The sequence below is a fragment of the Prionailurus viverrinus genome, chromosome B4 (assembly GCF_022837055.1).
Source record: "Prionailurus viverrinus isolate Anna chromosome B4, UM_Priviv_1.0, whole genome shotgun sequence".
In the NCBI taxonomy this organism is placed as follows: domain Eukaryota; kingdom Metazoa; phylum Chordata; class Mammalia; order Carnivora; family Felidae; genus Prionailurus; species Prionailurus viverrinus.
In genome coordinates, this window is record NC_062567.1 from 73655619 (window position 1) to 74160481 (window position 504863).

General features: G+C 46.3%; 14 protein-coding genes, 2 long non-coding RNA genes and 2 other non-coding genes across 41 annotated transcripts; 9 read left to right on the forward strand and 9 right to left on the reverse strand.

The window, feature by feature from the left end:
• The first annotated feature begins 1358 nt into the window (after window positions 1-1358).
• On the forward strand, window positions 1359-22154 carry TMBIM6 (transmembrane BAX inhibitor motif containing 6). Of its 2 annotated transcripts, none has more exons than XM_047865590.1 (10): window positions 1359-1480; window positions 11024-11111; window positions 12236-12344; window positions 15264-15384; window positions 17019-17067; window positions 17174-17271; window positions 17477-17556; window positions 17867-17967; window positions 18806-18881; window positions 20097-22154. In XM_047865590.1, exons 2-10 carry the CDS (start codon window positions 11056-11058, stop codon window positions 20118-20120), a joined length of 714 nt encoding a protein of 237 aa, XP_047721546.1. In that variant the 5' UTR covers window positions 1359-1480; window positions 11024-11055; the 3' UTR covers window positions 20121-22154. The 2 variants fall into 2 exon arrangements, with proteins under 2 accessions (XP_047721546.1, XP_047721547.1); XM_047865591.1 differs by lacking the exon at window positions 1359-1480 and adding an exon at window positions 2106-2233.
• LOC125169825 (uncharacterized) lies at window positions 18406-29573 on the reverse strand. The gene is made up of 4 exons (XR_007153806.1): window positions 29491-29573; window positions 27036-27175; window positions 25941-26023; window positions 18406-20092 (listed from the first exon to the last, which is right to left on the reverse strand). It is a non-coding gene; the product is annotated as an uncharacterized LOC125169825 (long non-coding RNA).
• A 10118-nt stretch (window positions 29574-39691) lies between these two features.
• Window positions 39692-72069, reverse strand: NCKAP5L (NCK associated protein 5 like). 4 transcript variants are annotated; one of them, XM_047865586.1, is made up of 14 exons: window positions 71973-72044; window positions 56033-56155; window positions 53378-53437; window positions 52143-52303; window positions 50929-50997; window positions 50766-50804; window positions 49918-50037; window positions 47143-47256; window positions 43210-45830; window positions 42141-42303; window positions 41851-41932; window positions 41185-41493; window positions 40964-41106; window positions 39692-40596 (listed from the first exon to the last, which is right to left on the reverse strand). In XM_047865586.1, the coding sequence occupies exons 2-14, from the start codon at window positions 56109-56111 to the stop codon at window positions 40384-40386; spliced, it is 4173 nt and encodes a 1390-aa protein (XP_047721542.1). In that variant the 5' UTR covers window positions 56112-56155; window positions 71973-72044; the 3' UTR covers window positions 39692-40383. The 4 variants fall into 4 exon arrangements, with proteins under 4 accessions (XP_047721542.1, XP_047721544.1, XP_047721545.1 ...); XM_047865588.1 differs by lacking the exon at window positions 56033-56155 and having other exon boundaries at window positions 71973-72069; XM_047865589.1 differs by lacking the exon at window positions 56033-56155 and having other exon boundaries at window positions 52143-52271; window positions 71973-72067.
• Window positions 72070-88665: 16596 nt separating this feature from the next.
• On the reverse strand, window positions 88666-93029 carry BCDIN3D (BCDIN3 domain containing RNA methyltransferase). Its single transcript, XM_047868452.1, has 2 exons — window positions 92784-93029; window positions 88666-89998 (listed from the first exon to the last, which is right to left on the reverse strand). Exons 1-2 carry the CDS (start codon window positions 93015-93017, stop codon window positions 89354-89356), a joined length of 879 nt encoding a protein of 292 aa, XP_047724408.1. The 5' UTR covers window positions 93018-93029; the 3' UTR covers window positions 88666-89353.
• Window positions 93030-98710: 5681 nt separating this feature from the next.
• FAIM2 (Fas apoptotic inhibitory molecule 2) lies at window positions 98711-144358 on the reverse strand. The gene is made up of 13 exons (XM_047868554.1): window positions 144195-144358; window positions 140422-140617; window positions 137646-137746; window positions 137132-137196; window positions 136652-136705; window positions 130868-130918; window positions 130488-130527; window positions 129932-129969; window positions 129393-129480; window positions 129020-129115; window positions 127278-127331; window positions 113277-113903; window positions 98711-98722 (listed from the first exon to the last, which is right to left on the reverse strand). The coding sequence occupies exons 1-12, from the start codon at window positions 144207-144209 to the stop codon at window positions 113754-113756; spliced, it is 948 nt and encodes a 315-aa protein (XP_047724510.1). The 5' UTR covers window positions 144210-144358; the 3' UTR covers window positions 98711-98722; window positions 113277-113753.
• A 50294-nt stretch (window positions 144359-194652) lies between these two features.
• Window positions 194653-202691, forward strand: AQP2 (aquaporin 2). Its single transcript, XM_047868450.1, has 4 exons — window positions 194653-195097; window positions 197896-198060; window positions 198474-198554; window positions 199267-202691. The coding sequence occupies exons 1-4, from the start codon at window positions 194738-194740 to the stop codon at window positions 199474-199476; spliced, it is 816 nt and encodes a 271-aa protein (XP_047724406.1). The 5' UTR covers window positions 194653-194737; the 3' UTR covers window positions 199477-202691.
• A 4247-nt stretch (window positions 202692-206938) lies between these two features.
• On the forward strand, window positions 206939-210805 carry AQP5 (aquaporin 5). The gene is made up of 4 exons (XM_047868451.1): window positions 206939-207301; window positions 208370-208534; window positions 208929-209012; window positions 209795-210805. The coding sequence occupies exons 1-4, from the start codon at window positions 206939-206941 to the stop codon at window positions 209978-209980; spliced, it is 798 nt and encodes a 265-aa protein (XP_047724407.1). The 3' UTR covers window positions 209981-210805.
• A 6218-nt stretch (window positions 210806-217023) lies between these two features.
• AQP6 (aquaporin 6) lies at window positions 217024-219580 on the forward strand. Its single transcript, XM_047867972.1, has 4 exons — window positions 217024-217404; window positions 218213-218371; window positions 218630-218710; window positions 219368-219580. The coding sequence occupies exons 1-4, from the start codon at window positions 217042-217044 to the stop codon at window positions 219578-219580; spliced, it is 816 nt and encodes a 271-aa protein (XP_047723928.1). The 5' UTR covers window positions 217024-217041.
• A 9610-nt stretch (window positions 219581-229190) lies between these two features.
• RACGAP1 (Rac GTPase activating protein 1) lies at window positions 229191-257669 on the reverse strand. Of its 8 annotated transcripts, none has more exons than XM_047868180.1 (18): window positions 257564-257635; window positions 252268-252332; window positions 250639-250727; window positions 243324-243526; window positions 242176-242312; window positions 241154-241223; window positions 239214-239267; window positions 238459-238539; window positions 237479-237596; window positions 237031-237161; window positions 235701-235865; window positions 234370-234465; window positions 234084-234282; window positions 232670-232775; window positions 232361-232493; window positions 232020-232155; window positions 230668-230776; window positions 229191-230346 (listed from the first exon to the last, which is right to left on the reverse strand). In XM_047868180.1, exons 2-18 carry the CDS (start codon window positions 252294-252296, stop codon window positions 230271-230273), a joined length of 1932 nt encoding a protein of 643 aa, XP_047724136.1. In that variant the 5' UTR covers window positions 252297-252332; window positions 257564-257635; the 3' UTR covers window positions 229191-230270. The 8 variants fall into 8 exon arrangements, with proteins under 8 accessions (XP_047724136.1, XP_047724137.1, XP_047724138.1 ...); XM_047868181.1 differs by having other exon boundaries at window positions 257538-257593; XM_047868182.1 differs by lacking the exon at window positions 252268-252332 and having other exon boundaries at window positions 257564-257669.
• Window positions 257670-257931: 262 nt separating this feature from the next.
• On the forward strand, window positions 257932-305817 carry ASIC1 (acid sensing ion channel subunit 1). Of its 2 annotated transcripts, XM_047865888.1 has the most exons (13): window positions 257932-258031; window positions 261571-261762; window positions 281757-282134; window positions 282760-282955; window positions 299856-300006; window positions 300602-300729; window positions 301012-301162; window positions 301543-301599; window positions 302070-302223; window positions 302667-302758; window positions 303258-303337; window positions 303426-303530; window positions 303695-305817. In XM_047865888.1, the coding sequence occupies exons 3-13, from the start codon at window positions 281773-281775 to the stop codon at window positions 303797-303799; spliced, it is 1581 nt and encodes a 526-aa protein (XP_047721844.1). In that variant the 5' UTR covers window positions 257932-258031; window positions 261571-261762; window positions 281757-281772; the 3' UTR covers window positions 303800-305817. The 2 variants fall into 2 exon arrangements, with proteins under 2 accessions (XP_047721844.1, XP_047721843.1); XM_047865887.1 differs by lacking the exons at window positions 257932-258031; window positions 261571-261762; window positions 281757-282134; window positions 282760-282955 and adding an exon at window positions 296518-297171.
• An 875-nt stretch (window positions 305818-306692) lies between these two features.
• Window positions 306693-319707, forward strand: SMARCD1 (SWI/SNF related, matrix associated, actin dependent regulator of chromatin, subfamily d, member 1). 2 transcript variants are annotated; one of them, XM_047865889.1, is made up of 13 exons: window positions 306693-306933; window positions 307639-307826; window positions 308115-308157; window positions 308252-308374; window positions 308842-308964; window positions 310020-310136; window positions 311412-311513; window positions 311808-311969; window positions 312291-312388; window positions 314353-314488; window positions 316040-316162; window positions 317765-317866; window positions 317989-319707. In XM_047865889.1, exons 1-13 carry the CDS (start codon window positions 306757-306759, stop codon window positions 318040-318042), a joined length of 1548 nt encoding a protein of 515 aa, XP_047721845.1. In that variant the 5' UTR covers window positions 306693-306756; the 3' UTR covers window positions 318043-319707. The 2 variants fall into 2 exon arrangements, with proteins under 2 accessions (XP_047721845.1, XP_047721846.1); XM_047865890.1 differs by lacking the exon at window positions 308842-308964.
• On the forward strand, window positions 314944-328383 carry GPD1 (glycerol-3-phosphate dehydrogenase 1). 5 transcript variants are annotated; one of them, XM_047865891.1, is made up of 9 exons: window positions 314944-314954; window positions 322159-322897; window positions 323404-323581; window positions 324384-324524; window positions 325102-325240; window positions 325492-325604; window positions 326264-326497; window positions 326642-326748; window positions 327724-328383. In XM_047865891.1, exons 2-9 carry the CDS (start codon window positions 322857-322859, stop codon window positions 327818-327820), a joined length of 1050 nt encoding a protein of 349 aa, XP_047721847.1. In that variant the 5' UTR covers window positions 314944-314954; window positions 322159-322856; the 3' UTR covers window positions 327821-328383. The 5 variants fall into 5 exon arrangements, with proteins under 5 accessions (XP_047721847.1, XP_047721849.1, XP_047721850.1 ...); XM_047865893.1 differs by lacking the exon at window positions 314944-314954 and adding an exon at window positions 321574-321584 and having other exon boundaries at window positions 322601-322897; XM_047865894.1 differs by lacking the exon at window positions 314944-314954 and adding an exon at window positions 321674-322109 and having other exon boundaries at window positions 322710-322897.
• LOC125169951 (uncharacterized) lies at window positions 316068-330309 on the reverse strand. Its single transcript, XR_007153853.1, has 3 exons — window positions 329998-330309; window positions 326242-326506; window positions 316068-316171 (listed from the first exon to the last, which is right to left on the reverse strand). It is a non-coding gene; the product is annotated as an uncharacterized LOC125169951 (long non-coding RNA).
• Window positions 330310-330335: 26 nt separating this feature from the next.
• Window positions 330336-334781, forward strand: LOC125169950 (cytochrome c oxidase assembly protein COX14). Of its 2 annotated transcripts, none has more exons than XM_047865897.1 (2): window positions 330336-330444; window positions 334381-334781. In XM_047865897.1, exon 2 carries the CDS (start codon window positions 334389-334391, stop codon window positions 334560-334562), a length of 174 nt encoding a protein of 57 aa, XP_047721853.1. In that variant the 5' UTR covers window positions 330336-330444; window positions 334381-334388; the 3' UTR covers window positions 334563-334781. The 2 variants fall into 2 exon arrangements, with proteins under 2 accessions (XP_047721853.1, XP_047721854.1); XM_047865898.1 differs by lacking the exon at window positions 330336-330444 and adding an exon at window positions 330495-330631.
• TRNAE-CUC (transfer RNA glutamic acid (anticodon CUC)) lies at window positions 332043-332115 on the forward strand. Its single transcript has one exon. It is a non-coding gene; the product is annotated as a tRNA-Glu (tRNA).
• Window positions 334782-351208: 16427 nt separating the features above from the next.
• Window positions 351209-383776, reverse strand: CERS5 (ceramide synthase 5). 2 transcript variants are annotated; one of them, XM_047867194.1, is made up of 10 exons: window positions 383442-383776; window positions 363006-363111; window positions 362040-362170; window positions 361155-361212; window positions 359300-359350; window positions 358518-358610; window positions 356510-356638; window positions 356287-356393; window positions 355361-355517; window positions 351209-352128 (listed from the first exon to the last, which is right to left on the reverse strand). In XM_047867194.1, exons 1-10 carry the CDS (start codon window positions 383636-383638, stop codon window positions 351979-351981), a joined length of 1179 nt encoding a protein of 392 aa, XP_047723150.1. In that variant the 5' UTR covers window positions 383639-383776; the 3' UTR covers window positions 351209-351978. The 2 variants fall into 2 exon arrangements, with proteins under 2 accessions (XP_047723150.1, XP_047723151.1); XM_047867195.1 differs by lacking the exon at window positions 383442-383776 and adding an exon at window positions 365268-365293.
• A 3560-nt stretch (window positions 383777-387336) lies between these two features.
• On the reverse strand, window positions 387337-473171 carry LIMA1 (LIM domain and actin binding 1). 5 transcript variants are annotated; one of them, XM_047866077.1, is made up of 11 exons: window positions 473057-473171; window positions 446395-446536; window positions 432242-432287; window positions 421811-422275; window positions 409370-409454; window positions 408000-408148; window positions 405124-405231; window positions 400494-400551; window positions 398866-398975; window positions 391741-391874; window positions 387337-389631 (listed from the first exon to the last, which is right to left on the reverse strand). In XM_047866077.1, the coding sequence occupies exons 2-11, from the start codon at window positions 446511-446513 to the stop codon at window positions 388623-388625; spliced, it is 2283 nt and encodes a 760-aa protein (XP_047722033.1). In that variant the 5' UTR covers window positions 446514-446536; window positions 473057-473171; the 3' UTR covers window positions 387337-388622. The 5 variants fall into 5 exon arrangements, with proteins under 5 accessions (XP_047722033.1, XP_047722030.1, XP_047722031.1 ...); XM_047866074.1 differs by having other exon boundaries at window positions 398866-398978; XM_047866075.1 differs by having other exon boundaries at window positions 409370-409457.
• LOC125171397 (U6 spliceosomal RNA) lies at window positions 451132-451235 on the reverse strand. The gene has a single exon (XR_007154313.1). It is a non-coding gene; the product is annotated as a U6 spliceosomal RNA (small nuclear RNA).
• Window positions 473172-504863: the final 31692 nt, after the last annotated feature.

Sequence of the window (504863 nt, forward strand, 5' to 3'; positions counted from 1 at the left end):
TTTTGATGCAGGTCATGACCTCAGGGTTGGTGAGTTTGTGCCCCAAAGAGGGGAGGGTGCTCTGCACTGACAGCAAGGAACCTGCTTGGGATTCTCTCTCCATCTCTCTCTGCTCCTCCACAGGCATGCTCCCCCAACCTCCTCTAAATAAATAAATAAATAAATAAATAAATAAATAAATAAGCAAGCAAGCCTTAAAAAATACACTAAAAAAATAAAATGAGAGGCAGGGGTGAATCTATATTCTGTGCAGCCTAAAACATGCAATTCTGGGGCTGTATTTAAGAAACAGAATACAAAGTTATATAATAAGTCAATATTTATTTAGAATAAGAAAAAAAATCATTCCCTATTTTAAAATGCTGACAAAACAACATCACACAATCCCGGAAAAAAAAAAAAAAGAACATTTTAAACTACCTGGCAACCACTATAAGCTCTCTTTTTCTACATTTTTGGCTGCATACTTTTGCCTCTTCATATGTCAATTTTGTACTATTTTTATAGAGATATTAGATAAACTAGTAAAAAACGAGTTTAAAAAGTTGATAGTGTTGAAACTTTTTTTTTTTTTTTTTTAAACCAGCTTCACAACCCTTTACTATAAGTTCTTGCACAAGTGGTGCTTCTGGCCCGGGACACGCCCTTGGGGAGCTCCAGCCCTTTGATCTCTCTTGGTTTAGCTTCTCCCAGTTGCCTGGGCAGCTTTGCCAGATCGCCGCCCTAGTTCCCTCTCCCTTCCACCCTACTCCACAGGCCGAAGTGATTGTGAAGTTGTCGCCCACTTCCCCCAAGCAGGCAAGGTGATCCTGGAAGCCCTTCAGCCCCGCCCGCGGCCCCAGGACCACCACCTGGGCTAGAGGGTGTCGGTGCTTCCGATGCAGGACGGGGGCTGCTATATTTTCCTCGCATTCCTGGACAATTCGCTGAGCCTACAAGAGTGCTCTAAAGCCTAAGCTCGGCAAGGTTAAAGGTAGACTGGCTCCTGTGAGACCGCTTTTTTACGTGTTATCTGAATTTTTTTCCCGTTTTAACATTCCATGAGAAGCTTAAAACCAGAATCCCGGGACTTTGCCGCGCTATACCACCTAGCGTTGTGGGGGCTCCGTGACTAGTCAGGTACCTTGGGTGCGGCCTGCCCCTCTTCACTTCCTCCACTAGGGGCGGCTTTAGACCGCGGTCTTTCCCAACTATGGGGAAGAGGCGGAGACCTTTTCCTACGACATCGGTTGGCGGCCAGGGTCTTGATTGACAAGGGCACTAGCGAATGGCTCTGAAGTAAGCAGCCGTTGTTTACGCACGTACAGCCAATGGGAAGGTAGAGGTGCGGCCAGCGGCCAATGAGGACTGGCTTTAAGCGGAACGCAGGGGCGGAGCTTCCTTCGACTGGCAAACGCTGAGTGAAGAGTCTGGAGCGGACCCTGGGAGTGTCATAAGCACATCCGGTGTTAGAAGAGCTGTGTGGGCTTCTAAGAGGCCGGTAAGAACAAACGTCTAAAACTGGGACTGCGCAAGCCGGGAGTGAGAAATGGAAAGGGGATTAGCAGTTATCGACTGAGCAAGAGTGGGAATAGTCTCGGTTTTCGGACAGACTGCACCTTTGGGGAATGGGGCCCTGCTCCGCGACGGAACTCTGGAAAGCTGGGCGGGGAGGGGAGAAGATCGGGAACTAGTACTGCGCGTGCGCAACCGTACCGGAGCGGGGGAGGGGCGGGGGCGAGTCCGGCAGGTTTTGGGGGCCCTCGAGGCTCCGGTTCTGCCCGCGAGTGCTAGCGAAGGGTCCTTGTTAGTCCCTTTTCCTTCCTTCCTCCCTCCCACTCTGCGGTTTTTCTCTTTTTCCCCCCCGCCAAGAGTAGGCGCAGGGGCCCTTTTGGCCCAGCCTCCACTACTTGAATTCAGGTCACGTCCCCCGCCCCTTTCTTCCGAGGCTAATGAAAGCGAAACTTCATGGGTTTGTGGTCACCCTTGCTCCACCCGACTGATCGCTGCTCTGCTGCTGGCCCTCTGGCCGACCCCCCTCTGGGTGAGCGGCGAAGGCCAGGACTCGAGGAAGGGCCTGGTCAGGCAGCCTGCCCTGTCACGCCAGTCAGGTGATGTCACACTCCTCTGTGACACGCGAGGCTCCTTAGTTACTTGGAAGCCGAAGGCAGAGGCAGGAGGTGGGAAGACCCTTCCTGGCTTTCCAGCCCCACAGAACAGCCCCATTCTGGTCTGATTGATTACCTTTGGACAGGTGAGGTGGCCTTGGCTTTGCTTGGTCCTGAGCCTTGTGGGCGTCTTTCTCAAAGTCCCGTTCAGGAAAGGCGTCGTTGGGCGGTTGTTTTTTTTCTTGGACCTATTTGCTGGATCTGTGGTAGTAAGTAGGCTTTGGTAATTTTGTATATTTAAGTGTGAAATTGTTACCTAGTGCCAGCCCAGAAATGCATTGCCTACCCCATCCGCCTTTCTTTGACCAAACAATAACAAAAACCGCTCTGAACTTGACTGTTTTAGCAATAGTTAACTTGTGAATGTGTAACCCTGTGGAAGTGCTGACTGTGCCTGAAACAAAGATTTTAAGGTTAAAAGTTAATTGCGAATAGGCTTTTCTAGTTATTTATTGATACTCAGTTTTAGTTTATCTTTGGGGTAAGAATTCAGTTGAAGGAAGATTATTCAAGTTGCATAACTAAATTCTTATGGTTTCTACAAATACACCTATTTCTGTAATTATTAGGTTTACTCTCTTTGGCAGTTTATCTTTGTCTAATTTTTTTTTTGTTCTGACTTCAAGAATATGCTGGTGCTTAGATTCTCTGCCATTTTCCTCCCAGTAGAGACAGAATGGTTGAATCCTTGAGAAACACCCTGTAATTTGAATTCCATTTCCTTCTTCCATTATTTAACTGTGGAAACATGGCTTAGTGAACCCCCTTTCTTCTTGTCTCTCCCTTCCCTGCTATTGATGTGACTGAAGTCTTACTGTCCTAAGAATAGGAAAGGTAAAATTAATCCAAATATTTAGTCAGCATTTCTGTTTTTTTCCCCCTCGTTATGCATATAGCTCATGTTTATTGCAAAGTGCTGAAAAATCTAGAAGAGTGTGACAGGAATCAGCGTGTGTTAATATTTTTAAGATTTATCTTTGCCAATCGCCGGAACTGCCTTAACGAAAACTTGCTTTTCTGCTGTAGATAGAGTGTAATAGTAGAGAGAGCACCAGACATTAGAGGTCAGAAGGCCCCTAATCTGGTTTGGGTTCTTTTACTTAACTTTGCGGTGTTGGTCAATACTAATGTCCGTTTGTCCCTTTCGTACTTTACAATGATTTCACACAGATTTTCTTTTCTTCTTTTTTTTTTTTTTTTTGGCGGTATAGTTGACACCGCCTTACACCACTTTTCGGGTGTACCGCATAGTGATTCAACAAGTCTATACGTAATGCTGTGCTCCTTATGCTGTGCTCCCTGCAAGTGTAGCTACCATCTCACCATACAAACACTATTACAGTCTCACCGACTTTGTTCCCCTGTGCTGTACTTTTTAGTTACGTCACACGGATTTTCTTACCAGCATTCAGTAAGCTTGGTAGAGCAGGTAGAGCAGGGATAATCATCCTTATCTGACAGATAAGGAAGCCTAGATGATCTTAGGTAAAATGATTTCCCCAAAATTATGAGGTAGAAAATGGCAGGATTTCTGACTCCAAAGCCAGTGCTAGTGTCATTATTATACTGCCTTTTTGAACTTTCTTTTTAAAGGGAGACTAATCAGGGGCGCCTGGATGGCGCAGTCGGTTAAGCGTCCGACTTCAGCCAGGTCACGATCTCGCGGTCCGTGAGTTCGAGCCCCGCGTCGGGCTCTGGGCTGACAGCTCAGAGCCTGGAGCCTGTTTCCGATTCTGTGTCTCCCTCTCTCTCTGCCCCTCCCCCGTTCATGCTCTGTCTCCCTCTGTCCCAAAAATAAATAAACGTTGAAAAAAAAAATTTATAAAAAAAAAAAATAAAGGGAGACTAATCATTTTTGGTGTGAACATCAAAGGAGATAACGTATATAAAAGCACTTTAAAAGTTGTGACATTTTATATAAATATAGTTAGTGATATTATAAAAGATACGACTACTGGCCTGAAGTTTCACTTTATTTCATAAACTACCCGTGGGTATTAGTCTCCTCTGGGAAAATACTGAATATTCTCTTGATGTTCTATCTGCTAAATTTTCCTTTGCTATTTTGACTTGGCCATAGAATCTGTTAGAAGTGTCTTCCACTTCACCCTGTTTTGTTCCCCCAGAGGTGTTTTTTTTTTTTATGGAGATGTAATTGTTTTCTTTAAAAAATTTTTTTTGATGTTTATTTACTTTTGAGAGAGAGAGAGAGACCAAGTGTAAGCCGGGGAGGGGCAGAGAGAGAGGGAGACACAGATTCCAAAGCAGGCTCCAGGCTCCGAGCTGTCAGCAGATTCCGACATGGGGCTCGAACACACGAGTTGTGAGATCATGACCTGAGCTGAAGTCGGAAGCTTAACCGACTGAGCTGCACAGGCGCTCCAGTTCCCTGCCCCCCCGAGTTTCTAACCAAATTTCACAGAGTAGCTTTTTTAACAAACCCGTTTTTGTTTTCCAAAGACTGTAGACATTGGCTTTTAGGGCCATCACGTTACCCCTCATGGTAGGTTCCCTTTTGAGCCAGTTGGGGAATGTCAGCTCTTGATTAGATACAGCACTCTTGATTAGATAATGGGGTCTACATTTGCTCTGGGGACTCCTGGTTGTGCTTAATCACACAAGCTTTGTTAGAATCAGATGCAAGAGAGCTGAATTAGATGCAAGCTCTGGTCTCAGGGTGCTTACAGCCAAATATGTGAGAGAGGTTCCGGCACAATTAACTAGAGTCCAAAACACTTAAAAAGAGCTTCAAGGATACGAATTGAATGGGTGTGCTGTTTTTCCTAATCTATGCCTGCTCTCATTTGGGCTAAATATGTTGTTATTGGAGAAGGCTTATTTACTGGTTTACACTGGGAGATGACGTCGTATTTAGGACATTGGTGCCTCCTTATGATTCAGTCTGTCAGACGTGGTTATGGAGAAAGGGATTCAGTAATGTCACAGTTCGATGCAAAAAATAATTTATTGAAGGCAGGAGGCATTCCATGTCTAGTTAACTGGCTTGGTTCTGAGGCAGCACCCTAGTGAGACAGGATTCAGTGTTAGCTAGCTAATCTAGCTAGTCAGGAATCTTGGTCCAAGTTAAGGGAAGGTCTGGGACATCTAGGGTTCAGATCTAGGACCATCAGAGCCCAGCCATGTCGAAACAGTTCTTCGGATTTCCTGAAACCAAACAGACCTACCTCTTAGGGATGCCAAGGAAAGCATCAAGATAATGACCATTTACTTCATCAAGTTCTCAACCACTTCGGATTATCACTTAGTGGTTATTAGGCTGTCTCAAAACACCTTGCGGCCCTGTGGGGCAGGAGGTACCGTGTAAATATGCCCGAGGAGAGGCATGCCATTTAAACAAAAGTAATGTTATCCAATAATAAAATTTATCAAATTCCTTTAAATTCCAGTTTATACTTTTCTTAGATTTCTCCCCATCTTCCCCATTTAATTTTACTCTTTTGAGTAAAATCATTAAGTCTTCAGGATATAGTTAGCTGTGAGTTAATGGTTGAATAATATTTTTAAAAGGCATGTGTAAATTAGATTTACAATTAATGTTTTATTTTATTTATTTATTATTTTTTTTAAATTTACATCCAAGTTAGCATATAGTGCAATAATTATTTCAGGAGTAGAATCCAGTGATTCATCCCTACTTATAACACCCAGTGCTCATCCCAACAGCTGTCTTCCTTAATGCCCCTTGCCCATTTAGCCCATTCCCCCATACACACAATCCCTCCATCTACCCTCAGATTGTTCTCTATATTTTTAAAGAGTTTCTTGTGTTTTGCCCCCTTACAGTTAATGTTTTCTAAAACTAGGGGAAATTAATGCACTGAGGACATGAGAGTAATGAGTATTTACACTAATAAAACAATGATTAACTTATGGAGCCAGTCTTATTCATGAAGCACTATTCTAAGCACTTTATTTGTATTATCTCATATAATCCTCAACCCTATGAAGTGGAGAATATTATATATTACTATATACAAATTAGGAAACTAAAGCAGTGAGGTTCAAGTGCCAGAAACTTGCCTCATGTCACACAGCTAAGGAAATATCAACTAGGGTTCAAATGCGTAAGCCATGCTCTTAACCACTATTCTAGGTACGTAGTTATGCAGAGACTGAAAGCTATTCAATAGGAAGAACTGAAAAAAAGGCAATTCTGCCCCCTCCCTGCCCTGCCTTTTAAATAATTTTTTTGTTATTATTAAAAAAAATTTGTTTTAACGTTTATTTTTGAGAGAGACAGAGTGCGAACAGGGGAGGGGCAGAGAGAGAGGGAGACAGAATCTGAAGCAGGCTCCAGGCCCTGAGCTGTCAGCACAGAGCCAATCCAGGGCTCAAACTCATAGACTTCTCGAGATTATGACCTGAGCCAAAGTTGGACGCTTAACCCACTGAGCCACCCAGGCCCTGCCCCCCCTACCTTTTTAATCACATGGGATTTTTCTTCTCTTAAGTATCAGTTGGTCCCTTCTAGATGTGTAGGAAGAGGACTCAAAATGGTGGAATTACAACAGAAATGAAGAACCATACAATTCACAAACTAAATGTTTTTTTAAATGTTTATTTTTGAGAGAGAGAGGGAGCATAAGCAGGGAGGGGCAGAGAGAAAGACACACAGAATATGAGGCAGGCTCTAGGCTCTGAGCTGTCAGCTCAGATGCCAACGTGGGGCTGGAACTCAGAAACCATTAGATCATGGCCTGAGTTGAAGTCAGAAGCTCAGCAGACTGAGCCATCTAGGCACTCCACAAACTAATTTTTTTTTTTTTTTTTTTTTTATGAGACAATGTGAGAGACAGAGTGCAAGCAGTGGAGGGGCAGACGGAGGGAGACAGAATCTGAAGCAGGCTCCAGGCTCTGAGCTGTCAGCCCAGAGCCCAACTCAAGGCTCGAACTCACAAACCGTGAGATCCTGACCTGAGCTGAAGTCTGACGCTTAACCGACTGAGCCACTCAGGCGCCCCTCCACAAACTAAATTTTTAATTAAATGTATGAACAATGTTTCTGTGACTTGCTGGTTTAATGTTGTTAAATTGTACACATCAAGACAGCCTTCTGCCCAGCAGCCAGCAGGCTCTTCTCTTTAAAAGGCAAGGATTTTTTTTTTATTTTAAATTCATGATTGTTCCTGTTTGCATAGCTTTTGGCCAGTTGGCCATGTTTCATGTGCTCTGTACTTAATAGATATTGAAATAAGATTGTAGAGAATTTTGTTTTGTTTTGTTTTTAAGGCTTGGCCCTTGATGATAATTTTTCATTTTAGGACAAGGGTAAGGAAGATACCTAGAACAAAACAAGAGATTTAGTGGGACATAAGACATGGATGTTAGTTGATGAGAGTGTCTGTCTTCAGCCTGCCCCTCCCTCCTTCCAGACCTCAGGAATACTAACTCAAAACAATGTATTAATTTTTTCTTTCTTGCTAAAGCTGTGCAGTAAGTTTTGTTGTTTTTGGGTGCCTCTGGCAGAGGAGGCTGGCCAGAGGAACCACAGAATGGTGACGCTTCTAACAAAGCTTTGGCAGTATATGCACGACAGATGTTGGCAAATTCTGAGAAATTAGATATTCCTGCTCTCCTAAGGTTGACAGAATTAAATGAAGCTCTGAACCAAGTTAAAGGTGTTTGATTATAATTAACATCTGAACATTTACTTCTCAAATGCAATACAGACAAATTTCTCATGAGTCTCTGAGGCACTGTATACATTATATTCTAAATAAATAATGGCACCTCCTTGTTTAAATTTGAGTGTAGAACTGGGGAATGGGAGAGCACATACAATTTTTAAATTTTTCTATGAGTTGGCATCCAGAGTAAGACCAGTGCTGGTATGGGTTTTGTAGTGGGCTGATATGTATTAGGGGAACTATTGTATTGAATAATTTTTGAGCAACTTGTAATACACTTTTTTCCTTTATTGTAAAATATACACACAAAGCGTACGATACATTTTAACATCCTTTTTTTTAAAAACAAAGATTTTCATTTAATTGTGGGGCCCCTTTAAAATGTTAGCTGAGTTACTTGGTTAATGGTTTTGAATACCTGAAGCCCTGTTAGGTGCTGTTTCCTGGGACTGAAAATACTTTTGGTATGGGAGCTGCTATTTTTGAGTTATGAGTGCAGTTGAATCTTGTTCAGCTGAGTTTGCATATTGACCATTGCAATGTAGATATGCTTTCTCTGCAACTTTTGAGCACAGTAGTTGAGGCTAAGATAGAGACTTGGTTAGTGTAATCCATCTTGCAAAACTTCTAAGAACCGTTTTTAACTTGTTACTTATCTGTACATTAGTTCTTGTCTATTTGAAACAGACCTAGAGCAAACTGTCATATTTCCTTGATTCTAAGACCTAACTTCCCCCCTCTCATGTTTTAACAGTTCTGAAATAAATTATGTCATATATACATCATGTCATTTATTAAATGTATACCTTACTGTGTTTTTCCCTGTAACCCTATTATTACAATTGCTATGTGCCTTTGCATCTAGAAAAGTTGGTAATTACATATTTCACTTAATTTTAGAATCAGTGGTGATGCTGGGAAACTGGTTTTGTTTCATTGATTTTTTAATGATTTTAAACCATGAGGCACTACTAAATCATGGAGCAATTCCTATTTGATATTCCCTGTCCTCATAACCTTTTGATAGTTTGGTTTTTCCATCAGCAGTTGTAAGAGGCAGTCAGTACCCCCTGGGAAATATCAAAGAGCAAACTGGGAAAGAGGAGTTTCTGTCATTATCCCCTCCCACTGTTTCCACTCAGTGGGGTCTGATTACAGGGTGTTGCCCCTTTCTAACAGTCCTCTGAGTATTTGAGGATTTACACTGCAGGGCCCATTCACCACCTTTTTTTAACTCTTGAAATTGGAAGCAAGAGGTACTTGAGTGTTGTTGTGAATCCTGAGAAACTTGGCTCTGAAGGTTGTTTCAGAACTGTTGCAAGTTCTGTCTAGGGATGTCATTAGGGATGTTAATGGAAGCCTTAAACAAAGACACTTTCCAGGTGCTGGATTCTGCCAGCCTGTAAGTATGCTCTCTGGAGGATGTGTTCATCATGATTCTGGAAGGCTGTGGTTGGCCGTGCAACAGCCTGCAATAGTTGCACCATCTGGATCAAGAGGGCCCAGAGCCCTGTGACTTCGATTTGCGAGCAGCAGCTTTAGTGGGCTCTGCAGCTTCTTACTGTATCCGTCCTTAAGAACAGAACTAACAAAAAAATTGAGGTGAGTAGGCATGTTGGTGAGAAAGGAAAGAGCAAATCAAGAGAAAGCCAGCTAGCCATTGTAATTGTTTCATGTGTGCGAGAGCGAGCCTCAGTAAACAAATGGTAGTGATCCGTGAGAACTAGAAGAATGGAATCTTTCCACTGGCACAGGATTTCTCAGAAGTCAGTTTGGGATTGTAACTTTTCTTGCTCAGATTAATTTTGCTGAGTATTGGGCTAGGTGCTGATTAGAATATGTGGGAGTAGTTGGCCTATCTTTCAAATTACTTACCACACACAGACATGCCCCATTTTTGGTCAATTTGAAATGAATAGACATTATGGGTCTATTAAGAATCTGGATGATTGTGGATGATGGATATTTAGGGAAGATGAAAATTCTTGATTAGATTTTTAGCTCTGTAGATTGAATATATTTATTTAGAATTGCATGTGAGATAGAGGAGGGAGCAAAATTTAAGAGCCTAACTTTATGGTGTTGATGGAATGTAACCTGGGTATGGTTCAATTAAAAATGTCCTTTCTGTGACATATTGGGACAATTGACAAAATCTGATTAAGGTCTCTAGATCAGATAGTAGAATTGTGTCAGTGTTAATTTCCTGGTTTTGGTCAGTTTTCAGGATGTACATGCTGAAGTGTTTAGGGGTAAATGGACATTGTGTTATATATAGAGGGCAGGGCATACAGCAAATATGGCGAAATATTAACATTTAGGAAATTTGGGTGTAGGGTATATAGGAATTCTTTGTACTGTTCCAACTCTTCTATAGGAAACATTCTGAAATTGTGTTTTAAAAAATCCTTTCTGCACTTTTCTCTTTTTAAAATTGTAAATCCCATGGGGTGCCTGGGTGGCTCAGTCGGTTAAGTGGCCGACTTCGGCTCAGGTCATGATCTCGTGGTCCATGAGTTCAAGCCCTGCGTCGGGCTCTGTGCTGACAGCTCAGAACCTGGAGCCTGTTTCAGATTCTGTGTCTCCCTCTCTCTGACCCTCCCCTGTTCATGCTCTGTCTCTCCCTGTCTCAAAAATAAATAAAACGTTAAAAAAAAAATAAAAAATAAAATAAAATTGTAAATCCCTTTCAGTTCAGTTCTAACATGCACTAGATGGAAAGTTTCTACATGTATATATTTAAAGTTCAAGACTTATTGCCTGGCCTAGCTCCCTTCCTCCCTCCCTCCCTTACTCCCTTCATCTTTGAGGTTCTGTGCACCTTTGCTGAGAGAATTCTCTAGCATCTTGAAACAGTGACATAAGATTGCTTTATGTTCCAGTGACTGGGTCCCTTTAACTAGATTGCTACTGGTAATTTCTCAAAGAAAGAAACTATTAAAGGGACAAATTACCTTCTGTAAGAATAGAAAGCAAATGCTAGTAACAAAATAGTTTGGGGAGGAGATGGCTTTATTTCCTCTGTCCCCTTTAAAATGGTTGAGTAGGATTGCAAACGTATCGTGGAAGCAAATACATAAAAATGAAAATGGCTGTGTTAAGACAGTGGGGTTTTAGATACTTTCATTTTCTGAAACTTGTACTATTTTTCCATGAGAAAGTTGTTTATGTTACTTTGTACATCTTGTATCTTTAAAATAACCTTTCTTCTTATCCTTGATTCTACAGAGTGGAGGCTGTGTCCCACAGACTCTGGCATCATGAACATATTTGATCGGAAGATCAACTTTGATGCGCTCTTAAAATTTTCCCACATGTAAGTGTTTTGATCTTGACTGTAGTTTATTATTGCATTTCCTTTCATATCTTGTTTCTTTTCCTACTTTATTAACTTTTGTATGTATAAACTAACATATTAGCTTTGCTAGAATCCAGACACTGATAAAAGCACCCCAATTCTTTTTGTTTGTTTGTTTCCACAAATAAAGTTTTTTTTAAATTTTTTTTATTGATTTTTTTTTTTAATATATGAAATTTATTGTCAAATTAGTTTCCATACAACACCCAGTGCTCATCCCAAAAGATGCCCTCTTCAGTGCCCATCACCTACCCCCCATCCCTCCCCCCCCCCCCCGCCCATCAACCCTCAGTTTTTTTTTTTTTTTTTTTTTTTTAAATTTTTTTTTTTTTCAACATTTATTTATTTTTGGGACAGAGAGAGACAGAGCATGAACGGGGGTGGGGCAGAGAGAGAGGGAGACACAGAATCGGAAACAGGCTCCAGGCTCCGAGCCATCAGCCCAGAGCCCGACGCGGGGCTCGAACTCACGGACCGTGAGATCGTGACCTGGCTGAAGTCGGACGCTTAACCGACTGCGCCACCCAGGCGCCCCTCAACCCTCAGTTTTTAAGAGTGTCTTATGCTTTGGCTCTTTCTCCCACTCTAACCTCTTTTTTTTTTTTTTTCTCTTCCCCTCCCCCATGGGTTTCTGTTAAGTTTCTCGGGATCCGCATAAGAGTGAAAACATATGGTATCTGTCTTTCTCTGTATGGCTTGTTTCACTTAGCATAACACTCTCCAGTTCCATCCACGTTGCTACAAAGGGCCATATTTCATTCTTTCTCATTGCCACGTAGTATTCCATTGTGTATATAAACCACAATTTCTTTATCCATTCATCAGTAAAAGCACCCCAATTCTAAGGGCTGTTGTGTGGTCATTGAAAAACCATTTAGTTATTCTAGTTTGGATACTGATTGTTCATAATTTGGGGCCTTTGGCTCCTCCCCAGCATTTAAGATTCTCAGTTAACCTGTTTTCAAACCATTCTTTCTTTATTATAACTTATATATATGCCCTGGGAAGAAGAGAGAGAAATGATTATTAGCTTAGAAATGAGATTGGTCCTAGAATGATGGCTGTTTAACATTCTTTCCTAGAACCCCCTCAACACAGCAGCACCTGAAGAAGGTCTATGCCAGTTTTGCCCTCTGTATGTTTGTGGCGGCTGCGGGGGCCTATGTCCATGTGGTCACTCATTTCCTTCAGGTAAGAGCAATGTCTCTCCCAGTTGCTGTGGCACAAATTGCATTAGGTTGAAACCAGCTCAGCAGGATGGTGCAAGCCTATATCCCTCCTTAATCCTTTTCTGTAGTTTGTTATCTGAATCAGCCAGAGCTAGCTGGTAAATAAGGACATGCAGAGCCATTTAAATTTTTTGGCAGCTGTGCCCTCTCTAGAAACTGAAAACAGGACGTCATAACCTGGACACTGAATGATGGGCAGCTGATGTGTAAGACCCTGACACTATAAGTAGTGACATGACGTGACTGCTGGGGTTTGCATGGTAGCCTTTTTATCTTTTCCTTCGTTCTTCCTCTTTTTTGCCTGTAACTGGAGTTCTTACATGCAACACACTGATTGTATGCTTATCAGGAGAGGCAGGGTTGAGACCTTGGAGGATTTGACCTATTTTATTCTCTGATGCTCTTATGTCTGCATGGTTGAGTAAAAACCTGCAACAACTCACTTTCCTGTGTTGAAAGAGACCTGGGGTTTGGCCAGTTGGAATAAAAGGGACAGTTGAGGAATAACCAAAAAGTTTGAAGTTCTCACTAACCAAGACTTGTCCTTTCCAAGTGTCCTTTTTAGTGTAAGTACAGGGGGTGTGTCTGTGTTGGCATTTGCCACTACTGAGAACTGTCCCTATGCTCAGGCATCTCCTGGCAGAGGTTGTGTGAAAAATTACTCTAGATACTCAAAGGATAAGACTTTGGTCCCTGGAGTTTAGACTAAAACATACTCCACCTTCTAGGCAAGAGTAGCCATTTTGGCTTCTGGTTGTGTGTTGGGTTTTTTGGTTTGTTTTTTAAAGTAATGTAGTAAAATGCAGTTATCCTCATTATTCATGTATTCCGTATTTATGAATTTACCTACTTGCTAAAATGTGTTTGTAAGCCTAAAATCAGTACTCACAGTGCTTTTACAGACATTTGCAGTCATAAGCAGAACCGCAAAAAATTTGAGTTGCGTATCTCACGTGTTCCAGCTGAGGTTGAATGAGGCAACACACTGCCCTGTTTCAAGCTCTTGTACTATAAACAAGGATCCTTTTTGTTGGTCTGTGTAGTGCCACGTTTTTTGCATTTTTGTAATTTTGATAGTGATGTCAGTGTTTAAAGTGGACTCTAGCATAGTGCTATCTAGTGTTCCTAAGTGCAAAAGATGTTCCTAACTGCAAAAAAAAGTTCACTAAGACTGTGATGTGTCTTATGGAGAAAATATGTGTGTTAAATAAGCTTGTTCAGGCACGAGTTGTAGTGCTGTTGGCCATGAATTCAAGGTTAATGAATCAACAGTATATATCAAATAAAGTGTCCTTAAACATAAACACACGTAAAACATGTATTGTTCAGTTGAAGAAAACATAACCAGAGGTACGTGAGAATCTAACCCTTTATTTTCCTCAGGAGCATTTGTTCAGTATTCATTAATTCATTGTTCACAGTAACTTTATAGAGCATAACTATGAGAAAAACGAGGATCAGCTATACCTTTCAAGGAAGAAAGGAACTTTAGTCTGCACATACCTCCTTAATTATTTTCCTCTTTTTCTAGTGCCTGGCTTTTCCCACTTGGATTTTTTAAAGAATTTTTTATCTCCTTACAAAATTAATGCATGTTCATTGTAGAGAATTTGGAAAACAGACTAGTGATGAAAAAGAAATAAAAACTCCTTAATCCTATCACCCAGAAATAACTGTTGACATTTTAGTTCTTAACCTCGGTCTCACTCCATTTAGACTGCTCTAACAGAATACCATAGACTGAGTAGCTTAAACAGCAAACATTTTTCACAGTTTGGGAGGCTGGAAGTCCAAGATTATGGCACCAGCAGATATGTTATGTGGTGAGGACCTGCTTCCTGTGTAAATAACCGTCTTCTTGCTGTGTCTCCACACAGCGGAAGAGGCAAGGAGCTCTCTGGGATCTCTGTTATAAGGGCACTAATGAAGTCTCCACCCTCATGACCTAATCACCTTCCAAAGACCCCCACCTCTCAAAATACCAGCACATTGGGGGTTAAAAGTTAAACATGAATTTTGGGGAGACATAAAAATCCAGTTTGTAGCACCCTCTCAGTCTTTTTTCTCTGTATAGGTATATATGTTTGTGTGTATGTGTTTTAAAGTTTATTTATTCATATTGAGAGAGAGAAAGAGAAAGAACAAGCTGGGGAGGAGCAGAGAGAGGGAGAGACAGAGAATCCAAAGTGGGCTCTGTGCTGAGAGCAGACAGTTTCATGTGGGGCTTGAACTCAGGAACTGAGAGATCATGACATGAGCCAAAGTCAGATGCTTAACCAGCTGAGCCACCCAGGCACCCCTGTGTGTGTGTGTGTGTGTGTTGTTGTTGTTGTTTTAATTTTTTAATGTTTATTTCTGAGACAGAGTATGAGCGGGGGAGGGGTAGGAAGAGAGGGAGACACAGACTCAGAAGCAGGCTCTGAAGCTGACGGCACAGAGCCTCATGTGGGGCTCGAACCCACAAGCTGTGAGATCATGACCTGAACTGAAGTCAGATGCTCAACTGACTGAGCCACCCAGGTGCCCCTGTGTGTGTGTTTTAAAGTGATCAAAAAGAGGTCATTTCTACTTGTCCTACAGATTTGAATGTGCTTCAAGCACTTGTCACATGATCTTTTTCTTGGGCAAGAATCACAGTTTGCCTCAGGTAGTTGTGGCTGATAGACTACCCAGGTCAGAAGAGCCTCTAACACCCACCATAACACACCTAATCCTGTCTTGTAAGCCTTCTGGTTTCTCCTTACCCCTCTCTGCCTTTCCACTTCCTCCAGGTTAGAAGCCAGTATTAGGAAGTTCAGATGAATATTTGATCCCAATAAGGTCTCCTGCAGAATACATTTGATATTTTCAAGTATTTAATTATTGACTCTGGATCTGACAGGCTGGCCTGCTCTCTGCCTTGGGCTCTCTGGGGTTGATGATTTGGCTGATGGCAACACCTCATAGCCGTGAAACTGAGCAAAAAAGACTGGGACTTCTTGCTGGATTTGCTTTCCTTACAGGTATGGTAAGGACTGGGCTAATTTGGGGTGGGAGTGGGTACTGTATCTAGTATCTCTTTAGACTAAGGCCCAAGATCTGTGTGTATTCTCGTTCACCTCAACTGACACTCTGTACTACTCAGTCTTGTATTTGAGTGTATTTTGTCTTGTATTGCTTTCTTAATTCAAAGAGGTACACCTTGCTTTCCCATCCAGAGGATAAGCTCTTTATGACTACTGACTGTGACTTACACACACTTTTGTATCCCAAAATAAGCATTTATGTGTGTGAATGAATGAGATTCAAGAGCTTAGGTAGCATAACTAAGCCTGACAGTGGACTCAACACTGGCAACTCATCCCTCCTGTGACCACCAATTCTGAACTTTGCTGACAGTTAATTAAAGCCGTACTTGAGGGGCTCCTGGGTGGCGCAGTCGGTTAAGCGTCCGACTTCAACCAGGTCACGATCTCACGGTCCGTGAGTTCGAGCCCCACGTCAGGCTCTGGGCTGACGGCTCCGAGCCTGGAGCCTGTTTCCGATTCTGTGTCTCCCTCTCTCTCTGCCCCTCCCCCGTTCATGCTCTGTCTCTCTCTGTCCCAAAAATAAATAAACGTTGAAAAAAAAAACATTAAAAAAAAAAAAAAAGCCGTACTTGAGAGCCATCCTACAGAGCACATTGCTGATTCTCAAGAAAACAGTTAAAAGCACAGCTCTTCTGCAATTATTATTAAAGGAAACAGGACTCAAGCTACATAGTAAAAATATTTGCGAAGCAGCATTTAACTCAGTACAACTCATTTTGAGCGTGTCTGTATAGTGTTGAAGTAGAAGGGAAGGGATTTAGAGATTAGGATTTTTTTAAATAGGGAAAGCTAGTTTGTGAAGGCATTAAGGGGTGGAATTATCAGAAGGAGAGAGAGTAGCAAGAGTAGAGGAAACGTTGGGGCTGGAACAGGTTGCCACTGCACCCTCCTCTTGGCCAGTGTCCACCCGCAGAACTGGTCTGGCCTTTTCTATAAAAGGAGGCAGCCCTGAAAGACTACAGGTTGCTGGCCACAAGGCACTGGTTTGCTCTTGATCCTTCTCTTCTGATTCCTGCTCTGGCCTACATTCTAGTCTCACATCACTCCTCTTCAGAGTATTTGCAGGCTTACAGTTTAACTCAAAAAAAAAAAAAAAATTTTTTTTTAACTTATTTTTTGTTTAATGTTTATTCATTTATTTTGAGAGAGGAAGGGGGACTGAGAATCAGCCCAGAGCCTTAAGGGGGGGCTCGAACCCACAAACTGTGAGATCATGACCTGAGCCGAAATCAAGAGTCAGTTGCTCAGCTGACTCAGCCACCCAGGTGCCCCTAGCTCAAAAATGTTTGATATGCCTGCTTCATTTTTCCTAATCCGTATTCATCCTGGGTCATCCAAGATTTTCAGCTAAGAGGACAGTTTTGTAGCTGTGTCTATAAATAACTCAGTCAAGTATATGTTCTCTGGAAAACAAGGAAGATGGAGAAGAGAGAGATTTAATTACTTTAGTACACATGTTTGTTTTTTAAGAGCAGGGCATGTCTGCACTTTTGATGGTCAACTTTTGTACAAGGGTCCTCTTCAGGAGTTGATGGTAATACTGTGTTCTGGGGCTTTTTGTTTTCTAGGAGTTGGCCTGGGCCCTGCTCTGGAGTTGTGCATTGCCATCAATCCCAGGTAACTATTTTAGTAGCATCTTATGTCTTTTTATCATTGTAGATACGCTTTCTAAATAGGTTTGCAGACCTGTAGCCCTCAGTCTAATGGTCTTTTCCTCTAACAGCATTCTTCCCACTGCCTTCATGGGCACAGCAATGATCTTCACCTGCTTCACCCTGAGTGCACTCTATGCCAGGCGCCGCAGCTATCTCTTTCTGGGAGGTAAGTGCAGACTGAAAAACAGAGAGAGGGTCTCCGCTTTAGCCAGAATTCTCACTGGGACTCTTTGCCTACCCTCCAACTTCTTGTGACTGTTGGGTTGAAATTGAAAGTCTTAATTTGGGGGGAAACGTAAGGAATAGCTTTAATGAGGTTGCCTTACTTTGCTTTGGCTTTTCCCAGGACGGCATTTTGTCCTCTCTTGTAGGTGTCTTGATGTCAGCCATGAGCCTGATGCTCTTGTCTTCCCTGGGGAATCTTTTCTTTGGATCCATTTGGCTTTTCCAGGTGAGACTTTACATATAACTTCCAGCAGCCATTTGCCTTGCGCTTCTTTTTCTTGCTTCACCCTAAAGCAAGGTGGACTTAGAATCTTCCAGAAAGCTCACTTTCATTGGGCAGTGAAGAATTGTGCCTAGGGAAGCCATGTGGTTTCCACCATAGACTTCTGTTCCCATGAATGTTAATGTCATTCATTAGGCTTAGCATTTGTTGTACTTTCAAATTGCCAAGAGCCAAGAGCCAGAAAGAGGTACAGCTGGTTTTTTCCTCTGTGGCATCTACCACATAGTCACCCATCTCATTCTTCTTGTGTTAGGCAAACCTGTATGTGGGGCTGGTGGTCATGTGTGGCTTCGTCCTTTTTGATACTCAACTCATTATTGAAAAAGCTGAAAATGGAGATAAGGATTATATCTGGTGAGTGAAAACTGGTCTTTAACGCCTCCCTTTCTGTCCCCGTGAGTAGGGTTAAAAGTGGACTAGGTGGCCCTATCCGAACTTAAGTGGCCAGCCTCCGGGAGTGTATATGGTAGGATACCCATGCTTTTGGAACTGTATACCAAATAGCATAGTCTCCCTCAATTCCTGAAAGACCTCAGATCTTTTAAAAATTGAATTAATAATACGCATTTAATTATCCTTACTTTTAAGGCATATGACAGGGAAAGGGATCTTTCTTCACCTTTTGCTCTATATTTTTGTATTTTTTTTAACGTTTGTTTATTTTTGAGAGAGCAAGAGCAAGCAGGGGAGGGGCAGAGAGAGAGGAGACACAAAATCTGAAACAGGCTCCAGGCTCAGAACTGTCAACACAGAGTCCCAATGCAGGGCTTGAACCCACGAACTGGGAGATATGACCTGAGCCAAAGTCGGACGCTTAACCGACTGAGCCACCCAGGCACCCCTATTTTTGTATTTTTTTAAACCTTTAACCATGAGAAGAAGAAACACATTCTTTTTAATGTATACATTTTTTATAACGTAGTAATCCTCTCAGAGTTTCTTAACTAGTTAATGGTAGTTCAGGGTTCAGATATAGGCCCCTGCAGAGTCTAAAGCTGAGTTTTTCTTTTCCCTGTGCTGCATGGCTTTGTTGAGTTGTAAAGGATCTCAGACACCAGAGTTTTACTTAGTTGGTGGTTCGGTGAAGCTCACTTGTGGGGTAGACACGGGGTTTTTATGTCCTGCACCTCTGTGGACTGTGGATAAAGGAAGGTGGGAAATGCCAACTTATAATCTGGTTCTTCTGTTTCAGGCACTGCGTTGACCTCTTCTTAGATTTCATTACTCTCTTCAGAAAACTTATGATGATCCTGGCTATGAATGAGAAGGTTAGTCAGCCTACCACCTGAAGATGAGAGAATGGCTCCTGAACTCAGCATCTATGTATACTTCAAATTTGAAAACTTAACGAAGTGTGTAGGTCCAGGTTAACTGTAAGGCCACCAGAAGTCTTTAGCCAAAGGAGAAAAAGGAACAAGTAAAACAACCCCCTTAAAAAAGGGGAGGGTGGGGGTGGAGGATCCCTAGTGTGGGACTCTTGACCTCAGGGTTGTAAATTTGCGCCTCACATTGGGTGTAGTGATTACTTAAAAGTAACAAAACTTAAACAAAAAACCAGATCTTTGAGATTAGTATCAAATGAGAAAAGGGCTTCAGTGGCACCAAGAAACAGTTTACTATATAAAGAATTCAAAGGCTGTGAAGATGGTTATGACTCAGGAAAAGATATTCTAGGGAATTTGTTTAATCTTGGCAATCAGCTTTTATAAATGTGTGTCAGAAGTAGACCAGTTTTATCCGCTTGTTAGTCTTGTTTCCAGAGAAGCATTCTGTATATGGTTAGTGAGTGCCATACATAGTCTCCTCCGGCAGTAGGGGAACAAATGAAATCGTGAGGTGGTTTTTTTTTTTTTTTACAGATCTTACTAGGAAACAGGAGACAGTGTGATGCTGGTGGAAACAGATGAGTAGGTGGGATTGGTGGCTCTGTCTTATTTGTGTGGCGACTAGACTGAGCTCCAAGCAGGTTTTAGGCAAAGCAGCTCAACTTTCATTTGTTTAATACACTGGGCTTCCACCGAGGATTGAATGACGTGTTCACTGGACTAGATCATTTCTGGGCGTTGGTTTGTGCCCAGGATTTATGCTTCTCTGGCTTAATGGAAAGTTGGTCTTGGCCTCTTGTTGGAGTTATTTTGGGGTGGACTGCCAGTCTGCAGCTTTCACTGGATGAGATCCGAGCTGTGGTAGTTATGAGTAAGCCAGGAGTGGTCAGGTGGCCCAGCTGGGTGCTCTTGGAGTGGAAGCGGGGACAGCTGCTTAACTTTTACTCCTGTCAGGTCTGTCAGCAACTTGAGGGACCACGAGTGGAAGGTGGTTAAGATCCAGTTCCTCCCTCACGGAGGAAGCATTTCTCCTCTCTTTTTATGGTCTTGTTCCCTTCCAGTCTCTAACCGAAGGTAGCCAGGTATTGGCTCCCTCAAGAGTTTTAGCTTGAATGCCAGATGCCGAAAATTAATTGGGCGATTTTTCTCCATTTCTAGGACAAGAAGAAAGAGAAGAAGTGAAATGACCTTCCAGCCTTGTCCAGTTTGACCTCCTGTCCCTCCACCCCTCATTTCCTCTTCGCACACATTACAGGTGGTGTGTTCTGTGATAATGAAAAGCATCAGAAAAGCTTTTGTACTTTGTGGTTTTCTCTACTTTGAATTTTTTGATCAAAAAACTGATTAGCAGAATATAGTTTGGAGTTTGGCTTCGTATTCCTGGGGTTCTTCCCCACTCCCTTTTCTGCCCAGCCCAGTCCTAGCCTCTTCCTCTGCTCAGGCAGCCGGTCACCATGACGAGGAGTGGGACCCACAGCAGAGCAAACTCCGGGAGTCCACTTTCCAGCCGAACTTCGCCAGGTGCACCTGAACTGGTAGAGCCGCCTCAGCCCTTTGCTCAGCATCGCTTGGTTTGTGCACAGTTCCTGTGGGACTAGGCAGTGTGTTTCCCATTGGAAAGGAGTTTGGTGGTCCCGTTTTTTTTTTTTACCCAGGCTCACTGTATCTGAGCTTCTGTCAACACCTACAAAGAAAATGAAGAGCCTCTCCTGGTGGATGCTTTGCTTCCTCTGAGCTGCCCAAGCCGTTGCTGGTCTGACAAACACATCTCTCTGCCTTGCTATCCTAAAAGGAGTGTGGATTTATGTGTTCCTATTCCCCATCCCTTGTCTGACCGTTGGGGAATCTGCCTGTTTCTATCCGTGAGGAGGGAGGCTTTCAATACAAAGGAAAGACTGATTCTTGTCAGACATTTATGAAAACGCTGGTTATGTATGGCAAGATAGAGCATAGAATTCCCTAACTGCCCATCTTTATTTTGGTCATCACCTTAGTTGTTGAGTGGCTTCCACCACAGTGACTTTGATTGAAGATCCCAGGAGAGGAAGGATAGGGAAGGGGCATGGTTGAGCCTGGGGGTAATTGTAAACTAATTCTGCCAGGCAGACCTAGATAAGGACCTGTTTGGGGCAGTGGGGGAGAAAATCGCTGCTAACTGAATGGTTCTTTGTTCAGATCAGCAGAACTGGGTGGTGATGACTTAGGCAGCATTCATGACAGTCCAGTGCATTTCTGTTTTCCGCCTGGACGCCAATAATGTCAGGCCAGAGATTCGGGGCAGTAGATAAACGTTCATTTTACAGATGCACTTTAGTTTTGGGGCTGTTCACCTGTTCCCAGAAATCTGTAGCCTTCCGGGTGGGGACTAGGTGATCAAACCTGTAACACCTCTAATTCCCTTCAGCTTTGTGGTTGTGAGTGAGGGAGGGCGATACCAATGGGGATCACCAGCTCTTTCCCAGGGAGCTGCCACAGTCAGCGGGCACAGAAGGGCAGGCAGCCTCGAGAGCAGGTGTGACCCTGGCTACTCACAGGGCCTCAGTGTAAGGGGGACTGAGCCATCAGGAGTCCACTGCCAGGATGATACCACTTTTGGCTCTCCCTGTTCACAACCAGCACGCAGTTTGACCTGGTGGCTGCTGGTTCGCAGCGCACCGCATCCCCGGGCCACCCCGTGAAAAGATTTGTTCCCGGGGTGTTGGTATTCCTAGAGTGCCATGCTGCCCAGAATGGCTTGCTTCTGCAGAGGATGCTGCCCTCTGATTTAGCTGCCGCCTCCAGCCTCTGGCTTGAGAACTTACTAAAGGGACTTCCTTCCCATTGCACACACACACACAACCCCCCCCCCCCCCCCCCCGGCCCCAGTAGCACTCTCCATAAATTTGTTGATTCTCTGCTAGGCCTGAGAATCTGAGTTACATCTCTTGAAGCCAAACTCCACCTCTTATGCTTTTTTGCTTGGGATAAAGGAGTTTTTCTTTAGAAACAGTGCCAAGAATGACAAGATATAAAAAACTACTTTTAAAGAAAATGTCTAACAGGTTTTTAATACAGTAATCACTGTAATTATCACTTTCTTTTCTAGTTCCTTGGTTTTCAGCTCAGGCTGCATTCTCTAACTCATACTGTGAAGACAAAGGTGTTTTTGATTCAGAAATATATGAAATCAACATAGTCTTAATTTGTAAAAAAAATAAAGAAAATTCCTTAACCTTTCCTGGTGTAACTGTGTGTTACGTTCAAGGCCACAGCTGAACATGGGCTTGGGTACTGTCTGACTTGCTGAGTGGGGCCTGGGAGAGGAACAGATTTCAAGTTTCTGCTCTAGACTTAGCAGACTGGTAAATAGAAACAGGGACCCCCGTTAAGCCTCCCATTCTGTAGCTCCAGCTTGCTACAAATGTTGGGAATTTCCTGTCTAATATATAGCCCGGGCCCTTTTCCAGTCCTCCCCCTCCCCAGCCTTTAGGTGCTTTGTGGTAGCAGCTACATGGCTCTAGTGAATGCCAACCTTTGGAATTTGGTGATGCATAAATGGGAAAGGCATTGTGATCTACTCATTCTGCACGTCTTTGGTCACCTGCTATGGCCAGGCTCTATTGTAGGTGCTAGGAAAATTTTCATCAGTGAAAAATATAAAAATCCTTGTCCTCAGAGTTTATGAGATTATAAACCTGTTTGCATTACAATCAGGTTATGCCATTTTGGCATGCTTGCTCTCTGGTTACTGTGTACTTTGTAGACACAGAAGCTTCCTCTTAGGATCTGTTAACCCTGACTGGTTCAAGTTATGCGCGGTTGACCTCTTGGATTCCCCTACCCCCATCCCAGCCAAGGTTAGCCACTTTCCCTGACTTGGAAAGTATGCCTTAAGTTCTCAACCGTTTCTGTCTTGCAGACTGAAAAACTCCAGTGTCAAATACTTTTTAAAGCATTACTATTTGGGGGGTGTTGCCTTTATCTACAAGGCACAGTGTAGTGCTTAACGATAAATCAAGCACTGCAAAATGCTTTGCGTGTTTTGTTCACTACTCCCAATAGCCTAAGAAGGTGGTATATTTACCACATATGATCAATAACTTCCAAGGTCATGACCGCAGGCTGTCTCCAGAGCCCCTGGCTCTTCATTGGTGCTCTGTATAGGCAACACTACACTGTGTTAGTGCCTCCTGGCTGATGTTATCCTTCCCATCCTGACCTTCATCCTGGCTAGGGCTCCAGCTGTTTGGGGTGGAGAAGGGGATCCCCATCCCCAATCGTCACCAGAGTAGGAGCGTGAGCTCCCTTTTAGTCTCCCCCCCCCCCCCCCCCCCCAGCAAGCCCGCCAAATACAGATCAGACAGGAGAGATGAATGCATAGCTCAGTCCATGCCTAGTGGAACTGCAGGCCTGACCTACAGTGAAGAAGGCACTGGTGGAGGGCAGAAGTGGAAGGATGTGCGCCCTGGCAAGAGAACATCTGCCCTGCCTGCAGGTGATTGGATGAGGGCACCCGCTAGGCAGCAGGCCATGTACTGGTCCCCCTTGACCAGAGGTAAAGATGGATAGGGCAGTAACTGCTTTTTAGTCCTTCATGGCCGAGCAGCGCAGGAGAGTTACACGGAGACGTTAGTTACGTGCTTACACGGGTGTAAGCACAATGACCATGCATGAGACAATAGTGGGAGACCTCCCTGCCTGGCTGTTCAGGTAAGTGTTTTGGAGATGACACCTGAGCTAAAGCCGAAGCTCCAAGATTGATTTAATATGAGACAGTTGGTGAGGTTAAGACAGGCAAAGGAGGACTGGATGTTTCCAAGTGGAAGGGTTAGTATGAGAACAGGCCCAGGAGTGTGACTCGGCCTGGGGAGGTGCTGGACCAGCAACGTGTTAGGTTCTGCTGTGTTTTGGTTAATTTTTGTTTGAGAGAGGAGAGAGAGCGCGAGCACGAGCAGGGTAAGGGGCGGGCGGGGGGCAGGGACAGATGATCCCAAATTGGCTGTGCTGACAGCTGAGAGCCCAATAGCAGGCTTGAACTATGAACCAGGAGATCATGACCTAGGCCAAAGTCTGACGCTTAAGTGACTGAGCCACCCAGGCACCCCTCTGCTGGGTTTTGAAGTCTAAAGAGACTGCTAGGAAGTGGGAGGGAGGGGCAAACAGGGAAACAGTGACTGAGGACCTGATGTGCTTAGAACTGGCTTGGTCCTGAGGGCAACAGGAAGGCCTTCGAGCAAGGGAGTGGTCAGATTTGCATTTTTACAGCTCGGGTGATTGGAGGACGGGGTTGGGTGCAGCTGAAAGGCAAAGACACTCTAACACCCAGATTGTGGTCTTTCTCATTTCCCATTAAAAAGAACCAGAGCTCCTGGGGCAAGTGGTGCTGAGACGTCTGTAGATGTGCAAGATGCACCTGGAACATAATGCTATGGCAGGAAGTAAAGAAGCTATAAAAGATGGCTGGTATAATTGACAAGGATGCAGGGGCTAACCCGAAGAGGTTCCTCCTGGCTAACGATAGGATCATCTGAGCATCAGTGCAAGTCAATGTATTGAATTACAAGTGCAATGGATTGAAATCAAATTTTTTAAATCTCTAAGTTCATGATGATATTTTTAAAATAGTGGGAAAAAATTTTTAAAAATAAAATATTGGTCACCTTTGAAGGATGTTAGGAATAAGTGACTTCTGAATACTTGTTAATAAAGGGAAAGAAGCATTTATCTTTTCTGTATTAACTGTACTTCAGGGTAATCAAAAAGTGAAAATTTCTCTCTATAGAGATATTCTAGCTAATAGATAATGGAATTATAGAGTTAATTTATCACTATTTTGTAAACTCCTAATGAAATAATTAAGCTAGGCAATAATAATCAACAGCTTCAACATCATATGAAGAGAGACAACCAGGGGCACCTGGGTGGCTCTGTTGGTTAAGCGTCCAACTTCGGCTCGTGATCTCACGGTTCATGGGTTCGAACCCCATGTCGGGTTCTGTGCTGACAGCTTGGAGTCTGGAGCCTGCTTTGGATTCTGTGTCTCCCTCTCTCTGCCTCTCCCACATGTGTGCTCTCTCTCTCAAAAATAAACATTAAAAAAAAAAACAACCTGACATTATATGCCTCCTGCTGGAAGTCAACAGCACTACCGCTGAAGCTTTCTTGCAAAAGCAAAAAAAAAAAAAAAAAAAAAAAAAAAAATCCAAATCATATTGTTCTGGATCTAAGTACAAGTTTACAGGAAAAACATGAATCAGAGGACTATGTTAAATGACATCATGTTAAATGACATCATGGGGATGCAAGCAGGAAAAATCCAGTAAATGTAAAACTCTAAGGACAAACAACATGGCTTCTTTAAAAAAAAAAAAAAAAGGCGGAGCACCCGGGTGGCTTAGTCGGTTAAGCGGCAGACTCTTGATTTTGGCTTAGGTCACTCATGGTCTGTGAGTTCCAGCTCCTCCGACTCTGCGCTGACAGCATGGGTCCTGCTTGGGATTCTCTCTCCCTTTCTCTCTGCCCCTCCCCCACTGTGCTCTCTCTCAAAATAAACTTAAAAAGGCAAAGAAACAAGAACAGAATGAAAAAACAAGAGGAAAAGGAAGCCAGAGACTTATGAGCCATATCGACAAAATGCAAGGATGGATCCTGATTTAAATAAACCAGTTGTAAATGAGAGAGAGACAGGCAAGTGGGGCAGTTTGAACTTGTGGTTACCGTTCTCCAGGATGGTCCCCTAAGATCCTGGCCTCCCAGTATTCACACCCTCTCACAACGAAGCAGGTTGGCCCATGTGACCAACGGAATAGTGGAGACGTGTGTGTGACTTACAAAGCTGGGTCAGGAAAGGTTTTGTAGCTTCCTCCTTGGATCCTTGCTCTGGGGGAAACCGGACAAGGTTCTGAGGCCATTCAAGCTGCCCGTAGAGAGCCCTTGTGGTGAGGACCTGTGCCCCTGCCAAAAGCCAGCACTGACCTGCCAGCCTGTGTAGATGAGCCACATGGAAAGCAGATTCTCCAGTACCTGTCAGACTTCCAGGTGACTGCCATCTCATGAGACGCTGATCCAGAACCACTTCGTTCATCTGCTCCCGGATTTCCAGCAAACTGAGCAATAATAAATGTTTATTATTGTTTTAAACCTCTAAGTTACACAGCAACAGATAACTAATATAAATACTGATTAGATAATGATACAAAGAAATATTATGAATGCGTAATGCGAAGAATGTTATTTGAAAGTTGTTTTAGAGATGCATACTGAAATATTTATAGATGCATTAACATGCCGCCTGAGATTTGCTTCCAAATAATGCAGTTAAGCGGTAGCAGAGAGTGGATGTATAGATAAAGCAAATGGTCATGAGTTTATATTGGTTGTGGCAATGAACATATTCACTGTACTATTCTCTAGATTTTCATATTGCTGAAATTTTCTATAATAAAAGTTTATTTTATTTTATTTTATTTTATTTTATTTGAGAGAGAGAGGGTGCGAGTGAGGGGCAGAGAGAGAAGGAGAGAGAGAAAAGCGGGGAGCACCTGAAATGGGGTTTGTGTTCATGAACCACGAGATCATAACCAGAGCTGAAGTCCAATGCTTAACCGACTGAGCTGCCCAGGTGCCCCATAAAAGTTATGTTTTTTAAAAAGTACTTACGGGGCACCTGGCTGGCTCAGTGGGGGGAGCATGCGACTCTTGATCTTGGGGTTGTGAGTTTGAGCCCTATGTTGGATGTAGAGATTACCTTAAAAAAAAAAAAAAAAAAAAAAAAAAAAGGTACTTTCAATGGTCCAGGCAAGAGAAAAGATGGCTGCAACAGAGCAGTAGTTATAAGGGTTATAAGAAAGGCAATGGAAGTAAAATATTCAGAAGGTAAAAATATACAGGTCTCAGTGATTGAACAGACATGGGGAGGTGAGAAAGAAGAATCAAGAGCGACTCTGGGAGCTGGATGGACATACCAGCCACTTGCCAGCTGTGCAAGCTTGGGTGAGTTACTCAGCCTTTCTGTGCCTCGTTGCCCATGTGTGAAAATGAAGGTAAAAACAGTACTACCTATAAGGGTAATTGTATTAAGTTAGTTAAAACATGTAAAGCACTTAGAACAGTGCTTACCACATAGTAAACCCTCTAAGTGTTAGCTCTTCCACTGGGGAGGCCCAGGACTCCTGCGGGATGGCAGTTTTGGCTTTCCGCCTGAGATTGTGGCGGTGCGGCACTTCCATGAAGATGGCAGGAGACATTTGCATCTCAATCTGAAGTTCAGGAGAGAAGGTAGAGATAGAGATGTGGATGACTTGGCACATTGTAAAATAAAAGTGAACCGGCTCTTTGAACAGATGCTTCACCAAAGATACACAAATAGCAAATAAGCACGTGAAAAGATGTTAAATATAACTAGATATTAAGCAAATGCAAACTAAAGCAAAAAGGAAACACCTCTGTACCCATGCCAGAAAGACAAAAATTAAAAAAAAAAAAAACATATACAGTGATAATACCAAGTACTGGAAAGAATGTGGGGCAGCGGGAGCCATCATACATTGCCAGAGGTCAAGTTAAAATGGTATGTTTATGGGACGCCTGGGGTGGCTCAGTCGGTTGGGCATCCGACTTCAGCTCAGGTCATGATCTCACAGCTCATGAGTTCGAGCCCCGCGTCGGGCTCTGTGCTGACAGCTCAGAGCCTGGAGCCTGCTTCAGATTCTGTGTTTCCCTCTCTCTCTCTCCCCCTCTGCCGCTCATGCTCTGTCTCTCTCTGTCTCAAAAATAAGTAAACATTACACAAATTAAAAAAAGAAAATAAGATGGTATGTTTACTTCTGGGACTTCTGGAAAACAGCTTGGCAGTTTCTCATAAAATTAAACACATACTAACCATACAACCCAGCAATTGCACTACTGGGTGTTTATCCTAGAAAAATAAAAATTTGCATTCACACAAAAACCTGTATGTGAATGTTCAGAGAAGCTTTATTTGTAAGAAGCCAAACCTGGGAACAATCCAAATATCCTTCAACAGGCGAATGGATAAATTGTGGTATATCCATACAATGGAATACTCCTCTGCAATAAAAAGGAATAGGCCATAGATATATGCAACAACCTGGAGGGATCTCAAAAGCAGTATTTCATGAAGAATGAGCAAGCCCAATGGAACCCCAGGAACCTCATATGTAAGGAGCATATGGAAACCTTTTCAATCTGTCCACGGTTCCCCAACACAAGTGCTGCCTAGGTTCAGGCCCTACTGAATCTTGCCTGGGTTACTGCTCCAGCCTCCTCACTGGCCCCAGCCCCCAGCCCCCAGCCTGGGGTCTCTCCAGTCCACTCCACACACTATTTCTAGACGGATCTCTCTGAGGGTAAACCCTGGACTTTTCAATGGTACATCTTCGCTCTCAAGATAAAGTCCAAACTTCTCAATGTATACTCAAATCTCCTGCTTACCTATGTCCTCTCAACTTTCAGATGCCATCTTACGCCCCAGTGGCCCTCTGCCCAGACTCTTCCGTGCCTCCGCACTCTCCTGCAGGCAGCAGTCTCTGTAGGCTCCAGCCATAATACATTCATCTTTATGTTGGAATGTTCCATTTGATCGCTCGCTGCTAGGCTTTGGCATTTAAATTTTTCTGCCTAGAACTCTCACCGCCACCTTCCATGGCTCAGTTAATCCCACCCTGCAGGTGATGGTCCTGTTACCGCCTCATCTAGAAAGACTGGGTTAGAGCCCCTTCTGGAGCCTCCGTAGCACCTGGGTGCGCTCTGTTGCAGCACTGCCCACGTTGTCCTGTGATCACCCAGTGACCGTTTGGCATCACCCACTAGAATTGTGAGTCCCGAGGGCTGGGACATGTCACATTCCCCTCTGGGTCCCTGGTATCTAGCTCAGTGCTTCACACCCACTAGGGGCCCAACAAGCGTTTGTTGTATAAAAGCAATGTGCCTCATGAGAGGGGAGGTCCAAGTCCACATACTCATACTCTCTGTACTTTGCGCAACTCGTGAGGGCGTGGGAAGATGGCAGCTGATTTGGTGTGTCGGTCGCAAATAAAGCCTCCCTGCATTTCCTCTTCTCACCACCGGGTGGCAATTCAGGCCTGCGAAGCTCTGAGGGGCGCCGCTGCCATTGCACCACCTGGTGGCAATATATTTTCCAACCGTTCTGCGGGAAGTGATTTTTTGGAGTACAAAGAATCGCCAAGAAAATACGCGGCAAACTTACTTTTGTAATTTTAAAATAACTCCTTGGAGTGCTCCTGCCTTAGAGAAGACCCCCGGTGCTACCCTGTTGCCTTCCACACGAGGCAGTGACAACCCCGATTTCCTGATGGCTTCTGCCACCTGAGGCCCCAGTGGCCTTCTGCCCAGGCTCTTCCCTGCCTACCCACTGGGCTGCAGGAAGCAGTCTCCGTATTTATCAGAGTCCTGTCTCCAAGTGTCCTCTCCCTCCATGTCCGTGTCACTTTGGGACACTTCAGTGTCCCGTGGATGACCCTCCGCCTGGACCACCCTGCTCCCCGGTTCCCCAAATCTCCCAGTTCTGCAGGGACTTTCACCTCTACCTCACCTCAGCCAGCTGCACCGGATTGTAAAAGTCTACCCTTCCGCTCTCAGACCACAACCACACATGGGTCCCGCTCTCACTTCCTCTACCTCTCCCCTGCGCTGTGGTTGCACCCAAACCCCAGCCCTGCCCCTTCACCCTTCCGCGGTTTTTCTGCTCCTTTCAGCTCCTCCCTCTGTCGCCCTGCTCGGGCTGAACTGCCTCGTTGGAATCACAGCTCTTCCACAGACAGGCTTTGAACCTGGACGGCTTACTTGAGCTCTCTGAGCCTCACACTCTCATTCATATTAAAGTGGGGATAACAGTAATGCCTGCCTGAAAGACTGGCGAGGGTAACTGAATTGATACGGATAGCACTTAGAACAGTCCCTGGCACGCTGTGAATGATGATATGTCATATACGCTGATATATTATTATTATTGCTTAAGCTGGAGCCTGTGTGGATGACCTCACCAGCCACCTCAACGCCCTCATCAGCAAAACCCACCCTTGCACAAATCCCACAATCTTCCTTCGCTAGGCTTAGAACCAGGCCTCCGCACCCCAGCAAGAAACGAAATAGAAGCCACAAAAATTCCACGATCCTGTAGGTTGGTGCCACTAGACATTCCTGCCCTTCAGCCTCCACTGGGCTCCAGCCTCGCTTGAAAATCCTTGACCTGTCCTTAGCCCGACCCCTCTTCTCTATCTGCAGTGACCATCCCACATTCTTTACCACATTCCCCGCGCACGTGCTGTGAAGTTCAAAAGGTACAAACGGCGCACATTGGATTGTGGTAAGCTGATAAACGTGGCCACGATATTTTGTAACTGTTCCCCCTGGCGTGTGATGATCCCTCATCTCCCACGCTCTGATTCTCCTAACCCTGCACATTCCCTGCTCTGTTCCCATCTCCTAAAACCCTTCCCCTGGTCCCTCTAGAGCTCACTGCTCCCCATCAGCAAGCTCCCTCTGGACATAGCCCCTGTGAAGGGTCCCTCTGCCCTGCCACCTCTCCCTGAGGACACTGCTCTCTCTCCTTCAGCTCATGTGTCACCAGGCCAAAAGGTGGGCAGGTGTCTTCCTTGCTCTTCAGTGCTGCTTTCAGACCCTAAAGTCCCTCAGCTTTGGATCTCCTCTCGACAGACTGTACCACCTGCTATGCCTCCCTTTTCTACTCATCTACACTCCCTGGGTTATTTCCTCTCATTTCTTGAAGGCTTTGGCTCCTGCCTCGCGGTCATCCCCTCTGATCCTAATTCTGTCCTAATGCTTAGAGATTTCAGTGTCCACATAGAGAGTTCCATGATCTCTTCTCCTCCAATGACCTGGCCCGAGCCTATCTGAATTACCCACTCCGTGGTCATTTTCTGGTCTTCGTCATTACCGGTGACTGCTACCCCTCTGTATTAGTGACCCAGGGCTGCTGTAACAAAGTACCACCGACTGGGTGGCTTGAAAAGCAGAAGTGTATTGCCTCACAGTTCTGGAGGCTGGAAGTCTGAGATCAAGGTGCCCTCAGGCTTGGTTTCTTCTTCTTCTTCTTCTTCTTCTTCTTCTTTAAAGCTTAAACTTTTTTTCTTATGTTTATTTATTTTTGACAGATAGAGGGACAGAGCATGAGCAGGGGAGGGGCAGAGAGAGAGGGAGACACAGAATCTGAAACAGGCTCCAGGCTCTGAGCTGTCAGCACAGAGCCCGACGCGGGGCTCGAACTCACAGACCGCGAGATCATGACCTGAGCCAAAGTCGGACACTCAACCGACTGAGCCACCCAGGCACCCCTTGGTTTCTCCTTGAGGACTGTGAGGGAGCATCTGTTCCCTTCAGACCCCTCTCCTAACTTCTGGTGGTTTGCTGCCCGTCGCTGGCCTTCCTTGGCCTGTGGATGCACCATCATGACCTCTGCCTGCATCTTCACATGGCCTCTCCCCGTGTGCTACCTGTCCTTGTGTCTGACTTTCCACTTTTTTAAGGACACCAGTCATATTGGATTAGGGGTCACCCAAATGACTTCAATTTAATTGATTATCTCTGTAAAGTCTCTATCTCCAAGTAAGGTCACATTCTGAGGTACCAGGGGTTAGGATGTCAACATTTTTTGAGGGGGTCACAATTCAACCCATAACACCTCCTATCGTCTCAATCTCATGCTTTCCACCCTCTGATCATCACCTCATTTCTTCCCAACTCATTCCTCTAGTGCCCTATCTCCAAAATTCCCATGGTCTCGGCAAGACCAGCAATCTACTGATCGCATCTCCACCATGCCTCTCTCCTTTATCATTCCCTCTTCCCTCTTTCACCCATGTAAAGCCCACAACCAACTAGTAGAATCGCTCCCTTGCATACACCTTCAGTCCCCTGGCCTCTCTCTTTCCTATTTTGTACTCATTTGGTGAATTGGCCGCCCTGGCTGATCCTGCCTATTCTGCACTTGATCTTAGCCAAAAGGCCGAGAAACAATAATCCTGCCTATTCTGTACCTAACATGGCAGGAGAAAGACCCCCACACGTTTGTGTTAATAAGTCTCACTTTACATTCCTAGTCACCTCAAGTGGGCCCTTCATGCTGCTCGATACCCTTACTGTCTTCCCTAGAGTATTCACTCTTGACCTTCCACGTGGCTACTCATACTATATCTTCTCTTCTCAAATCTCCAGCACTTCTTTTCCCATCCTTCCTCTTAACTGATGACCTTGATTATTTTCTTGAGAAAATAAAAGCCATTAGAAGACTTCTTTTTTTTTTTTTTTTTTTTTTTACATTTTTAAATGTTTATTTAATTTTGAGAGAGAGAAAAAGAGACAGCACGAGTGGAGGAGGGGCAGAGAGAGAGAGGGAGACACAGAATCAGGAGCAGTCTCCAGGCTCTGAGCTGTCAACACAGAGCCCGAGGCAGGGCTCAAACTCTTGAACAGCGAGATTGTAACCTGAGCTGAAGTTGAACTCTTAGCTAACGGAGCCACCCAAGCACCCCAGAAGAGTACTTCTATAAAATAGACCCTCATACACCCAACTGCTTCTGTGCCTTCCTCCCTCCTGTACCTGTGGATGCTGCTTAGGGCCACTCATGCTCTAGAGCCCAACAATTCCCTTTTCTCTCTTGTGGGATCATCAAATTTTCTCTGTTTTATCTTTCCCATAAGTATAAGAAAATGCTTTAATTTCTTCTATCTTTAAGAATTCCTCTCTTAGAGGTGCCTGGCTGGCTCAGTCAGAAGAGCATGGGACATGAGTTCAAGCCCCACATTGGATGTAGCAATTACTTAAAACAAATAACCCCACTAAAAAGAAAGAAAGGGGGGCACATGGGTGGCTTATTCGGTAGCGTCCGACTTCGACCCAGGTCATGATCTCATGGTTTGTGGGTTCAAGCCCCGCATCAGGCTCTGTGCTGACAGCTCAGAGCCTGGAGCCTGTTTCAGATTCTGTGTCTCCCTCTGTCTGCCCCTCCCCCACTCGCACTCTGTCTCCCCCTGTCTCAAAAATAAATAAACATTAAAAAAAATTAAAAAAAAAAAGAAAGAAAAGAAAAGAAAAAAAAGAAATCCTTTCTTAGGGCTTAGGAGCTGCAACTCCCCAGTAGCAATGAGCATACCCAGCCTCCAGGTCTTGGTTTGTTTGTTTGTTTGTTCGTTTGTTTGAAGTTTATTTATTTTGGGGGGAAAGAGGGAGAGGGAGAGAGAGAATCCCAAGCAGACTCTATGCTGACAGTGCAGAGCCCAATGTGGGGCTCGAACTCGCAAACCGTGAGGTCATGCCCTGAGCTGAAATAAGAATCGGACGCTTAACAGACTGAGCCACCCAGGCGCCCCTCCAGATCTTGGTTTCTAAATATCATTCCCCACCAAAAGAAACCAGGGTCCTTTGGAAAAATGGCTGGTTCCAAGGCTGGGTTGGGGAAAGTCCAAGATGAATCTCGAGCACATTGTGCCAGAAAGTACATCCTCAAAGAATGACGGGCGTTTGTCAAAGAGAAGGAAGCCAGCCTAAAGGGGCTCCTACTGGCCAAATCATGGACATTTTGAGCACCAGAGTAAATGATGACAGTAATGGCTTACAAACCATTGAATAAAATAGGAAGTCATGAGTCCATACAGATATAAACAAATGAATAAAGAGACAGTTTGACGAAAATGAACGATTTACATAGTTTCAAAGTACCTCCCTGCTAGATTCTTATTAAGTATATAGGGAAAAATTGTAAATGGACAGTGAAGAAGTTGGGCAAATACCAACTTAAGTAATGACCGTGAACATCCTTAGTAATGAGGTAAATGAAAATAATGGCCTATAAAGTTTAAAAAAAAAAAGTCAGGTCCCAAGGTTAAGGACAGACTGAAGTTTGTTCCAGTTTGAAGGACACTAAAGAAATATGACTGGGGTGCCTGGGTGACTCAGTTAACATCAGACTCTTGATTTCAGCTCAGGTCATGATCTCACAGTTTGTGAGATAGAGGCCTGTGTCCAGCTCTATGCTGACAGTGCAGAGCCTGCTTGGGATTCTCTCTTCTCTCTCTGCTTGTTCCCCACTCATTCTCTCTCTCTCTCTCTCTCTCTCTCTCTCTCTCTCTCATTCAAAATAAACATTAAAAAAAAAGAATATGATTAAAAGCCATATGTGACTGTTGAACTGGGTATAAAAGACATTATTGGGACAACTGGTGAAACTCGGATGTGGTCTGGGGATTAGATTATCATATCTTAATTCCTGATTTTGATGATGGTACGAGGGTATATAAGAGAATGCTCTTGTTTGTAGGAAATCTATAGTCAAGTATTGGGTGATGAAGCATCAAATTGGTAACTTTCAAATAGTTTGGGAGAAGAGAGTTTTTTGTACTGTACTGGAAACATTTGCGTAAGTTTGAAATAGTTTCAAAAATAAGACTTAAAAAATTGCACTCTTGACTCCACTCTCCTCTCCCGTTCTCTTCACTACTTCTTACAAGAGTTGTCTATACTCCAATCCTTCCTTTCCCATTTTTTCTTGAACTGCTCCAAGCAGCTTTCATTTCCACTAATGCTCTTGCTAAGGTCACCAGTGACTTCCATATTGCTAAATTGAAAAAAACAATTTTCTTTTTTTTTTTTTTTTAAAGTTTATTTATTTTGAGACAGTGTGCAGGATGGGGAGAGAGAGAGAGAGAGAGAGAGAGAATCCCAGGCAGGCTCTGCACCATCAGCGTGGAGCCCAATGCGGGGCTCCAACTCACAAACCATGAGATCATGACCTGAGTCAGAACCAAGAGTTGGACGCTTAACTGACTGAGCCACCAGGCACCCCGAAAAAACAATTTTCAATCCTCATCTTGGTGTGTCAGCAGAATTTGACACTGATTAATCTTTCTTGAAACATTTTCTTTTCTTTTCTTTTTTTTAAATTTTCTTTAATGTTTATTTCTGAGAGAAAGAGACAGAGCATGAGGGGGAAGGAGCAGAGAGAAAGGGAGACAGAATCTGAAGCAGGATCCAGGCTCTGAGCTATCAGCACATAGCCCGATGTGGGCTCGAACTCATGAACCATGAGATCATGACCTGAGCTGAAGTCGGATGCTTAACTAACTGAGCCACCCAGGTGCCCCTTGAAACATTTGCTTCACTGGTATTCCAGAACCCCACATTTTCTTGGTACTACTGTCTTTACTGCCTCTTGTGTGATCTCTCCTCATTCCCATTGACCTCTAAAGAAATGAAATATCCCAGGATTTAGGACTCAGACCTTTCCTCTTCTTACTCCCTTGTTGGTCTCATCCAGTCCCCTGGCTTTAAATAACATCCATATGTTTATGACTTGCTAATTTATATCTCTAGCCCAGGCTTCTTTTCTAAACTCTGGACTTGCATAACCAATTGCTTACTCCACATTTTCCATTGGATGTTGTCCAATAGACATCTCAAATTTAACATGGCCAACACTTAACTCCTGATCTTCCCTCCCTGAAGTCTGCTCTATTTACCCTCCCCCTTATCAGTTAGTGACAATTTCTTCCTACCAATTGCTCCAAAAACCTTGGAGTTACCCTTGGCTCTTCTCCTTTCTTCACATCAATTACATTAGCAGGTTTTATTATCTACAGCGCCGCCACCCTGGAACAGGTCACCACCATCTATCATTGGAGTTACCCAAGAGGCCCCTTACTGGTCTGCTTCCATACTTGCCCTCTATAGTTTATTCCTTATCACCCTCTAATGGCTCCCCATTTCACCCTGAGTAAAAGTCAAAGTCCCTAACATTGGGCTACAAGACTGTCTACATGATCACTTACTCTGACCAGATTGGCTAAGAATAAAAAGTGTGCTAATACTGAATCATGTAGAAGATAGTCCCACTTATACATTGTTAGAGAAATGCAATTTGTTAATATCTATGAAAAATTTAAATTAATCCTACGCTATGACCTAGCAATTCCGTTTGTGAGAATTTATCTTATGAAAACACACAAATGGCCAAAGACATAGATGCAATATTCACTGCAACACTGCTTGTCATCGGAACACAAATTAACAAGGCACTTCCATACAATGGAAGGCCATGTATGGTAATGGAGATTCATGGGCTTTGGAAAGATCTCCAAGGCATATTACTAAATGCTAAAAGAAACAGATCAGTCACAATACAATAATCTCATTGTCTAATAAAAGGTCAGCATAAACACACTCTATATATGAAAGTGTGTGCACACATCTAAAATATGATTTGCGGAGTGCCTGGGTGGTTCAGTTGGTTAAGTGTCCAACTTCAGTTCAGGACATGATTTCACGGTTTGTGAGTTCAAGCCCCACAAGGGGCTCTGTGTACTGACAGTATGGAGCCTGCTTGGGATTCTCTCTCTCTCCCTCTCTCTCTGCCCCTCCCCAGCTTGTACTCGTGCTCTCTCTCTCTCAAAATAAATAAATAAACATTTTAAAAAAACACACAAAAATTATTTTAAAAGATTACCAATCAACCTGGGTTCTGTCTGGGGAGTGAGGTTGGGATTGGAGTATGAAAGAGACGTTTCTTCCTTGTAGATAACATTCTATTCAACTTCAATTCCTTTAAAAAAAAAAAGAAAAAAGTGTGAACATGCACTTTTATAATTTGTATGTCTTTAATAATTATAAAAAAAGATTTAAACAATTTTTTTTAATGTTTATTTATTTTTGAGAGAGACAGCGTGAGCAGGGGAGGGGCAGAGAGAGAGGGAGACACAGAATCTGAAGCAGGCTCCAGGCTCTGAGCTGTTAGCACAGAACAGAATGCAGGGCTTGAACTCATAAACCGTGAGATCATGACCTGAGCCAAAGTCAAACACTCTCTATAGTTTATTCTTTATCATTCTGAGTGATAAACCCAGGTGCCCCTATAAAAAAGATTTTTAAAAGTTCTTCCCCACCCCAAGGTCATAGAAATGCTCACCTATATTTACTTCAAATTCACTTGTCTTAAAAAAAAAATTCTATATTTGATTTAACTCACACAGGATTACAGAATGGGTGTGTATATCTAGAGTTTGCTGCGGAGCGTGACTGTTTCTTTTTTAAAACTTTTTTTTTGATGAAGAAAACAAAACACACCATTTGTAGAAAAGCTAGCAATAGAAACTCTTGGCAACCCAGAGAAAACCTGTTAACATTTTAGGACATTTCCTGTAAAAGGCAGGGTGCCCAGAGAGGTGGAACCTGAAACCTTATCAGTCTTTTGCTGATGCTCTGGTGCCATTTGGGGGGATAAGGGGGGGCCTGGCAGTTTTGGTTTCCTCTGTTTGGGAAATTGAGCAGAGAGGGTCACACACAATGGTAAGACAAACATTCACCCATTGTTCACGGAGAAAACAGTGAGGTCACCTTAATCCTGCAAGCAGATGTTGCAAACCAAGATATGAAGTGTTCCCCCATAGTGAAGATCGAGTCGTCTTTTAGCCAAACCCTTTTCTTGAAGTACAAGGAGAAACTGATTTCCCAGGACTGTCTTTAACTCACTTGCATGTCCCCTTCCACAGAATTACTTGAGATGGACTATTTTGGTCTCTATGGAGGGCACACATGGTTATGTGGGCTATGAGATGGCTCATAGGGGCCTAGCACTCCTTAGCAGCACCCTGGAGCGGGGGGGGGGGGGGGGGACACTTAGAAATGAGAGCTGCTCACCTTGGAACAGTCAGTAGGGCTGGGCTGGTTCCAAAGAACCAGGTGTGGCTGACGTTGCTTGGCCCACGCTGCCCCAGGGGCCACGGTGACACCTTGCATTTGCAAACACTGCGGAACAGAGCCTGGCTGCCCACTGACCAGACCCTGGTGACAGAAACATGGATGGACCCTTTGGTATCAGCTTGCGAGAGGTGGAGCCCAGAGTCAAACCCACCGCGCCAAACTCTTTCCCGGAAAGGAAATAGGATAAATATCCCGCAGGCAAACAATTCTGTTCTAACAAGGAAATGAGGTCATACATCAGGTTCAAACAGAGAAAGGGGCTTGAAAACCCCAGAAATAAAAAGTTGGAAGGATGTAGGACTTTTATAAGCCTTCTCGGCAAGAGGCAGATTAGCAGCATGGCAATATCATACTTAAGCCCATAGAAGTAGAAGGGACAGTGGGATAGGACTTGTAAGTAGAAGGTGGAAGTAAGAAAACCCAAGATCTCTGACTTGACCCTTCTAGAAATCTTGTTAATTTCTTCGACAACATCAACCAAGGGAAACAAGAGGGAGAGAGGCCAGACTGACGGAGGCGTAGGAAGACTAGAGAGCTAAGGATGGAGGTGGTCTGACCCAACCTCCTAATCTTCCATAGGGAAGGAAAACCAAAGCCCAGAGAAAGGATGGAAGTTTCCCACAAAACCAGACTCCATGGCTAAGACTCTTGACTTGCAGTCTAGTGCTCTCAAGCCCTGTCCATTAGGACTGATCCATCGGCCAAAAAGGGAGGAGGGGATTAAAGTCCTGCCGGAAGAAAGGAAAGCTTCATACTCAGAAGCGAACCACTCCCATCAGGCTCCATCACTTCTCAGCCTTGGAAAAACCATTGAACATCTCAGAGCCTTGGCATCTTCATCTCTGAAATGAGGCTTGGTGGGGGGAGGTGGTTAGGGACCAGGAGGCTGGTGGCATGGTAGGTGTTTATTTTAATGGAGGGAGTTCTACCACTCTCTGGAGCATTCAGGGGCTGGAGACACTGGTGGAAGGAGCTAGTATAAAGGGAGGCCCTGACATCCTACCCACCCTAAACTTCCTTGGGCTGGCCAGAGCACAGGAAGGAACCAGTGGTTTAACCAACTTGTGAATGGGCCCAGCTCTACTCCCTGCCAGACACCCCTGTGACCTTGGCTCTGCAAGCCTGTGGTGCAGACCATGTGTTCACCACAGGGCCCCCACCCCCAAGATGAACTGTTCAGAATCCCAGTCACAAGGCCTGGGGTGCTGACGGTGCGTGCTGCCAGGTGGTCTTCAGACTGTATTTCGTGGGGAGAGGGGAAGTGTAAGCTAGGTCAGGTGGGCACTCTAGACAAGTCACCCCACGTCTTACAAGATAGGCAAGAAGGAGGCCTTCCTGGGCCCAACTTGGCTGGCCAATGTGATGCTCTGGCTGCCACCTGCCTCACCCTCAGGTAACGCCCAGCTCCACGTCCAACAGGAAATCTAAAGGCTAGGGGGCCACAGCGGCCCCATGGCCTTTTCCTGCCATGTGGAGAGTACAAAATAACTCCCTGAAGCCTAGGCCCTTCCACACAGCCTCATTCCCGGCCTTCCCTTCCCATATGGAGAATTTCAGAGTGAGGGGAACCTGAGGTGGAAATCTGAGGTAGAAATAGGGGCAAGAAGATTGGTGGGGGGGTGGGGGGGTGGGGGGTAAAGCCCAACGTCTGAGGAGAGATAAGGTGGCAACAGTTGGAGAACCAGCTGTGCTTCACTTCCTGGCAACAGAAGGCTATAGACACTTAACCCCGTCGACACTTCGGCCCCTGAAGCTCAGTTTGTACGTCCTATCCCACCCAGTATGTACAGGAGTTTGAGTGCATGCCCATAGCCTCCCTTGCCGCAAGCTGCCCAGCCTTCTGCCCAACCCAAGGAATCCCCCTGACCCCAGGGACCACTCTAGGCCTGTGGGGGGCGGGGGGGGGGGCTGCCTCACAGGAGCACCTGAGGGAAAGTCTACGTCCCTGGGGTCCCTCATCCTGCTGCCCATGCAGCCTCCACCCACCTGTCCATCCCCGAGTCCTCCCATAGAAAAAGCAGAGTCCAGGGCAGGGAGGGGCCTCCACATTTTATTAGGAATAGGGCAGAAGCAGAGGCTGGAAGCAGAGCAGCCGAGTTCTTAACGACAGATAAATTAACCGCAGTGCGGGGATGGGGGATGGGGACCGGGCCAGGCGCTTTAATATAAAAAAACAACAAAAAGACGGACAGACAGACCCCAGAGACATGGGGCGGGGGAGGGCAGCACCATCCAGACAGCAGGGAGGACCAGGGCAGAGAGAGAAGGCAACTTGACCCTTCGCCCCCAAACTCCACCAGCACGGGGACTCTGGGCTGGCCCCGCGGGGCTCCAGGGCAGGGAGCAGCCAGGTTGGGCAGAGACGGCACAGCTGGCGGGCAGGAAGCCCAGCACCACAAGATGGCTCAGCCTGAAGGGGGAGCTGGGGGCTGGGACACAGCCACCTTGAACCCCCGGTCCCTCAGAGAAGAGCCTTACTCCAGGTGAGAGAAGGGACCAAGGGTGGGGTCTCTCCCTGAGCTGAGAGCGGTCATCCCCTCCACAGCAGCAGTGGGCAGTGGGGTGTGTCAGGGACCCCCTTCATCTTCTTTTCCATCTGCCTCCTTGGTCCCTGCAGGGAGGGGCCCCACTGGCCCCGAGGGATGGGGCGCCAGGAGAGCTGGTCCAGTCGGTGGTCTCCAACTCCAGAGAGGGACCGTAGTGCGGTGCAGCCCCTCAGCCCTGACTCCCACAGGAGGAGAGCGAGTCGTAGAGGGAGTCACTGAGAGACTCTGAGGTCTCCAGACCTGGGGGGCCCCCACTGGCCACTCTCCCTTCCTCGCCCATGTCCGATGTGCTGGGCGTGCGGCTACCTCCAAACGTCGGGCCCTGGGGTGCAGGGGCTGGACGGCTGGGCTCCAGGTTCTGCTTCTGGTCCATGGGCAGGGCCTGAGAAAGGAAGGGAAGCTCAGGAGGAAGTCCCTCTGCCTCCTGGTCCAGTCCAAGGGGTGCTGGGCTCTGCCCACTGATGGGGTGCTGCAGGTGGGGCTCACCGTGGTGGGGCACATTTCAGAGGAAGCGGGCTAGAGACACCACTTAGCGTGGTCTGCCAGGGTTCTGGGGAGGGAAGTAAACCCTTTCTCCAAGAAGGGTGTGAGAAGGGGCAGGTGGGTGGGCTGCCCAGAGGGGCATCCAATGCGGCTGACCCTGCATCCGCTTCCAAGACAGGGCTGTACCTCACTGCAGGGACTGGTTTCCCCACATCATCCCTCCTGCCCTCCAGGCCCGTCCCCCTTTTCCTTTTGGCCATGCTTACCATGGGGGTCCTGGGCAGCCCCTCCAATTGTCGGGATGGGCACAGGAAAGGGTCAGTGGAGCTGCCGGCTGCCCTCGCATTGGGGAAGGTCCAGTTCTTAGCCAGCTGGACAGGAGGGGGAGGGCCTGGGTCCTCACACGGATCTGCATGGGAACAAAGGGAAGGTGGATGGTGGCGCGTAAAGCTCCAGGGATGGCCCACCCTTCTACCCAGACACTCACCGTCAGGACAGGCCTGATGGCCCCGGTGGCCCGGAGCAGCAGTGAGCAGAGCGGGGAAGGCTGGCATGCTAGGGTGCCGCCCGCTCACCAGCAGTTCCTCTATGCCCGGCACCTCACGCTCCAGCGTGTGGGCGCGGCGGGGGACTTTGGTAAGGGGCGGGGGCCGAGCTGGGGGGACTCCGGGTGGGGGATCCAGCCGTGGTGGCTTTGTCTTGGGAAGATTCTTGCTGGGGGTCCCATTGCTGCCATGGTCTGGGGGTGGAAAGGTCCCAATGCCACTGTCCAGGGTTCGAGTCAAGGAGCCACAGGCTGGGGAGGGGAGGGTAAGTCAAGGACGTGAGGCTGTGGGCTCAGCCCCTCTGCCTTCTTCTGGCGTCCTGCCCCAGCCCAGGCTCCCCACCTGGGCAGGGCCCCTCCTGGCCCAACGGGTCGTCATCCCTGCCGGCCCTCCCCCCACCTCCCCTGTGCTTGGAGAAACACGTGTGGACGGCAGGCCAGGTACCCCAAAGGCAGGGAGGGGTTTAGTTCTGCGCAGCCCCGGTGCCTATCTGGTGCTTGGCACCACGACGGCACTCCGGGCCTGGCATCTGCTACAGTGACAGGACAGGAATAAAGTGGGCAGGGGGCGAGGAAGAGGTCCCATCCTTGGCCCCTGACCCTGCTGACCTGTGAAGTGTGAGGTGGGCACTGGCTCAGCCAGGCTGTCCTCGGAGGGCATCTCTTCCCGCCTTCCCGGCTCGCTGCTCGGCTGTGCGGTACAGGAGACCTCAGAACCCAGTCCTCCCACCCTCACCCACAGCCCTCCCCAAGTTCTGCCGCTGGGACCCCTGAATTGTGGGTCCTAGTGTCTGCAGTCCACCAGCATGCAGCGACCATGAGTACATCCAGCAGCTTCCAGGCCCCAGGGACGGGGAACCCTCTAGGCCCAATACCTAGCCCCTCTCCCAAGAACCTACCTTTCCAGGAGGCTTTCCGCAGCCCTGAAGAGGCCCCACCAGGCCATTTCGGGGCCCACAGGCTGGCCAGGGGTTCTTGGGGTCAGAGGACACTGGCTGGAAATCGCCATACTCTGGTTTGGGCTCCCGCCAGTTCTTGGGGGGCAGCTCCTTGCCATCCACCCTACAGGCAGCAGTGCAGACGGAGATAAAGGGAAGCTTGGGTCTACCCAGACATGCTGACCTCACTCCCTCCAATGGTGCCGGGCCTAGTGAAATACCCACTGACCCCTGCCCCTGGGATTGGGGACATATCCCTGGTGGTTGCCTCCATCAACTCCTCCTGATGCTGGGCACAGGCGGAGACCCTGGGGAAAACCTCAGAGAAACAGCAGGGGCAGGGGACACGAGACGACTTCCCCAAAGTTACACAAGGCTGAGCCTAGAGACCTCTCGACACTGTTTGCTAATCGATGGCAGACTGGTCACTTCCTGGTCCATACAGGACACATCTTGCCAGCCCCAGCTGAACTTGAGCACACTTGCTGTCCAAAACGCACCCTACCTGGCACCCAACCCCTATGGACATTCTGCCTCATCTGGCCCAGACGGAGCAATCCCAAGATGGGGTGGCCCCTTCTCTGAACCACAGCTCCTGCTGCTGAGTCTGTGGCAGGTGCCAATGGGCAAGATGGGAAGGGGACCCTCTTTGTTCTATAGGATAGAAAATCCCAGAGTAAGACCTTTATCAGCCCACGGTTAGGAACTAGCAGCCCCTTTAACTACCACACGCAGGCAGCATTGGAGACAAATCTACGGAAATGTGGACTGTGAACCCCTCTTAAATGGGCCCAGCGTGTCCCACATCAGACAGCCAGAGAGAAGGGGAGTGGGGGCACAAACCCCAGGCTTCTGATTCAAGACCCCATCTTTCCTCTGGGCCAGACCATGAACTCCCAGACACTTCGGCGGCATTTTACTTGACCTCCTACCCTTTTTGCTCTCAGGAAAAGCAGTCGCAACCCCAGGTGTGCCCATGGAAAAGCGCCCCCAGCCACTGAGCACCTGCTGACTGGTCCCAGGCCCTCACCTGTTGAGCAGCTGCTGCATGAAGGTGTCTGCGCCCTGGTACATGCCAGCCAGCTGGCCCTGCACCTGCCCCAGCCCTGTACTTGGTCCTGGCGCTGGCCCTCCGGCCCGGGGCCGGGCCCTACTGCTCAGGTAGGCCTTCTCCTCCTCCAGTGCCCGGCGTAGGTCTTCCGCCTTAGCCATCAACTTGGAGATGTTGAGACTCTCCGCCTCCAGCTTCCGGGCTTCCATCTTGACTTCCTTCCGGAGTGGGGAGCCCCCACTGGCCCCATCCTTGCTCTTGGCGGTCTCTGTGCGGCGGTTCAGCGCTGGCAGCTTGCTCTTCTTAAGGCCAAACCAGCTGGCGATGCTGCTGGTGTTGCGGTGCTTGGCCTCAGCGCCTGGCGCCCGCTCCTGGCCCTGGAGCCGCAGCACATTCTCCTCGATGCCCTTCATTACCTTCTCCTCGATGGCGGAGTGTGGGGCCCGCCCCTCAGGGCCTTGGCTTGGGTCAGCAGGGCTGGGCGCGGGGGACGTAGGCTGGGCGGTAGTGCTGCCACACTCTGCCCAAGGTGGGCCCTTGCTCTTGTCAGGCTTGGGGGGCTCCTTGGTAGTTGGTGGGGCCAGAGGTCGGGGTACCACCTTGGTGGGTGACTTGGAAGGCAGCTTTGTAGGGCTGCCATGGGGGCTCTTATTGGGCTTGCCAAGGCTGGGGGCTGAGGTTGGCACTTTGGCAGGGGCACGGGGTACCTGGGGGCACAGGGCCCCTGCCAACCGGCTCTTGGCCAACTCCACTTTGGTGAGGCAGCTCCTTGGTGAGACAGGCTCCAGGTCCACCCGGGCCCCCATGGAGTGGGAGGAGTAGACTCGGGCCCCAGGGTCCCCCAGGAGCCCAGGTTCTTGCTGCTTCAGGCTGTTTGTGCCTAAGGCCACTGCCCCCCGCAAGGCCCCCTTGGCATCTGGCCCCTCGGGAGGCCTGGGGGCGGGGGGTGCCATGTCTCCAGCGCTCTCCCCTGACCTCCCTGCTCCCCGGGACTTCTCAGTGCCAGGTCTGGCTGGCACCCCGTTTTTCTCTGGCCCCTCAGGGCCAGTCTTCAGTTTCCCTAGGACTGCCAGTCTGTCCCGCAGAGGTGTGTAGCCAGGATCCCCAGGTCGCCGCCCTGCCCCCTGGCTGGGCTTCTTGGATGAGCTGCCTGGGGTCCTGCGGCCAGGATGGGGAGACTCTGAGCCTGCTTTGTCCAAACTCTTCTCCTGGGCACTCCCATAGGAGCAGGATTCTGGGAGGCAAGGGCTGGGAGGAGCTCCAGGACTTCTGAGGACCTCAGGGGCCCGTGGCACCTCTAGAGTTAATTGTGGGTAGGTGGGTACCTGCAGTGGGGAAGGAGGTGGCTCTGGGGAAGGCCCCCTAAAGGTGCTCCGGGAAAGGTCCAGGATGTTCTCATAGCAGGGAGATACCACAGGTCCCGGGGACAGCGTGGTGGACAAAGCTGGCTGGGGAGGTCTCAACTGTGCAGAGTCCAGGGCTGTGGAGCAGGGTGAAGGACTGGTAGGCAGGGCCTGTGCCCCCTCCGGGGACAGCTCTCCTCCACCCAGACCCCTGCGGGCCAGCAATGGGGAGGGGCTGCCGTCTGAGCCGCTGTTTCGACAGGGAATTCGGGAGTTCCGGGGAAGCTGGGGGCTGAGCTGGGGGCCTCCTGGGCTGGGCACCTTCTCCGAGGCTGGAGGCAACTTTAGAAACTTGAGACCTCTGGCTGGAGAGGGCAGAAGGGGTCCCTGGGCTTCCCCAGGAGAAGGGGGGCCAATTTGGAGCTTGCTTTTCACCTGAGATGAGGAGTAGGGGTGGCCAGGCCGAGAGCCCAGGGGGGCATCACCTGCACCCATGAACATGCTGAGGAAGGGGAGGGGCCCCTGGCCCTCTGAGGTAGCACCAAAGCCCGGCCTGTGGGCCTCTGGGGTACCCCCACCCCAAGCTGACTTGGGGAGGCCTTTGGACTTGGACAGCTGTGGGGGCCCCTGGTCTGGGGAAGATGGCTGCCCAGGACCTGGTTGGTCCCCACTGAGTGGGCCTGCAGCCCCGGCCAAGAAGGCCTGTAGGTAAGACTCTGTGTCCTCAAGGAGCTGGCCCAAGTTCAGCTGTTTGCGGGCTAGGGCCCCAAGCAGGGTGTCAGGGCTGGGTGCCTCGTTGGGGTCACCTGCCTCATCAGAGGAGGAAGAGGAACTGCTGCCTGGGGCACAGGGAGGCCCAGAGCCAGTGCCTTGGGCCTGGGAGGAGACTCTACTAGGGCCCCAGGGCCGCCCAGCACCCTCTTCCTCCCCTGGGCCCCCCAAGAGGCGCTCCCAGTGTAGCAGGCCTCCCAGGCTACCAGGGCCTAGTAGCAAGTAGGGGGCCCAGGATGAGGGTTCAGGCTGGGGTGGGTCACACAGCTCGCCGTTGATGGGCTCTGGGGAGCCAGGACCCTCGCTTGGAGGCCGCCAGGGAGTGGCAGGTGAGCAAAGAAGCAAGGGGTCCGTCTCTTCCAGGGCTCTCAGCACCTCCAGGATCTGGGCTTTCTTTCGAAGGAAAGGGGACAGGGCATCCAGCGCTGGGGGCGGGGCGGCTGGGGGTCCTGGGCCTCCTGGCCGCAGCTGCTGCTCCCAACACACCTTCAGGGAGAAACGGCATGATGAGGAGGCCATGTGCAGGCCCAGGACCTGAGCTGGGAGTAACTGACTATGTCAGGGACAGAGCTGGCCTGGTTTTGTCTGAGTCGCAAAAGGAATTACTAGCTTCTCGGATGGGACAGCTCAGCTTCCTCCAGAGTCACTGAGCCCCGGTTACCCCAACTCTTCTTCCTGGTGTCCTTGGGGTTGGGTGGGTACCCCACCTCCCTTCCTGGTGATCCCAGCACCCCCCTCCTCCACCACTTCCCACCACTGCTGGGGTCAGCAGGGCTGATACCCTTACAACCCTGATTATCTAGGTTTGCCCCAGGGGAGGGAGGCCTGTTTTGCAGGCTCCAGAAAGAACACAGAAACTATAGAAGGGGATGTGTTGGGGCCGAGTCCTCAGTCAGTAACTGCAGGCAAGCCCAGGCCTTCTCAGGTCAGACAGCTGACCTGATCCCTGTGGAGAAGGCAACTGGGATAATTCTACTGCAAGCCCTTCCCTGTTTCTGCCCGGCTCCTTCTTGGACCCACTCCACCTGGTGTCATGGTTAACTAGATAAGGCTCTGGGGCCAGACTGTGTAGGTTCAGGTCCCAGGTCTGCTGCTTCACTAGTCATATGAACTTCAGCAAGTTTCTTAACCTCTAAGCTTCACTGCATCACCTATGAAAGGGGATGGTCCCTATGATTAACCTTATAAAATAAACGAGACCAGGGATGCAAAAGAATAAGTCCATAATAGTTCTAGACTTGAATAAATAAGTATGTATACAATTATAAATGTATGCCAACGGGCACCTAGGTGACTCAGCTGGTTAAGCATCTGACTTCAGCTCAGGTTATGACCTTGTGGTTCACAAGTTCGAGCCCTGTGTCAGGCTCCGTGCTGACAGCTCAGAGCCCGGAACCTGCTTCGGATTCTGTGTCTCCCTCGCTCTCTGCCCCTCCCCCACTCACATTCTGTTTCTCTCAAAAATGAATAAACATTAAAAAAATTATAAACGTATGCCAAAAATTATTTAAAAAAAAAAAGATAAATGACATCCAGGTGTTCAGCACAGTGCCCGGCATAGGGTAAAAGCTCAGGAAATGTTTAACTACAAGTCTTACTAACACCTAACTACCTTGCTTGCAAGGCTAGCGACTGGCAGTGGGATTTTGTTCTTAGTATAAGGCTGACTGCTGAGGGCTCATATCTGTGCCCCAGGAAGCAGCCCTTCCCCTGGAACTCCTTAGGAAACAGCAATGGAGTACCCACTGAAGAGTCTGCAGCCAGCGAAGCCCTTGACCACTGTGCCCGGATCTCCTACCTCTCTCTGTCCAGTACAGTGCCCCAGAGGCAGCGAGGTGGTCGGTCCCTCGACAGAGCTCAAGGAGGGAGAGGCTGGTGGTTCTGATGGAGGCTGGAGTGGGGTAAGTGGGATCTGCAGGGAGAGGCAGAGTTAGCATAGGGCCTTGTCTGTCCCAGGTCCTTACCCCCTCACGAAGTTAGGACTTCCCATCCCGGGTAGGAGAACATTCTTCCAAGTCTGCTCCTTCAGGGATGTCTCTTGACCTACAGTGTGGCTTTCACCACTGTCCCTATCACTTGGTCAGAGGAGCCTTGGGAGACGATGCACAGATAGAATGAAGAAGTGTGAGGCCCGGTGGCAGGGAGACGGGACTACTCTGGGGCTGTGGAGAAACCACAGGCAGTGGCAATGGCAATGGCAATGGCAGGCCTAACCTGTGTGCCCATGGCGGCCCCAGGACCACTCTGCTTTTCTGCAGGACCTCCTCCCTGATTACAGAGAGGGCCAGCCTCGAAGCCCCTTTCCTGTTCTGACTGTCTGTGACCCTAGCATCACAGGGATGGCTAAGACTAATGGAAAAGCATTTGTCACTGGGTCCTAGAAAAGAGATGGCAGGAGTTATCATCTCTGTCCCCACCGACTGGTCTCTGAGGAGGACAAAGGTACTACTTAATCACAGGTTACTTCTCTCTCAGTCCCTGAAAATGTCATTTCCATCCCCTAGGCATCTCCACTAGACAGGAGGCAGCTTAAAACTCCCGCTTCTGTGGCGTCTCTGCTTCCCCTCTGGCCGGCCGGCTCCAGCCCAGATCCTTACTGCTGTGGCCTGGATGCTGCTTAGCATTTGTCTCCCTGACCCGGTTTGGTGCCTTTACAAATCTCTGACACACGAGGTAGCCTACAGTATTTTCTTCTTTTTCATCCAAAGCATCTTTGTGCTCAAAGCCTCCGATTCCTGCCCACTGCCTAAGAAGACGAGTCTGGACTCCTCTGCCGGCATCCTGGGCCGGGCCTGCAGGACCTTCCCCGATGCCACCTCTGGTTCTCACTCGCTGCTCCTTCGTACAGCCTTTGTTCCGGCCCAGCTGAACAGCTGCTGCCGCCTAGGCTTCCCTGTGCTTCCTTCTACAGGGTATCCCTTCTCTCAACCCCAACTGTGCTTTTTTTTAAATCTCCTGTCCAGCAAGGCCCGGGTCCCATGTTACCTCCTTGAGGTCCCTTCTCTGCTGGCCTCTCTCCCCTCTGGGCTCCTGGACAGTACTGTCACACTCTGCTCTGTACTAAGGCTGTCTGTAAGCAGTCCCAGCCTTCAGGGTTTATGTGCTCTGCACAGGCCACACCCCTGTCCAGTTCCATACATGTGTCGGCAAAGGAGCTGCTCACAACAAGAGCTTAATTAACATCTGCTCAGTGGAGCTTTCATGCTAGCAAAGCACAACTTGAGAGTGACACTGATAATGAAAAAGAGCTGCTGATTATTGACTACCACTATGGGCCAAACGCTATATATTATCTTATTTCATCCTTACGACGACATGCAGTGTGGGTATCTCGAACCTCATTTATAAGACAAAAACTGGGGTTCGGAAAGTTAAGTAATTTGCCCAGGGTCACATAACTAAGAATTAGCTAAGTCAGGGACCCAATCCAAGTGTTTCTGAGGCCAAGGTTCATGCTCTTTCCATTATGTCATGTTACCGCTGGGGGAGATAGATCTATTGCCCCAAACCCCAAGAGGTCCCAGATTTCATTTAAGGAATCAGTGACTTAAGGATGACCTACACCTCTGTTATCACTGGTCACCGAGAAAGGTGTGGACAGGGTGAGCTTGGCCAGTGTGGTTTGGGTTCTAGGATCCCAGGGTGGGCTCTAGAGCAGGGACAGAGGCTCATAAAAGACCATGGTGATGAAAAGCCTCTGCCAGGGACCAGGCTTCTCAAGGAGCCGTGGGGCATCGTGCTCAGGGTGTGGGGGGGCAAGGGCTGCACGGTGTGCATCAGACAGATACACACAGAAGGTGCTTCTCTCCTTGTCAAGGTTGGGGGTCGGCTAGAGGTGTGCTGGCTGACCTCACACCTGATGCTCACCTCGGGTCCCTGGAGCTGCTCCTGATCTTCCCAGTCCCATGTCTCACCCCGGCCTTGGGGCTACTGACAGACCGACCCCGAGGGACATCTTAACTGAGTTCAGGATTCACCCCTAGTAGCCTTCTGCTTTTCCCGGGTAAGCCAGGTGCCAGGGCTAGAATCAGGGACTAACAGTTGAGGACATGCCTGTGTGTCAACGGGCGAGCACTCACAACTAGGCATGCGCACAGAATGACCCGGCTGAAGTGCCTTTCCTGACCTCTCTGTGACACTAAGCACGGGGCGCCTTACACCCAGCCCCACCCCTGCCCCTGGCCAAGAAGCAGCAAAGCAGTGGCCAAAGGGGCCCCCTGGGAGCTTGAAATCACTGCATTTTCAGCCTCCACCCATCTCCCCACATAGGGCAGGAACAAGCAAGAAGCTTGTCTGTCAATAAGAAAGGATGCCATCCAATTGGGCGAGGAGCACCCGGGAGGCTGGGGAAAGCCAAGCATGAAGGGACTCAGGGAGTCTCCCCATGTCCCCATCTAAGGCTCAGATCTATCAGGCCAGATGGGCCTTTCCCAGACGGCCACAGCCCCCAGAATGGAGGGGAATGGCTGTGGCCTGCTTCTTCAGGTGCTGGGAGAAAAGAAGGTGATGACGGTAGGGCTGGGAGAGGCAGGAGCTGAGGTAGGAGGAGGGAAGGAGAATTGCTTGTGCCCACCTGGGGGAGGGAGCCTGTCGTCAGCTGGAGCTTCTGCTGGAACAGGGCGCTGAGCATCTGGTTCTGCCGTTCCAGGTCAAACACCCTCTTCTTCAGCTTGATGCACTCCTCCCGCAGGTCCTGCCACCGCCCAAGGAGGCCAGGGGAGGGTGGCGGGGAGAGGGCGAGTGGTATGAGCTCAGTCTCCTTCATCAGAGTGCCAGTACTCCTGCTGGGCATGCCCTGCCCCCACAGCCCCCTTCTATGGAGATCTGAGCCTGCCTGCCTATGTGTATAGCTGTCACATTGTCTGGGGATGGTAAACTCCCTAAAGTTTACCACCCATGGTGGGAGGTAAATCCTATTCCCTTTGGCATCCTTCCCATCCCTGGAGCCAACCCCCTGCCTCTTAGAAACCACACATCAAAGAAAGGCCCATATAAGGCAGAGGAAGACCTGGGGGTCAGAGTGGCTCATAAGTCAAGAAGTTCCCACAGTACTTGAGTAAATATTTAGGTGACACCTTGTGCTCACAATATTAACACTGCTGTCAGGGCCATCACAATCTGGAGAAAACAGCTCGGGCCAGGATAAGGGAAAGAGTCAAGCCCAAATCAAAGTCACCATAGCTCAGAGACCTGGCCTTACCTAGCCCTCCTCTGCCTCCAGGTAGAACAGTATGGACCTGTCTGAGGTGGGGAGAGGGGGCTTTGTTGGAGGGTCAATAGGCCATTTCCACCAAGCTCCCTCCTCTAGCCCCTATCTGAGTAGGTTCAGGGGTCCCCAGGAAGGACTTCCCCTGCTGGACCCAGGGTCTCTCCCCAGGGCGTCTGGGCTTAGGAGTAAGAATGTCTCCCATGGCTGCTTACCTTTTGGTTTAGCAGCGCCTGTACCACGTGGTTGGCAACCTGGGGACAGAAAGCCCAGTGCAGAGCCATCAGCCCATGAACTTCTGCCTGGAGAATTGACAACCTGTGCTCCCCCCGCCTCCCGATATCCCCCAGCATCAGTCCCAATGGAGACACGACAGACCTCATCTAGACAGCGCTCATAGGTCTCCCGCTGGTTTTCATTGGCCTGGGCAAGCGCCGAGTTCTCTGCCTACGGGAGGAAGAGGGCAAAAAAGGGCTATGGGATCATTTGTCTGCCAGGGAAAATTCCTTTTGGAGGAAAGAGAGACATGGAGACTACTAGCTACACCCCTGCCCCAGTTCTTGGCTCTGACTGGATTCTACCATGGGGAGGCCTACAGAGGCAGACCATAGGCATCAGGAAGGCAGAGCTAAGATGGCTGGGTTTCTGTAAACCCCAACCTCAGTCAGTGAGGTTGGAGGGGCCAGGGAGATACAGTGGCCAGGAGGACTTAAGCTGGGAGGTGTCAAAAGTAATACTTGGGGTGCCTGGGTGGCTCAGTTGGTTGAGCGTCTGACTCTTGATTTTGGCTCAGGTCATGATCTCATGGTTCACGGAGTTTGAGCCTCACGTCGGGTTTTGCACTTATAGCATGGAGCCTGCTTGGAATTCTCCCTCTCCCTCTCTCTCTGCCTCTCTCCTGCTTGCGTGCTCTTTCTCTCTCTGAGAATAAATGAACTTAAAAAAAAAAAAGTAATCCTTATTTCCCTGGGGAGAGGGCAGAGGAGGCTGGAGAGAGGAGGGCAGGTTCTTAAGAATATGGCAAAGAGGGGTGCCTGGGGTGGCTCAGTCAGTTGAGCGTCTGACTTCAGTTTGTGAGCTGGAGTCCTGCATCAGGCTCGCTGCTGTCAGCAAGAAGCCCATTTCCCATCTTCTGTTCCCCTCTCTCTCTGCCCCTCCTCTGCTCACGCTCCCTCTCTCAAAAATAAATAAACATTAAAAAAAAAAAAAAAGAATAAAGAATTGGCAAAAAGCCCAGTTTAGGGATCCGTGTCCTTGTCGTTCAACTCCTGAGCCCTAGGTCATCTAAATCCTTCTTCCTGTGGGCTCTGCGACCATGCCTTTCCGAGATCAGCACGGGCATAAAAGTGGGGAAGAAAGGGGTAAAGACGAGAGACGTGTGGGGGTTGGGATAGGCCCACCCCTGTGCATGCCTCCTGTTCCAAGCTGGCCCCAGGTTGGAGAGTTCAGAGCAAAGAAAGGGCTTCTCAGAGGAGCTCTGCTCCAGCCTGGCGAGGCAGGCTGAGAGGAAGGGCCACCACATCCACAAAGCCCACCCAAGCTCCCCAGGGTCCTGGCTAGCACTGCCGCCCCCATGCCACCCGGTGCCCCACCTCCAGCTCCCGCAGCCGGTGCAGGAGCTCCTGGCAGGTGCCCGTCTCTGTGCCACCGTCACCACCCTCTCCCGGCCTCGGCTTTCCAGGACTCGTGGCTGGCTGCTCCATGGCCTCCGACATCGGGCCCTGGGAACAAGTGAAGGAAGCCCTGGCGGCTCCTCCAGGGCACAGGGAGGAGGTGAGTGGAGGAGGAGGACAAAGACAAAACTTGTCAGTATTCTTGGAGTTTAGTGTGACCGATGTGCCATGGATACTGTAACAACTCAGGGTCTGACTCAGGCTCTTCTGGTCACGGGACAGACGGACGCACAGACACACTCTTCCCATTTTAAGAACGGGGACCACTGTTTTATAGCCCCTGCAACTGCGCTCAGCTCGGCCTACCACAGGTCACACAGATGTTGGCCAACTGCCAAGAGACCGGGATTCTCGGCTGAGATGGGCCTCGAACTGTATCTTCCTGGGCACGGTGGTGGGAGGTGGCCTGCAAGCCTCACAAGCTCCCTGCTCCCCGAGAGGCCCCACTGCGCATGCCCTTCCCTCTGCAGGGTCTCCTGACCCCTCCCTGCTTTCCATTTGGCCAGCTCCTTTCTACTCATACTTCAGGGCCCCCACTCCAAGGCCGGGCTGGGCACCCTTCCTACACAGTTCTGTAACCGCCTCCCCGAGACTGTCAACCCCGTGAGGGCAGGGGCTCTACATTCACTTTACTGCCCAGGCCCCCACTTGTTGGTGTGAAAGCTGGCATGTAAGAGACAGAATGACGACTACACAGATGAGTTTGTCACTGCCTAAACACAATACAGCCAGGGTTCTGTCCCGTGTCGTGTTATGTGCCTCCCCCACTCCCAGCTACTGCCATGGTTACTGGCTTTAGCTGATGAGTCTTCATCTGCCCTTTGAGTTTCAATTTCTCTGCTAGAGGAAAGTACTCATTTCTTTCTTTTGCACCCATATTGTAGAAATTTCCAGTAGATGGGAAACCCTTCCTAAAAGTGTGGGGGCCCCCAGTCCACCACTGACTACTGGCCTCTTTGACCCCCCTGCAGAGCTGAGTTTAGCACTTTCAGCCCAAGGAAGAGAGGAAGGAGTCCTCTAACAGCTCACCAACCCCACATCTGATTGGTCCCCCCCACCCATCCTCTGCTGTAGGGCACTGGGGATGCCTCTCCTGCCCCCCATCTTCCTCCTCCAGTCCCCCCAGCAGCATGCACAGGCTCAAAGCCCCTCACCTGTCTCTGCCTCCTCACCCAGGCTGGCACACACTCTAGAAGCCAAAATGGTCACCTCGGCTGTTGAGAAAGAGGGAGACGATGTTAGCCATGCAAGCCACAAGCATTTATTTGGCTCCTGCTGTGTACCAGGCACTGGGCCATAGGGGTGAACAAGCCAGAGAGAGCTCTGCCTTTATGAAGCTTCCATTCCACTAGGAGAGGCACATAATATACAGATAAACCAATGAACGCACATCGGGTCCCAACAAGGCACTGACAGGTGACACCGAAGCAGAGACGTCAGTGGAGTCCAGAGGAAACCCTGGAATGGGAAGAGCATTCCAGACACAGAAAAGAGTCAGCGCGAAGGTCCCCGGCTTTCAGCCAGAAATCACTCAGATGAGAAATAGGAGTGAACAGCAACACAGGACGCTTTGGGGCCCTTCCACAACACACATCGTCTTCTTTAATCCCCACAGCCACAAAAGGAATTGAATGTTACTGTCAACACCTGTATTCGAGCTAAGGAAACCAAAGGGCAGGAGTTACGCTCACATACACCGCGTGTACCCTGTGTGCTGAGCAGTGTGTTGGCACTTTCTCATGCCCTCCTACATCTGATTCTCCTAACAACTTTATGGGGAGCGGGGGTACCGGCCTGGGTTGAGGAAGCAGTTACTGGAGGCAAAGGATGCTTCCCAAGACATACACGCCGGTTCACAACGCACACTGGACAGGCCTCCTTTTCCTCCTTCCCACGAGGCCTCTCTGTACACACACAAGTTGTACCGTAAGCTCCTTGTATTCTGTAAGCTCCATACAGTCCCAGGGCTCCTGGAGCTTTGCACGTGGACGGAGCCGGGTTAGAATCCTGACTCTACAAACTCTGTTTCCTCACCTATAAAATGGGCCTAAGAATACTTAGCCCACGTGGTTGTTGGAGGATGAAATGAGATCATGTATAAAGAGTATCTTGCATGAACTCGGTAAATGGAGGATTTTCATGATCACATCCTGACAGAGACACGATGCAAAGTCCTGCCTCATAGCCTGCTGCTACTGTCTGTTCACCTGTAAGGGACTCTGAGTCCCAGGCTCCTCCCTGTGGGGTCGGGGCAGTAGGGGCATCCACAGATCTGAGAGTGCGGCCCCAGCCTGGCTGCACTCAGGGCCCTCTTCCTCCCCAACCCCTCCCCACCCTAGAGGGAGAAAGGGGCAACTGCAAAAGGAGAGAACCATTTTTTTGCAAGTAAGAGACAGTGTGTGCCCGTGTTTATGTGACACTGGGAAAGGGGGCTTCTGGAAACTGCAGGAAAAGGAAAAACTTGTAACACTTATTTTTAAACATTCCACAACAATCTAAAGTCCTTTGTTATTTTAACATCATAAAAAATGTATCAAGTAGAACTTCATTCGCCTCATGACATTATCGTGTTTGATATTTTTAGAAATGGACAGGCTTGGAAAAAAATGAAAAAAATTCAGGAAATATCCTCCCCTTCCCACATACATAAATAGGGGTTAAAACCAAAAAAGGCCTCAGGTTACCTCCGCCATTCGAGTTCCACCCTTCCCCCAGCACGGCTCCGATCCTTTGAGTCAGAGGCTCCCACCGTCCCCACGGTTTCCTCGCCTTCCCTCAATCCCCTCACCATTTCTTCCCTGCAGACGCTCCCCGGGAATAGTGGGGTTGGGGTTGCAGAAGGAGTGCTGGGGGATGGGAGAGACAAAGTTGGGAGGGCGAAGGAAAGGAGTGGGGTGAACCGGTCGGTGTCCAGGGGCCAGAAAGGGAGAGAGCTAAAGCTGAGAACAGCCGGAGTCTTTGTGCTCCCAACACAACAGCAAAAACCAAACTCAGGGCGAAGACGGTTTAGGAGAATCTCTCTTCCTAAAACAACAAAAGTAAAAACACATCCATGAGGCCCAGATCGTCGGGACTGGCAGTGGATTATGTATGTGGTTTTATGTGTGTTGAGGAGGGTGGGGACCCAAACACACCACAGAGCTGACCGCTGCCAGTCTCTCAAGCTGAGCCTCTGTGGATCCCAGGGCAGGGAGGCTTGAGTCCCACCGTGACCTCGAGGAGACCCTCCAAGTGATGAGCCACCCAAAAGCAACAGCTCTGTCACGCGCGTCTGTCTCTGGATCCCCAGCTGGGCTTAGGAGAGGCTCCGGAAATGAAGGCAGACCGTGACTCAACCTCGCTTTGGGGAGAAGTTTTCTGCCCTCAGTCGAGGTGGTCTGGCCAACTCAGGCCCAGAGGCCTTCTCTTCATCTGCAGGGCCACAAGCAGAGGGCAGGAAACTGTCAGCTCGGATCGCTATCGGGTCACAGGGAAGAGGTCGACACTTAAACTTGGCGCCAGGAGCAGAGCGTGCTGTGAGCAGGACCCCAGTTTAAGTTCAAGATTCCTATGGTGAAAAGAAAACTTCCTGCAGCCTCACTCTCCTCTAGGGAATCGAGAGAGTACCACCTCCAGCTCCCAATCTGAGCCTATTTAGGAATCTGGCCCTTCAGAGTCTGGGCTTTCAGCTTCAATCTCATGGGAAGAAAACCAACCCAGACTGGCTCCCCAGTAGCTCCCCCTGCTGGGTGTCAGGGGGGGCCCCTCTCCCAGGGGCTGCACCCCCACCCCCTCCCCATCCTCCCTCAGGCCCCACAACTCCTACTCACAGCTTCTGTGCTCAGCTCTACCCCCCGGCCTGGAAAACCCCCAATCTGGGTGCTTCAGGGTGGCCCTGGTTTCAAACATTCCTCCGGTGGTCCCACGACACGCCTGGATGTTGGATGTTGGGTCTGGAACACATGAGGCCGGCCATGCTGGGTAGAGATGGAGCTGCAGGAGGTGGGAGCTCCAACTCGAACTGGAGGCTTCTCCCGCCAGAACTGCCAACGGGTGGCCCCGCCCCCCACAAAGGCCTGATTCAGAGGGAGGTGACCTCAGTGCCGCTGAGGGGAGGGAGGAAGGGGAAGGGAGGAAGACCAGAGCTGGGGCAGTAAGCAGCAGCCAGGGACAGGGAGGGGGAGCAGCTGCTCAAGGGGGTCTGGGTAACCTGGGGACACAGCTGGTTCAGCCCAATCACTGAGCAAATCTGGGTGACACGATCTCTTTGGCCTAGTCACAGGGCCCAGAAGAGAGCTGACTGTCTGGGCCTTTCAATCAGACAGATCAAAGGAGTAAGGATTGCAGTGCCCACCCTCTCCCCAGCCGGGGCACAGACCCCTCCCTGCCCTCCAAGGCCAGGCCTGGGAGGAAGAGACTAGAGAGATGGCAGCAAGCCTGACTTCCATGCTCCCTCACCCTGGCCCTCAGCCAAGGGCTTTGGGCCCCAGTGAGCCCCTCACTCACCAGCTGTTCCCCCCAGAGTCCTTTAGGGAGAGAAGCCAGGGACCAGGGGGTGGGGGAGAGGGGGCAGCTGTGGGAAGGCAGAGATGGAGAAGCTCACTTTAATAACAGAATCATCCGTAACAACAACCGTTTCCCCCCTGCTCCCCCCCATCCCCCAGCTGCTTTCTGGAATCCCCGTCACACCCAAGAGTCCACTTGTAAACAGCAACTTCTGCACCCACAGCAAACACTCCTTTCCAGACAGTATCAGCCCTGGGTCGGGGAGGGATAGAGGGACTGAGGCCCCAGGGCATTCCTGGCCTGAAAGCAGCCACCTTAATCCCTGCCCAAAGCATCTTTCAGCCCTAAGAATTCCAACTGGTCTCCTCCCCCCTCATGGGAAGAGGACAGACAAGAATTTCCTTCCCTCCTCCCGACAACTGGCCCCAAGACACAATAGCCCTACTGAGAGGCTTGTGTCCATGGGGAAGGGGCCCCCAGCATCTCCTTCCAACTTCCTCTTCACAAGAGGACTTTGGATGCAAGAGCTTCCATCCCATGGGGTGGGTTCTTTCTTCCTTCCTTTCTTAAGTTCATTTATTTATTTTGAGAGAGAGAGAAAGCACGAGCAGAGGAGGGGCAGACAGAGGAGACAGCAAGAATCCCAAGCAGGCTCCGCACTGCCAGCGCAGATTCTGACACAGGGCTCAAACTCATGAACCTAAAGATCATGACCTGAGCTGAAGTCAGACGCTTAACCAACCGAGCCACCCAGGCGCCCGTGGGTTCTTTCTAACCTCAGTCTTCTGCCCTCCAGGCAGGCTGGAGGAAGGGCAGTTGAGCCCCAAAGTCTTAGACTTCAACACCCCTACCTCTCTTCTCCTAGTTCCTTCATGCTCCCTGCCCACAGCATAACCCAACAACAACAAAAAGCAGCTGCTGGGGGTAGGCAGAGGAAAGGGGCTCAGACACAAAGTGTTTATTTATAGGGCCACATGGCCAGGGGCTCTGTGGCCCAGAAGCCTAGTCCCCACTCCCGAAAGCCCAGCTGGACCCATCTTAGCCAAAAGGCAGAAGATTTAGAGTCTAGTCCCAGCACTGCAATTTACTTGCTGTGTGACTTTAGGCAAATCACTTTAGTCTCTCACAAGTTCCTTTACGCCAAGTGGAAGCTGTTCTAGAACCATGTTCTCAAAATGTGGTCCAGGGGCCCTGACGTTCTTCCAAGGAATCCACGGAATCAAAACTATTTTCATAATACTACTAAGACACTATTCTACATTACTCTCATGTAGATATTATACTAATGTACATTAATGTAGATACTACACTAACTCTCATTCTGTGAGTATACAGTGGCATTTTCCAGAGACTATGTGTTATGTGATATCACAACAGACTGAATACGGAAGCAGATATGAGAATCCAGCTGCCTTTTATTGTCAGACGTGACAGATATGCCAGAATGAAGAACAATGCCATTCTTTTCACTATTTTTTTGCTTTGGAAAATATATAGTTACTTAAAATATGTCAACATGTAATGGGTTTAGTATTATTATTTTAACTTAATTAGATGTTGAAAACTCTCAGTTCTAATTTACATGACAGTAAATGTCAATAGGTATACCCCATATAAACCAAAGCTCTTTGGGGGTCCTCACATTTTTAGAAGTTGGAGGGGTCCTCAGGTCAAAACAGCCTGAGAGTCACTTTACTTTTTTGTTTTTAATTTTTTTTTTAATGTTTATTTTCGAGAGAGACAGAGCACGAGCGGGGGAGGGGGAGAGAGAGAGGGAGACACAGAATCCAAAGCAAGTTTCAGGCTCTGAGCTGTCAGCACAGAGCCCGACGCGGGGCTCAAACTCACGAACCGTGAGATCATGACCTGAGCCGAAGTCGGACGCTTAACCAACCGACTGAGCCACCCAGGTGCCCCAAGAATCACTTTTCTAGAAGTGTTTTCCGACAGAACTTTCTGTGATGATGAAATGTTTACTCTGTACTGTCCAATATGGTAGCCACTGGCTATCTGTAGCTATTGGGCACCCGACATGTAGCTAGTTCAATTGAGTAACTGCATTTTACATTTGAATTACTGCATGCAGTACTTTACTGGATGGTAGAGTTCTAGAAGATCGCCAGGATTCCCTGACTTGAGCCTTCTGGGCCAATGCTTTCTTTCCACACAGTCTAAGATGGGGTAGGACAGGACTTGACCCTCACTCCTGTCCCCAGGCTTTTGCTTACGTTATTTCTTATTCTCTCCTCACCAAAGGAAAGCCGTCCCAGCCAGATCACCGCCAGTCCGTTATTTCTTATTCTCTCCTCACGAAAGGAAAACTGTCCCAGCCAGATCACCGCCAGTCTGGCCTGGCACTCCTACCCCAGTTCCCTGTTAGATCTGCAGTATATAGGGCTTCACGCCTACTCCACTCCCTCAGTCGCCTGCCCTATCACCTGCCCTGGTTTCCCCAGAGGGTCAAAATCAGCAGAGGGAAAACCCCTCAGACCTCTTCCCACCTCCTCATCTCCTCCCGTTGACAGCAGAGGGGATGTCATCTTCCCAGGGAAGGTCAGGTCTTCCTGCCCCGGGCCCATCCCCATTTAGGTCTTGAGTATTTACCTCCTGAAGAGACCTTTCCCCGCCCGCCTTTAAAACTTCTGAGGCTGTCTTTCATCTGAAAAACAATCTTTCCCCTGACATTTCTACAGACGCTGCCCTCTTCTGCCTTCCACAACCAAACTTCTCAAAACAAAAACAAAAACAAAAACAAAAACAAAAAAACCCCCTCCTCACGTCTTACTCCTTCCTCAGCCTGGTCCAATGTCAGCAGTAACTGCCGCACTGCTAAATCCATACAATATTTTCCCATCCCCGTTGCCTTCTCAGGCACAAGTGCCTCTAGTGGCCACTTCCTCATAGACTTTTTTTTTTTAAGGTTAAAAAAAAATGTTTATTTTGAGAGAGACACGGAGAGAGAGAGAGTATGTGCAAGTGGGGGAGGGGCAGAGGGAGAGAGAGAATCCCAAGCAGGCTCCATGCTGTCAGCACAGAGACTAACCCAGGGCTTGATCTCATGAACTGTGAGATCATGACCTGAGCCGATATCAGGAGTTGGATGCTTAACTGACCAAGCCACCCAGGCGCCCTTGTTTTAAACAAAAATTTTTTTAATGTTTATTTCTGAGACAGAGCACGAGTGGGGGAGGGGCAGAGAGCGAGGGAGACACAGAATCCGAAGCAGGCTCCAGGCTCTGAGCTGTCAGCACGGAGCCCGACGCGGGGCTCGAACTCACAGACCGCGAGCGAGATCGTGACCTGAGACGAAGTTGGAAGCTCAACCGACTGAGCCACCCAGGCGCCCCACCAGGTGCCCCTTTTTAAGTTGTGAGACATAGTTCACATCCCCTATGACTCACCTATTTAAAGTGTGCAATTAATGGTTCGTAGTGTAATCACAGATATATGCAACTGTGACAACTTCAGAATGTTTTCATTACCCTTTAATTAGCATCCCCTCACCCTCAACCCTAGGCAACCAGTAATCTATTTTCTGTCTCTATAGATCACCCTATTCTGGACATTTCATATGAATGGAATCGTAGTAGAGGTCGTCTTTGTGAACGGCTTCTTTCACTTAGCATGTTTTCAAGGTTCATCCACGTCGAAGCACATATCGGTACTACACTCCTTTTTCATGGCCAAATAATATTCCATTGTATGGCTATGCTATCAGTTGCTCATCTATTCATCTGTTGATGGACGTTTGGGCTGTTTCCACTTTTTGGCTGTCCCGAATAATGCTGCTATGAGCATCTATGTGCAAGTTTTCATGTGGATTTATGTTTTCGTTTCCCTTGGGTATATACCTAGGAGTGGACCTGCTGGATCCTATGGTAACGTTAGGTTTACCTTTTGGAGGAACTACCAGGCTGTTTTCCAAACTGAATGCACCATTTTACAGTCCGGCCAACAGTGTACAAGCGTTTCTCCGTTGCTCCATGTCCTCACCACTTGTTATTGTCTGATTTCCTGGTTTTAGTCACCCTAGCAAATGTGATACGATATCTCATTCTGGTTTTGATTTTTAGTTCCCCAGTTAGTGATGTTGAGCATCTTTTCATGTGCTTATTGGCCATCTGTGTATCTTCCCTGGAAGAATGTCCATTCAGATCCTTGTTCATTCTTAATTAGATTATACGGGGTTTTAAAATTTATTATTATTATCATTTTAAATGTTTATTTATTTTGAGAGACAGAAAGAGAGCTGGGGAGGGGCAGAGAGAGAGAGAGAACCCCAAGCAGGCTCTGCACTGTCAGTGCAGAGCCTGATGCAGGGCTTGAATTTATGTACCCGTGAGATGGTGACCTGAGCCAAAATCAAGAGTTGGACACTTAACCGACTGAGCCACCCAGGTGCCCCAATTATGTTTTTTTTTTTTAATTGAGTTGTATTCAAAATATATATAAAAAATCCTCACAAGTCTCTTATATATTATTTGCAAGTATTTTCTCCCATTCTATAGCTTGTCTTTGATGGTGACCACTTTCTCCTGGATGACTTTTCCCTTTTTCACGATGCTCCTCCCTGCCCCTGCCCCAGCCATCTTGCACTTCTACTTCTGTGTGTATTTTAACACTTAGCATGGTTTTGTAGGGTTGTTTACACACACACACACTTAAAAAAAAAATAGACATAGCACCATGTTCTTCTCACTGTTCTATACCTTCCTTTAGAAAAACAATTAAACAAACAAACACCCAAACCACAGACTTTATTTGGCTTTTACCAGTTTTTCCACTGATGTCCACTCCACTGATGTTTTCTAATCCAACATCTAATCTAGGATCCCACACTGTATTTAATCACCAAATCTCCTTATTCTCCTATGATGCATGATAGTTCCTCAGTCTTTTGTCTTTCATGACCTTGACATTTTGGAAGGGAAGGGAATGGATCAGGTCAGTATTTTAGAGAACGTTCCCTTACTGGGGTTTGTTTTTGATGTTTTCTCCAGTTAGACTGAGGTTCTGAATTTTTAGAAGGAATACCATAGAGGGTGCCCTTCTCAGTGCATTATATCAGGGGTATAATGTTGTGACGCCTTATGACTGGTGAGGTTAACCTTGACCACCTGGTTAGACGGTATCTGCTAGTGGGTTTATCCACTGTAAAGTTACTATTTTTCCTTTTGTAGTTAGTAACCAGTTTGGGGGGCAATACTTATTGACCATGCAAACACCGTTTCTTCTTAAATTCTCACCCACTAATTTTAGGATTCATCAGTGGATCTTGCTTGCAGCAATTACTGTAGCATTCTAATGATAATTTTTGATTGCCTTCATTCCTTACACATTTATTAATGAGAAGTTTTCTATAAGGAAAAGCCATCCCTTCACTGCCACTGATTTACCTAATTACATATTTATATTAGCACAAACTCATGGATATTTTATTCTTTGGATTATAATCCAATAGTATCATCATTGACTTCATTGCTTAAATTCCAGCCTTGATCATGGAGAACTCTTTCAGGCTGGCTCCTGTATCCTTTCAACATGCCCCCATGTAAAGAAAATGTATTTACTTAAAAAAAAATTTTTTTTTTAACATTTATTCATTTTTGAGAGAAAGAGAGAGAGAGCGTGAGTGAGGGAAGGGCAGAAAGAGAGGGAGACAGACAGAATCCGAAGCAGGGTCCAGGCTCTGAGCTGTCAGCATAGAGCCCGATGTGGAGCTCGAACACATGAACCGTGGGATCACGGCCTGAGCCGAAGTCGGACACTCAACTGACTGAGCCATCCAGGCGCCCCGAAAATGTATTTACTTTTTAACATCTGCTTACTTTCTGGCACCATAAAATGTTCCAGACTTATCTTATATTTTCCCTGCCACAATCACTTTTCCAAGAAGCTCCACCAGAGCAATCATCTTTCTAAAACTGTAAGTCTAATTGTGTCCCTCCTGCCTCAAATCTTCCCATGACCTCTGAGTGCCTCGGGGACAGACCAAAGCCCTCAGCACAGTCCTGGAAGCCCTGCCCTGGCCCCAGAGCAATTCTCCTGAAAAGCTGTCCTGAACTGATGCTGCCCACATTGATCTGTCTTCTTGAAGTGCCTCCTGCAGGACCAACTGTACTGTGTCCTGTTCTCTAGTCCTCCCCTATGAGGAAGACGGGACTTCCCGGGCTATCAGAAGGGGAGCTCCCCGAGGAGGAGCCCTGCCTACATAATTACACCCCCACTTGCTGCCAGTGCACTGCTTCTGTCCACGAGGCCCTGAACCTGGTGATCTCCTTTCATTCCAGACAGAGTAAGACCAGAAAGAAGACATGGTGGGCTCATCAGGGTCTCTTCAAGACCCCCAACTGCGCCCCCCCCCCAGATGGCTCTGAGGGCCCACATGACAAACCATGCTGAGAGGTGAGGAAGGGATGGTTTCAGATTTGTCCCTATCCAAGCCCTCAACCCACTCCCAAGCCTCAGTGGTTCCCTCTGGCAAATGGGACTAATCTATTTATTTTGAGGATATTTCCAAACAGATCACTCAGTGGGAGTCACAACACTGGGTACTGGGGGGCCACTCAGAGATGGATCAGTTCTTCTCACCTCTTGGGGCTTGTAGTCTGTTGGGGGACATAAGACATGTAGGTGATAGCTGTACTGTGAAGGAAGTCCCACGAGAGAATTTTTTTTTTTTTTTGAGAACTTTAAAAATCAGGAGAGAAATAGTAAGCTGCAGTTGAAACAGTTTTTTCAGAACTCAAGGCATCAAGTGAAGTGGGACTTTATAGACCCGTAGGGTTTAGGGACACGGGAACGGCAAGGGGGTCATTCTAGGCAAAAGGCAGGCATAAACAGAAGAAGGCAGAAATCTGTGGGTGTGTACGGAAACAGAATGACTCAGTGCAGCTGGACTGAAGGGCATTTGAAGGTGAGTGTTTCTTGGTCCCCTGGCCCATGCCAGTTACTAACTCCTCTCCTATCTCCTGACCCAACAGCAGAGTCAGCATATTTTCAACACCCTGGGTGTAACCAGAGACACGTGCTGGGTCCCACAGGAATTGCTGAGGCAGAGAGGCTCCTGGAGGCAGCAGCAGAGGCGACTGCTGAGTTGACTACTGGTACATCGCGATCCGCTCTCAGGTCCAAGAGGAAAAGGGCCTGGGAGGCTGCATAGCCTGATGGCTCTCAGGCTGCACCTGCAGGCCCTACCCTCCCAGCCCCCAGGGCTGACTCCCCCAGCTTCCTTTCTTGGCCTCTTTCTTCAAAGGGAACAGGCTTTGGCCAGCCAAATGCCTTCCACGTCCAGGAGGCTTCAGTGTTGACTTCGTGGTTGCCATTTGGCCAGAGCGCGGAGGTGACCTCCTAAGCTACCAGCTCTGGCAAGAAGAAAGCAGCCTTCCCTGGGAACAAAAGTAGCTCTGGCACACTCACAAACCCTCACTCTCTGCTCTTATTTGTGCCCACAAATGGGAGTGAGACTTCCTGGATTCCGGTTCTGGCTCAGCCACACCGAATGACCCTGGGTGAAGCCTAGAACCCTTCTGGGACTCAGTTTTCCTATCTGTAAAATGGGATGAATTCTCTGACTTCTCTCCTCCTGCAGGACATAGAAGGATGAGATCATGTCTGGAAAGGGATTGCAGCTGAGAAGACAGGTCCCCTCATGTGGGGTAAGGGGGCTGAGGGTGAGGAGCTTGGCAGGGCTTTTAGGAGAAGCCCTTGGCTTTGATTCTGCCTTCCTCCCACAGGGCCCACAGGCTTCTCAGGAAAGCAGGGGGTGGGGGGCGGGGAGTGGGGAGAGGAAGGGACAGCAAAGCCAAGAGCTTTAGCCTTCTTCCAGTCCCAGGGACAGGAAGTGAGGTGCCGTCTAGAGAGGAAGTGAGAAGCAAACACCCCCCAACTTCCCCTCAGCCTGCAGTGGAAAGGAAGGTTCCAGCTTCAGCAGCCTGAAGGCCCAGAGCTGGGGATACAAGGCGGTGGGGTGGGGGTGGGGAGGAGGCCTTATCCATACCATCTGACAGAGAAAGGGGTTTCTTGTTTTGGACGTAATAAAAGTCAAGGGGCCCAGGACATCCCGCAGACTGGGAAAGAGGTCAAGCTGAAAAACCCAGCCTTCCAGGTCACGTGGCACCACATGGCAGTCCTGGGCCCAGACCCTTGCTCCCAGCTTCATACTGCGCCATACCATGTGCCCCGCCCCCCTCGGCAACACATGCACACTCCCACACACACCAAGGTGGACCAGGTCCTCTGATTACTGGTTCTTCCAATATACGCCCTTTCCTTAGCACAGCACTAGCACATGGTAACTGCTGGACAGAGCTTGAGAATTCCCCAGAGGCTGGTTTTGGCCTAAACCTTGGCATCTGAATGAAGTTTAGTGTACGAAGCTGAACAAACCCTGCTTATGGCCTGGGGCCAACTGGGGGGCCCTGGGTGGGTGGTAAAGATTGGAAACCAGAGACCTGACAGAGATGGAAGGAAAAAAATCCATGCACACCCAGATATTGCCAACAGGTACCAGATGAAGACAATATATGCTATCTGCTATCATTTGGGTAAGGGAAGAAACCTAAGAATACGCATTACATTCGTTTTGTGTATTCTTTTTTTTTTTTAAGTTTAATTTTTACTTATTTTGAGAGAGAGAGAGAGAGAGAGAGAGAGAGAGAGAATGAGCAAGGGAGAGAATGAGCGGGGGAGGGAGAGAACAAGAGAGAGGGAGAGAGAGAATTCCAAAAAAGCTCTATGCTGAGCATGACATGGGGCTCAATCCCACAACCATGAGATCACGACCTGAGCTGAAAGTAAGAGTCAGTGGCTTAACCAAATGAGCCACCCAGGTGTCCCTGCGTAAAGACATTCTTGAGGGCTATGTAAAAAATAAGTGATTATCTGTAGAGGAAAAGAGGGTGGAGGTGGGAGCACAATTTCTCAACGTATACCTTTTTGTACCATTTTGATTTTTGGACTATGTTAAAAAAATGTCTAATGAAAAACTGCAATATGAAACTTAAAAAAAAAAGAAGGTATAACCACTTTCCCAAGTGATTTCTTTTTTTTTTTTTTTAATTTTTTTAATGTTTATTTTTGAGAGAGAGAGAGAGTGTGAGCAGGGGAGGGGCAGAGAAAGAGGGGGATACAGAATCGGAAACAGGCTCCAGGATCTGAGCTGTCAGCACAGAGCCCGACACGGGGCTGGAACTCATGAACCGTGAGATCACGATCTGAGCCGAAGTTGGATGCTTAACCAACTGAGCTACCTACATGCCCCTCCCAGGTGGTTTCTAAAGCTCATCCCAGCTGGGGATATTAGAATGGGGAATATGGGGATATTCCCATATTAGAAGTAGGGACCAGGTCCCTGGGACAAAGGAGTGGTGAGGAGATCTGGCTAGATGAGGCCAAAGGACACCAGTCTTCACTCCCTTTCTTCCCGTAATGCTCTCACTGAGCTAGGAGACAGGCCCTTTCACACCCAGGCTGTGGTGCAGCATGGTAGCACCAAACTATTCAGAAGGTGGTCAGGGCCGCTTCCTCCTGGGTTCATTCTAGATCGCACAGGGCAGAGGCAAAGGTGGGAGGTTGGGCAAGGGGAGAGTTTGGGGCAGATGGGAGTACGTTGGGGTAAATGACACCCGGGAGTACCTACGGCTGCTGCGGACAGGTTCTGGGGGTGTCTCAACAGGTCTTAATATCTATCTAAAAGGACCATAAGAGGACCACCTGCAGCCCCCACATCAAGCCAGCTAGGGGTAAAATGAATCAGGCCACAGAAGTGTGACTGCTAAGAATCCTAGGGCCACACCCCAGGAGTTCTGGGGCCCCTCACAGTCTCATCTAGGAACAACCTCATCATTCTACCCAGGGAGGGACAATTTCAAGCCCTTCATGACAGTGAGAACTGTAGACGAGTGCCCCAAGCAGCACCCACCACCACTCAAGCCTTGCAGGCATCAGCATGAGAAGCAGAATGGGGTCCTCTCTCTTTTTAAAATATCTATCTATAGGGACCCCTGGGTGGCTCAGGAGGCTAAGCATCCATCCGATTCTTGATTTTAGCTCAGGTCATGATCTCACGGTTCAGGAGTTCAAGCCCCACATCAGGCTCCATGCTGATAGTGTGGAGCCTGCTTGAGATGCTCTCTCTGCTGCTCTCTCTTTCTTGCTCAAACATAAATAAACTTAAAAAAAATTTTTTAAATAAAAGAAAAAATAGGGGCGCCTGGGTGGCTTAGTCGGTTAAGCATCTGACTTCGGCTCAGGTCATGATCTCACGGTCCGTGAGTTCGAGCCCCGCGTCGGGCTCTGTGCTGACCGCTCAGAGCCTGGAGCCTGTCTCAGATTCTGTGTCTCCCTCTCTATCTGCCCCTCCCCTGTTCATGCTCTGTCTCTCTCTGTCTCAAAGATAAATAAACCTTAAAAAAATAAATAAAAAATAAATAAAAAATAAATAAAATAAAAAAGACCTACCTATGTGCATATAGATATTTTTTAAATTTTTTTTACATTTTATTTATTTTTGATAGAGAGAGACAGAGCACAAGTGGGGGGAGGGGCAGAGAGAGACAGAGACCCAGAATCCGAAGTAGGCTCCAGGCTCCGAGCTGTCAGCACAGAGCCCGACGTGGGGCTCGAACTCACAAACCACGAGATCATGACCTGAGCCGAAGTCGGACGCTTAACCGACTGAGCCACCCAGGCGCCCGTAGATAGATATTTTTTAAAAGCTTGGTGAATACTGGAGAAATCCCAGAGCCCAAGGACAGCTATAAGGCCCAGGTAGTGTGCCTGGCTGTGCTCTTCTCAGCGGCTGCTGGATTTGTAGAAATCAGTAATAATAGCAATGATAATTCACCTTAATAACAGCCTGGCCTCCTCAGGCTTCTTTCATCTGTGTTAACTCCCAGAGCTGGGAAAATGGTAATTATTGAGCAAGTGCCACACCCCAGCTATGATGTGTTATTAATCCATCAGCACAGGCTGGGAAACTGAGGCCCAGGGAGGCTTTCCCCTCACACAGAACTAAGAATACAGGAGCTGAGGGCCACTGGGTAGTGAGGAACTGAAGGTGCTGGTTCCGTTCCTGCTGCGTTTTGGGCCAGGGCCTCTGATCTTGAATGTGTGTGGACACTCACTCTGCCAAAGTACTGCAAAGCAGATCAACAGCTGCTTTGAGCACCTCTGGATCTCCGCAACGCACACAGGCACTGCAGGGTAAGTGAGCGCTCAGCCCTCCCAACAGCCCCACACCGCGGGCGCCATCTGCAAAGTGGGAACAAGGGGCATCTTGCAGCTGGGAGGGTGGATCAGATCCGAAATAGGTCTAGAAGTGGGGAGACTACTTCTCAGGGAGTCAAGCCCATCTCTGCAACCCCCTTCCAACTTTGGCACTGATTTCAAAATAACGAGACCCTTCTTATAGCAAGGTGGCATGGTCTGTCACTGTTGTAGAAACCTGCAGAGGAGGTCCAGCTGGCCTGTGCCCTCCAGAAGGGCAGGGGAAGGTAGGCAAAGAGTCACAGACGACTAAAGATCTTTTCCCATCATGGCCATGGAGGGAAGCAGCAGAGGCTCAAATGAGGATGGGAGGGTCAACACAGAGGCACTGCCTGTGCGGAGCCATCCACAGCCTATGTGCCTGGTACTGTGAGAGATGCTGGGAACAGACACAATCTCAGCTCTGGGGAAACCGCAAGGGCCAAGCCAGGAGCAACCAATGACCTTGTCCTCCAACCTTCCAGGGCAGGGCCTGGGGAAAAACATTAAGGGTGGTGCTCTAGGGGATTGGAAGTTATTTTTCTTCAGCATGTTAGAGCTGACCAGAGCCCCTGAGATAACACCCTGACCCCCCAAAAGTCCAGCTCTCCACAAGCTCAGGTTCAAGAAATGCCCTCTCTGCTTTAAGTTTGGCCAGGCCCCTCATGCATGAGAAATTAAGGCAGGCTGGAACCATGTAAAACACTAGACCAGAGTCAGGAGCCCTGCCTCTGACACTCATCATTGCATGAATCACTTCCCCCTCTGGACTTCACAGTTTCCCCATTTTTAACACGAGGGCGTTGGACTAGATGTCTCTAGGATTCCTTCCAGCCTATGACTATGTTGTTTTGATGTGGTGGCAGATCCCAGGTTGATTTACATAAATTTGCATGTTCAATCAGAAATCCCAAACTCCAAGTATAGAAAATCCAATCAGTCCATTAGTGCAGCCAGACTAGGGCTGGAGGAGCCTGCCAGGTTCGGGTGAGGATTGTCAAAGCAGACTGTGGTAGTGGTGGTGAATTGGGGGAGGAGCCGGGGGAAGCAGGGAGAGAAGTGGCATTTGTTCTAAGGGATGCAGTTCTGGTGAGCCAGAGCTGACGGGGCCAGGGTCCCTTCTTCAGCTATCAGGCAAGGGTCCTTTCTCCTCCTGCTTCTAACAGGGCCTCTGGCTGGCCAGCCTCGGAGCCACACCCCAAGAGGAAACAGCAGCCTCTGCCTAGCAACAGCCGCATCCTTCACTCTGACAGGGACTCCACCATTAACCACTTTCTGGGAAACTGACCTCCCTGGGAGCTTCCATTCTCCAATCCAGGGACTCCTCACAGTGAGGAAGGTTTCCTTGGGGTCTAACCTAAATACCTCCTGTTGTAGCTTCAATCCATGGGCAGCAGGACCCAGGGAAGAGGGCTCCCCAGGCCCAGGAGAGCTAGCAATGCAGGAGAATGCGTCCCATGTCTAACCAATCCCACAGCCTCTCTAACTACCACCTCCTCTAACATCCCCCTTGGCACCTGGGAGATCAAGGATGAAAACAAACAAGGAAAACGTGAAGGCTTTGGCTCTTGGGCTAGAGAGCAAGTCCCAACCTGGAGAACCTGACTCCTGAGAAACTGTACCCCCAGGAGGGAAGGAGGCTGGGAAAGGTGGGGCTGGGGCAGTTTCTCCCTGCTGCTTGGCTGCCATGGAAGGGCTTGGGAGGCTGGCTGGACTGGGTAAAGGCAGCAGGGAAGACTCCTTAAGCCCACTGCCTGGGGACTGGGTAGGGAAGAGGGGTGGGGGAGGGCACAGGTGAGGTGAGTAGGGTCAGGGAGTGAGATGGGCAACAGCAGCAGGGCTCTCGTCCTCTTCCCATAAGAGGGTGGATGAGTGTGCTGTGCTCCCTGGCTCAGATCCTAAAACAAGTCCCAACAGCTGAGATGCAAACTGTCTCCTGGGAATCTGCTTACCCTACTGGCCCTTGGCTGCCGCCCCTTCTCTCAACTCCTCCCCAAAGGCCCAACTCAAAGATTGGCCTGCCAGGATGTCTCAGCAGAGGCCTTGATGGGTGGGCCAAACCCCAGCCAGCAAGAGTTCATACCCCAATCCACCAAGGGTAAGCAAGACAATGGCAGAAGAAGCAATTCTTCTTAGGCAGAATAAGGGAGTCTGCTCCTCTCCACCCAAGGTTCCAGTCCTAAGCAACTATGACTTAGAACTGTATCACCCAACATCTACCCCTTCCAACTTCAAAGCCACCCTGCCAGAGGACCTTTCTACCTTTCAGATTCACTTATCAGTGGAACCACACAATGTCAAAAAGCGAAAGGGAATGTTAGAGGTCTCTAGTGCAATTGCTGAATTTTACAGATAGGAGAAAAAGAGCCCCAGAGAGGCAAGCTCTCTTGGCCAAAGTCACACAGCAAGCTGGGAAGAGAAGACACCAGTGCTTCTGACTCCCAGTCCACAGAGATAGCAGCCTGGTCCTCATATACATTGGTTTCTGCCTACTGTGGAACAGCCTTCTCTGCAGCCCAAGCCATCTGCCTCTCTAGGTTCCCACTCTGTTCCAAAGGCCTAAACTGGAGAAAGATGCTGGAGTGCCTGAGCCACCTCATGCCGAGACCACAGACTTAGAAAACAAAGTTGAATTATGTGGGAATAGCTCCCCAGACAGGAATACACGTTTCTCTGAAGTAGGAAACCCACTAACCCTAGGCTGTTCACAGAAAGTCAGGGAACCAATACGAGAAGTGAATTTTGTGTCTCCCTTCTTGAAAGGCCAGGGGTCTTGGAGTCAGCTGGCATAATGTCTTCCAAGAGAGGGTCTGCAACAAGACAACTAGGCTGGGTTCATTTTTTCCAAAAGTAGTGTCCACAGAATGGTTAGACACTGACTCCCTCTCTCCTGTCCCCCAAGACCACCCCTGTCCCAGGCATCTTCCTCCAGCCACTACCTCTGGCAGACAGTTGTGCTTAGGCAAGAGGACCCGTGGAGAGGGCGAGGGTGGTTGGGAGGGAATAAGAGGGGTTTGCCTTCACAGCCAGGAACCCATCAGCGTAAGACCCCCCTGGTTCCTCAGAAAGGCGAGCATTTGCGAAGTAGCAGCTGGCAGGCTGGATGGATAGAGCTGAGAACCTGGAAAACCAGGCCTGCGGGAGGTGAGGGACCTTCGTGCCCTTGGGGCAGTGCCAGGACTGGAGACTTGGGGCCTTGGGCCCAGAATAAGGAGAAGGGGGCTGGGGTTCGGTGAGCCGCTTTTCTAGTCGGCCTAGGCCAGGGGAGTGTCGGGCACAGATAAATTCTCTGCATTCTTCTGGCACCGCAGCCAGGACCCAGAGAGCCTTTTCTGCAGGCGCTGCCCTGGCCCCACACCCTGCCCAGCCCTTCTCCCTCCCTCAGTCTCTCTTTAGTGTTCAGCCTCCCGGCCCCCGCCTCCTTCCTTCCCGAAGCCCCTCAAAGCCACGGAAGGATTGTTCCTAGAGACCCTGATCTCTCCGCCTCTCCCCATCTTCCCCACGCCCTACCGCCCCAGGCCACGGGGACTGCAAGGAGGGCGAAGAGGAGCCCGGGGCTCGTCTCCGCGCCTGCGCTTTGGGGAGAGCCTCCCTCCCCCCTGCGCAACAACCCCGCACCGCTAAGCGGGCACCCGGACAGTGGGATGCGGGTGGGGTGGGGTGCGCAGCTGGGGCAAGGTCAGTGCTTTCAAAGAGGGAGGGAGACCGGCCCCCGGAACATCCCCCTGTCCCGAAAGTTTCCCTTCCGGGGCCATGGAGTGTGCGCGAGGATGGCGCGGGGGGCGGCAGGGGGTGGGGTAGGGGTGGACAGAGTCGCAGCCGGACCCCCCACCCCCACCCCGGGACAGTGCGGCGGGAGGGAGGGGCAGGCAGCTAGGTCCGGGCAGGAAGGCGCGCCGCCCCCTCCGACCCAAGGCTGCCACGAGAGCCTTACCCTTCAAACCACCCACCCCCAGCCCAGAGCTTACAGACCCTCCACTCGCCGCCTTTTAAATCCCAAGTAGGCCTGGAACTCACCGAAATGAGGTGCTGAACTGGGCCAGGGCAGACCGGATCCGCCGGGTCCATGGCCGCGGCTCGGGGGCGGGGGGCAGAAGAAGGGGGGTGCTGGGGCCGCCTCTTGATGTCAAGGCTTTAAAGGGGCCAGTGAGCCCCGCCCCTCGCCGAGACCCCGCCTCCCTCCTTCCGCACAGCCAATCCACGTTCGCCCTGGATGCGCGCCCCTCCCAGCCCCCTCCAGATGTTCCCAGGACGAGAGCTAAGTCCGCCCGTCCGGAGAGCGCCGCTTCCGCCCCGGTGGGAAGGACCTCCCCTCCCCCTATAGAGAAACACTCCTCTGGCCCCGTGGGGTCCGGTTGGGTAAACCTTACCGGTGCAGGGGGTAGAAGAAGCCGCGCTGGGCTGGGCGGGGGTGGAATGGGGGGCATCTATAGCACAGAAAACTAAGTAGGTACGCGCGGAGCCACGGGCATGCGCATCCGCTTCTGTGGGGCTGGGCGTGCACGTGTATGTGTGGTTGTGAGCCTTGGTGTTTGTAATTTGCCTTCCTGCTTACGTGTGGGGTGTAAATCTATGGGAAGACGCTCGAGTGCCTCCTTGGCCTTAAATGCTCCCTCCTCACTTTTCCTCCTCCGGATCGGTATCGGGTCCTCGCAGTAATATGGAAAACTGGGCGTTGAGAACGGGCTCCACTCTTTAGAGTAGCGCTGATTTCCTCACTGGAAGAGGTTAAGGCTGAGCAGAAAAAGGATATAACCTTGTTCTCAGCCACTTGCTATCTCGGTGGAGACAAGTAGAACTACCCTCAGGCTTAAAAGAAGAAAGCAGACACCCACCTAGGCCCCTGCAGGGCCTCAGAGCTCCCTTCAGTATCATTCTCGTTGGTGCTGGATTAAACATCTATTTGCCCTTGTCTGGATACTGTATAATCTTCACAAACTGCATCATAGTGACTGGCCTGTTAATGCAAGTTCTGAATGGGGTTCTGCAGAGAAATACAAAGGGCTCCCTAGCCCATTTTATTAAAATTGCTTCTGTTGTGGGTATACACGGAAAGTAGTAATGCATTATATTAGCCCAATAAAGGAACATAAAAGCTGAGGGATCTTGGGGTGCTCACATTGTCTAGGATTAATTAAGAGTTCCTCTCTGAAGGAGAGAGGACTTGGGAATGGGATATGAAGGGCAGAGAGAACTTGAGCAAATTCAGACAGGGTAAGGACACAAAGCGACCTAGGTAGGAAAGAGCAGATTAGTTGCATGGGACAGTGAGATCACTTGGTAGGGTGGGAAGTAGAAGTTAGCGGAGGAGGTTTTTGTACTGAGATCAGAATGAGGATATGGATTTGACAGGACAAGTGATAAAGAAGTCATTTTGGGTTCTTGAGCATAGAAATGAGTGCCTGAGGTCAATTATTGGAGCCTAAAAGATGTCATAATGGTTCTTCCCACCAACTCTCTCACCTTTGGTTTAAAACAAACTTTATTGATTGATTTATCCTTAACATACAATAAAATGCACAGATCTTAGGTGTTTTGTTTGGTGAATTTCAACAATAACATACACCGATGGAATACCCCGAACAAGAAACTGAACCATCACCCCAGAAAATTCCCTCATGCCCCTTTATATTTACAGTGAACTACCCTGCACCTACCACCACCCACCCCCTGCAACCTCCTGAATTCTATCACCATAGTTTTGTCTGTTCTTGGATTTCACATAAGTGCAATCAAATAGTATGCACTTTCTTGTGTCTATATTCTTTTTTTTTTTTTTTTTTACGTTTATTTATTTTTGACAAAGAGAAAGAGCATGAGTGGGGAAGGGGCAGAGAGAGGGAGACACAGAATCTGAAGCAGGCTCCCGACTCTGAGCTGTCAGCACAGATCCCAATCCGGGGCTCAAACTCACCAACTGCGAGATCATGATCTGAGCCAAAGTTGGACGCTCAACCGACTGAGCCACCCAGGCGCCCCTGTGTCTATATTCTTTAGCTTAGTAATGTTTTTGACTAAAGTGAGTCTGTTCTTTTTATTGGAGAGCAATATTCCATTGTACAAATATATCACAATTTGTTTATCCATTCTCCAGTTGATGTATATTTGGGTGTTTCGAGTTTGGGGGCTATTATGAGTAAGGCTACTATAAACTTGTGCAAATCTTTTTATGAATATGTTTTCATTTCTAAGAAAGCTCACTTTATTTTTTTGAAGTATTATTAAAATACAATCATATTAATTTCAGGTGTACAACATAGTGATTCAACATTTATATACATTGCAAAATGATCACCATAAGTCTAGTTACCATCTGTCCCTAAAGTTCATACAATTTTTTTGAGTTTATTTATTTTGAGAGGGAAAGAGAGAGCACAGCAGGGGAGGAACAAACAGAGAGGGAGAGAAAGAGAATCCAAAGCAGGCCCCGAGCTGTCAGCGTGGAGACCCTTGTGGGACTCGAACTCACAAACCAGGTGAAATCACAACCCGAGCCAAAATCAAGAGTTGGATGCTTGATCGACTGAGCCACCCAGGCGTCCCAGTTCATACAATATTTTTGACTGTATTTCCCATGTCATACAATACATTCTCATGACTTATTTGCTCTATAACTGGCAATTTAAGCCTCTTGATCCCCTTCACTCATATTGCCCACCCCCCCACCCTCTTTTTTTTCTGGCAACTATCAGTCTGTTGTCTGCATCTATGTCTGGTTTTGTTTGTTTTGTTTTTCAGATTCTACATGTATGTGAAATCATGGGGGTATTTGTCTTTTTCTGACTTATTTCCCTTAGCATAATACCCTCAAGGTCCATGTATATTGTCCCACGTGGCAAGATTTCATTCATTTTATGGCTAATATTCCATTGTATGTATATGGGTATATGTATTGTATATATATGTACGTACACACACACACACACACACACACACACACACACACCCCACATCTTGTTTATCCACTCATTTATCGGTGGACACTTAGGTCGCTCCATATCTTGGCTATTGTAAATAGTGCTGCAGTGGACACAGTGGTGCATAGATCTCTTCAAGTTAGTGTTTTTGTTTTCTTGGATAAAAACTCCAGAGTGGAATTGCTGGATCATGTTAGTTCTATTTTTAATTTCTTTGCGTAAACCTTCATACTGTTTTCCATAGTAGCTGCACCAATTTACATTCTCACCAACGGTGTACAGGTGTTTGCTTTTTTCCACATCCTCATCAACACTTGTTATTTCTTGGTTTTTTGATAATAACCATTCTGACAGGTGTGAGGTAATATCTCATTGTGGTTTCCATGTGCATTTCCCTGATGATGAGTGATGTGGAGCATCTTTTCATGTGCTTGTTGGTCATCTGTAGGTCTTTGGAAAAATGTCCACTCAGACTGTCTGCCCACTTTATCTTAATTTTTTTTGCCCTGTTCCCCCTCTTCTGCCTATTTTAAATCAGATTTTTTTTTGTTTTTGTTTGCTGTTGAACTGTATGAGTTCTTTATATATTTTAGACACTAGCCCCTTATCACACATAGGATTTGCAAACATTTTCTTCCATTAAGTTGCCTTTTCATTTTCTCCATAGTTTGCTTCACTGTGCAAAAGGTTTTTAGTTTGATGTAGTCCCGTTTGTTTATTTTTGCTTTTGTTGCCCTTGCCTGTGGAGTCAGGTCCAAAGAAATATTGCTAAGACTAATGTCAAGGGACTTATTATGCTTTCTTTGAGGATTTTTATGGTTTCAGGTCTTACATTTAAGTCTTTAATCCATTTTGAGTTGATTTTTGTGTATAGTGTTAAGATAGTGGTTCAGTTTTAATCTTTTGCATGTATTGCACAATTTTCCCAACACCATTCTTTGAAGAGATGGCCTTTTCCCTGTTGTATATTCTTGCCTCCTTTGTCGTAGACTAATTGATCATATATGTGTGGATTTATTTCTCAGTTCTCAATTCTGTTCCATTGATCTTTGTGTCTGTTTTGTGCTAGTACCATTCGGTTTTGATTACTATAGCTTTGTAATATAGTTTGAAGTCTGGGAACAGGGTCCACCTTTGTTCTTCTTTTTCAAGGCTGCTTTGGCTATTTGGGGTCTTTTGTAGTTCCATACAAATTTTAGCATTATTCTATTTCTGTGAAAAATGTCATTGGTATTTTTATAGTTATTGCATTGACTCTGTAGATTGCTTTGGGTAGTCTGGACATTTTAACAATATTAATTCTTCCAATCCATGAGTGTGGTGTATCTTTCCTTTTATTTGTGTCTTCTTCAATTTCTTTCATCAGTCTCTTATAGTTTTCAGAGTACAGGTCTTTTACTTCCTCAAATTTATTTCTAGGTATTTTATTCTTTTTGATGTAATATGAATGGGATTGTTTTCTCAATTTCTCTTTCTCATAGTTTGTTATTAGGGTTATAGAAACACAACAGATTTCTGTATATTAATTGTGCATCCTGCAACTTCACTGAATTCATTTATTACTCATTTATTCTAATAGCTTTTTTAGTGGAGTCTTTAGGAAGCTCATCTTATTGATATTTTTGGAATCTTTTGGCATTGATTCTTATTCAATCATCCAATATTTCTTGAAAAGGAATCAGTGGGCTAGTCCTGGGCTTACAATAAAAATTAGACATGATCCTTTCCTCACAGGGCTTAAAAATCCAGGAAAACTCCACGTATCTATTACATTCCACAACCACAGGGTGGAAAAACCTTAATAGTATGCCAAGCATTTCTAACCATTTGGGGATGTTTCCAAATAACTAAATTTTTGGAAATAAACAAACCATCTGAATTTTTTCCTTTCCATTCAGATGCTCACCCTCAAAAAAAAAAAAAAATGAACATCTACACTTGTCACAGCACGTATCTTCTCTCCTTACTTAAAAGCTCTTGCACACTTGAAAGTTTAGGCATTCAGATTTTGGCATATTCTCTATGCTTCATAAACCTTCATCTTCACTGACAGGAGGTTAAATAAGTATAATTATTATTACCCCATGATCGCTTTCTGTCTTTGATAGTGCTTAAGACACTTTGATTTCTCAGTGGTATTATTCAATTAAATTATTACAAAATATACAGAAGTCCCATGGTTTGTTTTCCCACCCTTGTTATATACCACTCATCACATTGTTCTTTGAGTTGTCTGTGTCATAAAACAAGCTAGTCTCTTGGCCTCTTTTTGCTACAAGCTGCTAGTAATAAACCAGTATGGTGGCATGGTCTAACTGTGCATATAGCGCTAATGACTGACCAGTAGATCACTGCTCACATCAGTACTGTGAATGGTTTTAAGCAGGGGATTGGCATAATCAGAATTGAATTTTATTTTTTTTTAATTTTTTTTCAACGTTTTTTATTTATTTTTGGGACAGAGAGAGACAGAGCATGAACGGGGGAGGGGCAGAGAGAGAGGGAGACACAGAATCGGAAACAGGCTCCAGGCTCTGAGCCATCAGCCCAGAGCCCGATGCGGGGCTCGAACTCACGGACCACGAGATCGTGACCTGGCTGAAGTCAGACGCTTAACCGACTGCGCCACCCAGGCGCCCCCAGAATTGCATTTTAGAAAGAATTCTGTGGTTGCAATGTGGGGAACAGATTAGAGAGAGCAAGAGTGAAGTCAAGGAGAACAGAGAGAAAGTATTTGTTGAGGGGAAAGGTGAGAAAAGATGTGCTCTGGACTAGGAAAGTGATAGGGGTGATGGAGAGGAGATCACTTCAAGAAATAAAGTGTAGCAGAGTCAGCAGGTCTTGAGATTGGAAGGGGAGGAAAGCAGAGAACTAAGCCAAGACTTCCGGACTGAGTAACTTGCAGACGGCAGGACCACTCACTGAAATAGAAAACACTGGAGGAAGAGCAGTTTTGGGACATTATATGCTCACTTCCAAACATGTTAACCTTGAAATGCCTGGGGGATGTCCGAGTGGAAATGTCTATCCAAGAGGTAAGACCTTCCCGGCTGTTATGCCTCATGAAGAGGTTACAGGTGTGCTGCGTATTGATTTTCTCAACCCTCAAGGTAGCATGCACTCCCTCTGAAAGACAGCAGTCTTGGTAAGGTATGTTGCTATGAAAACACCATCATTCTCTATGTGTGCCATGATCTGGAAAAGGCCGGAAAGTATTAATGTGTAATGCTATTGGGTAAGTAATTCTGAAGCTCAGGAGAGAGATCTAGGTTAGAGATAAGGGATTTATAGGCATGAGAACATCAGAACATAGGTGGTAACTGAAGCCATGAAGTGAAGATCATGTGAGGAGAAGAGGGACTGGAACAGAACCCTAAGGAATGGCAACATTAGAGAGGGGTCTCCAGAGAAGGAGGAAGACAGCTGGCTGAATGCTGTTACCAGATCCCCAAGGGTTTCAAAAAAAAAAAAAAAAAAAAGTTCCTGATAATTCTAATGTCAGGTTGGATCAGGACTGACACGTATCTGCTGACTTTAGTCACATCATTGGGGACTTTGGCAAACCCAAATTTTGAAGGATTGAGAAAGATGTACTAAGTAAGGAATGGAGACAAGAAGTATTTAAAACTTTTTCAAGACTCTTAACTATACTGTGAGGGAAAAGTTAGACAGGTAGGCGGAGCAACGGGATGAGAATTATTTTAGAAAGCTATTTTTAGAAAGCTACTGCTTAATTTTATTTTAAAACGTATTTAAAATTCATTATTTTTAAAAAGCATTATGTGCATATGGTTAACAAATCAACACAGAAGCAATTATGTGCTCATTTCCCACCCCCAACAATGAGCCATTTTAACTTTCTGGCTGATTCTTCATTATGACTAAATATGCTTATATGGCTATTCTTTGATTTTTCACTTTTACATGTTTTATTACCTTCTGTGTATATATTCTTTTTTAAAGGTACAAAAGTGGAATCTTATCATTCATACTGTTCTGCACTTTACTTCTTGCGCTTAAAATATCTGAGACCTTTCTATTTTAACATAGATAGAGCTACCTTGTTCTTTTTAAGAACTGCATAGTAATCTATTTATGGCTCTACCATATTATTTGTTTTCTACTGATGAGCATTTAAGAGGTTTCCAGTTTTTAATTTTTATCGGACAACTGTAATGGCTAATACTGTACATATATCTTTGCGTATTTTTTAAAAGTTTATTTTTGAGAGTGACAGAGAGAGCGAGGAAAGGCAGAGAGAGAGAGTGAGAGAAAATCCCAAGGAGGCTCCACGTGGGGCTCGATGCAGGGCTTTGAAGCCACCAACCATGAGATCACGACCTGAGCTGAAATCAAGAGTCAGCCACCTAACTGACTGAGCCATCCAGGCACCTCTATCCTTGCATATTTATGTGAGCATATCTACAGGACAGATTCCTAGCAGTGGAATTTGTGGGTATGTGTAGTTTATCTTTTGATAAATATTGACAAATTGCCTTCCATATGGTCATGTTGATTTACCACTCCCACTAACAGGGTGGAAGAATACCTGTCTTCCCAGATTCTCACCATCACTGTTTAAAGTTTATTTATTTATTTTGAGGGGGGAGGGGCGGAGAGAGAGGGAGAGAATCCCAAGTAGGCTCCACAGTGTCAGTGCAGAGCCCAATGTGGGACTCGATCTCACAAACTGGGACATCATGACCTAAGCCGAAATCAAGAGTTGGATGCCCAACTGACTGAGCCACCCAGGCCCCCCCCCCCACTTCTTAGTTTATTTATTCACCATCACTGTTTAAAAATTTGTGAATATTGTTGTGACAAAATATTCTTTCATTGTTTTTATGTGCATGAATTAATAAGATTAAACAAGTTTTCAGGTGTTTATCTGCCATTATCATTTTCTGTGAATGTCTTTTCTGATAGATGTATAAGAGTTGTTCGGATTATAATGAAATTCACCTTTTATCTGTCACTTGTATTGCATAATGTTTTCCTCATTGGTAGTTTCTCTTGTGACCTTTTGGATTTTTTTCTTTGCCTTAGGTAGTCAAATTGGTCTTTTCCTTGATGGCTGTTAGGCTTTTTATATTTAGAAAGTACTTTTTAAAAATCTTTTTTCTCGGGGCACCTGGGTGGCTCAGTCAGTTGAGCAACCGACTTCAGACCAGGTCATGATCTCATGGTTTGTGAGTTCGAGCCCCGCATCGGGCTCTGTGCTGACAGCTCAGAGCCTGGAGCCTGTTTCCGATTCTGTGTCTCCCTCTCTCTCTGCCCCTCCCCCACTCATGCTCTGTCTCTCTCTGTCTCAGAAATAAATAAACATTTAAAAAATCTTTAAAAAAATCTTTTCTCTAGTACATTTATGGGTTTTCTTTTTACTTTAAATATTTCATCCAGAATCTACTTAAGTGGCAAAGACCACTGCTATTTCTCAGTACTGCTCAGAATGACATCTCCATTATAGACCATTTAGTCCTATCTGTTCTCAACGTACACAGCACCTGTTCCTTTGTACCTTTGCTGAAAGGTTCCTTTCTCCTGGCTCACAGGTCATGCTCCTTTCTCTCTTGTCCAACACTGCAAAAGCTATATTCCTTTCAAGAACAGTTCAAATCCCATATCCTCTAGAAAGTCTTCCATGCCCACTGTAGCCTGCAAAGACTTTCCCTTTGCTGAAGCTCAAATGATCACATGCTTCCTTGTTTGAGCCTCTTCTTTTCTCAACTTTAACATAGTCGCTAAGCAAATCAAATCTAATTTTTGTTTAATCTACTTTTTCCTACTACCCAAAGCAGCTAAAAGCATGCTGAGTATATGGAATTTGATAAAACACTTCTTGATTTGCCACAAAAGTATATGCATTAGCCACACGTATGTAGCTAATGAGCATCTGAAATATGGCTGATCCAAAATGAGATGAGCTGTAAGTTAAAATACACATTGGAGGGGTGGCTCAGTTGGTTGAGTATCCGACTTCAGTTCAGGTCATGATCTCACGGTTTGTGGGTTTGAGCCCCACATTGGGCTCTGTGCTGACAGCCCAGAGCCTGGAGCCCACTTTAGATTCTTCCTCTCTCTGCCTCTCCCCTGCTTGTGCTGTCTCTCTCTCAAACATAAACAATAAAAAAATGTTTAAATACTCATTGGATTTTGAAGATGGTATAAAAAATAATGTAGCATGTCTCAATAATAATATTGACTGCATGTTGAAATGATAATTTTTGGAAATATTGATTATATATCTATATCTATATCATCTATATCTGTATCTATATCTATTTGTTTTTGTTTTTAAGTTAAAGTATACCCAGGACCATTCTCTATTCTTGTCCCTCAAGGAGGCTCATCATGCTTGGTGTTGGCTCCTAAATGAGGCTGGTTTGAGGATAAATAAGATCTTTTCTAGGAGCCAAAGGCTCTCATAGGCCAGTATGCAATCATTATCTTCATAGTATCAGGGCCTAATCTTTATGAACACTACACATCTTCTTTGAAATTAACTGCTACAGACTTGAAATACAACACTTCCTTTCAACAGGTAGGGTTAAGTGCTCAGCCAATAGAAATGTTAGTAGGGAAAAGGTCAGGTTCAGATGCTGAAGCATCTCCCAAAGGTTTTAATGACTGAAGATTCCTCAATGAACCGAACCAAGTAGATGGAGCCCCTGACTATCCCTTTGGTCACTGGGGCCATTTTCTGCTGTCAAGGAGTTATTTGGCACAGGTGCCACTTGGCTCATAGCCTAGTCTCATTGTAGTCAGGATCCCTGTGTTAGTTTCCTGTTCCTGTTGTAACAAATCATCACAAATTTATTGCTTTTAAACAACACATATTTGGAGCACTTGGGTGGCTCACTTGGTTGAACATCTGACTTCGGCTCTGGTCATGATCTTTTGGTCCGTGAGTTCCAGCCCCGCATCGGGCTCTGTGCTAACAGCTCAGAGCCTGGAACCTGCTTCAGATTCTGTGTCTCCTCTCTCTCTGCCCCTCCCCTGCTCATGCTCGGTCTCTCTCTCTCCTTCTCAAAAGTAAATAAACATTAAAAAAAATAAAACCAAAATAAAACGACACAAATGTATTCTCTTATAGTGCTGGAGGCCAGAGTCTAAAATCAAGGGAGATTGGCAGAGCTGCATTCCTTCTGGAGGCTTCAGGGGAGAATCATTTTCTTGCCTTTTAGTTATTTATTTATTATCATTATTGTTTAAATGTTTTATTTTTGAGAGAAAATGTGCATGCAGGCAGGGGAGGGGCAGATAGTCGGGTGGGCTCTGCACTGACTGCAGAGAGCCCGACTCAGGACTCCAACTCATGAACTGCGAGATCATGACCTGAGCTAAAGCTGGATGCTTAACCGAGTGGGGCACTCAGGCGCTCAATTATTATTATTATTTTTATGTTTTTATTTATTTATTTTTATTTTTATTTTTTTAAATTTTTTTTTTCAACGTTTTATTTATTTTTGGGACAGAGAGAGACAGAGCATGAACGGGGGAGGGGCAGAGAGAGAGGGACACACAGAATTGGAAACAGGCTCCAGGCTCTGAGCCATCAGCCCAGAGCCTGACGTGGGGCTCGAACTCACGGACCGCGAGATCGTGACCTGGCTGAAGTCGGACGCTTAACCGACTGCGCCACCCAGGCGCCCCTGTTTTTATTTATTTTTGAGAGAGAGAGAGCGAGCACGCATGTGTGAGCAAGTGGGAGGGGGCAGAAAGAGAGGGAGACAGTATCTGAAGCAGGCTCTGTGCTGACAGCAGAGAGCCCAATGGGGGGGCTCGAACTCAGGAACCATGAGATCATGATCTGAGTTGAAATCAGATGCTTAACCGACTGAGCCATCCAGGTGCCCTCCTTGCCTTTTCTAACTGCATTTCGTGGCTCACAACCCTTCCTTACATCACTCCAACCTCTTGCTTCTGTCCTTCTATTTCTTGCTGTGGTCAAATCTCCCTTTGCCTCCCTCTTATAAGGACACTTGTGATTACATTTAGGGTCCATCCTGATATTCCATATTAATCTTTCAATTTCAAAATCTTTCATCCTTAACCAAGATTTTTAATCTATACATCTACACATTTGTACACATCTACAAAATCCCCTTTGCTATCTAAGGTAGCAAGTTCCAGGGATTAGGATGTGAACATCTTGGGGGAACCATTATTTAGCCCGCCACAGCCTTACATTCATTTCTCTGCATTACTTTGGTGGAGGGAGAGAGCACCAGTGAAGTCACGAGATTTCAAAGTATCCCGGAGATTTACAGAGAAGTAGGTAAATTCATATCTGTAACCACTGTGATCCACCAAGACCATCCTAAACTGGCCTCGTTTCCATTAGCAATGATCACTCCCTCCCAGCATTGCTTCCTTTAAAATGCTCTGTAGTGCTGAAGCTGAACTCATTACTTCCTTGTCCTAAAAAACAAATGATCAGAGATAGTAAGATGTATGTTTTCTAGAGATGAGATGTTTTTTTCATAAGCGTTTAATTTAACAAGCATAGTTGTGGTCTGTGGAGTGCTTAGAGTGTAACAGCACCTTGTTTTTAATATTCTATATTCTGCAAAATACCTTTACATCCTCTAGTTCATTAGGGCATAGTTACTTTAGTTGTACCAATGAATGAGGTTCAGAGAGGTTGACTTGAACAGGGTGGTCATGCAATGAGTTACTGACAGATCTCGATTCCAAACCTGATGTTCTTTCCACTGCACTGTTCCTGGGCCAAACTTGATCTCATGGGGCTGAGAAGGATCTGAGCTCAGGATCTTAATACATCCTGGAATTGGCCTCAGAATCCCTACCTCCTAAGCATGAAACAGAATGAAACCCACTTTGGGGAGGTCTTACTTAGGGGTCAAAGTTAGGGATAGATTGGAATTTCAGGAATTCAGGGGAAGGTTAAGGTAGCTGGCAAGTCAGAGATACAGTGAGAAGGTAAATAGGACTGAGGGAGACTTAAGAGTGTCTATGTCTGCTCTACGTACCTGCCAACTGCTTCTAAAACACTCAGGAGAGGGGCTCCTGGGTGGCTCAGTCAGTTAAGCATCCGACTTCGGCTCAGGTCATGGTCTCACACAGCTCGTGAGTTCAAGCCCTGAGTCCGGTTCTGTGCTGACAGCTCAGAGCCTGGAGCCTGCTTCGGATTCTGTGTCTCCCTCTCTCTCTGCCCCTCCCCCACTCGTACTCTGCCTTTCTCTCCCTCAAAAGTAAATAAACATTAAAAAAAAAAAAAGTAGCCGTTCTGAAATGGGCCAGGGCTACTGCTTTAAAAAAATAAAAAAATTAAAAAAAAATAAAACACTCAGAAGGGCCAAGCCTATTTAACTGGTAGGCAGCGGCAGGAGTGCTCCTCGGATACTCAACCTAGAATTAGGTCTGACTTCTGTGAGGGGATTTCTGTGAGAATCTGGAAGAGCCAAGAGTGGCCTGGCTGGGTCTCTCATTCTCCAGTGTGAACACATAATTTGAGGAAGCACAGCAACTCTAAAGCCCATGCTCTCTTGCACTGGCTTTCTGGAGTCTCTTCCCAGCCTTAGATTTCTCTGACGTCTCAAGGAATGGTAGCCAAGGCTGACTCTGCCACCTCACCGCCTAGGTTCAAGTCCTAGCTCTGCTTTGGCTTTGTTATGTTGTCTGGCACATGGTGCTATATGTCTTTCCCCCCCCCTTTTTCCTATTTCTTTCTTTCTTTTTTTTAATGTTTATTTATATTTGAGAGAGAGAGAGAGAGACAGTGTGTTGAGTGGGGGGAGGGGCAGAGAGAAGACAGAATCCGAAGCAGGCTCCAGGCCCTGAGCTGTCAACACAGAGCCTGGCTCAGGGCTTGAACTCACAAGCTGTGAGATCATGACCTGAGCCGAAGTTGGATGCTTAACCGACTGAGCCACCTCGGCGCACCACCCCACCCCTCCTTTTTCCCATTTCTCACCAGACCTCTTTTGGTTCCTCTTTTCCCCCTTACTCAATAACTATTGGCAGCCCTCAGACCTAGGACCTCTCATCGTATCCATGTGTTTTTGGAATTTACTACTCATTAAATCTCGATTACTCTATATGAATGACTTCCAGATTTCATATCTAGTCTTGATCTGCTGTCCTCTCCCAAACCATCAATAGCCATGGCCTTGGAATGGGCATCTTACTGCAAAGGTATGTTTGAGAAAACATACCTCAAACTTCCATGCCAAAGACTAGGCTTATCCCTCTCCCAACTTTTTTTTTCTTTTTTAAGTAGACTCCACAGCTGGTGTGGAGCCCAATGCAGAGCTTGAAATCATGACCCTGAGATCAAGACCTGAGCGGAGATCAAGAGTCGCACTCTTAACTGACTGAGCCACTGAGGTGCCCCACTTTCTTAACTTTTTAATTTCTTCCCATTTTCAGTTTCCTGGGCAGTCTTCTGCCCAATCATAGATGCCCTTTTCTTCTCAATACTTGAATTCAGATACATTTCTTTTGTTCATTCATATATTAATTCAACAAGTACTTCTCAGCTGCCCGCCATGTGTCAATCATTGCGCTAGGCCTCAAAGTACAAAGATAAGTTGGGCTTGAGGAGATCAGTCTTATGGTGGTGGCACACAGACATAGAAAGATTATAATATGATAGGGTAAATACTGTAATAGAAGCTTCCATGCAAAGGCCCCACTAGAATACAGTAACAAATGCAAAGTGCTATAGGAGTTGGGGGAAGATTTCCGACAAAATGTAACATCTTAACTGTCTTTGAGGACAAACAGTTCAGCCAGGTTGCAAGGTGGGAGAGCTGGGGGAGAGAGAACGAAAATAGAGGGAATTTGTGCTAAGTCTCAGAGGTATGAAAGGACACGGCAAGTAGGATATGGTGGTATGTGAGAAGTTCAAGTGTGACTGGGGTGTGGAGGAAAAAGCATGAAGGCCAGCGCTCTCCAACACAACTTTCTGCAGTGATGGAAATGGTCTAAATCTGTGCTGTCCAATAAAGTAGCCACTAATCACATATGGCTATTGAACACCTGTAACGTGGCTAGTAAGACTGAGGAGCTGATTTTAAATTTCATTTCATTTTATTCAATTTACATTTAAATAGCAAGCAGCTACCTTACTGAACAACATTGGTTTAGGCACTGGATAAAGGACAGGACTCTAGCTCTAGGAAACACTGAAGGTTTAAAAAAATTTTTTTTAATGTTTATTTTTGAGAGAGAGACACACAGAGTGCGAGTGGGAGAGGGTCAGAGAGAGAGGGAGACACAAAATCTGAAGCAAGCTCCAGGCTCTGAGCTGTCAGCACAGAGCCTGATGCAGGTCTCGAACTCACAAACAGTGAGATCGGAACTGAGCTGAAGTCGGACGCTTAAGCAAGCCACCCAGGTGCCCCAAAACACTGAAGGTTTTTAAGCATAATACTAGCATAACTAGGAATCTGAGGAAGGGAACACTGGCAGCAGGGATCAGATAAGGATAGATGGCTTAACACAGAAATGCCTGGTAGGGACCAGCCACATGGATAGAATAAATGGGACTGACGTGTTATTGGACATGCAAGAATTTACTGGACTTTGTGACTATTTCAGTGTGGGGAGACTCACGTAAGCAAGGAGACTCACCTGAAGTTTGTAGCTTGAGCAATGGGTGGATGGCTACAACTGAGATAGGATCAGGTTTAGAATGAGGGTAATGAGTTTGCTTCTGGAATATGTTGAATCTGAGGTGTCTAAGAACTATCTAAGAGGATATGATTACAAAACAGGAAAAATGCTAATCTGCAACTGTGGAAGTGAGGCCACCAATATATTTGGGGGTTATTAGCATATAGGTAGTTGCTAAACGCATGGGAGTGAAGGAACTCACTCCATGAAAAATACGTAGAAGAGGACTGGATGGACCCTAAGGGGTCCTAAGCAATCAAAATGTGGTCTATTTTGCATCAGAGTCACCTGGGGTGCTTGTTAAAAACAGGTTCCTCCTTGTGATTTAACGCCATGGAATTCTACACTTTAAAATAGTTAAAATGGTAAATTTTGTTACATACATTTTACCATGATAAAAAAATGCAACAAACAAATAAACAAACCCAAACAAACAACAAACCCTCCCACAAATCTAATCAAACCAAACCAACCCAACCCTCAAGCCCCATTCTTAACCTGAATCACTGTTTCTGGAGATGAATCCAGGACTCTCCAGGTAACGTGTTCAATTAAAATTTGAACTAACTGCTTAAAGAGTACATAAAAACTAAGAGATAGGAAGAGAATAAAGGGAGAAGGGTATGGTGAAGAAACCAAGGGAGAGCAGTTTAAAGAAGGGATCAACAGTGCTGAATAGTGCCATGACCCAGGAGGAAGACTGAACAAGAGGCCTCAGAATTTGGCATTCAGGGGGTCATTGATGAATGGGAAATAGACTGTGGAGTCTATCCTTTCAAGGGCTTTGCTCACATTTGGTGGTGAAGAGATGGAGAGACTGAATAAACTTGAAGAGAGATTGGATACAGGAAAACTTGGTGGTTTTAGAGAGAGAATTGAGCACGTTGGCAGGTGGACAGGAAGGAGTTAATGAAGCCAAGGAGACATCAAAGGGATCCTCAATAAAGCAGTCTGGGAGAAGTAGCAGAGGTTGGGATCAGGAACTCAGGCAGAGGTTATCTGGGTAAAAGTTCAATGGGTAAGTTCAGAAGTGAAAAGGTGGAAAGATGAAGGGATTTAAGACTGAAGGCAACTGTCCCTGGATGGCTCAGTTAAGAGTCTTACGCTCAGGTCACGATCTCACTGTTTGTGAGTTCAACCCCACATCAGGATCTCTGCTGTCAGCTTGGAGCCTGCTTGGATCCTCTGTCTCCCTCTCTGCCCCTCCCAAGTTCACGCTGTCAAAAAAAACAGTAATAATAAAACAAAAATTAAAAAAAAAAAAAAAAAAAAGACTGAGAGCAAGAAAAGACTTCCTGATACAGCAAACAAGAATGGTGCTGGCTGGTGGTTAGGTCATCTGCTTAGACTAGTGGTACAGGGATATAGAGTCAAGAACCTGCAGAAGGGTAAAAGTCCACAAGAGTCACTAGGATGAAAGTGATCAGGAACAGGAATATAAAAAGATTGAAAAGTAGTACTGGAGTCTGAGATTGGAAATGACACCAACCACGTAATTATCCTGCACAAAATAGAAAAACCGGTTTTCCTAAATGAAGGTTTTGGTTCCACTCTCCTATCGTTTGGGGAATATACTAGCTTTTGCTCTCTATGCATAGAGTTCAAATTCCCTAGCAGGAACTTTTATCTTCTCCACCAATAGGCCCAAAGTTTAATTGGTGGTTCAGACACTCTTATTCCCCAGCCTTCCTTCTATAACTTCAGAAAATGATAGGATCTTAAGGATTTTGCAGCTCATCAATCCAGTCGCCCTTCTTAGCTAGGTATATTTTGTTTTCCTATCTTCTCTCCACCAAATCCTTCTCCATCTCCCACTTTCCCTTGGACTCAACTCATGGGTGTCAAAACCTGACAGATATCAGTGACGCCTATCCCACAGCATTTATGCTATAGTCATTCAATTGTAGGCTGCATTTTATGCCTGTTTCCCTGCACATATTCCCACTGCCATACTGATGTGTACCCCCCACCCCCATGTTGGTGTGCTTTGGCAGAGGACGGTGACAAAAAAAAGTCCTAAATTAACTTACTCTCTGGTATGTTTTCTGTTCTGAGCTTGGGTGAGGTTCTTTTTCTTGAACTGAAAACTGCCTGGATAGAGTGGTTAAAAGCAGAGGTTTCCTACCTACCCCAGAGTCACAGGACATTCTCGATCATACTCAAGTCACTTTTATTATATATAACTATACAGTCCCACTTCGTTCATTGTGTGGGATATTGGGTCATATTCATTCATCCAGCTGGATATTGGGTCATAATTTAAATCTTTTAAACATCTTATAAATGCTAGCCAGCACATTTTGGCTAGTATCTGTTACATGCTGTGCTGAGCCTGGGCATGTTGGATACATGACCTGCTCTGGAAAGATAAGATGTTTTTCATACTAATTCTCTCCTTTAGCCAAGCCAGTGACTCTTCATTCCAGATTGTATTGTGAGGTGCTGCCTGAAGGCAGGATAAGGAAGTCCAGCAAAAGCCTGAAGAAGCCAGATCAGATTCAAGTTGCCCATGGAACAGATACATTCTAAGGCTAGCCTGGGCTAAGTCTCTAACCACTAGAAGCAGCCCCCTCCATATCCTAGAACCAAGATCACTTTTTCATGCCATCTCCATCCGGAGAGCCCAGCTCATTGCTCCACAGATACAGTCTCTTCGTCCAGAATCAACTCAAACAGTGGGGAATAGATACTGATTCTTTCAATTGCATGTCTTGGACATTTTGCCAAAAGTTTCTGCCAGGTTTTGAGGCTGCCTTACAATCACGAATTAAGGACAGTGAACTTAATTCTTTGTATAACACTCTTTCAATATCTCTTCCCTGGCCTTCCCACCCTCCCATTTCACTGTCTCCAGGATCTTAATCTGTTCTTTTCTTTCCCTTCCTCTACCAGTGATTCAGGAATTGGATGAGTCTCTGTGGCTTGTTTTGCCCTGAAGAGCAGAAGGCTTCGGTCCCAGCTGGTGTTGCCAAAGCAGCATACTAATTCCATGCCATGGTCCTGGGTCAAGATCTGCACAATCTGATTGGCCATATCACCTCGGATGGCAAGGGAACGGAAGTGGTCAAAGTCATGGAGGCCCAGCTTCCGGAGACGCCTTGCAGCTGCCCGGTAACACTTCCAGGGCTGAGGCTCCACAAGGAGGTAGCGGCAGAGGGAGGAAAGGTGGGCTAGGAACTCCCACAGACCACGGTCCCCATGGTTCAGATGAATCCACATGGTTACTGACATGCAGAAGCCAATGTCAAAAACTGACCGTCCAAACTGGTTTAAGAAAGAGCTCAAGAGAACCTTCCGGGTTCTTTGATTCATAAAGTCCAGGGTGATAAAGGTCAGGGCATCAGGAAAAGGACATTCTTTTTCAGCTCGTTCCACCAGGACTGGATCTATGTCGCAGCAGAGTAGATGGAGTTCTCCTGAGGCATCTGAGCAGGTCTCCCCATCACGTAAGGAAAGGAAGTGTTTGTACAGAGCCACACTCAGATCCTAGAGAAATCCAAAAGAGCTTTGTCATTGCAGCTCTCAACCAGTGAATGGAAGAAAGACCTCTATCTCTTATCATCTCATTGGACTGCCACTTAGTCTTTGCTTTATAAGATATGAAGCTCCTAGACTAAGAAGGTTGCCCAAAAAGTTTTCCACAGAGCAAGTTCTCAGTGCCCTCCACGGGTCTCAGGCAATAATGTGTCATCTCTATACTTCCCTGACATTGATGGTAGGTTGGGCTGTATGGTTGAAAGTTACAGCCAAATGGATGCAGCAAAGGAGCTGAGAGCAGTCTTGTCCAGCTTGAGTAATATGCTGGTAAACTCACTTTTTTCAGGTATCTCAGACCTCAGGGAGAAAGAAAGGATTCCAAGGGCATAGCCAGCATTCCTTACCAGGAAGGTGAGGAACCAGAACAAGCACCATCTTATAAACATCTGCTTCTCAGACTTGTGATTGGGAAAAGTCTGGATTCCAAAAGTCCTCGCTTAGCCTTCATTCTACAGCCTCAATTTTACTGTCTGCCTTATGCTTCACCACCCCCTTTTGAGATTTATTCTACTTCTGCATCTATTACTTCCCAAAGTCACTGCTGACTTCCTTCTAGCCAAGTCTAATGATCTGTGATTTTCACCACCTCAGCACTTTGACTCCTAAACAAGTCACTATCTCCTTTGTCTAACATTGACTTCTATAACCATTACAACTAGTTCAAATTTGTGTTGCTCTAATCCATTTTTCAAGGCATTTTTCTATGCACCACTTGTTTTGCTCTGTGCAACAATCCTGTAAGGAAAATACTTATGCTCTTTGTACAGGTGAAGAAAGTGTGGCTGGAAACAACCCAGATGTCCAACAATAGTAGCATGGATGAAGAAATGTGGTATATTCATTAAGATGGAATACTAAATAGCAGTTAAAAATGAAGGAATTCAGCTCAGTGCATCAACATGGATGACTCTTACAAATATACAATGTTCATCAAAAAAGCAAGACACACGCAAAAAATACATGGCAAGCTTCCATTTATATGAATTTAAAAAATGGGTAAGATTAAATTACATTGTTTAGGGATACAAAAATAGTGAGCTATAAAGAAAATCAAGGAAATAAGCATAAGTCAGGCTAGTTGTTCCCTCTGGGTGGAGGGGGGCGGTTTAGGAACAGAGAAAGTTAAGAGACTTTTGGGGTTCTGACAATGTCTTATTCTTGATCTGGACAATGGTCATAAAGGTGTCTGCTTTATAATAGTTCATAAAGTGTAAATTTATGTCTTATGCACTTTTCTGTATGTGTGGCATAGTTCACAAAAAATTCTTTTAAAAAGTCATGCTGGGGGCGCCTGGGTGGCGCAGTCGGTTAAGTGTCCGACTTCAGCCAGGTCACGATCTCACGGTCCGTGAGTTCGAGCCCCGTGTCAGGCTCTGGGCTGATGGCTCGGAGCCTGGAGCCTGTTTCCGATTCTGTGTCTCCCTCTCTCTCTGCCCCTCCCCCGTTCATGCTCTGTCTCTCTCTGTCCGAAAAATAAATAAACGTTGAAAAAAAAATTTTTTTTAAAGTCATGCTGTTGTTGTAGATTAAGGACCATATTTAGAGTAGGAAGGTCCTATACTACGCTGCTTAATTTTCTCCCCATTTCTATACTTATTTCTTTGCTGACTCCCTCTTCCTGTCTGATCTTGGGTGTGCCAGTTTCACTAGTCATTTGTCACTTCATCCTTCCTCTGCCACATCTCTTCACCTTCTCCAACCTCAATTCCCCAATCCCAGAATACCCTGGAAGCTTGAAAAATAAAATACAGACTCAAGGGCTCAATCACTCAAGATCCTGATTCAGTAGGGCTACAGTGGGGCCTGGGAGTTTTAAAAATGTAAATAAAGCACCCTATAAATTATGGTACACGCATACAATTTTGAAGCTGCTAAAAAGAATGTCGTGACATGAGTGATCTCCAAATTATTAAGCGAAAAGCAAGGTGCCAAATAGTGTGCTACTATTTGTAAAGGTAAAAGAGGTGATATTTATACATACATAAATGCCTACATACACACAGGATACATACCCAAGAAATTATAAACAGCGGTTGCCAATGTGTAGGGGGGAAGGAGAATTTAGGGTCAGGAACAGAGACTTACTTTTTGTTACATGCCTGTGATTTGCAATCATAGGGTCAGAATATCTGCTCCTGTAGGATATGGTAGTAGTTACAGATAGGTGTCAAGGGTGGCATGTCGATATTTTGAATGTAATTTCACTATAATCACTCTACGCCTAAGAATACTTTGAGGTAAGAAGACGTGGCAATGCCTTCCTCCGCCAAGGAGCTGTATCCTCCCTCTCAACCCTCTCCACTGTACTCAGTCAACTCACTGCTTTTAAATAAATATCTACTTGGCTCCAGGATGCATCCTACACCGTATGGCACACGAATCTTAATTCCAGGCGTGATTCCGTCACCCCTGGCTCTTCTCTCCCAGTAACCCAATCCCAACCCTACGCTCCCAAAGGCGGGTGTCCGGACGCCCCCTCTCCGCAGCCAGGTCGCCAGCCACGCTGTACAGGAGGCAAGCGCCGGAAGCCCCAAAACGGTGGCCCTTCCCATCCGAGGTTTGGCCGTGAGGCGGCGAACGCACAAGCGGGAACGCAGGAATTCGGAACGGAGTTTAAACTCATTTGGGGAAAGTGGTGATGGGTGTGATGCCACGCCCAAACCACAGCCCCAGCGAACGCAGAGGAAGCCAACCGCTCGGCTCCCCGACCTCCGACCCCGCCCCCGTCACTCACCCCAGAGTTACACCCTACGTCGAGCCCCAGGATCGGCCTCGATTCGGGACTCTGAGGGAAAAGCCGGCGAAGCAGCTCCGGGGGCAAGAGGCGGAGCCGCTGTTCTGGAGGATGGAAGCGGGAATACTGAGGGAAATTTCCAAACGGGGCGGCCCCGGGTTCCAGAATTCGCGGTTCCTCTTCCGCCGCGGCCTCTTCAACGCCCCCGGTGGCCTGTTTCGTGGACGCCGCCATTTGTCAGCCTGGCTTCTGGGTCCCGGCGGAACCGGAAGTCGGATCCCGGCGCGGGGAGGGGACGGGACGCCAGCGCGCGTGCGTTAAATGGCAAAGAAGGGTGGGTCTGAAGGCTGACGTCCCCTCTGGGAGCGCGGACAGCCGGGCCTTGTGTTACTTTGTTGCACCCTCACCACCACCTGGGGGGTGATTAGATCCATTATCCCGTTTTGTAGGCGAGGAAACAAACGCAGAGAGGTTCCGTGCCTTGCCCAAGCTGATACAGTTTCAACTTGAGCTATACCCAGAACAAGGAGTTTGTGGGGATGTTGGAAATCAATTTTGGTCCAGCTTCCTTTCTTTCCATATGCATTGAGACTCAGGAAGTGGAAATTACCCAGATTCACACAAGGAATCTGTGATACAGGAACTTGCACCCGGTTCATCCCATGGCTCCAGGAAAGGGTAGGCAGGAGCTGTGGGGCACTTGAAGTGTCAGAAGACCCAGGTAGTCCTGACTGCCAGGTGGGACAGGTGGATAGGGGCAACTGTGATTTGTGAGCTCTTTGAGAGACAAGGACCATGGCTTATGAGCCTGCACTGAAGAGTGCTTATCGGGTGCCAGACCCTCTCTAAGACCTCTGCATATATTAATTCTATACTCTTTAAAAAAATTTTTTAATGCTTATTTATTTTTGAGAGAAAGACAGAGTGCAAGCAGGGGAGGGGCAGAGAGAGAGAGGGAGACACAGAATCTGAAGCAGGCTTCAGGCCCTGAGCGGTCAGCACAGAGCCCAACGTGGGGCTCAAACTCGTGAACTGCGAAATCATGACCTGAGGCAAAGTCGGACATTCAACCCACTGAGCCACCCAGTGGGCTCTATATTAATCCTTTTAATCCTCACATCAATCCTGTGAGGCAAAGACCATAATTATCCGTTTTTTATATATGAGGACATTGGGGTACAACGAATTTGTAATTTGCCCAAGTCATGTAGTTAGAAATGATGGTACCAGGATTTGAACCCAGGCAGTTGGGCTCCAGAGGATGTGCTTGCAGCCTTGAATCCCCTTTTGCCTACCGTAATATCAGGCCCAAAGATGCTCAGTAAATATTTGTTGAATGAAAACTCAATATCAACAAATCGTGCTGGGAAAACTGGATATTCGTATGCAAAATAATGAAAGCGGGCCATTATCTTACGCAAAAATCAGCTCAAAATGGATTCAGAACTTACATGTAAGACCTAAAACTGCGTGACAGCTAGAAAAAAAAATAGAGGAAACACTGATCTTGGCAATGATGTCATAGCTATGACACCAAAAGCACAGACAACAAAAGAAAAAATAGACAAGTGGGACTACATCAAACTAAGAAATTTATCTACAGTAATGAAAACCATTGATAGACTAAAAAGGCAACTTACAGAATGGGAGAAAATATTTGCAAACCATATATAGTATCTGATAAGGATTAATTTCCAAAATATGTAAGGAACTTCTATAACTTAATAGCAAAAGAACTAGTAACATAACTAAAAAATAGGCAATGGACTTAAATAGACATTTCTCCAAAGGAAGGCATATAAACGGCCAAAAGGTATATAAACAGATGCTCAATGTAACTAATCATGCAAATGAAAACCACAATATCACCTCATACATGTTAGGATGGCTATTATGGAAGAACACAAACAAAAGACAACAAGTGTTGGCAAGGATGTGGAGAAAGTGGAACGCTCGTATGCTGTTGGTGAGAATGTTAAATGGTGCAGCCTCCATGGAAATTCTACAAAAAATTAAAACTAGAACTACTATATGACCCAGCAATCCTATATGTGGGTATTTATCCAAAATCAAGATCTTGAAGACAGAGTAGCGCTCCCATGTTCGTTGTGATACTATTCGCAAGAGTCAAGATGTGGCAGCAACTTAAATTTGTTTAATGTTTTTTTATTTTTGAGAGAGAGAGGGAGACAGGATCCAAAGTGGACTCTGTGCTGACAGCAGAAAGCCCGATGTAGGGCACAAACTCACAAACTGTGAGATCATGACCTGAGCCGAAGTTGGACAATTAACCGACTGAGCCACCCAGGCGCCCCAAGATGCAGAAACAACTTAGATGTCCACTGAACAGATGAATAGATAAAAATAAATGTGATATTACATACAGGGGAATACTACTTATCTTAAGAAAGAAGGAAATCCCGCCATATGTGACCACGTGGACAAATCTTGCAGACATTTTGCTAAGTGAAATAAGCCAGTCATGGAAAGACAAATACTGCATGATTCCACTTATGTAAGATATCTGAAGTAGTCAAATTCATAGAAGCAAAGAATATAATGGTAGTTGCTAGGGACTGGGGGGAAAGGGATAGGAAGAGCTGTTAATCAATGGCTATAAAGTTTTAGTTATGCAAGATGAATAAGGTCTACAGATCTGTTGTGCAATATCGTGCCGGTAGATAACAATCCTGTGTTATACACTTAAAAATCTGTAAGGGGCACCTGAGTAGCTCAGTCCATCGAGTGTCTGACTCTTTTTTTTTTCTTTTTAATTTTTTTTTCCCAACGTTTATTTATTTTTGGGACAAAGAGAGACAGAGCATGAACGGGGGAGGGGCAGAGAGCGAGGGAGACACAGAATCGGAAACAGGCTCCGAGCCATCAGCCCAGAGCCTGACGCGGGGCTTGAACTCCCGGACCGCGAGATCGTGACCTGGCTGAAGTCGGACGCTTAACCAACTGTGCCACCCAGGCGCCCCGAGTGTCTGACTCTTGATGTCAGCTCAGGTCTTGATCTCAGGGTCATGAGTTCAAGCCCCACACTGGGCTCTGCACTGGACGTGATGTCTACTTAAGAGGGTTAAGAGGGTAGATCTCATATTAAGTGTACTTACCACATGAAATAAAATTTAGGAAAACAAAAACAAACTCAATAGAGGCTGCAAGTCGATGACTAAAGCCAAGTTTGCTTTGGGAAAGTTAGAATGGAAGAAAGAAAGGAACTGAACTGAAACAAAGTGGAATGGAGGTAGACAAAATATGGGCTGAGCCAGAAATGGGAAAAACAAAACAAACAAACAAAAACAACAACAACAACAACAAAAAACCAGAGCTGGTAAGGAGAGAAACTGAGGGGTCAGCCCAGATAGCAGTTTCCAGTTAGAAGCCAGGATGGCCCAGAATACCCAACAGGTTCAGCCAGGGGTCAGCAGAGTTGTATTGACCTCTCCCCATTTTAAAGGGCCATTTTAAAGGGCCTCTTACTACATGAGGCCTGCGGTTTGCAGATAATGCTATCAGAGGTTAAAATGAGCCTTGTCTCTTTCCCTCCCAGTTTTTACTTCATACTTTCATCTCTGCCTGATCTGATCTATTTCGGGACATAAGTTAATGACCAAAAGTCACAGTGAACTGAGTACACCACAGTACTCTGAACAGCTTCCAGAAAAGGGTGGGGGTGGAACAGCAGCACTGGTACCATTTCTCTCCACAGTATTTGACAGATTTTGGTGAGCCAGACTTACCTCTTTCTGTCACTAGATGGTGCTAGCACAAACACTTGACACCCTTCATTTTCAAGCAGCTGGAAATCACCTTGCTTTTGTAAACACCTTTTTGTTTGCATATTTAAACACAGCATAGGGGCGCCTGGGTGGCTCATGTGGTTGAGCATCTGACTCTTGATTTCACCTCAGGTCATGATCCCAGGGGTCGCTGGACTGAGCCCCGTGTTGGGCTGCAAGCTGGGTGTGGAGCCTGCTTGGGATTCTGTCTCTCCCCCTCTACCTCCTCCCCTATTCGTGCTATCAATCAATCAATCAATCAATCAATCTTAAAAAGACACACACAGTATGTATTTTTGCCAGTATTTAAGTGTTTAATTTCATTAAGGACATTGGTATGTTTTGAGTTTTTGAAACACTCTTCTCCAGAAAAAAAAATAGGGGCCAGGACAAGATGGTGAATGGCATGCCCCTCCTAATTCTGGGATCCTTGAGAAGCAAGATAGGGGTGGGTCTGGTAATGTTACTGGGGACCTAAAATATCTCAGAGATGAGCCCGTAAAGAGGCATTTTAGTTTAACTCACTGGTGACTTTTTGACCCTGTGCCCATTTGTTATATTTGAATGACCCAGATGACCCGATAATACTCAGCTCCTGGGTTTGGGGCCTTTTCACCAGCCTGAACACCTCAAATAGCTATAGCGATACCTAAGAGCATGTGCTACACTGAAGTTGGCCGGGTTTTGTGGATCCCAATGCATACACAATTGTGGGAGTGGGGATGCTTTAAAGAAAAAAAATTATAAATATAAAGACAGATGTAAAAGTGAATATTTATTTACAATGAGAAATCACACCAAATTACACATTTTTTAAAAGCTCTGGAATTTTAGTTCTTACATGAAAGACACTTGTTTAAGGTTTCCCCCCAGTTTGATAACATTTACATGACATTGCCAATAACAAATTGTGAATCGGAAAGAGATGTTTTTTTAATTTTTAAGTGTTTATTTATATTTGAGAGAGACAGACAGAGACAGAGACAGACTGCAAGAGGGAGAGGGGCAGAGAGAGAGGGAGACAGAATCTGAAGTAGGCTCCAGACTCGGAGCTGTCAGCACAGAGCCCCACGTGGAGCTCGAACGGTGAGATTATGACCTGAGCCAAAGTCGGAAGTTTACCCGATTGAGCCACCCAGGCGCCCCTGAAACAGACTTTTCTTTTTTTTTTTTTTTAAAGTTTTTTTTAATTTATTTTTGGGACAGAGAGAGACAGAGCATGAATGGGGGAGGGGCAGAGAGAGAGGGAGACACAGAATCAGAAACAGGCTCCAGGCTCTGAGCCATCAGCCCAGAGCCCGACGCGGGGCTCGAACTCACGGACCGCGAGATCGTGACCTGGCTGAAGTCGGACGCTTAACCGACTGCGCCACCCAGGCGCCCCTGAAACAGACTTTTCTAAACGATCAAATAATAAGGCAAATTTGATCTGCGATGCTAAAAAAAAAAGACTGAATTATGTTTCTTGTCCTCTCTAAAAAATGGTATTATTAAATCCTTGCCGTATGAAGAAGCAACCAAAACGTATGCACCCAAAAATGTAAGAAAAAAGTAATATTCAAGCGTGGCTGACATTTCATTCATCAAATTATTATGGGAGTTTTTTAATGATATTTGTGGTGTTTGTCAGCTTTAAAAATTTTTCCTGTACAGGGATTAATCTTAGATATACTCTTCAAATTTACTACATTTACTAGCTGATTTGCCTTTGAAAACCTCATTATAATTGGTGTATTAAGAGTTTTTCCTTTTCTGCATTGATATTAGTCATTTGTGTCATCAAAAATATGTAAAGCTAGGAATTCTGAGAAATTGTATTTTGAACAGTTCCCATCAAAAAAGAAAAGAATGTATGGTACACTTAATGATATACTGTGTTATTGAGGATATTGCCAACAGGACAAAACTTGTTTTGACTGGATGTCAACATGGACAGAATCCTCTGCTTATATTTTTGCACAGCTGACAATCGGAAGAATTTTCTTCAGACTAGCTTCTGGCTTCATACATCTTCTAAGCTTTATTTTCCTCTACTCCTGCACACTTCTGGTGCCGGGTGCTAAATGTAGGACACGTTTAGATATTGATTTGAACTCCGGCCTTGCATCCACAGGTCATAACATCATGTGAGTCAGCACATGGGTGGATAAGAGACTTCTGGAACTCTTCCTTCATCTGGGCAGCAGGTAAAAATTCAACAACAAATGACCTTGTAAACATATTTCTAGGGCCTTAGCTATGTTCTACATGTGGAGGAGGACCCTAAAACCTGAGCTTCATTAGCTCCGTGGAAAATAAATCTCTGCTCTGCACGAAACATGTACCCAAGAACATCTAAAACGAAGAGGTATATATACAGAATTGGAAATATCCCAGGAAGGGACAGTTGACATGTATAATGATTTCTACAGCTTCCTAAGGAACCTTGTGACGGGGATATCTTGGCCCATGGTCTAGTCCATCCTACCCTCCCATTCTTTCCCTCTCAAATCATGCCCTAGAGGCTCTGCTCAGTCCCTGCTGTTCCACCTCACTCACTGCCTCCATTTGGGGGTCATAGGGCCTCAGAGCTGAGAGTTAAGTAGGAATCCGTGTATGTTTTTAAATATTGAATCTATTTCCCTACAGAAACAATACCCCAGCAAGGGACTCTTGCCTGGACTTTTGGAACACACTGCATCTGTAAATGGAGAACTTACCCTTTTTTTTTTTTTTTTAATGTTTATTTATTTTTGAGAGAGAGAGAGTAGGGGAGGGGTAGAGAAAGAGGGAGACAGGGGATTCGAAGTGGGCTCCACGCTGACAGCAGAGGGCACGGTGTGGGGCTCGAACTCACGCACTGTGAGATCATGACCTGAGCTGAGTTGGACACCCAGCCGACTGAGTCACCCAGGCATCCCTGGAGAACTTACTCTTTATTATAGTTGAGAAATTCTATAATTAGTCCTTGCAGAATTTTAAATCACTTGAAAATTATAACCATGCAATTTATAAATGGAATGTTATAGCTGAAAGGCAACAAAGAGAACTCCTATTCTGAACCCTTCATTTTCAGATAAGGAAACAGAGATCCAGGTGGTAAAGGCAGTTTCTCCAAAGGTGGAGCCAAATTAGTCAGGGCACGCTAAGTACAATAATAAAAAGCCCCCAAATCTCAGTGCCGTACCATAATAAAAGTTTATTTCTTCCTCGGTTGTCACAGTCCATTGTGGGTCAGTGGGCAATGAGGGAAGGGCTCTCTGCTTCTCAGAGACTTCATGGACCCATCTAGAAGGTCCACCTTTCCCTGGGGCTTCAGAGTCCTCCAGTGAGTCCTCCATATCTGGCAGCTGAGGACAGACCCTGGACAATCTCAAGGGATAATTTAGGAGCCAGATCCAGAAGAGGTATTCTTTACTCCCACGTACATTCTATTGGCCAGAACTCAGGTCCATGGCCCACATGGATGCAAGAGAGATGCAGAATATAGCAATGTGCCCAAGAAAAAGAAAAGAAAACGTGAATTTGGGATAAAACTAACTGATCTCTGTCCAGGAAGAATGAGTGAGGAGGAAGGGAGTGAATGTTTTTGGAATACTGACCAGAAGATTGCTGCTGGGTTTTTGTACATTAGTTGGCTCATTGGTTTATTTATTTATTTATTTCTATCGAAAAAAATTTTGTTTGTTAATGTTTGTTTATTTTTGAGAGAGAGACGGAGCATGAGTGGGGGAGGAGCAGAGAGAGAGGGAGACAAAGAACCCGAAGCAGGCTGCAGGCTCTGAGCTGTCAGCAACGCACGAACAATGAGATCATGACCTGAGCCAAAGTTGGACGTTTAACCGACTGAGCCACCCAGGTGCCCCTAAAACCTCATTAAAATGGTAGTAAATTCACAAACCTTCAAGGACAAAGAAAATTGGAGAAAGCACAATAGCAACAAAATGTGGGACACTGGAAAGTGGATCGCAAATGTAACTGCTTGAGCTAACCGGGAGAGCTCACTCCTAAGGCGTTGGGAAAAGAAAGTCAGGAAGAACCACAATTAATGCTATGGAGTCCCCTAAAATTTCAGGAATTGATGGCAAAAATACTTCTGATACATGGTGAGTAGATGTGTCTCAAAAACAGAAGAATTATTCCTTTCAATAAATGATGCTCGAACAATTAGGTATCAATAGGCAAAAAAACAAAAGAAAAAAAGGATTCCAACCTAAACACCGTATACAAAAATTAATAAGGATAATAGACTTAAATGTAATGTGTAGAACTATACAATTTTCTGAAGAAAATATAGGAGAGTGTCTTTAGGACCAAGGGCTTGATGAAGAATTCTTATATATGACACCAAATGCATGAGCTATAAAAGAAGAAAATCAATGAATTGGACTTAATCAAAGCTAATTGGACTTAATCACTTTTACTTTGTGAAAAAGCTGGTTAAGAGGGTAAAAAGACGAGCTAAAAATAGAGAAAAGACACTAGTAAACTACACACCTAACAAAAGATTTGTATCGGAAATATGTAAACAACTCTGTGGGTCCCTGTGTGGCTCAATCCGTTAAGCATCCAATCGGCTAAGGTCATGATCTCATAGTTGGTGGATTTGAGCCCCTCATCAGGCTCTGCACTGACAGCGAGGAGCCTGCTTCAGATCCTCTGTCTCCTTCTCTCTCTACTCGTCCCCTGCCCATCCTCTCTCTCTCAAATATAAATAAACATTAAAAAAAATATATGTAAAGAACTCTTAGAATCCTATGGTAAAAAAAACCCAAACAATCTAACTAGAAAATATGTAAAAGATCTGGAAACATTTCACTGAAGAGGATATACCAGTGGCAGATAAACACATGAAAAGATGTTAAACATTACTAGCCACTAGGGAAATGCAAACTAAGACCACGATGAGATATTCATACACACGTATTAGAACAATGAGAATTAAAAAAACATACTGACATCTTCAAATGCTTGAATGCAGAGAAATTTTGGATTCTCATATATTGTTGTTGAGAATGACAAATGGCATGGCCAAAATAGTTTGGCAGATTCCTTTTAAAAAACAACAAACAAAAGTACCTGACTGGCTCAGTAGGTAGAACATGCAACTCTTGATCTTGGGGTTGTCAGTTTGAGCCCCAAGTTTGGTGTAGAGATTACTTAAAAATAAAAAAAAATATATCTTTAAAAATAAAATAAATAAATATAAAAAACAACAAACAAAACAAACAAACAACAAAAACTCCTAAGCATACACCAACTAGAATGTTTAAAATGAAAAAGACAGGGGTGCCTGGGTGGCTCAGTCAGTTAAGCATCTGACTTCAGCTCAGGTCATGATCTCATAGTCTTTGAGTTTGAACCCCGTGTAGGGCTCTGTGCTGACAGCTTAGAGCCTGGAGCCTGCTTTGGATTCCATCTGCCTCTCTCTCTCTCTGTTCTTCCCCCGCTCTCTCGTTTTCTCTCTCTCTCGAAAATAAATAAACATTAAAAAATTAAAAAAATTAAATGAAAAAGATAATAATAACAAATATTGATGAGAATGTGGAGAAGTTAGAACCCTCAGACATTGCTGGTGAGAATCTAAAATGGTACATCGTGGGGCGCCTGGGTGGCGCAGTCGGTTAAGCGTCCGACTTCAGCCAGGTCACGATCTCGCGGTCCGTGAGTTCGAGCCCCGCGTCGGGCTCTGGGCTGATGGCTCAGAGCCTGGAGCCTGTTTCTGATTCTGTGTCTCCCTTTCTCTCTGCCCCTCCCCCGTTCATGCTCTGTCTCTCTCTGTCCCAAAAATAAATAAACGTTGAAAAAAAAAATTAAAAAAAAAATAAATAAAAGAACTATCAAAGAACTAATTCAAGAAAATTTCCCAGAGCTGAAGGGCTGATCAGGTGTGAAGTATAATGGATAAAGACAGTTCCCCATCATGATACAACTTGGTAAATTTTGAGAACATTGAGGAAAAAGAGGAAACCCTACATGTTCTTAGGAAGATTTCATGGAAGGGTTCAAGAATCATAATAGTGGATTTCTCAACAGCCACACTGGCAGCTAGAAGGCAATGAAACAATGTTTTGAAAATTCTGAAGGAAATTTATTTCCAATCTTTCATTTGATACACAGCCAAATGATTAATTAAGTGTGAACACAAAATGAAGACACTTCCAGACATGTGAGAAGCCAAAAACATGTTTTCCCATCAACTCTTCCTGAGGAAGCCGTTGGGAAAGGTTTTCCACCAAAATGAGGTAAGAACCGAGAAATCCATGGAGTCTAGAATGCATGTTTCTAATAGAGGAGAGTGGTGAAGGGTACTCCCCAGAATGGGGAGGCCCGAGGATTCCTGTATAACAGCTGAACAACAGATATTTGGAGCAACCAGTGCAGGTTAGAGAAGTCAGAAGATTTGGAAAGATAATAAGGTGTCAACAAGATAAAACTGATAGAACATTTAATATATTTGGACATATTGAGAGGATATTTACCCACGTAAGTAGTAAAGATAAGTTATTAATAAGGACATAGGAAATTAAGCAAATGGACAATTAGCCACAATAACTGATTAACCTCCAGAAAAGCAAAACATTGTGCAAGAAAGGAAACCGTATACTACGTAGTTCAGCGTCGACAGGGTTTGTAGTCTTAATAAGGTAAACATTGAATATTGATTAATTCACAATTATTGACAACCAGATCAAAAGGAGCCAGGGAGTGGGTGGAAGAGAAGTGTGTGTGTGTGTGTGTGTGTGTGTGTCTGTGTCTGTGTGTCTGCGCACACATTCATGCCCTTGATTTCCATCTCTCTCCCAGTTTGTTTTTCCCTCTGACTGCCATTTTATTTTCTTCTTCTAATGTATTTCCCATGCTTTCAATAATGCACACATATTAATTTTATAGTCAGAAAAGAACCCCCCCCCCCCCAACACAGCTTATTACGAAGAAAAGGTTAGGAATGATGTCTCCAAGCATCCTCAGTTCCCCTTCTGAATTCACTACGGACTCAGCGTCTGTAAATTTTTCTAAATGTTATTTGAACCTACTTACATTTTCGGCATGTACCACTGCCTGGGCATAATGAGTTTCATAAGGTCACCCTACTATGCAAAGTATCCTTCCATAGAATCATAGAATCCTACCCTTTCCATTTACATCTTTCAAACCCAAGGGATTCCCTACATTCAAGAATTTTGTAAGGCGTGTTGAGGATAATGTGGCTGAGGCAAGGTCTGTGAAGGGAACAGTGGGGTGGAGGCCTGGAATGTTCTGGGGTTAGCGGAGGCAGAGGAGCTGGTGAAGAAACCTAGAAGAGAAGATGAAGAACCCCACCCTTTCCCTTACTAAGGACATGAAGGGAAGACAGATCTGTCAGGCTCCCTGGTATCTACAGGATGAAGTCCAAAGGGCTTCTGAAACATGAATATGCACATGACTCACCTGAACCTCTTGTTAAAATGCAGATCCTGATTCAGGAGGTCTGGGGTCTGGACTTCTGACAGGCTCCCAAGTAATGCCAAGGCTGCTGGCCCACGGAGCGGCCTTGAGTGGCAAAGATGATCCACAAGGTCCTCTAAACACTGGCCTGTTTCTCCAGCTTCATCTCCTCCGCCCACTCCCCTCCCCATTCTAACATCTCTACTCCAGCCACACTGAACCACTAATAGTCCCTGAATAGGCTGGGTGGGAGCTCCATGTCCTTGCACATGCTGTTCCCTATGCCTGGCATCTACCCCCCGTACCCCGGCAATTCCTACTTTTCTGAGACCCAGCTCATGTGTGTCCTCTTTTGTGGGACAGCACCACACGCTCTTCTTCAGGAAGAGTATTTTCCTCCCTCTACCTACGTGAGTCTGTTACTGCCTTTATCATACAACATTGCAATTTTTTTCAGTTACTCGGAACTTACTGAAGGAAGTGACCATGTCCTGTCTTTGCGTCCCCAACTGCACGGTGCTGGCAGCTAAATAAATGCCACCTAACTGAATGAATGCTTGGTTTATAAAGAAGGAATAGGTTCTCAACAATGTACAGTTGTACCAAGAGGACGAACAAAGTAAGACCCGGGAAAGGATACTTCATGCACCAAGTAGGTGATACTTTGTCACTGTCACACTGCCAATTTCCTTTCCATCTGCCTTCCCTTCCTCCTTTCCTTCTTTCCTATCATTCTTCCCTCTTTGTTGTCTATTTATTCTTTGAATTTTTCTTTATAGTATAAATGTTGTTTTTTTTTTGAGAGAGAGGGTGCAAGTGAATGAGGGACAGAGAGAGAGGGAGAGAGAGAGAGAATCCCATAAAGGGGAAAGAGGGAGAGAGAGCAATTGGGCTCGTGCTTACTCAAAGCAGGGCTTGAACTCACAAACTGTGAGATCATGACTTGAGCCGAAGTCCGACACATAACCGACTTAGCCACCTAGGCACCCCTATAGTATATTTTATTATCTGAGTTATGTAATTTTTCAATACAGAAAAATGGGTAAATCTAGATAAGCCACCAGAAAAGACCCAAAGTCTTATTCATCACCTGGAGATGACCACAATGAACATTTTAATGTATATCCACCTAGATTTTTTTCTTCTTCGTAAGCATACATAAAATATATGTGTGCATCTGTATATTTGATCAATATTAAGCAAATTAATGTTTTATGTATTACCCACTGAGCTTCAATGGAGCTATAGTCTCTTTTGGAGATAACACCGAAAGCCTACATTTCAGAACATTTTAAAAAATTTTAGATCTCTTTTGTATTAAATTAAACATTTTAATTCCAGTATAGTTAACAGTGTTATACCAGTACCAGGTATATGGTATAGTGATTCAGCAATTCTATATATTACTCAGGGCTCATCATGTTAAGTGTGCTCTTTATCACTGGTTCATTGCAGAACATTTGTAAGGAATACAAGCTAGTTAGTTTGTGGAATATCCCTTGATTTGGTTTTGTCTAGCGTTTCCTCGTGTATCAGATTCAGGCTTTGAGTTTTTTGGTAGAAATTACGTAAGTAGAATGCGTCCTTGATAATACATCATGCTAGAAGAGGCACACAATGTCAGTTATTGGGCCCTTCAAACACACACACACACACACACACACACACACACACACCAGGCCCTTGTTCAAGCTGTATCCTTTGTCTGAAAGGCCCTCTTTTCTCTTGCCTGCTTGAATAAAATGGTCTCATCCTTTAAGATCCAGCTCAAAGTTCTCCAAGAAGACTTTTCTAACTCTTCATCTAACTATGCTAGCGTGGCACCTACCACTTTACAGTCACTTTCCTGTCACCTCCATACCACTACGCTGAGTTCCCTGAGGACAGACTCTCTGTCTTAAGGTGGTAGACATGTGCTGTTTTTGGCCGATTGGCATTCAACATTCTCTGGGAGCCACACTCTGATTATCTTTTGGGGAAATATCCCTCATATTCCCTATCCCCATCAGTGAGTGCAGCTCAGGGATGAATATATGATCCGGGTCCAGTCACTCAGCCCATTCCATCCCAGTGCCATAGGGACTGGTCCAGTGAAGAGCTTCTGAACCAAGGAGGTCCCGTTGGGCTCAACCAGGGCTTCTGCCACAGCTGCTGGCCAGGGAACTCACGGAACTCACACAAGAGCACTTCCATCACATTCCATTGGTCAAAGAACGGTGGGCATTGTTTTAAACTGCTCTGTTCTACCCTCTGGCCTCATGTCCCTCCCGAGGCCCCCAAAAGTTTCTTCCCACTACAACATCAGGCTTAGGTTTGAGGTCCAGAATCACATCTAAATCAAGTCTATGCGCATGTGAAGCTCCTCACATTTGGTTCCTTAGGTAAGGGTGTTCTTAATCTGAACTAAAGACAAGTTATTTACCCCCACCCACCTACACACACACACAATGTACAGGAGCTGGACAGGCGTAGGACAACTACAATAGAGGCTCTGGCTCAAAAGGGAGAAAGGTGAGGTCCACCGCAGACATTGGTTATAGCAATTGTGAACTCCAGCTGGCTACCTGTTACCAGTTCCTTGACTAGGGCCCAGTATTGCTCCCTGGCAATGATCACCTGTGGCTCTTAACTCTACCCTCTGGCCTTCTGGTTTTGCCTTTGGAGTCACTTTCTTTTCTATAGGAAATAGCCCATATTACAGCTGAGTAGTTTTCTCAGCCTGCTTCCTGCCCTTAGAAGTCCAAGAGTCCAAAGGCCGCTTTTCACTTTGTATTATTTCTCTCCTTTGCAGGCTGAGCTGGTGGTGCTTCAACCAATACAAGTCTTATATATTCTGTCTTTTTGCTATGAATCTCACTGGAGTTCACTTCATCAGACAACTCTCACTCATAAGTCTCTCTGAGACAAGGCCCCCCCTGTCTTGGGCCCCCAGTGAGGCTGCCGAGGGAGTCTCTTCAAGATCTTTAGAAGCAGAGCGGCTGTGCGACAAATGCCTTGAAGACTCTAGGAGTACTTCTGTCTGTTTGAAAGATTCCATGGAGGCACCGTTTTAGATCTTTCTGAGGGCTTTTTTAAAAAATTAAATGTATTTATTTCAAGAGAGGGAGTGTATATGTGAGCAGGGGGTGGGGGCAGAGAGATAGGGAGAGAGGATCTCAAGCAGGCTCCATGCCCAGTGCAGAGCCCAAGGCGGGGCTCGATCCCTTGGCCGTGAAACGGTGACCTGAGCTGAAATCGAGACTCAAATGCTTGACCCACGGAGCCACCGAGGTGCCCCTCTGAGGGTTTAAGAGGACCTTACAATCATACTTCTGGCCTCGTCTTCTCCAGGAGACTGGGTTTTCCTGACAGTGTCCTGGGTTTGATCTTTGCCATGGGGCCCTTTATTATATTGAGAATTCTTAGCTAGCTCGAAAGACTGTCATGGCCTTTTTATACCTCCTCCAAATTCTGCTCAAAAACGGAACAATTTCTTCTTTAGCTTTCCTCTCACTATCTGTTTCTTATGATACGAAGCCAAAATAAGACAGTTGACGCTTTCAACGTTCCGCCTGGAAATCTTTCTAGCTAGCGACATCAGTTCGTCAGGTATTTTTCTATTTTTCAAGTTAGTGCAGCTAAAGTCTTGCCGAAGTTTCTACCATGACACAAGGGTCTTTGTTCCTCCAGCTTCCAAGTACATTTTTCTCAACTTTCCCTTGAACTTTCACCTGCAGTCTCCTTCTCCTTGAAGCCCGTCTAGCCTTCCCTAACAGACTCATTGAGGTCTGGCCGGTGTCTCCTATTACCTGGAATGCCCAAGAAATGGCAGATGTTTTAAGTTTTCCTATGGCAGCGTCTCCCTTCCAGCAACCAAACTATGTTGCTGCAGAGCAAACTACTTGGAACTTAGTGGCATTAACTATTATGCTCGTGGTTTATGTGGATTAGGAATTGGGATGAGGCATACAGGGCATGGTTTGTCTATGCTCCGTGATGTCTTGGGCCTCAGCTTGAAAAACTCAAATGGCTAGGGGCTGAAATAGCCAAAGTTAGGGGATCTACTTCCAAAATGGCTTCTTCCCTCACATGGCTGCCACTTGATGGGCATGGCTGGAAGACTGGACCAGCCGGGTCTCTTGGCTAGAGCATCTAGCCTCCTTAGCATGGAGAAAAAGGAGCTAATAAAGAGGCGTAGAGCTCTGGAGGGACAGGATAAGGCTCACTTCTTTTGGCAAAGTTTTCCCAGAAAAGAAACCAGAGATCTTGGAGAAGGTTTGGGGTTAGTAGGCTGGGCAGAAAGGATCTTTGTGTGTATGAGTGTCTGTGTGTAGGGGTGTGTGTGTGTGTGTGTGTGTGTGTGTGTGTGTGTAATCAGCAAGAGGGCAAACATAAGTTTGCTGGGAGTAGCCAGGCTTGAGTGAGAGCAGATGACATATGTGAAGCGGACCAGGTCAGCTCAGCTCTGTCATTTCTCCAGCCTAACTTAGGAGCCTGGGAATGTGAATGAAGAGCCTTGGTGCGAGGACCATCCCCAGGGGTTGTGGGTGACGGATGTGCTTGAAGGCCACCGCTTGAGACAGTAGCTGCCAGAAGGGAGCGGATGGTATAGTGGATTGTATAGTGATATCCAAGCAGAGATGTTCAAGTTCTAATACCCCGGTATCTGGGAAAGTGACCTTTTTCAGAAATAGGGTCTTTGTAGCCGTAATTCAAGACCTTGAGAAGAGATCATCATCCTGAATGTAGGCTGAGCCCTAAATCCAGGACAGGTAGCTTTATAAGAGAAAGGAGAGGGAGATTCAAGATGCAGAGACACAGGAGCAAAGGTCATGTGAAGACAAAGGTGGAGATGGGAGGGCAGCCACAAGCCAAGGAAATGATTGCTAGGAGTCGCCCGAAGCTAGAAGAGAGGCATGCAATGTGTTCTCCCCCAGAGCCTCCAAAAGGAACCAACCCTACTGATCCCTTGATTTCAGGCTTCTAGCCTCCACAACTGTGTGAGGATAACTCACTTCTGTTGTTTTCAGCGACCAGTTTGTGGTCATCTGTTACTCCAGCCCTAGGAAACGAAGGAAGAAGAATGAGTGGGCCGAAGACAGACCCAGTGGGGCTGAAGGGCTGGCTGGAAGCTGGAAGAGCTGAGGGAGCCCCGTGTTGCCGACCCCGCCTATGTAGCCGGCCCTCCCTCCCTTTCCACCAGTCTGCAAGGCTCAGCCTTTCATACGCTCTAGACCCTGACTCAGAACCTCACTCCCCTCACTGTTCCACATCTCAGCACCTGCTTCCCTGCCAGGGATGCTGTAAAGAGCGTTTACTTGGGACCATCAGCTGAGTAGTCAGGAGCTGTCGTCTACGTCTTCTGTTCTGCAACACCGTTTTCTCCCTCTCCTATCTTTGTTGTCTATGGAAGTGCTTAGTACACAGCGAGTGCTTAATACGTGTTGTTCATTCTCTCTTCAGGGTCCCCTCAATGTTGCCCTGCTCGTTTCCCTGCTAGAGCTGAATTTATACCAAAACCTTGTCACAGAGGAGGAGACTGTCTCCCACTGCTTCAGTGTGGTGTGTCCCCCTCCCACACGGCACCCTCGGCCCCAAGTTCCCTGAAGGAACTCGGCAGTGTAATCTCCACCCCACGTGCCTTCTGGTCCCACTCGCAGTCACTAACTCGTGTATAAACTTGGACAAATCACTGCACCTTCTGCTCCTTAGTTTCCTCCTCAGTAAAACCAACGGGTTGGCGCAGATTCATTCATCCCTCCGTTCATCCAAAAGGCATTATTGAGACTATTGGCCGTAAGTCCTGTGGATTCAAGGGTGAACAAGACACAGTTCATGCCTTCAAGGAGCTCAAGTGTCACAGAAGGAGATAGAAAGAGCGACTAAAATGTAACCAGGGTGGTACAGGGCAGGGGGGCTCCTAGGAGCGGTGAGTGAGGGTACCTGGGGGAAGGACTGAGAAAGGCTCCACAGGAGGGGTGACTCTTAAAGCTACTGCTCCTGGAGATCCTTCCAGCTACAACATAGGCCCTCCTTCTAGAGGAACAGATTTTGGGTCAAAATAAGGAAGCATCTTCTAACAGAACGACGCACAAAGGCTTCCCTGGAAGGTTCCCTATCTGGAGGCACCTTTGGTAGGGCTGTGACAGGTCCAGGGATCCCAAGAGCCTCTGCAAAGGGTATATACGGACAGGAAGATCAGTGTTTCTTTTTCCACATCAAGATAAATGTGGAGATTTAATTCACACTTAGCTATGCTGGGAGAAACAGCTCTGGTGTGAACTTTTCACATTGAATCTGAGTTAAACCTCACACACAGACTCCCCGGCCATCTGAGGCGACAAGCAAAAGGCAGGCCGAGGAAATGGTTCAGGTGTCATAATTTTATTCTTATCTCCTGTCAGTCACGGACCAGGAAGGTGAGGCCAGGGAAGGGAACAGGCGCGGACCCTGGGAAACTTGGAGGAGCTGAGGCCAAAAGGACTGTGTCTGGCGGTATGTCTGCCCTCAGTCACTTGGGAGAAAGCTCTGGCTGCCGGGTGGTGCAGGGTGGTGTCCAGCAGACAGGTGAACAGTGTCCCAGAGATGTGACGATGCTTGGACTAAAGGGATCAGTCGGAGGCCGAAGAGGAGAGAGGTCTGAGAAGAGCCGAGAGTGAAAACCAAATCCTGCCTGAAACAGGCCACACACAGCCCTTATGCTTCTTCCCTGCAGAACCAGACCCTGCTTTTCCTCAGGCGGCCACCGAGGGGCAGCAAAGGGCTTGTGTGAAATCCAGCCCCCCCCCCCCCCCCCCCCACCGGGCGAGCTGATAGCTCCTGGACTTGTCCCCAGGAGGCTGAGGGAGCAAGAGGCAGAGGCTTTTAACATACGGGTATCTGTTGGATCTTGACTCCCCTGAGATTCCTGGGCTTCCACGGGCAACACAGGAGCCACACATGCACCTGGGAATTGGGGCAGGAGTCCGGGGAATTCCCTGTGCCTCCCAGGCGCCCAGCTACAATCCCAGGAGATCTCTTGATCTGTCTTCCTCCGACTTCATCACAGATGGTCAGATTCCTGGCTGCCTCCAGCTCTGTAAAATCCAACTAACCCTTCCTGGGCCCAGCCCCACCCTTGCCAAAAATGTATGGGGCCAGCGGTCTCTCCTCTCTGCAGCTTGTGGCACCTGGTCAGCTCAGGTTTCTCCTAATCCCACATTCCTGTAACACCTTCCCCCACCCCCTTCCTCCTTCCAAGGCCCATCCAGGTGTTCTTGGGGCTCTTTCTGGCCTTGATGCAGCGGGGACGAGGGCACCGAGCCCTGACTCTGCTGCCAGCTCACTGTGTCCCGGATCCCTCCCAGGACCCAGAGCGGGAGACTGGACAGCACACGCTGCTTTGAGAATGCCAAGTTGCCCAGTCATGTTGTTTGTTGCTGAGGGCTTACCTCCTCCCCCAAGCTTTTGGAGCCCAGCCTTGGATAAGCTTCTCAATCCTATTTCTGCAAAAACTGTCCCAGGAAGAGGAGGACTTGGACAGGAGGATTCTGGGAAACATGACCAAGGCCCAGGCTGAGAATAGCAGCCAAAGAGTGGGGGAGTGATGTCTCTGGAGCTAGGACCAGAGCTCAGGAGAGGAAGTGAAGAAAGGTAGCAACTGCATAAGGAAGTCAGTGCAAGTAAGTGTTCTGGCACCTCTCTGGCCATGGTCTTCCATCTTGCTGATACGAAACTAATCACAACTTAATACCATGAGCCATCGGCAGTGAGGCCGTGCATCAGAAATCAGATTCCGGTTTCCCATCTTGTGCCCAGAAGGTGGCAACTACAGAGTACAAAATTTGATGGTGGTAGTTGGGGAGGGGGAGGCCAGGGGCGGCACTGAGGCCAACAAATCTCCAGAGCTGTCAGGGCCTGACTGCCCAGTCTCATTCCAGCCCCAACCTTGTCTGTCAGCTGTATGACCTTGGACTCGTTACCAGTCCCCGCAATCGCCTCAGCTTTTCCCTCTGCAGTCGGTATATGCAGGCTACTCCCTTTATAGGATTGTTTTCAAGGACTGACTTAGACCAGCACAGAGTAGGCATCCCAGCCATGCTCCCAGTTGCCTTTGTCTCATCCACCAACACCACCATCTGTTCTTGGTTCCCTCTGTCCTCAAATACCCAAGGTGGAACAAAATTTCAAATGCTTCTGCAGTGTGTTTTGGAAGCTGGCAACAGGAAGGGCGGAGAGGGAAGAGTCAAAACAGACAGGTAACATACCTAGTCACTCCCTCCAGGAGCAAACAGAGCCCCCAGCACAGGGGAGAGAGGCGAGCCCTGGAGGGAGAGGCCAAGGGAAGGTGCAGGTATCTGAGCCTCCCTGACTCCACCCAGTAACTTTCCACTGGCCCAGAGTCGGCTGCTGGGTGCCGGCTACACACTTCCCCCAGGTGTGGCCCCCTGGTCCCCTCCCCAGCAGGGCCTGCAGGGGGCCGGGTGGCTGACGCACACCCTGCTGGAGATCGCAGCCGCCTGGAGGCTGATAAGGAGACCCGACTTCATCACATGGGACCAGCTGGAGGGATTGGCCCTGGCTGTTAGCATCAGCTGAACAGCTTCCAGATTGGAGAGATAAGGAGATAAGGAATGGAGGGGGCTTAGGACTCTGGGCTGAATGGCCGGAGAAGCCAGGGGGAGGGACATGGGGGCACTGCCAACTGAGGCCTCAGGAGGCCTGGCAGCAGATGGGGGAGAGTTTAGGGAATAAGAAGGGCACAAAGGCCGTGGGGCAGGGCAGGATTCCCTCCCACGGGGACTTGTTCAGCAGCTAGAATAACCCTCCCTCTCCAGGAACATCCAATCCTCTAGGGCCCAAGCACTCCACTCAGCCTCAGGCGTGGGGTCGGGGGCAGCCCAGGGGATCAAGAGAAGAGGATGTGGGAATATGGGTCTCAGTCCTGCCAACCTCAAACACCCCCAGGGAGATGAAGGTCTGGGTGAATGGGTGCTACTACAGAGCCCACGCCTCTCGGCAGGCTGCTGACTCCCACCTCCCTTACAGCCCCAGGACAGGTAAGTCCCCACTTAGGAGCAGAGCCCCCTGTCCCCACCTCCTGCCCCAACAGTGCTCCATCATGGCCCAGGAAGCTAAACCAAGGCAAGTGCAGATGGCGCTGGTATCCTGTCCCTCTCCCATTGCCCTTGGCCCCAGGGCTCAAGTGCCGAGAACAAGCTGCTAGTCCCAAAGCTCAGAGAGGACTGGCAGTCTGGGACAACCATTTGGTCCCCCCACATCCCCCCACCCTGCAGAGCAGCCTCGCCTCGTTGCCCAGCTGTCCTCCCACCCCCTTCCTTACAAGGGTCAGTGCCTGATCTGGAAGCAAAGAAGGGAGGAGTGGATTGGACACAGGACAGTGTGCCCCAAGGTCACACAGCTGTGGCAGTCTTAGGAGGAACTCTGGTGGGGTGCAGGCCTCAGTCAGGCTTCCTGGTGTCCCTTTCCCACATCTGGAATCCTGTCGGGCTCCTCCCACTCGTTCTGTGGGTCCTCAAACCCAGGGGAGCCTCCAGCCTTGACTGTCCACTTTGGGAGATGTAACTGGGGGGAAGGGGCAGCACAGGGGATGGTGTGACCTCAGTTCCACAGGGCCCCTGGTGGTTGGGTACAAGCTGCAGAGGGTGAGGGTGTGAGTGTCGGGCTGAGGGGAGGCCACAGGATGGGCTGGCAGCTAGTTTTATATCTGGGCTTGCAGGAGCACAGGGAGGGTCAGAGGACCAGCAAGGGGGACATTCTTTGAAGGAAGGAAGGAAGGAAGGAAGGAAGGAAGGGCTCCTCATTCCCGGTTGGTGCCAAAAAGCTGCAGGAAGAAGGTGAAGATGTAGATGATGTCTAGGTAAATGTTGAGGGCTCCAAAAATATACTCCTCAGGGCTCAGTGAGTGGCGTCGGTTACCCATCAGCAACTGGGTGTCAAATGCCAGGAACTGCGGGAAGGGGGAAAAGAAAGAAGTCAGAAAGTCCATCACTCTGACACTGACCAAGGGGGCCCAGTGTCCCCACCCAGGCCCTCTCTGATTTTGTTACCATCATGTACGGTTTGGCCACTCAGTGACCCTCCTGGAGCAGCCCGAATCTGGAACTTTCCCAACACCTTCCATCTCTAATTAACACCTGTTTCCCAAGCACCTACTATGTGCCAAGCACGGGGAAATAGTAAAGAACAAGACAGACAAGATCCCCGACCTCATAGAGCTTAGAGTCTAGAGGGGAACTAGTTATTAGTATGAGTGTAACCAAAGAGAAATGCGAAGTGCCACAGGGGGGTGGCCGGTAATAAGGAACCCGACCCATGTGAGTTTGACAGTGAGCTTGGGAAGGCTTCCTGGAGGAGGGGACCTTCAAGCTGAGGCCTAGTCCTCTCACCATTGCTTCAGAGCCCTGCCCTTAGAAGATGAGGGAATGCTTCATGTAACAGTGAGGAGAAAACAGGTACTTCTTCTGTGTTTTGCAGAAATTAGCCCATTTAGTCCTAATAACGTTCCTCGAGTAGGGATTATTCCCAGAGGAAATCGAGGCCCAAAGATATTAAGTTCTCGCCTGAGGTTACACAGCTGGGAAGTAGCAAAGCGAGGATTTGAACCTGAGCAGGCCGGCACCAGGGCCCCCACGCTTAGCCATTCTGTTCCACTGTTCATGGGCAGCACCAGGGGTTAATGTGTCTCCTGCCAGGAAACACTTTCTCCCCAGGGCACCTTCTTGGCCTCATGGACCAGGAACAGTTATTCCCTTAGAGGCAGCTCCTCTCTGCCACCCTGCTGCCCCCTTACCAGACCTTCCTACTGTCGACACTGATTCCTACTCCTCCCACTTAGCTATTCTCTGGGGTCCAAGAATAGGAAGCAGAACAGCCGCTAGAAATGGCATATGACACTTCCCAGGCATGGTGTAGTTTTCTGGGAGAATGAAGCCAAAAAGTTCCACTAGCGACCCAAAGGTTATGAGCCACTGGTCGACCTGGGATTGGGATTCTTAAAATGCATTCACATTCTTGTTAACCGGGCTGTGCCCGGCTCTTCCGTTAACTCGTGTGTGGAAGACCTGTGTTCCTTGGGTCCTCTGGAACGTTCATTAGGCAATAAATACGTGTAGGGCAAGAGTTGGTGCAAGCGATTTGCTGGCAGAGACAACACCATGTCTGCCTTCTGGGCTCACCGCTTAGTGGGGAACACTTCCAGACGATTGCAGTAAAACTCAGAGGGCACCTGGGGTGGCTCAGTCAGTTGAGCGCCAGACTCTTGATTTCAGCACAGGTCATAATCTCATGGCTTGTGGGATCGAGCCCTGCATCCGTCTCTGTGCTGTCAGTACAGAGATGCTCTCTCTCTGTCTCTCTCTCTGCCCCCCCCCCTTACTCTCTCTCTCTCAAACTAAATTCATAAACATTAAAAAAAAAAAAAAAAGAAACCTTGGTAAATTCCATTATGAGGGCTGCTTGAGCAGGAGGAAGGTAGCACAGGAGAGGTGACATTTTGCCTGGGCCTCAAAGGATGAGTAGGAGTTTGCTACATAGAGAAGGCATGGGGAGGCGCGGGCCATGGTATGAAAAGTGAGGAATTCGGTGCGGCAGAAGCAGTGAGTCAAAGGGACAGAGAGAAAGGGACTAGAGCTCAAGGGCCAGAGGCTCCAATACGGAACAGCTCCAGCATGGGGGGACATCAAGGCATGACCCCCTCAAAGGTGGGGAGGGGGGGTGATTATGAGCACGGGCTTGGAAGTCTGCCCGACCTGGACTGCAGCCTCAACTCTGCTCCTCACTAGCTCTGGGACCCTGGGCAAGGCAGCCTCCCTGAGCCCAGGTCTGTAAAAGGGAGTTGAGTGTGCTTGCCTCCTGAGGCTGTGAGAATAAGATAATGCACACCAAGTGGCTGGCACGGTGCCTGACACGTGGTACGAACTTAATGGACGTGAGCTATTAATGTGGCTTTATAGTTGTTACATGCAGAAGGAGGGGTGCCCCCTTGAGAACACGTGTATGCTGCTGCTGAGAGCCAGGTGTCTCCAACAGCTCATCCAGGAGGCGGAAATGTTACTAGGGGACGCTACGCAGCCTTAACAGAAGGAACGCGGAGAGCCACAGCCAGGGCTGAGGGGGGGTTGTGCCAGGCACGTCAGGCTCCCTGAGCTCAGCAGCATTGAGGGAACAGTGCATGAGACCGCAGGACTGGAGTCGGACCGCTCGGGTTTGAGTGCCGGTTCCACCCCTCAGTAACCATCACCCACTTGACCTCAGTGTCCTCCTCTACCAAGTGGGACAGTAATAATGACCACACTATGGCATGGTTTTGAGGGTAAGTAGATGTATGCGGCCTCAATGCTTATTGTTCTTTCGTATCCTGTCACTTCATTCCACTCGGCTCCTCCTGAATAGGATTCAGATTCTCACATAAATTTGCCCTCTAAAGAGAGAACGCGCAAGGAGAGGGACCGACTTGAATGCTACAGGCTGCTTAGCAGTCATGCTGCCAGCATAAGTTAATAAATTGCTGATCTGGCTTATCAATCAGTGGCTTGCTTGGTTGATTTCTCAGAGCCTGGTCACCCCTGGGTGAGCTAATGAAATTGACTCTCTCAACCTAGAAGGCTCGGACCCAACCGGGGCTGGGGGGTGGCTCCTCCAAGGAGCACCCACCCAGGAGGCCTCCTACAGCAGCCAGCAGGCTTTGCTCTTGGAAGGAAGAGGAATGAAGTGATTTCCGCCCCTGCCCTTGGCCTATAGCCACGGATGCTTATCTACGTGGTGCTCTCTGGGATAGCCTGCCCCAGATTCCAATACCATTGCACCTGTCGCTGCAACCTCATGCCTGCGAGTCAGCTGCAGGCTTTCCCTCATTTAGTCCCACCAATATTTACTGAGCACCTACTATGTTCCAAGGAGCTTGCCTTCAGAGAATTGACAGTCTAATGAAAGCAAATTATCAGAGATTACATTATGAGCATGCATTCATTACAGGGGCAAGTAGCCCGATAATCTTGGGTGTTGGTAAGCATCGTTAACTAACGTTTTGGTTGGGAGTGAATATCTTGGTTATAGTTAACATCTGGCAGCTAAGATCTCAGCTGGTTTGACCGCTGACATCTGAAAGGACACGGGTACTTCCTAGAGTTGGTGGCCAGCTGAACACAAGAGGAGGAGCATGTGGGAGGAGGAGCATGTGGGAGGAGGAGCATGGGTTAGGGGCAAGAGGCAGGAGTGGGTCTAGGAGGCTATTAATTTACATCTGAGTTGCCCTTTCACACACTAATCCTTTATCTCATTTCTGTCGCCCAATATGCCCTGGGAGGTGGGAATTACTATCACTATTTTACATACAAGGAAAGGAGTCTCAGAGCCAGTGAGTGGCTTGCTGATGGTCATTTTTCTTCCGTGCCGGGGGACATCAAGGCATGACCCCCTCAAAGGTGGAGAGATGGGGGCGATTATGAGCACGGGCTTGAAAGTCCGCCTGACCTGGATTGCAGCCTCAACTCCGCTCCTCACTAGCTCTGGGACGCTGGGCGAGGTAGTGACCATCTGTCTCCTACTCTGATAGAGAAGTAGGCAGAGTGGGCTTGCAGGGGGAGGGGGCATGCACAGAGGGCAGAGGAGCCAAAGGCAAACTTTCCTGGCTCACCCTGTTGGCTGGGCCCCCTGGCCACACACTTGGCCTGACCCTGCTGTGTCCAGGACCTGGGCTTATGTCTCTTGTCCTCCCAGAGGTGAGGCTGGGGGAGCCACGCCATGGAGAGGCCAGCTCAGAGCCAGCAACAAACAGGCACCGGATGCAAAACGCTGGCCTTACAATGTGTTGAGTCAGCATAAAAAAATAGCTCGTGGACCATGTCCATCCTACAGAAATGCCAGCATGAGTGTGCAAAACAGCACGCCCAAGGCCATTTACAGCAGCGCTGGTTCTAACAGTGAAATACTGGAAACCCTAAACTCTCAACTAGGAAATGGTTAAATAAACTACGGGCAGCAGCACCAAGGCAGAAACATCTCTGATATACGCTATTATTAGAAAAGAACAAGCTGCACAAAAAGCTGCCTCATACGATCCCCTTTCTGTAATAACAACAAAAAACTCACAAAACTGTATGTCATACAAGCCTATATAGCAAATACCTATAAAATGCATGTAGAAAGGTCCAGAAGGAGACAACTGATCACAGCACTTACCACTGGGCAAGGCAGCGAAGGACAAGCAAATAGCATTTGCTTTATCTACATACTGTAAGATTTTAAAAACTGAAATATGTGAACAAATGTCTTCATACTTTATTTAATTAAAAAGTTTTATTTTTATTTCATTTTCTATTCTTAGGGAAAGAGAAAGCATGAGCAGGGGAAGAGGGGCAGAAGGAGAGAGAGTTTCAAGCAGGCTCCCTGCTCAGCATGGGAGCCCGACACAGGGCTCAATCCCACAATCCTGGGATCATGACCTGAGCCGAAATCAGGAGTCGGACATTCAAACTACTGAGCCACCCAGGCACCCCTAATAAGAAATTTTTAAAAGAGAGATTAAAGTAACATACAAAAAAGTTGCTGAACCTTCTGAGGAATCTGGGGCACAAAGAGTGGGAGGGACTTGCCCACCTCACACAGCCAAGAGGACAGCTCAGATCTTCTGACCTCAAATCCCGTTCTCCTTCCAGCATGTGACACTGCTCTGGGATCCGGGGTGTGTGTGTGTGTGTGTGTGTGTGTGTGTGTGTGTGTGTGTGTAGAAGGCTGGAAGAGGTGGAAAGAGAAGCACAGAGCTCAAGGCTAGCTGAGGCTTCCTGGGGGGCTACAGGGAGCACTGGGCCCATCTGGCCCTGCCACCACTTTCTGGGCTAGAGGGTGAGCCTGGGCTTCGAGGATTCTGTAGGAAGAGGCCGCCAGCCTCAAGCCCTGTGCCTTTAAAGGCTGGGATGCAGGACAGGGTGAGGGAGTAGGGGAGCGGAGGAGAGGCACTGAGTGAAGACCTGGGTCCATTTGTGGCCTGGTACCAACAGAAGTTATTTCTCTTGTCTTTACTGACCTGAGTGTCAAAAGTTTAAATGGTGCAGACAACGTCTGCACGCAGCTTACATCTTCGGGAGCACCTCTAGGCAGCCACTGAAGGAACAGGGTCTGGCAGGTATGTGAGCCAGAAGGCCTACCCCAGGATAAAAGGGAAGCAGCGTATGGAAGTATGTGGAAGAGCCCATGTGTGGTCCTCTGAGGTAGGGCATGAGTGTAATACGGTGCTTAAGAACATGGACTGGGGAGGGGCACCTGGGTGGCTCAGTCGGTTAAGCATCCAGCTTCGGCTCAGATCATGATCTCACGGTTCGTGGGTTTGAGCCCCGCGTCAGGCTCTGTGCTGACAGCTCAGAGCCTGGAGCCTGCTTCAGATTCTGTGTCTCCCTCTCTCTCTGCCCCTCCCCTGCTCACACTCTGTCTCTCTCTGTGTCAAAAATAAACATTAAACAAAATTAAAAACAAAAAAAAAGAACATGGACTGGGGAGGTATGCCTGGGTGGCTCAGTCGGTTAAGCATCTGACTTCAGCTCAGGTCATGATCTCATAGTCTGGGGGTTCAAGCCTCTTGTCAGGCTCTGTTCTGACAACTCAGAGCCCAGAGCCTGCATCAGATTCTGTGTCTCCCTCTCTCTGCACCCCCCTCCCACTCATTCTCCCTCCCTCTCTCTCTCTCTCAAAAATAAATAAACATTAAAAAAAAAAAAAAAGAACATAGATTGGGGAGTCACACAGACCTGGGTTCAAATCTTGCAACTGACTACCACTAACAGGCAATATCATCGATTACTAATGATGCACCAGTCACTTTGTTAAGTGCTTTGCATATGTTAATTCACTTTCAAGTTACAACAACCTACATGGTGGGTACTATCGTTACCTGCATTTTAGAGATAAGGAAACGGAAGCACAGGGAGGTTATATGATTTTATCAGTTCACACAGCTAGAATACGGCAGAGCATGGATTTGAACCCAAGTACTCTGCTCCAAAATTTCGTGCTCTGAGTTACAAGGTTAACATTTACGATAAGGGTAAAAGTCACCATGATAGTGGAGAAACTATCAAGTTCCAAGTGCCAGGCTGTTTTCTTTTTTCCTTTCATGTATTATTTAATTACGGCCACGACTTTGTGGAATAGTTCATATTAGGCCCATTTTAAAGACGAAGCAGGTGAGGCACAGAGGAGTCAAGTAACCTGCCCAAGGTCACAGTGGTAAGAGGATGAGCTAGATCCTGAAAGTCATTTGGGGGAGGTGCATGTGGCCACCTGGAGGGCTCCCCTGGCCCTTCTCATAACACCTCTTCCTGGTTCTGCTCTGCATCTGAGAGCAGTGACTCCTGCCCTCCCTGCCCCAGCATGCCAGTTAGACACTCCTCTGCCCAGCTCCTTACAGGGACTCTGAACCGTCCCTCCCTCAGTCCCCCACCCCTGGTGGTGGAGGGGGTGGAGCTGGGAGGAGGACTCCTTTCACTGTCTCCAGGTCAAGGTATTGGTTTGAAGGGCTTGGTTTGGGCAGGGCATGGGTTCCTGAGGAGGACTGCCTCGGGAAGTGAAACCGAGGTGGGTCCTGGGAGGGGGACACCTAGTGCACTTTCCCCCTGAAGGAGTAATTACCCGTCAATCCACGCTCCCCGCTGCTGCCCTCAGAGGAGAGCGCTCAACTTCGGAGGGTTCAGATGAGGCCGCAGGTGAGGTGTCAGGGCTGTTTTAGTGGTGGAGGGTGGGTAGCAGAACAGAGAAGGTTCTCACTAGATCTTTCAGGCTCACGTAAAAAACTGAGGCGAAAGAGCCTCTGAGCTCTGAATGAAATAAAGGTAAGTCTAAAATAAAATGATACCCCTGCCTTGGGTTTGGGTAGCCATTTTTGCTTTTCAAAGTGTTTCTCTAATTGTGAAGAAGGTAGGGCATATGTCACAGCCCTGAGTAAAAAAGCAGGGGCGGGGGCAAACAGGAGTCTCTTTCCAGAATCCTCCAGATGCTGTGGGGCTGCCCTAGGCCAGTCAGGGGAACATCAGGGACACAGATTCTCTGCTGGGGTTGGATGGAAGTAACTGCTGAAAGCCTGATCTCAAAGGTTGAGAAAGCCTCCCTGGGTTCTTCTACTGTGGAGGGAGTCAAGCAGCAGGAACTCTCTGGCCTCTATTTTCCCACCTGTGAAATGGGACAGGGAGATAGAGTCGAAACAATAGCTGGACTGAGAGTCAGGAAAATGGGGCTTTCATCCAGCTTGGCAGCTAACACTGTGTGTGTGTGTGTGTGTGTGTGTGTGTGTGTGTGTGGTTTATGAGGGTGCGTGTGGGGTGGGGAGCATGCTGTCTCAGGGCCTCAGCGCAAATAGGTCCCTGCCAGCACTAAGGACTCACCTCAACCCTCCTTTCTTGCAGGGACTGAGGACAGAGGGCTGTATGTATCTTCCCCATGGGCAGGGGCCAACACCTACAAAGCATCTTCCTACCTCAGCTTCACTCATCCAAACACCATCAGGCCCTGAAGCATCCAGTACTGACCAACATACCTGTTCTTCCTGCCACCCTGTCCCCAACTCTGGCACTCTGCCTGCAGTGGTCTTTTAACTGGTCTCTCAGGCTCTGGCCTACCCACACAGCTTCTGGCTAATCTTCCTTAAAACACAGAGACCGTGAGGGGCGCCTGGGTGGCTCAGTCGGTTAAGCGTCTGACTTCGGCTCAGGTCATGATCTCACAGTTCGTGAGTTCGAGCCCCGCGTTGGACTCTGTGCGGACAGCTCGGAGCCTGCAGCCTGCTTCGGATTCTGTGTCTCCCTCTCTCTCTGCCCCTCCCCAGCTCATGCTCAGTCTCTCAAAAACAAATAAACATTAAAACACACACACACAGACTGTGATGTTTTCTCGGGTCTCCAATCCATCCAGGCCAGGCAGGGGACAGTTCTGTTCGTATTGGGCTTGTCGCCTAATTTCCAAAGTCCCATGCTTAGTTTCTTTCCTAAGTCTCCTGGCTTGGCTTCCCGGTTTAGGTGGCTGGGAGATCCTAGCTTCCCCAAAGAAGGACTAGCTCTGAGGTAGAGCCACACAAGTACGGAGGCTCAGCCACAGCAGGAAACCTGCTGGCCAAGCCCTTGGCCCAACCCGCTCTCTCTCCCTGCCCCAACCCTCCTGCTCTGTCCCAGCCTCTCCACTTTGCCCCATCATCTCACCCAGCCAAGCCCTCATACTCCCCCGCCTGACTTTCCATGAGCCACTATAAAAAAAAGCACCGAAGGAGAGGGCACTAGTGGGGTCAGGAGGATAAGCCCTGAGGTACCTGCGGGCTGACTCACCCACTTCTACTGGCATTTGGGTCTGGTGCCCAGTGAGGGGTATGAGATAGGGGTGAGGCAGAAAACCCAAAGCCTCTTGAGAATGCACCAAGGCTGGATGGGTGAGGCCTAGGAGGGGCCTCTTCCTCAAGGCTGGACCTCGGCCCTAAGAAGCCTGGGCTCTCCACCCCTGATCTTGGCCTAGTCCAGCTCAGTGGCCCTGCCCTAACAGATGGTAGAGACTGTCAGAGAGGGGCTAAGGTATCTAGGAGAGAAAAACCATTTGAATTCTAACAGCCCTTCCAAGGCCCAGGCTGGGAGCATTGGGTGGGTCCTCGCTGGAGGTCTGGGGTCTCCTCTGAGGCTTCTCCCCTTTCTCACCCACCCTCCTTGTGGCAGCTGGGCAGGGATGCTCTGAGTGCGTCGCTGGGAGGGCCCCTCGTGGTGCTGAGAATTCTCCACAGGCTAGGGTGGGAGATGCCGGGATGGGCAGATGAAGAGACTGGGCGTGCTGGGTGCTGGGGATGGGTTGGAGCTAGGGGACCACAGCTTCCACAGGACAGAACTGATGCAGGAAGCAGGGTCAGACTGAGGTCAATGGCCTTCTGAGTTGGGGTTCATGGAAAGGCCCGGAGACTGTTCTTGTGGGGATGGGCCTCTGATGGCCTCTGCCCACCTAAAACTCAGAGGAGGGAGGGCAGTGAATCCAGGGCCCTCCTCGGCTCTCCCCTACCCCAGGGGCCCCAGGGAACCTGTGCATGTCTTCCCTCCTGTGGCCCAGGTGAACAAGGTCAGGAGGTGGAGCTGGGGGATTCAGACCACGTGCTCCTGGCCATTGTTTACATAATCTGGAGGAGGAGCCCTAATGAGACATTAACAGCTAATTAGGCACTGTGGTTCCTCCTCCCCTATGACTCACCGAGCAACTGAGGCTTTCTTTCCCTGCTCTGACCAGCATCTCGGCCAGTCCTGGCCCCTCGGACACGCCTCTCAGGCACCTATTCGTTCCATAAACATCAAAGGGGTGCCAGGCACTGGGGATGCAGTAAAGTAACAAGCTAGACAAAAACCCCTGCCCTCAAGGAACTTACATTCTGCTGGAGGGAGACCATCAACAAACAAGTCAGAAAAAAAGGATGAACAGTGCTGTGGCGAGAAATAAAGCAGGGAGGAGGAGTAGGCAGTGTGTGCGTGCATGTGTGCTCAGTCACACAGGATTGTAAATCAAGCGAACACTTGAAGGAGGGGACACAGGGAGCTGTGAGTGGATCCGAGGGGACAGATGGAGGCATCTGAAGGTAGAGAGGTCCCGGGCTGGGAGTGAGCCTGCCGTGCTCAGGGGCAGCAAGGAGGTGCACATGGCTGCGCCAGAGCGGGCGGTGGGGGGCATGGGAGGAGGTGAGGTCAGGGAGGACCTGCAGGCCCAGGAAGTCATCCCTGGAGGCCCAGCAGAGGAACGATGTGACCTCATTCACACTTAACAGGATCAACCCGAGCTGCTGCACTGAGCACACACTGTGGGGGCCACGCCAGTGGGAGGCCACGGCGGCAATTCAAGAGGGGGACCAGGGAGTAGCCATGAAGGTGGAGACAAGTGGTCAAATTCTGCCTAGAAGGTGGGGCCGATAGAATTTGCTATAGGGCCAGAAGTGGGGTGTGAGGAGAGCGGAGGAGTGGAGGATGTCAGCAGGGCGTTTGACTTGAATGACTGGAAGGACAGAGTTGCCATTTACAGAGATGGAGAAAAGGCTGTGGGAGAAGCAGGGGTTCGGCGAGAGCAGGCGCTCAGTTTCAGACGTATTAGGTTTGGGGTGCCTATTAGGTTTCCAAATGCGGATACTGACTGGACAATAGGAAATTCGAATCTGGAATTCTGGGCTGGAGATCAACTGTAGGGCCATCAGCATAAACAATGGTATTCAAAGCCTTGAGAGGATCCTGACTTGAAAGATCCTGTAGAGAGTGAGCATAGAAAGAGAGGAGTTGATGGCCCTATGGCCCTCGGTGTGAGCAGGGGGACAGGAGAAAGACAGGACAGCTGGTGGCCAAGATGCCCAGGGAAGAAGATGCTTCTGGGTGGAGGAATGAGCAACTGTATCAAACAGGCTGAGGGTCTGGCAAGATGAGGGCTGAGAAATGACCACTGCTGACCCTGCTGAGAGCATTAACAGGGTTGAGAGAATTCGAGAAGGACTGGGAGGAGAGAAAGGAGGAGACAAATTGGAAATACAGGTATCCCTTGCTTTCTGAAAGTTTGAGTTACATTGTTTCATTTTTACCAAAGACCTGTCGTATCTGATTTCGCTAGCCAAAAGAAATCCAAAGAGGATTTTCACTTTTACAAAAAAAATGGCGGGGGGGGGGGGGGGCGTGGATAGCATTCAGTATTTGCTTTGCAGTGAGCTGTTATATACAGTGAGCTGTATATATATATAGTATATATACTATATATATACTATATATATATAGTATTTGCTTTGCAGTGAGCTGTTATATGATAGAGGCAGCATGCACCCCACACAACGAGTGGCACCCCCAAGCTCCTTCCCTGGGAACTACACCCAGCATCTGGGCATCAAGCCGCCACAGTTTTGAGCAGTGTCTGTGAGCATCTGTGTTTTATCTCTATTTATTTTGTGCATCATGTCAGCAAGATATGTCCTAAGGTAGCAGAAAAACCTAAGAGAGGTTATTTTGGAGGGGGGCTGGGATACTCAAAAATTTTTCCATAGACATTAGTTGCTTCTTCGCTTATACCATTTCAGCTTACAAAGGTTTCATAAGAATGCATTACTTTTGGGGGAAGCTTATCATCAGTGTAGATTCCCTTATAAGGATTTTTGCTCTAAATGGGGGTGCTGCAAAGGGATGTGGGTCAAGAGTGGTGTGTGTGTGTGTGTTTCCAGATAGAAGAAATTATAGCCTGTTTCCATGCTAATGGGAATAGTCCAGTAGAAAGGCCAATACTGATGGGGGCGGGGCGGGGGTGGAACAGGGGGTTTGCTGGAAAGAACTTCCAGCCTCTTCCCAAATCCAAGCTAATAGGAGTTGTCTTCTTTGAGGGGGACCACAGGGGTGCTGGAAGTGGCACCAGGCTGGGCACAGGACACCTGGGTCCTATCCCACATCTGCCAACTCTTAACACCCAGGGCTTCGGATGGGGAAAGCAGGTCTTATAACATCAGTGCTGCCTCCTTCCCTGGGTTGTGGTGCAGATCCAATGAGGTAATAGGTGTGAAAGTGTTTTCTAAAATGTAAAGGGTGGAACAGATGGCTGGGATTATTTTTACTATTCTAACAACACAAGGGATTATTAAACAAATTTAAGGGATTACTATTCATCCAGCCTTCCTTGTATGTACAGCCTTCCTGCTTAGCTGACATACTGGCTGTGATCTGATCCACAGGAATCCAAGTAAACTCCCCTACTCTCCACTGATGCTCGCCGTGCTCCCCCTCTGCCCTGCACATTGACCCCTCTTCTTCCATTTGTCCCTGGCAAACACTGTCCTCTGAAGCCTCCTGGGTTCACTTCCCCCCATGTGACCCTGCATTTTTCTTTCCTCTTGGTCTTATTCCCCACCCCTTCCTTTTCATTGAAAGAACTTTTTAATGTTTATTTATTTTGAGAGAGAGAGAGAGAGAGAGAGAGCAGGGGGAGGGGCAGAGGGAGAGAGAGAGAATACCAAGCAGACTCTGTACTGTCAGCGGGGCTCAAACCCACAAACCGCGGGATCATGGCCTAAACCAAAACCAAGAGTCCATGGCGCAACTGACTGAACCACCCAGGTGCCCCTCATTGGAACTTATTTTAAGTAGGTCCTGCCTGGAGGAAAGAGAGTATTGGTGCAGGAGCCAAGAGAAGTTAGTGCTGCATGGTGACCTTTCTGGTTTGCCCGAGATGTAGGGGTTCCCTCAAGCAGTGGGACTTTCAGTGCTCAAACTGGCAAAGTTCTGGGTAAACTGGGAGAAACTGGTCAGCCTAGCCTTGACCAAGGCCACACTTAGTTGATATGCCATCATGTTGCCAGGAAACGGGACAAAACATTTAACTTCTTTGTGGTCCAGTTTTCTCATCTATGAGAGGAAGGGCTTGGAGTTTCACTAGATCCCTTTTTAGTGCCTTCAGCACTAAAACATTCCAACGAGGGACAGGAGGGTCTGGTCACTCCTCCTGCTGGTGTTGGTGTTTACCTTGTGTGCCCCCTGAGAAGAGGTCACCAAGATGAGCTTGCCCACCTGGGCGGGTCCCGGAGCACCAGCACATTCAGGTGCCCACCTGAGCAAAGGGCCTGTATTGGGCTCTTCCAGGCAGATGTCTGTCCCTGGCTACCTCCTGTCTCCTGGGCATCTCCCTGGGGCTGTCCCGAGCTCCTCCCCACGTAGCCTCATACCCAGAATGGGGCTCTGCAGCCAGACCATCCAGGTTGTCACTCTGGTCCCCTGCTTCCTAGGATGCTGTGTGAACTCTGGCAAGTCATTTAGGCTCTGAGCTTCGGGTTCCTCATCTTAACCTGATCACAGCAGAAGCTATTTCACAGAGTCATGGTGAGGGTTAAACGCACATGGAGAGCTTGTTGGTGGGGGGAGGTGTTCAATAAATACCGTCATCATCATCACCATCAACACTCTCAGTTTGGTGACAACAACCACGACCACTGGGGATCTCCCTTGCTCCAAGAAGCCTTCTCAGATTTTCCCTAGGAGAGCAATGACTAGCTTAGTCCCCGTGGCCAGGGCACCCTCATTCTCTCACCCCTGCAAGCAGCACTGGCCCTCCCCAGGAGCCAGGGGTGCCTCTTCCCAGCTCTGTCTAAAGCTCCAATCCTGTTACCACCTTCTTCCTCCCCTGCCCAGCTAAGCTGGTGTATCTCAGAAACCAGAGAGCATTCCCTGAAAGCAGCACTGAGCCTTGACCTGCCCACAGGAGCTTTACAAGGTGTTAGGGAGGAGGTCCATGAGGAAGACGGGGATAGTGGAGGGGCTTGGGGAGGTGATCAGAGGCTGAGAAGGCGGGGCCCCCAGGGAGCCACACTCACCAACGTAAACACGCCTGCTCCCAGAGCGGCATACACAGCGTGGAGCCAGGGCACCTGTGGAGCAGACACAAAATGGGTATAGGGTGACAGGCGGCAAAGGAGGGCTCAGTCCAGAGACCGGGGGATGTAGCACAGACCTCCCTGGTGGGTTCCCTCTCTCACAGCAACCCCCAACCCTCCCCAGCAGTCCTGAAGACGCCCCAGGACAGAGAGGGGTCCTTGATTCTCTGTGTGCTCAGGGTGCGTCTGGGGAGCCCCAGGATAACAGTGATCAGGGAGGGACTGGCAGGGGAGTTCCCAGCTGACATGTACTTGGTGTTCCCTCCATACACAGCCCCGGACTCAGGCTGGTCGAGGGAGACTCAACCTGTTGAACCCCTGCCGTCCTCCCTGCCTGAGTCTGGCTTCAGGCCGCTACCTCCCCGCTGCAGACACACTCATCCCTGTCCTGCGTGGGGTCTGTCTGTTCCTCTGTAGGGGAATTCCCTAGCTTTGCCTGGAGGCGTAAGGGGCTCAGAGGTCTGTGTGTGTGTGGTGGGGGGATGGGGGGATCCTATGGAATCCCTGCCAGCCATTCATGATGCGATTGCTTGCAGCACCCCTTCCCAACCTTGGCCACCCCTAGGTCTCAGGGGCACCCAGCTGGGTGTGGAAACCCTGCAGGTTTCAGCCATGCCTCCCTCCACGGGGCCTTCCCCCAGAAGATTCTTGGAAACAAAGGCATCCCAGTAGCCTGACCTGGATCAATAAACGGTTCTTTGAAGTTTGGAAGCCACTTCCTATAACTGCCTCTCCCCCATCCTAGATACACAGAGGGCCCCCAGACCAGCTCCGGCCCCTCCCTTCGTCAACAGGATCCTGGGAATTGCCAAGGAAATGCCAGAACCAATCCTGATGTCCTGGACTTGGAGCCAATACCCTGCGGACTGGGGCTGGGCAGGATGGGGTGGGGGGAAGGGGGAGTGGGGAATGCCGCTTCTAGCCTGGCAGAAAAGGGGGAGTGGGGGGACCATGCACCAGAGGTGGTTAAGAGGAGTCCTGGGTGGGGGTACAAGCACTGAGCCCTTAGCAGGAGTCTAATAGCTTCATCCTCTGGGTTCCCAGGATTAAACCTCAAGCCCCTCCTGTGATGCCCTCGGTCTGCCCCTTCTCCACCTGCAGCACGCTGACTGCCTCAGTCACCCCTGAGCCCTGTGCTGTCCGAGCTGCATTTCCGAGGGCAGGCTGGACAGCTGAGATTTGGCTGGCCCCATGGACACCGTAATGGGGTGGGGGTATGCTCAGACCCCCACTGCCCCACCTCCTTCCTGCCTGGCCAGCCAGATTCTGGCCCTCTGCACTTGGCTGATCCCCCAGGGGCCCCAGGAGGTCCTTCTTCAGGGCCCTTCTGGGTTTGGTGGCGCTATGGAGCTCGTGCGCTCCGGTCCCTGCCCAGGGTTTAAATGTGCTGTGGCTTCTCCCTCGTCCTCACCTCCCCCTTAGAGGGGAGGATGAGAAAGGTGAAGCCGGATGTGGCTCATGGTGTGAGCAGATGCCCATGCCTGCCAAGAAAAACCTCCTTGTTTGTTTGCTTACACTGCCAACCAGCTCAGGGCAGGTGCCAGGAGGGCTGGACAGGATGACAAGCTGTGGGCCTTTGGCTCTGGGCCTTCCCTGGAAGGTGGGGAGGAAACGGCACCCTTGGGCGAGGTGGGGCTCTCCCTCCCTCCCCAGGGGCCCCACTGGGAGACCCAGGGACTCACGTATTGGAAGGGCAGGAGGATGGCCAGGATGAGTCCACTGAAGAAAAGAGTCATGAGCAACACGAAGATCACACCCTGGCAGGAGGTGAAGTCAAACTGCAGGGATGGGACAGGTGTGAACCATTGGGCCGGCACAGAGTGGCTTGGCACTCCTGGGGACCCCTGCTGGGTGGTGTGCTGGCCAGAAGGCTGAGCCCTAAACAGCAGGCTGCTGTCTTATGCTCCCTACCTAGAAGCTGGCGTCCCCCCTCCTCCCCTCCTTCAAGTGGCCTCCCAGACTCTACACACCCCTTTCCCCCTCCCTAGCCAGGGACCCAAGCTTTGAGCCCCCCATCCCATAGGCCTTGTCCCGCCCAAAAGCCCCAGAGCTGACCTTAGTCTGGAAGCTAAAGACGGTGACTGAGAGGCAGACGAGAGCCGTGATGCCCAGACACAGCAGCACAGATGTTGTGTTGTAGTAGCTGCGGGACACAGGGCCGGGGGGCTCAGCTTCAGGCAGGGGTCCTGGTTTCCCCCGGCCCTCCTCCCAGGCCCACCACCTTCTGCGGGGACCCGATCCCTCAGCCTCTGGCCCCCAGCCTCTCTGCTGGGTTCTGCCCTCCCCAGCATGCTTAGACTCAAACTCCTCTTTGCAGAGGATGGAGAGGGGTTTGTGCTGGTACCAGGGAGGTTTACAGGGAGTGGTGTGACCACCCAGGCTGGGGTCTCTCAAGCTGCAGTTTGAGAGAGGTCATCTTGCTCTCCTCCATTCCCCACCTCCACCCCCCGACCTGGCCAGGTCCTGCCGTCACTGTTCAACGGAGTGTGTGAGAAGAGGGCTCCAGGCCAATGTTTCCTGCCTGCCTGGACCTCCACCCTCCCTGAACGCTCCCCTCAGAGAGTGGCCCGTCCCCTGCCACCTGTCCCCTTTACCTGGACAGCATCCCAGTGAGGTAGGCCATGGACAGGGTCTGGAAGGAGAAGCAGGATGAGGGAATGCTCCAGAATCCAGCCTTTGGGGGCCCAGTCTGGGCCTCTACTCCTTGGGCACACCCCTCAACTCTGCATCGGCCTCGCCCCCACACATTCACTTCCACAACTCAGGCCTGGTGAGGAGCGTCCTGATGGGCCTGCACTAGCTGTGTTCCCTTCTTCCTTTTGCAGCCCTGCTCTTCCCTCCTCTCTATGACCTACTCTTGTTTATCCATTGCTCTAGGATGCCACATTCAAACCTCTCAAAAACAACATAACAAAGAAAAGAGACAGTGGCTGGAGGAGTCAAGGGTGGGGGAGACTAAGCCTATTTGGAAAGAGAGGGTGGGATGTCTTTGTTGTAGAAGGGGGGTGAAAATACCCCGGCCTCCACCAGTCACCTCCCATTGGACATCTGCAGCCCAGACTTCCTGGCCCCGGAAGCACCCCCCCCCCCGCTTCCTCCTCCCACTATGTGCACTCAGCATCTGTCCCCAGTCACCCCCAGGTCACTTACGAAGATGGTCAGGAGAATCAGGTTCCAGGGGAAATGCCTCCTGTAAGGCAAACCACCGAGTTCAGAGGAGATTGGGGGGTGCCGGCAGCCACGGGCTGGGTCACTGCAGCTGGGAGGGGGGGGCCTCTGCCTAACCCCATCCCCACTCCTTGGAGCCTCCTCCTTCAGCCACACCCCCAGGCGCCCCCATCTGTCGGTCCACACCACCCTGTTGCCACCTGAGAGGCGCCAAGGGAAGGAGGGAGGGGCAGGCTTGATGGAGCCCAGAGGGTAGAGCCCTCTCAGAAGTTCACAGCACACTGGCAGCAGGCAGGACTGGGGCCAGGGCTTTCGAGATCCTTCTCATGTTCCCGCAAGTTGTTCCTCAAGCCATCACATACCTAGGTCCAGAACAGCAGGCCAGGGTCAGATAGGTGGCGAAGAACACAGCACTGTGAGAAACAGATGGGCAGTCAGCCCGTGCCCCCGGAGGCCCCTCCACCCAGTCCCCTGCTCATTCCACTCTCTGCCCCCCCCCCCGCCCCCTGCTGTCCACAGGCACCAGGTAGTATGATTGGGTCGGGGGAACGGTGTTTAAGACCTTGGTCGTCCTAGAACCTGGCAACGGGCAGGATGGTGGTACAATTCCAAAAGCCAGGAATGGGAATTGGGTGAGCCTGCTTCTGGAAACATGGAGTCTTGGGTGTCATGGACAGCTGACCACCCAGTCCAAAGTGGCCTTCCCAGACACTCCCAATACTTCATACAGAAAGCTCGTATACGGTGTTTTCTAGGTGCCAGGCAGAGTGCCAGGTGCTTTATGAAGACTAATATAATCCTCACACCTTCTTGCTCCAGAGTACTAATTTATCACCACTGCCCCACGCTGCCTCCTTCAGTCCCCTCCCACCTTTCTCACTACTTGTAATAACCTTGTTACTTTATTGTTGGTCTACCCTACGAGGCTGCAAGTGAATCAGGTGAAGGGCCCTCATCTGTCCTGCCAGCGCCTGGCACAGGCAGGAGGTACCTGTGGTATGAATTTCTGGATCAGATGGCCATGTCCAGTGGAAGACTGGAAGGGAACTCAGGCACAACCCCAGAGACAGGGATTGAAGACTGAGGATTTTCTAGAGAGCAGTGGAAGTGACGGCCAGTCCGGGAGGTAGAAGATGAGGGGCTGAGGACCCAAGGGGCACGCTTACGCCTACCTACATGGATGCCACCATCAATGCATGGTCTCCAGCCCCCGGTGGACCCTGAACACGGCACCTGCCGTCCTCGCCCATCTCCCTTCTCAGTTTGTCACCTGTCCCCCAGAGCAGCAATTCCAACCATCTTCCCTCATTTGCAAACCTCCCGGGCTGCCTCGCTCCTGCAAGGTCTGGCCTGGTGTGTCCCAGAAAGATTTGAGATGGCGTGGAGCTCCCTTGGCCCCCTGCCTGCCACTGGCAAACGTAGTATCCCTTTCTTCTGTCCTTCCATCCCAGGCCAATCGCCCCAGCCTGGACTCTGGGCCCCACACCCTCAACCGCCCCTCCATGTCTATCTCTATAGCATCACCTTTAGCATCTACCTGCACCTCTCCTCCTACATGAACCTCCTTAACCGCTCTCCATCTTCAACCCAATGTCTTCCCCAGTTCCAGCTACTTCCACTTTATCCACCCTCACAGACAAGCTGCTTGAAAAAGTCGTCCTCACTCACTGTCTCCTGCTTCATCTCCTCATTGCTCCCCAACCCCACAAACTCAGCCCCAGCCCCACTTAATGACAGCTGGCTTTGCCACGTCCCCGTGGCCTTGTTGAGTCCAAGCGATACTTGTCAGTCCCTGTCTTGCCTAACTTTTCAACATCGGATCCCTCCCATTATTCCCCCGGTTCCAAGATGACACTCTCGGGTCCCCTCCTACCTCCTTGGCCACTCCTTCCCAATCTCCTTCAGAGTATCTAAATTTGCCCAGTCCCTTTGACACAGAGTCCCATCAGGCTGTCTCCCTTCCTGCTCTCGCTGGGGGCTCGCTCATCCACGGGACTCCCTCTAGCAGGCAAATGCTCATGGCTCCCACACCCTCGTTTCTGATCTACGTGTTCCTTCTCAACCCCAGACCTGAATATGCAACTGCCTACTGAGCAGACATGGCCGTTCAGAAACGCTCCAAACCCAACAGGTTAGGAGTGAACTTGCCCTCCTCCCTGCCCCTGCTCCCGTGTCTCCTATTGCAGAGGACATCACGCACGTCCAAGTCGCCCAAACAGAGAGCTCAGCATCCTTGACTCTCACCCAGCCTCGCCCGATTAATCACCTGGACCTGCCAATCCTCCTACCCAGGCAGCTCTCAGATCTGTCACCTTCTCTCCATGCCCAATACCACCCTTTTAGGTGGGGCCACCTCTCTCCATCTGGTCCTGCTGCCACCCCTGCCTTCCACCCTCCAAGCTACAGGCAGATCCAACCATGAGACTCCCTTGTTTAAAATTACCAAAGACCTGGCAAGGCCCTGCTTCTTGTGCCTCCCTGAACCTACCTCCCTGGCCCACCCTTCCCTGCACTCCGCTCCTCCTCCTCTCTGCACCCTCACAACGTGCCTGCCACACTCTGCTCCTGCTGGAAAGGACTGACTGGCAGGGAAGCCTGACGCCTGGGTTAGAGGGGCTCCCTCCACGCACCACGGACATTCCTCAACCAAGGCCTGCACCCTCACACCCTCCAGACCTGTTCATCTGAACCCCCACCCGGATATGGCATCTGGAGCGACCTACTCATTTTGCATTCCTACCACTAAGCGGGAGCCTGGCAATGGCTAGGTGGCCTTTAAATACTTCTGGATGAAATGCAAAAGAATAAGGGATGGAGGGGTGGAGATAAGCCTACTGGATTTGGCAAATAGGACGCCTCCATTTTCACCTTTTCCTATTTTTCAGTGGCTCTCGAGTGATGTGGAACAGTTGTCACAGTGATTGAGGGGTTCTTAGTATCGGGGGCCAGCGAAGGACAGTGGAAACATCCTGCCCCAGTTGAGAAACACTCCAGCATGTGCTCTCTTCTGGTCTCCCTTGAGTCACTGGTCAGTCACTTGGGCAATAATAATAACGATAATAGCCTTGTCTATGTGTGTCCTGGGTGTGGGTCCTGTCTCCCCGCCAGACTGGGAGCTTCCAAAGGGCAAGGCCCCCTCTCCTTTCCTCTCTGGTCCACAGCTCCTCAACCCTCAAGACCAGAGGTCACAGGAAGGGCAGAGGGACATGACCTGGGGGTTACAGGGCAGCTTTGGAGCCTGACATTCACATTCATAGCCCAGCTCTGCACTCCTATTGTGTGAGCTTAAATAAGTTACTTAATTGCGGAGCTCCGTTTCCCTCCTTTGTGAAACAGGAGCACTGGTACCGGCTCACAGGGGCTGTAGCAGGATTTTGAGGGCGCACAGGTCAAGCGTGGACAGGCCCTGGTACAGGGTAAGGACTTGAGAATGGGAATTGTTAGTATAATCGGACTGGCAGCCTCCTGGAGAGGCTCTGACCCACCTCTCCCAGCTCTGGGCCTCACAGTTTCCTCCTCCGCCTGCTTCCCCACCCCCGCCCCACAGCCCTGACTCCTTCCCCGCCGCCAGGGCTCCGAGGGAGCAATCAGACAATAAGGTAAGAGCCCACCGAGGGAGATGGCGGGGGCCTTGAGACAGCGGTGAGTGGAAGGCGGGGGCTGGCAGGCTGCCATCCCAGGGGGCAGAGAATGAATCACAGACGAGAAGGAGAGACTCACTGGCATGTCAGAGCCTGGGCCCCAGGCCTGGGCTGGAGCCCTGGTCTGTTTACAGAGTGTCAGAACAGGGGAGGGAGGCTCAGGTGGAAGCCGGTCTAAACCCAGTGTCCTCCCCCCAGTATCCCATTCTAGGGCCGATCCTGGACCAGCAGGGGAAGCAGCAGAACATGTAGGGGCAGTGCACAAGACTGTGCTGCTTAGCAAGTGATAACTTCTCTCTGAGCCTCATTTCCTCATCCGTAAAATGGGCATAATCATAGTGTCTGCCTGGTAGGGTTGTTTATAAGGATCAAATGACAAATACCCGTAAAGCACTCAGCACCGTGTCTCACACATAGAAAAAGAGTGGTTTCGTTCTTATTGCTGTTAAGGGCTTGGTACGTTGAAGGAGGTGAGACCCACTCGGTCTCAGACCCAGAAGCAAATTCAGGGGGCAAAGTGGATAGAGTTGAGGGATGGGGAGGGGACCGGACAGGACAGAGCCACAGGGTGGCTTTCTGGAGAAAAAAGCAGCATCTTGGTGCTGGGATTCCCAAGCACCTCTAAGGCTCTGTGATGCCCCTTAAAGGCACAGGGTCCAGGCCCACTCCTGATTTCTCCTCTCCCCCCCCCACCCCCCCCACCCCTGAGCCAGGGAGAGCATCTCTGCTTTCTGTCTGGAGATGTTGAGGAGGAGCGTTGTTAAACCTCACCATTCACGGGTGAGAGTCTCATGCCTGCCCTCAGTGGGGTAGACTCTGCCCCACTTCTGAGACTGCTCATTCCCGGGCTGTCTCCCTGTCGCCATCTGCTCAGGACCTGGAGTCCTGCAGACCCTCCCACAGAAGTCCTGGTGAGGGGCCTGGGGACTCCATTCCAGAGTCCTCAGGGCACCTGAGTCTGCCAGGGGGTGCTGACGTACTGGGAGCCATGCCAACCTGCCATGTGTGTTGGCCGGGGTGGCCGTCCCTGGGGCCTCATTAGCTTTATCATACAGTGCCCCCAGTTCCCCAAGATGCATGCCTCCTTGCCTGGTCTGCAGACGGGTCCTCTGTTCTATGCCCTAAGAAAGGCTCTAGGCGTGAATGTCTCCTCCCCTGGGACTCCCAACTTGACTGAGCCTCCCCTCCACTCCTCTGCTCCTCCGAGGAGCCACCGAGGTCAGGATGGGCCTCCTTCCTGTCAGCCTATGGTTGGCGTGTATTAATTCAAGGCCCACCCGGACTGTTCTGGGCTCGGGATGGTTCAGGAGGCTTTGGGCTGAGCCCACATCTCCACCATACCTCTCCCCAGGAGCGGGCCTGGGACAGCTGGAGTGCGCAAGCTCCTTGCCGGGCATTCAGAGCTCCCACCCCGGAAGGCCCCCCTGCTCTCTGAGATGTGTCAGATTCCCTTACATGGAGCCTTCCAGCCCTCTGCCGGTCTTGTCCCGTATTTACCACATGTACCACGTGCAGCCCCACTCCCACGCTTTTGCTTGAGCCACTTCAGTCTGCATCTGTTGAGGTGCACCCTCTCAAGTGGACTGAGGTCTTGGATGTCTCAGGCTCAGCCCTCCCGCCTCCCCTCCTCTGAGTGGTGCTCACTCCCGTGCTGCCTTGTGCCACTCACTACCTTTCCCTACAGAGGTCTCCTCCCCAGTAGCCCCAGTGCCCAGTATGGCGCTGGAGGAGAGAGCGGTGAGAGCGGTATTGCTCTGAGCCCAGGGTAGTTGTGGCCTGGAATTACCCCCAAATGACCCCTAATTGCTCGGATAGGAGGGTCAAGGATCACCTACGCCACCCAACTTCTTCTCTTAAGTTACCTGCCGTGTTCTTTAAAGAATAGAGGGCAAGCAGGAGCCAAGTGCCTTGAGAAGAAGGGAGCCTGCCAAGTGGAGTGATTAAGAGCACAAGCCTCAACCTGAATCCTGGATTTGAACCCCAGCTCCGCCACAGACTAGCTGTGTGACCTTGGGCAAATTACTCAACCTCTCTGAGCCTTAGTTTTCCGAGATAATCATACCCAGTAGACTCGAGGATCGAATGCAATACTGTATATCCAGCGCACAGAACAAGGCCCAGCCCTTATTAGGCATTCTGTAAGTGGTAGTTACTATGATTAATAATTCATAGGCATTAATAACAACAATGTTAATAAGAGTAGCAACATTATCATTAGTGTGGGCCAAGGTGTTCCAGCCCCCCCCCCTTCCCCTCAGGGCCAAGGTCTGGGTCTCTCCAGCCAGGGCCCCAGCCCACCTCCCCTCTTTGTGCAAGCACCAGAACCTATGCCTGTCTTCTTCCCTCCCCCTCAGATCCAAAGGGCCCGTCTGGTCATGCTCTTGTGAGGACAGTCTTCTTTGGGGTGGAGAGAGCCATGGGCTTGGATTCTGTCCGTGGAGACTTCCCACCCTGTGCCACCGAGGGTTCTCTGGGAAGGGGCCTGGAGGCCTGGGGTATACTCACTAGGATGCCCAGTACCATCCTGGGTTGGCCTGGACATAGTCCTTAACGGGGTCACTGCAGAGAAAGGAGGGGGAGAGAATCAGAATCTCCCCTATGTCTCCATTTCCACGTCTGCACCTGCCCCACCACGGTTCCCAGGACTTGCGAAGAAGAAAGGAAGAAGGGATCCTGGTGGCATAGGGAGCCCCAGCCACAGTCCCCGGCTGGGACATGGAGGTACCTGGCTGTGGGGCTGGAAGACCTGAGAGGAATGACCACTTCCCAGGCACCAACAGGCCCAGAAGGTACCGGGTCCACCCCTGCTGGATAGAGGACTCCTCCGTGGGCACTCCCTAAGATTCCTCCCCAGTGTGAGGGCCTCCACTGCCCCACACAAATCTTTTCAGGCAAACATTCCAAAAGCAGTCTGATTCAGGGACCCCCGCCCCAGGCCTTGCCATGGCTGCCCCTAGAAGGTGCTGGTTCACACAACCAACTCACCAGAAGGTAAAGAGAGCCACGACACCCAACGTCACCAGCAGCTGGATCAGTAGGATTGTATAGACCTAGGGTTGGGAGGGAGTTCCGGTCAGCTTGGGGAGCCCCCACCGGAGGCTAGGGAGGCTCAGGCCCCCAGTGAGGCTCAGCGAGTACCCCAGCTTCCCAGTGACTCAATCTACTCTCCAGACCTACATCCTATACCCTCCCCTTTCTTTCCTAGGGGTCACTAGAATGGACCCAGGACAAGGTGAAAGACAAGCAACTTTGCTCCAGAGCCCATCCCCACAGGACAAGGGGCCCCATGTATCTGGAGACAGGTTGAGACAATGAGTTTGGGTATAGCAGGGGGCAGTGGGGTGAAGCACTTCCCAGCAGGTGCTATCAGCTGGGGTCACTAGAGAAGGGGACACAGGGATGGCCTCTGTAGACAGAGGGCTGGGCCAGGGCCTTCTCAAGGGACACCCTGTCCTCCCCCCAGTCCCCCAGTCCTGGAAAGTTGGGAGGAGGTGGTTACCTTTCTGATGAAGACTCGGCGAACTTTCTGGTCGTCCCAACTGAAGGTGGTGAAGAGCTCGTGGTCTCCAGCGGGGAATCCGTTCTCATAGCTGGAGCTGCCTGTATGGACATGGGGAGGGCCATGAGGGCTCCCATGTATATAAATGCTGCCCCCAATGGCCACCTGTTCAGAGCTGACTTTTGTCAAACTGGCTCTCTGGACTGGGGAAGCTTTTTTCTCTAGTTCCGTTCTCAAACCTCCCACCTCACCCCATCCCACCCTCAGACCTTTTCCCCCAGCTGCTTCTCCTGAGTCCTGAGAATACACTGTCATCTCCCTACCCCTTCCTTGCATGCTGACTGGGGCTCCCTGGGGGCCAATCCCTGCCATACAAATGTGGCCCTTTTCTCTTGTGTCCCCCACTCTCCTCCCTAAACACGCTGGCTCCCTTTAGTGGCTAAGAATCAGAGAGAGACAGCCACTCTCCCAAGGCCACCTAGCTCATCTCAGGGTCTAAGGTCCTACCCCTGCCTGCTCTGAGGCCCTGGGGGTGAGAACCAGGGACTAGTTGGATGGGAGAACCTTCTGGTGCTCCAGCTGGGAAGCAGGGCAGGGGGAAACTGGAGGGGGAAGTAAAGCCAGGACAAGGGCAAAGAGTGGGGTATGGCTGGGGATGAAGTTTGGGGGCCTGGTCCCAGAACTGAGAACCCAGATATCAGGCCTGCGAAAGAGCATAGGATCCACAAACAGACCCACATGTGGCTCCCTCTTCTCAGACTGACTATCAGCCATCTTGGAGTGTCTTCTGCGATATGGGTCCGTGACACTCACCTCCTGGGGACAAAACTAGATGAAAGCGAAAGCCGATGGCTCTGTGCCTGGTGGGGACTATGCTGCCCTCTCTTTTGCACCCCTCATCTGGGCCATTCCTGAGGCCTCTGCTCTGTTCTCTTCCACTGTCCTTTTAATTCTTGCCATTTCTCCATGATCTTACCCTCCCTCCACAGCAAAAGCGTCAGTCTTGGTCTTTCAAAGCTGACCCTGCATCAAGCTCTTTGATGGCTCCCCGCTGCCTTTTACTCAAGTTCAAGTTCTTTAACAAAGCTTCCACAGCCTCCCCCGAGCTCTCAGCCCCAATGCACACTGTTGCCTCCTACTTTTCTCCAGCCTGACTATATTTTTTCGGCCACGTGCTTTCTTGCCTCTGCACATTATATTCTTTCAGCCTGAACACTCATTTCCCTGCCTCTTCACCAGGCTAACTCATTGAGTCTTCAGGACTCAATGTGGATACCCCTTTGTCCAGGAAGTCTTCCCTGACTGCCACACGGATTAGGTAAGCTGCCTAGGCCTCTATCACTGCATCTCTTTCATTGTGTGGTAGTGTCTGTTTACTTGTCTATACAGTCAGGCCCGTGGGGGCAGCAAGTCTTGCAAATCCATGCATCGCTAGAAATTTAGCACCTCTGGTCACAGTGCTTGACACACACTTAGAAATGTTTGTCGCATGTTGACTAAAATGAGCTTCCTTCCTGCCCTGACAGTTCCCTGGAAAACACCATTTAAGGCAGCTAGCCCTGGCAACCTGGATATGGAAAATGAAGAAGGGGGAGAGAGGGGAACCCACTGCAAACCTGGGGCCTGGAGGCCCTCACCCTTTTGTCTTCCACTTTCATGTGCGGTCTACATCTCCTGCCAAAGCCCAAATGGCCAGACTACTGAGCAGGCGGTGAGGACAGAGAAAGTCCTGTGGGTGTCTGGGGCAGTGAGAAGGGCTCACACAAACACCAGACCTTCATTGGCTCTCCAGTAGGTCACGGTGTGGTAGGTCTGCTTGGCTCTGGGCCGAGAGGGTTTGTGGTAAGGGGTGTGGACCATGGTGGCCACTCCCGGTGAGTAGAGGTTCTGTCTGAGGCATTGTTCCTGGGATTCCTTCTAGAATTCTGCTGGGGAGGGTGGGAGTATATAATATGGGGGGGGGGGTTGAGGGGCCGCTTAGGGAGGCTGCCAGGGCTGAGGAAGATTTGAGAAGGGGCCCTTCCTTAGCACGTGGGGAGCTGTATGTTCCCAGCCCCCAGGCAAAGCTCCCACAAGCTGCTCAATCTAACAGAGGGGCTCCCATGGGCTGTGATTTTTGGTCTACAGGGAGCTGGCATTCACCTGGGTAAGTGTGCCTATGAATTATGCCTGGCCATGAGGGGCACTAAGGCTGGCATCCATATACCTTCCCCATGTCATGTCCTCCTGTCCCCAACAAAGGCCTGGAGAAGGGAAGAGAGGTAAGGAAAGTGAGGGTGAAGTGATCCTCAGACCCCTGGCCCCCAACATCCCTGGGGCCTTCAGGGGGAAGTTTTGGATCAGCCCACATGTAAACACGACACCTCCACTCACAGGGAGCCAGCCACAGCTTAATGCTGCCCTTTCCTGTGTCTACTCTGACCTCTCTCCACCCTTTTAATGTACCTCTTTGAGGAAAGCCTTTCTAGAATAGCCCCTGATCCACCCCCTCCCCCTATTTACTCCCTCTATTTGCCCTAGCTTGGTGACTTGAAAAGAATCCCCTCTTCCCCATCCAAGAGTACTATGACAGAAAATATTGTGTCTCTCCCTTTTCATGGAGTCCTCCTTGACCTACCCTTGGAATAGCCCTCCAAATCCCAAGCCTTTGACAACAGAGCCTCATATAACAACCATACAATGCATCTATTTATGGGCAACTTCCTCCTACCCAAGTTTTTCCTCTGGGCCTACCACTCCCCATGATGTTCCAGCCTCCAGGAGCTGAGAGACTTACTAGGATCCACATAGGCCCAGCTGGGATGGAGAGGCACAGCCGACGGGGCTGGGGGGAAGGCCCCTGCCTTCAACCCCTCTCCAGAGGTGGCCTCCTCATAGGAGGGCGGGGCCGAGGGCACTGCTGGAGTCTCCTTCTTCTCACCATTGGCCTGCTGCTGCCCCTCTGTCCCGGGGGCCTTGTTAGCCACGGAGATCTGTGGAATAGAGGCGAAGAGAGACAGTCACCAGGGAAAGGGTGCCTTCCAAGTCCTCCCCACCAGCCCCCGATATCTGGAACTTCCATGGGTACTTTCTCACCTGCACTAGGAAGGGTGGGGGTGCAGACAATAATTTCCCTATTTTACACGGGATATGGAATATTAGTCAGCCTTAAGAAAGAAGGAGATCCTTCCATTTGCAACAAGGCTCAGTGAAATAAGCCAGACACAGAAAGACAAAAACTGCGTGATACCAGTTATATTGGGAATCGAAAATAGCCAAACTCATAGAAGCACAGAGTAGAATGGTGGTTGCCAGGGGTTGGGGGGTGGGGGAAATGGGAAGGTGTTGGTCAAAGGGCACAAAGTTTCCATTGTGCTAGATGAATAAGTTCTGGAGATCTAATGTACAGCATGGTGATTATAGTTAACAATACTTTATTGTATACTCAAAATCTGCTGAGAGGGTGGATCTTAAGTGTTCTCATCACACACAAAGAAAGGTAACTATGTGAAGTGATGTTAACTGACTTGATTGTGATCATTTCACAATATACATGTATATCAAAACATTCAGGTCTTGTACCTTAAATATATACAATTACCATTTGTCAATTACACCCCAATAAAGATGGTGGCGGAAGAAGACTCTCCCCCTTCCCCCCCTTTTTTTTTATAGATGGGAGAACTGAGCTCCAGGAGGGTCAGGGCTGGCCAGAGGCACACACTGAAGCTGGAATAAAAACTGAGGAAGGAAAGGGGAAAAAAACTGAGTGACTCGGTCGGTGAAGCGTCCGGCTCATGATTTTGGCTCACGTTATGATCTCACAAATCGTGACATCAAGCTCTGTGTTGGGCTCAGGTGCCAAGCCTGCTTGGGATTCTCCCTCTCCCTCTCTCTCTCTCTCTCTCTCTCTCTCTCTCTCTCTCTCTCTCTGCCTTCCTGCATGCACATGCATGCCCCTCTCTCTCTCAAAATAAATAAACTTTTAAAAAAAGTTTAAAAAATAACTGAGGAAGGAGAAATTCTTAGGAGAGGCCACCATGGGGCTGTCCCTGGGGCAGAGAAGGGGTGTGTATGGTTCCACTGTCTCCCTGGGGTTCAGGGAAGGGCCTGGCACAGAGTAGGCCCTCAAGAATATTATTGAATGAAAGATTCTTTCATTTAATCTCCCTGCTACCTTGGTGGTTATATTTTGACCCCTGGTTTTTTTTTTTTAATGTTTATTTATTTTTGAAAGAGAGAGAGAGAAAGAGAGAGCAGGGGAGGAGCAGAGAGAGAGAGGGGAGGAGAGAGGATCTGAAGTGGGCTCTGTGCTGACAGCAGAGAACCCAATGAGGGGCTTGAACTCACAAACCATGAAATCATGACCTAAGTTGAAGTTGGATGCCCAACCGACTGAGCCACCCAGGCACCCCTGATCCCTGTTTTAAAATGAGGGAACTGAGGCTCAGAGAGGAAGGATGACTTGTCCAAGGTCACAGAGCCACACATAGCCCATTGGGCTGCAGAGCCCAGGCCCCATCCACTGGGACTGGCCTCCTTCTGTTGGGCTGGAGATGACACTAGGAAGGTGGGGATGGGCGAGCAGGGAAACAGAGAGGGGTGAGGGGAGATATGAGGAAGAAAGGGGACCATAGAGTGGGGAAAGGGCAAGAGGTCCCTGGTGAAGGGTCCTGTTTTGGCCTCATCCTGTTGTGAACCTCAGCCTCTCTCCCAAACCAGAACAGAATCACAGACCTTCAGTGTTGGAAGGGATCTCAGAAGGTATCTAGCTCAACCCTTTCCTTCATTTGACAGATGAGGAAACTGAGGCCCAGAGGGAATTGTGCCATGGCAGGTTGAAAACTCAAGCCCATTTACACTCAGCACTGCCCCAGGCCCCAGAGGGTCCATTTAAGCTTTGGGAAGAGGATGTGAGCTGGAAGGGCCTGAGTGCTGCCGCCAGGGAAGGGAAGACTGTGGGGGAGGGGGTGTATGAAAACTGACCGGCAACAAAAAGACTAAGCCTCAGAAAATGAATGGGATTTAGTTCTGGCTTCAGAAAGAATGTGTTAAACCCGAAGGGCCGCAGAGGAAGGCCGCTGAGTTCATTCTTTGTAGGTTGCGTCCAGCTGAGGCAGCCCAGAGGGAAGCGAGCACCAGAACATCTCTGTCTCCACTCAGCCCTAAGGACCACTGAACTGGAAAGTTCTTTTCCATCCTCAGAAAGCCTGTGAGCCAGCTGGGGGTCAGAGGCAGAGGAGGCGGGGCAATGTGCTACATTCATTGAGGACAGGAGGCGATGTCAGCAAAGTGACTGGGGTGGGGGGGTGGAATCAGCAGTAGGTGTGGGGAGGGGGCTTTTCATTTTCACCACGGTGAACACCCCCCAGGCCTCCTTAGGGAAGGGCCTTGAGGAGCCTAGGCCTGTGAGAATGGGGCCCTGGTTCACCTGCTGCCCTCCCACTCCCCAACCTCCTTCCTCATCCAGACCAGAAGGCTCACATCCAGGAAAACCCATTTCAGCCCACCAGAACCAAGGTCCTTTGAAACCAGACCCAGGAAAAGAATTATCACCTCTGACTTCAGCCCTGTCATGAATGGGCCCTCCTCCCAACCCCCACCCTGCCGATGGGCCCCAGAGCCTCCTGGGCCCTGCCCCCCATACACACACACACACACACACACACACACCCTCATTCCCAAGTGAGGCCTGCCCAATGGCAGGAGGTGGTATCACCAGTGACATCATTTTGAGGTCTCAGGAGCTTAAAAACAGAGAGGAGGGTCTGAGAGCCCAGGGAAGGATGCCATTGGCTCTGAGGCTCATCTTGGAGAAAGGAAGGGGGAGTGTAGGGGAGGCTCCTCTTCTGTTTTCTCTGCCCAATCCTTGGCACCCCCAAAACAGAGGGCCAGAGGACCCTCCCCCTTTGCCCCAGGCCCTGATTGTTGTATAATTCCACAGGCTGTTGATGTTATGTAACCACACTAGGCCAGCCAAGTCTCTGCCCCAGCCCTTCCCCTCCATTTCAGGCCTAAAACTAGAAAAAAAGAGACGACGTTTTATCTGGTTCCATCTAGTCCTATGTCGAGCCAAAACAAAAACACAAATTAAAGCATCCTGATGCAGGGTTGCCATAGTAATCCCCTCCCCCAAAGCATGTGTCCAGATGTGGAATGAGTTGGCTGGGGGGAGGGGGTGGGGGTTTCTGTGGAGGTGGGAAAGATGAGCATAATGTGGTTGGGGCAGGATAGGCACCACTCCTTGGGGCTCACCCAGGTGCCCCCCTCTAGTCCCCCCACCACACCCTGGACACCCAGGTTGATTCCTTAAGGGAAACTGAGTACCTGTGAAGGGTACTGAGATGCCAAAGCCCCTGGGGTGAGAGGGCCTGTTGGGCAGGAAGAGGCCCTGACCTATCACTTGAAATGCGCCTTTTGGTCCTCTGACTGCAACAAGGACCACAGAGGACCTTCGCACAAGCGCCGGTTAAGGATGCTTATAGTGGTCCAAAGAGTTTGCTCGGGATGACGGGGAGCGGGGAGCCGAAGGATGAAGGATGATGGTGCAGGTGGGGGAGATGCCGGTACCTTTCCTTGTGTCATGGTGCCGTCTCTCCGGGAAGGGGTCCCTGAGGCAGGGGCGGCCGCTTGGGTCACCGCAGCCTGCCTGCGTCTCTTCCTTCCTCCGCGTGGGTTCTAGCAACATCCACTGCAGCCGGGCCAGGCGGACCGGAATGTACCATTCAGGCGCAGGAGGAGGAGGGGGCCCGGGGGCGGGCTGGGAGGCTGCTGCGGAGGCCGCTGCGGATTTACAAGCCCGTGGGGAGGAGGAGGCGCGCCGCCCCCTCCCCCCTCCCCTCCACCCTGAACCCTCATCCCGGGACTAGGGAGCGCGTGCTGCAGAGCCACCCAAGTGGATGGGTCCGCAGGGCGGGAGGAGGCGCGGGGACTCCGTGACACCCGACCAGCTGATGCTGCCTGCCTGTAACTGGAGCTGGGTGTCAGGGCCTTATCGCTCCACCATCTCTGCCGCTGACAGGTTCTTTCTGTTCAAGCCTCAGCCTCCCCCTTCCCTGCCTCTGGATGCGTCCCAGATTTCTGTCTCCATTTCCACCTCCCCTCTCATCTGTTTCATCATCCACGGCAGAGTGGGGAAAGTCTCCCACGGCTGGCTCATCTACCCTCCCTGGCTTCTAATAGGGCCCCTTGGGCCCTCAGTTCCTATGGGCCTTTGGCAAGCCATATAGGCACCTCTCCTTTGCCTCCATTTTCCCACCTGTGAAATGGGAGCAATGGGCCCCTCCCTGCCTTGTCGCAGAGGCCTGGTGTGGGAGGATGCAGGTGCTGGTGTTTTTGTTTTTGTTTTTGTTTTTTTCAGCCCTGCTGGACCATCTAACCAGGCCTTTCTGGAGAGGCTTCTAGCTCTGTCTCAAAGCGTCTCCAACTCCCATCCCCATTCCCAAGATGCTGCTTCCTGTCTGCCTCCACTCCTGCCTCCATCACCCCTGCCCCCTTCCAGAGCCTGTTCCCTCCCCTCTCCCAGGCTTGTCCTTGGGAATTGGCCATCGCCAAGCCCAGTTTTCCAAAGCTGCTGCAGTGTTGCTACGGAGTTTGCAATCTCACGAGCTGGGCTGGATTCCCAACTTGATCACCCTCTGGCCTTGTGACTTTGGCAAGGCCTTGATCTCTGTGAGCTGCAGCGTCTCCTATGGAAAGAAAGAGCTCTATCCATCCTAGATTGACTGTGAGGCACACAGGTTATGGCGGTGGAAGCGCACTGAAGACCACAAAGTGCAGCCAGCATGTGAATCATTATTAGCTGAGGAATTAGTGTCTTGGGCCGCTCCAAGGTGAGGACTCTGAGATCTGCCTAAAAGGATCTGAACTTCCTAGGATAAGATGAGAAACCAAGTCCCAATGCAGGGATGGCCCCTTACTGTCTGCTTCTCTGTCGTCTCTCAGCTAGACCCACCCAATGACGGTGAGAGAGCAGGGCGCTTGGTGTGCAGCTAGATTATTGAGTTGTGACTCCAACTCTGTTCACCCTTTGTGTCCCGCCCCCTAGCTACCAACTGCCTATATGCTTGCTTAAGCCGGGGTGTCCCTGTCTAGAGGCTCTCTCAGCCCTCGCTGTCCTTCCCAGCCCTTCTCCTGCCCCCTTCCTCCTGCAAACTGTTGGCATAGTTCCCCCCACCCCCACTGCTGCCCAAGGTCTGCCTGGCCTGCACGCCACCACCGTCCCCTCCCCCCCCCCCCCCGAATCTGTGTTCTGGAGCAGTTTTCTCCTCCTGCGTGACAGCTCTAGTGGCCACCTCCTCCAGGAAGCCTCCCTGGCCTCTGGTCTGGGATTGGTGCTTTTTCTGTAGTTTCCTAGCACCCGTCACATGACACTGTGGAGTTTCTTTGTCTCCCTGGTAGATTCTGAGAGAACCTGTCTAGCAGTTTCCACGTTGGCAGGGCTGAGAACTGTGGCAGGCATGTGGAATGTACTCGATAAATCCTAGCTGTGACTATTACCCAGACATATGGTGTTACACAGAGCCTGAATTTATGTAGGCCTCAGCATTTTCATGTATTTGCGAATCTCAGTTGCTCCTTCTCTCCCTGTTTACTCCACTCCTGCCACACAGGCCTCTTGGCTGTTCCTTGACAGGCTAAGTATACTGTTAGCTCAGGGCCCTTGCACTTGCTACATCCTCTGCCTGGAATGTCTACAGATTGCTGTATGGGTCACTCCCTCACTCATTTCACGGCTCTGCTCACACATCACCTTCTTGGGAAGGTCTTCATGATCCTATATAAGTAGGAATGCCACCAATGTACCACCACCCAGTTCATCGGGCAGTCTCTTTCCTGCCCCGGCTTTATTTTATTTCCTTGGCAATTGTGACCTCTGACACATATCTTGTGTTTAGACTTTTGGTCCCTCTTTCTCTTCTAAGCTCTCAGCGTCAGCTGTTAGTATTAGCCTCAAGGATTCCATAGATGTTGTTTAATGAAATAATTTCCACCCTCATAAGGCAGCTCAGTTCCGCTGTTATTCCTTCATCACGTGTGTCGTGCCTAGCTCTATGTGACACACTGTGGTAGAAGCTTTGGTGGTTCAAAGGGGACTCAGACATGCAGCCTTTCTTCGGCGGGAAAAGGTCCATTCAGAGCTCACCCCTGCGCACTGCCAGGGTGGGAAGCAGGCTCGGGCAGGATCGCTAGAGAAAGGGGTGCCTGAGGGGAGCCAGGCACAGTGAGAGGTTCCCCAGGGAGCCGGGAGCTTGTTGGGGTCACATCTCTGACTCTCTAGCCCAGAGAATGGGCTTTATTCTGTTAGCATCAGAAGTGGGGGCAGGGGGAAGTTCCAAGGGTTTTCAAGCAGGGGAATAGGTTCGAAATCATGCTTCAGAAAGACCAAACTGCTGTAGTGATATTTGTCGTTAAAGCATTCTCTTGAACAAGAAGGGAAGAAGGGTCAGCCTGTGAGGAACTGTGGGGAGGGCCTGAAGGAGGGCAACACTGATAAGAATGCAGACTCTGTGAGTTCTTGTGGCGGCCTGGAGCCCAGACTGCAGAGCGGTCTGCCTGGGCTCAAATCCCGGCCCTGGGCAAGATGCTTTGCTTCTCTGTGCCTCTGTTTCCTCACTGAGTTAGTATTAGTAAAGCACTCAGAGCAGAGCCAGGCATATACCAAGTGCCCCATGCATGTTTGCTAATTTAAAAATAAGACAAATGAGGGGCGCCTGGGTGGCGCAGTCGGTTGAGCATCCGACTTCAGCCAGGTCACGATCTCGCGGTCCGTGAGTTCGAGCCCTGCGTCAGGCTCTGGGCTGATGGCTCAGAGCCTGGAGCCTGTTTCCGATTCTGTGTCTCCCTCTCTCTGTGCCCCTCGCCCGTTCATGCTCTGTCTCTCTCTGTCCCAAAAATAAATAAACGTTTGAAAAAAAAAAGAATGTTTAAAAAAAAAAATAAGACATATGATCCAGGGGCAGAAAAGATGGAGAGAGGCAGACAGCTTGGGGCAGGATTGACAGGACTTGGGAAGAGGCTGAAGACAGAGGGATTTGTAGGCTGAGACCCTGGGAGAATGGTGCCATTAGTAAGAGGGAGGATGGGGCTGATGTGTTTGGTGGTGGGGGGAGGGGGTCAGGTTGAGTTTGTGGTGCTCCTGGGATATCTAGGTAGAGATGTCTCCTAGGCAGTTAGCTAGAGGCTCCTGGTGCCCAGAAGAGATGTCTAGGCAGTGCCTTCCTTACATAGCTCAGGAAGCACCTTGCATTGTATTTTAGGGGAATGTCATGCCCTTTCCCACCCTGGAGCCCAGCTCTGGGGCCTCATCAAGTCGAGCAGTGCGGCAGCTGGGACTGGGCTGGATTCGGAGGTTTGGGGCTCCTTGGTCGTTAGCACGTGGACAGTGGCTGAATCATGGAATACATGACGACATCCTGCAGAGTGAGGCCAAGGAGGGAAGAGGTGGGGAGAGGAGGCCCAGAGCAGCACCTGGAGGGGGGTGGAGAGTCAGAAGAAAGTTCTTCCCTCTCTCCCAGAACCCCCTCATCGTCTTCAATGACCAGGCTGAGGTAAGAGGGACAGACTCAGAGACCACCAGTCCATGTGGCCGGGGCCGTTCCTCAGAGCAGGGGAGGGTGTGGGCCCCCACGTTTCCTTTCCCCTCCCTTCAGGCCAATGCAAGCGAGGCAGCCCACCCCCATCCTTGTTCTGCTCCGCTTCTCAGCCAGCTCTGTTTGCAGCAAGCGCCTGGGAGGTGGGACGGGGGCCGGGGGGGCGGAGGTGTGGACAGAGGCGAGGTTTCTCTTTCTACAGTCATAGAAGCCAGAGGCCAAAGAGGGTGAGTGACAAACCCAAAGTTACATGACATGTTGGGGGTCAAGCTGAGATGAGAAGAGTGGATGTGACCCCATCTCCAGGACCATCAGGCCAAGAGTGTTTCAGTGACAGCACTTGGTCGGGGTGGGGTGGGGGGCGCTGGGGGTTCTCCGGCTCCCTAGATGGGCAAAAGCAGAGCTTTCCGGGTACCTCTTCCCAGATCCTTACCCATAACTGCCCCCCCCCCCCCCAACCTGCAACAGCCCCTGTCCCCCAGGGATGAAGAAAGAACCTGCACATTTGAAGTCAGTAAGAGGGAAGGGACGAGGCAGTGGCTAGAGCTCCGGTCCTCACAGCAAGCAGGTTTCTCAGGGTGGGCTATGAGAGGTGGAGGTCCAGGTGAGCTCAGGCATACCAATGTGCCCTCCTGGCTTTACCTGGGCTTCAGCAGTGGCTGCCTTCCTACAAATTGTCCTCCTGGTCCCTGGCCCCCTGCCCCTCTCACTGCTGTCCTTACAGGCCCTTTCTACCTCCCCCTCCAGCAGCCCTGCCACAAAGAACCTGACCTCCCGGACTGGCCAACCACAGCCTGGTGACACAACTTCTCTATGCTAGGGTTTCCATTCCTACCTCCTCACCCCCTCCCCCGTGACAAGAGGCCTCCCCAGATGTGTCTCCACAGCACAGGGACATGAAGCCTCTTCCCAGCTGCAGGGACTGCTTACAGGTGTGAAACCACATTCCAGTCCCCCTCTCTCCTCCCCACCCCCCAACTTCTGGGCGTTTGCTGGGAGCTGGGGCAGGGGGAGCCAAGTGCAGGAGCTGCGGTTTCCAGGCTCTTCACACCCAGCCCCATCTGCTCTGTTGCTCTTAGCAGTGTCCAGACCCTTGATAAGTCATTTCTGTCCCCTGGGTCTTGCTGTTGGGGCTGGCCCTCCCTGATTCCTAGCATGGCCATGGGTTCTGTTGAGACCACACGTTGTGCTATGTGATTTTTATATGTGCATGTCTGCTTCTCTACCAGACGGAAAGATCCTTAAAGGTTGGACTCGATTGGGACGCCTGGGTGGCTCAGTCGGTTAAGCATCCAACTTCAGCTCAGGTCACGATCTCACGGTCCGTGAGTTTGAGCCCCGCATCGGGCTCTATGCTGACAGCTCAGAGCCTAGAGCCTGCTTCAGATTCTGTCTCCCTCTCTCTCCTCCCTCCCTTGTTCACGCTCCATCTCCCTCTCTCTCTCAAAAAATAAACATTAAAAAAAAAAAAAAGTAAGACTATCCTTCCAGCCCCCACTCCTCTTCCACCGGGTAGAGCTCACTGATAAAGAAGAATACAGGTAGGTTTTGGATTAGGTCTATCTGGGTGCAAATTTTGATCTTACCACTTACGCAAGTCATTAAACCTCTCCAAGCTTAGTTTTTTCATCTGTAAAATGGATATTCATTCATTAATTCACTCATTCAACCAATATTCACCGAGGGCCTGCTACATCTCAGGCAATCATGCAGATACAGCATCTAACACAAAAGACACAAATCCCTGCCCTGTGGGCCTTGCTTTTTAGTGGGGAACCTTAGTGCCTGTCTCAAAGAGTGATTGGGAGGACTCGATGAGCTAATTAGGAACAAGCTTCGCACAGGGCCTGATGTGATAGGCCTGACAGGTTAGAGCTGTTGTGAACATCCATTCAGGGCCACTTATCAAGAGCTTACTGTGTGCCAGCTCCATGCTAGGTGCTGAGGAGACAAAGATGTGGAACAGCCATCCACACCCTCGGGGAACTCAGTTTAATGCCCCTAATGTGTGTTGAATGGGCACTACCCTCGTCATTGTTCAGAAGCTTATAACAAGCACCAGTCTGTATGTAGCGTGTGCTACAAAGAGCCATAAAATTCTAGTAGGTGTGACATGACAGGTGTTTATCCCCTGGTACCCTACAGACTAAGTCACACATGATTGATGTGCTTTCAGGAGGTTCCGAAGAAGGAGCGGTTATATTTGGTTGGGGGACAGAAAGGATCTGGAGGAGGTGGCTTTTGAACAGCCTCTGAAAGAAAAGAGTAGGATTCCACAGACAGAGAGTGGTGGCAGAGATAGGAAGGGCGGCCCTTCAAGGGACCAGAAGGGCACAAAAATAAGTGCTTGGAGGAAGGAAAACAGGAGGCACCAACTGTGTGCCTAATCCCAAGACGACCTAGCCCAGGGTGAGGGTGGAGGTTGGTCTAGGCAAGGCAGCTGAATTCACAAGCACAGGAGACAACTCTCCAAGAGGTGGGTTGGAGAGACCCCTTTCCTAGCCCTCTACCCTGGAGCAAGACTACACCAGGCTCAGAATGCCACCATTAGAAGTTCATTTCCTTGAGCAAGCGTCAGCTTCCAGGAGGTCCCTCACAGAAACAAACCACGAAAGTGGAACTCCCTGAGTGGTGCGACACGTTGTAGATACTTCGCACGCACCACGTCCCTTCCCTTTCTCCTAAGCGGAAAGCTCCGTTTCATGAGCCAGGAACCTTGTAAATATTTCAGTGGCGTCTGTGTGGTTGAGGCTGTGAAGACAGTTCTCTGCAGCACTCGTGACAGTGAGGTCTGGGAGATGTCTCAGGCCCGTTACAAGTGTTTGATCAGCCTCATGTTAAAAAAAAAAAAAAAAAAAATTCCCCAGAACTGTTGACAGTCACTGGCGTGAGACAGATTTGCACTTTTTCTGGAAAGAGGCCAGAACATGAACCAGCAGAGAGTTGCATCTCACAAAAGAGACCATGGCCAAGGCCTGACAACCAGGCATGAGCTCCTCCACCCCCAACACAGTCCCAAGCCATCAACTGGGCCGGGCAAGGGCTCTGTCACACTAAGGGTCCCAGAAGGAAGCCCAGGAAAGAAAACAAGAGAAAGTGGCTGTGCCTCTACAGGCCAGGGCTGGAGCTAGAATTGAGGACAAGTTGACCGGGCCTGTTGCCTTTGAATTCTTCTTCTTCTTCCTCCTTTTTTTTTTTTTTTTTAAAGAAACATTTTGTTGTGATAAGAACATTTACCATGAGATATACCCTTTTATATTTTTAAGTGTGCAATCCAATATTGTTAACTACAAGCACGATGCCGTACAGCAGATCTCTAGGACTTATTCATCCTGCATAGCTGAAACTTTATACTAATTAAACAACAACTCTCCATTTCCTCCTCCTCCCCCCGCCCCTGGAAACCACCATTCAACTCTCTGCTTCTATGAGTTTGTCTCCTTGAGATACCTCATGAAAGTGGAATCATACAGCGTTTCTCTCCTTTCGTGACTGGCTTATTTTACTTATAATGTCTTCAAGTTTCATCCGTGTTACCCCAAAGGCAGGGTTTCCCTCTTTTTTAAGGTTGAATAATATTCCATTGTGTGTACACTATACTTCTTTATCCGTCCCTCCAACTGGTTTGTATGTTGATTTTGTATCCCATAACTTTACTGAATTCATTTATTCTGATGGGGTTTTCTGGAATCTCTGGGGGGTTTTCTACCTATGAGGTCATATCATCTGCAAGCTGATATTTTTACTTCTTCCTTTCCAATGTGGATGCCTTTTATTCTTTTTTCTTGCTAATTGTTCTGGCTGGAACTTCCAGTACCGTGTTGAATAGAAGTGGCAAGAGAGAAAGTAGCTTTAGAGGAAAAGCTCTCGGTTTTTCAACATTCAGTATGATATTAGTGACAAGATTTTCACATATTGCCTTTATTATGTTGAGGTAATTTCCTTCTATCCCTGGTTTGTTGAGTTTTATCATGAAAAGATGCTGAATTTTGTCAAATGCATCTACTGAGATGCTAATGTGATTTTTAAAAAATCTTTCATTCTGTTCATGGATGTATCTCATTAATTGATTTCTGTTTGTTGAACCGTCTTTGCATCCAGGGATAAATCCTCCTTGGACATGGTGTGTGATCCTTTACATGTGTTGAATTCGGTTTGCTAGTATTTTGTTAAGGACTTTGGCATCTATGTTCATCAGGATGTAAACACCTAGTAGTTTTCTCTTCTTGTGATAGCATCGTCTGGCTTTGATATCAGAATACTGCGGGTGTGATAAAATGAATTTGGAAGTGTTCCCTTCTTTCAATTTTTGGGAAGATTTTGACAAGGATTGGAGTGAATTCTTGAAAAGCTTGGTAGAATTCACCAGTGAAGCCATATAGTCCTGGGCTTTTCTTCGATGGGTGGTTTTTGATTACTGATTCATTCTCCTTACTAGTTACAGTCTCTTCAGATTTTCTATTTCTTCATGATTCAGTCTTGGAAAGTTGTGCGTTTCTAGGAATTTATCCATTCCTTCTAGGCTATCCAATTTCTTTTGGCACTAGGGGACTTTAAATTCTGACATGTTCACAACCAGGTTGGGCTCAAGTGGATAAAGCACATAACCTATCAAGAAACAGGGAGAGGAGAGGAAGGAAGAGTATGACCCGGACTGGACAGTGTGAACTCTCAAGGTGTGTCCCCTGCCACCTGTGGACTTTGTGATTTTATACATTGGGAAATGGAAGTCAGGGAGCAGAGCAGCTTGGCTGGAAGAAGAAGAAATAGCAGGACTCTGTTGAACCCTAAGGCATCCAGCCCAATTGGAGCCTTGCAGGCTCCAGCTTGCCTCAGTCATCCATTCCACAACATGTAGAGAGCCCCTACTGGCTAGAAGACACGGAGGCAGGCCTTATGGTGATGGCAAGATGCAGAAGCCACCCTCAAGATGCTGGAGAGGAGAGAAGACAAGCCCACGGTTAAACTCGGGACCCTCAGGGCTGTATAGTAAGAACCATAACAGAGGAAAGTGACACAGAGGGAGGCCTAGGAATCCTTCAAGGGAGTTGGCATTTAAACCGGTCTTTGAACACCAAGCATGATTTAAAAAATCTATACAGATTTCCTTTTCCGGTTACATAGTGTGTTCATAATTTAAAAAAATTTAAGCAAATGTGGTAAAATGGGAAGAAAAAAATACTTATCTACTTCCATAACCTGGAGAAAAATCATGGTTAAAATATTGGTGTGTTTTCTTCTGGTCTGCCTTCTTTTTTCCCTTGATTTTGTCCCTACATCTCGAAGGTAGCATTCTGGCAGACGCAGCTGGAGGAAGGAATGGAGAGGCATGTGACAAGGAGGAGACCACAGAATAAGGGCACGGTGTCTCTGAGCTCTCTCTGTGCCCACATTGGGGTTGTCAGAGCCCTGACGAAGGGGGCTCCCTTCCCCCCACCCCTTAGCCCTTAGCTCTCTGATTGGCTAATGGGCCACACCCAGGGCGCAGCCTCAGCCCATTTTCCTGCCTGGCCCCCCGGGGGGTCTGTGTTCTGGGCAGGAACATGAGGCTGCGGTTACCCTTCTTCCTGGCACAGTAGACACAGCCTGTTTCTTGGGTGATGGAGTTGAGTTTCCAGCTCCAAAATTGGCCAGGGCCGACCAAATCCCAAACTGATCATCTGGATGTGTGCTGTCCAATGGAGTAGCCACTAGCCGCGGGTAGCTGCCAAACACTTAATATGTGAAGAGTCAAAACTGAGATATACTGTAAGTGTAAAACACACACTGCCTTTCCAAGCATGAAAATCTAATGTAATATATCTTATTCACATTTTTTATATTGACTCCAGGTTGAAGTGATAGTATTTGGGGTATGTTGGGTTACATAAGATATATTATTAAAATTGGTTCTCCTTGTGGGGCGCCTGGGTGGCTCAGTCTGTTGAGCATCCGACGTTGCCTCAGGTCACGATGACTTTGCCTCAGGTCATGATCTCACGGCTTGTGGGTTCGAGCCCCGTGTCAGGATCTGTGCTGACCGCTTGCTCAGAGCCAGGAGCCTGCTTCACATGCTATGTCTCCTCTCTTTGCCCCTCCCCCACTCACGCTCTGTCTCACTCTGTCTCTCAAAAAGAAATAAATGCAAACAAATTTTTTTTTTAAATTAGTTCTACTTGTTCTTTTCGCTTTTTTTCACGTGGATATGAAAACAAGTTAAATTACTTACATGACACACACTTGTGTCTCACATATTTCTTTCTGTTCAACTATGCTGGTCTAGACTGAACCGTTCTATCTTCCCCACTCTTTTAAAGGAAAGCCCACAAGAAGGTATAGGGAAGGGAGACTCACAGAGGGATTGTGACCCACCCAGACTAGGCCAGAGATGGGGAGCTAAGCCCCACAGGCCTCTCCTGGGGAGAGGGAGTGAGGAGCAGGTATTTTCTCTTTCACCCTCGAATTTCTCTGTTCCTGCGTCTGCCTCCCTAGCATACTGTGAGCTTCCTGAGATAAATAAAACCTTGTTTTATCCACCCTTATATCCTCAGTGCCAGGCACAGTGCCTGCCGTGGAGTAAGTGCCGAATCAATGAATGAGGTGAGGGAGGGGTGTCTTAGTGGGTTGAGCATCCGGCTCAGGTCATGATCTCACAGTTCACGAGTTCGAGCCCTGCCATAGGGCCCTGCTGACAGCTCAGAGCCTGAAGCCTGCTTCGAATTCTGTGTCTCCCTCTCTCTCTGCCCCTCCCCGACTCACACACTGTCTCTCTGTCTCTTTCTCTCAAAAATAAACATTAACAATTTTTAAAAAAATGAATGAGGTGAGGGAGAGGATGGGGAGACGATTCAAATAGCAGAAAACTATGCCGACAGGGTGCCGGCCTGCCGGGGTGGCTACAAGCACTCAGAATATTTGGAGATTTTAATCCTCAAATCCTTTAGATTGTAATCTCCAGAGAGCCAGGAGGCCAAACTCGTATCGCGTCTCGGTAGCTGGAAGACAACTGGGGACAGGCCATGAGGACACCTCGATGTCATTGTGTGCGGCCTCCTGCCTCTTTCCCCCCCTCAGAGAAGATTCTTCCCATTCCTGCAGTCAGCCTGCTGGCTCGGCCGGTCCTCCCCGTGGGCACACACACCTAGGTGAGGGCCCATCAGGCCTTGCCACACTCAGTGCAAGACAGGAAGGGCTGCGAGTACAAGGAGGAAATGTTCAGCTGCTCCTGCCTGGCACAGCTCTGCCCCCACCTCAAGCCAGGGCTCCGCCCTTGCCCAAAATTCATGGGTCAGAGACTCTCAGGAGTGCTCTTCTCACGCACCTCAACTCTCGAGGTGGGGTCCCACTGGCAGGTTCCCACAGCCCCCGCCCTCTTCTGCCTGGCAGCGGGCAAGGTAGGGATGCAGGAGGGTCAGGGAGCGCCTGTGAATGCAGAAAGGACCCCAGAGGGGCTCAGGTGGATGGATGATTAGCACTGCATGTTGGGCCTATAGTAGAACTTAAGCACCAGGGCTCTGGAGCTGGAATGTCTGAGCTCAGATCTCAGATTCTCCACTTGCTGTTTGTGACCTGGAACAAGTTAACTAACCTCTTTAGACCTTCGCATCCTTACCTCTAAAATGGGCACAATACAGGTTCCCTGCCCTTATGGTGGCTCAGAGATTCAATGACTGAGAACAAATCAAGGACCTAAAACTGTGCCTGGCACATGGCAGACATTCAGCGTTAGAAATAGTCTAGGGGCGCCTGGGTGCCTCGGTTAAGTGTCCGACTCTTGGTTTCTGCTCAGGTCATGGTTTCACGGTTCGTGGGATGGAACCCCACATCGGGCTCTAAGCTGACGGTGCGAAGCCTGCTTGGGATTTTCTCTTTCTCCTTCTTTCTCTGGTCCTCCCCTCATTTGTTTTTTTCTTGTAGTTTTTATTATGGAAGATTTCAAACATACAAAAGCGTAAAGAATAATATAGCAAACTCCTATGTACTCATTACCCCACTTCAATGATTATCAACTCATGGCCCACTGAGTTTCATCTGCAGGCCTACCCTACCCCGGGGTTCTTTTGAAGCAAATCTCAGATATTACATCATTTCATCTGTAAATATTTCAGTACATATCTCTAAGAGATAAGGACTTAAAAAATAGTCCTATAGAATTAACAGCAATGTGTTAATATCAAATATCTGTTCGAATTCTCCAATGGTCTCATTTCTAAAGTAATTTGTTTAAATTGGGATCCAGATACAGTCTCTGTAATGCACATGATTGGTGTTGCTTAAGCGTTTTTTAAACTACCATTACCTCCTTTTCTCTTTCCCCCCACCTAGCAATTTATTTGTTGAAGAAACAAGGTCATTTGTCTTGTAGAGTTTCCCACAGCCTGGAGTTTGGTTGCATCTCTATATGTAGAAGCTTGATGTGATTCAGGTTCAACATCTGGGAAGATTACTCCCCGGGTGTGTTCTTCTATCAAGAGAGATACATCGTAAGTAGCTGTGGATAATCAATGCTTGGATCCATTATTTCATTAGGGGTTGCAAAATAGTGATATTCTGTCATTCTTCCTGCATCTGACAGCTGAAACACCTTTACTAACAGAAACCTCCCTCTCTTCACTACATGGTTAACCTGAGTGAACTTTTACGAGCCACACAGGAAAAACATATCAGTGCTTGATTCCTTTCCCTTTATTTACAGTTTTCACAATAATGAGTTACTTTCTTAGCATCTCCAAAGGTGATTAATTTTTTTTAATCATAAACTCATGGATTTAAGTGTATTTGGAGGGTTTCAACCCATTGTCATTATAGCTAGTATATATTTTTAAATTGTTTTCTGGCTTAAGTGTATTTAATGAGGGTAATAAAAATATGGGACAACATAGAAGAGCCAAGGGAACTCTGACTTTGAAGTCAAACAGCTCAGGGTGGAATCTTGGCTTCACCATTGACAATCTTGGTGACCTCGGTCAAGTTACTTTATTTCTCTTTCCTTCTGTTTCATCATGCCCCAAATTGAGAAGTGGTTCACAGTAACTAACATTTATGAAGTGCTTCCCGTCTTGCAAGCATTGTGCTAAGTGCTTCAAAGACACGATGCCATTTCATCTGCAAATGAGCTCAGTGAGGTAGGCGCTATTTTTGTCATCCCCATCTCAGAGATGAGGAAGAAACTGAAGCAGAGTGGTTGAGCAGTTTATCAGGCTTTACACACCTAGAAAGTGGTGGAGCAGGGACTGAACCCCGGGGCAGTCTGGCTCCAAAGCTCACTGTCATCTAGTGGTTATTGTGAAGATGTGAGATGATGATGGTGATCGTTCATTATATGCCAGATACTTGGCCTGCCTCCAAAGCCCACGCTCTTAGTTGGTACCCTATTTTCACAGTGCTGGCCTGTATTTGCATAATTAGCGAGAATTATCGGTGGTTGTGGAAGTAGCCACCATTAGAATGAGGGATGGGGTGAGGAGCTGACCAGAAAAAAAGACAGGCCCTGGCAAGTGGAAGAGCCTGGGCAGGGCTCAGAGTTCAAGCAGAGCTGTCCGGCCCTTGGCCCTTCCCCTCCAAAATGGAGGATGGTCACATGGCTAATCTCCTATTGCAGCTGTGGTCTCTCCCTCCCTGGGCTCCCCTCCCCTGCTGAGATGCAGCTCTCTTCTCTAAGAACGCAGCTCTTCTTGGCGAGTTCTATTTCTACTGTCATTTGGCTCTCATCCTAATTGCCTTGTTAATCAGTAAGGGCAGGAAAGTTCCCTCACTTTCCCAAAGACTTCCCTTGGGTGTTCTTTGAGGACAGGCCAGGACCTCCCAGGGTGGTGGGGAGTGCAGAGATCCTGGGTCAGCTGGGACAGGGGAGCTATTGATAATCACACTAAGAGTAGTGATGTTAGCTATCATTTCCTGAGCACCTGGAGTGTGCCAGGCCGGGGTCAGGCTCTGTGTTATCTCCGTGCATCCTCGCAGTGCCCCAAAGAGGTGGGTCTTGTTATTGTCTCTATTTTGCAGATGAGCAAACCTACGCGGGAGAGGTTAAGGAACTTTGCCCGAGGTCACTCAGCCGGTAGGTGGCAGAGCCAACAATCTAACCCAGACTGCCTGACTCCACATCAGGCATAGGGAGACAGGGAAGCAGGTGAGGCTGGAATTCTCCCAGTAGCAAAGGAGGGGGGCATTCCCGGCAGGAAGAACGGTTTGTGCAAAGGTGTGTAGGCGTGGAAGGGTGGTGACTAACTCCGGCCAGGGTGAAGGGTGTGTAAGGAGGAGTGGCCACACGCGGAGCTGGGGTTTGGGGGGTGCTGGGTAGAAGAACCTCAGCTTTCTGGACAAGGCCCCGGAACTTTGCTCTCGGAAGGTTGGGGGGCCAGGGGAGGCATGGAGCAAGAGGGCTGATGCCTAATAATTTGGGTTCATGTGATGATCTGTGGTTTACAAGGAGCTTCCAGAGGTACATTATCAGATGGAAGCTTCATGTCAATCCTGGAAGTTAGCCCATTTTTCAGATTAACAAACAGACTCAGAATGGTTATGGTATGTGCTCAGGCCACAAGGCAATTAGCAGCTGGCTCCAAGCCCAGGGCTCTAGCCACTATAAGACATTGCTCCTAAACTCAGTGCATAATGAAAGAAAGAGGCAGAGGCATCCTTCAGCTCCTGAGTCCTCCAGCCCTGCTCCTGCTCAGCCTCGTTGGGGAGTGTGAAATGAAGATCGACTGGGTTGATGCCTAGGTCCCAGGCATTGCTGCTTACTAAGACTACGGCAGTAAGTAATAAGAACCAGTTCACTGAGTTCCAACTATGTGCTAGGTTAGCTAGGTAGGGAGAAATCTAGACAGAGATCAATACCCCCAGGGACTCTGATAACTAATATTCTGACCTGAGGGTCCCCACAAAGGAGTAGGAGGTGCCCCAGATCTGCCTGAAGAGTTAGAAAGGGCCCCAGTGGGAGAGAATTACTGGATTGCTGGCTGAGGCCCTAACTATGCTTTGACCTTGACCGAGGCAGGCCCTGCTGGGATCCTGCTTGGCCGAGTGAGGGGACTGCACCAGAGAAGGAGCTTTTACATCAGAAGTCTTGGGGAACATCTCAAGCTGACTCAGAAGGTTCAGGGAAGGGACTCTGGTTGGGGTATTTTAATGAGCTCCATGAGAAACTCTGAAATAGAAATAACTAGATTATCAAGGTCCCTTCCAAATCCAGTTCAGCAAGTTCAGTACCCCACACGTTTATTGAGCACCCATGATGCCAGGCGATATTCCGCAGGTTTGGGGTACATTAGCGAACAAAACCGGGTAAGGGTGATGAGGGGTGCCAGTCCGAGGAGAAGTTACACCATTTGGAAGCACGAGCAAGGGCCAGCGGCACTGAGAAGGTGGCTTGAAGGCGGCAAGGTGTAGCTGGGTGGACATCTGGGGGAAGGGCATTCTGAAGACTCAACAGCTAGAGCAAAGGCCTTGCCGCGGAAGCATGCACGACCGGTAGCCAGTATGTCTGGCCCGGGGGGTGGGGGCAAGAGTTGGGGCTGCGTCGGGGAAGAGGGCAGCCATGGTTTGCTGCTCCGACATGCTAAAACATATTCAGCACTGCCTGAGTATATTAATCCTGATCTTGACCCTGAACCTATCCCTGCCCTGACCTCTCCCCCACTGAACTTTAATTTAAGGGACCTACCCATCCCATAAATGCCACAACTGCTAAATCAGAAACAATGTCATGTACCTAGGTACGCGTTTGGTATTTTACCTCCTCAGAACCCTGAGTGTCTTCAACCTCGCCTAGTCTTCTGTCCCACCCGGGTACCTGCCCTTCCTTTCCTGACTCCTTCAAGGGGCCCCAGGTCTTTGTGGCCTGGAGGTAGGGGAGCAGAGTAGCTGGAGAGTTGTGGCCAGTGTCATCCTCATTGTCCCAAGGAAGCAGTGGCTTCAGAGATAGCATCCAGGACAGAAAGGACCCCTGTGAGTAACCTTTCCTGGGAATACACATTTACTGAGCACCAACTCCTAGCTCCAGACTGAGAATCTCCAGGTGAATAAGACTGTCCGGGCCCTCTGGGGGCCCAGCCTGGGGTGGGTAGGAGGGGTGACGCTGGGTAGGGGAGACAAACACACAGAAAACTCCAATTCACATACAGCGGAATCCAGTGGCTGAAAGGGAGGAAAGATGGGCGACCCCCAAGGTTGCAGAGTTCAGTTAGCCATTATCTACCAACCGGGGGACCCTGTGCAAATCTGTTAACTTCTCCTCCCAGGGCTTGGAAAGCATGGAGCTCTATCCAAATTTTTATATCATTTATTTAGTTTTTAAATACTTACTCGTTTTTGAGAGAGAGAGAGAGCGTGAGCATGGGTGGGGCAGAGAGAGAGGGAGACGGAGGATCTAAAGCGGACTCTGCGCTGACTGGCGGTCAGCGCAGAGTCCGCCGCGGGGCTCGAACTCACAGACCATGAGATCATGACATGAGCCGAAGTCAGACACTTAACTGACTGAGCCACCCAAGCACCCTGAGCTCTATCCATATCCATATTTTTACATGCATGCACTTCAGTTTCCTTGCATGTAAATGGAAGTTATAATAATATTGTTGAATGAGGGCACCCACAGCCAGCCTCCGCTCACTTCCAAGTTCACTCTCCTGTCCTTAGCCTCTGGCCCTCCCCTCAGCAGCACCTGCACGTCCCCCTACTGTGGTGTCCAGTGCGCCACCAGGTGATATCTGATGAAAGGAAGATCATACCAGCTATTGGATATGACTTTGACTGCAAAGGGCAGCACACAGCTGATGCAATGGTCACTAAAATGTTCTACAAATATTAAGTTGTGATGGCCACAATGGACTTCATTGCGATGGCCGATCAATGGCTAGGGTAGCCAACTTTAGCAAATAAAAATCCAGGTCACCCAGTTAAATTTGAATATCAGATAAACAACTTTTTTTCTTTAGTCTACACATGTCCCACACAATATTTGGGACTGCAGGGGAGGCAGAATTTTACCTCTTGCCTCGTAGGGTTGTTTGGCTGGGCCTGAGAATGAAACTGACATAAGACAGATGAGCGGGAGAAAAGCACACACATTTATGTTAAGTTTTACAAGACACAGGAACCCTCATAAGGGAATGAAGACCTGAAGAAATGGTGAAACCACATGCTCTCGTACTGGGTTGAACAAAGAGAAGCAAATGTGGAAAAGTGACCAAACCAAAATATCGGAAGCTAAGGACTAAGCTAAGTTGACTAACTTATTTTAGCGAGGTCTGTTTGCACAGAAGTCTCTTGGCTTTGGCTCACGTTTAGAGAATGTTTCTTTTTTTTCCTGGTACAGGGAGGGCATCTGTCACACAGGAGTTATTGCCTCTTGTTTCCCGGAAGAAAAGGCAGATGAGGCTGCTCTTCTTACATCTGCTGTTTTTCAAGTGCCTTTAGCTCAAAATAATCTTCATGTCAAAGTGGCATCTTTGGGAGTGGCATATTCTGCCATGCTTCAGGACGTATTTATACAAAAATATTATTTGTAGGGGCGCCTGGGTGGCTCAGGCGGTTAAGCGACCAACTTCAGCTCAGGTCATGATCTCACAGTCCATGAGTTCGAGCCTCACGTCAGGCTCTGTGCTGACAGCTCAGAGCCTGGAGCCTGCTTCAGATTCTGTGTCTCCCTCTCTCTCTGCCCCTCCCCTGCTCATGCTCTGTCTGTCTCTGTCTCAAAAATAAATAAAAACATAAAAAAATTTTTTTAATATATTTAAAAAAATATTACTTGCCTATCTGAAATTCGAATGTAACCATGCATCCTGGATTTTATCTGGAAACCTTATTGATGACAGTTTATTGGCTGGCGGGGGATGACCGGGATGTGGGGCTAGGAATCAGCTCTGCAGAGGCTGTCTAGAACTGAATCAAATGTGAGGATGTGTGTCAAGACCCCCACTGGGGATGGTTGCTGCATGATGGCCTTATGCCATTCTCTGTCAGCGAATCCCTCAGACTCAGGCCTGCTTGGGGTTCCCAGTCAGTCTCTCTTCCCCCCAGGTCTGGGTGTCCCGTCCTTCTGTCGCCTACCTGGATGCTGCCCTGGGTGAGCTCCCTGGCTCACCGAGGATGTAATGAATGGTAACATTAATACACTTACTGTGCGCTCACTGCGGGCCAGGCGCCATGCTGGGTGCTCTAGGGATGTGAGCTCACAAAGCCCAGCTCTCTTCATTGCACCATGCTATGGCCTGTTCAAAAGACTTGAGCATCCAGGATGGTGAGGGAAGGAGCAGGAGTAGACATGGAATATCCCGAAGTGGCCTCCCACTGTGTCCCAGGCACTGTGTTAGAATTCATTGAGCTGTCACAAAAGTCTTGTGAAATTCTGTGGCTCAATCGGTTGTGTCCCACTTCGGCTCAGATCATGATCTCACAGTTTGTGAGTTCGAGCCCCACATCAGGCTGTCTGCTGTCAGCACAGAGCCCACTTCAGATCCTCTGTCTCTTTCTCTCTCTGCCCTTCCCCAGCGTGCGCTCTGTCTCTCAAAAATAAATAAACACTGAAAAATAAATCTTGTGAAGTTCACACTCGAGGACACCCTAAAAGCTAAGTACCTTGCCCACGTTCACAGGGTTTAAGTAGTGGAGCAGGGATTTGAACCCAGGTCTGCCTCACCTCAAAGGCTAAATAATTTTGCCCTCCTTTGTGCGTGTGCATTGTGGAATGACGTGTGTGCATGCGCGTGCATGGTCACTTCTAACCTTCAGAGGAGGGTGTTCCAGTTCTTTACAGGCCTTCCTCTCTTGGGATGGATTCAGGGCCTTAGAGATGGGCGCACTCCAGTGGTGCTCACCCACGGCTGGCCTTCTCGGGGGCTGGTGCCATCTGCCCACTGACCCCCAATCGGCAGCTTCTCTTGGGCCTTGCCTTCCATGCTAGTATCTCTAGCAATGGCAGACAGTTGGTTCCCAGGCTTCTGGGCCTTGGGCAGAGGAGATGGGGGCATGGATGGTGAGAGGGGGCAGGGTTGGCACTGAAGAGGCTGACTCACACCACGGATACCTCCATCTCCAGCTCTCACTCACTCTCTCATGCACGCACTTTCTCTGTAATCCCTGGAACCAAACAGTATTGTAGCTGGGAGACTTTAGGAACCATCTAGTCTTACCTCCTCATTCTATAATGAGAGGAACGGAAGCCCAGAAGGCAGACATGAATTGTTAGGATTCCTCATCAAGCTAATGGAGACTGAGAACCCAAGTTGTCTACCTCCTGGTCCAGTGCTCTCCGCTGCTCGTATCCACACCTGTCTCTTCCAGTGGCATCCATCCTGCCATATTAGGACCAAAAGGAACTTTAGGTTAGGGAAAGGGCTGGGAATGCTACTGAAAGGTGTAAGCATTTCCACTGAAATCAATGGGGAGAAGAGAATGTTCAAGAAACGGTGTTGGGATACCTGGATTATTGTTGGGGGTGGGGACTGGATAATAAAGTGTAGCCCACACAAGTTCTACATGGATCAAAGATTTAAGTGCAATAAATAAAACCATAGATGTTCCACAAGATTTAAGTGCAATAAATAAAACCACAAATGTTCCACAAGAAAGTGTGGGTGGATCGATTTATAATTTGGGAGTGGGAAGGCTTTTCTAATCAAGATGGAATACCCAGGAGTCATAAAGGAAAATTTGATATATTTGACCACATAATAATTAAAAAAAAAAAAACACTTCTATATTAGAGGGGCACCTGGGTGGCTCAGTTAGTTGAGTGTCCAACTCTTGATTTCATCTCAGGTCATGATCCCATGGTCGTGGGATTGGGCTCCATGTCAGTCTCTGCACTGAGCATGGAGCCTGCTTAAGATTCTCTCTCTCTCTCTCTCTCTCTCTCTCTCTGCCCCTCCCCTACTTATGAGTGCTCTCTCTCATAAATAAATAAATACATAAATAAACCTTCTAGGCGCGCCTGGGTGGCTCAGTCGGTTAAGCGTCCGATTCTTGGTTTCAGCTCAGGTCATGATCTCAAAGTTCGTGGGTTCTAGCCCCACATCAGGCTCTCCACTGACAGAGTGGAGCCTGCTTGGGATTCTCTCTCTGCCTCTCTCTCTGCCCCTCCCCTGCTCATGCTGTTTCTGTCTCAAAATAAATAAATACGCTTAAAAATAAATAAATAAATAAATAAATCTTTTATTTGGAAATCCACCATAAAAAAATACTTTTCCAATAACCGAGAAAACATATGACAAAGGGATATTTCCTTCATTTACAAGGAAACTCTGACGAATGAACAAAAAGAAGTCTAATCATCATCATAGCTAATACCCGATCATTTACTATCATTTAAGTACACAGATTATTTCATTTAAATCTCTCAAAGGGAGTAACTCTATGAGATAGGTGCTATTATTATCTCTACTTTATAGATGAGATCCCGAAAGCAGTTTAAAAAGATAGTCAAACATCTCCAAGGGCAAAGGAATTAAAAGCAAAAATGAACTATTAGGACCTCATCAAGATAAAAAACTTCTGCCCTGCAAAGGAAACAATCAACAAAACTAAAAGGCAACCGATGGAATGGGAAAAGATATTTGCAAGTGACATATCAGATAGAGGGTTAGTATCCAAAATCTATAAAGAACTTACCAAACTCAACACCCAAAAAACAAAATAATTCAGTGAAGAAATGGGCAGACGACTTTGGAAAAGTGAATAGACACTTTTCTAAAGAAGACATCCAGATGGCCAACAGACACATGAAAAGATGCTCAACATCACTCATCATCATTAGGGAAGTACAAATCAAAGCCACACTGAGATACCACATCAAACCCGTCAGAGTGGCTGAAATGAACAAATCAGGAGACTGTAGACGCTGGCGAGGATGTGGAGAAACGGGAACCCCCTTGCACTGTTGGTGGAAATGCAAACTGGTGCAGCTCCTCTGGAAAACAGTGTGGAGGTTCCTCAAAAAATTAAAAATAGATCTACCCTATGACCCAGCAATAGCACTGCTAGGAATTTACCCAAGGGATACAGGAGTGCTGATGCATAGGGGCACTTGTACCCCAATGTTTATAGCAGCGCTTTCAACAATAGCCAAATTACTGGGCGTTGTATGGAAGCCAACTTGACAATAAATTATATTTAAAATAAATAAATTAAATAATTAATTAATTAAAATGGCAGCCAAATTATGGAAAAAGCCTAAATGTCCATCAATTGATGAATGGACAAAGAAGATGTGGTTTGTATATACCATGGAGTACTGCTTGGCAAGGAGAAAGAATGAAATCATGCCATTTGCAGCAACGTGGATGGAACTAGAAGGTATTATGCTGAGTGAAATAAGTCAGTCAGAGAAGGACAGATATCATATGTTTTCACTCATATGTGGATCTTGAGAAACTTAACAGAAGACCATGGAGGAAGGGAAGGGGGAAAAATAGTTACAAACAGAGAGGAAGGGAGGCAAACCACAAGAGACTCTTAAATACAGAGAACACACTGAGGGTGGATGGGGGGGGTGCGTGGAGGAGAGGGAAAATGGGTGATGAGCATTGAGGAGGGCACTTGTTGGGATGAGCATTGGGTGTTGTATCTAAGCCAATGTGACAGTAAATTATATTAAAATAAATAAAAAGATACATAGATAGATGATAGATAGTCAAAGCAAATTTCCCTACTACAGGTTCCTAGAAGCCAATGAAAAATAAACACAGCCATTGCATAATGCACAACATCCATAATATTTTCTCCAATTACATAGAGAGAAAGATGAGCCTGAGTATTTTCTTCTATGTGGGGCTTGGGAAGTGATCTTTTATTTGCCTTGAGTTTACCTATCATGTGAGCAATGGTTTGGAAGAAAATTATACATGATCAGATATGTTTGTTGAATGAATTCACAAGCATACATATTCACATGAAGTTTTATGTTTTTACTAATTCTTTTGTTGCTCTTTTTTTAAGTGGGCCTAACCAGCTCAACTTTCCTAAAAGTATAAAGAATATGGACTCTATATTTGGTTCATCATTAAACGCTTTCTTCAGGAAAAAACAAAAAGAGAGTCAAACAATATAGACAAGCAGTTTACAGAAAAGGGTGTATCAAAATCAATAAGAATATAGGTATATTTACTTAATATAAATAAAGCCAATAAACATTTTGAAGGATGCTTGGTGTCACTCATAAGTGAAGAAATACAAAGTCAAGCGAGAATTTAGATGCCACTTTTGCTCTGCTTGGCAACATTTGTCAGTAGTCAAGCTCTGATGGGGTGGGGAAGCGTCCTAGTCCGTAACCGTTCCTCTACATAGTCTGAGCTCTATCTTTGTATCAGTTCATGGCAGCAGAAAACTGTGCAATTGAACTATGTTAGCATAGCTGACCATATGCAAAAATGCCTTCGGCCCAGTTCCAGTTTAATGTTACACTCTTGACATCGTTGATGTTTGGCAGAAGAAAGGACCATATAAAAATCACTACATTGTTTTGTACTGGAAAAACTACCCCTGAAGGCATTATCTACTCTGGTCATCTATACTACTGATGGAAGGAAGGACCCACACAGCAAATTATGTTTATTATTTACTACCAGGGAAAAAAATGATCTCTCCTGGAAACCTGATATGTTTTATTTTACGAGATAATGGTAAATTTATGAGCCTTTCTGTTTCTCTCTTTGCCTTGGCTACTGGGAAGCTCAGCGCCATATTTTATGGCCCATTACAGCAACAACATAACTAGGGTGGTTGACATCTGACTTCTTAACCCCAGCAGGCTCCAGCCTCCGAGCGGTCAGCACAGAGCCAGACGCAGGGCTCGAACTCACAAACTTCGAGATCATGACCTGAGCCGAAGTCAGACGCTGAACCAACTGAGCCATCCAGGCACCCCTGTGCCCAGGTGATTCTGACACTCTATTGTAAGCTCTTTAGAACTGTATTTATCTTTGAGACCCTGATGGCCCACTCTGAGCCAGGTATATGGTAGGTGCTCGATAAATGTATTTCTTAATTGAAAGGAACATGAGGGCTGTGAGGAAAGAGACCACTTTTGCACGGAACAAAGTCTGGCAGGTAGCAGATGCCCATGAGGACTGAATTAGCAATGGGCATGGCCTCAGCCTCTGACCTCTCCCTGCCCCACCCTAGGGCCTCCATCACTCAGGCCTCTCCAGGCTGGGACCCAGAACAGTCAGTCTGCCTCACAACCCAACTCTGCCTTTATCTCCACCCTTCTGCCTCAGCCCTTCTGCTTGGGCCAATCAGCTTCCAAATCTTTTCGAGTTTCACCCTGGGTGGAGGCTGGCATGTCTGACCTCCTAGTCTCCCGGCTCTGAGATGCCTCAGGGGTAGGAAATGGCATCACCTTTTGAACCTTGTGTAGCACCCAGTAGTGGTAACTGGTGATGAGGAGGAGGAGGTGGAGGAAGAGGAGGACCCAAGGTCATGGCTTTCTCTGTCCTTGTGACACTCAACTGATATGTTGAGCAGAGGGGACAGCAGAGGTTGACAGAGTCACTTTTCTGCCACTTCCTACCCTTCCTTCTGGGCTGGGAGGCAAAAATGTGAGACATCGCAAGGAGGTCAAGCTGGACCATGCAGATGAGGTGAAGGGGACAGGGCTTCCTCTGTCATGCCATTTCCTACAATGCCAGACGTTGAGCTGGTTTCCCATTGGGTGCCCCGCCCCCCTGACCAACACCCTCTCCCCCTGGCTCCCCACCTGACTCTTTCCCTGAGCAACCTCTGTGGAGATGTGTAAAAAGACAGCTAGGGCCTGGGCAAGGCCTTCTGACCCAGATTTCCTGGACTGACGGGCAACCCATGTTGAGAAACCGCGTCCGGGCAGGCTTGGGTAGCCACACCTGGCAAGCCACAGGGAACCTCGGGCCTGGAGCTCCCCTAGGCAGTCACAGCCTGAGACCTAGCCCCACATAAGGATGATCCTGCTCAAGGGAGATGTTTGCCCTTCATCCTCACTCTGGACTTCATCCTCACAGCCCATGTGAGAGTGCTGGGGGTCAGGAGGAGGGTCCCAGGTGCTCTCCCTGTCCTGGTCTTTGCATATATGAAGCATTTGCCTTATACCGCATGCTCCAAGAGGCTCCCTGCATATGGATGGTGACTTGTCACATTGCTCCGACAATTCCGGGGCCATGGAAAACGTAGTGAGCACCATGAAGCAAGATGAGGTGTGGATTCCACACCTTCTTCTCTTCTGTGTTACCAGAACTACCAGCTTTAGTGAAAAGTGGCCGATGTGGGGGATCTGAACATCCTGGAAACTCTTGCCAACTTCTATGAGAAACGATGACCCAGTATATAGTACGAGGCTCACTCTTAACTTTTGCAGAACCCAGGCCAGGTCTCCGGCCATGTGTCTGAATATTGAAAAGTTAACCAATCCAGCGTTAAAGTGTTAAATAAAACATGTTCTATCAGCCTACCTTGATGCTATACTTTCATGACGACACAATTTTTAAATGTATAAAGCTATGGTTATTATACAGCTGAAAATTGACAAAACATTGAAAAACTAAATTTAGTTATTATTGTGATTGTTTGGGAGTGCTGTTGGTGGACTGGCAGTGTTTGGGTGAGTAATAAATTGCATACATAATTATGCAGAATTCATAAGTAATGACATGTTCGTTCAATAAAATTTATTTTTCTTGCCTTTGTCATAGGAAAATCACCAATTATATGGCTATACTCAAGATTTTCACAGAATTTGTGTTCTACTGGCAGTCAGGCCAAATTAGCCTTCACTGAGTCATTATAGCTCTTAGTTTTTTATTGAGTTCGATTTGGAGACACTTCACTCTGCTGAGGCTGGAAATGACCAGTATAATTCTCAAAGCAATATCTGGATTCAGAACTAAACCACAGATTAGATGTATCATGTACAAACAAAATAATGGGATGTCGTATGCCACGTTATCACTGTCATAAAAAATTACAAAATGTTTTTATTTCATTACATTCACTGCTATGTCTTCTATGGTAAATATTTCCAAAAGTAATATCTGGATCTATAGGATAGCAGTTCGTAAGCATTTTCATGTCAGAACTTTCTTATACTCTTTTTTTTTTTTTTTTCAACGTTTATTTATTTTTGGGACAGAGAGAGACAGAGCATGAACGGGGGAGGGGCAGAGAGAGAGGGAGACACAGAGTCGGAAACAGGCTCCAGGCTCTGAGCCATCAGCCCAGAGCCCGACGCGGGGCTCAAACTCCCGGACCACGAGATCGTGACCTGGCTGAAGTCGGACGCTTAACCGACTGCGCCACCCAGGCGCCCCAGAACTTTTTTATACTCTTAAAGAATTATTGAGGACTCCAAAAACTTTTGTTTGTGTAAATTATAACTATCAGTATTTATCATTATACATTAAAACTGGTAACTTAAGGGGCGCCTGGGTGGCGCAGTCGGTTAAGCGTCCGACTTCAGCCAGGTCACGATCTCGTGGTCCGGGAGTTCGAGCCCCGCGTCGGGCTCTGGGCTGATGGCTCAGAGCCTGGAGCCTGTTTCCGACTCTGTGTCTCCCTCTCTCTCTGCCCCTCCCCCGTTCATGCTCTGTCTCTCTCTGTCCCAAAAATAAATAAACGTTGAAAAAAAAAATTAAAAAAAAAAAAACTGGTAACTTAAACAAATTTTGTTTTTCACTTTTGTTTAGTTTTGAGAGAGGGAGACAGAGAGTATGAGTGGGGGAGGGGCAGAGAGAGAGGGAGACACAGAATCCGATCCTGACATGGGGCTCAAACTCAGGAGCCGTGAGATCATGATCTGAGCCAAAGTCGGACGCTCAACCGACGGAGTCACCCAGGTGCCCCTTAAAACTGATAACTTTTAAAACACAACACACAAACGCACATTCCATCAGCCATCAGAGCAGGATGACATATCATACCAAGCAGCCTCTGGGAAACACAGTACATACGAGAGAATTCACAAAAAAGGGCAAATAATATCTTAGTATTATTGCAAAAATGGTTTTGATCTCACAGACCCTCTGGAAGGGCTCAGGAATCCCTAGAAATCCTTGGACCACACTCTAAACAATGTAAAGAATCGGTATCATGCTCCCCCATGTGCTAGGCCTAGACCTGTAAATATACAAATGTAAGAGTTTTAAGAATTAGTCTTACAGGGGCACCTGGGTGGCTCAGTCAGTTGAGCGTCTGACTCTTGGTTTGGGCTGGGGTCATGATTTTATGGTTCATGAGTTCAAGCCCTGCATTGGGACTCTCTCTCCTCCCCTCTCTCTGTCTACCCCTCCCCCATTTGCTCTCTCTCTCTCTCCCTCTCTCAAAATAAATAAATAAAATAAACTTAAAAAAAACAAAAGAATTAGTCTTACTAAACATTCCCCAACTGCTACAGGCAAGTTTCGTGGATATTGCACTGATTCATGAATATACACAAAGCCAGAAACAGGAACCTGAGGAGAAGCAAGAAAATGGACGTGTTTTATGTGCTTTGTCTTGTGTAAAATTCAGAAATGCCTCTCAACCTCTCAGAGTTTCCGTTTTCTACTTTTGCAGAAGGAGGATAATACCCATCCGTGCTTCCCACCTAGTTCTGTGCATTGCGGGCAGGTCATGCCTTAGGCAGGTGAGGGCAGGTCATGCCTTAGTCCCTCCTGTGTCCCCAGGACCCAGGCAGTGCCTGGCCCAGAGCGGGAACTCAGGAAACATTGTCAAAGTGGGCACATGTCTTGTGGCTGGTGACAAAGGCTACCTTGATGTGTATTTTGGAGTGAGGCAGGTTAGTAGGTGGAAGGCCCACGGTCTCCAAACCTAGAAACCTGGGTAAGCTGCTAACTTCTCAAGACCTCCGTTTTGTCGTCCATAAAAGGGAGTAATAATACTAGCAATTACCTTGTATGGCTGTGGAGAGGGGCAGATGGGTTCACTACATAAAGCACTTGGCACATGACACATAGAAATCGCTCTATCTACTCTACTAGGTAGGCAATTTCAATATGGGGCAGACGGATTTATTATAAATCAATTCCTAGCTTGGCAAAGGCAGGCACAGTTTCTCAAGTACAAAAGCGAACTCTAGAACTGAGCTCCGTGCCTGACACATAGCAGGTGCTCACCAAACAGGTGAATGAATGAATGAATGAATGAATAAAGGAATAGATGAATGTTCTTTCTTTTTAAAAAAACAAATTAAGTTTATTTATTTATTTTGAGAGAGAGAGAGGCAGAGAGAAAGGGAGAGAGAGAATCCTAAGCAGGCCCCAGGCCCCACCCTGTCAGGGTGGAGCCTGATGTGGGGCTCGAACTCATGAACTGTGAGATCATGACCTGAGCCAAAATCAGGAGTTGGAGGCTTAACCGACTGAGCCACCCAGATGCCCCATTTTCTTTCTTAGCTAAAAGTGTTATATCTTTTGCCCACTGGCAGTATGGACCTGCCTAGTTTCTTTGGCTCCCAAATATTGAGAATCACGTTCTTGGCCTTGGTCCTTTGAACCCCTGGCTCTGCCCTGTGGCAGAAAGTAAAAAGCAAATTGCTTTCAAATTGTTAGCTGACCTGTGATATCTGGTTTCACTGGATTCTCCCATGAATAACCAGAAAATTGGCAAAATAGGATTTTTTCTCTACTATTAAATCTAAATTAATGTTTATCTTTATTATTTTAATTAATACATGTTCATCACAGAAAAACATTTTTTTAACACAAAACACAAGACAAAGAAAGTCAAACTAACTCCACAGAGCAGAAAACTATCAGTTACATTTTAGCCTGTCTCCACTCACATACAAAGATGGGGGTTATAAATCACCTTTTTTTTTTTTTTTTTTTTCAAAATCAGGTCCTTATTGTGACTACTTTTTTCACTTAGTGTATCTTGAATATCTTTCCATGTGACATTCTCTCCTACAACTGCAGAGATCCTATTGTTGGACACTGGCGTGGTTTCCGTTTTCTCTCTATTGTAAATAATGCTGCCATCTCCATTCATTGTTTACTGTGCATACACATTGTGAACATTTGCTGACTTACGGTGAGAACATATTTTCAGTATTCAATGGGATGCTGACCATTATTAGAGCCTACTTCTTGCCCAGATTCTTGCATGACCTCCTAGCCAGGGCCAGCCTATATGGTAATTCTATAGTCTGGAGAGAACTCTTCCTGGCTCCTCCTTGTCCTGCGTGTGGCCTAAGCTGGCATTCAAGCCCTCCAAAGGTCTGTGCCAACCGCTCCTGGCCCTGGCTGCACTCACCCCATCCTTTCCCGATTTCTTTGCTGGTATGGTCCTCCGGCCCGTGACATCCTCCAGGTGAGAATGTGGGAAGGGCTTTTTCTTCTTTTGAAAAATATTTGTTTCCAAATTTGCTATGATAGGCATGTTGGGAAAGGTCGTCAAAAAGATGTGACCACCGACTGACCCATGAACTGGACCCAGGCAATCAGAGGCTCCTTACCCCTTCCCCTGTGCTGGGAATGTGGGTTGTACTTGCCTTTCCCGCTCCCAGCGGCCACTCCAAGGACATAGCCTTGAGATGGTGATGTGGTATTGAAAACACCTGTGTGGTACACGTGACTGAACCCAGTTAGGGCCTCTTTATAAACTTTTAAGGTTTGGTGGACGGTGCGAGGATCCATTTCTCTTGCTGCCACCCAAGACAAGCCTTTTATGTAAGCTCCCTTTACTTATTAAAACCACCACCTCCTGAGCACCTGGTGGCTCAGTCATTAAACATCTGACTTCAGCTCAGGTCATGATCTCATGGTTCGTAAGTTCGAGTCCCACATCTGGTGAGCTCCAGCCCTGCTTTGGGTGAACACTTGCCCCTTTTGGATAAAACACGAGCCCCACTTTTAGTGAGCCCTGCTTCTCTCTCTCTCCCCCTCTCTCCCTCTGCCCCTCTTGGGATTCTCTCTCTCTCTGCCCCTCACTCGCACTCTCTCTCTCTCAAAAAAATAAGAAAAAAAAATAAAGCTGCCACCTCTTGGGGCACCTGGGTGGCTCAGTCCGTTAAGTGTCCCACTCTGAATTTCTGTTTGGGTCATGATCTCGCAGTTGAGCCCCACGTTGGGGTCTGAGCTGACAGCATGGAGATTCAATCTCCCTCTCTGTCTTCCCCTCCCCTGCTGTCTCTCTCTCTCAAAACAAATAAATGAACATTAAAAAAAATAAATAAATCCTGCCACCTCCCAGCCTGGAGTGGGCTGCTTCCAGGTATGGGGGCCAATTTCAGGTTTCACCCGGGAAGCTTCAGGAGGGTTGTGAACTGCCACTGCCTTTTTCTATTGACATACAATTCACATAACATAAAATTCGCCCTTTTAAAGTATACAGTTGGGGGCACCTGGGTCGCTCAATCGGTTAAGCGTCCGACTTCAGCTCAGGTCATGATCTCGCAGTTTGTGATTTCGAGCCCCGTGTCGGGCTCTGTGCTGACAGCTCAGAGCCTGGAGCCTGCTTGGGATTCTGTGTCTCCCCCTCTCTGCCCCTCCCCTGCTCATGCTCTATCTCTCTCTGTCTCTCAATAATAAATAAACGTTAAAAAAAATTAAACTGTACCGTCGAGCGGTTTTTAGTATACTCACAAGATTGTACCACCATCACCACCATCTAATTCCAGAATACTTTCATCACCACAGAAAGAATCCCTGTGCCCTTTAGCAGTCCCCCCTCTTCTCCCTCTCCCTGGTCCCTGCCGACCACTAACCTACTTACTACCTCTGTGGATTTGGCTCCTCGGGATATTTCATATAAATGGAATCATGACATAGGTGGCCTTTTGTGGCTGGCTTATTTCACTTCGCATAATAGCGTGAAGGTTCATCCATGCGGGTTGCATGTGTCAGGATTTCCTCCCTTTTTAAGGCTGACTAATATTTCATTGTATGGATACATGACTGTGTTTATTCATGCAGCTGTTGATGGACATTGGATTGTTTCCACCTTTGGCTATTGTGTACCATGCTGCTGTGAATACTGGCATACAATGATCTGTTCAAGTCCCCGTGTTCCATTCTTTTGGGTACACAGTGGAATAGGAGTGGAATTGCTGGACCATATGGTAATTCTATATTTCACTTTTTGAGGAACCACCACACTGTCTTCTACGGTGGCTGCACCATTTTAAATTTCCACAAGCAATTTATGGAGGTTCTAATTTCTTCACGCATTGCTAACACTTGTCTGTTTTTATTACTATTATTATTATTATTATAGCCATCCTAGTGGGTGTGAAGTGGTATCCCATTGTAGTTTCTATTTGCATTTTCCTAACGACTAATGATGTTGAGCATCTTTTCAAGTGCTTACCAGCCCTTTTCTATGTATTTATAGAGAAATACCTATTTTTCTTCTCTCTATATATAGACATTTTTAGAGAAATATTTATTCAAATCCTTTGCTCATTTTTTCCTTTTTTTAAATTTAAATTTTAGTTGTAACATACAGTGCAATACTGGTTTCGGGAGTAGAATTCAGTGATTCATCACATACGTACAACACCCAGTGCTCATCACAACAAGTGCCCTCCTTAGTGCCCATCCCCCATCTAGCCCATCCCCCACCCACTCCCCTCCATCAACCCATAGTTTGTTCTCTATCATTAAGAGTCTCGGGGCGCCTGGGTGGCACAGTCGGTTAAGCGTCCGACTTCAGCCAGGTCACCATCTCGCGCTCCGGGCGTTCGAGCCCCGCGTCAGGCTCTGGGCTCTGGGCTGATGGCTCAGAGCCTGGAGCCTGTTTCCGATTCTGTGTCTCCCTCTCTCTCTGCCCCTCCCCCGTTCATGCTCTGTCTCTCTCTGTCCCAAAAATAAATAAACGTTGAAAAAAAAAAAATTAAAAAAAAAAAAAAGAGTCTCTTGTGGTTTGCTTCCCTCTCTTCTCTCCCCCCTCTTCCTATATGTTCACCTGTTTTGTTTCTTAAATTCCACATATGGTGGAATCACATGGTATTTGTCTTTCTCCGACTGACTTCTTTCACTGAGCATAATACACTCTAGCTCCATCCGTGTCATTGCAAATGGCTGCTCATTTTTAAATTGGGTTATTTGTCTTTTCATTTTTGAGTTGTAAATGTCCTTTACATATTTTGAATCCTGGATTCCTAATCAGGTATGATTTCAAATACCATCTTCCATTCCATCAGTTATTTTTTTCATTTTTCTTGATGGTATTCTTTGAAGTACAAAAGTTTTAAATTTTGATGACACCCGATTTTTTTTTTAATTTATTGCTTGTGCTTTAGGCGTCATATCTAAGAAACTACCCACTCCAACTTCAAAGAGGTTAACTCATATGTTTTCTTCTGACACTTTTATAGTCTCTTACATTAGGTTTTTGATCATTTTGATTTAATTTTAGTCCAGGGGTCCAAATTCGTTCTTTTGTGTGTTAGATAACCAGTTGTCCTGACGTCATTTGTTGAAGAGATTATGATTTCCTCACTGAATTGTCCTCACATCTTTGCTGAAAATCACTTACCCGCAAGTAAATGGGTTTATTTCTGGACTGTCAAGTCTATTCTGTTGATCTGTTGCATCTATCTACACACTCTTGATACTTGATATGGAGTACTGCAGCTTTGTAGTAAGTTTAAGTCAGGAAGTGTGACTCCTCCCACTTTGTTCTTCCTTTTCAGGATTGTTTTGGCCATTGTGAAGCATGAATTACTTCTATAGAAAGAAAAAAATTACTATTAAAAAAATCCTTAAAACATATTTAAGTCATTCCAACCCAAAAACTTTTCCCAGACTCTCCTTTCAGGATCTGCCTTCTTCTGGACGTTTCATTAGTAGAGTGCGTCTCTTATAGCATCTTGTACTCTCCTGAGCTTGTTGGAATCACCAATCTCACTGAAAGACAAGCTCATTGAGGGTAAGGATGGTGTCTTATTTACTTGAGAATATGTCCCATGGCCCCTGGCTTGGAGCCTAGGACTATGGTGGGGTTGAGTATATGCTGTGTGCATAAATGAATGAGTGAATAAATAAATGAATGCTGTTGAGTCATATACACAGTTCATACTCTGATCAGAACCTGGGCAAACATCCTTTACGAAGAAGGACTTAGGAAATGTATTCATTAAATTCACGGTTACACCTCTATTGACGAGTGTAGTCATGTCACATGAGGTTTCCATAGTTTATTACAGTCATTATAATGCTTGTCAATAAGAGAAAAATGTGCCCAAATTACCCGAGGAATTATGTGCGAATTGCATACTCAGGCATTCCACAGACAGGGCCTGGCTTCAATCAATACTGTAACAATGACAGGTCTTATCAAAGCATCAGAACTTGCTTAAAGTAAAAGATTATTAGCCTTTGTATTAGCCCTCCAAACAGGGCTCTTAATTAATCCGCTAATGATTTTCTTTGTTTAGAGGGATTAGCCCGGATCAATCCTAATATGTGCTCCCAGAGCTATATGCATATGCTTGTCCCTCAAATGGTTCTTTGGAGAGCTGAGGTTTGAGTCCCTGCCCTTGGGGAGCACACAGTTCAGGAGTGGAGGAGGCACACACACTACTCATCTGAGTCAGGGGGCTGAGTGCTGGCTCACGAGCGGGCCCAGAGCAGGAGGGCAGGAGTAATTCTGGCTGGGAGGCAGGGAGGTGTCAGACCACATCAGACCTTTGAACTGAGCCTGGAAGTCTGCCTAGGATGTTGTCAGGTAGAGACAAGGACTGGAGGGTTTCGGGCAGAGGAGGCAAGGTGTTCCAGGCAGATGGAACAGCTAGAGCAAAGGCATGTTGGCAGGCACACACAGGCGCCCATACACACTCTTGCGCTCAAATGCATCCTTCTCCCAAGAACTGGGCAAGTCAGAAATTGTCTGAAAGATGTTATTATGTCCACCTGAGTCAGCACACAGCTCAAATTCCTACCAGGCTGTGGATTCCAGCTATCCTTTCCTCAAGAGGGCTTTCAATGTCTGCCATCCCCTTGCCTTCCTTCCCATCAAGGCAGGCCCTCTCTCTGTCACCAGTTGGACATTCTCCTTAGGGTCCTTACTCACTGCAGATTTTGGCACTAATCCCAGGAGGCCTGGCATGAACTGGGCCAGAGGAAACCGGTCCTGATGAAGCTTGGGTGTTGCAAGATGCGGACTTTTCCATCTGCCCCTGCTGGGGCCATTGGCTGACTGGCCAAGCTGTGGGGGCAGGGAGAGCCTCCATAGCACCATGGACAGCTGATGGGGGTGGGGGGGGTGGCTTTGTCCAGTTTTTCAAGCATTGGTTTAGAAACAGTCCCAATGTGCTTTCTTCCATCCAATCAATGACAGGTATTTATTGATCACACTCCTTTTAAAGTTTTTAATTGGCATATTACAAACATATAGTAAGATGCACAGGTCATTAGTATACGGCCTGATGCATTTTCACCAACTGAACACACCTGTGTAACCGGAACCAGGATCAAGACGCTGAACGTGACCAGCACCACAGAACTCCTCTTATTCCCTCCCTGGCACCGCCTACCCCAAGGATAACCACTGTCTGGCTTAGATCAATTTTGTCTGATTTTGTACTTTATATAGATGGAGTCACATAGTATAAACTCTCTTGACACTTACTCTTTTTTTTAATTGAGATAATTGACATATAACATTATATTAGTCCCAGGTGTACAACATAATGACTTGAGATATATAGATATATAGATATACATATACGTACATACATATATATATATATACTGAAATGATCACCAATCTAGTTACCTTCTATCACCATACCAACTGACAGGTGTTTTCGTCTCGTAATGAGAACTTTTAAGATTTACTCTCTTAGCAACTTTCAAGTACATAATACAATAGTATTGACTGTAGTCACCATGCTGTACATGATGCCCCATGACTTACCTATTTTATAACTGGAAGTTGGTACCTCTTGACCCCCTTTACCCACTTCACCCAACCCCCAACTCCCTCCCCACAGCAGCCAATCTATTTCCTGCGTCTATGAATTTTGTTTTGTTTCTTAGATTGCACACATAAGTGAAATCATACAGTATTTGTCTTTTTCTGACTTATTTTTACTAAGCATATTATCCTCAAGGCCCATCCATAGTATGGATTTTCTTGGCAGTCTTTTTTTTTTTTTTTTTTCAACGTTTTATTTTATTTTTGGGACAGAGAGAGACAGAGCATGAATGGGGGAGGTGCAGAGAGAGAGGGAGACACAGAATCGGAAACAGGCTCCAGGCTCTGAGCCATCAGCCCAGAGCCCCACGCGGGGCTCGAACTCACGGACCGCGAGATCGTGACCTGGCTGAAGTCGGACGCTTAACCGACTGCGCCACCCAGGCGCCCCAGTCTTTTTTTTTTATTGAGGTATAATTGTGATCCAACATTATATTAGTTTTAGGCGTGCGACATAATGCTTCAAGAGTCGTATACACTGTGAAATGATCGCAGTAAGTCTAGTTACTATCCATCACCATACCAACCAATTTGTTTCTTGTGGTGAGAATTTTAAGATTTACTGCTTTAGCCACTTCTACATATGCGACACAATATAGCTGACTATGGGCACCATGTTTGAACAAATAGATTAGTCAAAGACTCTGAAGAAGGTGTTAGAAAGACTGACTCTCATAAGGAATAGGGGCCCACAAATGTAAAATGGAGTAAATCATGTGTATTGGCGGGGGGGGGGGGGGGGGATTAGTCTCTGTGGTCTCTGGGAGGATGGAGAGGGCAGGTGGTCTGGTGCAAAGTGCTCTGGTCTAGGACTCAGAAACTTGCATTCAAATTTGATAATTACCTGCTGTGCAACCTTGGAAAATCTCTTTCCCTCTCTGGACCTCAGCTGCATCCTCTGCAGGGCTGGAGTGAATAATAATATGTATCTTTTCACCACCAAAGACACCCTCTGTTATTTATTCCTACCCCCGACTGATGCCACGGACTTCACCTTTTGAAAAATGTTGCTGACTGAGCACACCGCATGTGAGTAATGATTAATTTGTTTCCTTGTTTTCTGTTAATGGGCAATGTATGGAGCCAACTCAGATCTGTACCAGATAGCAAGCGGTGCCACCCCAGGTCGACAGAATTCCAGGAAAAAGCAGAGGCTCTTTAAGGCTGAGTTACTTGACTGCAGCTTCCTTCACGTCAGGGAAATCTTCAAAGCCTGGTGCACCTGATGAATTGTAGTGAGTAGCCTGAGAACCCCCATCCCAGCCTTCGTGCCGCCCTGAGCCCGGGAACTATCGACGAGACAAACGACCACTAACTTTCCTTCCAGCTCTCATGAGCCAAAGGACTGGGGGTTGCCCAGCTCCCACTGGAATTGACTGCAGAGTTGTGAAGTGAGGACCTCCTCCTCAGGGTGGCCTCAACCCCCACCCCCACTCTGTGCCCACAGCGGGCCCTCAGGGGCCCAGGGCTCATGTTGCTCCAGAGGACTAGTTGGAAGGGGCTGATAGAACTCGAATCCCTGGAGCACTGTGATAATCGCCTTCTGCGGCTCCAGGCCGTCTGCGCCAGCCTGGGGAGAGAATTCCAGTGTTCTTTTCAGGAACAGGACTTGCCACCTCCTTCAGGGACTGCCTCCTCCTCCGGTCCCAGCTTCCCAGAGCTCAGGCTCTGGGGTCCCACTCCACTTTGTACACCCCCAAGAGCTCTCTGCAGAGAGTTGGGAGGAGTACGATGTGGTCAAAGAGAGCTTCTTGGCAAAGATATGATGTACAAGAAGGAGGGGCAGAGCTCTATGGAACGAGGTGTTGTGGGGTGTCATTGTGACTTGGACGGCCTCCACGCAGTATTCTGGGCAGTATGAAGGGATGCAGGAACCCTAGGAGTCACCCCTAGAGGAATGAAGTAACCAGAAATCCTCAGGGGTCAGTGGCAGCGGTGGTTGTGGCGAGGGCATCGGTTTCAGAATTCAGTACATCTTGGTTTGAGCCCCAGGGATGGTTGTTATCACCTTGAAGATGGCCTAGAACTGAGCCATGAATAGCAGTTTCTGGGGGGGGGGGGGGGGCTGGGAGGTGTGAAAGGTCAGCATCACCTACGGAGCTTTCTCAATGGGTAGGTGCCACCCCTCCCCGTTCTCACCCCTACATAATTCGGACCGTACGACCTCCAGCCTCCGGAGAGGTTGACATTTGTAGTGTTAAAGCCCTCCCGGCAATTCCGATCCATCCCTGACACTTTGTCTTTCTCCCCCAGAACAACTGTCCAGGAAGGTCATCGGAAAAGGAACGAGATACTCGTCCTCTGAACTAATTAGACCGCCAGCAGCCCAGCCCGGTCCAATTCAACCAACTCGCCCATTGATTCAAAACATTTCTTGTTGAGCTTCTACACTGGGCACGGCCATAGGCCCAGTGTCAGAGACCCAAGACCCCGCTCTTGCACCATCCATAGCGGGGAAGGCAGGCCAGCTCAGAGACATCACAGTGTCGTGACAGCTCTGTGATAAGGAAGGCCCAGAATACTCTAGGAACACCTAGAAGGGACAGTCTTGGATGATTAGGAAAAGCTCCTTGGAGGAAGAAAAGGCCGGGAGCCAGCCAGGAGGGTGGGGAAGGCCTTTCAGGAGGGAGCTACCACGCACAGCCTGGAGGCGAGAACAGAGACTGTTCAGGGAAGTGCAGGTCGTCCCAGGCTCAGCCTGGGTGGTGTCAGACGATTCTGGGGAGACCCGGGGGGGGGGGGGGGGGGGGTGGAGTTTATCCTGTAGAGGGAGGGGAGTGCAGGCTGGGAAGGGTTCTGAGGGAGCCGATGTTGTGGGGGAATAGATGGGGTCAATGCTGCGCTGGGGAATAGATGGGCCTGGAAAGAGAGGTCTCTGGGGTCAGGGGCTGGATCCATTGATTGTTCAGGGGATCAGAGCAAAAGATGCCGAAGGCCTGAACGAAGAGAGCATCCATGGGGCCAGAGAAGGGGGGCTGGGTTCCTCAGAAACACAACCCCAGCTGTGGCTGACCCCTCCTGAGAGGCCTGCTTCTCCCCTGCAGAGGGGCTTGTTCTGGAAGCCTCGTATCCAGCTTTCGCCATCTGAGCTGAGTCTGTGTGGCCATCCAGCTTTTCCCTGCTCTTGTCCCTCTCTCTGCTTCTCTTCTCTCTCTCCCACCTAGTCTTCCAGAATCCGTTGATAAGCCTTCCTATTTCCTCAGCTTTGTCCTTAAACCTCCCATCCACCTGCCGGAAGCCCAGCTCTCCTCCTGTGCGAGGAAGGTCCTCATCTGTTCTGCCCAAACGCCTCCCCACCTCCACCTGAGTCAGTCCCTCCCATAGCCACAGCCTGGAGTTTGTCATTCCTCAAATGCCTGCACTTCTCAAAGCTTAAACACTTGGTTCATTGGCCACATCCCTCTGTGCTTCTGATTCTGACTCCTCATTCCTGCCTCCTGTCCCAGAATCCTGCTCACCTAGACCTACATTTTGCCTGTACCTTCTCCCCTCGACCCAAGACCCTCTGGCCTCACAATGTCCCCACCCCCTGAGCCGCTGCCCAGGGGACCCACCTGGCTGCCTTCCTGGCCTCCAGCCTTTGGGCTGCCTCGCCCACCTGGAGAGCAGCAAGCCACCATGGCGAGGCGGCCTTACTTCAGATGGGCCCTTTCCAGGGCTCCCCACAGGTCCTCTCTCTGCCCTCTCTCGCTGCAGCTCTTTCTGGGCCTCTCCAGTGCCCTCTGGCCCCCACCTTTCCCAGCTCCTCTGAGCAGCTGACCTTCCTCTTCATTCCCGAAGAAAGCAGAAGCGCTAAGATGGGAATTCCCTCAAGCTCTTGCCACGCACCTTCATGTTGCAACATCACCCATACCCTGCCTTTCTTCCTTCTGAAACACATGTTTCCCTCCTCCTGACAAGAACCAGCCTGGGGGCTGGACCCCAGCTCCTCCCTCCTCCTGGGGCAGGGAGCACCATCCGTCATCCCCTCCCTCATCCCTCTCTCCAACTGCACATTCTTCCCAGCTCCTCTGTGAGCATTGAAACTCCCCCTGTCCTCCCCTCCGTCTCCCCTCCCATTCACTCCTACCCATCGCCTCCGGCTTCTGCAACTCCCCAGAACCTTCTCCTACCCGTCCCAGAAGTACCCCAACATGAGAACATCAGAACGCATCCCATCATTTATCCCCCAACCTGCTCCTCCTCCAGTGCTCCCCATTGGTAAAAGGCAGCAGGGCTCAACTACACATCTGGAGTTACTCTGAACTCACCCGTTCCTCCACCCCATATCCCACCACCCACCAAGGCCCCTGGAGGCTCTTCTCTAACGTGCCCAGAACCCATCATTATGCCGTTATGTGTCCAGGACTTACCTGCAATCTCTTGGTGTGTGATCCTTTCAGCTATGTGTTCAACAAGCCCATCCTGGGCAGCACTGATGGCCTCACGTTCACACATCCAACTCCGACAGATGCCCCGCTTTGCCACCTGACTCCTTTCATCCCAATACCAATGACTGACCTGAACTTCACCCTTATTGACCAACCCTGTCTTACCTCCTAAGCCACCTGGGAGTTTGGCCGCTCTGCCTCCCTTGCCGTGTCTGGTTTCTGCTGGTCTCATCCTGACTATCAGTGTCACCTGGATGAGGTGTGGTGGCTCTGAAGGCTCAATGGCCTCAGTGGCAGTACGGAGAGACCATCTGAGGTGGGGCTGCCGGGGGTAGCGGCTCTATTAGAATTCCCTTAGGGACACGTACGAATTTATTCATTCAGTAAACATTTATTGACCACTTCCAACATGCCAGGCACTGAGCTAAGCCCCAGGGATACCTCAGGGAGCAAAAAATACACAGGTCCTCCTTTCTCTCCAGGAGCTGACAGTTTAGTGGAAGAGACATTCATCCTATAAACCTCATTATTACGACCAAGACGAGCGCTCCACCAGGACGGCACGTGGTGGTCAAGCACGTAATGGGGGCTTGATTCTCTCTGAGGAAGTCACGGTTCCCCTGAGACCTGAAGGATGAACTAAAAGAAGACAGGAGTGGGGGCGCCTGGGTGGCTCAGTCGGTTAAGCGGCTGACTTCGGCTCAGGTCATGATCTTGCGATCCGTGAGTTCGAGCCCCGTGTCGGGCTCTGTGCTGACAGCTCAGAGCCTGGAGCCTGTTTCAGATTCTGTGTCTCCCCCTCTCTCTGACCCTCCCCCGTTCATGCTCTGTCTCAAAAATAAATAAACGTTAAAAAAAAAATTTAAAAGAAGACAGGAGCAGGGCACCTGGTGTCTCAGTCCGTTAAGCATCCGACTCTTGATTTGGGCTCAGGTCACCATGTCACAATTCGTGAGTTCTAGCCCAGCGTCAGGTTCCGTGCTGACTGTGCAGTGTCTGCTTGGGATTCTCTCACCCTCTCTGCCTCTCCCCAGCTTGGGCTCTCTCCCTTTCTTTCACTCTCAAAATAAATAAACTGAAAAAAAAAATTGGGGCACCCGGGTGGCTCAGTCGGTTAAGCGGCCGACTTCGGCTCAGGTCACGATCTCGCGGTCCGTGAGTCCAAGCCCCGCGACGGGCTCTGTGCTGACGGCTCAGAGCCTGGAACCTGCTTCAGATTCTGCGTCTCCCTCTCTCTCTCTGCACCTCTCCCACTCTCTCTCTCTCTCTCTCTCTCTCTCTCAAAACCAAATAAACATTAAAAAAAGTTTTTAATAAATAAAATAAAAATAAAAGGAGACAAGAGGGATGTGCATCCCAGGTAGCAGGACCAGCATGTGCAAAGGCCCCGGGGGAAAGGAGAGGCAATACAGGGACCCGGAAGTCCTGCATAGCATACGCTTTTGTTTTTTTGCTTGTGAAATAACATAATGCAAAATTCACTACTTCATCCATCTCCAAGTGTGCAATTCAGTATTGTTGGTAAGTTCACAATGTTGTGCAACCACCACTGCTATCTAGTTTCAGAATATTTCATCAGTTCAAAAGGAAACCCTGCGCTCATTAAGCAGTCACTCCCCCTGCCCCTCTTCCCCCTGGCCCCTGGCAACCACTCATCTACTTTATGCCTCTATGGATTTGCCTATTCTGGACATTTCGTATCAGCGGACTCACCAGTTTGTGGCTTTTCGTGTCTGGCTTTTCTCACTCAGCCATAATTGAAAAGGTTCATTCACATTGTAGCAGGTACCAGCACCTCATTCCTTGTTACGACCGAATCATATTCCATTGTATACATAGACTCCATTTTGTTTCTCCATTCGTTTGTGGAGGGATATTTGGGCTGTTTCCACCTTTCAGCTATCGTGAATAGAGTTGTTACGAACATGTGTGTACAAGTTTTCGTTTGAATGTCTGATTTCAACTCTTTGGGATATATACCTAGCGGTGGAATTGCGGGGTCATGCAGTGACTCTGTGTTTAACTTCGTAAGGAACAGGACACCCTTAGCCTCGCACTCGTGTGACCTCACTTAAAATCCAGTTGTGCGGCATGACAGGGGCAAAGGTGACATCTGAAAGTAAACCCTGTTCTTTTCCAATATTTTCAGTTTCTTTTCATCTCCTCTCATTCAGGTCGTTCAAAGTGGAGGAGAGCAGGCTGGGAAAGTCCATCGAGGAAAGTGCCCCTTAGACTGAGAAACTGCCCCATGCAGGCGGCCCGGCCAGCCCAGGGATCTTTGTCAGTTTTGTTGCCTGATGTAGCTCAAGCCTAAAACAGTGGTTGGCGCACGGCTGGGGCTCAATAACTACTTGTTGCATGAATAAATAAATACAATGAACTGCTTCAAGTGCCCTAAGATCCCAAGGAAACAGACATTCATCAGCTAGAACCAGAGAGAATGGACCAACATTGCAGCCAGAAGGTAGGTGGTCAGATCAGGAAAGGATTTCCCGGAACCATGGGCCCTGAGCCCTTGGGGGAAGCCTCCACTCCTGTTTTTGAACACTCACCATGTGCGGGCACTTTTACATTTGTTCACCTGGAAGCTAGGAGAGCCTGTGTGGCTTTGAATCCCATAGCCAGGCAGCCTCAGAGGTAGAATCGGGATCCAGGCCACTGGACATCCAGGCCTTGCCTTGCTCCCTTGGTGGGGACAGAGGTCCCTCCAACCTGAGGCCAGAGCTCAGCTCGGAGCATGCCCGGGGGTGCGGTCAGCCCGAGGGACTCCCAAGGGGCCCTGAGAGGTGCTATAGGGAATCCTCAGCCCTCCCTTCCACCAGCAGAGGCTGGAGGGAGGAGGGAAGGATGGCAGCCGAGCGTGACAATTGGAGGCTAATATTGAATTGCAGCAAAATGAGCAGAGCATTAGCTGCCCCACCTGGACCCACCCCCAGAGAATACCAAGGCCTGGGCTCGTGCTCGTGAGAAGCTGGCAGGCCCAGTACCAGGCGGAACTGTGGTTGGATGAACAGGGGTCATGAGGCGGTGACTGAGGCCGCAGGTGGAAGACATAGTTAGTTTGGCTGAGTTAGAGGCTCTCCTGGGCCCTCCACCCAGGCCTGGGTGTCCTACATTCACAGCGTTCCTTTTAGGTTCTGGGGGCAAAGCTGGGGGCATCAGAGCCAGGCTGAGATGCTGTCCCAGGACCCTGCCTTCAGGGAGCGTGGGGGAGAGGGGGATAGGAACATACCAAACACCCGGAGTTCTGGGGCGTGGGGAGAGGGAGGCGGCCTTGATTAAGTCAAGGAAGGCTTCTTGGAGGAAGGTGAAGGGTGTGGGGCTGGGTTGGGATCCAGGAAGATCTGACTTAGCTACTTCCTAGCTGTTTTGACCTTGGGTAAACAGAACATTCTACAAACATTCTTTGGAGTGTCTACTACATGCCAATCACCTGCTAAGCATTGGGACTACAAAGGTCACTTTGATCCGGTTCCTGCCCTCTGAGCTTAGCCACTCAGCCCGGACAGCATGGTCTGTGCCGTCATAGAGGTGAGGCAGGGGGCTGTGGAGTAGGGACAGAGGAGGTAGTAGCCAGCTGAATGTCCTTGAGCCTCCCTTCCCCTCATCCTTAAAATGGGACGGGTACCCACTTCACCACATAGTTGAGATGACAGGTGGAGAGGAGTGTGAGCCTAGCACCTCGCATGGTGGACGAGCAGGGCAGGTCTCCAGGAGAGTGTGACGCTGGCAGAGGCCGACGGAAGGACAAGAAGGGGTGTAGCGCCAGGGTGGGAGGAAGGTAGGCGTGACACCACGTGGGGAGGAGAGGGCCCCTGCACAGAATCTCAACAGGGTCCCACAAGTCACCTGATCGCTGGAGCCCACGGATGCTGGAGGCAGGCACCCGGGAGCCAGGGTGGTTTAGCTGCAGCTGTTCTGAGTGGGGAGTCAAACAGGTTTGGGTGACCTTTACGAACAAGGTCGTGGGGCGCTGCCCGCCACCCTTCCCGCTCGTTGCCACCCCCTTCTCTGGTAATGACCCGGGCACGACCTGGCATCTGCAGCCCCTCGCTCTCCCTGTAGGGCAAAGATACCAGCTCTCCTGGCCAGCTGGCAGATACTGTCCCACTCTGCCCTCGAGCCCTGTGGGAGGGGCTTCCTGGGGTGGATGAAACCCAGGGAGCTGTGGGGCCACCGAGGCACCCTTTGAGGCCTCCAGCCTCCAGCCTCCCCCTCCCAGGTGGTTTCCCCTCTGCTAGCACCCACAGTGGCTCCCAGCTGCTCTGCCTGTAAAGGAGGCTGCCCTGGGCTTCTCCAGGTGGCGGAGCTGTATGGGACCCCATCAGTCAGCTTCTCCAACCCTCCCCCTTCATTCAGAAACTCCTGCCTCAGCTTCCCCGGTGTTTGCTCGGTCTTTGTTGGACCCCAAGCAACTGGGAACTCACTACTTCACAAGGCAGGGTTATTAGGGAGGCCCCCCTGCCCCCAGCCCCTTACGCACACCTGATCCTTTTCAAATGAACACAAACTTGTTCCTGACCTTTCCTCACCCCACCGGACACAAATGCACACACTCACTCTCTCTACCCAAGCTCTGAGCTCTCTCCTGAATCAGGTCCCTGAAGAACGCCATGCGGCTGCAACAGAGAAGGTGCAGGACAGGCTTCAAGGGGGCTTGGAGGGACAAGAACTGATGGTTTTGCTCATTTATTCACTGGATGAGCATTAATTGAACACCTACAACGTGCCAGACCTTGCCCTAGCCGCTGAGGGCACAGCAGCGAGCAAACCCAGATATGGTCTGGGAACTCACAGTCTAGAGGAGGAGGCAGACACTGAGCAGATCATTATGAGCCTCTGATTGATACAAAAGGGCAGGGCACACCACTGGGTGGGTGGTCCTAGGAGTGTGTGCTCCTGGGGCTATAGGAAGCCTCCCCAACGAGAAAGTGATTTTTGAGTCAGGATCAAAAGCAGTATTTTTCAAACTATGGGGGGCAACCCATGAGTGGGTCATGAAATCAATTCAGTAGTTGTGACCTAAATTGGCTTTTTAGTGAAATAGAAGAGAGGAGTTTAGAACCTCACAGTTAGGGGACGCCTGGGTGGCTCAGTCAGTTGAGCGTCCAATTCTTGGTTTTGGCTCAGGTCACGATCTCACGGTTAGTGAGACTGGGCCCCACGTCAGGCTCTGCCCTGACAGGGTGGAGCCTTCTTGGGATTCTCTCTCCACCTCTCTCTCTCTGCCCCTCCCCTGCTCGCTTTCTCCCTCGAAATAAATAAACTAAAAAAAAAAAAAAAATGTTCCTAACCTCACAGTTAGGAAATGCTGTTTAGGAAATGCTAGTTTTACTTATCTATAACCATATCTACATCTACATATCCATCGACCTATTGAGCTAATGTCTATGGGTTAGGATATTGAGTGTCTTCCCGCAGGCCTCAGTCAAAAAGGCTGGCAAGTCCCCGGCCTGGAGTTTGAGGAAGAGTTATAGTGAGAAAACAGCGGTGGCACTTGTTCCTGGCTGAGGGAACAACACTCATCAGGGCCCAAAAGGAAGGAGTGTGGAAGGAGGATGTGTCAAGCCCAAGGTCCTGCCTTGTCCTGTGGGCAGTGGGGGGCTCTGGGAGGCTAGGTGAGATCCCGTCTTCCTTATCCCCATGCCCCAACCCACGGAAGGAGACAGACGACAGGGGGAAGCTGTCTTTGCATCTCCCCAGGAGCCGGGACCTGCAATCTTCCCTGCCCACCCCCCTTCCCCTGGGGGCCTTGGCAATCAGGACTGTCTGACCTTTGAGGTGGGGTTTGGAGGACAGAGTCAGCTGATCAATGGGACAAAAACCTGAATTTCTGAATCTGACAGACCTGTATCCATAGCTCATTTCCTCTACTTACCAGCCATATGAGTTCAGGCAACTTTTACAACCTCTCTGGGACTCAGTGTCTTACTGTATAAAAATGGGGCTAGTATGACTCCTCCCCCAAATTCCTTGTAAAGGCTTAGTCTGAAACCCAGCTGTCCTTGGGCCTTCAGTCCTCTGGGTTCCCCCTTTGCTTTCAAATAGAATAGGGTTGGGGCACCTGGGTGGCTCAGTCGGTTAAGCGTCAGACTTTGGCTCAGGTCATGATCTCATGGCTTGTGGGTTTGAGCCCCGCATCGGGCTCTCTGCTGTCAGTGCAGAGCTCGCTTCCGATCCTCTGTCCCCTCTCTCTCTACCCCTCCCCTGTTCACTGTCTCCCTACCTCTCTCTCTCACAAATAAATAAATAAACATTTTTAAAAAAATCTAATAGACTAGGGTTGCAGGGACACCTGGGTGGCTCAGTAGGTTAAGCATCTGACTTTTGATTTCAGCTCAGGTCATGATCTCACGGTTCGTGCGTTCAAGCACAGGCTCTGGGCCGACAGTGCAGAGCCGGCTTGGGATTCTCTCTGTCCCTCCCCTTCTCTCTCTCAACTCTCTCTCAAAATACATAAATAAACTTAAAAAAAAAAAAAGAATAGGGTTGCCAGATTTAGCAAATAAAAATATAGGACACCCAGTTAAATTTCAATTATAAATTAACGAATAACTTTTGAGTATGAGTATGTCCTAAATATTGCCTGGGAATATACTTATGCTAAAAATGTATTTGTTACTTACCTGAAATTCACCATACTCAGGCATTGTATATTTTATCCGCAGCCCTACATGGAAATCCAATGGCTCACCCTCTGTCCCAGAACTGCACAGACCTGATGCCCCACAATACTCCCCAGGCCTCCTGAGGGGTTGAGCCCCAGTCTCCCACCTCTCCTGCCACTGCCCCTGGGGCTGCTCTCTTCACTCTGCCCCACTCCAGCTGACCATGGACCTGCCCTGTCCCTCCTCCCTCATTCCCTGAAGGTCTAGCCTCACAGGCTCGGAAGTGTGACCCACTTTTACAGACCTTGTGGGGGGAATGGAAGGCACAGAGCAGGAAACACACCTTATGTCAGCTGTCAGACAGCACCAGTCCTGAATTCTGTCCCTGTGCTCCACATGGCGCCTCCTCACAGGCCCTGCTCCCCACAGGCTCCCTCTCCCCACCTCCGCCTTCCCAGGCTCTCAGCCCCTCCTTCAAGCCACCAGCAGATGATACACAAATCCTTGTTTCTTTATCACCCAGAGTCCTTTAGACTTCTTTTTCACCTCCTTCCCATCTTGATGGGTTCAGAAGGTGAGGTAGGGGTTCACTTTCACAATCAAAAAAGTCCTTTTGAAGCCAGACCCCTGGGGTTCTAACTCTGCGTCCACCCTTACTAGCTGTGTGACCTCAGGAAAATCATTTAACCTCTCTGCCTCATTGTCCTCATCTCTAAAAACTGGGATGATCACATTTAGCTCCTAGGATTGCTGTCAGGGTTAAGAGAGTTAACACTTACAGGAATGTTTAGAGCAGCGCACAACAGAATGAGCACTAATATTTAATATTACAACTGCTGCATTTCGTCACTTCCAAGGTGTAACTTTTATGCTCATTTTAACGCCTCTTACAGTTGTGGTGTCTTACAGCAGCTGGGAATGGCTGGCACTACTTATGCATATTTAAATTGCTCAGGTGATCAGCCCAGGTCATGATCTCATGGTTCGAGTTTGAGCCCTGCATTGGGCTTTGTGCTGACAGCTCAGAGCTTGGAGGTGCTTTGGATCCTGTGTCTTCCTCTCTCTCTGACCTTCCCCACCCTGTATCAAAAATAAGTAAACATTAAAAAATAAAAATAATTAAATTGCTCAGGTGAGTCTCGTGCCTTCTCATTCCTAAAAACTTAAAATGTCTTTAAAAGATTACGTTCTACAGCCGCTATGGAAAATAGTTTGAAGGATCTTCAAAACATTAGAAGTAAAACCACCATATGATCCAGCAGTTCTACTTCTGGGAATATATCCAAAGGAAACAAAACCCCTAACTCATAAAGATATGTACCTTCATGTTCACTGCAGCATGATTCACAATAGCCAAGACATGGAAACAACCGAAGTGTCCATCAGTGGATGAATGGATAAACAAGGCTGATATATAGATACACACACACACACACACGCACACACGCACATACATACATACCTATATATACACATACAAATACACACACTCATATATATACACATACACACAATGGAATATTATTCAGCCATAAAAATGAGGAAATCCTGCCATTCGCGACAACATGGATCTCAGTTGAAGACATTATGTTAAGTGAAATAAGTCAGAGAAAGGCAAATATTGTATGATCTCACTTATATGCGGAATCTACAAAAAAAAACCCCACAAAACTCATAGAAAAAGAGATCAGAGTTGTGGTTCCCAGTGGTGGAGGAGCAGGGGTGGGGGGAGGAGCTGGAGGGAGGTGGTCAAAGGCACAAACTCCCAGTTATAAGTAGGACGGAAGGCACAACGTGATGACTACAGCCGGCACTGCCGCACGGTACATAGGAGAGCTGTTGAGTGTAAATCCTGGGAGTTCTCGTTACAAGGAAATACTTTTCCTCCTTCTGTTTCTTTTTACTGTACCTATACGAGAAGGTGGATATTGGCTGAACCTATTGTGGTAATCATTTCACAATATGCATCAATCAAACCATCAAGCTGTGCACTTTAAACTTCTACAGTGATGTGGGTCAATTAATTCTCAGTAAAACTGGGGAAAGCAAGGTTACACTGTGGTTTAGCAGTTAAACAGAGTTATTGTGTATACAGTCAGACATGGAAACAGAAGAGCACAGCAAGAATTCGACATCAGCGAGGCAAGTGGTTATTACTCAAAGATGACCACCATTCCATATTTTCTTGCAAAACAACAGCCAGGTGTCTCAGGGGGCTCGGGAAAGGAAGAGTACCAGGGGTAGATGTAACTGTGTTATGTTTGATCACTGAGACGAGGGCCAAGTGATTGCCAGTCACCTGTGAAGCAAGAAAAGGCCTGGACAAAGCTGCCGGAAGGAGTGTCTGGAGCTTGGGAAGAAATTCTGGACACAGTAGTGGACAGTCTGGTAAGAAATGGTACATCACTGTCCTCCTGATAGCACAGAGGGTGTTGTGTAGGAAAACATCAAGGACTCTGAATCAAAAAAGAAATTTAGGGGAGCACCTGGGTGGCTCAGGAGGTTAAGTGTCCGACTCTTGATCTCAGTTCAGGTCTTAATTTTTTTAATAAAATTTTTTTACTGTTTATCTTATTTATTTTTGACACACACACACGCACACACACACAGAGTGTGAATGGGGGAGGGGCAAAAAGAGGGAGACACAGAAGCAGACTCCAGGCTCTGAGCTGTCAGCACAGAGCTGGACACGAGGCTTGAACTCATAAACTGCAAGAGCATGACCTGAGCCAAAGTCGGATGCCTAACCAACTAAGCCACCCAGGCGCCCCTCAGCTCAGGTCTTGATCTCAGGGTCATGAGTTCAAGCCCCACATTGGGCTCCATGCTGGGCATGAAGCCTACTTTAAAAAAAAAATCAAAAAGAAATTTAGGAAAGTTGGACTCTGAATGTGAAGACATTTGGGGACTGTTTTAGCCAACTTGTTTCACCTCTCATTTCCTTTTTGATACATGCATAAGAGTGATTTTGACTTAAAAAAAAAAACCACCTGATATCTAAATAAATCTGAAAGACTTCATTATATACAAAACAAAAATTGGTAAGAAAGCATTTGAGGGGGGGGGGCAGTTTCCCTCACTGCTTTTTTTGAAAAATATTTTTTAAAGTTTATTTATCTTTTTGATAGACAGCGCAAGCAGGGGAGGGGCGGGGGGGGGGGACAGAGGATATGAAATGAGCTCTGAGCTGACAGCAGCGAGCCCAACACGGGGCTCAAACTCACAAACTGCAAGATCATGATCTGAGCCGAAGTCAGATGCTCAATCGACTGAGCCAGCCCGGGACCCCTTCCTTCACTGCTTTTGAAAATTATTTTTAACTGTGGCAAAATACACAGAACATAAACCTTCCCATCCCAACCATCTATAAGTGCTAGATAAGTGGTGTTAATACAGACACATTATTGGGCAAAGCATCACCACAATTCATTTCCAAGAAAGCGTTTCTCTAATACTCATTAGTGGTGCATCAGACAGCTGATGGCACCTTGGAGCTCATAAGACACAGAGTGGTGGTCACTGTAGACAAAATGCAGCCCTCCCCTGGGGGAGGTCTGCTGCCCACCAGGAACCACAGCTTGAACCGCCCCCCCGCCCCACCGGCTTTGACAGGAACACCATCCTCCTCCCCAGCTCACAAGGAATGCACTGCACAAGTAGCCCAGTCGTGGTTGGCGCCCAGTCTTGGGCCCAGACCAGAACGGGAGCAAGTCTCAGTCTCTCTGGACTTCAGGTTCTAATGTGTAAAGTGAGATGCATAGGCTAGATGACCTCTACGATCCCACTGGGTTCCAACTTTATGACTGTGACTGAATGGCCACACATGCACACACACACACACATACACACAATACCTAATACATGTACACACGTACATGCATACACACATGCACACATAAATACATACACACACCTACACATGTGTACATATATACACGGATATGCATACACACACATATAAACACACACGCGTGTATACCCACACATACACAAATTTGGTTGGGAATTAATGGGTTTACAGAGAGAAATGCACCTCTTCTGCATTTATGGGGAGGGAAGAGATTATCATTTGATTAGATGAGGGGAGGTCCTGCCCAGAATCAAGGGTCATCAGGCCACTCCTTCTCTCTGTCCCTCAAGATCATAAACACCTCGACCAAAGAGGAGAGACCAGAAGGGGTGCATGGTCCATCTAAGGGGCTCCAGCCTACATCTTCAATCCCTCCCAGACTTCTGTTCCTGGGACTGTGACCTGCCTGGGGACCCTCTGGACGGGAGGTAGAGCAGGGTCTGGAGCCAGTCTTCCTAACAGCACTCTGAGCCTGACCCTGCCTTTGGGTCCCCAGCAGAGGGAGGAGGGCCAGAGGGATTAGGGAAGAGTAGGGGAATGGGCCCCGGGGACGCCCAGACCTAAAAGTCTCCTAGATCCCAGGCCAGAGCAGCAGTGACGGTGGGAGGTGGCATTGCCCAGATGCTGGGTTGAGTGGGCACCGAAGCCGAAGAGTCGCTTATCGATCATTGCAGCCTCCCTGAGCCTGCACAGCTCACTGCCCACAGAAACGTCCTGCCCATGTGGCTTGGGTGGCTCTGAGCTCCAGGGGGTGCCTACAACCTGTCATAGCTTCTGGGACCCTGCCATGTGAGTTTTGGGAGACCTGTTCTCCTCCTCAGAGTCTAAATAATGCTCTGAATAATACCTGATATTCACTGACAGCTTACCGTGGGCCAGGGCAGGTCTGAGCACTTCACATTATTTCACTTAATCCAAACCCCAACCCCGTGTAAGTTTATTACCCCTTGTTCACAGAGATGGACAAGAAAGGGTAAATCACAAAGATGGGGCAGGGTGATGCTGGAATGGAAGCCCAAAGCTTCCTCGGTCAACCCCAGGTTGACCCCAGTCCCCAGGGCCAGGGTCCTAATGCCACTGAAACCACTCCCTGCCTCTAGGCTATGGGAGCTGCTCTTCGGCTGGGGTTCCGGGGAGCAGGTAAAGCTTAATACCTTACGGGTAATTGACTGCAAGAAAGCGAGCACAGAAGAGACAAAACCTTTATGCCTTGGAAGGTTCATGTCACAAGCCAACCAGTTGTTTTCCATCCCATTCAAGAGGGAATAATTGGAGGTTAACGACAGGAAGGACTTCCCAATCACGAGAAGGGGTAGCACTGACATCCTCTCTCATGGTCAGTTTTGGGAGAGGCGTTGTCCCTGCCTTGACCAACAGTTTGGGTCAGAGGGAGGGGGTTTGGCACAAGCCCCTGAGAGAATCCCCATTCACAGACCCGGTGGGGGTAGGGGAGGCCCTGGGGCAGCAGCCCTGGGGTAACCAGGGAACAAACACGGAAAAACCAGGGGACGTCAGTCCTTATCTGGAGCTCATTAATGGGGAACATTATTCAGCTGTGAAGGCCAAGATGGGGTGATAGGCATGTGGGTGGGCAGGGGTGGGGAGTGGGGGCAGGAGGCAGCCACAGCAGAGACAAGGTAATGGCCCAAACTCCACCTCTACCTCACGTGTCCGAATCCAGGATGGAAGAACCCTATAAATGCCCACAGCCCAGCCTCCCCAGAGACCCTGAGGGAGCAAGAGAGTGAGCGAGAGAGGGAAAGCACTCGAAAGAGCACTCCACAAGCTTCCTTCCACTCCGACTGCTGGGCCAGCCCCTGGAAGGCCTCACAGCATGTGGGAACTCCGATCCATAGCCTTCTCCAGGGCGGTGTTTGCAGAGTTCCTGGCCACACTCCTCTTCGTCTTCTTTGGCCTCGGCTCGGCCCTCAACTGGCCAAAGGCTCTGCCCTCTGTGCTGCAGATCGCCATGGCCTTCGGCCTGGGTATCGGCACCCTGGTGCAGGCTCTGGGCCACGTCAGTGGGGCTCACATCAATCCTGCCGTGACTGTGGCCTGCCTAGTAGGCTGCCACGTCTCCTTTCTCCGAGCTGCCTTCTACGTGGCTGCCCAGCTGCTGGGGGCTGTGGCAGGGGCTGCTCTGCTCCATGAGATTACGCCACCAGACATCCGAGGGGACCTGGCTGTTAATGCAGTGAGTAGCCAGAACTTCACCCCTTCCGTAAGGGGCAGACCCTGGGGAGGCCCTCGTACAGGGTGAGATGGGAGGGACCAGATCTGGGTGAAGGTCTGGGTGGGGGGAGAGAGAGATGGAGGGAGGGAGGGAGAGATGCTGGAGCCAGGAACACCAGTGTCGTAAGGGAGTCAGGGTGGAAGGAGGAGTAAGTTCAGAGCAGAGGCAGGACACAGGCAGGGTCTGCCGGCACCTTCTGCCCCGAGCCTCACCGAGGAAGAGAGCATCAGGGTTTCTGTTGACTCGATGCCTGCAATACAGTGAGGGCTGGGCTAGAACTCAGCAGAAGACGAGGTCCCAAAGCGGCTGTGCTTTCTGAACCGGGAGGAACCTCGGAGCGCTAGTCCCAAGGGTCTTCTTGAGGGAAGAAGGACCCGATGTTTCTTCGGCATCTACCGTGCATGAGCTTCACGGCAGGTACTCCTCACAGGCCACATGGTGACACCTCACAACAGCCCTGCAAGGTAGGGATGCGTACATCTGTGGCTTAAAGATGTGGAAACCGAGGTTCAGAAAGGGGGGAGTGCCAGAGCCAGCCTTCAAACCCAAACTGAGCCATCAGCTAAGACTTGTTTAGCAAACAGGGAAACTGAGGCTCAGAGAAGGAAAAGGTGGGCCAAAAGTTTGTCAGTACCAGGGAAAGTACAGAAGTCAAGGGAAGGCTGAAGGGGCAAGGTCTCTCCAGACCCTGGAGAAGGTCCCCAGAGCCCGTGACTAACTGCTGATTACACGAACAGTGGTTATTTGGACACCTTAGGCACTTTGGGAGCTCAGGGGAAGCCACAATCCCTCCCCCTCCACGTTCCCGCCCTCCGCCTCTCCTAGGTCTGTGCAGTGCCCAGGCATCTGAGGTCACAGGTGGGGGGGGGGGGGGAGCATAGTCTATGTCCCCTCAATACACTTGTTGCTCCACGCACCCCCACCCCCCCATCCCCAGCCAGGGCAGCAAGTGCCTCTTTCGTGCCTCAATCTCTTGCCTTTCTTGGCCTGCTCTATCCCTGGGCCACTGGATAAAAGCTCTGATGTCTCCGAAGGGTCCTCCACAGTCTCCGTGGCCACCGCCTCCTTTGCACAGGTGGCCCCTTCTCATGCAAGGGGAAGAGGTGACCCAGTTGGGGAATTTCTTTCTTCTTCAAAATGGAAAGTATGATGAGGCTGGGGGCTCAGGGATGAGAAAAGGTCTGGGGAGGATCCCCCAAGTCACTGCTCAGCATTAACATCTTGAGGAACTAGGGCGAACCCTGCCTGGCTGGAATGGGGCAGCAGTGGGGCTGGGTCGGCCTCAGGCTAGAGAGCTAGATGACCCCCAAGGCTGTTCCAGGTGTCCTCGGAGGTCACTGGAAAGGCCAGCTAGCCACCAGCAAGACATCACTGATGTGAACCTCTCCTATGCCAGGCCGGATATCACCTACCTCTTGGTATAACGCTGTAAAATGAATTCTGTGATACCTCTACCCCAATTAGTAAGCTGAGGCTCAGCATTCAGTGACTCAAATCACAGAACTAGCTGGTGTCAGCACCTGCAAGTGGACACAGAGCTGTCTGACACCAAATCCACGTCCACACCTCTCCCTCAGAAAAGCCATTTAACAGTGAGAATGGGGCTGGGGCTCTGCCCTTGTCATTTCCAGTCCTCGCACAGTCCTCCAGAATCTGTTTTGTTATCCCATTTGACAGAAGGATGAACTGAGGCTGAAGGAAGTAGAGTCCTATGGCAAGTCACAGGCATCCAAAGTATCTGCCTTTGAAGCTCTTTTTGCTGGCCCCCACTAGAGGCTCTAACATTGGACGACACAGGGGGGACTGAGGTTAGACCCTAGAGACCCAAGGGGGGCCGGCCCAATGGCTAAGGCCCAGGGGTGGAGGTTCAGGGCCCCGAGAGGGAGCGTGGGAGCTAAGAGCTGTCACAGTGCCAACAGGTGCAGTGCTCAGTGCTCTAAGGCAGGGTGTAGGACAGGATGACGAAACCAAGGGAGAAATCCAGTGCTGGGTGCGGCCCGGTTATGAAATTGCCTCTTTGCTCAGCCCCAAGTTCTCTCATTACCCAAGGCAGGGTCTACTGGGACCGTGGGCTCCCCACATGGGTGTGGAGGCATCATAGCATAGGGCACCAGCGCCCCCACCCCACCCTCCACAGAATGTGCAGGAAACAAATCCACGGGGCAAAACTGAGGTCTGAAACGCAGTGTGAAGCAGGCAAGATCAAGGGGAACAGGCAAGGTTAAAGGAAAGAGTTGTACCCTGGGCTCACGAGGTGAGGGGACGCCCTAGGACCATCCCCAGACCCAAGTCCCAAGACCCTTGCTGGGGGCCCTGTGCAGGAAGAAAGACGACAGACCTCTTGTTACACCAGTATCTTAATGGCCTAGAGAGCAAGGAAGGCCCTTCTGTTACCTGCCCTAAAGCTTCCCACTGCAGTCAAAACCTCTTCCCTGTTGTTTAGGAAACAAATTCGAGACCTCAGCATCCTTTGCCTATCACATCAGGCACACGACCACAGTCCCTAAATCCAACCGGTATGGAGTCAGTTTTCTACCTCTGGCCTGGGGACCACAAGCCAGCCTGGGATCCATCCCCCTGCCTTTGGGCCACAGTCCAGGAAAAAGCCATCATTCATTTGGGCTAAGGTGGCTGATAAGCCCAGGTGTTCCAGCCCCAGCCCAGAAGCCTCTCTGGAGCCTCGACTGCAGATGGGCAGGAGGAGGGAGCCAGAGTGGGGAGCCTGCTCAGCGCTCCCTTCCCCCGCTCTCTTTCCCCAGCTCAACAACAACACGACAGCTGGCCAGGCCGTTACAGTGGAGCTTTTCCTGACCCTGCAGCTGGTGCTCTGCATCTTTGCTTCCACAGACGAGCGTCGCGGAGACAACCTGGGCACGCCTGCCCTCTCCATCGGTTTCTCTGTGACCCTGGGCCACCTCCTTGGGGTAGGTCATGGCCACTGCTTCCAGCCTCCCTGGAGGGACAGACATATAGACCTTCCCCCAAAGAAGCAGACATACAGACCACTCTGGAGATAGACACACAGAACCCCCCCCCCCCCCCCGCCAAAGTGACAGACACAAAGACCCCCCAGAGGGACTGATACACAGAACTCCCCAGAGGGACGGGCACGTGGCCACATCTCAGAAGCTTTGACTCCCAGACACCCCAAAGGAACAGGTCTCACTCTGGCCTCCAATGAATACAGAGCTCTGTAAATACATGGACTAATTGCCCATCCCGAGGGGGGGGTTCCCTTTCAACCGAGGCCAAGTACTGCAGAGGGGCGCAAGGACTCCCCGCACCACCCCCATCCTCTCCCTTTACTTTCTTCTCTGACCCCTGCCTCCCATTGTAGATCTACTACACTGGCTGCTCCATGAATCCCGCCCGCTCCCTGGCTCCTGCTGTTGTCACCGGCAAGTTTGATGACCACTGGGTAATGGCCAAAACCTCCCTCCCTGCCTCCCTTTCCCGAAGAACCCCATCTCAGCAAGGGCTGGAATAGAGTGGGCTCACAGCTCAGTAAACCCTTCCCACGCCTCCCCTCCTCCCCTGGGAGCAGTGGGTTCCTCCCTCCAGTGTGATGCCCAAGACTTAGTTTCCACATCTGCAGGTGAGGATAGCAGCAGTTGTTAACCTCATGGGCTTTTGGGAAGAGTTAAGCGAAGTTACTTAAGTGAGGTGTGAAACAGCTCCGCACAGGGCACCGCAAGCTCCACAAGTGGTCATACTGATACCAGCTACACACGTGTATTTTTATTATTTAGGCTTACCTAGGGCTAGTATGTGCCAGGCCTCGTTCTAGGTGCTTTGCAAATACTAACTGCTCTAGTTTTCACGGCCACCCTAGGAGGTAGGCATTCTTACCATGCATGGAAACTGAGGCACACACAGTCTGCTTGGAATTCGCACCTCGAACCTCCCCCTGAGCCGTCCTCCCCAACAGCTGCTGCTGTCATTACCAAGCCAATCCGCCGGTGACTGCATTAATCGCGCGGGAGACACCCCCCCCCCCCACACACACACACCTTTCAACACGAAGTTGGGGTGGGGAGCGCGTCTCGAGGCTGAAGGGCGCGGCGGAGTCGGGGCTCGGCCCCACCGTGCCCACCGTCCCCCGCGCCGACCGTCCTCTCTGCCCACCCCAGGTCTTCTGGATCGGACCCCTGGTGGGCGCCATCCTGGGCTCCCTGCTCTACAACTACGTCCTGTTCCCGCCTACCAAGAGCCTGGCGGAGCGCCTGGCCGTGCTCAAGGGGTTGGAGCCCGACGCCGACTGGGAGGAGCGCGAGGTGCGGCGGCGGCAGTCGGTGGAGCTGCACTCACCGCAGAGCCTCCCGCGGGGCAGCAAGGCCTGAGCTCGCCGCCCGCCCGGCCCCGAGGCACCCCCGCCCCCGGCTCGGGGGAGCGCCGAGTGACTGCCTGCGGGTCGCCCGCCCCGCCCCGCCCCTCCTCTCCCCAGGTCCGCAGCCGGCCCCGGTACCGAGCAGCCGCTGCCGGGGCTGCGGGGTGGCGGTGAGCCCGGCAGCCCTCCCCCCCCCCCCCCAACGCCTGTCCCCAGGCTGCAGGCAGCGAGCAGTCGACCCTCTGGCCCCTTGCAGGGAGCTGGACGCTTGGGGAGGGAAGGCCGGCAGGCAAAGGGAGGCTGTGGAGGGGCCGACTCGGGTACTGCTGGGGAGGCGGGTCTGGGAATGGCGCGTCAGGTCTTGCTAGTGGGCAAGTGTGAGTGCCTCTCTGTCCCCAAGTGCACGGTTGTGCACGCTCCTGAGTGTGAGCGGCTGTGCCTGTGTTGGTGCAAGTGTACTGGGTGGCAACCGCTCACTCCCCTCTGGACCCCTTCCTCCCCCACCCGCAATAAATCCACTTCTTCTGCAGTCTGATCACCCGCAGGAGCTCTAAGAGAGTGCTCCCCAGGAGAAGGGAAGGGGAAGGTCCAGAGGCCACTGTAAGAGGGCTGAAGGGAGGGGAGGGCCCTGGTTGCCAACCCCTACCCTGCCTCTCGTGGAAAATTCCCCTGGGCTGCAGCGCTGGGCCCCAAGATTTGCCAACATCCACTGCTAGAGACAGAGAAATATCAACCAGAGAATGGCTCCCCTAGAAGTGGCCTCTGGAAAAAGGCAGGGTTGGGTGGCCAAGGATGGCCCGAGGGAAGACCTCTTCGGAGAAGGAAGCTGGCGTATGTGTGCGCATGCCTGTATGTGTGTGTACATCCCCCACATGCGTGCATGAGACCCCCGTCTCCAGGGGTCTCCAGCCCCGGAGATTAGCCTGTGGCAGAGAAAACAAAAGCCCTCTGTGGGCCCCTGGCCTTTGTCTTGGGGAGAGGAGATTTGCAACCAGACACTTGGTGAAAGGAGACACTGTTTCGCAAGTGAGCCCTCTCTCCCAGCACGCTTGCTCCTCGATGGCTGGCTGGGCAAGGCATTCAGGCCCCAGACCACAGGCGCCCTCCCCAGGCACTGTTCTTCCTCCCCAGGAACCTCTCTCCTCTCCCCCCCCTTAAGTTTCCACCATAGGACAGTTACTGGGGGGAGAGCAGCCTAGCACTGACGGGACCACGGAAGGGAAATGACCTGTCCAGGCAGAGGTGGGTCTGTGTCTAGAGCCTGGGCTTCTAAATTTCCAGGCCAGTGCAATGGTTCTCAAATGAGATTAACTGGGATTAAGTGAGATGATGCATGTAAAGATGCTGTGTGAACTGTAATTCCTCATGCCATTAGCACGCATTATTGAGATTATTTCATTATTTCCACTTCCTGCGGGGAGAATACGGAAGGGGCCCGATCCTCGGCCTCTTTTACCTTCTTTAGTTGGTGGGCAGTGCCAAGGAAAGCCCTGGGACCCCAGGCAGAAGGAGGTGGGCTTGGGGCTGGCCCCCTCCCCGTCCAGCCTCTTAACCTCTCCTGACCCTGAGCACCCCCTGCCTGTTCTCCCATTTTCTTCCTTCCACCACTCAGTCCATCCATTCTCTCCCTCCCTCTCCAGCCTGCTGCAAAGCTAATCTAAGAGTCGCATCTTCAGCCCCCTTTTCCATGCACTGTTGCCTCCATGCTTCCAAGGCTTTTATCTGTGTCTGTCCCACAGGGCACCAAGCACCCACTGTGCACCAGAGTCTCCAGCCCCTTCCTGACCTCCACTCCCTTCTGAGATGGACTGGGTATGAGGAACATCTGTGTGACTGTGACCACATCCTCATCTATGCTTTTCTTTCTCTTTTCCTCGACCAAAGCTCCCTTTGGGGTCACAAAAAGGCTGCCCTGGGCCACAGGTGCTATGAAGATGATTGTTCCAAACCCCAGACAGCTGGTGACAGCCACCTGGCTCACTACTCACTACCAGGGGAGGGGTTATATCAGAGACTAAAGAGCTAACCTCCAGGGCTGTACTCGTGGTAGCTGAGTGTCCTTGCTCTGGACATTCAAAGGCAGTAAGGCACTGAGCTGTGGGCCAATCCTGAACGTGTCTCGGGCACCTCATCCCCACTCTACCTCACTCCAGCAGATCCCCCCGGAAGTTGCCAAGAATTTCTCTCTATGTCTATTCCACTTCCTGGATTGCACCTCCCCTAGAGCCAGATGTGACATCCCCACAAATTCCTGTCCTGATTGCTCAGATCGGGATCACTAAGGTCAGAGGTCGAAGCAGGACTCAAAGTGATGAGGATGGAGGGGACCCGATGCCAACTGACCATCTCCTGTGTCCCAACCAGTGTGTTGGGTGTTTTATATGCACTGGCTCATCTAGTCCTCTTAAAACTTCAGGTGGGTTAGAGAAGGACAATGACTTCCAGCTACGTGGGCTTTTAACATTTCCGGCACAATCCCTATCATCTCCTGTGATTATCTCCCAACCCTGTGAGACAGGCGGAACAAACATCGTTCTTCCCATTTTATAGATTAAGGAACTGCATTTCAGAGACTGGTCTAAAGTCACACAGCTGAATGTAGTGGAGCCAAGGCTTGAGCTCAGGCCTTCTTATTCAAAAGCCCATGGTCTGTCCCTGCAGAACTCACAGGAGACCAGGTCTGGTCTGAGGCAAGTCCTGGTTCCCTCTTGGGAGCCCCTGAGCCTGTCCAAGCCCAGCCCTCTGTCTTGTGATGGACACGATATCTTGGGGACGGCCACAGCAGGGTAGGGAGTAAAGGACAAAGAACACCAGGCTGGTTTCTGCCCTTGGAAAGCTCCCAGGCCGGAGGAGGATGGAGGTCAGACACACTCAGAACGAGACAGAGGCAGGGCACCATGGAGGCAGGTGGCTAGGTTTCCAGGTCCTCGAGCTGGGGACAGAGAAGGCTTTGAGCTAAAGGGAAAAGGTGGCTGACCACCAGGTCCCAGAAGCACCCATTCCCACATCCTCACTTTGTGCCTGCAAAATGTTGCCTTGACGTTGTCTTGTATCTTTAAGCTGTGATTCTGTATATATGCAGTGCCTCCCAGGCAAGACTGTAAGCCCTTTGGGGGCAGGGCTCCTTTCGGCTCTTGGATGGTATTCTCCTATCTATCTTCCTTCCTCTGTCTTGTCTGGCACAGTGCACTGTAAATAGTAAGCACTCAATAAATGCTCATTTGCCAATAAGTGCTATTTCTTCCACAACTTAGAAATGGTCAATATCGTCCAAAGTGCCAGAAGACAGACTGGCGTCTCTCACGTGTCATGAGCTCCCCAGAGCTGCTGTTAGGTACGGTCCAGAAGGAATTTCAATGCTGAATAAGCAACTCAACTGAGGTAGCCTGTGGTGGCAAATTCCCACAGCCAACCTGGCCAAAATGGGCACCCTGGGCTTTGTGACCCAGGTGGCACCATGGAGAGAGCACCGAGATACGGGCAAACTGTGTGTCCTTCAGAGAGAGCAAAGAACGGTCCCTTTTGGTCCCCTCGTGCTGGCTGCAGCATCGTGTCGGAAAGTCAGGACAGGGAGCTCCATGTTCTGGGACAACACCTAATACTCAACATGTCCGAAACTGACCTGCTCTGCTCCCCAGACCTGCTCCTCTCACCGTCCTCCCCATCTCAACGGATACATCTCTGTCTTTGAGCTGCACAGGCCAAAAAGCTCCAGTCACCTTGACTCCTTGTTCTCATATGCCACATGGGCTCCATCAGGGGATCCAGTCAGTGCTGCCTTTTTGAGGGATCCAGAATCCCATCACTTGCCTTCAGTACCTCCACTCAGGTCCAGGGCACTGTCACCTCTCCCTGGATAGGAGCCTACCTGCTTTTATTCCTGTCCCTCTGGTCTCTTCTCAACACAACAGCAAAGGAGTTGCTGTTAAAAAAAAAAAAAAAAAAAAAGTTAAAAAACTTTGTCAGACCACCTGGGTGGCTCAGTCAGCTAGGCGTCCGACTTCAGCTCAGGTCATGGTCTCACAGTTCGTGAGTTCGAGCCCCACATGGGACTCTGCACTGACGATGCAAAGCCTGCTTCACGTCCTTTGTCTCCCTCCCTCTCTCTCTGCCCCTCCCCTGCTCCCTCTCTCTCTCTTAGAAATAAACATTAAAAAAAAAAAAAAAAAAAAAAACCACTTTGTCAGACCATACCAGTCCTCAGCTCAGTGACTTCTTCCTTCTCTCCAGTGAAGCCTGCAGGCCTTTTGGTGGTGCACGGGTCTGCCCCCCTCCGCCACCTCTGTCTTCACCTCCTTATGCTCTTCCGGTGTTCTCTCTGCTCCAGTAACCCTGGCTGTTCCCTCTGCCTGGAATGTTCTTCTCCCAGATATATGCCTGGATCTCCCCCTCTCCTCTTTCAAGTGCTTGCTCAGATGTCAGCCTCTCAATAAGACCTACACTGACACCCCACTGAAAATTTCAAGAAACCTTCACTCCCTGCCCAGCCCCCTTACCATATTCTTTGCTTCCATAGCACTTACCAGATTCTATCACACTATCTAATTTACATGTGTCCATTGTTTATCGTCTGTCTCCTTTCACTAGAATGTTCGCTCCCGCAGGCAGTCAGGTAGTCTGCTAGCTCATGGCTATACCCCCAGTGCTTAGAACAGTGCCTGCTAAACAGCGACTGCTCAATAAGCCCTTGTGGAATGAATGAATGATTCTTCTCAACGCTGGGGAGTGGGTGGGGCCCCAGGGGCATATCTGCTGCCAGTTACCCTACCATTTCTACCTGTCCCAGGGAATACAGGGGTCCCTATATCGGGAGAGGAGGGAAGGGGGCTCTCCCTGAGAGATTCTAACTCTCCCTGCCGCACACGGGGAGATCTATTTCCCAGCCCATAGAGGTCGCGGAAAGCATCCCTCTGGGGCTGGCAAGGCAGGGCCCAAGTTCTCAGGGCAAAGACAATTCCAGGACCTAGTAGCTATAGTAGTTTCTCGTGACAACCTTGGAACAGAGCAACCCTGATGTTTGGAGAGAGATGGACGGACCTCAGGCACAGGCCTTGGAAATGTGACCAGTTGTGCCCTCTGAGGCCTGGGGTGGGGGGTGGGGGGTCATCAGGGTCATTTTTCCAGTCTGGGACAGGCCTGCCCTCAGCCCCAAACCCAGGTGAAAATCCAGGGCACAGCTGCTATGCTCTTCCAGGGGCAGGGCTCCAGGACCCATGGCAGAAAGGACAGACAGACTTCTGCCTTCAGAGGAGAGAAGTGGAGGAGGAGCTGCTCTGGGAGGAAACACGGAACTGAGGAGGAACAATAGCGGGGTTTCTTTGGTCCCTGTTTTCTTTGGCCTCTTAGCTGCCACGGGGCCCAGAGCCCGCTCCTCCAGGTCTTTGGCTTTCCTCCGGGCCCCTCCCCCTCGTCCCTGCTGGGCAGACTACCAGAGGGGTACCTGTTTTCTCCTTCTGCTGCACCCTCTGCATAGCTCCACACGGAGCCCTCGGGGGACTTGGAAAATTATAGTCACATACACACACAACATGAGGAAACTCTACTGAGCCTTACTCGGTACCGGGCACTGGGCTGAGTGCTTCCCAAGGACGCCTGGTAATAGCAGATGGTGGAGTCTTTAGTGGAACTCCTCTCCAGGGATCCTGGGGGTGGGCCCTTGCCCCTCCTCCAAACCTTGGAGGGCCCTCCAGCCTCATTCCCTACGTGCCTAACCCGAGACTGGGAAGGGGGAGGGGTGAGAGGGCGAGGGCCGGTGGAGAGCAGCTGGGAGCTCAGGGAGAAGGGAGAAGGACAGGAGGAGGGGGGTGGGAGCTGGAAGAAAGTGTCACCCAGTCCAGGGGTGGGAGGGCTGGAAAAGACCACATGTAATAGAGATGGGCATGGAAATTGAGGTAGAGACAGAAACAAAGAAAGTCACAAATTAAAAGGCAAAGGAAAATGAAACAGAAGAGATAGAAACAGAGGTGAAGAGAGACTGAGCCAGAGCCTAAGGCTAAGACTGTAAAAGGAAAGAAGAAGGGGGAAAGAAGGAAAACTGGAAGGAGAAAGACAGAGAGAGCCTAAGAGGCAGAGACTCAAATGAGACAGAGGGACAAAGAGATCATGAGGCAGACTGAGACACAGACGGAGAGAGGAAGAGACTGCCAGAGGGAGAAAGGGCAGGTGGAGAGACTGAAGAGACAGACAAGAAGTCTGAAAGAGAGAGACAGGTTTTGGAGGGAGAGACCGAAGGAGAAAAAGAGCAGAGCAGAGATTGCAAGAGAGAGAGGAATCAAGACTGAGTGAGGGTTTGAAGGAAGAGAAGACCAAGAAGACAGAAAGGAGGGGGTGAGCAGCAGAGGAGGAGAGGGAAAACCTGGGATCCAGAGTAGGGGACTCCAGGAGGAAGGCAGGAGAGGCCAAGACCAGGCGCAGGAGGTCGGTGGTGCGCCAGCACCCCCCACCCCTAGTTCCAGGCGCTCGTCTCTGACCCAAAACAAAACCGAAGCCGGTCATGCTCCCTCCCGTCCCATGGACAAAGTGAACTCCCAGCCGCCACCCTCTTCGGGACTCACTGGAATCCCGAGTTCTGCACCCCCGGAGGGGCTGGCAGGGCTGCCCAGGAGAGGGAGCCTCTTGGGGCTACCGGGCGTCGAGGACTGCCGAGCGCAGGACAGGCTGGCACTGTGCCCGCTTTTCCCAAAACGCCCCCGCTCCAACCCGGGAAGCCAGCCTGGCCTGGCCCGGCCAGGGAGAGGCCCACGACGGCCGGACCGCCCCGCACGGCCCAGCCCGGCCACCCGCCCCCGCCATCGCCGGGCAGGGAGCTGAGTGGAGCTGCCCTCTGGGGAATCGCATCATTCCAGCCCTGCCGGGAGTGAGGCCGGGTCAGGATGCCCGGGTCGCAGGAGGAAAAGGAGGAGCTGGACCCAGGACCCGAGGAGAAGAAAAGGGGAAGACCAAGGACGGAGATAGAAGGCCAGCGGAGGTAGACGGCCCGAGAACAGTCGGCCCGGCGAGGCCGGAACCGGAGAAGTCTCGCAGGGAGCCGGCACAAGCAGCGCGGAGGAGAGCGCAGGAGCCGCCCGGGGCGCACCATGCGCGGGTCCCCCGCCACCCGGCCGGTCTACACGGCCGCCTGGGTCACGTGGCCCGGGCGGGTCCGCTGCGGCCCCGGCGGGGGGTCGGGCGCCGGACCGGGGGCTCGCCGGGCCCGGGGCAGCGGCGAGCCGGCGGTGGCCGCCAGGTTCCCTCCCTGCGCGCCGCGCTGCGCCCCGGGCGTGGGAGCCGCCCACTGCTCCCCCGCGCGCGCCCCCCCGCCGCGGGGCGCCCGCCCTCTATATAGCGCGCCCCTGCCGGGTCCGTGCCAGGCCGCTAGCCACGCAGTGGGCGCCGCAGAGCGCGCCGCGTCCGGGAGCCAGCCCCCCGCCCCCTGCGCCGCAGCCCCGACGGGCGTCCCCCGCCGCGGCCGCCGCCGCCAGGCCCCCGCGGCCACCATGAAGAAAGAGGTGTGCTCCGTGGCCTTCCTCAAGGCCGTGTTCGCGGAGTTCCTGGCCACCCTCATCTTCGTCTTCTTCGGCCTTGGCTCGGCCCTCAAGTGGCCGTCGGCGCTGCCCAGCATCCTGCAGATCTCGCTGGCCTTCGGCCTGGCCATAGGCACCCTGGCCCAGGCCCTGGGACCCGTGAGCGGAGGCCACATCAACCCCGCCATCACCCTGGCCCTCCTAGTGGGCAACCAGATCTCCCTGCTCCGGGCTGTCTTCTATGTGGTGGCCCAGCTGGTGGGTGCCATTGCCGGGGCCGGCATCCTCTATGGGCTGGCACCAATCAATGCCCGTGGCAATCTGGCCATCAACGCGGTGAGTGACCACGGGGCTAGGGTGGGGCAGGGACCCTGGGGTGGGTTCCTGACCAGGGCCGTAGAGCCCATCTTGAGGGTGGGTGCCACAGAATGAGCCACTTACACCCTTGCCAGGAAGGGCAGAAAGATGAGTGTCCAGGCTGGTGTGTTTCCCTGTTCAGCCTCCCTGGTTCATGCCCCCCTCCCCTGCCCACTCCCCTCCTGCTGCTCTTCCCGGGAAGCCTCTCCTGTTGCCTGTTGTCCCTCCTTTCTTGCCGGAAACTTCCGGCTTTCTCGTGTCTCAAACCGGAGTTTTGCCTTCCCCTTGGGACCTTCCCTGCTCCTGTCCCGCTCCTTATTGTAGTGGTTTCGTGGAACCATCAGAAAGAGATGGGTTGTAATCCTGGCTTTGGGTGCCCCTGGCTCCTCTGGGTCTCATTTTTCTCAGCCATTCCATGGGGGTGGTCATAACCCACCACAGCAGGTGCCAAGGGGATTACATTTAGAATCCATGCTTGGGAACCCCTTAATGTGGTGTCACTGCGTAGGGTCTGTTGAATATGGGCTCCTGTTCCCGGTCCCTGCCTCCACCCCCTCCCATAGCCCCAGATTCAGTCCCCATGTCCCATGCAAACTGGGTTCATTAATCAAACACAGAGGAGGATTTTCTCGACCATTGTCAAACTGTGAGTCAGCCCCACCGGAGAGACGGGTTTGAGGCTGGCACTGGCAGCGGGTCAGACACGGGCGGGAGGCAGGCAGGGGGTGCAGTCGGCAAACTGGGTAGCTGCCCACAGGAGGGAGGGTAAATGCCAGCTTGTGGAGGTTGGGACTGGGCAGAACCGTTGGCAGGACCTTGTCCAAGAAAGCCTCCCCTCACACTCTGCTCCTCGGCCACAGGCCTGTGCCCTAAGCTTTGCACACCCTGCGAAGTATATAATCTCTTCAGCAAATGACCTCTCCGTGCGCAAGGCTTGGCTTCCAGGTGCCCCGGCTGTCCGTGTCCGTGGAGGCGAAAAGTGCCATCCCCCAAGCCGCTGGCCATAGAGCTAGAAGGCAGGGGTTCTAACCCACCCTCCCCTTTCAGCTCAACAACAACACAACACAGGGTCAAGCTATGGTGGTGGAGCTGATTCTGACTTTCCAGCTGGCGCTCTGCGTCTTCTCCTCCACGGACTCCCGTCGCACCAGTCCTGTGGGCTCTCCAGCCCTGTCCATCGGCCTGTCTGTCACACTGGGCCACCTCGTGGGGGTGAGCAATGCTGCCACTTGGCTGGAGTTGTGGGGAGCCCCTCAGGCAAATAACAGGGCCCTCGCACAACATCCCAGCAGTTAAGGCCTAGAGTGGGGCGGCCGTACCCTGTCCCAGGCTGGACGCCCCCAAAGCTTCTCTAGCCTGAGGAAAGATGGGAGTAAGTGGGAGTTGGGGTGGAGGCAGGAAATCAAGTCCAAGCACAGGACTTGAGAAGAAAGAGTGGCGCATAGGGAGGGACCTGTGGAGGGAGAGGTCACCAGCCTAGGAACCAGGAGACTTGAGTCAGAGACCTGGTTGAGCCCCTGAACTTCTGGGTGACCCTGGGAGAGACCAGGCCTTTAGGAGTGGACAAGCATGTTGCCCTCCTCACCACCTGCCTCTCTCTGTCCAGATCTACTTCACTGGCTGCTCCATGAACCCAGCCCGCTCTTTCGGCCCCGCAGTGGTCATGAAGCGCTTCAGCCCCGCTCACTGGGTGAGTCTGGGCCCTCCCCTGGCTCCCTGGCAATGAGAGCCTGAAAACCTGGCCAGGAGCGCCCAGGACTGTCTGGATGCTGTGGGCCCAGAGCTTGGGGGTGGCCCTGGGAGGTGTGGCTGGAGAAAGGACGGGATACAGAAGGGGATGGGATGCAGCCAGCGCAAGGACCGGGGTAGCTTGGGGACTGACTATGTGTGTCTGTCCCTCTAGGGAAGGCAAGTTCTGTTCCTCTGTGTTGATCTCTGAGGATTTTGTGTTTGTCCTTCTGGGGTGGGGCATGGAAGGTGGCATATCTGTGTGTCCTCTCTGATGTTTTATTTATCTGCTCCTGTTGAGGGGTTGAGAGAGCCTTCCCTCCTGTGGGCCTGTCCCTCTGGACAATCTATCTGAGAACTCACGTTCCCTCTCTTCAGGGTCTCTCTCCCTATGTGGAAGGGAGAGTTCTGTTGTCTCTCCGAGGATCTATATGTCTGTTTCCTCTGAAGGGTCATTTGTCTCTCTTTAGGGTGAGGTTGGGCGGGGGGGCAGTTGCTGTCCTTCTGGGGATCTGTCTCCTTTGAGGATCTGAGTGTCTGTGGTCCATGTCCCTGTCCCTGGAGAATAGGGTATCAGCGTATCTGTTCCTGAGTCAGGAGACAGTCTCTCGCTCTGGAGGTCTGGAACTCTGTACATCCATCTTCTCTGAGGGCCCATGGGTCTGTCCTCTGCAGGGGGAGCCGTGGGTCTCTGAGGCCTGAGACTCAGCTCCCTGATGCTGCCCTTCCCCCTCCCCCCGCCAGGTTTTCTGGGTAGGGCCCATTGTGGGGGCCATCCTGGCTGCCATCCTCTACTTCTACCTGCTCTTCCCCAACTCCCTGAGCCTGAGCGAGCGCGTGGCCGTCGTCAAGGGCACGTATGAGCCTGAGGAGGACTGGGAGGAACAGCGAGAGGAGCGAAAGAAGACCATGGAGCTGACCGCCCGCTGACCAGTGTCAGGCACGGGCCAGACCCTCAGCCCCTGAACCTCAGGGGAAAAAAATATATATATATATGACAGCAAAGCTTCCTTCCCCCACCGCTGGGTCCTCTGGGCTGGGTTGGAGGTGCTGGCTCCCCCAGCTTCACAGTTAGGGATGGGAGCAGGAACCCATGATGGGACTCGGGCAGGGGCAGGGGCCAGGGACTGGGGCCTGATGGGGAAGGGTCTCTCTGGGACAGGACAGACTGCTGCCCTGAGGTCAGACCTCAGAGACTGTGAAAGTACCACCAAGCTTACAGGCTTCCCCGGGGCCAGGCCAGGAAGAGGGGGGGTGGCCTGCAGTGTGCAAGCCCCCACCCTCCTCCACCCCACCTCAAGAACTGGAGGGGTCCTAGTCCCTAGGACAGCAAAGGCCGCCCCTCCCCAGATTGCCTTAGGAGGGAGACAGACCGGTTCATTCAATGCTGCCTTATTTATTTCTGCTCAAGAATGCACGGGGCAGGGCTGCTGGTGTTTGGGGTAGGGGCTTCCCAATAAACCACTGACGTTGATGTTCTCCCTCATCTCTCCCCAGAGCCTCTCTTTGGGACACCTCTGTCCCTCTGGACAATCTGTCTCCTCTTCATCATCCCCTATACTCCCCATGATCTCCACAGTTCTCTGTGGATAGACAGGGAAGCAGAGGCCAGGGGAGGCTTAGAGAGTCATAGAGACGAGGTCAGGAAGAGAGAGGGTGAGGGAGAGAGACCAAATATGGAAATAGAGCAAGAAGTCAGGAGCGAGCCGTGAGAGCAGAGGAGGGGTCCTCACCAAGCCACCTGCCTGCTTGCCCCTCCCATCTCAGCTATGTCAAGTCTGGGCCACTTGAGGAGGGCCTGGCACTGGGGCCAGGGAGTGCCAGGCCAGGGAGAGGAGAAGTGAACTAGCCAGCAGCCCCTTGAGATGCCAAGGGGGTGATCGGCCGGGTCTGTCATCACGGAGGAGGCACAGCCCTGGACTCCCCTCTGTACACCTCACTGTTCCAAAAAGGTGCCATGCTGGGAGCCTGCAGTCAGAGGGAAAAACCCCCTGTCCGCCCCACACACATACCCAGAAGCCACAGCCAGTCCAGCCTTTTCCTGGGCCTCCTCTCTCCTGCCTCTGCCAGCCACTGTTCCCACCATCTTCCCCAGGAGGCCTGTAGCTCTGCTCTTATCTGGCCTGTCCCCTTGTCACTGACACTCTTTAGGCAGCCGCCTTAAATTCACTGAGTCTCCATCTCTTCAGCTATAAAACAAGGTTTAAAAATGCTTCCCTCACAGGGTTGCTGTGGGAATGGTCTAAGATGAAGGGAGTGAGATTCCTGGGACCAGTCGGCCCTCTGTGGGAAAAATGGTGGAAGTCGTGCAGATGAGCGGCTCGGGACACAGTCCTGTGTCATAGTTAAGGAGTCTGGCTTGGAGCTCAAATCCTGCTTTGCAACTTTGGGTAACACAGGCTGAGTTTTAATTACCTCATCTGTAACATGGGCATACTTGTACCCACCTCATAGATTGTTCTGAGCACTAAATGAGACAGTAGATGGAAGGAAAACGCTGGTGCAAACAGGACCAGGCACCTCAGAGTCAGTGCTCAATAAACTAATGCGAAAAGAAACCAGCGCATACACATCTGAGACCCCAGCCACACTCTGGTTCTGGGCCTCTGCTCTCCTGCAGGTGTTTGAACCCGAGTTCCTGGTTCTCTCTGGAATGGACACCTCTCCCCGTGGTCTTCAGTTTTGCCTCGGAAGAGGAGGGGGCAGTAGGGCCAGGAGATGGACTGAGAAGGGGTGGGAGAAGCGATGGACCCTGGCTGGCCAGCGGCAGCCCCAGCGACCGTGGGTGAGGAGGAGCAGACTTCCCAGCCCTCACCTGCCTCATCCGACCCCTGGCCCCTACCCTGGAGCCAGGCCGCAAATGCCCGCTCCGACCAGCAGGGGGGGACCTCGTCCACCGAATCCGCTGCTGCTAGGCTTCCTCTAACACAAGTCCTGGGTCCCGGCTCTAGCCACATGGGAGTACGGGCCTGGGTCGCCTAAGCCACCAGGAAGCAGCTGTCCCCAGTCCACTATAGAGGTGGAGGCGAGGGGGTGCAGAAGGGAGAGGATCCCTTCCCCTCTAGTCCCCACATGACTCAGGTACAGGCACAGACACGACTGGGAGGCTGGCCTCTCCCTCCAGCGCAGCGACCTGCGTTCCTTTTCTGGATGGGCCCCAGGGGGAGCATAAGGAGGTGAACGGTGGGCCTATGGGAGACAGATCTTCAGGGGTGGGTGGGGCACCCACCTGGCCTGGCCAGAGGACGAGAGGGGTCCAAGGCCTTTGGGCGGACAAGTTGCAGCGGCGGGCTGTTTGGCCAGCAGAGGGCGCTGTGTTCCTTGGTGTGTGATCCGCGCGGCTGGGTCCGGAGCCCACAGAAGCCTGCGCACACATGAACACGCACACAGTAACCCCGCGCGTCTACGCTGACCTTCACTTGTACCCAAGGGGCTGTGTCTTCTCGGCATTGACTGCTCCGTGTGTGCGTGTGTGTGTGTGTGTGTGAGAGAGAGAGAGAGAGAGAGAGAGAGAAAGAGAAAGAGCCACATCAACCCACTTCCATTCTGTCACAGGGCTGATGAGGACCAGATCTAGGAGCCTGGCTCCCTGTGTTCTCAGAGGGGCATATGTGTGCATCACACCCAAGCACACACATGCTCAGTCACCCCTGACCCTCTGCTCCACCTAGAAATGGAACCTGGGAAGAGCCTTGATTCCTCCCCCTCTCTGCCCAGGGGCTGCTGGTTTTCACCAGGTAGGAAGGTGGACTTGGGGACACAATGGGGAGACGGAGGAGGGCTGAGTGTAAAGGCAGAGAAAGGACATAAGGCTGGCTGTCTAGGGAGGTGGACAGGACGAGGGGTTGAGGAGAGGGTTGGCTCTCGGAGCCTCAGCTTCCTCGGTCAGGTGTGGATGAGGCCTCCACAATTTGGGAGGATTGGTGAGACGACGCGAGGGAAGCTGCCTTGAACCCTTCCCTTTCTGGAGGGCTTTCGTTCTCCCTGCTCTCCCAGTACGTCCCTCCTTCCCCTCCCTTTTGCTCCCTCTCCATTCCCCAAGCTGAGAGGACCTCGGTCAGAGCTCACACTGCCCCTTGTGCACATGCACCTACACACACCCCGCTCCCCGACAGACACAGCCACCCCAGCGGGCTGGGGCGCCCAGAGACAGGGCTCTAGGAGGCTAAAAGCACACGGCCACCTGACAGGCATCTGTAGGCAGCCAGGTGTGGGGCCTTGGCAAAAAGCCTCTGAGCATAAGGGACCTCAGAGCTTAGCAGTAGAGCCCAGGACTGGTGGGGTCCGGGGAGGAGCTGGCGTGGGAGCAAGCCCTGGCTCACTTGGCCTCAGGGGCTGAAGGACCTTGTTCTGGGCCAGACAGGGCCACAGGAGGCTCAGCTCTAGGCCAGCTGGAGACAAGAGCTGCTCTTGTACTTGATTCTCTCAGCCTCCAGGGCCCAGAGCAGGAGCCACTAGCCCTGGAACTGCCACAGCAGCCAGGACCCCTCCCAGCCCAGCTCAGTCCTCACACGCCTCTCACTGGAGAGGTGAGGGGAGCGGCAATCCTAACAGCCAAAATTTTCTGGCTCAGAGACACTCTTCTGGTGTCAGCACATTTACCCCTATGACACGTGGGGAAGTGGGAATTGTCTCCATTTAAAAACGGGGAAACTGAGCTCACAGAAGTTACATATTGGTCAGGGGTGAGGTATACACGGCAGTGTGCAATTGCTTTTGCTTGTATTATCTTATCGAAGGCTCTTAACAGACAGGCATTAGTGCTGCTTGGTGGACAGGTGCAGAAAGCGAAGCTAGGTAAGGTGTCGGGAAGCCCTTTGAGGCCCTGTCTGCAGGAAGGGAGAGAGAGAGATGCCCTTGAGTTTCCCTAGGACAGCCCCTAGGCAGAGAACCTACCGAGCTAGGGAGGAATGTCACCTACACTACCCCTGTGGCCACATTCCTTCATTTCTCGAGCATTTATTGAAAGCCTCTTTTATACCAGGCAAGCATGGGAGTTTGCACTGGAACAGGGGAGGCACTAAGGAGGTCGAAGCCAGAAGTAGCCACTGGCTGGAGGGAATATCAGGGCAGGCTTCAGGGTGGAACTAGACCTGAGCAAAGTCTTGAAAGGGAGACAAAGAGGAAAGGCATAAGAAGCCAATGGTCTCTCTACTACAGGATTTTCTAGGCCTGTTATCAAGAAGCATCCAGGAGATGGAGAAGTGAAAACCCCAGAGGAGACTGGAACCAGCCCTGAAAGGGTGTCTGTCACTCAAAGGGAGCCAGGAGCACAAGGAGGGGCCCCCCGACTGGATGCAAGAGAAGGGCTGCCTCTTCTTCAGGGCCCGAGGGAAGCTGGTGAGGGCACGGGGCAGTGGCAGGTGAGTTTGTGGCTGGCAGGAAGGATGGGAAGAAGTCTTGCCTACGAGTGTCTCTTTCCAGGTGGGACAGGAGGCAAGCTGATCCTCTGGAAGAAAGCTGGAATGGGGGCACTTGGAGAGCTTGGGCAAGGTTGGAAGTAAGCCTTAGAAGAACGGGGAGAGAGCGAGCAGACTGAGGATGGCATAAGGATTGCTGAGCAGATCGGCGGCCCCTGCTGAGGCCAGAGACCATGGACTTGTCATGGCAGCAGTCTGCACGGATGGGCAAGTTTCTCCAGCAGTGCTCAGCAGTGCAGATCAAGACAAAGAGCTGTGGAGGAGAATGAAATGGGAGAGATGCAGGAGGTGAGGCAAAGAGAACAGGGAGCCAGGACGGTGGGGCGCTGACCACCTGGGGATCTGGCGGGGGGGGGGGGGGGGTGGGCCAGGAAGGCTGGAAGCACAGAGAGGGAATGAGAGAGGCATTTTACAGGGACTGAGATGGGAGAGGGTGGGTGGACAGAACCTATCATTAGAGCTGGATGTTCCCCTGGAAGATTTCAGAGGGTTCGATCCCAGGTGAGACAGGTATGAAGCCATAAGAATAAGCTGGCTGAGATGAAGTAGATATGAAAGTCACCTGCCTCCAGGAGGTCAGGAAGCTTTTATTCGTCCATTTGTTCACTCAACAAATATTTACTGAGCACCAACTATGGCTAATCCCTGTGCGCAGCACTGTATGTGGGGATGAGCGAAATTTGGCTCCTGCTCCCTGAGGGACTCACTGCCTCATTAAGGAGGCACATTAACACCATGACAGCATTCTGTGGTGACTGGAGTGTATGAAAATGCCCAGGTGTGGTGGGAGTAGGCAGAGGGGTCCTCCCTCACCCAGGAAAGGAGGTGACACTGAAGTTGAGCCTTAGGGATGAGTTAGGAGTTACCCAAGCAAAGGACGTAGGAAGGGCTCTCTGAGAAGAAGACAGGGCATCCGCCAAAGGAAAGACCAGCAACGGAGTGTTCCAGAACGACTGGCCCTTTGGTGAGGCCACCGGGTAAAGGACAAAGCTGGGAGCGGGGAGAGGTGAGGCAGGAGGAGCAGGATCCCAGAGGACCTTGTAGGCCAGGCATGAGGGACGCTTTGAAGGGATTTCAGCAGAGGAACAGCAGGATCAGATTTGCATTTTAGAAAGATCACTCAGGCTGCAGTGTGGATAATTGATTGGAGCTGAGTGAGGGAGCAGACAGAGAGAATGGTTAAAGGCCGCAGGGCAGCAGGGGTGGCAAAAAGAGGGCACAGTCGAGAAATATTTAGGATTCGAAATCAGCAGGATTTGATGCCACTATTGGTTGGGGGCAGGAGGGAGAGGAGGGTCAAGGATGCTTCCCAGGTGCCCCCAACAGAGCTGGAGAAAACAGGAATAGTGCATTTGGGGGGGGTGGGGTGGGCACAGAGAGAGATGAGGGTCTCCTTCTGAGACAGGCTGCATTTGAGGAGCCTAAGGACAACCGGGGGATATCAACTGAGCAGGGAGATTTGGCCAGGGGCAAGGTCAGGGCGCACCCATGTGGTTAAAAGATGAAAACTGTTATCTTAACAGCCACACCGATTCTTCTTAGGGAGAGAAGGAGCACCTTTGTTTGAGAAAATACCTCGACATGCTGCTGGGGTTAAAAGGGAAGAGCCTAGGGCATGGGTGACCTCAGGGCCAGCATTGCCACAAAAAGGGTTCGGCTGCCCTGTGAGAGGCTTGAGCAGAATTGTTCAGGCCCCTGAGAAGGAGGAGAGCAGATAGTGGAGGGGAAAGGGGCTGAAAGGGAGGGGGTGGGCAAGGGAGACAGAAAGGGGCACGGACAATGCAGTGAAGGACCAGTGGAAATTCCCAGCTGGCAGGGGAAAGTCTCCACTGCCATGCGTGTCGTCTCATTAGCTATGGAATAAACCCCTCCTCCCTCTGTCCCCTCTGCACCCACACAGGCCCATGTCCTTAGTAAAGTTGACTCTATTCACATCTGCTTTCTACAAGTAGGGGTTTGGGTGGGAAAGGGGGAAAGAGCTTCATTTCACATCTGGGTTTATGGGGCATAGAATAGTGTGAGCCCATCTGGAGGCAGAGCCTGCAGGCAGAGGGGACCGGGACAACAGGAGCCTCTGAAGCAGGCCTTGGACTTGGAGACCTGGCGAGCTTGCTGCCTCTGAGCTGACATCGGGATGTGAGCACCCTGGAATCCCATGCCCACCATGACTCCTGTACCTGCCACCCTTGGGCCAGGCCTGTGCCTGCAGCAGAGTGAGGCCCGTCCAGCTTGGAACCCTGGAGGTTCCAGCTCAGCACCTGGAGGCGGCCCCCCTCCCCCAGCCGTCAGGTGAGCTCAGGGTGGGGCAAGCGTGTGAGCACCACTCCTTATATGAGCCCTGCACCTCCCACCCACCCAGACACACATAATCCTGTGCACCTGCTCCCTGCACAGTCTGACCTGGTTGGGGGCCAGAGGAGCCTCAACACAGTGAGACAGCCAGAGCAGGCCAGAGGCAAGAGACCCCAGGAGACAGCGAAGATCAGAGGCAAGAGGCCCCAGGAGTAGAGGCGGCAGCCGAAGCAGCAGGACCAGGACACCGTGTGGCCAGGCGGGTGAGGCTTGGCCAGGATGCTGCTGGGCCAGCTCTGGAGAGCTATCAGCAAGGAGCTGTTTGCTGAGTTCCTGGCCACGGGGCTGTACGTGTTCTTCGGTGTGGGCTCCAGTCTGCCCTGGCCCTCGGCGCGTCCCACCATGCTACAGACCGCCATCACCTTCAACCTGGTCACGGCCGTGGCTGTGCAGGTCACCTGGAAGGCCAGCGGGGCCCACATCAACCCTGCTGTGACGCTGGCCTTCCTCGTGAGCTCCCAAATCTCCCTGCCCCGTGCCGTGGCCTATGTGGCTGCTCAGCTGACGGGGGCCATTGTGGGGGCCTCAGTGCTTTATGCGGTCATACCAGGAGACATCCAAGAGACCCTTGGGATTAACATGGTAGGTGCAGGGAGGGTCACCCGGCAGGGCCAGAAAAGGGATGCCCACACAGGTGGTAAGGGTGGAGGACCAGGCCTGAGGAGAGGGGACAGGGAGGTGATAACTTGACCACATGCTCCTTACCTGCTCTGGGCTGGGCCCTGGGACCCAGGGGAACCAGACTGTGGCCTTAGTGCAGGCAGAGCAGGAGTGGGGTTATGGTACGAGGAACAGGTAGAACAGAGAGAGGCTGCAACTAAGGAGTAAGAGTCAGGGAAGGACCAGGGATTTAAGAGGCAGGGTAGCAAGGGGGGGGGGGGGGGGCTGTGGGTAATGCAGGAGACCTGGCATGCCCTTCTTCTCTCCGGGTCCGCCCCATGTGCCCTGCTCCTCTGTGTTCCCATGTTCCTCCTTCCTCAGCACCCTGAGGCCTCACTCCTCCAGATTCCCCTAATCATCTATCCTTCCACCTACTTCCCCAAGTCTCCTCCTTCCACTCCTACCCACGGTCTCCTCCCAGGCTGCTTGAAAACATGCACCCCAGCTGCTCTGAGCCTTCCCTTCCCCACCAGTCCTGAGCCTGTCGCCAGCTACTGGCCTCAACAAACCGGTGGGCTAGGAGGGGGTGCCACGCGTTTCTGCAGGCAGCAAATGTCCAGGGCTGACCCGAACTCTACTGCACAGCTGTCCCCGATCCTTCATCTCCTTAAGTCCTGGACTTGGTGGTGGTGAGGCATCACCTCCTCACAGTGAGGCAGTGAGGTCCAATGGGGTCGCCAGCCCCTGGCAGAGCCCCCTTCGCCTCCAGCGTAGCCTCCTCCTCACCCAGGTCCAGAGCAACGTCTCAACTGGCCAGGCCGTGGCAGTGGAGCTGGTTCTGACCCTGCAGTTGGTGCTCTGTGTTTTTGCTTCCACCAACAACCGTCAAGCATCGGGCTCCCCAGCTATCGTGATTGGGATCTCTGTGGCATTGGGCCATCTCATTGGGGTAAGAGGCAAAGAGGGCACTGGGTGTATGCACACACTGATCCCTCCTTGGGGAGACTGCAGAGGCCCTGAAGGCCAGGAAGTGTCCCTCCCTGAGCCCCTAATGCGTTGGGCCGAGGCTGTGTTCCCACAGTCCGGGCCCAGGATACGGCAGTGCCCAAGGCGGGTGCCGGGGCTCTAAGCCAGGGCAGAGGAGGCTGTCCCCTCCCAGGCCTGCTTTAAGCCTCCTCACACCACAAACCTCCACTTGCCCCTCCAGATCTACTTCACCGGCTGCTCCATGAACCCGGCCCGCTCCTTCGGCCCCGCCATCGTTGTTGGGAAGTTCACGGTCCATTGGGTGAGAGCCTGTACTGGCAGCCATTAGGTGGGGAGAACCCGAGCAGGGGAGATAGGGATTGTGGCTTTCACCAGCGGTGGGTCCACAGGGACCTGGGGAGACAAGGCCCCCTACCACAGGCCATCTTGACCCCCAGAGGAGGTTTCCCTAAGCTCAGAAGACAAAAGCGAGTATCCTGGCTTGTATTTCCTGTCTTTCCAGCTTCAATAGCCCAGAGTACCCAGTGGAATGTCCATAAATGGGCCAGGACAGGAGATGCAGCCTTGGCCCAGGCCTTAAGTCCTGGCTGTTTCCTTATTCACTTTCTCCAGCTGGACCAGTTTCCAAACTTGGATAAAGAAAAAGACAAACAGAAATAGACACACACACCAGCAGAGACAGGAACAGCACTAGCAAGGGCTTCTGGTTGGAACACGGGAGGGGAGAGGAGGGAAACAGAGTGGTGAGGAGACTGGGCCCGCCCTATTGAAGGCAAGGTCACCTCACCTTCAGGGACCTGAAAGGCAGAACACCTGCTTCTCAATTTTGTCAACTTGCAGCAGCTCGAGGGGTCCCAGACAAGGGAGCCAACACTAGGGAGGCAGGCAGGGATCCCAAAGCTACCCTATGATCCTCATAGCTCCTGACTGGGGCACCTACTTCTCTCTGCTTTTGCAGATCTTCTGGGTGGGACCCCTGACAGGAGCTGTCCTGGCTTCACTGATCTACAACTTTATCCTGTTCCCTGACACCAGAACCATGGCCCAGCGACTGGTCATCCTCATGGGCACTGAAGAAGTGGAGAAAATGACAGGGGTAGAGCCCGAGAAGAAAGAATCCCAGTGCAGTTCAGGGGATACTGAAGTGGGGAATGCATGTCAGGTGGTATAGAACTTGGCCCCCACCTTCCGGCTTCTGAGAGGCGCCCTTTAGGTGGGTAGCATGCCTCGTAGAACTAGACTTCAGGTTTTACAAGGAAAGCGGGGTTGGGGGTGGATGAGGGCAGGAAAGACGGGGAGGCTTGGCCTCTTGTCCTAACAGGGTGGGCAGGGAATGCCACTCCCTATCCCTGGCATTATATTTCTGGATAGAAAGAATCTGGGGAGCAAATCTGTTCAGTTTCCTCCTCCTACATCTCTTAATGGGACAGAGCAGAAGGAGGCAGGGGAATTCATGACTGTCTTCCCCTTCTCTCATCCATCTGGACTCTAGTGGGCATCCTGGGCCTCCAGACCCCCTTGTCTTGGGTATTGGAGCCCAGACAGCCACTCAGCTTAGACACTAAGAGATGTAGAGACCTCGGGGAGCCCCAACTTCTCACCCCACCCTTGGGCGGGGAGAGCCAGACTTCCCAGAAGAATCAGGCCCCAGGACAGTCTCTGAGCTCCTCAAAGGTATATCTCTGCTCTTGGGTATGGTTTGGGGGCTAGGGACCTGCCCTCAGTGTGGGGGCTTCCTGAGGATAGAGACAGCCCTTCCAATAGATCTTCATTCCTCACACCTCCAAATGCTCAGGAGAGGACCCCATCCTTGGGAAGCGCTGACACAAAGAGGAGCCTTTTCTAGGGCTGGCAGAGGGGCAGCATATAGGCAAGGGAGGTTTGGGCCAAACAGGCCTTTTCCAGGTGTTTGCCCACCTTCCATCCCCCATCCCCATTCATGGGAGCAATCCAGAGAGGGGGGAAGTCCCTATCACAGCCCCCAGCCCATGACCTGGGCCACAAGCTGTCTCCAGCCTCATTCTCAGTTCTACCAAGATCCTCAAAAAGCTATTAAGTCCAAGGATGGTAAGAACTCAGGAATGACCCAAGAAACCAAGATTTGCCTTCAGTGCCTCTGAAGGACTCCTAGGTCTCAATTGGTTTGCTAATATTTACAAGCTGCTGTAAACATACTCTCCCCATGACTTGGGGTCCTACCTGGATCTCGGCTTCCCCAGCTATAAAATGGGCATAGTCCTCCCCCAGGGCCTGCTGTGAAAACAAGAGATTGGAAAATGTTTTTGGAAGTTAAAATGCTTAAAAAACAAACAATAAATGATGATTATTGTAGCTGTTACTGTAATTATCGGGTTTGAATACAATTGCTTTTGGTAATGGGAGGGAGGAAGAAAGAAGAGAGATGGGGGGATGATTGAGAGGGAGGGAAAAGAGAGTACGTTTTTCTCCTTTCATCTGTTCCACTTACACGGGGCCCTGCCTCCTTCTCTCCTGGGTCTGCTGACCTGGGAGCTTTGTGTGTGTGTGTGGAGGGGGGGTGAGGGGGACACCGGAACAAAGAGACAAGCCAATAAAAGTCAGTTCTTCTCATCTCTATGGTGCTCATCACCATGGTACCCTGAGATACAGCAACCAAATCCATAAAAAAGATAGGTCCTTTTCCATGATGTCTCCAAAGGCGCTGGGGATGGGAGGGGCTACCAAAGTCTTTCAAGGGCAGGGTGACAGAACAAGAGCTGAGTCCCCAAGTGCTCGTGGCCACAGCGGGCGTGTTCAGCGTTCTATAATATTGTCAGTGCAGAATACTATTCACATCTCTCCAAGCCGGGCCCCACTCATCCATCTTCACAATCTCTCAGAGCCCAGAGGCTTCTCGTGCCCTTTCATAAGCAGGGACAGCTGGGTGTGTGTGTGTGTGTGTGTGTGTGTGTGTGTGCACACGCGCGTATAGAGGATGTAATTGACTTGCTAAAGGTCACCCAGCTCAGTACCACAGCCCCCTAAGGTCTCCCCAGCTCCAGCTTAGAATTCTCCAAAATAGAGCTCCAGGGGGGCTTATCTGAGCTGCAGCCAGAGGAGGGAAGGAAACAAGAACTAGAAGGTTGAAGAGGGCAGGAGGGGTGGAGCTCCTGCAGTGGGCTCTGAAGCTCCTAGACAAATTGTCTCCGCGTCCCCAGAGTGGAGCACACACTGGGTGCTCAATAAAAGTTTGATGAATGAATGACTGAGGCCGGGCGACTGGGGAAGGAGGGGAGGCAGTAATTGATCAAGAGAATTCAGGAGTTACAAATTCAGATGAGCCGGGATGAGAGCAGCTGAGGATGCCTTTGCTCCAAGGGAGGGGCAGCTGGACGAGAATGCACACTCACACTTGAGCCCCACCCCACCCCCCCGCCCCCCAACCCAACTACTCCAGAGCAGACTGTGTAACCTCTGTCTCAGGAACTTCCAGGCCAAAAACGTAAGGGGATCTGCTTGGAGAGAGAGCTGGGGGCTAATTTCACAACTAGATCTTTAGAGCTGTGCTCTGTCAGAACAGACTAGAGCAAGAAGACACAAGCTTCATGAAAAGTGAGGAAATAGGTTAGAATCTGAAGAGCATCCAAAGTTAGACACAGGAATGAGTAACCAAAGGTTAGTTTCTCCTTCTCTGGAGCCCTTTAATAGGACAGCCAGCCATCTGTTTGGATGAGGGAAGGGCTGGCCCTCAGGGAGCCAAATTCAGAGGTTCCAGCCAGGGGCAAAGAAGCTTCACAGTCCCGGCCCCTAGGTCTGGATGGGGGGCAGGACCATGGGGAGGACGGAGACCCAACCAGGCAGACCCTTGGTGTGCCCGCCCTTCCTCCTGTTTGTCAGGGGAAGTTTTTAATTAATGGTGTGTAATCTGATCTGGCCCTTCTCCCTGCTGAGCACTGCCTTCAATCAGTGGAGCCATCTGCAATTGCAATTCATAATTCTCCCAAAAGGGAGGGGGTGCCTTGGTGATTAATACAATTAGCCTTTTATGTTGATGATTGTCTTAGCAGGAGCAGATGATGTGAGCACAGAGCCTGGGCTGTCGCTCCCCCATTGGCTGGCAGGAAGCCCCTCTCCACTTCCCGCCCCCACTGCTACCTCGGGGCTGTAAAGAGGACACACTGGGACCACACTGTGCAAGGCTGAAGGGAGAGCCCAGGAAGGGGCCAAGCTCTGGAACACATTTAGGCTCCTCGGACTTTGGACTGAGGGGAGAGGAGGAGAAGGCTGGAGAATTATCCAGAGACTTCCACCTTCCAAACAAAATCACTTTGACTTAAAGGTTTCTGTGCACCACAGTTTAAATTAAAAAAAAAAAAAAAAAAAAAAAGACTACATGAAGATATAATAGGGGTTGAAAAGGTTGAAAACATTTAAAAATAGGCTCAGGCAGTTATGTAGCTGTGTGAACTTGAGCAAGTTTCTTAAGGATCCTGCCTCACTTTCCTCATCTGGAGAATGGGGTCTATGTGATAAGAGGGCTGGAACCACATGGGATGTATGTGTTTAGCAAGGCACCTGACACAGATCTCAGTGGCTGGTAGGGCTGTCCCCATCTCTGCGGTAGACTGCAGTTCCCTCTGCCAATGGCTCAGCAGCCTCCCCGGCAGTTTCAAATGCAGCCCAGTCACAGCCCAGCCGGCTAGTACTAAAGAAGGAAACACTTCCTCCCCAAGCCAGTGCCAGGCCCCAGCAATGTCAGGAGGAAGACAGGGAGTGAAGAAGGGAAGGGAGAAGTTAAGAGCTAATCAAGAAGCATCTGGCCAAATAGTGGCCACTTGGGTAGCTGGGGCGGGGGGTCTGCAGAGCCAAGATGTGCAATCACCTCTCAGGGAGGGGCAGCTACACTGAGGAGCAGTGCATAGTTAGGAAAAGCTGGAGGGGAGCTCGGTTAGTGAAGGTGGTTTATGGGAGTGTGGTGTCCGACAGCACTAATTAATAGACTGCAGTTAATGCGTAGAAAAGGAGGAAGTGAAAACTGTGTCAGAGCTCTGATTAAGTCAGCTAAAGGGGCAGTTATCGCCAGAGCTGGGTCCCTGGTGGCAGGGACCAACAACTCCACTCCAGCCCCACGGACATATGGAACGAGGCCCAGCCAGGCCAGGGCCCGGGCTGAGATCAGAGGAGAGGCCAGGACAGTCGCTGGGGATGTCCAGTTATGAGGCACCAGGCTGGAGGTGCCTCTCCGCCCAGAACGTGCTTCCCGGCCCTCTCTAGCTGCCCTGTTCATCCTGAGATGCAGCTATAATGTCATCACCTCTGAGGCTCTTATGCCTCCAGCCGCCCACTCCTGAGCTCCCACAGCACTCTGCACACACACACCTCCATCCTGGCACTGAACACCCCTCTGGAGTTGTTTGAACACCTCTATTGGAACATGAAGACCTTCTTAAACAAAATTATGTTTTTATTCTACTCCTTGTCTCAGGGCAACAGTTTCCTTAACTTGACTGTCTTTTTTTTTTTTTATGGATCCCCGAACCATGGCCTTCCAGTTTCAAGGGAGGAAAGACCTCTGATACTCTGGATTTGGTGAGCAAATTAGACAAAGGATTGCAAGAAATACTCCCAGCTCCCTGCCCAAACAGACCTCTAGTCTCTTTTACGTGTTAAAGCACCCCAATGTTTCACTACTATGTACTGATTTCAGAACTCCACCAGGAAGTACTATTATTTTGGTCATAGCCTCACTGATTCACACTGGCTTTTCGCTACCTTTCCCCGACTCGGGGGTCACATGAAATGGCTCCAGGATGGGTCATGACTGGGACAGATTTTGATCCTATCCTACACATTGCCTGCCTGCCTCTTTGTGCTAGATGTCCCAAGGCTGAGCCCTGCTTTTCCTATCCCGCAGCCTCCTTCAGATGCAGGGAACTCCCTGTTTTAAAGCTCTTCGACCACAGCTAAGTAGCAGGTTCCGTGGTCTCCACATCTGGTCTAGCCAACAGCCTACCTCCCAGGAACAGCTAACGCTTCTAGACCAAATAACATGGTTAACAAGATGCACCACTATTTTATGAGCTACTAAAAAAGAAAAACACTGCACTGTATTTGTAAGATGTCATTGATTATAAGATATCCCAATCCTCAGAAATATTTAAAAAAGATATTTTAAGTGCATCATATGACCAAGAAAATGATCATTTCTCCTCTGGATCTTGGCTCTTTACATCAGATTTTAAAGTGAAGGGGAATGGAAGGCCAAAGTGGGAACCACATGAGAGGGTCTCAAGTCTTCTTCCTCTAAGGGGGATGGGCACCATTGTCCTCGTATGCTCTCAACTCTATTCCAGCTTTTAAATACCCAGGCCACCCAACATGGTAAACATCTCCTCTCCCTCAGTACCAGGGAGGCCAGTGAAGAAAACCCCATGTTTTTTTATGGAGACAAAATAAAACACAAACCATGTCAAGCAGGGACCACCATTTTTGAGGGGATAATCGCCTAGCACTCCAACACCATTTATCCAACCACTTCCCACCCTACCGGGTTATCTTCCCCAGAGCCTCCAGGCCAGTGCCATGAGAAGATGCCGAGATTAGTCATTTCCTCCTAATCGGGCTAAAACAGCTCCGTTAAGCTGCCGACTGCAGGCAGTTCCCGTTAAAGCAAAGCAGCTGGAAAGGGCTTAGCCCTTTAATGCCAGCAGCTGTATCTCCCCAGTGCGGCTGCTCTGCTGAGGGGCTGGACTCTGTCCAGAAGCATCAGGCGTTTAGCCCCAGTCAACGTATATTAACCTAAGAGGAGAAAGCAGCCAGCTCCCTGGGAGGAGGAGAGGTGGTTCATTTACGCAGCCCACCTGAGGCCTTGCTTTCCAATGAGGAAGAAAAATCCCAGCCCCTTCGTATGTCTTGCTCTCCTAAAATCTGCACAAACTGTACTATCTCACAGGCAGGAAGAGCTTTCTCTGTGGTAGGAGCAACTCCATTTTATTATTTTTTAATGGTTATTTAGTTTTTTGAGAGAGAGAGAGAGAGAGTGGGAACAGGGGAGGGGCAGAGAGAGAGAGGGACACAGAATCAGAAGCAGGCTCCAGGCTCTGAGCTGTCGCACAGAGCCACACTCGGGGCTTGAACTCACGAGCTGTGAGATCATGACCTAAGCTGAAGTCGGATGCTTAACCGACTGAGCCACCCAAGCGCCCCAGCAACTCCATTTTAAAAACTTACCTAAAGACAAATCCACTTGTTTTGACAACAAAAGACTTTAGGCCACTGACCACACAGACTCATTCTCCTTTCAGCTGATTTTGTTCCCTCTGAGGCCTGAAGTACTCTTCTGATGCCAGGTGTGCATATGTGTGGACACAACAGACTACTTCTTGGAGAGCAACGGGTCCTGGGGTTGATGAGGAAGAAAGCTGAACAGCCCTCAGAAAGCCCTGGCACAGAGCAGGCTGCTCAAGAGAGATCACTTGAAGACTTCTTACTCAAAGCCAGATGGTGAACATGAGATGGGGTGAGAGCTAATGCCACTCAGGGGGAAAGCCAATAAGCTAATCCGCTGACACGTTTCTAGAAGCAGGCTGATGACTTTGGCTCAGAGACTTGCCTATTCTTGGCTCTGAGCTTCAGAGCACACAAGATGCACATGGGTGACCCGAGAACTGACTCCCACAAGGAGGAACGGCAAACATTCACACCAACACATCCTCCTCCTTCCACACAGAAAACAGCCCTGGAGGGGCGCCTGGGTGGCTCGGTCGGTTAAATGTCCAACTTCGGCTCAGGTCATGATCTTGTGGTTTGTGGCTTTGAGCCCCACATCAGGCTCTGTGCTGACAGCTCAGAGCCTGGAGCCTGCTTCAGATTCTGTGTCGCCCTCTCTCTCTCCCCTTTCCCTGCCCATATCTCTCTCTCTCAAAAATAAATATTAAAAAAGAAGAAGAAAATAGCCCTGGATCACCATGCCCAGGACTTCCACCTCTATAAGACAATAAGCCCAACCATTAAGAAAGACATTCCATTCTCCTGTCCCAAATGCTTTTCCCGGCAGTCTAGGCCACCCTGCTCCTTCTGGGTCATCTATACATAAGCACATCCACATACAGCCCTGAGTGGAATCATTTACATACCTAATAATATTCCAACAGACCCCACAATGCTGATTTAAATAGCAAGCACCACAGCTGAACTCCGGTGGGAGCGCTAATCCCCAGGTTCTTATCCTAGCTAAACTAGAGATTAGTTTGTGGAAATTTATGCCAAATCACCCCTCTGAATTTACCAGTTGGGATAAGATCACCTGCCCACCCCACATGGGTGTTGTGACATCAAGTAAGATGATGAATGAAAGCACTTGATATATTGTCGATCACCGTATCGCATTTCCTAGAGGAATCAGTTAATGCCATCTTTACTGATGGCCGGAGAGGATATTAACTGGCAAGTGCTTTATTAGAAATCTAAATATCCACTTACACGTGTCTGAGCCTAGCACGCAGATGGTGTCCAACTGTGTGAGATGTGAGAGCAATCTGTATAAAAACAATGCAACTAAATGAAACTGGCAAGAGTTACAAAGGGAGAAGGTAGACAAAAGGAAAATTCCGGCTTCCAACTCTGAGTCCCTGAAAAGTGGCCTCCTTTCCCATCCCACACAACTGCGGAGGACAAGGCTCCCACACACTACAAGGTTATTCCTAGTGACGTCAAACTGCCTTCTGCCTGACTTCGTGAATAGAAACCATCAACAAATACAGACTCTGAGAACCAGAGTCTAATAAATTACACAAGGTAAGGACCCCCTGGCTCGGGGCCTTCACTTATTTACAAAATAGACCACCTACAGGGAGACTTTTTTTTTTTTAATCACTAAATTCCTAGGTTAAGTGACCAGTCTCCAAATCCTGTTTACACTAAAAGCACAATGACTAACATGCCCCGACTCTGCATGCTTAACAGCTTTTCACACCAGTGGCTGAAACCGGAGTCGTGATCAAGGAAATCATCAAAGCACATGGATCAAGACACCCTACTGTATGCACTGTGCCGACTTGAACCCTGAGCTTTGTGCCTCCCTTCCTTCCCAGATCGGGACTCCATAACAGCTCCTTCCCTGCTCACAGCTGAGCCTAAGAAAAGGTGACACGTGATTAAGCAAACCGCTGTTCGGTATGCCAGGCTTGCCACAATGGGTCTCCCAGATGCTTTTCCAAGGGGAAATCACATACCATATGTATATGAAGTGTGTGTGTGTGTGTCTGAAGCTTGAGGTGGGCAGGGAGGCCCTGCTGTAACAAAACAAACCCAGCAAGGCTGATAGCTTTGCTCCCTGCACTCACTCAGCATTCGTCACTTTGTGCTGCCCAGTAATTTAGGCATGAATTTAAGAATTCAAGACCTCTTTCAATGCCACAGGTGCAGTTCGTAGCCAAAACTGACCATTTTTGTCACGGTAAATCACTTGAACACTCTTGTCCTGTGATGGAAACTCAGGTGCCTTCTATTTCTGCAAGCAATGAATTTGCCTTCTTAAGGAAGGAGAAATCATTACACACCCAGTAATAAATGCAAATTGTTGCTGCTGAATCAAACCATGTAATGCTTGCCCAGTTAAATAAACATCAAACTTAGGAGTCTTACCTAGACTGATGGAGAACGGATTTAAAGATTTAGATTCTGGTTATTAGCAAGTGAGAGAGGAAAGCTGCATTAACTGCATTACAGGCAGAGTCAGAGGCAGCATCAGAACGGGTGAGGAGCAGGAGCCAGTGTGACGGCTACTCCAAAGCACCGGACCCTTTCCTTAAATCTCACATCAAGGCGACACAACTGAATTAAGAAAGCCCTCGAAAGTCGAGCTGTTCCACATGAAGAACTATTAAAGAAGTTGAAGGTGGGTACATATTTCCCTTTGCTAATATCAGAATTATTTTCACGGCTGAGGTCTCTTGGCCTAGTCCAAAACTGAGCAACTGGCTGCCAACATCTGACACACAGGACCATTTCCTTTTTCGTTAATGGGCCATCAGTTCCTGCATAGGGTAGTCTTGCCTTCACTAACATTCTACAATCCATTTGCTTCCTCCACATTAGTGACTTAAAATGCACCGAGGGGAGATACTACAGTACAGCAAATATGGAACCGGGCCAACACCAGGCTTGCACAGACGTAAGAGATGGCATCTAGGACAAAGTTAAAACAATTAAAAATAAAACTTAACAGGCGTGTGTGTGTAAAGGGGGTGGGGGGAAGAGGAGAGAGGACCCATCCTCTTTCAATTTGCTGAGGCAAAATCTCCCTGCTGTGAGAGCTGCCACCTCCCGGGAAAAGAGCCAGTAGGTTGCCTCCTCTCTCAGCGGTTACATATTAAGCCTGCAACTGTTTACGCTCAATCTCAGATACATTCTGTTCACCAGCTTCAGAGTTCCAAGTGCAGGTGCCCTCAGTTAATCATCCCAGCTCACTCCAGAGGCACTTCCAGCAGTGAAGGATGTTCCAGGCAGTCAGCCAGCCAGAGTCGTTTTTTTTTTTTTTTTTTTAACTGCACCATTCTGGTCCCTAAAGACTTGTTTAAAAAGTTTGGTTTTTGTTTAAAGTGGTTTCCTCAGATGAGAGGTAACAGTCAAAGGACAAATCTAGGACTTCAATTTGGACGATGAAAGACAATGAGGAATGAAGAAACAAACTCTTGGTGGTGACAGCATTGGGGGAGGGAAGGGAATGGAAATGAATAGTAGACCTAAACGCTGAGGAAAAATATTTTCTTAAAAAAAAGTGTTGAAGGTTACCTTCCAAGACAAGAAAATCAACCTCATAGTCATTTTGAAAAAACTATTTACTTTTTTCCAAATATGTGTTTTACAGAAAAGAGTCGCTATGGGTCAAAAACATTCTACAGAAAAAAGCATTTTTATAGATATTGGAAATAATTTTAATAAAAGAACAAGTTCATATTTATCTAGCTGTGGCTGTGTTCCATAGGAAGAGTTTAGCAACCAAAGTGCAAAGACAAAATGAGTGTGGCATTTCTTGCCACACAAAATATTGACAATCTCCCTTATAGCCTACTCTTAATTGCAAACTGGGACGCCAAATAGATGACATATGACCTTTAGAAGTAGGGCTCCAATGGACAAGGGGACAGGAGGGTCAAGCATCAGAATGAATTCAACCGAAGTGCAAACTGGCTTTGACCCCAGCCAAACCCAAAGTCCAGCCAGAGGCCCGTTAGAGATAAATACAAGTAGGAATATCACTTTTACAAGGTTGTGCCACTTAACACTATTAAACCTAATCGATCCAAATCAAAGCTAAGCACACCCCCATTACTAGTTCTGTCCTCGTCCTATCCCATTTTTATGAAGGCTCCACATGATAGCTTAGTTCATGCCGGGGGAAGATCTTCTAAGTTCTCAGAAGGAGCCCTCCCAAATCCTCTGTCCAACCTTTTTTTTACCCTGCCCTCCCACCTCCCACCCTGAGACAAGTCAATCTTAACAAAGAGGTGGGGATTCTGTCATTGTCTCAGGGAAATTAGTTCTAAATAACACCAGAGAAAGATCACTTCCATGAGCAGCATTTGGCTTTAAGCCAAGGGGATGCACCTTCTTCCAGCCTCCCCGCAAAATCACAACGAATTCTGTATCATCCTTTCTACCGCAGGAGAGATCTCCCAAGTTCCCAACAATGACTGCACAAGGTGTTGATATTACATTACTTGAGGAGAAAGAGAGGGAGATATATATAGTTTTAATAAAACCCCCATGCACAATTAAACTTGATTAAAAGCCTGGAGAATGCTAAAAGTAGTAATGAGTCCAGGAGGCTGCAGAGCAGAGAGTACAGGTGCAGCCTTCCTGCAGTCAGGAAATGCTGGCAAGTAACAGGAGACATGACTTCACTTGAGCATTGGAGAAGCAAAAAAGTTGCCTTGTCGTCCTAAGTTGGTGGCAGATTTGCTTTTGCTCCCAAATCTAAAGGAAAAGAAAATGAACTGAAAAAGGAGTCTATAAAAAAAGGTAAACTGTAACATTATTTAATATTATCATCTAAAAATAGGAAGCCCTCCACAACTACTCTGTAAACGACTCTTTGTCACCTGAGATGAGAGAGGGGAAACAAAACCTTTAGACCCTTTTAAAAAGGGGGTTGTTATGGCTCCAGATTACCTTTTAATGCCTACTTGCTAGCTCAGGTCTCATTCAATTTTTCTTTCAATAAGCTTCGGTGTGATAGGAAAAGAGGCCTAAGGAAGCAGCCCTATTTTACTTCCAAAGCCAGCCAGTTCCACATACCTGGGCGTGTTCTTGGTGAGGGTGGAGCGGACTCTCTGCGACAGGGAACTAGATGAAGGAGTCTTGAGAAGCTGATGCTCAGGAGTGGTCACGGGCCCCAGTAAACTCACTTTAATCAAAGTTAAGACATATTTTTAAAGGAGGCACAAAAAGGAAAGCACCCTTGTCAGTGGCCAGTTTTAAGTTGAGTATGCCATGAACCACTTAAGAGCTAAGGTTAGAGGCCCAAAGTCCCAGAGATCATTTCTGTCATTGTCTTGTAACACAGCAGTATATCTTTTGAACTGTGCGGGCAACTGCTCAATGAATAGCTGACTTTCACTTCCTGATTGAGGCCATTCTCAAACTCCAGCTTTCACAAATCTAACGTCTGATCATTTGGTTCTTACCTGTATTAGAAAAAACAGTATGCTTTCTTAAAAAGGATCTTGGGGCACCTGGGGGGCTCAGTCAGTGAAATGCCCGACTCTTGATTTAGGCTCAGGTCATGACCTCATGGTCATGGAATTAAGTCCTGCATCGGGCTCCACGCTGTGTGTGTGTGTGGAGCCTGCTTGAGATTCTCTCTCTGTCCCCATCTCTTTCTGCCCCACCCCTGTTCGTGCTCTCTCAAAATAAATAAATAAATGTTTAAAAAAAAAAAAAAAGGGATCTTGCAAAAATAAAGAATAGGTCTCCAATGCCAGTAAAAGTTGGAAGAAACCAGCCTCGTGCATTTTTGGTGGCAATACAAATTGGCAAAAGCCTTTAAGAAATCAAGTTGGTTATCAACAATAGCCAACGTATGGAAAGAGCCCAAATGTCCATCGATGGATGAATGGATAAAGAAGACGTGGCATATATGTTATAAATAACACCAATTCTTAATAGAACATGTAACTAAATTATAGTTTACAACCATAAAAGTGATTAATAGTAACAGGAAAAGTTCTCATAATATGCTACGTGAAATAAGATCAAACTATATCTGAATTGTTATATTTTTAAAATATCCATATGTATATAAAGAAAAGGGGAACCATGTTTCATGAACATAAAAAAAATAAGGATAGTAGAACTGTACAAATTTTCTTTAATGTTAGAATCCTCATAATGAATTTAAAATTTTTTATTGAAGAATATGAATTCCAAATAGCTCTAGCAAAGGCACGAAGAGAGTAAATAGCCAGAACTAGAGAAGAAGTCAGGTCCTTTAAGAAGCATAACTTGGGGGGCACCTGGGTGGCTCAGTTGGTTAAGCATCTGACTATGATCTCAGCTCAGGTCTCAAACTCAGGGTCATGAGTTCAAGCCCTACTTTGGCCTACTATTAAAAAAAAAAAAAAAAAAAAGAAGCACAACTCGGGCCTTACCTTTAATATCTGGGGTCTGTGGTGTTGAAAAGGCATTTGAATTTTCAATGACATGCATGGGGTCAACGTTCTCTTGTTCTACCATCATGAACCGACTCCAATATTCCAGGGGCAGTGAAAGCAGGCACTCTACCACCTAAAAAGCCACCAAACATGTTAGCACACCCCCAAACCTCATTTTATCATGTTATACAAGTTTATATATATATATGAAATGTTACACAAGTTTTTGTGTATTTACGAAATACATTAAAACTCGCATAACATTAACACCCATACGTGTTACACACACACACACACACACACACACACACACACACACACAAAATGCACTTCTCTACCTTGGGCTGACGTTTGATGTCCTGCAACATTACCACTGGATCTGGATTAGGCACAGCATGGGCAACTATGGTAGGCCCAAAGACTTTAGCCAGATTAGCCACATCCATTTTAGTATTTGGGCTCTGAGCCACTCTAAACAAGAGAACATTCAATTAGAAGACTTTGTCCATCCACTTAAATGCAGACCAAAATATAAGATCTACCAGAAAACAATTCACCCCTCACGTTCCCTCCCTAACACCCAACCCACATTATGCTCCCAGTGGCAAATTCCCAACCTCTCAGAAACAAGTTTCTGCTGTACTCACCTCTGCAAGTGAATCATAAGGAAAGCTAATGTGTCTCTGTTGGCCTGGGGCAGGTCACCAATAGCCTGGTACATGGCAGCTTTGCTGTTGTCCTCATCTGGGATTTCTGTAAATGAAAGGAAAGCACCAAGAGGCCTAGACTTCTTTCTCTTGACAGCGGGCTTCCAAGTGATCGACCACAAAGTGTCATCTATACAGTAAGCTTCTGAAACTTCTGATTAGGTTCATGACTGAAACGAACTCCAGTTTCATTAACAAGCAGGACACTAGCCAACAGCTCAATATTAGAAATTGGAACCTTCACAAAAATCGGCCCCTGCAGTTAGGGAAAGCAGCTAGCAAGCCTTGTGCTGGGAAGGCAGGCCTACAGCCACAGCGACTACAATTACCAAGAAGGTTTTCATCTATAAAACATGTTCAAGGGCCCACTATGTACCAGGTACTATTCTAAGTGCTCAGGTAAAGTGGAATTAAGCAAAGACTTTGCCTCATGGAACTTACATTCTATTAGAGGAGTCAGTCAAAAAGCAGGTTATCTATCAGGTAGTGATACACAGGGGAAGCTAGAAAGTAATGGGAGCGGTTATTTTGGACAAGGTGGTCAGGAAAGGTGCTTTTGAGGACAAGACACCCAAGAAGAAACCCAAAAGAAAGAAAGGGAGGAAGGAAGGGCATATCATGCAAATACATTCCAGGCTGAAATAATAACAAATGCGAGGGCCTCAAGATGGGAGTGAGCTTGTCAAGTGCTAAGAGTCGCAAGAACCCCAACAAGTGGAGAAGAAGAAAGAAGGGAAGGGCATGGAGAGAAATGATGCTAGAGACGTAAGGAGCCGGCTCATACAGGTGGGGTCTTTGGGGCCATGTTAAGGGCTGTGGATTTTATTCTGAGAGTGATGGGAAGCCACTGGAGATACTAAAGACAGAAGGGCTATCATCTAATATAAATTTTAAAAGGGCCCTTCTGGATACTATATGAGGATCACAGTGTCGAGGGCCAGAGTAGAAAAGGGAAAACACTAGGTTCTTCTGTCACTCCAGGATGAGAGATGTCAAGAGGGGTAGTAGTAGGAGTGGCAAATTTCAATTTTAAGATAAATTTTACAAGACCTCTGCTGACAAGATTTGCCAATGGATTAAATGTGGTGTGGGGGAAAAGAAACCAAAGATGGCTCCAAGTTCAAAATGACAATCTCAAACTCTACCAAAAATAACAACAACAATAAACGCTGTTAGCGCCCTGTATAGTTTAGACAGGAAGAGGACAGGCACCAGGAACATGGATACAGGCATTCTTCATCAAAGTATTTGAGCATCTACTATATGGCAGGCACTGTACTGGGCAGTAAATGGAAGAGTCAAAAACTCCTGCCCCTGGGGCACTCATATTCTAGAATTAAAGATCTACTCTTACCTGCTGCTTCCATGAAAGTCTTGTTTAGCCGAAAGGTCAGAAGGGGTTCTTTGAGATTTCGAAGGAAGTCCTTCAGGAGGCTACAGATAGCATGGATATCATCCACTTTGCTGAGGAGGGGTACAGTTTTCACTCTGAGGAATTTCTCTTTCAGCTCTTTTACTGTCCGGTCACAGCCAGAGATCCGATACAGGCCTGTCTATTATCAAGGTGACACTTTCAGAAAGAACCTCCTAATCATTAACACAAATTAACAGATTCACGCTCTCTGAATGTTGACTCTTACCTCTGTCAGCCCTCTCTGCTCAATCTCATTTACGCAATGGACAACAATGGAGGGAATCATTGGAGAAGTCTGGGACACATAATCTGCCAGGATTCCCTGAAAAGGGAGAGTTTTAAGTTATTATTTATTACCACTTAGACCAGCAAATGAAGATGAATAGGAAAAACGTCTCCAAACTCATGCTCAGGTTGGGACGTCATGTTTACTTTTAAATTCCTGTTCCCAAAGCATACATTAGAACAGAGACTCTCCGTTTGTTGTTTTTTTTTTTTTCCTACCTCCACACCAGGACTGGTTTCTGGTCACGTACCACATTCTTGCATGAACAAGTAATATGACCACTATCTACAACTCTACTCCTGCTTCTCTTCTACTCAAGGGCCTCAGAAAACAAGCAATGACAAGATTACAGGTATAGCCTTTAATATAATTTATTATTCTAAAAAAGAAAACCTTTTTACACTTTTATTACTCTTAGTAAGAAATATTATTTAACACAAGTCACAGTTGCTCGGGACACAAACATATCTGTAGGGGAGAACTCCATGGTTCTATATCAGAGTACAGAAAATTTGTAACCAATTACAGGCACAAATAAGAACTCCTAAGATTAAAAAAAGTAACATTTGATTTGCTGGGGACTGGATAGCAGCATAATCATTTTGTTTTGAATCTTAACACTGGTCATACAATAAATAATTTATTAACAGATTGAATCAATGTTTAGAAATAAGCAATCTAATCTTAATAGCCTAGTATAGAATATCTCTAACATAAGAGAAAGTACATTCACAGATGAAATTACAGGATGGCTGGGATTTGTTTCAACACAATTCACTACACAGGGCCAGGAGGACATGGGGGTATTGATAAATCAAAATTGGACATGAAGTAGTAATCACAGAAGTTGAGTGACAGGAACCAGGGATTATTCTAATCTCTCTACTTCTGTATATGTTTGAAATTTTACAAAATAGGAATAGAGTGTGGAGGGGAAGGAAGAGAAGAGGAAAGGAAAGGAAGGGAAAGGAATAAGGAATGAAAGGAGGAAAGGGAAGGAAAGGAAAGAGTATGAGTAGGGAAGAGGGGACAGGGTGGGAGAAAGGGAGGGAGGGAGAGAAGGGAAGGGAAGAGGAGTGTGGTGTAGAAAAGTTATTAAATAGACAAACCCAAGCAGGACTCTCCTGCAAATTAACATTTTATAATTTCTCTTCAACATTCATGGAAAAAAATACGCTTCGTATCACTTATTTTAGGAAAAAAAACGGACAGTAAGCTTTGGAAAAGCTAAAGAAGCCATAACACAAGGACAGCTCCCACAGTTGTCATACCTCTCCAATCTTGACAGGTGTTCCTATCAGGGTAGGAATGCAGGGAAGGGGACAGCGGTCCCGACATTCTGGATGAGAGACCACACGACAATCTCGACACTTCAGAGACAGCTTGCCAAACTTTATCCGCTTTCCACATGGAACACAAGATTCAGGTTTAATAACCTGAGAACAAAAGAGGGCAGAAAGAACAGACCGGTCTGAATTAGAAAATTATCATCATCAACAACCAACAACCTCCTAATTCCTTTATACTTACTTGTGTAATTCTCGCAATAATCCTACAATATAGGTTTTGTTTTCTTTGTTTTAAGATAAGGGAATAGAGGGGCACCTGGGTGGCGCAGTCGGTTAAGCTTCCGACTTCAGCCAGGTCACGATCTCGCGGTCCGTGAGTTCGAGCCCCGCGTCAGGCTCTGGGCTGATGGCTCGGAGCCTGGAGCCTGTTTCCGATTCTGTGTCTCCCTCTCTCTCTGCCCCTCCCCCGTTCATGCTCTGTCTCTCTCTGTCCCAAAAAAAAAAAATAAATGTTGAAAAAAAAATTAAAAAAAAAAAAAAAAAGATAAGGGAATAGAAGCAAAAACAGCCTGTGTAACTTGCATAAGGTCATCCACCTGGAAGTGGGCAGTGTAGAGTAGTGGAAAGAATCTGCTGACAAGGAGTCACAGAACCTCCGTGTTAACTCTGCCACTTACTGTCCTGTGGCTCAACAACGCAATTGATTTTTCTGAGCCTCAGTCAGTTTGCTTGGGTTTTTATGAGGAAATCCAATGGGACAAATGTAATACATGCTATTTTTAAGAATACAATGTAAATATGTATCACCGAAAAGGATAAACAATTGTTTCTGAAAAATTGGCTTTGTTTCAATTTAACATTACTCACAGAATGGAAAGATACACACCTTCTGTAACCAGTAGTTAGCCCTGATAAGTGGAAATGAAAGAAGGAGACGTGACATTTAACTTTCTAACACTAAGTTATTTAAATCTGCTCCTGGTATATATTAATTTCACAATCAAAAAACTAAGTGTGCCCTAAGGTGCCTGGGTGGCTCAGTTAAGCATCCAACTTCAGCTCAGGTCGTGACCTCATGAATTGTAAGTTTGAGCCCCACATCGGGCTCTCTGCTCAGTGCAGAGCCCGCTTTGGAAACTCTGTCCCCCTCTCTCTCTGCCCCCACCCCCACTCACGCATGCTCTCATGCTCCTTCTCTTTCGAAAAAAACCCAAAAACTAAATTAAAATTTTCCATTAAAAAGATAAATAAACAAACATTAAAAGAGAAAAAAACTTAAGTGTGCCCAAAAGAAGGAGAATCACGGATCTACCGTCTTAGAGACAAAGTCATGCAGGCGCATCCCTCCATTATTCTGTGGAGTGCCGGAACTGTCTGTCTCCGTTCTTGGCTCCAGCTGCCTGCTGCTCAAGGTAGAGTCGCTGTTCCAAGGTTGTAAGGTACCTAGAAAACAACCATCTTTAAGCCTTTGTGTCTTAATATTTTGTCCCTTATGAATTTTAACCCTGATTCTAAAATAACTGGTAGACAACCAGTAATTTGTAACCATAATCAGAAGTGACTACAACAGCTATGCAGAAAAATCAGTTCAAGAATAACAAGTTATACACAAGTGGCCTAGGCCAGGCTAGCAACCCAAAGGCAGAGTATGATACTGTGCAGAAACGTGCAAAAAATGAAGGAAGGATTCTAAAAAACCAAGTCTCCCCAAATTTTACCAGTTGCTTTACACAGGCAATTTAACCAAAAACCCAGTGGACCTGTTTTCCTTCGGCTTCTCGTCCAATATGGCACAGTCTCGATTGTAGACACAGCTTCAATGGGCCCGCCATCATTGGGAACAGTCACTGTAGTTTTTGCAACTATGGATTCATTCCCCTGAAACAAAAACAGAAATGAGCGAAGAATAAACATGTGACTCTAATTTCCCCTCCGCTAAATACCCCTCCATAGGGTGTTTTGGAGTGGTTGAAAAGTTCCTGAATCTTGGTCAGAACTTAATGACCCAGCTCAAAACACTCTTAAGTTGAAACCTCATACTTCAGAACAAAAAACAGGGGCACCTGGGTGGCTTCATCAGTTAAGTGCCCGACTCTTGATTTTGGTTCAGATCATGATCTCATGGTTGTGAGATGGAGCTCCCCCTCGGGCTCTGTGCTGGGCTGGAGCCGACTTAAAATTCTCTCTCCCTCTGTCCCTCTCCTGCTCACACACACACACTCTCTCTCTCAAAAACTAAAAACTAAATACACAAATAAAAAGAATATTGAAAAAAATATATACAGGGGCGCCTGGGTAGCTCAGTTGGTTGAGGCTCCGACTTTGGCTCAGGTCATGATCTCACGGTTCATGGGGTATGAGCCACGCGTCGGGTTCTGTGCTGACAGCTCAGAGCTTGGAGCCTGCTGCTTGGATTCTGGGTCTCCTCTCTCTGCCTCTCCCCTGCTCATGCTCTGTCTCTTTCTCTCTCAAAAGTAAAAAAAAAAAAACCTGAAAATATATATATATGTGTGTCACAGAGGCACACATACAAGCAATGAAGAATCAAATATAAAGCTGAGAGTTGTTTATTCGGAGTAATTCCATTCATAAGGATGATGAGGATCCTATTACATTGAAAAACTCACCAAATCTCTCTCTCAAAATAACACTGCAATGTTGACTCAGGATTTTTAATGCTTGGGGCCACTAATCTCTGATGTGTTCACAACCACAATTCTCTTGGCCTGAATCTTCTTACCTGGTCTACTGTGGAGCCAATGGAACGAGTCTTCTTTACAGGTCCAGGGGGACCATCAATGAATTGTCGGCTACTAGAACGCTAGAAAGGAAACAAAGACCAATAAGTTCAGTGCCAAATAGAAGATCTGAAGCACAGAAGGCAAAATTATTCCATTAGACAACCTGGTGCAAGTCCTAGCTACCAGGGCTATGGTAAATGACAATGTGCTCTCTCCCATTCTATTTCCATTTCTTAAAGCTTACATTGTACCAATACAAAAGTGCCCTCAGTGCCCTAGAAGAAACAAGCAAGCTTTGGAAAAATCTAGATGACAGCACCAGAAAGAGTACAGCTGTAATCCTATCTAAGTACATGAAGACTCTGGAAACATATGAAGTACCCTGAACAACTGCACACAGACAGATCTCCGCATATCCCATTATACACACATTTCATCTGAAAATTTCATTAGAGTACAAAAGTACTGCGTAAAAATACATATGACAACTCAAAACAAACTTAAGTATATCCTTTTCCACCCCATGAATGAACTGAAGCAGCGAGAACAGTGAAACAGGACAAGATTCTGTCCTGAGTTCCTACCTTAAGGAACATCAATGCTGCCCCCCAGCATAAATTCATTTTGTAGTCAGTGTTTAACAATGACTAGAGCAACAGGTCAGGAATGCTGTATCTAGGCAAAAATTCTAGAGAAAATCTTTTATTGCTATTTTGTAAAAACGGCAACAAAAATTAAACAAAACCATACCTACCCTCTTTTCTCTCTTCTTCAGTTTGAAAGTCTTTACCAAAGAAGAATCCCAATCCTGTTGACAATTACAGTGTATTAATTCTTTCCTGTGGTTAGGCCTCCCCTAAACCCTGTGCAAATAAACTTACAGAGAACTTTAAAGGCTTTCTGACTCAGGCTACCTAACTTACAATTTGAGGAGAGGGGGAAGGGAGGGTCTCAAGTGTAGCTACAGAGCGATAGTATGTTAACATGCTTTCTTTCCAAAATTGAAGCTATTATAATAGAATCAGGAATCAATACCTCAGAGGCAGAAAAGGTTAAAGAATCAACTTCTGTCGTGATTATCTCCAGTGCCTGGTCCTTTATTTCTGATTATTTTTGTAATTAGTTTTAGAACTTACAGAATCTTAGGCGCTATACTGATCGTGTTGTATGTGATTCTTGCTCTTAAGGGATTATTATTACTTAATCAGATGTTCTGCACAATATATACCCACTTTAGTTCCAGTTTAGGTTTTGTTTCTCAAACATCCCTCTTCCTTGGGCCCCAACAAAGACATTCACCACTAAAGAATTATTTTTTGCTGTAGTCTAGTTTCACTTCACTTATTTTAACCATTTACATTCAGTTTTAGTAGCTACCTGTGACTTCCTTACTCCTCATAATCCCTGAAAACACAAACCCCAGAAACAGTAGTACATAGCAAATAGTAGCTTAGCTAAATAAATTTAATCTCTCCAATTCACAGTCAAGTAATTTAGCTACTCAAGGTTTGATTCAGTTTCGGTTACAACAGATATACCATAAATAGGTCTAGCTCCAAAATCAGCTATGAATATGTTCTACTTTTTTTTTTTAAGTTTTTACTTATTTATTTTGCGAGAAAGAAAGAGCCAGAGAGAGGGAGAGAGACAATCAAAAGTAGGCCCACACCGCCAGTGCGGAGCCTGATGTGGGGCTCGAACTCAAGGAACCATAAGATCATGCATGACCTGAGCTGAAACTAAAAGTTGGACACTTAACCAACTGAGCCACCCAGGCACCCCATTCTAGTTTTATTATATATTCCAGACCTATTCATATCATTCCTTATTTCAAAAAGGGGTACTTAGTATTAGTACTTATATCTATAAAATGGCAATGATTTCCTCAAACACTGATTTGGGACACAACGCTCCTAACCCACGTAACAAGTAGCTGTCACTTATTTCGCTATCAGAAAACCAACCACGGATAACCTCCTGATTTATTGATTTGCTAGCTTTCAGCCAGCAAAACAGGAAAAAGATACACAAACCAATAAACCACCAGCTTCTGAACATCAAACAAAGACTGAAATCTCAGGAGATGACCTTTTATGCAGAAATACCACCTTACGTTAAGAAAAAGGTGCTGCCCCACAAAAGCAAGGTAACAAAGAGTTTAGATACATTAACCATTGTTGAGCAAAGCATTATAGAGTGTCTGGAAACTCTGTCAGTCTTCTGGCAAAAGTTCCAGAGCATTGGTTTCTTTCTAATTGTGAAGTTAGTTTTCCTCAAGAATCAAACTAATTCTGAAATAAGGCACAAGTCTATTATTTCCAAGAGCAGAAAATAAACCCTGACTGGGTAGAGTCTGGGTAACTTTTTTTTTTTTTTTTTTTTTTTTTTTATTGCTAGCTGGGGCTTTTTAATAAGCCAAGATATAGTCAATTAGTACAAGTAGTTCACAGATCCGCTAAAGAAATTTAACCTCATGCCAAACCCTGAATTCTATATTCTCGCTTCCAGAAACTAAATGTATAAGCCAGTCTCTTACAGCTCGTGTAGACTTTTATCTTAAAACGCTAGCTCAGTATCTATAACACATCAACTATTAAAACAGTAATAAAGGAACTTCAGAGGACAGGAGATATTCCTAAGGGAGCAGGGGTTGAAAAAAAAAAAGACAATTCTCAGAGATCAAATGTTCATTACCAGCGATTCATCAGTCTTGTCAAAGCTGATATCTGATAAAATGGAACCAGATTCGTCAATAGTTGACAATCTAGATGAGGCAAACAATACAGTATTAGAGAAGACTGTGAATACAAAATCCATGAACACCCAGAACAAGTCACAGTGGTCATGTAACACAAGCAATTTCACAGCAGTACTTTCCTATGGAGACAACTACAAGCTCAAAGCCTAGTTGTGGTGGTTGCTTGCTATGGTTTCCGTGGGAGAGCGCAGCTGCACGTGCATGAGTACACACGCAGCAGGCTGCTTTTTCAGCAAAGACTTCACAGCAGCAGTTGAAAGTTACAGTTGGGAGCATGGGTGCTACTCCCTGCGGAATAGGCTACTAAAAATTCACAGGCAGAAGAATGAAGTTTAACCTGATCCTAATTGTGGTTGCTTTCTACAAGAAAGAGTATTACCCAGCATTAGCTTTTGAAGAAATTAAGCCCATATATCTTCTCAGTTATAAAGATTCCCCATAAAACAACCAAGCAACAAAATAAATAGCTTTAAGAGTGCTGACCTTTCCCTATGTATTGTATTGGGGGTGTTAAATTCAAAGCCTGGTTGAGACTATTTAAATAGTGATGCAGTGGAACCAAAATTATGGTCTGGTCTTGTCTCACAGAAGGCCTTCTAAACCCGAAGAGCTACAAGAGATCTCTGGAGAGTAAACACTGAAAGTATTGCTGAACTGCCACTTTCACCTTTAGGTTTCTTAGCAATGAGTAGGATTAGTTATTGATGTGCAATTTAGCGCCAACATCAAAATTTTACCCAGGGTGAAACCACATCCTAAGGAAAGATCAAAAACAAAACAAGATAAAAGAAATAGGGAGGCCCTCGTGCCTTTATTTCCCACCCACCCTTCCTCCAAAGTCTTTTTCTGCTTTATTCAGCACACATTCCAGAAGCTGTATATTTAAGAGTTCAGATAACAAGAACTTCTGACAGCTGCATTGCTTGTGATCAGATAACAACAGATGCAGTTTCCCCACCTTTTGTTCCCAGCATTGCCGCTGGATGGTTGGCCCCTGTTGAGAAAAGCCAGAGCTGATTTTTGCTCCTCACTTAGTTGAATGCTGCCAGATGTGTCACACATGAGCATCTCTCGAATCAGCTGAATCTGTCTTTCCTGCAGACCAAAGCAGAGGAGAACATCCTAGCTAACCAGGGGAGAAAGCTTCACCTCAAATTTATGGGACAGACAGACCAGAAGACATTAAAATACAGCATTATGCAAATGAGCCTCCAGGAAGTCTGCTACACCAATAGCATATTAATTCACATCAAGCCCAGATTGTGCTTCTGATTTCTGACTGGTAAAATGAACTCCATATAGAATAGTGGGGTTTCTGCTACTAGACTGTTGGGTCAACCTGCTAATCCAAGACAGTATTGCAAAATGAGAGTCCTAAAATAGATTTCACATAGCAAAAACAATTTAGTGTCATTTTATCAGGACAATTATTGGCCTCTTTTATGGATCAAAGCAGCCACCCACCTTTCTAAACGGTGGAACAAAATGCATTAAAATGGATACAAAGCTGTGACGCACTGGAACCAGTCAATTTGAGCTTACTGAGGCATTTAACACTGTACCAAGATGGATTAGTGCCTCCTCATAAAGGCTTTCCTTTGTATCATGACCCACCCTGGTACATCAAAATGATAGTGTTCCCCGTTAGTCACATTGCTCAACTGGCTGAATACGCCCAGCCCCTGACCCTGAATCAGGAGCGGTAATGAAGGAAAAACCTAAGAGTTGTCTTGCCTGTATCAATAACAAAGTGCCAGCTACCGACAAAAGGATGAGGACATTCTGGGTAGCAGAAGAGAGAGCCAACATCTTGTGACAGATCAAGCATACTAGGAATTTCCTAGTTTTCTCTAAATTCTCATTTGAAATGTATTAAGTCAGAGTTTCAAGTGTAAAAGAGAAAAAAAATTTCAATTTCAACCTATGAAGAACAGGATTTCCTACACTGCAATTTCAGCTCCCATCAAGGCCAAGTTGTCATTGGACAGGTTGCTTTTAGTTCTATAATGTGGAAGAAAGGGAGCGTAACCGGCAGGTGGAAACGTTACCAGATGACGCTGCCCCCTCCCCCCACCGCACGGTTCTGGCATAGAGAACAATACACACCAGCTTCTCACAGTCAGCCTCAGCTCGCTGTCTCCGTTTGATCTCGACATCCACCTGATTGCGTGCGTGCTTCAGCTTAACATCCAGCGCACTACGCTCAGTCTCTGCTTTCATCAAAAGATCCTTGTACTTCCCCAGCTCATGGTCTGTTCTCTGCCACTTTTTACGGAAATCTTCAAAGTCTTTTGCCAACTGGATGAATTCTAAGGAAAGGGGGAAACTTCAGTGATTCAAGCACCAAACAGGGTACAATGCTCTAACGAATGAGTCCTCTAGTTAGTTTTCCTCCAAATTTTTAACTAAGGGATCAGCTAGACTCTGGGCAAATCTACCTGAAAATAACCAGGAGCAGGTCTGGATATATGTTCATCACCCGACATGTCAGCTTTGTGGAAAGCAATTCCTGTTTCGATAGGCTACTTACTTTGGCTTAGCCAGTGGCATCTGCTATGGAATAAGGAAATCATTAGTCACCTGGCTCCAGATGTAATACCAACACTGAATGCTCCTGAACAGAAGGCAATCAAAGGGGGATACCTTTGGGGCAGCTGTCACGCACCAGGACAGTTACAGCTATAAAACAAAAACAGCCTCCTTTAGAGTCACGCATTGTTGCGCCAGAGAGACGTTAAATAGCAAATTCAAATATAACTGCTGTAATATGCTCCGGTAGATGTAGATTAATATTATAGATGTCTGGGCCTGCAATTCCATTCAACTATATAATTATACAAATATTGATTTGAAAGTAAAGAGCCAATTTGCTTGTGCTGTTTAACACTGCCCTGAAGGGTATGCAAACATTTATGTGGGAAAGACACAGTAAGAACAGATCATAGTAACTTAGGGTGAGTCACTGATGGCAGAATGTGGACTCTCCTCAAATGTCTGCAGAGAGAGCATCACTTCCAAGGCAGTGCCTCAAAGCAGGATAAACCTGGTGCATTCACACTTGCCACCTGCTATTTGGCAAAGACTATTCAACACTGCCTTCCTATTTTCCAGTTACCTTCAATCTATCTCTAGGCATCACTCCCCACCACAGTCATGGAGGAAGTTCCCAAGGTGTACATCTGCTGCTGGTCAAACTAACCCAGTTTACAGTTGAAACTAGGCCACAGGCACACAAAGCTAGCAGATTCTTGGGTAGTAAGGGCATTTTTCCTATTTGAATTTAACCTAAGAGCACAGAAACATGAATACAGTGCCCTTTTAAAGCAGTTTTAATAATTTGACTAAATTTCATACCTACAAACTAGGATGTCAATTCAATCTAGAAAAAGCAAGTCTTACACATAAGGACACTTCAGTTTATAACAACAGGTTTTAGCAGAACAGGGTATTATGACCTAGTTATCTTAGACAATGCAAATATCAAAGATACACACACACACACACAAATATGTATCTACATATAGCTTTAAATGGTATGCTGGTTTTGTTAACAGTTTAGAACACATTACTATGTTTTTTCCTCCTGAATTTAAAGAAAAAGAGGGGCACCTAGGTGGCTCCATCAGTTAAGCATCCAACTCTTAATTTCAGCTCCGGTCATGATCTCATGGTCCTGTGAGATTGAGCTTCACGTTGGGCTCTGTACACTCTCCCTCTCTCTCTCAAAATAAATAAACATTTAAAAAAATAATAAAAGAAGGGGCACCTGGGTGGCTGAGTCAATTGAGCGTCTTACTTCAGCCTGGGTCATAATCTCACGGTTTGTGGGTTGGAGCCCCACATCGGGCTCTCTACTATCAGCTTGGAGCATCCCCCGCTTCAGATCCTGTCTCCCTCTCCGCCCCTCCCCCGCTTGTGCTCTCTCTCACAAAAATGAACATTAAAAAAATAAAGAAAAAGAAAGAAAAAGAAAACAAACAATATTTCCTTTTGCATATTTATTTCAACAATGTAGACTCACAAAACTTTTTTAAAGAGCTCGCTCTCAGCCACATTCACTCTGGCAATTCATCAAGTGGTACACTTTACGATTTGTGTACTTTTCTGATGTATGTAATAGCACTTCAATATCAAGAAATAAAGAACAAGAAACACACTTTTCAACTATACATCCAAAATCTTTCTAGCTCCACATTGAGGTCAATTAAATATTTCTAAATACAGTGCTGCACACACACTCAAATATTTAGTGAATTGAAAAACAATTTTGAGGAAAGATTTCCATTGGACCTAATTGTGCTGGTTTGTTTGTTCTTTAGGATACTCCTCCTTGGTTAAGTCTTGTTAAATTGGAGTTTTAATCCCTATTCATTGTTAATTGGCATATATTATAGGTCCAACCAAATTGGACAAAGGAACTCAAACCAAATAAAGTATAAGTACATTTCAAGGGAAGAATTCCTATATTAATCGTACAAAGGACTAAATCATTAGTGCAACTTGATTTATGTTAGACCAAAATCAGAACATCTGTGTATCTACGATACTACTTACATACAATTCTGTTATGAATGAACTAAGTTTGCTAGAATGGGTCAAAATGGCATGTTAGGGACATGGGTGGCACTGAGCCACTGGGTGGCTCAGTCAGGTGAGCATCTGACTCTTGATTTCGGCTCAGGGTCGTGGGATCGAGCCCTATACCAGGCTCCACTCAGTGTGGAGCCTATTTAAGATTCTTGCTCTTTCTCTCTCTCTCTCCCTCTGCCCCTCTCCCCTGCTCACACCATCTCTCTAAAATTAAAAAAAAAGAGGGGGGGAGCACCTGGGTAGCTCAGTCAGTTAAGCATCCAACTGTGGCTCGGGTCAAGATCGCAGAGTTTGTGAGTTCGAGTCCTGCATCAGGCTCTGTGCTAACAGCTCAGAGCCTGGAGCCTGCTTCGGATTCTGTGTCTCCCTCTCTCTCTGTCCCTTCCCTGCTCACACTCTGTCTCTCTCTCTCTCTCTCAAAAGTAAGTAAACTTAAAAAAAAAAAAAAAAAAGGCACTTTACATCACAGATCAGGAAAAATTTTGATGTTGGAGATCAACAAACATGGAATTTTGGGGACGCCTGGATGGCTCAGTCGGTTAAGTGTCTGACATAGCTCAGGCCATGATCTCACGGTTTGTGAGTTCAAACACCACATCAGGATCTCTGTAGTCAGCACAGAGCCTGCCTTGGATCCTGTCCGCCCTCTCTCTCTGCCCCTCCCTGGCTCACACACGTGCTCACTCTCTCTCTAAAAAAGTAACAAACAGGGGCGCCTGGGTGGCGCAGTCGGTTGAGCGTCCGACTTCAGCCAGGTCACAATCTCACGGTCCGTGAGTTCGAGCCCCGCGTCGGGCTCTGGGCTGATGGCTCAGAGCCTGGAGCCTGTTTCCGATTCTGTGTCTCTCTCTCTCTCTGCCCCTCGCCCGTTCATGCTCTGTCTCTCTCTGTCCCAAAAATAAATAAATGTTGAAAAAAAAAATTTTTTTTTTAAAAGTAACAAACATTTTTAAAAAATGGCATTTTTTGGTCAGTTTGTGAATCACAATGCAAATTAATGTCAGCCCCGTCATGAACTACATGTACAAAAGATTAAATTCAAATTAGCTCCTCTAAAAAGTTATGTATATATTAAACTATGAAATGCATCTATCAGAAAGGCGGTAAGAGAAAGGAGAATTCCTTAAAACAAATTGAGGATTGGGGTGATTGGGTGGCTCAGTAGGTTAAGCATCTGATTTTGGCTCACGTCATGATCTCACGAGTTCAAGCCCCACATTGGGCTCCATGCCTGTGATGCAGAGCCTGCTTGGGATTCTCTTTCTCTCCCTCTCTGCTCCCCTCTCTCAAAATAAACAAACTTAAAAAAAAATTGAGGATAATCTTTAATTAAACACACACACACACACACACACACAAACAGAATTTGGTTTATAGTTTAATAGATTAAAACAGTCCCACAGATCTCGTTCTCTCAGCTCACTCCTCCTGGGGCCTTGCACAGGCTCTTCCCTTTGCTTTTCCCCCTACTCTCTGAGCTTCTTAAGGGCAAGGGCCCTGTGTCTCTTTTATTTCCAATGCCTTATAGTGCACAGTAGCCACTTTATTCATTGAACAGATAAATGAAGAATTGCTGCTCAGATCAAATTTATTTATTTATTTGTGAAATGTTTATTTATTTTGAGAGAGAAAGAGAGTGCAAGCAGGGAAGGGGACAGAGAGAGAGGGAGGGAGAGAGAGAATCACAAGCAGGCTCCGCACTGTCAGTGCAGAGCCCAATGCGGGCTCAACCTCAAGAGTCAAACGCTTAACTGACTGAGCCACCGCGTAACTGACTGAGCCACCGAGGAGGTGACCCCAGACCAAATTTAAACTCCAGGCATCCAAGCCCACCTCACCATCTATTCAAACTTACCTCCCACCGTTACACATTACTCTTTCTTGTCCCTGCTCCCAGAACAGACCCATGCTCATTTCTGCCTTCTCTCATGATCAAGCTATGTACTCCAAACAGAATGCCCTACCTACACTCTTCTTTATGTATCCATTCTTCTAGTCCCATCTGTTCCATGAATCCTTTCCTAATCTGTTTGCTCCACATTACTTTTTTCTATACTTCCCAGAAGCATATATTTTAATACTTGTTTTATCTTCTGTTTCATAAGAAACCTGTCTCTGAAACTTAAATACCATAATCTTCTTGAAGACAGGTCATGTCATACACACTGTAATATCACCTAATATATAGCATAGCACAAACCCAGCATTGTGTTAGCACACAACAGGCACCTGATAAATATTAATTATATTTATTCCTAATTTACACACCAATGACCTCAAAAAATTTCAGGCAGCTCATGATAAAATAAAAATCATGTACACTAGGGAAAACAAAGATAACAAAATACCTAGGCTATTAAAGTCATTTTATTTAAATATTAACCTTCACTCTGATATTTCAGGAATCTAGGACTTAGCTTTAAAAAAAAAAACAAACTATACAAAAGGAGAGAGAAGAATGAAGTTACTATGATGAAAGACAAGAATAAGGAGTCTGGATACTTAGTCATAGGAGGAATTCCTAGGATCAAAGAAGAGGACAGACTTAGGTGGTTGCAGAAAGGAGATTCTAAGGGAAACACGGGTAGCTTAGATGGTTAAGCATCCAACTCTTGATTTCATCCGACTCCGTATTGGGCTCTGTGCTGACAGCGCGGAGCCTGCTTGGAACTCTCTCTCTCTCCTCTCCCTGCTTGCAAATGTGCGTGTGCCCTCTCTCAAAATAAATAAACATTAAAAAAAAAAAAAAAGAAAGAAAGAAAGAAAGAAAGAAAGAAGATTCTAGAGTCTAGAAAACACGAAACCACTCTATTTCCTCAAAAGCCAACGTTCTGAGTTAAGGATCTGGAGAGGGAGGAAAAACATACCTCTATTCTATAACAGTAATCAATGGGAAGATAAAAATGTGTTTATAAAACAAAGATACCTGTAAAAATAAATATCTTTTTTTTTTTTGGCATAATTACTTCCAAAGTATTTTCACAACTGGTATCTCGTTTTATCCCCCAAATGCTCATAGCACTCCCACAAAGAAGATAAAGACATTTGAATTCCTATTTTACAGATGGAGAAACAGACACAAAAATAACAGTTAAAAGCCAGCACTAGTTATTGAGATTCTAAACCTCAGATTCCTCCCTCTGCCCCCACATCCTATCAGCTGCCTCCTCCTAGAGATCTTATTACCACAGTCTCTTCTACCCCTTTCCCCTTATTTCCATCTTTACGTCACAAACACCATTCCAGGGGCGACTGGGTGGCTTAGTCAGTTGAGCATCCGGCTTCGGCTCAGGTCATGATCTCACGGTTTGTGAGTTCGAGCCCTGCGTCGGGCTCTGTGCTGACAGCTCAGAGCCTGGAGCCTGCTTCTGATTCTGTGTCTCCCTCTCTCTCTGCTCCTCCCCCACTCGTGCTCCCTCTCTCTCAAAAATAAATAAACATTTAAAAAACAAACAAACAAACAAACAAACACCATTCCAGTTAGGGCTTCTCCTGCCTCTTTCCTGAGCTATGGCAACTGTGCCCTCATCGGTCTCCCAGCCTCCACCTCTGCTTGGGTAATCTTCCAAAAGTTCCGCTGGGATCCCATTCCTCTACTCCTACTCCCCTCAAACCCTGAACCCACTTGCCTCCACGTAAATGCCCTCTTTCATCTGTCTGCTGGGATCTCACCCTACATCTAAGGTTCCACTCAAACCCTACTTTTGTCCATGAAGCCACTCAGCCAGTCATCCCTTTTCCTCAACTCAACATGTACTAAAAGCTGTTTTAGGTTTTCACTAAATATTTGAATGAGCCTGAATTTGAAGATCTCTTATTCAATACTCTTCCCCACTAGACTCCAAAGTAATCCATCTTCTGAGATGATATAACCTCAAAGAGAAGCCTAATTAGTATGCCATCATGGTTACTGAGCTGGTATCAGATGATAGAGCTATGGAACAGCTATTAAGAGAGAGAAAATAGAATATTGTCTTAAAAGGCCTGTAAGTGGATAAGAGCTATTAAAAACATCAAATTAAAGAAAATGCTGAATGGCATAAGCAAGACACCATACTAAGCACTGTGAAGATTAAAAAAAAAAAAAAAAAGTTGAAGACGCAGTTCTTACATTACTTTTATACCAGTGAGGCTGACTTAAGAGCAACACTTACTAAATTAGGTATTAATGAAAATCTGAAACAGGAGAGGATGGCAACCCAAAGAAAAGCTGATAAAAATAATTTCCTTAGATCACTTTAGTCAGGGCCGTCAGCCCTACCTCCTTTCTCACTAATCTACTTCCCAGCCCACTATTCTATCACCACCTCCTTTTTCTCCCCAGCTCTCTACCCAATTTCAATCCTTTATTACTAAGAATCAAATACATGAAATAGGTGAAAGCAAATGAACAGTCCCATCTTCAAAAAGAAATTATGACATTTTTCTCCTCTTCAATTGAAAATGTTTTACATCACACAGGGGAAAAAAGCCCAGGGTAAAAAATAAAGATAACTACTAAAAAAAAAAAAAAAATCCTTGGACCTTCAGATTCTGCCCAGTTCTTGGTATGAAAATGAAATTGGCAACTAATGCCAACTATTCAATGGAAAGAGAATCTTGATAATGAAAGAAGTCTGCGTGAACACATTTAAGAACAGCTATCAGAAAAAAGTGACCGGTTAGAATGAGTGTCCATTAAGCTTTGACCATGGATAAGTGACCATCACTTTCTTTTTAGGAAACCCAAATGAAAGACAATTTTAAGACTGGAACACACTTCAGCTTTGCAGAAAACTCAGATTTGAAATCTGCTTTTCCTCTCCACACAGGCCAACTCAGAATGACTTACGGAGTTCATTTCCTTCACTGAGAATCTCCACCCGGCGTACAAGCTGCTCAAACAGATTCCGCAAATTCAGCATCGTCGTATCCATCTTTCTGCCAAGAAATCAAATATACATTAGGGGTCCTACCTTCTCCCCCAGACAAAAGATTCAGTAGCAATGCAACAGCCATCAGGGACTAACATCTGGACTCTTCCATTTGTAGCTACCATTATAAGGATCTCAAGCCAACAATTGGTGTTTTGTACAATCTTTATTATAAAAACAAAGCTGGAATGTTTTTAACACTCATTTGAAAATCAGAAAAGCATTTCAGACCTCCGAATATAACACCTCCCTTCCTGCCTACTTCTTTCCCCCCACTCTGCAATCATTCTGGAGCTCTGAGGAAAGCAGTTAGGGACAAGCATGTCAGTTGATTACTAGGTGACCAACTATAAAATGTGGTTCTCAGTCTACTGATTAATATAATGCTTTTGCCACTTTAATCCTTCTGGACTGTGAAGACCTTCAATGTAACTTAAAAGGTTTATTTTTTATTTCACTTTTAGCTAGTACCCCTGTTGCAACTGCCTTTTAAAATGCAGGACATGGTCAGCACATTTCCTACCAACGGCACAGATGACGTCACACGAGTGATTAAGTGAGGAAATCGCCAGCTCAGCAGCACAAGAATTATTTCTGTAATGCAGGGCTCTCTGGACTGTGTGCAGGGACTATGTCTAATAAATTTATACTAAGTATAGGCAAAGGATTATGTTGTACCACGTTCTGGCATCAAGGAGACAATACACCACCTTCACAGTTAGAAGGGCAAAGGAAAAAAATCATTTGCTACTGTATTCTGTATAGCAAATTTCAGGCTTCATATTCCCCCCCCCTCCCCAAAGACCTGCTGATATTACATTAAAAAGGAGTGTCCTTACAGGCAGTTCTGTTCTGAATAGACTTTAACTGGAAACACTTTGAGGAAATAAGATCTTCATTTAACAGTCAAGAAAAAAAAAAAAAAAGACATCAACTGGATGTCACAAAAATTATCAAGGAAATGAATTAAAAAATAAATTTCATTTGAAAATTGAACGTCCTCAGAAATACCATTAAAGGATTCTTATGTTTCTCCAAATCACCCCTTCTACATTCTAGTACAGGTCCTTATTTGACGCATCTAAATAAAATTTTAACAACTCTTTTATGAAGGTTTAGTGATTTTACAATGTATATAAGATTGTACTGTAAGCTAGGAGGGTTGAACAGGGTGTAAAAAAAAAAAAAAATCCACAAAGGATAAAGGAATAGATAAACATAAAGATATTTTCTATTAAATGTTAATTATTCATTTGTACTCATAGGATGATTGCTCTAGTAGCCAAAAAGCTTTCAGTTCAGTTCTAAGCTTAGAGGCAACATATACCTGAATCAGGGCCGGAAACCAAGATTTTCAAATGGCAACGTGTCTGTTCCAAGCTACATAATCACAGCAAGCTGCTAAGCAACCAGACTAACAAATTTATTACAAAAATCTCTCTAAAGTAAGAACAAAACTAAAAGAATAGCATTAAAACTGACAGAAAGAGTCTGGAAGTCCTGAAGATGCCCATGAGTTAACAATATGACAAAATAGGCATATATACCCAAATGCTACAGGGCAGGAGCAGGGCATTCGGTAGCTTATTCAAATGATGATTTCCTTTGGCCCCTGTAAAAATGGGAAGAGACTGATCAGTTTTAACGTAGGGCATTGATTTCTGTCATCTCAGCACTTAATCTATGTATTCTGAGACCTTAAGACCGTGAATTCGGTACATAGGAAAACTATCTGCCCAAGAACGCAGAAAAGGAAAATTTCACAATGCAACTAGAGTATTAAAAACTGGTTTCAAAAAAAAAATCAGAAGGTTTGATGTTCTAAATGACAATACAATAACCTGATCCTTTCTTCCCTTTAAAAGAAATCCTCACATTTTCTCAGGTTCCTCTAGCCCACTATTCTTGCCTATGTTCTTTATGAATACCACTCACTAGAGTGAGTGAGGGTTGTGGAGGTACTCTCTTGAAAACACAACCCGATTCCTAAAAAGACTAAAGACACAAACAACCTACCAGGGATATCTCCTGATCACAGTGTTACCTCTTACAACTACCTGGACCTACATTATTCTCCACACATGCTGCCTGGTACCCAGGAGATCACTGTTTAACTGAACTCCCAGTGCTCTGCTATAAAACAAAGAGGTAACCCTTAACTGCCAGACTGTCAGAGTCTCCAGATTTAGAGTTTTATGAAGAACTTATAAATTGTTTTCTGTTCTTCCCTCTCAACACCAGACATTCCCTAAAATTCAATCCTCCAGTCTCTAGAACTTCTCAAGCTATCCCATGTTAGTCACTATAGCTCTCCAGACAATCACCTGCTTCTGAACACAGCCTCTCTCCTAACTCCAGTTCTGTAACTCTCAATTTGCTTGGGATGCCCTGGAGGTGTAGCCTGATTCTGAGAATTTGTTCTATCCTTCCCCCCATACATATTATTAGCAACTACTCTATCCACTCAACTACCCTACCGACTCCCAATTTTCATTTCCTTATTTTTATCATTCACTCAGTTCCAAACCCCAGAATCACCCTTGTTACTCCCCTCTAACATCTGTGGACTCTTCTCTCATGTGTTTTATACCCATCCCCCCATCACTGGCAGGCCATCATCACTCATTTCAACTGACCTATCCCCCACTGCTGTGTGTTGGCATTCAGACACACACACACACACACACACACACACACACACACACACACACACCCCTTGCGCTCTAATTTAACTTTACCATGTTTTGGGGCACCTGGGTGGCTCAGTTGGTTAAGCATCATTTGAGCCCCATGTTGGGCTCTGAGCGGACAGCTCAGAGCCTGGAGCCTGCTTCAGATTCTGTGTTGTCCTCTCTCTCTCTCTGCCCCTCCCCCATTCACACTTGGTCTCTCTCTAAGAAAAACAAAAAACTTTACCATGTTTCTACCCTATGTCCTGGGTAGACTATACATGTAAGAAGAAACCTTACCTTTGGCACTACTGTACTACACACACACTCAATATTTAAAAATAAATATTTGATAAGGGCACCTGGCTGTATTAGTCGGTAGAGTTGTGGCTCTTGGATCTCGAGATTATGAGTGTGAGCCCCACATTGGGCATAGAGTTCAATCAATCAATTAATATTTGCTAAATGAAAATCAGAGAACACACACACACACCCTTGATTCTACTGTCAAAAGAATTTCCATTCTACCTCAACATCAATGTGTAATATAGATGAAAACTGAAAAAACGGTTTAAAAAAGGGGTTGTTTGTACAGAAGCCCTGGGATCAAGTTTTAGTTCTTCTATTTACTAGTATTACCTTGGGTAAGTCAAATTCTGAGATTCATCTATAATTGGGAACAGTAATAGTGCTCCATTTACCTCTCAAAATATCACCAATTCATGCAGGTAGAAGTTTTATAGTGTATAAACTGAACCTTACTATTAAAATATAGGATATTAGAAGGGTGCCTGGGTGACTCAGTCAGTTAAGCATCCCACTCTGGATTTCAGCTCAAGTCGTGATCTCAAGGTTTGTGAGTTCAAGCCCCATGTATGGCTCTGCCCTGACAGCACAGAACCTGCTTGGGATGCTCTCTCTCTCCCTCACTCCCTCCCTCTGCCCCTCCCCTGCTCACTCTCACTCTCTTTTAAAATAAATAAATAAACTTAAAATAAAATAAGATATACGGTATTATAGTGAGTATGACGTTTTTTGTTTTGGTCTGATAGTTGTCATTTACATCCTACCACAGTGATTACCAAATCATAGCTGGAACCCAGACCAAGAAGAATGGAGAAGATAGCAAAAATCTGACCAGGTCTAGGCTCTTTAGCAAGCTGTTTTACATGAGGCTTGTAGCATATGAGAATAGTTTTTCCTCTAACACAGGTTTACTTAGGGTAATCCAAAAACAGCACTAGCAAAATATAATCCTCTTCTCTTTATATGCTAGGGGACTATGTATTTTTATTAACGTTCTATAGAAGTGACACTCAGGAGTTATTTATAGATGACAAAAATATCTTTCTGCATCAGTACTAACTCTGATATCTCAGCCAAATTGTAACTCAAAAAGCTAAAATTCACTCATCCTATTCAATGTCAATTAAAAATGGTCTTCATTTTCCTGCCGGGTCACATTTTCACCCACATGAATACTCCTTTATTTCTCTCCCTTTATTATTTAGCTCCATAGCTAGGAGATACACTAATGTGAAAGGAAACAAAAACAAAGTCATATTGTACTACATTGCTTTGCAGCTGTAAAACAGCTGTCACTTTTCACTACAGAGGCAGCTGCCTTTTGGGAAAGCTGAAATGATCCCTGTGTGTAGCAAGGAAATCAGTTTGTGGAGCACTTAAACAAAAAGGTGCTAGAGAATCTCAGCTGTTATTGATGAGAAGCCCCAGAGGTGGAGAAGTCACTATGTTACAGATTCCCAATCTGTGAGTATCCCTAAGGGAGCAATTTCACATCACCAGAAAAGAGTCTCAGCTTGATGTGATTGCTTTGAGTCCCCAATTTAATTTCAATCACCCAGCCAAGAGACAGACATCGTCCTTCAGAATAACAGACTATTATAGATCTTAACTGCAGAGTATCCTGGGAAAAGTCTCTATCCTCTTCTTCCTCCTAGAAACAACATTATTAAGAGACCCATACATCACATTTTAGATGCATCAAGGGTGTTAAATATTGTAAGACAAAGCAATAGAAGGTTGTCTGAGTTTTCCAGGAAAGAGTTTTAATGAAAAACATCTCAGGAACATTACTAAACCTGGAAATTCTCAAGAATTCAGTAATACAGGTTCTCCCCTGCCAAAGAAAACCATTCCCTAAGACAGTCTCAATACTGTAAGATTCTTTCATATGAAAGCATTTCAGAGCAATTCCTCTTCCCAAATGTCCAGCTTCTGCTTCACTATATCAGAAGCCTCTACACAACTGCCAGGCAGAAGGAATATCTTGAAACCAAATGTTCTTAAGAGCAAATCAATTGCAGAAAGAGTAAACAGAATGTTCTCAGTCCAACATGAATGAAGACTAAAATAAAGAGATGAGTTGAATTATTTCTTAGAAAATTATTACCAGTTTAAGATACTAAGTTTTCTTTTCTTTTTTTTTTTTCTGATTCTGTACATTCTTCCCATTCTGCAGTTTCATTCTTCAAGGTCTAGTGTAAGTCTTACCAATTTCACTAAAGCATTCCCTAACAATTTCAGTCCAAAATTGTCTCTTTATTATTTCTAACATTCATTTGGCAGATATAAAACACTGCATCATACTGTAAATTTTCTAAGTTCAAAACAATGTTTTTTTAATAATGAAGCTAAAACCTCATCACCCTAAACAATTACAAGCATCTCCTTATCTAATCTTTGTCCATTATATACTCATATTTCATAATATTGCAATCATAGATTGATAGAATTTTGTGTTTTGCTCTCCTCTTTCATGTTTCCATTAAGTTACAAAAAGTTGATTAGCAATTATTTAACCATTCTCTTCTTTGGGTATTCATGTAATTTCGTTTTTCTGTTACATCTACCTGTAATCCCTTGCATGGTTACACCCTCACCTCCTGCAAGGATTTATTCAAATGCCATTTTCTCAGTGAGGTCTTTACCCAATTTTCAACTGTAACCTATCCCTCCAACACCTCTGCTTTGTTTTCCTCCAAAGCACTTATCTCCATCTAACATATGTATATATTAACTTATTTAATTGTTTGTCTCCCCAGTAGTTTAAGTTCAAAGAAGGCACAGATTTTTGTCTGTTTTGTTCATTGCTGAGTCCCTGGTGCCCCCAATAGTGCCTGACAGTTGGCAAATAACTAATATATATTCACTGAATGAATGAACATTGCTGTGAACATTTTTTTTCTTCAGGTGGCTGTATTCCTTAGAATATTTTCCAAGGCTGGGATGACTATATCGCAGGGTAAAAAACCTCTTATAGCTCTTGATAAATATTGCCAAAATATCTTCTAAAAGGGCTATACTAATGTATAGTGTAGAGGCCTACTAGATTCACCACAGTTTATCTTTTTAAGTTCTATCGCCCCATATAAAATGCAAGCTCCTTTAAGACTAAATAAGATTGTCTTGTACTTATATTATGCACTGAATAAACACGTGAATGATTAAGCTATAGGAAAAGCGCCTTCTCAACACTTTCAAGAAGTCGAAAAGCTCACCCACACACTCAAGAGAATGATAAGGACACTTCCTTTAAAAAAGGGGAAAAAAAAAAAAAGGCTTATCTTCTCACCCACCCCGCGTCGCTAAACACTCCTTCTGCCTACGAACGAGTTCCAGCGAAGAGAAATGTACGTGAAATTGCAAAAGTAAGGCCTCGTTGTTCCTAATTAGGATGGGACGGGCAAGATGTCATTGCCTCCGCCCACCTACCTAGATAACACGCAGCCCACAAGGAAGAGGGTCTCCGCTTCAAGCCACCCCAGCCTCTCAAATACCAGGGCTTCCTCCCTTCCCAAAACCCATGCTCCTCCGAAGAGAATGGGAGTATTACCCCACCCACTCCCAAACTCTGTATTTAAGTGAAAGTCACTTCTTTGGGGGGTGGTTCCTGCCCAGTTCAAGCCATCACCTCAAAAAGACGTCCCCGGCTTTCCGCAAAACACAGCGGCGAGAAAGAAACCCTCCACTCCCAGCCACCGCCCCTTCGGGCCACTGCCTCCCCCGGCCGGTGGAGACCCTCAGAGGAGGGGCCGTAGGTGCCGGCCTTCTCCCCCACCCCCGCGGTGGCCATGGCTCACCACCCCAGACGCTCTCCTACCACAAACCCAGAGAGTCAGACGCACTTGCTCTCGCAGCCCCTAGCGCCCACCTGGCCGGTTCCGCCTGGCCCCCACCTGGCCCGCCTTCCACTTCCCTCCGCACCTTATCCAACGGCAGAGCAGCAACGCGCCTCCGGCTCGGGTTTGAAATCCTGCACCAACCAATCACAGAGAAATTTATTCCTCTACGCTGCGACGCACGCCTCAGCGCCACGGGGTGGGGGAGGGGCCAGGACTGAGCATGCGCATGCTGCCAGGAAGACGCCAAAGGCAGCCATTTTTACTAAGGTCAACAGGGGGCGGGGGCGTTGATTGGTTTTAGGGATTTTTTTTTTTCCTTCGGAGCCGATTCCTGAAGCCATTCTGGAGACCGTGTTGACTAAAGGCAAGTGACACTCTGTGAGTGCAGAGTATGGTTAGCCTCTCTGTTTTCCCCAAGCAGGGAACTAGAGCTTTTGGAAATTATCAATTGAGCAGTGTCGCGTCTCGCAGTTGAATTGGAAGAATTCCGGAAGAAGGTAGAACAGTCATTTGTAACCATATTTATTGAGCTATATGATGCCTTCATTCATTGATACGTTCATCCAGGGTTTCACTTGGCACATATTTATTGAGTGCGCCTAATTCATAACAAGCGCTCTACTAGGACTTGGAAAAATAAAGATGATATGATCTCTGCTTTCCAGTAGCCAAGAATGGAAGAAACAGCTGGGGGGGGGGGGGGAATAAATGCAAATTAAAAGTACTATAATTCCATTTAATAAATGGTCATTTAGAACTTGGAATTGTGCTAAGCACAGAGCTTTCATATTTTTTCATGCAGACTCACAGTGTGAAATAATTTTACATTATAACCAAATATCACAGAGATCTGCTTATCCTTACTACAATGTAATGTACTCTGAACTTTTCTATTCTCCCTTTATCCCTGCCTCCATGTTGGTTGTCTCTATGTCATTGAATTTATTATTCAGTATTGAATGGCTACCCACAATTTGAAAAACTACTGGCTAACACATACAAAAAGCAGTGTGGTTTAATGGAAAGGTCACACAGGTTTTATAACCAGAAAACTTGATTCCATTTGAACAAATACCTTTGGAACCCTTTTGTGCAGTAGGCATACCACAGAACCGGTTGCATTATCACTTTTTAACCCTTCGGTACTTCATGTTCTCCAACTATAAAACAAAAATAATAGTATAACCCCTGGGCACCTGGTGGCTCAATGGGTTAAGCCACCGACTCTTGATTTCGGCTCAGGTCATGATCTCACAGGTTCAGAGGCCACGTTGGCCTCTGTGCTATTGGCACAGAGACTGCTTGGGATTCTCTCTCTCTCTCTCTCTCTCTCTCTGCCCCTCCTGTGCTCTCACACAAGTGCATGCACTCACACTCTCTCTTTTTAAAAAATGTTTCTTTTTGAGAGAGTGTGCAAGCAGGGGAGGGGCAGAGAGAAGAGGACGGAGGATCTGAAGCAGGCTCCACTATTTATGACAGCAGAAAGCCTGCTGCCGGGCTCCAACTCATGAACCAGGAAATCATGACCTGAGTGAAAGTCAGATGCTTAACCAACTGAGTCACCCAGGTGCCCCAATAAACTTTAAAACAATATATAAGGAAATAATAGTACTATCCCTATCTCACATGTTTATTCCCAGATCAAATGAGAGTGTGTGGAACACTATCAAAGTTTAAACTTTGTAAGCTGTAATACTAGATTGTTATGAATGTTATTTTGTTTTTATTTTTTTAATGTTTATTTATTGTTGAGAGACAGAGTAACAAAGCATGAGCAGAGGAGGGGCAGAGAGAGAGGGAGACACAAAATCCAAAGCAGGCTTCAGGCTCTGAGCTGTCAGCACAGAGCCCGACGTGGGGCTTGAACTCACAAACTGTGAGATCATGACCTGAGCCAAAGTCGGACCCTCAACTGACGGAGCTACCCAGGTGCCCCTGTTATGAATATTATTAAGGAAGGTATGAAGAAAGGAAATATTGGCTGTACATGTATTTTCCCACTTAATCCTCCTCACAACCCTTTAAAGTCAGGAGCACTCAATGATTGCATTAGTTTGTGCCACCTTAGATATCTATCATACGAGAAGTATGAGGGCACAATGTGTGTGAAGTGCTTTAGAAGTACAGAAAAGGAAGCAGTTAATCCTACCTGGGGAGTGGGAGTGTTAGGAAAGCCTACAGAGACTTAATATCTGAGCTAGTACTTGAAACGTGAATAGGAATTTACCAGATAGAAGGGGGTGGCACATTCCTAGCAATGGGAGGATCCTGTGACCTCTCAGGAATGAATCATGTGTATATTTAATAAATACACAAGCAAACAATTTATGGAGGTTTAGGGCTGTGAAGGAACATTTCCCTCAACACGCAGGTGATGGGGGTTCAGTGGGCGTGATGCCTTCTTAGGCAGCTTTAGCCTGAGGAGGGGATGAAGCAGCTAGCAAAATATGTAGCGACCAGACTAAGAAGGGATTGGACTTTGTCCTGAAATAGACACAATGACAAGACAATGGGGCTCAGACTGACTTTGACTAGGTTTGCATTTTACATGGGTCATATGCTCAGCTGGCTTGGAGGATTGTCTGGAGAGGGAAAAATCTGAAGGTACAAAGACTCCTCCTGTATCATTAGGGAGAGAAGACATGAGCTGAATTAGGCCAGTGGCAGTAGGGATGGAAAGGAGGGACAGATGGGAAAGATATTCATGAAATGAAGTGCATTTATTAAATGATTGGACCTAATGATTGGAAAAAGAGAAGGGGGGCGTAAAATGATTCAGCTTCTCCCTCTCCCTTTCATCCCTTATCCAATTACTGAGCGCAACTCTTAAGTATCTCTTGTGTGCGCACACTTTTCTCCTTCCTACCGTCACCGCCCGAGTCTAATTCAGTAGTCCTAGCCACCAATGAAATTGTTTACCCCTCACTTACATTCTTTACACCCTGAGCGATCTTTTAAAAATGCAACTCTAGGGGCACGTGGGTGGCTCAGTCAGTTAAGCATTTGACTCTTGGTTTCCACTCAGGTCATGATCTCACGGTTTAGGGGTTCGAGCCCCGAGTCGGGCTCTGTGCTGACAGCACAGAGCCTGCTTGGGATTCTCTCTCTGGCCCTCCACCACTCGCGCTCTTTCTCAAAATAAATAAATAAACATTTTTTAAAAAACGCAACTGTCATCATGTCTCTGTCTCGTTTAAAATCATTAATGACTTCAACTTCCTCCTCAGTAAAGACCAAAATCCCTACCAAGACTCCCCTAACCTGGCCCTAACCTGGCCCGGCTGGCCCCTGGAGCTGCACTTCTGGACACTTCTAGAACTTATTTGCACTTTTTCCTCCACATCCTCACTGCCTTTTCACCTGGCTAAGTTCTACTCACCCTTCAAGGGCAGCTTAAGAGTTTTGCCTGTTTCAGGGGCACCCGGGTGGCTCAGTCGGTTGAGCCTCTGACTTCGGCTCAGGTCATGATCTCATGGTTCATGGCATCGGGCTCTGTGCTGACAGCTCAGAGCCTGGAGACTGCATCGGATTCTATGTCTCCCTCTCTTTCTCTGTCTGCCTCTCCCCAGCTCATGCTTCCCCTTTCTCTCTCTCTCTCTCTCTCTCTCTCTCTCTCAAAAATAAATAAACTTAAAAAGGGAGAGAGAGAGAGAGAGAGATTTGCCTGTTTCGGGAAGGTCTCTGAGGCCTGGAGCCATGCATTTGCTAGAAGTTCCCCTAGCACCCTGTTCCACCCCCCTTTCATACATGTACACCATACATGTGTACATCTTCCTGATTCTTCTAGTTACTGGTTATATGGCCTTTCACAGGTCATCTGTGCCTTTGCTCACTCATCTATAAATGGAAATCATAATAGTACCTATGCAGAGTTGTTTAGAGGAATAAATGAGGTATCATGTAAAGCACCTAGCATAGTCCCTGGCACACAGCAGGTGCTCAGGAAATATTCCCCATCTTCCCTACTAGACTATAAACTCCCAGAGAACAAGAGATGGTACTCCTCTAATTTACTGCTATATTCTTGATTTTGCAGCTCTAACAGGCATCTGAGTGAGCAGAAGTGAGTTCAGTGGGATGGTGGTAGCCATTAGGGTTGGAGACACTGCCCGCCTACACCTCCCACCACCCAAGGCACCACCACCATACCCCCCACCCCCGCCACCCCCGTTCCACTTAAGCCCCTTTTCCTGCTGCACCAGCCGGGTGAGAAGAAGGCACAGAAAAGGTGAGAGAGAGTGGGGGGCGGGGCAGGGAGGGAGGGTGGTTCTTAACCCCCTTTCTTCCCAAACTATAGCTTTCTGGTTAGGGAGACACTGCACCTGTTATGGGAAAAGCGTGAAAGCTGGTGCCAGAAAGCATGGGTTTGATTCCCGGCCCTGCCACTTATTAGAGGCGAGATCTGGGCTTGGTTATTGAATCTCCTGCTTCCGGAGTCTCACTCGCCCGGGTGGTTCCGCGGTGCCAGCGAGGTAATGGCTGTAAAAGGTCCTCTGCCTCCTAACGCGCCGTCGGAGGACGCGTGAGCACCGGGACTGCCGCCCTCCCAGCCCGAGGGGGAGGGCGGTCACCTGAGCCTGCTCCCCCGCCACCCCCGCCGGCCGCGCCGCCGCCTCGCGCCGGGAGCCGCTAATGGGATTTATGCTAATGGCGAGGACTCGGGTGACCGCCGGAGCGCGCCCGCGCCCCGCCGCCCCCGCTCCCCACCTCTGCAGGGCCGGGCCGCCGGCCCAGAAGTCGCAACAGAGCTACTGTCACCGTGGGTCACCAGGCGGCCGGAGAAGCCTGGCGCGGCGGGGCGGGGAGTTGGGGGGTGGGGGTGGGGCGGAGAGCCGGCCCCTGGCTGCGGTCCGTCTAATCACACTCCGATGTTCGTCTTCACCCTTTCGCTTCGTCCCGGTTTCTGCCTCTCGGTTCCTTGTCCTTTGATCTCCATCTCTAGAGGTCCCACTCCCTACCTCCATTCGAGAATTCTTGTCAATTAAACCGTGATGTGAGCACTTTCGCGTTCCAGGCAGTGTTTCTAAGCACGGAGGTGGGGTCCAGTGGGGTATAAAGAGGGCGGAGTCCAGAGGTTGGGATTGTGTTCTGGGGTTCAGGGAGAGCCAGCCCCACTTCTGGCTGAGGATCAGGAAGGTCTGCCTGGAAGAAGAGGCATTTGAGCTGAGCTTTGAAGGATGCATAGGATCCCAACGGGGAAGGGAGTAGGAAGTGACGTGGTCAGGAAGTGTTCAGAGAAAATGGAGAAGTTGATCCAGTGTGGCTGAAAAGCAAGGATCTTGATTGGTGAGGAGGGGTGAAACTGAAAAGAACTTTGACATCACAGTGTGAGGGACCTTGGAAACCATGCCAAATTAAGTTCAATTTGATCCTCCAGGCACTAGTGAGCCATTGAAGGTTTCTGAGCAAATGACAGGCCTTACTTCCTGTTTCTCTAAAAGAAGCAGCGAAGTATAGCGGTTAAATGGGTGAGCTCTGGGGTTATACTGGCCCTGGTTCAAAGTCTACTTCCATCACTTACAATTTATGTGATGGGCGACTGGACTTCTCTGTGCCTCTATTTCCCTATCAATTAAACTGGGATGAGAATGATAGTATAAAGCGCTGTTGAAAGGATTCAATGAAACAGTGTTTGCACTCTCAGCACGTTGCCTGGTGCATACTTAGTGCTCCATAAGTATCAGTTATTATTTTTTTGTGTCTCCTTGTCTTCCTGTCTGGACAACTCATCAAAACAAAACAAAAACAAATCTTCCCAAGTCCATGGTTTCCCCGCTTCATGCCCAGGAATCACCCTCTCACAATGAATCAAGTGTTGAACTAAATCAGACTATAATAGAAGCAAGGCCCCTTTGGAAACACACCGCTGCCTCTTCTAAGCATCCAGGAACCTTGCTTAGGGGCGGGATGTAGTTATTGTACTGAACTCGACTCCACCAGATTCCAGTCTCTTTAAAAACAGAGACCACGGCTCATTCAATCCCACTTTGTCCCATCTCTGACAACATGCCTGACCTTCAGTAGGTCCCTGCTCTATACCAGGGGTTCTCAAATGTTAATATGCATTAGAATCCCTTCCAAAGTTCTTGTTAAAACACAGTGCTACTGGTTTGGGGACCACACTTTGAGAACCACTGCTCTAGAATAGCGATTGAATAGGAGAGGGAAGTACCTGGTTCTTTAAAAAGACCAGAAATTTATGTAAATCATAGCAATACCAATTCTACTAACGGTGAACCCTAAAAGTCAAGCCAAGAACTAGTTCTCAGTAGTCAGACTGCGAGTCAAATCTGGGCCCTCTCCCTCTCTCTTCGATTTCTGTTATCTCCAATGTTAAATGAGAATAATGGAACCTACTTCACAGGGTTGATCTGATGATTAAAAAGGAAATTACAGGGGTGCCTGGGTGACTCAGTTAAGCATCCGACTCTTGATTTCAGCTCAGGTCAATCATCTCATGGTTCATGAGTTTGAGCCCTGCATTCGGCTACACACTGACAGTGCAGAGCCTGCTTGGGATTCCCTTTCTCTCTCTCTGCCCCTCCCCTGCTCATTCTCTCTCTCTCTCTCTCTCTCTCTCTCTCTCTCTCTCTCTCTCAAAATAAATAAATACACTTTTTTAAAAAAAGGAAATTATAGATGCAAAGTTCCATTCCCTGATCACTTCGTTATTTACCCAGAACTTCCGCACACATTTCATTAGATCCTCCCAACAATCCCGGGGGGGGGGGGCGATAAGAGAGGCATTATCCCCACAGAGAGGGGGATGCTCAACTACTAATTCCCTCCCATTTCACAGATGAGAAAGCTGAGTCGTAGAGAAGTTAAATGACTCATCTAGAGTCTGTGCAGCTTGGGTAAATAGAGGAAAGGGCTCAAAGCAGACCAGGCTGCTCCTCCCCACTTTGCCCTTCGTTTGTTCTTGTGCCACCTCCTTCCCTTGGGTCCCTCTTGCAGCTCCTCTAGGTGTGTGTTACCTGAATCTGAATGGTAAGAAGACAGGGCGGGGGCTCTCTGCACCTCTTGGAGATGGTCCTGTTCTCTCACTTCCCCCTAACCCTCTGCCTGCAACTTCCTCCCTACGTAGGCCCCTGTAGAACTGATACCGGCACTCTGTGTGGCAAATCTCTACCCTAAATGCGAATTCCAGAGCAACCCCTCACTAGGGGGTTTAAACGTGGATTTAAACAGATCTCTTCCTTTTAGCTTGTCTCGTCATCTAGGACATAAGGACTGGTTTCAATCTGTGGCCCCCAAACTGTAGAGCGATCACAGGAGATTCAGCCTCTGGCTCCATGAAGACTCTGAGGACCCTGTCTGTGTGGAACTGTGTAATTGCCGGGGGAAGGATAACTGTGTAATTGTGGGTGCCTGGCTGGCTCGGTCTGTAGAGCATGCAGTTCTTGATCTCGGAGTTGTGAGTTTGAGCTCCACATGAGGCATAGAGTTTACTTTAAAAAAGTACAACCGTCAGCATGTCAGGATCGTGGAGAAATTTTTTTGGAATGAAAAGTTGGGAAACCTCCGGTCTAAATATCCTCTGAAGGTCCTTGCAACTACCATCCTACGCAGCTGCGCTGGAGATTGGGCTTTAGACCACCAGGGGGCGCTGCAGCCCCACACGATGTGGAAACTGAGGCCCATGGGCCAGAGGACAGTTCCAAACTAGGACAGGGTGGGACCAAGGTTCCAGTCCTGGGTCTGTAGACCACACTGAGACCTGTTACACATAAGGTTCTGTAAGAGAGATGTATCTCCACAGGCAGGGGAGGTAAGGGACCCAGAGAGGACGGTATCCTGTGTCCCAGGCCACTCAGCACTGTGCAGACACCTGTGGTAGTGAGAGGTAATTACCCGTCTGGTTGGACCTTGAGCTGCAGCTCCTAGCCTCCCACATAGGATAGGCCTCACATTCCACCTCAGCTATCCTCGGGCAAGGGGAAGTGACTGAGGGAAGAAAAGGTACAGAACAAGGCCCGGATGGCCACACCTCAGGAATGCAGGGAACTGATGAAGACCTGGGGAGGTAGGGAAGCCTTTCTGAAGGTAGAGTTGGGGACAATCAGAGAAGAGCAGGCAGGTCAGTTCAGGCAGGGAGTTCTGTATCAAAAGGGAATAATTATTGCTTGACAATAGGAGGCAGCAACTCAAGGCCAGAAGGGAGGACAGGAGAGGCCAGCGTTCTCCCTCCACTCTCTCACCAACCCCCCCATCCCACCCCACTCCAACCCTGCTGAACCCTGGGCAGGGCTCTGACCCAGCTCAGCCTCTCCAGTCAGAAATTTCTTCCTGGCAAGGGCCAGAGAAACTTAAAGAGGGAATTGAGCTCCCACACACAACCCTCAGAGGCTGAAACTCAAACTGTCAGGATCCAGAAGACTTTCCAACCCAACCTGAAGGTACACACAGACAAGTGCTCACAATGATGGGACACAGAGACTCTGTACCACCCTAGGACGAGCTCTCTCTCTCTCAGGCTTGATCTTAGCAGAACAAATGGAAGACGGGGTGCCTGAGTGGCTCAGTCAGTTAAGTGCCGTCTCTTGATTTTGGCTCAGGTCATGATCTCACGATTCGTGAGTTCGAGCCCTGTATTGGACTCCACTGTCAGCACAGAGCCTGCTTGGGATTCTCTGTCTCTCCTTCCCTTTGTGCCCCGCCCCCACTTGCATTCTCTGTCTCTCTCTAAATAAATAAACTTAAAAAAAATAAAAAGAACAAATGAAGAAGGACCCGGAGCCTCCAGCCCCCTTAGTCCAGAACACTGGACCCTCACCCCTTAATGCCTCATTCTTGCTCTAGATGGGCCACCCCTTTCTCCTACTTGGCCAAGCTCCACTCATCTGCTGTTCCTCTCTTATGTACCCCTGCTGGCTCTAAGCAGCAAATTCCTTCCCACAACCACTGTGCTCTACACGGCCTCTCTCCCTATTTGCCTGGGCTCGGGGTACCAGCCCTGACCCCCAGGCTGAGTGTCTCCCGAGCCTGTTCCTTCTGCCCTCCCACACCTCTAGGCCTTCCACGGTGCCTATCTGAGATTTGCCAAGCCTGAGTGTTCTTCTAAGCAGAGAAGACCAGAAGGAGAGGCAACCGGAAAGGGCATTCATGTTGGCAAGTCTTCTCTGGGCAGCAGAGTGGACAGAAGGACAGGCGGGGCAAGCCAGCCATTCTGGAGAGGGTGGGCACACCCTGCCTTCCCCCATCTCAACAGGACCACCTCCCAAGCTTAGAATTTTGGCTGCAACACACACACACACACACACACACACACACACACACACACACCAGGCCTATCTGCTCTGCAGAAATATGCTTCCCTGGGGCCCCTACGGCCTGTTTCCTCATTGCCCACCAAACCTTTCCCATCTGCTTTCACAGGGGAACCTTCAGTCATGGGTTTGACCCAGAGATCTCCCAATTTTCAAGTCTTACAGCCTTCTAGAGACAAGGCCATACCAAATCTGGGATCATTGCAGTTGCCCCATTTACAGCCCAGCCCCTGTACCTCCCTCCCACCTCACTGCATCCCTCCCACCTCTGTGAAGCCTTTGAGGCTGGGAGGGAGGTCAGAACGGAGCCCATCTTGGCAAAATGAGAAAAGATTAGAGCAATACATTTGCTGTCAATGGCAATAAGGCTGCCTGAACAGGGGAAGAGGAATATTTGATTTCGGGCTCTCCAGGGGTCTCGGCGGAGGAACACTGGCAGAATGCAGCCTCAGGCCTGATGGAGTGGGGAGGGCTGGTCCCAGCCCCAGCCAACTAGGGACCCTGGAGTCCCAGCCCTCCCATCTCCTTATCGACCCCATCCTCCGCAGTCACCCGCAGGGTTACAGCTCCACCCCCAACCCTCCCATCATTTCTCCCTTCCCACTGCCAAACTTGTGTTTCCCCACAGCAGTTTTTCTACCCAGCACAGGGTGATGGAGCAGAAAGAACACTGCTCTAGGGGCTGGAGAGGAGGCCTGGGTTTTAACCCCCCTGCTGCATCTAAGCCAGGGACTTCATGCAAGTCACTGAGCGTCTCTGAGCCTGGGGCGGTGTGGGTTGGGGGACAACGTGCCATTTGGCATCCTGAGGTCAGCTCGGCCACTCACCACTTCAGTGGCCTTGGGTATCATCGCTTCACCTCTCTGAGCTCCCATCCCCATCCATAAAGCAGGGATGAAGCAAATAATAAGGCCTATCTATGTCCTAGGGTTGTGGCTGGTGTCAACAAAGCCTCGGATAAGAAAGCTGTAAACAAGTTTGACATAGCATTGTCTTGTTTCATGGGGATTTGCCATAGGTTCCCTAGCTGAAGGATGGACCCAACCTTCATCCAGAAGCTCCAGAGGGTTCTTTCCAGCCCTAGGATCTCGGCTCTGAGTCCTACTCCCCCCTGTGAGTAGAGGGAGTAGTTTCTCTGGAAAAGGCAGATGAGGGTTTTTTGTTTTTGTTTTTGTTTTTGTTTTGTCAAACAGACCTGAACTGAGGAGTCAACTCTCCTGGACCAATTCTGAAAGACATTCTGAAGAGACAGGTGTTTTAGAAGCAACTGGTCAATAGTGTCTCTTTCCAACCTCCTACCCTCATGTGTACAGGGAGTGCTGCCCCCTGGAGTTGTGCAATGGATGCAAATGAGGCAACTTCTGCCCCGATCCTGGGTGAATAGTCAAGGTGTTCCCTTGACTGACCCTTGACCTTAGGCAGCAGAGGGTGCAGAGAGCCTACAGGATGGAATTCACATCCACTTCCAGGCTGCCTGGAAACACCTGCAGTGTTTTTCTTATGCTTTCTGGTCTCTACAACAGCCCAAGAAGGAGGTATAACCAACATGAGGTTGGATAACTTGCCCTAGTCGTATGCTGCAAGGAACTATGACTCAAGTTGGACCACAGCACTCGGTGCTGCCTCCTGTTGGAGCAGAAGGTACGAGGCTTCCATCCCAGGCCTGGGTCCCTTGGCTGAGATGGGAACCTGGGTGATTCTTTAAGTGGATTATACTACTCAACCGAGGAGCACAGAGAGTGCTTTGGAGAGTGTAGAGCCCTGCACAAATGCATTATACTTTCATGTGCTTCTCTTCTGGTTCCCACTTCATTTGCCACTACCCCGCCCCCCTGCCTGGTCCTCCCCTCTGGCCAGATCTCCTCACTTTATTTTCCATCTGATACATCAGGCTCATTCATATCCTCCCCTCCCCACTCTGCCTATCCAGATCTCACCCATCCTTTGAGGCCTCCATGAAGTCTTGCTACCGTGCAAAGTGGCAATAAGGACAGACTTTCTTGACTTACTATTCACCTTTCATGAATGTGTCCTGGTCCCACAAGAGAGTCCCTAAATGATGCTCTGAGGGCCTTAGACTGTGTCTCCTATCTCTTTGTAACCTTGGGGCTTGCATAGAGTCTGGTACATACTGGGTGTCAGGAAAGCATTTATAGCGGGAGGTGATGATTGTGGGGGTGGCGCTCACGATAGAATCCACATTTGGGGGGCGGATGGTGGCAATAGCTCTGGTAGCTGTAGTGGTAGGTATGGCGGTGAGTTTGAGAGCGTGCTGGTGTTGGTAGCGACGGTGGCGATGTTGATGTTGTGAGTTTGAAGATGGCGGTAGCGATGGGGATAATGATGGTGATGGTGGTGATAAGAGGTGGTGGTGATAGTGGCCGTGTAAATTACGTGTGGCTGCACGACAGATTACTCCCAACACGTAACGCTTCAAAACAAGACACATTTGTTCTCTCAAAGTTTCCGCAGGTCAGGAATCTGGGCGTGGTCAAACCGGGTGCCTCTGGCTTGTTTTCTCATAAGACAGCAACCGGGGTGTCGGCAGGGGCTACAGTCTCGTCTACTGGAGGCAGATTTGCTTCCGAACTCACACATGTGATCGTTGACAGGATTCAGTTCCTCTTGGGCTCTTGGACCTTGCTGGGTGTTGGCCTGAGGACTCCCTCGGTCCTTTGTCACATGGGCCTCTCCGGAGAGTAGCTGGCAACATGGCAGCTTGCTTTCCCTGATGCAAGTGAGAGAATACCCAGGACAGAAGCTACAGTCTCTTTGTCGCCTAATCTAGAAGTAACATCCCATCACCTCTACTAAATTCTCTTCACTAGAAGCGAGGCATTAAATACAGCCCATAATTTAAAATGTTTTTATTTGCGGGCGCCTGGGTGGCTCAGTCGGTTGAGCGTCTGACTTCAGCTCAGGTCACGATCTCGCAGTCTGGGAGTTCGAGCCCCGCGTCGGGCTCTGAGCTGACGGCTCCGAGCCTGGAGCCTGCTTCCAATTCTGGGTCTCCCTCTCTCTCTGCCCCTCCCCCGTTCATGCTCTGTCTCCCTCTGTCTCAAAAATAAAAATAAACGTTAAAAAAAATTAAAAAAATAAAATAAAATGTTTTTATTTGAGTATAGTTGATACACAGTGTTACATTAGTTTCAGGTATACAACAGTGATTCAACTTCTCTATGTGTCATGCTGTGCTCACCACAAGTGTAGCTGCCATCTGTCACCATACACTGCTAATACAATATTGTTAACTATATTCCCTATGCTGTGCCTTTTATTTCCATGATTTAGTCATCCCATAACTGGGAGCCTGTATCTCCCAGTCTCCTTCACCTGTTTTGTCCATCCCCCTCCCCCCTCCTTTCTGGCAACCATCAGTTTGTTCTCTGTATTTATAGGTCTGATTCTGCATTTGTTTTATTTATGCATTTGTGGTTTTAGATTCCATATATGAGTGCAATCATATGGTATTTGTCTTTCTTAGTCTGATTTATTTCACATAGCATAATACTCTCTATGTCATCCACGTTGTCGCAAATGGCATATCACATCCTTTTTTAAGGCTGCATAATATTCATTATATATACATATATATATATACACATATACACACACACACATATATACACACACATATATATACACACATATACACACACACACACATATATATACACACATATATATACACACACACACATATATATATATAAATGCATATCTCACATCTTTATCCATTTGTCTTTTGATGGCCACTTAGGTTGCTGCTTCCATATGTTGGCTATTATAAATGATGATGCAGCGAACATGGGGTGAATATACCTTTTCAAATGAGTGCTTTTGTTTTCTTTGGGTAAATAACCCATAGTGCGATCACCGGATCATGGGGCAGTTCTATTTTTAACTTTTGGAGGAACCTCCATATTCTTTTCCACAGTGGCTGCACCATCTTGCATTCCCCCCAACAGTGCACGAGGGTTCCTTTCCCCCCACATCCTCACCAACACAAATACAGCCCATACTTGACAGGACAGGATGATACAAGGGCATGAATGCTGGGAGGCAGTGGCCACTGGGAGTCACCTTAGAGGCTGCCTACTACAATGGCTATGGCGGTGATGAGATGGTAGAGGAGGAAAGATGGAGAAGTACAATCGTATCAGGGATGGTAGGGTATCAGAGAGTGGAAGTATTGGTGTCCATAATAGAGTTGGAAAATGGTTCCCCCAAACTAGATCTGGGCAGAGGGGTACAGCTGACTGGAGCCAGATATACAACACCCACTCTCCTCCACCACACTCCAGCCTCATCCCAGGTCCAGGCCCATATCCATTCCCCTAGAGTACTCCCTCCCCATTGCTTTCTTTGCCAATCATCCCCACCCTAGGCTGATGTTCTCCTTTAGGCAATTAATGAGCTAACTAATGGCCAAATGGAGAGCAATTACCACCAGCAATCAAAGGAAAGAGGAAGAGAGTGGTCAGAGGCCCAAGGGAGACAAAGAGGTGCTGCCCGTTTGGGGGCTGGGCTGTGGTTCTTGCGAGGTGGATAAAGCCATCCACCCGATCCTATACTGAGTCCTCATGTCCTTGGTCTCCAGCTCCACATTCCCATAGGACAGAGCCCACCACCGCCATCCCTTTATCTTTCCTCTCTCAATTCTTCACAAAGGCTTTAGGCTAGAGCTTCGCTAAGCCCAGAGCAGCCCATCCTCTCCAGTCCCCCTGCCTCTACCTCCTGCCTCTAATCTCTTCCTACTTCTGACTACCTGCCTTTTCTTAAAATCCCCCCAATATTTCCCCTGTCGTTTGATAAGCACAGAAGGGGCTCATCTTTTCTGATGTCTCATACCTTCCATGGCCATCACTAAGCCCCCTCATCCTACCCCAATGCCAAGGCATTTAGGTCTGGTAAGCCAAAATAAAGCCTATTATCCGGAAACGTCTCTTTAAGCAGCCAGGTGATATTGGGTGCCGTGGAGCCAAGTCCTCTTGCAGTAGAATCATCAGGTTGAGTGACAGGGGTAAAATAGACTGGGAGTGAGGAGACCAGGATTCTAATCCCAGATTTGTCACTCACTAATCATGCCACTTCTATTCAATGTTCTCATCTGTTTAATGGTGGTAGTTGGAGGTGGAGGGTGGATCAGATGGCCTCTAAAGACCCTGCCAGTTCTGAAGTTCTCGGATGCTAATTCCCATGAGAAGGGTGGAAGTTGAGTGGAGGATGATAGCCAGGCTAGAAGGCCAAGGACTACGTGGCTGACAGAATAGTGTCTGCTTGCAAAGGACGGTGAAACCTGGTCATAGTAGGGGGTCTTCACTCCGTGCACTGTAGGGCCCAAGGCCACCCCAACCTTCCTTTCCTATATCTGCCCAGGCTCCCCGCCCCCCCCCCCCATGCATGACCTTAGAATTGCCAGCTTCCCTCTCTGGCCCTTCATCAGCATGTCCAGACAGTCCCCATCTGCCACTTCTGTCTCTAAGATATCACTCACTTCTTTTGTTTCCTTTCTCCTCCCCCGACCCCCCCGCTACACACCCATACTGTCCCCACCCTAATTCAGCCTTTGCCCCTTCTCTCCTGGACCTCTGGAAAAAACACACCTGACTGTCCTCATGCCTCCCACCTCCTTGGTCTGCATGACACCTCTCTCTCCTGGTTCTTCTCTTTGACCAATCTTTCTTGGTTCTCTTTCTCTTTCAGCCTCCTTTCCTCCCGTCCTCCTGTCCTCCCATCCTGCTGTTCACCCCTTAAATTTAGGTGAACTCCCTAAGGCTTTGTCCTTGGCCATCTCATAATGGTAACATGATAACAAAAGCAAAAACAACTAGGATTTAATGGTTCTTACATGCCACAAAGGGCCTCCACATGTATTTTTATTTGATTCCATGAGGTAAACTATTCTCTCCCACTTAATGGAAGTCAATTTTGCCTTCATGGAGTCTCTGAAAACTGTCCTTTCCTTTTGATTTCCACTGCCACTGCTTTAAATCAAGCCTTTAATGCCTTGTCTTAGACCCTTGCTTCAGCGCCCCAGCTGACAATAGTGTAGGTCTTAGCGGCCGATGAGAAGGGAAGGATGTAGTTCCAGTTAACCAATTGACCAAGGGCTTTAGACTTAGCTGAACCAGACCAGGCCCCACTCAGAACACAGTAGGCTGTACTATAAAGATAAGGCACTCAGAAGTAGAATCATTCGGGGGAAAAGATTAGGGTCACAAGCAAAAATTCAGAAATCTGTGATTGGTCTGAGCATAAAGAGGACAGTTCCTGATGAAATAGGTGAAAAGCTGCATAATGAAGTCCAGGAGAATCTCTCTGGAAACTCCACCGTGCCAGGACCTTTGTGACTGGTCCCAGATCAACTCCAGGCAACCCAATCGGCACCCTCAGCCTGCTGGAGCGGGTAAACCTTGACTCTTTAGTTTAAGTCAGGAAAATCCTACCTCAGGAAGAAAAAAGAATAAGAATAACGAAAATAATATTAGAAATACTGAACAAAGAAATTTAAATTCATGATATTGGTTTCATAGTGGGCTTTTGGGGGGGGGGGCAATCGTTGTAATATTGTTTGTTTTGTCTGCTTTTAGAGATGTTGAAGGTTTTTAAGAAAATCTGCTTTATGAAGAGTCTAATTGACTTCATTTGCAGTCAAGGTTTAAATATATGGGGACATACGATTTGCCAAATTCACAGGTTTTTGAATTATTGGTTGTGTAAGTAGTATGAAAATATTTAGGGGAGGGGTACCTGGGTGGCTCAGTCAGTTAAGTGTCCTATTCCAGCTCAGGTCATGATCTCACGGTTCAGTTCATGAGTTCAAGCCCTGCATTAGTCTCTCTGCTGTCAGCACAGAGCCCGCTTCAGATCCTCTGTCCCCCCTCTCTCGCTGCCCCTCCCCCCATCTCAGAAGTAAACATTTTTTAAAAAGAATATTTAGGGGAATGTTAATGATTGGATAAAGACTAATAAACTGGACATCAAAGTAGACAAAATACGGAGTATTCCCCTCTGTGCCCCAAAGTGCCTGAGACATTAAAGTATTTATCATCCTAAACTTCCCATCTGTGATTTCTACGGTCTTCAATTAATTCCCATTCTCCTGCCAAGACTTCCGTGTCCCCATTTTCTCATCTGTGAAATGGGATAATATTACCTACTCAGAGGGTAGCTGCGGGGATTGAGAGAATTCCTTCCAGAACACTTAGAACAATACCCACCACACAATGACTCAATAATGTTGCCTATATTTACCCTCCCCCAATACCACTTGATTATGCCACCTCCTTCTCAAAACCCTTCGATTGTTCCCCAGTGACCCCAAACAAATGGAAGCTCCTCCACACGTCAAGAACCTTCCTGTCCTCACCTCTGCCTGCTTCCCAGCCTTGGCCCTCACTACTCCCCCTCAGCCACCAGACAAAGTTACCACCTCTTTGCTTTGCTCTCGTCCTCATCATCATTTCTTCCATTTCTTCCTCCTCCTTAAATGCCTTGCCTCCTTCCTGTGCCATGATGGCTATTCAAACTCCTACCCACCCTTCAAAACCCATCTCAAATACTACATCCTCCAGGACACTTTCCTGGTCATCTTCAACTCTCTCCCTCCTTGGGGCACTATATTAGTAGTTCTCTCCTGGCAAGCATCACATTCTGTCATGCATCACAGTCAATTACTTATGTGTCTGGTCACCCCAGTTAGGCCATACGTTCCTTGAAGATAAGACTCACTTCTAATTGATCGTGGGGAACACATGGCAGCCTTGCCCAGGTCCTGGTGTGTAGTAGGTGCTCAGTTAACAGACGTTAGATTCTTCTAGCTCCGGGTAGTTGTGTCATCTAAGCAGAGGCCGCAGACTCCCCAGGCCAGGGTCCCCACCCTCTCTGGCCTACACAGACCGTAGAGCACAGGAATCTGAAGGAGCCAACGGTCTGTATGTACCAGGGCCCACAGGGCAGATGGAAAAATGGCATAGCCAGACTCCAGGAGCATGTGCTCAGCTTATCATCACTCTCCCAGAAATTCAACCCCTCATTCGAGATTTTTTTCGGACTCTTCTGTGCTAGGCCCTGTGTGAGGCACGGCAGATGCTGGTGCCACTTCCCTAAAAGAGGTTGTGCCCATGTGCCCAGAACTCCTGTGTGTACACATATATGTGCCCACATGTGTGCCCCACATGCCGGAGTCTCTTCTCCTGACAAGCCGAGCAGTCTGTAAGCCCAGGCTGAGAGGGCTGCCTTTTACCCTGTTTCCAAACAACTCCCTTTTCTGTGCCAGGGCCCTGCTTCTCCCTTCTGTTTGCCCCTCGCCTCCTCCTCCCTCTGTTGGGGCTGCCGCTGATGATGAAATTTGGCTTGCAACACCCTCTTCCTCCCCTTCCTACAGGCCTGGGAGAGGATTAAGCCACTGGAGTCTGAAATCGGAAAGATCCCAGCTTCTGCTCCCCAGCACCTCCCCACGCCCCCTCCCCCTCCCCGCCCATGCAAAACCAGAAAATTAATCTCCCCTTCTGCCTGTGATATGGCGGGCTGCATTACAAGCTGGGCGTCGAGATAAAGCGGGGAGCCGCGGGACAGCGGCCCAGCGCAGGGGCCCCGGGTGGGGCCGGCCTGGGAGATAAGGGCCTCCCAGCCCCATGAATTATTCACCGGCACTGCCTCCTCCGGCTCAAAGGCTGCCCTGGGCGCTGAGATTGCACCTTCCAGAAAGGCCTGGGTAATGTGGGAGGAGGGTCCATGGAGAAGGCAAGGGCTGTAGAAGGGTCCTCCTGGGGGGGGGGGGGCAGGGAGAGGGGAGGACTGTGCTTAGGTGGGAGACAGCTCAGAGACACAAGTGCCCTGCAGGGCCGGCTGATGCAGAGGGTGGAAGATGTCCCCAAGCCCAAGGAACCCTCAGACCCAGCTATGGCCCCCAGGGATGCTCTTCATTTATGCAACACACTAAACACAATTGAGCAGCTGTAAGTGCCAGGCCAGGTCCAAGTCTGGCATCCTAGAGCTGGAGATGCAGTCCCTGCCCTCAAGGTGCCCAGGATCCAACGCACCTACTGAGTATGGGTGGAACACAGTTGTTCCCCCCTCATCTGCCTTGTCTACAACGCTTCCCCCCTTCCCTCCTGTGGAGCTCTAGACAGCTGCTACCCACTCTGCTGAAGCACTTCACCTTGAGGAGGACCGGAGGACAGACCTGCTTTTAGGGCCACCAGAGTTCACAAAACAGAGACCAAGGCAGCTGGTGCAGCAGGGAATCATAGCTAGGGTAAGGGATTAACCAGGCACGTTTCCTGAAAGAGGAAAAGACCCAGGCACTCTGTGGGTCTTTTGTTTCTCCTTTGTTCACTCTTCAAAGACCCAGAATTTTAAAGCAGGAAGGGACCTTAGTAGTAGTCTCTTCCCTATCTTGCTGTCTCTATTACTGCATTCTCCTCACCCTTTCTCTGTCTCAATCTCTCCTCCCACCTCCCCCTCCCTCCTCCACATCTGCCCTTTTAATCTCTGCCTTGGCCCCAATTTCTCCCCTTTCTGTGGCACCATGCCTTTCTCTGTCTCTCAGTCTCTGCTTTCTCCTTAATCAATCATTCCTTTCTTCTGAAGCCCTGACTCCCCGAATGACAGGATGACACAGAAATTGGGGTATATGATGGGAGAAAGGTGGCCATCTTCTGGCCCCCTTCCCTGGGGGAGGAAAGGAGGAAAAAAGAAGGGCTCAGCCTGGTCCTGGATATGCAGATAAACTGCCAAGACCCTGAGAACGCAGGAGCGGTAGCAGTTTGGGGAGAGAGCCTCAAGAGAAACACTGGCACAGGAAAGAGACTGAGATACCCTGAGAGCCAGGGGTTAGAGGTTCTGGGGAAGTGAGGACCAGAGGAGATCCCTTCAAATTACAGCCCAGCCTTCAACCCACTGACTCCTGGAGCCCCACGCTCGAATGAGTGAATAAGGCACATTCTCTTCAAGTTGGAGAGGGAGAAGGGGTGGAAGGTGAAGAGGGGCTGGAATGAGAGGAAAATATGAGAAGGGTGAGCCCCAAAGGATGGAAGAGGCAGTGACTTGGGTGGGGAAGGGAGGACAAGCTAAATGGGGGAGGAGAGAGATCAGAGACAGACCAGAGAAGAAGAGAGGACAGCACAGGGTTGAGGGGAAAGGGCAAGGGTAGCAGAGAAATGAGCGAGGGGTTAAGAGGAGCATTTGGCCCAGAAAAGAGAAAGCAAGTGGGGGCAAGTTGAGGGTCTCAGGGGCAATGTGGAGCCCGGTGTGCAGCGGGGGGTGGGGGGGGAGGGTGTGTTGATGGGTCCCATCAGCCTCAGGTCCACAGCCCCTTCCCATCCGCCTGCTAATTAACTCCTTAATTGTCTCTGCATTTGCTGAGCTGGCAGATGAAGTGGATGCAGACAGATTGGGGCTTGTGTGATTTCACGCATGGGGGAGCAGAGAAGAGCTGCCTGGGAGTCCCAGGGGGCCTTGCCCCCCTTTTGCCCTCCCCCCTCACACCCCTGTCTCTGAGAGGCTGGAGGGTGCTTCTGTACCTAGAGCAGATGGGGCCATCTGCAAAGGAAGTGTCCGTGGGGAATATGCCCCCATCAGCCTCTCGGGGATGAAAATAATACTTGCTACTATTGGTGGAACACCTACTGTTTACTAGGCACACATTGTTTCATCACTGTGGGCATTAGCCAGATTTTATGGCTTGTGGAAACAGTGAGGCTCAGACAGGTTAAGTAACTTGTCCATAATCACACAGCACTGGTGTGACAGAGGTGGAATGTCAATCCTGGTCAGCACAATGCCAAAGCTCTGTGTGGGTCCTGGCCAGATGTTTCATGCTAGTGGAGGGAAGAATATTTCCAGGCCTATTTCTCTCTCAGCCCCAGGAGAGAAAAGGCACTGAGGTCTTGGGACTACAGGGCCAGAGAGGAGGGAAGTGTGGACAAGTGTCAGGGAGGAGGCTGAAGGAGCTAGGATCTGTCACATCCTGCATAAGAAGTAGGTGGGTCCAGAGAAGCAGAAAGGAGCAGTGGGACACTAATCACAGTCCTTGGATCCCTCAAGTGTCATCTTGCCAAAGCCAACTTCGCCTTTTCCTCATCCCTGCAACACAAACCCCTGTCAGCAGGACTTGCCCCTCTGCCACTCTAAGCTGGCAGCCCTGGGACATCCCTCAATTTCACTCTTGGCCTTTGCACTAGAGTCACTTGTCAACACATTCGTCTCTCCTTTGACACTGGGAGATTTTGAAGGCAGTGACTATGCCAGTCCTCACCGTGTCCAATCCTGGGATTTGACACAGTGTAGGGTTGCTGACCTATACCAATGTATAGGGTAAGGATGGGGGGTGGGGGTGGGGATCTGTATGGGGATCTATCTCACCTCAAATGAAGACAAAACAATAACAGGGTACTTAGGCTGTGCATAAGAAAGAACTTCTAAGTCTGGGCATACTGAAGGAGGAACCATACTGAAGCTTTGATTCAGACCTGTGGATTCTCCAGATCAAGGTTTCTCAAGACTGGCTGCTATATATTAGAGGTGCGGAAAAGTTGAGAAATCTGGACCCCACCCTCAGAGATTCTGATTTAATTGGACTAAGGTGGGGCCACAGCATCACTTTTAAAAGCTCCCCACGTGATTCAAATGTGCAGCCAGGGTTGAGAACCACTCTCAGATTCTGCCCTGATTTGGCTGCGCTGGTGCTTTTACGGCAGGATCCAAACCCTAATGCTAATAATAATAATTACTTATTGAGGATTTAGTAGGTACAAGCTAATGTGCTAAGCACTTTCCGTGCACTAGCTTATGTAATCCTCAGAAACTCCTGTGAACTAAATATTACCCCATTTTACAGATGTGGAAACTGAGCTCAGAGAGGTCAAGATACCAGCCCATTCTAATGAATGGCAGGGCCAGTTCTGAAAGCTGAGATTGCCTGATTCACAGCTTTTATCTTCCCTCAGACTCCTGAGGCTGTTCGTTGGCCTCAATTAGTCCTTGCCAGCCTCCACCTCACCTCATCACCTTCCTTCCACCCCCGCTGCTCCCTCAATAACATCCCAGGTGACTGAAGCAATTTGCACCCATTTGAGGAAGCTCCATGTGTCACTCAGCCTGCGAGGGTGGGGAGTTAGGGGAATTACAGATGCTCCAAGATGGTCCTCCCCTCCCCCTGAAGACACTTGGAATTCAAGAATCCTGCCCCATGCTTCCTCCGGTCCCTGTTTGAAGCCAAACTCCACTCCCAAATGCCCCCTTGGGTTGATTCTAGGTATCCGGAATAGTGCTGCCACCCAGTGGCTGCCCAGGGATATGGCAGCCCTCCAGCACTGTCTGGTGCTGCTGGACAGCTCCCCAACTCAAGACCGGAACCCAGGATCCTCCCTTCCCTTTGGCAGCACCATGCCCAGGCCCCTAGTAAATGGATCCCACTCTCCCTCCTGGGGTCCTAAGCCCACACTGCCTCTAGGGATCTCCAACTCCCTTCTCTGGTTTTTCTTGTACCCCCTGCCCCCCAATACTTCACAACTTCTCATGCAACTTCTTTCCATTGTGCCAGTTCTTCTTATTACAGGTTCTTTCTTCTCACTTAAAGCCCTGGGAACACACCTCTCACCTTCCTTCTCCAGAGCTGCGCCAGCCTGCAAGTGGAGTGAAGGAGTTGCTAGAGATAGAATCCTGGTCCCCCACACCCCCCTCCTCATCATCTGACACCATCAGACCTCAACAGTCTCTGTGCTAAGAGCCCCTAATGAGCATCAGCAAATTAACAACTTCCCTTTGATTGCTCCTTCTCTGTTAATTGGATAGGGAGGGCCCCCCAAGGCCTCTCAGAGAGGAGGAGGGAGGGAGGGAGAGAAGGAGAGAAGTGAGAGCTACAGGAGCAGCCCCCAGGCTTGAGCTTAGTGCCCCAGAATTCTGCTCCTTTCCTGAGTACAGCTCCTCCTTCCATCTCTTCCTCATCCTGTCCGCCCCCACCCTCCTAACCCTCCACCTTCCCACCCCACCCCCTTCCCTTTCCCTTTCTTGACTTCTGTCCAAAACCTTGACCTCTGGCTATTTCTTCTTTCTCTCTGCTCCTTCAGAGGTTTAGCAGCGAGGGGCTGCCAATATGCCACCCTCCAAAGGCAAGCCCAAAGCTCCAAGATGGAATTTGGGTGGCCAAGGCTGTATGTTTGTTTATATATGTACATGTGTGCCCATGTCACATGTAGGTGGGAGCAGGGATAAGAACAGGTGAATAAGTGTCAGCTCCTGGGTGCTTGCCCTGTAGGCCAGGCCTCTGGGATGCGTGGGTGTCTGTGGGGGTGTGTGTGGCTGTGAGTGGCGTGGTGTGACTCTGGTCTTATGTGTGTCTGTGTCTCCACACGAGCAAGTGCTTGAATCAGTCAAGTGTGACTCTGGAGCTTGCGTGTGTGTGTGTGTGTGTGTGTGTGTGTGCGCGCGCGCGCGCGCGCGCGCGCGTGTGCCACCAGAGGAAGCAGCAGCAAGAGGCAGGAGCATCGATCCGAAGGAGACAGCGCGGGGAGGGGGACGCTGGGGGCAGACACCCTCCCGCGCGCGCGCGCGCGCGCACACACACACCTCACACATAGTCACACACAAGCCATAGGGCCTCACAGGCAGAGAGACGGCTCCGGGACCGGAGGGAGGCAGAGCCGCCGAGAGCGGCCGGGAGGAGGGGGCGAGGCAGCGGGGGGAGCCCTCGGTCCCGCTCCTGCGTCCGGGGGCCCCGCGCTCACACCGGCCCAGAGACACCCTCGCAGACACCCGTAGGCGCGCACGCGCACCCTCTCCCCTCCCCCTCCGCCTTCCCTCCCGCCGCCTCCCGGCCGGACGATGGATCCCTGCAGATCCCGGGGCTGAGAGCACCGCGCACCGCGCCGAGCCCGGGCGGACCGAGCCGAGGCGAGCGAGCGAGCGCGCGCGGGCGGGCGGACAGAGCCGAGCGGAGCCGGGCCGGGCGGGCCGCTCCCTGCAGGGCTCTGCGCGGCGTGCCGCGGCAGCCGCGGGCTCCGGCTCCGGGCCATGAGCCCCTCCGCGGCTCGGCGCTGAGCCCGAGTCCGGCCCCGCGCCCCAGGACCCGCCGCCGCTTGCCGGGTTCCCGAAGCCCCCTCAGGTGGGTTTCCGATACCCCCGCCTTTGGCTGCGGGACTCCCCAGCGCCCCGAAGCCGAGACTTTCCTCCCCTCTCGCTTTTCCCCAGCTGCTGGGGCGGCTCGGTGGCTGGGGAGGGGGGCGGGGGCCGAGCAGGGGATCTGGCTGCGTCGAGAAGCTGGACTGGTGGGGGGGTTGCGTCCGGGGCGGGGACAGCTAGCTGTCATAGGGAACCGTGCCCCCCCCCCCATGCATCCACCTCCGGCTGCCCTCCACCCCCCACCCCAAATAGACACACACATAGCCTGCGCGGTTAGGAGAACTGGAGACGCCCGCAGGTGAGGACTCGGGCTGGGCCCCTCCCCACCTCGCGGGGCGGGGGGGGTGGTTAGCCCAGGTTTAGCTCAGCCAGATGAAAGCTCAGTCCTGGGGACACCCTTGGCCAGGAGCTCCTGACCCTGGGTTCTGTCCATCTGGGGGAGTTTTCGTCTCTAGGATGGGGTGGACATTCCTGTCCCAGAGTGACCCCACATCTGGAGGGAACTCCTGTGCCTGCCTGTGGAAATATTGGGACTTCCCTCTCGCCCTCCAATGACTATATCTGGGGTCTCCCCTGGCCTGGGAAGCTTTCCTGGGAGGGCATTCTCTTGGCCTGAGCTGACCCCTGTGCCCCCGCATTTGGAGGAACCCTCTTCTACGAGTGTGTCCCTTGGCCGGCCACCTCTGGGCTCACACACAGAGGGAAGTCTCCTGCCCCAGGGGCAGTGACCTCTGGTGACGGGGATTCCAAATGGGCACACGTGCAGGGCCCCCCAGGTGTACTCTCATCTCAGGACAATAACAGCCTCCCCACCCCCCTTCCCCAGGACCCCCTCGGCCAGGATGGAACTGAAGGCCGAGGAGGAAGAGGTGGGTGGCGTCCAGCCGGTGAGCATCCAGGCCTTCGCCAGCAGCTCCACGCTGCACGGCCTGGCCCACATCTTCTCCTACGAACGGCTGTCTCTGAAGCGGGCGCTCTGGGCCCTGTGCTTCCTGGGCTCGCTGGCTGTGCTGCTGTGTGTGTGCACCGAGCGAGTGCAGTACTACTTCCACTACCACCACGTCACCAAGCTCGATGAGGTGGCTGCCTCCCAGCTCACCTTCCCCGCCGTCACGCTGTGCAATCTCAACGAGTTCCGCTTCAGCCAAGTCTCCAAGAATGACCTGTACCACGCTGGGGAGCTGCTGGCCCTGCTCAACAACAGGTGGGCGGCTCCCACCCATCCGCTAGCCGGGCTCCTTGGAGTTGCATGCATCCCAGCTCCCGGATACCCCTATCAGGGGGCTCGCCTCTCCAAACCTGCTGTAAAGCCCGGACAACCCTGTCCTCTAGGCCCCCCCAAGCCTGCCACTCACAGCAAAGGAATTGGGGTGCTGCTGAGCACGCAGTTGAGAGAGCCCAACCTCTGATCCCAGCATAGTCTCAAACAGCTCTGCCCCTGCCCAGCCTGAGCTATGAGACATTAGCACCTTCTCTGGAATGACCTCTGCCACCCTCCTGCGGCTGCGTCTTGATCTTCTCCTCTATCTTTAAAGGGTAGGGACTGTAGTATAAAGATAGTTCCTGCCTTGATGTCTCTGCCCACCTCTCCCTTACCCACGCGGCCACGGCAGATCCTACTGTCTTCTTAGACCCCGGGGTTCAGGTCCTCTGGACACACCCAGCTCTCCTGTGCCTATGCCCAGGCCTGCTTCCCAGGGCTGATTGCTACCCTCCTCCCTCCCCGCCCCCCCTCCCCCACCGAGGTTGGGTATGGGACACTGGAGGCCCAGTGGAGGGATGAATGGAAGGTCATGCTGATCCATGCGCTGCTCACCCCTGGGCTCCAGGTATGAGATACCGGACACACAGATGGCAGATGAAAAGCAGCTGGAGATACTGCAGGACAAGGCCAACTTCCGCAGCTTCAAGCCCAAGCCCTTCAACATGCGGGAATTCTATGACCGTGCAGGGCACGACATTCGAGACATGCTGCTCTCCTGCCACTTCCGGGGGGAGGTCTGCAGCGCTGAAGACTTCAAGGTGGTGAGTGAGTCCCCTGGTGTGGGGCATGAGTCAGCCCTGCCCCCAGAGGAGGAGGTTAGGAGCCGAGGGCCTCTCATCAAACTTGCTACTCTGGGAGAGGAAGCTGTGGGTCCCTGGGGTTTGCTTCTGTCCGGACGGGACTTAGTTCAGCACAGGGGCACGTGTGCTCTGTGTGAGGGCCTGAGCATCAGCCTTGTGTCCATGATGGCAGGAAAGAGGGCCCACAGTGCATAACACATCAGGCTGACACACGCACTCATACACACACACACACACACACACACACACACACACACACACGACCTGGCATGGCTTTGACCCCGCAGCTTACCATGTGGGCTGCAGGTGTCAGAGCTGGACATGGTGGTGGGTAAGCCTTGTTATTTGAAATGAAGTCTGAGGACTATCACCTGGGAGCTTGAAAGAACTGCAGGACTTAGCTACTCCACTTCCCCTGACCAACTGAATCAGAATTTGCATTTTAGCAGGTGATTTGGACTTAAGTTTGGGAAGCACTGAAAAAACTGGGAAGTAAGGGAAGCTTTCTCTTAAATAGCCAGACAGGTAATTCTCTCTGTGCCACCCCTGTCCACACACACACACATACACATACGCACACGCACATGCACACACACGCATACACATGCACATACTGTCCGATTGGGTTCCCCCTTTGCCAGCAAGACCCACAGAGCCAGGGTCTGAGGAAGGAGAGATTATTTGGGGTACACAGTCATGGCTGAACTGGAAGTTCCCTTTGCTTTTTTTTTCATCCCTTTTCTCCTTACAATGGAGATGCCCCCACAGACACACACACACCACTCCCTACAGATGGGGCTGCCTCAAAGCCAGCATCCCAAGGAGGGTTAGGAGAACTGACTTGCATCTCATGTGCCAGGTGATCCTGGGCAAGTCCTATAGATTCCTGAGCGGTTGCAACCAGACAGGCTGGAAAGGGCCCAGAGAACCTGGAGCCATGTGTGAAAAATAACACCAGATGAGAGAACGATGCTTATAACCCTTCAGAATGCTTTGTAGGCTGTCCTTCAATCCCCTGGATAAACAGCCACATTATCTCTATTTTACAAATGCACAAACTGAGGCACAGAGAGGTAGAATGAGTTGCCTGAGTTCACGTAGTTGGTTAGTGACAGATTCAGGATTAGAACTCATGTCTCATTAAGTTCCAATGAAGTGTACTCTCTGTTAATATTGTTGGCCCTGGTGTCATTGTATCCATTTCCAATCCTGATCATTGCTCTTTGAAAACCCAGCCTCCCCTAGGACCCCCTTGCTATCCATGCCTGCCCCCAATTCTCCGCTCTCAGATATTCCCTTTTCTTCCTGCCCGTTTCCCCCCCTCCTTGCCTGCTTCCTCCCAGAATTATGGGAGCATGAACTGCATTTGCTTGTGTAGAAATGTTGGAGCTGTGGCCATGCTTGTTTTCTCCTGCTGAGGTTACACAAGGATTCCCAATTTCCTTACGCCCTGCTCTGCCGACCAGCTTCATGTGCCTTTGTCAATCCTGCCGGACAAAGGTTGCAGGACTACACTCCTTGCCGAGCCAAGCTGACGGGGAGCCTAGAATGGCGCGTTAACCACTTCCCTCTTTCCTTCCTCGAAACAGAAAAGTCCTGGATTCTCCAGAGCCTGAGACCAAAGGGTTCCCGGGCTCACCAACTGTATACCCATGAGTGGCAGAAGCGGGCGAAGGTAGAAGTAAGGCAGAGCCTTCCTCTGTAACATACCCAGTGTACAGGCAGAAGGGACCAGCAAGAAAGAGAAAACCCATTAGCTTGAATGGCTTGTAATTCTGGACAGTGGGCAGAATACTTGGCTCAACCCGAGAAGGTGTAAAGCAGCGGTTTAATTAGTCCGTAGAAAGTGTTCAGTTGAGGCTCCATTTGTCCCTCATGCCCAGAAAGATTCCAAGTGGTGATGCCGAGACACGTTCGGTTCGTGAAATTGGAGATACTGAATTGTGATCGGTCCATGTTATCTGAGGGAACAATTCTAAGTAGACAGATGGACATATGACTGGTTCACAAAGCTCTGGAACAGTCTGAGTTCTTCCTCTTGCTTGGGGTTGGGGTAAGGGGAGACACAAGAACTAGTAACCTGCAGACTCAGCACTGGCACCTCTTGGTTCTGGGTCGCCAGGGAAGACTAGGTTTTGGATGTTTCTGAGCTCACGTCAAAGACCTGACCCTGAATCTGGCTGCACCCAAACCTCTCAACCCCTCTTTCCACCCTCTCTCATAGATCTCCCTGCCCGCCCCTTTCCATGTCAGGAACTATACCACTTCCGCCAATAGGGATGTTACTACACACATGGGAGTTTGGTTGTGAATCCATGTCTGACATCTCCCCAGTGGAAAGGAAGGGCTCAGGCCCTCTCCTCCAGCTCCCTGGTACTAAGGGGCACAGACACTCGTTGCCGGATGCTCCACCTTCTCTCTCTTCTTCTTTGGTCTAATAGTTAACATCTGCCTCTCCATCCTTGCCATTCTCTGCTAGGCCAAGAGGTATGTACTTAGCCCCTGGACAGACAGGGCACTGACGGAAAGCATTTGCCTATTGGGTCAGAGCTCCGGAGAGACTGTCCTGGCATCTTCTGCTGCCTTGAAACAGAGGTTCTAACTAGGAATCCAAGCCCTGGCTCACAGTTTTTGCAAAATATAGCGTGCAGAGGTACATGTGAATTCCTCTCCTGGTTTCCAAGGGCAAAGCTTATCCAACAGTGAGAACCTTGCTCATGGGGGACAGGTCAGGGGGCATAGGAAGGGCATATTCTGGTCCCTCAAAGACCCCAGCTTCTCTAGCAGGGGCCTGCAGTGACAAGTGTTTCCCCCAGACGTGCTTCTGAATCCAGCTCAACCGTAGGGGATGGACTGGTGGTCACAGAGTGTTTGACTGGGTCCATCCCCCAGCCATAGCTGAGTTGGCTTTGGAGAGTAGGAATACATTTGGGGAACCTGGGCTAAATCTGGAAGAAACTGATTTGGAAACTCTTTGGGACTGAAGAGGCAGAGGGCAGAGGGCAGACATTAGCGTCTCTCTCCTGAGCTACCATAAGAGCAACCAGAGACCCGCTCTCAAGGACCCTGTCTTCCCTGTCCACTTCTTTTCCTTTGAGGCGGGGTGCTTCGTTGCCAGGGCAACAGGGTCTGGGGCTCCGCTCTCTCCCACCCCAGCTCGAGGCCAGTCAGGCCACGGCAGGGCAGGGGTTCCGTGGAGGGGGACCAGGGGTGCAGCTGTCTGCCAGTGTCTGGGTGGGGGCCGGAGGGAGTGAGCACAGTCGCAGCTGGTGCCAGCCTCCAGCTGCACCTTATCTGTCCCTGGCAGTGGGAGCGCCTGTGTGGCTGGAATGCTGAACAGCACCAGGGGAGGGGGCTGGCAGATGGCTGCCCAGTCAGCCCTATGCCACCCCCCTCCTCCAGCTGAGACCCAGAGCCTTTGCCTGGGGGAGAGAGAGTGGGGAATTCATTTCTGGACCCTGGAAGAGAAGGAAGGGGAGGGCAGAAAATGGAAATCCTTGGGGTGGGTATGCAGTGGAGATAGTATTCTCTCTCAGGTGGGGGTGGAATTGGGGGATAAGGGATTGAGGTGCCTACAGGAGTCCCCCCCACCCCGCGCCAGGACCCAGAGGCACAGAAATCCCCCTAAGATTCTGGAAGGGGACAGGACTTTTCTGGATCACCTAGAGGGGTAAGAAGCAGATATAAGAAGTGGGTGTAGGTGGGTGATCCTGGGACCTGGAGAGGGGAGGGAGCAGCCATCTTATAGCAAGCTGAGCCGGGGTGCAGGTCCCAGAGAGAGCCAGGGCTAGCATGGGAGCATCCTTATCCCCAACTTGGCTCTGCCCCTTCACTGACACCCCTCACACCCACACGCCCTGGCTTGCCTCATCCCCCTCCTACCGCATAGCAGCTCAGACCTCACTGAGTCTGTTCCCTCCAGCTAGCAGGGAACGGAGGCTGCTGAGGGGAAAAGCTGCCCAGACTGCTACATAGAGAGCAGGGTCCTGAGCAACCCTGCCCGGGGGCAAAGGCCCAGTGGTCTTTGGGGGGGGGGGGCGGCGGTTGACGGGGAGCATGCACAGATTGCAGAGGGACCGGAGAGGCGGGGAAGTTAACTTTGGAGGAGGGCATTCCTTCCAGCCTTATCCTTCTCTCCCTCCCTCCCTCAGAAGTGCCTGAGGTTGGAGGGAGGAGACGGGAGTAGAGCCAGGTGCAAGAATCCCGGGGACCCTGGTTGGGGTTTCTCCCTCTCTTTCCGTCTCTCTCTCACAAACATCCTTTGGATAACGTAGTTTCCCCTCTCACCTCCTCTCCCGGTCCTTTCTTCCTCCCCTGCCATTCTTGACTCCACCCCTCTCCCAGCTAAGAGGCTACTCTAAGTTAATTGATCTCTCGGCTGTTGGCTAAAGTAATAGGGAATTGATGTAAGTAACTAAGTGCCTCTGGGGGCAGAGTCGGAAGTGCAGGGGTGGAGGGAGCACCTCCAAGCCTTGGGCCTTTCTCCTGCCCCAGCCTGCAGAAAACTCAAAGGTAGGGTCACTGCTGCACCTGGTATGCATCCATCTGGGAAGCAGAGGGAGGCCTGCAGGGAGGTCCCGTTTCTGCTGCGGGTGGAGGTTGATTCTGAGCATGCTTCAACTTTGGTTCATTACTGTGACAGAGCCCTTTCTAAGGGCCAGGCCCCATGCTGGGTGCCAGAGACCCAGTCCCTGCCCTCAGGGAGCTTGGAGTTAAGTGTGGTACCCAGAGAGGCTCAGAGCCTAGAGAGTGGCGACAGTAACAAAGGAAGCCTCAGGGAACAGGGAGTAATGTGACTGGTACCAGAGGACCCTCGACATCTGGGTGGAGTCCTTCCAATCTCCCCAGGCCAGCTCAGCTATTCAGAAACTCTAGGGTTTTTTTTTTTTTAATGTTTATTTATTTATTCTTGAGAGAGAGAGAGAGAAAGACAGAGAGCGAGCAGGGGAAGGGCAGAGACAGAGAGAGGGAGAGAATCCCAAGCAGGCTCCATCTGGTCTGTCAGCACAGAGCCTCACGCGGGGCTCCAATCCACCAACTGTGAGATCATGACCTGAGCTGAAGTCAGATGCTTAACTGATTGAGCCACTCAGGCACCCGAGAAACTCCACTTTCATAGAATGTGTGGTGACTCTCCACCCCCACCCCCACCCGCTGCCATCCTCCCCCTGCAGATGCACAGCTCACTGCTCTCCAGCAGGGGTCATTGTCTGCCTCCAGCCAGGCACCCTAGGCACAAGCCTGCCCTCACGGTAGGTCTGAGGTGGCTGCTCCAGGAACTTCTACCCTCTGGCTGAGAACCTCCTAGTCAGGACTCTTGTGTGAGGATTCTGGGAGGCCAAACTGGGAAGCAGATAGCAAGAATGAGAAGTGATGCCTAGTTCTGGCAGAGGGCGAGGCTGGGCATGGGGACCCCTGGGTTCTATTTTAGGCATAGTTTCATCTGGCTTCACTTCTTAGCTTCTAGGCCCAATTTCCTGTGAGGAAAGGGGGCTCTAAGGAGTTTGCTAAATTCTTCTTTGCCTGGGGGCAGCCCCTCCCTCAGCCTCTGGGACTCTCTAGCTAAGCCCATGCTGGCCCATGTGTGGAATGGATGTATGGTACTGACTTTTCTGGACACATGGATCAGACATCTTGTGGGAAAAAAAATTATATATATGTTTTTATTTATTTTTGAGAGAGAGTGTGTGTGTGAGCAGGGGAGGGGCAGGGAGAGGGGGAGACAGAGGATCCAAAGCAGGCTCTGTGCTGACAGCAATGAGCCTGATGTGGGGCTCAGACTCACAAACCGTGAGATTATGACCTGAGCTGAAGTCAGACGCTCAACCCCCTGAGCCACCCAGGTGCCCCTTCCTTGTGGAAAATGTTAAAATGAGCACAAAAAGGCTGTGTATTCACCTTGAGGGGAAGTTCCCTTAAGAAACTCTAAGGACAGAGACTCTGGCATCCCAGGTTTTCTAAGGCCACCCCCCAGGGAAAGGGAGGACAAATTGTGATTTTTCTGAGCTACTATGAGTTCTTGGAAAGAAAACCCTTTCTCACCCTTCTCATCTGCACCTCCTTGATGTGGCTGCAGTCCCGGGGGCCCTGGGAAGTGGGGCTGTGTAGCTTAGTGCTGTGTGTCTCTAATCAGTATGTCACATCATCGGGCCAGGCTGGGGACATTCCTAGGGGTGAGACGGCTGCAGTGGCCTTGACCGTGAATAGCAGTCAACTCAGCCTTCCTAATGACACATTCGCTGCATGTGGGCCCCAAGTGGGCAAGCACACATGTGCACCTCCATGGTGGGGTCTGAGGATGAGAGAATGGGGATGTAGATTAGGTGAGGTGGACGTGTGTGGATGCGCATGGGGGCACACGCCGCTCAGTGTGGTTGTGGGAGGGAGCTTGTGTGCAGGCAAACCTCTGGTTGCATGCAGAGCACATAGCAGCAAAATTAATCATCTCTTCCAGTCGAGCTTTGCAATATACAAACTCCCTTAGCTTTAGCTCATGGTCCTCAATTCTGGGAGGCAGGAAGATATTAATATCTTCACTTGAAAGATGAGGAAACTGAGGCTCAGGGATGTTAGGTGACTTGTCTGAGGTCACATAGCCAGTGAATGCCAGAGTGGGACCTTGACTTCAGATCTTCTAGATCCAGGTTCTTTGTGTGTGACTGTGGGAGCAGATGTGTGGAGCAGGGTGGTGGGGGGAGGAGGGTGTCTGGCTTCCCAGCTTGCCGTGTTCTCTAAAGAAGCAGGAGGCAGGAAGGAAAAGGGTACAAAGGAGAAGGAGCCCCAGACTCAGGTTGGCCACACCAAGTCTCTTGATTCCTCTGCCTTTTCATTGCACCACCTGGCCAAATCCCGACCTTAGTAGATACACCCACCACTGGCTTTCCTCAGGGTGGCTCTAGGGCAACCAAGCTCTACCGGAGGAAGTCACACAATAGGCCAGCTTGAAATCACCTTGTGCCCATGATCGATATCCTGAAATGGGCCTGCAGTGCCACCTGGCAACCCCATTGTATTTTCCTGGTCACCTCGCTCTTCCCAATGACTACTGCAGACTTCTCCACTCATCTCAAACAGCCGCCCTTCCTAGCCGCCCCACTCACCCTCAGCAGATGACCTTGCCTCTTGCTCCACAGAGAAGATAGAAGCCTCAGAAGATAGAAGCTTCAGCCAAGAACTCGCCCTTCCTTTGGGCAGCGATCCCCAGAGGGGGGCATTCCTCTTATCGAGGCTGAAAATCTCAACCTATTCTTTCCATCTGATCTCCTACCTATATAGGAATTTTACCCTAAAGATTTTGCCCCTCCTTCTACGCTCGGTCTCTGCCTCTCCAGTGGAACCTACCTACTGACACTGAAACATGCTTATGATTCTCCCATCTAGAAATACATAGCTAAAACGACAGCTATCATTTATTGAGCACTTGCTATGTATCAGGGTTGAGGTTAAGATAAAAACCAAAACCAAAGGTCTCTCGACTCCACAGCTCCCTCCAGCTCCAGCTCGCACACTATCTCTCTGCTTCCTTTCACAGAAAAAAATTCTGAAAAGTGATGTTATATATTCCACTGTCTCCATTTCCTCATCTCAAACTCCCTCTTCAATCTGCTTCAGGCTGCCATCTGCCTGCCCCCAGCACTCCACCAAAATGGTTCTAGCTGCGGCCACCAGGGACCTCCATGTGGCCAGATCCTGCAAACATTCTTTATCCTTACTGTCTCAATAACATTCAAAAATGGTTGACCACCTCCTCTTTTTAAAACCGTTCTGTCCTGACACCCACACACTCTCGATTTTCCTCCTTTGTCTAGTTCCTCCTTCTCTGTCTCATTGCCAGTTCATTCTCTTTAACTTGGCTGTTCGATGTCAGCACTACTCAAGTCTCAATCCCAAGCTTTTCTCTTTTTATAAATCATGAGGGCACAATTTAATGGTGCAACTTGATGAATTTTTCATTAGTACATTTTTACATTGGTGTATCTTTTTTTTTTTAATTTTTTTTTAACGTTTATTTATTTTTGAGACAGAGAGAGACAGAGCATGAATGGGGCAGGGGCAGAGAGAGGGAGACACAGAATCGGAAGCAGGCTCCAGGCTCTGAGCCATCAGCCCAGAGCCCGACGCGGGGCTCGAACTCACAGACCGTGAGATCGTGACCTGAGCTGAAGTCGGACGCCCAACCGATTGAGCCACCCAGGCGCCCCGGTGTATCTTTTTTTTACATACAAGATTTTATTTTTAAGTAATCTCTACACCCAATGTGGGGCCCAAACCCATGACCTTGAGATCAAGAGTCACATGCCCTACCCACGCTAGCCAGGTGCCCCTGCATTGGTGTATCTCACAATGTTTTATTTTACGTATTACATCAGTATGTACTTACATTGGCATAAAAGTGTAAAACATTTCCAGCACCTTAGAAAGTTCCTTTAGGCCCTTTCCTAGTCAATACTGTCCCATAAGAGTTAACCATTATTCTGACTTCTGTCGGGACAGATAAGTTCCACCTGTTCTTGACGTTCCTAGAGTATATGTATCCTCCATACACACTTTTGTGCTTGTCTTCTTTTGCTTTCGATTTTGTCTGTGAGATTATCTTGTTTGGTGTGGTGGTAGTTAGCTCTTTGTCAATGCTGTGTTGTATCTCATTATATAAATATACCAAGATGTGTTTATCCATTCTACTCTTGCTAGACATTTGGGTTGTTATTAGTTTTTTGGCTATTATAAGTAAAGCTACCATGAACATTCTTGTTTATGTTTTCTGCTTGTCATAGGTACTCATTTCTTGGGTATATAACTAGGAGCTGTGGTTAAGTCACAGGTTGGGATTCTGTTTAGCTTCAGTGGATATTGACAAGTCAGGCTTGTTTGCTCTTTCTTTCTGTCTTTCTTTCTTTCTTTCACTTTCTATTCTATTCTTGGGCCATCTCATCTTCACGCATGACTTCAGTCAGCATCTATACACCAGCGAGTGCCAGATGTATGCCTCAGTCTAGCTCTCTCCTCTCGGCCTCAGCACCAGTGACCAATCTCCCACTTCACATCTCTACTCGGATGTCCCCAAGGCTCCAAAAACCCAGAAGGTGCAAAGCCAAATTCATCATCTTATCTCCCAAACTAGTCCTTGCCTTGTGTTCTGGCCTAGCGAGCCACCCCACCGTACAGCCACTTATGCAGACTAGAAATCATCCCTGACACTCCCATCTCCCTCACCGCCCTTAACCCAACCTGCCATTGTTGCCTCCCAAATATCCCTACCCTACTACCCTATACCAAGCCAGCCCACCACTCACCATCTTACCTAGACCCTGCAATCGTTTCCTAACAGGTCTTCCAGCAACCCCTCTGGCCACTCCAGAGTCCTTTCTTCAAAACACTGCTCTGATCACTTGAAATTCTCCCACGGTGTGCCTCCCATTGTCCTTGGACCAGAATCTTTGCTGTGGCCTTCAAAGCCCTGAGAGGTCTGGGTCCTGCATGTTCCTCCAGCCTGTTCTTACCCTGCCCTGGATTTCCAACTACATCCTCCTCTGCTCAGCTCTCTCCTTCCGTGGTCTTCAGGGCCTTTGCATGACTCTGCTCTCTAGAATACTCTTTCCCCCTGCCTCCCCCCCTACCCCCATGCAGACCTTTACCTAATTATGCCTCCTTATTCTTTAGATTTCAATTAAAACATCACTTCCTCAGAGAAACCTGCTTTGATTCCCAAGGCTGGGTCAGATCTCCCTGTCATTCACTCCCATAGAGCATATTATTTTTTTCATAGCACTTATCGTAGTTTGCGATTAAACATTTAGTTTTGCAATTTTTAGAAAATGGTGTCTGTCTCCCCCATCAGACAGTAAGTTCCACAAGGGCAAGATCCTGGTCCTTTATATATTCTTTTTTTTTTTTAAGTTTATTTATTTTGAGAGAAAGAGATGGAATGGGGGAGGGGCAGAGAGAGAGGGAGAGAGAGAATTCCAAGGAGGCTCTGCCCTGTCAGCATGGAGCCTGATGTGGGGCTCAATCTCACGAACTGTGAGCTCATGACCTGAACTGAAACCAAGACTCAGATGCTTAACCGACTGAGCCACCCAGGTGCCCCTATGTATTCTTCACGTGTCCTCAGTATGTAGATACTCAGTAAATATTTGATGAATAAATGAAAGAATGAAGAAGGAGGAAGGGATTTGGAGGGGGATGATCTAATCCTAGTCTCATGCCCATTACTTGCTCTCTATGAAACTTGAACAGATCATTGTGCCTCAGTTTCCTCATTTGTCGGGGGGGGTGTGTGTGAAGTTACTCAAACCTGCTTAATTCACTAGGTTGTATAAGGATCCCATGAGATATTAATTGAAGAGCATGAAACATTGTACAGATGTTGAGGGCGAGGGAGTTTAGAAAGACATGTGGAGAAAGTCAGAAACCACTGAGTCGCCACACACAGCTTAAGAGCGGTGCTGGGTAGGGAATGACACAGGGAAGGGTTGCATCCTTGGACAGAGGGTTCAGAATCGAGTGCTGCCCTACCTGCATTCTGCTTGCCCACTTCTCCTGGGCCCTCTGTGTGTGCTTGGGGGGGGGGGGCGGTCTGTGTGTGCTGCTTGATACTTTCCTTACCTCCCATTACTGTGAAAATTTTGGATTTGTCTACTGGAACAAGATGTGGTAGCAGAGAATGTTAGAGGATGGAGGAGGGAAGAAATGTGGTGTGTGTGTGTGTGTGTGTGTGTGTGTGTGTGTGTGTCTTTGTTGCCCCACAAGGCAGCTGTGTGTAGTGATGTGTAGGTGTGCAGTGTGGGTCTTTGTGTTGGTGTGGGGGAAGAAGTGTCCTGCCATGCTGGATGCGCCGTCCTCTGAAGCTGCTGTGTGTGCGCGTGCCCTTCTCTCTAGTGAAGCCTCGTGGTGGAAGTGGCTGTCCCCTGTCTTGGTGTCTTCCCTCTGGAAGTCTAACCTACCTCTCCGGCCAGAAGTCTGAAGGAGGGGAACAATGCCCTCTAGTGGGTGTGGAACGCACGGGCAGCTGTGGCTTCCCCACCCTCACCCCAGGCCTAGAACTTAACCTCTGAAACACACATCCTGAGGACAGGCAAAGCCTTCTAGAAGCTGAGGTCTGGGAGGGGGGTGCCCAGGTGGAGAAAATGCACACGGGACCAGAAACAGAAAAGGAACCCATGAATTCATACAGAAGAAGCCTGAGGACCACAGTCGAAGGGGGTTGGGGGGCGGTAATCTTTCTTCTCATCTCTTGAGTGACCTCTCTGGTTGCCCTGGGTGTTCCTGGTCTTCTTGGTTCTAGTTTCTTAACATGGTCCCTGGGTCTTGCTCTTTCATTTTCACGGTCTCTGTCTTCAAGAAGCTGTTGGTCACTGCTCATGCCTGAAGGGGCTTGAGCAGATTTGGACCCCTCATTCTGTGTCCTGAGTGGGTACTAACTTTGTCCTGTGCAATCAGGGAAGGCTTCTTGGAGGAAGTAACATGTGCGTAAGGTCTTGAAAAATGAGTAGAAATTCTCCAGATGGAGTCCAGGGAAGGCATGGAGCTGTGGATGAGCCTTGTGTGTATGCAGAATGGGAGAAGGGCATGGTGGCTAGGCACTAGACTGCTGTGGAAGGTTGGGGAAGGGAGGCTGGAAGGTAAGTTGCAAAGGCCTCATAGCTCCTCTTGCGATGGAGGTGATTTCACCAAGAGGCACTGGGGCGTGAAGGTCTCTATGCAGGAGAATGGTCAGAATTATATAAGGTGGGGAGAAACTACTGGGAGGCAGGGGATTGGGGAGAGCAGTTGGAAAGCCATTGTTTAGGCAGAAGAGGTGGAGGCCAGTCTGAGGGCAATGGTGAAAGATGGAGATGGGCCAGAGCTCAAACACCGCTCTTCTTCTGGGGCCTCTGTGTCCCTGGCAGCAAAGCTGAGGCCAAAGGTCCTATATTAGTCAGTTCTGCTGGTATCTGGCACCCTGCCTCCAATCCCCAACACACTCCAGGGTCTCTGCATGGAAACAGAGAAGGGAAGAGGTGTGGGAGCAGGGAGGGAGGGGAGAAAAGGAGGGGGAAGGAGGTCTGAGGCTGTGTGATGGTTAAGGAAGGGCAAGGCCCAGTAGACTCATCTGACCTCCACTGCTTACCTCTGGTCCTGCAAAGGAAGGGTTAACAGGCTTCCCCTCTCTCCCTCCCTTCCACTCCTCCCCTCAGGTCACCTTCTAGGCCCTAGAGACTTGGCTTGTGGCTCAAGTTCCTCAATCATTGGCCCTGAGTAATCAGAGCGCACAGAGGGGCCAGGGGCCTGGGGGCAGAGAATGGTAAACTGGGGGCAAGTCTCAGAGACTGAGCAGCCAGGGGTATGTATGAGGCTGAGGGTTTGGGGAACACCCCGAGTTGGTTCCTGACACTCTCCACCTGACCTAGCAGTATTCTCTGATCTCAATTTCTTCCACCTACCAGACAGAATTCCTCGAACTCCTCTCCTGGACGTTGAGGGGTGGGCAAGCTGGGAGGGGGAGTGGTGGTCTGCCAGGAAGCCTTTCAGCTGCAAGAGACAGGGTCCTCCCCCCCACTGGTGCCGGGAACTGGCCATAAATGAGTCTGTGGTCAGTGAGAGACCTCTGCTAATGGAACCTGGGCTGCCCCCCAAGCCACAGAAGGGAAAGGTGGAGGAGGGGAAAGTGACCTAAGTGTTGCTCAGCACAGGGGAGGGTGAGGACTTGAAGCTGAGCCAGAATCAGGGGAGGCAGGGGAGGATAAATGGGGTCAGGGACTGGCGGGAGGGAAATTGGAGGTCAAGGCAATGATTACAGGGGAATTAAGGGTTCAGGAAGTAACAGGGTAAATTGGGGTCAGGGCAGTGACTGAAAGGGAACTGGGGTCTTATGTGTGTATTGAGAGATGATGGGGGTATATGGTCAGTGAAATAATTGGGGGGATTATGGATCAGGGGGAGTCTTGGAGGAATTAGAGGTCTGAGAGAGCCGAGAGCGCAGAGGCTCTGATATCTCAGGGAAATGGCTGCACCAGGTGAGAATGGGGGCGAGGACCCAGAATTGGGACAGGAAGACCAAGGGAGATGCTGAGAAACCGATGGGATGGTGATAGGGAGCTTGAATGTCCTGGGGGAGGGGCAGGGACTGTGGCCCTGGGCTGTGGAAGCAAAGGAATCTGCTAGGTCCCATCTCACCTGGAGCCCCTAGGCTTGTCTAGGGTTTCCACTATCTTCAACCCCCTCTGTCCTGCTGGAGCTGGTGACAGGAAAGGGGCTCCCTCCTGTCCATCAGCCTCCCTTTCCCACCGCCATCCATTATTCATCAGCCCAGAGGCCCGCCCTGTGGCAGAGCAGGCAGGTCCTCCTCCCCACGCCCCGCCCAGTCTCAGCCCCATCTCAGCCACACTGCCACGAAGGCCCTGGCAGAGAAGGACAGCTGGCTGGCGGGGCGGAGGAGACCTGGCAGAAGGTCTGGGTGGCTGGCTCTGCCGGACCCTCCCTGAGATCACATCTGTCTCTCCCTTCACCTGCCAATCCCCAGTGCCAGGAAGCCCCTGGAGAAGATGCCCATCCAGATCTTCTGCTCTGTGTCATTCTCCTCTGGAGAGGAAGCCCCAGGGCCCTTGGGAGATGTTTGGGGTCCGCACCAGCGGCGGCAGCGGGACAAGTCAGAATCAGAAGAGGAGGAAGAGAAGGAAAAGGAGGCAGTGAGGAAGAAGGCTAGAGAGGGGGATTCGCCCGTGGATTTGGTGGCCTTTGCCAACAGCTGCACCCTGCATGGCACCAGCCACATCTTCGTGGAGGGGGGTCCAGGGCCGAGGCAGGCCCTGTGGGCAGTGGCCTTTGTTCTGGCACTGGGTGCCTTCTTGTGCCAGGTAGGGGACCGCGTTGCCTATTACCTCAGCTACCCGCACGTGACTCTGCTAGACGAGGTGGCCACCACGGAGCTGGCCTTCCCGGCGGTCACCCTCTGCAACACTAATGCTGTGCGGCTGTCCCAGCTCAGCTACCCCGACTTGCTCTACCTGGCCCCCATGCTGGGGCTGGATGAAAGTGATGACCCTGGGGTGCCTCTGGCCCCACCAGGGCCTGAGGCCTTCTCTGGGGAGCCCTTTAACCTGCACCGCTTCTACAATCGCTCTTGCCACCGGCTGGAGGACATGCTGCTCTATTGTTCCTACTGCGGGGGGCCCTGTGGCCCTCACAACTTCTCGGTGGTGAGTGGGGGCCCGGGCCGGGCGTAGCACCCTAAGCGTGTCTGACATGGCACACCCTGACTGTCGCCTCCTGGGGCTGGGGCTGGTGACCACCTCCCCTGCCTCACCTGGGCCACCCACACTTTATGACCTGTCTCAGAGAGACCTGGCCAGAGCTTGCCCCGGGAGCCCCAGGGTCTGGAACCGGGCTGCTATTTTCGGGTCTGTGCCGTCCTGCTCTTCCTGTTAGAATCTTGAAATTCATCTGTGCTAGTTGGTAATTAGCTGCTGCCCTGAGGCCCCTGGTGTCTCCCTGAATATTCTCCAGCATCTCCAGCCCTTTCCCAGACCTCCCTGCGATCGAGCAGGGCCTAGGGCCTTAGTCTGTCTTTGGGGTCAACCTTTGGTCTGATGGTGGGTACCTATTCCTGGCCTTAACAATTTTGACTGTCACTCCTGGACTGGAGCTGGGGCAGGTATAACCTGGTCTCTGGAGGCACAGAAGAAGAGCGTGGAAGGGAGGTGGAGGGGTGGGGACAGCCCCCAACTCCACCCCACCACACCCCTTCTCAGTAATGACCACAGCAGGGATATCAGTGCATCCTCATGTGGTCTTTCAGTGTTCCTCCTACAGTGTGTGTGTGTGTGTGTGTGTGTGTGTGTGTGTCTGTCTGTCTGTCTGTCTATCTGAGGGAGAACAACAGACCTCCTCTAAATCCTGCCTTTCCCCTCCAGCTCTGAGTGACTAGGGATCCTCTTGCCCAGGGAAGCCTTCAGTGGGAGTCAGCCTCCTGCTCGCCCTCCCACTCTGGAGTTTAGGGTCCTTGCTGAGGCACCAAGTGGCACCCCTTCCCCTCCCCAGTTCAGCTTCCAGTTCTGTCTGGCCTGACTCCTCTCCTGCCCCCTCCAGGTGCCAGATGCCTGGCCTTCCCTTCCCCCACATCTGTCCCTCCATCCCCCACCTCGTCCATAGCGCAGGAGCAGGTGGCTGTCATCAGTGTGTTGTGGACCAACCGCAGACAGGGACCTCGAGGTTTTGGCCACTGGATCTCAGGCGGGCCGGGAAATACAGGAACGTGGGATAACAAAGGGGTCAACTTAGCCGCCTCTGGACCTGAGGGTAGAACACTTCTCACATAGAACCACCAGGTGGCAGCAGCAGTCCACTGGTCAACCTCACAGCCCTCAGCCCAGGCAGGGCTGGTGCTCTGGGCCACCTGGGGTGCCTCACCTTCCAGATGGAGGGTAGGCATGGGTGTGCGTCTGGAGCCTGTGACTGAGCGCCACAAAACTTCCTTGTGGGGCTGGGGGATTGGGAATTGTTGGAGTTCTGTCTCTACTTCATCTCTGGGCCTTACCCACAGAATAGAGGAGAGCACATGTTTTCTTTTCTGAATGGGGGAGGAGGCTGTTTCAGGAAGGGGAAGGGCACAGGGATTCTATTTCTTAGGAACCTCCATATACCCCCACTGCTCTGGTCTGGCCTAACACTGTCTTTCTCTTTCCCTGGGCTGTGTCTGTAGACCTTCTGACTTGCTTTGTGGACTCTGTCACCATCAAGCAGTAGTCAAAGCATACTCACCCCATTTGTGGGAACCTGGAAACATTCAGGCAAGCAGCAGGGAGAGGGCCATAAAGAATTGGTTCACTCTTCTCTCCGTGGCTGTGTGGTCAGAGCTGTGATAAGGGCTGCTCTGAGGGATGGGCTGGAGAGACTGCCCCCAGGGCTCAGATCTCCTCTGAGGCCCTCATAGTTCTGCACAAACATTGCCAAGCATACCATGCCCTGAATGCTCAGTACCAAATCCTGGGAGAGGAGATGCTGGTGCTTGGGTGAGCATGGTCCTTGGGATGGCAACTAGGTCCGCTTTCAGGTTCTGGTGATGATGGGACAACGATGGACATAAGGGGCTACTTGCTAGAGAAAACTAAAAAGCTTCGCTTGGTTTGGGGGAAGGATCTCGGGGAGAGCAAGATTTCAGATGCCTGGGGCAAAATCCGGGAAAAGAGAAATCATATCTCAGAAGGCCCCAGGATCTTGGGCCTGAGGAGGGGGCCTCAAGGAGGGAGTCTCAAGGAGGGACCAGGAGTATGGCAGTGACGGGATCCTGGTGATGGAGGTGTATATATGTCAGGGTCCCAGCAGGAAAAAGACTGCCACTCAGATAGTCTAATTGAAAAGACTTGAACAAAGGGTCTATTTACAGAGCTGTGGGCAGAGTTAAGGAAACTCTGCCTGAAGGGGCCTGAGGCACCTAGTGATAGTGGGAAGTTGTCACATACAAGTTAAAGGGGTACAGGGAGGCAGCGGTGCTATGCGGGGAGCCCTCCTGGCAGGGTCTGTAGTTACAGGGTCTAAACCACTGCCAGAACATTTTCAGAGGGGAGAAGGGTGGGGAAGGATGAACACCCGGATCTCTGTCTCCTTCTGCCCTCTGATCCCTTAGTGATAGCTCCCAGTGGCCATCCCGAACCCAGAGCCTGTCCAAGTGACAAAGGGGCACGGACAGCACACTCCGTCAGGATCAGCTTTCCAGGGCACAGAGCAGGGCAAAGAAGGGCAGCGAATGAGTGAGGAGGAGGACAAATGGAGAACGGGCTACATAGAAGGAATCATTCCTGAGCAGCCGAGGGGTCTGGGGACAGCCCTTGGTAGGTAGGGGGCGCTGCCAGGACTCTCAGGTTCTTCACTCTGCCTTCACCAGGTCTTCACACGGTATGGAAAGTGCTACACATTCAACTCAGGCCGAGATGGGCGTCCACGGCTGAAGACCATGAAGGGTGGGACTGGCAATGGGCTGGAGATCATGCTGGACATCCAGCAGGACGAGTACCTGCCCGTATGGGGAGAGACTGGTATGTCACTTCTCTCTGAGACCCCTTCCCGTGGCCCTAGTCATCAGCCTCCACCAGGGGACTCCTGAGCTTCACTGTGGGGCCCGAGGCAGGACTTGGGCTCTCCTCCCTTCTTCCTAGCATCTTGCCATCTCCATCTCTGACTCTACCTGAATGCCACCCTCACAGTTCTCTGGCTCCCCCTTCCTGGCTCAGTTACTCTCCAAGGTAACCAGCCATCCCTTTCCATCAGTGGCCGCCACTCGCTCTATAAATAACTCCCTCTCTTCTTGGGCCGTCTGCCGTTAGTCTGGTCCCAGGGGGCCTTGGGACTGAGAGACATGAGGAGAAGAGAGAAAAGGAGAGGGAGAAATAGATAGTGTCTGGGAAAGAATATGAAACGTCGATAAGAAAAGTATGTAGGTTGCAGGGTTCATCAGGGCAGCATGCAGTTAGCAAACCCAAAAGGATCCTGGGGATGGGCCCCATAGACTAACCCCTCTCCCCGTCCCAGTGTGCACTGTGCTTATTCCTAGGAGAGGTGGCATGACCCCAGCTCTGAAGGAGGTTAGGGAGTCAGAAGCCTTCCCGATACACACCCCCCTCATTCCCATAGATGAGACGTCCTTCGAAGCGGGCATCAAAGTCCAGATCCACAGTCAGGATGAACCTCCCTTCATCGACCAGCTGGGCTTTGGTGTGGCCCCAGGGTTCCAGACCTTTGTGTCCTGCCAGGAGCAGCGGGTGAGAGGACCACGGGAGGCTGGTCCCAGGGTGGGGTGTTGAGGGGTCAAGATGGAGTGGTGGGCAATCAATACAGGAGGGATGGGTGAGATAGGGTCTGGGTTTCAGTCTGACTAGTGAGAAGCATGAATGAACAGGAATGCTCTGTAAACTCTGAGACCCTCAGAGTCTGCAGAGGGAGAGGGGGCAGGACTCCTGAGTTCTGCATCTTGTCAGACAAGTCCGTCAAGGTGACTCGGGGAGAAGTCCCCACACCCCCCAGCTCCCCGGCTCTCCCAGCAGCTCATCTACCTGCCCCCGCCCTGGGGCACCTGCAAAGCTGTTACCATGGACTCGGATTTCTTCGACTCCTACAGCATAACTGCCTGCCGCATCGACTGTGAGACACGCTACCTGGTGGAGAACTGTAACTGTCGCATGGTGCACATGCCAGGTCAGGCCCCAAAGCTCCAGACACAGTCTTGGGGCCCCTCAGCCTGCATTGCCTCTCACCAGCTCCCCATGCATATCAACCACCTGCCAACACGGAAGCAAGATTAACTGGCTTCTCCCCACCACAGTTCTAGCCCCATCCATATTCCTATGGCTCTTGTCCCTCTGACCTCAATTCCTGACTGTACCCGTCAGAAAGTGTGGAAAGCATCCAAGAGGGGTGTGGACTGTGGGGTGGGTCACCTTCAGGACAGACTGGGGGCTGGCTAGTCCTGCCCTCCCACCCTCTCCTAGTTTCCAGTTTCTAGGCCCTTAATACCACCATCGTCAGAAGACCCCTTTAATCTCCATCCTGCACCACTGTCTTTTCTCCTCTGTTAGGGGATGCCCCATACTGCACTCCAGAACAGTACAAGGAGTGTGCGGATCCTGCTCTGGGTGAGCACCCCTGTCCTGGGGTAGTCTGGGGGAAGGAAGGAGCCACGTGCATGGGGGTTTCAGACCAAGTTCCCAGAAGCTTCAGATAACTCCTGGATCAGGCTTCACTTGAACTCTCTCTCCTGTGTCTGACCTCAGCAAGGCAGGGAATGGCATCTCTAGAGGCCCCTGTGAAAAATGAACTGGGCTCACCCGGGAGGGGCCCTCACCCTCTCTCGTCAACACCTCAGCTGGTTGACCCCCAAGGGCCCTGAAGCAATGAGATACAGGATTATGAAATATCCATGGGGAGGCTGGGTGAGGATCAGCACAGGGTGGGCACAGGGCAGGCACAGGGTTGAGGCAAAGGACAGGTCAGGTAAAGAGAAGGGGATCCAGGCTTCCTTTGGACAGGGCCAGGATGTTCATGTTGGGAAGGTGCTGGCCGAAGAGCCCCACTCAACTGGTGCCTCTCACCTGGTCGGGCACAGACTTCCTGGTGGAGAAGGACCAGGAATACTGTGTGTGTGAAATGCCCTGCAACCTAACCCGCTATGGCAAGGAGCTGTCCATGGTCAAGATCCCCAGCAAAGCGTCAGCCAAGTACCTGGCCAAGAAGTTCAACAAGTCTGAGCAGTACATAGGGTAAGGGCTCTAACTGTGCAGGGCAGGGCCCTTGGGCTGGGACTGTAAAGGGTATAACGGGGCTTTGAGGGGCCAGCAGACAGGAGGAGGTTGAGATCACAAGGAGAAGGCAACCAAGGAGTCTGGGGTGGGCATGGAGGGCAGATCTAGCTGGAGCAAGCAAGCAAAGGAAGCACCTCTCTTTCCTCCTTGCTTCATTCGCTATCTTCATCCGCACTGCTACAACTGGGGTCACTCCACACTTGCCAGTGTGCGGAGTGTCTTTTCATAGGTGCCATCACACTTAATCCTTACAACAATCCTAAAAGGCAGGTACCCCCATCGACATCTCATTTTATGGACATGGAGACAGATTCAAAGAGGATAACTTGCTAAGGTCACCTAGCTAGTAAGGGACAGAGATGTGACTTGAACCTAGGTCTCCTCCCCCAACCCCTTTGCAGGGAGAACATCCTGGTGCTGGACATTTTCTTTGAAGTCCTCAACTATGAGACTATTGAGCAGAAGAAGGCCTATGAAATTGCAGGGCTCCTGGGTGAGCTGCTCATGGCACTGTCCCCTTCCCATGCCATGGGCATGGCGTGACACCCTACTACCCAAAGCAGGCTGCCTACCTCTGTCCCGCAAGTTCCTTCCTCGCCTGCCATCCCCCCGGGTCCTTTCCCCAAACTCTGTTGTCTTGGTATATAGTGGGAGGAGGGGGCTGAACCTTCTCTTAGGGCAAAGTGGTAGAGACAGGCCTGTGGGCATGAAGGGGGGACTCTTTCATAAGCCTTTGAAAATTTACCCGGAAAATGAATGTTGGGGTATATTGTATTTTCTGAATAACACCTGTTGACTTTAGAAAAGTTAAAAAAAAAATGCAGAAAAGCATGGAGAAGAAAATAAACCCCACCAGAATCGCTTTGTGCTCCTTCTGTGCAAAGGCTGTGGATCTTTTTGCAAATACGACTTAACTGTCCCTGTCCCAGTAAGCTTTGCTGCTTCCAAGGTGTCCTGACACCACTAACCTCCCTGTGCCCCCTCCCCTGCAGGTGACATTGGAGGCCAGATGGGCCTGTTCATTGGGGCCAGCATCCTCACAGTACTGGAGCTCTTTGACTACGCCTATGAGGTAATTGTCGGTGGGCCGTCGGGGTGGGGCCACAGGCGCTGCAGGGTTCCGGCCTGCCAAACCACTCACCACCCCACCTCTGTCTCAGGTCATTAAGCACAAGCTGTGCAGAAGAGGAAAGTGCCAGAAGGAGGCCAAAAGGAGCAGCGCGGACAAGGGTGTGGCCCTTAGCCTGGATGACGTCAAAAGACATGTGAGGGAGCAAGAGAGGGGTGCCCTCCGGCCCTGCCCCTTCCCCCCCGCCCCCCAGCCCCAGGACCACCCCCCTCGCCACCTCTTCTCCTTTGCCTCCCCCGAGCCCCAGCACCACCTGTCGCCCTTCTGATAACCAGTCCCTGTCCTGTGCCGTTCCCCTAGAACCCGTGTGAGAGCCTCCGGGGCCATCCTGCCGGGATGACGTATGCTGCCAACATCCTACCTCACCATCCGGCCCGAGGCACTTTTGAGGACTTTACCTGCTGAGCCCCGCAGGCCACTGTACCAAAGGCCTAGGTGGGGAGGGCTAGGAGAATAAGGGGGCCCTCAGTTGCGCCCCTCCACATCTGCCCTGGGGACTCACTCCCCCCTCCCAAGGTAGTCCCCCACTCCTGGGCAGTCCTTTCCTCTTGTCTGTGGTGAGGAAGGAGTCTTGACCATAGAGCCCTCTCCCTGCCTCTATCCCGTTCTTTTTATTTTTACTGAAACTAATCTAAAAAAAAAACTTTAAAAAAACTAAAAAACTAAAAACTAAAAAGAGAGAATGGGGCAGGTGACCTCAGGCTGCCCCTTTCTGCTCCATGCTGCCTCCCCCAGCTCCCAGCCTGAATTATGTCTGTCTGGCTGTCTGTCATCTGACTGTCCACCTACATTCTGCTGCCACCAGTCACCAAAGCCCCTCCCAGTGGGGGGTGGAGGGGATCCTTGGGGTCTGGAATTTGGCCCCGAATCAGAGAATGTACCTTGAAGGGGAGAGCTAGTTGCGGGGGGGGGGGGGGGGGGGGAGGCTTCCCCAGCCTTAAGAGACCCTCTCAGCCCAGTGTCCCCCCAACCACAAATTTCCAGGCAAGAACTAAGACCCTAGTCCCCATTCCCACCCCCTTACATGTGAAGTCTCTATCTAGGGAGTTGGGGATGGGAATACCCCGAAGAAGTGGATGATGGGGAGAAGATGTGGCCCTGGTGCTGTAGGCCACATCCTGATACCTACAAGTTCACCCCCACCCCAGAACTGCTGGAGAGAAATCCCAAGAGGTAGCACTCCTCTACTGTCCCATGAAAGATCCAGCTGGTTGGCTTCCAGCTCAGGGAGAGGGACACTGGTGCCTAACCTCACTGGTCCCTCTCCCAGGGGCCCCTGCGGAGGGCCGCATCCATAAATTTTCTTATGGAACTCTCCCAAGTCCTCTCCCCCAACTTCATTTGCTTCTCTCAACAACCTCATCTGCATTTTCTATTTCTATATGATACAGACTCTATATTGCTATATCTCTGTATATACTTTCCCCTAACTCTGTCTGTCTCTGCCCCATCCCCTCTTGTCTCTAAGAACCATCCTTCCGCTCCAAGTCCCCCTTTCTGTGTTTCTACTCCCTCCCTGGTCTCTGAATGCCTTCGCCTGTATAAAGAGTTGGACTCTCTCCCCTGGTGTCTGTACTGTGTACACACATCCCTCTGAGAAGCACAAGGAGACGACACGCGCATTGTAACCTTCGCACTGTCTCGGTGGCGACATAAAGGAAGCTGTGAATCACAAGCTCTGCCTCTTTCTGGCCTCACCCTCTGCCCCCAACCCGGGCACCCTATGCCCTTCCCGTAGCCTTAACATTCCCTCTCCTGTTTCACAATCACAAAGCCCTTTGCCTGGCTGACTGTGGCCTCCCCAGGGAAGCGATAGCTGCGGAAAGAGACCCTGCCCAGGGAGTGGAGATCTGCTCTGCACACCAAGCCAAGGGTGTCAGAGACAAGGGGAACTACGGTCTTGTAGCTGGAGAGACAGAAGTTCAGGTCCTCAGCCAGTGACCTTTCCTTCCTTCTGGGTGCCCAGCCTCCTTTCCTCACCTGATACCTAAGCCCACCACTTCTATTTTCTGGTGAGGTATGGTTTGGTAATGGTGGGGAAAAATACAGGTTTAGAGGGGAAGTTGGAAGCTCTGCTCTTCTGTCTCTCCCTTCCTATCTTAATGAGAAATGAGTGAAGTAGAGGGCCTGCCATGCCCCCTCCCCCAGGCACTCCTCCTAGGCCAGAGCCCTACCCCTTCCCAGGCCTTCTCCGCCCAACTGTCTCTTGGTCTCCAACCCCAGAACAGGACCTGTGGCAGGTCACCTGTGCACTGCCTGGAGCTAGAGAGTGAGGCTATGGGATGTTGGGGGAGCTCTTGGTTCTTAGAAGTTCCTTGGAGATCAGACCTCTCCAGAGGGAAGCAGGAACAAGGCCAAGGGGTGTGCACCGGATGGAGAACAGCAGGCAGGGCTACGGGTGACGCATGCCTCTGGTCTAATAAACTGGGTTTCAACCATCTCTTCAGTTGTCGTTCTTCTCTTATTTGAAGAGTATTTGGGCCTTTCCACGAAGTGCCTAAAACTGAGCTTAGCTTAGGGCCAAACAACTGGGGAGGAGTAAGGAGGCTTGAGCAAGGAGACTCTGGTTCCCCTGGGATGGGACAGACTGACCATCACACCAGGTATGGTTTGAACCACTGGGCAGGGAAAGAGGGAGAGGTCAAAGGTCCCAAAGAGAAGTCCTAACACAAAGGATTCTTTGGAGAGCGGGCAGGGTCAAAATCCAAAATAAAATCTGGAAGCAGCTTAGGTTTTAAAGGTCAGGGACAGAGTTGGGTCCAAGTTCTGGCGTGAGGTAGTTATTGCACTGAATCTGTGGAATGACCTCTGGGCTATTAGCCAGAAGATCTGGATTCTGGGCTTTGGCTTTATTGCTAACTTGGTTGATCTTTGCCCAGTCATTCACTAAGATCAGCTCTCCAGTTTGTAAAATGGAATAAACGGTGCATTCGCTTCTTCAGTGCCCCCAGGCTTGAAGCAATAAGAGAAGGAGACAAAAAAAGCGCTTTGGAAAGTTAAATCTACTGCGCCTAGATGAAGCAGTTTCTCCATCACCCCCGTCATCAGAGCGTTGAGGTTGAGGTGTGGTCCCTCTTTCCAGGGCCTCGTCTTCCTCCCGTCAGCCTGGGGGCGCCCGCTCACAGGGCCTCTCTATCCCAGAGTTCTCTATGGTCTTCCCTCCCGGACCGTGTAGACGGGAGGGAGTGGTCAGTAGGCCTTTTCCGCTTGTCGCCCCCCTCTAGCCCACAGTCTCGCTGCCCTGAGCCTCCCGTGCCGGCCGGCCGGCGGGGTGGACAGGCGGGCGCGCGGGGGGCGCGCGGGGGGCGGGGGGAGTTCCGGTTCCGGTTCTTTGTGCAGCTGCAGCAGCGGCTCCGGGGAAGATGGCGGCCCGGGCGGGTTTCCAGTCTGTGGCTCCGAGCGGCGGCGCTGGAGCCTCAGGGGGGGCGGGCGCGGCGGCTGCCCTGGGCCCGGGCGGGACTCCGGGGCCTCCCGTGCGAATGGGCCCGGCGCCGGGTCAAGGGCTGTACCGCTCCCCGATGCCCGGAGCGGCCTATCCGGTGAGTGGGGCAGGAGGAGGGGCGCGCGGGCTGGGGGCGGGGCCGAGCGGGGGCCTGGGAGTGACAGGGGTGGGGGAGAAGTAGGAGGGACTCTCCTGGGAGGGATTTGGGCCCTGAGCTGGGGTGAGGGGAGGCAAGTGCGGAGGAAGGGAAGGGAGGTGGTTAGCATCCCCACCTTCTCCTGGGAGCATTGTTTGCGTTGGGGAGTCAGGGTTCGGAAACAGCGTGGATGAAGTGGGGCCAAAGGTGGGCATGTGGGAACTGGAGTGCAAAAGGATCAGCGCAGCTCCAGTGTCCAGAGGAACGCAGAAGGTGTAGCTAGCCAATCGAGGTCAGCTTCTAAGGAGACGATAGTTCCCAGTACCATTTGAGTAAATGTGGGACTTATGTGGGACTTAGAGAAAATGCCCAGTATATCAGATATGAAATAGACTGGAGAGAATTTGAGTATAATCTAGCTATGTTTTAGGTTTGGGGCTGTATTCCTATGGAACTGCAACTGGAGTACAGGAACCTCTAGTTATTTGGATTTCAGAAACAGAGGGCTCTTCCCGTTGTATTCCATCACCACCACCACCACCACCACCCCCCCCCCCACCCCGCCAACCTTGTTTCATTTAAAGAACTCAGGCGTCTTTCACTTTCTCTTACTTGGTGGGGCTAGTAGGGAAGTCATGACATCTCTGGGTCCTTTCCTCTCTATAGAGACCAGGTATGCTGCCAGGCAGCCGAATGACACCTCAGGGACCTTCCATGGGACCCCCTGGCTATGGGGGGAATCCTTCAGTCCGACCTGGCCTGGCCCAGTCAGGGATGGACCAGTCCCGCAAGAGACCTGCGCCTCAGCAGATACAGCAGGTCCAGCAGCAGGCGGTCCAAAATCGAAACCACAAGTAAGATGACCCTGGGGTAGGGGAGGGCGGGAGGGAGGGAAAGAGGGAGGGAGCCCGTGAGGACACAGGTAGTGGGAGAACCTGAATCCAGAAGTGGTGGTGCTGTGTCAGATGGGTGCTCATTCTTCAGAATGCCTCACATGGGTGGGGGTTGGGGTAGGCGGAGTGTCTGATTTGAGAGACGTTTTGCAGTTCCTTCATTTTCCTATAAATGGAGGTGCTGACCAGTCTGTCTTCATGTTCTGGCTAGTTCCATCCCAACCTGATCACAGTATTTATTCCAAACAGTGCAAAGAAAAAGAAGATGGCTGACAAAATTCTACCTCAAAGGGTGAGTCCAGGACGTAGATCTTCTTGAGGACGTGCTGAGTTTGAAAATAGAGACGGTCAGCTCTAGATCTCAATGATGCCTCTTTGTTCCTAAGATTCGTGAACTGGTACCAGAATCCCAGGCCTATATGGATCTCTTGGCTTTTGAAAGGAAGCTGGACCAGACTATCATGAGGAAACGGCTAGATATCCAGGAGGCCTTGAAACGTCCCATCAAGGTAATGCAGGAGAGTGCTAGGCAGAGCGCCAAAGGAGAGGACTCGGGAACCTTCCATAGGCTTAGGATGAGAAATCAAAGGCGCAGCACGGCTCTCCTTGGCATTTAAATTATATCTCTCCCATCCGCCTACGAACTGAGAATTACATTAGAACTGAACAGCAAAGGGGGAGGGGCTTTTGATATCTCCTGCACCAGAAATATACCCTGTCCCTGTTTTTGCTGTAACTCCTCTGCCACCTTGGGAACCTGGCACCTTGCATGACTTTGTCTATTTGCAATCCTAGCTTGTGCGGTTGCACTCAGGCCAGTGGACTATATTCTTCTATATGAAATCTCAATCTACCCAGCCCAGGGACTGGGTAGATAGTAAGCCAGTCTGTTAGGAGTAATTTGGGGGGTTGGGGAGATTCTTTAAATATCAAACCACTGAAGCCCCACCATCAATCCTGTTTCTGCTTTCTTCAGCAAAAACGGAAGCTGCGAATTTTCATTTCTAACACTTTCAATCCGGCTAAGTCAGATGCCGAGGATGGGGAAGGGACGGTGGCTTCCTGGGAGCTTCGGGTAGAAGGACGGCTCCTGGAGGATGTGAGTTCAAAGTCCGCTGTGGTTGACATCTAGGGTGGAAGCTTCTGGGAGCAAGCAGTGTTGTCTGGTTGGCAAGAATCCTGACTGGTGCTCACAGCTCCTATTGCGAACAGCAGGGAGAGAGTCACTGTGTTCCCTGCACTAAAAGACAATGGTGCTTTGTGTCTGGCTCCCACAGCTTGGCCCTTGCTGTGGTATCATATCGAGAACCTTATTGTTCTGGGATTTGATTTGTTGTTTACCTTCCTCCTGATGGTGCTGGCCGTTGGACTTAGCCTTTGCAGATTATTCAGTTTGTGTTTTTTGTTTCTCTAAAGTCAAGTGACTTTGCACTTAGCATTTGAAGACATGCTTTCCTCTCTGTCCATGAGGTCCTTGATTCCCACTGTGGTATCTCCACCTTCCCAATTTTCATTCTCCAGCCTTTCATAGTTTAAGTGAGATAGTTTTCTTTGCATCATGGGGAATATCAGCTGACGGGTGTTAGCCCTTTACTTCCCATCCCAGAAGCTCCTTGGGGAAGCTCACCTTTTATTCCCTTACACTCTCTGATGGTCTGTTTTTAGCTATTCATAAGCAAGCTAATTAGAATGCATTTTTGAAGGAGAACCGGGGCTCTGTGTCAGAGCTTCCTCCTCTATATAGGTCCAGTCCATCTGCTGGTGGTATCATTCCATCCAAATAAAGCTGTTTTTGTTCTGGCTGATTATTGCCTGTGATTCATTTCCCCTCTAGAGTCAGACTTTTCTCTGTTCAGACTCGCTTTGTTATGGGCAACAGTTTGGCTTAACTTGCCTCATTTCCTTTAGGGAAATGAGGTGGGTAAGTCAGTGACCCTGTACATGTTATAGGCTGCTTCTTCAGGGTTCTGTGGCTACCCTGACCGGCTTAATACCTACAGACACCTGCTTTGTCATCTCCTGAGGGAGATTCAGAAGACGTTTTTGAGCCCCCCCCCCCCCCCAACTGTTGTGTGGGTTCCTTTTTTTATGGGACTTTGTCTTGAGAAATTTCTCTGGTCTTTTCTAACATGACCTCTTCTCTCTCTCCTCTAGTCAGCCTTGTCCAAATATGATGCCACCAAACAAAAGAGGAAATTCTCTTCTTTTTTTAAGTCCTTGGTGATCGAACTGGACAAAGACCTGTATGGGCCAGACAACCATCTGGTAGAAGTGAGTAGTTCTGTCCTGTAGACTTTGACTCCATAACTGGAGGATGATGAACGTGGGAGCCAAACTTTAATGTTTAGGGTGAGGGGGAGGTTTAAAGAAAGGGTAACCCCTAGCATGCAGTACTACTGTTGCAGTGTGTACACTGACCTCCAGGTGGCACTAGCTGTTTAGTTCTGGTACTGTTTGGACCCAAGAGCTCTTACAGTCTGACTTGTCCCACGTTTTTAATGTTATCCTGGTTGCTGCCTCAAGGGAAATTCTAATGGAGGCCTCTTACACATCCCAGGCCATCTGTGCATCTTGCTTATTAATAATGGTGAGATGTAGTTATCCACACCCTACTCATACTTTTTCCTGATAGCAGGTATTGTCATTAAGGGGGTTAACTAATAGAGTTCGAGTCCCTGCAGGGTTACCTCCATCGATAGATCTGGGACTTTCTTTTGGTCCCTGTTTAGATTCACTTTCCACATCAGCAAAAACCCTTTGTTGTAATGCCTGGTTATGCAATGTTCTGAAGACCGTGTTAACGACAGTATTCTTTGGGGTACAGTCAAAACAGAATGAGACAGTCCAGCTCTCTAAATGAACTTAACCTGCTCCTTTCTTTGCCAGTGTAGCTGCAGCCCCTTAACCTCAACCACTAAGAGACATGGGAAGGTCTTTACCATCTAATAAGGGAAGTAAGTCATAGAACCAATAGAAATTTGTAAATATATTTAACTGGACTTTATAGCAGTAGAGTATAGTGGCTAAGAACGTGGGCTTTAGACTCAGACACGCCAGAGCTCAAATCACAGGGCCACCACTTAGTGGTTGTTTGATCTTGGGCAAGTTAACTTCACTCTTCTAAGCATTAGTTTGCTCACCTGTAAAATAGGTTTAGTTGTGCCTATCTTATGTGGATGTTGTGGGAATTAAATGAGATGATCCCAGGGAAATGTCTTAGAAGACTCTTGTCCATAGTAAATATTCAAGAAATGATAGCTATGTTATTTTACTATGTACATGTGTATTAACCATTTTGTGGATAAAATTACCACTGAAAATTTCGGCTAATTTAAATGTGACCCTGTACAGAATCAAAAGGTTAATCTGCTTATATACAGACAGTAATCCCAGAGCTTTATGCAGTATTTAAAAATGTCTTATGCTATTGCTCTTTTCCAATAGCCTCAGTAATCAAAGTTGAATATTCAGTCATTACAGAAGCTCTTCCCTCCCACCCCAGCTCTTCCTGTGGGAGAGCTCCCCCTGACATCTTCCTCTCTGTAGTGGCACAGGACCGCCACTACCCAGGAGACGGATGGCTTCCAGGTGAAGCGGCCAGGAGATGTGAATGTACGGTGTACTGTCCTACTGATGCTGGACTACCAGGTATTCTGTGGTGAAGTCAGGGGATCCAGCTTTCACAGCCACATTCCATTGGCGGCCCGATATTTAAAGGTTTAAATCTAGTTGTGGGTACCTTGTCACCAGACTCTAAGCTCCTGAGATATGGGGATAGGGTCTTAGTCATCTCTGAGCTCCTCCTAGTGTTTTTTGGTCCCAGAGAAAACAGTACATTAGTGCTTGTCAAATGGCTTGAATGTATGGCCCTGCTAAAGCACCCCAAAATGCATGTGGACCCAGCTCACTAGATTCATCCCTGTACTCTTTGGTTCTCTGCAGCCTCCCCAGTTTAAATTAGACCCTCGCCTGGCTCGGCTCCTGGGCATCCACACCCAGACCCGTCCAGTGATCATCCAAGCACTGTGGCAATATATTAAGACACACAAGCTCCAGGACCCTCATGAGCGGGAGTTTGTCATCTGTGACAAGTACCTCCAGCAGGTAAGAAAAGGACCCATTCTTTGCCAAAGACCGGTAGAATATTAGTTTTGTGCTCAAAATGCCAACTTCCTGGGGCACCTGGGTGGCTCAGTCGGTTGAGCCGCTGACTTCGGCTCAGGTCATGATCTCGCAGTCTGTGAGTTCAAGCCCCGCGTCGGGCTCTGTGCTGACCGCTCAGAGCCTGGAGCCTGTTTCAGATTCTGTGTCTCCCTCTCTCTGACCCTCCCCGGTTCATGCTCTGTCTCTCTCTGTCTCAAAAATCAATAAATGTTTTTAAAAAAAAAATGCCAACTTCTTAGCTGCTTTTCCTCTTTCATATAGATCTTTGAGTCTCAACGTATGAAGTTCTCAGAGATCCCTCAACGGCTCCATGCGTTGCTTATGCCACCAGAGCCCATCATCATTAATCATGTCATCAGGTAAGCATGTGTATGTATGAGAGGCAGCACTGTGCTGGGGTGGGCTGGTACGAACTTGCATAAGGCAGTTGTTAAATTTTCAGGAAGCAGGTGGTCAAATAGCAGTTACTTAAGTTACATATAAACTTACAACTTACTACATTAGAGTGGGGCACCTAGGTGGCTTAGTTAAGTGTCCGACTCTTGATTTGGCTCAGGTCATGATCTCACAGTGCTGGGACTGGTCCTGGGATCAAGCCCTGCATTGGGCTCCACAGTGAATGTGGATTCTGCTTGGGATTCTCTCTCTCCCTCTCTGCGCCTTCCCCACTTGTATGCGTGTGCTCTCTCTCAAAATACATAAACATTAAAAAATATGTTACAGGGGAAACGAGGGTAACACATACTCAAAAACTCATCATTTCTCACCTTATTACATCTTATTAGTTGCGTATATATAGCGGAAGTACTAGGCAGTTTCCCCTACTATCCCAAAGTATGAGCATTCCTATGAAAACTTTCATAAGCCGAAATGGCACAAAGCAAAAAAGTGATTTCTGTTAATTTTTATGGAAAAAATTGTGAGCATCCCAGACCCCCCAAATAACCTCTTTTGCATAAAATATGATGAAATAAAGCACACATGCTCACAGATACAACTCAAAGCTGTAGCAGCTTGATGCTGAGATGCCAAGGGTATTTCCCGGAGGAGGAGATTGGTGGTGTCGTTTGCTGCTCAGGGTGTGTGCTGCCTCTATAATGCTGCTGCAAAATAAATGCCGAACGCTGTTTTTGCTTTTTGCCTGTTTTCGTAAATGTGAAAATTCTCTTCAGAAAGACTAATGTAGGCCTTTCAGAAAAGCAAAGTGGCGTAACGTGAATCCAAAACCAGGGGATACCTGTGTCATGATGTCTTAACTGCACATCTCTTCCCAGCTCCTTGATCAGTGACCTAACGTTGACAGCTTGAAGTCAGCCACGTTGGGAATATTTAAACCACAGAAATCAGCAGATGCTACAAATTAGCTTTTTTTTTTCCTCCTCTTTTGGAGAATCATTTGTTAGACATTTACCGGCTCATCGCTGATGGGCTGCCGTCTCTTCTGTGGATGGTAAAACATTCTAATCTGAGACTCCCAATTCCGTTATCTCCTTCCACTTTTTTGTTCAGAAGATGGATGGGCAAAAGTGTCTCCGCATATAAGGAGTGAAGGAATGCCCTTCCTCCTCCTCATGGCAGCAGGTGGCTGGCTATAGACTCTCTGTTTTCTTTCCCTTACTCCATATTAATTCCAATAAAGGTCTTCCTTTCTTTATATGAACCATCACTCAGCCAATGGTAACTCCTCCAACTTATGTGTTGGATCATTAGAAGCTGATCTGTCCTGGGTTCCTGTGTGTAAGGTTAAGCCACTTTTTATTTTGTACGGTGTGTGTACGTGTGTGTGTTTTAAGTAGGCTCCATGCCCACCAACACAGGGAGCCCAACACTGGGCTTGCGCTCATGACCCTGAGATCAAGACCTGAGCTGAGATCAAGAGTCAGACTCTTAACCACCTGAGCCATCCAGGCGCCCTGGCATGTGTTTTATTAGAATTTATTTTCAGGTCAGTTTTGGTTTAACAGGGAGAAAGACATATAAGATACTACAGTATTGGTTTCCTTTGGGGAGGGAGAAACTTAATTTTTCCTGGATATTTTTTGTACCGTTTGAATTTTTACCATTGATTAAAGCACAGTACAACTTTATTGAGGTTTATATACAGTAGGTCACACACACTTGAAATATAGTTTGAGACTTTGTCAAATGTAACACCATGTAGCAGCTGCCACCGCAAAGAAGGTACAGGAAATTTCTGTCATGCAAAAGTTCTCTTGTGCCTTTTTGCAGTCAAACCCTTCATTCTTGGGCCTTCTTCTTGACCCTGTGTAAATAGGTCTTAGGGGACAAGCCCTTTACCAGGCTCCTTTGGTTTCCTCCCCAGTGTTGACCCGAATGATCAGAAAAAGACCGCCTGTTACGACATTGATGTGGAAGTGGATGATACTTTGAAGACCCAGATGAATTCTTTTCTGCTGTCTACTGCCAGCCAGCAGGAGATTGCTACTCTAGACAACAAGGTAGGGGCCCCTGCCCAGGGTAGCTTGGGCGTCACCAGCCTCCTGTCGTAGCTTCTAGGCTGTCTTTTGACTCTTGGTGTTCATTTAAAATATATTAACACCTAATATTGCCAGGTACTGTGCTTGGTGCCAGTTGCAGCCAGACACTGATTCTGGCTATAACTTTTAATAGCTTTGAGCCTCAGGTTCTGAACTGCAAAATAGAGATTATAAGAACTTTTCTGTAAGGGTTGTTATGAGGATTAAATGAGACCATGTAGATAAGGATGACTCTGCATCTGGCACGTAAGAACAAATGGTAACTGCTGCTCTTCCTATTACTATCCTTATTAGACATAGTCCATGCGGGTAAAGCCAGAAATGCTCTGAGGAACGCAAAGGAGAACAGGGTGGCTTTCCTGGAAGAGTTGATGCCCCAACTAAATCTTGAAGGACAAGAGTTAAGGAAAGGGGAGAAGGGACAGTGGTGCTTAGGGGCGTGGGAGGCAGAAGACATTCCAGAAAGAGGGAACAGTGTATGTAAAGGTCAAAAGATGAGAGAGTGAGCCTGGCGTTTAAGAAAGTACAAGCCGTTCTGTGTGTTAGCTGTATCTCAGGGTGCTAGCTACGGATAGGAAGTTTGGAGAAAGGAAACCTGGTGGGGAAGCAGGATCTTAGTCGTGAAGAAGCTTTGATACAGGGAGAGCTGGTTTGTATTTTGTCCTGAAGACAGGAGGAAGTCCTGCTCTTTGCATTTAGAATGATCACCTGCAGGAAGGTGGAGAGTGAGTTCTAATCTGGAGGCAGGAAGCCCAGTTAGGCCAGTGCAGTAACGCATGTGAGGTGTGTTGAGGGCCTAAATTTGTGGTACTGACAGTGAGAATGAAAATAAGTAGACAGATCTGAGAGGTGTCTAAGTGGAACTGAAGAGATTTGGATACTATTTTGATGGGGATGGTGGGGTGAGGCTTGAGGGAGAAGGAGGCATGACTCCCAAGTTTTTAGCTTGGGTGGATAGTAGTATTTATTCAGATTGGCAACTGGAGAACAGGAGAAGTGAGTGTTGGGGAAAAGGTAGTGAATTATGTTTTGGAGAGTTTCAGGAGCCTTGAGAAGTCAAGCAGTTGGATTGGTTGAAGTTTAGAAAATGGACTCTGGTCTGCCTACTGAGGACTCCCTAACCTGTCATTAGTAATGGAAGATAGGCAAGTGAATGAGGTTGCCAGGAAGAGTACAGAGAATGAGAAAAGGGCAGGAAGAAACCCCTAGACCATAGCTTTTGAGACAGCTGTGTGTACCACTGCTTTTCTACCTGAGGGTGTTTTTGGACCCATTTGTGCTGTGGATTAAGTATTCACCATGTAGTTTCACCCATAGCGGACCCTGTGGAGACCAGAAGGAAAACTACATACCTGCTGAAAGAATGTCGAGTGCTGGAGCAGTTAGGGCTCTGGGTGGCACTCCGGACCTGGGCTGGGAGTGGCAGGCACATAGAGATGTCAGACAGTGTCTGCCATTTAACTTTGCATTTCCTAGTTTGAAAACGTTATGAGCTTCCTTCTCTTCTTTCAGATCCATGAGACAATAGAAACTATCAATCAGCTGAAGACCCAGCGGGAGTTCATGCTGAGCTTTGCCAGAGACCCTCAGGGTTTCATCAATGATTGGCTTCAGTCCCAATGCCGGGACCTCAAGGTAAAGAACCTAGGAAAGGTGCAAAGAGACTTAGGTCAGTGGGGCACACATTTGCTTTATTTCTGTAGCATCTGGTGGAAGAGCCAGAGAGGGGAGTGAAGGACCAGATTTTCTTTAGCATGTTCTAGGGTCCACTTTACAATCAAGTAGGGAATTGGAGGTGGAACCATCAAGTGTTTATCTACTACTTACTATGAGGTGTCACTGTGTACCATATAGTAGGAGATGCAGAGCAGAAAATTGGATCTCTCCTGTCCAAGCACCCTTCATTCTGTTTGGAGAAAGTAGGCTAATAGGGTTGATTGATTGATTGATTGATTGATTGATTTAAAATTTGAGGGTCTAATTGGTTTTATTCAATGATTTATGAATCAGGCAGCATCCCTTCCAGTAAATAGGCATTCTGAGGATTGTACAAAATGGAAGGTTTTTGTTTTGTTTTTAGTTTTTTTTAACGTTTGTTTATTTTTGAGAGAGAGCGCGAGCGAGAGCAGGGGAGGGGCAGAGAGAGAGAGGAAGACACAGAAATTGAAACAGGCTCCAGCTGTCAGCACAGAGCCCCATGCGGGTCTTGAACTCACAAACCGCAAGATCATGACCTGAGCTGAAGTCGGATGTTTAACCAACTGAGACACCCAGGCGCCCCTGAGAATGGAAGGTTTTGATAAGGAGGAGGAGGGTGGGGCAAGGAAGTCTTAGCAAAAGTAAAGAAAGGATTATTTCAGACCAGGTTATTTTCTTTTGTGGGGAAAGGAACAGACTAGTATTACTTACAAAGTTGTAAACCATGTAAGACGTTATCAGAACTCACCACTACCGATGAGGTGATTCAAAGGAGAACGGAGATGGATGAGGCTAGGATAGCTGGGGAGTTCTCCGTGGCGAAGTTGGGATTTGAGGTCGTTCTCAGAGAGGGGAGCACTATAAGCTCAGGCAAGAAGGTGGAAATGAGCACTGAATGAGTGGAAATGTCTCCTCAGTTTTCTCCTATCCTGTGGTGACTGTGACTAGAATTATAGAGGCTGCGCAGAGGAACAAGGGAAGAGGGGAGCCAGAAAGGGTCCCTGGACAAAGCAATGACTTGTTGATGGCAGGAGGTGACTTTGGTTGTGGTGGCAGTAATTTGCTAGGGCCGCCATAGTAAAGTACTGCCAGCCGGGTGGCTCTGACAACAGGTATTTACTGTTTATCCAGAGGCTAGAAGTCTGAAGTCAGGGGCCAGCAGGGCTGGTTCCTTCTGAGGGCTGTGAGGTAGAACCTGTTCCGAGGCACTCTCCTAGCTTGTGATGGCCCTTAGGCATTCCTTGGTCTGCAGATGGCGTTCTCCGTGTGTCTTCACGTCATCTTCCCTTTGTGCATGTCTGTCTCTGTGTCCAAGTTCCCCCTTTTTATAAGGATACCAATCTTGTTGGATTAGGCCCACTCTAATGACCTCATCTTAACGTGATCATCTCCAGAGACCCTATTTCCAAATAAGGTCACATTCACAGGTACTAGGGGGTTAGGATTTTGACATCTTTTGGGGGGATACAATTCAGTCCGTGACAGGTGCGAAGGAGGGACACAAGCCTGTTCTCTCTTTTCCCCTCCCGTATCCTCCAGACCATGACTGATGTGGTGGGGAACCCAGAGGAAGAGCGCCGAGCTGAGTTTTACTTCCAGCCTTGGGCCCAGGAGGCTGTGTGCCGATACTTCTACTCCAAGGTAGGCGCCTGGGCACGGGAAACTGACGAAAAGCAAGGGGTCTGAACCCCTGGTGGGGGGCAGGAAATTAGGTACCAGCTTCTGGTTTGTGTCATCTATTCTCTTCACTGCTTTCTCCCTAGGTGCAGCAGAGACGACAAGAATTAGAGCAAGCCCTGGGAATTCGAAATACATAGGGCCTCCCTCACAGCCCTGATTTGGCTGCACCGATTCTTATTTGGGCCCTGTGCTGCCTGCCTCATAGCACCTGCCTTGGTCTTGCTTGGGGCCTTCCAGGGGATGCTGTTGGTTCAAGGACAACACCAGAATGAAGAGGGTCTCACATTTCTGTCTCATAAGACGCCTGTTACCCTCTTCTCCCACCCCATCCCTTCCTGTCCCCCAGCTTCCCTTTGCCCCACAAAGTTCCCATGTGCCTCTACCCTCCCCTGGTCTACATAGGACCTCTAGATAGTATTAGAGAGAACCTGTAGTGGTAATCAGTGCATTGAATGGATTGGGCCTAAGGCCAGGTGGTCTTCAAGGGGACCGGCTACACTGACCCTGCCCTTCAGAGACCCAGGAGTTGGGAGCTTTAGCCCCTTCTCTGAGACTCAGGCCTGGGGGCACTCTATAAGCTAGTTGATCTTGGCTCTCCTGATAACAGAATCCAATTTCCTTCCTTCCCTCCACAGGTTTGGAGCACACCCCTCCTTCACTTGTTGCCCTCTAGCACTAAAGGAACCCTGGTTCTTGGGCTCCACTGAGCCCCAGGTCAGTCCGCAGCCCTCTGGATTGGCCTGCTGTCTCAGTGCTTCTCTTACTCCCTCGTAGGGGGTCCACATCAGTATTGGAGTTTGTTTTTTAACTGTTGCTCCCTCCCAGCACACTCCCTATAGCTGCTCTTTGTAGGATTCCTCTGCTATCCATCTGTCCTAATTCAGGGCATTTGGGTGGGGGGATCTTGCCTTTCCCTGTCAGAGCCCCAGGGATCTAACCTGGGGTACTATCATTGCCAGCAGAGGCTGTTCCTGCTGTTGCTTGGAGGTGTGACTCATTTATTCACTCCACCCTGCCTCCCTCATCCTTTCATGGAGAAACAGGCCTGAAATCAAACGGGTAAAAGCCCTGGGCCATCCCTGTCTTCCTGTCCCTTGTTTGCCCAGTTGACACCCACTGGTGACTTCTAGGGCACTGAGGAGTGAAAGCGCCTAGGGCTAGCGAATAGCTCTGAGTTGGGTTTGTGACTCTTCCCTCTCCCTGCCTCACAGGATTGTGACTCCCCAGCCCCTGCCCTCAAAGCTTCAGACCCCTCAGGTAGCAGCAGGACCTTGTGATCTTGGCCCCTTGGAACTGAGATGGTTTTGCATCTTTCCAGGAGAGCCTCAGATTCTTCTTCCAGGTTGTATCACCCCGAGTTAGCATATCCCAGGCTCGCAGACTCAACATAGCAGGGTGGGAGACAGCTGGGCACAGAGGGGGAATTCCGTTCAGCCTGGGCTCTAACCCCACAGAACTGACAAAGCCCCTGCTTCCCCACCCCCTCCTCAGGCTCCTGCGAGCACATCCTCCAGCCCCATATCCCTGCGTGTTCCACACTGGGGACAGCAGAATTTTCTCCCCATCTTCCCCTTCCTGCCATTATCCCACCCCTCCCTTAAAAGGTTCTCCCCACAGAGACACTGGACAACCTCTGTCCTTGGGGCTGGAACCATGAGAAGGAAGCTCAGCACTCCTACATAGTGTCCCTGTTGAAGATAACTGTTTTTATTAACTGAATTATGTTTTTTTCATGGACCAAAATTTTTTTTGTACTGTCCCCTTATCGATGTCACCCAGTTTTAATAAAAGAATCTTCTGAAGGATGGGTCCCCCTACCTGCTGAGGGAGAGCGATTCCCTGAGCTCTTTCTCTGAATCCCATTAGCCATGCTCATGGTGTTTATTCGTTTTATTTGACAATTATGTATTGAGCACCTGCTGTGTGCCAGCTGTGGTGCTAGGCACTAGGAATATGGTGGAAAACAAGTTTCTACCCTGCGGACATCAGGTTCTCCCCTTAGAGCTTGCTCTGTCAGCCCAGTGGTCCAAGCAGGCCAGGTGCTGGTTGGGATTATTGGCCTTCCTCACTGGATCTAAGAGTCCCGCCCCCGGCTCTTGTTCGGGAGGTATTAACAAGACCACAGCACTGCCATCCCCCCTAACCTTCTGAGCTCCCCACAGCACCTGTTGGCTCAAGAGCACTGCCCTTGAGTGCCTGTGATTCCTTAGGCTTGACGATCCTGAGCCACCTGTAGAGGAGTTCCTCTTCCCAGGGCTCCTATCTAGGTAGGGCCTGCACAACTGAAGACTGTGTTCCTCTGCCTGCTGTCCCTCTAAGGTTCCACTTCATGGTCCTGAGTGAGATTTCAGTTCTTCAGACCAGCAGAGAAGTGTTGTGTTGTCCTCTCCATACTACAAATAATCAGCCCCTCTGCAGAGTTGAGAAGACTGCTCAGGATTGATCTGTCCGCAGAAGCATGAAATTCTGCGGTTCGCATCATAATGTGCCAGCTTCCCACCTGGTGGCGTTGTCTAGCTTGGTTCTACCCACGAAGGGGTTTAGAATGTAGGATGAGCGCAATGCAGTCCAAAGTTGTAAAAAAAATTCTCCTTCGCCTCCACGGATGGGAACACCCAAGTATTGCCTGCATGCAGTCAAACCCACCAAGGATGCAGCCTGTTCCCAATTTGGAACTTGGGGGTTTACCAGACTTGAGTAGGAAAAACAGAAGAACGTGTGGGGTGAGAACTTGGGAGTGGAAAAAATTGATGTCAAGGACATTGACGTGGCATCTGTTTTTACCCAGGCTAATTACATGTGTAATGAATGGCTGATGAACCATTATTAATTTCAAGCAAATAATCTACAGTTCGCTCTTGGGAAAAGAGCTCTAGTACAGATAACTTCCTGTGATGAGCCAATTCTGAATCTGCACACTCTTTATTCGTATATAGATGCACAATTTCTTTGTCTCCATACTTAGTAAGATGATTTTAAGGGCAAAATGAGAGAAGGAAGCATTTAGGCAAAAACAAGGGGGTTGTTTTATGCATAAGCGTCCATTCTCTGGGATTCCCATCATATGCACCAGGGACAGAAGCATTCTTTCTCTTCCATCACCCATAATCAGTGTTCCCAGCTGGCACTTGGCACTGGTGCCTTTGTCTCTGTGCCAGTGCAATAATGGAGCGATCTGTGGGAGGCTGGCTTTGTAGCAGGTGCAACTTTACTCCTAAGGGAAACCAACTACCAACTTCGTGTATGTTTCCCTATGGGAACTCCCTGGCCATGGGAGGGGAATACGGTGGGCTCTTCTCAGGCAGTCCCTAGAACTTAGAAAAACCTTTTCTCCACAGACTTGCCCTCGAGCCCATTTACTCTTACACAGTGGTTGCACACAGACTCCCCTCTAGCCTAGTGCTCGTTGCTGTTGGCGGCCAGCAGTGGCCCAGAGGGATGAAAACACCCACTCAGCAATCTGCCAAGCCAGGAGGTCAGCACATGAGCAGACAGTGGCGTCTGCCCTCTAGGCCAAGGTGCAGGGACAGCTGGAGTGTTACAGCCATTTGTCCCATTCCAGTTCGGCCTAGAAACCGGAGCTGCTTCTCTTCTCAAATGGCTGTGGGTGATGTAGGGCCCTGGACTGTTCAATGTGTTCTTTCTTTTTTTTAATGTTTATTTTTGAGAGAGAGACAGTGTGAGCGGGGGAGTGGTGGCGGGGGTGGGGGGCGGCAGATGATCTGAAGCGGGCTCTGTGCTGACAGCAGAGAGCCCAAAGCAGGGCTCAAACTAACGAACCGTGAAATCATGACCTGAGCCGAAGTCAGATGCTTAACCGACTGAGCCACCCAGGTGCCCCTCAATGTATTCTTTCCAGTCTCTTCCTGTGCCCCAAATCACACACACCACTTCTCCATTACAAGATCTGAGACCACAAAGCTCCACAGAAGTTATAGCTGCCCCAGGTCTTGCCTCCCTCTTTCTGGCTTCTTGCAAACTAGCCAGTAACCTGAGGGAGCCCATGATGTGGTAGCTTGGAAACCCAAGACAGACTTGAAGTAAGCTCAAAACCTCTCAAGGACAGTGAATGCTTTAGCTGCCTTCTTTTCTGTCCTGTCCTCTTCTTCCTTAAACCCAGAGTCTGCAAGAGAATTGTAAGCCACTTGGCATCAGAGCTTTTAACTTTGGCTTTTCCCACCTTCTTTTCCTGGAAGACATTCAGGTGAGGATCCTTTGGGGTGAGGAGAGAGGCCCAAGGGTGAGTCCCTGAGATGAACACTGGGTAACCGAGATGACCTTGTCTCTTGGGGCTCTTGAGGTCTCTGCTAATCCTTGGGCTGGGATGCCCCCAAAGCAGGCCCTTACCTCTTACGTAGTCTTATCCTCAAAAGTGAGTCTACACCCATGTACCTCACTCACGCAGTCCTGCAGCAGAGCTAGTGTGGGGCCAGTGACATGTAGTCTTTTGTCACTGCTAGAGAATAAACCTCTAGAGCAGACTTTGGGGTCCTAGGAGGATATGTGGCGTGATTCCTACCTTGGAAAAGAAAGCATTCCTGTATTTGCTACTAGGACTGAATACAACTTAGGCCAGTGCTGGGGGACAGAAGGGATTGGGGGGGACCAGTCACTTGCTCCTCATCTAGGCTATTTCTTGGCAGATTTCAAAATGGGACCATTACAGGGAGGGAGGGCTGGGGCCAAGGGAAGAAGCTCACTAGCACCATCAGCTGGCAAACCTAAAAAGAAAAGCGGGGCCTGGACTCTGCCTCATTCCTGTTCTCCACCTGTCTCTTTTCTCCCCTTTCCCTGGCTTTGCCAGATTCCGTCTCCCTGGGCTCCCGCCTCCCCACCCGCCCCTGGAGGGCGGGACTTGGCTGCACCCACGTGTGGTGGAGTTATATGCTCCGAGCCCCGCAGAGAAGCTGGGAGTGCAGCACTGAGCCAGATCGGTTAGAGCAGCGGCACGATGGCTGGCAAGAAAGTCTGCATTGTAGGCTCCGGCAACTGGTAAGTGACTCTGTCAAGTATGGGGAGGGAAAGGGAGGTTCCCCCCAAGCACACAGGGGGTTAGGGAGAGAGGCTTGGTGGGCAGGAGGCAGACACTGGGTAGGAAATGCCCTCCAATTTCTGTACCACCCCTGGTATCTTCTGTGCCTACCCCCACAGGACAGATGGTGCCCAAACCTTTTCCTGGCCCTTGCTTGCCCAGGCAGCTGCACCTGTTCACCACAGGAAGGGAGCTTCCAGAGTCCTCTCTGCCTGAATAGCTGCTTAGGGCTGGGGGGTTGAAGGCTGTTCCCCTTTTCCAGCTGCAAAGTATAAGATAGACTAAGTCTCCTTTCTACTGCCAAAGATGCACTTTCATGGTGGTGGTCCAGGTCATAAGGAAGGTGGCAAGCAAATAATCTGGTAGGCTGTGGTGCCATCCTGAGGTGGAGCGTTGCCCCCTCCCCTGCCACCGTTCCTCCCTCTTGCCCTGACTCCTCCACTTTCTGTGCTCTCCCTCCCACCAGGGGCTCTGCTATCGCCAAGATTGTGGGCGGCAATGCGGCCCAGCTGTCACACTTTGACCCACGGGTGACCATGTGGGTGTTTGAGGAAGACGTCGGGGGGAAAAAGCTGACAGAGATCATCAACACACAGCATGAGAATGTCAAATACCTGCCAGGGCACAAGTTGCCCCCCAACGTGGTAAGCCCCAATACCCTGGGAGAGGGAAGCGGAGGGGTGCCTCCTGCTGAGAGGGGGGTCATTTCAGCTGCTACTTGGACTTGGAAAGCATCTTGGGAGGGCTGCTCTAGGCACAGGGCACCCCTATATAAAATCCCCAAACTGCTCTCCTGGGACTTCCTGAGACTGAAAAGAACTTGAACCCTCTCCACCTCCACTGCCCCCCCAAACACCCATACACTTATGGGCTCCCAAGCAGGAAAGGGAGGATGAGGAAGTTGGTTTCCATGACAACTAAAGACTTGGGGTCTGGGTAGCGCCTGCCTCAGGCTCTAATCCTGTTACTTATTCACTGGGTTATTAGCAGACGTGGAGGGTGCTCCTTGGACTTAAGGTCTCTAGTCAAATCCACGTGGCTTGTTCCCAACCTGGAAAGGGGGAGCAGGGAAGACAGCAGGAAGGGCTCTCCCTTCCCAGTTGGGAGCCTTAAGAATCAGGGTGATGAAACCCTACTTGGCCTCTCCCTCCTGCCAAGCCCAGGCCTTCTGTGGCCTCCCTCACTGTCCCACAGCCAAGGGCTACAGAAGCACTGAGAGGAGGCTCCCAGGAGTCCTCAAGAGCCCCGGGCAGCTGGAGCCGGAGAGGGAATGACAGCGAGGGGGAGGGAATGCAGTGTTCCATTTCCTCCAAGTTCAGGCCTTCCAGATTAGATCCCCTGACTGCCCTTCCTTCTCCCCCACCAGCCTCACATCTTGGCCCCTAGATCTCCAGAATGGGCTAGCAGAAGTCCGTGAGGCCCATGAGCACTGGTCGCCCCCCACAGGTGGCTGTCCCAGATGTGGTCCAGGCTGCAGCTGGTGCTGACATCCTGATCTTTGTGGTGCCCCATCAGTTCATCGGCAAGATTTGTGATCAACTCAAGGGCCACCTGAAGGCAAACGCCATTGGTGTATCTCTTATTAAGGTGCCAGGAACACTTTCATGTGGATGGGGTGCAGCTAACTGCTGTGGGGTGAGGGTAGGGAAGTGAGAACAGAAAATGGCAGAAGTAGGCCAAGAGTTTTTTGGAGAGAAGAGAGGAGTTGCTTGGAGGAGGCTGAGAAATAGGTGCTGGGGGCCGCTGGGGTGGGGAGGGTGGTTGGGGGGAAGTTAGAAGTAGCTTTGGAGGCAGATGTCTGCAGTTTGGGAGGCATACAAGAGATGCCTGGGGGTATGAGGAGCTGTTGGGTTTGAGGAATGTGAAAGGAAAGGTGGTTTGGAGCAGTGACTGGGACGGAAGTTAGTTTGAGGTCCTTGGGGGTGGGTTGTTGAGGGATGTCAGGAAGTAGGTTGGTTGAGGGTATATGGAAGAATTTTCAAATGGATTCATTTTCACGTGCCATCTACCCTCCTCACGGCAAGCTTTGGCTGAGTTTGAATGGGACAGGGCCTTTGGGGAGGGACACTGATGAATAGTAGATTTGGAAGGGGCAGGACTTCTGGGTGGGAAGCCCTCAGTTGGGCATAAAGGGCACCTGGCCTGAGCTCCATCCTGTGCCCAGGGGGTAGACGAGGGCCCTAAAGGGCTGAAGCTCATCTCTGAAGTGATTGGGGAGCACCTTGGCATCCCCATGAGTGTGCTGATGGGGGCCAACATTGCCAGCGAGGTGGCTGATGAGAAGTTCTGTGAGACAACCATTGGTGAGAGCCCTAACCATCACTGACAAGTGCAGCTTGTCACATCCCCTCTCCGTATTCCCCCCTCCCCCACGTAGCCATCTTTTCCCCCATAAGGCAGGCAAAGGAAAGAAGACCCAAGCATCAGAGGTGAGGGAGGACCGGGATTTCCCCCCCCCCCCCCCCCCGCCCCAGGGAAAGGGTGGCAGGTCCTGCTTAGGGCTGGTGTGGAAAGAGAATCCCCTCTCAAAGCTTCACCTCCCTTCCCACTTTAGGCTGCAAGGACCAGGCCCAAGGAGAGCTTCTGAAAAAGTTGATGCAGACACCCAATTTCCGCATCACAGTGGTGCCAGAGGTGGATACAGTAGAGATTTGTGGGGCCTTAAAGGTGAGAGGGGTGCAGAGGCATCTATGAGGTGGGGAGAAGATCCTGATGGAGGGCCTGGCTTAGCTACACGAGGTGGCTGGTACTCCTCACTCTTGGGCAATTGCTTGCCTTCCCCACCAAGTCCCACACACGCAGGAAGAATTGCCAACAGCAAGGTCAGGGTCATTCAGGCCTGACAATTACTCACTATCAAACATTGGACCTCCCTCCTCCTCCCTTTCTCCCTATAGCCCCTTGTAGGACATTCCTATCCCTGCCTCCAGTGGGTGTTCCAGGGGGAAGAGGAGATGTCCTGGGAAAGTACCCAGGCTAATGGGAGATAAGATATCTAGGGCACCCAGGCAGGTTGATGGCCAGAACTCTGGATCTTGGACAAGTTGAGGACATCAGGGATGTGGAGCAGAATAGTCAAGGATGGGAGGGCTAGCTGAACAGAAGATTGGTTTTCAGGAAATGTTCTCAAGGATGGAGTAGGGGGCAGGGTTGCAGAGCCAGGAAGCACAAGCCCAGGGGTACAGTGAGTGGGAAAATCAAGCGGAGGAGCTAGTTGAGGAGCCCACCCACTATATTTCACATGGCTGATGGAAGGAGCATGAGGATGGTGCCCGAGGGCCTGCAGGAAGGGATCCTTTCTCACCTGTGACCTCCACTCCCCAAAGAATATAGTGGCCGTGGGAGCTGGCTTCTGTGACGGGCTGGGCTTTGGTGACAACACCAAGGCAGCGGTGATCCGACTGGGGCTCATGGAGATGATCGCCTTTGCCAAGCTCTTCTGCAGTGGCCCTGTGTCCTCTGCCACCTTCTTGGAGAGCTGTGGTATCGGTGACCTCATCACCACCTGCTACGGAGGGAGGAACCGAAAGGTGGCCGAGGCCTTCGTCCGCACAGGAAAGGTAGGAACCCTGGGAGAATGGAGAATGGAGGGTGGGCCCTTTAGGTGCCTAAGATCCCACCTCCCATCTGAGCCCCAGACTCTCCACCTCCCCCTGACAACCCTTGTCTGCCATTTCCATCCACCCGTCTCGTTTTCTTCACAGCCCATTGAGCAGCTGGAGAAAGAGATGCTGAATGGGCAGAAGCTGCAGGGGCCCCCGACAGCCCGGGAGCTACACAGCATCCTCCAACACAAGGGCATGGTGGACAAGTAGGTGTCTGCCCCAGCCCCAGTGGAGGAGGGAACCACAGCCACAAGTGCTTTCCACACTCATCTTCCTGATCCCTCCTCAATCGGTGAAGTGGGTGGAGAGGGAAACCTTGTATTTACAGACAAGGAGACTACAGCTTGGAGAGAGTCTGGTCTGCCCGCTGTCCCTCTGCTACTTCATAGTCTTTGAACTCCCTCCAGTCTACTGCTCTTTGCACCACATTGCTTGGACCCCTTTGCATAGCCTCACTTCCGGTCCTGTCCTCCTGTCCTTTGCTATGGGGGCAGCAGGAATAAACTCAACTGACTGTCCCATCATCCCATCTAAGCTGCTCCCTGGAGGCCAACCTTTCTGTCCCCTGAATCTTGTCCTGGGTGCCGAGGGGTGAGGAAGACAGCCGCTGTGTCAAAGTGCTCCTTTTCAGGGAGCACAAAGACAGTGGGAGTGATGGGCTGATCAGAGCAGAGCTCTACTGATCTGAGAAAGAATCCTAGAATAAGAGAGTATGAAACAGGTTCAGAAGATCAGCTTATGGCTGGTCGGCAGAAAGCCCCAAGGTAAAGGAAGCAGCCTATGTAAGAGGATGGGAAGAAAGAAATGCATTTATTGAGCACCTACACATTAATACATAATGGCTTCTTCATTACTTTGTTATATTGGTCCTATTTTATAGTTGATGATTCTGATGCTTAGAGAGGTTAAGTGGCTTACCCAACTAGAACAAAAAATTCATGCCAGGGAATCATACAGGCAAGTTCAATACAATAGGGAGCAGGGCAATTAACAACCTGCCCTAAACCCAGGACTAGGAGTTCAACTTCTCAGCAATTGGAAATTGAGAACCAGAGTCGGCCTGAGCTCAAAGGTGGGAGAGTAGGAGAGTGGAGGGTTAGGAGGTGGACGGGGGAGTGGGCGGGGGCAGGTAGTAGAGGTATACCGGAAGGCTAATCTGGGTTTCTCCTTCCCCATTCTAGGTTTCCTCTATTCATGGCTGTGTACAAGATATGCTATGAGAACCATCCAGTGGGTGAATTCATCTGTTGCCTGCAGAATCATCCAGAACATTTGTGAGCAGAGCTGGGGCCAGGCCAGGCAGCTTCTTTACCCCAGTGGAGATAGTCAGAAGCTTGGGGCACCTGGCCACCAGGATCTCTGGGACTCTCCATGGAGCAGCCTCTTCTGGGGGACAGGAGGCTGTGGGGCCCAACTACCTGCCTGGAGATCCTGAACCATCAAGCAGCCCATAGCCTCTTGCCACCACATCTCGCCAGAAATGGAGTTGCCTTGTCCCTCTCCAGATGCGGGGTTTTCTCCTTGTCCTCTGAAAGGGGTAGAATCACACCCCAGTCCTGTCTGCTTTGGGTGTGTGTGTTGAGGGGAGGGTGAAGGGAGAGGGAGGCAAGGGCTGCCCACTGCTGCCTCTCACACACCAGAAGTCCTGTCCCCAAGCCCAGTTAAATGGCTAAAGAAGTACCTCAGCCACAAGAGGAATGAGGTAAGGGCTGCCAAGGAGGGGTCTGGGCTTTTGAGCCGACACAGGCCCCAGGGACCCCTTTGCTCTGACCTCTGCCAAGCCCCACACAGCATCAATGGATCTCAGTGTTTGTTAACAAAATACAAAGCTCTCAACCCCCTCCTAGCTTCTCCTAGCAACATCTGCGTCCTCAGAAACCTCTGGTCATTCCTATTCCTCCCCGCCCCCAGGCTGCCCTGGCACCAGACTTGCTGCCATGCTGGCATCTCTGGCCCTGGGGCTTGTCATTCTCCCTGGGGACTTCCTAGTTCTTGCTAGCTTCTCCCCATCATGCATGACCTTTCTAAGCCTTCCCTCACCCTCCCCGCCAGGGCCCTCTTTGGGGAGCAGGAACCTAATCTGCTGACAGCTACACCTTTTCACAGCTGGTTCAGATCACTCTGCTCCCTATGACCTTTGAATTTGCTCCGCCTCTCTTCTCTGGAGCTCTAGTGGGGGGAGGTGTCATTTGGGTCCCTCCTGCCGCTGTCTTCCCAAGGACATCCTTAGCTCCACCCCTTTTCTCCTCCCAAACCCTATACCTATTTCTCAGCTGCCCCCAGAGCAGCCAGGGCAACTAACCAACACCTGCATCAGGGGGCCAGAAAGTGGCCCGAAGGGTAATCTGGGATAGGGAAGTAAGGGTGAGCAAGTCCATGTTGATGGCTCCTGACATTCCAAGGCCAGCTCTCCTTTGTCATCTGAAGGCCTTCTCCTGAGGTATTGACCACTTTGGGCACCTCTGGAGCTGGGAAACTCAAGGAGGAAAAAATTAAAACCACCCTACCCCCTGTGATGAGGAAAGAACGGGAAGGGGAGGAGGGAGTGTGCTTTGAACTGGCCTTGTTTCAGGAAGGATTGGCAGCCAGGGAATGTCACAGGTCAGCAGCCTGGACCCCTGGCTATAAATAGGCCCTATGGGCCTGCCAGCCTCCAGCCATGTTCAGCAGAGGATCTCAGCTTCCTATGTGGCAGCACCTGGCACACTGTGGTTCTGCCAGCGTTATGTTAACCCTTTCTTACTCTGTGCCAAACCAGGGAGGCAGGCTCCTCTCAGTCCCAGCCCTCGAGGATTCACACTGCCTTAACCAGTAAAGGGAAGAGCTGCCTGCATCAGGCTGCAGGAGTGAGGGGCACAGCCACCCCAGATTTGGCTGGGCCCAGGTCCGGACACTGACTGAAACCAGAGCTCCTCCCCAGGAGGTCAAAGTGGGGACAGAAAGACAACTCTTGGCCTTCAGCTGCAGCTGCGACCTTGTTAGGTAGTCCGACACCTTTGCCTACTTTTGTTCACTCCACACTTAACAATCTGGGCCTTCCAATCAAGCCTACTACTTGTCTACTCAATAAATCGTGGTTTTTCCAGAAACGAGTTGGGGGGGAGGGGGGCGCTTCAGCGCACGTGGCCGTGTGTATGCTGTGGTGTATCACTGCATGTATAGATTTTCACTCATGCCACAGGAAAAAAAAATGAAGAAAAAAAACCCCGGAAATCCCCCCTCGATAATCCCAGCCACTCTGGGCCCCTGGCAGGGGTGCCCATGCGGTCCTTTTCCCCCCAAGTGACACTCCCTTCCCAGTGCGTCTTTGGGTCTTCACCACTCCTCCTGCAAGCGGGGAGCTCACGCACTGGCCGGAAACGTCAGACATTCGTCCCTCGTACCCACTCTGTGGCCCTAGCCAAACCTGTAGCATCCTTGGCGGTCCAGGCCTCGCAGTGCGTACCGGTTCCTACCTGAGTTCAGCCAAAGCCGGCCACGCGGAAGAGGGCAGCTCCAGGCTCTAGGGGGAGCGCGGCCCACCTCCAGCGGGCTGACCCCCTAGAGAATCTACCAGCTCCGGGGGCGTCACCGCGCCTAGGCTGGGGATTGGCTGACTCTCTCTGAGTCGAAGAGAAAGGTTATGTTTTCTATCTTGACTGTGTATCCCTAAAAGTTCCGGTTCTAGAGCTGGGTCGCCAAAGACCCTCTCTCAAAGGACAATGACTACAACCCCCAGAATGCAACGGTCCTCTCCGAAAGGAAGACTCGTCTGAGGATGCGTAGTAAGGGTGACTGGCCCGGAAGCACAAAGGCGGGACCCCAGCCGAGCTGCGGCAAACGAGAGCTGCATCCTCGGTGGGTGGTTTTGTGTAGTGTTCCGCGCGCTGCGTTCTCTGGCGTCCGGAGCGGAGTCCTAGAGGGTAAGCGGGTCGGGTGGGGGGGCGGAAAGGGTGGCTTTCCGCGCCAATAGCGCCCCAGGTCTATGCCAATAACGCATACATGGTCAGGGTTGCTGAGTCCGGCTGCGCTAGGAAATTGCGCAGATTGCGGCGGCCTGACGCTGCCTGCAGAGGCCGAGGTTGGACGCCGGGGAGCTGCAACATCCAGGTACACCGTTGCGAGGGTCCCGCAGGGGCCGCCTGTCCGCTGAGGCGCCCGGTCTTGGATCGGCCTTTGTTAACTCATCTTGGCAAGCCCCCGTCTTCGGTGCCCTTGAGATCACCGCGTTTCCTGCGCCGCGAACCGCGCGAGCCGCCATCTGCCCCGCTTGCAGCCCTACAGGCCCCCGACAGCCATAGGTTTCCGTGAAACCTTGACTCCAACCCCGCGCCTTGGCCCTCCATGCTCTGACCTCGGTAGCTCGGACCCTTCCCTGCCTTACAGTCGGCTGCGCCTTGATATGTGGCTTTCGCCAGGCACCCTCCGTGCTTATCGATTAAACAGCTCCACTCGCTGCTTTCGGTTCCTCTAATGCTCTCCCCCTCCTTATTCTCTACTGGTGTAAATCCTGCCTGCGCATCTAAAAGACAGAGCCGCACACCCCCTCCCCAGCTTATTGCTAACTTTTCTTGAGCCCCCACCTTTTCTCTGAACTCTCACTTTGCCTCTCTTCTGATCCGCTCTGTCTTCTGCCTTAGGTAACAGGATTTGGGATGTATGGCTTTTCCCCATCAGACCATAGCTGCTTTGTGACAGAAGCCATGTACTTCTTTGTGGCCTTCATAGTACGAGTAAAAGGTAGACAGATAAATGAGTAAATCTAGGCGGAGGTGGCTGGAACACATTTGAGGAAATGATTTCCAGAGGAGAAACTCGAGTCTTGAAGTACTCCCATGTTTAGGGGGCAGAAAAAGAGAAGAGCCAGAACTTTGCAGATTGCACTCCTATGGAATTTTTCATACTGGTTCTTGTGTTTTTTCCCCTGTGTTTTTGTTTTTTTTTTTTTTTTTTTTTTTTTTTTTTACCTCCCTATTTTTTGAAAACTTCAGTCTAACCCCATCACCCCATAACAGACCCGGCTTTGAGCTTTTTTCTTTTCTTTCTTTCTTTTCTTCTTCTTTTTCTTCTTTTTTTTTTTTTTTTTAAGAAAATGGATGTCTCTCATATGAGAGTATGTTGCTAACCTCACAAGTTTCTTTCATTTCCAAGGTAAATCCTTCTACCTGGGCTTCTAATTTTGCCTTTTCTTGAGCCATCCTGGATCTTGTTCCATCCTATCCACCTCTTTTTTTATTCTCAGGTTAGCCACCAGCCTTTTCCTTTTTAAAACATATCTGTATCTTATCAATAAACAAAATATAATTAGAATTTCCTTGATCTCGTTAACGTTCTCAAGCTGCTGCACCTTTACTTCTGTTCCCTTAACCAGAAAATCACAAGAATTCTTCGAGGTAAAAAGTTACCCTTCTAGTAATCTATTTCTCTCTGTCCCAGAAAAATACATAGACACATGAAACTTGGGAGGTGGTGTTGGTGGCTCTACTGGAACTCTGGCTGAGAATTTGTGCTTTAACTGGGTGCCTGGCTGGCCCAATTGGTAGAGCATGGGACTCTCCATCTCAGGGTCATGAGTTCGAACCCCATGTTGGGCTTGAGCCTGTTTAAAAAAAAAAAAAAAAAAGGATCTGTGCTTTCACTTAATCAGTGCACTAAATTGACTTCTACCTTAGGTTTGTTTACCCATGATCGAGTTATCTTTTCCCATCTGATGATCTCATCTGACCAGTCTTCATGGCACTTAACTTGGAGTGGTGATTCCCAGTTTTCATTCTGGCTCACAGGTGGGAAGGATAACTCAATCAGTGGCAGTGACTTGATTGCAGTGATTTGCAACAGGAAGGGAGATGTAGTTAAATGAAAAAGCCTTCCCAGATGTTTCTGGGATTTCCCACCTGCCTTCTTTCATGAATTCTTTTTCTTCTTCAAACCAGCATTCCCTTGGTTTCTCTCTCTGGTTTTATCCTCTGCTTTGGTGTCACTGTTAACCTCTGTATCTATAGCCTAGTCTCTCTCTCAAGATCTGGTCCAATTTGCATGTCTTTCTGCCTGGTAGGCATTATCACATGAATGTTTTGTTGAACATCTGAATTTTAACATATCCAAAATCCATCTCATGAACTTGACTGCTACTCACTGCCACTACCACCCCCATACGCACAGTGATACACACCTGTTTCTTTCCATTTCTTATCCCTATTATCCCATCCACAGAGTTTCCTAATTTGCTACCTTGGAGATATTTTCAGCTTTACCCTAATCCATTCCATTGATAAATCACATTCTTCCAAAATAACTTGTGTATCTTTCCTCTCCATTTCTACTGCCTGCCTTAGCTCAGGGTCTGTGGAGAGTTTTTGTTAGCTTGAACATAGAAATCTCAGGTTGGATTAGATAAGAAACGAAAGTGAGGTTCTAGACACCAAAATTACATCTGTTAGTAGGTCTTCTGTTGCTCTTCTAGCCAAGCTGTACCATCCTTTTACTTTTGTTAGCTGGTGAATGCTTCCAGCCTTCTTCCTCCAGCCCCTCGAAGAAGTGGTCCTATAACTGGTTAGCATCTGGCCGGGATAATAGGGGATAGGTGGAGAAGGAATAAGTGAGACAGAGGTTGAAGGTTGCAGGTCTCTTTCCTGGGATCTTGTCTACCACCTTAGCTCGAGGTATGTGTGTTTTCTTCACTGTCTCACAGCTCAGGGTCCCTTTCAAGCCTCAGATAACCAAGAACGCAACTCTTTCTCGCCTGAACCTGTGCCATTTGGTTTTCTTCCTCTATGTAATGTCACTTTTCCATAGTCATTTGGAATTAGAATTCAGGGAAGCTGTGCCTCAGCCCAGCTTGGGTTCCACCCTCAGGAACTGGCTCAAAGGCAGTGTTTCACCCATTGAGCTTGCTGTGAGAAGCTCTTCTTTGCCTCACCCTACTCTTGACCCCCTAAACCAGCCAAACCTGAGCTTTTCTTCCAAATTCTTGACTTTTAAGCAACCCGTTTTCGCTAATTTCAGTCAGTCTTTTAATTTCAAGTCCCTCAACAGAGAGGAGCCTAAGAACACATTCATAGTCCCAGATTGAGGAACATTTTGTTCAGGATGAAAGATTCCCATGCTAAACTTTATCTTGTTCTCTAGTTCAGAGTATCTAGGGAACAGTTAAATTAGAAGTAATTTATTCATGCAAATGTGAGCTAACAATTTGTTGGGGACTCAGTTTCTTTTTAACCCTTAGGATAGGTTCTTGGAATTATGTTTGGAACTTGGAATTAAAGTTGTAGAAGGTTAATATAATTGAAATAGTGTAAACATACTGTTGGCATTATTTCAGGTATATTATGGCTTTAAACAGATGCTTGAGGGATCACCTGGGAACTTAACCACCGTGAACAAGATTGGTTTTATGGGAAAACAAATCGGATATAGCGTAGAAGTTTCCCATTTGATCTCCCAGAGAGAACTCCTGCTCTCGTTTAATCCCTGACTACCCCCATTCATTCCCTACTAGCCAGAAAAATTGATGCGTGCTTACAGTCATATACCAGTTACAAACATTTCTGGGTGGTTCATACCAGTCACTTTTCCCCACAAACATAGAGGGCAGGGTGTTACCTGTGATGTCATTCAAATGTACCTCTTTCTAGCTGTGTTGTTGTATCTCATATGCAGACCGTATTTGTCTTTTTGAATCTTAAGAGTTCTTGAACAGTATCTTCCAGTATAAGATTCTGCGTGGGTGTAGCGGCCATCCAGAGTAAAGTACAGACAGACTAAGCAGGATGCAGAAGGTGTAGAATGGCCTTAAGCAGAGAAGTGGGCTGGGCAGGTGAGGCCGTATCCTTGGGTCTAAATCCAGTCTGTCTTTGTAGGGGACAGCATGCCAACTGCCAAGCAACTAGCTGACATTGGCTACAAGACCTTCTCTACCTCCATGATGCTTCTCACTGTGTACGGGGGCTACCTCTGCAGTGCCCGAGTCTACCACTATTTCCAGCGGCGCAGCTCCCGGCGCCAGGCTGCAGAAGAACAGAAGACCTCAGGAGTCCCGTAGAACCGGGGGGCTATTTTCCTTGAACAGAGAGGCCTGAGGCATGCTGTGGAACGATCTCACCTGCACTCGGTTCCAAGTCAAGAGAACTAGGGCCTTAATGGTTTCCAAATCCTGCTGAGAAAAAGCGCCCATGTTTTCTCTGATACTCCATCTTGGGGAGGCTGTTGAATCACAACAGGAATGGGAGGATAAGGCAGACATTAAATATTTTGCCGTGTCTGTGTCTTGGTATTTTTGTGTACTTAAATAGGGTATGGGCTACAGAGGTGGGGCCTTGACTACCTGTTTTCTAGTCACAGACTGGATTTCTATATTTTGAGTTCTTAGCACCCATGAAATGGGGGTGTGCAGTTTTAGGACTGGTAGTATCAACTCATGATGTCAGAAAAGACTGTCTCAGCCTCTGTATAAATCCCCTGAAAAGACTCTGTAGAGACCAAAGCTCTTCTTTGGTCCGTGACCATTCCAGCACCAATTACTGTGTCAAGGTAATTGACAAGTACTCTGGCAAGGTCACGGCCAGTGGTGCACCCCTCAGTTAAGGAAGGCAGAAGCCCTTGTTTAACAGCCCTGTCAAAATTGCCCAAAGTGAAGGAGGCCTAGTTCTCAAAGGGAAGAATTGTTGGGCAGCTTATAGTAATGCAGTCCAGCTCCTTAAACTCCGGGGGTGTAGTATTAGCATAGGATTGATTTCACATAGGAAATCTACCTGCAGGTCTTTTCACAAAGTTGTGAAGAGGATGTGAAAGAAAACCGTGCATTCAAGGTAAAACCCAACTATGAAAAGAGCTGTTCTTGCCACCATTCCATGTTGAGCTTTGAGTCTTGCTGGTTCACGTCATTCTTGGTAATCGCCCAAAATAACAATCCTCTTGGACACTTGTCTCTCTCATGTGCATACTATTCTGACTTTTGTCCGACTCCTAAACCTGTCACCTAAAGGCCCTCTTCTGTGATTAAAAAAACCTCAGCTTTCCTATACCACCAGCCCTTCTACTCCCATCCTCTCTCGGTGTGTTAACCAAGAACTCTGCTTCGCCTTCTCTGCTTTCTCACTTGCCTGTATGGTAGGGTCACTACCATTCTCCAAGCTCCCCTGTGCACTTTCAAAACATGTAACATAGGGGCACCTGGGTGGCTCAGTAGGTTAAGCATCTGATTCTTGATTTCATCTCAGGTCCTGATTTCAAGGTTGGGCTCAGCGCTGGGTGTGGAGCTTGCTTAAGATTCTCTCTCCCTCTCTCTCTGCCCCTCCCACTCCCTAAAAAAAAAAAAGTGGAACATCGGTCTTTTTTTGTTTCTCTCCGACTTCTGTTTCACCCCTTTCCTCCCCCCCTTTTTTCTTACATCAGTCTTTTTGAGAAGCTTTCTTACCTTCTCATTTCCACCCTCTCTGGAACTTGGAGACTTCAGGTCTTTTGCTACCTTCTGTTTTCTTCCAGTCTTTTAGCCCTTTCTTGACCTAAACTGATTTCCTGTCTAGCCTGTGCCCATCACAGATCCTTCAAACAGCTCTGCTGCGGTCTTTGCCTCCCTCATTACCCTTTTCAATCCCAGACCTTGCTCCATTAGTTGTCTCTAATTCACATTCTTCCTTCTCAGTATGTGAACTTGCTCAAGATTATTTAAGGAGAACTCCACATGTTGCCACTTCCACAGACTTAAAATTCGTTCCACCTCCACAGTTGTGTTGAAACTCCTGGTTAATGTGGCCTCTGTTGTGCCATACCCACTGATGATTTCGGTCCTTCCCTGGCTGTTTCTCTGCTGCACTGAAGTTGGACTTTGGCCCTAGGGAGGGATCACTCTCTTGTTTCCTTCTATGCCTTTGACTTTTTCTTTTGATTTCCTTTGGGAATTTCTGCCCACTTTAAACACTGATGTGCTTCAGAATTTTGTTTTTAGACCATTTCTCTCATTCTATATGTTTTTCCTGGATTATTCTAGGCACTCAATGATTTTAACGTTACAAGAATAGTTAAGTACTCGGTGTTGGTATCCCAGCTCTACCATTCTAGCCGTATTGCAGTAGTCCAGTTGCTTATTCTTAATTCCTCAGTTTACCTCTGTTTAAGGTGGATTTAAAAAAAATAGTTCCTAATTTAAAAGATTAGTTTCAAGATTAAATGAGATAATTCATGTTAAGTATTTCTTTGGCGTATGATAAGCGTTCAATAAATGTCAGCTATTCATCCCTGCTGCTGACCTCCAAATCTGTATCGTCTAGGTTGACCTTTGGAGCTTCAGCTCTATCCAATTGTGTGACATATCCACTTGAATATCTCATAGTCCCCTAACTTGACATGTTCACAACTAATCGCATTCCTTGTCTCCAGGACCTATTTTTTTCTCCCTATTTTAGTTAATGATGTTATCATCCAAGTCAGAAATGAGAGTTTTAATAGATTTCCCTGTATCCTACTCCCAACCAAGTAATTGTCTTATTCATTCTTACTATTTAAGCATCCACTTAATCAGTTCTGTCCTTTCCATTTCTTGCTTACAATTTTGCAGAAGCCTTTTAGGGGTCTTGGTTCCAATCTTGACCTCATCTAATTTATTTGCCACATTGCTATCCTAGATCTCTATTTGGAACTAACTAAATTATGGCACTCTCTTGCTCTCAGTCTTCTCTGAAGCTCTATCATAAACAATAGGTTAAGACTCTCACCCGTAGAGTTGAGTCCAGACTCGTTAGCATGGCATATGAGGTCCTTAAGACCTGACCCACTTTATGTTTCTACTTCATGCTTTATGTTCTTTAATATCAACTGCCTATATGATCACATGCTGTTTCTTGTTCCGTGCCTGTTTGTGCTTTCTTTCTGAATAGAACATCCTCTCTACTCCCCTGTCTTCTCTTTTTCCAGTAAGATTTCTTGGATTCTTCACTGTCCTATGCTGGGTCACATGTCTGTAGAAAATACCACTTTTCCTTTTAAAAAATCTTTAAAAGCACAAGTAGCTAAGACAGTTTTAAAGAGGAACAAAGAAGATGGGTTGATCCTACCAGATATCAAGACATAGTAGAAAGCTTAGAGTAATATAAATGTGGCATTATAGTGCAGGAGTAGACGAATAGATCATTGGCATAATATAATAAGCTCAGAAACAGATCATATGTATATGTGAGAAATTGAGGATGATAGAGTATCACAAACCCATGGGAAAAACCATACTCCGTGTTGTGGATAAAATTGTAAAAATAGATTGAAAAGACACACTAAACTCAGAAGTTATATTGGGGGTGAAATGAGGTGGAGTAGGGCAGAGGTTGAAGGCGTTTTAAATTGACAATGGTTTCCTCTATTCACAGGATTTCTGACACCAAATGGGTTTTTCCCACACCAAACAATTCTCCCAGCTCTGCAGACAGCAGCTAAGTATCCCATAATTCAGTTCTCCTAGCTACCTGGAGTTAGTATAGACCCTACAGGTAAGGGCTCAGTCTCCTAAGACTGTCCCCCAGTTCAGATGCCAATCACAAGTAGTGGGTCCCTGGGTTACCCCCACTTCTGCGTGACTTGGCTGCAACTCAGTTCCCATGACCTCCTCCTTAGGTTTGATAATTTGTTAGAATGGCTCACAGAGCCAAACTAGGAAAACACTTTATTTACTGTTACTGGTTTATTATAACGGATGCCACTCAGAAACAGTTGAATGGAAGAGATAATTAGGGCAGGTAAAGGCATACCACCCTAAGATCACCATTGTGTGTTCACCAACCCAGAAGCTCTTTGAACCCCATTATTTAGCGTTTTTATGGAGGTCCTATTACATAAGCATGATTGATTAAATCATCATTGGCCATTGGTGATGAACTCAATCTCCATCCCTTCTTCCCAACCTGTAGGTTGGGAGAGTGGGGCTGAAAGTTCCAGTCCTCTCATCATGCCTTGGTCCTGTTCTGTGGCAATCAGCTCCCATCCTTAAACTAGGGGCCCACCAAGTCATCTCATTAGCACAGAGTCATCATGACTCTGGAGGTTACAGGGGTCTTAGAAATTCTGTGCCAACAACCTCTGAAGAAGAGCAAATGAGTATGTTTTTTGTTTTGTTTTTTTAAATAAGCTCTACCTTTTACGTGGGGCTTGAACTCAGGACCCTGAGATTAAGAGTCATGTGCTCTACCAGCTGAGCCATTCAAGCGCCCCTGTATTTCTTCTATCACAATGTCACAGGTCTATAATTTTGTACTTCTTTTACAAATACGATTGGGGATAAGATAGAATGTTAGAGGTGTTAAATCTTGGTACTGGAAATAATGGGAGTATGTAAGTAGTCTCTATGTTTTTCTGCATTTTTTTCCCAATTGCTCAAAGAAAAACTTGGGGGAAGTATCTTTGATAGCTTCCTGTTTACTACAGTGGTTCTCAGAAGTGGTATCCACCCCCCGCCCCCCAGCCAAGGTGAAAGTGTTTTGTCACTGTGATTGGGAAGCATCTCTGGCATTTGGTGGGTGAACGCCAAGGATGCTAGATTTCTTGCAACGCCTGCGATAATCTTGGCACAACATGTTGTCCCAAGTCCTGTGCAACTATTAAATGTCCCCATAGATATTCAAATAAGTGAAAAGACAGTTTATAATTAGCCAAGCCTATAATCTCTTTTCCATATAAACACAAAAGTATTTTTTGTACAGGTTTAGTGTTCTCTGAATTCTCTAGCTATGCAACTTTATTTAAATGGAGGGAAGACTACAGTAATTTGTTTTACAGTAATTTGGAGGGAAGACTACATTTCACAAAGCCATGCTATTGATGGCTAAGCCTGTTCTTGGTATTTGAGTCTCTGACACAATGCTAATCGTAACAATCTGCATTTGTAGACACTGAATCGATGGTGAATGCACAGAAGTGCTAATCATCTGAATGCTAATATAACTATGTCCAAATATTTGTATGCAGACATCATTTCATTGTAAATTGTTTTAAAAACTGCTTTATATTACTATTCGGGCATTGTGCGGATTAAAAAAATTGTGTGTAGGTACGTTAAATAATTATTGTATTTAAGGATAGTAACAGTGTTAAAAATACTTGTTATATAAAGTAGGTGTTTTAGATACAATTCATTCACATTTGGTCATCTTTTGCTGTGGTGCTGAGGTGTTGGTTAATTTTGCGTCACCTTGGCTAGGCTATGGTGTTTAGTTGTTTGGTCAAACACCAGTATGGATGTTGCTGTGAAGGTATTTTTTAGATGTAATCAACATTTAAATCAGTAATTTAGTAATTTGAGTAATGCAGATTATCCTCCATAATATGGATGGGCCTCATCGATCAGTTGAAGGCCTTAAGAGCAAAGACTGAGAGTTCCCAAAGAAGGAATACTGCATAAGACTAACATGGGGGGCATAAGACTAACATGGGGGGCATCTGACTGGCTCATTCTGTAGAGCATGCAACTTTTGATCTCAGGGTTGTTTAAGTTCCAGCCCCACATTGGGTGAAGAGATTACTTAAAAAAAAAAAAACAAACAAAAACAAAAAAACAAACAACAACAACAAAACAGAAACCTTGCCTGAGTTTCCAGCTTGTAAATTTTTTTTTTTTAATTTTTTTTTTTTCAACGTTTATTTATTTTTGGGACAGAGAGAGACAGAGCATGAACGGGGGAAGGGCAGAGAGAGAGGGAGACACAGAATCGGAAACAGGCTCCAGGCTCTGAGCCATCAGCCCAGAGCCCGACGCGGGGCTCGAACTCACGGACCGCAAGATCGTGACCTGGCTGAAGTCGGACGCTTAACCGACTGCGCCACCCAGGCGCCCCTAGATTTTTTTTTTTAAAGCAATCTCTATATCCAAAGTGGGGTTGAACTTACAACTCCGAGATCAGTTGTCACATGCTCCACCTATTGAGCCAGCCAAGCACTGCTCTAGCCTGTAGATCTTGAATTACGTCATCCATCTTACCTGAATTTCCAGCCTGCTAGCCTGCCCTACACATTTCAGACTTGCCAGTCCCTACAATATGTGAGCCAATTCCATAAAATAAGTCTCTCACTCTCACTTTTGTTCTTTCTCTAACCTGTTGGTTCCGTTTCTCTGGAGAACTCCAAAGGAGCAAATGACATACCTGATAAAGGGTTAGTATCCAAAACATAAAGAACTTATAAAACTCAGCATCCTGGGTGCCTGGCTGTCTCAGTTGGCAAAACTTGCAACTCTTGATCTTGGGATTGTAAGTAAGTTCAAGCCCGACATTGACATTGAGTATAGAGATTACTTAAAAACAAAACAAAAACTCACCACCCCCCAAAACAATCCAATTTAAAAAATGGGCAAAAGACATGAATAGACATTTTTTTCAAAGAAGACATTCACATGGCCAACAGACACATGAACAGATGCTCAACATCACTTAGAGAAATGCAAATCAAAACTACAATGAGCAAACCTTACACCTGTCACAATGGCTAAAATCAACAAGAAACGAGGTGTTGGCGAGGATGTGGAGAAGGGAATTCTCTTGTACTGTTGGTGGGAATGCAAACTGGTGTAGCCACTCTGGAATACAGTATGGAGGTTCCTCAAAAAGTTAAAAATAGAATTACCCTATGATCCAGCAATTGCATTACTAGGGTTTTTTTTTTTTAGTGTTTATTTATTTAGAGTGCACAAGCATGAGTAGGGAAGGGGCAGAGAGAAAGGGAGGGCTAGATTCCCAATCAGGCTCTGTGATGTCAGCGTGGTGCCTGATGTGGAGCTCGACCCCACGAATTGTGAGATCATGACCTGAGCTGAAAGCAAGAGTTGGACACTTAACGGACTCAGCCACCCAGATGCCCCTGCACTACTAGGTATTTGCTCAAAGAATACAAAAGCACAGATTCAAAGGGATACATGCACCCTAATGTTTATAGCAGCATTGTCTACAACTGCCAAATTACGCAAACAGCCCAAGTGTCCATCAGTGATGAATGGATAAAGATAGGGCGCGTGCGCACACACACACAATGGAATGTTACTCAGCCATAAAAAAGAATGAAATCTTGCCATTTGTAAGACATGGATGGAGCTAGAGAATATTATGCTAATCAGAAGAATAAGTCCGAGAAAGACTGTGATTTCACTCATGTGGAATTTAAGAAACAAATGAGCAAAGGAAAAAAAAGAAACCAAGAAACAGACTCTTAGCTGTAGAGAACAAAGTGATGGTTACCAGAGGGTAGGTGGGTAGGGGGATGGGTGAAATAGGAAGTGGGGATTAAGGAGTGCACTTGGGGTGATGAGCACCGGGTGTTATATGGAAGTGTTGAATCACTATATTCTATACCTGAAACTAATATACTGTATGTTAACTAGCTGGAAATAAAAAAAAAATTTTTTTTTAAATGTTTATTCTTGAGAGAGAGGGAGACAGAGCATGAGTGGGGGAGGGGCAGAGAGAGAAAGGGAGACACAGAATCTGAAACTGGCTCCAGGCTCCTAGCTATCAGCACAGAGCCTGACGCAGGGCTCAAACTCACAAACCGCGAGATCATGACCTGAGCCAAAGGCGAATACTTAACTGACTGAATCATCCAGGTGCCTCTAACCAGCTGGAATTTAAATAAAAACTTAAAAAAAAAAATCTCGAACAGATAATGCCAATATGTAGCTGTCCAGTGCTTCTTTACCTCTAATTGTCTGACGGTCATTTTCACTTGGAGCACCCACTGTCATTTCAAATGTAGCTTGTCAAAACCGTCAAGCAATTGTTAAGTCTTTATGGAGCATAAACTGTATTTAATTAAGAAGAATAGACATATTTGCTGTCAAGGTGAATACCATCAAGTTCATGAGATATTACACTAAATATCAATGGACTGAATTAAAAGACAAAGACTAATAGATTGGGTTAAAAAAGCAAATCCAAGTTGTAGGTAGTTTCTAATAAACATTAATAAAGAGAAATTGAAAATAGATGGCTAAGACATTCCTGAAGAATGTAGACAGATGTAAGGAGTGACAATATTAAGAAAAGTTAAATACTAAACAGTAAAGTGATCATTTGCTAATGTAAAGAAAAATAACTTCAGAAGAAGGGATGATCATAAATTTGCAACAAACAAAGCAACTAAGAAGCTAAAGCAAAAATTCCTAGGAATGCAAGAACAGGATAAAAATATGGTTATAGTGAGGGACTTTATTACACTTTGTTTGGAACTGAACAGCACTAGAATAAGGACTGAGAAGAAATAATACAAACAACAAACCTGACATGTATATGTGCATGTATGTGTATATGTAATATGGAACAGTTTTCCATGACCATAGAACACTTAGAAACATTTGTATTCACTATTCCAAAACAAGTTTTATTATTTTTAAGTTTATTTATTATTCTGAGAGAGTGTGTGAGCAAGTGGGAGAGGGGCAGAGAGAGAGAGAATCCCAAGCAGGCTCTGCCCCGTCACCGTCAGTGCAGAGCCCGATGCGGAGCCCAAACTCACAAACTGAGATCACGTCCTGAAGCTGAAGTGGGACACTTAACCGACTGAGCCACCTAGGTACCCCTCCAAAACAATTTTTTAAAACAAATCCTTAAACGAATTTAAAGTAGGAATCTTAAAGACTGTATTCTCTTATCACATCCAATAAAATTATAAATAAATAATCTCAACTTGCCGGAAATGAAATATTCCTGGCAACCCTTAAAGAAAAAACACAAATTTTCAACTTAATTTAAAGCAATGAAGCCCAAGCTGGTGTCAGGAGATGTATGCCCTTAAATGCCTTCACAAGAAACAAAAGTAGGTGTTGGACTTTATAGATGAGAACCACTGGCTACTGGATCCCTGTTGTGATATTTAAGACCTCTTTTGTGCTCCATAGCAACCAGTTATGTACCCTTTCACAGCACTTTTAATATTTAAATAACAGCATTCTCTTGCTAATGGAAATGACAAGTTTGTAGGGTCTTTATCAAAAATGTAAAGTGTCTATACTCTTACCTATTTCACTGCTAAGCCTCTAGGCCTTAGAAATATTCATACAACCACACAGCGTATTTGTATAAGGATATTATTTGCAATATTTTAATCTTTTTTTAAACAAATTTCTAATGTTTATTTTTGAGAGAGCACAAGCAGGGGAGGGGCAGAGAGAAGGGGACAGAGGATCCAAGGGAGACTGCATGCTGACAGCAGTGAGCCCAATGTGGGGCTCAAACCCATGAACCGTGAGATCGTGGCCTGAGCCGAAGAAAGATGCTCAACCCAGTGAGCCACCCAGGTGCCCCATAACAAAGAGTGTTAAATAAGTTAAAGAATAATGGGGGGCGCCTGGGTGGCGCAGTCGGTTGGGCGTCCGACTTCAGCCAGGTCACGATCTCGCGGTCCGTGAGTTCGAGCCCCGCGTCGGGCTCTGGGCTGATGGCTCAGAGCCTGGAGCCTGTTTCCGATTCTGTGTCTCCCTCTCTCTCTGCCCCTCCCCCGTTCATGCTCTGTCTCTCTCTGTCCCAAAAATAAATAAAAAAAAAAAAAACGTTGAAAAAAAAAAAAAAAATTTATAAAAGAATAATGGTATACCACAAAGTGGAATGTTGATCAGTCAAAACTAGCAGAATATGTGTAGTATGATCTCATTTTTGCTTTAAAAGGAACATTTGTATACATGTGGTTATCTGATAAGTGGTTTTGGAAGGCTGTATACCAAGCATTCATAGTTATTGGGGCAAATGGAGAGGTCATGTACTTTCTTAATTCCTTTTTTGACGATGAGCACATATATATAGCTTGTATAATAAAAATACCTGTTGAGTTTCAAACATATACAAAAGCTGAGGGAATAGAAAGGAAACCTTTATACCCATCCCTCAGTTTTAACTGTTATCAACTTATTGCCACGCTTGCTTCAAAAATAGTTACTGGTTTTTTTTTTTTTGTTCAAGGAAAAAGATGTTTATTTGTATCATATCTACTAGTCTGTAAGCTTTTTTTTTTTTGAATACATGAATATATTTCCAATGTAAAATATTTAAAAAATAGAGATAAGTAAAAGTACCCCTTGTCACTCCCTCTATTCCTCATCATTTCCCTACACAGAAGTGACTAGTGTTAACCATTTCCAGTGTGTTTATATATACGTAAAATACGTGGTGTGTGTTGAGTTTGCTTTTCTCTGGTTTCTTCTATTATTCAGAGGCCAGAGACTCAGAAGAGAACCAGTAATGGGCAAGGCCTGGGACACCATGGCTCTCCACACCCTGTGTTAGTCAAGGTCAGCTTTGCTGGCTGGCAAGGTTATAGTTTGTCCTGGGAACCCTACTGCAGGGAGGGGACAGTGAAGGAAAGTAGCCAGGCGGAGCCATAAAAAGGAATGCCTCTGTGACTCAGTCAGCCAATTCCTTATAATAAATTACTGTCAGTAGAGCCCTGTTGCTGCCAATAAGTTTAGTATTGTTTCCTAGATGTCTTTCATAGAGCAGTCATTTGAGTGAAAAAAGATCCCAAATCTGTTTTGTTTTGTTTTCTATAGGCCTAGGGTTTGTGGCTAAATTTCTTGGTGAGGCCTGCTCTTCAAAAGACTATTTATTGAACAAGAAAAAACAACTGTAGATGGCTGAGGTGAGGGTGGTACAGATTGTAACCTTGCTACCTATCAGTCTATGTCAATTCATAGTCTCCTTTTCCATTTACTGTGCCTCTAAGGTCTAGTCCCAATTAGTAAGATACCCTCCCCGTGAGTACTTTTCAAAGACTTATTTGTTGCTTTAAACCTTTGAGGGCTCCCATAACCTACCATCTAAAATTTAACTCTTCAGCATGAAAGTCAAGGTCCTTCACTATATGGCCCCAAGCCATCTTTGTATTCTCATCTCCCACTTTGATCCAACTCCCAACAAGTTCCAGTTCCCTGCCAATGCATTATACTTTTGAGGAACACCCGGGTGGCTCAGTGGGTTAAGCATCTAACTCTTGATTTCGGCCCAAGTCATGATCTCAAGGTTCATGAGTTTGAGCCCTGCGTTGTGCTCTCCGCTGATTGCACAGAGCTTGCTAGGGATTCTGTCTCCCTCTCTCTCAACTCCTCCTGCATGTGTGCATACTCTCTCTCAAAATAAATAATATATAAACACTAAAATTTTTTTGAAATATCCCAAATGTATTTAAAGCACTAAAAATAAAATATGCCATTTACCCACCTTATCCACATCTTCCCTTCCCAGAGATAAACACTATCCATCCTTCTGGTGCTGTATATGATTCCATACTTTTACTATAGAAATGCCCTTAATATTATTTTGGGGTTAAAAAAAGTAATGTTAATGGCATCAAAAGGGACATATTCTTTTGGAGCTTGCTTGCCATTTTCACTCAACATTGTTTTTGACATTTATTTATCCATCGTGCTGACTAATTTTATGTGGCAACATGACTGGGCCACGGAGTGCCCAGATATTTGGTTAAACATTCCTGGTGCGTCTGTGAGGGCTTTTCTGGATGAGATTAACATTTGAATCCATAGACCGAAGTAAAGCCTATTGCCCTCCCCAGTGTGGTTGGGCCTCAGTCAGTCCATTGTCAACTGTCAACTTGAATTAAAACAAAAAGGCATACTAAGAGAGAATGCTTTCTGTCCTCTTGACTGTCTTTGAACTGAGACACTGGCCTTCCTCTGTCTTTGGACTCGGACTGGAACTTATACCAATGGGCTCTCTGGTTTGTCAGGCCTTCAGAATCAGATTGGAAATACATCAGCTCTCCTGGTGCTCCAACTGCTGACTTCAGATCCTGGGACTTCTCTGCCTCCACAACCATGTGAGCCAATTTCTTATAACAAATTAAGAAACATATCTAGATATCTAGATAGCTATATCTCCATCCTACTGGCTCAGACTAGTACATCCATATTGACAAAACTTAGTGGGTTTTGGTTTTTTTGTTTATTTTAGACAGTGTAAAGTGTGCATGCAAGTCGGGGAGAGGGGCAGAGGAGAGAGAGAATCCCAAGCAGACTCCACACCCAGCACCGAGTTGCTCAACCAAGCCACCTAGGCGCCCCAAGAAAACCTAGTTTTTAATCGCGACATAATATTCCAACTGCATGAGTAAATCAATTTATTCCATCCCTCTAGTGAAAGATCACGGAGACATCTCCACTTTTTCCCTCCTAGAAAAGTGTAGTTTCCTTGGGCCCATATGCTACTTTCTCCCAAGAATAATTATTACTAATATTTAGCTTTACTAGTTATTGTTAAGCTGTTTTTCCAAAGTGGTGTTAAGTGGTTTCTGATCGTTTTAATTTACATACTGGCTTCTGCTAAGGTAGAGCACCTTTTTGTTGATTTCTTATCTATTAGCATATGTTTCCTCTAGAAACTGCCTATTCATATCCTTTGCTCCTTCCCCTGCCTTTGTCTTACTATTGGGTTGTCTTTGTTTCTTTGTATCTGTATTCTGGATAACAAGATTTTGTTAATCAAAGGTGTTGCAGGTTTGACAGAGATGGTCTTCTAGAGCTTTTTTATCTGGTAGGTGGTGGCTGTGGTGGCGTAAGCATCCCACGTGGTCTGCATCATCATGCACATGTCTCTCTAGAGCAGTGCCATGGATAACTGACCTGAGACCACTTTCATGCAAGTTCTTACTTGGGGATGGGGTGGGGGTGGGGGTCATGACGGTTCCTAGACCACACAGGAAGTAGCTATTTGAAGTTCTCAAATTCATGGGGGAGGGGAAGAAAAAAAAAGAGGTTAGAGAGGGAGAGAGCCAAAGCATAAGAGACTCTTAAAAACAGAATAAACTGAGGGTTGATGGGGGGTGGGAGGGAGGGGAGGGTGGGTGATGGGTATTGAGGAGGGCACTTGTTGGGATGAGCACTGGGTGTTGTATGGAAATCAATTTGACAATAAATTCCATATTAAAAAAAAAAAAGTTCTCAAATTCACATGAAAGGCCCATTTCATGGGCCTGGAACTCTGGAATCTTCCGACTCCACAAGCCCAAGCAAACTTCCTCGCTTTCTTCTTTTGCCAGCTGGATGCATTTCTCAGTTTCCCCTCTTTTACTAAGACTGTTGCTATCTCAGGGTCCCAGCTTTAACTGGAGGTCTCATTTCCAGCTTCCTGCTTGGTCTTGTCTCTTGTCAGCATTAGCAAGTATATTCCCCGTATCCCTCTAGTAATTCATTGTGTCTGTGTCCCTTTCTTGGAAGCTCAGCTACACATTAAAAACAAAAAACCAGGGAACACCTGGGTGACTCAGTCCATTAAATGTCTGACTCTTGATTTCAGCTCAGGTCATGATCTCATGATTGGGGAGTTCGAGCCTCATGTTGGGCTCTGCACTGACATTGTGGAGCCTGCTTGGGATTCTCTCTCTCTCTCTCTCTCTCTCTCTCAAATAGATAAACTTAAAAATATATATATATATTTTTTTCTTTTATTTTTTCTTTTTATTTTTATACGTTTATTATTTTTGAGACAGAGAGAGACACAGCATGAATGGGGGAGGGTCAGAGAGAGAGGGAGACACAGAATCTGAAACAGGCTCCAGGCTCTGAGCTGTCAGGACAGCCCGATGCGGGGCTCAAACTCACAGACTGCGAGATCATGACCTGAGCCGAAGTCGGATGCCCAACCGACTGAGCCACCCAGGGGCCCCAAAAAATATATATTTTAAAAAGTGACCTTTATGTACCATTTCTAGATGTTTGTCTCAGGTTATTTTAGCCTGCATTAAGCCAGAACTGATCTCTTTCATATACTTTGACATCTCTTCTAAACATAATACCTTTCCATTTCTGTTTTCCTAGCAAAACTCTACTCATCTTTAATGGCCTAGCTTCAAATTTCAAGTTTTCTCCCATCTTGCCAAGAATAATTTAGGATAGTTCTTATCATGGAGTGCCTCGGTGGCTGAGTCAGTTAAGCGTCCAACTTCAGCTCAGGCCGTGATCTCACAGCTTGTGAATTCAAGCCCCACATTGGGCTCTCTGCTCTCAGTGCAGAGTCCGGTTTGGACCCTCTGTTCCCTTCTCTCTTTGCCCCTCCTCTACTGTGCATATGCTCTCTCTCAAAAATAAACGTTAGAAAAAAAGAATAGTTTTGGGGTGCCTGGGTGGCTCAATCAGTTGAGTATCTGACTCTTGATCTCGGCTTGTGTCATGATCTCACAGTTTCGTGGGTTTAAGCCCCACGTCGGGCTTTGTGCTGACAGTGTGGAGCTTGGCTGGGATTCTCTTTACTCTCTCTGCCCCAATCCCACTTGTGCTGTGTCTCTCTCAAAATAAACAAACACTTAAAAAAAATAATAATTCTTATCACATTGTAGTTATTTTTCCCCCCTTACTCGGGGTATCTGAGCTCTTTTAGAGTAGAAACCCAGATCTTGTTCATCTTTGTGTCCCCAGCTTCTGCCACAGTGCGGATCCTAAAGTAGGCACTTAAATTTTTTTTTAATGTTAATTTCTGAGAGAAACAGAACACGAGCAGGGGAGGGGCAGAGAGAGAGGGAAACACAGAATCTGAAGCAGACTCCAGGATCCAGGCTTTCAGCACAGGGCCCAACACAGGGCTCAAACTCATGAACCATGAGATTATGACCTGAGCTGAAGTGGATGCTTAACTAACAGAGCCACCCAGAAGGCACTTAAATATTTCACTGAACTGAAAATACTTCCCTGCCTGAAATACTGGATCTAAAGTCTGAAGAACTTGGTTTACAACCAGCGTACTCAATCACTTAGGAACGAACCTCGTACCATTACTTTTAGGATTGCAGTAACGTGATAGCTCATGATGATGGGCAATCTGGGTTTGTTTTTTTAGTAATCTCTGTGCCTAACCCAACGTGGGGCTCGAACTCACCACCCCGAGATCAAGAGTAGCATATTCTACTGAGCCAGCAAGGTGCCCCACTGGTCTTTTTGAGCAATTTGAGACTCCATGTCCTCAGTGTGGCAGATTGAATTTTTCAAAGATGAAAGCAGCTGTGTCTCCCATTCTACGCGTTCTTCTGCAGTGACTTTGCTCCTCCCATCAAGAGGTACTGTAGTCTCTATCTTGAATCTAGGTGGTCTCTGTGACTACTTTGATCAATAGAATACCGTGGAAGTGACGTGTGCCAGTCTAGATGACATTCTTAATGTTTTTAAGAGAGTGAGTGTGTGAGCAGGGGAGAGGGGCAGAGAGGAAGAAAGAGAATCTTAAGCAGGCTCCACACTGATCGTGGCTCATTCGGTTAAGTGACTTCAGCTCAGGTCATAATCTCACGGCTCATGGGTTCGAGCCCCACGTTGGCCTCTCTGCTATCACCACAGAGCTCGCTTTGGATGCTATCTCCGTCTCTCTGCCCCTTCTCTGTTCATGCACTCTCTCAAAAATAAGTAAACACTAAAAAAAAAAAAATAAATGCTATAAAAAACAGAATCTTACAAAAATAAATTTCATATTTCACAATTACTAGTCTATTCAACTAATAAGGCAACTTGAGGAACTAAATGTAAGACTTTAGCTCTGACCAAATAACTATGTAAGATTTTTTTTAGAAATTTTTGCATGCCCCATAGTAAGTCTATTTGTTTTTTTATTAAAAACTTTTTAAAAATATTTTTTTTAATGTTTATTTATTTTTGAGAGAGAAAGAGAGAGTGCAAACAGGAGAGGGGCAGAGAGAGAGGGAGACACAGAATCTGAAGCAGGATCCAGGCTCTGAGCTGTCAGCACAGAGCCTGACGTGGGGCTTGAACTCACAGAGAGTGAGATCATGACCTGAGCTGAAGTTGGACATTCAACCTACTGAGCCACCCAGGCACCCCCATAGTAAGTCTTTTCAAAAGCCAGCCACTCAATAAGGTGAGTTTAGCTGGGTCGCTATCCCAGTAATGTCAGTGAACATCAAGTATCTGATTCTTAGAACAGTAACTGGTTTCTTTCAGTTTTCACCCATCTCCCTGACAGTGAAGCACTCCATATGCCTTAATGTACACAACATCTGGAAATACTATGACAATCTGAATATTCGCTAAATGAAAAACTACTCTGAGATGAATAATGTCATTGTTAATTTTGCCAGGACCTCAACTACAGGTAAGTCTGGATTAGGAAGACTGTTTTTCCATGGCTAAAAGAAAACAGAACTAAAAGAGGAAACATCTTCTTAGACTCATTTATTGCAATCTTAAAAAAAAAATTTTTTTTAATGTTTATTTTTGAGACAGAGAAAGAGCATGAGCAGGGGAAGGGCAGAGACAGAGAGGGAGACATAGAATCTGAAGCAGGCTCCAGGCTCCAAGCTGTCAGCACAGAGACTGATGCAGGGCTCAAACTCATAAACCACAAGATCATGACCTGAGCCGAAGTCGGACGCTTAACCGACTGAGCCACCCAGGTGCCCCTTATTGCAGTCTTTTAAATGTTAACTGGTAATCTCTGTATGGGAAATAAGGGTATCTAACTAAAAGTGTCTTCAACCAAATCCTTTGTTGGTTTGGTAACATGCATATATCTGCTCAGTATTTTTTGTGACTACTATGCATGTTTATTTTTTTCTTAATACATAAAGCCATAAAATGTAGGCACTCTTTCCAGCAATGCACAGAAAGGAAAAAAATGTGGTGTCTAAGAGCCTTTAGAATCAGGTCTGAACATTTTCTGAATTAGCGTATGGATTCAGGGAATTGGGGATAGAGTCACTGAAGAGGCTGAGACAGCAGAGGAGGGTTGAAGCACTTTTAATCACACAAGAGTAAACAACAGTATAAACCCTTAGCGGCTCGCCCAGTGGCTATGGTCCTCTTCCAGCCCTCAGCTCACCCTCCCCCACTCCTGCTCCCTGCGTACCATTGAGTGAAGTGCAGGGCGTCAGCAGGACCCTGTCACTACCAGGTGGTAGGAAGGGAATCTAGCTAGGGGCCACAAAAACCCTGATCATCCATCCATGGTTATCTGTTTCTGTACAACTTCGTGTGACTTTTCGAGCTCCGAAGAGTAACAGTGCAGAAACCTGGAGCTGAACTCTACTGTTCCATTCAGATGGCCATAGCTTCAAAAGCCATGGACAACAAGGGAAGGGACAGTCCAGAGCCAGCATTACTCAAGATGCAGCCAAATCTGGGATTGAGGTGGGTTCAAAGGGGGCACAAGGCCTACCGGCCCCAGTCTAATATTGTGCCCCAACCCAGGAAATGAAACTCGTGCATATGCACACATGCACATGCACACACACATACACATGCAGACAAACACACACACACCCACACACACACCCACAAAGCAAATAACATTACCGAAAGAACCGGAGGCTATTAAATACAAAATGGCAGAGTTGGTTTTTTTTTTTTTTAAGTGAAAATATTTGCTCTTTTGATTGTCCTCAGTGCCCTGCAGAGCCCCTAGTCACAAGAGTGTAGGTGGGGAGGCCTGAGAGGAGCAGGTTGCCAGTGGCCCTACAAGTCCATGTGTGCTCTAGTCCCCACACCAACCACCTTACTCTTCAGCCCAGTAGCTGCTTCCCATGTGACCATTCACCCGATTGGCGCCATTGCTGGAGCTGCTGCCACAGGGGCTTTTTGAGTTGGTGGTCGCTTCTTCTTCCTCTGAGCTGCTCTCCACATCACTGCGATCGTCCTTCGACACCTGCGTGGGACGGGGCCAGAAGTACGAAAGGTGAGGACAGAACCTGTCTGCTATTGTAAGACCACACAGCCCATGTTTGGGCACTGCTCCCACCGTGGCCCACTTTCTGGTGGCACCTGACTCAAAACACTACCTGCGCCATGGATACCATCGTGAAAAGGTATCCTCTGCCTCTTTCTCAGTTTCTCTCTCCTCATCTCTGATTCTGTTCCCTATGGAATAAGAAGCTGCGTTGGCAGTGGGGGGGGTGTGTCTCTCAGGACCAGCCAAGGGAGGTGAAATCATTCTCTGAGGCCAGGTTTAGGTCTGAGGGAAACTCCAGATGCTCTTCTCCTCCCCCACTTCAAAAAATAGAAAAGGCCGATACAAACAATACAGAGGGCCGTCACCATCGCTTCTATCTTGTGATGGTTGTGGCCACTGCAGTTATTCATGTTGGTTATCCTGACTGTTGCTTTATCCCCAAAGCTGACTCATAACTAGGCCTTCTTCAGTAGTTTTACTGTCTTTGGGCTTAATACCCTATGACACTATTTCTCCAATCTTGTCCGTTTTCCCACTGGCAAGACCACTTCTGTGCAACTTTAGCATTGCCAAGATACCAGTCTGGTGAAAAGAAAAGTGGATTGGCAGTCATCAAGAGAAGAATCCCAGCCCCAATCATGTTGCTGTCTGTGAATCTTTACTTTTTTTTTTTTTTAATGTTTGTTTGAGAGAAAGAGCGAGTGAGCATGTGAGCGGGGGAGGGGCAGAGAGAATGGGGGAGAGAGAATCACAAGCAGGCTCCATGCTGTCAGTGCAGAGGATGGGTCTGTATGGTTCTACTGTCTCCCTGGGGTCCGGGGAAGAGCCTGGCACAAAGTAGGCCCTCAAGAATATTACTGAATGATTCTTTCATTTAATCTCCCTGCTACCTTGCTAGTTGTATTTTGACACCCCCCCCCCACCTTTTTTTTTTTTTAATGTTTATTTTTGAGTGAGCAAGCAGAGGAGGGGAGGAGAGAGGATCTGAAGCGGGCTCTGTGCTGACAGTAGAGATCCCAACGTGGGGCTTGAACTCACAGAACCATGAGATCATGACCTAAGGCAAGATCAAGAGTCAGACGCTTAACCGACTGAGCCACTCAGGCAGCCTGAATCTTTTTACCTCTTAACCACAGCTTTTTGGTTTTAGATTTTCAAATGAAGAGTTTGGACTGGAAAAACGTTTTCTAATCAAAACTACCCTGCATATCAAGCAAAGTCTTTTTAGTTCTTTACCATGGACCATAAAAAGTAAAGGAGAGAAATCCAGTGAGACCTGTCAGACTTCTGACTTCCAGAACTGACAGATAATCAGTGTGGGTTTTTTTTTTTTTTTTTTTAGTAAGCTCTGTGCCTAATGTGGGGCTTGAACTCATGACCCTGAGATTAAGAGCCTCATGTTCTACCAACTGAACTAGCCAGGCGCCCCTCAATGTGTTTTGTTAAAAAAAAAAAAAAAAAAAAAAAGTTAGGGGCGCCTTGGGTGGCTCAGTCTGTTGAGTGTCCAACTCTTGATTTCGGTTCGAGTCATGATCTCACGGTTTGTGGAATTGAGCTCCGCCGTTGGGCTCTGCACTGGCAGAGCCTGCTTGGGATTCTCTCTCTCTCTCTCTCTCTCTCTCTCTCTCTTTTTGCCCTTCCCCTGCTTGAGTACACACGCTGTCTCTCTTTCAAAATGAATAAGCTTAAAAAAATCCATAAAAAATAAATTTTAAAAAAACTAAAGGAAAGAAGGGGGTGAGAAGGGAACAAAGATCTATATGCTGTTGCCAAGGAGTGGGGCACTTGCTTTGGTTAGCTCTAAGACTCTGTGATCTATTGCAGCTTTGACCTCTGAGCCCAGGCAACTGACAGATTTGAGGTAAAGGGAGGCTCAGAAAGGGGAAAAAATAAGAGTCGACTCAACTCTTGCCTCCATTTAGAAAAAACTATCTGGCAACTTGAGCTCCAGTCAACAATGGCCCCACAAGGTCAGGAGACAGGCATGCTCTGAGACAACACAGGGAACAGGAAGGGAAGCAGGAAGGAAGAGGAACACATTCAGACAGACATGCTTTACTGAACACTAGAAGCACAGATACACTTACATGCAAGAGATGAAACTGTCCAGCTCCCACCAGGCATAGAAAAAAGGAAGGAGGTGAGAAAAGAGTGGAGAGTACAGAGTCTGGGTCTAATCCTTCCTGGATAGGTCACCTGGTCAGGAAAGAAAAGCAGGGGAGAAGAGAGATGTCCAGTAGCTACAGCAAGATGCATAGGCACACTGAGCAAGTTCTGAAACCAGTTGCAGCCATAAGGAACAGGGACACAAGAAATCATATATGCCTGGGTTACATTACATTCCATCCCTCTGTCCTAGAGTCAGTGTCTCCTCTAGCAGAGTCCCCCTCCCCCGCCCCCCACCACCCCTCCCAGCTTGGGCTCTGCATTTGCCGAAGGCTGAATCCTCAGCCCATGCGCAAATCCCAGCCTGACTGCTTCAGAACTTGCAAAATTCAGTTATGAGTTTCATCATTTTTACCATAAATGACATCTTTCTTTGTGTTTTTGGGCTTTTGGCATAAGATGGGTATTTGAAACCCTAAATACCGATCTCATTTAGGATCATTTCTTCATACAACAATGGGATGAGGTCAATACTTAGTCCCATATCTTAAACATCACAGTGTGGTCATCTTGGGGTGGCTTGTGAACTACCATGCCATTCCTAGGCAATCAAACATTTCTGCTTTCATAAGTTTATAGTGTAGAGTTCTACATACAATTTCCTTTGGAAAAAAGGTTTCTGTGCTAAAAAGCAAAAATATGAAATCCACTGAAGTAGGTAAGGGGTAAGAAATGGTTAAAACCATCTAGAAACATAACACTGTTCATTATTTAACCACAGTTATTACAGGGACAGAAAGAAGGCAGATCTTTCCTCCTGTATCTTTTTTTTTTTTTCTCCAGTAATCTCTGTACCTAAGGTGGGGCTCAAACTCATAACCCAGAGATCAAGAGTTGCATGCTCTACTGACTAAGCCAGCCAGGCACCCCTCTTAGTGAGATCTTAAAAGGCTAAACACTTCTAGAAAAGGAGTCCTCTGGAGTCCTAAGCTTTTTGCTGGGTCTGCTTGAGTAGCTGGGGCTCACTAGGCTAGAGAAGTCTACTGAGTAATATCTATCTTCCTACCCAGCCCCAAAGAAAGAAGCCATCTTTCCTCCTCACCTTTCCTCGGATCAAAGCTTTGAAAGCAATTCGCACAATTAGGTAGGACCAGATGACATGCAGAACCTGTAGGATCAGGAGAAGGCCATTGAAGAGCCACCAGGAGGGATAAGGCCCGATCATCTCCCAACTCTCAAAGAAAGTCGTGTTCAGAATCCTAGAAGAAGTAGGCCAATGGTGAGATTCTAGAGTTAAAGCCAAGTAGACAGCAATGAAGTGGAGTTCCCTGGGAAGCAGAACCCAGTATGTTTTCTCCCTATACATTCTAACAGTTGAAATTCTAGGGATATTCATTAACACTGAGAAAATAAAGAAAGGGGGCCTATGAAATTTTCTATCTTTAGGGGCAGGGAAAGATATGTGAATCTCAGAAATTGGTGGATTAAGTCACATTTAATCGTTTCAAATATGCAGAGTTTCACAAAATTGGAGCAGCAATTTTAATCATAATCCTAGTCATTACTCAGATCCTCAGGCACATACAGGACAGGTGGTGGCTGATTCGCTCAGACTAAGCAAAATCTCCAACCTGCAGTCACTGACTCTGTACCATCAAGTAGGGAGTGTACAAGTGAGAGTGGTGTGTGTGTTGGTTAGGGTGGGGTAGAAGGTATAAGAGCAGGAAAACAAGAAGAGCCTGAGAATTTTATAATCAGCGCAAAAGAAGGCAAAGGAATTACTTAGGCATAAAGTGAGGGCTGTCCCTCAGACAGGAGTCAGGAAAGCCACAGCCAAGTGAGTTGGATGTTCTCAGTCTGGATTACACCTCCCTAGGAATACTGTGGGAGGGTCCTGTGAGTCCACAAAGGGTCAGGTTAAGCCAAGGATAAAGCAGGGCAATAGGGTTTTTGGTGGCCTATTTCCTAAATTGGCAAAAGGTATCATTAGCTACATACTGACCACAGCTCCATGACCCTAACACTCACCAGAATGGGTAGATTCCTAGACGAGTGACCACAAAAACAGCACTGAAGATCACAAAAAGGGTATCACAGAGACGCTGGTATTTGGCATAATTGGCCAGTTTGGCTGCCTGGAGAAAGGAAAATAAGAATTGAGTTGAGAGAAAGCCGGTTCTCAAATAGGAAGAAAAGGAGAGAAAGAGAGGAATAATGAGGAAAAAGGAGTTGGGGGGGGGGGGGGTCTCACCTCCAGCAAGAAGTCTGAGACATCATGTAAACACATGACCAGAGTTCCCACCCGAACCATGTTGTTGATATAGGAGAAGGTGATGAGCCCAATGGTGGCCAAGTGATGCATAAACATGATCAGGAAGTCCTAGCAAGGAATGGAAATAGAAGGGGCAGGTAAAGGCAAGGCCATAGAGATATCAGCCAACCCAATGCCCTGCATGTTCTCTGAGGATCTTCTCCCACCGCTTAGAGGTTCCATTTTGTCTAAACTCTCCCATGTGGAGCACCCCTACCGTTTGACCCAAAACTCTACACCAGTGACTGACCCATAATCTATGTTAATATAGTTCAAAGCACAGAAAATAACAGTTTTCTTTGGAAGTTGTGGAATATGTAGACCATGTATGCTGAGTTGACACTTGGAAATAATTTCCTAGGTGGTAGTCAGACCTACAAGCCATAGATAATCTGTGAGATTCTAAGACTGTTTTGATGAAAGATATTTCAACCAAAGAGACCTAACAGAAAGGAGAGCTTTATGGAAGGGCAAAGCTAACCTCTTCAAAAAAGTTTCAGAGAAATGCTAAACCATTTTAACTGTAAGCACTTTCTGCTTTCAGATTTAAAGCTCTAATTTCCTCTTGGGTTCAAATGCCAAGGTCAGACTCAGAAATCTCTAAATACCTGTTATCAGACATGTCTAATAAATACTTCTCAGCCCACTGAGGGACAGAGAATGGGAGAAGACAGGTGAATTTGGGTGAGAGAAACAAGGATGAAAAGTCTGTGCTCTCCACATAGATATAGTGGTATGTTATAGTTCTTGAGTTGGGGGCGGGTTCATAAGTATATATTCTAGTATGTTTTAAAACCCACATATAGGGGCGCCTGGGTGGCTCAGTCGGCTAAGCGTCGGACTTCAACTCAGGTCATGATCTCACAGTTTGTGAGTTCAAGCCCCACGTCAAGCTCTGTGCTGACAACTTAGAGCCTGAAGCCTGCTTCGGATTCTGTCTCTCTCTCTCTCTCTGCCCCTCCCCGGCTCATGCTCTGTCTGTCTCTCTCTCTCTCTCTCTCGCTCTCTCTGCCCCTCCCCGGCTCATGCTCTCTCTCTGTCTCAAAAATAAATAAAAACATTAAAAAATAAATAAATAAATAAAACCCACATATATATTACAAATCTTTTTATATGTGTCATGTTTTAAAATAAAATTTTAATAAGGGGACCTGTGTCTCCTGACCATAGGAGAGTGCAAGACATTTGAATTGAGTATCAAGCTTCTAGATTACACAACAACTAATAACCCAGATTAGTTTTAATACATTCCCATAAATGCTAATTCTGGTCTTCCTCACCAAAGATAACCATGAGATAGTGACAAATTAAAGTCAGAGCTGCTGGAACCACATTACTTCAGGTGCATACCAATAAAGTAAAGACTCTGCCCTTTCTGTCCACTTATAAAAAACTTAAGTCATTCCCAACTTTGTCACTATATGGGCAAGTCAACTCACTTCTCCGAATCTTTGTTTCCTAAACAACAGCAAGAAAATGGTAAATGAAATCATCTAAAACCCTTTCCAGTTGACATTCTTGAAGTAAGTAGGGTCACCAAGAAGGGAGAACAGAGAGAGAGAGAGAGAACGAGGGCTCTACAGCAAAACAAAAGCCAGATCTAGCTATTCTGGAGGCCGGCCTTTTCCTGGATCAGGCCTTGCTATCCCTTAGTTCTGACTAGTTTCCAAAGCTCTATACATGTAAGAACCTTAGAGAAAAATAAGGAAAGGATATGCTTTTTAGCTGGTTAACTTTTTATCCTGGGCTGCCCTGAACGCCTCAAATATACTTCATCATTAGTCAAGTCTCATTTCTGAGAAGGTTACAAAAAGCTAATAGTCCCATCAAGCCTACTTTTTCCCTCTTTTGTGGTCCCAATCAGGGTAGAGAATCCACAAGGGCAGTGATGGTGGCTGCTAGAAAGGAGGATGCAGTATGTTAGAGTTGAGGGAGACAATGTCCTTACCTTTCGTTTAATGTCTATAAACTGAGAAAACATGAGAGACCAATAGAAGGCCAATTCCATGATATAATAGTAATAAAGCCCACTTGTGAGAGGCTGAAAGAGAGAAAGAAGTAGTTAGAATACCAGCTAGTCAAAAATTCATTCCATCTCCGCAACTTTCTCTGTCTTGGAGGACCAATACCCAAAATTACTAGACACCCTTCCTCCCCACTGTGTTGCAAGATCTGTAACAGCTAACAGATTTGGGATTGGTATGGAGACTTAAACCTCTTCCCTCTGCCCCTCCACATACACATTTTCTACTCGCATCTTTAGAGATAAGGTTAACACATACTATAGCACAATCAAATCAGTGTATCTAGAATTCTGGACAATTAGTGCTTTTCAGGGGATTTAATATACTCAGGTCTTTTCTTCCACCCTGTTACAGCCCCTCGACATTTTTCTAGAATAGATTAGAACCAAGATGCTTTTAAGGAGACTCCAAGTTACCCTTGATTCAAAAAGGACACCTGAGCCAGAAAGCATCTCATCAAGTGCCAGGAAGCTGCTTTTCTTTTGGGCCCAATTAGGGTGAATATAACGGGGAATCTGGAAAAGATCACTGGATTTCACAGCTATGGGAGGCCCAGAAATAGATACCCTAAATACATGAGTCAAAGAGACTCAGCCCCTAATCCCTCAAGAAAACCAAGAAAACATGCCATCTGCTCTGGGACTGTCCTGCCCACCCTACCTTACACACACACGAGGCCCCTGCCTTGAAAGGGCTCAGACTGTACCTGATACGGATAGCTATGCCAGCACTGTCGGATATCCCAGAACCAAGGTGACTAAAAGGAAAGAGATAATCCAAGTCAGCCTTTAGGATTCAACCCTGGTTTACCAAATAATCCCTTTCTCTCTCTGCTAGGAGCAAAAGAGAAATGGGGAAGAAAAAGGAATCCCCCTCTTGACAGAATTTAGGGGGTCCTTAAAAGGTCAATAAATGGTTAGGTTTTTGTTCTAGAGCAAGAAAAGTGTTATTACAAATAGAAAAGCCATGCTTTGAAATAAATAAGAGCAGGGAGAGCTCTAGGATAGTTTTTAAAAACCTCAACACCTAGGATATAGGAACTAGGGATGCAGGAAGACTGTGATTCCATTCGACAACCAAGAGAGAGATCTGCATGCCAAAGATTTAAATAAAAAATAATTATCTCTAATGGAGTTTCAATGTCCTTTAAGGAAATTTGTCCATTTCATCTAAGTTGTTGAATTTTTTACTATTTGATTGTTCATAATATTGTGTTACTATACTTTCGATGTCTACAGGATCTATAGTTACAGCCCCCCCGCCCTTTTCTCTCTGACACTGATGATTTGTTTCTTTTTATCTAGGGGTTTACCAATTTTAATGAAACCTTTCAAAGAACCAACTCATGGCTTTGTCTATTCCCTATGTCATTAGTTTTTTTTTACTGTTTTTAATTATTTTTCTTTCCTTTAACTTACTTTGGCATTACTTTGCTCTTCTTTCTCCAGATCTTAAAGTAGAAACTTGTATTATTGACTTTAAAGCTTTCTTCTTTTCTAATATAAACATATAAAGTTATAAATTTCCCTTTAAGCATGCTTTAGGGGCATCTCCTAAGTTCTGGTATGTTGGATTTTCAGCATCATTTCAATTAAGTATTTTCTAATTTCCCTTGTGATTTCTTCTTTGATCCATGGGTCATTTAGAAGAGTTTCACTTCCAAATATTTTCTAGATATCTTATTATTATTGATTTTTAATTTAATTTCATTATGATCACAGAACATATTTTGTAAGATTTCAGGGGCCCCTGGGTGGCTCAGTCAGTTAAGCAACTGACTTCAGCTCAGGTCATGATCTAACGGTTCGTAGGTTTGAGCCCTGCATCGGGCTCTGTGCTGACAGCTCCGGATCCCGTGTCTCCCTCTCTCCCTCTCTCTGCCCCTCCCCCACTCACGCTGTGTCTCTCTCAAAAATGAATAAACATCAAACAATTTTTTATAAGATTTTTTTTAAAAAGCCACCAACCGTGGTGTATATTTATCTGTTCCCTTCCTTCAGTTCTGCTTTTTACTTAATGTATTTTGAAGTCTTAATTATAACATTTAGAGGAAAATAGTACAGTACAGTGGAAAAAACAACATGGACTCAGGAACCAAAAAGCCTGAAATTCTTTTGACAATTAACTGAAAAGCAGGAATAATACCTGTTTTATCCACTTTAAAGGTTTACTGATTCCTACAGTAACCTAACCCTGATTTCTACAACTGTCTCCTTGGGAGAACAAGATCTTTGTCAAATGCTTTGTAAACCATCACAGACTTTGTAAACCAGCATCAGATTAAATCACATCTGACTTAATCAATACTATTACTATTTGTGTACTATGCTATTACTATTACAATTATCTCCCCTAAATAAAGGGAGAAACAGTAAAGTTACGAAATCAGATGCCAGACAGACAACAATCTATTTGGCATATAAACCTGGGCTGTAGGCATTACAGAAAAAAATAAAAGGGCAGGGAGGAAATAAAGATCTAATGGTATCACACAACTCTTATCTCTAGAGATGTAGGCATGATTAGAACCCAACAGAGGACCAGAGAGAGTTTAGACTTACCGACCAGAGAAATCTTATTCCATAGCAGAATATACATAAATAAAAAGTGAATCTCCACCTGGGTGGGCAAAGAATAGAGGTTAGATGAATATTCACTCAAAAGAAAGTTTTTGAGGCTAAGGAGGTCAGGATAGCAGATTTGGGGACAACACAATTATGGGTAAGAAATAAGATCCCAGAGCGGCACCTGGCTGGCTCAGCCAGTAAAGCACGTGACTCTTGATCATGGGAGTCATAAGTTTGAGCCCCAGGTTGAACAAAGAGTTTACTTAAAAATATATACATAAATAACATCTTCAAAAAAAAAAAAGATAAAGTTCCCAGCACGGGGACAAATATTGTTACCTAAAAATCCGAAATGATAGACGTCTTCCAGCTTTGTTTAAAATAGATTCCCACCAGTGTATACTGGTTATAATCAACTTTTCTTCCATATCAGACTCCCTAATGATAGTGCCTAATATTTTCTTTGCATGACAATGATCAATTGTGTTCTGTGTACAGGGGATAATTAGTAAAAACCCAGTGAAATGAAGTACAGTATGTCCAGGAAAGGATACTTCCTACCAAAATGTCAATTTACCGCAAGCCGGTACTATCTCTACCAAGGTGTACAAGGGTGTGCCTATCTACCTATATAAGTGCAGTTATAGGAATTCACTCCCAATCTATTTGAGGAGGAAGAACAAAATCAAACTACAACATGTAGCTTAATGGTGGCATGTTCAAGACACTAAGGGCGACCGGTCTTCCAGTTCTCTTCTTTCCTGCCTACAATAAATTGAGTCAGCCCTCTACATTCATCAACTACTGTCCTACCAAAAGAAAACCTCAGTCCAGTCATACCCCACCCTTCTCACTCCCCACCTCCATATGCACACCTACATGCTCTCACAGAACTTAGTGAGCGTTGGGGGCTTGTCCTGATTCCTCCGATGACGAAACCAGCATTGGATTTTTCGGACATCCCAATCCAGTTGTTTTGACAGGCCCTCTAGCCTTTTCTCATCAGGATACTGTGGATGCATGACCAGAGTCAGAACGTCCCTTTCTCTTCAACCCTCTCATTAAATCCCCCTGACTAGCTGAGTGGCAAAAAGGGGGGATATATAACTACAACGGTTTAAGGGATGTTTATCCTTCTAGGTTTCACCCCCACACTCATTTTTAGTTAAGAAGTCCTATTTCACATATCAAAGACCTTTGCCTTTAGCAAAGCTTTACTAGCTTTCCTTTAGAATCCTTGTTTGGTCTTCTCTCTCCAGCCCAAGCTGAATAAAGAAAGCTATTAAAAACCCAAACTGCAGGGGCACCTGGGTGACTCAGTTGGTTAAGTCTCCGACTCTTGGTTTCAGCTTAAGTCATGATCTCACAGTTTGTGAGTTCAGCCCCACATCAGGGTCCACACTGTGCAGAGCCTGCTTGGGATTCTCTCTCCCTCTCTCTGCCCCTCCCCTGCTTGTGCTCTCTCTCAAGATAAATAAATAAATAAACTTGAAAAAAAAAAAAACTACAAAGGCTATTGGTACCATCCCTATCTGGATTATGCAACTAGATAATGACAGAAACTGGAGCAGGGAAAAACAAAATCAAAATACGATGTGTGTCTGGAGAAGGTGGGGTTGTGGTTACTAGGTCTAAAATCCAAATGTATGTAAACTTATTTAAGGGATCCTGACCCAAAGGTATTTCCCTGAGGGGATAAAGTTCTCCTTATAGTTATATAGACTACCGAAATGTGAAAGATCATCCCATCCTATCCCTATCCTTGGAGACACTTGCTCTCTACCGCCCTCTGCCCTATGGGGTAACCTCTCACATGAATCTTCCTCTCTTTCTTTGCCGACTTACCTTGGTAATAGATACGAACACCTTTTCAAGGATGGCATTGGGTTGCGCCTGATAAGGACCACTGTCCTGGATGCCAACACGGAGTGCACAGGGTTTAGCAATAAACCTGTAAGGATAAAAATCCAAAGCCAATTTTAAATATGGTTTGCTAAGCATGAAAGAAAAAATCCTGATTAGGGGGCTGATGGAAGGCAAAGGGAAAAAACTGGGCTGGGAACCAGGACTTTTTAGTTTATTCCTAGATTCTGCCACTGACTTACTTGCAAAGTGACCTGTTTAAGAAATATTAGAACATAAGCTCTCTTTCCATTTTTTTCCTGGCTTCTCTTATCACATCTTGAGCTGTAGAGTCAGAAAGACCTAGGTCAGACCTATCATTTTATCTACTAGCCTTCCATTTATTGCCTGTAGGAAGGAACTGCAGCAGTTTACTTAATCTCTATAAGTCTGTTTTTTCATCTAGAAGATGAAGATAGTATCAACATCCTTGCTACTCAAAATAAGACCAAAACATTATTGGTTTTTCCTGGAAACCTTTTGGAAATGCAGAATCTCAAACCCCATCCCAAACCTGCAAAATCAGAACCTGCATTAACAAGATCCCCAGGTGATTCCTATGCCTATTAAAATTAGAAGCGCTGGTCTACTTTACAAGAATCCTATAACTATTCAATGAGATAATATATATGAAGACCATGGCACAAAGGAAATGCTTAATAAATGGTAGTTTCCCTCACATCAAAAAATCAAGAAGATCTTAACTGGAGGGCAAAGTAGAACTGAGACTGAGCTCTTCCTAAATACAAATATCCTGGGTCTTGGTCACCTTCCTGCCTAAACAAAAAATTATGGAAATACTTAGAACTTTAGTAGCCTGGAAGAAAGGAAATTAGGAAGGATGAGAAATAAATTACCTATTAGTACTCAATTCTATTCCCAAATCTACCATTAATAAGTCATATAAACTTAAGTCACTTAACTTTTGGGTCTTGGTTTTATCATCTAGAAGAAGTAACGACATGATATCTAAGATTTTTTTTCTTTTTTTAAGTTTATTTTGAGAGAGAGAGAGAGAGCGAGCATGAGTGGGAGAGGAGCAGAGAAAGAGAGGGACAGAGAATCCCATGCAGGCTCCATGTTGTTAGATTGGAACGTGACTCTGGGCTGGATCCCACAGAGAGATCATGACCTCAGCCTAAATCGAGTTGGACACTTAACCGACTGAGCCACCCAGGCGCCCTTAAGATTTTTTCCCAAATCTAGTATTCCATGGTGTTATCATTAACTGTAATTAATTTCTAACTTGTAGACCTTTGAAAAATAAGTAACTATTCTTTGGTTCTTCAAAAAAATTCCCTCTAGGGGCGCCTGGGTGACTCAGTCCGTTAAGCGTCCAATTTCGGCTCAGGTCATGATCTCACAGTCCGTGAGTTTGAGCCCCGCGCCGGGCTCTGTGCTGACAGCTCGGAGCCTGGAGCCTGCTTGGGATTCTGTGTCTCCCTCTCTCTCTGCCCCTCCCCTGCTCATGCTCTGTCTCAAAAATAAATAAAACATTAAAAAAAAATTTAAAGGAAGATCCCTCTTAGGGCACAGGGCTGGCTCAGTCCATTTAGCATGCGGCTGTTGATCTCAAGGTCGTGAGTTCAAGCCCTACACTGGGCATAGAGTTTACTTAAAAGAAAAAAATTCTTTAAAAAAAAAAGATCTCTCTCTTCCACATCCATAAATTTCTGTGAGCATTAGCTCTAGGAAAAGCTCTACATAGTCATTTTCAGAATAAGTCAAAACCAGTTTTAGTTCTCTTAGCATCTTAAGGAGTCCCAAGATGAAATTGTGACTGGGAGGCGTAAGATCGAGTGCTCTTGACCTATTTCTTGGTCTGCATTTGAATCCAGAATTTATCTCTAAGGGAGGAACTGAAAATAAGAAACTTTATTATCTTCCTCTGTGAAAACTTCTTCTACCCTTATCACAAAAGTTCCTGGAGCCATGGAGAAATATTTATTCACAGCACAAAGTTAACCACATCTGTAACCTATTCTCTCCTCTTTGACACAGGTGGTACAAAAGTTTCATCCAAAGGCCAACACTATTAGATACTTTATATTTCCTGGTATATTATTCTGTGTACAAATATTTTAGCACCCCACTCATGTTTAAACTCCTTATGAACACAGTATACAGGGAATGCTGTTTTTGTATTTACCAAGATTCTGTGTCTATGCTCAGTAATTAACAAGTGACAGGTCTCTCAAATCCTACCCTTGCTCCATTGGAACTCAGTTTGGACCCAGGACTGATCAGCATCCAGAGGAGTAACTAAGTCAGTCATTCTTTGCTTTTCAGTTGGTGCTACAGGAGAGAGAAAAGCACTGAATTATCTCTGTATCCTCTCATCTACATTAACTGTATGAAGAAGTAGACCCAATAACAAAAACAGCTTTTCCAATTCCTACTCTTACTCCCTGATCCAGAGCTCTTCAGTCCAGAAGCAGTCAGGTGATCAAAGGCCCTGGAGTTAGATTTTGCCAGCTAAGAGATTTTGTGAAAGTTACTCATCTATAGAATGGAGATAATGTCTACCTCACAGGGTTATTTTAAAAATGAAATGACATGATCCATGCCTAACCCAGTACCTGATATTTAGTAAACACTCATTAAAAGGCAGCTATTTATTATTGTTGTTGTTCTTAATATTATTATTAAAAGCAGCTATTATTATTTTTACTAGAAACAGTTCAGTCTTGGTTCTCCTTGATGGTATCTCTGGAAGAAGCCAAGAAGTGCAAGAAATCTTCTTTCATACGACAGAGATAGGTTTGTACCCTGCTTACCTGGGTGAAGCCAAGATAATTTTTTTATTATCTAGACCTTGGAGTGAACTTAATATCCTAGAGTCAGAATTAGCTCATATCCTGCCCTCATTAGTTCACAGAGTGCAATGAAAGACAAAATTACTAGCATGCAGTCAGTTACAGTTAGACAAATATAGACCCTAAGAGGAACGCCTGGGTGGCTCATTTGGTTAAGTGTCTTGATTTTGGCTCAGGTCATGATCTCATGGTTCATGAGACTGAGCCCCATGTGGGGCTCTGCAGTGACAGCACAAAGCCTGCTTGGGATTCTCTCACTCCCTCTCTCTTTGCCCCTCCGCATTCATACTCTCTCTCTCTCTCTCTCTCTCTCTCTCTCTCTTCTCTCAAAATAAATAAATAAACTTTAAAAAAAAAAACAACAAAAAACAGACCCTAAGAAAATTTATCTATTTGGCAAATATTTATGGGGCACCTATTTTGTGCTATAGCATGAAGCATAAAACATAAATAAGCATAAAACATAACTAAGTTTGAAAAATAATTTTTTCTATGATAAAAATTAAATACATAGATTTATGTACTTAATGAAATCACCTTAATGAAGAAAGTGAAATTAGGTATTCATCCTTTTTGTTAGATAGGCATTTACCGAACTGTACAGATTCCTAGGGTCTGAGACCGTTTCAGGAGGTCTACACGGTCAAAACTATCTCATAATAATTCTATAACTTCATAATAATTCTTGTCTCTCTCACTCTCTCATGAGTGTGCAGTGGAATTTTCCATGGGTTACATGACATTGCAATAGACTGAATGCAGGAGCTGACATGAGAATACAGGTGCCAAATACTAAAGAGTGTTAAAAAAAAAATGTAAAATAATGCTATTCTTCTCACATTTTATTTTGTTTTGGAAAATAGTTATTTTTCATGAAACATTAGTTGTATTACCAATATAATCAATTTATTGTCATTTGTAAATGAATTAATAGAATATATATCTTTAAAATCCCATTTTAACTTCTAAAACAGTACATGTTGATAGATATTATCCATGTAAACATAAATTTATGTTTGGGGTCCTTAATAATTTTTAAGAATGTAAAATTTAAGAGTGTAAAAGATTCCTGACATCATAGTTTGAAACTGCTGTTAATGGCAGTGAGAAATCAAATTTATCTTGTGATTTTCTGTCCTCTACAGGATCAATTTGTTGCCCAAGTTTTAAAATAATTAAAAAAAAGTTTTTTTAGTGTTTATTTTTGAGAGGGAGAGAGCATGAGCAGGGGAGGGGCAGAGAAAGAGGTGGATACAGAATCTGAAGCAGTCTCCAGGCTCTGAACCGTCAGCACAGAGCCCGACACGGGGCTCGAACTCACGAACCGTGAGATCATGACCTGAGCCAAAGCTGGACGCTTAGCTGACTAAGCCACCCAGGTGCCCCTAAAATAATTTTTTTTAAGTTTTTTTTTTTTTTTTTAATGTTTATTTTTGAGACAGAGACAGAGCTTGAGCGGGGGAGGGGCACAGAGAGAGGGAGAGACAGACAGAATCCGAAGCAGGCTTTAGGCTCTGAGCTGTCAGCACAGAAACTGATGCGGGGCTCGAACTCACGGACTGTGAGATCATGACCTGAGCCGAAGTCGGACGCCTAACCGACTGAGCCACGCAGGCACCCCTTAAAAAATTATTTTAGGGTGGCTCAGTCGGTTAGGCGTCCGACTTCGGCTCAGGTCATGATCTCACAGTCCGTGAGTTCGAGCCCCGCATCAGTTTCTGTGCTGACAGCTCAGAGCCTAAAGCCTGCTTCGGATTCTGTCTGTCTCTCCCTCTCTCTGTGCCCCTCCCCCGCTCAAGCTCTGTCTCTGTCTCAAAAATAAATAAAAACATTAAAAAAATTTTTTTTAAATAATTTTTTAAAGTATTTATTTATTTTTGGGAAAGCACAAGCAGAGGATGGGCACAGAGAGGGAGACAGAGGATCTGAAGTGGGCTCTGCACTAAGAGGCTGACAGCAGCAAACCCGATGTGGGACTCGAACTCATGAACCAGGAGATCATGACCTGAGCAGAAGTCAGACACTCACCGATTGAGCCACCCAAGCACCCCTAAACTAATTTGAAAGACCAGACTTCCCTTAGCCTGCAGGTCTAAATAAGTAGGCATTTAGTGGCCTATACTGAATGGTAAGCTGCTCCTTTCCACCTGCCACTCCAGGAACATGAGTCTCGTGACCCAAACTGTTATGTTTTGTAGACATCATTTCATTCTGCCTTTTTCTGCCCTCCAGATACATGGCAGCAGCTGACTAAGGCCTGGGCTAATGAAGGTGAAATTACTTATTACTTTGCTTTTTACCAAAGACAGGAGCTATACTAACAACTCTATCTTTGTGATTCACCACAACATCATTAATGGATATGAACTATACACAAATATGTTTCACAGTATAGATTAAGCTTTTCAACTAGTGTATCATGGCAAGTAATGTATTTGGGCTACGTTGATGCTGAGATACTGCTCCTAGCTCTCAAGGGTGGTTCACGGAGCCTATGGTAACCAGGAAACCTTAGTCTGTAGCCTTTGGCCTCATATACCCTACTGCGCAATACATGAATTATTTTCTATGTGTGCAGCAACATGATTAGGTTGGGAAGCAGTGGCTTAGATCAATTTCTGGAAAGATATAAAGTGTCAAAATTTATATATAAAAAAGAAAAATAACCATCAAAGAAACCAAAATAGGGAATGAGATGGAGTGAAAAATACAATAAAAAGAGAAAGGTCTTATACAGACTGATGAGGATGGTGTATCAGTAGGTAGAGTACTGAGTAATAATTATCTGACCCTGAATGCTCCCTGCCACACACACACACACACACACACACACACACACACACACACACACACACACAAATGGGAGAGATGAGAACTGAGATATTTAAATAAAGATTCTTAGGTCCAGATAAAGCCTGTTTAGAAAATGTAATCCTTAGGTACACAAGCAGCATTTGAAAACCCTCCCCCAAGACATATGTATACAAGAGGCAAAATGCAGAGTTCCACACAAAACAGATTCCAAAAGTCCTTTCCCTTTGCAACTGAATTCTTAATAAACCAATCACATTAAAAATTTGAGTAGCTTCTGTTGGGTGGACAGAGGAGAAAGTACAAAAAGACATTCAGGCAGTGGGAACAGCATGTACTAAAGCAAACAGAAGAGACAAACTACTTACAGAACTATGCAATGTACAAATTCAGGGGTGGCAACAGTGGCAGGAGGAAAAAAACTCTACAGATAGAGGCCAAATCACAGGTATGTTATGTTATGTTATGTTATGTTATGTTGTGAGTGAACTTTATCCTATAGTTGATGGAGAGGCACTGGAAGGCTTTAGGCCAGGAGAAGAGCTAGATTTGTATATTAATAAAGGAGCATCATCAGTTAAAGGCTACTGTAAAAACTCCATGCTTTAAGTGATAAAGCACTGAACTAAGGCTATAGAAATGAAAACGAAAGGACAGATTCAAGAGCTGCTGAGGAGGTAAAATTAATAGCACTTGGTAACAGAATAGATGTAAGAGCAAAAGCAGAGTCCAGCCTTCCTTATTTCTGACTTGGGAAACTAAATTGATTATGGTGTCTCAACCAAGTAGAGCATAAGATAAAGCAAATTTGGGAATGATAGATGAATTGTTAGGCTGAATTTGAAGTGCTCATAGGACACTGAAATGGAACTGTCTAGTAGGCAAATAAAGAGGCTTAAGACACACACACACACACACACACATACACACACACACACACACACACGAGAAAGAAAAAAGAGCACAAGAGAATGAGAATATAGGTGGTAGCTAAAATTGTGGGGGTGGATGTGAGTGCAACAAGAAAGGAACACAAACTGAGGCTCCTGGGTGGCTTAGTTGATTGCTTAATCCAACTCTTAATCTCAGCTCAGGTCTTGATCTCAGGATAGTGAGTTCAAGCCCCGTGTTGGGCTCCATGCTGGATGTGGAGCCTACTTAAAAAAGAAAGAAAGAAAGGAACACAAATTGAGAAGAAAACCAAGGTCAACATCCTGGGAAACACTAATATAAAAGGTGAATTTAGAGGGCAGGAAGACCAGAGGTAGAGCTGTATCAAATGAGGCAGAGATCAAGTAAGACAAGGATTTCAGTATCCACTGGATTTAGCAATTTGGAGATCTGTGGTAACCTTCACCAAAGAAATTCCAGTAAAGCAGAAAATCTAGAGACAGCAGTGAATTACATCAGTGAAAGATATAAGGAGGAGGAAGAAAGAAATGGAAATAGTTAAGATTCTTAAGAATCTTGACTAAGAAGAGAAGGGAATGCCTTCAGCATCCTGCATCAGAATCACACTTCTCCAACTCCCACTCATTCCTCAAGTCTTCGTCTCTCTCTCATCTCGTTTCTGTCCCTACGCTCCATTGACACTGCCCTTGCCAAAAATGATCTCCTTATTTTGAAATCAAATGGATGCTTTTCAGTCCTGTATCCTACCTGACCACTCTACGTTATTCCACATTACTGACCATGCCCTCCCTCTTGAAATGTACTTTTTCCTAGCTTCCTTACTTGCCATACTCCTCCTACTTTTCTCCCTCCATCTCTCTGGCAACAGAAGTAGACTGCTTGGTATGCATTGCTAGTTGAGTCACTTGGACATGCTACTTAACTTTCTCTGTGCTCCCGTTTTCTCATCTACAAAATGAGGATAACTGTAATTATCTACCTACTTCATAAAGTTACTATGAGGACTCAATGTTTAGCACTTAGAATAGTGCCTGGGGGGTGCCTGGGTGGCTCAGTCGGTTGAGCCACTGACTTCGGCTCAGGTCATGATCTCACGATCCGTGAGTTCGAGCCCCGCGTCGGGCTCTGTGCTGACAAACTCAGAGCCTGGAGCCTGTTTCAGATTCTGTGTCTCCCTCTCTCTGACCCTCCCCTGTTCATGCTCTGTCTCTCCCTGTCTCAAAAATAAATAAAATGTTAAAAAAAAAAAAAAAAAAAGAATAGTGCCTGGGACAAAGTAAGTACTTATTAAATGGTTACTACAGATACTGTCAAATACTATAGGGTTGTCATACCTCTTTTCTCCTTTTGGGTTTTTTTCCCCCCACTCTGCTTTTTCCTAAAATATGCTGTTTCCTCAGAGTCCTATGCAGGTTCTTTTCTTACTCTACACACCCACTCTGGTTGATCTCATTCAATTATAGCAGAGGGTCTCAAAGTATGGTCTACAGACCCCCAGAAGGCCCCTGAGATACTCTCTAGAGGCCCAGAAAGTAAAAACTATTTTAATAATAATATCAAGACATCATTTGCCTTTGTTACTGTGTTGACACTTGCAACGACAGGGCAAAGCCATGGTGGATAAAACTTATGTTACCTGAGCACAAATGCACCAACTGTAGTAATGGTTATTGTATTCTTCCTTGCTATGTCCTCTTAGTTTTTTTTTTTTTTCTTTTAAGCCAGTTCACTTAAGAATGTCCTTGACGAAGCAATACAAATGATTGATTTTAACAAATCTCAGCCTTTGAGTATACTTTTAAAAAGTATTATGTGATGAAATGGGAAGTACACAGCACTTTTGCTACATAGCAAAGTATATGGTTGTCTCAAGGAAACACGCTTGTTTAAGTTGTGCACTGAACTTAAATCACTTTTTCCTTGGGGCACTTGAGGGGCTCAGTCGGTTAAGCGTCTTGACTCCTGATTTCGGCTCGGGTCATGATCTCAAGGTTCGTGGGATTGAGCCCACATTGGGCTCTGTGGTGACAGCACTGAGCCTGCTAGGGAATCAATCAATCAATATCTCTCTCTCTCTCTCTCTCTCTCTCTCTCTCTCCTTCCCTCTCAAAATAAATAAACCTTTTTTAAAATTACATTTTTCATAGAATACAATTTTTACCTCAAAGAATGGCCAACAAACTAAGGTCATTTGGACCTGGGTATTTTCTGAAAAATGAATGAAATAAGCCTGTCATTTCAAAAAAACAAACATTGTTGCCAATGATAAAATTCAAGCTTTCAAGTGAAAATTAGAATTTTAGAGAACTTATATCCACCTTTGAACTTGAAAACTTCCCAATCGTTCAAGCTTTTATGATAAGACTAGTTCTGATGAGATTAATAGGATTCTTAAATGTTGTATAAAGAAATGTATTGACATTTGGGAGATCTATATAACTCAGTAAACCAGTATTTTTCTTTTTTTTAATTGAAGTACTTTAATTTTATGTACAAAGAGTTAGTAGGAATGTAGGTGTCTTGGATATCTACAGTTAATGTAGGTATCCTGGATGACCCATTCAAGGAAGCTCATTTAATCAAACTTAATGAAGCCTTTACCTTTGCATACTGACGGAAATGATGGTGGCACATAGTGAGGCTATATTTCCAGATTAGACTATGCCAGTTTGAGTAGATGTGGCAAGAATGAGAACCCTCACCGGATTTCCTCGGACGGCTCCAGTAGAGCTGCTGGTGACCCATCTTGCTCTCTGGGATGCAATAAGGCAAAATTACCAACCCATGATCTCCAGACAGACCAATGGATTTTAACATGAATGAAAAGCTCAATGATAGGGTTTCATATTCCACAATGCAACCAACCTTTAGGAAACTACTTCCTGTTGGGGTGCCTAGGTGGCTCAGTCAGTTAAGCACCCAACTCTTGATTTCCGCTCAGGTCACGATCCCAGGGTTATGGGATCTAGCTCCACGTTGGGTTCCATTGAGCATGGAGTCTGCTTAAGATTCTCTCCGCCCTTCTCCCCTGCTCACACACTCTCTCTCTCTCTCTCTCTCTCAAAAATTAAAAGAAAAGAAAGGAAAGGAAAGGAAAGGAAAGGAAAGGAAAGGAAACGAAAGGAAAGGAAACGAAAGGAAAGGAAAGGAAAAAAAGAAAAAGAAAATTACTATTTGTTATGTTTTGGTGTTGTATCAAAGAAAAAATACTTCGCCTTTCCAATGACACATTTGTGTGAAGCCAGCTTTTATTTATATACTTCAACTAAAACAACATATAACAAGAGCCTGAATGCAGAAGCCAGGGAGAAGAATCCAACTATCTTCTATTAAGTCAGACAGTAAAGAGATTTCCAAAAATGTAAAATCAATGCTGTTCTCTGGATTTTTTTTTTTAGAAAATAATTACTTTTCAAAAATGCTATTCATGTAACATGGCTACTATCGTTATTTTTAATGAAATAATACATTTAAATTATACTAATACTATTCATTTATGTGCTGGTGACTCCCAACATACATTTTGAGTATCCCCTATACATATGCACCAATGTCAGTGTATTTTTCTGAGTAAATTTTTTTATTAAAAAAATTTGGGGGGGGCGGCGCACATGGGTGGCTCAGTCGGTTAAGCGTCTGACTTCAGCTCAGATCATGATCTCAAGGTTCGTGAATTCCAGCCTTGTGTCAGGCTCTATGCTGAAAACTCAGAGCCTGGAACCTGCTTCGGATTTTGTGTCATCTTCTCTCTCTGCCCCTCCCCTGCTTATGCTGTCTCCCTCTCAGAAATAAACATTAAAAAAAAAATGTTTTTTAAAATTTTTATTTATTTGAGGGGTGCCTGGGTGGCTCAGCTGGTTAAACATCTCACTCTTGGTTTCGGTTAAAGTCATGATCTCATGGTTCATGAGTTCAAGCCCCAGTCAGGCTCTATGCTGACCACACGCAGAGCCTGCTTGGGATTCTCTGTCACCCCCTCATTCTCTCCCTCTCTGCCCCTCTCCTGTTCATACTTGAGCTCTCTCTCACACTCTCAAAATAAATAAACTTAAAAAGAAATAAAATTTCATTTCTTTGATTGAGAGACAGCACATGTGAGTGGGGGAGAAGGGAAGGGTAGGAGGGAGGGAGGGGGAGAGAGAGAAAGAAAGGGGGTAAGGGGGGGGGGAGAGAGAGAGAGAGAGAGAGAAAATCTTAAGTAGACTCCATGCTCAGCATGAAGCCTGACATAGGGCTTGATACCACGACTCTGGGATCATGACCTGAGGTGAAATCAAAAGTCAGTCACTCAACCGACTGAGCCAGCCCTAATTTTTTTTTTAAGATTTTGTTTTTAAGCAATCTCCACATCCTATGTGGGGCTTGAACTCACAACCCAGAGATCAAGAGTTGCATACTCCTTCGACTGAGCTAGCCAGGCACCCTTCTGAGTAAAATGTTCAAAGGATAGGATTTGCTATCTACAAACTCATGTGCTATACACATTTGTTGTACACGTATATGTATTCTTTGCAGTTTGTTTGTTTGTTTGTTTATTTATTTATTTATTTAGAGAAACAGTGCAAGTGGGGGAGGAGCAGAGAATGAGGGAGAGAGAGAATCCCAAGCAGGCTCCATACTCTCAGTGTAGAGCCTGATGTGGGGCTCAAACCCACGAAACTGTGAGATCATGACTTGAGCTGAAATCAAAGAGCTGTTAACCAACTGAGCCACCCAAGCACCCCACGCAGTTTCTTTTGAGGACTTTTTTTTTTTTTTAAAGAATAGTGTCTTCAGGGACTCTTTTTTTTTTTTTTTTTTTTTTTTGAGAGAGACAGCCTGAGTGGGGGACCTGTAGTGGTAGGGGGACAGAGGATCCGAAACCAGCTCTGCACTGACAGCAATGAGTGCAATGCAGGGCTTGAACTCACAAACCGTGAGATAGTGACCTAAAGTGTGATGCTTAACCGACTAAGTCATTCAGGCACCTCTCTCTCTTTTTTTTAATTTAATTCATTTTTTAAGTTTTATAAGTAATCTCTACACCCCAAGTGGGACTCAGACGCACACCCCAGATCAATAGTCTCACACTCCCTAGGACTAAGCCAGCCAGGTGTCGCGAGGACTTTTTTTTAAATTGGCAAATTTGCTCTTAAAGCAGAAGCAGACTATAAAGAAAAGGACCACTATGGCATATATTATCCTAAACCATGGCAAGGCACACACTGTGGGTTTATACCAGACTATTTTCACTCCTCCCACATGTATCAAAGTTATCCTCACTTAGACTATTACAGAGCCTTAAAGCATTAAAATAATTAGGGCCTATGCAATTTGATACACTGCTAGGTGCTGTGATGAGAAGGATCAGCATCCTGCTTACATCTAACCTCATTGTAAGGAATGTAAGTCTTGAGATAATAAGAATTACTAACAGTATATATGTTGAAATGTTTCAGATGGACACAATTTAACACTAAGTTGTAGTATTATTGTACAGTAGTTAGTGAATATTTTACTTGCTATAGAGCAGCAGTTCTCAAAGTGTGGCTGAAAAATAGCTGGGGGTCCCTGACACTCTCATTGTTGAAAAGTTTCTCCCTTTCCGACTATATACATACATTTCTTTCACTACACATATCTATCTTTCTTAAATGGTCTATCTTTCCACTTACAGTCTTAAATGACGATACAACTTAATGTATAGTAACTTAAATGTAATGTAATGTAACTTAAAGTAAAAATACACAAATGTACAAGTGCCAAGAGGTGAATCAGAGAAACAGGTTAACAAAAAAACTGTTCCTTAAGAAGTTTTCACCGTTCTTCAGGGTCCAAGAAACAAGTGTGTGTTAGTGAGACATTAAGCCTATGTTTTAGTTAACAACTGTTAAAAGGAACTGAACCCACCTCCTCCAAACTCCCATAACAGCCTTCTGCATACATTTATGACACTGTATTTTATTTTATTTTATTTTTTTAATTTTTTTTTTCAACGTTTATTTATTTTTGGGACAGAGAGAGACAGAGCATGAACGGGGGAGGGGCAGAGAGAGAGGGAGACACAGAATCGGAAACAGGCTCCAGGCTCTGAGCCATCAGCCCAGAGCCTGATGCGGGGCTCGAACTCACGGACCGCGAGATCGTGACCTGGCTGAAGTTGGACGCTTAACCGACTGCGCCACCCAGGCGCCCCAATGACACTGTATTTTAAACCACTGATATTCTTGCTTTCTTTCTGCGAGCAAACACCATGACTTACATTTTTATCTGTGGCACAGTCTGACAACTGGCAGATACTAAGTTCTCAATAAATAACTGCTGAAGAAAGAAGAAAATAGGTAAAAACTAAATTCTTAACCAAAAGGTGAAGTGTTTCAAGGAAATGTGCCCACCTGTCCTCCTGGGTCATCAGATAACCTACCAGCTCCATGTAAGAGAAGGTCCCTGATTTCTGAGGAATCAGTAGAAATTCAAGTTAACCAATTTCAGTATAACAGGGGATTTCCCCAAGCAGAATTAAACACAGCAAATACAACCTGACTGGGTTTGAGACCTCCTGTGCTTATTTTTTTAAACATCTTTTTTTTTTTGAAGTTTATTTACTTATTTAGAGAGAGAAAGAGAGCACAAGCAGGGGAGGGGCAGAGAGAGAGGGAAAGAGAGAATACCAAGCAGGCCCCGCACTGTCGGCTCAGAGCCCCACTTGGGGCTCAGGGGCTCAAACTCACAAATGGTGAGATCATGACCCGAGCCAACATCAAGAGATGGACACTTAACTGAGTCACCCAGGTGCGCCCTGCGTGGTTATTGAGACTTCTTACAAATGTTGACACTACCCAGAAGCCAAAGACTTAAGGAATACCCTTTTTAAGAAACACCACAGGGGCACCAGGGTGGCTTAGTCGGTTAAGCATCCGACTCTTGGTTTCGGCTCACATCATGATCTCATGGTTTGTAAGTTTGAGCCCCGCATAAGGCTCCGTGTTGGTGTGGAACCTGCTAGGGATTCTCTCTCTTTCCCTCTCTCTCTCTCCCCTTCCCTGTTCTCAAAATAAATAAATAAACTTAAAAAACAAAGCACCATAATTTTGAGAGGAGATAGAATACTGTGATTTTTTTTAAATGTTTATTATTTACTTAGAGAGAGAGAGAGAGAGAGAGAGAGAGAGAGAGCGAGTGAGCAGGCAGAAAGGGAGACAGAGAATCCCAAGCAGGCTCCACACCATCAGTGCAGAGCCCAAGGTGGTGCTCAAACTCATGAATTGTGACTTCATGACCTTAGCCAAAACCAAAACTCAGATGCTTAACCAACTGAGCCACCCAGGCGCCCCAAAATACTGTGATTATTCCCAATGTCTTATCAGGGCTGTGCAGCACTCCACATACATTTAACTTCTTGACAAACTTGTTTGTTTACAGATCATGAACTACTCGACTAAGAAGATATATGCAGAAAAGTAAAATTACAGAGCAATGCCTAGCTAGAAGGCACTGTCAATCACTCAGTATTACTCAAAATAGACTATAACTAGTCACATAAATCATTCGGAAAATGATTTATATTTAAAAAACCCCATTTTTGCCACAACTTTTAGAAAGATTTGTTCAAAGCATGGTCAGAAAAAAAAAATTAAAAAATAAAAGCATGGTCTGATATACTTAGGACTGATCACCCTTCTGGTCCTAAAAAAAATAAATCAAATGTGAATTTATATTAAAATTCTTTTCAGGGGCGCCTGGGTGGCTCAGTCGGTTAAGCGTCCGACTTCGGCTCAGCCTGCTTCGGATTCTGTGTTTCCTCCTCTCTCTGTCCCTCCCCCGCTCATGCTCACGCTCATACTCCCTCTCTCTCTCTCTCTCTCTCTCTCTCTCAAAAATAAACATTAAAAAAAATTTTTTTTAATAAAATTATTTTCAGTTATAAATACTTGTTTGAATTACTCCCATCAGCACTATTCAACAGAAATATAATGCAGGCCACATATATAATTTAAAATTTTCCTTTTCTTTTTTATTATTATTTTTTAATGTTTATTTATTCTTGAGAGAGAGAGAGAGAGAGAGAGAGAGAGAAAGAGCATGAGCAGGGGAGGGGCAGAGAGAACGGGAAACAGAATCTGAGGCAGGCTCCAGGCTCCAACCTGTCAGCACAGAGCCCTACATGGGGCTGGAACTCAGGAAGGAACTGTTGAGATCCTGACCTGAGCCCAAGTTGGATGCTTAACCGACTGAGCCACCCAGGCACCCCTAATTTTAAAATTTCTAATAGCCACATTCAGAAAAGGAAAAAAGAAACAGGTAAAGTTAATTCTGATAATATACTTTGGTTAAACAGATATATCCAAAATATCACATCAATATGTAATCAATGTTGAGGCACGGTGGATGGCTCAGTCAGTTAAATGTCTGACTCTTGATCTCAGCGCGGGTCATGATTTCACAGTCTGTGTGATCAAGCCTGTTGTTGGGCTCTGTGCTGACAGCAGGGAGCCTGCTTGGGATTCTCTCTCTCCCCCTCTCCTGCTCTCTCTCTCAAAATAAGTAAATAAGCTTAAAAAATAAATTAAAAAATAGTTAGTTCCTTGTAATCAATGTTAAAAATGAGATATACTACATTCTTCCCCCCCCCCCCCCCGCAATGTCTTTAAAATCTGGTGTGTGTTACACTTCGTACGTATCTAACACAGCACATTTGGATTAGTGACATTTGAAATCCCCAAAAGCAAGTAGCTACTATAGTAGCTAGTGGCTACTGCACTGAACAGCACAGTTTTAGAGAATTCTTCATATCTAGGAAAAATGCCTTTGTTTCCAGGAAAACTCGTTTCAGATTTTTTTTTTTAAGTTCGAAGTGATTATGGTTAGCTCCTTTTGCAGTAACATTTCAATTAACTTCCCCAAAGATAAGGTAGGAGTGGGTTCAAGCAGTGTCCAAAACTCAGTGAAGGGCAGCTTTTATCTGCCTAAAAATACCTCTGGAAAGGAAGCCAAAATAGGTTTATCTCCCTTGCCGCTCCGTAAGAAGGGTGCGGGGGTGCCTGGGTGGCTCAGTTGGGTAAGCGTTAGTTAAGCGTCCAACTTCGGCTCAGGTCATGATCTCACAGTTCATGAGTTCCAAGGCCCATGTTGGACTCTGATGACAGCTCAGAGCCTGGAGACTGCTTTGGATTCTTTGTCTCCCTCGCTCTCTGCCCCTCCCCCGCTTGCCCTCACTCTGTCTCTCTCTCAAGAATAAATAAACACTAAAAAATTTTTTTTAATTAAAAAAAAAAAAAGGTGCAGATTTCACTTGCTGCCTCCTCTTAATTTCTTCTTTACCCATCTAGGAGACCCTAGTTTTCTGAATCAGGAAGCGGCTAAAGCAAAAATATCTGACATGTTTCTTTGCTGTGCTGAATATATTGTCTCCAGGGATAAGCCAGGAACCTGACCTCAGGCAGGACAGTATTCAGTTTTCTGCAGAGCATCAACACCCACTGCACAGAAAGGGTTGGGGAAAGAAGTTTCCCCAGCAAGAGGAGGGGCACAAAAGGCTTCTGACCATCTGGAGCTAATGAAGAGGTGGATTCTTAGAGAAGGGCAGGGCCACGTGAGTATCTTTTTCAATCTTGCCCTGCTGGATCTGCAAACCTGATTTAATTCTGTGATTTACAATTCAATAACGCCCAACAGAATACCTTTAGAGATGCAATGGAATGGGCAGTTTCCCTCACAGCCTAGTCAGCAGCTATGTCCATTCTTCCCAAAGCCTTTCTAACCCGGCTGGAAGACCCACTGATACTGGGTCACAATGCAGTCACTTGACATGGATCTGGGAGGAAGGCAGCAGGCCTGTCAGGGAGAGGAAAAAAGTTCTTCCTCCACTTAGGGGAAATGAGGGAAAACAAGAAAAAAAAAAAAAAAAAAAGCAGTACGTAGCAGAGGTAGCAAGGCTTACGAGAGGAAGATGAAATGAGTGGCTGAGAAACGTGCACACAAGAGTCACTACTTTTGTTACCAGTTACATGACAGGCTAGCAAGTGAATCTGTTCAGTCTCCTATGACAGAGAATGGTATTGAGAAGGCTCTTTGCACACCCCAGTGAGGTTGCTTTGGAAGTAACAAGAGAGAAGAGGGGATTGGAATAATGAATGAGCAGCAGAGAGAGCTCTAATCTATCTCCTGAATAATTCACAAAATAATTTTCTTCTGGCAATACAGAGCTCCTATTGCAATAGCATATCCAAAATAAATGAGCCTATACAGCTCTAATGGTGTCAATGGTGTCTCAAGCTTCCACTTGATCCCAAGAAACAAGTGCTCAAGTGACTAGATATTAAATTTCAAACAATTTTATCATGAACATGACATGAAAAGAAGTTTAAAAAAAAACACATGGAAGAGTTTCTTATCCTGTTTTGTTAGGGTACAGGGTAGTGTGAATATGTGTATGGGGAGAGGGGATAAAGAGAGAAAAAAGCTGTAGAAAGGTACACAACATGCAAATATATGATGAAATTTAACAACAGAAACAAAGGAATTTCTCTCAGTCAAGCCAAACATCCATTTCAGGTTGGAGATCTAGATTCTGATTACTCCTCTGGGCATCTATGTAGATGAGGATGGTCCCTCCTCAAACATTCAATAAATATTTACCGATCACAGGCCACACCTGAGGCATTTTGCAAGGCACAGGCCACCACAATACAGCCACTCAGCAGAGGTCCACAGAGGGCAGCCTCCATTATTTGGTAAGTAACAATCTCCTATCCGCAGTTCTTTAGCAAAATAGCTAGATACAAACACTTTACTTATTATGGCCCCGCGGCTTTTCAAGTCATCCCTATCAGAGGAGGCTGTGGTTCTCCAGGGAATGTGGGAACTAAAAAACAAATGCTCAGCATGGTTGATGAGAAGGATGGGAAGGTAAAACCAAATTGTAAACTCTATTCTTTGGGAGATTTTTTTTTTTTTAAGTTTATTTATTTAGTAATCTCTATAACCTCTACACCCAACCTAAGGCTCAAACTCAGGACCCTGAGATCAGGAGTCACATGCTCTTCTGACTGAGCCAGCCAGGCACCCCTATTCTTTGGGAAATTCTTAAAACAACACAAGGGACATAATTTATCAAGGGACATAATATAAGACTCATTAAAATATACAGAACAATTTGAAACAAGAATTTGAAAAAATATACAATCTTCAAATCAAACACATTAAATAACCAAGAATAAGATGAGCATGGATTTGTTTTCCAAATCCTAGAATACTAGGAAGAGGTGGCTTAAACCTTAATCCTTGAAAGGAGGTTTAAGGAAAGGTTAAAGATGGCTACACCATATAGTGGAAAGAGCCCGGGGCTTGGGAAAATGATCTGGATCTTGGTTCTAGTTCCTCCTCCAGTGAGTATGAAACCTCTGAAAAGCTGCAGGATGTTTCCAGGCTAGTTTACTGTCTATAAAGTCCTAGCTCACACAGTCTATGATTACTAGAAACCAAGTCACTTCTAGAAACAAATTAGATGGGATTTCAGAAATGAGAAAAGTAGGAAAAACAACTTAGCTGTACCAATATTTCTAATAACGTCTTTTCCTATACTCTTAAGAGTGGCTTCTACTACCTTTATGGAAGACCAGTGTAGCAAGAGAGGAACTGCTAATCCAGCACTCAATTCTACTTCTAACTAAGGTAGTAGGTTTTATAAAAAGAAACAAAATAGCAAGACCGCCTCCAAGGTTAAACTTTCCCAAGATCATACATGAGATGAACAGGATGCCTGACCTTACTAGCCAAGGAATATCATACCAGAATGCTTTCAGCTCAGTATTCCCATCCTCCCCTGCTCCCCTGACACCGAGCACCATAGAAACATTCAGATAGAATTCCCACAGGTAAAGGATCCTTTTCCAGTGGCTCCGCCAGGGTATATAGAAGTCTTCACAGCCATCTGAGAGAACTCTTTGGAAATCTGAAGATATATGCAGGTTTTTTTTAGTTTATTTATTTATTATTTTGAGAGGATGCACGTGCAAGTGGGGGAGGGGCAGAGAGGGGGGGAAAGAGAGAATCCCAAGCAGGCTCTGTACTATCATTGCGAGCATGATGCGGGGCTGGAACTCACAAACCACGAGATCACTACCTAAGCCGAAGTCAGACGCTTAACTGAGAGCCACCCAGGGGTGCCCCTATGCAAGTTTATATAAAATGGGTATTTATAAGAAACAAGGTATTTCCTCTTATCAGTAACGTGAATAAACTTCCATACTGGTATACATTTATATAAAAAGCAGAGAATATTTTCCTAGGACAATTAAATTTTTTGTCTTAAATTGGTGTATTTTCCTTTTTAGTCATTACACTTTCTCTTTTTTCAGCCTTCATATACAGCTGCCAAGGTGGAGAGTACCCAGATCTAAGTTATTCCTAAGAGGGAAAAGTGGTTTGTACTCCCACCCTAGGAATACTTAATACAATGCCTATACTTAAAAAACTGTAACACTAAGGTCCCAAGGGCCCAGAAAAGGCATTCAGATCTTTCAGTTTCATTTGCTTCAGTTAAAAGCATCTTGATTTTTGTACCTGAACGTCTGACGGAGAGCACTTTGATAACAATACACAAACACTATGAACAAATGGATGAATGACAAGCTGGCTACAGAAAAGAAATATTTTGTGAAAGATTTTTGTGTCAGAAGTAGTAGGCACTTTTGAAAAGTAACCCAAAACACATAATAACTAATTCTTCAGAGAGTAATAGATTCTTTATTTGCAGTATATTCCCGTCCTAGAAAGGGCGTTTCTGCTCCAGATAAGGGCCAAATGAACAAACGATGTCAAAGTGCATCCTCATTACCTGAGACCTATGAAGAAATAAGTCTCCTTTTCTGCAGAGTAGGTTTGATCAAACTCACCCACAGCTGTAAGCCCACAGTATAAAATCGCCACATCAAGTCCTCTGTGAACATTTCATCTTAGACAGTAGGTACCAACTACTCACTTAAGGAAAAGTGAAATCACTTTTATCAAGAACACGCGGTCAGAAAAAGAACTGTGATTCTGCTAAACTCACTTAGAAGCCAGCTCAATACAGCTTTCCTCTGATAAACCCTACAGATCTCTTCCTTTCAAAATGACCACTCCTCCTTCCATCTCAGGCCTCTAAGGCCTGTTCCGCAACTAATCTGACACCTTTCTAGACTTTGGAACCCCAGGCTCCACCACGCCTTATGCCTACCAGATTTCCACTCTCTTGCGGGCTCTCGTAGCAGTTTTTGGAAATTTACACATGCACAAAAATGTCCATGAACTGACAAAGCAAGGCTTGGGGCCTAACCCTGCTCCCCTCAACTCTCCTAAGTGTCCTCACAAATCTCAGATTCCCAAAAACCCGCTCCTTTCGCTTGGAAAGGTTGGCTCTTAACGTTAACCGTTCAGCTTCCACAGCCCCAACTAGTTCTGGTTCCTGTGGCCCTTTCCTGTTTCTCTCTTCGGGTGTTCGGGTTCTCGGCCGCAGCTCACACACTCAACCTGTTTCCTGTCTGCAGGATCCCTGGAGGCTGGGAGCAGGCCCAGAAGAAGCCCCCCCCTCCACTCCCAGGGCCTCCGGGATCTAAAAAGGGAAAGGGCCCGGCCTCCCCTAGACTCTCGTTCTTCCACTGTCCACGCCCCAAACTGTCTTTACCTAGGCTCCGCGACCACCTCCGCCACCCTCCGAACATCCCGCGCTGCAGCCCGGGCTCCCCCAGCCCCCTGCTTCCGGGCTTCCCCGCCAATTCTGCTTCCGGTGCTTGGCCTCTCCCCGCCCCGAGCCGGTTCCACCGGTCCGCTCCCCGGCCCCGGCCCCGACCCTCCGAGCCACTCGCTCGCGGGCTCTCACCGCTCGAAGAGCAGCCGCACGGAGAATATGCCCGCCGCCACTGGGAATGCCGAGAGGATGTGTCGCGCCCGCGGGTAGCCGTAGCCGTCGCCCGGCCCCTCAAGGTCGGCCCAGCTCACGTTCTGGGGCAGCCAGAAGCGTTCGCTCCACAGCCAACTCCACAGCAGGCCCAGGGCTCCCGCCGCCGCTGTCGCCATCTTACGCCCGCCCCGCGGCCACCGCCGCCACAGCCTCAGCTGCCGCCACAGCCAACGGAACCCGCGGGGAGGCGGACCCGGGGCGGGGCCGAGCCGGCAGCCACCCCTTCCGGCCCCTTCGGGTTCCCGGCCCGTCTCAGCCCGCCTCCTCCGTGGGGCCGGGCCTCTTCACCGCCCATCTCACCTTCCCGCCCACCCACCTCCCGGACCGCAGCGGCAGACACCAGGACCGCCTCTCCTTGGGACCCCGCCCCCCGCTGGGCCATGCCCCTCCCATCTCCGCCCCGCCTCCACCTGCCCGGCAGGCCCTCAATTCTGGTCCCGCCCATTTTTTTTTAAATTTTTTTTTTCAACGTTTATTTATTTTTGGGACAGAGAGAGACAGAGCATGAACGGGGGAGGGGCAGAGAGAGAGGGAGACACAGAATCGGAAACAGGCTCCAGGCTCTGAGCCATCAGCCCAGAGCCCGACACGGGGCTCGAACTCCCGGACCGCGAGATCGTGACCTGGCTGAAGTCGGATGCTTAACCGACTGCGCCACCCAGGCGCCCCTGGTCCCGCCCATTTTTGCTGTGAGTTTCAGCCACGCTTTCTCTCTCTCTCTCTCTCCTCTCTCTCTCTCTCTCTCTCTCTCTCTCTCCTCTCTCTCTCTCCTCTCTCTCTCTCTCCTGTCGCTCTCTGTCCTCTCTCTCTCTCCTCTCTCTCCTCTCTCTCTGTCTCTCCTGTCGCTCTCTCTCCTCTCTCTCTCCTCTCTCTCTCTACCATCCACGGCCACACCCCTTATTTCAGGCCTAGCTCCCTTAAGGGGACACTCCTCTTTCTCAGCCCAGCAGTCTCAAAGGCTGTTCCCGCTGCCAGGCAGTCCAGACCTGCGTCTCTGCTCCTAGCAGAGCAGGCTTTCATTGGGGTCTACCTCGCCATCTCGGATGGTTCCGCCTAACCGCTCTTCCTTCCACCTCTAGCGTTTTTTGTTCCTAACCTTTTCCTCCCTTCGAGTCCTTCCATGATCTCAATTCCCTTTCACTGTTTTATCCCCTAAAATGAACTTTTCAAAATCCTTTTATTTTTCTCATGGGTAATAGGAAATGGGAAAATAGCCAAAGGATATCATACAAAGAAAAGTACAAAGGAAAAAGAAAAATAAATGATAGCGAATATTTAATGAGGCTTACCAAGTGCCAGGTACTGCACTGAACATTTTACACCAGGTATTTAACTCCATCATTCTATGAAGTAGGTATTGTTTTATTTACTATTTTATGGATGGGTAAACTGAGGTCCATAGAGATCAAACAGCTTGCCCAAAGTTATATAGGATCGTGGTAGAGCAGGGCTTCTGAGCTAGAAAGTCTTTAGACTCTGAAACACTGAGCCCTTATAAACCTCCTTAATTTTAGGTTTGCACAGTAAACATTTAACTCTTTTGTGGATCTACACAAAAAAGAAGGGGAGCCACAGACAAAAAACCTTCAGAAAGCTAAATTCAAAATGTCCTTCAACTGCCTGAGATTCCTGACCTCTGGTTGCTGTCTGTTCAAACCTGGCTACAAGGTTAATTACCACAGGCTAACTAGAATGATCTGAAAAAAGATTAAAAGAAATTAATCTCTACCTCTTGTTCAAGGACAGATAAAGTAACTTTATAACTAGTAAGGTATGCCTACACCAGAAGTTAGAGTTTCAAGGGGACAGGAAACAGGAGAAAAAAGTGTGCCATCCTAAGTAGACTAGGTTTGCTTTAGCTCAAAGGTTCTCAAATTTAGGGTACCACAGCCCAGATATTAGCTTGTTCCATCTCCCACATGGAGAGTTTGCTAAAAGGTTTCTTTTAGCAAAGAGATTCTGCTTTTGATTCAGGAGGTGAGTCTGAGTGGGGCCTATGAGTTTGCATTTCTCATTTTTAACAAACTCATAGGTAATGCCACTGCAGCTGGTCTGAGAACCACTACATGGTGCCATGTTTGTCCAAACCCAGCAATAGCTTAGTGGTAACTACCACCCTATATTCAAGGTGTATTGTATTGTATTGTATTGTATTGTATTGTATAGTAGTAGTGTTTACTTATTTTTGAGAGAGGGAGGAAGTATAAGCAGGGTAGAGGCAGAGAGAGAGAGAGAGAGGATCTGAAACAGGCTCTGTGCTGACAGCAGAGAGCCTGATGAGGGGCACAAACCCATAAAGCGTGAAATCATGACCTGATGCTTAACCAACTGAACCACCCAGGCACCACAAGGGTGAACAAGAAGTGAACTCTCGCTGATTCCTGGGAATTCAAATCAGAGCCCCAGGGGACAAAGAATTTGGCATGCGGGCTCAAGCACACAGCGATCTTGGTCTCAAGGTCTATCCCCCCCCAAAACACATTTGTACCATTTCTCGACATCTTGAGTGTGAGAAAATATATAGTTAAGGAAATGTGTAATGAATGTAAACTTTCTGCCACTTTCACTTTGTCCAGGAGTGATTCAACCAGCAAGCTGGTAGAACTAAGTTGGTCCCGTAGTAGTCATGAAGAGTCTCCTTAACCATCTCAGGTTACAAGCTGGCCCCTTTTCTTGCTTCACCAACAGGACCTGTTGCCACCACTGACCTACCAAGCCCAAACAAGTTGCCTTCATTCAGAAAGCTGAGAGAAACACTTTGGCTGTAGGTTCTTTTGTTTTCTAAGGATGTTTAGTGTTACCTGGTCATTCTCTTGATAAGAACCACCTTTTATTATATTGATATGGAGCTAGTCCTTGTTTCTACTTTCTGTCCCTATAATATATCTGTCTTAGTCTTTGAATGGCAAAGAAAACATTTCTTCTAAGGTTAATCTCAGTCCCTGCATACCTGATATATGGTGACATACTCAACTGATATCCATAAATACTGGCCATAGGTACTCAGACTTTTTTGTATAAAATCAGTAGGCCCAGTGAGTACCATGTGGATGGGTTGGAGCAGCAGAGTCATACAGTAAAGGCAGCTAAACTCAAGCCAGGATTCGATAGTTTATGAATGTCATCAGGAGCTTCTGGATTAACTGTTCAGTGAACAGGACTTTCTAAAGGACTTCAGCCTGTGATGGGACCAAGAGCAGAAAGTAGTACCCTGCCATCCATTTGGAAGACCAGGCAAGACCCTGGAACATGTAACAGATGACTCAAAAAGTGTGTTTATCTCCAAGGAAATCCACACTCCCACACTTCCATTAACAACAACAACAACAACAACAACAACAACAACAAGTGTTTTAACTATTAGGGCAGTTGCCTCTACAGGCAAGGAAATCAAACAACCAACTATGCCTCTGCCCAGGGTGGAAAACATCCATTTTCAAGCAGAGACATTTGGAAATTCCCTTTAGCATGTTAGGCATAATTGCAAGGTGAATTATTAAATGTTGAGTACAATTAACAATAAAAAACCACCACCAGAGTTTGAATTGTTAAAACACACAGCTCATTTTGAATGTACACACTAAGTTTCTTGCCAAGTTGCTCTCAATTTTTCAGAAAAATTTGTCCTCTTTTAGGAAAGATCAAAGCCCAAGATCGACCCAATGCCACCACCTAGTGGGGAGATATATTCATAACACCTCTCTTCCCTTAAAATGCATCAGACCCATGTGCCTTTCTTCCCAGACTGCTAAAGTAAAAGGTCTTGAGACACTGTCATAATGTAAAATAATAATGGAAAAGGAACATTGAAAAGTTTAGATGTAAATTAAAAGCTTTATTGAATAAAAATGTTTCAGACTAAGCAAGAGTATAAGAAAGCAGAATATTTTACATCTCTAAAAAATATTAGAGCTAAATCCCTAAAAATGCAGGACAAAGAAAAGCCTATGGCTTAAAACATCTCTCTCCCCACATACAATTTGGAATATCGATTATGTACAACAAGTGTACTCAAGTTTATGTTCCAAAGCCTTAACTACTAGAACCCCCCCCCCCCCCCCCCCCCACACACACACACAAAGGCCTGTAATTGGTTTAATTGCACCCTGGGAATACTGTCTGCCATAAGAATCAATACATTTCAGAGCTGGTATGTATTTAAAAAACTAGTGTCCCAGAAAGGGGATATCAGAAGTGGAATATAGGGCTTGGAGGTCTGAGCTCAAGTGGGTTAAGGCAGTTTTTTCTGTTATTCCTTTTTTAAACTCCTCACTTTGCTTTAACATGCAACATGGCAAACAGCAGTACAAAAGATCTTATAAAAATATTGTAGTTTTCAGTATATGATGAGCCCATAGATACCACCAAAGAAGAAAGCAATCACTTGGGGTGTAGTCAGACTCATTGGCAAATACCAGAGCTTATTTGAGAGAGAGTGGATCTCTCCAAGCACCAAATGTGCTCAAAAAGTGCCCCAAAAGAACAGTTGTGTTATATCTCAGTAATCCAATTCAGGATGTGGCTTACAGAACGGGATGCAAAGCAAGAAATTCCCCATGTATATCAGAGTGAGAAAATTAACCTAAAAATGTTTTAAAGATTACATATTTGATTTCTTAACAGATGAATGCTAAATAAATTGGTATTCATTTAAAAATATACAAACTGTGCCCTTTATACTAAAGTGCGGTCAGTCATAATGTTTAGGTCCCTAAACCCCTTCTGTGTGTTCCCTAATTCCATAGTTGAAGTGCGACAATGTGCTACTAATCGTCTATTTTTGTACTGCCTTTTGGGAATACAGTGGAGTCTGAACTACATCAGTTGGCATACCCGCCCCCCGCCCCCATAAGACCTTAAAGCACTTATGTATATCATCGTTGCTAAAATAGAGGACTGAAGTAATATTATCTATAGCGTTTAGAATTGGTTCACTTAAGCTGCAGTATGGGATTTTTTTGAAGCAAGAACTCCTCCAGAACTGCTTCCACATAAATGACAGTTCATGCTAAGACACCTGTTTACGGTGCATCACTTTGATAAAGGGCAGTGGCTTGCTAACACTAACACAGACTTAAGGCCCAGCACCGTTGCAGTCTGTCATGCCTCATCATCCTCATCCTCATCGTAGTACCGATTTCTTTTTATCTGTTCCTCCACAGACAGCTCTTTGACTACTTCTCCCTCCCAGAATCCCACATCCTGGGATTTCTGATGCTGGGTAGTGAATTCTTTAGGGGAGGTGCTTTCTGAAAAGCTGGACCAATTTGTAGACTTGGGTTCTAGTGGGGACTGCTCTTTGAGGCTTCTATCATTTTCATCTAAGCTTGCACCATTTTCTATAAGATTCTCACTCCCCATCTCGAAACCATGATCTTCCTTACTTCTCCTCCCTGCCTCCCCTCCTTTAGATTCTTTGTTTTGCCTGGTTATTTTTCCCACACTACCATTCTTTTCGGAGGCACTGGCATTTTCCACTTGTTTCCTTTCTGCTGCCATTCCTCCTATAAACTCCTCACTCTGCTCTGACATGCTCCAGCCTTTCCTTATAGGTGGGGATAGGATTTTGGGGCTCTTGACTGAAGTGGTTCGAAATGAAGCTGCCACAGTGAATGGACGGCTTCTTTCCTTCAGTGAAGAAGATCGTCTTAGCTTCTTCAGATCCAGATCCACATCCTCGGGAGCTTCAGGCTTGCTCATTTCATCCTCAGGAGGCCATTTGGGCTTGGATACTTTGATCCCTTCCTCTAAGGTACTTCCTGAACTACCAAGTTCAGTGGGGGGTGGCCAGGCTATCTTCAACTTCTTGGTTTCAGCTGGCTTGTCTTCTTTCTCTGGCTGAGAGGATGCCTTGGCTTCCATACTTGCTGTAAGCACACCCACCTTAGCAATGGGGGCATCTTCGACCCCTGGGCTCTGAGGGGTCTCCCCTGCAATTGGAAGCTGGGCTGGTCTCTCCAAAGTCCCTTCACTTTCATTTTTGCTTGCCCACAGATCCTTGTGTGGTCTGTGTCCAAAGCCTTCATCATAGTTGCCTTTAGCTTTAAAGAGTTGATTGAAGTGAGGCTTACAGTAGATTCTCCCATGTAAAGATGCATATGTTCCTAGACTGTTGTTAAAAGAAAAAGAGCATAACGTTGAGGTATCTATATACTCTTACTTATACTAGCAGGCTGAAATTTGGCAACTTCAGTATTTTCAGAAGTTGCTAAGTGAGAAAAATACCTTTAAAAGCACATCAATCACCTAGGATTCTTTACCCCCTCCCTCTCAAGCACGTTTATTACCCTTATAAAAAACATGCTCACTTCTAGGCCTAAAGCTTCACAAGACATTCATGTGGTACATCTTCCTATTTTCAAATGATTTCACTCCCCTCTGTCAAAACTGTTCAAAAAAAAAAATTTCTTCCAAGAAGTCTTCCCCAGGTTATCCCACCTATCTCTGACCACTCATATATTTCCTAAGCATTTATAACCTTTCACTCCTTATAATGATATTTTCCTTTGCACAAAGCTGAATCATTTTCCTCCTTGTTTCCCATGTGTGTTATAATTTAAAAATACATATCTACAGGAGTAGGTATAATGCTTTGCAAATGGTTTGCACTCACAAGACACTAGTGAATGAATGTGAATGTGGTTAATAGGAGCACAGTAGCTGGGAAGTAAATCTACCCTAATGTCAGTGCTGGACAGGCCTTTAGGAGAGTTGGTGTCTCTTGCAGGGTAACACAGTTCGAAGGGGGTATGAAAACAACAGCATTTCCACAGAAGAGATACAAAAATTCAGCAGCTTAGAAAAATATGCTTTGGGGAAAAAAAGTAATACCATGGGCAGAAAAAGAACCAAGGAGCGGAAGTTACAGAGGAACGTTTTGGCTCAACAGAAGGAAAAGTTGTTGGGCTGGAGCTACCCCACACTGGAACAAGGTAGTGCGGTATCGACCCCTGTGGAAGTGCCACACAGACGCCAGCACGTCTTTGAAGAGTATTTTCATTTATTTTTGAGAGACTGAGTGAGGGGCACAAAGAGAGGGAGAGAGAGAGAGAATCCCAAGCAGGCTCCGCGATGTCAGCACAGAGCCCGATGCAGGGCTGGAACCCGTGAACTGTGAGATCATGACCCAAGCCCAAATCAAGAGCTGGACACCCAGCTGACTGAGCCACCCTGGTGCCCCTCAAGAGTGTTTTAGAAGGAATGCTTGCTCTGAAAGGAAAGCTGGAGGAAGTGACATCCTGGTTACTTTCTTCTCTAAAACTCTATGATTAAAATGAGTTCATATGGAATATGTCCCCAAATGGCCACATTTATATCCATACTTTGAGTTACTTGGAAGAAATGATAATTATTTTGTCACACATAAAAAGAAGCAATATACAGAATATGTGCTCTTCAGTGCCCATTATCATTGCTATTATTACCATTTACACAGTGTTTGGGACATTTTCAAGTAAGGGCTGAAACAACTATACTCTTTTTTTTTTTTTAATTTATCTTGAGAGAGGCAGAGAGAGTGCAAGTGGGAGAGGGGCACAGAGAGAGGGAGAATCTCAACCAGGCTCTGCGGTGTCACTGCAGAGCCCGATGTAGGACTCGAACTCACGAAACTGTAGATCAAGACCTGAGCCGAAATCTAGAGTTATATGCTCAACTGACTGAGCCACCCAGGCACCCCTAAACTCTTAAGATTTCTTAGCTTTAAAGGGGCGCCTGGGTGGCTCAGCCAGTTGAGCGTCCGACTCTTGGTTTCGACTCAAGTCATGATCTCACAGTTCGTGGGTTCAAGCCGCACATCAGGCTCTGTGCTGACAGTGTGAAGCCTGCCTGGGATTCTCTCTCCCTCTCTCTGCCCCTCCCAAGCTCGCGCTCTCTCTCTCTCTCTCTCTCTCTCTCAAATAAATAAATCAACTTAAAAAAAAAAAAGATTCTGTGAGACCAAAGGAAAATATTCTACTAAATTAAGTCACAGGGGGGTTTTACCTGCCACCCATAAGATTTAAGCTCCATGTAAATTAAAATATCAATGTACTAAGATGTTCCAAACACCACTATCATTTGATATGAAATACTTGTCACTAAATGATACTTTTTATGTTTTTCAAGGGCTTTCAACAGCGTGCTCTTGGCATAACAGCTTTTAGCACCAGTGCTGTAAAAGCCAAACATGCCCTCCGGAGGTCCAACTGTACAGAGATAGCTGGTTTGGTTGGCTTACCTAAGTTTGTTGTTGCAATAGGAGCACCGGAAGCAACTGATGTGAAACACCTGCTGGTTGGCTAAGAGACGCTCCATCGGGTAGACTGTCTTCTGACATTCCACACAAGTCTCTCTTGCAGGTGCCTGAAACTTCTAGGAAAAGGAAAAGGGCAGCTTTAACAAGCACCGGCCAAGATGAGTTAGTGCTCTGCTGAGAGGCACCCTGCTTTTACTTTGTCAGCTAAAGGCTCTTTGCCCTTACCTGTCAATTCTCACAGGAACACTAAGCCTGTTATGATTCTCTTAAAGAGTTCTCTTTAAGGCCAGGAAGCACTCCTGAATTCCTTTCCCCAACTGCCTGGCTGCCCCAAGTGTAGCTGCCACCAAGGACAGGTGGAGCTAGGGCTGGATTGCAGAGAGAGGCTTAGACAAGCCACCACATACACACAAAAGCACATAAAAAATGTTTCCACAGACAGGAAATTAGGAGAAAATGTCATCACACACAGAAGTTTATTTGATTCCAGTGCCTAGTAAAAGCAGGACAGACTTTTGTAAGATTCTGAAGGGGATAAATTTAAAGGAGAGGAAGAGCATTTAACTTTGGGGATGAGGAAAAGACAATTTGATAAAGTATCTTTTAGTCCCCTCTGCTTATACTCTTAATTTGGCATATTATTTTACCCACTAGGCATAATATTTTGAAGTAAGTCAAAGCTGACAGATAAATGTAATAATTTTAAAGAGACAAACTATTTTATTAGGACATCCAGAAGACAGCACAGCCCAACAAAGCTAGAATCTTCTCAGAAACCAATGGAGAAGGGCGCCCGGCTGGCTCAGTATGGAGAACTTGCCACTCTTGATCTCAGGGTTATGAGTTAGAGCTCCACGCTGGGCATGGAGCCTACTTAAAAACAAAAACAAAACAACTCAGTGGAGAATAAAACTATTGTAATGGGGAGTGAAAGGTCATAATAGACTAGGAATTCGTGAACTGTCTATAAAGTGTGGAATAAAAGTGGGGTGAGCACAGGTGTTCTAGCTGGTGCTACCAATCCTAAATAACACCAAATAGTTGGTATTCCAGCATTGATGAAAGCCAGAATTACCAAACTGCAAGTTTTTACATAAGCAATGGTAACATGGCCACCAGGGGTGGGGGGTAAGAAGTCTCTAGGTATATGTAAATAACTCTTACCCCAAGAGAAACACCTTATCCAGCAAATGCAGAAGCAGCTTAGGTGGCCAGGAAGCTCTCAGTAGACACCTGGGGAAGGCTTTGCTGCCAGGACCCGGGTGGTGGTAAATAACATAAATTAGTCCCGAGGTCCAGGACCTGAATAGTTAAGATAAGCCTAAAAATAAACCAGGTCATGGGCAAGACAGAATTTTCATTACAAAAACCTGAAAATAGTCCCATAAAAAAAAAATCAGACTGCTGGTTCACTTGCTATATGATTCACCAGGAAGTAAAGCAAAAAATAGGAATGGTTTTCCAAGTAGATTTGGATAGGAAACAAAAGTAGAAAATGGACCAAAAAATGGCCATAAAGGGAAAGCTCTATAAAAGGGAGTTTATTAGAGTTTAGTGGTAAACTCCCAAACAGCACCAAGGGATTTAAGAATGAAGGAAGAGAACTGAGTGGAAATGGCTTATCAACAGTCCTCTTCCATTCCTAAGGTTAGAGTCCTAAAAAGAAAAACTGTAATAATTAAAGACAGGTTCAACCTAGTTTACCAAGTGTAGGGGAGGTATTTAAATATGATCAAATGTTATTGTAATTGAATGCTGTTGGAAGTAATTAGGGCATTGTTTGGAGCTCGAATTTCTTTTTTTTTTTTTTATGTTTGTTTATGTTTAGAGAGAGAGAGAGGGAGACAGAGCATCATGGGGGAGGGGCACAGAGAGAGGGAGGCACAGAATCTGAAGCAGACTCCAGGCTCTGAGCTGTCAGCACAGAGCCCGATGCGGGGCTCGAACTCATGAACCTGTGAGATCATGAGCTGAGCCGAAGTCGGATGCTTAACTAACTGAGCCACGCCCCAGAGTTCAGAATTCTTATATGACCACTTCTAACAAGACAGGACTAAGTGGAGATGTCATTGCATAGTTTTAATTGGGTTTTCTTCGAAAAGAACTAGGTCCTCGTCTAGCAAGCAGGAAATATGTTAAAATACAAAATAAAATTTGGGTATCATAGTACAGTTGATGGCATTGGAGAGATCCTGTACAGATCACTGTTCACATAATGTAAAAGTAATCGGCCAAATGTATTTATTTATCAGATTAAAAATCTTTTTCAGCTGCAGGGGGACTTCTGTATTTTTAACACTTGACTTAGAACAGTATTCATTCTGGTCAGTAAAGACAGAGCAGAGGACGGGAATTTCACACGGTACAAGGGGAGACGGGCATTATTTATTCTGCTAATGGGGAACGAAGACCTACAGAGCACTCCTCCATTACAAACATACAGAGAACACACTGTAGGAGGGTGCGGCCCAGTGAACAGAAAGGAAAACCTGAGAGAAAGCTGAAAGCTGAGCTCACGTTAGGAGGAAAGTGGAAGGCAGGAGCAGAAATTAGGTACCGGAGCAGGAAGCAGAAGCTGGAAGAGACAAACAGGAACCTTCAATGAATACACAGCATTTGGAGTGCCCTGGAGCGCTTTACCACAGCTGAGCTGAAACTCAGGTGCAGGCTCCGATCCAAGAATAAGACCATGTTTGCTTTCTTTTTCAAGTATTTCTACTAATTGTGGCTAAATCAGCCTCACTCGTATCTACCTGAGGCTGGAACATGTCCCAGCTCAGGAGAAAGAGCTCTTCTGAGCTTTCACCCACACGAGGAGTGTCTCATTAACAATTCTTTAGTGTCTTACCACCTCCCACACCTGACCCACAATGGCTCTCTCCTGAACGGGGCCTTCGCCCACACAACTGAAAGGCCATCCTCCTTCTCCTCAACATCAAATTAATAGACTGCTAGCCCAAACATCTGACTAACCACAAGCTCCTAACTAGCCAGACCTATCAGAGTCCCATTATTCCCATCCAGCTTTTTACACAGACCCTTTGCAATAGTATTTAATGTTTATGCGGCAGCTGCCCGAGGGCCCCAGAGTTTCATAAAGTCAAGAGGATCCCAACTTGGTAATGTGCCAAATCAGAGTGGCTGTGTCTGTGCCTTCCCTTTACTTCCTCTGTCCTGGGCTCTCAGCCACTTTTCTGTAATTGCCCCCATGTCTATTCAGACAACAGGAAGCACAGTCAGTGCCCAAAAATCTCCACCATTATGGTAGGCCGGGCATACATCCTGCCCATGCCTCCATGGCATGCTTGGACCTGGCGCAGCCACGTTTTAAAATGCTGCCAGCATCAGAACGTTAGACGGTTTTTAATCTTTTATATATTTTTCAGTTAGTAAGGTATTTTTCATCTCTCCTCCCTCACTCTTTTTCACATGTAGAAACTGCAGCACCAGAATGTCAGGTGCCTTATCAAGGCTCACATGGTCAGTAGCAGACTTCAAATTAAAACTTGGAACTCCCGACTCACAAACCAAGAGAGCACTTTCTAAATTATCCCGGAATGTTAATTTTCCATAACTAAAGGAAACTCCTTGGGGATGAGAGCAGATGCTAACCCAAATGAAAATAATCTCACTTGAGCATTTGGAACAAACTACTTTGTTCAAACTACTTCCTCCCTTTGTTTCAAATTAAAATATGTAGATAACATCTTCGGGATATTCAGGAATGAATGAGGTAATACATACATAATTGATGTTCATAAACACTGTCACGTCTTTCCCATATGACAGGTCTTTAAGTAGGTGGTCAGCACCTACTTAAAGCTACTTTTCCAATAAATTGTTACATCTGCATTCTTTCACCCTCTTGCCTTACGTCTATGTTTCAGTCCAATGAAAGCTCTAGTTGGGAGATGATATATATGTAACGCACATAATATATATAGAGAGAGGGGGTAGCTGGCAACAAGCAGTAAAGCTAACTAACCTTTGGACGTGGTGAAGTCAGAAGAAAATTCTGTATTGATGTCAGGCTGCCATTCCTCAGAACACCACAAAATGCCTTTCATTCCCTCCTTTCCAATCTGTGCAAAATATCTAGGTAATTAAACTGAAATTCTTCGCATACAGTAAATGGTTGGGCCAGCTCTGTGCAGCCTTGGCCCTTTCCCTGGCTTTCTGTGAAACTCTTTTTGACAGCATTCTGGAGATACTCACATCTTAGATTGCTCTACATATAGAGGAAAGGTACTAGTGTTCTGATAAAGCAGTAATAACATAGGACAGGAAATAAATAAATAAATAAATAAATAAATAAATAAATAAATAAATAAATAAAAGATTCTAGATGACCTTCTAGCATAATTCTGATAGCTTTGCAAAATAGCATAAAACCTCCTACCCTGTCCAGAGAAGAAGGGACCGCTGACAGGGCACAGAGGGGGTGCAAAGTGTGTATCCTCTCATGCAGTCTGCCATCTTTTCTCTCCACATCCATCAGCAGCAAGGGTCTGTCCTAATGAGGGCAAGTGGGTGTTCCCATGGCTGGTCACATCTCCTTGCCTTTTCCTATCCTCCTTTCTGGAAACATTTAAGGGACAACTTCTTTCAGGGGAAGGACATAAACCCCAAGAGACCTCTGGGTCTCTTGAGTAGAAAAGTCCTGATCCTTCCCCCAGGGTCCACTGAGCTCTGCTCCCAGAACACCTCTTTTGAGAATGAACCTGCAACTTGAATTTCATAGGCACCAAGTCTCACCAACTGAGCTATCCGGCCAGTGTCCAAAATATACAAATAAAACTCATACTTGTAAAGACTAGTATTTTTTTTTTTTTACTTTATCAAGCTAAAGTTTGAAATGAATCTCTACCTTAGATGCCCTATTTTCAATAATAGACAGACAAGCACTAAGGAACAGTTTTTCCAGGATGTGTGGGACCTAAAAATCTATTCTGAGTGAGCAACTTTATTCTTAGCTGTATGTAATTTCCCCAAGTGCAGAAACAACTTCTGTTGCATAGCCTACTACCACGACACCAATTACATCAGTAGGTCTTACCTATAGACACTAAAGTGTGTGTGTGTGTGTGTGTGTGTGTGTGTGTGTGTGTGTGTGTGTGTCTGTACTTGCCTTCAGAATGTAATGGATAAATCTGAGGAAGAGAAAATAAACTATCCTTAAATAAGAGTGGAGATGTGATTGAGTCCCATCTGTATCCCACACCGTAATCCTTTGAGCTCTGGACCACAGGCAAACACAGGGAACCAGGTCCATTTACTCCAGTCTTTACACAATACTCAAAACCTGAGGTGTATGTCTGCTGAAAGCATGCCTGTCTGCATTCTACTGCTGAGTGACCAGAGGAAGCAGCCATGGGTCTGGGGCAGGTGCACAGGGGGCTTCATCTCCACCTCCTCTTGTCCCTGGTTATGCTGGGAGGGACCCAAGTGAGGTGCACTCTGTCACTCATCACTCAGCAGCTCAGATCCTGGAGCCTACGTCAAGAAGGGACCTCAAAAGTCCAATCCAGTACCAGGAGGTCTGACCTAGCAGTTGAGGGAGGGAAACAAGACTGGGTTGAGAGTTCAAATACACTCAAGAACAGATTTTAGTTCTTAGATAAGCCACGGAATTTCCCTAGTCCCTAAGTCCATTGCTAAGTCAGATTTGTTGGCTGTTCCTGATCCAGAACCGCAACCCAAGGACTCAAATCTGGGCAGGGTTGCTGTCGGAAAAGAAATTAACCCCATGGCATTTGCTACTTTGTTGGACTCCAGATACCAGACAAAGGAAGTACTGATAACAGCGTGAGCTGGTCTTTCAGGTCAGAAGAGGGAGTCGTATTGAATACATGTGCAGCTCTATCACCGTAACTCCATTTTCCCTCCCTTTACTTGCGTTCTCTTATTACTTTCTTCACCTTTTGCTCCTTTTCAACAAACTTCACTCTCCTCATAAATCTCAGCTTCCCATAAAATTTTCATTTACATTCTTCACCCCCCCCCCCCTTTCCCTTCTTTAACTCACCCTTTAAATCCCGGATTCTCTGCTTCCTTCTTTTTGTTGCAAACCTTCACCTATGTCCTCTTTTCACCCTTGTTTGTGCACTAGAACTTTCATCAAGGCACCAGTCATGCCCACAGTTGAGAGATACCCACAGGGCTGATGCCAGTTACATACCATCTTAACACTAATTCTACCTACTGAGTTTCTTTCAAATGTTAAAACTTTCTAAACAAAACCAGGCTACTGAAGAGAGCACCAGAGGAGAAAGACACTAAAGAAGTGTGGGCATGTTTGGTTATTAATCCAAATGGCTACATTAGCACCACATTAGCAAAGCATTCCATTAAAACAAGTCAGGTAATAAAGCCTAAAATAGGTGTTGGGTATTTTTTTTCTTAAACTTTGTTTATTTTTACGAGAGTATATATTTGTCCACAGAAAGGGAGAAGACTGTTTTTAAAAACTGGTGAATAAAAGGCAGCCACAGTTTAAGTAGCCTAGTGAAGTTTTCTTAGGATAAAAAAGTCTGTACATTCCTTAACACCTAATATTATACACCCTAGTATAAGTGTTCCTTGAATGCCCATTTTTATAGCAAATGGGCTGGCCAACCCCCACTGCGATGTACACATTCTTTAAATAAGTTAACCGCTAATCATGTTATGGTCAAGTTCTTCAGACCAGGGAGCCGCTAACTTGAAGTTGACATGCACGTTCCCACCCAACGAGCTGATTTAGTTTAACAGATTTCTTGAGTTTCCCAGTCTGTGGTCTTTTACCCCTTCACAGATTTATGGACTTTGGGCATTTTTTTCCCTCAAAAAACATAATTTTCTTTAACTTTGGGTTTCCTTAAAACTTTCATGAATTTTCCATATTTCAAAATGAGAGCTATTAGTGAACCTCTCTCCTCCTGGCTCAAACATTTGAGCAGAAAAAAACAAGATTTCCAGGGAAAGTGATTGGCATAAGTAAGCCCTTATTTGGTGTTTTTACCCCCAGGAAAGCAAAAATAAGTTATAATGAACATAAATGGTATAAAGTGCAATGAGATCTACCAGTAAACCAATGTCTAAAGGCTCAGAGAGAAATTGCCTTCATACCTTCAATGCTTTGGGAGGAGAACTCTCAGAGAGGCTGGAGGCTCTGGCATCTGGATTTAGTGGCTTGGGATGGACAGGCTGCTGGACCTCACTCTTAACCAGGAAGTTACCTGCTTGAGTTTCAAAAGGAAGAAATTTTATAGCACCTCTTGGCAAGTCTCAGAAATGGTTCCCCTCCAAAGCAAAGTTTTGTCACCTTCACTACAGGACAGGTCCTTTCCACGCCAGGAGATACACAGCTTTTCTAATGCTAAAAGCTTTGCTCTTAGACTCTGAGCTGGGAGGCTTTCTCACCCTTAGCCACACACAGCAGAAATCCAAATCACCAGATCTGAAGAACTTTCTGCCAGCCCCCGTCCCCACCTCCCCACCGTGGGATGTTATATTTAAAGGCTGTTTGTAGACATTGATGGCTTTTCTGGTAGTCAGCACCCCCCAATAACTCCTTCTGGAGTTGGGAAAATGAAGGAATGTGAGGGTAGAAATTTCATATCATGTGCATGTGCACACGTGTGTGTGTGTGTGTGTGTGTGTGTGTGTGTGTGTGTGTGTAATCTGACAGTCTTTTTAATCAATCCTATAGCAGACATCCATGGATGAAGATTATGGAAAAAGGCTCTATGAGGTGTTTTTTTTCCATAATCATTGATGTGTCACCTGGATAAGTTAATTTCCTGCTAATATATTAACTGCAGAAAACTCTGAACAGGCACAGAAAAATGCTACTAAGGAACCATTAGAGAATTCCTTAAAATCTAGAGTTAAGTCAACAAAGTACTAAAAGACTTAGGCTTATTTTTCAAGTGTTTTGCAAACCTAGTCAAAACTGAGAAAAATTTCTAGTCCAACCAAAATGCTTGCAAAAGGAATGTTCCTGGATTCAAGCAGCAGATTTCTCTCTGAAATTTTTTGAGGTAGGATTTACTAGAGATTTGTTTAGCTCATATTTCTACTTTAGTTGCTGAGTTTTCAATGTCTAGTAAAGTCATTATCCTGGGGGAAGCTAGAAATCCATAAATATTTTAAAAAATACACTGAAAATCAGAATCAAATGTGGATAGAGTAAGGAAAAAAAAAAAAAGAAATGTTTTTGTCCTTGGTAGAGGTGAGGCTCAAAATGACTCTAAAATAGGATGAAAAGGTGATAAAAATTCAGCACCAGCAGGAAAATCTCTAGAATCTAGCTAGAGGGTGGAATATGGTACACATTTAGATAAGCAGAGGAAGATATGTTTAAAAGGTTACCCAAATATCAATTCTTTATCCTTGTAAATGAATAAAATCCTTCTTGGCCAAACTCCTATTAAAATGAAACTTCAAAATTAGTTTTTGCAGCTTTAACCCTGAAAAGATTTGATGCCAAAGGTAGGGTAAGTTCAATGAGAGAAGCACCAAAAGTATTCAGTGCCTCAAGTTAATCATATCGAATTTAACTTCTCCCTAAGCCATGGAATGTGTGAAGGGTAGACAAGCACCAGTCCTTGAAACCAAATGAAAGATTTGATCAGCTAAATTACTGGATTTAATATATCACATTCTCAGCACTGACAGCATTGGAGACATCCCCGGACCAAATACAGAACACAGAATAAGAACCTCATCCTCCAGATCTGAGAACAAATGCTTACGGGAGTCATCTTCAGCAGGGGTGGGACGGATTGCCAGGCTATTCTCAGTTGCAGAAACCTACAAAAAGGGTGGAGGGGGGATTAAGAATCACATTAAAAATAAAAGAGCAAACTGCTGTTAATGCCATAAAAACCTGCTGACTCTAGTCAGTCACTGGCTGCCTGGGGGAAATAACGGGCCTCAGAACAGCTGAGCATTTAAACAAGAGGCAGCAAAATGTCTTTTATGAGGATATTAACATGCCTCTCAATTACAGAGTAACGGGAGAAACAGACTGCACTCAACTGCCAAGTGTGCATCATCTCCCTTTATAAAAGAACTTCTAAACCACATCTTTCTACTGTCAAAAAAAAAAAAAAAGGGCAAAACAAAACCCTCTATCAGAGAGAATAAAGCTTCTCACCATATAACTATAACTCTCCCCAAGCCAAGATGGAGTCTTTACATTAGGAACTATTCTTATTCTTTTATCTTCCTCATTGCTAATTTCCCAACCAGATACATTCAGCTGAAACAAGCTTGCCAGTACAGAAGACACTTTGATAGCTAAACAACAAATTTACCTAAAACCAACCTCTGGTATTCTCTTCAAGGTTAGTTTTCCTTTTTGTTGTTGTTGTTTTTTCATGTTTATTTTAGAGAGAGAGAGCAAGTGAGGAGTGAGAGTGGGGGAGGGGCAGAGAGAGAGGGAGACACAGAGTCCGAAACAGGCTCCAGGCTCTGAGCTGTCAGCACAGAGCCTGACACAGAGATGGAACCCACAAACCATGAGATAGAGACCTGAGCCAAAGTCGGAAGCTTAACCGACTGAGGCACCTGGGAGCCCCTTCCTTCTTAATCCCAGTTTCAAAACAGCAGTGTTTAACAAAATGGCAGATCTTGTGCATAGGTACAGATCTCTTCCCAGGAAGCCATCAAATTTAAATAAAAACTTTCTATGAGCTCTCCCTCTCCTTTCTGGTGTCCCAGGACTTCTGGTATCCTCCTTCACACCCAAAATCACGAAGGGCCAATAGGTGACCAATGTGGAGTCTGCCTGTAACAGTCTTTCATTCAGATATCAGGGATTTTATGGGCAATGCTGAGTGTTTCTATTGAGTAAGTTTACAATGCAGATTGAGTCATTGGCTGACTGCACCTGAATTTATAGCAAGGTTGTTTTTTCTCATTACTCTGTTTTCATTACAGAAATTCTGACATGGGATAGAACAAACCGCTGTAATAACAGCTAACATTTACTGAGCATTTAGTATGTGCCAGGTATTGGAATAATCACCTTACATGCATTATGTCATTTAATGATAATGAAAGAAACTAAAAGCTCTTCAATTCCTGTTAATTAGTAGGTGCATCCATCTCAGGATGTTCTTCTCTCACCTCTAATTTTGGTCACCTTGAACGTGCAGGGTAAAGTTAATGCCAATCATGACATCATTGCACATGCCCAACCAGCTGACTTCACTACAGGAACAGCCAGGAGAGAGCATGTGAGATTTCTGCTCAAACATTTCATTAAAGAGAAGCACAGATTTGATCACAAGAGGACAAAGGGAAGAACAATACCTTGACAAAATATTCTATTTCAGACAAGTGCACCTAGTGTCCTTTTTTAACAAGCTGATGTTCCAATCGTTCTTAGGTATTGGTTAACAAAAGCTGGGCGAACAGCTGAAAGGTAAGCAAGGCTCTGAAAAATGTTATGAATTTGCCATGGGTTTATGGGTTTATGAACCTGCAGTGCGGTACGTGAAGATTATGTACTACTGTCTTTATCTCCTTTCCTTCCCACCCACTCCTCAATTCATGGTTTAGTTGCACTGATGCCTTTTAGGCTATAATTAAAATGTTTTGATCCTCCAGTTCGACTCAGAGTTCCAGTTTCAAATCAGTGTGAAGACCATCAAGAAGGAAACACAAAATCAGATTAGGGACAATCCAAGCATTATTTTCCGGATGACCATTTCTCAAATTATATGTTCCTAGGGTAGATGGGGGGATTTCAATGCTGGGAATATTTTTCTCTTAAAAATTTTTTTTAAGTTTATTTATTTTGAGAAAGAGAGAGAAAGAGCAAGTAGGAGAGCAGAAGAGAGAGAGAATCCCAAGCAGGCTCCATGCCCAGCATGGAGCCCAACTAAGGAGTCAATCCCAGGAGTGTGAGATCATGACCTGAGCCGAAATCAAGAGTATGCCACTTAACCCACTGAGCCACCCAGGCATCCTTTAAATTTCTTTTTTATAGTATGTAACATTTTAACTCAGTTCTTCTTCTTCTTTTTTTTTTTTTTTAAGATTTTACTTTTAAGTAATGTGTACACCCAACGTGGGGCTTGAACTCACGACCCTGAGATAAAGACCTGAGATCAAGGAGCACCTGGGTGGTTCAGTCAGTTAAGCATCTGACTTCGGCTTAGGCCATGATCTCGTAGTTTGTGAGTTTGAGCCTGTACTGGGCTTTGCACTGACAGTGTGGAGCCTGCTTGGGATTCTCTCCCTCTCTCTCTGTCCCTCCTCTGCTCATGCTTGCTCTTGCTCTCTCTCTCTCAAAACAAACTTAAAAAAACAATTAAAAGACCTGAGATCAAGGGTCAGATGCTTAAACAATTGAGCCACCCAAATGCCACAACTCAGTTATTCTTAAGACATAATCTCCCACTTAAAAATGGGAAAACCAGGTAGTCTAATAAGAGAATTCATTTGATACATGGCATGGGACTCATGGGACTAATGCATGAGCCCACTGTTGCAAGGACATGTGTAATTTACTGGATTTTATGATTATGAAATACACTACTGCTAAGTATTCTGTTTTACTATTTCAAAATACATTTGCAATATGTTTTTGTCAAATAAAGTGATTTAATTTTTCTAATTTATTTCTCATTTTATAATATGATTCATATTTTGTAGCCATTAATCTGAGGCCATTTTCCTGTGCACCTACTTAGTGTGTTTCATAAGTTTCTGTTGGTGTTCTGTCAATACATCACACTTTTTAAAAAAATGTTTATTCATTTTTGAGAGAGAGAGAGAGAGAGAGAGAGAGAGAGAGCGCGCAAGTGGGGGTGGGGGCGGTGCAGAGAAACGGAGACACAGAATCTGAAGTAGGCTCTAGGCTCTGAGCTGTCAGCACATAGCCCAATGCAGGGCTCCAACTCACGACCTGGGCCAAAGTCGGACACCCAACCTACTGAGCCACTCAGGCGCCCCACATCAAACTTTTTAAAGTCTCTTATAGTCAAATAAATTTGAGAACTATTGCTCTTAATCCATTTTAATGATCTCTTCACCTTTTGGAAGAATGGCCTCAAGATTATCAATATGTGTAACAGAAACAATGATTTTTCTCCTAAAATTAATCACTGTAATATATTTGAAAGCTCTTTCTCCTCATCTAACTTAACATTTGACATTGACCAAAAGCCAAAAGAAATTGGGTAATGGATTGGCAGAGAAAATTATAAATTCACCTGATATAAATGTTGTGACTTACTCCGACCAAGCCATTCATCTAATGATGGCTGCATAAAATGCAAATATGATTTGCTTAAAATCTTCCCGTCGTTTTCCACCTCTGCAGGACTCTTTCCAAAGTCTTAAGCTTGGCATATAGAGCTTTTTAAGACCCGCCCTGGCTCTCCCTCCATTTGTCTCTCCTTTACCTGTATGTGCCTTGTGTTCCAGCCAAGCCATCTTGGTTTGGAGCTCTGGTTTCCAAACCTCTGTTTGTGTCTGCCTGGGGTGCCCTTCTTATTCTTTACTTAGCCTTTCCCTTACTCACTTGGTCTCTTTCCACATATTCTTCAGGACTTGGCTCAGACATCACCTTCTTGAGGAAGTCGGGTTAAACGTCCTTAGTCTGAGCTTCCATGGCCCCACAGAGCCTTCTCACAACACTTAGCATATTGCTTTTTAACAGCCAACCTGTTACTCATCTCCCTTCTACTCTGTTAGCTTCCTTGCAGATAAAGACCACATGGAATGGTCTGCTCACACTGAGTTGCTAAGCTTAGTATTTCCTGTGCTTAGCATGGTGCCTAGCTTTCAAAATAGTTTGAGTGAAAGAATGAAATGGTCTTGCATAAAATGTGTTAAATTAAGAATACACAAATACTTTGAAGATAGGATCGCTAATCAAAACAGATTTTTTCAATGTTTATTTATTTTTGGGACAGAGAGAGACAGAGCATGAACGGGGGAGGGTCAGAGAGAGAGGGAGACACAGAATTGGAAACAGGCTCCAGGCTCTGAGCCAGCAGCCCAGAGCCTGACGCGGGGCTGGAACTCACGGACCGCGAGATCGTGACCTGGCTGAAGTCGGACGCTTAACCGACTGCGCCACCCAGGCGCCCCTCAAAACAGATTTTTTAAAATCACTTTCGCTCTACGCCATCTGAGCATTTGCTGAGCAAAAGAATTTTCCAGTGAAGGTTCATTATTTGGTCAGCTATAAGTTGCAGAGTTCCCCGACTAAAATTATGTGACCTGCAAAAATGACAATCTGTCCTGGCAGCTGTTACCAAATTCCCAGACACTCTGCAGCCTACAGTTAGGGTTGTTTCTAATTTTAAGCATCTAATTTAGAACACATGCTTCCTTGGCAACTGGACATCAGACTCTTCAACCCACCTTTTCTCCAACCTGATGGGAGATGCAGACCTCAGGATCTGGGGGCACATTCTCCTTTTGCTCCAACTTATGAGTTTTTATTTCACCACCGTTGGCTCTCAAGTCATTCTAGAAAATAAAAATAATCTGTGAGCTAAAATTAAAAATCTCACGACGCTACGCTCTTCATAGCGCATCTATTAAATAAACTTGGAATGGTAAAAGAAAAGTTCTTTTAAGAGGCCTTGGGTCAAATCAACCCCCTAATTCTCACAGGCAAAACCCATTTACTAGTGAAATGACAAAAGCAGCTTTGTGGACACATACCTCGGAGTTAAATATTTGTACGCTAGTCTAAAACTGGATGCTCATTAGAATACAGACATATCAACACAGACACACACAGAAAACCACCCCCAGCATACAGTTTTCTTGTGATTCACTCCTCTAGCAGCAGAGCTCGTGGGAATGCAAAGCTTGTGAGTTTTATCAGAAAAGACCATTCTGGAGCAGGGGAAAGGAAATGCCAAGTGCCAATAATTAAGAAAATATACTGACCATATATATAAATGCTCGGCCTGGAAAGAGAGACAGGGATGATGCATACATATAAAAACGGAGATTATATTTAACGATACCATAAAACAACCTTTTTTGTGAGACTTTCAAAAACATGCTTCTTTTTTGCATCAAAGTCATACATTGTACTAAAGACATACCTTATTCTACTTCTCAGAACAAAGCCTCAACATATAAAAAGCAGGCATTAACACTGTCCTATGGAGTAAGCATAATCACATGTTTTTCCTTGCAAAGAACACTTGGGGCAAAATATTAAAATGAACTTTATCGACTAGATCCAAAGTTAATATAGTGGTAGATGAATATGGACATTTCCTAACCTTTAGTCTGCCACCTTTCTGAAAGGCTAGTACCTTTCTGTTGTTTGCGATTCTTTAGGCAGGGCGAGAAGACAATTTATGGCCTCGGGGCCAGTGAAGAGGGTGTGAGTGTGCTGGCTGAGGTGTGGGCTCCCAGACTAAGGGACTTGGCTCTGGAGGAACATCTGTGAGGAGCTGGCGGCCAGAGCTGCAGAACACAACAGGCCAGCCCAAGGACTCATTTCTGACCCCATCTCAAAGCCCTGCCTCCAGAATCACGGCCTGAGAGTGTGCGCCTAGTTAAAGCCATCCTCTGTAAGGAGCCTGAGAAATTCTTTGGGGATGAGATAAAATGTACTTTTGACAAGAATTCCTAAAGGCTCTTAAAATTTACAGAGCAGGAGATGGGCAATGCATAAACTCTATTAGGAGTTAAAAAAAAAAAAGTCACAGAACAGGTTTTTCCACCTAGGGAGTCACCTGGTCGGAATGTTTGTAGCAGGAAGACTGAGAAGCAGCAGAATCTTGAAAGGAAGGACTTATGCTCCAAAGATCACCCATTTGCCCTATCTCCTGACCTGCCTTCTAAGTCTAATTTTGCTCATTTTCACACTCAGGGAATAATGAGCCTGTGGTGTTCCACTTTGCTATCAAATTATGCACATCCTCTCTTCTAAAAACCACAGTGAAAAATCACGATGAAATTATTCGTTGCCCAGAGACAGAGTCCACGGGTAACTGCTACTAGAGAATGCATACTTAATAATATGAGGAAAAGAAGGCTCCACTCCTGGAACACATGTGATGATTTCTAATAGATACTAGTTTCGGTCTGCCCAGGAACAGGTAAAATTCAACGCTCTTCTTCGAACTTTGTTTAAAAAAAAAAAAAGGACACCAATAGGTTCATAGCTTGTATTTTTAAATCTTAGAAGGATCAAATGTTTGAAAGATACACATAAAATATACATATGTACGGTGTCTATATGCATGTGTATATATGAATAAATGGCATTTGAAAGGTAACTTCTGGTAAGCAGTTCTGTAGTGTCAGCTTGCCAATTAAGTCTAGGAAAGTTTAAAATGGAAAATCCTATTTAGAATAACAAATTTTGTGATTACTGAGCAAGCCATCTTGTTATTTCCCCCTCCCCTTTACTTATCTACTATACTATTTCTTTAGAAAATCATTACATCATACGAGGTAAAGATTAAGTGCACCACATATTATATGATTCATTTATATAAAATGTGCAGAATAGTAAATCCATTGAAGACAGAAAGCAGGGGGAATTGGGAGTGACTACACAGATATGGGGTTTCTTTTTGGGGTGATGGAAATATTCTGGAATTAGACAGTGATGATGAGTGTACAACATTAATGTTGAATATATCCTATATTTCTCTCCAGTATTCTCTCCTTCCTCAAAAACAAAAATGGGGCACCCGGGTGGCTCAGTCGGTTGAGCATCCGACTTTGGCTCAGGTCATGATCTCACGGTCTGTGGGTTCAAGCCCCACATCGGGCTCTGTGCTGACAGCTCAGAGCCTGGAGCCTGCTTCCGATCCTGTGTCTCCCTCTCTCTCTGCCTCTCCCCCACTTTCACTTTGTCTCACTCTGTCTCTCAAAAATAAATAAATGTAAAAAAACAAAAATTAAAAAAAAAACAAAAATAAGTGTTTCTGTTAAAACTAACAGATGACACTTTTTTAGCAACAACAGCAAGATTAAGTAGAAGAGACAGGAAAACTCTCAATATTACTGGATGATAACATCACACACACAAAAATGAGTGGGGTGGGAATAAGGCCTAGGAAAGCAAAGTCAGTATTAGAACACGGTAAGGATTTTGAATGAGGCTAGGGTAGGATTTACAAGAAAAGAGAATGGCTGGGGACCAGGGACAGAGCCAGGGCTCCAAGTCAGGGTCTGGGAGACATTTCTAGTTTCTGCGCTCAGTGACCATTTGCCAGATGAGGGAATGAACGAATGAATGAATGGTACAGAACACATACTGTGTAGTTGGTGGAACTACTTTGTTTGGAGACAGCTGCCTGGTACTTGGCCATTCGATCCTTTATGGAGGTTTCTGACAGGCGTGGTAAGTCCAGATTTCGCCTGCTCTCGCTTTTCTCTGAGTTGAATGCAGAAGATGACAGTTGACCTGGAAGCATGCAAATAATGTGCTTTACAAGAAGATAAAACGTGATTTGAATGATTTTCAGATTCTAAATTTTGGGCTACTATAATTCTTTGTATTATCTTTATATTAAAAATACAAAGAAGGGTACCTGGGTGGCTCAGTTGGTGAAGCATATGACTCTTGGTTTTGGCTCAAGTCATGATCTCAGGATCGTGGGATCAAGCCCACAGTGGGCTCTGTGCTGAGCATGGAGTCCCCTTAAGATTCTCTCTCTCTCTCTCTCTCTCTCTCTCTCTCTCTCTGCCCCTCTCTCCCTCTCCCCTCTCTCCCTTTGCTCCTCTCCTCTGCTTGTGCTCTCTCTCTCTCTAAAAAAAAAAAAAAAAGTACAAAGAAGCGGGGGTGCCATTTTAATTTGCATTTCTTTATCAGGAGGCTGATAATTTGCCTGTTAATTTTTTCTTTTGTGAAGTGCTTGTAAATGCCCCTTTCAAAACATAGTAATTATGCTCTCAAGGCATTCTGTTACCACCAGTAATATAAGATAACCAATCTTTTTCATTTTCTTATTTTAGAGAAAGAGAGCACAAGTGGGAGAGAGGGGCAGAGAGAGAGAGAGAGAAAGAGAGAGAGAGGAGATAGAATCTTAAGCAGGCTCCACACACAGCGTGGAGCCCGACACGGAGCTTGATTCCATGACCCTGAGATCATGACCGAAGCTGAAATCAAGAGTCAGATGCTTAACTGACTGAGCTGCCCACGTGCCCCAGGATAACCAATCTTGACAGAGGGAACCGCCCATCCATGGCAGCCCTCAAGCCCCAGGTGCCCATGAAGCCAAAACTGCTGGCATTGTTTGCCTTGTAATCCCACAAGGGTACACCTTGGCTTTCACAAATAGGCTTCCTTTAAAAAAAACTTTTTTTAATGTGTTTAATTTTGAGAGAGACAGAGAGAGACAGAGTGCAAGTGAGGGAGGAACACAGAGAGAGAAAGACACAGACTCTGAAGCAGGCTCCAGCTCTGACCTGCCAGCAGAGCCTGAAGCGGGGCTTGAACCCACTAACCAAGAGATCATGACCTGAGCTGAAGTTGGACATTCAACCAACGGAGCCACCCAGGCACCCCACAGACTTCCTTTTAATTTGTGCCACTCTTCTCTAAAAGCTTTGAGCATGAGACCAAAAGGTATAGCTACTTATGAGTATTTCCTAGGGAACTTCAAATACATGGAACTCTGCTTACCTGGGCCTATTTCCAAATCATCCAGAGAATAGCTGTTTTCAGAGATCCTCCTTCCACCTGCACTACGGCTTTGGGTCCGAAGAATCTGCTTGGAAAACAAAACCCAGCAATAAGATTTACACAGGAGATGGGAAATCTTGATGAATGTTCAGAAAAGAGGTCTGCAAATCTCTTTTATTAACAAAATCCACAAGGAATTAGATTTTACATTTGTTTTTACATTCCACAGAATGTGTTTTTAGCATTATAAATATGAAGCGGTACATATTCACAGGTGCCCAGGGAAAAATAAGTAACTGTATATAGGTAATTCTCTCTGGTAATCATCACTGCATAATCAGCTTAACCAGAAAACTTAGTAATTTAAACAGCATGGAGGTGAATCCTCATGCCCCAGATGATACTGACATGTCTCCCAAACTGCTAAGTCCGGATCGATGGCTGTTACCTACCTGCTCTTTGTTTCCCCGATCCCTCCCACTTTATCCTTGCTGTTGCTGCCTTGGTTCCCATCGTCATCTTTTCCTTGGACTATTGCATTACATTTCTTTTTTTTTTTTTTTTTTTTTTTAAATTTTTTTTTTCAACGTTTATTTATTTTTTGGGGGACAGAGAGAGACAGAGCATGAACGGGGGAGGGGCAGAGAGAGAGGGAGACACAGAATCGGAAACAGGCTCCAGGCTCTGAGCCATCAGCCCAGAGCCCGACGCGGGGCTCGAACTCATGGACCGCGAGATCGTGACCTGGCTGAAGTCAGACGCTTAACTGACTGCGCCACCCAGGCGCCCCTGCATTACATTTCTAATCAGTTCTTCTATACCTTCCAATCAAGTCTGTATGATGCTGCCATTATCCCAAGTCATAGAAAGTAATTATCCCCCGATATAAATCTATATCACTCCCTTGTTCAAAATTCTTTAAAAATTCCTAATCACTCCTTACATTAAATCTAAAGTGCTTAGTATGTCACAGAAGACCCATTCTACATCTGGTCCCTACCTACCTACCTTCTCTGAGTATTCCCTTCCTCACTCTTTACCCTCCAGGAAAAGCAAACTGCTGTGAGGTCCATAGTATACATGAGTTCCCTTCTCCCATTACCCTTTTGTCCCTCTGGTTGTCTGTTCCTTCAAGATTCGGCGGAGGCTGAGCAACCTTCTCTCTGTGAAGTACACCTTATCTCTCCTACCTAAATCTAAGTTGCCCTCCCTCTGTTTCTAAGGTCCCTGGCCACACTTCCATTACAACGCTTATTGTGTGTCCCTGGCAGAGACCATGTTTTTTGTTTTTTAAATGGAAAAGTGGGTGGTACAGATTTTTTTAATACGTTATTTTGTGATTCCTATAAATTACTACATTTATATCTCTCACATCTAGGGTAGATCTCTAATTAAAGTTACAAATTATAATTTTTAAGCCTGGAAAAGTAACTCAAGAGAAAGCCATTTAGTGTCACAGAATGTTCCCAGACATGGTACACAGAGGGTATGTCATGTTTATTCAGCTTGTAATGAGAGCCTTCAACCAGATCCTATCATTCAAATCTCAACTTATTTCCAGATAACTTGAAGTAGGAAAGATATCTGAAATCTGGTATGACAGGAGATAAGAGTAAAACACTTAGCACTCTTCTGAATTCAACATTAGTAAATCGCTATTAAACCTTTACATTCAATGGGCTAATCAAGTCAACAGTAAAGTTTGAGACTGTGAACTATCATTTTTTCAATCCTCCCCCACCTCCACTGAGACAGAAAACATGCCGCTTCAGAAATCAGAGCCACAGGCTGGTTTGTTTGTACCACAGCAATGACAATAGTTTCTTGTAAATTCAACATACACTTAATATCATTTATTTTCAGTCGGCTTTGCTTATTAACATTATGAATTGATAAAAAAATAAAATAATAGATAGCAACTCTAACCTTGCCACACCATACTCAGGTAAGCTGCACCAACATCAACCACACCCATGTGACTTACATGACACAACAGATAATGAACATCATCAGCCAAACAAACAGATAAGTTTGGCAGGACACCCTCCCCATCCACGTTTTTTCATCTTCAAAACATTGTTCATTTGCAGATAATTAAAGTAAAGGAAATTCCAAAGACTTATTCTGAATGCTGCTTCACTGTAAGATGGGTATTATAAAAGAATTTTCCGGGCTCAAAAAAGGGAGAGAGCCTGCAAACACACTTTTTTTTTTTTAACCAAAAGGGAACAGGCTCTGAATCCTTAATACTGAAGCAATATTTCAAATATTTACATGCTGTCAAAGGTAAAGTTCAATTCTAAGAGTATGTGTTATCTGCCGCAACCTGCAGAGAGCTGTTTTCAGTCTGTGCTCATGGTCAAGTCCCTCTCTGCCTCCTGCAGAGTCCCTGCACTGGCATAACTGGCAGCAAGCTCATTTAGAACCAGGACATATGCCTTGCCAGGGCAGAGGCTTACTTTGGTTTTAGGCACATAATATTTTCCATCTTTGCTCGCTTTTAATTTAAACCTTCAGGTTAAATGAAGTCAAGAGCCTTTTTCTTTTTTAAAGCCTTCAGGTTCATGAGGGTATCAGTACTTGGAATTGTTTTCTTCCAAATACTAAAAAAGTGACTGTGCAAAGCCACTTGGTCTTAAAGAAGAAATAGAAATGTCTCTGGAAATCAAAGTTATACTGATGCTGGTTCTGAGGAGGACCACAGCTCTGAGATGGGAAAGCTTTTAATGAGATTCCAGGCAAAGCACGAAGCATTTCTTTTGATACCATTTCACCTCCAAATCCTTCAAATATTAAGAATAACAAAAACTCGGGGCGCCTGGCTGGCTCAGTCGGTTGAGCGGCCGACTTCGGCTCAGGTCATGATTTCGCGGTCCGTGAGTTCAAGCCCTGCGTCGGGCTTTGTGCTGACAGCTCAGAGCCTGGAGCCTGTTTCAGATTCTGTGTCTCCCTCTCTCTGACCCTCCCCTGTTCATGCTGTCTCTCCCTGTCTCAAAAATAAATAAACGTTAAAAAAAATTTTTTTTTAAAGAATAACAAAAACTCAGAAGCATTTACGATGAATTTTATGATCCTCATTTTATAAGTGGTAATTTGAGGTACAGGAAGAAGGAGGAGTTTCCTCTAATATTTCTCAAGGAAGTAGAAACACACACACACACACACACACACACACACACACACACACAAACCCAGGAATTCTGATACTGAAATACTCTTCTGTAACACACTTCTATCACATTTCAGCCCTGTTTACTCAGATGCCTGAGGGAGCCTTTTAAGAGAAGAGAGAAAAGACAAGACACTTTAAGACTTTCTGGAATTTCCTAAGGCTTGGCCTCCCCCCAACCCACAAGTCCTCCTTCCTGTCAGCTGACTATAGTAACTCTCATTAGTGGGAACGCCTCTTTAAATAGTCACTGAGAATCCCTAAACCAAATGTATCAACACGTACCCTTAGGAGAACAAGAGCTTAGGGCTTTTAGCTAGTGGTCTGCAGAATTTCTTTTCTCTGGAAAATTTTCTTAAAGAAATATAGTAAGTGAGGTCTCAAATATCAAGTAAAATGCAGGATTTCCTATCCCCATAATTTTTAGGAAAAATTCTGTTTAAAGTTGATTCTCAACACTTTATAATTTACCTTCTACCTCTCTCAACCACTTTCTTCAACCTTTCAAGTCTGACCTTCCTTCAGACTCTCATCCCTGAAAGTCAAGGGTAGAGGAAGGATGGCCTTTAGGGAAAATAGGACTTTGCTGAACTATCCATAGCATGTAGACAAAACCTAGCCTTAATTTCTCAAAGTACTGAGAGACAAACATTGCCTTCTTCAGGTAGAAAAAAAAAACAGAAAAAATAAAGATCTTTTAAGTAGAACAATAATATATAGAAGGAGCAGTTGCATCCAGGTTGTGGGATTTCTCTATATTTTCTGTATTCTAAGCATTCTACAAAAACTATGTGTATATTCTTTACAATGTTTTTAATGTTTATTTATTTTTGAGAGAGACAGAGTGTGCGCGGGGGAGGGGCCGAGAGAGAGAGAAAGAGAGAGAGAGAGAGGCAGAATCTGAAGCAAGTTCCAGGCTCTAAGTTGTCAGCACAGAGCCCAACATGGGGTTTGAACTCATGAACCACGAAATCATGACCTAAGCCCAAGTTGGATGCTTAACCAACTGAGTCACCCAGGCGCCCCAACTATGTGTATATTCTTACAATTAGGGGGAAAAAGAAAAGGAAGGAGAAGTAATTTATTAATATAAATAGATAAAAATGATAAAATCAAATGCTGACAAGGTGCTAGAGAATTAAATATGTTCTTAGGCTATGCTAATAGTATTATAAAGTAGTACAATCTTTGAGAACAGCTGAGAATATGTAAGAAGAATGTTTAATGAATTATATACTTTTGGTCATGAGAATACCACTTTAGTAATATAGCCCTCCCCCTAAAATAACTAAAAACAAAATGTTTCTGCCACGATGCTTAGAGTTTTTTATTAGGCTCGAAAAATATCTAATTACTGGGGCATAATTAAACCATAATGAAATACTATATTGCTATAAACGGAGAACCACATGAACTAGGAAGATACATAGAAAAGTCAATATAAAAAAGACCAAACAAAAGATAAAGCACACAAAACAGCACACAGGGACTAAAACCATGTAAAAACTAGTCATGCAGTGATAGCATATCATTGTGCACAGGTGTTTTATTATTTTTTCCTGATAAAAGTTACTGGTTTTTCCTGGTTTACTTGGCTTTTTCTTCTTCTGTTTACTGTGTGTGTGTGTGCGTGTGTGTGTGTGTGTGTGTGTGTGTGTGTGTGTGTGAGAGAGAGAGAGAGAGAGAGAGAGAGAGAGAGAGGGAGAGAGGGAGAGAGAGAGGGAGAGAGGGAGAGAGGGAGGGAGAGAGAGAGACAGAGAGCAGAGAGAGAGAGACAGAGAGAAACAGAATCCCAAGAGGGTTCCACACTGTCAGTACAGAGCCAGATGTAGGGCTTGAACTGACAAACCCATGAGATCATGACCTGAGCCAAAATCAAGAGTCTGATGCTCAAACCACTGAGCCACCCAAGCACCCTGAAATCTCTTGCATTCCAGCATGTTTCTTGTCTTCATTGCCCTGAGGCTTCTAATTCAGTTACAAGGGGTGTCTGAGTGGCTCAGTCAGTTTAGTGTCTAACTATTGGTTTTGGCTCAGGTCATGATCTCTTGGGTTCATGAGTTCAAGCCTTGCATTGGGATCCACACTGACAGTGTGGAGCCTGCTTGGGATTCTCTTTCTCCCTCTCTCTCTGCCCCTCCCCTGCTCATGCTCTCTCTCTAAAAATAAATAAATAAACTTAAAAAATTTTAAATTCAGTTATGAGACTATAAAGCGTGGGAAGAGGGAAGATAGAGAGCTAAAGTCTTTGAGGATACAACTGTTGATATATTTAAATTTTTTCCTGGTTTCCTTAGATTTCAGATAAGTAAGGCCATGGCCAGTTGTTTTTATCTAATAAACAGTTACTACAATATTAATGAAGATACTGTTACATGGTAGAGATGTTACTAGACAATTTCAGTCCTTACTCTGACATTAATTAGCCAAATGACATTGGGTGTATCAGTAAACTTCTCTGACCTTACCTGTTTCCATCTGTAAATTAGGGATTTTAACATCCTAACTGACAGCAGTGAGCTGGATTAAATAACTTTACAGTCCCTTATGGCTCTAGGATTTATGTGAAACATTTTTTAAAAATTTTTATTTTTTTTTAAGTTTTGCTTATTTAAGTAATCTTGACACCCACCATGGGGCTTGAACCCACAACCCTGAGATCCAGAGTCACACACTCCTCTGACCAGCCAGGGGTCCCTATGTCAAAGATTTTGATAGGGGGGCGCCTGGGTGGCGCAGTCGGTTAGGCGTCCGACTTCAGCCAGGTCACGATCTCGCGGTCCGTGAGTTCGACCCCGCGTCAGGCTCTGGGCTGATGGCTCGGAGCCTGGAGCCTGTTTCCGATTCTGTGTCTCCCTCTCTCTCTGCCCCTCCCCCGTTCATGCTCTGTCTCTCTCTGTCCCAAAAATAAATAAACGTTGAAAAAAAAAAATTAAAAAAAAAAAGATTTTGATAGGGACTCTTCATTCACTGTAACTCATCAGTGAGTTAAAAGGCTAGAGGAAATGACTAATATATTCATCCGGGTATACACACCTATACTGTCCAATCCAGGAGTGAGTCTGATACCAGAAAGGTATGATATCATATTTGGGGCATAAATGAAGTCTTTCTGGCTACTTCAAATTCTAATGCAGCCAACCTTGCAAATAGAATGTTCCATTCCTCTGACATTACTTTTCAACATGTTTTTAACTTCTCAACATGTTTTATTATAATGAAACCAGCTAGAAACCAGTAAGTAATTAGTTGGCCTGAAAGTAAACAGGAAAGAGATGACTGGTCTCTAGTTGGTACATCAAGGACAGCCATAGTGAAAAATATCAGCATTCCTTGACCGGCGTCTTTACACCTGGATCCATTATTACCTTACCACAAAAGATGAAAGAATTAATGAGTTACTAATTAAGGGTAAATAAAACTTAATTTACACCGGTGTGAGGTCTTCATGAGAAATAATCCACTATAAAGAGAGGTCAGTTAAAATAACACTTGTATTTACAGTGTACTTACATTTTGAAATTATAAAAGAAGCTATAAAGCATAGGTGACTACAATAAATGGGCAAAAAATTACTTTTAATATGAGAAAGATGGCACTGATAGAAAACCAAAGATAATTCTTGTGTTTATTTAACAAAACCAGTTACCGTATCCATATTGAAAGCTCTAGCAATGTATCTATTGGAGGCTTAATGTCGGGTCAATTTAAGATTTATGATTTGCTGATAAGCAAATTAAGGATATACTCCCCAACATTTGGACGACTACATTAGACCCTATAGTGTATGGACAGTTATTCAAGTCTCTTTTCCTCTTATTGGAATATAATTTCAAATGACTTACTGAAGACATTAAGAAAGCAGAAGGGGCACCTGGGTGGCTCAGTCAGTTAAGTGCTCAACTTTGGCTCAGGTTATGATCTCATGGTTCAAGGGTTTGAGCCCCGCATCAGGCTCTGTGCTGACAGCTCAGAGTCTGGAGCTTGCTTCAGATTCTGTGTCTCCTTCTCTCTCTCTGTCCCTCCCCCACTCAACTCGATCTCTCTCTCAAAAATAAGTAAACATTAAAAAAAGAAAAGACATTAAGAAAGCAGACAAAAAATGTTATTAAGATAACATTAAGTGGATAAAAGAACACATGCAGTTGTTACCCAAGAAAGGAGAAAATTAAATGTCATGGATAATTTTATAACACTGTAGATTCCCTATGGACACCTACCCATCCTTCAAGAAGGCAAACATAAATTATTTCTTTGAGGTAGATTATAGATTGGTTGGCTATGGATAAAACATCTAATGAACTTTAGTTTGTTGACCTTATTTGCTCAAGGGCTTGCTCCACTACACCAACACATATATACTGTCATGTACCAGAGATACATAAAGGTGAACAAGATACCAATGTTGCTTCCAGGAAATTACAAGAAGAAAAACCACAAAAATATTAGGCTGTTTGAAGAAGGATGGTTTTACTCTCCCATTAACAAGTGCAGCTTTTGTTGGTGTTTTGGTGCCAGCCATTCATACAGTCATCCCGGTAAAAAGAGGAACAGAAATTCTAAGGGAAATTTAAGGGCGTAGGAGTAGAAAGGGAGAGAAGTAGTGAACAATGAAAAGGGGGCTGGCTGGGACAAGGGAAACTTCCATTTTTATTTTAGATTCTTCTATTTTAGCTGAATGTACTGTTTTGCCTTTGTCATATAAGACAAGTTAACACAATTAAAATACGACTAAGTGGAAGCATTAAAATGTACCATGAATAGGGGCGCCCGGGTGGCTCAGTCGGTTGAGCATCCGACTTTGGCTCAGGTCCTGATCTCCCAGTTTGGGAGTTTGAGCCCTGTGTCAGGCTCTGTGCTGACAGCTCAGATCCTGGAGCCTGCTTCAGATTCTGTGCCTCCCTCTCTCTCTGCCCCTCTTCCACCCGTGCTCTGTCTCTCTCTGTCTCTCAATAATAAATAAACGTTAAAAAAAATATATACCATGAATAAACAGGGATAAAAGGAGAAAGAAACAAAATTTCTAAATAGTTTTAATTCTTTTCACTTGTGGATAAACTTATCATTTTCTCATTACTATTTCCCATCCTTGTTTAGTCTTAAAGAATGAGCAAATGAGTGAGTTTATGTGTTTTAGGAAACAATGACGTTTGGTGAGGAGGTATTCTCTCCTCTTCTCTCCTTTCTTTCTTTATCTAACTCCTCTCCTAGAAAATGGAAACACTACATGGAAGAAGCAGTAGTCTGCATCTTTGTAAAACAACTAACGAATATCCATAGCCTAGTTTTATTTTCTTGTATTACACCTAACTGGTTCCATCGACCCAAGCCAAAGACAATAATTTAAATAGGTTGTGAAGGTAGAAATATATTATCCAAATATTTGGTCTTTACTCTCCTAGCCAAGGATTTGTGTGAACCAAATATGTTACAAACCAAACAGAAAGAAGTGAGACTTAATGAGCCTGTCACATGCTCATTACAGTGGTTGGTCATCCTGGGCATGAAAGAAGGGGCACTTAATTTTTTGAATAACCACATCCTGGTTTCTAAAGGTTATGGATTCAAATGTCAACCCGATGACAACTGAATGTTGGTTAGGACTAGTTAATCAGCTATCTTTTTCATAAAAAGATGTACCTCAGCTACCAAAAATCCAGATCAACATATACATGAGGATAGAAATGCTAAACCACTTCAGTATATGTCACTGGGGAGTTTCTTTTTCCTAGTAATGATGGTAGGTTATGTTAATCCATCCACTGCTCATTTGTTCATAGGAATTAGAACCATCACGTTCAACTAAAACATCTGACCTGGATAATGTATCTATTCACCAAAGGTAGAGAGCAAGTGAAGAAAAGCCTTTAATCAATTCTTATTACTTATAAGCTATTTGAATTCTAAGCTTCGTTTCTTCCTTTAACTAAATAAACACTAAGAGCTAAGTCACTGTGCTAACCGCTGGGGAAGAAAAACATCATTACTTTGGAAGAAATTATAGACTTTGGGAGTATACAAATTTATACACAACTATTAAGGGGAAGCATGATATAAGTGCCCAAACAGAAGTGAAAAGAAAATTCTATAGGAGAATGAGAAGGGTTGCTTAACTTATCTGACAGAAATGGAGGTAAGACCTCACAGTCTTGATAGACCTTGAGGAGTAAGATTTCAGAAGGCAGTAATGCAGGGGGATAGGCAGGAATAATTTAGAGAGTGAGGAGTTAATACAGAGTTTAAGTATAAGATTGGCTAGAGACTGAAAGGCAGGTTGAGCTCAGATTGTGGAGGACCCAAATATTAAATAAAGATTAATCCTGAGATATCAAAATGAAGGGGGTAAACTAATTTACAACTCTATTTAGAAAGATAAATAGCAACGGTGTACAGGATGGATGGGAGAAAGGAACAGAGAAGCTGACAGGGGAGGTGGTGGCAATGCTATGGGACCAGACAGAATGGCACATACTTGAGAAGCACATAGAGGGTAGGCTTATTTAGACGGCTTAGTAAGTGACCGACTGGGAAGAAGAAACACGGAGAAGGAAGAACTGATCCCAACTTTCACAGACGAAGAGATTTGGTACATGGTGATGTATTAAGGGACACCTGGGTAAAGCAGGTTTTTAGTTAGAAAGACAATGGATTCTTTTGTAGCCTTCTTGAACTTGAGTGCCTAAGGGATATTCAAAGAAAGATGTTTGATCTGTCAGGCAACCAGAAATATGAGGCTGAAACTTGGGGTAAGAACCGAGGATCAGAACCTAGTTTGGGGGTTCACGTCTTAGAGTCATGGAAAGAGAGGAGATTTTTTCACAAGGAGAAAGAAAAAACCAGGAGGGCAGAGAGATCAGGAAGAAAAGTGGACAAGAACAGAAACTATCTCGGGCAAAAGGGAACAAGAGGAACTAAGAAAAGTGGAAGTCAAGCCAATTAATTTTGTCTCCTGTAAATAACTGATAAAAAGATTTAGGACAACACATTAGACAGATCATGTATTTCATTATCTATGTGCTCCCTGCCCCTGCCCAGCTAGTTAGTTGAGATTCAGTCCAGTTCTCTAAAATTTAATTATGGAACCAATTTGTCCCTACTATATTCATTTGTCTCACTGAGGTACTCATTTGTTAGCTCTGAAGTATACATTCTTTCTTGCAGGCTCTTGCTCCGAAAAAGATTTCTAGTGTCCCTACCATATTTGTGAGAGCTTCCTTCCAAAGATCCAATTATGTAACTTCCTGATTAAAGCCTTATCCATGTTAAAGCTGAAATCATGTTAACAATAACCATAATCCAGTTTCGAACTAATTAGTTATTCCTCAAGCTAAAGTAGACAAAACTTTAGCATTTTTTTTTTTTTTTGGAAATATTAGATAAAACTTTTCAAAGTAAATGAAACACAATGATGCTTAGAAACCACTATAAAACCGAGGGCAGCTCTGTTTGACTAAGCACTCCATTAAGTGACAAATGACTGTTTAGTCAGGAAGTTTTAAAAGCCATCTAAAAAGTCCAGGTCAACTTAGACACTCACCACCCCCCCTTTTTCCTATACCATTAACAGTCAGGCTGTCCAGTGCCATTAGAGATTTAGATGGATCTTTCTTTATATGAGGATTCTTTCTTCACTTCTGACCAGCCACAAAATGATAGGCTTGTTCTGACACATCTCTCGCCAGACATGTATGAGAAAAAAGTCTCTCACCAGATCCTACCACATAATCAGCATTTTTGTTTGCTGCAATCCCAGTCATTTCCTACCTTAGGCCAGTTTCGACATGCACCAGGCTTTTGCACTGAATCGACATTGTGTGTGCTAGCATGACATCAGCCGTCCTGCCCCTAACAGGGTCTCTGAGGAGGAGACTTACAATGGTGCTTTGAGTCACAACAAAAACCCCTTCCTCTCTGTTTAGGATTTCTGACATTTTTTTCCCTTCCACTTAAAATTCTTCTTCCCATTTAAATTTAATTTTTTTTTTTTTTTTATTAAGACCATAAAGGAGAAAGAGGGAGTTGGCAGGCCCTAGAGGACTAAAAACTGAGAGGGATGAGAGTTTAAGAAAAGTCATAAAACTGCTTTGTGGTTACATCTCTTGCCAACTGGTTCCAGTGTTAAAATAGAGCTAAAACTCATGCAGAGGAAAGGGTTCTAGGTTTGCAAACCTTTCAAAATTCTTACTACATCCTTTAAATAGATGATCCCTTAAAACATCCAAGAACTGTTCTAGTCAGGAAAGCTACAGGCACTGCAAGTTATGGGAAGAGATAAACTAAGTCACGTCAAACATAACTGAAGATTATTGGACGGGTTCTCGAATTTTTGTCTCAGAAAGAAGGCCTTATACCATTACTTCACACATGTAGGGATTTGGGCCAAATATTTAGCTTAAAAAATGTCAGCTTTCCCATCTAGATGGAATGTAGAGAAAATGATGGCTTTGCTTCCTGTCAAATCTGTTTATTTCATTATAATGACTGTTGTAACAAACCATCCCCATGTACAAAGCCAGATATGCAGGAAAGTATGAGAAAACTGGAAAATTTTACCAGCTCTGCCGCCCCTGGATTGTGTTATAAGTCACCAGCATATGTAACTCATTTTCTAGTTAAGTAATTCCCTCTGGGTACCCGGTCTGCAATCCACACGAAGGATCAAATTTCATTAGCAGTCCTAGGAAAATGCAACCCTGTGCATTTGCAAGTCAAAACTCCTGAAGGCTACAGCTAGTCTGGCTACCCTCATTGATTTTTCCTGGGAGAGGATTTTAGCTGATAGAAAACATTTGTTGGAAGGCACAGATGAGGAAGTTCAGAGGAGAAGGAGTCCACTAGCAAAGAGACAACTACGCCTTAGTCTTCATGTTAAACTCTGGCCTTAACACTCAGCCTGCAGCTGTGTCCAAGGGGAGAGAGATTCAGCAGAAATTCCACCCCCCCAATCCCCCCCCCCCCCAGAGCTACAAATGACAAAAGGCACAGGAAGACAAATTAAAAGGGCAAGCGTACAAAAACAAAATCCAATCAGCCTCAAACTCTCTTCATTTCTAGATATTAAACTGAATCCCTGTGTGTGCCTGATTTCACGTGAAACTGGGTCAGAGATCCGCAAATCTTAGCATCTCTGTACGTAATTCAAGACTTTTAATTAATTCATTTAACATTGAATTGAAAGACATGCTGGCCACTACTCAAACTGTCTAGTTCAGAAAAATAGCGTTAATTACTTGAATTGCCTTTCTCCAGTTTGAAACCGGCCCAGTCCTTACCTTGGTTTGAGTTGGTTCACCTTTCTCAAACATCATCTTAAGCCTGTTCAGCGGAACATTATATTTCTCTATTTTGTTTGCAGCTTCTGTGTTTTCACTGATTTCGGGTTTTCCTACTTCATGCCTGGATTCTCCTAGACAATTTTCCATTTTTTTACTTTCTTTCGAGTGGTCTTTAAGATGCTCACTGCCCTGGGTGCGGGGATACGGATAGCGATTGAGGGCTTCAGAAGGCGATCCTAGTCTAGGTCTGGGATGGACGGGTTCTTCTTGGTCAGCTTCGGCCCCAGAGGCAGACCTTCTTGCCACTTCACCGGGAAGACGGTTGCCTCCGTGTCTGACCTCAGCGCTGCCGTTTTGCAGGGAGTCCGTGTGAGACTCCGTTCCCAGGGCTGGGTTCTCCCACTTCTTCTTTAACACAGTCAGGATCCCCCTTCTAACGTGCTGGGGGAGATTTTCAGTGTTCTAGAAGAACAAGAAGTAAGTGCCAGTTATAACTTGCCTGTTGAAACATTCAAACATGTTGTTCTTTGTAAAATGAAAGTTAAAACTCTAAGCTGCTCCTGGTCCACTGGCGTTTCGGACAGCTGGGAACAGTTACAGTCCTGCCACATGGAGAAAGCATCCACCCCGGGAGAGGGAGAGGGGAAGAGAGAAAAAGTCAGGAGCTGAAGCAGGAAGTGATAAAACAGGATAGCCTTATAAGGACAAAATGAGAAGAAAGGAGAGCCCAGATCTAATGAGACGAGGGATTTTTATCCAGAGATTAATAAGAAAAACAAGAAAGAAAAAGCAAAATACTAGGTACTTTAAATACCACAAATCTGCATTAATACAAGTTCCTCATTACATACCACAAAATTACATGGTGAATCTTTCTCTTCTTTTAAATAAAACAAAGAGGCAGTGTAGCTGAAACCACCCAATACCAATAATCATCAGGGATTGAAACTATTGAAAGAAACCGAAAGAACTCACCAGACTTTTACATGTATTTGCATAAATTATATTTCATCATATCTGACATAATCTACGGGCATATGAACAATCAAATTCTATTTTTACATAAGAACCTAATCCTCTTTTTTCCCCTGCTCTTCGCTACATGTTTGTCCATGTGTAAATTCTCAGTTATCAGGAAATTTACTACTTCACAGATCCTTTGGTAGAAAAACACCCAAGCTTCATATGAAAACACCACCACCCACTTTCTTGATTGAAGGACACACGTTTTCACATCTCAGGGAGTGCCACTTTCACCTGGGTCAAAACGGAACGAATTTATACATAAGACAGATTGCAAACAACCTGGAAACTGCCACTGTTGTTCTTCAAGAACCGAGGAAATGTGCTTGATGAAGTGAAATTCCATGTCCCAGACTCTGAAAGCTTTCCTATAAATAAAGCGAACAGCCCCAGTTCCCAACAAACCACGAACTCCAATACCTTCGCGCTCTCTCCGTTCCTGTGGGCTGTGACTCACCCGTCTTTCTACAAAGAAAGGACAAACCACCTAGGACTGAAAGACTTCGGGGAATTAAACAGGATTAGCAGCTATATTGGGAATTAAGTCTCTCACCCTATTATTCTTCTGAATTCACTTCATCAAGTAGCACCAAGATTTGGAAAAAAAAAAAAAAAACTTACAGAAGAACAACTGCCTGATTTTAGTGTTTAAATCTTTACTGACAAGATGATTCACTGGTGGAAGCATGAACGGATCAGAGATACAAGAAGCACAAAAAAATTTTCTTGTTGGAAAAGAATTAAAAAACTGCTCTGGACACCGGTGCTGCCTTAACTCTGGCAACATGCTTTGCTCAATGCTACCTCCTGCCACACAATGGATGAGTCATCCCAGTCTCCAACTTCACCTGCCCTGCCCTTGCCCTGCCTAAATAGGAGCCCTGAGAATCTAAGTGGCATTTTGTCTTGGGAACCGGACACTACTTTTCTCAGTAACCATGTGATCAGAGTGTATTTACTGACATGGAAAGATGCTCGTAAGATGCTTTTGAGCGGAAAAAAGCAAATTATAAGACAGCATAATCCCACTTTATAATGCACATGTGTATTTATAAATATAAGCAGAAACATAGCTGGAAGAAAAGACATCAGGATGTTAATAAGTTACCTTTGGATTGTGGATTGTGGGCGTTTGTATTTTTTTCTTTCTTTTTACAATAAATGTGTATTTGTTATTTAATAAAAATGAATAAAAAAATAAAACTATACATCATCGTCCTATCACAAAAATCTGCTACAGAATATTAAAATTTTTTTGATGTTAATGTAAGCAGCTTGAAAATGGCCATTTCTACTTTACTTGTGATGACCAGGGAGAGAGGGATCTGTGGGATGAAGTAACGGCAGTGTCCCAAAACGGGTATGGGTGGAGGACATCCCTTAGGGGACATTGTAGCTAGGAGTAAATGTGCTCTTTTATTAAAAGGAGTTCTTTTGTTTTCTGTTTTTGTGAGAGAGAGAGAGAGCGCGCGAGCTCAAGTGGGGAAGGGGGGCAAAGAGAGAGGGAGAGAGAGAACAATCTCAAGCAGGCTCCACACTCAGCACAGAGCCCCAACACAGGGCTGGATCCCACGACCCTGGGATCATGACCGGAGCTGATATCAAGAGCTGGATGCTCAACCGACTGAGCCACCCAAAGTGCCCCTAAAAGGAGTCCTTAAAGGAAACAGGTCCAAAAGTGTTGAAGTAGGGACAAAAAGGGCTGCATGGTCGGACAGCGTTAAAGGCCCCATACCCTTAAATCACTCTTGGCAACATACCCAGGCAATGCCAGGTGTCCAGGTCTTTAGGATGTGAGGAGAGCAAAAAATGGGGAAGCAGCAGTGGTTACAGGCCTTCTGGGGAAGGTAAGGCAGCAAGAAGGTGTAGAACAAGAGCAATTGCTAAAAGCAGTTTGGACAGCACGATGGCCTGGGCTATCACTGGATAAGGCATAATGGGCCACTTCTATTTTCTTTTCTTTATCTGTATTTTCTACAACAACAGCTGTTACTAGTATAATCCAGCCCCACCCAGCCAAGTGACCTTGGGCAAGTTTAATTTCTGCAACCCACAATCCTGGGCCAGTATGGAGAACAGATGTGACTACATTAAAGCATGTAGTTGCAGTATGTGACATAAACAGGCACCCAATTTAGTGGTGACAATTAATATTATGTGGGTGGCCCTCCCTACCCCTCCAGCCATACCTCATGATGATCAAGCACAGTAAGTAGCCAGTCATCTCCCAAATCCTGAACTTGGGTTACAGTCTCTTCTTGTTCTTTCTCTTTACAGTCTCCACTGTACCAGAGTAGGGGTGTGGGGCACAAAATAAGGTGAAATTCTAGTTGATGTCCTTTGTATCAAGGGTTTAACTTTGTGGTTTTTTTTGTTGTTTTTTTTTTTTAATTTTTTTTTTCAACGTTTATTTATTTTTGGGACAGAGAGAGACAGAGCATGAACGGGGGAGGGGCAGAGAGAGAGGGAGACACAGAATCGGAAACAGGCTCCAGGCTCTGAGCCATCAGCCCAGAGCCCGACGCGGGGCTCGAACTCACAGACCGCGAGATCGTGACCTGGCTGAAGTCGGACGCTTAACCGACTGCGCCACCCAGGTGCCCCAAGGGTTTAACTTTGTCCCAAGTAGTTTCCTAGAGTAGGCAGTGGGAAGTCATGGAGACTGCAAGGTTTCAAGGACCTTGTTAGTTGCTACATTCCTGTAGCTTCCTCTCTCAAAGTGACATCCAGAACGCTGTTCACTCTACCCTGCAAGGCTGAGAATCTTGACAGATTTGCCTCTGGATCAGAACTGGCTGCCTGAATCCAGATTAGGCACAACCTGGAAATGCAACACAATGTCTTTTCTGCAGGAACATTTGACTTTGGGATGTGTCCCAGCACTGTCATTCTGAGATGTATGGCCTTGGGTAAGTCCTTTCCTCTCTTTGTCTCAGTTATTCCACCCGTAAAATAAAGAGGCTGGGTCAAATGAGTTTTAGTGTTGAAATCTTAGCAGGGGTATCTTCATCTTAAAAGCAGGAGGATGTTTGGTAGGAGACAGCAGTGGAGTTGGAAATATGGACTACCTGAATGTATAGCCTCCAAGGAAGGGAAGAAATTCCTAGGCTGAGAGACTCTCAGAAAAGTGGTAGCTAGGCATTATGGAGATGAGTGACCAAAGCATAGATTTCAAGAAGTGCTATATTGCATGCTTGAAAGGAACCTGAAAATATAACTGATGGCAGTATTAATGGTCTTTATTTCTGTTTCCTAGGTGTATGTGGAAGAGGAAGAGAAAAGGAGAAGTAAACTTCTGGGAATCTAGGCTGTCATATAACCTGATCCCACTATTTGCTAAAGGAATAAATGTACCCTCTTGCTCCCGAATGTTTCTCTAAGTTGCTTTCCATGGTAGAATACAAGTATTCTTTCATCTGATCAGTCACTTCTACTGATTGATATGGATATTTCTCCCTGTTCTTCAGGAGACAATTCAGACTTCTGACAAGGCTAGTGGATTTGTCCAAAAGTAACCCTTCGGCGTCTGGGTGGCTCAGTCGGTTAAGCGTCCGACTTAGGCTCAGGTCAAGATCTCATGGTTTGTGAGTTCGAGCCCCACATCGGGCTCTGTGCTGATGGCTCAAGGCCCGGATCCTGCTTCAGATTCTGCATCTCTCCCTCTCTCTCTGCCCCTCCCCTGCTCGAGCTCTGTCTCTCTCTCAAAACTAAACAAACATTAAAAAAAAAAAAAAGCAACCCCTCTGTCATTAGTGGGAAAAACTGGTGAGATTTGAATAAATTCTATAGTTTAGTTAATAGCATTGTATCAGTGAATTTTTTAGTTTTGATAAATGTTTCAGAATTATGCAAGATGTTAACATTAGGGGGAGGTAGGTAGAGGCATATCAGAATTCTCTGTAATATTCTTTTTTTTCTTCCAAATTTTTATTTAAATTCTAGTTAGTTAACATATAGTGTAAGACTGGTTTAGGGGGAATTTACTGATTTGTCACTTACATATAACACCCAGTGCTCATCATAACAAGTATCCTCAATACCCATTACCCATGTAGCCCATCCCCCACCAATCTCCCTCCATCAACCCTCAGTTTGTTCTCTATCCTTCAGAGTCTCTTACGGTTTGCATCCCTCTCTTTCCCTCCCTTCCCATATGTTCATCTGTTTTGTTTCCTAAGTTCCACATATGAGGGAAATCAGATGGTATTTGTCTTTCTGTAACTGACTTATTTCACTTAGCATAATACACTCTAGCTCCATCCAAATCGTTGCAAATGGCAAGATCTCATTCTTTTTTTTTTTTTAATTTTTTTTTTCAACGTTTATTTATTTTTGGGACAGAGAGAGACAGAGCATGAACGGGGGAGGGGCAGAGAGAGAGGGAGACACAGAATCGGAAACAGGCTCCAGGCTCTGAGCTGTCAGCACAGAGCCCGACGCGGGGCTCGAACTCACGGACCGCGAGATCGTGACCTGGCTGAAGTCGGACGCTTAACCGACTGCGCCACCCAGGCGCCCCAAGATCTCATTCTTTTTGATGGCTGAGTAATATTCCGGTGTGTGTGTGTGTGTGTGTGTGTATACACCACATATTCTTTATCCATTCATCAGTCCATGGACACTTGGACTCTTTCCATAGTTTGGCTATTGTTGATAATGTCTCTGTGCTATCTTAATGACTCTAGTGTAAATCCAAAATTATCTAAAAATAAAAAGTGTGTTTAAAAAAAAAGTAACCATCCCTCAACTTTTGTGTCTTCCTTTATCTCTTGCATTTTATAGTTAAGGGTCTTGAAAGCACTGTCTGTAGTTGCTATTTCTACTTGAACGCTCTATATTCACACTAACTCTACTGCCCAAACACTTCTGAAGTAGCTCCGGTCAAGATCACTGATTAGGTCTCTAATATTTTCATTTTATTATATTATTATTAATAATTTTTCCCAGTTACAAAAGTAATAAAAATCTCATGGGGGAAAAAAGTCACAGTCAATATAGGAATGTACACATGCCTTGAATGTATGCTCTTATTTTCCCTATTCGACTTCCCTATGCCTGCCACCCAAGATACCCACTGCCAATGATTTGGTACATATGCTCTCAAATTGTTTAACCTATTTTTATATACTCTATTTTTTTTAGATACTATATTTACATGTGAAGATATCAAAAAGCATGTTAAGTGATTAAAGCAAGGTGTCGAACAGTATAGTATGGTAACTATACTAACAGTATGTGACAGTTCATATTTCCTCACATACTAATTATTATCCAATAAAAAAAATCTGCCAACTGTTTAGATTACAATTTATATCTCATGGTTATTTTAATTTACATTTTTTATTATTATTAGTGAGGCTAAGCATTTTTTTCATGTTTATTGTTTCTTCTTTTTTTATTAAAAAATTTTTTTTGTTTGTTTAGTAAACTCTACTCCCAGTGTGGGGCTTGAACTCACAACCTAGAGATCAAGAGTCCCGTAGCTCTACCAACTGAGCCAGCCAGGTGCCCCTATTTTTTCTTTTTTAATTACCTACTCACATCCTTTTGCCTCAACTGGCAAATGCAGTGGACACTTCTGCTTTATTTTACTTGATCCCTTTATAGCATTTGACATTACTGACTACCCCTACCCTTTTAAAAAATTCCCTCCTTCCATGGCTTTTGTGAGATACCCCTTTTTTTCTAGGGTTCTTCCCATTTCTCTGGCCACTCCTCAGTCTTCTTTAGAGGTTTCCCTTCCTCTGTCCCTACCTTGTATGCTGGGGTCCCTCAAGGTTCTGTCTTAGGTCCTCATTGTTCACTTACATATTCCCTGTATATGACGTCATCTACCTTCTGGTTTTACCCACCAGTTGCCTAGAGATGACTCAGACCCTATAACTCTAGCCAGATCCCTCTCCATACCTGGAATTCTACCTGGAAATCCTATAGACATCTTACACTTATCCTTGCCTAAGGCTGAAGTCTCCTTTCTCCTCTCTTTACCTCTCACCCTTTATTGATTTTTTTTTAACTTTTTTTACTTATTTTTGAGACAGAGAGAGACAGAGCATGAACAGGGGAGGGGCAGAGAGAGAGGGAGACACAGAATGGGAAGCAGGCTCCAGGCTCTGGGCCACCAGCCCAGAGACCGACACAGGGCTTGAACTCACGGACTGCGAGATCGTGACCTGAGCTGAAGTTGGACGCTTAACCTACTGAGCCACCCAGGCGCCCCTACCTCTCACCCTTTAATCTGTTTCTTTTCTTGAACTCTCCATCTTAGTGGATGTGACAATTATCTTTTCAAATGTCAAATGTGCCTGTTCTCATGTGTCCATGCTGTGCATGTGTCACTTGCTCTGCCATTTCCTTGCCCCCTTTGCTTGACTAATTCCTATTTATCCTTTGGGCTTAGTCAGGCACCACTTCTGGGAAGCCTTCCTTGACATGGTATAGTCCAGGTTAAAAGTTTTTCCTAAACTTTCCCCCAGCACCATGAGTATTTCTCTAACATGGTACTTACTGCACTGGGATTATAAACTCTATTTTCCACATTCTAAATAGTCCCTTGAAGGCAAGGACCCCATCTTATTCCTCTTTGTGTTTCAGCACCTGGCACCTAACAGAGGCTCCACAAGTGTTTGTCTACACTCGTGGTATCAACTTTTATCGTCCCCCTGTCTTGAACCTACTTCAGTCAGGCCTCCCAAACAGCACAAGGTGACCAATGACCTTCATGTTGCGCCAATAGTCAGTTCTCAGCTTTTTCTGGGTGTTTGACTCTGATGATAACTCTCCTTTTAGAAGCACTTTCTTGGGGCACCTGGGTGGCTCAGTTGGTAAAGCATCCGACTCTTGATTCTGGCTCAGGTCATGATCTCGCGGTTGTGAGTTTGAGCCCCACATTGGGATTGCAGAGTGAAGAGCCTGCTTGGGATTCTCTCTCTGCCTCTCTCTCTGCCCCTCCCGTGCTCTCTCTCTCTCTCTCAGAAGCAAAACAAAACTTTTAGAAGCACTTTCTTCACTTGGCTTCTGGCACCCAGACTCTTGTTTCTGCTGTCATTTTACCAGCTGCTCCTACTCAGTCTCCTTTGCTGGTTCCTCCTTATCTCCCAACTTGAAACATCAAAGTGCTCTTGAGCTCAGTCCTCAGACCTCCCCTCTATCTCCTTTCACTCCCTAAGTGATCACATGCATCTCGTGTCTTTAAATACCATGGATACTTTGATACACACACATCCTATCTCCAGCTCACATCTCTTCCAGTTTCAAGTTCTTATATAACATCTCTACATAGGGGGCGCCTGGGTGGCTCAGTCAGTTAAGGGTCCGACTCTTGATTTCGGCTCAGGTCACGATCCCAGGGTTGTGGGATCGAGCCCCACATTGGGCGCTGTGCTGAACATGGAGCCTGCTTGGGATTCATTCTCTCTCTCTCTCTCTCTCTCTCTCTCTCCTGTTCTCTCTGCCCCTTCCCTGCTTGTGCTCTCTCTCTTTCAAAATAAATAAATAAACATTAAAAAAAAATCTCTACTTGGATGTCTTTTTTTTTTTTAATGTTTATTTATTTTTGAGACAGAGAGAGACAGAGCATGAACGGGGGAGGGGCAGAGAGAGAGGGAGACACAGAATCGGAAGCAGGCTCCAGGCTCTGAGCCATCAGCCCAGAGCCCTACGCGGGGCTCGAACCCACTAACCGTGAGATCATGACCTGAGCTGAAGTCGGACGCTTAACTGACTGAGCCACCCAGGCGCCCCGCTACTTGGATGTCTTAAAGCATTTCACATTTAACATGCCCCAAACTGAGCTTCTACCATTTTCCCTTCTCTAAACCTGCTTTTCCTACAGACTTCTTCATCTCAATTAATGTTATTTTTCCAGGTGTTTGAGCCAAAATGATTTTTGCCATTCGCCATTTTTCTCTTTCTCTACTTTCAGTATAAATCCTGACCACTTCTCATCACCTATGTAACTACTCCAGTCCAGTCCATTATCATCTCTTGCCTAAATCACGGCAATTGTTTTATAATTTGTCTCCATGCATCTGCCATTGTTCCTAGAATTTCTTCCTCCTCTTTTTAAAATTTAAGTCAGATAACATCACTCCTTTGCACACAAACCCTCTGAAGGCCCCCATGTGATCAGAGTTAAAGCCCTGGTCCTCATAGTGGCTATGATTTTGCTTTTCCTAGTCCTCAAACACATCAACAAAGTTCCTGCCTCAGGGCATTTGCATGTGCTCTTCCTTCTGCCCTAATCATTCTTCTCCCTGGTTCGTATCTTCAGATCTCTACTCCAGTGTCCCCTCATCAGAGGTGTTCCTGGACCACCCTACATTCTATCCCTCCTACCCACTTTGTGTTGTTTCTTAGCATTAACCACCACCTGACACAATTTCTTTATTGTCCGTCTCTCCCACTATCGCAAACTCCATGACGGAAGAATCGTAGTCTGTATTAGTGCCTAAAACAGTGCTTGGCACCTAGTAGGTGACCCGTGAATACTTGCTAAATGAACCACTGAAAGAAGGAAGGAAGAAAAGAGGAAGGGGAAAAATAACAGGCGGGAGAGAGAGGAGGAAAGAAACCAGCAGTTGAGTGAAATGATGGTAGCTTTTGCTTACAGTGGACCACAAGGGACCCATTTTTTAATTACAGGAAAATTACGCCAAAGACCTGGTCAACATTACCCCCTTCGAGAGAACAAATTGACAGGGGCACGTTATGCACTAACTTAAATAGGTTAGGCACTAAAAACCGCTAGGAGGATGTTTCTGTAATGCCAGCCAAATTAAAGAATTCTTACCCAAATAAGTGAGATTTTTTTTCCTCACAAGATTAAATCAAGTAAGATTTCAAAAGAAATACATTCTCCAGCCCAGCTGGAAGCTAGCCAGCAGGGAGAGTAGAGAATGAGAGCAAAAGAGCTTGTTCTAAGGTTTTAGCCTTTGATGGATCCTGCAGCTAAGAAACTTGCTAACTAGACTGGGTCAAGAAGTGTGCTTTAAACAAAGAACCCCAGGATGACGACAGCGGCACAGCTGCTACCATTTAAATGCAGAAATACAGAAATTCTGGTTGTTTGATTTGGAACAAGGGATGGAACCTAGGAAACCCTGTATTCTAATTTGAGCAGAATTAGTAAGCCATTTTACTAACCCTGGGCAAAGCACTTGGCCTTCTATCTTTCACTCAAGTCGGGGAAGAGAAAGGGGTTCAAAAGGAGAACCTCAGTGGAAAAATAAGATTCCCTGCACCTGAACCACGTCCTCATGAGTAAATGGCTCACAAATCAGAGCAGTTGGCACCATTGCCTGGCTCAGCTGACATGGAGCCCGAGCCCCACAGAGGCTGCAGGTGGCTGGACCACGCAGGCTTTATCAAGAAGTTCCACAGGCCCTGGGGCTCCTCAATACTTACACTTCTTCTCTTTTCCATGTTTGCTTCTTCAGCGGCTTTCTGGTACCTTCAGAGAAGGGGGGGGGGGGGAGAAAGAGAATGTTCTCAAATTAAATTTATGTTTTTACTTTTTTTTTTAATGTTTATTTATTTTTGAGAGAGCACAAGCAGGGCAGGGGCAGAGAGAGAGGGGGACAGAGGATCTGAAGCGGGCTCTGCACTGACAGCAGCAAGCCCAATGTAGGGCTCGAACTCATGAATCGCGAGATCATGACCTGAGCCGAAGTCGGAGGCGCGACCGATTGTGCCACCCGGGTGCCCTGTTTTTACTTTTTTATCCTTTAAGAAAACCACTTCTGCCTACATATTTCTGCCAGCAAGTGTCTTTAATCAACTCCAGCAGAAGAAGCAGAGAATCAGAGCAGCCCTCACTTCCTGCACTGGTACAGTCATCCGGTCTGGTGTAACAGGTCCAAGGCGAGGAGGTCAAACGCTGGGAAATAACTAAATAGAGCAGAAATTCTGGGGTTTAAATCCCCCTTTGATGTCTCATTAACTGTGATCACTTAACCTCTGTAAACCTCAGTTTCCTTATCTAGAAAATGGCTTTATAGATCTCCTGTCAAGGTTGCTGTGAGGGTTAAATGAGATCACGTGCATAAAAAACACTTTGCAATTAGCCAAAGGATGTAACATGGCATTGAACGAGGATGCACATTTCCCCCGGGCACTAATGCCTCTGAAATCTTACAGTTCTTGCCAAATGATGGAGAGCTAGTCACACTGCCTGTGCATGTCTGAGTGTAATCTAAATTCTTGGTATTGTCACTTTAGCTCAATGTAGTTGATGGTATTACACATATTTTAAATGCCACTGAAAATGTCTTTAAAGAAATTACATGTGATTTGGCACTTAAAGAAAAACTGTTTTTACTGTTTTAGGTATGAATAAGGGTGATATGTGAGGAGAAAAGTTTATGTGCTAAGCAAGCACTGGTCCTTTTAATTGGCAGTGTTTTTGTTTTTTTCTGAGTGATGCATAAAATAGTGGCAAGGCTACAGTGGATGGCATTTTAGATTTGATAAACAAGCATGTATAATTTAATTATTTTAATTTTATGATTACTTTCATCATTTTTCTTTTTTTTTATTTTTAAATGTTTTTATTTATTTTTGAGACAGAAAGAGACAGAGCATGAGCAGGGGAGGGGCAGAGAGAGGGGGAGACACAGAATCTGAAGCAGGCTCCAGGCTCTGAGCCATCAGCACAGAGCCCGACGCGGGGCTTGAACTCACGGAGTGTGAGATCGTGACCTGAGCTGAAGTCAGACGCTTAACTGACTGAGCCACCCAGGTGCCCCTTTCATCATTTTTTCTTACTTGGATCAGAAGATCCCTGAGAAACAACAGAAGTCCCAGGGCTTCTCAGAGGGGATTAGGTTTTCTCCATTTGAAGGCAAAGATGGGCTGGGATGTCTAGGTTGCAGCAAATCCCCAGGCCACCCAGGACAACCTTAACCTGGCTTCCCCAGGGCCTCTGAGTCAAGCACAGAAGGCAGCACCATCACCCAGAATATCCCCACCCCATGCCTCTCTTTGGGCTTACATGCCTAGAACTCAGCACCAACCCAACCCTAGAAAAGGGCCACTTGTTCTCTGTCTTAAGGTAGAACTTCTGAATTCACAAGTCACTTGGAGAAGGAAAAGGAGGTGAGAGAAAACGAAAAAAGTAGAATGGGGAAGGGCCCATCCCTCTACCAAAACCAACTTACTTTTTTTTTTTTTTGGTTTCAGAGAGTATAATTTAGTGATTCAGCACTTACATACAACACCTGGTGCCCATCACCCTCAATACCCATCACCATCTAGCCCAACTCCCACCCACTTCCCTCCAGCAACCCCCCGTTTGCTCTCTATCATTGAGCGTCTCTTATAGTTTGCTTCCCGTTCTTCTCTTCCCCCCCTTCCCTTACGTTAATCTGTTTTGTTTCTTTTTTTTTTTAATGTTTATTTATTTATTTTGAGACAGAGAAAGAGTGAGGAGGGGAGAGGCAGAGAGAATCCAAAGCAGGCTCCAGGCTGTCAGCGCAGAGCCTGATGTGGGGTTTAATCCCATGAACTGGGAGATCGTGACCTAAGCTAAAATCAAGAGCCAGACACTTAACCGACTGAGTCACGCAGATGCCCCAACACTAAAACATTTTTAACCTATGAAGTAGGGAAAGATTTTTTTTTTAAGCTGATATACTGGGGGTAAATTAATAAAACCCTTACGGTGGCATTTTGTCAATTTTACAAAAGCACAAATGTTGTGATCCATCAATTTGAAACAGAATTGATTCTGAAACAGGAATTTGTCCTATAGATACACTCACACAAGCAAAAATGACTTTTATATTAGATTATTTGTCAGCGCATTAACTGTAATAACAAAAGACTGAAAACAACCTGAATTTCCATTAGCAGAGGAATGATAAATAAATTACAATGTATTCCTGTAATGGAATACTATGCAGCTATAAAAAGGGATGATGGTGATGGTTGCCCGATAATGTGAATGTTCTCAATGCCACTGAATTGTACACTTAAAAATAGTTAAAATGATAAATTATGTTATGTATAACATATCACAATTAAACAAACACAACAAAACAGTATGATACTAGCATAAAGACATATAGATCAATTGAACGGAATAGAGCCCAGTCAAAAACAATTACAGTTACTTCAATTGCATGAACAGAATGATTACTAATGGATGGAAGTCACCCTATTACAGAAATATTTGCCACAGATTTCCCATCTGCATTTTCTCAGAAGGGCTAAATATATTTGAACTGTGAAATCTTTGCATATATCTGTGCCACCCCTGTCCATTTCTCTCTTTACTTAACCAAGGTATTAAGCATGACTGTCACAACTGTTATGTTTTCCATTAAGCCAGCAGTATATTACTTCATATATGTCATATAATTGTAAGGTGACTTTTACCATCTAAATGTAATGTTCACATGTTGCTTCCTACATTAAAATTTTTGTTAGGGGGGAGAAGAAAAGGAATATAGCCCAGAAATAAACCCTCACATATGTAGTCAAGAGCTTTTCAACAAGGGTACCAAGACCATCTAATAGGGAAAGGACAGTCTTTTCAACAAATGATGCTGGGAAACTGGATCTCCACATGCAAAAAAAAAAAAAGAAGTTGGACCCTTGCCTTATACCATATATAAAAATGAAGTCAAAATGGATTAAAGACCTAAGGATAGGAGCTAAAACTATAAAACTCTTAGAAGAAATGAGGGGCCAAGATTCATGATGTTGAATTTGATAATGATTTCTTGTAATAAAAGCACAGGCAACAAAAGAAAAAGTAGATAAACTGAACTTCAACAAAATCTGTGCATCAAAGGAAACTATTAACACAGTGAAATGGCAATCCGTGTAATAAAAGAAAGTATTTGTAAGTCATATCAGATAAGGGATTAACATCCAAAATATACAAATTTTTAAACATAACAAACATGGGATAATATTGTGCATTCTATTCTGCATCTCCCTTTCTCCATCTTAGAACAGCTGAATTTTTACTCAAGCACTAGAGAAAAGTAGTAAGAGGAAATAACCAAAAGAGATATAGTTCCTGCTCTCAGCTTAACAGTTTAGACATTAAACACATAAGCACATGAATATATATATAATGTATATATATAATGTGTGTATATGTATACTATGTATACATAAAATATATACATTAGACACACACATATATAATACACACACACATATTGCAATAAATCCTTTAAAGAAAAAGAACACAGAATTATGAAATAGCCTAACAAAGGAACCAAATTGAGAAGGCCGTGGTGGAGGGTTATGTGTATGCTGTGTGTCTGAAGGAAAGCCTTCCTGAGAACAAGACCTTTAGACTGAGATCTGAAGTTTGACCAAAAGAGTTGGCCAGGCGAAACAAGGTGAGGAAAGCATTCCAGGCACAGAAAAATGGCCCACACAAAGGCCCCAAGGTGCCTCAGGTGTGTAAGTACATAAAGCTCCAGGGTTGCTGGAGCACATCGGGAGAGGGAGAGCAAGAGACGGATCAGGAAGGCAGAGGTTCTGTGCGCCATGCTGAGCGTTTTGAATGTAATCCTAGGTGCAAGGAATGGTCAACTGATCCAATTCATGTTTTTAAAAGAGTGCTCCAGGGGCACCTGTGTGGCTCAGTCTGTGAAGTGTCCAACTCTTGGTTTCAGCTCAGGTCATGATCTCACAGTTTGTGGGTTTGAGCCCTGCAATGGGCTGCCCTGACAGTGGAGCCTGCTCGGGATTCTCTCTCTCTACCCCTCCCCCTGTCTCTCTCTCTCTCTCTCTCTCTCTCTCTCTGAAAATAAATAACTTTTTAAAAAATTTTTAATGTTTATTCAGTTTTGAGACACAGAGAGCAAGCAGAGGTGGGGCAGAGAGAGAGAGGGAGACAGAATCCGAAGCAGGCTCCAGGCTCCGAGCTGTCAGCATAGAGCCAGACGCGGGGCTCAAACTCACAAGCCGTGAGATCATGACCTGAGCCGAAGTCAGACGCTTAACCGACTGAGCCACTCAGGCGCCCCTTAAATAATCTTAAAAAAAATAATAAAGGGGTTCTCTAGAGGCTGTGTGGAGAACGGACTAGGGGGGCCAACAAAGGAGGTGGCATTAATGAGAGGTGATGCTGGCTTGGCCCAGGGTGGTGACACTGGAGTGAAAGAAAAGTGAGTAGGCTTGAGATGTATTTCAGAAGTAGAATCAACAGGACTGGTAGTGAGGGAAGGGAGAAGAAGCAGTCAAGAACAAGTCCCAGGTTTTTGGCAGCTGAGTTCATGGAATTACTGTTAACTGGGATGGGGAATTCTGAAGGAGGAGCAAATCTGGGGATGGGGAAGATAAAGAGTTCAGCGTTAGCCATGTTAACTAACTAGCAATATAAATTTAGGACTTGTCTGTCCACAGATGGTATTAAAGCCACGGGAATACACGATATCACCTACAAGAGTGTGCACTGCGAGACGAGGTCCTGGAGACTAACATTTTAGCAGTCAAAAGGGGATGAAGAGGTCATAAGAGACAATGACAAGGAATAGACAGAGAGGTAGCAGACAACCAGGAAACTGGCAGAGAAGCCAAGAGAAGGAAAAATGTGGGAGGCACAAAGTGCTGAGAGGTCATGTGATACCAAGGCTACCAACACCTGGGTTTAGCAACACAGCAGCCTCTTGTAACCCTGGCAATCCTCTTCCATTATAAATATAATTAATTTACCCACACTCCTTTTATGTGCATTTGGATTATTTCCAGCTTTCCACCATTACAAATAGTACTTTGGTGAATGTCTTTGTGCGTATATTTTCCCCCTTACTTGTACTAATACGTCTGTCTGAGAGTCCCTAGAAAGGGAAATGCAAGAGAAAAGTGGATTATAGATAGAAATGAACTTACAATTGGCCTTGGCCCTTGTTTCCACACCCCCTGGGTAATCATCTACAGTATATTACAGTGATAACACAATATATGGGAGCCAGAGCCAATCAGCAGACAGGTTTATTCTTAGTCAATTGTTCTCCAAGGCAAAGTATTTGCACTGTGGTTAGTTGAGTAAATAGGCTCAAAGGTTCCCTTCCCTTTTCTGTCTTAACAGAAATATAGACTTAAAGAAAGAAGACCAGAATAATTTTCATCTTCAGTCCTCTCCTTTTAGCACAGAGGCATCTGAAAGACACAGGTATATCTGCCGCTGGCTGTCTTGAATTTTGTTTTGAAACTCCACTCAAATATCCCCGTCCTTTATTTAGAATGAAGTACTTGCTAAATATTAGATATGCAGGGAGAGAGGTCGCATGCCACTGCTTTCTTCCAAGTCAGGGCCGTGGTACTTTTTACATTTTGCACTCTCTGTATGCTAAGAGACGCTGGGGTGCCACACTTCTAAATTCAGCGTTGGGGCAGGACTCAGGCCTCAGACTTTCCTCAAAGGCACTTAGAGCAACTGGCATAATTCTGACACAAAATGTGAAGGTCACTGATTTTGCAGGGGCAGGGGAGGGGGAAGGCATTTTGAAGATTCAAATTGGAGGGGAAAAAATATTTGCAGTGACATTTCTATAATTAAAATCTCATCCCTCTCCCCCTCCCAGACTGTCTTGTCCACTATCCTCTTCTTCAAACACAGAATTTAATCTTGCAACTGCTCACTAATGCTCAGCGGTGGGGCAGGCAGCTGATGGAGGATGCTAGAATTATCTTGGGAGTAATAGCAGTGCCTCAAACTTTTCTAAGGCCAGAACAGAGTTCCTGAGCCATGACTCTTGCTCGCATGCCCTCAAAGAGAGCAAAGAGAAAATGGAAACTCCCAAGTTTCAGGCAATGTATTTTCCTCTGGAACTATTTCACCACTAAAATGTTACAGAGGAGCAAAAAAGGAAAAGAAAAAAAAAAAAAAAAAAAAGAGGAAGGTAGCCAGGGAGATCTGAGGGTCAGTTTTTTCTTAATGAAGGAAAAACTAAATATAAACCAGGTTCCTTCTTGAGACTATGGAGAGGGTAAAGTCATAAGAAGGTGGAGGTGTTATAGAGGGGAGGGATGAGTGTGGGGGTGGGGTTCAGGGATCTGTGTGCCGGCTTTGGCTTTGCCACTATCTGGGGTGGGAGCCTCAGTCATAATCACTGGCCATCAAGTTCCTGGTCTGTCAGAGGAATGGGGCAAAGGTTAGCCAGATTGGTGGTTTTAAAACTCTTTTCACTGCAGAATCCTACCTTCAAGTGATATCTCTTTTTTTAATGTTTCTTTCTTTCTTTTTCTTTTTTCTTTTTTTGAGAGAGAGACAGAGTGTGAGTGGGGGTGGGGGGCAGAGAGAGAGGGAGACGCAGAATCTGAAGCAGGTTCCAGGCTCTGAGCTGTCAGCACAGAGCCTGATGGCAGGTCTCGAACCCACGAACCGCGAGATCATGACCTGAGCCAAAGTTGGACGCTTAACTGACTGAGCCACCCAGGTGCCCTCAAATGATATCTTATTTAACCTAACAAATAAAAGAGATCAAAGCAGTACGGCTGGTGTGGAAGGTCTTGCGCTCAGTCCTTTCGTTCTTCCCATCTTCCTAGACCTGGCCCCTGAGGTTCCTCTGAAGAATTCAATTAAGATAGGTTGAAAACCAATGAGCCAGATTCTCTCTACTTCCAAAAAAGTGAGAGTCAAACAGGAGTCTTCTGGAAAGAAACCAAATTCCACCAAAAAAGTCAAATTTTAATCAAGCAAAGGATATGTTACACTGAAGTTAGTGGTGAGTAAACCAAAGCTAGCTATTCATTCTTTTTTCTTAAATTTTTTTTAACGTTTATTCATTTTTGAGACAGAGAGAGACAGAACACGAATGGGGGAAGGTCAGAGAGAGAGGGAGACACAGAATCTGAAACAGCCTCCAGGCTCTGAGTTGTCAGCACAGAGTCTGACACGGGGCTCGAACTCACGGACCGGGAGATCATGACCTGAGCCGAAGTCGGACGCCCAACCGACTGAGCCACCCAGGCGCTCCCAAAGCTAGCTATTCAAACCAACTCATCAATAGGACCTTCCTTACCTCAAGTTTAATGATGTATATAGTATAGAGGTTCAGTAAAAGAATTAAGTCGAGCTATAAAGTACTCATGAGACCTAAGATCTATGCTAGAAAAATCACTCTTAAATTTTTTTAATGTTTTTTTTCTTTCTTTAAAAAAAATTTATTCTTGAGAGAGACAGAGCATGAGGGAGGGAGGGAGGGAGGGGCAGAGTGAGAGAGGGACACAGAATCCAAAGCAGGCTCCAGGCTCTGAGCTGTCAGCACAGAGCCTGACATGGGGCTCGAACTCACAAGCCGTGAGATCATGTCTTGAGCTGAAGTCGGACGCTCAACCGATTGAGCCACCCAGGCGCTCCAAAAAAGTTACTCTTATATACAAATAAATGTAAAACATGTTAGCAGTTAGAAAGTAAAGCCCAGCTAATTCTACAAACATGAGCCAGATTAAGCTTCCAAATGCCACTTTTATATTAATCTCTGATCAGAAACCTCCTCAGGTTTCCTACAGTCTCTTAACTAGGCTTGTACAGGATTTGTTCATTCCAAACCCCATAATAGGGAGTGTTTCAAAATAAGAGAAAATCAGGTCACCAGGTGTTGGAAGCAGAGATGAGTATATGCTTTGTGGAACACAGTCCTGCAATCTGCTTTGGAAACCTATAGTGAGTGAACCCTAAAAGCCTTGAGCAAGATCAGCAACGTTGATTCAGGGTCTCCATTGAGCATGAAACCTGGAGAAGAGATTCAGGCTGATTCTCTGGTTTGTCCAAGTACACATCACACCCTGTACTACGTCTGTGCCTTAGACCTCCTGTGGCTCTCTGCAATGTCACCACCATCCTCTCAGCCTACCAAATAAAATTTATTCATCCTTCAAAACTAGTTTAACACATGGGCATCAGGGTGGCTCAGTCTGTTAAGCGTCCAGCTCTTGAATTTGGATCAAGTCATGATCTCATGGTTCGTGAGATCAAGCCCCACTTTGGGCTCCCACACTGAGCCTGCTTTGGGATCCTCTCTCTCCACCCCACCCCCTCCCTGGCTCACACTCGCTTTCTCTCTCTCTCTCTCTCAAAATAAATAAATAAACTTAAAAAAAAAAAAAGAATGGGGCGCCTGGGTGGCGCAGTCGGTTAAGCGTCCGACTTCAGCCAGGTCACAATCTCGCGGTCCGTGAGTTCGAGCCCCGCATCGGGCTCTGGGCTGATGGCTCAGAGCCTGGAGCCTGCTTCCGATTCTGTGTCTCCCTCTCTCTCTGCCCTCCCCCATTCATGCTCTGTCTCTCTCTGTCCCAAAAATAAATAAACGTTGAAAAAAAAAATTAAAAAAAAAAAAAAGAATCTAGCATGAAGCCTGGCACATCGATTCTGTTAATGAGTTCAGGATTTAGTTTTGCATAATTGCCATTTGCCCTTATAACCTTCATGGAGAAAAGACAGTCACCCTGCTATGCTAGGAGAAGGTAACCTCTACGATGACTTTTTGCTTTCTCTCTGTAAGATTAAGAAGGCCCCTAAGATGAACTACTTTTCCCAACCTCCTAACTCTCATCAGTTCTAAAAGACCCAGTTCCTCTATCTTGAGAACCGGCTGGGCGAGGCCATGACAGAATAAAGAGCTGGGAAAGGAACTGAAGAAGGGGTGAGAGTTTCACTGAAGTGACCAACTGAGGTAGGCAGGGAAGGAAGTGAAGCCAAGAAGGAGACTGACATCCACGGCCTGGGCGTCCTGCTTTGGCCTGAGAGCAGTGTCAGTGGGAATAAGAGAGCGGAAGAGTATTAACACAGGAAGCTCCAATCAGAGAGGTATTAAAAAATGCACATTCCAGAGATGGATTCTGCATGAGATAAGGTTGGGATTGGATGCAAGGCCATGGGAGACAATGTCGGTTGAAGAAGTAGGGAAGGTCAAGAAATTATGAGTGCAGAGTATGAGACAGGTCATTTATGTGGACCAGTGATTCTTCACTGGGGGGCACTATGGGCCCTGGGGGACATCTGGAAACATGTGAGGGAATCTTCCTAAGGTTTCCCTTCCACCTCTTTTTTCTTTTTTGGATGTCACAATGTCGTGGGGATACTACTAGCATTTGGAGGAAGGATGAACATCCTGCAGAAGGAAGGTCTGCCTCATCGAAAATGCCAATAGCACCATTGCTGAGAAACACGGAGGAGAGAATGAAGCTGGAAGCTACTGTCCCCAGCAAAGGCGGGGGTGGGGGGGGTGGGGGAGGGGAGGGGAGCTTGGCCAGGTGGTTGGCATACCACTGCAAGAAAGGGGAATAGAGAAAGAGTACAGTACAGTTAGATGTGAGCCTCAAAGCACAGGTTTAGAACTTCAGAACAAGGAATGAAAAACAATCGATGGGAACCAGTAGTGGAGATTTAGGACAGCAGCAACCCTGACTCCCAGCCCCAGCATGTGCAGAAGCAGCAGGCGGCCACTGCTCAGAGACAGAAGGCAAGTGGAGGGAAAGCCAAGTTCAGCTGAAGAGAGGTGGGGCTAGGGAGGGTGAAAAGGGTAAGAATGTGGAGAAGTTTCTCTGCAGAAGAGGGAGTTTCCAACTCCCATTAATCACATCTCAACACTGTCTCAGTTCTTTCCCTTCCTCTCCATTCCTGCTGCCCCCCACCCTCAATAGCTTTCACTTGGGTTCTCAAGAGAGCCTCACAACTTGTTTCCATGCTATCAATCTCTCACCTTTCCAGTCTACCTTTTTACACTGTTGCCAGAAGCATCTTTCTAAAATACAAGTCTGATCATGTCATTCTCTCTACACAAAAACCTTCAATTGTTTCCCTTGTTTATCTAACTAAATCCTGAACTCAGTATGGCATTCAAGGCCATCTATCATCCGGCTCAACCTAAACCGTACTAGTCCCTTCTCCCTTTTGTATCTCTCCATGCCAGACTGCTTGCTTTCCCATTCCCTTTATTCATGGTTAGTTTCCACAATCCTTTGTTTGAACCTATCATAAGCCTGATAGAATATCTTTCACTACCAGTGCTCCCTAAACCTCCCTGAAAGTAAAATTCACCTGGGATACTTGTTGAAAACACAAATTCCTGGGCTCCATCCCAGACACGTCGAATCAGACTCTTTAGGGGAGGAGCCAGGGAAGCCATATAGGAGAGTTTCAAAACATGTCGAAAAATATCTTTGACATTCCTGGGGCACCTGGTGGCTCAGCTGGTTTAAGCGTTTGACTTCGGTTCAGGTCATGATTTCACGGTTCATGAGTTCAAGCCCTGCATCGGACCGTCTGCTGTCAGCACAGAGCCTGCTTCAGCTCCTCTGTCTCCCTCTCTCTCTCTGCCCCTCTCCCCCTCCTCTCACTCAAAAATAGACATTAAAAACAAAAATTGACATTCCTCCCATCGAAAAGTAGAGTCAAGTTCTCGTCCCTCTGAATGTGGGCCAACTTGAAGAGAATGTGGCAAAAGTGATTCTGTGTAACTTCTGAGGCCAGGTCATAAAAGGCCACACAACTCCTGATCCTGTCTCCCTTCTTCCTTTGTTCCCTCCCTCTGTCTCTGGATGCTTGCCCTTGGCACCCAGCCAACTAAGCCACGCAGCCACATGGAAAAGCCATGTGTAGGTATTCTGACCAGGGCCCCAGCTGAGATCCCAGATGACTGCCAGCAGCAATGACCTGACTTGCGAGTGAGTGAGTCTTTATTTTATTTATTTATTTTTTTTAATTTTTTTTTTTCAACGTTTATTTATTTTTGGGACAGAGAGAGACAGAGCATGAACGGGGGAGGGGCAAAGAGAGAGGGAGACACAGAATCGGAAACAGGTTCCAGGCTCTGAGCCATCAGCCCAGAGCCCGACGCGGGGCTCGAACTCACGGACCGCGAGATCGTGACCTGGCTGAAGTCGGACGCTTAACCGACTGCGCCACCCAGGCGCCCCAGTGAGTGAGTCTTTAGAGGACTATGGGCTCCATCTTTGAGCCACCTTGGCTGATGCTAACAGAAGCATCAAATTGGAGATTCACAAGCAAAATAAATGTTAGTATTTCGAGCCACTAAATTTTGGAGATTTTTTTTTTCTAATGAGCAATAGATAACCGGAGCACCATATTATTAGTACCCCAGGTGATTCTTAAGATGAAGGAGGTTCAGGGACTTCAGCTACCATATAAACCATACTAATTTATACCATCAGTTTCCTTGAGGCCAGGGATTAAGTCTTACTACCTTCCCAGGGGCAGCTGGGTGGCTCAGTCAGTTGAGCATCTGATGTCAGCTCAGGTCATGATCTCACGGTTCGTGAGTTTGAGCCCCACATCAGGCTTGCTGCTGTCAGCCTGTCAGCATGGAGCCCATTTCGGATCCTCTGTCTCCCTCTCTCTGCCCCTCCGCTGCTTGCACTCTCCCCACCCACTCCCCAAAAAAATAAATGTTAAAAAAATTTTTTTAAATGACATTTATTTATTTTTGAGAGTTAGAGAGACAGAGTGTGAGCAGGAGTGAGGCAGAGAGAGAGACATACACATACACACAGAACCTGAAGCAGGCTCCAGGCTCTGAGTTGTCAGCACAGAGCCCAACGCAGGGCTTGAACTCATGGACTGTGAGATCATGACCTGAGCTGAAGTCAGACGCTTAACTGACTGAGCCACCCAGACACTTCAAAAAAATATTAAAAATAAGTCTTACTACCTTTCAGGATCTCTGTCCCTTTTTTCTAAAATATCTTTATTGATTTTCTTTTTCTTTCTTTTCTTTTTTTTTTGGTAAGAATAATACATGTTTGCCATAAAATTACAACAATACAAAATGCATAATGTAGAAGATAAACAGCCTATGCAGTCTCCCCCCACCTTCATGTTTACCTTGAGCGGTAAACAAAGTCAACAATTTGGAAGGGCAGTGTTTTCCACAGAGCAAGTGCTTGATCGATTTGTTCCTGAAGAAAAGGTGACACGGTAGATTTAAAAATGTCTTGTTATTTAGCTATATCCTAGATACAGCTCCCAGAATTTCTTTCTTCAAACCTTGACCATGTTTTATCTCTTAAATGTATAGAGCTTCCTATTAATTAACAAACTCTACTAGTAAGGTAAACCTATCAGCTGTCCTAAGCTCCTCCCCAGTATGGCGTCTCCCATTGAGTGAAGTCAATGTGTTTGTGCGTCCCTGGTATATTACATATACCATTCTTTCAACATCTGTTGAGTGCCTACCACATTCCAGTCACCATGCTATACACTAGGCATATAAAATAAGTGGGAAAGGGGCCCTCATATCAAAGAACTCATGATCCAGAGTAGGGGGTCAGCAAACTTTTTCTTAAGGGACCAGGTAGTAAATATTTTAGACTTTGAGGCCATCTGGTCTCTGCTGCAACTCTGCAGCTATACCACGAGAGCAGCCATAGACAACGCACAAATGGAATGGCCATGTTCCCATAAATCTTTATTTATTAAAACAGGCAGCTAGTGGGCCAGAGGTTGCCTATACAGTTTTCACTGTTCAACAAAACTTTGTGCATTGATGAAATGTTTCTGTGATTTCCAAAATGGTAGCCACTTGCTACATGTAACTCTTGGATGCTTGAAATGTGGCTAGTGCAGCTGATGAACTGAATTTTAAGTATTATTTAATTTTAATTAATTTACATTTATTTTTTTTAATTTTTTTTTTAACGTTTTATTTATTTTTGAGACAGGGAGAGACAGAGCATGAACAGGGGAGGGTCAGAGAGAGGGAGACACAGAATCTGAAACAGGCTCCAGGCTCTGAGCTGTCAGCACAGAGCCCGACGCGGGGCTCGAACTCACGGACCGTGAGATCATGACCTGAGCCGAAGTCGGACGCTTAACTGACTGAGCCACCCAGGCGCCCCAATTAATTTACATTTAAATAGGCACATATGTAGTGGTTACTATACTGGACAATGCGGGTATAGAGTGTACTAACGCTCCCTTCAACGAAATCAATGCTTGCCTCACAACGCACCTCAACCAAAAAGCCTTCCTGATTAGCTTCTGCCCATGATGGTCACTCTTTCTCTCCTATTGTTTCTAGTCCTTAGTTCCATTCATTCTGGACTTGCTGACATTTTGCTTAATAATTATGTGTTTTATAATTATCTTTTGTGTGTAACTTTTTCTCTCCCTAAATAAACAAAAATTCAAGGATAGAGAATGTGTTTCCTGATTATTATCCTCCTCCTCCACAGTGTCTTGTATGGTGCTTAAAATTCAGAAGGTGCTCAATAAAGCCATTTTTTTAGACTTTTTTTTTCTAAAGTTTACTTATTCTGAGAGAGACAGAGAACGAGCAGGGGAGGGGCAGAGAGAGAGAGAAAAAGAGAGAGAGAGAGAGAGAGAGAGAGAGAGAGAGAATCCCAAGCAGTCTGCACACTGCCAGCAGCGGAGCCCGACGTGGGGCTCAAAGTCATGAACCATGAGATCATGACTTGACCGAAACCAAGAGCTGGACACTTAATGGACTGAGCCACCCAAGTGCCCCTCAATAAAGCCATTCTACACCATGTACTTCCTTTACTGATTTCCCTGACAGGTGGTAATGTTTGCTCAAGACAGATAGTCCTCTTGGACAAGGATCAGCACTTACTTGGAGAATATTTCTACAATAGCCGATGACTTGTTCTTGTTGACAAGAGAAAGTTCTTTGGCCGTTACCCTCAATGATACTGAAGTCCATTGCCGTCTGTTAAATGGAGTTGATTCCATCTTGTCTACAGATACTGAAATACCTATGCAATAAAGAAAGTCAGAGTATTAGACACAGAAGAGGATTCTCTAGCAGCCAAGGGCTCGCAGTGGTGTGGCAGAAGAGAGAACACAGAGCTCTACCTAGGCCAGCAGACCACACCACTGCCTCTACTAGTTCTCTCTCAAAAACTGTAACCTTGGTCAAATGATTCAATATCTGGGTTGTAGTTTCCTGTAAAATGAGAAGGTTAGACCAGATGATCTCTAAGGTCCCTTCCAGTTCCATCATTTTATGACTGACCTCACTGTGCAAACATCAGTTGGCCTCCCTCTGAACTTAAATCTGTTCCAAAGTCACATTTGGAGTGAAATGTTCCACTCTTCTGAGTTACATCCCAAGGGAAGTACACTTGGCATCTGTGTAGATTCAGGTCCAAATTAGGTTCTACCTACGTCCAAGTTTCTTTTGGCTGCCCTTTCTCCCCAAACTGTGTATCACTGACCACTTGGTTTGGAGAGAGAGCTGGGGACACAGCATGGTATAAGATAAAGAGTGAGGGCTTTAAGTTGAGATAATCTTCAGCTAAATCATAACTTTTGTCACCTTGAACAACCTATATAATTTAACATATATAGTTTTACTTTCTTCTGCTGAAAAATGAGAATAATACTTACCATTGTTGGTGTTTTGATATGGATTTAAGGAGAGGATATATTTAAAATATTAAGTAGGTTATAATGTATTAAGAGCAATTTAAGTATACATATCAGAATTGACTATTGTTATATACTTATTATTTTTACATTTTAACAATCTTGACAACATGGAGAAATATAATGTACTTTAAATTCAGGCGACAAAAACCTCTATTCTGTAATTCTTTTCTAACATTGCCTCAAGTCAAAGAATACATAAAGCTATGCCCCTGAAATCACCTAGTCCCTGCCCATTAATCTGGATTGTTTCGGTTTTGCCCCAGAAATTGCCAAAGGTGTTTTTGCCCTAGTAGTTAGCAAAGGAGTTCCAACCTTTGTCCAGAAAAGGTAAGATTAGAAATGAGTCCATAGTTTCCTTATTTGAAGAGTGAAAACTATAGATAAAGTACTACTTGCAGGTCTCTTGACAACTGCAGAGCATAACTGATCTGACAGAATGCAGAGTTCGTCATGTACTGTTTCTAGCAACCTTGGCAACAACAGAACCCAGTGGGCTTAACCAAGCAACCTGGGCTGCCATTTTACACTGAAAGTTCTGTTATGCAAAGCAAGTGATAAGCAACCTTAAAGAGCACACTACTTTTCCACACGCAGTCTCGTTCTTCCGACTAAAGTCTTGTCTGTAAACAATGAGAGTTTTGTGGTTTTTACTTGTTTGTTTTAATCCCCATGTTGGAAGGTAACATAGAACCCCCTCATGATCAGGAGCTCTGGTATTAGACACAGATGCATTTAAGTGGGAGTTTTGACCCCATCCCTAAAACTTAGATTTCTCATCCATAGCAATAGTACTTCCTTCATAATATCCTTATGAGGAACAAATAAGATAAAGAAAAGACCCTGACACAGAGTAAGTAATACATATTGGTTTTTCAAGAATCTCTCTCTTCCTGGATAAAATAATCTTAATTCTACACATGTTCTTTGAAGTAAACGTCAGTGTATCAAATAATATGTATTTACTTGTTTATCTGCTTCCCAGTCTGAATCTGACAGACCCGTCGAACATTGTCAGCCCTTACTCTAATAAGAAAAAGATACAGAAGCAAAAACAATTCTGCTAAACTCAGTTACGCAACATCACAGTAATGACCCTTTGAGCCAAGGTTAGGAAATACTGAATCACACTTTAAGACACTGTTTGGTACAATTATGCTTTCAATGTAGGTGTGGGTATAAAAGTCGTCAGTGCTTCTATAGCAATCAATTCTGGATCAAAGAAAAAAGATACAGAAGATATGTTCTCAAATTTGTTTGTAAAAAGGAAAAATCATTCATTATTTGAGGGACTGAGTATGGTTAAAAAAGGGGGGGGGGTTATTTAATTCCCAAGTCTAATTCCATGGTTTTGATGAACATTGGCCAGAGATCAGGAAAACTCAGAATATCTATCTTGGTATAAGGCTGTGATAAGCACACTTTTTGCTCAAGGAATGAGGTGGCTCACACCATCTCCACACTTCTCTTTACAGAAGCATACTATCATTTCTTAGTAATGTGATTAGCAGCACCCTATGAAACAGATAAAGGCGAGAATGAGTACACGCTTTTTGATAGACGCTGGTATCAGGTTACCGAGTAACTAGCTACTTTCTATAAGGTATAGGGAGAGGGCCTGCCCTGGCTGGGGCTTGCTGACACGTACACAATAATTATAGCACGAAGCAGAATATGGTTAGAGGCAATGTGTGGTCTAGGAGTAGGGAATTTGATTTTCTGGCTTGATGGGAGGGAAGGGAAGAGACATCAGATTGACTTGGGACTTACAGAGGGGCAGAACTTCATCAACTGAGGCCAGGAGGAGGAAAGTGCATCTCAGGTAGGGAGAACAGCATTATACTGTTAGGGAGCTGAAATAGCATAGAATACTTTAATGGATTTGACTGTAGGTACAAAAGTAGTGGAAGATAAGGTAGGGAAAGAATGGGCCCAGAATGGGAAAATCCTTGCAAACCATGTTAAGGAGTTTGAGCCATATTCCAATACTGGAAAGAACTAGCCTGTGAGTGAGCAGAGATAAGGTCTAGTCTTAATGTGCCACTCCCAAAAGAATGATTTCCCTGAGCCCAACATCTATATCTGTAAGATAAGAGTTCTATAGTGGATCGCCCACAGTCTCTATGGTGGAACCTGGGAAGTTTCTGAAAAAGCAAGTAACATAATGGGAACCATGTTTTAAAAGCTGATTCTGCAGCAGTGTATAACGTGATAATTGGGGGGCAAAGACTGGAGTCTAATTTACTTGTCAAAAAGATCCTAAAACTGTCTAAGGGAGAGGTAACCAAGGTTTACATTAGCATAGGTGGGAATGGAAAGGTGGGAAGAGAATTTACAGTTCTTAGAATAAAATGCATTTAGAGTTAGAGAAGGAATCAAAATTGGAATCATCAAACTTGAATGATTAGAAGATTGTTGATGCCATTAAGAGAGACAGTAAACATAGGAAGAAGTGGGAGAATTATGAGTTTGTTTTACATATGTTGAAATACACATGCCTGCAAGAAAAAATCCTAATGATTTTAGGAAGCTAAAAATTCTAGGCTGAGGTTAAAAGTCACACTCCTGGAAAGAAATGAACGTTTTGTTTATTTTTCACATGTGTATTTTTATTTATTTTTGAAAGAGAGAGAGCAAGTGCATGAGCAGGGGAGGGGCAGAGGGTGAGGGAGAGCAAGAATCCCAAGAACCCCAATGAGGGGTTCAATATCAAGAACCATGAGATCATGACCTGAGCTGAGATCCAGAGTTGGACACTCAACCGACTGAACTACCCAGGTGCCCCAGAAATGAACATTTTAAAACATCTACTTATATGAAGTACATATTTCACTTAACCGCTCTACAAGATTGGTTTTACTATCTTATATTTATGTTGAAAAACCGAAATTCAGAGATACTAAATAACTGTACAATCATCTTTTAGTCATAAGTAGCAGAGCTGGGATTCAAATCCATATTCTCTCTGATTTCCAAAGTCAATTTTCTTTCCACTACAAGTAATGAATAATGATTAAAACCATCACTTTTGGCCATGGTAGAAAATTGGGTAGCAAAAGTTTTGAATCACTTAGCTGCAAACCCATACAAATTATCTTTCAGCAAGAGTGTAGTGGCAATTATCTTCCCAGAATGGTCAGCATCAGAGATAAATCATCTGTTCTTTCAGTGAAACTTAGAATTAACTAGGGCCTTCTTGAAATACTCTCCACTGTGAACATCTTGACTTTCATGGTCTTGAATTAAAGGTGTGATATCTCTCCCTCCTTACCAACTCTCTCTCAGATGGGAATCCCATTCTCAGACTTTAGGACAACTTCCTAATCCTAGAAATCTTATTAAGAGTGAGAGGGCATGTACCAATGCCTGGAAAGACCCATCTAGAAGGAGGTATTCAGTTTGGGCTGCAATGCCTTTTTTTAAGTTTATTAATTTTGAGAGAGAGAGAGAGAATGTGCATGAAGGAGGGGCAGAGAGAGAGGTAGAGAGAGAATCCCAAGCAGGCTCTACTCTGATAGCGTAGAGCCTGACGTGGGGCTCGAACTCATAAACCGTGAGATCATGACCTGAGCCAAAACCAAGAGTCAGACACCTAACCGACTGAACCACCCGTGCACCCCTGGCTACCATACCTTTGACTATTTTTTTTCTTTTCCAAAGGCCCATTTGACTCTAAGATCTAATCCACTGCACTGCTACGTGCAAATAATAAAAGGCACTATCACTTATTGGACACTTACTAACTCATTTAAGCCTTACAACAACCCTGGAGATAGACTAGTGTTATTTCCACTAAAAACAAAAGCAAAAACAAAAACAAAACCTGGTTCATTGAGGTTGAGTAATGTGCCAAAGGTCATGTAGCTAATACATGGCCCAAGCAGAAGGCGTGTTCAGATTCTAAAACCCAGCCTCTTAGGTCAAACGCATTCTACTACCACTTTAACTGTGTGTCACCCTTGAGCAAGGGCCATGCTAATCTTCTCTGGATCGTTCCAATCTTAGTATACATGCTACCGACACCACTTCAACTGTGAGGGAAGAATGGCTGGATTGGTTGTCAACTGTGTTTGAGAGTTAAAGGAAATGGATATAACAGAAATAACTCTAAGATTTTCTAGCCTCAGACATTGGAAGGATGGTGGTATCACAAATAATAATGGTACACACAGAAAGGGAAACTGTTTGCTAAGAAGGAAGAAGTCTTCAGTTTTAGATGCATAGGGCAGATTTTAACATCAAAAGGGAAGCTTAGAAATCAAGTAACCAAATCCCCCTTTATACAATAACGGAATTGAGCCACATGAAGGTCCAATAATTTTCCCCAGCTCCACAACTAGTTAAGTATGAAAGCCAGAGTTTTTTTTTTTTTTTTTTTTTTTTTCAACGTTTATTTATTTTTGGGACAGAGAGAGACAGAGCATGAACGGGGGAGGGGCAGAGAGAGAGGGAGACACAGAATCGGAAACAGGCTCCAGGCTCTGAGCCATCAGCCCAGAGCCCGACGCGGGGCTCGAACTCACGGAGTGCGAGATCGTGACCTGGCTGAAGTCGGACGCTTAACCAACTGCGCCACCCAGGCGCCCCTGAAAGCCAGAGTTCTAATTCCCAGCTCAAAGTTCTTTTATCACACCAGGTAGCTTGAGGTAAGACGGCTAAATGTCCTATGGGGAGCTATAGCTTGTTGATAAAAATCTCTTGAACAAAGGTTCTTTAAAGTTTAAGGGTTGGGCAATGACTCACTGGGAAATTTGGCCCCAGGTATCTGCTTCCTCAAGCTATTGCTGAGGGTGAGACCTGTGGCTGCTCTAGGAGTCCTACTGTAATAAATGCATTTCCAGACTTAACCTAACTAAGCAAACTGTCTTGCAGAATCCAGGATGGGACAAAAGCAAATGAACTGTCATTAATACTATTCCTGTTCTTATAAATCTAATCTCCTAATCTCATCATATCTTTCTCCCCCCACTCTTTTTGTTTGTTTTGCTTTTTGTTACTTGTGCAAGAGGCATAGTTGCCTGAACACAGCACCCCCCCCCCCCCCACACACACACAGATTAGAGAGAACAAAGTACAAACTCATTCATTAAAAGAAAATGTTGGAGCACCTGGGTGGCTCAGTTGGTTAACTGTCTGACTCTGATCTTGGCTCAGGTCATGATCTCATGGTTTGTGGGTTCAAGCCCCAAGTCAGGCTCTGCACTGACAGCCTGACTGGGATTCTCTTTCCCACTCTCTCTGTCCCCCTACCCCCCACCACCCCATGCTGTCTCTCTCAAAATAAATAAATAAACTTAAAAAAGTAAAAAGAATGTTATTTTTAGAAATAGACTGTAGGGGCGCCTGGGTGGCTCAGCCGGTTGAGCGTCTGACTTCGGCTCAGGTCATGATCTCAAAGTTCGTGGGTTCGAGCCCCGTGTCAGAGTCTGTGCTGACAGCTCAGAGCCTGGAGCCTGCTTCAGATTCTGTGTCTTCTTCTCTCTCTGCCCCTCACCCACTCACACTCTGTCTCTCTCTCTCTCAAAAATAAACATTAAAAGAAAATAAAAAAAAAATAGACTGTAAAGTTTTAAACTTTGTTTCTTGTTTCTTTTTTTATCAAGAACTCTTTCTGATTTTAATGTCAGCAGGTAAAAGGGAGCAACTATTGCAGTTTTTTATTTCTTTTTAATTTTTTTAAAAGATTTACTTTATTTTTTTGAGAGAGAGGGAGAGAGAGAGTGCAAGAGCAGGGGAGAGGCAGAGAGAGAGGGAGACACAGAATACGAAGCAGGATCCAGGCTCAGAGCTATCAGCACAGAGCCTGACACAGGGCTCAAACCCACGAGCTATGAGATCATGACCTAAACTGAAATCAGAGCTTAACTGACTGAGCCACCCAGGTTCCCCCTGTTTGTTTATTTTTTTGTAATCTTTACACCCAATATAGGATTCAAACTCATGACCTCAAGATCAAGAGTTGCATGTTCTAGCAAAAAGCCAGCCAGGCAGGTACCATAGGAGCAACTGATTAAAAGAAAAAAACCAACCTAAAAAAACCTTCAAGGTACAAAGGGAAATTTTAAACAAAAGCAATGTGAAAATGTTCCCATATGATGTTTTTTCAGAATATAAACTACATTTATTTCTAAGTGTACATATTTTTTTACCAAAACAGTGACTAAATTCACATACTTAAAAAAAGCTTTTGAAAGTTAAGTTTTTTTAAAAAACTTATTTTGAAACAATTTTAGATTTACACAAGAGTTGCAAATAAAGTACAAATTTCCCATGTACCTTTCATCTAGTTTTATCTTGTATTACCACAGCACAATTATCGAAATTAAGAAATCAGCATTGGTACAATACTATTAATTAAGCTATAGACTTTGTTCAAATTCTACTAGTTTTTCCACTAGAGTCTTTTTTCTGTTCCAGAATCCTACACTACATTTAATGGTCATGGCTTCATTTTGTTTTTTCTTTTTTATGTTTTATTTTATATTTGAGAGAGAGAGAGAGAGAGAGAGAGTAAGAGAGAGCAAGCAAGGGAGGGAGGGGCAGAGAGACAGAGACAGAATCCGAAGCAGGCTCCAGGCTCTGAGCTGTCAGTACAGAGCCTGATGCAGGGCTCGAACTCATGAGCAGTGAGACTATGACCTGAGCCGAAGTTGGACACTTAACCCCTGAGCCACCGAGGTGCCCCTAATGGTAATGGCTTCTTAAGTCTCTTCCAATGTCTATGACAGTCCCTCTGTTTTTGTCTTTTGTGACCATGACACTTTTTTTTTTAATTTTTTTTTCAACGTTTATTTATTTTTTTGGGACAGAGAGAGACAGAGCATGAACGGGGGAGGGGCAGAGAGAGAGGGAGACACAGAATCGGAAACAGGCTCCAGGCTCTGAGCCATCAGCCCAGAGCCCGACGCGGGGCTCGAACTCACGGACCGCGAGATCATGACCTGGCTGAAGTCGGACGCTTAACCGACTGCGCCACCCAGGCGCCCCATGTGACCATGACACTTTTGAAGAGTACTGGTCAGGTATTAAATAGAATGTCCCTCAATTTGGGTTTCTTGGTGTCTCCAATAAAAAGAACCAGGGCTCCTTGAAGAAGTGGTTGATTCCAGAGCTGGGGCAGGGAAATACCAGATGAGCCTGGAATATCTCACAATCCTTAAAAAAAAAGGGGGGGGGGGGGGGAGGAGTAGGTCACTTTTTAAAATATGATACTTTCTCAGATTTAGAGTGAAGTTCTAGAATTTTGGGAGGAATACTACAGAGTCTGATGTGCCTTCCTCCTCAGTGCATCATATCACAAGGCTCATGATGATGATGTCTTGTTAATGGTGATGTTAACCTTGATCATTCGGTTAGGGTAGTGCCTGCTGGGTTTCACCACTGTAAAGTTACTATGTTTCCCTTTATAATTTGTAAATATTTGGGGGGAGATCCTTTAATCCTATTCCTCCTTAAACTTTTACTAATTTTAGCATTCATGCACTGATCTTGCCTTCAGCAATTATTACTGTGCTGTTCTAATGGTGATTTTTCTCTTGCCCTCATTCCTTCTGCATTTATTACTTGGGATTCTTCTGTAAGGAAGAAGTGTCCTTTCTCCCTTGTTTATTTATTCAATCATTATTAATATTAGGATAGACTCATGGATATTTATTTTATTTCCTGAGTTATAATAATTCCTGTATTATTCTATTCCCTGGGTAATTTTGTTTTGTTGCTCAAATTGTTCCCAGCTTTGGTCATTTGGAGCTCTTTCAGCTTGGCTCTAGTGTCCTTTCAATATGCCACCAACTTTTTTTTTTTTTTAAGCACATTCTTACTTTGTAGCACTATAAGATGACCCAAACTTGTCTTGTACTTGCCTCGCCCCAGGCCTGGAATCAAGTACTACAAGGAGTCGTGATTCCTTTTATTGGAGAAACCAAATCTGGATACTACATGTTCTCATTGCTACTGAGATGTCACTGCTTCTAGGCTGCCTTGAGGGATAGAACCAGGAATATATATATTTATTTCTTTATCTACCTGTTTACACACACACACACACACACACACACACACACACACAATCTAGCATCAAATAATCTAGTATCACAAGATTCATTCTAGCATTCCTTTTATTTATTTTAAATTCTTTCTCTGATAGGGAGAAGCCTAACTTCATAGAATTTTGACATGAAAAGAGAATCTCCAAAATTATGTCATTACCAGTTTCTACTCCCTTGATACACCATATATTTTTTCACTCCACCTAGAATGTTATCCCTTCCTCAACTATCCACCTTTCAAGACTCCAGGAAAGACCACCTCCTCAAAGAACCCTTTCCTGAACTGCCCTGGCCCTATTCCCAATCAGCATAGGTCACTTCCTTTATCTTATTATAATTTTATAAATTCTACTTGATAGAAAGATTCTTGGGATCAGGGGACAGATCTACTTTGCCTCTTGCCCTCTTGGCATCTAGTACGTTGCCTTCTAAATAGAAGGAACTTTGGGGCACCTGGGTGGCTCAATTAGGCATCTGACTTTGGCTCAGGTCATGATCATGAGTTCAAGCCCTGCATCAGGCTCTGTGCTAACAGCTCAGAGCCTGCTTCAGATTCTGTGTCTCCCTCTCTCTCTGCCCCTCCCCCGTTCTCTCTCTCTCAAAAATAAATAAACATTAAAAAATTTAAATAGAAGGAACTTTATGCATATGTTTTGAATGAAATTACATCAGGTTTAAATTTTATCCAAAACGCTATCAGTACAAAAAAACGAATGCTTGTTATGCAGTCTTAAGGCTAGTTGTTGAGAAAGTACATATCATTTTTCAGAACTGTGACTTAGTAATTTTAGTTTATTCAAACTTTTGAGTTAAACTCAAGGAATATGAAAAAAATAGAACGACTAAATAACTTCAAATACTGTACCTAAAAGGCTCACTACTCTATTATTCAGCCACACTGTGACAGACAAGTCTATAGACAAGTTTTACAAGTCTGTTAGAATTATCACTGCTATTCTTCTTGGAATAGTTTTAGCCAGGTCTCTGTAGAAACATGTATCCTAGACAATAAGAAATTTGTAGCAATGATCAAATTCCCAGGGGTCAACAAGGATGTAGATGTTTGTATCAAGACAGAATCACCTTAGCAACATTTTGTCTCTTTTAAAAAATCACTCTTTAAGGATATTTTGATCTCTAAAAACACTAAGAGAGAGGTGCCTCGGTGGCTCAGTCGAAGCATTCAACCCTTGATTTTGGCTGTCATGATCTCATTCATGGTCATGAGATCTAGCCCCGTGGAGGGCTCCGCGCTAACAGTGCGGAGACTGCTTGGGATTCTCTCTCTCCCTCTCTCTCTCTGCCCCTTCCTTGCTTGCTCTCACTCAATAAATAAACAAACAAACAAACATTTAAAAAAAAACCACTAAGATGCAGAGCAAGAATAATGAAAAGGAGGTTGTGTAATTCTGAGAAGCAATTCCACTTCTGGAAACTGCTCACCAAAGAATCAGAACAACTTTCATGGGGTGCTTACAGAATTCACCCTTAGCGATTCACACTTTACCACTCCAGAAAGAAAAGAAAAGAAAGAACTGAATATGAGGGCAACTAAATTCGAGATGTCAAAAGTTAAAGCAGGAAGCCAACAGACATGGGTTCTAATCTTTAATCTACAACTAATTAGCAGTATCATCTGCTGAAAAAGTCATGTCTCAGGGCCTCAATTTCCTCTTGTGTGAAATGAAAAGGTTAAAACAGCCTAGTATTTTCCTCACTGTGGGTCACAACTAGTGAATTGTGAAATCAGTTTTAACGGGTCAGAGCCAAGATGTCTGTGCTAAAGAAAAAGAACAGAATGAAATACAAAATGTCAGACTACATCACACGGAGTATAAGTAGTCTTTCAAAAAGCTTTTGTTTCAGTTATTTGTGTGTGGATAAACTGGGTAAGAATGTAAAATATTTCTTACTGTGGGATGCGGTTAAAAAAATTATAGTCTGACAAGTGTTGGAGAGGATATACAGAAACTGAAACCCTCACACACACTGCTGATGAGAATATAAAATGATGCAGTTGCTTTGGAAAATAGTTGGCAGCTCCTCAGAGGGTTAAACACATAATTATCATGTGACCCAGGAATTCCACTCCTGGGGGAGGTACACCCCCCCCCCAAGAGAAATGAAAAAAAAAACAAACAAAACAAAACAAAACGCATGTTCACTCAAAAACTTGTACATGATTGTGTATAATAACATTATTCACAGTAACCCCAAAGTGGACACATTCCAAATATTCATCAACTGATAACTGGATAAACAAAATGTGGTCTATCCATATAAAGGTATGATGTTTGGCCATGAAAAGGAATGAAGTACTGATATACGGTACAACATGGGTGAACCTTGAAAAAATTATGCCAAGTGAAAGAAACCAGTCACAAAGATCGTATATTGTATGATTCTATTTCATGTCTAGGATGGGCATGCCTATAGAAACACAAAGTAGAGGGGCGCCTGGGTGACTCAGTCGGTTGGGTTGAGCATCTGACTTCGGCTCAGGTCATGATCTTGCAGTCTGTGGGTTCGAGCCCTGTGTCAGGCTCTGTGCTGATGGCTCACAGCCTGGAGCCTGCTTCAGATTCTGTGTCTTCTTCTCTCTTTGCCCCTCCCCAACTTGTGCTTTGTCTCTGTCTCTCAAAAATAAATAAATGTAAAAAAATTTAAAAAAAAAAGAAACACAAAGTAGATAAGTGGTTGCCTCACACATACAGGGGGGTTGAAGGGGATTGGACTGACTGCTAAAGGGTGTGGGTTTTTTTCTGGGAGGTGATAAAAACGTTGTAATACTGATTGTGGTGATGGCTGCACAACTCTGTGAATATACCAAAAACCACTGAACTGCACACTTTAAACAGGTAAATTATATGGTATATGAGTATTTCAATAAAACTTCTATTTTAAAAATTACAGTTTGGGGGCACCTGGATGGCTCAGTCAGTTAAACATCTGACTCTGGATTTCGGCTCAGGTCATGATCTCACAGTCTGTGAGTTCGAGCCCCGCGTCAGGCTCTGTGCAGACAGTGTGGAGCCTGCTTGTGATTCTCTCTCTCTCTCTCCCTCTCTCCCTGCCCCTCCCCTGCTTGTGCGAGCTCTTTCTATCTCTCTCTCAAAATAAATAAACTTAAAAAAATTATAGTTTTAAAGTCACTAGACTGGATGATAGCTGATCACTGAGGTCCCTGAGAATTCTCAGTGTGCCCTCAACACGGGGCTCACATCACCTATCCTCACGTCTTGGTTATTTGGGGGCAGAGCAGTACCATGGAAACACCAGCTGATTCCAATCCTGATTCCAGTGCTAACCAGATGCATGGCAACAACTCCGTCCTACACTTTCCTTCTGTATAAAATGAGGATGATAACCCTAAGATACAGGGTTGTGCTAAAAATAAAAGGAGATAATAAATGAAAAACAGTGCCTGGCACATTGCTTGAGGTCAGAGCCAAATCTTGTTAGTACTGTTGTATGCCTCTGTGTCTAAACACATCGAATAAACATTATTCTAAAGGTTTAGTGAACAGATTACATATTTTGGCTTAGCTTAGTTTATATGTCACACTGTCTTAACAAGGCCTATGTCATAAGGCTCTGATGAAAATAATTCATAAATGTAGCATATTCTTCAGCTGTTTGACTTTTTTTTAGTGCAAAAATTACTCTATAATATTATATAATGGAGGTAGTAATGCTAGTTGAAAAGACATTAGTGGTGCCTTTAAAAGATCAAAATTTTTATTTTATAATTATTCGAAGAACTACCTCTTCCTAAATGTTTTGGACATGCAAGCAACTACTTTTTTGTAGCTTTTGTCCAAAAGTCAAATGAAACATGAATCACTTCTTTAGTATAAATGTAAAACTAAAATGCAAAAAGGAAAAGTCCCGATATACATGTTGGGCCTTCGTAAGGTTCTTGTGCAATTTAAAATTTTTTGATCTTTAATTAGGTTAGTGGTTTTCAAAAAGAGCTTCAGCAGCCAAGGTGGAATCAATGAGCATCCTTTTTGTATCCCCACATCACCACCGTCTTTCACCCTCCTCCTTTCCTTCGGGGAAGCTCTCCTCCACAGGTTTCAACAAGCACTCCAAACCGGAGCCGCCATTTTCTTCTTTGCCTCGCTTCTTTGTCATAGTGATTGGTCACGCGATGGGCCTGCTTGTCATAAACAATTATGTAGACATATACAATATAAGAAATCGAAGTCTCTGCCTGCTCTTGCACACCCCTTCCCCCAAGACAACTCTACTTGCCAAAGGTAACCTCTGTCACGCTTTGGAGCATAAACCTTCTGATATTGCCCATGCATGATAATAACAGCAAACACCCAGCATAATATGTCAGTCACTGTCCTAAGCATTCCACAAATATTGTCTCATTTTATCTTCACAACAACTCATGACGTAGACATTATATTGATCATTATAATGATACCTATTTTACAAATGAGGAAACTGAGGCACAGTGAGGTTAACACCAGCACACATACTTTCTTTTTTTAACAATAACAATGGCTTTATGTTAATATGCTATTCAGCAACTATTTGTTTCCTCTTGGACATCTTCTCACACATGACAGGAAGACATATAGGAAAGGACACATAGATGGAGGAGGACATAGAGATCTACTTCACCCTTTCAGTACCAAATACTATTTTACTCTGCAATAGTCTATAACTTATTTAACCAGGCCCCTGTCAATGAACATAGAGGTTGCTGTAGGTTCTTCATTATTAAGAACAAGACGGCAATGAAAATGTTTCTATCATTGCCTACTTGGAAGTATGCATCCATGGCATAAATTCTCGGAAGCAGCATTTCTAGTAAAAGGCCTATGCATCAAAATTTTAATACACATTCCCAAGTTTTTCTCCAAAAAAGTTGCATCAATTTGTATATATTTTTGCATCCATTTATATTTGAACCATCAGCTATATGAGAAAGACTATTCTCCACATCCTTGTGAATATTGAGCATTGCTAATCCTTTTTATATTTTCCAATCTGCTAGATGTATGAAAAATGGTATATTATTGTTTTACTTTTCATTCCTTTACTCATGGGGAAAGTTGAACATATTTTCAAATATGTGCTGGCCCCTCAATACATTTATTTTTTGAAACTACAGTTGTTTTTAAAACATTGTTTATAAATTGTTGATTATCTTTACAACTTAATTACTTTTTAAAATGGCACAAGGACTTTAGTAATATCGTGTGTAACTCCTTGTACAATTCAAATTGCCTCTCACAGCAGCTGTCCTTTCCCGGTGTCTGATTCCTATCCAGATCTCATTAATATTCTTTCCAAACAGAAACGTTGTTTGACTACACAGATGAGATCGTTTCTGTAGAGTTCCCTTTTGTAGGGCACCCACCCCTTGACTACTCATTAATATTCCCACTGACACCGACAATCCAAGCATTAAGATCACTGTTTGGGATTGTGCTTCAGCTGCTACCCTCAACTAGCCAACCTAACACTTCTTAGTTGTGCAGGGGTCAAGGGTGGGGAGGTGAGGCAGGGGTTGGGGAGGGTGCTTTGAATATCAGGATCATCTTTGGAATCTGAATCTCTCATGTAAAGTCTGAACACTTCTAATTTTTCTTAAGAGTCCCCTATGATTCCAATGTAAAAACAGCTTTGGGTATTTAGACTTGGTTTGATCCCAGGGTTCTTAGGCCTCAGCAGGGAGGCAGACACAGGCCCTAATCACCAACCATCTAGATGGACTGTGTCAGAATCAGATAAAAAAAAAATCTGGGCCACCTTAGCGTAAGCCTGGGGCCAGGTTATTGAGTGCTGGTCATATGCAGGGTGATTCATTCCATTTGGTTTTACTCCCGTAGTCCCTATAATATCATGAAACAAATTTTTATTTAAGTTTATTTATTTTATTTTATTTTGAGAGAAACGGCAAGCAGGGCAGGAGCAGAATCCCAAGTAGGCTCGATGCTGCCATCTCAGAGCCCGACTCAGGGCTCAAACTCACAACCATGAGATCATGACCTGAGCTGAAATCAAGAGTTGGACACTTAACCAACTGAGCTACCCAGGTGCCCTGAAACAAATACTATTATTCTCATCTTACAGAGAAAGAAACTGAGGCTCAGAAAGGTTAAATAACCTGCCGAAGATTACATAGCTAGTAAGTGGCAGAGCCAAGATTTGGGACAGTCCGACAGACACTAATGTTCATGTTCTAACTACTTACTGCAAAACACAAGTTCCTGGTCTCTGGGGGGTGGTCTGGGCCAGTCTTATCCTAAGTGTCTTGAAACTAGAAGGGATGCGTAAGGGTTGGGCCAAATGCCCCAGTCTGTTCCATATCTAACCCGACTCTGTCTCCAGTTCCTTTCAGCCTAGGTCTACATTATGAATCTACTACTTGCTTATGGGGTAACACTAGGAAAATTACTCTAAGCCTCAGTCTCATCATCTCTAAAATGTTCCTTTAGCTCAGTGCTAAAATAAGTGCTTATAAAGTAACAGTGGTGCTGGTAATAAAAATAGCTAATGTCTATTGAATGTTTACCACGTGTCAGATACTGTTTTGTTTTGCATATATAAACTTATTAATCTTCACGGTAGCAAACTCAGAATATTGCTGTCCCACTCTACAGATGAAGAAACTAAGGCCCAGAAAGGCCAAATAAATGTTAACTTATTCATTTTTTAGGAGGCTGGGATGAAAATAAAATGACCTCTTGCAGAGAGAATAAACTACAATTGCCATTCTAGTGCACACTTTATTTTAGGGTCAACTTATTTTCGTTATATCAGCAAGAAAAAAAGAGCACCTTGAATGTCATCTCTGAGAAACTGGCAGTACCTACCAGGAACATCAGATCTGCTTAAAACCCTGACACTGTTTCTCTGCACCCAAAAGTCTAAATCTCTCTCAAATTACACTGTTTAAGGGCCAAATTTTAGGTGTTCTTAACACCTCTGTAAAAACTCTAACTGGAAGATGATATAATTATCACCATCCTACACAGCTTCTATCACTTTATTCATTAATTTGAATATCTTATCTTCTTGCACTTTTGAAACCCAAATTAGCTTTTTACATAATTGCGGTAGCATTCACATATCTTATTTTAGTAAAAGAGTAACCTGTAGTTACAGCCTTTAAAAACGAACTTTGGTCTAAAATTTTTAGGTCACAAAGAACCACCCAAGATTCTTTCTAATCTTTTTTTTTCTTCTTTAAATTAAAAATTACCCAATCTACTCCAAGTTTGATTCGACTTCTCTCTCAAATCTAATTTGTAATTTTTCTCTGCTTGGTTCTTCTTCCTCCTCCCTGTGCCCAGTTGATAATTAACACATTGTAAGGACAAACATAATCCAATGGATTGAGTCTTTTTTCAGTATTTTTCGCACATAGTAAGGAAAACCTCTATCAGTACATAGAAAAGCAGATAATTATGTCAGTAACTTCAAATTTAAAGCGAAAAGTAGAAAAAGGCACAGTTAATTGGAAAAATAATGTGGAAATTTATAGTCAACAGAGACCATTATAGAAAGCATAGATTTACTCTGAATAGCCTGTTTCTCCCTTAACCTTTGTACCATTCCATACTTTAACATCAGATGCATCAAATATCAGTGCCTGGTACAGTGTAGGGACTCAATAAACATCTGTCATATGAATAAAAAACAGTATTATGCTAGTTCTCAGTTGCCACATATCAAAACAAAGGCCCACCTACATAATTGAATGTCTATAAACTACATGCTCACAGGTCTTGCCAATCACATGCTTAATTAAGACAAAGTGGCTAATTAAAGAACCTTCTTTACAATGTCAAAGCAGAAGAATCATGTACACTTATTTTAAGAAGGCTGCTTCCATTAAGGATATAACCTCCTTATACCAGTCCTTTGTCCTTAATAATTAATTGAGTTCTCTCCAAATACAGGGCTTCTTAGTTTCACTCCTGGCCATTTCCAGGAAGGACCTGGCTTCCATTCTTCTTATCTGAAATTTTAGATGATGTGTTTTTTTCAGGACCTGCTCAATCTGAAAGGCCAGTTCAGATCAATTGAACCAATCCCTTCAAGCAAGAGGAGAATTAAAACGGGCTTACTGAAAAGTGACTCTTCTCTAGGCAAGTTCTCTAATCTTTCCTTTCTGTAAAAATCTGAGCAGCTCACCCAGAACAATGCTTTAATCAAGGACAAGCATAGCTGAGGCTGATCAAACAAAGAATTACCAAACCATAGAGCCACAGAAGTGACAAAATTTTGTACTTATCTCAACTAACTTATGCATCTTATTTCTTACGGACCAGTTACAAATGTATAACGTTAATGTTTCAACTACATTTTCATGTTTACCTTCTAAAAATTATATCAAATTATGGTGCTCTTTTAAAAAGTTATTGAGAGGCATTTAATTGAGTAGTGGGCTTTTGGGTGACATGGGAAAATGAATCAGTGGGTCTCAGTTTCTACATCTCAAAAACATATTCACAAGGGATGGTTGTAAGCATTAAATGAGGAAAAAAAAAAAACCAGAGTACTTTGAAAACTATAAGTTGCTATAAAAACTATTGTAATTTCTTTTTTTTTTTTAATTTTTTTTTTCAACGTTTATTTATTTTTGGGACAGAGAGAGACAGAGCATGAACGGGGGAGGGGCAGAGAGAGAGGGAGACACAGAATCGGAAACAGGCTCCAGGCTCTGAGCCATCAGCCCAGAGCCCGACGCGGGGCTCGAACTCCGGGACTGTGAGATCGTGACCTGGCTGAAGTCGGATGCTTAACCGACTGCGCCACCCAGGCGCCCCGAAACTATTGTAATTTCTAATAAAGTTTCAAGCCAGTTTCAAGAAAAAAATAGAATTAAAGAATAAGTCTACCCAATGAAGAGAAATTGGAAAAAACTATAACTGATGAGTTAGACTGGTTCAAAGAGATGTTAACAAGAAACATCTTGTTTATTTTTTTGTTTTGTTTTGTTTTTGAGAGAGAGAGAGAGCACAAACACACATAGGGGAGGGGCAGAGTGACAGAGAATCTTAAGCAGGCTGCAAGTTCATTGTGGAGACCGACAGGAGGCTCAATCTCACAACTGTGAGATCATGACCTGAGCCAAATCAAGAGTCAGACACTCAGCCAACTAAGCCACCCAAGCTCCCAAGAAACACCTTGTTTAAGGCTGTTGCTAAAAATCTTTCAAATCAATAGGCATGTAGTAAATATACTGAACATCATTTCATGTTTCCTTGAGGATTCTAGGTAGCTCTCTTATTTTTCTTCTAGAGAAGGAAACCAGAAGAAAACTTTTGGTTGCTTGAGGATTGGTTGGATACTAATTTTGCTCACTTTTAAAAATGTAATGAGAGTTTAAAGACTAGAATTGGCCAGCAGTAACAACCCTGGAAGTAGATGCTGACAGCAGTAGTAAAATAGTGGCCTGGATCCTGGGAACACCTTGGAAAGCCTGCATTCAGATGGAAGTGAATCCTGGCTATCACAGTCTCCATTTTTCCTGCTACCTTCAGAAACCCTCAGAGGCTGCTACCTGATTTGAACCCTGATGGAACTACATCAGCTGTTGTCCATTAAAAAACAACAACAAAACTTTGAGTTGCAAACCAAAACAGGACTTGGTAAAACGAAAAGTCTATCTTCAAGGCTTATGTGTGCATTCAACAAATACTTACTGAGGACTTACCACATGTCAAGCAGTGCTCTGTTTGCTAAAGACATGACATTAAAAGTGAGACAAGGTCTCTGCTCTCATGAAGCTTCCATTCTACTGAGGAAGCAGGACAATTAAAAACTGCGATTACTGGGGCGCCTGGGTGGCGCAGTCGGTTAAGCGTCCAACTTCAGCCAGGTCACGATCTCGCGGTCCGTGAGTTCGAGCCCTGCGTTGGGCTCTGGGCTGACGGCTCGGAGCCTGGAGCCTGTTTCCGATCCTGTGTCTCCCTCTCTCTCTGCCCCTCCCCCGTTCATGCTCTGTCTCTCTCTGTCCCAAAAATAAATAAACGTTGAAAAAAAAATTAAAAAAAAAAAAACTGTGATTAGTGCAGTGAAGGAAATGCAAGGAGAGTAACTGAAGTGGCAGTAGGAAAAGGGGCAGATGCCTTAGATAGTGGTCAGGGAAAGCCTCCTTGAGTGAATGACATTTGAGCTGAGACCTGAATGATGGGGAGGAGATACGCAGCCAGCCAGGCAAAGAGAACAGATGTAGGAGTTTTCAACGTGTAAGAAATAGCAAATGCAAAGGCACTGAGGCAGGAAAAATATGACTAGGGAGTGAATAAAAAGTATGAGAAGATGACAGAGATGAGTGGCAGCACTCATCCTTAAATAAGGATTTACAAGCAGTGGTAAAAGATCTCAACTTTATTCTAAGTGTGGTGCAAAGCCAAACATTTCTATGGAATACTGTTTGCAAGATGAGATATATTTCATATACTTTATGATATTTAATTGCTTATTATATGTATAATGACTACAAAATGGAAATGAAAGGCCAAGTTCTCACAATTAGAAGACTTATAATCATTTAAGGAAGCAATAATTCATAGTGACAGCATTAAGGTAAAAAAAAAAAAAAGTAAAAATAAAGTGCTAAGTGAAGACTGGGGAGGGAGCCAATGATTAAAATAGAACAAATTAGAGGCTTCATTTTTTAAAAGGAGCATTTTATTTGAGCTCTTAAGGAAAAGGATTTAGGCAGGAGTGGGAGGAGGGAGAGGAGCTTGAGGCTGTGGGAACTGCATGAGCAAAGGCACAGAGGCAGGAAAGGACAGGGTGGGTCCAGGAAACCATGAATCACTGTATGGCTACAATGCCAGGTGGGTGGGTAGTGATGTGGGAGATAAGTCTGGAAAAATAGGCTGTCAGGGTGTGGGAGTGGGGGTCTTGAATAGCATTCAGAGAAATTTAGATTTAATATACTTGTGCTTTGCTTCCCCTTAAGTGTGTAAATGAATCTCCTGAGGCACTTGTTAAAACTGCAGATTCCCAGACCCCATTCCCCCAAATATATCGGTTTACAAGTCTAGGTGGGACTTGGGAACCTACCTTTTTTAACCAACACCCCAGGCGATTCTGAAACAGGTAATCAAGGAAACCATACTTTGAGAGTCGGTGTTCTATTTTTTAAAAAAAATTTTTTTTAACGTTTATTTATTTTTGAGACAGAGAGAGACAGAGCATGAACGGGGGAGGGGCAGAGAGAGAGGGAGACACAGAATCGGAAAAAGGCTCCAGGCTCCGAGCCATCAGCCCAGAGCCCGACGCGGGGCTCGAACTCACGGACCGTAAGATCGTGACCCGGGCTGAAGTCGGACGCTTAACCGACTGAGCCACCCAGGCGCCCCATTGGTGTTCTATTTTTTAATGACAACTCTGGTCTAAAGGGGAAAAACTGAAGCCAATTCTAAGGACTAGCGAAAAAAGGGGGGTATTAATTAGAACAATGACAAAGAGCCATTATCACTGTTGGAGTAGAATCAACCAAATGTAGTGAGTTTTGATTAAATGTGGGAAATGAGACTAAAACTTTCGAGACAACTTCAAGCTTTCTCCTTAGGGAAACTAGGTGGACATAATGCCTGGTACATAGGGACTATCCACATAGCCCCGGTAGTTGGAGACAGGGATCTGGAGCTCAGGAGATATGCAAAGGCACTAAACACATTGCTTTGGTACTCCTAAATAAATTCAAGACAAAGAATTAAACATAAGAAGTAAAACCATAAAAACTAGAAGGAAATCGAACTGAATACTTAATCCATCTCCAGAAGGCAAAAGGCTTCACAAAATAAAAGCAACAAAAGAATCCCAAAGGAAAAGATCTATAGATAACTAAAAGGCAAATAACTAGTTAAACATTTGACCACAGGGCAAATAATTAATATTCTTAAAATGAAGAGCTTGTACAAATAACAAAGAAGAACCCCCACTCTGAATAGTTTCTGTATGGAATACTGGAAGTTGTTGAGTACCTTGGCTTCGCAACTTAAACAGGCTGTCATAAAATGAGATTTGCTTTGTATCATTAGAGATGGCGGGGCTTTGTGGCATACATCAGCAGGGCTCCAATGACTTACGTAACTAGATTGCCAAGTGTCAATCCATGGGAGTGCCTAAAAATTACCAATCTTTGCAACTTCTATTGTTCTGCCTTTAGGTTCTATTAAGCCTTACTACCCACTATGAAAATTGCCTTTACTGCATCCAGTCTTTTTCCTCGGGCTCTATATATCTAAAATGGGCAACAGGTCAGGGACGGGGCTAATTTCACAAGGTCTAGAGAGCAGTGGCTTGTAAGTCACCCTTTCGGCGCAGACGGTGTATGGACTTTGGGATCAATAACCCAACCCTGTTCACTTTACAGATAAGGCTCAGAGAGGATGGATGACTTTCCCAAGACGACCTAAGTGGTTGGTTCCCAACACCAAGGTGGCAATCCTGACTTTCAAGGAGGCACCCTTTCCATTTTGCAGTGCTGCTCCGACAAACATAAGCTCTGGCTCCTTATACCAACGGGCATTTGAAACACCACCATTTCAACTACTGCACACTTTCCACTTCATCCCTTCACTCATCAATTTGGCCTAACAAAAATCTGTACTCCCTCCCCATAGCCCCAAATAAATGAAAGAACCCCCAACAAAAAACAACATAATTAAAATGTTAAGACCCCAATAAAAATGGGAATGGACTAACCCAAAGACAGTTCACAGGAGAAACTGAAATGGATGTGAATATATGAAAAATGTTTGCTCTCACTAGTAATTAAATACAAATTAATCACTTTTGCTTATCAAATTAATAAAGATAAAAAAATAAGATCCAATATTATGAAGGAGGCACTCGGGCGCTCACAATCACTGCAGGTGAGAATATTAATTACAGTCTAATCTTTATGAAAAGCAATTTGGCAGCAGGTTTAGTGTTTTTTAATTTTTATGCCCTATGACCCAGTAATTGAACTTCTGACAATCTTAACCTAAGGAAACAGTGAGTGATCTGTACAAAGATTTATGTATCAATTTGTTCTCATTGTTTTTCACTTGTTAATAATATTGTAACAATTGAAATACCCTAGTACACACGTAAATTATGCAACAGCAACACATTAGGACATTGAACATCCATTATAATTGTTTTCAAATAATTTTGATGCCACTGAAAATTATGACATAATGTAAAGTGAAAAAGCAGATACAAAACTATATCTACTACAATAGGATGAGCCCCATTACCTGTGTATGTCTGTGTGTGTGTGTGTGTGTGTGTGTGTGTGTGTGTGTGTATCAAAGGAAAAAAAGACTGAAAGGAAATATACCAAACAGTTTCCACTGGAACAGATTATGGAATATTTTGCCTTCTTTATTTTTCCTCAAGCTTTCTATAATAAGCATATGTAATTCTTATCTTCCAACTATATATGCATATTTGTCTATGTGAAAATAAAATAAGAATATGAAATGAAATATGAAATAAAGTTTCATATGAAATTTTATATGAAATATGAAAAAAGCTTCAAAGCGAATCAGTAAATCAGTAAAACATGGAGATGTTAGTTGAAATCGCAGAAATAAATCAATCTGCACAGGGAGAGAGCATTATAAGAACAGGATGCTAAGCCAAGGCAAAAACCCATACTTAAGGGGCAAAAGACTGAGTTAGTGAAGGGGCATGGGAGGAAGTGGTTAGACTAGAAGATGGACAACCAGGTAAAGTCATGTCAAGAAAGCCAACTAAAAGAAATAACCAAAAAAGTTGTCCACTTGGTCAAGTGTTGCCAAGTGGTAACTAAGGAGGACAGTGACAGGGCCATTCCAGGGAAGTCACTGGGTAGGATGCAAGGGCAGACAGGTTTCCTCCAGTGCTAGAGGTGGGAGCCAAATCTGAGCAAATGTTACCTAGTCAGTGAAACTGACTATGAGGAAAAGAAGTCCCAGGCCATTTGTTTAAATTTCAGTTTATGTGGGGAAAAAAAAGATTGTGGAAATCTAAAACTGAGTAAAAGTATATCAGGATTACTAATCTATGGGCAATGAAACAAAAATTGGCAATACTTCGGAGTGCAAGAAAAAACATGTTTGAGGGTTTGTGAAACTTTCTAAACTCCATTAGAGGATAAATAAGAGAAAAAATAGCTCCATACTTGTTATCAGAAGAAAAGTTGCATCTTTTCACCCCTAGAGATGGAAGTTCTTAGTTTCAGTGTAGCATTATGAAGAAATTCTTTAAAAGAAAATAAAAAGAATGTAAAATATGATGGTATCATGTTAACTTCTCATGACTGCAAATGTGAAGTCTCTAGAAACATTTTCAAGGGTGAAGAAATCATTTGACTTGCTAAATAATGGACTGCTTGTTGGGTCAAACCATGTCCTTTTAATAAAAAGAGGTCTCCATTAGAACAGTAACTTGACTGGGTCTCAAGGACTTTGCATCCAGCCACAGAATAAACACATCGGAATGGTTCTACCAAGAGTACCATTTACCACAGAATCTCAGTTCCACAATCATTAGGAAACCACTCAATTTACAACCACTCATTTGTTACTAAAGAACTTTAAGAGTCTGTGTTAAGTAATTTAACATCACCTGGAGATTACTGTACACAATCCAAAATAAAGTACTTTAACTGCCTATCACAAAACACAGTGAAAGACCATAGAAACCTTAAGAAAAAAAAAAAAAAGCTTTTTCTTATGGAAATTCCTGACTTAGGAACCAAGTCACACATTTTCCTATCTGCAGAAAGAGTGCAATTCCAATCTAAATAAAAGTCACCTATTTCTGAGCATATGGAAGTAAGAATACTGAAAACCCATTCTGCTGTCAATATGGACTGACGAATTCTCCCAATTTGTGGTTAGGTAGCCTTTTATGGCAAAGATGTCTAATGATCTCCTGTGCTCTCAAAATTCTTTTGTGTCTATGTGTATATGTCTTTGGTGAACCCTTCTGGTACAGAAGCCCTAAGTCAGTTAAGTTGATTTTTGAAGAACATCAGAGGAAAGCGAAGAATTTGAAACCCCAAGAGGAACAATACTTAAAATTGAACTTGAAAGTATTTTAAGGGAAAAAGATAATTGTTACAGATACCGAAAATACATGCAAATACTGACTGGCTTTCCAAAAATTCCCAGTGAAACCACTTTCCCAGAGTGTAAACGGAAAGAAAGGAGGTAAGTAATTGTCAAAGAAATGTGTTCATCAAGGACCATGGCTCAAATTACCAAATGAAACAACCATCATCTGTTTTATTAACTCAGAATCTCTATTTAAAAATGAAAAACATAGTCATATAGAAGGGACTGTATCATGTTCATCCTCTATATACTAGATCACTGGCACACAACAGGCAATAAAAGCCTGAAGTTACATGGAAAGCGCTTAAGACTATCATAGACTTCAGATCATAAAGCTCTGCAAGGAATCTTCAAACACTTCTGACCCTTTCCTCTTTCGCTCATTTACCCATCCTGTCTCCCGTCAGAAAGAAAGAAAGAAAGAAAGAAAGAAAGAAAGAAAGAAAGAAAGAAAGAAAGAGAAAAGAAAGGAAAGAAGAGACATTTTGAAGGCACCTTAGCAAGAAAAAAATATCCTGTCATCATGATGCGCTGTTAATAGAAATATTTTCACTTCTGAAGCTTTCTCTTAGAATTATTAGAAGGTTGAAATTTGGCCCACTTTTAACCAGAGTCTGGAACAAAACTGGACTGTACCAAGTTAAAGTTACACAATGAAGCAATTTTACAAAATGGCACTATTTTGCTAAGGTTGCCAATACACTATTCTATTCCCAGAAGTTCTACAGTTCAGGGACTACATGATAACAACACTTCGAGGCCCAATACAGAACAGTGAAAAACAGCTCCACCAACCATTAATGAACTACCATAGAATTAAGGACAAGTCTTAATCCCATCTTCAAAAGGCCATAATGTTGGCAGAACACCAGGTAGGACATATACGCAATACAAATGTCTGAGGAAAATAATTCACTAATACTCAAAGTTTTTTGTGTTGTTTATTTTGTTTACAAGGAAAAGTAGAAGAGGGACATAGCACTCTGGTCTCATCTCTAGCATAGCACTGATTTCACCAAAACTGTAAGTTTTATCTATTGATTCTGCCTAACTCATTTGATTTTAACTAAGCTTTTTCAGAGTAGGGATGTTCGGAACTTTTTTTTTTTTTTAATGTTTGCTCATTTTTGAAAGAGACAGAGCACAGAAGACAGAGCACAAGCAGGGGTGGGGCGGAGAGAGAGGGGGACACAGAATCCAAAGCAGGCGCCAGGCTCCGAGCTGTCAGTATGGAGCCTGATGTGGGGCTCGAACTCACAACCGTGAGATCATGACCTGAGTCGAAGTCGGACACTTAACCAACTGAGCCACCCAGGCGCCCAAAGTTTTTTCTTTCTTTCTTTTTTTTTTTTTTTTTAATGTTTGGGGATGTTCGGAACTTTGAATCCATACTATAACTGACAAAACGAGGCACTCCATAACTGTTTTGTCCAAAAAATGAAATAAATAAATTCCTAAATTATTTAATACCATGTTGTGTATCGCTCTGTCGATGCAAAACAAGGAAATAGATGTGGACACAAACCCTTTTTTTTTTTTTTTAACCTTCTCTCCTGCCAATTCTATACCTTTTCCGAGGTCTACCTAAGACAATCATCCCATAGCCAGGTTATTACTCCACAGAAACTTAGAAAATGTTTGTTGAAGGTCATCTTCTTTTGTGTCTCCATCAGACCTCAGAAGAAAGTGTTATTTTATGGTTTCTAAAATATTTATCACTTGTGAATAGTATTAGTAACTATGGGGATAAAAAGTATTGTGTTTAACCACTTAAATCAACAGCAAAAGAAAGAATAATGCAAAAGAAGACCTCTCCCCCAAAGGGGTATTGTCTCAAGGCTGATAACTCCCTAAGTACCTTCACTAACTTGAGGAGCCAAGTCAGTAGAACCATCTGGATTAGGCAGACTTTTGAAAGCCGGAATTAGGTGAAAGACAATAGTAGTTCAAATATCTCTCACTAGGATCAGCTAAACTCGTTCTAAGCACCAGTAAGGAGGTAAGGAAGGACGCCAGATGGTTGGCTCCTAGCACGTACAACTTCAAGCTTAGTAGGTGTAGCCAGGGGTGTACAGTTACCTTATATTAACACCTACCTATATTGGTGACAGGTGTCAGTGATATATACGCGACAGCGATTCGGGGATGACACACTCAGCTGCAAGGACTGCTATATTCTCAACATGCCTCAAAGGGGTGTAAGTGTCTTAGAGTTCAGTAGGCAGCATGGAATGGGGAAAAATCGAAGACAGAGGGAATGGCTTTAAATGAAGAAGGGAAAAAAGCAGTTGAATATCAGAATATTTCCCTAGGAGACTATTTGGAATGTTGATGAACTGCCGCCTTCCTCTACCACACCAAAACTGTATATAGTTAGAAAGGAGTCTTCCCGATGGAAGAGGTGGTCCTATCAGCTCCGGCCCTCAGGCAGCAAAGATTCGGCCCTACATAATTACTCCCAAGACCAGCGCAGTACCTAGACATGAGGAAAAGAGCAAGAGGATCAGCGGTTCCTCTACGCTCGCTCTCTCTCTCTCTCTCTCTCTCTCTCTCTCTCTCTCTTTCTCTCTCTCTCTCGGCGGGGGTGGGGGGAAGGGGTTCAAGCTCCTGGTGCTACCCCTAGCCCCAGAAGTCGCTGGAGAAGGAGACTGTGGAGGGAAGCCGGGGTCTCGCGCACTCTTCGGCCGTGCAAGATGTGGACAGAGAAGGCCCTTACCTGGCTGAAGGCGGTCTTTCCTCTGTGCTGCTACCAGCGGGGCTACGGGTCCCAGGAACTCTGCCTTGCGCACCTGTCGCGACCCAGCTGCAACACCTACAGCTTCTGCGGCCCCGCCCCGGTCCGGCTCCGAGCCCCGCCCCACCCCGCCCACTGCCGCGGGGGCGCGCACGCCCGCCGGTCTCCCGTGCGGCCTCGGGGCGGGCGTGCGCGTCGCCGACTGCGTGCCCTGCCTTCTGGGCCGCTCGCGTGGCTCCGCCGCGCGCTGCGTTGGCGTCTTGGGAGGCGTGGCTCCTTTTCTAGAGGCAAAGTCTAAGTCTCCGCGCCTATCAGTGAGGGGTGCGCCTACCTTTTGTAGCCTTGGGCTTTGCGTTTCTCTGCTTTGGTCTTAACGCTGACCCAGAGTTACCGCAGTTTGACTCCGGAGCGACTGGGAGGTTTGACCTAGGTTCAACTGTAGGCCAGTCCCCAGCCAGGTTCCTGGTGCTTTCAGGGGTAAGTTTTGTGCAGGGAGAGTGATTTAGAGGAGGTGGCGTGGTGTAGTGGAAAGAGCTATAAATTAATCCAGATTCTACCGCTTGACGTTCATCAAGTCGCTTCACCTCACCAAGGCTGTGTAAATATGAAGGGGTTGGATGGGGCGGATCAAGTTCTTCGAACAGCTGGAACAGTTATTATTCCTTCGCTTAGCATTGGAGCTCTGTGAAAGATTGAGTACGTCAAGAGGCCTACCAGTGCGCCATCCTGACCCCAGATTCTTGGCCCAGTTCCGTGAGGCTGCGTGAGTGCCTCTGATAGAGTCCTTCCTTTTCCTGCACTGCAAAGGTTTCAGATCACAAGTTGTCTGAAGTTTTTTGGAACTCACGTAGCTTGATAAGTGCTACAAGGGGCTTGGGTTACTAAATGCCTATACTTACACTTCCTAAAGCAGTTAAGAGAAATACCTAGTGAGAAATTTCCAACAGCAGATGATACATGGACCAATCCGTTGTTCCCTTCTTCCTTCAAATACCCAGGCTAGACTGATTTCTGAATAGGGTAGCAAGCATCAAGACTAGCAAAATTGGCCGGCGACATGGGAATGTAAAAGAGTATGCATGTCAATATAGGATGGTACTCCAGAAGATGCATTCTCTTGCAGGTTTAGTTCCCTCAATATATGTCACAGACACACACCCAATTTAAAACAAAAACAAAAAACAAGCCAATAAAGGCCCTTATTCTCCGCTAAGAAAGCTATGAAGCCTAACTGGGGTCAGAGTTTTTAGACCTACATTTGAATCTCGACACAGCCACTTAACTAGGCAAATTACTCTGAACCCCTCCCTTAGTGCCCTTTTGAAAACAGAGCTAGTAGTACGCCACAGTTGACTTGTACTAGTTTGCAAGGCTCATTGCTAAATTTGGGGGGATTTTATGAGCCAGTTGTTAAGCTCAACCACTGTTAAAAATCAAATTATGTAAATTTACAATTAAATACGTTAAAGTCAGGTAATAAATACTCAAAACTCGTCACTTTTTTAAAACTTACTTTTACCAATAACTCTTCCTCTGAGAGCATTTGTCTGTTGTATCTTACGGATGGGAATGTATGCATCTCTTCCCAGCTCTGTTCAGAAAGGTCACATTTGTAGTTTGAAATTGGCTTCAATAGGAACATTTGCATTGCAGAAATTGGCAAAAGTTACAAATGAGGGTTTAGTTTATTGTTTTGTTGATTTTCTAGGCCCAAGTGTCTACAACTTTTTCTGTAAACAAAAAGTAAATGTTTTAGGCTTTCTAATACATATGGTCTTTGTCACAACTACTCAACTCTTACATTAAAAATGGGTGTGGCCAGGGGCACCTGGGTGGCTCAGTCGGATCTCACCAGGATGAGATCCAGCCCTCCAACTGGCTCCATGCTGGGCTTGGAGCCTGCTTAATTAAGATCCTCTCTCTCCCTCTCCCTCCACTTGTGCACGCTTGCTCTCTCTCCCTCTCAAAAAAAATGGATGTGGCTATGTTCCAGTAAAGCTTCATTTACAAAAACAGTCAGTAGGCTTGTGGAGAAAATGTTGATAATGCAGAATTAAACTTTACATATATCACATTCCTGGCCTTGACATTGTGAATAGCACAAAAAATTGAAGTAGTCTTTCAGTATTCAAAAACTATCATCCAGTTCAGCAAACAAGTTGCTCATGTCATTGATAAATGAGTGAAATTCCAATACACTTCTTCACTATTTTACTTTTTTTTATCTTACTGGTTAACTTAAATGAAAATATCAACCAACATCCATGTCTGAACCTCACTTTTTGTTAAGTTTATTTGTTTTGAGAGAGGGAGTGGGTGCACATGTTAAGGTGGGGCGGGGAGGGGGAGAGGCAGAGAGAATCCCAAGCAGGCTCTGCACTCTCAGTGAGGAGCCTTGGTGTGGGGCTCAAACCCATGAACCGTGAGACCATGACCGGAGCTGGGACCAAAAGTATGATGCCCAACCAACTGAGCTACCCAGATGTCCCTGAACTACACTTCTTTGACAATGATGTGTCTTTTTTTTTTTTCTGAATAAAATTGTAATTAAGCATTTATTCATAGTCTGATTTTGTGAATATTGTTGGAAAAAAAGTGAACCAAACCAAAGGATTTTCAAGAAATAGCAAGTCACACAAAGTATAGGTATAGGCCAAAAAGCAAAGTATTTTAGTTTAAAATCCTGCCAAAGACTCCATCAAAAAAAAAACTGAGACTAATAAATGAATTCAATAAAGTTGTTGGTACAAAATCAATACACAAAAATCTGTTGTTTCTCAACACTGATAATACACTATCAGGGAAATAAAACAATACCATGTACAATTTCATCAAAAAGAATAAAAAACCTAGGAATAATTTTAACCAAGGAGGCAAAAGACCTGTATATTGAAAACTATAAGACATTAATGAAAGAAATTCAAGAAGACAGAAATGGAAAGATACTCTTTGCTTGTGGATTGGAAGAACCAATATTGTTAAAACGTTCATACTATCCAATGCAATCTATAGTTTCAATGCAATCCCTATTAAAATTTCAATGGCATTTCTTTTTTAAAAAAATTTTTTTACCGTTTATTTATTTTTGAGACAGAGAGAGACAGAGCATGAACAGGGGAGGGGCAGAGAGAGAGGGAGACACAGAATCTGAAACAGGCTCCAGGCTCTGAGCTGTCAGCACAGAGCCTGATGTGGGGCTCGAACTCATGGACCGTGAGATCATGACCTGAGCCGAAGTCCAATGCTTAACCGACCGAGCCACCCAGGCACCCCTGGCATTTCTTAATATAATACATAATCCTAAAATTTGTATGGAACCATGAGAAACTCCGAGTAGCCAAAGCAATATTGAGAAAGAAGAAAGCTGCAGGTATCATGCAACCTGATTTTAAACTATATTTATAAAGCTACAATAATTAAAACAGCATGGTATAAAAACAGACACATAGAATGGAATAGAGAGTCCAAGAATAAACCCAATAAATATACAACAAAAGACTCAAGAATACATAATAAGTGAAGGACAGTCTCTTCAACAAATGGTGCTGGGAAAACTGGACAGCCTCGTGTGGAAGAATGAAACTCAACCACTATTTTATACCATACATAAAAATTAATTCAAAATGGATCTGAAACCATAAAACTCCTAGAAGAAAACTTAGGTGGTAAGCTCCCTGACATATATCTTGGCAGTATTTTTTTTTATTCTGATACCCAAAGCAAAAGCAACAATAGCAAAAATAAATAAGTGGAACTACATCATACTAAAAAGCTTTTGCAAAACACAGGAAACCATCAACAAAATGAAAATGCATCCTACTGAATAGGAGAAAATGTTTGCAAATCATGTATCTGATAAGGGCTAATATCCAAAAAATATAAAGAACTGATAAAACAAAATAGTAAACAATCCAACTTAAAAATGGGCAGAAGTTCTGAATAAATTTTTTTTCCAAAAAGACTTACAGATGGCCAACAGATACATGAAAAGATGCTTAATGTCTTTAATCATTGGAAATGCAAATCAAAACCACAATGAGATGTCATTTCACACCTTTAGAATGGCCATTTTAAAAAAACACAAGAAGTAACAAGTGTTGGTAAGGATGTGGAGAAAAGGGAACCATTGTGCACTGTTTATGGGAATGTAAACTGGTGTAGCTGTTATGGAAAACAGTATGAATGTTTCCCCAAAATATTAAAAATAGAACTACATATGATCCAGTAATTCCACTTTTGTGTCTATACCCAAAGAAGACAAAAACACGAACTCAGAAAGATCCTCATGTTCATTGAAAATGCTTTGAAATAAAAGAAGACAAATTGGGATGTAAGGATGATTTGATAGTTTAGCATTTAGGAGTGACAGCAGAAAAGCATGTCCATGGGTCCAGGGAATGGGGGGCATATTTAGTAATCCCAAATGGTACTAATAAAACTAGACTTTCCTGAAAAAAAGAAAGAAAGAAAGAAAAGAAAGAAAGAGAAAACAGTATTTTTCTCAAGACTAATAAGATCCAAGATTTGTGAAAAGAATCAACTGGTCAATTTCTAATTTAGTGTATAAACTAAATAATAAAAATATTGATAATATCATAAAAGTTTTTAATAGTTTTTACAGTTTAATAAAACATAATAGGCCTTTATCTGATAGGAGGGCAATAATATTTTTAAAAATGGAGTAGATACAGGCAATTGTTTACATACCTGGTACAGTGCAACGAGAAAAACAGAAGATAGAACAAAAGAAATTATATGAAAATATTTAGGAATATTATAGAAAAGAATTCCAGGTATGTGCTGTAATTGATTAGGCATCTACATTTTTGAAGAAAAGCACCCAGTGAATTATCTGCAGTACACAACTGAGTCAGTTTTTGTACTCGTAATATTTGTTGCTTTAAAAGAATTTGTGTCAGCCACAAAGGAGTGTATTTCTGATACATTATTGTCTACTTGAAATGATTGTGACTTTGATAATGTTTGAAAGAGAACTTAATTGCATTTTGTTCTAATGGTATTTGTACAATAGTGGGAAGGAAGTCTGAAGTCAAGCTACAAATTTGCTAGAAAATTTTCCTGAAGTCATCATTTGGCACAAAGTTGTCGATTACAATTCTGTATTTGAAATAAAATAAGTCAATAATTTTAAAATATTCTAGATAAAATTTAGTCTAACACCTATACAATCCAATTAAAATTGAGTTAAAAACTGTAAAGAACTTGACATTATTAAAACTGCTTAAGTGCTGAGGTTGAAATGGGTGGCATGTAGTTTACAAACTGCCACTGCTGTATGTCAGGCATATTCTTCAATATATGTGCATTTTTCTCTTTTTATTCTGGTTTAGCAAAGAGATTGGCTAACATTAATTTGTTGTAAGACCTTGCTTTAACGACTGACATTTTTTTTTTGAGAGAGAGAAAGAGAGCATGAGCAGGGGGAGGGACAAAGGGAGAGGAAGAGAGAGAATCTTAAGCAGGCTCCACGCCCAGTGCGGAGCCCCACACAGGGCTTGATCCCATGATCCTGAGATCATGACCTGAGCTGAAATCAAGAGTCAGATGCTTAACCAACTGAGCTACCCAGGTGCCCCTAATGATTGACATTCTTGAAGAATTTTCAATATTTTCAATTGCACTGCAGTCAAGATCAACTAATATTCCGAAAGTAAAAACATTAAGTGTACCATAAAAGATTTGGAAAATTTTTAATTGGATTATGAAATATGAATCTCATGTTAGATATAAGTCAAATGAATTTAAAGACATTCCACTTAATAAATTTGAAACTCTGTATAGGAATATATTTCTAAAAAGTAATGAATTTGTCTTTTATTAGAAACAAAGCATCTTTTATTTGTTTGTTTAAGTCATCTCCATACCCAATGTGGGGCTGGAGCTCAGCACTCTGAGATCAAGAGTCCCATGTTCTACCTATCGACTAAGCCAGCCAGGTGTCCCAGAAGCAAAGCATCTTAATTACTTTGATTTACAAGAACTATTTCCTTGGATTTATGGATATTTAACTTTGGCAGTGGGGGGAGGTTGTATCATTCAAATGAAATTTTAAAACTTAAAATAATTCTAATGACTTTCAGGAATTTGTAGATAATAATGTAGAATCACACAATATTACAATACCTGCAACTATACAAAAAGTGGAAAAAAAATCACACTATTATAGTCAGTAGTACTAAAGCTGAAAAAAGTCTCCTTTTAATTGCATTTGCATGAGATGAGAAATGGGAGTTTAATAGTAGAACATGTATAAAACTTAATTACACAAAACTTACTGGAAAAAGAGCAGATTATATCATCAAATGGTGGTTGTACCATTATACTTTGCTTTTCTCCTGTGTTGGGTCCTATATTTCTTTACTCCTGATTTCTCAACACTGGCACTATTGACTCATTTTTCCTTATCTGTTTTTTTGGTGTTTTATTTTGAAAATGTAACATTTGATTAGCATGTGTCTTTGAGAAATAAGTAGGACAGTTGAGAAAGAACTTAGCCTGAAAGAAATGTGCCCATCCTGGCATTCACATTCTTGAGCCTCTGTCACATCTCAGAGGGCAAGGTTTAACCATTTTTGCTAAAATTACTTTGCCCAGTGTGTGACAGTGCTGTGAAAGGAAGTTCTCATCCTTAAAAATCGTAGCAAGAATGGATATTCTTAGAAAGCTATTGATTTAAAATACTCTCCCTTCTCCAATTGTGTCAAAGTCCTTGTAAGACTTTTTTTTTTTAAGAGCAGTTTTAGGTTCACAGCAAAATTCAGAGAATGGTACAAAAATTTCTCATATACTCCCTTGTCCCCATATAAGCACAGCTTGTCTTATTGACATTCCCCACTGGAATGGTACATTAAAAAAATTTTTTTTTAATTTGAGTATACTTGACACATAATGTTACATTACTTTTGGGTATATAGGATGGTACATTTGTTACCAAGGATGAACTTACACTGCATGTCATAATCATCCAAAGTCCATAGTTTACATTTGGATTCACTTTTGGTGTTGTTTATTTTTAGTTTAGACGAATACACAATGGCATATATCCATCACTATAGCATCATTCAGGGTATTTTCACTACCCTGAAAATCCTCTGTGCTCCATCTATACGTCCTTCCTTCCACTTCAACCCTGGCAACCACTGATTTTTTAGCTATGTCCATAGTTTTGCCTTTCCTAAGAATATCATATAGTTGGGATCATGCCATATGTAGCCTTTTCAGATCAGCTTCTGTACTCAGTAATATGCATTTAAATTTCCTTCATGTCTTTTCATAGGTTCTAAGTTTTGTAAGAAACTGGCAAACTATTTTCAAAAATGGCTGTACCATTTTTCATTCCCACCAGCAAAGAATGAGAGTTCCTGTTGCTCCATATCCTCATCAGCATTTGGTATTGTCATTGTCCCAGATTTGGGCCATTCTAATAAAGGTGTAATGGTATATTATTGTTTTAATTTGCATTTCTCTTCCTGACATATGATGTGGAACATCTTCTCATATGCTTATTTAGCATCTGTATATCTTTGGTGAGATGCCTGTTCAGATCTTTGGGGTGTGTGTGTGTGTGTGTGTGTGTGTGTGTGTGTGTGTGTGTTTGTCCCTGGGTGGGCACAAATGGCCCATTTTGTAATTAGGTTTTCTTATTCATGAGTTTTAAGAGTTCTTTTTTTCTTTTAATGTTTATTTAGTTTTGAAAGAGAGAGGGGGACAGAAGATCGGAAGCAGGCTCTGTGCTGACAGCAGAGAGCCCAATGTGGGGCTCAAATTCATGAACTGTGAGATCACATGACCTGAGCTGAAGTGGGACTGAGCTACCCAGGTGCCCCAAGAGTTCTTTTTATATTTTAGATAATACTCCTTTATTGGTTGTATCTTTTGCAAATACTTCTCCCAGTCTGTAGTTTGTCTCCTTATTTTCTTGACATTGTCTTTCACATAGTAGAAGTTTTAAGTTTTGTTGAAGTCTAGCTTATCCATATTTCTTTCATGGATTGTGCTTTTGGTGTTCTGTCTAAAACATTGCCATATCCAAGGTCATCAAGGTTTTCTCCTATGTTATCTTCTTGGAGTTTGTAGTTTTACATTTTACATTTAGATTTATGCTCCATTTTCAGGTAATTTTTATGAACTGTACAATGTATGTGTCTAGATTCATTATTTTCATTGTGAATGTCTAGTTGTTCCAGTATCATTGGTTGAAAAAATTATCTTTGCTCCATTGTAGTGCCTTTTCTTCTTTGTCAAAGTTCAGTTAGCTATATTTATGTGGGTCTATTTCTGGGCTGTCTGTTCAGTTGCATGATCTATCCGTCTTTCATCAATACAACACTGTCTTGATTACTGTAGCTTTATAGTAGGTCTTGAAGTTAGATAGTGTCAATTCTCCAAATTTGTTCATCTTTTTCAATACTGTATTGGCTATTTTTGGTCTTTTGCTTCTCCATATAGACTTTAGAATCAGTTTGTCAATATCCACAAAATAACTTGCCAGGATTTTTATTGGGATTGCATTGAATGTACAGATCAATTTGCAAAGAAGTGACATCTTGACAACAGTGACTCTTCTTACCTGTGAACATGCAGTATTTCTCCGTTTTAGTTCTTTGATTTTGATTATCAGAGTTTTATAGTTTTCCTCATACAGATCTTGTAATGCTTTATTCTTTATTGTGGGGGACTATCCATATTCATATGTGTAACTCTAGTTCATGCTTTGAAGTATTCCATTAACACATATGCCATTGCTGATAGATATTTAGATTATTTCTATTTTTCACTCTTATAAACAATATTGAAAAGACATCCGTCTGTTTGTATGCTAGAGTTTTTAGGTACATGTCTCCAGTTTACCCTTTAATCTACTGTGTGTGATCTCATGTCTCTACATCCTCACCAAAAGTTGGTTATTATCAGACTTAAATCTTTGTAAGGTTGATGGGTATGGAATGATAATATCATTATTTTAATTAGCATTTGTTTAACTGAAAATGAGAATATCTTTTTTTGATGTTTATTAGCCATTTGGATTTCTTTGTTTGAATAACTTATTCTAATCCTTTGTTCATTTTCCTCCTCGTTCATTTGCTGTGGTTTTTTTTCTATAGTCCCTCCTGGTACTTGTTCGTTGGTATACATATTTTAAGTTGCATAAATGCAGTTTTATTATCATCTTTCCCTTAACTTCATTCATACTTCTAAGTAAAAGTCATTCATTTTGCTATTCAATTAGTATTTGTCAGGTACCTACTATATGCCAGGTACAGTGCCAAGAACTGTGTATTTACTGGAGAACAAGATAGTGATTCAGAGGGACAAATAATTAAGTTAGTAGGATGCTTTAGATAAGTACTCTGATAGAGGAAAATACAGGAGGCTACATAGCCTTTCTGATTTTCTTCAGACTTGGAAATCAGAAATCTTCCTAGAGGAATTGATGTCTAAACTGAATAGTAAATAGGAATTAGCAAGGCAGAGGGATGTATGTATGTGGCTGGTTTACTGGAAGCGATAGATAGAGTAGGATCAATAAGGGGAAAACAATGCATAGTAGAGCTGTGCTTACTTTAAAAATGAGGGAAAATTCAGTATAGTTTAAGCCTTGGGTGCACGAGGTGGTAGTCACTGATGAAGCTGAAAAGGGAAGCAGGGGCCAGATTTTACAAGACATTGGAAGACATGTTAAGGAGTTTGAATTGTATTGTAGAACAACTGGGGAGCCATTAAACATTGTGCCTTAAAGTATGGATTACCTACATCAGAATTACCTATGAAGCCCCTGGGTGGCTCAGTCAGTGAAGCATCCAACTTCTGCCCCTCCCCCACTTGCACTCTGTCTCTCTCTGTTTCAAAAATAAATAAACATTAAAAAAAAATTAAAAAAAAAATAAAAGCATTTAGATAAGAACCACAAAGCTGCTCAGCTTAAATATTCATCCCTCTTTTGAGATTTGAAAAAATACAGAGTTTAATTTTTTCATATATAGTTATAAAAATTATTCCTTACGGGCCTACCCAAAAAGGCAAATTTACATAATAATTTAATACAAAATTAAAATTTAAGGTTCAACTAAACCATAATGTATCTTTGTGGTCGCAAACCATTTCTTACCTTGCTTTTTGGATGTTTTCCCTTGATTTTTCTTTACACTTAAAATAATAGTCATGTCTGGAAAATAGTGTATAACCTAATAAAACCCGTTTTCGGGTGTTTTTGGTTTTGGTTTTGGTTTTGGTTTTGTTTGCTCCATACATTCTCCTAAGGCAATTTCATCCTTTCCTGGGTCCTTTGTTACCATTTTTATGCTGATGATTTTGGCCTATAGCTCAGAGGCAAAGCCAAAGTTGTCTGAGGCCTGAAGTTTACACAATTAGGGGAGACCCTCTCAAGAAAATTAACATAGATGTTAAAATATAGAATTTTCAGGGCCTGTCTCAAGGCCTTGAAAAGGACCTTTACAAGAGAGGCCTAAAGGTTAACTTCATCAGCTTCACAGCAAACCTGCCTCTGCTATAGCTGTATCTTAAACCTAGATATTTCTTTTAGCGACTCTAGAACTATCCCCTAGCTGTCTACTGGATGTCTCTATTTTTAAGTCCCCCTTACAATTAATAGGCCCACAGTTGAACTTGGTGTCTCTCCTTCCTACTTTCACCATTACCTCTAGAAAGTTGCTTGTTTTCCTATATTCTCCAGGTTAGAAAATAGCATCAGCATTTATCCAGTTACAGAAGTTACCTCCATATCCAAACAAACCATCAAGTCTTGACATTCATCTTCCAAATAATTTGACATTCACCTCTCTCTAGTTCACCTACTTCTCTCCAACTCCAATCCTATTCTAGTTTAGGCCATCAACTCCTCTTACCCAGATTATTCCAATGGCCACCTATTGAGTTTCCTGGCCTCCAGTTTTACCACCTTCCAAACTATTCGTATTGCAACCAAAGTTCTCTCTCTAGAATATGCATCTGATCATATCATTCCCTAAACTCAAATACTTTACTGTACAAACTTCAATATGCATAAGAAATTACTTGGCAGTATTGTTAAAAGATACAGATTTGGGGACTTTACCCCAGTGATCTGATTCAATAAGTCTGGGGTAGCATATAGGAATGGTAATTTAAAAAAAAATTTTTTTTTAATGTATTTTTTGAGAGAGAGAGAAAGAGAGACAGAGTGTGAGCGGGAGAGGGTCAGAGAGAGAGGGAGACACAGAATTGGAAGCAGGCTCCAGGCTCTGAGCTGTCAGCACAGAGCCTGATGTGGGGCTTGAACCCACCACGAACAGTGAGATTAGACCTGACACGAAGTTAGACACCCAACCAACTGAGCCACCCAGGCGCCCTTAGGAATGGTAATTTTTAACAAGATTTCTAGGTAATTTTTTTTAAATGTTTATTTTTGAGAGAGAGAAAGAGCGCAAGCATGGGAGGGGCAGAGAGAGGGAGACACAGAATTTGAAGCAGGCTCCAGGCTCTGAGGTGTCAGCACAGAGCCCGACGCGGGGCTCGAACCCACGAACCATGAGATCATGACCTGAGCCGAAGTCGGATGTTTAACCGACTGAGCCACCCAGGTGCCCCTAAATGCTTTTAGAATTAGATGTTAACTATGTATTACATGATACATATAATATGCATATAGTACATGTTAGATACTTTAGCCTCAAAAATCTAGTTCAAAAAACGGGCTTCTCTTCTTTATCTTAAAAATTGTCAAAGAGGGGCTCCTGGGTGGCTCAGTTGGTTAAGCATCTGACTCTTGGTTTTGGCTCAGATCATGATCCCACTGTTCTTGAGTTTGGACCCTACATGGGGCTCTGTGCTAACAGTGTGGAGCCTGCCTAGCATTATGTCTGTCTGTCTGTCATTCTCTGTCTCTGCCCCTCCCCCACTTGCTATCTCTCTCTTTCTCTCTCTCTCAAAAATAAATAAACACCCCATGTTTATAGCAGCACTATCAACAATAGCCAAAGTATGGAAAGAGCCCAAATGTCCATTGATGGATGAATGGATAAAGAAAATGTGGTATATATATACAATGGAGTATTACTCAGTAATCAAAAAGAATGAAATCTTACCATTTGCAACTAAGTGGATGGAACTGGAGGGTATTGAGGGTATTATGCTAAGTGAAATTAGTCAGTCAGAGAAAGACAAAAATCATATGACTTCACTCATATGAGGACTTTAAGAAAGAAAACAGATGACATGAGGGAAGGGAAATAAAAATAATATAAAAACAGGGAGGGGGACAAAACAAAAGAGACTCATAAATATGGAGAATAAACACGGTTGCTGGAGGGGTTGTGGGAGGGGGGATGGGCTAAATGGGTAAGGAATCTACATTAAGGAATCTACTGAAATCATTGCTTCACTATATACTAACTAATTTGAATGTAAATTTAAAAAAATAAAAAAAGTTAAAAAAATAAATTAAAAAATACACGTTTAAAAAAAACTCTGTTTAAAAAAAATGTCAAAGAAAGGACATTATTAAATCTTTAATAATGTCACATGATCAGAAACATTTTATGTCTAATCTAGATCTCTGATTCTCACAAAGAAAAAGGACCATTTTTTAAAAATAAACTTCAGGGGCGCCTGGGTGGCGCAGTCGGTTAAGCGTCCAACTTCAGCCAGGTCACGATCTCGCGGTCCGTGAGTTCGAGCCCCGCGTCAGGCTCTGGGCTGATGGCTCGGAGCCTGGAGCCTGTTTCCGATTCTGTGTCTCCCTCTCTCTCTCTCTGCCCCTCCCCCGTTCATGCTCTGTCTCTCTCTGTCCCAAAAATAAATAAAAAACGTTGAAAAAAAAAATTTAAAAAAAAAAAAAACTTCATTGAGGTATGTTTTGCATACAATATGACTCATCAGTTTTTAAATATACATTTCAATGTGTACAGCAGTATAACCACCATGACAAGTCAGATATGTATTTCTGTCACCCCCAAATGTTCAATTCTGCCCCTTTGCCATCAATCTCTTCCCCTAATCTTGCACTCCTTCCCCAGGCAAACCACTTGGTCTGCTTTTTGTCATCACAATTTTTTTTTTAATTTTTTTTTTCAACGTTTATTTATTTTGGGGACAGAGAGAGACAGAGCATGAACGGGGGAGGGGCAGAGAGAGAGGGAGACACAGAATCGGAAACAGGCTCCAGGCTCTGAGCCATCAGCCCAGAGCCTGACTCGGGGCTCGAACTCCCGGACCGCGAGATAGTGACCTGGCTGAAGTCGGACGCTTAACCGACTGCGCCACCCAGGCGCCCCTTGTCATCACAATTTTAACTTTACTAGAACTTCATATGAATGTTTGTAGTCTTCTGTGTCTGGATCTGGCTTCTTTCACTTAGCATAATGCTTTTGAGATTATCCAGGTTGTTTTATGTAGCAGTAGTTCATTCCTTTTTAATGCTAACTAGTATATTCCATTATGTGGATGTATCATAATTTATGGCCTCACCAGTTGATGGACATGTGGGTTGTTTCTAGTTTGGGGCTATTGTGAATAAAACTGCTATGGACATTTACATAGCAGTCGTCATATGGACATCTGTTTTTATTTCTCGAGTGAATGCTTAGGAGTGTATTGCATTGTAACGTGCATTTAACTTTTTAAAAAACTGCCAGACTTTTACAAAGTGACTGTGCTAGTTTGCATTCCTGAGAGCAATGTATGAGAGTTCTAGTTGTTCCCCATTCTCCACTGGTACTGAGTATTGTTGGTCTTCTAAATTTTAGTCATTCTAGTGGGTGCTGTGATATCTCATTGTGGTTAATTTGCATTTCCCTAATAACTAATGAAGGTTCACATCTTGTATTTATACACACACACACACACACACACACACACACACACACACACCTGTATTGGTGGGGTCTTTTGCCCATTTGTTAATTGGATTATTTGTCTTATTATTGAGTTGTAAAAATTATTTATATTCTGGATAGAAGTTTTTTATTAGATACATGCTTTGCAAGGATTTTCTTCCAGTCTGTGGTGTGTTAGTTTTTCCTAATAGTATTTTTCAAAAAGCAGAAGTTTTAAGTTTTGATGCAGTATACTTTATCAATTTTTTTCTTTTATGGCTTGTGCTTTTTGCATTCTAAGAAATCTTTGTATAACCCAAGGTCATGAAGATTTTCACTTATGTCTCATAGTTTTAGAAGTTTTATAGTTTTAGCTCTTACCTATAGGTCTCTGATCCATTTCAAGTTAATTTTTTAGCATTTGGTGTGAGGTAAGGGTCAAGGTTTTTTCATATGGATACCCAGTTGTTTTAGGACCATTCATGGAAAAGGCTATCTGCCTCCCTCCCCCCATTCAATTACTTTTATAATTCATTTGTATTTATTTATTTTTTTGTTTTTTTGGGTTTTTTTTCAATGTTTATTTTTTATTTTTGGGACAGAGAGAGACAGAGCATGAATGGGGGAGGGGCAGAGAGAGAGGGAGACACAGAAGCGGAAGCAGGCTCCAGGCTCTGAGCCATCAGCCCAGAGCCTGACGCGGGGCTCAAACTCACGGACCGCGAGATCATGACCTGGCTGAAGTCGGACGCTCAACCGACTGCGCCACCCAGGCGCCCCTATAATTCATTTGTATTTAAATGAACATATTTGTGTTGGTCTATTTTATTTATTTATTTACTTACTTATTTTTATTTATTTTTTTGAAGTAACCTCTACACCCAACATTGGGCTTGAACTCATGAACCCGAGACCAAGAGTCCCATGCTCTACTGACTGAGCCAGTGAGGCATCCCTGTGTTAGTCTATTTTGAAACATTCCATTAAACTATTTGTCAACAATTGTCACAGACTATGAGTCTGGAGTTCTGACTTGTCCAGCAAGAGAGCAGATGCAGAATTGAATATGAGAGAGGCTAATGTCTGAGAGAAGACAAGAGCCCCGAATGGGGGTTTTGTCTCCATATTTTTTTTTTTTGGGGGGACAGAGAGAGACAGAGCATGAACGGGGGAGGGGCAGAGAGAGAGGGAGACACAGAATTGGAAACGGGCTCCAGGCTCCGAGCCATCAGCCCAGAGCCTGACGCGGGGCTCGAACTCACCGACCGTGAGATCGTGACCTGGCTGAAGTCGGAGGCTTAACCGACTGCGCCACCCAGGCGCCCCATCTCCATACTTATTGAACTCACAGGTTATTACCCACATGGTGAACGTGAAGAAAACAAGGTCAAACTCATGTGAACGTGGAGAAAACAATCAGACAATAACCATTAGAAGCAAAGGGTCTGGGGGCAAGTGGAGTTTCTGATCAAAGTACAATAGTATATTGGCATCAGGTAGAAAGTAATTTCTTGCAGGTGATATAACAAGTTACTCATGATCCCATTATAATATCTTGCTAGCTAACCTCAGGTGCTTTTGCCATATGGTGGCAGCTTTCTGCCCTAAGCTTTTTTCTAACCCCTTTAGGTAAGTAGAACCTATTTCCCCACAAACGATAATCTTTCAGTAATGAAAATAATTTATTTTACTTTCTTAAAAATATTCTGAAGTTATTCTTGGATTTTATGAAAAAGGGCTGAATCCTATACTGTGAACAATTTGCATTCTTCCCAAATATCTGTTACTCAAACCAGAAATGTGTGTGTGTATTAAAGGTATTTTCCCATAAGTAATTCCTAGGATAGTGAACTATCATTGTAGGGAATGTACATTTTTTTTAAAAGTAAACCCTACATCCAACATTGGGGCTTGAACTCATGACCCCAAATTCGAGTTGCATGCTCTACTGATTGACCCAGCCAGGCACCCCCAGAATATAAATTTTTTGTGTAAGATGTAATTAGGTATTCTTTGATTATAGCTTCATTTTCTCACAATGTAAAAAAGGGAGTAAAATAAACTCTTGTCATTCAGAAATCTTTAAAACAATCAAAACTATGTTTTATTAATGGAGAATGATAAAATATTGAAAATTTCAGAGGATAAAGCAGAATAAATGCTGTTCTTTGGGAATAACAACCACATAAATACCACAAATCAAGGAAGGGGATTTCCTGGCTTCGGCTTCCAAGGCAGTTCCAATAAATGAAGGAGGAAGTGATTTTCCTTTTTTAAAAACTTATTGTTGGCAGAATTAGTATACTTCCTTTCAATCTTTTGGAATTTTAAATACATGTATGCTAATATTCCTGAACTTCATAAACATCTGGGATTTTGTCAGAATCTTAGTTTGCAGAATGTTAAATTGTTTCAGTAAATAGTGTGTTGTAGAAACGTTACAGGAGGGAGATGATGCGTTATCAAGTGAGAGGGAAACACCCAGGCATTAACACTTGGCTAGGAGGGATTCCTCCTTCTGCTGGAGTAAGCATAAGCTTTGGAATCAGAATTCATTTGCATTTCACCTCTTTTACTTCTTAATATGAGTCAAGGGGCAAGTTTCTTAGTTTCTCTAAATCTCAGCTTCTTCCTTGGCAATAATACTTGGCTGACAGTATTGTCATGAGGATAAATTAAATGAACACCTAGTACTCTCCTTAGCATATAACACATAGTGAGTAAATAATAGATCCCTTCCCCATTTCACCCAGCCCTTTCTCATATAGGCTTAGTTTTCTGGAGGTAAATTGCATACCTCACAGCAGAAGCTGATCTGTTGGTTCTTCCTCATTCTTTTAGTAACAAAATGATAGAAGTTTGTAAAGTACTGAAAACAGGAGAACATCTGAGCTCAGGGATCAGACTCTAGGATAAGAAACTAGTTCAGCAGGAAGTATGCACTGTCAACCCCTTAAGGATCATATGCTCAAGGTGTCCAATCCTATCTCACATGTTTAATACCTCAAATGTCACTTGATGGTAGAGGACTCTCTAGGGAACTCTGTGAGAACAGTACCCAGCTGTAGTGGAAGGGTGACCTGAGAACACCTTTTAGTCTCTCTCTATCCGTCTTTGTCCTCATGTAATTTAATTATGTCCTCTCTCGCTGGAGCTTTTAAATTCAAAGACACTTTTTATTAGTGCCTGTCACCTTAAATTACCAGATTCTGGCCCTCTTTACCTCCTCCCACCTTTATCCTGTGAAAACGATAGAGGTACTGTCTAATTCAAGTTGCTTCTGCTTCTTCCTCCCTGCTCCCCAACACACCTGCCCTTTCACAATTAATTGTACTCCTAAAGGCAGAAAAAACTTTTCAAAATGCCCTAGTTATTTTTGGGGAAGATCTGCACATCACTATTAGTGAAACAACAGATTCTCAGTTAGGTGTGCAACTATCTAATTTGTACTTTTGGGATATTGCAGAAAAATTACCAATTTTTGTTTTGAAGATATCTGTCAAAACACAAAATACTGTCAACCAATCAGACTGATCATACTAACTTATTACGTTTGTATCACTATCCCCATTCTAATGAAGAACAGACTTCCCATAAACTGTTTATGTACTGTATTAGGCCCTGAGAATACAAAAGTACAAGACTTGGACCTTAATACTTAAGTCATGAGGAGAGCAAGCTAAGATTAGAACTCAAAGTCTCTGTTTTTTTCACATGTGCAAAATTTTAATTGTATCGTGCACTGGATCTATCTCAGGCACAAAAATATATAAAACTCTTTCTCTGACTCTCTATATAAGATATATTCCCGGGATGCCTGGGTGGCTCAGTTGGTTAGGCGACCGACTTCGGCTCAGGTCATGATCTCGCAGTTTGTGAATTCGAGCCCCACATCAGGCTCTGTGCTGACCGCTCAGAGCCTGGAGCCTGCTTCAGATTCTGTGTCTCCCTCTCTCTCTATCATCCTCTGCTCACATTCTGTGTCTCTCTGTCTTTCAATAATAAATAAATGTTAAAAAAAATTAAATATTCCCATGTATATATGTATGTTTAACTTAGACTATAATACCTATCAAATAATATTTCATTGATTGATTTCCGAAAGCTTATTCCTTATTCTCCTTTCATTCATGTTTAAATTGAACCTGCTCAGATGTATATACAAACTTTTTTACACATTCTGTTACAGTATCACTTATATGCAACACTTCAAGAATAAGAAAAACCCTCAGTTGTTAACACTTTTTTTCTGGAGAGAGTCCTAGTTAGAAGAAATAATTAAATATCTTTATTGTTTTAGCTATTGTTACATGGATATTCTGGTATTTGCTGATGATAGCACCAGTAAAGAAAATTTGTGATTACATTTCTGTGATTAAAACACCTGACTTAGGTAGCTTTATTTAGGTGTTCTTTCAGATTTTCAAAGACTAGCTTATTTAAATCTTATATAAACTTTTCTAGAACATAGAGAAAGTAGCAATGCTCCTTAGCTCCTTCCATAAGACCATGATAGCCTTGATACCAAAACCAGATAGGGAGACAAAGAAAATTAAAGGCCAATCTAATTATCATAGACACAAATATTGTAAGTAAATTATTAGTAAATTGAATCGAACTGTGTATTAAATAGGTAATACACATAATCTAGTTGAGTTTATTCCAGGGATGCAAGGGTAGTTTAATATTCAAAACAAAACAAACTATCAATGTAAATTATCATAGTAACAGACTAATAGGGAAAAAACTATGATCATCTCAATAGAGGTAGAACAAGCATTTGAATTCAGTACTCATTCATTTTATTTTATTTTTTATTTATTTGTAACTTTTTTCAGTTTATTTTTAATCGAAGTGTAGTTGACATCCAGTACTATATTAGTTTCAGGTATACAAACATAGTGATTCAACATTATATGCATTACAAAATTCTTTTTTTTTTTTTTTTAATTTTTTTTTTTCAACGTTTATTTATTTTTGGGACAGAGTGAGACAGAGCATGAATGGGCGAGGGGCAGAGAGAGAGGGAGACACAGAATCGGAAACAGGCTCCAGGCTCTGAGCCATCAGTCCAGAGCCCGACGCGGGGCTTGAACTCACGGACCGCGAGATCGTGACCTGGCTGAAGTCGGACGCTTAACCGACTGTGCCACCCAGGCGCCCCTGCAACTAAAATTCTTACTACAATAAGTGTAGTTACCATTTGTCATCATTCAAAGTTACTACAATATTATTGACTATATTCCCTATGCTATACTTTAACATCTCTGTGACTTATATATTTTATAACCACAAGTTTGTACCTCTTAATCCCCTTTACCTATTTCACCCATTCCCCCCTTGCCCCTCCCCTCTGGCAACCACCAGTTCTCTGTATATATATGAGTATTTCTGTTTTGGTTTGTTTTTTATTTTTTTAATTTTTTTTAACATTTATTTATTTTTGAGACAGAGAGAGAGCATGAACAGGGGAGGGTCGGAGAAAGAGGGAGACACAGAATCTGAAACAGGCTCCAGGCTCTGAGCTGTCAGCACAGAGCCCGACGCGGGGCTTGAACCCACGGACCACGAGATCATGACCTGAGCTGAGGTTGGACGCTTAACCGACTGAGCCACCCAGGCGCCCCTGGTTTGTTTTTTTAGATTCCACATATAAGTGAAATCATATGGTGTTTGTCTTTCTCTGTCTGACTTATTTCACTTAGCATAACATCCTCTAGATCTGTCCATGTTGTTACAAATGGCAAGATTTCGTTCTTTTTTTATGGTTGAGTAATATTCGTGTGTGTGTGTGTGTGTGTGTGTGTGTGTGTGTGTGTGTGTATGCACATCTTCTTTATCCATTTATCTATCTGTGGACACTTAGGTTGCCTATTGTAAATAATGCTGCAGTGATCGTAGGAGTGCATATATCTTTTTGAATTGGTGTTTTCATTTTGTTCAGGTGAATACCCAGAAGTGGAATTGCTGAATCATATGGTAGCTCTATTTTTAGTTTTTTGAGGAACTTCCACACTGTTTTCCATAATGGTTGCTCCCAACTTACATTCCCACCAACAGTGTACAAGGTTTCCCTTTTCTCCATATCCTTGCCAGTATTTGGTATTTTTTGTATTTTGATAATAGCCATTCTGACGGGTATGAGGTGATATCTCATTGTGGTTTTGATTTGCATTTCCCTGATGACTAATAATGTTGAGCATCTTTTCATGTACCTGCTGGCCATCTGTATGTCTTCTTTGGAAAAGTGTTTATTCAGGCTCTCTGCCTGTTTCTTAATTGGATTGTCTGGTTTTTCTTGGTGTCGGAGTGTATGAGTTCTTTATATATTTTGGATATTAACCCCTTATCAGAAATATCATTTGCAGATATCTTCTCTCATTCACTAGGTTGCTTTTTCATTTAGTCGATAGTTTCCTTTGCTGTGCAAAAGATTTTTATTTTGATGTAGTCCCAATTGTTTATTTTTGCTTTTGTTGCCCTGTCTGAGGAGGCAGATCCAAAAAATTATTGTTAAGACCAATCAATGTCTATGAATTTATTGCCTATGTTTTATTTTAGGAGTTTTATGGTTTTGGGCTTTACATTTAGGTGTTTAATCCACTTTGAGTTTGTTTTTGCATATGGTGTGAGAAAAATGATCAAGTTTCATTCTTTGCATGTAACTGTTAGGTTTTCCAAACACCATTTATTGAAACTGTCTTTTCCCCATTGTATATTCTTGCCTCCTTTGTCATAGATTAATTTAATTAATTGACTACATAAGCATGGGTTTATTTCTGGCCTCTCTGTTCAGTTCCATTGATATATGTGTCTATTTTTGTGCCAATGCCATAATGTTTTGATTACTATAGCTTTGTAGTGTATAGTTTGACATGTTGGAATGTGATTACCTCCAACTTTGTTTTTCTTTCTCAAGATTGCTTTGGTTATTCAGGGTCTTCTGTAGTTTCATGCAAGTTTCACTGTTATTTGTTCTAGTTCTGTGAAAAATGCCATTGGTATTTTCATAGGGATTGCATTGAATCTGTAGATCACTTTGGGTAGTATGGCGATTTTAACAATATTAATTTTTCTAGGGCACTTGGTTGGCTCAGTTAGTTAAGCTGTCTCCTCTTAATTTGAGCTCAGGTCATGATCTCATAGTTCACGGGATCGAGGCCTGGATCTGGCTCTGTGCTGACATTGTGGAGCCTCCTTGGGATTCTCTCTTTTCTTGTCTCTCAGTCCCTCCCTCCCTCTCTCTCAAAATAAATTAAAAAAATTTAAAAATATATTCATTTTCCAATTCGTGAGCATGGTATATATTTCCATTTATTTGTATTGTCTTTAGTTTCTTTCATCAGTGTCTTATTGTTTTCAGAGTATAGGTCTTTCATGTCTTTGGTTAAATTTATAGCTAGGTATTTTGTTCTTTTTGATGCATTTGTAAATGGGATTGTTTTCTTTATTTCTCTTTCTGATATTTTTTATTGGTGTATAGAAATGCAACTGATTTCTGTATACAGTAAAACCTTGGATTACAAGTAACTTGTTCTGCAAGTGTTATACAAGACAAGCAAACATTTCTAATAAATTTTAGCTTGATAAATGAATGATGTTTGGCAATATGAGTAGTATGTGATGCTGAATGTCACATGATCACATCTGAACTTCTCTCTCTTACTGTGGGATTTTGGGTGATCATTCCCCATGTGTGGATGCTCGGTCTCAGGCTGTGGTGTTTGGCAGAAGTCAGTGATTTTTCAGAACATTAGAAGGTGTCTAAAACTGGCACTAGAGTATTTTTTGTCACTTCAATGCACCTATGGACAATTCTTTGCTTTTCCATACAAGAGTAAACTTAGGAATGTTTTGCTTCATTCTAGGTTAGGCTACTGGCAGATATAGACCCTTTCCTTTGCTGCCTTATTGTCAGTTACATTAAATACAGTATATGACAAGAATTTCTTAATACTGTACTGTAGTCAACATCCATGCAAGCATATACAATGGCCCCCACGCAGGAAAAGATTGAAAAGAAAGGTGGTAAGAAGGAGGAGATGATTACGGTGGAAATTAAAAAGGAAATCATTGTGGGGCACCTGGGTGACTCAGTCAGTTAGGCATCCAACTCTTGGTTTCAGCTCCGGTCATGATCTCACATTTCATAAGTTCGAGCCCCACATCAGGATGGATGCTGACAGTGTGGAGCCTGCCTGGGATTCTCTCTCTGCCCCTCCCTCACTCGCTCACTTGCTCTCTCTGGAAGTGAATAAATAAACTTAATTTTTTAAAAAAAAGAAGGAAATTATTGAGAAGTATGAACGAGTTATGCAAGTGGCTGAAATTGCAAGATTTTATAAGTCTACGTCTGCACCTCATCTGTAGAGCAGGAGGAGAAAAAGGCAGAGGAGTCCCTCACTTCAAATGAGATTAGGGAGATGTGTAAAATGTGGGAAACAGTGCAAAATTTTGTAGAAAAGCACTACCCAAGGGGCGCCTGGGTGGCTCAGTCACCCATGATCAGTCAGGTCATGATCTCGCAGTTTGTGAGTTCGAGCCCCATGTCAGGCTCTGTGCTGACAGCTCAGAGTCTGTAGCCTGCTTCAGATTCTGTGTCTCCCTCTCTCTGCCCCTCCCCTGCTCGTGCTCTGTCTCTCTCAAAAACAAATGAATATTAAAAAATAAATAAATTAGTTTTCATGCTTGCCCATTTGAAAACAGTATTTATAAAAATCATCTAACATTTCATTAACATATAGCTCTTTTCAAATAAAACAGATTGATCAATGCCATAGGTTTATTAGAACAATGATAAACTGTAGGGGGGAAACACTAGTTTACTGTATGCTCATTTTACCAATAAAAGCATACAGTTTATTTTGAATAAATTCCTAGTATGCAGTTGCTGGGTTGTAGAGTAATTCTATTTTTAACTTTTTGAGGAACCTCCATACTGTTTTCCAGAGAGGCTGCACCAGTTTGCATTCCCACCAACAGTGCATAAGAGTTCTCCTTTCTCCACATCCTTGCCAACACATCTGTTGTTTCCTGAGTTGTTCATTTTAGCCATTCTGACTGGTGTGAGCTGGTATCTCATTGTGGTTTTGATTTGTACCTCCCAGATGATGAACAATGTTGAGCATCTTTTCGTGTGTCTGCCATCAGAGTGTCTTCTTTGGAAAAGTGTCTGTTCATGTCTTCTGCCTATGTCTTCACTGTATTATTTGGTTTTTGGATGATGTTGAATTTGGTAAGTTCTTTATAGATTTTGGATACTACCCCTTTATCAGATACGTCATTTGCAAATATCTTATCCCATTCCATTGGTTGCCTTTTAGTTTTGTTGATTGTTTCCTTTGCTGTGCAGAAGATTTTTATCTTGATGAGGTCCCAATAGTTCATTTTTGCTTTAATTTCCCTTGCCTTTGGAGACACATCAAGTAAGAAGTTGCTGTGGCCAAGGTCAAAGAGGTTGCTGCCTGTTTTCTCCTGTAGGACTCTGATGGTTTCTTCTCTCATATTTAGGTCTTTCATCCATTTTGAATTTATTTTTATGTATGGTATAAGAAAGGGGTCCAGTTTCATTCTTCTGCATGTTGCTGTCCAATTTTCCCAACACCATTTGCTAAAAAGACTGTCTTTTTTCCCACTGGATACTCTTTCCTGCTTTGTCAAAGATTAATTGGCCCTATATTTGTAGGTCCATTTCTGGGTTCTCTATTCTATTCCACTGGTCTATGTGTCTGTTTTTGTGCCAATGCCATACTGTCTTGATGATTATATCCCCCTGACTTTCAATTTACAGGTATCTTTAGGTATGAAATGAGTCCCTGTTGGTAGCATAAATGGATCTTGTTTTTTATCCACTGTCACCCTATCTTGCGATTGGAGCATTTAGTCCATTTACATTCAAAGTAATTATTGATAGATAGGTATTTATTGCCATTTTGTTACTTGGTTTGTGATTATTTTTCTCTGAAACTTTCTTCTCTTGCTCTTTTTTGTGGTTTGTTGGTTTATTAGTGATATACTTGGATTTCTTTCTCTTTATTCTTTGCATATCTATTACTGGTTTTTGATTTGTAGTTACTGTTAGGTATGTATATAATATCTTCTGCATATAGCAGTCTATGTTAAATTGATTATTCATTACATTTGAACCCATTATTTATTCCTCTCCCTTCATGTTTTAGTATACGGTGTCATAATTTACATCATTTAATTTTGTGAATCCTTTGATATTTACAGATATACTTATTTTTACTGCATTAGTTCTTCTAACTTCATACCCTCACTTATGGTCTTTCCTTTCCACTTAAAGAATCCCCTTTAATATTTCTTGTAGGGATGGTCTAGTGGTCATGAACTCTTTTAGTTTGTGTTCTGAGAAACTTTCTTTTTTTTTTTTTAACGTTTATTTATTTTTGAGACAGAGACAGAGCATGAACAGGGGAGGGGCAGAGAGAGAGGGAGACACAGAATCCGAAACAGGCTCCAGGCTCTGAGCTGTCAGCACAGAGCCCGACGCGGGGCTCAAACTCACGGACCGTGAGATCATGACCTGAGCCGAAGTCAGACGCTTAACCGACCGAGCCACCCAGGCACCCGGAAACTCTTTATTTCTTCTTCTATTCTGAATAGAATACTCTTTCTTGCTGGAAAGAGTATTCTTGGCTACAGATTTTCCCTTTTAGCACTTTGAATATATCATGATACTCCTTTATGGGCTGCAAAGTTTCTGCTGAAAAACCAGCTGATAGCTTTATGGGGTTTCTCTTGTACATAACTGTCTTCTTTTCTCTCGTTGCTTTTAAAAATGTTTATTTATCTTGAGAGAGAGAGTGTGTGTGTGAGTGGGGTAGAGGGGCAGAGAGAGAGAGGGAGAGAGAGAATCCCAAGCAGGTTCCATGCTGTCAGCAGGGCTCAATCTCATGAACCATGAAATCATGACCTGAGCCAAAATCAAGAGTTGGACACTTAGACGGAGCCATCCGGGCACCCCTCTCTTGCTGCTTTTAAGATTCTCTCAGGGCATCTGGGTAGCTCAGGTCATGATGTCACAGTTCATGGGTTCAAGCCCTGTGTCAGACTCTGTGCTGACAACTTGGAGCATGCTTCAGATTCTGTGGCTCCCTCTGTCTCTCTCTGCCCCTCCCCCACTTGTGCTTGCTCTCTCTCTCTTTCTCTCTCTCTCTCTCTCTCAAAAATAAATAAATAAACATTTAAAAAATAAAAAAATAAAATTCTTTATCACTACTTTTTGCCATTTAAATTACTTTGTGTTTTGGGGCACCTGAGTGGGTCAGTCAGTTAAGCATCAGACTCTTGCTCTCAGCTCGGGTCATGATCTCATGGTTTGTGGGTTTGGGCCCTATGTTAGGCTCTGTGCTGACAGTGTGGGGCCTGCTTGGGATTCTCTGTCTCCCTCTTTCTCTGCCCATCCCCTGCGTGCATGCTCTCTCTCTCTCTTAAAATAAATAAACTTAAAAAAAGAAGTTTTAAATTATTACATGTCTTGGTATGGACCTTCTTGGGTTGAACTTGGGGGAACCTGGATATCTGTTTTCTTCCCCAGATTAGGGAAGCTAAATCCACTAGAACATAGGTATCAGCATGCTATTTCTGTAAAGGATCAGTTAATAAATATTTTAGGCTTTGTGGGCTATATACAGTCTCTGTTGCTTCTTCTCCTCCTTCCTCTTCTTCTTTTACCTGTATAATTTTTTTTTAATTTTTTTTAACGTTTATTTATTTTTGAGACAGAGAGAGACAGAGCATGAATGGGGGAGGGTCAGAGAGAGAGGGAGACACAGAATCTGAAACAGGCTCCAGGCTCTGAGCTGTCAGCACAGAGCCCGACGCGGGGCTCGAACTCACGGACCGCGAGATCATGACCTGAGCCGAAGTCGGCTGCTTAACCGACTGAGCCACCCAGGTGCCCCCTGTATAATTTTTTTTAAGGCAAAACCTATTTTAGCTTGTGAACCATACAGAATATGCCATGGGCCAGATTTGGCCCACAGGTTATAGGTTGCCAACTCTTGCACTAAAACATGCAATTTGATTTCTGTAGATTTTGTTGAAATTAGCTCAGCCAACATTAAGTCATTAACTGCTTATTGTAATCTGGTGATATAGATTGAGTATAACAACTGACATTTTAGACATTGGAAATTGAAGTAAAGAGATGTTAGGTGACTTACATAAGATCATACACTCTGTGTAGTAGACCTCAGACTTATTACTCTTTGTATCATTTGTGTTTTAAATTTGTCTTAAAATATTCTTTCTTTGTAAATAAACTGGGAAAAGTAGAGTAAAAGGAACTAAAAGTTTTAGCTATTGTAATTGTCAGAAACACGGTTAACATTTTCCAGATCCTAACATAAAAGGAGTATCCCCAGAACTAAGTCCATTGGATGATTGTGTGGAATATTGGCTTGTGTTGAAGTATGTTGGAATAAGTACATATAATGCCTTCCCAAAGAGTGAGAAAAGGTCAGTAATCTCATCCAGGCTATAGCCTTAAGGGAACTGACCTCATCTCAGAAGCAAACTGTTTATTCAAATCATTTAAATATGACAAGAAGCTCCTGGTAATTGTGCTCTGGTTCTAAATAGTAATCCACAGATTCTTTAATCTGAAAGAAGTTCCAGATACACTCAGCTCATCTCCTCTCTCTGGGAGACTTTTAATTAGATTTATTAGAGAAGTATAGATTGTGTTTTAGGGTTGCTTGATTGATTTTGCTTTTTAAGTATTAGAGAATGCCCAGGATATGGTAAACCTGAGTTTTTAATTTTTTTTTTTACGTTTTATTTATTTTTGAGACAGAGAGAGACAGAGCATGAATGGGGGAGGGCAGAGAGAGAGGGAGACACAGAATCGGAAGCAGGCTCCAGGCTCTGAGCCATCAGCCCAGAGCCCGACGCGGGGCTCGAACTCCCGGACCGCGAGATCGTGACCTGGCTGAAGTCGGATGCTTAACCGACTGCGCCACCCAGGCGCCCCAAACCTGAGTTTTTAAATAGAAGGTCAATAGAATTAGAAATATGAACTCCAGTTAGGTCATTTTTTAGTTTATTGATTTATTTTAATGTTTATGTATTTATTTTGAGAGAGAAAACACACGCAAACCAGGGAGTGGCAGAGACAGAGGGAGAGTGGGAGAGAGAGAGAGAGAGAGAGAGAGAGAGAGAGAGAATCACAAGCAGGCTCCGTGTTCAGTGCAGGGCCCAACATGGGCTCAACCCCATGACTGTGAGATCATCACGTGAGCCAAAATCAAGAGTTGGACACTTAACTGACTGAGCCACCCACGCATCCCAGTTCATTTACTTATTTTGAGAGAAGGGGGAGGGGCAGACAGAGAATTCCAAGCAGGTTCTGCAGTGTCAGTGTGGAGCCCGACTTGGGGTTTGAACTCACCATGAGATCATGACCTGAGAGCTGGAATCAATAATTGGACACTTAACCTATTGAGCCATGCAGGTGCCCCTTATTGAGCACGCAGGTGCCCAATACCTAGCAGCATTGGAAGTCAAGACTTTTTAGTTTAGTACTCTTGTAATCACAAATTTGTACTTCAAATGAAGGCTGACCATATTTTTTAAATCTTGATATCTGTTAGTTCATTTATTGAACAGCTAAACTAGATAGAAAAGAAAGACAGGTCTTTCATGAGTAGCTTTTATCGTAGTTGGAGATAATCACCACATACATACAAAAAAGACTTAATACTTATACTTATCCTCTTATTCTGTCCTCTGCTTGAGGCTCTTGATCAAGGCAAAGCCCTTTCAATTCAAGCAGAACCAGGTCCAAATCTTTAAATTGCACTATTTTTATTTTTATTTTTTAAATTTTTTTATCTTTATATATTTTTTTAAATATATGAAATTTATTGTCAAATTGGTTTCCATACAACATCCAGTGCTCATCCCAAAAGATGCCCTCTTCAATACCCATCACCCACCCACCCCTCCCTCCCACCCCCCATCAACCCTCACTTTGTTCTCAGTTTTTTAAGAGTCTCTTATGCTTTGGCTCTCTCCCACTCTAACCTCTCTTTTTTTTTTTTCCCCTTCCCCTCCCCCATGGGTTCCTATTAAGTTTCTCAGGATCCACATAAGAGTGAAACCATATGGTATCTGTCTTTCTCTGTATGGCTTATTTCACTTAGCATCACTCTCCAGTTCCATCCCCGTTGCTACAAAGGGCCATATTTCATTCTTTCTCATTGCCACATAGTACTCCATTGTGTTATATAAGCCACAATTTCTTTATCCATTCATCAGTTGATGGACATTTAGGCTCTTTCCATAATTTGGCTATTGTTGAGAGTGCTGCTACAAACATTGGGGTACAAGTGCCCCTATGCATCAGTACTCCTGTATCCCTTGGGTAAATTCCTAGCAGTAAATTGCACTATTTTTAAAAGGTCTTTGTCTTGCAAATAAGTCAGATAATGTTGGAACATTCCCATTAGTGAATCATGCTGACCAAACATAGTTTCTGTGTATTTCTTGCTGGAGCTTTTTATCTTCCCATTCTTCCTTTCTTACACCTCTTGAATGACTACTGTGAATGCAGAACTCAAAACTTAACAGGCTCTTGTAGTAGAGTATTTTTCTGATTTAAGAAACTTCTGTTATCTGAGTATTGACAGTTTTTTTTCCAAAGATCAATTTTTTATTTTAACAGAAAAAACAATCAAAAATTTTACTTTTGTGGCACAAAAACAGACACATAGACCAATGGAATAGAATAGAAACCCCAGAACTAGACCCACAAACGTATGGCCAACTCATCTTTGACAAAGCAGGAAAGAACATCCAATGGAAAAAAGACAGCCTCTTTAACAAATGGTGCTGGGAGAACTGGACAGCAACATGCAGAAGGTTGAAACTAGACCACTTTCTCACACCATTCACAAAAATAAACTCAAAATGGATAAAGGACCTAAATGTGAGACAGGAGACCATCAAAACCTTAGAGGAGAAAGCAGGAAAAGACCTCTCTGACCTCAGCCGTAGCAATCTCTTCCTCGACACATCCCCAAAGGCAAGGGAATTAAAAACAAAAGTGAATTACTGGGACCTTATGAAGATAAAAAGCTTCTGCACAGCAAAGGAAACAACCAACAAAACTAAAAGGCAACCAATGGAATGGGAAAAGATATTCGCAAATGACATATCAGACAAAGGGCTAGTATCCAAAATCTATAAAGAGCTCACCAAACTCCACACCCGAAAAACAAATAACCCAGTGAAGAAATGGACAGAAAACATGAATAGACACTTCTCTAAAGAAGACATCCGGATGGCCAACAGGCACATGAAAAGATGTTCAGCGTCGCTCCTTATCAGGGAAATACAAATCAAAACCACACTCAGGTATCACCTCACGCCAGTCAGAGTGGCCAAAATGAACAAATCAGGAGACTATAGATGCTGGAGAGGATGTGGAGAAACGGGAACCCTCTTGCACTGTTGGTGGGAATGCAAATTGGTGCAGCCGCTCTGGAAAGCAGTGTGGAGGTTCCTCAGAAAATTAAAAATAGACCTACCCTATGACCCAGCAATAGCACTGCTAGGAATTTATCCAAGGGATACAGGAGTACTGATGCATAGGGCCACTTGTACCCCAATGTTCATAGCAGCACTCTCAACAATAGCCAAATTATGGAAAGAGCCTAAATGTCCATCAACTGATGAATGGATAAAGAAATTGTGGTTTATATACACAATGGAATTCTACGTGGCAATGAGAAAAAATGAAATATGGCCTTTTGTAGCAACGTGGATGGAACTGGAGAGTGATGCTAAGTGAAATAAGCCATACAGAGAAAGACAGATACCATATGGTTTCACTCTTATGTGGATCCTGAGAAACTTAACAGGAACCCATGGGGGAGGGGAAGGAAAAAAAAAAAAGAGGTTAGAGTGCGAGAGAGCCAAAGCATAAGAGACTGTTAAAAACTGAGAACAAACTGAGGGTTGATGGGGGGTGGGAGGGAGGAGAGGGTGGGTGATGGGTATTGAGGAGGGCACCTTTTGGGATGAGCACTGGGTGTTGTATGGAAACCAATTTGTCAATAAATTTCATATTAAAAAAAATAAAAATAAAATATGTAAAAAAAAATTTTACTTTTGGTAGGTACATGCAAAGGCATTATGGCTTCATCTTTTCTGTCTCTCTTGGGTCACTTATGATATTCCCTTGAGTATCACATATCAAGAAGCTCTTTGGAGACATCCATATTGCCTCTAGCCAACAATTATGTGAGTGAGCCAATTTGGAAGCAGAACCCCCAGCCACAATCAAGCCTTCAGATGATTGAAGCCCAAGCCAACATTTTGGCTGTGACCTCATGAGAGACCATAAGCCAAAACCAGCCAGCCAAACCAGTACTGAACTCCTGACCCACAGAAATTGTGACACAATATATGTGTGTTGTTTTAAGCCACTAAATTTTGTTATGCAGCATCATGTAACATTTTGTAGTAAAAGATTGATAAGCCTTTTATCTGTCTTACAAGACTGTCTTATAGATCAACATTGTTTAGTTCTCCTAAATTCTTACTTTTTTGTTGCTATTCTTTCTTGGACTGTCTTGAAATGAGAGATATGCATTAAAGTCATTATTAGCATTTTCTGTCCATTTCTTCAATCTTCTGTAGTTCATACTTTACCAAAGTCATTGCTATATTATTTATTGCATAGATATTCATGACTATAATATCTTCATAGTGACTTGTAGCAACTTGGGATATGAGTACTTCAGTCCTGAAGATGGTGTGTGGAGAGGGTTCCACAGGATTCACTACAATTATATATCTTGTAGTTTAGTCTTAATTTCTGCTTTGGGTTAGCAATTTCTGCTTTGGTATGCTTTCATCTGTCAAAACTCGTGATTGTTTCTGTGTGTGCGTGTTTTTTTTATAGTAACTTTATATGGATACTGAAGTTTTGTTGTTATTGTTATTCATGTTTGAATATGTTAGATTTTCTGAGTTTTTAGCAGGTGGATCTTTCAAGCCAGAATGGTCAGGGTTTCAAGGGCCTTTCCTGATTTTTTTTTCAGCTCAAGGGCCCCCTCTTCTGTTACTAGAATGAAAAGCAGTTTTCTTAAGTAGGTGCTTTTTTTACGGTCAGATCTCTGATTCTCCTATTCACTTTTTCAGTGGGGTACTTATTACCAGTTACTTCTTTTCTTCCATTTACCACTGGTTGCTGTTTTCAAGGAACAATGACTACTTTCCAAAGTGCCTCTTTCTCCTGAAATTGACACTTTCCCAAGCACCTTCCTTCATATGAATTTTCCCAGCCCATATGTTTTGACTCCTGTTGCCAGTGCTGATCTGCCAGGTTTCAGACTAGCTCTCAGCTGTTCCAACTAATGGCTGGGTGATTTCCTTCTGGGAGCAAATGCTTGTTATTACCAGGTTCTACCAGCATTAAGACTGCAAATCCTCCACACTTTCAAGCAGATTCTGTGCCTCTACACATTTGTGGGAGTTCTGAATGGTATGTACTTTATCTCTCTCAACTTGCATTTAAATTAGAGATTGTAGGATTTTTTGCCTGCATTTTAGTATCAATTGTAGGCATTTTGATTCGCTTTCCTTTTTTGCTGTGCGTAGTTTTTAACAAGAGGTATAGGAAGTGGGGTGCCTTGGTGGCTCGGTCAGTTAAGTGTCCAACTCTTGGTTTCAGCTCAGGTCATGATCTCACAACTTGTGGGTTTGAGCCCAGTGTCGGGATCTGCTCTGGCAGCTCAGGGCCTGCTTGGGATTCTCTGTCTCCTCTCTCTCTGTCTCTCTCTCTGTCCATCTGCTATTCATGCATTCTCTCTCTCAAAAATAAATAAACAAACAAACATTTTTTTTTAAATAAAAAAAGAAGGGGCGCCTGGGTGGCGCAGTCGGTTAAGCGTCCGACTTCAGCCAGGTCACGATCTCGCGGTCCG

Excerpts from the sequence above, each read along its gene's own strand:
- TMBIM6 (XM_047865590.1), top strand. The coding sequence starts at position 11,056 with ATGAACATATTTGATCGGAAGATCAACTTTGATGCGCTCTTAAAATTT. Across the intron at positions 11,112-12,235 it reads CTCTTAAAATTTTCCCACAT|AACCCCCTCAACACAGCAGC; the intron begins GTAAGTGTTTTG and ends ATTCTTTCCTAG. Across the intron at positions 17,272-17,476 it reads CAGCTATCTCTTTCTGGGAG|GTGTCTTGATGTCAGCCATG; the intron begins GTAAGTGCAGAC and ends CCTCTCTTGTAG.
- NCKAP5L (XM_047865585.1), bottom strand. The coding sequence starts at position 52,472 with ATGGGAAGAGTGTGTCTGTGCGTCCGTCTGTCCCGTGACCAGAAGAGC. Across the intron at positions 50,805-50,928 it reads ATGAGCGCTGTCTAGATGAG|GTTGCCAACCACGTGGTACA; the intron begins GTCTGTCGTGTC and ends TTCTGTCCCCAG. Across the intron at positions 50,038-50,765 it reads AGGCGCTGCTAAACCAAAAG|GACCTGCGGGAGGAGTGCAT; the intron begins GTAAGCAGCCAT and ends GGGCGGTGGCAG.
- BCDIN3D (XM_047868452.1), bottom strand. The coding sequence starts at position 93,017 with ATGGCGGCGTCCACGAAACAGGCCACCGGGGGCGTTGAAGAGGCCGCG. Across the intron at positions 89,999-92,783 it reads ACGTAGGGTGTAACTCTGGG|GATCTGAGTGTGGCTCTGTA; the intron begins GTGAGTGACGGG and ends GGATTTCTCTAG.
- FAIM2 (XM_047868554.1), bottom strand. Across the intron at positions 137,197-137,645 it reads GCCGAGTCTTCATCAGAAAG|GTCTATACAATCCTACTGAT; the intron begins GTAACCACCTCC and ends TCCCAACCCTAG. Across the intron at positions 129,970-130,487 it reads TGATTCTCCTGACCATCTTC|ACCCTGTCCATGGCCTACCT; the intron begins GTAAGTGACCTG and ends TTCTCCTTCCAG.
- AQP2 (XM_047868450.1), top strand. The coding sequence starts at position 194,738 with ATGTGGGAACTCCGATCCATAGCCTTCTCCAGGGCGGTGTTTGCAGAG. Across the intron at positions 195,098-197,895 it reads GGGACCTGGCTGTTAATGCA|CTCAACAACAACACGACAGC; the intron begins GTGAGTAGCCAG and ends CTCTTTCCCCAG. Across the intron at positions 198,555-199,266 it reads GCAAGTTTGATGACCACTGG|GTCTTCTGGATCGGACCCCT; the intron begins GTAATGGCCAAA and ends TGCCCACCCCAG.
- AQP5 (XM_047868451.1), top strand. The coding sequence starts at position 206,939 with ATGAAGAAAGAGGTGTGCTCCGTGGCCTTCCTCAAGGCCGTGTTCGCG. Across the intron at positions 207,302-208,369 it reads GCAATCTGGCCATCAACGCG|CTCAACAACAACACAACACA; the intron begins GTGAGTGACCAC and ends CTCCCCTTTCAG. Across the intron at positions 209,013-209,794 it reads GCTTCAGCCCCGCTCACTGG|GTTTTCTGGGTAGGGCCCAT; the intron begins GTGAGTCTGGGC and ends TCCCCCCGCCAG.
- AQP6 (XM_047867972.1), top strand. The coding sequence starts at position 217,042 with ATGCTGCTGGGCCAGCTCTGGAGAGCTATCAGCAAGGAGCTGTTTGCT. Across the intron at positions 218,372-218,629 it reads CATTGGGCCATCTCATTGGG|ATCTACTTCACCGGCTGCTC; the intron begins GTAAGAGGCAAA and ends TTGCCCCTCCAG. Across the intron at positions 218,711-219,367 it reads GGAAGTTCACGGTCCATTGG|ATCTTCTGGGTGGGACCCCT; the intron begins GTGAGAGCCTGT and ends CTGCTTTTGCAG.
- RACGAP1 (XM_047868180.1), bottom strand. The coding sequence starts at position 252,296 with ATGCCCTGCTCCTGCCCTGTAGCATTTGG. Across the intron at positions 238,540-239,213 it reads TGAAGAAGAGAGAAAAGAGG|CGTTCTAGTAGCCGACAATT; the intron begins GTAGGTATGGTT and ends TTTCCTTTCTAG. Across the intron at positions 232,776-234,083 it reads GACTTTCATGGAAGCAGCAG|AAATCCCAGATGAGGACAAC; the intron begins GTAAGAGTAGAT and ends TTTCATTTACAG.
- ASIC1 (XM_047865887.1), top strand. The coding sequence starts at position 296,518 with ATGCCCATCCAGATCTTCTGCTCTGTGTCATTCTCCTCTGGAGAGGAA. Across the intron at positions 300,730-301,011 it reads TGTCCTGCCAGGAGCAGCGG|CTCATCTACCTGCCCCCGCC; the intron begins GTGAGAGGACCA and ends CTCTCCCAGCAG. Across the intron at positions 303,531-303,694 it reads TGGATGACGTCAAAAGACAT|AACCCGTGTGAGAGCCTCCG; the intron begins GTGAGGGAGCAA and ends CCGTTCCCCTAG.
- SMARCD1 (XM_047865889.1), top strand. The coding sequence starts at position 306,757 with ATGGCGGCCCGGGCGGGTTTCCAGTCTGTGGCTCCGAGCGGCGGCGCT. Across the intron at positions 307,827-308,114 it reads GTCCAAAATCGAAACCACAA|TGCAAAGAAAAAGAAGATGG; the intron begins GTAAGATGACCC and ends TATTCCAAACAG. Across the intron at positions 311,514-311,807 it reads TACTGATGCTGGACTACCAG|CCTCCCCAGTTTAAATTAGA; the intron begins GTATTCTGTGGT and ends GGTTCTCTGCAG.
- GPD1 (XM_047865891.1), top strand. The coding sequence starts at position 322,857 with ATGGCTGGCAAGAAAGTCTGCATTGTAGGCTCCGGCAACTG. Across the intron at positions 323,582-324,383 it reads ACAAGTTGCCCCCCAACGTG|GTGGCTGTCCCAGATGTGGT; the intron begins GTAAGCCCCAAT and ends CGCCCCCCACAG. Across the intron at positions 325,605-326,263 it reads AGATTTGTGGGGCCTTAAAG|AATATAGTGGCCGTGGGAGC; the intron begins GTGAGAGGGGTG and ends CACTCCCCAAAG.
- LOC125169950 (XM_047865897.1), top strand. The coding sequence starts at position 334,389 with ATGCCAACTGCCAAGCAACTAGCTGACATTGGCTACAAGACCTTCTCT.
- CERS5 (XM_047867194.1), bottom strand. The coding sequence starts at position 383,638 with ATGGCGACAGCGGCGGCGGGAGCCCTGGGCCTGCTGTGGAGTTGGCTG. Across the intron at positions 355,518-356,286 it reads CTAGGAATCTACCCATTCTG|GATTCTGAACACGACTTTCT; the intron begins GTGAGTGTTAGG and ends TACTTCTTCTAG. Across the intron at positions 352,129-355,360 it reads AAGCTTTGATCCGAGGAAAG|GTGTCGAAGGACGATCGCAG; the intron begins GTGAGGAGGAAA and ends CGTCCCACGCAG.
- LIMA1 (XM_047866072.1), bottom strand. The coding sequence starts at position 446,513 with ATGGAATCAACTCCATTTAACAGACGGCAATGGACTTCAGTATCATTG. Across the intron at positions 398,979-400,493 it reads CCCTGCTGAAGATGACTCCC|CAGGTAACTTCCTGGTTAAG; the intron begins GTAAGCATTTGT and ends TTGAAACTCAAG. Across the intron at positions 389,632-391,740 it reads TATTGCAACAACAAACTTAG|TCTAGGAACATATGCATCTT; the intron begins GTAAGCCAACCA and ends TTTTAACAACAG.